The 576565-nt window shown below is 39.9% G+C and overlaps 2 protein-coding genes and 1 long non-coding RNA gene across 17 annotated transcripts; all 3 read left to right on the top strand.

The window, feature by feature from the left end:
- The first annotated feature begins 62490 nt into the window (after nt 1-62490).
- Nucleotides 62491-260546, top strand: SIPA1L1 (signal induced proliferation associated 1 like 1). Of its 8 annotated transcripts, none has more exons than XM_079309827.1 (23): nt 62491-62611; nt 127399-127501; nt 142604-142680; nt 189594-191414; nt 198880-199010; nt 199620-199808; nt 205168-205342; nt 212472-212575; nt 213712-213869; nt 217445-218021; nt 219125-219399; nt 222931-223206; nt 231171-231320; nt 235876-236000; nt 239012-239130; nt 241427-241866; nt 247664-247903; nt 248946-249111; nt 251596-251818; nt 254763-254909; nt 256997-257111; nt 257606-257687; nt 258440-260546. In XM_079309827.1, exons 4-23 carry the CDS (start codon nt 189917-189919, stop codon nt 258581-258583), a joined length of 5334 nt encoding a protein of 1777 aa, XP_079165953.1. In that variant the 5' UTR covers nt 62491-62611; nt 127399-127501; nt 142604-142680; nt 189594-189916; the 3' UTR covers nt 258584-260546. The 8 variants fall into 8 exon arrangements, with proteins under 8 accessions (XP_079165953.1, XP_079165948.1, XP_079165952.1 ...); XM_079309822.1 differs by having other exon boundaries at nt 251575-251818; XM_079309826.1 differs by lacking the exon at nt 62491-62611 and adding an exon at nt 88008-88087.
- Nucleotides 260547-270717: 10171 nt separating this feature from the next.
- LOC306803909 lies at nt 270718-296676 on the top strand. 5 transcript variants are annotated; one of them, XR_013774745.1, is made up of 4 exons: nt 273822-274022; nt 276096-276229; nt 296229-296290; nt 296541-296676. It is a non-coding gene; the product is annotated as an uncharacterized lncRNA (long non-coding RNA). The 5 variants fall into 5 exon arrangements; XR_013774747.1 differs by lacking the exons at nt 273822-274022; nt 296229-296290; nt 296541-296676 and adding exons at nt 270718-270925; nt 284936-285073; XR_013774748.1 differs by lacking the exons at nt 273822-274022; nt 296229-296290; nt 296541-296676 and adding exons at nt 271673-272867; nt 284936-285073.
- An 18209-nt stretch (nt 296677-314885) lies between these two features.
- Nucleotides 314886-576231, top strand: RGS6 (regulator of G protein signaling 6). Of its 4 annotated transcripts, none has more exons than XM_079309854.1 (18): nt 314886-315166; nt 331818-331922; nt 471469-471568; nt 502066-502116; nt 503508-503614; nt 505860-505911; nt 508342-508406; nt 511372-511448; nt 514321-514402; nt 514914-514988; nt 516332-516430; nt 517460-517521; nt 521868-521978; nt 525174-525299; nt 533167-533353; nt 549182-549271; nt 556975-557028; nt 571831-576231. In XM_079309854.1, the coding sequence occupies exons 2-18, from the start codon at nt 331839-331841 to the stop codon at nt 571879-571881; spliced, it is 1473 nt and encodes a 490-aa protein (XP_079165980.1). In that variant the 5' UTR covers nt 314886-315166; nt 331818-331838; the 3' UTR covers nt 571882-576231. The 4 variants fall into 4 exon arrangements, with proteins under 4 accessions (XP_079165980.1, XP_079165981.1, XP_079165978.1 ...); XM_079309852.1 differs by lacking the exon at nt 314886-315166 and adding an exon at nt 330132-330304; XM_079309855.1 differs by lacking the exon at nt 556975-557028 and having other exon boundaries at nt 314889-315166.
- Nucleotides 576232-576565: the final 334 nt, after the last annotated feature.

The following is a 576565-nucleotide window of genomic DNA, read 5'->3' as shown; positions in this document are numbered from 1 at the left end:
GCTGGATCAAATGCTGGTGACAGTTTCTGATAAATTGATGTTTACAGCATGTTAATACCAAGAAAAAAGGAAAGCATTTGGCAATAAATCTTTTGGGAAAGCACATGGCAGAACTAGATAGGAAGGGGTGGTATCATGCTGCCATAATTTATCCCACAAGGTGCAGGGAGAGGTGCAAGACTGAAGCCCATATATTCATTACTCCACACAGATAACCCACTGGAGCTGCAGAGGTGAGCTGGAGCTGCACTGGCACAGCCTAGGATGAGGCTGAGGGGCAGCAGGTGAAAGCAGCAGTACAGGGCTGCTGTGCTGCAGAGCCAGCTTCACCCCATGCATTCTTTTGTATAGGATTAGCAGGAAATGCTCTGCTCTCCTTGCAAAGAGCAATGAAGATTGCATCTAGTGTGTTTTCATCATAAGCTTATCATCAAACCTCTCACACAATTTAAGGTTCTCTCATAAAATGACAATTTTGTGAATGGATGGAAATCCTATCCTGAGATTTTACAAAGCAATTACTGAAATTTGGAAACAGTTTGTTCTCTGGATGACATTATTAAAATGCATTCGACCTTCATTACAATCTTGCTGATGAACTAAAATGGGCAGGAAGCAGGCAGAAGTACAACATTCCAGTGTTGCTGGCCAGTTTTTGTGTCAGATGTACTTCCTGTATTGCTCTAAAGTAGTGCAAGGAAATAGATTTTTTTTTTAAACTGCTTTAGATATCCATCCATCACCTGAATTTTGCTTTATATCATTGCCCTGATCTGGGGGGCATCTGGCATCTGTTTATTTGTGTGCTGAGAGTTTGCTTCAGTGAACTGCTGATGAAAGAGCTCAGCATTTCTCTCCTCGTCAGAGCTGGTTTATTTGTTTAATCAGCAACTCTGTGCTCTTGGTTGTCTGTATCCTGTGAAGCTAGGACTGTGCTTCCACATCAGTATTAGAGAAGGATTACATTGCAATTCAGCTTGATCTTTCCATTCAACATGCAGCTCTGCTTACTTTTTCATTTGTGTTACGCCAAACCATCACATTGCAACAGAGCTACATCAGTTTATGCAGGGTGAGGGGCCCTTCAAATGCTGTGTGCTTCAAAGTGCTGTCAAAATAAGCCTCTGATAGATTAATTGCCCACAACTCTCAGTGATCAACACAATCACTCTCAGGTGAGGCTGTGAAGAGAAAGAGGGGGAAGCCATCCTGACTACACCATTACTTGAATAAATAGTGTGTGCTTCTTCCTTTGCCTTGCTGCCCTCTTTGGGGTAAGCACTCATTCCTGGAAACTTGTTTTTGTAATGGCAGAGAATTGGATAGGGAGTGTAAAAATATTTACTGCTTACCCTGCAGAATAAGCAGTAGTAAGACAAAGAAGGCTGAGGTCCATCTGCAATTAATTGTGGCCATGGATATCAAGGAAAGATACATCACTAACAAAAGGAAAATTAAGGATAACACGGACCTGTTGGCAAATGAAGGGTTGGACCTGCTAAGAGAGGCACTGAATGCCTTTTTTACATTGGTCTTCACTGATAAGACTAGTCATCAGGAAACCCCAACCTGGAAGCCCAAAGTAAAGGAATGTTGGAGGACTTTCCCTTGACTGATGATGATTGGGCTAGAGGGCATCCACAAGTCTGTGGGCCCAGACAGGATACATCCATGAGTACTGAGAGACCTGGCAGATACCAGAGAAGGCCACTCACCTTCCTCTGACAATCAGTAGAAGTGCCTGAAGGACCGCAAGAAAGCGAATGTCGCCTCAGCCTTCAAAAATGGCAAGAAGGAGAACTCAAGGATCTACTGGACATTCAGCCTCACCTTAGTCCCCAGAAAGGGAAAGACTACCTCATTCAAGAGGCCTGCTGGAAAGCAGCTCTGTAGAGAAGCATCTGGGAGCCCTGGTGGACAGCAAGGTGTCCCTGAGCCAGCAGTGCCCTTGGGGGCAAGAAGGACAATTGATCCTGAGCTGCATTAGCAAGAGCACTGCCAGCAGGTCAAGGGAGATGATCCTGCCCCTCTGCTCAGCCCTTGTGAGGCCACATCTGGAGTGCTGTGTCCAGTTCTGTGCTCCTCAGTACAAGAGAGACAGGGAGATTCTGAAGTGGGTCCAGTGAAGGGCTATGGAGATGGGATCGAAACATCTCTCTTACAAGAAAAGACTGAGGGAGCTGAGCCTGTTCAGCCTCAAGAAGAGATAGCTGAGAGAGGATCTCATCAATGTATTTAAGTATCTGAAGGGGGGTTACTAAGAGGATGGAGACTGGCTCTTCTCTGTGGTGCCAAAGGACTAGGACAAGAGGTAGTGGGCAGAAACTGATGCACAGCAGAACAAAAGGAAAAAAATTCTTTACTCTATGGGTGAGTGTGCACAGTATCAGTTGTCAGAGAGGTTGTTGAATCTCCCTCACTGGAGATGTTTAAGAACCACCTGGATACAATCCTATGCCATGTGCTCTAGCTTGAGCATTAAGGTTGGACCAAAGGATCCACTGTGGTCCCTTGCAACCTGACCCATTCTGTGACTCTGAAATTATTTGTACGCTGTTAATAATTCTTGCATAGATGTTTTATGTCTGTTCATTTTACTGTCTGATATTTACTGACTAATTTTGTTCCTAATTGAGGCTTTCTATTGTCCTAGAGGAAGGCTAGGGGACATGGCATAAGTAACAGACTGATCCACTGGGTTTTCTGTATTCATGAGCCTCCACTTCCATGAAGAGGAGCCAGAAATCCTTTCCACCAGGGGTTAATGTACAAGGCTCAGAGTGGATGAAGTTTGTGTGCTCTTTTTAATAAGCGCTGCCTTTCTTTGCATAGACACTCAAAATGCCTGAATTAGAGCACTGCCTAAAGGGACAGGTATTATGAAAAGAGCTGGCAAAGCCTCTGTGTGTCAGTGGGAAGCCCCTGATTATCACAAGTGCATCTAAATGGAAAGGTGACATTCAAAAGACCATTAAGATAAAAGCCAGGATAGATTTCCTTCCAATCTGACTTAATATAAACTTTAGTCTAAAATCCCTTTTCCTGAGAGAATGTGTGATTTCATATACACAGCTTATTCCTTAATTGGGTACAGTCAGCTGTACTGCTTCAGAAAGCAATTGCTTAGCCAGGAGAGGTAGTGAGATTAATTGCAGAGGTAATAAGAATGCCAATATATATGACAAATATGTATTTCTAATCTTTCAGTCATGAAAGCCAAGTGGAAACCACAGTACCAGCTACTTCCAGATGGTCTTCCAGAACAAGCACAGATATGGTATGGACAAAATTGCCTCTACTGCACAAACCAGGTTTTCTCATGCTTGGTTTTGTGGAACTTCAGGAAATTGAAATGAAGGGTATATATGGTGAATTTTTGTTGTTCTGTTTGCCTGTCCTCTGAGCTCCTTTTAAGACTGTTTCCTGCAGTGTGCTCTTCAAGGCTCTATGTAACCTAGTTTTGAACAAAGCATGAGGCTGTGATCTGTCCTTTCTGCCTGAAAACTGTCCCATAACTTCATAGTCCTCCCTGCTTGGCCAGGGCTTATAGCTGAGAAATGGTTCAGTTCTGTCTCATTTTTCCTGTTACAATTGTGTGACTTTTCCCAAACAGATACATAGGAGTGTGTGTACATGTGTGTAATATTCTCCCTTCTGAACATTAACCAGATTGCAATGAGAGCCTGTGACTTGGAAGTGTGGATTGAGGAAAAAGTGATGACAATCACTGTTAGTAATTACTATTTGTCAAGCATAAAATGCACTTCAATTTTTGCCCATTCTTTCCCTCTAAAGCCAGCAATACTGTCAGCCTGGCTAGTCCCTGGGAGTTGATGCTGATCAATGTTATCCTGCAGATTTGGGATGACTCTGACCAAGATCTCAAGGCCCAGACTAGCATCTAAACAATGCTCCTCCTGTGATAATAGCCATTGGCAGCAGCACAAATTCAACTTGCTGTGTCTTTTCCCTCCCATCATGTACTACCCGTGTGTAAATCCCAGTGTTAGCAGAAATAGGCAGTAAATGGATTGCCTAATTTGCTGAAGTCAAATCTCTAAGTATCACTTGGCTGTATGATGGTTTACTGGTGCTGCACAGTTGGGCCTGGAACTTCTCAGCTGTTGTTGAAAGAAATGCATGAAATGAGAGATCAGTTTAGTTTTGTGCCAGTTCAAAGCTGCCTGCTTTCTTCAGGAGTTATGGCACGTGTTTTCAACAACTATTTCTGTTTTTTCCTGAGGGCTTTCTCTGTCTGTAATACAGGATCAGGGATCCATTAAGCCTGCAACAGGTACAGAGCCAGACCCACAGTGTAGCACATCATGGCTGCAATTAGATCCTGCTGTTAGTGGTTGCAGCAAGCTGCCCTTGACCCTGCCTCCCACCCTTGGCTCACCATCATGTTAAGGCTGCCTAAAACTCAGCAGCTGGCTGAGGAACTTTGCAAAGGAGCTGTTCCAGCCTTCAGGAGTTTAATACTTACATTAAATTCTCACTATAGTAGGCTTTGATTTTGCTGACCACACTTCAGCCAAGTCCCTGTTTTTGTGCATGACTAATATTTAGCCCAGATGGAAGAAGTTTGTCTTCAGAGGGATTTGAGCAAGAAGCAGAAGAGGAAACAAACTTGGCAAGCAGTCCCATCCACTGTCATGTTATCAGGGTTGCTCTGGAGAAGGTAGAGGAGGTGATTTTGGGTTTTGCAGGGAATCAGTGGTAGAAGCCATCACAGCCCGGCCCTGACTCTTTATTGCCACAAGTGTGCAGCTTTTTTTTCTATATTCTCCTGTAATAAATTGCTTCATTTAATCTGCCTCCAAAAAATATTGATGACATATCTGTTTTACAAGGCAAAGTAAAAAAAAGTACTCTTAAATTTCTCTCACACACTCTTTATTTTAGAATTTTGTTTTATGTTTGCTATTTCTGGATTTAGCATAGAGTTCAAAAGCAGTCTCAGTCCTCATGTTTTTTCCTGTTCTTTATAGATCTGTCTGGCAAACTGTCCTAAAATTGCCAGAACTGGTAGTAGGTATAGGCATAGCTCTATGCTACCTGCTATTCTGTGAAGATTTTTAGTTTCCTGCTTAGAAACAATCATGCTAACAGCCAGCTCCAAGGAGTTGAGGATGAAAATAGCTTGGATCTGCCTTCCTGCTGCACCAGTACTGTTATTTCTCATTCACCCATTATTGCTTTGTCCAACTTAATTTTAAATGTACCAAGCATTTGTACATTTACAAGCTTCTGTAACATTACTTTTGAGAGATAATTTTGTATACCTCATCACCAAAAAGTCCTTCCTCAAACTCCAAATTTTCCCTTCCTATTTTTACCCTTGAATGCTAATTCTGTCCTGGTGTATTTTTTTAATTGTGTCCTTGCTCTTCATAATATATAAACCCTCTCAGGTCTTTCCTGTCATCACTTGACTTTGCTACAAGCATTAACCCCTCGAGCCTTAGTCTTCTGTTTGTAAGCAATTCAAGTTTTGCCAACAGCTCAGAAGACAGCACCACAAATCTTCAAACTTGCCTCATAGACAGAGTGGTGGAAATTATTCTTTGAACCACCCCAGGAAAAAAAAAAAAAAAAAAAAAAAGGAGAGAAAAATGTCAAGACAAACAGAGATTTTCATCCTTTAGAGAAATAAGATATGTGATCACTGTTAGTTTTGGTGAGAAATTGCAAAATAAAGCTGCTTTTTTTAGCAGTCCACCTTGACCTTTTTCTAGTCATTCATTGCATTCTGCTTCGTTTGTTCATGTACCTTCCCTCACTTTCAGCTACATTAGTTAATGAAAGGTTGCTTAGCCAGGCAGATCTTTAAATGCTTGCAGCATCTAAAAGTAACAAGGTTAATAGTCCTAATGCTCTAGCATTTGAAAATGCTTACAGCATGAAAGCTTTCTTTTGCATTTTTATTGCTTTAGAAGCCACAGTAGATGATTCTAAATACTTTAAGGACATGCTTTTGGCATGTGTTGAAAGACACATCCCTGCAGTGGTGCATGTGCTGTGTTTCTTGGGGCAGGGGTGAAGGGCACCAGGCATCTCTGGACCCAGGAGCTCCTGTTAAACACTCACTGCAGTAGCTGGTTGAGAGAGTTGGTCTTTACCTACAAATCTGCTTATTCAAACAGAATCCCCTGAATTGCTATAGGGGAAGAACAGAGGGCTTGGGAGTATTTAAAAGGTCATCTTCCATGATTGACTGTAGTACATCACCAGTCACTGTCTGCATGGAGACAGATTCCTTTGTTCACTGATTGTTCACCCTTACCATGTTCTGAATCTGAGTATTTTGTGATATGCTCTTCTCTATCAATAAAACCCTTTCAGTCTTTCTATTGCTTGCCAACTAGGATACCCATATTCTTGACAAACCCTGACCTTGCTTCTTGCTGACCTGCATCCCTGACAGAGATACCTGCTTCACAAAAATCTGCAAATATAGATACTGTCACATGGAATAGATTACAAAGGTCAGGGATCAAACAGAATTGTGTTGATCAGGAATCTTCAAGGTGAGGGAAGCACAAAGCAAGCAAATACTTCTCACCTTGTGGGGTGTGCAGCTGCCACTTCAACATGCATGTACCCATGGCCAGCTGCTCCTAGGCTAGGACCTATCATGTGTTTTGATAATGCACTGTTTATATAGCCTAAGTCATCCATTATTCCTGTCTGTTCTGGTATTTCTTTACATCTGGAGAGGTTTTTAATTTGGTGTACTCCCTGAATAACTGATAAAAGAAAAAAAAAAACAAAACACAGAGGCAAAACCCCCTAAATCTTCAGCAAGGCTGAATAATTAATATTTTGCACATATTTACGGACAGTCCAAAGCTTTTTCTTAATACCTCAAGTTCTTAAATAGAACAATGAATTACTTCTTTGGCATCAGATGTATATGCTAGAAAGTCATCCATGGAAATCTGTAGCCTAATCTCTATCCCACAAGGCAGGTCCTCTGGATGCTGCCCAAGTGCCCAAATTGAGCTCCACTTTAGTTGCCAAGGCTGGGAAGAAATCAGATATTCCTGCAGGACTCTAGCAAGGGGAGTACTGGGACTGGGTCTTCCAATCACAATTGACTGATAACAGAAAATGAGCAGAAGACAAGAGTCTCTAACATGCCTGTGACCCATCAGAAGGCAGCATGAAGTTGGAGACTAAGATGAAATTGCTTCTAATGAGTGAACCACTGCAGGGGCTAGGTGTGAACTAAACCCTTTTGGACTTTGGTCTTCAGACTTAACAGCAACAGAAATTTGCCTAAAAGGCAGTTTCCTCAGAATATAGGATAAGAAGTCTAGCAAATATACATATGCCTCAGCAAAATGAATTTTAAATTAATATGCCATGTAGAACTGCAAACTTAGTAGATTCAAGGAGCATGTGATAAGGTGGAATATATTTGGGTCTCAGTAAAGCATATAAAAAGAGTTCATCAAAGATGATTCAAATTGCCTTGGTTCTGACACAGACTTAGCCATTTTTAAAACTGCCCAAGGTTCTCCTAATATAGGATAGCTGGCAGCAATGTATCAGTCGAGAGCACAAGGGAATCAGGGAGCAATGATGAGATATGCAATGTTAAATATTCTGCAATCTGTATTCAGAAAAATCCCCATGCAGGAACCAAATGAGGGGATAGGCATTATTCCCTGTTCCTGGAGGGTACTGGACAGCAAGGAGCTGTAGGTTCAGGGAAAGAAAAGATGGTTAAAAACAATATGATGGTGAAGTTTGTGGAAAGCTCAAAATTATCCCAAAATATGTCAACTTACTGGGGCAAGCCTGGGGGAAGAGACCCCAAGAGTTTTAATCTTGGCAACAGTAAATGATACATAAAGCTGCAGTGCAGAAGACTCACTATGATATTGTTCGTTACTAATTTCCATGGTATCTGAGCTTTGCAAAGATTATCTAAATAGACACTTTTTGAAGAAACTCTTCTCCCTATTAAGATACATTAGCAATTTTATTTACCAGCTTTTGTATTTGGCATTGATGGGATGGTGTATGTTGAGAAGAGGGGCTTGAATTCAGGTTTGGCTACAGCAAGATCATCCCATTCCTGCGAGAGAAAAGAAGCTGTACTTGTAATATTAGTGGTGAGACTCCTTTGTCCTGATCTCCTGCAGGGTTTGCCCTGATGCAGAAAGGACCACTACCCCTGATAAATCTTGTGGTGTGAGTGCTTGTCTCTGCAGCACACTTGTGTTCAGGAGTTAAGCTTGAATCTAATCTGCTCCCAAGGGAACAGACCCAGGACTGCCCAAAGCACTGATATGGTACCTTCATAGCAGTGTGTGTGGGAGAACATGTGGGCTGCTGAATCTTCAGGCAGATGACATGATATTTTATTTCACTCTATTTCTAGAAACCCCAAACCTTCATTCCTAAGCGGTGTATGGTGCATTAGTGATGGTGGGAGGTGGCAAATGCATGATTCAGCAGTCCCTGGGTCTTTATCCTTCAGTACAGGCCCATCATAAGCAGTGGGAAGAGCTTCTAGCTGAGGGCTATAGGCTATTTGGCTGTGAGGGCAGTCCAGAAGGATGCCCCTGGGAGAGAGGCATGTGCTGCTGCACATGCTGTGTCTCGTAAACCTGCCCTGATTCCTAACACATCACACTCCACCTAATTTTAGGTATGTTTTAGACCTGTTTCTTATGGAACTTTCATGGGATCTTGTGGACTACCCTCTTTGTCACCCTTAAGATTAAACTTGTTAGCCAATTTCAGCCAGAAAGGGGCTTTAAAAACAACACTGGTCCTCTAAGTTTCATCAAAAAAGTTGCGTGCAGGAGATAAGAGAAATGTTTCCCAGGATTTCCTCTGAGAATCACCAGTGCTGCAGCACATGCCAGCTTGCATGTTGTCACCAAAGGATGTTTCTGGGGAGTGCTGTAAGGCAGAAAAAGCAGAAGGGTTAGGAGGGAAGAGTGAATTGTACTGTGATTGACTTAGAAAGCCAGTTAACCCCAGGGCACAAACCCAGAGAGAGCATGGCTGGACACTTCTGTTATTCACTGGCTGCTCCATCCTTGCTCTGGGCTTGGCCCAGCCCCAAGCAGCTGGACAGTGCTGGCCATCTAGGGTCAGGGACTGAGGTTAGGACAGCTGAACAAACTCCATGTTTCTGCACAAAGAGATCTTAATGCAAGGAGGAGAAGGCATCAGCCCTGTCCAGGATGTCCCCAGACAGTACACTAATGTCCATGAGTCATAAGTTGCTCTGCAATCACAAGGCTGAGTCCTGTCCTTTCCCCCCAGTATAATCCTATTAAAGATCACAGGGTTACAGCTCATTGTGCAAAAAGAATTTGACCTGTGCTTCCCCCCAAGCTGCCAAATGAGGGCTAGTCCACGGTGGGGGTTGTTGCTATGCTGAGGGGAAGGCAAATGAGGCAGGTGTTTGGGCAAGACATTGTGTTTTCTTAGTTTTTAACTGCTAATAAGCCAGCAGAGGAGAACAGCACATTGATTGATTCAGTGTGTCTTGGGACTGGAAACACCCTCATTTGCAGCTGCAGGAGCTGCTCAGCCCTGTTAGCCAGTAAAAAAAACCCAAAAAACCAGGACATCAGCTGGAGAAGTGCAGCTTCTGCATGTTTCCTTTCACATAAAATTACAGTGGTAAGCTTTCTCTGTGCTCCCTTACTCTAGCTACAGCTTAAGTGCCTTAGACCCCCACCCTGGAAGAGATTGAACTGGAGCTGAAACATGAACATTTAGTGGCACAGCAATAAAATTACACTCTAAGGTGTGATGGTCCCTTACAGGCACAGGCTCCTCTCAGAAGCAGCACAGTCTGCAAGCTGAGATCCCAGCAGAGGGAGTTTATGTCAGAGAGAACTGCAAATTACAGCACATCAGTCCACGAACATTAGAGGTCATATAATACTGAGGGGCATTTTAACCACAAAGGTCCTCAAGCTTCCAGCCACACAGTCAGATGCCTGCAAGGGTGTCATGCTTCATGGCCACTGCCATCTGTGAAGCAGGAAAAAAAGAGAGAAATCTGCCAAATGATTTGCAACCACAATAATCTAGAGATGATAAATGATGAGCAACAGCAGTGTCATCAGCTCTATCCAAACCAAGCATTAACTGTTCCTGCGAGTGTCAATAAAAGGAAAAAAAAAAATTATATTTCCCAGGGACATTCTGCTTGCTCTTTATAAGCATTGCATTTCACCTGACTTCCCTATGTGAGGCAGCTTGTGCTATTGCTAATTCACTGCCCAAGAGCCTGGCAGGCAATGTCTTAGTGCTTTGGCTAGGGTTGTGCAACAAGCCTCCAAAAGGAAGATCTTCTGAACAGGGGCTGTGCCCTGGCCCTGCAGCAGCCACTGGTCCCCTCCAGGATTCTTGGGAAGGCCACCAGTTCATGGCGTTCTCAGGGATTTTGAACAAGTTTGAAACTCTTTAAAGCACACCTCAGCCTCTTAGAGCAGCACAACTCACAGCCACTGGGAAAACAATGCTGTACTCATAGGAAGATGCAGCTGAGTTAGTCCTACTACATTTGTCTTAGGTGCATTAAAAAGTCATTAAAATGTTTTGCTTTTACCCCTTATTGTATAGCTCCTCCCCTCTGGAGAAGTGCTAGTAATTAAGCTGGACTGAGAAGATTCCCCTCCAGCCTGGCTAGGCAGGTGACATCAAACATGTCAGGGAACCTGTATATGCATGTGCATGAAACTTGGGGATTACTGTTTGTATTAAGCCCTTGTTCTTGGGTTTTTTCCAATGTGTAAATGAAGATACTCTTTCCAGAATTCCCCAGGAACCAGAAATAACTGGAAACATGACGATAGACATAGCTACTTTTTTGCATTCCCTTTGGTGAGACAATTCACAGACCTGGGGTAGCTGCTGCTTTGAAGTGATGTCTTTGCTGTTATAGTAGAGATGTCTGAGTGTGCATATTCAGCTGCAGAGGGTGGTAGAGATGACAAGGGCCATGGCAGTTTTGCAGTTGTCAAGGGCTTCCTGAGTCTGTATCTCCCAGGAAGCACTTTATCAGGGAGCATAAAAGCCCTGCATTCCCAGCTATTGCATCTCATTCAGTGAAGGGCTGGCAAAGTATGGTAAATTCTGGTGGGTTCCTGAGGACCCAGGAAACTTAGGGGGAAAATCCCTGTGTGGTACTGATGCAGTGCTGCTTGCCAAGCACCTTTGGAAATCTTCCTTCATGTCTGAAATTCCTTGGAAAATAAGGTTTGAGAGTAATTAGCAACTTAGTATTTTTCCACTGGAAAACATTTTCTTGTGAAATTTACTACTGTTTCCTCTTATGTCTGTAGGGCATGGTGGAAAATGCATCTTCCCCAGCATTATTTTCAAGTGGTGACAAACAGTACATAGGTACCTTCTTAACATGACTTAAGGTTGAAACCCTAGGTCACTCTGAGTGCAGAAAATTCCTGTTCAGGACAGACCCTCGCAGATGGAGGCATTTGCAGACAAAGAATTGCAGCTCTTAAACCAGTCACCAGCACAGAGGTGAGACTTTTCCTTCTGCTTTTGTACTCAACTTGCTGTCTTACTGAATAACTTGGCTGCAGCTAAACTTGGCTCTGCTATCCAGACTTCTTTTAATAAACTTAAGTCTGTCAGAGTGCTCAGGAAAGTTTGATACGACATCACTGCTGAATCAACAGAAACCAATGTTGAGTGGATTTGCTTGCAAATGCATTCAAGACCTCAGCTATAATGCCAAAGTTTGGAGTCATACAAAACACCATAGATCACTAGTGATTTATAACCATCTAATTAGTGCTTTAAAGCAGTTATGGGCAGAGAAAGCAAGGGTGACATCCCACAAGTATTACTTGCTCATGAGAATAGAAAGAAACTAGAATGAGATCACACCAATTCTGGAAGCAATTTAAAGCCCTGATGTGCCTCGATACCATTCTGAAAAGAGATGCCCCATAGTCCCAGACTTATGAGAATATCTGTATGCATTTTGATGGAATGGGCTCCAAAGCAGATGTTCTCCTGGGTAGCCCTTCCTGCAGCACTAAACCTTGGCCAGAACCAAGACAAGTAATTTGTAATTAACTGTGTCACTCTTTGTCCCCTTCACTGCCACCATGTGCCAGTCTCTACTTCTCCTCCAGCTCCACATGATGTGAGCAACACAAGGCCAGTTGTTGTTTAAATGTTTCTAGGCTGTCCACAAGGGGAAAAGTTAATTGTCATCTGAAAGAGGAAGCTGTATTTTGTGGTTGAAACAGTATTTCCCAATATTGTGGTTACCAGAGTAGTCCCAGAGGGCCTGCAGACAAGAGGAAAAGTGCATGGCAAGTGCAAATGGGTGGGGAAAGCTGTGTCTGATGAATATATGCTTTTGCTGCTTGAATAATAAAAGGATCTTTCCTCTTTTTCTGGCTCTAACACATGTAGATGCAGAGTTATCACAGCAGGCTGCTGCCAAGCAGCTCCCAAGGACAGCACAATAGGTGACTGTCTTCCAAGCTGCCTTCAGATGGGGAGTGTAGGAGAAGATACCACTGCAGGAAATATCTACAATGGGGGAAGAGAAAGGAACAATGTGGAGTGGGGAGAGCCCAAAAATAAAAAAGAAAAAAAGATGCCAATGAACAAAAGACATAGGCCAAGCAGCCAATGATGAGGTGCTCCAGCTGAGAGTAGAAATGGAATGGCACTGTAGGATTGAGGTGGATGCCTGGGAGGTATTCCCAGATTACATTGGTCTCTTGAGTCAGGGTGTGTGCACAGAGAGGAGCTCGAACATGATCAGCATCACCTGGCCATATGGTTGCTGTCTGGGAAACTCCCCAGGCAAGCTGTAAAAGCAGCAGAGGCAGGTCAGCAGCTGGATGTCCAGTCCTGCTGTGTCCTGCACTGACACAGTTACCATGTGTGCCAGGTCTGCTGGTAGCTCTGACAGCAGCAGGGATCTTCTTTAGCTCAGGCTATGACCAGGTGCTCTGGTTGTGTTGCCTCTCCCAGCACCAGTAAATGGCTTCAGCCCCAGAGCACCCGAACACTGCACAACTTCTTGCTCCAGTGAAGCAGCAAAGAGTTAACTCCCCCATAGTTCTTATCCAGAAGAGAGAAGATGGAAATGTTTCATACTGTGCTATTTTTAAATCGTTCAAGAAACATATTACTAACAGAAGAACAGCATAACTGACATTTCCCAGAATCAGCTGATGAAAGTGCACAGCACAGCTCCTCTTGGGCAGTCCAGGGAAGGTAGAACAACTTAAAATAGCTTCCAAATAGAAGAAAAATGCATGAAAACATTATAGAGCTCTCTATAGAGCTCTGTAGAGGGTGGGCAACACCCTGAAGTCCACTTTAGCTATTAGCCATTGTACTTAAGGCTATAGAGAGAAATTAAGCAATGAGACCACTGGAAGGTTTGTTTCCCTGTTGAATCCTAAAATAGCTTCAACTGATTCCTAGCAAAAGGTATCACAGTAACAGGGCCAAAGACCAGAGGCATCTACCCAGATGTTACATAAACCTCTGTAACAAGGGTCTTGTTTAAAGGAGAGGTCCCCAGCCCTGTAGACTGTGGGATGAACACCTGGGAGCAACCTGTGACATTGACATCTCTCCACTATGGCCTGATCTGAGACCCACAACTTCATTTGGCTTCAGATGATTTGCCAAATTATTCAAACTTTCCTTATAGAAGCTGTCTCAGAAACAGGGACAGGTAGTAGAATTCGTAACAGCTACATATGCAAGGATCTGAAATGCCCCATGTGATCAAATAATTACTCCTCCACTGAAACAGCAAAATAGTGTCTTTCTGAAGGCCTTTTACTTCTGAGGGCAGTTAAAGATAAAATTTGCAGTGGTTAGTCTAGACTAATTTTCATGTATAATAAATTCAGATACGAAAGAATTCGAGCTCTTGTGTGGTTGGCAGGAGGTCAGGCAAAGAGATTACTCTGGCCTCTTCTGAGTTTATAATGTCAGAAGGAGCACAGTTCCTTGTCAAAACACAGCAGTGAGCGATAGTGGCAGCACTGCTGGGAGGTGTGCTGCAGTGAAAAGCAGGTGTCCTAAACAGCCTGTGAGGAAATGCTCTTCCTGCTGGAATGGATAGTAAATGTCAACCCAGGTAATAAATGTGACTTCCCCACTTCCCCTTCATTTTCATTATAGGTTACAAAAAATGCCAAGCCTTTCTTCCTTTGTTTTAAGGAAGCAAAAATGAAATGCAATTTTTGTGCTGCAGCTAGCTGTGCTCTCATCCTGAGGAGTGAACAGATTCTAAGGTGAGCTTCTCCTTCCAGCTGAGGAGCACAATCCTTAGTGCAGGATCCCTTAAAATGCTTTTGGTGCTACCTTCAAACCTGGCAGCCCCCAGAGCAGTGCTGTGCTTGTAATGTCCCGAGCCCAAGCTGGGCTTTCATCATCTCCATGCTGTGCTGCTGCTCTGATGATGCTGGAGATAGCATCTCCTAGCCTTTAAGAGTTTGCAGAGGAGAGCAAACTAACAAGCCTGGGAGCAGTACAAGCATATCTAATGTGTGACTAGTTGTGCCTTCCTCACAAACCATCATTTGTAAGTATTTAAGGAGGTAACTAGCAGGAGGCAGAAGAAATGCAGAGAGATAGGAATTTGTTTTTCTGTCATAAAGAAGATGTATTAGCAGCTACCAGTGGTAGCATAGACACGCCCTTGAACAAAATACAGGCACTAGGAATGGCCTGGGGACCTGGTATGGGTTGTTCTCTGAACAGCTACTGTGCACAAAGTCACAGTTACATTTTGATTCAATCTTTTCACTGCAGGGAACCTTTTAGATACAAGGAGCCTATCTTACTGCAGGGCAAGCACTGCAAGTTAGTTAGAGACAGCTGTTAAAAGATCACTAACATGCTTTGTTCTCCAGTAGAAAGATTGCATTCATCTCATGAAAGAGATCCAGAAGCTCAGTGGTGACATTTTCAGTCTGGCTGTGATGGTACTGCATGTGGAGAAAAAAAAGTACTCTTGCAAGAGGGTTTAAGATTTGATGTTCTCCTTTCAGAAGGCTTCTCTGTGCAAGCCACAAGTTTTCTTTCATGGTGAGATTCTCCAAAATGTCAGGCAAATTTGTACAAAAGCATTGGGTCTGTTTTCCTGTGGTCTCCTGTCCTACACAAACTCTGCCAATGCAGTGGCTCCCTAGTATGGTCCTACGCCTTTGATCAGGTGATGGGGTCATGCTGTTTGCAGTTCCCCTAAGGCAGGGGTTTCAGAGCTATCCTACCCAGGGAACAGACCAGCAGGGCTCTGGCCTGAACAAACTCTTAGTCCTTTTCTGTTTAACATCTCCTACTAAAGGAGGTCTAAGCTGCCCTGTGAACATTTAAGCAGTGAGAAGAGTGATGGGGAAGGACACTGGACAGAAGGACACTGCTTATCTCCTGGTCATATAGATGCAGAAGCTGTCTCAAAGAGGGGTTAAGATATTCATCTGGGACTGCAAAACAAGTAGGGGGTAGAGCTAGAAGCTGACTCTCACACTTCTCTGACCCAGTCACTAATCTTCCTTCCTAGCAAAAATCCTCTAGGAAGGACAGCTCAGAAGGAGTGAAAGAGGGAGTGACTGTGTGTGAAACTCTGTGTGGAGAGTAAAAATGAGCATATCCACTGTTATGCTATGTTTTGCGTGTGCAAAGGGGGAAGAGGTGATGCAATTTGCTTCGAGGGTTGTCTCCACAACTGGAAATATTTAATTAAGTGAATTACCCTCCTAGTAGTACTTTAAAAGGCATTAGACCTAGCCTGAGCCCCATTTTGATATGCTCAGTGGACTGTGAGGAATTTACTGTCAGATTAAGAGAGACAAAAAAGGTAGAAGTCAAATTGGTGGCAAAATGCAGTTTCTGGCTCCTTGTCAAAGCACCCACATGCCTCATTACCTTGGTTTAAAGCCAACAGACTAGCTTAACAGGACTGTTTATTATTCCCTCCCCTTCCATCTATACCAAAAATGGGGTTTCAGCTACAAATCTTCCCTTTGCTAAGTTGCACTTCACTAGCATTTTTTGGATAGATACCCTTTCTTAGAGCGCCTCGTGGAAGTGCGGCGTTTGCATACAGCTGATAAATGCCACCTGCTGAGGACGCCTCTTGGGCCATTTCAAACAATATCCTGTCTCCATACCAGCTGTTTTTGCTGGGAACATTATTGTACCCTGCTGCCAGTCTTGGAGCCAAATGATGCTGGGGAGGAGGGGAGAGAGTGTTAATGAGATAATAAAAGTATACTCTCACTGTTTTCTACTGCAACATCAATGTGGCTTTTTTTAAATTTAAAGCCTGTTTAGCCATTGGAACGTGGCTCTGTCAAAGAGAAATGTTGATTCCTCTTTTTATTGCAGCCCTCTCAGCACTCACCACATGAATTGTCAGCCTTTTTCTTTCCCTTTTTACCAGTAAGCATCTGTCCTGTTTCCCTTCACATCCCATGTAGCACAGACACCCAAGTGTGGTGCTCAATTCCTTTGCACCAACCAACCTGCCATAAAGACACGCCCAGGAGATGGATATAAATGTGGGACATAAATGCCTCTGCTACAGCAGTGTCCCTTATTGCTGAGGGGATGGGACCAGATGAGTGTCTCTAGAGAAAAATATAGCTTCAGGAGGAATTAGCTGTAACCTGCCCTAAAATTGTCTACGCATATTACGTACAGTAAATGTTCATCAGGGAAAACAAAATCCTGAAGCACAAGTGCCACAGCTGGTGCTGAAGCTGTTCAACCACAGCCCTGCTCCCATCCCTTTCTACACTGCAAGTGCAGTTCCACACATGGGAAGGGGTCAGAAAATGGGTACAGATAAGTGGCCTTTTTTTCCTGCTCACCACTCACTGACTAAGAGCTAGACTTGCACCTCCAAACTGCCCACAGAGCCATTAGCCATGACCTGTGGATTTATATCCAGCTAAGTGTTTTTCCTATAATGCTGTGCCAAGTGCCCATGGCCAAAGCTTCTCCCTTCTCTTTCTGCTGGCTCTGCTGAAGAACATGTTGTTTAGCCTGTATCTACACCCTACTACACAGTGTTTCACAGTGATTCAGCTCCTGGTGTGCTGAGACCACTGTCTGCTGTACAATCAGTACAGTCTCAGCAGCTCGTTGCAGCCTCATTCATATCTGTATCTTTCCCTTCTTCCTATCTTATCCCCAGTGTGTCAGCTGTTTGCAGCAGCAACCTTCCATGTAGGTATCAGCCACCTCCATCATCAATGGCTCCTTAAACACAAAATACTAAAAGTTAGCAAAAGCAGGGACCGTCATCTTAGGGCAGTAGTATTTAAAAAGTCATGGGGTGAAAAAGCACATGATTTTGTATTCAGTTATCCTAAATTTTAACATAGCTTTAGTCTGACCAGTCATGCTGTTCCTACAGTCTTTGCTATCCTGAATGATCCTCCTTCATGCAAATGCAAGCAGAGCTCCCAGAGAACCAGCCTGTGAATTTAGCTAATTAGTCAGCTTGCTTGGGGGGAACATAGATTAACACCTGGCTTCATCTCTGCTGATGAGCTGTCTTCAAAAAACTGTTTAGGAGGCAGGGGAGCCCTTCAGCTGAAAGGACGTTTTAATAAGGTCTCTGCATGCTCACCCAGAGCAGAGGGGTGAGGATTTTGCTCAGCACCTGTACTGCCAGCAATGTTCAAGCAGGGATATGCGGGACGGGATGGGGTGACGGATTCCAGCATCCTGGTCCATTGTTTCTCGGCAGAGCAAGGAGCACACAGAGGTTGCTTTTCCATCCTCACCTACTTCCCTTTGGCTTTAATAGGGATTTGTTGCAGCTGTAAGCACTACTCCAGTTCTTCTGAAGCATTGTGAAAGAATGTGATGATGTAGCTTTATTATTTTTAGCCTATGTTCCAAAGTGAATTGTGCTTACACAACTACGTCTCTGCAGCCCTACCCTCCCTGCCCCTCACACGCAAGCACTCGTAGCTTTGACATTCATATGCTAATTTAAAAAAAAAAATTGAGAGGGAGCAGAGGTCTCAGAGCTGTGAAGGATAGCTCCCAGTGCTGGCATGTGGGCAGGAGAGGGACACACACACAGACACACACACAGGAGCTGGCTGCCGCCAGGTAGGCTGGAATAATTTGGCCCCAGATTGTGTCATAGGCGGCTCCCAGCCAGCCTGACCTCACAGGCGGTAAGGGGAGGGTGTGGAAAAAACCGGGAGGGGTCAGGCATAGGACACAGGGGAGATTGCGGGGAAGGCTAAAGAATATAGGCTGTAAATCTATGGCAGATCGGACCGCAGCAATGCTGGCACTGAGGAGCTCCCTGCTTTGTCCGGGAGAGATTAGGTGCCCTCGGCACAGGTATAAAAAAGTTTGTCCACAGCATTCCTCAGTAGGACTAAACTCTGCTTGAATGGATTAAGGAAACGGTGGTAGAACCTGCCTCGACATGTTTACTGATTCAGGTTCTATCTTAGGACAAAAAACAACCTGAGGTGAGGGAGAAATGACTGGAGGGTGGGAGTGTGTGCCATTCACTCTATGAAGAGTAGCCTGAAAATGTAAAAGGAAACCTCAAGTTTAGAGTCTCAGGCTTTATCCCTCTAGGTGAAGATCATTCTCCCTTAATGTGCAAGGACTACCAAAGCTCTGAGATGTTTGTTTAGACCCGTACAAAGCCACATCCAGGTGAGAAATAATTTGCATAGTAATTGTAAAAGGGTTTGCGTGAGTGTGCGTGGGAGCTGCTGCCCTGCTGGGTAGGGACTCCTAAACCCTCCATGATATTAAGCCAGCCTGGCAAAACTGAGATGCTGCTGTATGTGAAATACCTCCCAGGGTTGTCAACAACCTGTCCTCTGGTTTCTGAGGCTTCACAAGCTGGGGTGAATTGGTGACAGGACGTTTTGGGTAGAAATGCAAGGTATGTGGGTACCTGTGACATCATTCAACATATCCTAGGTATTCAACACTCAACATCCACCTAAAAAGCAATAGTCATCAGAAATAAGATTTATTGTGTACAAAGGATGAGGAGAAAATTCAAAGGGCTTATGATGAGTACATGAGGCAGTTTGGCCTTTTATTTCTATCTAAGCATTGTTTTCCAACATTTCCCCAGCAGAGTAATTCTGCTGGAGAGCTGGGCTCTCTCAAAGCGGTATTTCTTTGATGGTGCTGGGTACAACCTGATATTTAAAGGCAGAACCACAGGTAACACTGTCTGTTTGGTGGCACTAAAGTCAGCCTGAGTATAAACTTATTTTTTCTATTTTATGATTCAGACCTTTTATTTTTTTTATAGTTGCTATTGCCAGTAGCCAATCTCTCAATAATTAGGACATTCTTTCGTTCTATCAAGCATAAAACTCAGAGGAAACTCAGTTCCATTTGAAATACCATAGTGTAAGAGAAAGAACCTCTTACCTTGAAACTGGAGTGCTGCTGACTGTCAGGAGACCTGAGCTGCCTATGGGGTCAACCTGCCTATGCCCTGGAGAAAAGTACTGGGATCAAGCTCTTTTCTGAGTAATGTTTCATTTTGAAAGTCTCACTATTTACATGCCTCTTCCGAAGACTCTGATTTCTGTTGTAAAGGTTGCTGACAGTTTTCAGCTTCCATTATTTTTGGTTGCTTCCAGAAATAGAGCATGTGTATAATCCTTTTATTTTTAAAATTTTATTTCTCTATAATTTTTGACTACACCAGCTTTGTATAATTATGCTCCCATGACTATATTACTGTTGACTTTTGTAATCACAAGAAGCTTGTAATCAAAGAGAAATGTAAAATTACTAAAATATCAGCTTAGCTCTTAGTTTTAAACTAAGGTAAGCACGTAAATAAGACACATATGGAAACAGTCAACTTTGACATTGTGATTTTACAGTAGGTCAAATCCAAACCTTATTACAAATCTATAGAAGATGATACCTTGGCCACAAAAATCAAAAGTGCCATTTCACATATGCTAAGTGGAGTTCAAAGGAAGCTCTTTCTGCATTTGAAATGCCAAAATCTGATACAATAGTATTTAGACCACTCATCAAAATAAAGCAAATCTGCTTTCTCCACCATGACTGCAAGTTATAGCAACTCTTTTATATTTAGCCTATTTAAATGGTAAACCACCTACCACTGGGCAATGTCATTCCAAGGAAGACAAAATAAAAGCTACTAAAATCAAACCAGCCAGGTCATCAATGACTCAGACAGCTAAAATCAAGGAATTAACTGAAAGCACAATAGCTTTTAAAGTTGTAAAGCACTACAAGGATCAGTTTCTACCTGTTGTAAAGTATGGTATCTTCTGCTATCAGTCCTTTGCAAAAGGAGACATTCACAAAGCAGCCTAGGGAAGGTTGGCCCAGCTCAGTGGGACATTGGGGGATCTCTTCAGTTGCTAAGGGGAACAGTGAAAGTTGAGGGGAGCTGCAGACGAGCAGATGCTTGGCCAAAGCTTGATTCTGCATCCTGTCCATGGTGGCTGGACTATAAGAAGACAGCTGTGCCAGCTGAGTAGTTTCCAGCCATGAAGAAAAGGAAAGCTATTACTGCTGGAGTTGGAGCATACCTGAAATCTTTGCCTTTTAGTGTGCAGAGAAATATAATAGAAGAAGTGCATTCCTCTTGCCCTGATCAATCCACTTGTTTCCACACTTTGTTGAGCCTGCATGGCCAGATCCAGAGACACCACTTCATGTCAGTGAAACATCACCTCTGATAGTCCCTATGGCAAGTCCTTTGAACCAGAGTTTAGCTTCCTTGTGGCGAGGAAAAGGGACATATTTCTTACTAATAGGGATAACTTCACTGGAATGATATGTACTCCTACTGTGTTTAAATGAAAAATGAGAAAAGCCCTCTATGGACCTTTCCCCCTGTGGCCCACATAACAAGTTTGTCTCACTGTCCCCTTGCAATTATAATCCCACCAGTAAAGGAGCTCTAGGCTCATTACCTAGCTGCATAATGAAGCACATTAGCAGGACAGATGGATAGTTGGCAGTAGAGGCTGAAACAGGCTAAAATCCAAAGTGCTCTGAAATATGCCCTTGGGCTTTCTCTGAAGCCTATTTGCTTTTATAAGAGGATTTAACATTCAAGACTATATAAGAAACTTGCTTGCTTTCCAGAAGTTGTCGTTGTCCATGGCATAGAAGCACCAATTGCTCGAATTCTTCATTTGTCTAGCACTGGTAGTTGCTACCCTGTCCTTAGGATTTTAAAGTTGAGTCACTCAGGGAGCAGCACCGCTAGTGCCATGTGTTGCACCCTCTCTGCCAGGAGTGATCCTGGGGAAATCCATCACAGAAATCCCACAGAAACCAACTACCCTTTGGACAGAATCTTCTGAAAACTGCCCTGTGGTCCTCAGACCTCAATGCAGTAGTTTTTTTTGTAAATTCTCTTTTACTACAACTGTTTTGGTAGGCATACCTGAGGAGAGGAGGAGAGGAATGTCTGCACTGACAAATACTGAGATACACTGACAGGCAGCACAGGGCTATGACTAGCCAAGGGAACTGAATCTTATCCTATACATTCAAGAGTTTCTTTGTTTAATATTTTCCTATAGCATATGCTGATATCCTTGTACATTTTTAAGGCACAGAAATTGTCCTTAGCAATTTTTCTGCTTGCTATATAGTGATATTTTATATCACTGGCAAAAAACCATGCTGCTGTTGGACTCTGCAGCAGGTGCCTTCTATGGAGATGCATGAGGCATCCCTTCCACTGCCTACAGGGGCACAATGTGCTCCCTTGGCAGAGCCAGCTTTCTGTACTGTGCATGGCAGGCTGGTGCCTTCTGTCAGGAAGGGATCTGGCTTGCTGCACCAGTGACCATTTCTGCTATGTATTAACTGCTCTGCTGAATCACTTGAAGCTCAGAGGTACAGTTCAGCTCCCCAGGAAGCAGTTAGAGTCATGAAAATAAAAGGGCAAGTAGCAAGTACAGACTGGTAGCAAACAAGCCTTATATAAGTGTGTAAGAGAGTTAGGTAGGGATAAGCACTGCCCCAGCCTCTGAGGTTGTCTGTAAAACTAGGAAAGACCTCAGATTCTCCTTCAGATCTCATGTACTATTGGAAGAGTGGTGTCCTTGGGTATGGTTTCATCATTCAGATTCTTACTGGTTAGGCTATCAACTCCATGGCTGTGCTAGTGTCAGAGACCAGAGGGAAATGATTGTTCAGTCTCCCATATTGGAGCCTGCCTGCCATGCTCGAGTGAGTGGGCTAGGAAGAGGGCTTGTGTTAGAGGTGAAGCCAGCATCCTGTACTGATGGAGTGGAACTGACATTTGTCTTTGAAGAGAAAGCACCATCACTTGAGGCTATTCATGCATATAATCTGACAATATAGAGAACAGAAAAGGAATGTTACATGTGTCAGAGTGCACCTGCCACTCAAAGGTCTTAAAAATCCTGCATGTTGTATTAGCCTTCCCTAATTACTTTGCAGACAGGCAAATATCACAGCACCATTCTGCAGAGCACTAAAGTAAGCCACATGGATGCTCTCCTGTAACTCACCAAGCCATGTCCCACTTGGGGCTGATGATGGATAATCCAAACACTACTACCCAGTTCCTTTGTCATCATTTCACCATATGGCTTCTCAAACTTCCTTTATCTATTACTTCAAAAATGTTTCTCTTTGCAATGTTAACTTGAGCTAGAGCACAGGTGTTGCCCTAATTTAGCTGCCATCTGTACACAAAACCCTGCTGTAGCTTGGATCTCTTGGCTGAGATGGTCAAGTGGATATCCTACACACATTGCTTCACAGGGTAGCTGCAGGCTAATGCCTTAGACCACCTGTGGTCCTCCACAGCTTTCCCAGAATTCTCTGCCAAGGATCCAGAAAGGAGAAGCATACTTTCCCACAGTACTGTCAAAAGCTTACTACATGTATGTGATTTGTGCTAGGCCTTGTGTTGCACAGCAGTGAGCTCAGGCCAGGTGTGGGTCACACAGAGTCTCTGCTCTCATGGGTGCCAGGCTCACTCAAGGTCAGCAATGTGGCCATCAGTAACTCAAACTGTAGCTGCTAGGAGGGTATTGCAAAAATGCAGAAGGCAAGGACAGAAATATCTCCATGAAAGGTTTGTGTTATGTAACTTGCTTGAAAAAACAAAAAAGGAGGAAATTAAGCAAAATTGTTAAAAACAAAAACACAGAGTGAATTCCTTGAAATCATAGGTCTGTAAAGTACTGTATTTATTTAACCCAAGCCTACAAAAATACTAAATAAACTGAGGAGCTTGGTCTTGGGTTTTTGAAGAGTGTCTAGGGTATTTGTCTGTCTGCCAAGGGTTTGGGTGAAGTACTGAAAAAACATATCCAGAAAAACATGGAAAATGGTGTTTTACTTAAGGAGAAGAGTCAGAGCAATTAATCTGCCTGAGGCCAGCCATCCTCTTCCTTACAATGAGTAAATGTTTATTACTTCCGAGTGGGGTACAGGTGATGTGTACTTTACAGCAAACAAAGATGAACTATCTGGAATAGATAGCAGACATCTGAGCTTATGAAGAAGGTGAGGAGTATATTCATTTTTTCTGCAACTGATTCTCTGTTGAGCTGGGAATACAGTGGCCAGCAATTCAATATCATGCTACCTAAAGCAAAGACAGATTAAAAACTTTTAGTCCTATTAAGGCAGTAGTGTGTAACATTGGATTCAATGCTGTCAAGAAGACAAGGGTATGTATGACTCATGGTTTGGGTTCCCTCCCCCCCACACCTCCCCCCACTTTGTTTTGATTTGTTTCTGAAGGAGGTGGCCATGTTTTAATCTCCTTGTAATGAACATGAGGATAGCAAGCTTAAAATAGTTTTAGGGGGGTATTTTGCAGTCTCTATAACAACAAAACATACAGATATGTCACAATAAAGCTTTACTAAAGATGTGGTTGTTTAGGATCTAGGAAGGGACAGGTAGCAATGAAGAACTGAATTCAGTTTGCATTTTTGAAAGCAGTGAGCCTTTTTAAGACAGAGGATGCACTGATCAATCCATCTTTCTGATTTGGATCCAAAAGTTTACATTTCTCTCTTCTTCCATTAAACCTCCCACAGAATATGACTTGGAAACAATATATTTAATGTCTGGCCTTTTGTTTTTTTCTACTGCTTGCTTTTGCTTGTTTCCAAGTTTGTTTGAATGTGGACATGAGTGAAGGCAAAACACAATGGCTCAGGCAGCAAAGAACACAATGCATCTTGTCCTAAGACTGTTAATTAAGCCATTAAAGACTGCTGGGGTTGGCAATACTACGTCTACAGGGAGCTAATTACTTGAGCAACTGGTAAAATACCATGACAACAACAAAGAATGATATTTTGTAGACAAGTAAAAATGACAAGCTCCTGCCTTGCAGCATGAAGTTGGTAAGGTCAGATGGGTGTCTCAAGTGAATAAGAGCAGTTTAGAACCCAGATTTTTGCTGAGAATGTGATTAGAAAGACTGCAGTAAACTCTAATAAATATACAAACTAGAGATATGTCAATCAGTGCAGATACACTTCAGCTATACAGTGCACATAGTCAGAGACTACCTTAACAGCAGAGTGATGGGCCCAGGGGCTTCCTGATTCACTTTTTCCTGGTTTTCATTTTACACCTTCATAGAGATCATGGATTTAGTTTGAAAGTCTCTCCAAGGGCATCTGCTTTGGTGTTCTTTTTTTTATCTTTTCTCACCAATACCCCCAAAGGAGTTACACTTACTTCCCTTTCTGTGCAGCAACAGCAGTGCATGGGCTTTAATTTGTTTGCTGGAAGCATGTTTTTGTGTTGAGAATTATATATGTTCCTCTGAGACCTTTCAAAAGAGCCTACCTTGTGTAATTGCAAGATTTCAGCTGAGGTCTGACTGTTGAAGGATCTCTTTTCACTCAGTAACCTATATCATTTACTTCTTTTTCTTGACTTTAAGAGTCTTGATTTTTAATTAATTTAATATTCATTAAGAACAAAGACCAGTTGAGGCATCTTCTAAAATCTGTTCTTGTATTTTTTTAATGGAAAAGAATTCAAAGCAAATTTTTATGAGGTGGAAGCTTAAAAGCCTTGAGGATACTGGCATTAAAACATACAATGTTTTAATGGACAAATACAGACTGGGAAGAAAATGGATTGAGAGAACACTGAGGAGAAGGATTTGAGCATGTTGGTTAACAAGAAGCTCAACATGAGCTGGTAATGTCAGCCAAATTAAAGACAACCATATCCTGGGCTGTATCAAAAGAAGTGTCAGCAGGTCAAGGGAGGCAATTCTCCTCATCTCCTTTGCTCTCACATCACCACAGTTGGAGTAATTGATCCAGCTCTGGGGCCCCCAGCATGAGAGTACATGTTGGAACAGATCCAGAGTAGGGCCATGGAACTAGAGCACATCCTCTGTGAAGACAGGCTCAGAGCTGGGGTTGTTCATCCTCAAGAAGGCTCTGGGAAGACCTTAAAGCACCTTCCAGTACCTAAATTGGGCTACAAGAGACTTGGAGACAGACTTTTTCCAATGGCCTGCTACAGGACAAGGGGAAATGGCTTTAAACTGAAAGAGTATAGATTTAGATTAGATATTAGAAAGAAATTCTTTATGATAAACGGTGAGACACTGGAACAGGTCACTAAGAAAAGCTGTCTACACAATTTTATAGGCCGTTATCACATTCAACCTTGATTTTTTTCTCCAAAGAGAGAAATACAAACCATTTTAGTCTCTTTAAGTCAGCTTCTTTATCCTCCTAGCTGCCCTTCTCTAACACTTCTACATCTTTCCTGAGATGTAGGGATCTAAGCTGCACTCAGCTGCTGTGGATGCATGAGGACTCTACATAGCAGCAAACAATACCTTTTGGCCTCAATCTCAGTCCTTTTTGTGATGAGACAAAAGCATTTTGTGGTACATGATGGGTGTCTGTATTGCTATATAGATGTCAGGACTGCTGCTGTTTTGCCTAACCAAACAGCACAAAATTCCCCGAAAAAGCTATCACAGAATATATGGATATTTCTAAAGACTGAATAAGCCATTTATTCTGGTGACTGCTGTTTTTCAAAAGAGGTAGAGGGGAAAAAACCCACAAAATTGTAAACCAGCCTGATACTTCTGTAGCCACCCTTTTTTTTTCAGCATTGTGAGAAAATAACACTCAACAGGAAGGGTCTAAACTCTGAATTGATGCAAAATTGCTAGGCATAATTATAAATGAGGAATTTTTAAGTCTCTGAGACCTGGACTTCAGCCACCTTCCTGCAGCTCTCCTTCCTTTTCCTACTCCCCCTGGGTAGCATAAGGCATCCAGTGAAAGAAGGAGCTGTGGTGGCTGGAGACCTAACTATATGCTCCTGTTTGTAGACACCAGCTGGGAATCTGCTTCAAATTAATACCACCTTATTTTTCCTCCTGAAATGGTTCTCCAAAAAGGCAGTGGCCAGAAGCAGAACTCATGGTAATCCCACTCCACTGAAAACCTGGCTTGTGAGCCTCAGGAGAGAGGGAGAATGGTTCAAAATTGTGAGACAGAAAGCTATTGCAGAAACCACACAGTTTTCTTGGCCTTCTCCAATGGATTTTTCCACCGAAAGAAAAAAGAATGCTTTGGCCTAGTAGTGGTAACTTGAGGTTCAGTATGCCCAGCAAAGAGTTTTCCACACCCAGCTTCCTGTGAAACCCACAGGAGAAGCTGATCTATTCCACAGGCACATGGAGGGAAGGCTTGCAAGGACAGAAACATAGCAAACTGCTACAAGAAGCACCCAGGTGGGGGTGCTTACAGTGCCAATTCAGCATTGAATTTCAACCACATTGCTTACTAAACTTCCTGTACCTTCAGCATGAGAGACTGCTGCTGCAGCTGAGGAGGATGTTTGGCTGTGAAGGTGCTGTAGTTTCTCTGCTTGCCTGTCTCTTTCTCTCAGTGGTGATCAGCAGGGCTGGCTCGAGGTGAGAGAATGTTCTTCACTCCTGAACATGACTTATAAGCCTTGCTATGGAACTAATCTTAGCACTCCTTGCTTTGCTACCTTCTTACATGTTATGCTACTTTTGGCTGGGGTAGAGTTAATTTTCTTCTCAGTGGTTAGTACGGGCCGACGTGTTGGATTTGTCCTGGAAACGGTGTTGGTAATACAGGGGTGTTTTTGTCACTGCTGAGCAGTCCTCATAAAAGCCAAGGCCTTTTCTGGTTCTTGTACCACCCTGCCGGCCAGTAGCTCCAGAAACACAAGAAGTTGGGAGGGCACACAGCTGTGAGAGCTGACCCCAGCTGATCACAGGCATATCCCACAGGATATGGCACCATGACTAGCATGTAAAGCTGTAGGAAGGAGGAGGCAGGAGGTACATTTGGAGTGATGTGTTTGTCTTGCCAAGAAACCATTACACATGGTGAGCCCTGCTTTCCTGGGGATGGCTGAACACCTGCCTGCCCACAGGAAGTGGTGAAACAATTCCTTCTTTTGCTTTGCTTACAACTGCAGCTTTATTTTAACCCTTCTGATTCTCTTCCCCATCCCATCAAGAGGGAATGATCAGTTGGCTGGGTGTGGTTTAGTTGCCAGCTGAGGTTACGCAACACATGTATATGAACTTGGTATTACAGTCCAGGCTTTACATTCCTGTGTGAGGTGTGTATAGTGCATGTTTCGCTACTGCAGGTATGGAATTTACAAGTTTTCAAATGGCCTTTTGCTACACAAAGGATGGATGGATGGATGGATGGATGGATGGATGGATGGATGGATGGATGGATGGATGGATGGAAGGAGTGAGTTCCTATTGGATTGGGCTTTGCATGGCAATCTGCTAGAGACTGGTGGACAGGATATTGCATCCATTAATCATGTGGGAATGTGCAATAACATCATAAAATCTCTCTGGCCTTGGAAGGTGACTTTCGTGCTATGCAGTGAAAATGGGGCATGGGGGTGTTGTTGTTTTAACTCTGCAGGGTTACATGTGTCTCAAAGCTGCTTCTAGTTCCCTTTCCTGATAGATCCATGTTTCTAATAAAGGAAGGGATACAGCTTCTAGAGCAAAGATATTTTTTGTTGAGCTCTTTGTTTTTCTATTGGTCAGGAAGGATCAACACTGTCTGTTTAACCTTTGTGCTCAAAGCCTATACCATATTTCCATACACAGAGCTGTCTCTTGGTGCTTTTCTGCCCCTTGATGTTGGATGGTCAATGGGAGTCCCTTAGACATTTATAAACATGTGTAAATACAGTTTAGACCTGTCTGGTCCATCTCATCCTGTCCTCTTTCTGTAACTACTAGTGAATGCTGCAAGTTCCCAGTATCACTTTATGAGCCTATATGAGCCTGCCCTGTGCACGGGGATGGGAGAACCAGGTTCAGCAGCTTTGCAGCTTGCAGACTGTTGAAGGAAGACAGCCATATGAAAAAGAAATCATATGAAAGACCATATAATGCAAGAAAAAGCAAAGTGTAATGTTGGGGCAAAAGACTAGAAATTAGCTTTCCAGAGAAAACAGTGAGGAGAATCAAACAGAAGTTGAATTCAAATCTCAGTTTTCATGTTTAAAAACACTTTTTCATTAGTTATCAAAAGAAAAGCTTTTTTGCATCCTCTTTTACTATTCAAATTGAGTACTGCATCCTGACCACAAACTACTAGTGTCACAGTGAATTACCTTTCTGCCAGTAGTTATGGCCTTTGCATCAATTTCCAGCTTACTTGGTGGACAGTTTAACCTTCTGACATTTAGAGGAATAGTCCAATGAACAGAAGTCTCAGCAGAGGCAAATACAAACATTAAAAAAAGAAAATGAAAAAGAAAAGAAAGGAGAGATTTTAGAAAGGGAGGGGAATCATCTGTATTTAATTTCTGTGTATGAATTTTCTGAATTCACATTATGTAGTCTGTGCTCATGACTCTGAGGGCAAAGAATGCAAGTTTTAAGTTGAATCCAACTAAATCCACGTGATTTCAGAACTCACCTTAAAATGACAGTGCAAACACCATTCGCTGTTCCTCAGCTTCATTTTCAAAGACTGTAACAGCATTAGTGGTTATTTGTAGGTGCCCATAACTGTTTCATCACTTAAGCAACTACAGAGAGCAGAGCACAGTGTCTCCTGGGAGCACTAGTGAGGCACTGCAAACAGCACATAATCCTTTTTTTGTGACAACCTCTAGCACTGAAGTCCTAAGAGGAGATGAACAACTGGTGAGTAGCCAGCAATTGTGATGAGAAAGTGGTCCAGGCATCTTAATGCCTGATTTTGCAGGGGACTGAGCAGATAGGAGAAGCTAAGTCCTTACTGAAATCCCTGGATTGTTGGAGATTTGCGAGAGTTGCTTCCCCAGCTGCTTGCTGCCAGCTCCCTGTAGTGAGGGCAGTGGTAACAGCTGTGCTGAGGCTGGGAGCTGGGATCAGCTCGCCCTGAAGCCCCTGGGAGCCTGGGTTGCACAGGCACGCAGCTGGTTGGCCCTGGGGTCATCAAAGCTGTGAAAATGTTGGACTTTGGAGCCTGTCCTTAGGGAGCAAGCATATCGACTGCTGGAGCATGCAAATGTGTAATTGCACTCCAGTGGCCTGTGGACAGCAATATGTGCAGATGTGGTTACAAATATTATCTACATGGGCAGTTACATTTACTCACAAACTCTGCCATGCTTTTATATTGAATCCCTGTTTTAAGGTCACGAGAGCATATTAAACTTGAACTCTGTCCTGCTGGCATGTGGAGACAGTGCTTTGGCTTCCTCCTGTTCTCTGTGGGTCCTGTGTGCCATAATGACAGAAAAACAGAGCCAAGTACTGAGCTGGTGTATTCCTATTGATACTGATCCAAGAATTATAAACCCCCCAATCTCTTCTAATGTTTCTTTGCTCAGTCTTATCAATTATCAGAAGCTCATAGTTTGCTTCCAGAGCTTTTCAGGGCTCTCTTGGACTTTCGTCTAGATTTTATTTTTCATTACAGCCTTGTTTTATCCATGCCTAGCTTTAATTTTGTCATCAAGTATGTTTACTCTATATAGATACTGGATAAGTGAATCTTACCTGCTTCTAAAATCTTCTTCACATGGGTAATCATAAAGAGGCCTCTTCCTCATAATCATGAAACGCTGCAGAGGTGACTAAGTAAATCAGGGAGTTTGCTTGCTCAGAGTGTTGTGTGCCACAGAATTTGTGCCCTAACAATTATTTGGAAAGATACAATATATACAATAAGCAAAGAACAAGCAATAGAATGAAATGGTGGTGTTTTTGTAGACACAGTCAGAAATAGTCTGCAGAATTAATTACTTTAAATGGTTAGGCAAGCTGAAACAATTTAACATCTGTGGATTTCTTTTTTTTGCCTGTGTCTTAGGAGAGATAGCAGCGATTGGCCAAGCATAGCATGGCCATGTGCATGTCAACTAAATGCAGAACAGTTGTTAGCTTCAGATATTTGCTGAGGATAGGCTTTCAGAGCCATAGAAAATGCTGCTGACACAAATGTAGTGTGCATGAGAGAGAGATGTGCTTTCAAAGGATAAGACATCATGCCCACGTGGGACTTGCCATAGACTTGTTTTTTAACTTGGCAACTTGAGGCACTGGTCTTCTGTTCCTTTTGGTAAAGAGCTTTGGGATCTCTGCTATCTATCCATGAAGTGTATTATTACGAAAGAGTTCCCTTGATTGCCCTTTCCACAGGCAGACTTTGGCCTTTTTCCAAAGGCATATTGTATTTGCATTGATCACACTGCTGACTATATGACCTTGTCATTAGGAAAGCATGAAACATAAAATATGAGTTACTTGGACTCTTTCTTTTAGTATTATTCATTGTTTTAATTTTTGATCTCTGAAAGAGATTGCAGAGCCAGCAGGAGGTCTGTTTGAGACCCGCTGACACCATGGAATTTGTGGTACTTTAATTATCCAAATGATCTAAACAAAAGAAGCTAAACACTGGGTGATGTATGATGGATTGTTAGCTGTAAACTGCAAAAATTAATTTGGCAGCTGGAATGGTTACACAAAACTCTGGAGGCTGTTCTTCTAACACCCCAACTAGGGTATCAGATTAAATGTGCTGGATGCAAATAAAGCTGGAAGCATTCAGAAAATTGTTTCTGTACTCAAAAGCACTCTTCATTCTCTGTTATATTTCTGTAATGAACTACTCAGTCATTATGGTGGGCAGCCTCATTGTTCCTCAGATCACTTTACAGTCCCTGCATCCCTCTTCCCCTTATGCTCTTGAATGTTTACAGTTTTGTATTCATTTAACATGCACATTGATGCATCAAGCCCAGCACGTCCTCATGCTCAAAAAGTACAGAGAGCAGTGCCTTCTACTATAGCACATCAGGTAGTGGCTATGAGTTCTCTATGCCCTGGATGCTAAAAAATGTATAGATTGAAAAAAAAAAAAAAAAAAAAAAAAAGTAATAAATGAAAAATACCCTCAAACAAACAAAACCCAATTTCTTGGCTATATTTGTGGCAGAAAGGTCTGTCAAGGGTGGTTTAGTGCATGTGAGTACAGCAAGGTTGAAGGAGTCCTTAAGCTGCAGCTTGCTAGAGAGTATTCTGGGAAAAATCACCCTGTGCTTGATCTTTGCTAAGCATCCTTTACTGGCAGTAAGACAGTGGCCTTTTCTGGCACCCTCACCCCTTCTTACAGTTTTGTCCTGAAGGTGGAAGGAAGGACTGGGTCACAAGGACATTTTCCCCCCTTTCACATCACTGCCAACCTGCTCTTAGGAAACAAGTCAGGGAGTGTTAGGAATCACCATAAACCCAAGTGTAGCAATGTAGTTTGCAGTTTCTACTAAAGTACTAATATTTTTTTATTTGAAACTGTCTTTAAGAAAAGCCACGTAAAGCTAATTGCCTGAGCACCTGCAGCAATTTTCATCATACTTGGAACATGCAAAGCATCCTACCAGAAAATCACTTACACTTACAACAATACTCTGTAACAGGAGTTGATCTCAGTATTTATTTGTGTATTTTTAGCATGTAAAAATATGTTTGTCAAAGTCTGCAGTGCTACCACTATCTGTGACTTCTAATTCATCTCACAATACCAAGTCTTTTTGTTAGCCAGGATTGCTACAATTGACTTCTAAGAAGAATCTTCATCACTTGAAAATAGAAACAAATAGTTGGTTATGAAAACTGAATCAGAGGAGATGGGGAAGAGGAATCTGAACTGACTTGGCAAAGAGTACATATTAGGAGCAAGGAAGACAGAGCTTACAAGAAGTCAAGAGTCAGTGCTCCCTTGGTTTGGGAGAGGCAACAAAGAAACTGGCTGGGATGACTAAGAAAATTGTACAAGCTTTCCTAGATGGGAAGCTGGGCTTTAGCCAAAATATGGGTGAAGCTGACAACGGGAACACACTTAAATTCAGAGAGAAATTTGGGCAAGGAGAGGGAAAGGAGGAAATGTACAATTTGGAAAGAAGGGACAGAGGGTACAAAATGGGTAAAAAATCTTCTGTAATCAGTCACCTTTCCATTGTTCCACATCACAAGGGTGAGGGATTGTCATCACAGTCAGTTATTACCTTGGTCTAAGTAACAGAGGTCTCTGTAGGGGGACCTAGTTGTCTCTGATGATGTTTAACAGCCTGATGCTACAACAGGAAATTTCTACTTTTATAATCTGAATAACTATGTACTGCACTCTCTCTGGCCTCACCAGGCCAGATTTCAAAGTCAGGCCTTCAATGGTTGGAAATAGCAGGGTTAAGAATGCCTCTGTGTGTGTGCTAAAGGGCCACTGTTAATTCTGTGGTCACAGAGGACTCCACAGGGCCTTGCTGCACCCAGTGCACAAGATGGATGATGCTCATTTAAGGAGCAGCTGCTCAGTACTTTTTTCCTTCATTTCAGAGTGTGTCTCCATGCTTACTGACTGCATACTATCTGCATGGAAGGCAATTACTTTTCTCATGAGTTTTTCTGTGCTGCTTATTGCTATAGTAACTGTGTGCCTCACAAATACTAACTCATCCGTTTTCCTTCTTCCCCTTGGAGACAGCAGGGCACTACCTGTGTTTCATGAATGTAGAGCTGAAGAATGGAGAGCAGAAGCTGAAGGCACTCAAGTGTCCAATATTAGAGTGGAACTGCATATTCCACAGCACTTGGTGACACACAGCACTTTGCATGCTCTAGCTCCAGCTTGCTTTGCCTTCAGTTCTTCAGTACCTCCTGTAATCTCAAAGCCTCAATTCAGGCACCTGGGAAAGAATGAATTATGTTTGAAAAGTCTGAGGGACTTAAGATAATGTCACATACAAAATTTGTGACTCAGATTGGGACATTATCTATTTATGCAGCTGGATGCTCATCCACCTGTAACCATGGCACCAGCCAGTCCCTCATCTCACTCATCATGTACCATATGTTTTAGGTACATTGCCATGGATTACAGAGGCATCAGCTAATAAAGTAGTACAGTGAACTGAAAAAAAGTATTGCCAAGTAAATGTGGCAAACAATTACAGAAGAAATCATTAAGTTATACATTAGCAATATGATTACTCTGTGTATTTCCACATTGTCCTTTTTCTCTTCTCTTCTCTGTTATGTGTTTTAATTCTTTCTATATTACACTCCCCAGGGTTGAGACTGTCATTTTCTGTACTTGTGAAGAACACTGCATATGCTCAAAATTATTTGAACAGCCTGTGAGATAGGTAAATACCACCAGTTTAGATGGGAGAAACCTAAAGTAAGAGGCCTAAAGTAAAATAAAAAAAAGTTTTATAATGATTGTATATTTGTATTTGTACTAGAAAATAAGCCGTTTATGAGCTCACAACTCTAATCCTGTGGTAGGCTGAAGAAACAGATGAACACAAGAATGAGGTTTTTAGGCAATGATGTGCAGAAGGGGCAAATAATTTAATGAATACCTATTTAGGAGTGTATAGATATATGTGAGTCACCCAAAGTAACATAGGAAGTCAATCAATCTTGTCATCTAATCAGTATAACAAAAGAAAAATATGTTTTCCTAAAATAGCAAGCAAATAAGTCATGTGAGATAATACTTTTTTAATTTTGCTGTGAGTCTGTAAGTTCCAATAAGCACCAATTTTTCTCACTTAATTACCTTCCTTGGGGAGCTGTATCACAGGTGTTTCTCATTATTTTCAGCAGAAGTTTAGCAATTTCTCTTCACTTTGTCTTTTCTCAGGACTAACCTTTGTTTCCAGCTGGAGATAGATTCCTTTATAAATTGTTTCTCTCTTTATCCCTCACACACCATTGGAGAGAAAAGCACTTTCTCCTCTCTTATCATCTTCATGTACTTTCCTGAAGAAGAAGCAGCAAATGTGGGCTGGGGAAACAGTGCTGCTGCCTGAAATCTCATCTGTTTGAATGCTAAGCACAAATACAAATCAATGAAGGAATAGGATCCTTTTTTCATTATTAGTAATAGCACACTCCTAGCCAGACACAAGGGAAAATACGAGTTTCTCATTAGAAGGCTTGACCAACCCCCTGCAAGATTATATTAAGCATTTTTCAAGTGCCTATATCTAATTTTTTCAAGTAACATACTCATGTGTCCAACTGCCCCCCACTCACACAGCTCTGGGTCAGACAGTTTACTTTACATGCCAAAATGGGAGTGATCTCTTGGCTACAGAAAATACTTGGAAATGTAGTTATGTGGAACAGACAGTCACAGGCTTTCTGTGGGGTGGTTCTCCAGTTCAGGGAGCATTCAACCTCCAAGGCTGGCTCTGGTTTTTGTGATTACGTCCTCCAGGGTGATTACATGGCCTTGAGGGTGGATCTCAGACCTAAGCTGTGTGCATCCATTCCTCTCAAAATGCTTGGGAATTGAAAACTTACAGCAACATTTGCTGTAAGAAATAGTTAAAGAAATTAATGCTTTCCATTGACATAGGCTGGAAATTGCATGCCTCTGAAATGCTACTCTATGCCCTCTTTTTCTAAGCATGCTGAATAAGTGACTTCTAGACACTATGGGACTTGAAACTATAAAAATATTAATGGTAAATTCAAAATGCAAACATAATCTCGACTCTATACTCTGAGATCCTTTTCAAGGCAAGTGAATCTCTAACAGGGGGCATGAAGGACTATGAAGGTGGGTTAGTGTGAAACAGAAAATATAACTCTAGTCTCACAGTTAACAGAATTAATTTTCCTTTCTGGCAAGGACAGTGGCAGAAGGTCTGTTCAGTGAGCTCCCCTGGGATCTGTAGCAAGAAGTAGCTTGGAGTGGGGTTTAGCAGCTTTATCTGCAGGCACTCCTCAGTATTTTAACCCACTGACACTCTGTAAAAGGGGATTTGTTATGTTACCAGATGCCTAATTCAGGCCTTGGAGCAGGGCTTTGCATTTACAGTCCTTTCCTATCGGGAAAACTCTCACACCCTGTTGACTAATTAGGTTGTTTTAATTTACAGAAACATTAAGCCCTGATTTTTAAATCTGCCATTGAAATGCTGCCACTGAAACGTCCTTGCCTCCACCTCCAAGTTAGCTTCTGCCAGCGTTAGGCGTGACACAAATGAGTGCCTCTCTGCCTAGCTGTCTCTTAGCAGTTGCTTTAGTATCTGCCTGCAGTTTGGCGTGTGGGAGCAGCAAGAGAAGGCGTGTGCCTGGGATGTGAGCAGAAATCTGGCGTGCCCTGCTCTGTTTGCTCCCCAAGGTGGGCAGGTGCACAGCTCACTCCTCTTCTCCTGGGCTGGCTACACCAACCCTGCTGAGCACCTGTGTCCCCATCCCAGGAGGGCCAGGTGGGCAGGTCTCACCCTGCTACCATGCTCGGGTGTCTCCAGGACACTCCAGGTCTGGAAATCTGGATGGAGCCCAGCTGAGCTAGCCTGTGAAAGAGCCTCCTTGTTTACAAAGTAATGCTGTTCATTGCAGCTCTCATGTGGTGCTGTGCTGGTTGAGAGATGCCAAAGCCAGAAGAAAACATTACATTGCAAGTTGATCTCATCCAGTTTCTTGAAACGGTGACACAGTTTCCTATCATAATAGAAACAAATGGTGGTTACAGCTTATTTTGTATCCTTCTTTGCCTGTTCATGGAGACGCTTTGCAGCCTCTACCCTAATGGTAAAGATACACCCCTGCTCTAAGGAGGAAGATGCACATCCAGAGGTACAAATTCAGCCCATAAGTACTTGATAACTACCTTGTACAATGTGTGCACAAGCACCATGCAGAAGTAAGGAAGTGGAAATTACCTGAGGAGTGGCATGCGGTTTATGTTTGGTACAGCAGTTCACAGGAGCTCATCCCAGCTGTGACCTGACCAAATAGTCTCTCCTCTCTTCCTTGAGAAGTCAGAGAATCTCTGATGAAATTGGAATAAGACTCTAGTCTTAATTCCTGAGCATTTCTGGTCTTAGTCTGAGCCTTAGTTTTGTCACTTACTTTTTTTTATATTATTACAATACATTTGATGCTAAAACTCATTCTGGATATAACAAGACACTTAAAAACCAGGTAGGAAATGTTTAGGAAATTTCTGTATGGTGTTTTCTAGATCATCTTGTTAGTAAATACAGTGAGGAAATAAACTCTGGATCCATCCTTGGCATGGTTCATTTTACAAGTAATTTAAAGAATGTATATAATATAGGGAGCATATGTATGTTCACATGTGTATAAATTAAGGCATACACATGTTAAAGATTAAGTTAATTAGTAATGAAGCAGCAACATTTACTTCACTTTCAAGATCTGTTTTATGGAATTTATTTAGGACTGTAGCAGCAGCCAGTCTACAGCAGTTAGCTTCCAGTCATTTCCAAATGAGTCATTTCCACCTACACTAACACATGTCAAAATGGTTCCTACTGTGTGTCTACCTACTGGAAATAAACAGAAAATAACTCTGTTAGTCTGAACTTCTACAGTTTCTTTTACCTTAGGGTCTTAAAGGGGTGTAGAAATAGAGACCTCCCAGCCCTGCTATTGTGTTAAGGTGTTAACAATTATACAGATTATGGCCTTTTTAAAATAGGGAAACTGAGGCAAAAAATAGTTCATTTGGCTAATTCCATATAGCAACTCTTCAAATAGAGTGAAGCTAGACACAGCTTGCTCCCATAGCTTTGCTGCCTACCCACTGGACAGTACTGTGATTAAATCCCAGAGTTCTATTTTCTTTGCTTTATTTTCAGCTGGAAGTGATGAAGGATTTTTCCTTTCTGTTGCTTAGCTACCCCCTGACCTTTGGATAGTCTTTCTCATTGGCTGAGTGAATGTATTTCCCTCCAGCTGCCTGGACACGCACGTGTCTCAGACCTCCCCCTCCGGCAGGATTTCATCAGCTGCCCCATCTCAACCGTGTGTTTCTCTTCCCATCTTGCTGTAAGAAATTTTGTTATTTTGCCTCTAGCACTTATCAAACTGTGCTAGAAAGAATGCTGAAACAGCCTTTTTGACTGATGTCTATTTTATTGATTCATTGTATTGCTTAACAACATGCTCTTAATTAATGCTACCCTACTAAATTCTGTGGTTCTGCTTCTCTGGACTTTTCCACAACTTACAGACCAGTGGGTGTAGTGGGTTGACCCCTACTGGACACAAGGTGCCCACCAAATGGGCTTGATCACTCTTTGTTCTCAACTGGACAGAGGAGAGAGAATATAATAAAAGGCTTGTGGGTTGAGATCAGACAGGGAGAGATCACTCACCAGTTACTGTCATAGGCAAAACAGACTTGACTTGGGGAAATTAATGAAATGTATTACCAATCAAATCAGAGTAAGATAATGAGAAATAAACCCAAACATTAAAAACACCTTCCCCCCAACTTTCCCTTCTTCCTGGGCTTAACATTTCCCCCAAATTTGCTCCTTCCTTCTCCCAGCCACACATGGGGAATGGGCTGCAGCCAGTCCATCACATCTTGTCTCTGCTGCTCCATCCTTTTAGTCTAATGGTATTTGCAGCATTTCATACTACTTGTAGGATTAAAGTTCTAAACCCATTCTCAGTTTTGGACCCAGAAACAAAGGCAGATAGAAGAATCAGAAATAGCTTGGTTAAAATTATTTATTTATTTATTTTTAACCTAACAGCTTGTGTACATTCTTATCTGGAAATATTTCACCAATTATTACATTTGCTGGAAATAAAGAAGTCATGGTTGGAACAGAAGACACAAAAGAAAGATAAGAAACATGCTTTGTCAGGCCATTCTGTAACTTTTCCTGAATTATCTAATCATGGAGGATGTCATCAAATGGACTGCATAAAATGTAGAGCCATATGTTAGGCATGAGCATCCTACACACAGCACAAGGCCAGAATTAAATTTTCTTTCTAATGTGACTTGAACAAATCATAGGATGGAGCTTCCTCTGTTGAGCCTTTGATGAACAGGCCAAGAACCAACCGGGAAATGCTGATGATACATAAGCCTTAAATCCACTTCTTTGGGAGCCTTCCAGGAGGCATATTCATCTCTTTGGGATTCATTATGTATGGCTTTCTCTTTAAGAGTTGAGAGGAGGTCACCCTTTTCTTTTTTCTTTTTTCTTTTCCAAACTGCCAAAAGGCAAGTTGGGAGCTCATGCTGCTGCAGAGCCAACCTTTGCAGAGCACTGAGTTCCTGGGGTCAGTTTTAAGCAGAAATGCTCAAAACTGTCTGAGACCTCTTGGGAAAGTGTCCTTGCTACCAGGTACTTGATATTTATCAGAAATAGCTCACATGCGAGAGACTGAGCTTAATTCACAGGAATCTGTACAAATAGTCAAGATCTTTAGATGAAAGGTACTGCAGAACTGCAAATTATTGTATTTTATTACAGAGCTATTGAGACTTAGCCCTTTGGAGCCTGGAGGCTGTCATTAGCAACATCATCATGCAATGCCAACCTCTTAGTTGGAGGATAATGAAGATATCCTCAGGAAGAGGGGAGAAAAGAAGCACCACATTTCCTCCCATGGGAGGGAGCATAAGAAGTAGGCATGGAATCCTTACAGATATGTGCTTTCAGGAGAGATTAATTTGTATATTTCTTCCAGCACTACGATGAATTTACCCAAAATGTTAAGGCAACCTTGCCCTCCCTGCTGATTACACTCAAGTTGTTTTCCTCTTTGTAAGAAAGTGCATCTTGTCTCCCTAATAGACTATGCCAAAATCCCATCTGCAAGCATCCCTAAATACCAGGAAAGTTTCAGTCAGATTTAAATTTAGGCTAGGATGCATGCTAGCATCCATCCCGTGGAGGGACTATGATGCTGTAATGCTTTCTTCTTCTCAGTTTTGAACTGGGCTGCTCTATGACCCTACTTGCTTGCTTTTTCTTTCTCCTTGATATTTGTAACCCAGCCATTCATCCAAACAAAAGAAAAAGGCTGGGAAAATTGTCAATTGCAGCATATTTGCAAGTTCTTCTCTTGTCAAGCAACTTTACTTCTGTAAACATTTCTGTGCATTACTAACTTTCAAAATGCAGCACATATAGAAAAATCATACCTAAAATGCACTAGTTGGAGAACTAGTTCCAAGCACACATAAATACCAATAACTCCTTTGAAGTTCAGCTGGATAAAAAATTATTGGAGTGGCTATGAGCTTTCTTCTGGAAGGAAATCAACTATCAGTAGGACAACGAGGGAGGCTTTGTGAAATTTTTGACCTTATAGGGGTTCTGGAAAGCAATGTATTTACTTAGGATTATTTGAGGGGCTTGGCAAATTGAACAGTTAGGGTCTTAGTCATCTTTGCGTGGGAATAGTGTATGCTCTCTGTGTAGCAGCCTTGAAATGAAAAGCTTGACTGCCTGTCTGCCAAGCAATGGGACTGTGAGCTGATTCAAGATAGAGGCATTGTTTATTCTGGGTCCAGATTTGTGTCCTACTCCTTTCTCCAGTCTTTCATTTTCGTTAACCTGCAATAAATAATCCATTCTGGAAGCACATATTTTTCCCTTTGCATTTGGAAACTATTACTCTAGAAACCTCCACTTTCAGCACTAAACTGATGTGTGTGTGTCACAGATTATTTAAAGTTCAGGAGATTATTATAGGGTTTGGGGATACCTGTAGGCACGTGGTCTGAAAAAATAGGTGAAGTGGCAGCATTTTTATTTGATCTTTATAGGTGGCAACTTAAGTGAGTAGAGTGATGGCTGGCACCCCTGGGGCAGCAGGCAGCATGCTGCTGGCAGGTCTGCCAGCCACCCATGCCTTGCTCTCCACAATTTTTCCTCCACTGTAGTGCTTCTAACAACCTGCTGTAAATCTCAGGGATCTTTGGTTTGCCAGATGTTAAAAAATTATTTCCATGGCATTACAGTGCATGTGCAAATGTATGTCCAATTTATACTAATTTGCCTGGCATTTTCTTTCATACCTCTCTGCAAGTTGTTTCTTTCTGATTTAACACAAAAATCATCTCTTTGTTATTTTACATTCCTTAAATTGGAATGTGTTTGCTGTACAATTAATAATATGGACTGAGCATGAGTACACTAACCTGACACTTCTTGCTTTATATATCCTGGCACCTGCTGGATTAAACCTTCCCAGAAGGCAAAGAAGAAAAGGAATCTCTTCCTCTTTTGCCTCTCTTCTGGCTATTTTTCCTTCTTTCCTTTTATTTTTTTTCTTTCTTTTTTTTAAATTAAGTGGTAAAAGTTAAGTAATTGCTCCTGTGATGTTTCTGAGATGGGATGCTTTATCAGCATTGTGTAAGGATTAGCTGAATGGGTGGGTTTGGGTGTTATAAATGGGATGTGAAAGTCTGGATTCCTGGCAGTAAGCTTGGCAGGGTTAACCCGCTTGGCCCTTTGTTCTTGTTAGACAAATAAAACGAGTTTCCTCTGAGTGGGTGGTAGAAGGGTGTATTTTGGATGAAATCTCAAACATGAGGTTCTGTGTGGATGTTTAAATACTCTCTGGCATGTTGTGTGAGAGAAGGGATGGGCTAGAGGAGGAGCAGAGCTCTGTGGCTGCAGGAAGCAGTCTAGCCCAGCTGCTGGAAACAGCTTTGGAGGCACCCCACCAGGCAAATATTTGACTGCTGAGAAAGCCAGGCCAGTGTTATGTCCTTGTACAGTGAAAACAGTGTTCAGTCCTTCTGTGGGCTCCATCCTGCCTTTCTTTATGTGAGCATGGAAGTCAGGAAGAAGAGGCCTGAAATTTTCCGCTCTACAGCCCACTCACAGCAAAGGCCAACTTGGGCTGTGACTTAACACCCTCCTGTTGGAGACGTGGTACCTATGCCTTTTCCTGGCTCTAGAGGGGTTATTCAGCTTCCTGCTCATCATGCTTTCCTCTTGGCATGCAGCAGCAGGTACTGGGGATCATGTTTACTGCTTCTTTCTGACCCAGGCCCAAGGAAGGAGGCTGTATGTATTACGCTCAGGGCCTCTAAACCATTCTGCACAGCTGAGAGATTAAGAAAGTGTATAGGAACCTCTGCTTCACCACCACAGCTCTACCCTCCTCATTGCTCTAGGTGATGGTAATGGAATTAGGATAATTGGACAAATGGTTTGGGAACAAGGACTGGAGCTTGTAAGAGAGTTTTTGCATGGCAAAACTTATTTTTTAAATGGGAGCAAGGAGAAATGTGATCAAAATAATACTAACAATGTGCAAATCTTCCTGCAATGTAAGAAGAAAGGGTGGGGGAAGGGGAACACACCCACAGAAGGGAGAAAATACGACTTGAACTAAAGAGGATGGACTGTAAAAGCAATGCGATCAATAGCTAATAATCAAGATCAAAGAGAAGCAGAGTAATGATTAACTTATTTGCAGCACCTAATTAAAGCCAAATCCTTCAAGTGAAAGGAAGACTGAGCGGAGTTCAACTTCCTGACCTTTATATATGGTAACTGGAGCCAGAGATAAACCAATTTCTGATTTTTTTCTTGAAGGTTCACAGTTTTGGGTTTTTTCTTTAAATGAGCTAAACCCTCTGAAATATTTTTTTTTTTTTTTTTTTTTTTTGTAAATACTGTGAGGTTCTTAGATACATTGTAAAGCTTTCTCTTGCTTTAGTTCCCAAGTAGTGCTGTATTTAAAGGAATGAACAACCTCTGAACTCCTGCCACTCAAATAGAAACCTCTACACCCTGCTCATGAGGAGCTGTACAGAAGAGGAATCATGGCAGGGTTTAGGCAGTTTCTGTGCACTCAGAGGATACTTGTTTTGTTTCTGTCTCACTTCTCTGATGAGAGGGGCTCAAGCCCATTTGTCTTACTCAGAATTGGTGCTAGAGTCAAACTCAACAATATTATCTGTGTGAGTCACTGCATTGCTGAGTGAGTTACAGTTGAAAATGGTTTATCCGAATTACAAATCAAAGAGCACGAATTGCATCCCTTGCTCTTCATCCTTAACAGCCTGCTACATTTTATCACTGAGCATGTATGGGAGGAAAAGATGTACAAAAAGAGCAGCTTAATGATTAGAGTGACTAAGGGAGGGTCAGACCCTCCAAACCTGTTATCAGATGCAGTGCTTCTCCACTTTGTACTGCTGAGGCTTCCTCCTGCAACAGCAACAAGCACATGAAGTGAGGCATTTCCTATGGCTCTTTTAAAAAGTGCATCTGTATCTACTGAATCTTTGGAGTGTTAAAAAATTGATGCTAAGCCAACTGCCACACACTTTCCCAGCCAACATCAAATTAAAGGAAGGCATGGTGCCATAATTTCCCATGGCTGTTTTAATCTGTTGCGAAAAGAAAGCCCACTCATTATTCATAACCAACAAAATTATAAAATATCTGAATCTCTCACACAATTTTTAATATGTAGATTACCTTTCTAAACCAAGGCTGTAGTGTAAGATGAATGATGATCACTTCTCTCTATACTAGCAATTACTTCACCAATTCCTCTCCAAATGTGCAATATACTAATATTTGAAGAGCATATTTAACAGCAAGGTATACTGAATGCTGCAAGGGAAGTAATTACTTTTGAATATAATTTTTCAGACATAATAAAATCTCTTTTAAATGACTTTAGGAATGTTATCAGAGCTCATGTAAGCACATCTGTTATCAGCTCTGTGTACTACATGCAAACTGCGTAGTGATACTGCTTATACCAACAGATATTTAAAATGTATGCAATTTTACAAGAAAAGGTTTTGAAGAAGTATCATCACAGTAATAAACTTTTTCAATAAAAAGCAAAACTTTAAACTACCTATTTTTTTTATTGTCCTAATAATTAATGCTCTGTGTGGAAGACAGGAGAATAAAGGCAGTCATGACTTAATAGAAAATGTCTGGCTAGAAGAGACATATTTATAATTCCCTTGACTGGAAATCTAATTTTAATAAGGGACTTGGGTTTGGCTAAATTTCTTAGGAAAGATGGTATTCTAAGCTAATTTTTTCTTCAAAATTAAAAACAAAGTGAGAGACTCTTGGTCTGTGAAACAAAAGCTCTCTTACACAAGAGAGTCATGGAAACATATTGAAGTTAAGGTAAGCAAACTTTTCATAGAATCACAGAACATGCTGAGTTGGAAGGGTCCCACAAGGATCATTGAATCCAGCTCCTGGCCCTGCACAGAACGCCCCAGGAGTCACACCCTGTGCCTGAGAGCATTGCCCAAATGCTTCTTGGACTCTGTAACATTTAGTGCTGTGACCACTGCCCTGGGGAGCCTGTTCCAGTGCCCAGCCACCCTCTGGGTGAAAAGCCTTTTCCTGATATCCAGCCTAAACTTCCCCCAACTCAGCTCCATGGTATAGTTATTCATAGCCATGTAAAAATGCTGGTGTCTGCAGGCCAATTACTGTTCTACAGAAATAATGAAAAAAATTTGGTAACAGCACAATGAAAATTTCATTCCTAGGTCTGTGGGCTGTCATCATCCCCAGCTTTAACAAACTAGGTAGGCTCTGGCATGGTGAGCACCCTGCCCAAGCTCAGGTGAGGCTCTGAGGGAGCTCCAGTGTGAGCAGTGAGTGAAACCACTTCTCAGCTGATTTGTCCAGGAAGAGGATTAAATTATGTGTGTGTTGGGTTCTTCAAGTAGCCCCTTTCAGCCTGATATTCCTGATTCATTTTTCTTTGCAATGCCCTGCTTAACAAGGAAAGAGTTGTGGGGAGCCTGGCCTTCTTTTGTTTTTATAAATGAAGGAGGCAGTTTCCAGCTTCCTTACATTCTCTTGAGCACTTCTGTCTGGGTCTCTTGAGAGTGATAATGTCTCATGTTGGTGGAGGAGGCTGCAAACCAAAGGTGAGGTTGCTACTGATAAGCTTTTCCTATGCTTATCTGCAAAGTTTAATATTTATTGCAACTAATAGCTGCAGCACTTTGACCAAAACTGTGGCAACTCATGCTTTTATTTCTGGAGATGTGTAGATCAGCTGTTCTCTGTGTTCTCAAATATCCTTATATATCTGCACTGTTTCATAAGAAAGCAAAACAAGACTGTCCCATAAAGATGTTACCTGAGCACTCTAGATTTCTGCAAGACATATTTGCAGCATTAAATTTTGTGTTAGATATTTTGATAACCACTCTGCACTTGCTGTGTTTCCTTTGTGCAAACAAAATGTATTGAAAATGTTAGGACTGTATTTTCTGAGGCTCCTGATATTCTTAGGGGCACTACTTTTTTTAAGAAACATAGTAAAAAGGAAATCTTCAGCCAAGCAGCTGCTTAGGTGATAGCTTTTTGTGCTGAAGTCCAAAAGACTCAAACTCAGACTTCATGAGTCATCTCTAATTTGTTGTATGTTGAGGTATATCTTGCTTTTGGGCTTTGGGTTGAAATGTGAGCTTTCTAGTATAAATAAGCATGCAGGGATTGGCTTTATAACTCACAGGTCTTAGACTGTCACTGGCTTTGGATTATGTCCAAGTGTGACATACTGTCGGGAGCTGAATGCTTTTGATAGTTGATGTGTATACCAGCACTGCAATACTAACGGGCTTCTAAATGCCCACAGTAGTAAATTTTAACCAAAACTAAGAGGATTTTCTGTCAAAATGTATATAGCAGCTGCCTTAGCTCCTCACTGCTTGGCTTTCTTTTGCTCTTGCTCTTACTTCACCTCTTCCCTCCATTCCACCCATATAGAACTGGTGTGCTGGTACACCCATAATGTCCTCCTCCAGTAATGGAGAGAGAAGCCAACAGACAAGCTCCTGCATTAGCAGGTCACCAAGGGTCTGCAGGCCCTTGAGGAGGGCTGTGCTGGGGGGAATAGATCCTAAAAGGTGGGATACTCGAGGAGAAGGACCACCTCCTGCTTCTTCAAGGAACTGCATTCTCCCAAGCTTCAGATCAGCTGGAAAGTTACCATTAGGGAGAGGAAAGGGAGAAATTCCATGCCAACATGATGCACCCGTGAAAATTCCCTTATTCCATCTGAAAGAGTTAACAGCATGGAGACAGCTAGTGGTATTGTAATACTGTGTTTTGTGAATTGTTACTGGGAAAGATGTTACTGCCTGTCATTACTTCTTGGTCCCTGGCAGGCAATGCTTAGCACATGACAGGAAAAAGACCAGTGATTCCAGCATGGAAACTCTCCAGGACCAAATTTTCCCATACAAGAAATATAAATCCTAGCTTGAGTGCCTGAGATTACAGCTTCAGACAAATATCTCTAGACATTACAAAAGTCAGGAGACTGACAGAAAACATTCTTCTGTGTGAGACATTCTGTTTTCCATGTGGTGATGAACAGCATCTCTTTCCTCATCAAACACCAGGACATTTTGAGGCATACCCATTGATGCTGTTCATGGCAAATAAAGTGATACTAAAGCAACAGACTTGTGCATACATTCAGCACTGGAAATTTTTTTTTGGCTCTTGCAGCTGCTATGGTTACCAGTCACGCGGTTGGCCACCTTCTGTAGTGGAAGTACAGAGTGATTATACCGTACATTGTGTGAAGATGTTGGATAGACCTTGGGGGAGTGAGGTGGGCGTGAGTTTCATACCCACTGCAGAAGGATCTGGAATCAAAGTTCTCTGAAAGAAATACATTTCAATGCTAATACTGCCTAAGTGCTTGTAAAGCAACTGTCTTCGACTTTTATATTACTTCTAAGGGAAAGAAAATCAACTGCAGATTGCTCTTCAGGAAGGAGCAAAGCATTTTTTGCTCAGACATCATAGTTTAAATCATCGTGCTGATGAAAGAGCTGCTCATTTTGCCTGTCCATTGATATTCTTCCTGACTTTAAGCTGGCAGCATGCCATAGCTGACAGAAACTTGAGTTTCTTCTTCTTGATGACATCGCAGCTGTTTACAAGATAGGCTATTTCCACATAGTTCCACATCCTGCCTTTTGTTGCCATGAACAAATGGTGCTGACACTTGTGCAGCTTTGATTAAGTTTCCACAGAAGCTATTGCTGTGGATGAGACCACCTTTGACTTTTTCTTTGTTTGTCAGTGATGTCTGCTTGTGGTTTTGTCTCCAGCTTATAGTATTTTCTTGGCCTTCAGTGACCTCCTCCCAAAATTTACACCTGCCATGACCTAGGTTCAGGTGCTAGTGCTGGCTCCTGTGAGCTCATTCCTGGCAGCAAATTCTCCAAGCCTGCTCATGGTCTTCCCAATTCACTCTTCTATTTCCCATTACATTACTGGTATGTTAACTGGGTCAAAATGATAGTATCTATTAGAATGTGTTACACATAAGAGAGATAGCAGCAATGGCTTGAAATCTTAATGTTTCCTTCTTTCTTACCATACACAGAATTCTCTCTATGCATGCACACCCACACAGGAATGATTTTACTTGCACTTCTATCACTGCCTGATACTTAGATCAGCCCATAGAAACTTAAGGTGTCCTTCTTGCTAATACATTAAAGAGGCAACAGGAGTCCTATATATAGAGGTCCTGTATATCTCTAAAGGACATAAAACAAGTAGACTTATGCCAATAAACATTTCCTGGGCAATAAAACAGCATATAAAGTGCTGAGAGAGAAATGGGAATAAATCCTGAAGAAGTTTTTTCATTTGTGAAATGTTCTCATCTATTTATTTTGTCAGTTTTCCCTTTTCCAAGAGGGTAAGAAAAATCCTTCTTTTAAAATATTTTATTCTGCAAGTTTATTTTCAAAAAGGCTACTGGCAGATTGTCACAGACAGGGAAGATTATGATTAACTGAAATGTCATCAGCCTGTTATTCTCCACAGAAGCCATATGAATGGGAATTAAGTAACAAACTTCTGCAAACAGATGATAGGTAAGCAGAGGCTGATGTCTTAGCTAATGCAGGGCTTTGCTAAATGAATGGAAACAGTGAGATCTTCCCTTTACCTTCTTACATCTCATCAACTCCTATTATCCAAAAAAGACAAAACTCTCTCTTGTAAAAAAGAAGTCTCCAAGACCATACAGAAAGGAAAAAATAATTTCCTCTTTATTTAACCAAAAATCTTGTATTTCTAAGCTTTGGGTATCATATTAATGTTACTGTAGTATACATGCTGCTGATCCTTTTTCCAACTTTGCAAGATTAAATCATTACAATGGTAACTGATTCATTTTCCTTCAGAGTGCTAGCAGAATGCTGATGATTTTATCCCATGGGAAGTTCATGCCTGATTCAATCAGGCATTCTTTAACTTTTTAAAAATTGTTTTATCAAAGGAAAGACAGAAAGTACATGTTAGTCCATTAAGTTTTACATTAGAACTTAGGCTGAGTTCAAATAGTAGAATCTAGATATGAATTTCAAATGCATCTAAAAAGCCCATGTCACTGTGCTGATATGGGTATATGGATGGTGTTTGAAGTGTTCAGGGGTTTGGAGGTGAAGTCTCCAGAACAGTCTGCCTTTCTTTATTGGACAAGATACCAAACTTTGCCAATGCTGCAACAGAGGCAGTAATCCAGCCATGTAACACACAATGGGGGAAAAGTCTCCTGTCAAATGGCAATAAAACTGCCTTCAGTCCAGAGGTTAACATATCTCTACAAGTCTTTGTTGGCAAGACAGTTCCTCTGTATGTGAGGGAGCATGCTGTGCTTTAACACCTTTTGAAATCTGTCCTGCCATGAGCTCTTCGTTGTATGACAGCAGCAGGCCAGGGTCCCAGCAGCCATCTGTTGGGCATAGAGACTTGGCTGCACTGAAAGAGCCTTTAAACTGTCCATGAGTTATGGTTGAAAACCATCTGAATGTGGCAATGAAGTGCTGGGCTTAAGAGAAAAAGCTGCAAGGCCACAGGTCAGATTCTTCCTCCCATTCCCTCCCTTTAGTGACACATGCAGGAGAAACCATGAAGACCACTGATAACATTCTCAGAATGTAGTGGAGAACTGTTACAGCTAATTCTTGTGACTGTCCCCATTTTCCTGTCCCTTCCAGCAAATGCTGAAGAAGCTGACTACCAGCCACACAGAGCCAGGTCTAGAGTTGGGAATCAACTTCTCTTTACCTTGAGATATTTAAAAGATGTGTACACGTGGCATTTAGGGACGTAGTTTAGTAGTGACTTGGCAGTGTTAGGTTAATGGTTGAGCTTCAACGTCTTTTCAAACCTAAATGACTGTATTATTCCTTTTCTCCTTTTCTTGATTGTTCTGTGGGAAAAGCATTTGCCCTGCTGTTAGTCTAATCAGTTGGGTTTCCATGCTGCTTCTTGTGAGACCTCTATACATTACATGGGAAGCAACTAGCTGAGTGATCTATCATTGCCATTTCCACTTCCCTGAGACACACAGAACAGCTCGCAGAGGCACAGGAACCAGTGACAGCACAGAACACCAGCCCCAGCCTGCAGCATTGCTGGGTTATCTCCAAACTGCTCCAGGTAAGCTGCCAGTGGTGGAGCTTTGTGAGGGGCTCCACATCTCCAGCATGTCAATGAAGTGACAAGATTAGTTGAATCATATATTTCAAAACCTTCAGCACAAAGTCCAAGGACATGTTGCCATCTTGTAATAATAATGTAATATTTCTTTTCTCCAACTGAAAGCACATAATTTTCCAAGATCACAAGTGGCCCTGCAGGTCAGAGGTGGTGACATCCATTGACACAGTTATGGGAACTTTGTTCTAATTATTTAACATAAAATGCTAATAATATTATTTTATATAATAAACTCCTAAAATAACTCTCTCAAACCTTACTGGATTTAAGTGCCAAGATTCCATAAAAGGTCACTTTTCCCCTGTCAATTGCTTTCTTTTCTTCTAAGCTGCAGTAATTAGAATCTAAAGGAACTCTAAGCTGAATAGGAAAATTGAAATCTTGCAATTTCTCACAATCACATATCTTAGTGCTTTGAATAAGGCAAATCAATTTTTGACAATGTTGTCTTTGTGATCTCTCCAAAATGCCTTCCCCCAACCCTAGTCTAACTCTCTTCAAATATTTGCCCTTTTTTTCCTGATAAGTAATTTTACATTCATTGGCATTGCTTGCTTGTAATCAGAGAACCATTCCAGCAGCCAGCAGATGTTTAAAGACAGCGTCTGCTGTTTTTATTTAAACTGGGGAGGCTTTGATCCCAGGAGATGTCCTACCAAAATCAATGAGGCTGCCTGTCTGCTATAAAAGAAATACTCAGTGGCAAGATGGGTAGAACTGAGCTGCAGAGCTTTCAAGGGAATTGAGCAGGTATTCAGAAAGGACTGGTGGAAGCTGATTTTGCAATAGTGCTTCCCTTGATAGTACTGATGCATTTGAGATGGGTTGTGGAATAAACTGAATGACCAGCAATATTCATTGCTGCCTCCTTCCTGTATGCTGCAATGAGATCAAGATTGGATTTGGACAAAGAGCTCCAGTTTCTTATTTCTACTGTGGTTCTTGTAATGTGCTGAAATAGAGTACACTGTAAAGTAGTCTACAGCAAGACCAGTTGTGGAGATGGTGGAAAACAGAGGTAAGCAGAATTTTGTGGAAGAGCATGGAGCTCAGATGCTACTTTTTTATCTTCATATGATGGTGGGCTAACAGCTAGCTGACAGCTGCATCACTTCATATTTGTAGTTGAAGTTTGTAGTATGTAGCACATTGCAAAGAGGTACTTACGTACTTTATTTGTTGGTGAAATACATGATACAGCAGAAAATTTTAAAGATGTTCCACAAAAATATCTAATGAGGGATTTTCAGTCACAGTAATTGTGACAAATAAACACCAGAGGGAATGAAATGCTATCTGCTCTAGAGAATCTGCTGTGATATATTTAAAGCCTCTGCTAATATATTACACAGAGGCCTGTTCCAGTAGTTTATAATAATCCCCTGTGGCCAATAGCACCACTCTTCAGTAATGTGGTGTCCACAGGAGGCTTTCTCTAGGTTGAACAGGATTTCTCTTAATCCAACTTGATATCACAAAAACATCTTTTCCTTGTGGCGTAGTAGATGCCGAAGATGCCAAATGAATAATCAATGAGTAAATTTTACTGTCACGAGGTTGCAATGTACAGTTTCAATTCCCTGTTTATTCAGGTTTACTACTTTGATATTCACTTGTTGACACATTTTATTGTGATAATCTGCTAGTCTTGCTCTTCCTTCAAAAGAGTTTTATGTCCTGTTAGATCTTACACAATTTTCAAATCTCACTGCTCCCTTTCCTGCTTTCCCATATTGATTTAAGCTATGATATCAGCCACACATTATGCACATGACTCCTTGTAAACACTGAACTGCCCCTTTTATGGCACCCTCAGTATGTCACTTCCACTTTTCAGGCTATCAGAGACACAAAGGCATTTTTCTTTAAGTGACAATCAGGCCCCATGAATCCAAGTGTGAGATCCTCTTGGCTGTTGCTGTGTTTTTTAGGAGTATGATAACAGAAATAACATTACACAAAATGAGCAAATATTGTCTCATCTAGTGACACACCAGCAGTACTTCGGGTTGTCATGCAAAAAAAAAAAAAAAAAAAAAAAAAAAAGGCAGGATGTTGGTGAGACAGAGTTTCAGAATGGTGGGAAGCCAGGCTCATCAGGAAAGACAAGTGATTTAGCATGGCCCTTCACGGTAAGTGGCTGCAGCTAGCTGATTGCTAAAGCAGTGTTGAGAGGGTCTGTAGAGGAGATTAAACACTCAACCAAGCCAGCTAGCAAAAAGGATGCTGTGATGGCAGTAGTTGCAGCAGTTTCCATTGGAAAGGAGGCTGATTCCTACCAGTAGTGCTCTTAGACCTCTGAAGACCCATTAGAGTAAGCATTGCCTGGTTTAGTATGCATTTCTCAGTTTACCTTGTTTGTAAGCTTTTCTAGCTTGCTTTCTGTTTGTCTGCCCTTAGAGGATTATATGAATTGTTGCTCCTTTACTTTTCTCTATCAGCAATGCTTAAGCCTCTCCATTTCAGGTGCACGTTATGACTTGAACACTAAGCATTTGAATTGTAGGAGAAATACTAAGTGTAGTAAGGCTACTCATGCATAAAGTTAAGCCTGTGTCTGTTCTCTGGGGAAAGAGATGTGAGGGGATATCCTGTCACGAGATCCTGTATTTGATCAGCCAACAGAGATAGCTACAGAGTAGTTGCTCTTATGGTAGCATTCCTAAAATCAAATAACTGAAACTGAATTTTGAGGTAGCTGTGCAGATTGTTATTAGCAGACTATGAGGCCAATCCATGAAAGTACAATTAATGACAACATGTGATTTTTTTAAAATATGCTTTTTCAAACCACTGGCTATAATGATAGTCATAAAGAATAGTAGATGGAGAGTGTCTTGTTCTTGCTTGGTCCCAGGCTTTGATTTTGGAATGACTGGCAAACACTTAACCAGGAAGGGTTGCATGGAGCTTAAACTAAATACATTGAAGGTGTCAAGATTGATTACTGGGTAGGTTCATCAGCAAGGTTACTTGTGTCATATAGTTTTACCATGTCACCTAGAAATCCTTCTACTGCCACTAAGAAATTCCCTATAAATAGTAAAGGTGTGCCAAAACCCATAAAGCACTGTACAAACCTGATGCTGTTCCTGCCAGGACTCAAATGAGTAGTGACTCTTGCTGATCTGAGCTGTGATGGGCATTAAGCTGTGACAGCATGTGCATATTGACACAAAAAGGGCCTAGATCAATACAGCCACTTGCAAAATGAAGATGATACATCGATATGGAACTAATATTAGGCAATGTAGGAGAGGAAATTTGAGCCAAAGACATTAGTGAAAATACTGAAGACAGTCAGAAGTGTTATGGGAAGTTTAATATCCACACACAGCACAGCTGTACAGGGCTTTAGCTCTCATATTGAAGATAACATCAGGAATATTTTACTTTATTTGCTTGCATTAATTGCATGTTTACAATTTTAGAAGGGCATCAGGGACCTATCAAAAAGTAGACAGAAAAGAATTTTCCATCATATCTTATTTCTAACCAAATGTGTTTCTCTGATGTTAGAGCAGGAATCTGATTTCTATTAAACCGGCATAAATCTCAACCCCCCTGCCATCACTCTAATTTTGTGTTGGTGATGGATTTCACTGAACAGCTTTTGTCTGCCCATTTCTTAGAAGCATTAAAGATTAAAAAAAAAAAAATGCTGAAGTATATACACCTGGAAAAATCTTCAAAACCATTGCCTGTACATTTTTAGTTATAATGATCCTGTGCAGTCATAAAGTATTTGGTTGCTTCCAAAAATGTGTAGTTATTTGTTTCCTATATGATTTTTGTACTTGTTTCATCAAGGCTCAAAATTGTTAATGAAGGTACAATTTCAAGCAGTGACATAGTAGAAAAATAATGAATATTTATGCTATTTGTCAATAAATTGTAATTAAGAGGTCATATAAACATGAGATGAAGAGTGGAAAGCAAATTACAAAAAGTGACAAAAAGTATTTGTACAGAAAACTCATCTCTTTCAATTCTGAAAGTCCAATATCAGTAAAAGCCATTTAAGTATTTAGGCAAGAAATACCAGCTAGGAAAAATGCACTGCTGCATTTACACCTATTGCCTTCAATTTGGAGACTTTTGCCAACAACACCACTTACAAAGAACTTGAGTCTGCTTGGATATAGATTTTCTAATAGCTACCCCAGGGCAACTACTAGAGAGGATGGCCACACCTAGGATGTCTAGACAACTATAGCTTGCCTATTTTTACAGTACACTTCCATTTCTATTGAGCCTAGAGATCACAGGAGAGTAGAACATGAAACTTATTAACCGATTAATGTTCCCCATTTGTTTTGTGAGAGGGTTATGAATTGTTCCAGTGTTGAAATAGAGTGACTTCAGGGGTTATCAACAGATGTCTCAGATTAATGACTCATAGTCACTGCAATTCAACTAGGTTGCATTTTGGGGATTTTTCCAGAAAAAATAAATTAACTCCACCAGACAATATCACAGAAAACAATCCCTGCAAATTTAACACACTATCTGCTTAGCAGGGCAAGAATGGAAGCTCTGTGTGTATTTTTAGTACACAAATAAAACATAAAACTGAAATTAGGGAGGGGGGAAAGGCAGAAATCATAAAACTTGCAAAGACTCAGTCAAGACAGGAAGTCCTGCAATCCATGTGCCTCATTAATAGATCAGCAGATCCATCTGTGTCATTAGGTGACTTAGGGGACCCTGAACTGAAAGAACATGTATTATTTTGCTAAGTGACATGTGAAGTCCTAGGGGGTTATTTTTTAATACAAAAGCTTGACATGTGGAAAAGAAGAAATTTGTTGAAACTCAAAATACCTTTCAACTCTAAAAATACTAGGTCTTCAGGCCATCCAGAGGGAGGAGAAACGTTAAGTAAGTCTGGAGACTGTGTGTGTGTGTGTGTGTGTGTGTGTGTGTGTGTGTGTGTGCAATGATGTCTTGTTGAGACAGACAGACTGACTTAGATTTTACTCTCAGGAAGGCTTTTAGAAAACTAAGGAAAAAAACATAAGGATTTATTTGCCAGAAAGTGGGACAGGGAATTCTACAGTTTTGACAGCAGTCTGAAGTACAAGCATATCAACTTCTCTAGATCAGAACTGATAAGAATGTCGTGGACTCTTCTTCCAAGTTTTAGTTAAGGGAAACATACATATACATGTAAAATAGTGCTAATCATCTCTTAATTGATTTTGTACAGAATTGCACAGGGCTTTTATCTTTTCTTGAATGAAAATTGACAATAACATTTTATTCAGTTTAAAAGACTTTTGACTCTTATAATCTGTTGTTTTTCAGTTTTGATAGTGGATAAGACTGAAATACATTTCTCCCCTGCTTTCACCAGAATGAAATGCACATTTTGGCGTTGGCCAGCATTCTGAGATGTAGTTCATTAGTCCCTTGGAAACTGCTGAAGATTTTTTTCTTAAAACAAGGTCTCCAGGTCACTTTTTTTCTTCGCTCCCTCCCCTGAATAATTGCCCAAGGTTCCATTCTACAGGCTCCTGTGTAATTTTTTTTTACTGGTGATTCTAATACCACTGGGATTTGGAAGTCTTCAAACATTGACAGTATCTCATGCTCTCAAAAATCCAGCCTGGAATTCATGCTCAACAATGTCTGTAGCCACATCTATCTAAAGTTTATGCAAATACACTTGGGCTCATTCCTGTAAATAATTTTTGTGCAATTATATAAGGTAATTTAAAAACCATTAAGCACTGAATCAACATTTGTATCCACAAACCAGATTTCTGTGCTCTGAAACCACAATTTACAATAAAAAAAGTATCTTATTGATTCTGCTTGTGAAACTGCTGTGAAAGTTGATGAAGAATGTATATGCAAGAGTGCATATTTGACCCTTGAGAAGAAAATGTTTATCAAGTAGCAAGAGAATCTTTCCACAGAATATTGTTTTCAGGCCACAGGATACAATCAAAGCTTTCATGATTTAGCAGAGTAACTGGGCTAGGCCAGACTCTTCTATTTTCTACCTTAGCAGCAAAAATAAATCTATATTGGTGCACTCATACTACTGAAAAGTAATACATCATACTCACATCTTCATTGATTTACTTTAAATAACTCTTTTGTTTCTGCAGTTATACTGGCTATAGGTATAGGTTGATATAGGTACTGTTACAACATTAGTTAATAAAAAGCTTGCAGTTTTTGTAACTTTATGACAGGTCGAAAACTCATGGTAAAGAAATTCTAAGGGACAAGACAAGACTGCAATTCTCCCTCTTTCATGTATTTAATATGAAACACAAGCTGCAAAAATAAAAGGAAAAAATAACTGTGTATATACTCGGCACTTTTCCTTTACAGATCCCTGCAGTCACCCTTCAAAAACCACTTCAGTTTCCTACTTGTTCTTCTGAATTCTGAATTCCAGTTGCAGTTGTAATTTGAATGGAATTGCAGTTCTAACATCCTCCTGTTTCAGTGCAGTCTCCTTTGACAAAATATCTGGAAGATAACTTCAAAGCAGCTGAAACCTGATGTAGACACAACAACAAAAGAGGAAGGTGAACACTGAGGTTTGGATGGCACAAGGTGGTCTTAGGAGATCTTAATTTATCAGTCACTTCTAAGTAGCCTTCTAAATTCCACATCAAGGTTTTCAGACCCAGTGGAAGCAGAAAGGCCAATCAGAACCTACACATAAAAGGGTGGTGGCTGGAGCAATCACACTCTCTGTGGAAGCCCTGTGGAATGGATGCCAGAGGAGAGGAAATTTTGATTTCCATACCTCTCCCTCCCATCCACATCTTTCTTTTGAACAGAGTGGACACAACATGAGAAGGACTATTCCCAGCAGAAATGGTAGAATTCAAGCCTGAGATCTAAAAAAAAAAAATAAATCTATTGACCCATGGAGATCTAGGATAAGCCTAGATCTAGGATGATCTAGGATGAGGAACTGAATAACCAAAACAGAAGTATAGTTATTCAGCATAATTATTAATTATTAATTAATTCATTGAATTAATCTACTCTGTGAGTATAAATTTACTTTTATAATAGGTATAGTAATTATAGGTGGCTCAGCTCTTTCAAAATAGCATGGAAAACAATTTCACAGTTTAGCCATGCTCTACAATCTTTTTGTTAGTTTTTGGACTTCAAAAATCACGAAGTGTTTTCTCCCCTCTTCTTCCTGCTATATGAAATCCTCAGACAAACAACAGAGTGACTAACACCCTTTGCTATGGAAAGAATGAAACTGAGTATTTAGAGAGTTGCCAAATGCAGAATAAACAAACTGATACAACAATTTTCCCTCTCAATCTAATATGGTGATCTCAGCTGGAGTTTCAACATCAGAACTGAAATCCTCAGACAGAACAGCCTTCCAAACAAATAATATCTCTGAATGTCATATTGAAAGAAGCAACTTACTCTGCTGAAAAGTGGAAGCTGCTGACACCACAATATTATCCTCTTGTGGTAACAGTATCATCTCTTCGCATGCAATGTAACTGTTTCTTCCATAATAATTTAAACCATGGAATCCTGTGACTGCAATTTGTGATTCTAAGAGAGTTCTCGGAACATATCCCAGCACTCTCAGTGATTGGCAGCTCTGTAAAAAGCAATAGCTAGCCCAACTATCCATCAAACAAATGAGTGGTAAGTCATTTGGAATTTCTCCCAATGCTATTCAGTTTTCTGTAGAATTTAATTCTGTTGTGTGTAGGAGAGGTTTCCGAAAGGTTAATAACTGTGTCATTCTATATTTTGCTCAGAAAACGGAGAGCTAGAAAACCATATTTCAGACTAATTGTGTATAAAATACTTTAAAAAATAGTCACCTTGGATTATGGAAAAACAAAATGGAAATGTATCTGAGGGCTTTTTATTTTATATTTTCTTCAGAATTAATCACTCAAATTTATTTAAGAATGTTACTCAAGCTTTCTAGAAATTTATAAGGATACTGGGTTTTGTTTTCTTCCCCTTTGAAATGAATCTACTGTTAAAATCCAAGATAAGACTAGCAGATACCTACATTCCTTAGCATGGACAGCCCAGAACCCTTTGCTGAAGAGAAATGCTTGTTACAAGTAGAAATGAGAGGGCACTCTTTCATTTTGAGGTGTTGCCAACAGAAGGGGTGCTGCTCTTTGCTGCCTGGACTAAACTTTCCCTGAATACAGAGCACTTGGGTTGTGTTTCTTTCTGGTCTGCATCAATCTCCAACTACATGTTCTACTTCCTAGACAAATGCTACAAGCATGCTATTGCAAGCTGTTCATGGTGGGAATGTTCTCCATGACTACTGCTGAAATTTTGCCATTACCCAGGAAAGAAAGGAAGGATTCTGGTGTCAGAGCATAAAAGCCAGTACTGAGACACTTTGGACTTTACACAAACATCATCCAGAACGTGTTCTTCAAAAAACATAGAAACAATCCCTGGGGCAAGAATCAAACCACATCTCCTGCTTCCAGCTCACTTGTCTTAAACATTACACTCATTTGCAGAATAAAATGGACTTCCTTTTCTACATTGTGCTCAGAAGAGCTATGAAGAGTTGCCAATTAAATATTACATTTGAACTCAGTGTTTAGTCCTATCAATGAACAACAGTCGCACAGAGAAGGAAGGGAAGGGAAACAGGCAGTCAAAAAAGAAAGAGTTCAGTAGTCTCAAGGTAAAAGGGCAGCTGAACTGAAATTGTGTCTTTTCCACTGGTACCACACTCTCTTGCAGTCATGTCTTTTCCTTTCAAGTCTAGTTCTTGATATGTTTGTGCCCCTAATTCTGAGGTTCAACAAATACTTCTACCCAGAGCAAGCTGACCCTGCCATTGAGTGAAGAAATCCTACCTACCTGCCCTCTTGGCTGTTTGTTTCTGTTCCTGTATTTTGTCCTATCCTGCATCAAACATTTATGAGGCCACAGTCTAAACTGGATCAGGAAACTGATCTGTCTGAATGCTAGTGGTTATTTTTCCTGCTGGGTTAGTTTCTAGCTGGAGCAGGTCTCTGAGTTAGTTGGCTGTACAGTCACATGAACATCTGTGCAGCACAAAGGTTGGGGCAGCACAGGGGCAGGAACAGGCAACCAAGAGGAAGAAGGAGCAGAGTGTAGAGTAAACAGATCTACTTCTTCCATTAGCAGTGCCTGTGTATGCCATCTTGTGTTGCCTAATTCTTACTCCAGGGAAACTGGGGCTTGATTTGCAAAAGTATTCATAATTACAAATTAATTCCTGAGGACATGTGCTTCTGGAAAAGAAGAGCTATCCCTTCCTAACCACGTTGGAAAGCCAAGTGCTAGCAATTCAATCTATAAAATGGGGATAAAAATATCACCTAACAGGAAAGGGGTAAAAATGAATTTGTTGCTGTTTGTGAAACATTCTGTTCTGATGAACACTCCAGATCAACCTAGTTGGCAACACATCCACCTGTCTTCAGGGCTAGAGAACAACAGTCAGCAGAAAGGAAGGCGTGGAGCTGCACTCTGATTTTCCAGGCTTCAGAAAAACTGGGGAGAAAATTATAAAATCATGTAATTGCAATTCATATTATGGAGTGTCTATGCCCAAGAAATTTGAAATAAAGGTATAAGCAGATGGTATTTGGGATTTATTACTTTTGAGTATTTGAATTTTCATCCCTAATATTTTAATACACAGGAAGGGAGTTTTTTATTAAATAAATTAAATAAATTATTAAACAAAGCAGTGAAATTCTGCTTATGTTGTTTTAAAATATTTGAATGTTATGATTTAATGGCTGACATTGTATCACATCACTTGCAAATTTGAAACCAAGAACCCTCTGTCCAGAAAAGTCCCTTTTGATTTACTTTCTTGTCAGGCAAGGAAAATTTCTAATTTTCCTTCCCTTTTTTTGCACTTTCTCCTAAGCCTATAGTACTATGACTACTTGACACATTATGCTGAATTACTGTATATTGGTCTAACCAGCTGTGTTCTTGCTCCAGGTACTAAATTAAAACCAAAAGGTAACATCAAAATAATATTTTTAAGTATTCTGATGTTCATCCAAATAAAATGTGGGTTTTTTTTACAAAAGAAACTTTCAGCTGAAGTTATTAACTGTGCCTTTATTATTGAAAAGCCTTCCTGATTCATAAAGTTAATGGCTATGTACATGCCTCTGTAAAGGCAGACTTGAGACATGTTCTGAATGTGTCTTTTGCAATTCTTTTCTGAGGAATCTACAGCTGTCTAGGTCCTAAGTGGCTCCCATTAGTACAGTTTCTGGGCTTTTTTCTCTATTCCAGTGGTTTGGCAGACCATAGAAATGCATAAGAATAACAGATCCTTGCAAATTGTGAGAAAGAGGCTGCTGACTGCGAAGCAGGACAGACAGGCTTGGCAAGAGGAAGCTGCAATGTGGTTGGGTGCCTCTGTGAGCCCACAGCTGAGAGGTCACAATTCTGGCCTGTCAGAGTTGACACTGATCATTTCATTTTGTACTTTCTACTTGACAATCCCTTTGCACCAGCCTTCAGGCTCACCTGTGCACTTTGCTCCATGTGCTGCTTTGTTGCAAATGCTCCTGCATGCTTTCTTTCCAAATCCCTTTTGAGATAAATCCTTCAATATTTCTGCTATGTTATATATACCAAAGTCTGAAACATTTCCTTGCATTTATAAAAAAATACATTTTTCCATGCTTCTAGCTAATGTGTATTTCTCACATTGAGTTTTAATGACTTCAAATACTTTTATGCCCTATTAGTAATTACCCGTGCCAATTAAATGGAACAGATTTACTTCAGGATGAATTCTTGTAAGCTGCAGAGAGAATTGTTTTAAAATGCCTCTGAAGTCCCTTAGAGAGTTCAAATGACTGTATGAGTTGCCTAGAATTATAACTGGTGAAGGGAAGGAGTGTTTATATCTACTCGATGTCAGAAAAGGCCTGTTGATGAGTGAAAAAAACAGAAAAAAACCACAGAAGTTATAGTGCAGAAGATGTTGCCTTTCCTGCCAACACTGACTAAAGAAGTTGCCTCTTGTCCCCAGTGCCTCAAAGCAAAACTGGCCTTTCCTTATGGCAGTATAACTGTTTATGTGCTGTAAACTGGATCACTGAAATGATCCATATCAAAGACAGTCCTCCAATCCCCAGGGTCATAATGCTAAAAAACACCTAAAGCCTTCCCCACATATAGAGACTTCCTGAGAACATGAATATCCTGGAATGCACTGATCTTGGGCTCTATCAAATCATCACTATGTGAATTGCTTCATCTAATCTTCTGGGGAGTTGTATATCCAAATTGTAATGCTTCTTGGAAGGAGGTGCTGGATACAAACTTTCACATGTTCATTGTTCATCAATGAATAAATTACTCACTCAGTTTCAGGGTGGTTCAGGTTCTTAGTCAGATTTTCCCTGTGCTCCCAGTAGCTCCAGCCAGCTCTAGAAACAGTCCTACTACTTACCCTTTCAAAAAGTCAAATCTTCATAGAGCAACATAAATATTAATTAATTTACACTCATATTGTTCTTCTAAGGTAAATAACTGTATCATTTTCCCTTTTTGTTTAAAGGACAAAACAAAACATAAATTAAGTGACTTGCCTATGGTAACACAGAACATCAGTGGCTGAAGAAGGGTTGACATTCAAAAATCATTGGAGCTTTTGAGGCTTGTCTCTACACAGGGAAACCAGCTGTGCATCCTTCATTCTGTAACAGGTAGTCAAGCAGAGACTGGTGTGTGAGTGTTCTATAAAGGAGAAGAGAGTCCTTTTGTTCTGGAATTAGATGTGCATTATTGAGGCAAGATAACTATTTTGGAGTAAACCTCCTGATAACCCTCTTATTTTAGATCAGCTCTGCTGATGACTTTTTCACATAGGCCAGAGGTAAACTCTAAATTCTCCTCTCCTCTCCCCAAGCCTAATTAATAACGGCTTACTATAAAGACACAGAGAAGTTTGTACTTCCACAGAAAGAAAACACATGAGTTCTGGATATCCTGATACCTGTGAGAACACATATTTTTCTTGAGTGCTGCTGATCCCCCTAATCACAGCTCTAGATGGGGAGAATCATGCAACAGGGAGAATGTGTTGAGAACAGCATCTCACACCAGCAGCCTTCACACGGGACCCCTGCAGTACCAGATGTCAACCTCTCAGGCCTGGGATTCAGGGAGAAACTGCAGGGGCCCAGGAGCTCCTGGCTGGACTGCAGGCAAGGGTGTGTGCAGACAGCACAGAGGCTTGGGCTGGTGCTTGGTGTCAGAGCCTCTCCCTCCCTGTGTGCCCCTTCTGAATGTCTTCCTCGTTTGAAGATCTGACACAGCAGCAGTGTGTGAAGGAAGATCATACAAACCATTTGAGAATGTGCTAGCCTCATTAACCTCATTAAAGAACTTGCAAGCCAGAACCTCACGATCTAAATTCCTCTGATGAAGGCAAATTCAGTAATTGCGCACCACAGTTCCTAATGCTGCAGTCACATCCAGTGCTGCTGTGTGTATGAACCTGAGGCCTGTAAGTCTCTTTGGACTTCCCTTTATAGGACTGGGGCTCTAGCAGCCAATAAAAAAGTTTTCATTTCCATAAAAAAACTCCCCAAAATACCATACATATTTTAAAAGTAAAAAATCACTTCAGGTGGGTGATGTAAGATAAGCATATTTAAAATGTTCCTGATTTTTATATCATGTCAATTCTACTTTTCATTCCGTGCCAGAGCAGCACTAGGATCAGTTCTTTGTTCATCCATAATATTTCTTCTTCTTTCCAGGAAAACGACATCAGGATTGTTTTTTCTGATCCCATAACACCTACAAGAGCCATGACTTCAAGAACCTGTAAAAGAGTGATTGCTCTCTGAAAATCCAGATATTTTTACAGTACCAAACACTATGATATTTAAACATCAGTACTGAAGACCAGTAAGGAACATTTTCAGGAAGTGTCAAGCCGCATGGATCCATGAGTAAGTTTTGCTGGTGTCTGCTGTGCGGACACTCCTGGCCATGAATGGGGCGTGCAGCGAGCATCTCTGCGGCAGAGCAGCTGCTCACCACAGCTCGCTCGCTCCAGCTATCACCAGGCTGCACGCTGCTGGAACGCCGCCAGTCCAAATCACTGTGTCCTAATTTCAGGGAAAGCTTCACTTAAAGTGGTTTAACTGAGATTGTTAGCGTTCTGCCAAGCCAAGGACGGTAACAACCACTAGCATAGTATCTGGAATGTGCTTCCCACAGCTTGTTTTCAAAATTCTGGCCATTTGAAAACAGAACAGTGTTCCTGCAGAACAAGGGGTGATGTTGACGTATGCTGGTTTTTTACATGTGCTTCTCACATCTTTAATTTGTTATCTGTGATGGGTATCTAAGGGAGAATCCATTTTAATTTGACTGGCAGCAAAAGAGCTCGGGATATACTGTTCGTATGGTAGGATGTAACTTTGTGTTAGCACTACAGTGACCTTCTCCCTACAGGTCTCCGGGAGGCCGGAAAGTGACGTAAATACCAAAACGGTAAGAAGTGAACGGCAAGGCAGGGCGCTCGGCGCGGGCCCGGGCCGCCCGCTGGGCCCGGCGCTTGGCTGTTGCCATGGGAACGCCGCCGTGGCGCGGGCGGGCTGCGGGGCGGCCCCTCTCGCGAGAGCGGCGGCGGGCGGAGCGCGGCGGGGCGGGCGCGGGGTGAGCTCATCCCGGGCTGCGCGGGCGGGGAGCGCCGCGCTCAGCCCAGCCCAGCCCAGCGAGCGGAGCGGAGCCCAGCCGGCAGCCGCCGCAGCAACTTTGTTGGGTGAGTTGCGAGCGGGAGCGTCGAGCCGGGGCGGGCTGCGCGCCGCGCCCCCTCCTTCCTGCCGCGGAGCCTGCCATAGGGAGCCGCCGTGCCGCCGGCCGAAGGGGTGTGCGTGCGGGTGGGCGTGCGTGCGGGGGAAGGGTAGCGGCTCCCAGCCCGACAGGGCTTAACGGGGCGAGGGCAGCGGGGTCCGGGTGAAAGTGGCCTTGTGAGCTGCCTCCCGCCTCAGCGCCCAGAGCCGGGCGGGGGGCGCCTGCCCGCAGCGCCCCGGGGGCGGCGGGTCGGTCGCGGGTCCTCCTGCAGCGAGCCGTGCCGGCTGCTAGGTTCCGGGTTTGTGTCTTTTTTCTCCGCAGGAAAGGCAGCCCCGAGCGGGAGCAGCGCGGCCGGAGGCGGCGGTGAGCGGCGGCGGCCCGGCCCGCTGCACTCCGCGGCGGCGGCTCCCGCGCTGCCCGCCCGTGCGGAGGCGGCCGCGCCGAGGGCGCCCTGCGGCGGGGGACGCGCTGCCCGCGGCCCGGAGCGGCACACGCCGCTCGCCTCCTCGCCTCGCTAGATAACTTGTCTCTTTCTTGCTCGCCTCTGTAAGTTGCACTTACGTTTTTTGTTTTTTCTTTTTGGTTTTTTTTTTTTTTTTACTTCCCCCCCCCCCCCCCACTTCTTTACTTTTTATAGCCAGCGAGGGTGTAGTGGGACTGGTTTTGTTCCGAGCCGGTGCTGAGACCGCAGCAGTGATAACAATTAAGTGATTTGGGGGCAGTGCGGTGGGGATGTTCTGAATGCCCTGCTCACGAGGAGGCGGGGTGGAGGAACAAAATGTTTGCGGATGGTTGATTTCTTCTCTGGGAGCCTGGAAAAGTGCGAAAACGGGGAATGCCTTAAATTGAATCATAAGGGGAAGGAGGAGGCGGAGAAGCAAGGAAAGGTAGATGAGAAGGCGACTACCTTCCAAAGCCGAGTTTGTTTGCTCTTCCCGTGTTTTATATTGCATGAAGTCCTTATGTTAGCGTTCTCATGCTATATTTCAAAATAACTGTATTACTTGTACTGGATAGCTGTGATGCAGCTTCGGTTCATGTAATGAGGAATGCACTCATTCATATCTGGTAGAGCAGCGACACAAAATGGGAATTGCTCAACTTAATGAAGATCTCCTTGTATAACCTTGGCCACAACATCTGTATGCTTTAGATTGAGAAGGCACACTTTAACCCGTAAAATAAAACAGAGGCTTTTTTATATTTTTTTTTTTTTAATAATACTGCTTACCAAGTCGTGTTTAAAGATTTTGCCTGCAAAATCGCTTTAAAAAATGTGAGTGATGCTGCTTTAATGAACCCGTTACTGCATGCTGAATGAAGTGCATCTGTGAGCACGGAGCCCTAGTTGATAATACAATGCAAATTTGTCTTCAGAGTAAAGGTGTCAGATTTCATTATGTTCCAGATCTGTGTGGATGAACCAAGATTGGTGTTTTCTTTAGAAAGCAGCCCTTTCATGATGGGATTTTGATTGATCATTTTGATTTCTTTTTCTAACTGTGGGAATTAAGCACTTGTTTCCTTTAAATTAAGGCATAATTTTTGTAAAAGGGAAAAGAGTTTTTGCTGCAGGTACTAACTGGGTAGCAAGTATCTGTGCTCTCAGTTGGAGAGTTTGGTTGCTATTTACTTGGAATGTATTGCTAGTCTCCATTCTCCTTCAGCTGAAGTGGTGGTAGAGATGTGAAATTATTAAGGTAGAAGTTTGTGGCAATTGTAATCGTAGAGATCTCTGAGTTGTGTTTCAATGTCAAGGTTCTTATGCCTTAGGCCATCAGATGCACTACCAGTTATTAATATAGAAACAGTGTGGGAACTTCACAGTAGTTTTTTCTTTTGTTTCCAAATAACCCCATAGGTTCTATTTAGGTAAAACTAGAAAAGAGAATTTTCTTGATTGAATGTTTTTATATGTGTGCTATGTCTCATTTTGGTGATAAGAAGCTAGGGACAGAAGATTTTTGCACCATTTTAAGTGTTTATTTATGGCCAGTTGATTAAAGGATGTGCACTTAGTTGCTCAACATTGCATTAAGAAGGTATTACTGATGCTAATAAAATGCTTAGTTTCATCATTGCTGTTTGGGATAGGCATACTTAGCTTTCAGTTGTGGTTCATAAAACCTCTTAGATCATGAAGTCAGAAACAAAATGGAATGTCAGCTCTGACTATTGTAGGGCTGCAAAAATTTGCTTGATGAAAAAGGCTAGCAGGTGTAGAGGCAGGCACTGACACAGACCTGTGAAAGGGTGGAGCTGCAGCCCGGAGTGAGGACTTAATATGGGGATGTGCAATTCATGATCTATTTTTTCTATAATGAAAGGTATTACTGTAGTCCAGTTGTGCATCATTGCTTCTAGGCTTGAAGAGCTTTTTTGTTCTCACTCTCATATTTTTCTGAAATGTTATTTTAAAGTTTGGGATTAATTTTTGGGTAGCTTTTGTTTTAAAAACTATGTCCAAATGTGGCCTATTCCCCCTTTTGGAGCTTTTCAATGGAATTATATTTTTTTTCATTATACTTATAAGCATTCTGCTGGCACTTTGGGAGCATTTTGTTCTTATGTAGCTCTTACTGTCTTCTCAGTTTTGTAAATCTGTCTCAAATATATCCTTTAAAATGTTTGTTTCAGAACTATTAGATTTGCTACTATGGGGGCATTTTTTAGTTTTAAGCTAGGAGAACAAAACTTAAGATCACAGAATATTCCAGCTGGTTATTTTGCATTTCAGGAAGGTCATAATTTTAGAAATACATTGGGAAGATGTGAGGTAGTCTAGTAAGAGAGTGGGTTGAGGCCCAGTTAAAGTTCTTTTCTATTCCTCTGTTTTGTCCTATAGTATGTCTATTGTAGAGAAGAAAAAGGAACAGTTTTCTCCATATCAGTAGTTTAATCCCTTCAGCAAGGGGGTTGCTGCAAGCTATTGAGTTCTTACTGGTTAGAAATCCTGGATGCCCTACTGGGGTAAAGAAGCAGAGCTTCTGCCTTCATCACAATTTCAGTCACACAAGTTGGTTTCCCTAATGCTGACATTTTCAGATTTTGAAATTTATTCTCATTGACCCTAAGTGTTGGCTGGTTGGCAAACAGTTTTGATCTGTTGTTTCCTTGGCTTTCCTGGCTTCAGGCAGATTGCTTTTATTTCTCCCCAGCTCTTTAATTTAAATATTTAAAAATTCAGTAAGACCTGATTGAATTATCTTAATTTTTTCATATCTTTGCTCTGTTTGCTTCTTTATCTATACTTTAGATTTTTATTTTATTCATTTATTCTGAAAGCCATTTGTTAAACTTTGACAGGAATACTGCAATGGTAAGTGCAGTTATTTCTTTTATCAGTACAAACACATAATTTTAAGAACTGCTAGGTAAGGATTTTGTTGATTTGGCATGTAAAATTAATCATATGTTCAGTATCTTTCTGTGAGTGAAAAAAGTTACATTGTTCTGTATTTTATGTTTCCGGGGAGATTTGACTTCAGTGACTTGATTTCAAGGATATCTCTCTAAATTGCAGCTTTTAAATAGTCTTAAGCTTTATATTTCACAGGAGTTCAGTGTAATATGTGAATGAGGATTCTCAACTGCAGAGGGATTTGATGACTTGGTGAGACTTGGCATATTCTCTAATGAAAGGCAATCAATGTTTTTTGGGGGTGCAGCTTTACCAGCAGTGATGAACCTAAGGCTTGATTGTAAACCTACAGATTATGGTCATTGGTGAGGCTGAATGACTATAATTTTTGATTTTTCATTCTTATGCAGCTGGCAGCACAAGACTAACACAGTCTGTAGCAGTTTTGCTGTTAGCTTTGATAGTAGTTTTGCACTCTGAACTTTGGGAAACCCGTTAGGAGTTGCAGAGACTAGAACTGTTTGGTTTTTTTAACTGTGTTTTTGAATATGAGTTAGCAGATAAAATGGTTTTAGATGTCTTCTTTTTGCATATGTAAAGTTAAATTATGTCATTGTCTCAGTCTCTTTAATACTGAATTCTGTGGCACAGTTTACTGGGTGAGGTATTTGATTTAGAGTCTGCCACGTCTTTTATGTTAAGTGTTAAGTGAGGCTAAGCATTTACATGCCTTTGTGTTCTTTCTGGAAGCCTGTTTTAAAGAGCACTTCTTTTGAATGCAGAGACAGAACACTTTTCATGATCTTGATAGCTGTTGAATTGTATGATTGCTAACCAAGTATTTGTCCTGGTTCTTTCAAGGGTCTGAGTCTGTGAGTGGAGTCCTGCAAAGCTCTTCATACTGTTTCAGCTGGTGCTGGCTGCTGCAGTGCAGTAGTCATAGCTCTTGTTCCCTGCATAGTGGATGGATGTCTCTTCTCAAGAGAAATCCAGTTCCTTAAAAATGCATGGCTGTGTAGAGCAACTTTTAGAAAAGTGTATCCTAGAGAAGGAAGAGTTGTTACTTGGACTAGTGGCTCATGCCTAGGCCTGAGAGGCACTTTGAATTTTTTGTTAATGCTTTAATACTCGTTTACTTTTGGTCTTAGGCTCTGTAGAATGGCAAGAATGCTTTCTTCAGGTAGATTGTAGAGATTAGTGGAATGATTTTTGAAGACCAAGTTTTATAGGTTTTTAAAACTTAGAGAAGCTATTGGCATGTATCATATTGCTGGTTTAAAGTTGGATTGTTCTTCTTTAATCCATATGGTTTTACCTTCAGTGCTCAAATAGCTTTTGGAGGTGTTTAAGTTTTGTGTTGTTTATTTACCTTTTGAGGTAACAGGATTTGTACCTCAAAATACTCACATAAACCTCAGAGAGACTGGTTCTGACTTTATTACTGCAGCTGTGATATGTGTTGACTCTGAACTTGTGCTTTAACATGGACTTTCAATTTAGTGACTGCTTCTTCAGTTAACCCTAAAATATATTCTATTTTTCCTGACTTGTGATGTTATAGTGGATTAAAAAACCTAAACTAGCCAAAATCATCAGGAAACAAATTCTTCTTCCATGCTGCTAGGAGGTATGGGTCATAAGTTGAGCATAACTTGGATAAAAGTTGCCTGTTGGATCAGCCTCTGGGATCTAGTTATGTTTAATGTACTTGGCTGGATTATTTTATGGATTTTAAGGTTTACTTTTCTGGGTGGGGGAAATTAACAAGCATCTTCCTTTACTCTGTAGCCTGCCTTGCTGCCTTCTCTGTGCAGTGGGTGATGGGGTTCCAGGAGGTGCCAAGGGCTGCTTTTGTAGCATGGTTCTGTTCTCTGACTTTGAGTCATGATGCGTTTTACAGCATCATCAGCTAAATCAATTGTCTTTTGACTTTTGAATAAATAATGACAGGCTTATTGTATGCTGATGTGAAATAGGATTAATACAGAACTTTTTTAAAGAGTGGCAGATAATATCTGTAAAACTATTGCTGTGGTGGCAGAACTTTCTGTATGCCAGTTGTTCACATCAGCAGCTTTGATACATCTCTTGGGTTTTCTTGTTGGTGCTCATACTTTTAATACAAGCATTCGTATATTTGACCAAAGATTACTGTGGTTTAACCCCAGCAAGCTACTAAGCACCACAGCTTAGCCCCAAGAACATTTTTACATTGTTCTTGGAACTTTTTCAAATGATTTCAATTTTTTTTTGTTTTGTTTTTATTATAAGGTACTGGTCTTACTTGCTCACTCAAAATTCACATGGTCATTGGAAGTATTTGGTACAGATATATGATGATTGATGTTTATGAGAGAGGTTATTTCCTGGTTTTTACTTTTTTTTTCTTTTTGTTTCAAGAAGTGCTTTAATTTGATTTCAAAATTGCTGTTTATATATATGCATGGTTTTGTCAATTGGTCTTACTATAGCAAATAATTTGGCAGAGTAGACATGGGCTCTACCAGTTCATAACATGTTCTATTTGAGTATAATTTTACTTCAGAGATAATTTAGTCTGGTCTCCTGAATTGAATGTTCCCAACACAGATGTGGTTTGTTGGCTTGGACCTCTGTGCCCATTAAGGGTTGGGTCACATTTGGTGGACTTCTGTGCAGGGATTTTTAGCTTAGTTTCCTCTGAGATAATTCCAGTTTATGCACACCAGAAACCCTATAGAAATTAAAATAAATCATTCAGAGAGTGACAAAGCATTTAACAGACCACTCCAGAGTGTCTGGTGATGATCCATCACTGGAGACTTTTAAAGCTTGACGGGACAAAGCCATGAGCCACTGGGAGCAATGTGGCAGCCAGCCCTGCTCTGGTGGAGTTTGGACTCTGGGGTTAAACCTCTGTGGGCTCTGCAGGCTGCTAGCTGGGGAAAGCTGGAGGGCTCCTCAAAGGGCACTGGTGTTGGAAATGCTATTGTAGGTACAGCTTAAACAACTTCAAAAAGGGAAACCATCCTTATAGTAGCCTTTTTTAATTTTTTTTTTTTTTTTTTTTAACTAATGGGAAACACTTTGCCTTTGGTGACCAGCCTGTTTTGTCTCGTGCAGGGGTAGCAGCACCCCTGCTGGTGGCTCTCAGGTTGCAAACCTGTGACAGGAAAGCCTCTGTCCTTTATCTGGGCAGGCAAGTGGGCAGTGGGTTCTGTGTGTACTTATTTATTTTCTCTCAAGAGACTCATGGAAGCAGAAACATACACATCTTGAACACTTGCCTCTTGGCAGAACCAAATTTGCTCTTGCTGAAGAAACTGTGGCAAAGATCAGACTTTATTTTTTTCTTTTTTGAATTTCTGAAGTGTAACATAACTTTATGTGCATATTGAAAAATTAAAGAATGAGTGATGACTTCAGGCATAAATGTGTTAGTGCTGTATAAAAGTCATTACAGTTCTTACCTCTGAACTGTTTAAAGATCTCTTTTTGTTTTTGTAGAGAAGGTTTCTCTCCTCACATTCTGAATTACCAATCTATTTTTTTTTTTTTTTAATTTTCAAGAGCTAAAATGTCTGATACTGTTTTTGGAGCATTTTTGCATGTGTCAAATAAACGACAATACTAGACCTCAACAGATAAATCCTAGAGGTCCCTCTCTCCTTCTGCTGGATGCATTTGAGATTTCTGGGAGCATTTTTCTTTTCAAATTGTAAGGGCTTAAATAGGATTTTATGTTTTCAGTCCGTGCTGAAGAACTGCATAATTGTGCAGAGGAAAGTTATGGTTTAGCATTTTCATGCCTTGAAAATAAATATATCTTCATGAATGATGTGATACTGGCACTGATTATCTACTTTTTAAATGTATTTAACATCTTGTATGAATCAGAATAAAATAGTTCAATAGACTGCACTGTATTGATCATACAGCAGCTGGAAGAAAGAGTGAACCACGATGCTTTCCCATAGCTTTTGCTGGAGTAAACATTTAGAAGTGAGGAGAAAAGGAGATACTTCTGTAAAAGCTGTTAGCATAGTTTATACTTTCCTTGGATGTTTGTTTTTCCTTGACACTTTCCCTTTTTTTGCCCTTCTTTTGCAGTCTCTGAAGAGGGAAGTATTGACAAATGTCTGTTCTGGTTTTGTTTAACCTCCCTCCCGCTCCTTGACTTTTGCATTGTCCAGCAGGGTAGTCATTGACTCGTACTTGACATAGCTCTGGGAATTCCCAGATCTAGTACTGTTTATTGCACTGTCTTACAGAGGTGGTGGGAGAATATTTGCTAGCATGCCTCTATTAATATAAACAAAAGGAAAAGGTTTATATCATCTTAAAACATTATCTGTTTCAAATTGAAAGGCTTTTTTAAAAATTAAGATGTGTTTGTTTTTAGGGTTTGCCTGTACAGGAGTGTTTGTGGTAATCTGGAGAACTACCTGCCACAGACACTTCCACTTTGCTGTTTAAACTGTGAGATATGCACTGTGGAATAATATGAGAGCCTTAAGTTAATTGTTGCATTATTGTACAATTGTCTTCCTGTCTAGGTAAAGCCAGAAGATCTGCAGAGTGTCACAGGGGTTTTTATCATGTGCTGAAATCATCAGGACTTTTTTTAATCCTTTACTATTGTACTTTTATTTTCAGCTGGAAATAAGGTTAATTAATACACTAGATAACATTTGAGAACAGGGACAGATTATTCTGTCTCCAGACAACAGTTATGGGATTGGGTGTGAACATGCAGTAATGTACTGTGTATTCTAGATTTAATCACTTGTATATGTGGTGTTGATGCAGTAAAGACTTTCAAATTTGTTGGTAATTTAAAGCACATCTCCTGTAAAACCAAGATGTGATAATGAGCAGTTATTAAATCTTGCAAGGGTGCTCATCATTGTTATTTTAACAGAAGTTAGTAATTATCTACTGATGTTGACATCATTATATGTATTTTTTTAGTATATAAGTTGGTACTTTACATAACTGAACAACTGAATCGAGGTTTTCCATTCTTACATTGTTGAAGTATCTTTTTGTTTGTGCATGTTAAATATAATGACTTGCCTCAAACTGTCAACAACTTTATGCCTGTCAAGGGCAAAAGGGCACCAACTGTGAATGTGCTTTTTATCTGAGACATAGAATGCATCAGTCCTGAAAATGGAGGCAGGGGGAAGCAGTCATTTTAATTCATTTAATTGCAGTTGTGTGGAACTGGCTACATGAAAAATAGTTATAGGCAGGGTAAACATTGCATCTTATAGAAGCACAGAGTTCCCAGAGATAAAAAATGTCTGAAGTACTGGGTGAGGGAAGAGAGCTTTAACTGTTCCTTGTTTCTTGTAAACCTGTACTTTGCTTTAAAAAACCTACAAAGCAATTAATAGTAGTCATCAAATATTCCCAAATGTGTTGCAGTCTAACTTAAGGTGACAGGTGTCTTTATGTTCTTGAAGCAGGGCCTTAAGTGACTTAGGGCTAAATAGACAGATCTCAGAAACTGATACAATTATTAAAATTAAGGAGCAGTTGAAGGAATTCTTAGATAAAATCCCATTTAATCTTTCAGTTATGAGTAATAGGAAGAAGTATTTAGAATTAACAAGGGTCAAACCTGAAATAATTGGTAAAACGTAGAGCTGGTGGACAGATTTAAAATCAAGTAATGCTTTGATTACTGCCTTGTTTGGAACATATTGCAAGGTAGTGTTGTGAACATCAGGGATGCTGGAGAGGGTAAAAGCAATCCAGAAACATCCAGAGTTAGCATGGCTAATGCTTTTTGGTAGAGAACAGTACTGATGAAAGCCAATTTTTGACTTGTGTTTAAATATTGTAGCTAAAACTATATGAGCAAGTGAATGATATAATCTGTTTCTGCCTCTCCCTTCTTCCTTTTTTCCTGAGTGTTACAATTTATAAAAGAAGGGTCTAGAGATGTCTCATTTTCTAACTTTAAAAGTGAGAGGAGAGTTGAAGATCTGTTTCAAGTAAGATAGAGAAATCAGCACAACTCAATATAAATGAAGCTTAATGCTTAAAGTTCTGCCTAGTTTCTTAAGTTTGGATCCTGCTTTCCTCCAAAATGTTTAGCTTTTTTTCCCCAGGAGCTGTCAGAAAACAGACCTAAATTAATACTTTTTTGAAACTTAGCTACAGATTAGAACTTTATTCCTTGTAACAGAGAAGTAACATGAGGATTTTGTAAACGTTGTACCTGTTTGTGTGGTTTTTCACCTTCATGTTTTTACATGGGGAAAGAAGAGGATGTGTGAAACAGTGCTATTTCAGTGGCATTTTACAAGTTGCAATAAAAACTGCTCTGCAGCAGTATGTGGGTTTTATGTGCTTGCAAGTAAGTAATTAATTATTAGTGTTTAATAGTACTTTTGAAAGTGAAGTAATGGTATACGTAGTATAATGTAAAATACCCCTTAATAGTGGCTGGTTTCTGCATTACTGTGTTTTCCTGTTGCTGATGGAGGAAGTACAAAAACCTCTTTGTGTCAGATGTTCAAAGCTCTTTTGCCAGGCAGAAAAATTCTTTCTGAAGTGGTGGTGTTTTTTTTGTTTTGAATCTAGTGTTAGTGCTGAGTGACTGTTCTGTTGGTTTAAAAATGTTAATAGCAGTAGCTATCGTGTTTGCTGTAACCTCTCTTTGTTATCAACTTAGTACTTAGCTGAGATGCCAAAAGCTCTTGAAATACATTGCAGCTTCAAGCAGGTTAGGAGCTGCACCCAATGTTGCAAGTCAGAGTGTTTTATTATCCCTGTGTTCAAAATCTTGAACCAAAGACTTGGGATACTATTGAAGTGCCACTGCTCTTCACTTTATAATTATGTTAATTAGTGTTGAATGTCATTAAGATGAACGTATAGAGTGTTAATGAAGCTACTTCTGAAATTCAGCTGTTGTCATTATCTCACTGAATGGTTGTACCAAAAAGTTGCTTGACTCTGCCCCACCAGAAAGATAACAGAGAAGAGCTTACAGCATGTAGCTGTCCCTTGGGAATGGATCATCTGGTCTCAGTCACCTCTTCTGAGACACTGGACAGTCAGAGACTTGGCTGCAAGGAGAAGGACTGGTTTAATAGCCATATGCAGCTTTCAGCAGACTCTCTTCTCAGGGCCTTTGCTTGTCTTGTGAATGCAAGTGATTTGTGCAGTCTTGTGATTACATGTGAGTAGCAAGCTGTTGCTTCTGGTAAGGTTAATATCATCTGATCTCCTTTTTTGCATCTAGGAAAGAAGGGATTTTTGTGGGGAAGGTTTTGTAGATGGTTTCTACTAGTGGCAGAAGCAATTACTTTTGGGATGAAGTTTGATTTCCTTGTATCTCACTCTTCCTCCTTACTTAGTTTTAGATGATTCTACCTGTCTTGATTTAAAATAAAAGTGAAATTAATCAAGCAGGATAATTACAATATGGACAACAGATAAGTATTTTGTATTTGTGTCTGTGTTTTCATGGGCTGGAAAGGACCAAAGCCCAGCTAAATCGGACATCTTGGGCAAAATACAGAATCATCTAGATGTCTAATGTGGTGCAGCATAGTTGCATGATAGTGATGCTGCTCTGCATTGCATGCACTTATTTATTCATGTGCACTAATTGGTTTGTATTTTGATGTGACATTACTGTAATATCAGTGCTGTGTATTCATTTGTTTCTTACCTCATTGACTTTGTGAAGTAAGGAAATGCAGTTGCCCTTGAGCAAGGTGTCTTAAAACACACGAGAAATCTCTAGTAGCGTTCAGAGCAGAAGCTGCCTTGGGCTTTAGATTTCAACCTGCTATGGACAGATATATTTATAACTAGCTGTAAAGCTGTGCTGGAGATGCTTGAGCCAGCTCAGAGGAAAGCAGGGGCTACATCTGCACTTGTCTGCAGCCTGCTTTTTGCTCCTGAGAGTGGCTCTGGTCAGCTCAAACTCCTGCTGTTTGCTGGGAACAGTCCCTGGCCTCATGGGATCTCATGTGCATCAATGGCCCCTTAGTAAGCTTGAACAAAACCATGACAGTTATGGATCAATGCTCAGACCTTTGCCTTGGACTTATTTTATTTGTTATTATAGCTTTAGCTCTCAGTGCCTACATGGCACAGTGTAATGCTCTGCTGAGTTTGTAGTTGCACGTGTAGAGCATTTAATAGCAGTAGTAGCACTGCATGTGAGCTGAAAGTCTTCTTCTTCATGCCTAGGGACAGTGCTGGGCTACCCTGGCTGTTGCCTTTCTGCTTCTGGCATTAGCCCAGCAGTTTTAGTTCCAAGGTCAGAAGATCAGTGGTACCAGCATAGTACCTGGCATGCTGCAAGTTAGAGTAATACTGGAATAGATTACCTTGGATTTTAATTGCCTGCTAGATAACTGTTTTAAGTGAGCTCTTGTGTATCTTGACCTGTAGCAATAGCAAATAAGAAGGTCTACAAAACTGCAAAAGGAATCAAACAATGCATGCAAATGCATAGAAATTGTCAAATCTAAGGCCATTAAAATGCATTTTAAAGTATTCCTTTAAATCTGGATTAATATCTGGTGTAGGCTTTCAAGCCATCTTCAGAAAGATTTGTGTTCAAAAGTTGTGTGAAGCACTGCCTGTCTGTACTTCAGAGAGTGTCTTAGCTGACACTGCACCCTGTGAGAGTCAGCCAACATGCCTCACATTGCCACTTGCAGTTTTTCCATTTTAGTTTTTGTCTAGTTCTAGCAAATGCATGGATAGTGTTCTTCAGCTCAGCACTAGCTTGGGTATCTGTGCTGCATGGCAGTCACTGCTGAGATTGCAGTTGCTGTGTTCTGCATTTCCCATAACAGCTTTGAGGCAAGGTTGCCCCCAAAGTTTTGGGTTTACCATGGAAACCAGCTGGGGTGGTTATGATCTGTGTGTTCCTTCCAGTTTGATTTCTTCCTTAAAGCTTCTTTCTTCTCCCCAACTTTCTAAATATTTTGAATTTTCTAGGTTTTGGTTTAGCTCCTTGTATGCCTAAGAGTGTCCAACAGGGCTTGTAAAAGCAGACTGAGTGGGTGAGATTGAGTCCCAGCAGTAGTGAGAGCTGTAGCACACACAAGAGTGTTCTAAGCTGCCAGAGAAGCTGTGTGATGAATTCAGTTTCATGGGAGGAACTTCAGCTGCAGTATGTGTGTTTTTATATATCAAATCTGAGAGAGATTTGAAGGTACCAAGACCTTGTTAGTTCGTGTAATTGCTTGTTCTGTATAGATTTCTGTCAAGTCCTCCTTCTGGGAAACGTGCAGAAGATAAAATGTAGCAGGAGCCTGTAGTGGTATTTGTGGTATTTGGTTGCTCAATAGTTTCTGTAGCTAAATGTCTTATGAGAAGTCTTTCTTTCCCTCTAGTATGGTTAGCACTGCTGCTGTGTGAGCAGCTTTTGTGGTTTTTTTGGTAGAGGAAATCACTTTGTATCAGGGAAATGCCTTTTTCCCTCTGGAGTATTTTGAAATACCACCCCCCTCCAGTGTTATTGTTGAAAATTGAAATACTGGTTACCAAGAGCTTTTTCATATTACCTTTCTTCAAGAAGAATCTCTTCATTATGCTGCAGAGATGCACGAGTGTTTTAAGGCTCACCCTGCAAAGTTCTGTGAATGTCAGAGGAGGACAAACACAAACGAGATGCTGCCCATCCACTGTTCTCCCAATTCACTCTTACCAGACACTTTTGACTTCCTTCTGACTGTCTGTGCTTTACTGGCAAGTGCCTTGTAAGGCTTAGTTGAAGAGGTGGTATGATGAGTTTGAAAGATGGTTTTATTCTTGCCTTTGCTTGTCTGACCAAAACTTAAGCATTTTTCTTGCTTCAATTTTTCCCCCTGTTCTATTGAGAAGTTAAGCAGGTTCATTTTGTACCTAGACAGGGGATGCAGAAGCTAATTGTTTTGAGTGTCAGTGGACAAGTGGTATGAGACAGGATCCAAAAAGGACATCCTGACTTAGAAAGATTGAATCTTATGCACTTGTAATGCTTTTGATTGTTGGACAGTTAGGCTGCAGGTAAAGCAGAATTTGTAATGACTTATTTTTCAACTTGGGATTGATTAGAAGATCGGTTGCAATGTGAGATTTCTCCTGTTGTAGAGATACAAAACTGAGTGCTTATCCATCTCAGAAGGTGGGATCTTTGAATAAGTTGCATATTGACTTTGGTTGTCTGGGACAGTGGCACTGTGGGGAGCAGTAATGGAGCCAGGCTCTCTGCCTCTCATATCTCAGCAGCTGCTGTGCAATGTGCAGTCTGGGCTCAGTGGGCTCTTGCTTCCATTCTGTTGCTCCTGAGATTAGAAATCTTGGATCCCTCTTTCCTTCTAGAGTTGAGAATACTTGTTTCTTCATTTGTACTGACTGTTAGCATGGCCTAACACTAAATGATGGTGATTCACAGATCTTCTAGGGTAACTTCTGTTTGTGGTTGCCATAATGGTTTTGCAGTTTGGGAGACAGTATCTGTCAGCCTGATCCTTTTTCAGGCATTCAGCATTAATCAACACTGGGTTGAAGAAGTCCTGCAATGCAGAATGCATTTAAGTTCATTCTAAGTAAAAGGAGGAAAGATCAATAGCACACAAAGCCATGTAAGTTGGTGTAAAGAGTATGTAATAATATATATCCAAATTTAAGGTTACAAAGTTAGAACACTTGTTCAGTGATGCCAGAAGCAGGACTTTAGGACTCACAGTACTGTGTCAAAAGTACAGTGGTTATATATAAAGTATCAATCTCTTAAATTCTGTTGGCTTAAATAAAATCAAAATTCTTACCAGGTAACAGCATGACTTATTTGCATTGCACATTCATTATTTAGACCACTATGATTTTATACTGAATTAGATCTAATGAGCTTCCCTATGACTGATACTAGTTTGGCATCATGTTCTGCCACACTTGATAAAGTTTGAGCATGTGCCTGAATCTCATTTGGACCAAATTTGTCATGTTTGGTGATGTAATAGTGCAAAGATTTGCTGTAAATGCTTATGAAACCAGTATTTTGTCTCCTGTAACTTCCTGACAACTTTATCTTTACAAATATTTGAGAAAGATACAACAAAAGCTGTAAAGTACACTAACAAATAACTGGTTGTATTCAGTGTTTGAATGGTTATAGAAGGGTTGGTCTTTGCATGCATTGTGCAGCCACTGTTGTGTGAAGTTCTCAATGGATGCTTTCAGACATGGTAAAGTGATTGGCATTGTGTTTATCTTTTTGTTCATCATCCATTCTTAGTGTTATGCTGAACCCAAAGCCCATTTCTAATTTTGTAAAAGAGAAAAAATAATTCAGTCTTAGTGAAGCAGATTCTGTCTTGAATTCTCTTTAATCTTTTTGATAGATATGAAGCCACAAATCTTTTTATCTGAAGAATGCTAAAGAAAAGAAGGGGCCATTAGAAGAAAAGATTTTAATGGGATCATAAATGTTCTGTTTGGATGTGTCCTATTAGATGTTGCTTGGACATTGAATCTCCTTCTGAAGACATTTACATGTTCCAATTCTTGATATTTGACCTGATTCTATTATGAGCCGTTCTTTGTTTCAAGACATGAATGGTGCTCTTTTAAAGTCTTTTGACATTTCTTTTTGTGGCTAAGTGTATTTCTTTAAAAATTAACAAAGCATCTGAGGTCAGTTTTCTACAGAATAGGAGATGCTGGGTTTCATAAGTAGTGTTTTGGGTGCTGCAGAATATGTCTGAATCTATGGTGTCCAGAAGTGCAGGGTGAAGAGATTCAACTGTGATAATGTTGGGAGGTTTTTGGCAAAATATGTGTTTAGGACATAGCTTAAGGTGATTTATTTTTGTTTTGAACTATGGCAGGTTTTAAAATTTTCTTATTAATTTAGTAGAGATTCCATTTAAGTGTTTCTGTTTTTTGATATTTTTCCCCCAATAGTAGCGTTTATCAACAATATTATGGAAGAGGAAGGGATATTTCTTTTAGTGTTTCATGTGCCACCAAAGTCTTAGACCTTTTGCTACAAAGGAATTCTTTCCTTGCCCTGATTATTGAATTTCAGTAACTTACAGTGATAGTGACTTTAACTTAGTCTTCACTGTAATCTCCCTTTATATAGGTGCAGAAAACAAGATGATCCCCCCAAGTCTTCTCCAGAGTAACAAGTGCAGGTATCTCAGCCTGTCCCTGTTCTAGTGTACTTCAGACACCAAATAGCTTGATGGTCTCTGAACTTTCTTTAGCCCCTCTTTGTTACACTGGGCAGGCTAAAACTGAACATACTCATTTAGCTGGGATCTCACTAGTGCTGAGTAACAGTCAATGTCACTTCTGGGTTTAGACAGGGCACCAACAAACACTTCAAGGCAGATATTTTTAACTTGCTCTTATCTAGGACTTGAGATCGTACATTTTCAGAAATGTCTGTTTTTATTCTTAGATGCATGAGGAGCCTTGGTTTGAATAATGTTTTACTATATTACTGTTTTCAGAGTTTTTTACATTGTTTAGCTTGAAGTAGACTTTCTAATTCATAGCCAGCTTGTTTCATGCAGCTGCAGATATAATAAATTAATCTGCTCTTTGAAGCTTTTTTCTGTCTAAATTGAACTGGTAGTAGTTGCACATCAGTTATCCTACTGATGCATTTTGCCTTGTGTGACATGTTATATTGCATTTCTTCAAGCTAGGCATCAAGCAAACTGTAGTGGTTGTCTGACTTGGAGTGAAAAAGTAGTTTTATGACTTCTTTATTTTTGGTGTCAGCTTCTAGTTTATGAATTACAGTTTGTTTGATCCACATGCAGGGATGTACTTTGCACCATATTTAATGTGTCTAAGTCAGTGAAAGTCATGCAAGAATAAATGCTTATGGAGAGAAAGTGAGCATTCTCAGTAACAGTAGGGAAATGAAATAGTGGCAGGGAACAGAGAAAAGACAGTAAAGATATTTTTGTCCAATGCAAATCAGTCTTTCACATGGACAAGTGAAAAAGGATGCTTTGCCCTTGCTACTTGTATGTTTTATCATATTGCTTGTGGTGTCTAACAGGCTGCATGATGGTGCCAGAGCAGAAGCAATCAGCCTTAGAGCTCTCTTGGTGCAGAGTCCAAGTCATCCAGAAACTGGATTCTTGGTGTTGGTTCAGACCTCCTATGCTAATATTCTTAGTCATATAACTTTGATTTTTACTAAAGACTAACTAAAACTTGCTGGCACCTGCACAATGTTATTTTCTGGCAACTGCAGCTCTTGTGCCCATGGATCTCAGCAGGTTGGATCACTTGCTTCATTTAAAAGATAGCACATAGTGTTTCAAGGCATAAGGACAAATCAGTTTGCAGCCTGTGCTTGTCACAGCTGTCTTGCCTTACACCTCATGGGAAAAGATTTATCAGGCATAATTATATCTAATTGAGACACTCTTGTTAGCTTGCCAGTGTTACTTTTTTCTGTTAATTTGATCAGTGGACACAGATGCGATAAAAATGTAAACAGTGCCTATTTGAAAGACTTTGTGCTTCTTGAATTATTTAAATGATTTATTTAATCTGCCATGAAATTATGTGGATTGTCACATGGAGATTCAACTCACTCGAGTTTTCTACCTCTAAGAGTTTTATTTCCATGAAGAAGGTTTAATATTTTTAATCACTTATAAAGGATGAAATAATTTCATAATGCACCTGCAGCTCGCTTTCTGTAGTCACAGGCATGGACTTTCCAAACTGCAGCTTGTTCTTTGTAGAACAACTTCTAAAAACTTCTAAGTTCTAAACAACTTTTTCAACCTTACTGTTGAAATATTATTTGTAGTAGATATAGGTCAGCTAAACCTTGCCAGACATGTAGGAGCTTAACTTTTGCTGTGTATGTATAATTTGTGAACATTTCAGGAGAAAGTAAGGTTGTATTTTAGGGTGGGGAGTCTCTGCCTTGAGAGAAATAGAGGTGGCTTTGCAGGGGGATTATTGTAGGGAAACTATAGAGATGTTATTGTTTCTGGGTGGAAGTCTGTTTGGTGTCTTGGAAATAAGAGTCTTGAAATAGAAATGCTGAGGAATTGGGTACAAAAATAAGAGGAAGGGAAATTGTTACTTCAGACTTGAGTTGCCTTTATGTGTGAACTGTTCTGTATATGGAATTACATGTTGAATGGATAAGCTGAAGAAAATTGGGATATAGTGAACTTGAATTAATTTTTTTCTTTTCCATAAAGTGCATTATTAAGCTTTTTTCCTCCATTAAAAAGTGTATTTTTTCCGTGGCAGAAATGTGGCTGCAAATTTTGATTTGTAGCCTAAGGCAGTCTTTAGCTGGAGAGGGAGGTTTGCCTGTGTGGGGGAATTATTCTAAAACTGCTTTCTGTCATTGTTTTCTTCTAAGACAGTGATCTACACCAGATAAGCATTTAGAGTATGTCTTGACTGGAATGTGAGAGTTAATGGCTCATTTTGGCTTTTGCTGAGAAGGTTGACTCTGAAGACCTTGCTGGTTGTACTTGGCTTATAGTATATACCAAATGTGAGTTTAATTATCAAAGGTGAACCTGCTTTAAAGCAGCTGTGGCCAAGGTGAATGCCAGATTTTTTTGTTAGTCCCTGTCTTACCAACTGGTGAAATCTAAGAAATAACCTATTCTATACAAATATGTTTTAGTTTTTGATTTCCACACCTTTAAAAAAAGCCTCATAGAACACCACTCTGTTTCCCAAAAAGCTGACAGGAAAGAAAGAGAAATGCCTTGTAAAAGACCTTTCCTATCTTATCAGTCATACAGAGTGGTGGTGCTGCTCTTCCCGTGCTGATGTGTTTGTGGAAGGTGCAGGGTGTCTTGCTCTGACATGTGCAGTGCTGTCAGGGAGTGCTGGGAGAAGAGGGGCTCCTAGGTGGTCATGGCCTTCACAGAAAGTGCTGCACTAGCTGGGGTTGTACTGAATGCCTTCCCTCTACATCACACATAAAACTGTAAGGGGTGCTTGTGTTTCAAGCTTCTTGCACTTGTTCATAAATTTGTATTTGTGGTTGCTTGTGGCTTCATCAGACTGATCTAAATTTATTTGAGCAAACAGAAAAAATTGTGTACTGGTGGGGCATTAATACTTCTCTGCAAAGGCAGTTGAATGCTCAGTGGGCAGGTAGTCAGCATTGCTGACTTCTATTTATTTATTAATTTCCCTCCCCCAGCTGATGCTTTTGAAAAGTTGCCTAAGAATTGCTTCAATTAACAGGCTTCATATTTTTGAGGAGCCTTTCCTTTTCACTGGTGGGAGAATAAATGATAAAGTACTCGCTTGATTAGTCTTGGTTTTCATGTGTTTTAGTAGATAAAATGGAGACTGTTCTTGAAAGCTAAACTCTGCTTTGCATAATTGCAGCAACACTAAGTAGTAGATCAAACAGTAATTAGCTGAACAACTGGCTAATGACCACTGGAAGAGGAGAGAAAATGGTCAGGAGAGGTGTACTGCTGTTGAACTTGTACCAGGTTATATTCTGTTTGAGTGTCTTTACAAGGAAAAAATGGTGCTGACTTGGCATAATGCTTTTTGGTGTGACTCTACTGATCACCATGTCTACCATGAAGGATAACCCTTAACTCCAGCTTACAAAAAGAAGTAAAAACTGATATTGGAATATGTGCTCAAGGTAAAATTAGATTTCTGTGTTTTTATATTGAGGCTAATAATGATTGTTACCAATGTTTTAATTTTTTGTATTTTGTGATAGTGTCTTTCAGTGAAGGTGTATGTAAGAATCTTCTTGATGTATACATTTGGTGGGACTTAAATATTTCATTTTTAGAATTTACTAATTTGCAGCTCTGACCTGTGTGTAAAGCCAGAGGTAAATTGAGAACAGAGTTACAAAACTTGGTAGTAACTCTGTACATCCTCTCAGCTATACCCTGCTGAGAGGCTTTGGTAAAGGTCACCTTAAGTATCTGAGGAAGGTTAATTAGAAAAAAAAAATCCCCACCAAACAAAACTCACTGGTTATTTCTTCTGATAAACATATGCATCTGGCAAATTGTCCAATGTACTTCATGGATCTGTTCCTGTAGCCGAGCCATGCAACTCGTGTCTTGTTTAAAGTGCTCTGCAATAGTGTGGAGTGAACAAGTGATGCTCACAGCAGGCAAGTCTTCAAACTGTTGGTTTAGCTGAAGGGTGATCTTGCCAAAAGGGCTTTTTGTGTTTTGAACAAATTGCACAAATTGATTTTATTGTGTACCTAGTGGATGATGGAGGCATATGGTGCATCTATAATTGAACTTGCCATGTAGTCTTACTCAGTTTATCAGTTTGCTCTGTGAATTGCTTATATGGCTGCAAGTGTAACTCAAATTCTGCTTGGTAAGGCTTTTACAAAACAAGAGAATGAGTTTAGAATGCTTATTTTGGGGGGAAAGGGGGATTTTTTTGTTGTGTGTCTCTGTCATGATGCTGTTGCCATCAGATCTACTTTCAATGCATTTTAGATGACAATTATTCTTTGGACTTAAACAGATGTTGATTCTGACAGAAATAAAAATCTGAAGATTTTTGTGAACTTTTTAGAACCGTTATCTAAAGGAATTGATGAGCAGGGTAAGAATTGCCTTATCTTGCATAAAACTCTTGTGGCTATCTGCCTACTGTGAAGCAGAACATGCCACTTCTTGCTACATAAATGGAAAAAACAGAAGAAGTTATGAAGGATAGAGACAATCAATCTGTCCCTATTTCATTATAAGGCAAAATACCATTATTTTGAGCAGTTAAACCTGAAAAATGGTATATACAGAGTGCTTTGCACAATATCGAGATATAGTGGCAGAACAATGTTGAGGGGAAAAAAGCTGAAGTTTTGGCAACTGTTTGTTTTGAAATGTAACAAAAGTGTCATGTTGACCTTGGAGCTTGGGGGAAGCAGTTTTTAAATGAGGTTTAATATATTAAGTTCATGATTGTTGCTCAGGAATAAAATTGGGGAGTTGCTTTAAGATTGAAATACTCTGAAATATATTTAATTTGAATTTTAAAAACTTTTTTTCCTGTCAGATATTAAGTTTTGCCTGATAATTTTTGGCATGCAGTAGAAAGCTCACATTGTGAAGAAGATGGAACAGAAGTGGGCTGAGAAAGAAACCTTCTGTTTCTTTTGAAGGTCTGTTTCACAGTGTGTAGTTAAACTATATCTGGATTTTTCTGTGTTAGTTTCTCTTCACTTCTTCAGCTGCATAGCTGTAGACTGTTCAGTGTAACAATTTCTGACCTTTTGTTCTAATTGTTAATGAACGTAGAATAACTTTTTAAACAATATTTTAGGAATTTAGATTTTGATGGACAGAATCATTCTGTGGCAAAACTGTCTTAGTACAGTGGCTTTTACTTTGAACCTCTTGTATTTCTACTAAAGAAAATTTAATTTCTGCAGTGCAATGCTAACATGGATTTGGCTCAATTTTTCTTTTTAAATGTGAAGAGTGTCTGTGTTTGAGATGAGTGACATAAGGGGAATTTACCTGTGTGAAGGTAGATTTCTTTTCTTCGTGTTTCTTAAAGGCAGCTGAGAAAAGAGCCAAGGTGGTTTAGACATAGGGTAGTGTTATAGATAAGCTAACAATAGTTGAGGTCCTGTTTGTTCCTTGCAGGTTAGAAAATTATTGAAGATGTTAATAACTTTTTTTGCTAATGTTATCTTTTGAGAAGTATTTAGGAAGGCTCCTCAGTGTAATGAGTTCAGTTATTTTTCCTGAGAATGGTTTAGACTTTGTCTTTGACTGTTTGTGATAGAAGGGTGTTTTGTGAATTTTAGAAATTTCTTATATAGTTGCTACCTCAGCTAAATTATACAGAGATAGCCTGTTAACCTATGGTGTGTCATAGACCCTCTTTTCTGAATGTTAAGTGAGCTTAAATTCTTACATGTCCACAGGAGACCTGCATGGTTAAGACAGAATGGAGCAGGGAGCTTTTGTTTTACTGGTTTTGATGTTTTTTAATTTCTAATTTGAAAGCTCTAAGCTTATAAAAGCACCGAAAACTGAAATGTGCTTAAGTGCAGGTTTTTGAGGGGGACAGGAATTTCCTTCACTCTCCTTTGAAATTCTGATATTGAGAGATGTCTCTAAAAATTTTGTTTGGCAGCCTAGGAAAGGACTTGCAATATAACCTAGTATAATTCATGGTGGACTGGATGCCTTATGTGTCAGACTTACACCAGGAACTGCATTATGACTGGCCTCTCTTAGTGCTGGATTTTGCTTCTGGGCCCCTCTCCCATGTAATGTCACTGCTGCACAGGTCATGGGCTCATGCTGCTGTCTCTGTCCTTTTCCACCCCATACCTAAAATTGAGAAGCAATTAGCTGCACCAAAAATTTGCCCATGAAGTCACATCCTAAAAGTAGCATTGTAACTTTAGGTTTTTCTATATGTTGCCTTCTCTGAAGGCTGGTGAAGCTTCATTCAGGAAAGCTTCAGAAATGTGTTTTTAAAGAGCTGATATAGCTTTTATCTGTGAACCAGGAAGAACACAGCTTGTAACAAATGCAACTTTGGGAGTATAGTGCAGCTGCTGTCTCATTCTAAGAGAATTCACAGCCACAACAATTCTCCTGTATTTCTTTTGATTTTATATCCTCAATACAAAATACACAGCTGTTAGATGAGAATAAGCTAGTTATGTTTTAAACCATACTTGAAATCTATAGGTGACAGATCCCTTGGTTTCCTTTTTGTTCTCCCTGTTGGGAATGGGTCGCTCCTTTCAGTTCTCAGTGCAGTTCCCACATATACCGTGTCAGTGATCTGAGGTATTTATGAATTTTCTGTATGTTCCTGTTATGCAACCTATATTTTGTAAACTATTTTTTCCCCATCTCTTTCAAACCTGTAGTATTGGGTGTCACTGGCAGCTCTCTGCATGGCAAATTGCTTCTGTGAATGTATTCCAACAGGTGTGTTATTTTTGTTTTCCTGGAATTTGTTTTGCAATTTAGCATGAACATACTATACATCTATATTTCAATCTGGTTCAAACAAGTTTAGCTCAAGTAGTGGTTGAGTCGTGGTTTTGGTGGAATGACTGTTTGGCAAGCATTGCCTGTAAATGCTTCAGTGTTTTCAGCACAGAATATTTTGGGGCTGCCATAATGCAATTGCATAATCTTATATTATGTGCTTACAAAGAAGAGATGTTTTCAAAGTTTGAATAGGAGCTCTGAAGTGCATGAAAAAAATCTTAACTTTTTACTATCAGAGGCCTTATTTTAAAGACTTTTTTTTTCTGTTATGTGCATATTTCAACCTGACATGAATCTTCTGATGATATGGGATTGTGTGGGATTTATTATTGTTTTTTTAGGGTCTCCTTAATGAAGCAGTTTGTTCAGTTGTGCTAGTCTGTAGTTTCAGATGATTAATTTGTCACCCTGTGACATTCTCCTTTCCTTTCTGTTCCAAATGGTATCTAGAAAGCTTTGGGTTGATATAACATTCAGGAAATGCTGCATTTTCCTACTGCAAAATGAGAGAACAATGATTCTTTTAATATTTTGAGAGTGACTTAGATACCTACTAATCAATACTGTTTTACATGTATCAGTTTTGAGGGTTTAAATATAAGCCTTAAACACTGCAGGGTGTATGTAACATCCCACCACCCCCCAATTTTTTTCAAATAATATAAAAGGAAAATTGTAAGAGGTTATTACAAGCCATATATAAGATGCTACAAGCAGTTTTTAGAGTGTTCTACTAGTTTAAGGCCTGCCAGCATTGGAGGTGACAGATTTAGGGTGTTATGTTAAAATGTGCTTGATATTTGTGGATTCACTTCTTGAATCAAACTATAATTATGATTTTGATGTTGTCCTGTGATAACAATTATATATTATAGGGAAAAAAATTGCTCTTAAATTCCTAAAGTCTAGTTATCTTACTGAGATTTCACCAATCCTTGTATACAGTGGATAACTCTTTCCTGCTTATATTGCTGATTTTAGCTTTTTAATGCCTCAAGGCCATAATTATCCATAATTTTTGTATGGAAGACATGCTATATCTGTTTGTCACTTTTTCTCTTGTCCCTCTGTCTTTTTGAACAATGTGAATGGCAAACAGTAGTCAGAAAAATAACTGTGGTAGGTTGTACAGAGCAATGGTTTTTATTTTCCCTTCTAAACTATATCAGTTGTTACCACTTGAGGTTGTTTTTCCATTCTATTGCATTTATGGGTAATGGATTTCATCTAAGGTTTTATTTCACAATCAACCAGTTGCTGTCCAAACCTTCTGTGACTATCCACAGTGACTTTCAGACAAGATTGTTCAGACTGGATATAAATCTTTTTGGCTTTACAAACTTTGTGAATGCTTGTATAGCTGTCAGTTTAATTAATATTTATAAGTATAGGTGAAAGTGTATATCTTTGTGGAAGGTTATCAGTGCATCATCCTCTTCCCTTCTTTTCTAATTACTGGGTTCACCATTTAAGAAATCTCACTGCTTCTGCTTTTCTCCCACTTCGTATTTGTTGATCAGTTGTAATTTGCAAGTAATTTGTTGCTCTCATCCTGTGAGGGTTTGTTTTCTTGAAAACCCTTCGATGAGAGATCTTAGTATTCTCCTAAAATTCCCTGTATGTTGCTGAACTTACCAGCTGTGTTGCACCACATAATACTGAGATCTTTCTTAGATTTTTTGTGCTAATTGTCTCTTCAGCAAATCCTAAATGCTTGAACTTCTCTTTGTGGAAGTCAGGGTGCTTTACTACATATCATGTGGTAAAGAAATGATGGATGTTTTACTTTGAACAGGCAAGCAAAGTGAGGTGAATAGTAAAGAGTATCTCTAGAAGAGCCAAAAGGCACACCTTATAGTTGTGGCAATGGCATGAGAACTCTGAATGCGTTTTAACCTGTTGCTTTATGCTGTCCTAAACCAAAACTGCCTCACGGTAGAACTGGAAATATTTGACATACACATGTTCCCTGCCAATTTCGAGGCAACCACACCCTGACTTGTTTGCTATGCTTACAAAGGTACATTTTTGATTTGTAAACAGTTCCTTATTGTTGCTGTGTAATAAGAAGCTGTTTAATGACGTTTTTGAAAGGAATAAGAACTGTAAATCTCAGCTTTCCTTAATAGGTTCTTTTATTGGAACACTTTAAACTGATGAATAGCAAGTGTGATTCCAGTGAAGTTTTACTGTGTACGTAGTACTGAGATAGAGCTGGGGCAGCTCTTTGTGCCTGTTCCCTGTGCTCAGGTGCTGGGGAAGTGTCCCAGGGTTCTGCCTTCCCTGAACTTTCTTCCTTGCCCCCTCGCTGGCTGGGTAAATCGATGTACTGCAAATACACAGGTGTCTTTTAGACCTGTCAGTATTCCAGTGGCTGTCTGACAGTCAGAGATGTACTATGTAGAGAGGTATCTAGCAGGCAGGATTTGAGAGCCAGTATAGTAATGTGAAATAATCATTTACACTAGATTTTGGGATTATTTGAAAGGTACCATGTTGCATTTTGGATGGTAAGGGGAAGATGGTCAGAATATTCCTAGTCTGTCTTTAGAATTATTTCTCTGAGACATCTAGATAACACATAAAAGTAAATTTCTGGTTGGGCTCTGGTGTTGCAAAATGCCAAACACAAGACTTGTGAAGTATTACATGAACTGAGTTCTATTACTTCTCTTTCTGTGAAAAAAATGGCTTTTCACTACTTTAAAAAAAAAAAGATAACCCATAACCATAAAGATGATCTCATTAAGTGTTATGACCTTTTAAGTCTACTCGATGCCATAGAATAATTGTGTGCAAATATTGTATGGAAATACAGATACTCGTGCTATGAAATTTTAACTTGATGAGAGTTCTACATGGATAATGAGCAGAAGGCTGGTTTTGTGTGTGGTATGATTGTGGTGACCATGAACATATGCTTTGAGCTTTTATTTATTGCTCTAGTTTATAACTCTCTGCCTTCTCTTTGTGGGTAGCACAGGCCTGTGTTTTGTATGGTAATTTTTTTTTTTACTTTGTAGGATAGAGCAGGAGTAGATGATCTTTAGAAGCCAAATAGTTTGATCCCTATTCGGTCAGCTTACAGGTGCATAAAAATCTGGTATGAATTTAAAACATCAGAGTTCATTTAACAAAGCGAATGTGTTGGGGTGTTTTTGTGGAGTGTTTTTTTGCCAATTTCTGGAAAAAAAATGATAGGAGCAAGAAGTGATGCAAAATGACATTAGAATGGTTCATGTATTAAACATTCTGCTAAGACCTGCTTCTACATTATTACCAAGTATATATTATTATAGGTGTACATGACTATGTATTTTATCTATGGATATATGCATGTTTCAGAGTGCTTGTGGTCTTTGTAGTCCGGAAGAGTTGCTGCATATGGTTGCTATAAAGGTTATTTACTTTCCTGGCTAGTTAATTAATCTATTTGATTGAACAAGTCCATTAGTTCCTGAAAATATCTGCTCATAGAAATCTGAGTGGCAAAGTCCATCTAATAGCTTGAGCTACGAGTAAAGATTGCAGCTGTGTCAAAGTACTGGATTTCAGGGAATCAGCTTTTGAGGAACTGGGAAATAGAAGACAGTACATTTCTTACTGTGTTTCATTTAATGTTTCCATACCCTGCTGCTGAGAGTGTAACTCTGCAGAAGATGAGCTGAACTGAAAAACTTCTGTTGCCTACTCTGTATTTATAAATGAAAGCATTTAATGTGCAGACCTTCAGTGCTGTTCTTTTTATCCTTCATATGAATCAATTTTTCTGCTTGAGATACAATTCCTCATCTGTTTCCAATGTCAAAGGACAGACAAAGAGCATAGAAAGCAGTAATTACTTAAAGGCATGTGAGAGTAATATCGTGCATTGCAGTCTTTAGGCTATCTTTGCTTGTGCTGTCCCATGTGTGCTTTTTTATTTTCTCTGCTATTTAGGGATTTCTTTTTCCCCAGTATTGTAGATACAAACTCTCTACTTCATTTGCTTATTTTTAGTTATAAGGCCTTTAAAGACTTTGTTACTCATCAAGAGAAATGAATTTTTGGAGTATGGATGCCGATGCTTTCATATATTTTATATTATAGACTTCAGTTTGGGCTAATATTTTACTGGCATCAGCCTCTATACAGCACAGAGCTGCTCTGTGAGAAGCACTGACTTCTCTGTAGCCTGCCAAAAGCTGTATGTGTGTTGGCAGCATGAATGCCATCCTTTGGATGAAATTTTTTGATGCCAGGATTAAACCACAGAAAGTAGAAGGAAAAAAAAACCCCAATATCAGTCTGTTATTTTAAAAAAATAAATTAATAAGTTAGTCTTTCACTATAGAAATGGTACAAAATAAAAAACAACAGTTGTAAGATGTTTTTTCACGTTGGAAATATTTTGAAATTTATGGGTGGTTTCTTTCTAAAAGAGAACAAGATTAACCATTTTGGTAGTGTTCTGAGTAAGCAGAAAATTTGGAAAGCTTTAGCAACTATATTTAAGAGGAATTATAGAGGTATTAGATGCTTTGCAATTCAGAGTTTGGCTTGCTATCTCAAGAGGGAAAAGTGGAAAAGTCACTGTGTTCTTAGTCCTGAAGTTTTGTGATAATTGTATAAGTTACATTTTGTGAGCAGAGAAGACAGAGTGAAGGGCAAATATTTTTTTTTCACGAATGCAGTGGGATTTGAGAATTTTAAGAATGTGATGTTTTCAGTAAATGCCCTGTTTTCTTCCATAGTTGTCTAATAGATGTATAGTTGTCTAATATGGATTTAGTTTGTGAGGGGAAGAGGAGGGGCAGACACTGATCTCTTCTCTCTGGTGACCACCAGTGGGAGGACGTGAAGGAAGGACCTGCAGCTATATCAGGAAAGGTTTAGGTTGGATATCAGGAAAAGGTTTTTCACCCAGAGGGTGGCTGGGCACTGGAACAGGCTCCCCAGGGCAGTGGTCACAGCTCTAAATGTTACAGAGTCCAAGAAGCATTTGGGCAATGCTCTCAGGCACAGGGTGTGACTCTTGGGGTGTTCTGTGCAGGGCCAGGAGCTGGACTCAATGATCCTTGTGGGACCCTTCCAACTCAGCATGTTCTGTGATTTCCCTAATGGAAATGCATTTCTCTGGAATTATGAGCAAGAAAATAATTCAGCTGAAATTTGGTGAGGAGTCCTAAAATTAAGTGTAAAACCTGAATTGAAAATGAGAATTAATCTTTGTGATAAGTTGACTTATAAGTTGACTTATTCCAGATGTTCTTTAAAGGTGCATCTTGTTCAGAATTCAACTCCCACAGTCCCCACAGTTGGGGAATGTCCTGTGTGGCTTCGGTTTCAGCAAAAGCTAAGCCCAGGTTTATTGCCCTGCTGCTACATAATTTCTTTGTGCTGAAGCATTCAAATTAACTTTCTTGCAATAGTAGTAATTGATGGGCATAGACTGTAGAATCACTGAAGCTTATGGATCTGCACAGATTTTTTGGTTTTGACTTTTTGGTTTATTTTTTGCTTCTCAGCCAGAGCAGCAAAGTTATTCAGCTTGATGTGGACACAAGGGAGGATTGAGGTTGTGTGGCTGAGACACTGCCTCTTCTGTCAGTCAGTGCAGTGTTGGATGGTTCCAACCAAGTAGTGCAATTTTAGTATTTCAGTATTTCACTGTTGATGGTGCTGTTGAAACTTGCTTTTGTGTATCATCTTAATATAAAGTAATCTAGATATATAAAAGTTTAGCCTAATTAGTTTCTGTGTTATAAAATCTTTTTAGAAAAGCTTCCCAATTCTGAATAACTTTTTGTCCGCCTCCCTTCCTTACTTACTTTTTCTCCTTTATAAAAACAGTCTGAACATTTTTTACAGTTTTGTTTCATCAACTTCTTTTCTGTATCTGTCACTATTTCCAAAATGCAGAGAACTCGGATGAGTTGCTATATTTTTTTGATACAGAAAAATTTGTAAGACAGCACTCTATTGTCTGACCAGGCCTATGAAATTAAAGTAAAAAAAAAAGTTTTAAATTTTAAAATAGTGATAGACAGTATATTTGCATGAAAGCTCTCCTATTTTATGCTGATTATAGTGTATTTTTGGAAGGATGTATTCAAGTAAAAGTAACATAAAAGAAATAGGATCAAAATTGTAATTGCTTTCAAAACATCGTTTTCTGCATCTTGAATTAATTATTTTCTTTATATTCCTGTTTGTTATTTTGTTTTGCTTCCTATACTCCATGAAAGATTTATTGTATTCCTTCTCTAAACGTTGTGTTCTGTAAAATGTGTTGTGTAACTTGTTTGTGTCTTGGCTTCCTTATGGAAAGGATGTCCTGTGGTTGTTTACACTTGTGGATTGCCATCCTTTCTCGTCAGTTTTGTGAATGGTATTGCATTTAATATTCTCATGCTTTATCTTATGATGAACAGATTCTGGTGATAGTGAGTTATTGTTCTTAACTGTGAGTAAGTGTTCCTTATTAGGAATGGTTTTAAATGAGAGCTGCACTGAAACTGGAAGTAAATGTGGTTGGCAATAGTTGGGAAATGCTCGTGGGAGGGCTGTTCAGAACAGGCCTGCATCAGCCCTAGGAAGTAAGGTGTGATGAGGATAAAACAGCTTCTATGTATCCTTAAGGGAAGGAGCCCTTTTGTAGGGGCCCTGTGTGACTGGGAACAGGTGTAACAATGTTGTGGTACAACATTGAATATATGCCTTCCTCCTTTCCTGTTTGTGCTTTAAAACAAGTTATTTGCCTGTTCAGTAGAGCTGTTTTAGGAACTATGCTCATTTGGAAAGTAAGAGCAGCAGAATATCTCTGAATTTGTGTTGGTTTTGCTATCCCTTCCAAGTGGGTGGTTATCAGGAAATCTTGCAATCCTATGTCTGGTAGAGATAAGACTAAAAAGCATGAGTGCTGGGAAACAGTTTAAGTCACTTACTTGAAATTTAGCTTCAGATTCTCATTTAGAATAAAATGGCCATATGCTAAAAAATGTCAACACATGTTCATAGAAATGAGTAATTATGAAGTGGAACTTGACTTAGTCTCCCTTAGTACTCATTCATTTTAAAAACACAAAATTACTTTTTCGAAAGTAAATGGCTAAAGTTTGTTTGTCCATCTCCTTAGATAATCAAATCTTGTGGTTGATATTGAATAGTGAAATAGAAATAGTGTGATTTCTACATGGATATCTTAGAAAAAACCCCAACCATTTTCCTGAGTATGGACATGAGTGTTACTATGCAGATGCTCAGAACTGGATTGTTGAGTATGATGTATTCTTCTCCAGTTTAAAAAATGGCAATGAAATGTGCTCAGTCATTGATGTTGCATGCATTGTTGCCTTAGGAATTCAGTTTTGTCTCTCAGTTTAGGAAAATCCAGAGCTTTCTTTTGTCATGGGGCTAAAGAGACTAAAGTGACTTTTGGATGGTGTGGGACAGAGGGGTTATATCAGAGTTATCTGGCCTCTGGGTTGGTGTGGTAGGATGCCAGTAGCTTCCCCATCCAATTTTTCATAGCTTGTTTTCAAAGCTGCTGCCTGTTCTGGAACCAGAGGAAGGAGGTTTGCCTTTGTGTAGTACCTAACTCATAACTGAGTGTTTGAATATTCTACAGGTACTGTAGAATATTCTACAGAATGCTGTAGAGACTGCTGTGAATAGATAAGGAGCAGTGAGGAGTGATGTAAGGATTGGATACTTAGGCTTGCTCTGAGATATCCACGTTCATAAATATTTCTTATTCCCTTGGGTTTCTAATGGCTTCTGTTCACACTGCATTTTGATTCATTATGAAAAGTATTCTTTGGACCCTTGGCTGCTATTTAGTGATATCCTGGAATACAGTGTAATAAATGTTGTAGATTTTATTATTATTTTTTTAAAGATTTTTATTTGTTTGTTCACCTTTTTTGTCAGGTCAGCATAAAGAAAAAGGTGTTGCCTTTTTAATTTTAGGTTTAATGTCTAGTAAGTTATTTTCAGGCTTGTGGGTTTTTTAAAGTTATAAAACATGACAGAACAGTGAAAAGGGGAGTTTGTCTATATAAAAAGCCTTATTAGAGACTACTTTCTGCCTGTCTTCAGGAAGCTTTATGAAGCTTTATGAAGCTTTATGAAGCTTTATGAAGCTTTATGAAGCTTTATGAAGCTTTATGAAGCTTTATGGTTCCAAGTGTTGGTTAGATACTCTCATTAGCGTTACCCTACAATTCTTCATTTTATACCTTTGTGCAGGTAAGAGAGATGTCTACACCTGTTGGTTCATTCCAAGGCAGTCTGACTTCCCAAATTCTCATAAAAACTCAGTTTTGAGACAGACCAAAAGCACGTTTAGAAAAGGACCTGTGCTGATCCCACGACCCAACATCTTCCCTTCCCACCTTCCCTGTTTCAGCTGCAGGGATTGTGTTAGTGCTGTCTGAGGCTGGCTTGGCTCTTGTCCCAGCCTGCCCTTAGAAGTGAGACCGAGCTTACTAAGGGCAAATCCTTGCCTGAAAGCAAGTGATTTGGAATATTAATATCTCCAATTACACTGTGTACAGAGTAGTTTTTCTGGGACTTGGATTTGCACAGTGAGGTCTGGTTAATTTTTTTCCCTTTACCTTTTCATCCCTAAGTAGGTTCTTTTTCTAATGCATGCTCTTCAGTACCCAACGTAGAAACCAAGGTCACTTTGTTATATCAGATCTGACAGTGCCTTGTTTTCAAAATACAGCTTTGTCTCTTACTGTCTTCCCATGCCTGGAGATGGATTTGATGTTCCTAGTTACTAATTTTATGTAGTATTAATTCATTAGAATGGTTTGCATAATGGTCAGAAGTGACATTTAAAGGTTTCAAGTATTAGTCAGAATATTGCTGAAATGGAGCTTGGGTTTATATTTGTCATACAGGTTTATTTTCCTTGTGTGTGCTTTTAAAGAAAGGTAGGGGCTGAAATCTTAAATTTCTCTCCAAATGAAACTCCTGTGCTTGTGGCATGTTTAGTTTCTGCATAGATTAATGTGTGTTCCTGGGGTGAAGAGCTTGTTTTAGCAGCACTGTTGTTAAATGTAATTAGAATGTTTTGTGATGTTTTGTGCAATATGCTTTGGTTGTAATACCAAGGAAACTCTCCAGCTCATTTGAACAACAGTTTTTCTGCAGTAAGATTGGTCTGGTAAATAGTTTTAAAATGTGTGTTTAAATGTCTATAGTAAATGTTTTTGAGAGATCTCAAAGGGTGACCCAAAAGGACACCCAGGTGGGTGCTGGGCAGCATAGCAGTGACCACAGTGTAGATTCACAGGTTCTGCTTGAGACGTGGAATTTTCTTGGATCAGGTCCCTGTCTGTAAGGTTTGTTTGGAAAGTGGAAATTACTATTTCTTTTATAAGGCCTTCCATATCAATAACTAAACATGAGAGAATCAGGTCTGTCTTTAAAACAGGAGGAAGAAAAAGTCTTAAAGTAGGTAGTTTGGGCTAGTTGTATTCGTTTATTTTGTTGGCTTTTAAAAAAAGAATTTGCACTGGTTTTTTCCTTGATTGTGTTTTTACCAAATTTGCAGTTGGTGTCTATCATCTCCATCATCTCCATCCGTGAAAAATTACTGAGTTTTTGTTCCTCTCCCCATCTTTTTTTTTTTTTTTTTTTTTTTTTTTTTTTTTTTTTTTTTTTTTTGAACATGCACCCAGCTCTTTTTGCAACAGAAAAGTAATTTCTGAGTGGTTAATCTGAGGAGGTGTTTCTGGCAGCTGTGGATGACAGACTTGGAATTTGGTTGGAAACTTGTTGGAGGTGTGGTGGAAAGACTTGCTTAGTCTTTCCAAGGACACTGCACTCCAGCAGCAGACCTGTAAATGGCTGCTCTGCTATCCATTGCATCCTTGGGTGGTGCAGTTGATTTAAATGAGCCATCCTGAAAAAGAGCAGTGAGTGAAATTCTTCCAGAACTCTGGTTTCTAACTTTTTGTATTTAAAAAAAAAAAAAAAAAAATTCAGTAGGTTCAAAAAATATGCTGGGGGCATAAATCAATGGGGGAAGTTTGAAATTTCTCTACCCATGTTCTGACCCTGGAGTCCTTATCTTGGCAAGAGTTGTGTCAGAGAAACATGTAGTTTGTCAGCTGACTGTAGGTGGCTAGCAAGCATTTAGTCTGATCCTAGCCATTTTTGTCAATAACAATGCTGGAATATAATGAAAAATAGTAATGATAAAGAACCATCACTTTTGTGGGGACACAGTTGTGTTGGAAACTTGTGAGAAAGCAAGACTTTGCTCTTCAGAGGAGTTATTAGTGTAGACTAATATATATTGAAGCAATGAAGCAACAAGTATATGAATCTCTTGGAAAAAAGAAAATGCCCCAAAACCAAACCCTTCAGCTTCTTCCTTAGCACATTGGAATTGTCTGAGTGAAAGGCATTTTGGTTTGGTTGTAAAATGTTCAGCTCTCTTACAGTGGCACAGGTTCATAGACTTTCTCAAAGGGTGTTTGGGTAAAGGTTGGAATCCTGTAATCTAAGCATGAATTGCAGGTGAAACAGAGGCCAATAGGCAGTTATAGATTGTATTTTGGTGGTGTGATTTAGTAAAGAAAAATCTAAATTACAGGCACTTAAAATTGTTAAAAAAGTAATTTAGCTTTAAAGAGACACCATTTAGCTGGAAGCAATGCTATTATGCTTTTTTTCCCCAAAGACTCCATATTTTGTGTATATGGAAATATTTTTGCAGGCCTTTCTAGTATGAAAGACACATTTCTGCTTGTTTAGAATATTTAAGTTGCAGTACATAGAATGTGCAATGAACTTTTCCCCTTGCCGAAGGGGCAAAATTGGTGAAATGAGAATTTTCAAGTAATGGCAAAAAATTAAATGGGATAGGCAACAAAAAGGAGAGTAGGAGGAAAGAAAAGGAAAATGAGACTGTAAAGGTATGGCTTGGACTGTTGTAAAACAAGATTTTTTTTTTTTTGTATGTCTGTCATTCAGGTTGTGACAAAAGGGCAACAGCAACAACAGGGTTATTTTTCCTCTTTAATGAACTTCAAACCTCCCTTAAAACTTGTCCATTATATTAGTAATGGAGTGCCGTGACCTGCTTTTTCTTCTGTGTTTTTGCCTTCCTGGTTAAAGGGTGAGGAGGGTGTATTTCTTTCATTTGAAGGTGAAATTCAAGGGTAGATTCACATTTCAATCCATTTAAAATTTGTTCTGTGCTGCAGTGGGACATAGGACTAGTTTATCTTGAAATAATCAGTACATTTGCCTGTGATGGACACAGTCTATTCCTGCTGGAATTGAAATGCATGGATTGCTTTGCTGTGAAAATATGTAGGCCTTCTATAGTAAGAAAATCTTGTTTAGTGGCAGGACAATGTGTACAATAATTACAGAAAACAAAGGGTGTATTAATTCTTGATGAAAGATCTGGCTGATTATGTTGGAATTGTTTAACACAGAGAGCAACAGCAATTACCAACTTACATTTCCAGTCACTGTACAGCTGTCAGTGCCAAAGTTCAGAGACTGGTGGCCAAGAGACAATTGGAATTTTGTCACTTAGTTTCAGTAGGTTATCTTTTTGCTTTCTTCTAATGCTTGCTAGTTTTCAAACTGTAACAGGAATAAGTTAGGTGAAATTAAAATATTACAGCAGCCTGTGCATTTACAATGTAGTTCTTGGCTTTCTTGTCTCATATTTTTTTCCTTTTCTCATAAACAAACAAAGGAAAAATTCTTATAAGCTTAGTTTAGTTAGCCAATAGAGATATAGTGCTGTAATTTCAGTGCTGAGTGTAGTCATCTAATGTATTCAAGATTGCTTAAGTCTAACTGATGTTCACATACCAAAGTGATTCTGTGCCACACAAACTAACGAATTGCAGTTATTTTTGGATGGGCAAGTCCAGGTTGGGCAGAAGTAAGACAAAGGTCAGAAAATGCTATATCATATGAAAATTATTCAGTCTTAATAACTCAACACTGAAATCCATTTTGTAATATTTTCACTTTTTCCCATTCATGGAGTTCAGTGTAACCAACATACTCGATAAAAGGGTAGCAGAAAGGAACTGTGTTTTAGCTGCTTGATAAAAGACTATAAACTTCAGTTTGGGCAGTTATGGTCAATGCTACATGGCCAAGGAATAAAAGCAATAAGATGCAACAGATGGTTTAACACTTCTTGTGTAATGATAAGTCATCACGTTTTAAATGGAATTGTTTATACTGAGAGATGTGCTTCCTTGTAAACTTGAGTTGTTTCGTAGGCCAAAATTCATGTCTACTGAAATCTGCCAGATGGGCTTTAAAAAAACCCGAAATATTTGTTACATATTAACAGGGAAAGATTAGATCATCATCATGAGCAACATCGATAGTAATGATACAATTTTCATGTGTTAGTTTTCTTTTTTACTGTTATAAAATTTTCTTGGGGTCCATTTGGGAAATTTGTTACTTCTTTTTTTTCTTTGCTGTGTTTTGTAATGAAAAGTTATTAATAATTTTATCATCATTAAAATGGATGTCTCTCTTTATTAAACTCCAAACTAGTCACCCAAAGCTCCTATCAGAGCAAAAACCCGAGACTCAGTGTGGAAAACGTTGTGTTTGTGACCACTGAAAATAACTCAAACTTTCTCCTTTTAAAGATGTCTTTAAAAAAAAAACCAAACAAACAAAAAGCAAGTCTGAAAGTTGGGCTTGTGGAGTTTTAGCTTTTTGCTTTGCAAATCATTGCTGCTTGTTTGTTGGTAACTCTTTTTTGAGCCCTGTATGTGTAATGTGTAAGCATTGTGTATGTTAGTTCCCTTTTCCTGTATGCTTTATGTGCCTTTTGGAGTCAGGTTTACTTGTTAGGTGATATCTGAGAAGCCAGTATTAATCTATTTCTTGCATGTATCAAACTCCATGATGAGAGAATTAGAAAACCTGCCATGACTACTACTCCTGTATCTCATCTTGCTCATGTTGTTAGTCTGTGTCTGACTTGACTCTGTGCAGGTCAGCTGGGGACGGTACAAAGACAACCCAGAAAGATGGGGTGGGGAGGAAATCAGTTGTCTGTCAGATTCTGGCTTGTGGCAATAGCAAACTGTTGGGTAATGTGGCTATGATTAATCTGACTTCATCTGTTTGGGGGCAGGTGTGTGTATTTAACTGATAATACTTCATTCAGTTTGGTTTTTTTTAGATGTCTTCTCTGAGAAAGTGTGGTGGAAAGGAGTGCTGAAACATTGAGAGGAGGGAATTACAGCTCTGTCACAACAGGTGCCTGAAAACTCAGGAATCTGGCATTACCTTTATTTTTTTCAGTTGTTATGGTTAACAACTGTCTAAATATTGCTAGATCTTGCTAGTATATACATATACATTTATAAATATATCTAAAAATTATGCAGTAGCTTTAAGGAAATGCCACCTACCTTCATGGTACTGGAGCCAGTGGAGTATCTTGCTTAACTGAGATGCAGCAGTACAACCATTAAACTCTTTCACCAGGATTTTCAGTGCTTATTACTTGGCCAAATGGCTGCCAGATGGGTGTGATTTTTGTGTGTCTTGTTTGCAGGTAGTAGTGCCCCAGAGAGGGACCTGTGTGTGAGATGGCAACAGGTAGAGGGAAGCCTTTGCAGAGATGAAATACAAATATTTAAAGCTTAAAGGATGACTTTTTCTAAATGTAGGCTAATCTGTTAATGGTCCCAAACAGTAACCTCTCTTTCTGTAGTTAAATGGAATTAGCCATCAGTGTTTATGAGGATAAGCTCAAAACATGGAAGTTTTATCTAGTTATTTTTAATGTTAATGTTTTAACATTTTGTTAATAAACACGTTTGTTAAAAATTTAGATGCTTGAATGTTTACTGCTGCTTATTTAAAACTGTTAAAGTGCATAGTCTTTTCAGTTTCTTTCATTTAAGTCTCTTAAAAATGAATTCTCCCATTCTGTCAGAGTTTGTGTGTAAACAGACCCAGTGTGTAGTAAAAAAGCCTGAATGATAAATGGGACAGCTGCTGCTTATAGTAGAAGGAAAAAAATGTGCTTTGTAACTCTTGCATGCATATAAAAATTGGTTCTCTGGGATTTTTTACTAATTAATCTTATAAAATAATTTGGCTCTTGGGATAATTTTAGGAGGTTGTAAATACTCAGAGTATTGGAATTAGAAAAGAACATGTGTCTTGTGTTTGCAGAACTAATTCATTAAATGTTCTTCTGACAGCTAATCTTTCACATTGTGAATGGTGGCCATAATCAATATTTTGCCTTTCACAGGCACTCTGCTGGACCCTTTTTGGGGAAACTCCCCCACACCTCAGTTAGAATAACAGAGTTAAATTGAGAGAGTTTTCCTGAGAAATTGTATGCCAGTTGTTGGGAGGTGAATTTTTTTTTTTTTTATTTCTAAGAAAAAAAACACAGCTCTGTTAATTGGCTGGATGATGAAAGAATCTCTCGTTTCTTGAAAAACAAAAGCTCAATTTTTGAATATTGGGACAGAGTTTGATTAGGAGATGTGTTGTAACTGATTAAAGGTGAGATATTTGCATATTAAGACTCCTTAACAACATCTGTTTTGCTAGGGAGTTTGTTTACAAGGAGCCTGTGCCACTCCAGTACAAGGCTTCCCAACAACAAAGCAGAAATCATCTGAATTTTTCTGTATTTTTTGTTCCTGTTTTTTTTCAAGCTTCATATCTGGAAGTAGGCACTGTCACTTCTGAGGGCTGCTGGATGTGTTGAATGTGTTGCAGTCCTGGTGCATCTTCCCTGGGCAGGCATTGGCTTTGGAGGAATTAATCTTCAGGTGGCACAGTGAGGTGGATGGCATTTGGGCTCCTGGTGTCCCTGGGCTGAGTTGCCTGTCTCCCTCCCTGTCCTTAATTAGTGTTAGATGAAGTCTGGAGGCATTAGGGACTCAAATGTTCTGTCTGAATGTTAGCAGCAGTATTCATTGGCATTCATCCAGGGGTCATCCTCAGATGGGGAGTGAGGTAGGTGGCTGCATCTGGTGTGGAAGTAGGGCTGTAAGTTGGAGCTGCAATGATGCTTAACAGCCAGGGCAGAGGATGGCACTGTCCTGCAGCATGGTCTGTTTGGGCAGTGGTGCTTGAGCACCACCAGGTCACAGTGTGCTGAGGTAGCTCTCAGGGATACCTTGAGTTAGCCCCAGGTAACTTCCTTGCTGACACCTCTCCTGGTGTCATTAGAGTTGGTTTAGTTTGGTTTTTACCATTGCAGTCAAGGATACCTGCTGTGTTTGGCTTAGGATTGGTTAAAAACACTTTTGAACGTGATTGGATTGGAGGGGGCTTGAAAGCCTGAGGCTGTGAGTTTAATCATTTGGAGCAGATTTCCTCTGCTAGTAGGTGAGGTATTTTTAAAGTTGCTTCCAGAAATTGCTTTTGCCTGCTTGTGTTGCTGTGCCTGAGTCTTTTTTCTGGATCAGGTGTGTGTTACTAGGGAGACAATGAATTCCTGGGCTCTGACTGCAAAATATTAAACCAACTGGAACATGGAGATTTGCATACTGCATAATTAAATAACTTTATAGAATTTGTGCAGATCAGATAGAAACAAGCAATCCAAACAGGGATTGCACAATATAAGATGAACTTGTACATCCTTAACTCTATGGCATCTTTCCCTCTGGCACAGACAGCACAGTTTCAATATTAATTGCCTAATGCTTGCAGTATGACAAGTAGTTTAGGTAATTATCTCAGGAACTGACTTTGTTTTTGCTGCACCTAGTGCAATGTAGGTCCTATTTTTATTTAATTTGCTGTGCACTGTGGTAATAGGAGTATTTAATAGTGTTTAATTGTTACTGTGTATGTTTTAAAATCATGATCACAGGAAATTTTCATGTGCTTGGAGGGATGTTTTGATACTCTTGTTCCAGGAGCCTAAGTACTGTGTTTCATAAAAAAAACCCTGAGTACTTTTATGCTACAATCTGTATTTCATGTAACTGTTGTTCCTGAGCATGGTGTTCATGTTATTTAATTGTTCTGTGGCTCTTCAGACATAACCCTTATACACCTTGTGGAAATCTGTATGGTATCAGAGCACTAATTTGCCACCTGACTGGCTGAAGACAGGCTGCATTTTGACAGTCAGGTGGCATAACTTGTTACATGAGCTTGTAGCTGACCAGAAGAGAGAATTGTGATCTGCTGTATTTATTCATACACACATCCTTCTCCTGGTGTTTGTCAGTGTGAGTGCATAATGCATTTCTTGTATTTCATTGACCCTTGAGGGGTAGTTGGGCACGTCATTGCCGATGGGTGGATTTGAGTAATAGCCGAGCCTCTCTTGGGGCTGGACCTACAAGCTAAGCTGCTCAAAGCTGAAAGCAAATCTTGCCCCTCATTTCAGCTGACACCTGAAAGAAATAAGATTAACTGGCTCTTCAGCCCCCTTTCATGGCTTTTTAGAAACAGGATATGTGAAGGAAATCCTTCATTGAACCAAAAGCCCCATAAAAAGATTTTTCTCAAGTAACATGTCATCCTATTTTTATTCTTTGCTTTAATGGTCAAGGTGAAGATAGAATTGCCAAGTGGAATGGCCGTTTCATGTATTTCACTCTTGTACCCATGGGGGAAAGGGTTTATATACTAAAATTAGCTTTGTCAAATAAGAGTTTTGCTAATTCATTTGAGATTTGAAAATAATGGTGTATATTTTTAAAAGATGAACCACTGCTGTTAATTCAGTGCTCAAAAAAGTGATTTGAAACTTCAAGACATAATATAAAGCATTTTTCTCATGAGCCTTTAGCAGAGAAGCCTTTTAAATACAAACATGCCCTGTGTTCAGGTCATAAATGGCTATGCTATGGAAAGGGAGAGAGATAATAATTGTTGCATGAAATAGAAGGGGAAATTCTGTGCTGCTTCTGATGGCTAAATCATCTACTTTACTATGAGTTTTGTTTAGGATGGCTGTACCATCTTCTGGATCTATAGGAGGACCCCTAGTAGAGTATTTCTTATTTCTAGTGTCTCTTCCCAAGAGGCAGCCTTATGAAAGTAAGCTAAATGTGCTGGGAATCACAGATGGGGGAACATTCAGTTTTCAGACTGTTTGCAAAATCTCTCATGTACCTTTCTACTTCTGAAATTGTAATTATTTCTAAATCTTTATATCTGTCCTGTCTCTCTTCTGGTCTTCTATTCCAGCTTGGAGAGAGAGCACTATAGTTGTGCTCTTAGGATCCTCAGAATGGATGCTCTTCAAAATTTCACCTGGCTTTGCTTTCTGGTGTTTTCTTTTTAGAAGGCAAAATGCTTCTGGCTGTGTTTCCTGTTCTAATGAGTAAAACTTTGAGGGAAGGATATTAGTTTTTTCTTTATTCTGGGATTTATATATATGTATGTATGTATATACACACACACTTTATGATGGCACATGTATATCTATACTTCAGAAGTAAAATAAAAAAAAGCAACATAAATTAGATGTCTTTCTGTAAAATATGCTTCTATTTACCTGGAGATCACTTAATGCTAGTGCAGGTTTTAATAATGCACTGATTTTTTAAAAAGCTAAGTATTTCTTGATTTATAAGCAGAATCATAGAATGGTTTGAGTTTTTAGTTCCAACCCCCCTTTACTTGATTTTAAGTGAAATAGGAAAGTCTTTGTGTAACAGTGTGTGATCCTTTTTTGTACTACTAAAAAGTTTTGCTGATATTTTAATTGTTTGGAGAAAACATAGACAAGCTGGAGTGGACACTTTCTTCCTGGTACTAAGAATAGGGGGGAAAAACTGGTCAGCTCTTTCATTCACCTGCAAAGACTTATTTCAGGTTTGAGAACAACACATTGATCTGATCTAAGAGGAAGTACAAATATCTTTATCTTCTGTGATGGGCTGTTCCTATGAATTTGCAATTTTGTATTGCTTAGAGCTGAAGTGTATGGTCATAGTAAATGTAACACATCAAGGCAAAGAGGAAGTTTTATTCATAGTTGCATCCTGAAATAGTTCTGTCATTTGGCACTGGAGTAAGGTACCCACTTGACATAAAGCTTTACTGCAGAAGTCATCTTTTCAGAATTGTTTTGGTTTTGTTCTGTTTTGCATATTACAGAATGCATACTTCATTGGCAATGAAGAATTAAAACACAGTAAATGTGGAGAAAATTGATTAGTTATGGTTGCTTTTCTAATTTGTTACGATAGAAGTTAGATTACTTGAGTCTGACAGTTAGAAGTCTAGATCTTCTGTTTGTCTATTTGTTGTCCTAATACCATGTTACTCCTTGGATGATTACTCCTAGCATTAATTTAGTAGTTGCAGGAAGGCAGGAATGCCTACTATTTAAAGAAATGAAAAAAGAAAATCTATTTGTCTTGATTTAGTAGTAATAGTCTTCTCTTTACAAAACAAAAGGGGCCCTTGAGCAATATTAAGTTGCTAAGTTTGTGTTCTGCGTTGGTGGTCAGAGCATATTGAGCACTGCAGGAGAGTGTGAATGTGGAAAACCACGGCATTCCAGCTGTGAACTCCCACTAATTGGCTTCCTTCTTGTGTCCCAGAGAAGTGCTCTGTTGAGACCAATTTTAGTTCAGACCAGTCTTTCTTTGGGTTGTACTTTGCTGAGGAATGACTAGACTGGTGGATGTTCCCACCCAGCAGAGGTTGTCTGTTGGTGAGAAGAAAAGGATTCACAGCAAAAGTAAAGGATTCAAAGTAAAAGAACCATTCTGCTGTTTGACATGCATCCAGTTCTTTCATTTTTATAGTGCTCATGTTGAAGACTGCCCCAGCACAATGCCATTTTTAACCTTAGCCTAATGCAATAAGTCACATCTGATTCTTCATGTTTGGTGCTATTCTTGTGTGTTATCTGGGCCCTTTCAACAGAATGGTAAAGAATTTGTATCCTTTGCAGCAGAGAATGGTAAAGACTGTCTAGATGGCAGAGCTGTGTGTGAACAGTATCAATGGTAACAGCCAAGAGATATTCAAAGGGAAAGGAAGTTGTTGAGCTGAGGAACAATATTTAATTTGGCAGTAAATTTAATGTTAGTAGTTCTTGGGAGTTATTAGCTAATATTGTGGGAAAAAATTGTAGTCCAGGAAATGAGTGCTGCTCTGAAACTCAAGTAGTAAGAGAGAGCAGATCTCCTGTGTGACCAGGTGTGGGAGTCCAAGCCTGGATTCAGGCCTTGATTTCAAGGTGAAAGAACTTGACTGTAACCAAGAAGCTTTAATCATATATTTACTTCATTTCTAGAGCTTGTCTTTTACAAGTGACTGTGGCAAAGCTCTTTAATTTGGTGTTGCAAAAGTTTTTATAGTCCACATCCTACAGGTTTGTTAAGTTTGTAATACTGTGCACTGCATTCCCATCTATTTGTTTTGGAAGCCAGAGTTGTAGACAGTAAATTAATGAAGTTTTTCTGGTAATTAAATTTTTGACTATTAATTGATCATGTAGTAGGTAAAAGATCTGTTTGATACTATATGTTTTTTCATAAAATCAAGATGTCTGAAATTTAAAATAGTCCTCAATTTGACTTTTATCCATGTGCCCTCCACTTAGAGGTTTTGTCATTTTTCCAAATGTGGCAGTTCTCAAAACTGTCAATTTTTCCCTCTTTTCAATGAGTTTCTTTTTGTGAAGATTTACTGAAGTCCTTTATGTTGGTGTTGGATATACTGTGGAAAAAATATATGTGCGATTTAGTTTTGTTTCTTCTTAAGAAAAGGTGTCTTAGTTCTAGAGGGTTCTAGTCAGTTTTCCAGTTAAGATGGACTTCAAATAAAGGTGATGTGTTGGATTTCCCATTTTGGAAAAATTTCTTTCTAGGAAATATTCAGGAATCTTGTTCTGAAGTGCAAATAAGAACAATTGCATATCAAAATGTCAGGTCCCTTGTGAAGGGCTGCTCTGCAATACCTTTGTTGCAGCATTCCCAACTTTTGTGGAGACTTAACTTCATACACTTGCATTTCAGAGTGTTTTGGCTTGTGTTTGTTGTCGATGGGCTGTATGCTTTGTCTGCAGAATATAATTGTTTGCAGGCTAAATGCTCAGATATTTGTCTGTGCTGAGGTTGGGGGCTAGACTGACCTGGTGGTTTACTGACTGTTTTGGGAAGTATCCAGTTCAAACAGCTAAAGCTATATGGTGTTTAAGGTCTTCAAACCACAGAAACTCTGTTCCTTATCTTTATCTCTAAACCCAGCTTGTCTTTAGAGTAGCTGATTGTAGATCCTTTTCTAAAAGAATTCTGTAATTTCTAAGCATTTTGTCATTCTTTTCAGTGAATGTTGTCTGTTATTGTTTCCTCTGCAGTCTACATGTGCATTTTTTCTCCAAACGTGTTCTCTCTTACTAATTGTTGCAAGGGATAAAACAATGCAATAGCACAGGCAAGAGTAATTGTACTTATTGCTCTCTAAGGCCTCTTCAGGGGGATGCAGAAATGCCCACAGGAGAAGGAAATCTAAGGTAGTGCAGCAGAATGGTCCAAGTGTTGTGACTGTAAGCAAAATAAGGTCACACATTGGTTACACCTAAGTGAAGAAAAACATTATTTCTGAGAAATGGGGGTAAAAACATGAGTGATATAGGAGCTAGTATGGAAAGAATATGAAACTGAAGGCTCCAAACTATTTAGCATTAACTTGTCTGCTTTTTGGGTTACAATGATTCTAATCTGTTGAGTTATCTCTGTTAGCCGTGTTTTTGTAGTTTGCTCACTAGAATTCTCATATATATATATATATATATATGTAGTGATTTAAGTATTTTGATGTAAAGGATGTTAGAAGGACCACAGTAGCTATCTTTTAATATGCATTTAAATCGCCATTCTGAGAGACATCCTTTTCAAAAGGAGAGTGGAATACAGGCACTTAATATTTAGACCTGGGTTTCTTTGTCCAAATTAAATTTATTAATGTTTTTAACTTGTTTGCTTTTTTCTCATGGACAGGAAGGGAGTTTGGAATGCACAATATCTCAAGGAATGTGATTATTTCAGTGACTCAACTGTTTACTCTAAAACATACTAAATAGGTTCTATGCTAAGTGGATGGGATATGAGTTCATGAAAATACTGGTTATTTAAAAACTAAGGTCTGAAAATACAAACCCAATATTAGATCTGGGTCTTACATGTTCTACTTCAGGAGTGTACTGGAAGGGATTTCTTCTGGTGCAGTTATTAGGAGCACACACTATATCCTACAGTTCCATCTTGTAAGAGTCATGTGAGAAAAATGAATATTGCAGTCTCTATTTCTTCATTTCTGTCCAACCACAACAATTTTGCTCATGGATTTGAACTGCAACCATAAGGGAGTGCCAGGTCTGATTGATGTGATGGACACACCCAGGGTGTATGCTGAGGGAGTATCTGGGGTTTGTAGCTCCTACTCGTGATGTTTCATTAGTTTATCTTAGAATAGAGGAATTATCTCCCAGCTCATCTATTTGTACTCTTAGCTGCCTTGATCACAGGACTGAAAAGGAAACTGTCGTTATCTTCTACAAATGGAAAGTCTGGAATCAATTACCAGGATAAAATATCCCAAAACAAAAAAGCAAGCCCAAACTTCAGAATATTCACTACAGTGACATTTAGTTGAATCTTGTTTATACAGGGCTGGGTGTAGCTGTCAGCTAGGAGGGAAGAGGGAGAGGTGCAGCTGTGCATACGTGAGCCAGAGCAAATAGCTGCCCTGCTGATCCTGGTGAGACTGTGTTAGCCACACCAATGGACCAGTGCTTGTCTCTGAACACAACACTTGGGATCAGCAGCAGTTTGGCATCACTGAAAATGGGCTGTCTGTTGATTCATTCCATCTTATTTGAGTGGCATGCAAAAGTTGTTCTCACACAAAAGAGATCAGTGCTCATTTGGACTGGTATAACTAGTAGATTTCTAAGGTCAGCCAGGAGGGATTTGGATGGCAAAGGGATTGTTCCTTTGTTTGTTGGTTAACATTTATAAAGGAACTCTATTTTATTGGCAAAACAAGTTAGAAGGTTTTAGCCTCTCATGAAAAACCCACCATAAGCTGTTTTTCAGACATGGTGAGGTGATGTTTTCCAGTACTCTACAGTGCTGGACTACACTGTACATTTTTCATTTCCAGTTTGTTTACTTACTAGTTTTTTTTTTTTTTTTGCCAAGTCCTTATGTATATAAGGGTAAAGCAAAACAATATGCATGAGATGTGTGTTTTTTGAATTGGGATTGAGAGTGGGGTTTTCCACCAATGCTTTAAATGAAGTAGCTGAAATCAGTGTATTGCATTCCTCATCTGAAAAATTGAAAGCAGAATGTATTGAAAATACACCTTCAAGATATAAGACACTTTGCATTCTTGCTCTGGGTTTAACAAAATAGCATAAAAAATTGGAAAGGTGGGTTTTATGCTCTTCCTACAGATAATGTTTTCCATTAGAGCCACAATTTTGAATCATGCTACCGAACATAGATTTCTATAGACAACTTGTGCAATCTCTATCTGCTTACAGAATTGGGACATCCTGGAAATGTATTTTTATGTATTATACAGAACTCATTAGTACTGAGGGAATGGCTGATTATGCATTCCATCCTGTTGGTAATGCAGAAAAAACATTGCAGTGCAGTTGCAGATAAATGCCTTGCACACCTGTTGATGCATCACTGTTTACCTGAAATAGTTCATATTGTGAATGTGACTTGCTTTGTCTTGCCACTATGCTTTTGGCTACACCTCTGATACAACTTCTTGTTGTGTGTGACTAAATACCATTGAACAATGTTAGTACAATGTAAGTAAAGGTGGAGAAAAGAGGAAGAACTCATGTAGCTAAATTATCTGATTTCTAGCTATGAAATGGTGGCCATTTTTCCTTATCATATTTCCCCAGTAGAGTATCTGCAAGTCATTCCCAATTCCTTTTATTTGCTAATATTATAATTATTTAAGGCTGACCAAAATCAAAGTTGCTTTAATTTAGCCAAACAGGAAAAAGAATAATCTGCTTTAAAAATATGTTCGGGTTTGTAGTTTAGCAGAAATTTTAATGTTACCTTAAGGGTCAGCAGCAAAGCTTAGCTAGAATTACAAGCCAGGAATAACTAGTACAGTGTATTTAGGAATGAATGTGTTAAAGGTCTGTTCCAGACAATATCCATCACCAGGTTTGCAAAATAAAAGTTGATGAGGGTTTTTCTCAAGTTGGATATATATATTGTTGCCTATTGTCTATTGATTTTTGCAGGTATTTTTTTTGTGAGGGGTTTGGGATGTGTTTTACACAGTACATAATTACATGCCCAATCTCCAGTATGATAATTTAGTGGTCCTCTTTTAAAATTTGCTAGTAACGGATGAGTTAATTTGTGGAAGACTAATGGATGAGCAGATGGGATATTGTAAGGATGTGTTCCATTTTGGATATTTTTTTTCTCCTTTTTCCCAATTGACTTGTTTTAAGATTATGAAGAAGTTACTAAAAGTATTTTTTCCCTAAGAGTTACCTGCTGGGAGGATGGAGTTAGCTCCCAGTTGTTGCAACATGAGGGCTCTTAATCTGTAAGCAGTCCAGTTAACTTCAGTAAGAGTATTCCTAGCTACTCAAGCATTTGGGGAGACTGCTCTTTTCAAATGTTTTCATTGTATTATGTTTTAAAGTAGTAGTAGCATTTTCACCTAAAGTTTCAGCAGTGAAAAATTACCTGAATATGTCCTGTTTTAGGAAGCCAGCTTGAGAACTGTTAGCAGCTTGTTCTGTTCAGGTTTTGAGACATTATTGGGACTGTGAAGAACAATGGCAAGCCTCTTGTGTCACTGGCTTCCCATGTTGCAAAGCAAGGAGGTTATGAGGTTATCTGTACCTGAGGCTCTTATTTCATTTTAATCTTGCATAAGCTGAGTGACCAGTTCTTCCAGCCACAAAAGCCAAAACTCTACAAGAACCTTTAATTTATGTTCAGATGTGAATGCTGTGTAAGTCTTGTTGTTTTGCCTCTCTCAGATTCAGTACAAAGCTTTTCATAGTGCAGATCCTTTTCTCACAGGACATGGAAACATTACCTTTTATAAAGGTCTTTATAAAGTAGTTATTGTTTCTTGGGGTGTACCTTTTGTGAGCACTTTTTTAAAAGCAGGAGAACTTATCTATGATTTTCTTGCCTTCAGCATTACAAAACAAGTAGCTGTCTCAGTGTACTGTTCCTCAGCTTGCTCCAGCTGAACCTGTTTTTTCCAGAGTTGTCTTCTTTTCTCTGAGCTCTTGAGGTGACAGCATGTAGCAGCTTATGAGTTAGAGGCAAAGAAAGGTCAGACACTTGTTTCAAACAAAGGTGTTTATGGAAACATTCCAGTGGACCAAAATATTTGATCTTTAAACTCCAGCAACCCTCTTGAGACCGGATAAGATTTTCTTCCTTGAGCTTAGTTTACAGAATTGTTTCTTTGCCCTTCTTTTCTGTTTCTTATGTTATGTTTAGGATCCTCCTGCTTGGGTTGCATTGCAGTATACACTTCAGTGGCTTGTGGCAAAATCAGCATGCTAAGTGGAAAGCTCCAGAGGTGTGGATATCAGTCTTATACAACTAGAAGTAATTTTGGTAAATGCACCCCTTGCCTTCCTGCAAATGTCTAAAGCCGAGGATGCTGTGCCTAGTTTACTTGTATTAGTCAACATAGCTAGAATTCCATGTTAAGTTGGCTGTAAGTTTATTTCTTAACTACCACTGTTTACCAGAGTCCTCAATTATCTCTGCCTAATTAGAAACAATAATTTTGTTTCTTTTTCTTTCTTTACTCAACTCTTGTGAACATTAATATATTTGTGTTTTATTCTCATTTCCTGTAGGCTCTTAAGATCTGACATCAAGCTATGGTTGGTTACTTGCAAAGTCCACTAAATCCAGTGTTTACTTTTATGATTTAGTATTTGGTTGTAGTTTTAGGATTTTTCTGCTTAATTTGTGGGAGGAAAGACCAAGATCACCAGCTCTTGCAAGGTTTTTGTTTTTTTGTTTTTTTGGGTTTTTTTTTTTGTTTTTTTGGGAGTTTGGGGTTAGGAATATTACTGTTTTTATCTGCATGGCAGAAGGATGCATTTTGAATTAATATAATTTCTGCATTTCTGATTAAAGATGAAAATGGCACAATCAGCCTGATAACAAAATGATTTTGTGATTTAACATAGGCTAAATATCAGCAATTCTCCCTGCTTTGACAGTAATGCCTGTATTAGTGCACATATTTGAGTAAAACTGATTGGATTTGCATGAGAATTCGAATAATTACTTCCCTTCTTTCACCTTCCCAAAAGGAAGCTATAAATGAGCTGCAGCAGTGTTCTACAATGCCCTTCAGAAATCAGTCAGTTTCGGAATGTTTCTATAAAGAGGAAGATGCATTGTGTGTTTTATTTACACTTGAGGAAATCTGATAAAACTGGATATGAGCATGGGTTTAAGTTAGTGTAATGGAAATTTGGTTGTATGAAAAAAGAGGGGTGAGGAGGATTGGAGAAATCCTTTTATTTATAAATAATTTCTTTGTATCTCAGAAATAAAAAAAATGTAGGAAGAAACCTGGCTTTTTCATGGTGAACTAGTAGTTGACCAACCTGTAGTTTGAAATGTGGTGAGAATAGCTCAATTGGTGTAAATGGATTTGTGCAGCAAGGGCCATGTGGAATGGCCATGGGCACAAATGAGAGCTGTGAATGAAATGTGTACAAAATCTGAACTGGAAATAATCCACTCTTTCTGGTCTGACTTGTTAGCATTTTGTGTATAAATATGTTTATGTGTGGGTTTGCAAATGTGAACAAAAGGTGTCTGAATGAAACATCATTGTTCCAGAACAGTGACGTTAGATAATGTTCTTCCTGCAAGTTGTACTGAGCACATCACCTCCAGCAAGAACTGAGCCCACAGCTGAGCTGCAGCCTTTGGCTTGGCAGGAAGGGCAAGCATTCTTCTTGCCAGCAGCAAGCAACCAGAGCAGCATACATGGATCCCCTTGGCAATGTTTATACTTGAGTTTACAGAGCTTGTCTGGTGTCTTCTTGTGCTTGGTACAGGCCCTCAGCACTAACTTCCTGCATTTCTTGCTCTGACATCAGCATAAAACAAATGCTGTTTTAGCAAGCATGGGATATGAAACATTTGGGAAAAAGATTAGAAAGGTTAGAAGCATAAGGAATGAAATAGGAAAAACGCAAAAATTTTGGGATCAGTTTGTGTTGTATGTGCTGTAGCCTTTGTATCTAAAAGAAAACACTTTTTTTCCCTTAATTACTCTGGATTTGTAATGTCTATCATTGTAGTGACATTTTGTACATCTTTTAATGCTCTGTTTCTTAGATAACTTCTTTAAAATAGTTCTCATATTGGTGTGCTCCCCAAGTGTCCCTTCTGTCTGAATCATGTAGAATCCCTGCCTGTTTCCTGGAATCCAGTTCTCTGTCCTGGCCAGCTGTGCTGGAATAAGATGCCATTAACACCTGACATTGGAGTAACATAATGCAGGAGTATGTATTTTGATCCATGGAACGTATTTCAGATTTCTGTATCTCTGATGTACTTGGTCTGCTGCCAAGGTGGCCTCTTGTATCTGTATTGCTGTTATAGCTGTGCTCTCAATTCTTTATTTCACAAGGGTTGAAATGTACAGATGGTTGGTTCTCTTTGTAAATCCAAACCACTCTTTAAAATGTAACTTGCTGCCACTAACTTCAGAACTAATGATGTCTTCTATATAATAGGGGGTTGTCATGATGTGACTTCCATGGAAACTTTGTTTTGAAGAGCCATGTGTGTTCCTGGAGGAACCTGCAAGTTGTTGGCTTGTTTCACCTGTCCTTTACTGGTGTAACTGGTGATAGCACACTGTTGAGGAGCAAGTTGCATTTCATTGATATAATATGTGTTCTTTTTCCACCTTCCTTCTCCCCTTATACAGTATCAAGTCACTGCATACCATTACTAATTTATGACCTCTTCAGGGCATAGTAGTCATTTGATAAGATCTGCTTTGGTCTGCAGGGAAATTACTGGTATTTCAATCAGTAAGAATGATACCCAGTTAGCAGTATACTAGTTATTTTGTCTAGGTCACAGACAATTAAAAATCCTTAATAAGCTTTTGATTTCCCATGTTTTAAAAACATGAATTTGTTCCCTAGAGCCAAATGTATTAGGTATTTGCAATTAGTGTGTTGTATATGTGTGACAACTATACTTATAGTCCAATTTGAAAATTGCTAAACATGTCACTTGTATCATTATTTGGTATATATATATTTCTTATAGATGTTATTTTTATTTTAGAAATACTATTAAGCTTAGAAGTTATTTACAAGTTTCCTTTTATATATGTATTAGTATAGTTATTACAAAAATGCACCAGAATACTTTGTTAATATTTTGTTGCTGTCGAGCTAGGATGCAGCAAAAAAAACGCAGCAACGTGGCTTTCTTCTGATGCAGAAAAGAAGCAAAAGCAAAACCCTTTATTAAATAAGCAACTACATTTTTATAGACTAGATTGTGGACCTGAGGATAAACTTGATTTTATTGGTGCAAGGAAGGTAGTGCCCCTTGTAAACATGCTTTCACCAAAACATCACGTTTCCCACATGCTCTTCTGTGCACAACAGCAGGTGCTAGCTCTGTTATTAATTCTTTCTCTCATGTTTTCCTTTGAGTGATCTGAGAAAATCCAAGCTGCCTTTTCCCTGGCTTTCACCAGTATCCCACAATATTTAGGTAGTTTTAGGAGCTAAAATGCAGTTTCATGTCTTTTCAAGGCAAAAGACTTCAGTAGACGGTTTTGTGAGCAGTCATGTTGTGAATGGTAAGGTTTGTGCATACTAAGTCTTAGTTCATGTATTATAGTTCCTGGATCTACTGATTAGGAGAAAGTACGGGGGTGGAGAGAATCAATTGCTCTGTCTCAAATTTGGGAAATGCTTGTTTAGCCTATGTAACCAGTTCTACCACTCCCTTCCTGAGTTGTGAACTAGCGATGTCTGTATTGGCTGTGGGATGTGGATCACTGTCCTCTTGTTCTGCACGAGGTGCGTTTCTGTTTGGCTCTGATCTAATGGTTGGATGTACTCTAATAGGCCCTGGTGGTGTGATGGAAGAGGGTCTTGTTGGAAAACCAGATTCACTGGGGTTTAGGCAGCACTGGACATAAGACAGTCAGGATGCTCCAGAGGAAGAAAAGCTTTGGAAAAATACATACAGAAATGTTGATATTTAATATTGTACATCCCTGGCCAATTTTAATCCCATCTGAATTTACTCAGAAATCTGAGGTCTTGTAATCCTCTGCAGTCTCCCATGTTTCCCATGTTAGTCTGGGAATTCTGAGAGGCATTCAACAGACAAGTGGAAATTACTTTTTTGTCAGAGCTGACCTAGCAGAGAAGATGTGTCGCATTCCAGTTGAGCTGGCTCTCATGGTCTGGTTCACCAGGTCATCAGCTGGCAATTGATGACAGAGCATGAAAGGGCTGAGGGAGTGGAAAAAGCCAAGACTCCTGCCCTCTGCAGCTCCTGCTTGTTCCAGGAGTGTGGTACTGGGTGTGGGTTGGTTGCTTTAGGGAAGCCCTGAGGGTGCCTTGGATGCCCAGTGACTGCCTCTGACCTTCAGCTTGCCTACCTCATTTATGTCTCTGAAGTGGCTCAGTTTTGTTTCACAAAAGGGTGATGAGGAGGAATGTTTGAAGAATCTAGTAAGGAAGTTACACATTGAGTATGGATTAGTCCTGGCTTGTAAGGTTGAACAATGTCTTCTGTAATCCATGCAAATCCAGTATGCTAACATAGCTTTTGTGTTTCTGCGGTTAGCCGGTTAGCCGGGTAAATTTTATGCAGGTCTGATTTGTGACCTGGTTAATAAGTTAAAGACATGGTGAGAGTTCAGTAAAAAGAAGAGGATGTTTAATCAAAATTGTAGTCTGAGAACAACCAAGAATTCTTAAGTGTTTCATTTTCAAACCTGTCAGTTGCTGGAAACTGTTTACTCCATAAGGGTTGTTAGAACTTGCTGCGAATTAAAGGAATGTTTAAATATGACAGAGATTGAAAGAAGGTTGCATTTGGAGGATTTAGAACCACAGAGGTACAGTATAAGAAGGCAGCTTTGCACATGTGAGTTCAGGATCAGTAATTCGAAAGTATTTCAAAAATAGAATTATTTGAATGCATTTCATTTTGAGTACTTTGGTAGCTAAAAGTCATTGTCAAATGTTTTTATTAAGGCACCAGCTTCTCTAACCTATGCAAGTTGGTTAATAAACATCCTCTATTACTATAAACATCCTCTTGACCATCTGCCAATTAGGGCCTGAAAGGAAAGAGGAGGAAGGTAAACCTTTTACTTGAGTTTAAGGGCAGATATCCCATTATATATGCATTTTAGTGAGAAACAAATGGTTTTTGAAATAAGCCTAACAAAAATAGATCTGTAAAAAAAATCCCATTCTGAGTCTTGCAGTGTGGTATGTGTGTTTTGAATATAAGTATGTTTAAAAAATATTGTTATGATTGTAGTTAAAGGTAAATTGTTGGAAATCCTTAGGCTTTATTTCTCAGATAAAAGGATGTATTTATAAACTTCTTGAAGTTCCCAAAAAATTCTGTAAAAAGTGAGTAGGCTTTAGCCAGTAATTTCATTAAGTAATGGGTCTGGCATCTTGCTGTTCTGTCATTTCCCCCCCTTCCAGATCTGTGCACAATTTTTGGCAAATTAGCGAATGTGAAGCACAATTTGGCTTGATGGAAAATTAAATGTAAACACAATGCACATAAGTGGGTAGACAATTTCTAAGATGAGAGTTCCTGTATTTTCTTGATAGCCAGTGTTATTTTATGTTACTTAATATACAGCCAAATTAGTCTTCCATTTAACCAAGTGTTTTTTTCTTGAACTAACTTTTGTTAGTTTGGCTTGGTTTTGCTTAGAGGGTAAGGTCCTCCTATATCCCACACAGTTGTTTCTGGGGTTTCTTCTCCCTGCTTACAGTAGGGAGGAAGGATTTCAGTGCTTGTGTTGAGTGGTGAAATCATGCATCTGAAGGGCTTGTTTGTTGTTGTTGCATGTTTACAGCTTTCCCCCCCGCCCCAAATTATCCTTTTGTATGTGTTCTAATAGCTTTCCTCTTTCAATGCACAGTTGGTTAAGATTTGATTTGCAGTGTATTGGAATTTATTTTTGTAACTTCTTTAATGCAAAATGTGCTTGAATGAGTTTGTGATCATTTGCAATCCTGGTGGCATGCTTTGGTGAAGGTAGTTTTCCTTTGGAGCCTTGTGCAGTGTTGATATTCCTGTCCTCTCCTCTGCAAAACTGTCTGCAGTCTGCTGCCTGGTACAGGGATTACAAGGAGCATTCTTTTACCCAAAAGCAAACACTCCTATCTGGAGGAGTGCCCTCAGGTAACAGGTGGGTTTTGTTTTGAGGTTGGTGATAAGAGAATTTTTCATGTGTTGAATCTAGGTATGAGGAAAGGCCCTTGCTTGGGCTTTGTTAAAACCCAAATATTTCAAAAAGCCAGGGAAGTGTGAAGAATACTTGTGATCAAGGTATGTTGGTGGTGAAAGCAACTTAAGACTGTAAATTGAGACTCTACTGCACTGTAAGGAAAGAAGTGAGTGAGCTGCTCTAGAGTAAGCTTTGTGTTATTACTGACAGCTGTTCTTGAGTATCTTACCAGCTATTTTGGGTATTCAGTGTGCAACCAATCTGTCTGCAGAGAATGTTTGTGAAATTCTTAAAAATGTGTTGAAAATGTATGCATCTTGGAGTACTGTATGAACATGGTGATTGCAATCCTGTGCTGCATATGGGTTTGTTGTGTGGTGTCCCCCCTGTACAGTGGAGTTGTGTTTCCTTAGCACTTTGTGGCTGTGGTGCTTGAGACCCTGGTGATGGTGAAGTCCTTTTAGTCTGTCATCTTAACCAAGTATGTAGTGCCCTCTAAAACAGCATGAAAATACATGTCTTAAGTTTTGCAAACATTGCCTTCTCAAGTATGACCTTTTTGTTTACTAAGCCTAAACTGGAACTGCTAATTATTCTGTACTCAGACACTGAAGTGAGATATGGGATGGTGGATCTCATTATTTTGGAGCCCAAACATATTTTGGTTTAACGTGGCAGTAATGCTGTGATCTCCAAAGATTTGAAACTGAGCTGGAAATTGTTCTTCTATGTAATTGCTAGATTATAATTTCTGTTTTTTCTTAAAAAATTGGTTCTGTTTTTCTAAATGTTGACAAGCAAGCAGACAATGCAGAAGGCTGGCTTGGCTGAGTAGGGATCTTCTATTAGAACTCAGGTGAAAAAGAGGAAGTGTATGTCCAGTGGAAGCAGAGTCTGCTGTCATACAGAGGGCTTGCTGCTACTGTGGGGAGAAAATTCATGTGGCCAAAGCTCAAATGGAGTTGAAGCTGGGCATTTCTGAGTGTCTGTAATAAGAGAAGGATTATAGCAAATGGGGTGACATCAAGTTCGTCACCAGTCACTAGTGGGGTTCTGCAGGACTCCATTTAGGCCTAGTTGTCTCTGACATCTTAAAAAATGACTTGGATGTAGACTCAAAGGCATACTGAGTAAGTTGGCTGGTGATGCTGTCAGTTCCTTGAAGACAGAAAGGTCCTGCAGAGAGACCAGGACAAATCACAGGACTGTGCAATCACCAAATGGGAGAAATTTTAACAAAGACATGTCCTGGATTCTGCATCCAGGATGGGGCAACAGACTGGGGAATCAGAGGCTGGAGAGCAGCACTGTGTAAAGGGACCTGGGGGTGCTGGTTGCTGGCAAGTTAGGATGTGAGTCAGCAGTGCCCTGGCAGCCAACCCTGCCTTGCACAGCTGAGCAAGAGAGTGGATTGCCCTACTCTGCTATTCCCTGGGACAGCCTCACTTCCAGTGGTATGTGCCATTTTCGGCACCACAAAAGATCCAGAGTTTTAAGGGAGTGTCCAAAGGAGGGCAGTAAAGATGAAGGGTCTGGAAGGAAAGCCATGTAAGAAGCAGCTGGAGTCAGCTGGCTTGCTAGGCCTGGAGAAGAGTGAGGGGGCCACCTCATTACAGTTTATGACTTATCAGGAGACAGATTGAGCTCTTCTCTCTGATGCCCAGTAGCAGGATCCAAGGGAATGGCATGAAGCTGTGTTAGGAGAGATTTAGGTTAGATGTTAGGAAAAGGTTCTTCACCCAGAGTGTGGTTGAGCACTGGAACAGGGCAGTGGTCACAGCACCAAGCCTGACAGAGTTTAAGAAGCATTTAGACAATGCTCTCAGGCACATGGTGTGACTCTTAGGGTGTCCTATGCAGGGCCAGAAGCTGGACTTCAATGATCCTTGTATGTCCCTTCCAACTCGGGATACTATATGAATCTGCAACACATATGAACAGAAAAAGATCCATTAACAGAGTGCTCCAGTCTGGGTTTGATTTGTCTCCAATCTGTGCAATAGCAGGGCTGCAGAAGTGCATCTTCAATTCCCTTAACATCAGTCACCTACTATGTTTTTTTCAAATGTTTCTGCTGGGTCCCTTGGAATAAGAGTCAAAAGTGCATCAAAGCCTAATTTTGGAGTGTATGAAAAGATTTTAAGTATGCTTGTACCTAATAAAATAGGTATTTTAGCTGAAGTTCAGGTGTTTTTTTCCCCTGAAGGTGATAACAATAGTTTGAGGTAACTGGTAAAAGCCAATAGGATGAGATTTTTCATTAGTGTGTCTTGGAGCTCAGCCCTCTCTTGGCAATTGGCGTTTTTTGCAGTATGGGATGGGATCTGTATTTTCCTAGCAAAATAGAGAGCTTTTTGCCTGGGAAGTTCCAGGTGCTGGGGGCAGCTACACTAGCCTGGCACAAGCCCATGTAGCCCCTGGGAGGATGCATGATGCTTTTCTTCTTCCCCAGCCTTTTATCCTTCCTACCTTCTGGACTTACAGATTGGTGCAGCTGCAGGGTGGGCTGAGTCAAGGGACCAATCCTGCTGAAAGCCAGCACTCCCAGAGACAGGGGAAGAGAGCTCTGCCCCTCCCCTGCCAGAAGCACATAATATATAATGTGTTTGACTGGCCCTGTATGGCCTTAATAGGATGTTCCTGAAACAGGCTGACACTTATGGTATGTCTGGGTGTTTTTATAAGTACCTTTGTTAAAACTGTGCTTGTGCCCCATGTTCTTGCTCTAAATTGTTTCAATTCCATGTAATGCATAGTCATGTTTTCTTTCCTATGCTTTTTTAAGCCCATCAGAAGCCAATTATCGTGCATTTGTAGTAGTGATGCTGTCATTATGTTAAGACTGGATAAAAATAATTTAAGACCTGTCCTAGGCTCCATGTAGACACTGTCAATGGCATCATACAACCTTATGGATTTTCATAGTGGGTCTCCAAATGTTTAGGGAAAACAAAATGTTTTTAGGTAATTTAAATAGCCACAATGCATCAGAGATGGTCTTCTCTACATTTTCCTGTTTGTAAAACAGTTTGAAACTTTGTGTGTATTCTTGCAAGGGAAAAAAAAAAGTAAAGATTGTTGGATCTTATTCAGACATGGAGGCAAGTTTTTTTTGTTTATTTGTTTGGGGTTTTTTTAGCTGAGAGTGATGTGGACAGTTTTTTAGAATAATTACTTGGCTTCAGAGTTCTTATTACTTAGTGTAAGAGAATAACTTTTTTTTTTTTGGCCGGAGATACTTACTTCTTTATCTATGTATTTGAAGGAATGTCATGTGTACTCCTTTAACTTATACCTAATAGCATTGATATCTAACTCTCCTGTTACTGTAGCTCACTGAGTTGTGCAACTTTTCAGTTGTTGGATATGAATGGACAAATACTTCTGTGAAAAACTAAAGGAAAATGTGCCGATTTTTTCCCTCAAGATTTATAGCTACTATTTATGTTCACATTCAAAGGGTGGAATATTAACCTTTGTTGGCATGCTTGTTTGGATGAAACATTCAGATAGGCTCTTCTCAAAGCCTTTATTTAGAAGAGTGTTTATTATTTGTGCTAAAGCATATAGGGAAGAGGATTATGTGGTGGATTATGACTCAAATGAACTAAAGCAGAAGATGCTATTTGGATTGTGAAATTATTGAAAAAGAAAGGTTCCTTTGCAGTATATATGGGTTTTATGCTTCTCTTAGTAATTCTCCTTTTACATTTGAAATTTTTAGCCTGGCATAAGATTAGAATTTCCTCTAATGGAAATCTCCGACACAGAGTATACTGGGTAAAGAACTGGATGTGGATAGTGGGTGCTTCTGGCTGGATGAGCTGGATTCTTCTGTGGCTGAGCTGAGCTGCTGCAAACAACATGACTCTCTTCTGGAGGAGTGCAGCTGCTGGTGGAGGTGTTTGCACCTCCTCCTCAGTGGTTCTGTGGCTTGGAAAAAAACACAGACTCCCTTATTACCAGTGTTGTATTCTCCACAGACCTTTTTTAATTTTAGGTTGACATCTAACAGCAGCTTCTGTAACTTCTGTAATTTTTGGTCAACTACATTGGCCTGGTGCTGGAGGTCTGCAGTTTATAACACTGGAGAACCTTTCCTTAAAAAGTATCTTTTTGTAAAGTAAAAATAAACTGTGTTTTCTACATCTACATGAAAAACGCCACTTATATTGTCATGTTATTATGTCAAACATGTGTTGTCATTATATTAAGTCACTCTTCTGCTCTTGTACTTCTAGGTTGTTTTTCCCCCAGCATGAATGAACAATTACTCAAGTGTAGAATCTCAGGTTGGGGTTACATGGAAGTATCTCATGTATTTCATTAAGAATGTATAGCCTTACTGTTCTGTTTCTTGATAATCTTAATTTCTCACATGAATTATTTTCTTAGTTTGTTTGTTAGAATTACAGTTTCGTTAGAAACAAGGGTATCTAGTATTCCTCTTATGATATAATCACAAGTTGTTCAGCCATGTAAGTTTCTCTCCTGGGACTTTAGTTACAAAGTTTTTTGACTGCAGCATTTTAGCAAATGTGCTATTTTAGTCCACTTCCAGTCCAAAAATACAGCAAAAGACCCCTGACTTCCTTGTATCTCCATCTCCTAACTTGGGTTCAGCATTGCATCTTGTTCAACATTCATAGGGCTTCAGACCATGGTACTTTTAAAGGTTATGGATCTAGTGTTGGGGTCAGTGTAGTTCACTGACACTGACTGGGTAATTTTTCTGGCCTTGAGTTGAATATTTGAAGCTGGGAATGAACTTTCATAGATCCATCATAGTTAGCTGTAATAATAGTCTCTGGATTCACAGGGTATTTCTTATATTTTTCTTTTGGTTTGGGTTTATTAAAAGTATTATGTTCAGAGTATTCTGCAGTTCTCTTTTTTTCCCATGAATGAGTTCTCAGAATGTAGCATCTCCCTTTATGAATGAAATGGCAGCAACTTTGAAATGGACAAGAATCAAGGCAGATTCCAAAACTTGTCTGTTCAGATAAAAATCTGGCATTGAAGAGGTTGCTGCTGTTCATGGCTGGGCATGTAGTTCGAGAAAAATTATATTAGCACTGAGGTTTTTTATATGCAATTTTACTAATATTCTGTAGCTGGTTCTGCTGCAATTCAAATACTTTCTCATTTGAAACTGAGTATAAAATCTAATTTGTTTTTCCTTTACCCTTTCTCCTTGGAGATCTATCAAATTATCCTCTGCTTTAGATTCAAGCTCTTCATGGAAATTAATCGTTCTGACCCCCTGTGAGGTAAATATTATTTTCATTAATAGGAAAATTGCAAAGCAGACAAGTAAAATTGCTTGTTTGAATTATGCAGAGCTCTAGACATGTGGTCAAATTGCTAGACTGCCTGCTTTCAATAAATTCTTTACAGCTTACATTAAAAAAGTTTTGTAATAATATTGATACTGTCTAAGCAGACAGAAAAATACTTTTTCTTGTATCCTGAAGCACTGTGTGACCAAGAGGACAACTATGAAATATTTTATATCTTGAAATGTGGATAAATGAGCTGTCTCCTGAGAAGAGTACAAAACAGTTAGCAGTTTTCTGGGAAACAAAGAATCCTTGTAAATTTTATCTTAGTCTGGCAAAAAGCACGAAGGTCCTTGAATAGGCAGCGAAACCTCAACTCTAATGGAAATTACCAAGTCTGTCAAGTGAATTGAATGGGAATGGAGATGTAAGGTGCTTGTCTTATAAAATAATGGATTGTCAGTTTCTATGAAATGCAGGAGAGGATATCTCAAATATCTTTCTTTTGGCTTTTTTGGCAGGATGGAAGTAATGAGGTCTGCTTTATCTCAAAGGCCCTGTAGATGAAATTTTTTTTTCCCCCCTTGAATGGAGGCTTGTAACATAGCAGAGCAGAAGTTTGGTTACATATGCAAAAAACTTTCTAGCTAAAGAATTGTCTTGTTATTATAGCTGAATTTTCAACTAGAGATAGAAGATATGATTTATGGAGTGTGAAACTTAGAGATTACTAGGATTTTCAGTTTGACACAGTTTCAAAGTTTTGAAGACAATAAATTCTCCTTAACAGTGGAATTGGTATTTTGAATCTATACAACTTTTTACAGGGAAGCTTCCTTCTGTAGCAGGTGTATGTTTCTGCTGTGCTGTGAAGGGGACTGGAGGCTTATAGAAGTGATGCTTACAGTACAAATGCACTTAACCAGGATCTACATTTGGATATTCCTGGCTTAAATGCCTTTTGTGGTAAAGGGTCAAGTAGTGGAGCTTCTGCAATATTTCACTATGTTGTGAAAGATGAGGCAAATGTGTTTTCACTTGTTCTTTGGTGCTACATGTTCAGTGATGGCAATTCATGGCTCTTTGTTCACCATTAGACAGTTCTTTTCTTTCTTGTTTTGGAAACCTAATTTATGTAGCTAATGTTTTTGCTTAAATTTTGTATATTATTAGTTCATGAAAGTGTTACTGAAAAGCCTCCTTATAAAGAGAAGTCATTATTGGCCTTTTGCTGTGGGTGCTAGAAGTTGGAAGACCAATATTTTTGATGAACACCTGGCTGCTGGATGTCCCTGGCAACTCACTGTCCTTCTCTTTCCTTCTTTACATTTCCCCTGATTTCCCCTTCTTTACATTTTATTTAATGATATGTACCTTATCTGCTAGGCTCTTTGAACACTTAGGAGAAAGCATCCTAACAACAGCATATTCTCTCTGGTGCTTTCTCTGTTTTTATTGACAAACAGCTTTAAAATTCTAAACTCAGTTGAGACACCAGCTCAATCTTTCTTTTAACAGCAGGCAGATGGATTAAAATTACATGGGGGAAGGGTTGGGAAATCAGAATGGAAAAGCAGTGAGTTTTCAAATTGTGAAGTGCAAATTCTGATGCTGAATTTGCCCTTTCTAAATGTTTCTCCAGTATTTTGTGCTGTAGACAGATGAGTTCTTTCTTTGGCAGCAGTAGCTCATTCTACAGTATAAAATTCTGTCCTTCTTTTGGAGTTTAGCTGTGACATCTAGACTGAAAAGTAATAGAATTACCTCTATTAAGAGAACCTAACTTTTAAACAGGTAGTATTAGTATGAAGGATGGGTAAATTACCTAATGTAAGGGGTGAAAAATGGACTCTGTATTTGTTGATGGTTTTCTTCATTGCAAACTGATATATTTGCACTCCTTGCATTAAAGTGTTTACTGTTACCAGGAATAACTCCAAAGTTCTCATTTTCATGATTGTGCTCTGTAAACTCGACGTTTCACTTCAGTTAGTTCAAGTCTGGACAAAAGCATTAGTTGATAGACAAGGACCTCTTTCATTTTGGCAGCATCCTCTGTGTAGATATTTTACCTGTAGAATGTGCAGTTAGGAAAGGTAAACATTAAACCATTGGCATGCTGTTACAGTCACACTGTAGAAAAACTAGAGAAAAACTGGCCTCAGCAGGGAAGTCTCTAAGCCATGGCGGTTGTGAATAATCAGGAAATGTTACGACTTAATTCAGAAGAATGATGATGTGAACATAAGAAAAAGCCTTTGCTCATTAAATTCATTTAAATGAAATTTTGTTTCACTACCACTTTTGAGAAAAATGTTAAGAATTCCAGTAATTGACTCTTATTGACACGGTAGCAGAGTAGTTAATGAACTAAATGCAACGGTGCTAATTTTGATTGATACTGTGTAATTATGATGTCAAAGGTATTTAACTTTGTATCAGGCTGTAAGTCTGCATCAGACTTCTAGTCTACCCTTGAGAGGAAAAATACATAAAATGGGAAAACCCAGACGCTCCTGCAACCTGAGCTATTTTACAAGAGTATGAGAGAGTTACAAGGTTTCACTAGTTCAGCCTACTTCCTTGTCAGCAGTGTATCTCTGAGAAACTCTTGAACATCTTCACGTCTGAAAAGCAAAAAGGAAATGTTCTCTCTGAATTTTGATGTCAGCAGCAGACTATACTCTGACAACCCTTTGTGCTCTTCCATCTTTTTTTCTTTCTTAATTGCTTTAGTCTTGACTGGAGGTCTTAAAGCCTGAAGGTAAAAGACAGCCTTCCAAACTACCTTGAGCTGCTATCTTCTGACTAAGAGGAAATAAAACTTCACTTTTTACCTAAAAGCGAAATTTACGGAGAGTACAAGAGATCCGATTATTTTGGCTGTGGCTCTTGAAGCAAATGTTCTTTAGCTTGACAAGCCAAGCATGAAGAGATACACTTTCTTGGGATGTACATTCTACATGTGATTCACTAGTTGTGTAATATTTTAATGTATTTTTGGTTTATTGGAATTCCATATGGATTAGTACTGAGAGAGGTTTTATTAATGTTAGAAATAATATTCACTGTTCACCAAGGTGAAAGTCAAGATGGTTGATTTCAAAGGTTAGTAGTAATCTCTACACCTTATTTTATAAACAACTCCACCTTTTCTAGAATAAGGTATTTCAATTCTTAGATTTTTTTATAGACCATTTCTTTTTTGTACTTGTTTCTACATCACCCTATTTTTTTCTTGTTTCTATATTTTTTTACCATTTCATATCCATTGTTTCAGATCCTCATTTTTCAGGAGGTTCTTCTGCTGATGAGTTTTGTAGCTCCTATTTATTCTTCATCCCTATCTTTCTGACCCAGAAGGGTTTGTGCTTCAGTGCCCCCCTTCAGGGGCATTTTATAGGTAATTTTAAGAACTTAGTTGTGATTCTGCCAAGTCTGCTTTTGCTTGCCATATAGTTTGGGGTAGGTCAAGCTTGGTGCTTTTTGAAATCTTGTCTTGCCTGTGTTTCTGATGTGTATGAGTAATAGGCATTAGTCCTTAACAATCATGTAGTTGGGAAGTTGTAGAAGAGTGGAATTTGCATTGTAGTAATGTTACTTATCAGTTTCTGTCCTTCAGCATCTCCAGTGACAGCATGTTTGGTTGCAGATGAAACTTAGGACCCTGTGAAAGCTGTGGTTGCAGATGGCTTCTCAGGAGTACTGCTCTGTGGGCTGTTCTCTGTTGTGGCAGTGTTCTGTGGGTGCAGGAATTCAGTCATCTGCTAGGCACAGGGCTTTGAAGTTACCAGCCCAAACACTCAAGGGAATTAGGTGCTGAAGTCCTGTCTCCTTGTGACTGGTTGCAAAATAGGTTGTAGGCAGGTGTCCAATGCCATGGGAGAAGCAGCATCTTTTCCCTGCAGTGAGTCATCTCATGTTTATTGAAGTTCACTGGTGAAACTTGTCCTGGCTGTCTTCATTCCCCTGGTAGTAATTGCAGTAATAATCAGCCAAAATACATGTGTCAAAAGCCTTTTGTTTTTATTCTGAAGGGAAAGACAGCTGTAAAAAATATTTTCATAGGTTTATGATGGCATGAGAAGACTTCATAGAAGCTTCTTTATTTAGGAATTATAATGCTCATAGGTGATGCCTTCCTAACATAAACTGAGAAGGATATTTTCCACTGATGCTTGTTCCTTCTTTCTTTTGAAAAATCTGAGTTTATTAATAGGACGTCTTGAAAGGCCTGTGGTACTTCTCATAGGAGGTGAAGGGATTGAAGGCTATGTAGGGTAAGGAGGAAAATATTTTTTTAAAGTCTTTATGAGGAAGATATATCTGAACTTCTTGTGGTTATTTTTTTAGCAGTTTCAAATACTGTTGGATTCTGCTGAGATTAAATGCTAGATATTCTTAGTGTTTTCAGACAGGATTCTTTCTCCTTATGTTTTTGAACAAGCTTTGTCTACAATTTCAATACTTCTAATATTATTAATTATGTAAGACTTTAAAAGCTTTGAACTGCTGTTCTACAGGTGCCTTGCTGTTTTGTGAGAACAGCTTTTGCAGGTTGTGGCAGAGAAGTGGGGGAAGTGAAGCATTCCTTGGGTAGGTGGCAGATTCTGAGATCAGAGGGATGAATCTGCAAGGATTCCTCTTCTTGCTTGTAGCACTGCATGTTGATAGCTGGAACATAGCAAACAACCCTTGAATTGTCTTCAATTAACACGTTTTGGTTCGTTCAAGGGTGATGTCAGAAAATAGCCTTTTTCAGTAGAACCAAGTTCTTTCTTCCCTCCCTCCTTACATACGCCTACACTGATGTTTTTTCAGCTCTACAAGTGTGTGTTTTCTCACTCTCTCTGCTGTGTAGGCGGCCCTCCCAATCACAATTGAGCTTCACAGGCAATCTTTTACAAAAAAAAAAAATCATCTTTACACAGCAGGTCTATAATTTAACACCAAAGGAAGTGGAGACTTCTGGGTCAGAATTGTGATGCATTTTAGTAATGCTTGAATTGGCAAAGAATTTCACCCTAAAAAAAGGAAAATTCTTTTCTTGACCAGAAGGACACCTGTGGAAATTATTTTTTTACATTCTATATGAATGATTTGCCAAAATGTCACTTGCAATGACGAACAAATAGACTTTAAATCTTATACTTGCTTTGTTTGACTACGTGAGCTTTTCTATCCTAGAATTAGAATGCAATTCTAATGAGAAAGACAAACTCAGTTTGTTGACAATATGGAAGTTAAAATGCAGTTCTTCTGGAAGTGTTGTCTTGTTTCAAGTATTATTTTAGTTGTCTCTGCCTTTTAGAAACTGCTTTTGCTGCACTACATTATTATTTTTCGTGTACTGCAGCTCTTTTGCTGATGCTTCTCATTTTTCCAAGGTCTTAATTTCATACAATATTTTGTAAATAAGCCTAAACTTAACTTGCAATTAGAAAAAACCCTCAGCTGCATTTTTAATTGCTAAAAAATATAGTAGTAATTATTTTCTTGAGTTCTGTTGATAACACTATTTGGCATTTCTTAAAGAATTTTTGTTGATGCTAGTGTTCTTGCTAGCAGGTAGGTATTCCAACTTTATTCAATTCTGTAAAGAAATTTTGGGAGAGTAGCAATGGGTAACTTGAAATTTGCTTATCAACTTATCAAATTTCAGCAATAATTATTGCACACAGCCCTTGTACTGTGGTTTTATGTGCAGTTTGTGCTGCCATTGCAGCTGAAGGGAACCATCCTTCTCTGCATATCCTGTCTGGTACCTTTTCTGCCTCATGTCAGCACAGGTGCTCGTGTAGCTGTGCAGTGAACTGGACTGGGGAAAACCAGGCTGGAGAATAATCTAGGTCTTTTTCTTTAGACTCCTTACTTAGAGCTGGCTTTTAAACTCTCTTTGATATGATTCACTGTACATCTTCTCTAACACGTGAGCTTGGTGGGAGTAGAGTAGGACAAAAATTCATTGGCAGTATGCTCTGCCTCCAGCTTGTGCCTCTGCGGAGTTCTCGGGACTGCAGCATAAATCTCCATGGTTACATCTGTTTGCCCAGTCTAATTTTAGAGGACTCCTATCATCTAGAGATGCAAGCCTTTTGTAGCAACAGACAGAGGTCAGATGTTAAGAGTAATTCTGAAACAACACAGATTATAATACAGGATGTGATAAATAGAAAGGACTGGCTTTGAAACCTTTACATTTCCTTCTACATTTGGAGACTTCTTAAGGTGCTGCAGCTGGCGAGTTAGATGAAAACTCCTGCTCTTCCTTGTGTTTGACATGTGTTACTTTATGTTGAGCAGTGAGGGGAAAAAAGTGGGCCACAGCACTGCTAAATGTCCCCTTTCTTTCAGGCATTGCCAAATGTGTGTTCAATCTCTAAATGCCTGGCAGAATGTGTTCTGAAAGAACATAACGATTCAGAGAAGGGGTGATAAAAGAAGGGTTGGGATTGTTGTAGTGAGAAAATTATCATACAGGCTTTCTCAAATGTGTAAGTTATGTGCAAAAACTCAATAGATTCACAGTTTTATAAGCTTCGTTGTTGCTTCTGACTTCTTATAAGCACAATTTTCAGAACACCCTTTACCTTTTGAAAAGTATTTAATTTGATTGCTTCCCATTCAAATTTTCTTCATGCCCATGATCTTTTTTTGCTTCTAGGTTTCACTGTGGTATGATTCATCAGACGTAGGTTGTGACGTCCACTGGCACTGGGAGTTTTTGCTGAAGCTGCACATGTCTGCTTTCTCAGGATATTGGATAGGTAAGAGTGCATGTTCTGCTTTTTGTACCTTCTGACCTGTTGGAGTATTGCTAGTTGTCACAAACTGAGTGTTGGGTTTGACTGCTGATAGCTTGTAATGTTTCATGCAATGTGTAAGGAGTGGTCTCCAGCAGGATGGTTTACCCTGGTAGGCTGGCTGCCACAGAGTGCCAGACTGTATCCCAGGCTGTTGCTGAATGCTTCCTCTATACATCAGTGTTTTCCAGGAGGGAGATGCAAGGGAACTAGATGGCTACTCCCTCCCCCACCTTTTTACTAGGTATGTGTAGAAGTGTTTGCAAGAGCAGGCTGTGACAGAATGCCTGCTTTTGTCACGTTTTCTGAAACACAGCACTTCTTGTAGGTGGCTTCTTTTAACTCAGTTGTGAAACTAAACTTGTGTTGTAAGGAAAAAAAGGGATGATTCTTCTGGATGTGCCTGATCCGTGAAAAAGACTGGCTTTTTAGTATGTGGTCTGTCCTTTCACAGAGTAATGTCATATATTAAAAGGTAAAATGGATGCAACAAGTGTCAGATGCTCTAGTTTTGCCCTTGCAGTCTTGCCCTCTGCCTTGTACCAGATGCAAGTCCTTGACAGGTGTGTAATGAACTGGTTCAAGATGGTATATGAAGGTTGGAAAATTGCAGTGTGTGGTTTTTGGGTGTGGAAGGAGGAGGGATGGGGAGCAGTGGTGTTGGTGTTGTGAAGATGGGCAGGGTTGGATTTGTTTTTAGATGGATCAACTTCCTGAATTAACTCAACAGGTTGTGCAAGCAGTAGTGCTGCCTGGAGGGAAGTGACCAGAATTTGCTGTGGACTGCAGGGAGAACAAAATTTGAGATCTCAATTAAGATCAGTTGGAACAGATATCCAACCAGGCAGTAACAAAACATAACCCTCACCACTGAACACTTTTTAATCGTGTGTTTATTAACACATATTGAAACTTATACCTATAAGATATGCAAAGAAGTCCATTCTGGAAGTAACAGTTTAAAAACATTCCTGCCAAAGGAAAAACCCAGTTGTTATGTTGGTTCCTCAGTATGTTGGATGTCAGAAGAAACAAATAGGTTTCTTAGGTGAGAGAATCTGCCTTGTAATTGTTGCAGTTGCCTTGGAGGATGTTGTATCAAAAGTGTCAGTTGAAAACTCTTTGCTGACAGTGTTTCAGATGTCAGCAAAGCTGCATTGTGTTGGCAGAGATTTTGCTTCTGAGGTTGGACTTAGGGTAGTGACAAAACCTTTCCTTCAGAGCACGTATATTCTGGAAACAAATATATTTGTGCACAGGTCTAGTGGAGCCCTTGGAAAAGGCTATTTTAATTATTTTGTCTTATCCCTTGAGTCATTTTACCTTTTCATTTGGCATCATCTTTAATGTTGATTTTTACACACAATCATTACTGGTGTTTTCTGATATATAGCTCTCAAAGTTACCACAGAGGAGAAAAGAGTGTCCATGTTTTTTACACCATGCAAAAGTTTGTAGTTTTTTTCTTTTTTTTAATGAAGTTTGTGATCCTAAGAGGCTGTTTTAGAATCATGATATTAATAAACACTGTATTGGGGCATGGACAGTGAAAAATAGCTGTCTTGAGTGATGAAGTAAGAGCAGTTTTAGTTACTGGATTAACTTACTGGTGGAAAGTAAATGAGTAGTTTCCCCCCCTTGCTATGATTCCACTGATTCCACAGTCTAGGGTTTTTGTCACATACTTTCCATAAAGAATGATCAGGTAATTAAACTTAATTTTGCCAGTGGTGTTATCATCTTACATCACTGAAACACCAAAGGTGGTAAATTCCTTTTTATTATATGCAATTTTCTCTGTGGAATTAAAAAAAAATTCTCAGTGGAATTTTAATTTTTTTAAATTCCAGCCTGTAGCAAATCTAGTATTGCAAATTTATACTTAAAACCTAATCTATTTCATCAGTAACAGTTCTGGTTGCTGGTTGTTCATGAATGTGTAGGCTCATGGTCCTATAGATCCAGTCTTGTTTATTGAAATTCTTGAGCAGGTTTTACAGTTGAGAGTTGAACATAACCATATTAACAAGCAGTTTTTTTAATAAATAGTATCACACTCCAGTAAAGCTGATATTTGTTTCAAATACAGAATCTTAATTGGACTTGTAAGTATATTTAGGTGCAAATCATTTGGCAGCATAAGTTTAGTTTTGTAAATTCCCCACATTCTTCTGTAGATACTGGCAGAATAAAACTTGTAAAATTCTGCATGAAACTTAACCTCAGACTGCTTTTTTGATCTGAACTTAAAATGAAGAAGAGGACTGTGGGAAGAGGAAGAGATGGCCACTGTGTGCAAGTGGCTGATGTTGACCTTAAGTTATATATTGTTGGTTTTATCTTTACTATTCTTTTCCTGTTTACAGGTTGAAGTCCTGTGGCTTCATTTGTTCACCAGTTCTAAAGCCTTGTTGGGTGGGGTTGACATGGAAAAGGTTTTGCCTCAGTGATCCTTGCTTTTTCACAGGGATGTGTTTAAGAGTACATAGTGCTGTGTTCCCTGCAAAGGAAGGCAGGAGCTATTTGGGTGCTGTTTCTCTGAATGGCCAGGAGAACAGTTGTACAGAGTTGTTCCTTCCTTATATTTTGCAGGTTTTAATTGTTTTTTCCCAGAGATTTCCCCAGGGTTTAATTGGTGATTATACAAAAGATTTCTGTTATTTGGTCTGTGTAGGTTTGTAGTTCAAGTTGTTTCCCTGAGGAGTCTGAAGAAAGTTAGGAAGAACCCATGCAATTAGTGCTTACAGTCTTGGCCTCTTTATAAAGAAAGGAGAGTGCTCCTTGAGGAGTGCACATATATATTTCAAATATATTTCAATGTACCTGTGCACACATGCACCTCTGAGTCAAAGGAAATGGATATATTGGATGCATGTATGTTCCCAGGTTAGTGATTGCTTTGTGTAAGGGTTTTGTACTGTGGCATTGCAATGATAACTGCAGTAATTATCTTTAAATGGAAAAGAAGTAGAAAGTGCTTAGTCCATTTTTATATTCTTTTATGTTTAAAAACAGTGAAGTGGATTAGTAGAAGCTGGTATATGATAGGTGGCAGATTAGTTAATGTATTTGAGAACTGGAGAATTGCACTAAGATCCTTCAGCAAAACTGGACAATATTCTTAACAGCTAAATATGTCCATTATAATAGAGAATGAGTGTTCATTATGAAAGTCTCACCTTTGTTTCATTGTGTGTGAGACTGAAAGAATTGGATATTCAGAAGGTAAGTGTATATGAGTAAATGAAGAGAGGAAAGCCTAGGTCCCATTAATTTTTCTCTAGCTCTAAGCTGGTGAAGGTTTTATGCTTTGACAACCTTTTTCTTAGTCCAAAATGAGTGATTATTTAATAGTATGGATTGTAATGATCCACACTCCTTTCTGTTACAGGCACCTGCTGAATAGGCAGGCCAGGAATGAGGCATGCTATGTCTGCACAATTCCTGATTTCAGAATGGTTAGGCACACCCAAGTTAGCATTAATCTACCTAGCCTGGATTAAAAATGATTGCAAGGATTTAACAGCATGGATTTTAGTACAGTCTGTTTGAGGTTGACTAGAAGTCTGGGTGCTTAATCACTGCAATCCTGTGCCCTGGAAATTGAGGGTTTTGTAAAACTGAGTTCTGTAGATCATATATATGTGGAGAGCTGTTGGTAGATTAAATACATACATTATTCTGTGAATTTAGCTCTCCCCTTAAGGTGGTAGTAGTGTAACTTAGAATTAGTAAGTAGATACTTAGTACTTTGTATGATTACAAATGTATACTGATTAAAAACCAAGATGCTTTCTATTTATTAAAAAAAAAGGCAGCTGATCCTGATATATTAGCAGTTGATTCTGCAGTATTAACATTTTATGGGACTGGCTGGTGTAGAATGAGCAAATGTTGTGCTTTGATTTTTATGTATTGTTCAGCTTGCACATTACTAAAGTACATTGTGCTGTACTTGTATTTTGTATTGAATAGCAGTACAACTTTGCAGCTCAATATTTTCATTGTTTCAGGTGAGTAATAAGAATCAGCAATTAAATAAATCTGAGACATTGAACAGACCTGGAATCTGTGGAGCATAAGAAACCCCCCAGTATGTTCATGTACTGAATAAAACACCAAACCCTGACAAACAAAAACCAAACTAAAGCCAACAAAAATAAGCATTCTCTCTCCCCCCCATCCCCCAAAATAACCCAAACCAAAACCTCCACAACCAAAGAAGCAACAACAAAAATCAGCAAACCCTGGCATAAGAGACAACAGAGCAACAAAATTTGGACTAGTATTATTTCCCTGCTTTTTTTACCTTTAGAGAGCAAAATGCTTTATTCTTTTGTAAAATGTTTTGAAAACACATGGAACTGCTACTACCACAACTGCACTGACCATGAGATTTCTGAAATACATGATTCAGAGCAGATGCATCAGCTTGAAACACAGCTTTTCTGTAGAAAGCTTTGAATACATTTCTGGCAATTCAGAGATGAACAATTCTTAAATTATTCCATCTACCTAAGAGCAAAATGTGTCCATTCACTTGTAGTCCTTTTATAACAATCCTTGATCATATTCCTTCCTTCTCTTGGTCTCTCCCTTCTTTCATGCATTGAAATTTTTTCTTTCAGTTTTTCTTTTTTTTTTTTTTTTTAAACCTTTTTTTAAACCCAAGTTTCTCTGTGTCAGACAAAGTAAAATAACTGCTTTGCTCTCTTAATTGGTATTCTCACTTGTTTAAATACTAATGGCTTAAGATTAACCACAGCTACCTGTTTTGAGTTTTCTATTGGGTACACAGAATCAAGGAAGCTGACTAGTAAATTGGAGTGATGCTTAGAGCTGTCACCTGTGAAGATCAGAATTCACACTTTCCACTTGAGATCAGAGAAGATAGGTTTGCTTTTCAGCCTAATTGTATTCACTACTTATGCATAATGCAAACCCACAACTTAACTCTGCTCCATTTGATGAAAGATAAAGATCAGTGCCTACTAGACAGCATGATGCTGGCTTTACAGATCTCATCAGCATCAGGCATTAGTCATGGATTTTATGTATAAAACATACCATGCATGTCTATACACATCATAGTGGGAATGTATAGTTTTAGCATAGAATACCAGGTTGGAAGGGACCTCAAGGATTATTTGGGCCAATCTTTCTTTGCAAAAGCATAATGCTGTAGACACAATGACCCAGCACTCTCCTTCCAAATCTTAAAACTTGGGAAATCCACTACTTCTCTAGGGAGGTGATTGCATCGGCTGATGGTTCTCAGTGAGAAAAATTTCCCTTGTGTCCAATTGGAATCTCCCCAGGAACAACTTGTGCCAATTGCCCTTTGTCTTTTCCATGTGACTCCTAGGAAGAAGAGAGTCTCAGTTGTCTTTGTAGCAAGAGTAGTAATGCGATTCATAAGTAGTGCTTCCTAATAATCTTACTGTGTGTAGATTTTATAGCATGTTGATCTCTTTAGTCTTATACATAGATAATTTGTTTATCAGTCACTAGTTCATTCTGTCAATTCCATGTGTAAAAGCTGGTACTGATACACAGCTCTTCAGTACCTCAAAGCTGTGCTATTTATTACATTGACCTTTAATACCACTAATACATCATTTCACTGAGTCTTTTATAGCTTATAGTTTTTATTTTTTTTTAACAAAAGAACTTTTCAATTTTCCAATTCAGAGTAATTGAATCTAATATCAGAGTAGTTGAAAAAACAGCTTTGGCTTTATGCATGGCATATTTACAGAAGCTTGGTGTTTGAGCTGCAGTCTCTGATGTCTGCTCATCTCCAATAGAAAATTAAAGGAGAATAAGCAAGGTTTGTCATTGAATCTCATCAAATTACATTTTTGCATGTATATATGTATATTAGAAAACATTCAAGAGGAGAATTTTCTCTAAACTGGCAAGTCTAGAGTGACAAAGCCTTTAAAGTTGAGGAATTGCTTGGGTAGAATTAAATTGGGATGTGGCCTGGTGGATTTTTTGGGTTTATTGCTGTTGGTATTTTGTGTGTGTGTCTGTGTGTGCATGCAAACCATCTGAGATCATGTGGGAATGGTCCTGTCCTTTACCTACATCAGTGTCCCACAGTTTGTGAGGCTCAGTGTTGGGATGTGTCAGGTGGTCAGGGCTGCACCTAGAGCATGCTGGTCTGGCCAGCCTTTAGTTCCTTCATTCCATCTGCACACAAAAGAAAGGCAGGAAAGCCACTTCTTCATCTGGTTGTTGGACCAAGCTGTTTGCTTTGTCCTGCACACTTGCAAATTTTTGGATGCCTCTGGTTGTGTAGCTGTGACACAAGAAATGCTGGAGACTATTACTATTTACTATATTTTTAAAAAACTAGCCTTGTCATTATTGGTGTAGCATTGCTCTTAAAGACCTTGATTTCTTTGTGTGGTAGTGATACCTTAGGGAAGCAGCCACAGTTCTTGCTTCCTCTTGTTGTTGTGTTCTTGGTAATTTGTTTGTAAAGCCTGTATACCAGAAGTGCAGTAAGCTTGTATGTATGTGTGGTAGTATAGGTATCATTTTCAGATTGTGAGGAAGCACTGAACAATCATTGTTTTATAGGGTCTTTTTCTTTGTGCTATTTCTTGTATTTTCTTACTCTGCTCTTTTTTCCTTTATTTTCTCCACTGCTTTTCAGCATTTAGTTTTTTAAGCATATCTTTATCATTTTACTCCTCTTTTTCTCCCTTCTGATACTTGGTTAGAGCATTTTGCAGAAGTTTGCTGAGGAGAAAGGTTGAAGTTGAGAACCAGAGCACAGTTTCCTCCTCTGAGAATGGAGAACTGCTTTAGTCTCTGAAATAAGTTGCTCTTGGGAGGAGGTTGTGTGGAACAAAGAGCAACTGCTAAAGCCTGAGGACTATCCTGACTGGGATTAATTTAGAATCAGAAGCTTATAGCATTTTTTAAAACATTTGCATGCTTTGCTGTGAGGGGGTATAAGGGCACAGATGTGTACCTTAGAGATCTTTGCTCCTTGTATCTGTTCTTGACTATAAAAGGGAAGCAGAGGTACATTTGATTAGACTGAAAACTTGAGAGAGAAGCATAGTAAATGCAGTGGCTATTTAATATTTTTGCTGTGGAATTAAAGTTGTGAGCCAAGTGCTCTTTCTTGGATTATTCTGCAAAGCAGCTGTTGTTTTTTTATTCATAAAGGTTAATCTGGGGCTTTAGCTTGACTTTTATTAAAATGGCTTGGATGTAGAAGGTAATGTTGAGGCTCCCAACCATCTTCAGAGACACTACAAAGGTATTCAGAAGAGCTGGTTAAATATTTGGACAAGTTGGATACACTTTCTCATACATTGAAAATTAACTGTTGTCCTTTATCCAGAATTACAGTTAGCTTACTCTGTTTGGTCAAATTGAAGTGTGTGCTCTGGCAGAGCACAGCAGGAGGTGTAGATGGAGGGAGATGGGATGGATTTGTACCTGTAGACTTAATGTCTTCTATCTCAGGACTTTCTGAATCAGGAAATGCAGTACCGTTTGTTCTTTGTCTTTCTTAAACTTTCTAATTCTGCAAGAGCCTTTTTAAATTGGGAAGAACAGAATTGCATGTGGTACTGATGGGAGAAATCTTATATGGTGATATGATAGAGAACAGTGTTCTTTTCAAAATAATTCCTAAATTATTTTGTAAATATTCTGTAAAGATGTGGGTGTTGGTTTTGTGTTGTTGGGGCTTTTTATTGTGAATGTTGGAGTATAATTTGATGGATACAAATATCTTCATAGTCTTCAATATAAAGAATTCTACAAGGAATTGAGAAATGCCAGGTAGTATTTTAATGGGTTTGCTTTTCATATTTGACTATCTGTTTGGTACAGCCACCTAACAGTGGGTGCTTCAGAGCTGTAAGGCCTTGCAGCCTGTAAAATATTCCAGAGTTTGGGCTCCTGTTTTTGTGGTTAGGGCTTAAATTTTCCTGAGCTTTCTCTGCATCACTGATACCTCTACTGGCATGTCCAGAGGTGTGCCTACTGCATTTATTTTACCTTTTTCAACTCTTACTCCATGTCCACCAATTAATATGGCTCTTTATTTTTTTCTAGGATAGTTGTGCAGTTACATACCTTGAGTCCAGAGGGACCCCCCAGAGAATAAACAAAATGGTCTTCTGAGGACACTTCTGGAATTGTTCATTTACAGAGCAAAGAGGATTGTGGCTGACCTTCTTCTAATGTTTTTATATAATCAGGATTTAAGCTGTTTTCTAATTTTGCCTATTAAATGAAAACAGAGATTTTGCCTTCCCCTTGAATGAGCAGATTCCAAAGGAAATCAATATAGAAAACATTTAGAGACCCTTTAGAGAACTGTACTGTGCATGTGGGAAATTGCAAGAGTGTATTAATACATACTTAGAAATATTGGAAGGGGTCAACAAACATGACCATTAGACAAAATCTGAGTGTGTTACAGAAGCTGCTTGCTCTTTTGTGATCAAAGGACTACTGTTACTGCTTTTGTTTCCTCCTGACATATATATATATATATATGTGTGTGTGTGTGTGTGTGTATATATATATATATATATATATTTTTTTTTTTTTTTTTTAATATGGTCCAGAATTCCATTTTGGGAGAAATAGAAGTTTTCTTATCCTTTGGTAAGCTGTCAAAAACTGACATTTTTCTCTTCCCGTTTAAAAAACAAAAATCCCTGTCCTTCAGACTGAAATTTGGGTTTGGTGCTCCAGCTGTGAACCTTGTAGAGACTGCTGCATGTTCAGAAACAACTATGTCAAAATGCATTTGTACTTTGTGGTAGAGGAGCAGTGCATACGTTACTTTTGAATTTCATAGGACCAAAATTTAAAATATATTAAAGTGTAGAGGGCACAGAGACACTACTTTTTCTCTTGCATAAAATAGAATAGTTCATATTATAATGGATGGTGGTCATTTGGAGGAATCTTTTGCCTTGTTTGCCTGACTGAAAAGCTTCTTTATATCTCTAATGTGTAATGCAGTTTTTTATCATCTACTAGATTTAGTAATTGTTTACTCAAGTCCCTTTTATTCATCTCAGGGGTTTTGCAATATGTGTTCTAATGCATGATTTATATTGATGTAGGATTTATTTTCTGGATTTCAGTAGATGTTTGGAGAACTGTTTATTCTCCAATACAATGTTGGGGTTTTTTTTCTGTCTTTTGTGGTTAAGAGAGAGGATTCTTAAAGATATACCTGATATACAGAAAACCTGCTGTCTGGAAAAAGCAGTGTTAGACTAAGAGCCAAGAGCTTTAGATTTGCTGTTTTGCCACAGATAAATAATACTACAGTCTCTTTTAATCACTGGGCTGTCTGCATAAAGTACTTCTTTGCCTTTTGGAGGCATAGAGACTTCACAAATTTCTTCATCCTACTTGGAAGTTGGTGGTTGTCAAGACTTGTTGGTCAGACTTGTTGGTATCATTAAGAGCTCACCACAGTTTGTTCTGTCTCACAAGTTCCCAAACAATAACAAGATGTAGGGCACAAATAGTTCTGGGAATTGTTTCCTGATGGGAAATACAATGTTAGGAGAGAGGTCAGCCTTCTCTAAGGTAATGATAAAATCATTGCTATTTCGATTTTCAATAGCATTTATCTGCCTCCTGTTGTAATGGTACAGCCCTGTTCAGGTGGGTATGATAATCTGTGAGACTAATTTGTTTTACTTTTATTGTGTTGTTCTATATTTTTCTCTTACTTGCCAGATTCTTTGTTTTTTCTCTAAATGCAAATGTAAGGTTTGCCTTTAAAGCTTTACAAAATCTGCCATGCATCTAGATAGGTAATTGGAATGTTTCAAGTTCTGTTTCTAAAAATGAGAGCTAGTGCATCTGAAAACACTGCATTCTGCCCATAGGATCAGAGAAATAGCACTTTTTTTTTTTTTTTTTTTTTTTTTTTTTTGACATGGGCCAGTGGTTGCCTTCTTTGCTCTTGCAGTACTGCAGGTACTCTTTCTGTAAGTGGAGGAGTTTCGCATTCCTTATGGTGCGTGACTGTTGGACCCAGGCGTCACGGTCTGGTTTCACAGATGATTTGGAATGGCCCTGGAGATGTAATCAAAGTCTTGTTCTGTCCTTCAGCAAATATTTTCACATGATATATAAGGAATCTTGGGTTTTCAGACAGCTTTTCTATGTTATTCTGGCTTTTAGATCTCTGAACTAGTAAATATGCATACATATTTTTAAAGGAAAGGGGGAATTCTGCCTGTTTGTGGCTGTCTGGCTGCTGTAAGCATGTGTGTGTGTATGTGTGTTTTTGCCACTCAGTTTCAATACATGGATTCATAGAAACTAATGTATATATGTGAATAATGTAGTATTCTTAAATTTCTGGCAGAAAGGAATGTTACTGAAGGCATTGGCATGGTGGGCATCTAAAATCTAAACAAGAGTTTCTGAAAGTCTGAATTTTTGACAAGGCTGAAAGATGGTAACATTTTGGTAAATACGTGTGTGGCAGAGCCAAAATAAGTGTGCATACACAACTGTTGGTGAAGACTACATTGTTTTACATTAATGGTCTAAACACAGAGTATGATACCAGCTGGAGTTGGAATGCAACTGCTGTCTAGAAGGAAAAAATCTTCATGTTGAATCTTGTTTTAGAATTTTAATTGCTTTAAAAATGAATTGCGAAGTGTGATTTGCCAAGTAGCATTAGTACAAATATCAGTTGTACTGTTAAGTATGAAATTAATTCTATTTAAAAATTTTCGTATTAATTTTCCAAGAAGACCAAGAAAAGAGGAAACTGAAATTGGAAACATTTTTTCTGTTTGTTAACGGAAGGTGAAAGGGAGAACTCTTTTCATGTGCACTGTCACCTAAAATGAGTCATAAAAATTAGTTCATGCATAAAGGCTGATTTCTGATAAGACACCTTTTGGAAAGTCATATAACTATATTAAGAGGATGAAGGATTTTTTTCTTCCTGTTTTCTTTAGTAATCTTAAAACTAGATTTTTAAGATTTGTTCCTTAGAATACAAGAATTATGCATGTGGTATTTCAATGCTAGGACAATCATGTTGACTAGACTTAAAACAGCTCATGTGCTCAGTAGTCTTATCACCTTCTCAAATTGTGTTTGGCTGTCAGGATGAATATCATGTTTGACTCTTTAGTTTGTGATCTTGTGTTCAGAAAAGCTTCTTTTTTTTTGCTTTTACTCTTAATATGGCTAATTCTGCCTGTGTGTAGGTTTTTAATTTAAAGATGTTTTTTGAATTATAGTATTTTGTTTTGTTCTCCCTTGCAGGGATGTTAGCAAGTGTGTTTTAGGATCCCTGATTTCTTAAGCTCACTTGGTATTAAGAGCATCTTCATATTCCTTGCAACTTCTGCCTTCTTTCCCCCTCTCTACTACCTCCCTAGACTGATGTAATTTGCAGATTCTTCAAGAGGGTGTGTGATCACCAAAATTAATAAACTAAACAAAATCTGCTGCAGGTCAAGTTCTAGCTGGACCAACCCAAAATCATTTCTATTTCCTTTTTTTTTTTTTAATGCTGAACCATTGGTTTTCTGAAAGTGAGTTTTCCAGTAGTTACCCTTATCTAAACTAATTATTTCATATTTATACTCTCCAGGTTATGTCGGACAGTACATAAGCTGCACCTGCTTCTTCAATAGGACACTTGCCCAAGAGAGAACATTATGTTGTTATCAGGCTTCTTGACTATCAGTTATCTTTCTCCCCTCACTTAAATCCCTCCTCTTTTCCTCCAGCAGTATATCCAAATCTTTCTAAGCATCAGAATTACATTGTTTGTCTTGCTACTTTAGTAATTTTCCACTTCCCTACTATTATTATGAGATATATACCCTGTTTCACATTGCTCTGAGATCCCTGCCTTTTACTGGTGCTCAAAACAGATCAGTAATACCTTAGAAATCATTTAGACTAGTTCTTTTATATATCCTTGTGTACATTATTGTAAGTAGCTGGCTTAAGCTATGCATTAATTAATAGTTTTATGTCCTAATTCAAACATCAGTTTAGGGTTTTTTAAGGAAAGTTTATTTTGATTGTTGCTTTGCTAACTTTCTGGCCTCTTCCTTGTGAAGCCCTAAAATATTGGGGTCCCTCATTTTCTAGACCAGATTCTAAAATTGGCTGGCAATGGTATGTGCCACCACAATTTTAGTCATCTCTGCAGGCTTCGACAGCCTGGGTAAGATCCAGAATCAATGTGTGGGCTGTCCAAGCCAGCATGCTATTGAAAAGCTGCCATTAAGTAACTCACTCTTAATGAACTGGAGAGCAGTGCTGGTATTTCTCAGAATTTAAGAGATAATGCTTGTCCTTTGTTGTTGTATTGTGAGTGTGATTTGTAGCCCACCGCCCTCAGAGACACCTTGCAGAGCTCTACTGGACTAGCATTTCACTCAGGAAGGCTTGAAGGGAATAGCTAATTCTCTGTTGGTATTGCTCACCACCTACTTGTGTGTATGGTGTTTTTCTGCAGTTCCTATCTGGGCAAGACTAGGACTGACTTAAAGGTCTTCTTGCCTTAGTCAGAGCAGTATAATGGAGCACAGAGGAGGTTCTTGGCTTGCAAAGATATAAAGCACTGTACAAACGAATAGCTTTTATGACTATTTTTGTTGCACTATATCTGTCATTTGAGCAGACTTGCTGTAGCTTCAGGAACAAAGAGTGTTGCTAGGTATCTTATAAATGTACCAAGTAACACAGACCTTGGGACTGCCTTGCTGATAGCTCTCCCCCTGTTCCTGGCTGGAACCACTTAGTGAAGGACCGTGCTGGAAAATGTATCTTCAAATAACCATAATGCAGCTACACGTGCTGAGAGCTGAAGCCGTGGAGACCAGAGGTGATGCAGAAATCTGACTCTTTTTTCTAAATGATTGCTGTTTGACAAATTTCTTAGTGAATTACTGAACCAGCACTGAACATCCTTTGCTGGTGCTGCCATTACAGAGCTCTAACAGAACGCTCCAAAAAACAGTACTGTATCTGTTCCTTTATTTAGTTCTATGAAATACACTGTACTGGTAAATTCAAGCCATTAAAGAAGAATGGAAGACAAAGAGATGCAAATTCAGTCTGGTTTAGTGTTTTTTTCCATGTTGGTTTTGTGATAACTTCTCCTTGACACATGGGCTTCTGTTTGATCTGTCATGTCTGGGAAGGCATTTTAAGTGCAAAACAAGTAGAAAATAATTCCAAATGGCTGGAGGACTGACAATGTCGTTCTGCATGAGTTTTACATTAGTTTGCCTGTATAATTGGAAAACAAGTTTAAGTATATTTGCTAAAATTAATAATTGCTAAACCTAAATCATCAGAATTCTGTTTCTGATCTTAGGAAAAAGTTGCACTTTTCAGTGAAGGTTAGTTTTTATTTTCTATATGTTTTATTTCCCCATTATTAATGGAATTAATCTCACTTATGAACAGCTGTTGAAATAATGAAGTGTGCTACTGAAATTGTAGTTGTAGTTATTTTGTTTCCTTGAAAGTCCCAAGCTGATTTAAAATTAAAACCCAAAACTGAAAGCCGCTGGAGGATGAAGTAGGCAGCTTACACAATAGAAATTGCAAATGGGAAAAAAAAATCTTGAGCTTGGCATACATGTTAATTTACTGAATTCTGTCAAACTGATGTCCTTTTGGAAGGGGTGGTCCATACTTTCCCCATCTGCTGTTTTGATGGTTGTTTCAGTGGTTTCACCTGGGAATAGTGGGTGGATGGGTGCATGAAGCGTGAACTGCAGTGCACAGCACTTGAACTGTATTGCCTTGTTAAAGATAGAAGGCATCTTTTAGATGTTTTTCTTAGTTCAGGTAATCAAATATTTCATGATGGCTTGTGTTGCAGTACAAGTTCTGATGCATTTGGAATAACTGTCCTGTAGTTAACTTTTGAAGAGATTGTGTTGAGATTTGATTTTGGAGATGTTTTACTACCTGAATTTTATTATTTTCTAAATGACTCTGCCTCATGAATGGAGGTAATGTATTTTGCATTGGCTGCCTACAGCCGTGTTCCTTGCTGAGCCAAAGGCAGAGTTGCTTATCAGTGAGTCTTTAATTTTCTGATGTTTGTAGCTTAGTGTTACAAGTCAAGTCTGCACAGGCTGGTGGTTTGTCTTAACTGCCGTTCTGGAAATGTTAGCTTCAATATCTTGACTCATCAGTCAGCTTTGGGATTTACAGTGTGGTAAGCTTAGTCTGCAGTTTAGATGAATAGCTCTAGCAGTCCCCATCACCTGGAAGCTAGAGAGGGGCTGTTGTACTTTGAAGGAGCTGTCCCAGTTCAAGCTTTTGTTGTCAAAGATTTTTAGCTTGGACAGATTTTACTCATGTTAGGTTTACTGTTCTGGTAGCTAAGTGTGGTGAAGGACCTTTGCTGTGCCCCACTCCCAGTTTATAATACTGGTGAGACTTGGCAGGGTCTGATGAGGCACCGGAGCTTTCCCAGTGCCGAGCGCGTTCCCGCACTGCTTCCCTGTGCAGCAGCAGCAGCAGGCTCCTCGTGCTGTGGCTCTGCAGAACAGGAGTGCAGGGACAATCTGTTCAGTGCTGACAGTACTGCCTGTACTGGCATCCAGAGCAGAGGGAGGAGGCAGCTGGGATTCACATCCCAGTGGGCTGAAGAACGGAAGGGAAGGAGAAGATGCTGGGCTGGGACACAGAGGGCAGGCTCTCGGAGGAGAGGAACAAAGACTGTAAAAGTCAGAGACTGTTTAAGAGAAAAAGGGGCTGTACAGGGAGCAGGACAAGTAGAGATGAGAGGAGTTGATTTATAAGCAGCAATAAATAACAGAAGGAGGTTCTGAGGATAGGAAAAATGCAAATAATTGCTTGTTTGGGTTAAAAAAAGCCCTGGATGGCCTGGATCATTCTTCTAGAAGAGTATTTGTGGTAGGTGCTCTCAGTGGAAGGTTCTCATTTTCAGGATTATCATTCTCTAACTTGTTAACTATTTAGGACTTGAATTTGTTAACTCTGAACAAGAGTATTTTATCTGTATATTTTGTTTAATTTTGTTTGTTTTACTAGCTGCTGCTTCTTTGAAGAGAGATTACCTGTGTCCTTCTTCAAATGCCTGTGGTATTTTCAAGTGGAACCATTTTTCTGTAAGTGGATGTCTTTTCTATGAACATAAAATTCAAACCATAAATTAGTGGAATGCATTAATAGGAATGTGTGTGTGAAGAGAAGTCTGGAATGTTTAAAAACTGGATGCTTTTTGTACATAGTATGGTTTTCATGATTCATAATTGAGAATAATGATCGATGCTCAAGGGAAGCTACGTTTTTTGTTTTTTTTTTCCCCCCCTCTGGTCATTTGAAATGAATAGTATACTTCTATTATAAGCTTAGACAGTGATGATAAAAGCAGTACTTGTCTCTGTCAGCATTTGTGAAAAACAAGTCTCTGGAGATTTCTGAATGTTTTATTTAATGATGAGAGTAGTAAATCTGTCCTGTGTAGTGTCTGGATGAGCTGTCTTGTATCAAAACATTATTAATTGATTTTTATACTTTACAGCTGTGTTATGGGAATAAGTACTGGAATGAAAGCCAAAAACTCCACTCTGGATTTTAAGAAGCATACTGGAAAAGAGTTAAGGGATTGATTTAGTGTTCTGGTTTAGAAATGTTGAGGAGGAGGAAAAAGGAGGGACTTTAGCTGCCTATTAACTTTGCCAGCAGTCTCAAACTAGTTAGATTATCACAGGGGTATGGTTGTATTACTGTGCAAGTATCTTGGTTTATAAAGATAGGCATCCAGTGACGCCTTTATTTTCACTTAAATCTGTTATTAACATTGAATTGTGGAGGTAGGGATTTACAGGGATTGCTCAACTGTGAATTTGTTTTTTCAGATATGAATATGGTGAAGGCCAGTTGCCAGCTTTTCTAGAAATAGGGATTTTTACATTCTAGACACATTCTATACATTTACCAATTCCTTAAACATTGTGTTTTGTCTTTATTTTGAAACTCATAGTATTATGTCAGATGGTACAGTGTGGATAAAGGACTATGTATGTCATGAGGCTTGCTTTAGTTCAAGTATGAGATATTGTGAGTGTTAATTTAGAAACACATTTTCAGGGAAATAAGCTACTTCACAAATAGCTATGCAACAAGAATTTGGGGGTAAGTTGACCCTTATGTGTATTTTCCCTTCACAAGGGGGCATTCCTTTGAAGGTTCTAAAGCAGGTTAATTTCAGTTTAGTTGAGCCGTGTGTTTTCCATATGCCTGTGTTATATTTGCCTTCTCTCCTCCTACTTGGAAAGCGTACGTGCATTCTTGAAGTCTTTAGGATATAGTAAAGTTTGTTCTACTGGTTTGGGAGCTGAGTGTGTCTGTAATGTGAGGAGATGACTGTAGGCCAGAAATAGAGAAGGTGGGGATGGAGATGGGAGGGTTCAGCCTCCCTGAGCTGGCAATGGTCATCTGCCAGCTGGGCTGAAGCTGTAATGTTAAACTGCAGCTTATGGGCTCAGAGTGAGCCCCCAGCACAAGTTCTGTGGCCTCAGAGATGTCAGTGTCTGTTTTGTCCCTCACCAGACTGGATAGATTAGATGGCTTGAGAGTAGAGACACGTACAGAGTGCTCTTTGCAGTACAGAAACATATGGAGATCCAGGTGAAGTCAGCTGTTCATTCCCCTGCTGCAAAATAATGCTAAAATCCTGTGGTGCAGCACATATTAGGGGACTATTCAGATGAAGTATTGAATTCCCTGGACTTGTGGCTATTAAAAGTGAGAGCTGTGTCTAGTACCATAATCATTTCCTTTTGCATGCACATGTTGTGATGTATGTATCTCCTGTTTCCCCAGTTTCTATATGCTCAGGAGGACCCTTCCTGCTAGAACCCCTCTGTGGTCTCTTGAAAATGGTAGTGTTTATCTGAAAAAACAGCAGTTCCTTTCTGAGGGGGATGGGCCTGCTGGGGACATGCAGCATGCACTGGAGAAGGGTTTTTTCCCTTTTCATCTTTTCAGATTCTAGCTTGCTTCTTTCTGAAAGCCAGAAAAGCCACACTGAGACAAGGGGAGCAGCAGACAAGGAGGGCTGAAGTCTGGAAGGAGTCTGGAGTTGGGTTAGACACAAGGATTGCTTCAGCCGGCATTACAGGGATTGGGGTGGGGGAGAAAAATGGGGTGCAGAGGGCTCTTGGCCTGTTAAATTGGGAGGGATTATGGGGCTGGGGATCACAAACCAGCAACAACCCTACATCCACTGTGCTGTGCTGGGGAAGACAGGCCTGGATGGGAAGGTGTTGGGAACTGCAGTGGCAATGGACTGAAACATCTGTGGTTGTGTACTGCTCATGTTCTTACCTTTCAGCATTGACTTCTGCCCAGTTGTGTTCTGGTACATGGCACTAATCTTTGAAAGAATTGTGTGAATGAGTCTTTCTTATAAGGCCTAGTGGATGTTGTTTCTACTAAGTTTCATGCAGAAAGAGTGAAGCAATGTTTGTCTTGTGCCAAAAGTGGGGCCTAGTCTGCTAATAGAAAGGATTTCCATCTACTATAATGTAACTGTATAGAAAAAGAAACTGAAGAGTTTGTGGAGCACCTATAGTTACAAACTGCATCTACATGGCATCTCTAAAAATTAGAATCATTTGCATACTACTTGAAACAGTAGAAATGGATTATCTATACTAATAATGCTTGGAGAGGGAATTGTCCTGTGGTTATGGAAGAACATGTAAGAAATTCATACTCATATCTGTGGTAATATAAAAAGGCCAGCTCTAACTTGTATTGCTTTCTAGAGAATTCAAGTTTTAAAATTCTCATCAGGCTTTTATTGGTATATAGAATGAATGACAGATACATAAATGCAAATACAGATTGCATAAACCTTCAGTGGTGAAACCTACAAAAAATAGAAGCACTCAACACAAATCCTTTGACCTTTTGTCCCATGTAAAGAAGAACCCACATGAGCCATAAAAGACAAAAAAAGTTGAAGCCTTAATCATTTGCTTAGTTGCTTATATTTTTATAAAGAGTCTTCACAGTATTTCTGTTGTCTGGTTTTCAGGTGTACAACTCTAGGGAATAATTTATGTGAAGGATTTTGGACAGGAGATGATTTTACAGAAGATTTTTTTTGAAACTGCATTCAACAAAAACTGCGAGCTTTTTATTATTCCACCTTCTTTATATAAACTTGTACCAAAGCTATTTTGTTTTCCCAGTTACAATTCTTACCATCAGTTTAATCCAATCATCCACTTACAGTTATTTTTTTAAAAAATGCAGGAATTTGAAGGTATTTTTGTAACAAATAATATATAAATATTAATCTGAAACAACAGCCAGTAAAAATTGCTGCTATAAGGTTTAATTTGATAAGATTATTTTCCCAATCAGCCTCCTATTAAGTTTTGAAACTTTTCAGTTGTGATCCTTAATTTTAAGTACTTAGAGCTGTGTTTTAACACTTGGAGAGGTTGAATATGGTAGGTTTATTATGAACACTCAAAGCAGAAGTCTGTAAGAACATTTGCACCTCATGTGCCTCCTTGATGCTTAGCAGCAGCATTTTAAAATGTTAAAGAAAGCAACTCCATCATTGTATTATGACAGTCAGGTTTGTAGTCAGATTTGAAGTAGGTATAACCAAATATTCCTGTTCTAAGGATATTTTCATATATTATCACTGTAAAATAATTTCTTATTTATGAAGGACTACTGACTGTCAGTATCTTTCAGATGCCTGTCAACGTATCACCATAGCTCTTTTCATGTGTACACGTTAAAAATTACCATATCCATAGGGAAAATATTTTAATTGGAGAGCTTCTTTTAAATTTTTTATGAGTGAAAATGTAGCCATAAAAGGCTTTATCCTTTAAAATTGCAAATGCAGTAAGATGTAGGCTAAATTCACCTGAGCAATATTTATATTTTAACTGTGATATAACACATATGTAAAATTTACCCTTTGAGTCTAGTGCAAATTTCAGACACAATAGGAGTTTTCAAAAGCAAGTTGACACAACTTGTGTTGGTGTGTGTTTTAACTGAGAATGCATTTGGTCTGTTCAAGAGAAGAACCTCTGAAAGCCTTAAAAAAAACCCCAAAACAAACCAACAGAAGAAACAAGTCAATCCCATTAACATACAATGATCTGTGTACTAAATGGAAGGGTAATATAAATGAGGGTGATGTTGCTTTTTATTTGTTTGTTATTGTCATATGGATTTTTGCTTTGATTTTATTTTTAAGTCTTAACCATTGCCTGAAAGAGCATGCTGCTTACTTCTTGTTTTTCTCCCTTTTGCAGATGTTTATTTTCCTTGATTACATCTAGAGGGCTTCCTTGTGCCCTAGGTAACTTAAGAACTATGGTAGACAGTGTCAGTTTGAAAACATTTTTATGGGGGAGAATGTAGTCTGCTATCAGAAAGGTGCTTGGCTTCAAAGGGAAGTCTGTGATGGCTGCAGGGCTTTTTGTTTTCTTATAACTGCATTGAACTCTTGAAATCTGCAATCACAGCTTTTACATTTTCACAATAGTTCCCTCTTTATGAATTTCAGTAAAATTTTCTAGTTTGGATGCATAAAGAGTGTTTACTTTGTTTTAAAGCTCACTTGGAATTCTTTCCCTAATTTCAGAAATATGGCATTGTTAGGCACATTTTTCTAATATCATTAAATAATTCAGTTTAATGCAGGTATATTTAGATCAATACAGAAATCTGTAAGCAACCAGTTGGTTTGAAATAAGTATTGTCTTCAGCTTGCATAGATGCAGTGCTGTGTCCTTGTTGTGAAATGTCAAATCATAAATCCAATGTAGAAAATGCTTAAGAATATCTAGTGTCTTTTTTTCCTACAATTTAGAAAATGAGATCAGTCCTGAAGTAAAAATATTCCTGGTAAATAACAAGATAAATTGAAAAGTGTCTTAATCTTACGTAAGGGTATTCATGTGTGGGGATGACAGTGGTTTTAAACTAAGTCAGTACAGCATGATTTCATATATGCAATTGCTGTCATTTGTGTGTATTGAACTCACTTCCCCAAGGTACTTTGAGATATTTCAATTTGTTTTTTCTATGTCAATTTTTCCCTGTTTAAGAGTATCTTTGAATATTTTTCTGTTAATGAAACCAATTAATGGGTTGCAGCCAAATGTTATTATCTTTGTTCTATTCCTCCTCCTCCATGTGCACATCACACGTGCACAAAGGCATTGCTTAGCTTCATACAGTAGAATGGATTTTTGTTACAGCTGGGCTGTTTTAACTTGCATGTGCAGTAGGAAAGTTATTCTTGAATGGTAAATGATTCTGTGCATGATACTTTTTAACTGGCACCCTGATGAGTTGCCACTTTCAACACAGACTGTAGCTTTCCTTAGTGTGTCAGGTAACCAGATGATGGGGAGGCTGACTTAAATCAGTCACATCTAGTTTTTCATGAGTTCAGAGTACACTCTAGAGTGACAGTCATACTAAAGTTAAGCATTTGACAGCTTACTAGTTGTATTAGAAATATGTTTTAAAAGAGAATGAATTGCTTTATTGGGAGAATAATGGTTGGTAGAATAAAGGAATGTTGTACTGGACTGAAAAGGAAAATGGCAGAGGGAGAGGAAAGTAACTTTCAGTATTGCATTTCAGGCTCTATTAATATATAGTCTAAAAACCATAGATCTATAAATAATTTCCAAAATTGTGGTAAAATTTACTTTTTCTTAAGAAGGGCAGATAAGTGGGGTTAAACTCTATGAAAGGCTTGAGCCCACCTTCCCCTCTGAAGTGCAGAAATTTTTATGAACTAACAAATGCAAAAAGTTCTGAGCACTTTTGTGATGCAGTTTAATGATGTTCATGTTCTGTTTCCAGAGGGTAGATGTTATGAGTATGAAAGGGGCTTTCCTTTCTCCATCTTGGAAATCTGCAACTTAAGAATGTGTTTGAGACTTAAGCTATCCTTTTTAGAAATTTTCTGGTTTTTTTCATTCTTCATGTACAAGAAATCAGCACTCTGTCTTGTTAATTTAAAGACAGTTAAGATTAATGTAAAATGCTTGAAGTACAGATTTGCTGTGGAGGCATGGATTGGGAGGAGGCCTCTCATTTTGACTAGTTGCTGTTAGCAGATTAATCCTGCTTTCGAGCTAGGCTGAGGAACATTCCTCTTGTGTTCAGAGAGAATTCCCCAGTAACCAGCTTCCTTGTTCCTTTGGCCTCCAACAGGTGACTCAATTTAATAATGTGTATTAGCTCATTCCCTGTCACAGTTTATACAAGGAAAGGGAAATTTTCATGTATATTGCTTAAATAGTATTATTTCCTGGCAACATAATAAGCTTGATCATGCACATTTTCAGAATGTAGGTTCATCAGAAGTTCCCATGACTCATGAACATAGAACTTTCATCCGGTTAATTTTTTTCCAACAGACTATTAAAAAACCCCAAAAAACCATACAGGTGTATACCACTGGAAGTTCACTTTTTTACCACTTAAGCTTGAAAGATATCTGTAGAAGGAGGGACATTACTCACTTAAGGAAGTGTACTTACTTTCATGTTACTCCTGCCTTATTGGTCTGTATCATCTCACTCACATCCTCTTCTTGTGCAGATTAATTATTTCAAGCTGTCTTCTCCATCTGTTACCAGATTGGGGAATGCAGCTTTCCACAGTTCACGTGTGTGTTTTTAACCCCCCACTTAAACATATAGGCAAGAAAAATATAGGCAAAAAACCCCCTAACCCTTCTAAGGTTTTTTATTTCCTTTGTCTCCGTTGTTTCGTTTCTTTTCCTGGTGTGTGCAGTGATCTTATCAGAAAGTTATACTGAAAATGAACTCTTAACTTTCATGTGAACATGCTGACTTCTTTCAATTCCACAAATTTCATTGTACAGCTGGAATATCTGTGCTTCACTAGTTTAACATGAAGAAGGACTCATTGTCTTGATCTCTGTGTTAAGTCATATTTGCATCTGATGGCGTTTGTGGAAGCCAGTTTTTCTTAGTACAGAGACCATGGAAAATACATTGTATGAAATCTTCAAGGATATTTTTTTCAGTGAGTGTCATATACCAGATGGCTTTGAGACCTATTTAGCTATGTGTTTTTGTTAATCTTGCTTTGCTGCTTCAGACCTCAAAACTTAATTTCCCCACCTGCTGATAAATATAGGGTCATAGGAATTGCCATATTGGGTCAGGCCATCTGTTCTTTAATTAGAAGTAGTAACAGATGCTTGGGATGATGATGCAAAAAAAAAATAATCTAGGATAGGCAGTTATGACAGTAATATACTCTGGGGTGTATCTCAGACCCTGTTAGTTTGACTTATGTCAAAAGATTCGAAGACTTTGTTACCGATTCTAGCTCTTTGTTATTCAAATATTTTTTTGTTACGATGTAATTTTATCTTCTGTTCTTCCTTTTAGTTCTGCTAAACTTTTGGCTTGCAGTCCCATATCCCTTAGCAGTACGCTCCCTAGGTAGCGGTAAGAACAGGCAGCCCTTTTTGTTGGTGGTAAACTTGTCAGCTTTCATTTGGCTGAACATAATCTCTTCTTCTTATGGTATTCTGGGGAAGAAATTCTCTGCCTTTGTGTGCTGTTTTCTATCTTGGCAGGGCAGGGAAAATCTTATTCTTTTTGATTTTTCCCCTTCATATTGATATTTCCATGCTGCTTGTTATTCTTGGGATGCCTCTCTGTAAGGCTTTTAACTAAACAACAGTAACTGGATGATTCCAATTTCTCATCGTGTTTCTACTGAGAAAACAATGTTCTATGCCTTTGAAAATGTATAAGTCTTAGGAAATACCTTCAGAATTTTAGCTTTAAATTGAGTTGTAATGGTGAAGATGACTTTGCAAGGGAAATGTTGGCTAAACCCAAAACATTACTGCAGGCAATTATGTGGCTGGAGCAGAGCACCTTTTGGGGGGCTCAGAGGATGTCTGTACTTCCCTGGGTAGTCCTACATTCAAAATGAGAAGCAGCACTTTCCCTTTTTCTTACAGCAACTAGAGTAGTACTTAAAAGATTCTCAAACTGGGTGGTCAAATGTTGGGTTTTGGTAGTAGCAGCAGCTGCCTTATCTAAACAGCAATTCCCAAGCTAGGGGTTGTGGCAGGTATAGCTGGGCATGGAAAACAATTAGAAACCTGTTGGGTTTTTTTTGGTATCTTGTGCTGATGAAGAGCACTTGGTATAGAAACCAGCTGATGTAGATCAAGATTAAAAGTACCTCTGCAAAAGGGGCTATAATTCACTTCATTCTTACCAGTTTTGTAGGAGGAGGCTTACTTCTAAGTGGAATATTGCTTGGGTATTGCCAGCCTCCTTAAATTGCTTACAGTATTCTGCACAGGTGGTTAGAAAACTCATGAAACCTCAAGGTGAGTGCACCTTAGTAGTGAAGAAGTGGATAGGATTTGGGTGAGTGGCTGAGAAGACAAGCAGGAAATTTAATGGTGGGGAGAGTCAGCTTCTTGTGAGATACATTAGTGAGGAGAAATGAAATGTTGAACCCTATCCTAGCAAGGGAATGCAGTTGTTTTTCTAACCTGCTTCTAAGCATTAGAGCCAGCCGTCTTTGTTGTGCTGTGTTCACGTTTCCAAGGAGATGTGAGATATTTTTATGAAACTGAGAAATTGAGAAATCATGGGAAGAGGAATTTTAAATGCATGTCAAACCTGAAAATACAGTGTCAGGAAGAACCTGTGTAATAGGCAATATTTTAAGGATAAAATTGAAATGCCATATGACTGAAATTGTCTTTTTCACCAATGGTGATGACTTTAGTGTTTAACTGAGAGCTATTTTAGGATGATAAACAACATTCCTTTCATTTTTAACTGCTTGGAGGGGAGACCAAGTGCCTTGCAGTGCTGTTTATTCCAAAGTCTGCAAGAATTCTTTACTCAGGATCAGAAACCCTTAAATGTTACTGAGAATTTGTTTGTTTAAAATATCTGCATATCTATTTCTTGAGCTAGTTATTTGAATTGAGAGAGTTCAATTAATAGATTTTGCATGTTGAGCAACTCAGGAATGTTCTATGCTTAGAATGCTGACAGCAATACAAAATTATATGAAATGCACAGGTTAAGTTTGTGAAGAAATTGGGGATCTTCAGTTGATAACAGCATGTGTGTTGTATATGATTGTTTTGCCTGTAAAAGGTACTCACATTCAGACTTAGGCTTAGAAGTTCTTGATAGTTGCAGGGAGTACCTTGAAGCTTCTGGATGAGTGGGCTAATTTTGATAATTGTGAAGGCATGCCTGTGTTTTGTGCAAGACCTCATGATTTAGTAATCAAGAGATGGACATCTGTATTGGTGGTGGCATCACAGCATTTGTTAGAAGATGTTTTAGTGCAGCATTGTCAAAATTGGATAAATGGGATTGCAGCAGATTTAAAATCAAAGGTGAGACTGATTATCATTTGTGCTTATTGCAAATTACCTACTTGCTGCTGTATGGCTTGTTTGAACTTAAGATTTATTCTAGTCATACATTACTGTAGATTTGCTGTGATTCTGGCTGATTTTCTATTTCTTCTGTTTATTTTAACCCTCTTGTTATTTCACTTTTATGCCCATGCTGTCACTAAATGTGCTGATCTGTTGTAGTTACAGTGCTGTTTGTGCACCTCTGGTGTGGTGGGCAGATTGAGTGGGGCAGGTAGGGCATGTAACAGGACTTCAGGGGGAATTTCACTATGAATCTCTGAAAATTCAGAAGAAGGATAAGCAGAAACTAAAAATACTACATGTGGATGAGAATCTGAGGTGGAAGCCTTGAGGGGGACTGTAGTTCAGACTAGGTAATATTGAGGAAGGAATCAATATAAAGAACATAAGTAAAAAACATTGGCTCCAACTTCAGATAACTGATGTTGTGAATCAATCAACAATGAACTCTGTGTCTATTGAAAATCAATCATTCTCACAACTACTCATTTAGGGGAGCCAGCAACCCATAGCACTGGATCCCCAGCTGTGGTAGTATTTTTTCCATAGGTCAAGGAGGATTTTCTCTACAAGCAGACAATAATGGGACTTGTAAAGATGTATGGAACACCTGATTTATTAAAAAAAAAAGCTCAACAAAGTATGAATTTTTTAGAATTTCACTAGGAAAAAACCCAAAACAACAGACCCCAAAATGTAAAGCACTGTCTTGAACTTTTTGGTAGAAGAGTCCTTCCTTTTTATATGTTTAATATATTTTCTAAAATGCTTTTAGTTGTCATATCTCTTTATGATGGTTTCCTGCTGATTTTTACTTTTAAGACAGGTTTTGTTTTACTGAATATTCTAGGAAGGAGTCACCTGCATTTACTTAATAACATGTCAAACCTTAATTTCATCCTGTCACCAATGAAGAGATTTGAACATTGATGTAAACAAGCAAGTGTGCTGCAAACATTGTGTTAATGAAAATATTTGTAATAAGTTTGAAAATACTGTTGTTATTGAGCAATTACAGAACACAATGAATTGCAGAAGTTTTGAACAGTACAAAACTGTTAAGGTATTTTTATTGCAGCAGAAAAACAGATGTCTTTATAAGCCATCACCAATTGTGATAAAAGATTTCTTTATAAGATATCACTGGTTTTTAGTTAAACATGCTGATTTCTTAAAGTAGCAGGCCTCTGAGCTGCTCTGGTGATTTGAGTTCTGTCTTTGCTTGAATAACATTTTCTTGAGATCAAGATAAGAGAAAAAAAGCGTAATTTCAAAAAGGGGCTGAAAATGCAAAAGCTTTGGGTTACTATAACAGACATTACTGAAGGTTGCATTACCTGGTGTATAGGAGCAGTTAAGTTGTTTCTCATTAATGGCTTCAGACTTAGAGGCTGGGTTTAGATGATGTATTGGGGGAGATCCTGTTCTTGAGGGTAGTGAGGCATTGGGGCAGGTTGCTCAGACATGTTGTGGGTGTTCCATTCTGGGAGGTGTTCAAGGCTGGGTTGGATGGGGCTCTGAGCAAACTGGTCATGTGGAAGGTGTCTTTACCCAGTGGTGTTGGACTAGGCCATCTTTAAGGTCCCTTCCAACCCAGACTATTCAATGACTTGGCTCTATAAGTGTGGAAAAGGTGAAAGTGTGAAGGGTAAATTAAATAAGGGTCAACTAGTAAGAGGAATATTTTTTCTGTTGGCATGAGTGCAGAGAGAGCTTCAGTGAGCCCTTCAAGTTAGGGAGATATATATATATATATATATATATATATATATATATATATATATATATATATATATATATTTTTTTTTTTTTTTTTTTTTTTTTTGCCATGAAATCTTAAGCTAAAGAGGAATTTCAAAATGAAAATAAAATTGTTATCTACCAAGAGAGATTCATTAGCTACTATTCAGTGCTGAAAACTGAGCAAAATTCTTGTGGCCAGCTAAATCAATGTGAATGTGTTAGATCTTTATATTTTTTTCCTTGCATGCATAACAAAACACATTTAAATAATTTTGATTTAGGCATGATTGTAGTTGGTTAATGTCCACTTCTATTTGAAACTTTTCTGAAAGAAAATTAATGCTTTTCTGAGAATCAGTTTTATTTTAAGGAACAGTCAACAATTTTTCACATGGATGAGTTCTGTCTCTTTAGTTATCTCTTATACAAAACTGACACCAAGTTTCATTAAAGGCATGGTTTGCTGCTGTGAACATTTAACTTGTTAAATCTTGTGCAGACAGCTCTTCCTATATGTAGTTCTTTAATAATTTTATCCTTGAGGATGCTGCATAGGGAATCTTAAAATTGCACACATCTTGGCTAAGGGAAGGTCTTGATTGTGGTGTGTATTTTGTTGTCATGTCAGAAGAATTAGTGGCTATGGTAGCTATCATAGTCAAAATTGTAGAGGTCTGGCCTCTACATTTTGCCACAGCAAAAATGCTGTGCTCCCCTCAAAGGGTATGTATCAAGCAAATCTTCTGCCTTTTTTTCTCCTGTGTGAGGGAGATTTCTATTCTTGCCTGCATGTAAGTGTCGTATGGCTAAATGAAATTTGGTACTCTGAATAATCATTGCTACTTGTGTAGTAACACATCAGCACCCTTGAAATGGGCCTGCACCTTCTGAGCTGCTGTCTCCTGTCTTGGTGAGTTTGCAGGCACAGGCTCACCTGCCCTCTGGTGTCAGAGCTGCAAGCAGGGAATGCAGTAGCATTCCCAGGTGTTTAATCTGAGATTGGGAAGGTGTTTATGCACTCCCCAGCAAAATAGGGGAGAAAGGAGATGTCTCTGTAAATGGTATGTTTAACATGCACAGCAGCTTGACAGTATAGGCCTAATGCTTTTCCTTTCTCTTTTGTAAAAAACTGTTTGCCTTTGCATAAGATCTGTTCTCATCTGAGAGAAGAGGGAAGGCAGCGTTCTTTCCAACTAATTGTTTTATCCTTTACATGGGGACTTTGTTTCACATCCAGGAGCATTTCAGAGCCACACTGATGCACTTCTCACCTCCAGCACTGTCATCTTCTCTGAAATGCTGCCTGTGGATACATACATTCATACAATTCTCTGTAAAAAAAAAAAAAAAAAAACCTGCTAAGATAATTGGTTCCAACTCAACCTAATATTGCCAAGCTCATAAGTAAGCCACATTCCTAAATGGTTCATCTGCACACCTTTTAAATACCTCCATGGATGGTGACTCCACCACTTCCCTGGGCAGCCTATTCCAATGCTTCTATCCTTTCAGGGATAGTGTTTTTCCTTATATCCAGTCTAAGCAACTGGTACAACTTGATGCCACTTCCTCTTGTCCTGTTGCTTATTACTGTGGAAAAGAGACCAGCCCTGCACAAGCCCCCACTTTGCTACGACCTCCTTTGGGAGGTAGTTTTAGGTATTAAAGGAAATGCAGTGATGTGAGTCAATTCTATTAAAAATACCAGTGAAAAAACAAGAAAAAGTAATAGGACAGAGTCTTCTAGTGGTCTTGAATTTAGCCCTGTGGGGACACAGCACCTACTGTGCTGCTTTTGTCCTTGAGACTTTCTGTTACTGTGCAATGAAGAAACTGCCTTTATGGCACTCCATGTATAAGGTTACCTGTGCTGTTTGCATTATTCAGTTTGTAAAATGAGTGGATGTCTTTGGTGCTAATTAAACATCATCCTCCCAGGAACCAATTAACTGTAAGTAGAAACAGCAGAAGCATGATATGGTGTTGCATCCCAGGGAGGATGAAACATTTCCCTACCCAATGCTTCTTCCTTAGCTAGTAAGTCATATTCATTTTATCAGTGGCATTTACATGTGAGAGCTCCAAGCAGAAACCTCAGGGCATTGTAGTGCTTAATGTATAATAAATACTATTTGCTTTTTTTAATGGCAAAATGAAAATGCTTTTTAAGTTTTTATCAAGAATCCTTGTAAACATTTTATGGAAATTTTAAACTAATCTTTCAGGCTGCAGCTGAAAGCTGTTGACCAATTTCTTAATGGAATGGTTCTAAGAAGGAAACAAAGAGTTTTCTAGTAGTGCAAACTCTTGGCAGTTTGAGGAATTAAGTTAGTGATGCCAAATCCAAAAGGTGATTATATACACATCAAGGCTGAGGCATATTGATGGGTCTCAAAACCTTGTATTTGTGCACTGGTTCCAGGAGTCTGTTTCCTATTAAGTTAATCAGATGCTTACAGCCTTTTTACAGCTGTTTGACCTGCAAAGAGCTATTTGAACTGCACTGTGATATTTAAGAGGCATATCACATGTTGCTCTCATTAGTTCTCATCGTCACAACAAAATTGGGGAACTATTTGTTTCTTCCTTGAATTTTCAAAATAAATATTTCAATAAAATGTTGAATAAAAAGCTCTAAAAGCTATCCCTTGGCTATTTAACATTCACGAATATTCTTTTTGCCATCAGGCCTTCATTTAATATGGTATTTCTAATATGAATAGATAGTGGAGAAAACATGTTTCTTGATCTGCATCTATTTGTTTACCTGTACAGAAGTGTTAAAATCTATGTCTGTGTTTCATGGTTTTTTTCTTTTTTAAATGAAGGTGACAGTTGTTTGCCTGTGGGGAAATGGCATTCTCATTTTCTGCTTTTAGCTCAGAGCTGTGCTGCTATTATTACTTAGTGTTAGCCCTGCAGGTTGCACTGGTGACAGTGTGTTTGCAGAACTCTTCAGTGCAGCTTTAAAGAAACTGCTGGAGAGCATCACTCACGTTTGAGGTTTTTTTAGTTCCCCCTGCTGAAGATAGCACGTGCCTCAGGAGGGAGAGTTTGCAGCATTTGAAACAGTAGATTCTAGTGAACAAATTGCATTACTTCTGTGAAGTGAATAATCTGTCTAATGGATGGCACGTGTTATGTCACAGTGTTAAGGAAATCAATTCCAGCAGATGCGCAGCTGTCTCCAGCCTCCAGCTGCTGCCTCCCGTAAGCTTCACACCCAAGTGGCTTGGAAAGTATTTTTGTAACAGGAAAGGTGGATTTTGGGGTATTTTAGTCATTATGGACTAAAAAAAAGCATTTGATGATTTGTGCATTGTGTTGCTTTAGAAATTGTTTGGTCTGAGTCCATTTCTAAATTGGACAGTAATATTAGACTCCAACCAGAAGTAACAATAAAAAAGTTTTTTTTTTCTTTGCATTTAGTAGTGCATTTCTCTGACACATAGGATAATCTTTTATTAACATGGTCCTCTGTGTTCAGTAAAAACCCTAAAAAAGTTATCATTGTTTTCAGAGTTTTGTATGTACAGTTTCCCCATGGAGCTTAGATAATTCAAAAAAGTTTTCCGCAAAATATTTTTTTGCTTTCATTTGAAACAATTAAAGCTTCTTATTGACACTGAAGTTCTCTTGTGAAATAACATTTGGCTATTTTAATATCCATTTTAATATCTAATGAGCTCTTAGTTTGATACAGAGATGTTTCAAAACCGGTGTCCTGATTCTCTGTTACTGTCGTTCTCATTGATGGTTGAGGAGCAGTGCAGTAAATACTTTAATTCCTGAAGACATGTTCTTTAGTAATAAATTAAATGATGGCTTTGATGATAATACTGCATAGGCAATTCTTTGCAAGGAAATTCAGTGCAGTAGTACTGATGTTAGAATTTGGTCTTTTCATGCAGTTATTATGCAGTAAAATTCACAGCACAGTGGAAGAATGAAAAGTGACAGTTGCTTGTTACAATTTAAATAGCATAATAAAAAATTATGATCCATTCGATAACTTTTAATTGATCTTTTTATGCACAAATATAATCCTGACATACTGCCAAAATGAAGGTCTATATGAATGAAATTACTAAACTTTCTTGTTAATTGCATGGATTTATTTCTCAGACCCTTCTCCTTGAAGCAACACTTCTGTAGAAGGCTGAATTTTCAAGATGCTTACCATATCAGGGGGATTCTCTTTTTACTTAAGTGCTTACAGTAATTTTACAGTACTTCTAAGTATGTATTTATTAGGTTCTTAAATTGGCTTTGTGCAGTAGATTTTATATATGGTGAAATCTGCCACCTTTTCCTCTTTTCTTAATATATTATTCATTACTTTCTTTGAAGTCTTTGCCAGTACTGTACTGAATTTATTGTACAGTGGCTGCTATATGGTGATGTTGCTACTTCCTGGTGGAAATTTTCATTTAGTTGTCCAGTGGATTATGTAGGATATCTTTCTGCATGTAGATAATCTATCTAACAGCTGCAAGAATATATCTACATAGATATATCTGTGCAGAAGTAATTGTAGATATTATGTCTCTGATAGTTGCAAATAGGTTTTTTCTGAAGGTTCTCAAATTGACATCTTCAATTATTATATTTGCCACATTCCTAGTTTTTTCCCAGGAGTTGCAATAAGTGTCAGTATCTGGTGTGCAGGAAAATGGATGTGACAAGAATAATGTGTAGAGAATACTTTTTTAACTGCTATTACTGTGGCATGTTCCTTCAACAAACAAGAATTTGAAAGCATGTCTGCTCAGACTGCAAGTTATAGTCAACTAAAATGAGGTAGGAGAAGTTTTTGATGGTCTTGGTGAGAGATGGTGTTGGTATCCCAGCTTTTAATGCTGATGATGCATTCTCCAGAAGACTCTTTGTAATGAGCTGTCCATAAAATCTTTGCTTAAAGTATTGATGTGTTTGTCAGCCCACAAAGCTAGATGGGCATGCCAACATTTCTCACTTTGGGCTTTCAACTGGAGGAGTCTTAGTTTTAAACAGAGCAGTGTATTTCAAGTTTTGATTGCTTCACAGTTAACTCTCTTGATTTTATGATTTTGAGATGCAGATGCTGAAAATAACTGTAAGGCTTTCACCTCTATTTCTCTTCTGCTGTTCAAGTCACTTGTGGAACATTACAGCCACCCTGAATGTGTCTCAGTTTCCTATGGCCACTCTTCTTTGATACATATGGATTGTTTTGGTGTAGCTCATGTTGCATGGAAAAGTCTTGGATGGCAGCTACAGCCAGAGTGCAGAATGTCACGTTGGCACGGAACTAATGCTGTATCTGCTGAATAAATAGCCACCCAGCTCATTTATCATTCTCTGCTGTGTAATAACTATGTCAGTTATAATACAGGAAGTACTCCTGCTTAAATCTGCTGCTTTGGATACACTTCTGCCTGTTCTCTGTGTGTTATGGTGTCAATCCTATGTGCCCTTTACCATGGCTTTCTGCATTTCTCTCTAAAACTCTGCTTGTTTATGTTTTTTTGTGCTTTATCTCCTGCTACTGCTCAGGAATTTTGCACGATGCAGAGTTATGTACCCTGATACTTGCTCACTCTTTGAATGGATTCAGCTGCCCACTTGGGACATCAGCTGTCTGAGATGATCTGTGGTGACTTTTCTTAAAAGGATTGTGTTGTGCTATGCTTGTATCTATGCATGTTTTGAAAAATCAGTAAACTACTGTATGGTATACTGTGCTATATTTCAAGTGTTGGTCAAATAATTTTTGTTTTGTGCTCAAATTCTTTTTTAATAATAATTCTTGATGTAAACTGTTGGTAATTTGGCATCAGTTAAAGGAAACATTTGTGCTGATGGATTTAAAAGCGATTTCTATTCCTGCCTTGCTGTGCTAAACATTATTACTGCTCTGAAAATATGGATTGTCTTTTTTTTTGTTTGGTTTTTTTTTTACATTACCAATACTGTAGTTTTGTCTGTGTAACTGCTTATTGATAAGAGAGGATGTTAGTTTCAGAATCCTCGCACTGTATCAGATGAAAATATCTCCAAATCTACTGATGTGATGCAGGAATTCAGTGTGAGCTGGTTGACAGGTCTTTGCAATGAGCAGAAAGGTATAGAGAGAGCCACAACCTGAGTTTTCTAAACAGGGTTGTTACTACTCTTGATGTCCTAGGAAGACACCAATTATGAATATTTTTATATACCTCAAATCAGCCTTCTTTGTCCCACTCATACTTCAACGTCCTTTGAGTTGGTGGTTTGTTGAAGTTTCTGATTTTCATCTGGTATTCCCAGCACATAGGGGTCTCAGAAATTTCATGAGCACCCCTGCAGCTCCACTTTCCCTCCAGGCTGATGGGAGGTGTTTGCCCTGTCACCTCCTCTCCTCAGGACTCTATTGTTTGTATAGGAGGAACTGTCAACTTCTCTGATTCCTCACAGGATCAGAGTGTCATTGCACAGCCATGAAGCATCTAGCTCAGTTTCCTTTCCAGTCAGTCAGGTCTTCTATTAGAGCTGGATTAATGAAACTGGTTTTAATTAAGAAGAAGGATGACTTTTGAGTTTATGGGGGCTCATTGAATCTTCTTTTGTGGTTTGAAGAAGTGTCCTTTGCTTCAAATGAATCACAGGAATTTTAACCTTCTTTCAATCTCCCTGGAATTTCTCTCATCTCTTTGATATGCTTTAAGCATACTTGAATCCTACATTTCTGCCCTGGTGTAGAGAAGCCAGTTATGCAACTATTGCTTTATTAATACAGCTTTAGAAAAATCTGTTGTTTAATCTCCTTAAAGCTTGTGAGACATTAAGGTTCTTGGAAGCATATCTTTCTACGATCATCATAGGTAATACCCTTCCCGTATATCATGAATAGAAATTAAATGACATGCCTGAATAAGATGTGTCTGCCCCAGGAAATATGTTTTGTCATTTAGCAGACACTTCAGTCTCCATTTCAAAGATTTGGCTTGTCTTGGAGAAGACCTTCCTTATCTATTCTGCCAGCAAAGTAAATCAGCCTGGCTGTTTAATATGTGAGAATTAAAATAACATACTGGGATTTTTTCTGATCACTAGGGAAACCTCTAGAGTCAATAAAAATCGATGTGTTGTTCAATATTTTGCATTTTTAACAGTAGAACAAAACATATTTTGCCGATTTTTATTTGGTAAATTCAGTACTAGTATTTGACTAACAAGTGTGGCTGAACTTAAAGGCTTTTCCCAGCTTCTGCTACATTAGGCTATGGACAGTTCTCTTCATATTTGTATGAAGATATACTAGCAAATTAAAGAAATTCAGAGGTCGCCTGGGAATTGTTGATGAAATTTTTCTCAATCTAGTACAGGAATCCTTAGAACCTCTACTAAATATTTTTTTCCTTGACAAAAATTTGTTTATACCCTTGAGTGGTATACTCTGTTAATCATTTAATGATCTTTTTAGAGTTGTCTTGGTTTCTTGATCACTTAATAGGATAAAGTAAGATTCACTGAGGATAGCACTCAAGTAGGATTATCCCACTCCAGTGGTTTCAGGGAAGCTATATGGCCCAGTTCAGAGTTTAAATGGCTTAACTTTTTTTGCCAATGGTTTTTTGTATTAAGAAGTAGGTGATGATGATGGGTCTGTCCCATCATTTCTAGTGTTTACTGTAAATGTCTCCCTAAAGAAATAAACAGTTAAATAAAGAGCTGATGTTTGAAATGTGATTAAATGAAAAATTCAATCTCTTTCCCAGTGGTCAGAGAGGTATTAAAATGTTTGTGTGGAATCTAGAACATGTTGTCTGTAAGTGGACAGACAGGATTCTATATTCCATGATCCAGTGATGAGCAGAAACCATTTTGTTTCTTGGCATCATTTCTTGGTACACCGATTTCTGAGAGCTTTGAGAACCACCTTAGTTCTTTGGAAATAACTGCTTTGTAAGGTTGTGCCTTTGGGGATATTGGGTCTCTAGTAGAAATTTGAAAGTGTGTTAAAGTTATCAAGTAGCAGTTTGATAGAATGAGTGACATCCTTAGTAATTTGGGGGCTTTGCTTAATTTGCCTTATTTAGTTTCATGTGTGTAATTGCCTGAACCACCAAAATGGTATCAACAGTACCTTCCCTCCATCCTCACTTATTTGTAGTCTAGCTATGCTACCAAAAATACTCAAAATGCTACCTTTTAAAAGGTTCATAAGGTACTATCTGGCAGATCTAGAGGGGTATCCAGAACTCTGCCTAATTAATAGTTTTTGACAAAATTTGAGATAAATGTTATAAGTAGATATATGTCAATTGGGAAAATTGTCTGGCTTAAAAGCTGAGACAGTGTTTATAATCTTCTAAGCCCCAGAGGTAGAGAATGATTGATTGATGCTTTCTGTTCTTCAATTCTGGGTCCAATAGCACAACATCTTGGCCAAAAGGTTGAAAAACTGAAAAATATTTAGAAATGTATTAGTAAACCTTGCTCTCAGCACCTCACCTTAGTCACCCCTGAGTCATTTTTCCTAAATATCTCCTTGATAGATAATTAGCATCATAGAATGTAAATTGTGAGTGTGTTTGTGACCTCAGAGTTTTGCAAAATGGCTCCCAGAATTTATGCATTTTCCTCAGAATTGAGGTTGGGTGTTGTTTTGCCACGATGACACTGGGTTTGTTTTCACTGTGGTCTCCAAGAAGACAGGAAGAAAAGGAAACTATAGTAGTTTCTTCAGAAGCAGAAACAAATTCTCTTTGGTCATGTCACATTGTCATTAAGGGCTGCTTTCAAAGGCCTGAAGAATAAATGTTTCTAGAGAAAAAGCACTTTTAAAATTCTGAGAATTTTTCATGCTTATCATCAGCTGAGATGGAGCTCTCAAGTACATTGCTGATGTGAGTGAACTTTGATTTTTACTGCAATTTTCTGTATTATGTAAAGCAAGACTGTAGATGAGGCTTCTATTAATAGTTGTGTCTTACTGTCATGCTTCAAGGTTGTATTTGTTACTAGCATTTTTCTGAGCTACACTTGCTAAAGTATCTTTAAGGGTCACAATTATGGATGCTGTCTTTTTCAGTATTTAAATGTTGTACTTTATTTAGAGTGTGCAACATTAATATAATGTGTTTGGGAAGATGTTGACTGAAGCTGTATCTAAAGTGATGGGGCAGCATGAATTGCCTCATCTGCAGATATATTGTAAGCTTTCTAAAATCCTGTATAGATTTGAAGATTGTACATGCTGGGAATGCTTTTTCTTCCCCCTTCACTGATTTGTTATAAGTCTGTCAAGCACGTGCCAGGCACTGGGGTAAACGGTTAAAATTTAGACATCACAAGTGTTTTACTAAGCAAATATTTTCCTTTTCATTTTTAATGTGTAAATTTGGGAAAAAAAAAAAAGTCTTTGAACCTAGACTATATGTGCTTAAAAATTTGTCATCTGGAGGAAGCTGTTAGGGATGGGATCTAGGCAGATTTTTCCAGTAAAGCAATCCAAAGCTTCAAGAAATAGTTTGCATTTACACAAAAGGTCTCTCAAAAGTTGAAAAGTGCATCAGCAGATACAGTCTCTGTATTCTTGTTTCTTATTGTTCATACCATTAACCTGATTTCCCTTATGAAAGAAAATTGAGCAACTTTCTTCATATAGCCATGCAGATGTATTTACTAATAATTATCTAGTGAAAATTTTTCTGGTAGTTGCTTTAGAGATACTGAAATTTAACCAGAAGACATGTACTTCCAGAGAAGGTCCCACCAAACCCTCTGCAAAATATTGGCTAAAAGTCTGTAGTTGTCACGTAAAACCATAAATTCTTGTCCCCATCAGTGAATTAATAAATACATATAGTCAAATAAATCTCATTGACACTTTATTTTCAATAAAATTTTCTCAAATTTTGCAAAACATATTCTTTTTTTATATATTTCTAATTAGGTTTTTTTTGTTTTCATGGATATCAGTTAAATTGGGATATATTTACCAAAACTTTTGAGAGCTGGGACACAGAAGGTGGTAAGAGGTCTTGCTTGTCCCTTTTCATTTTCTGTAGAATCCTTCAAGACAATAGTTTTGTCCCCTTTTAGCTATTCTAGAGTTTTGACGTTTTTCCAGCTGTGGGGTCCAGAGAAACTGCACAAGGAGATTACTAGGGATAGCAAGCAAATCTCTTTTCTTTAAGGACAGACTTGAGAATTGAATGGTCTCAGGGAACAGTTGATTTGAGTTGATTTGGGCAACCATCCCCCTTATAGAAGATCCAGTTTTGCTTCAGCTTCCTGCTTCAGTATCTCCAATAGCATTTTTAAGTGGTTACCCACATTTTGGGGAGGAGTGGTAAGGGAAGGATGGAAGAGGGAAGGATGTGATGCTTGGAGCAATATTACATCACATTCGTTTGAATCTGCAATGGAGAGAAAAAAAGTGTCTTCAGAATATACAGAATTTGCAGTGAGATTCCCCCATTCTTGCTTCTTCATGGATATTTAGTTTCCATAACAACACAAGGTAATTGTTAAATGCATGCTGGGGGCTGGGTTTGATTTTTTTATTATTTTTTCTTTTCTTTTCCTAGTTATATTTGCAAGTGTATTACATGCAGAGTAAAACCATAGGAGCAATAGAGTAATTCTGTTAAGGGCTTTTGTTCTGAAACTAAAATATTAAACAGAAAAACATGGTGTGATATTTGGGAATGTCATATTGGTTTTATTACTTTGAAGGTAACTTGTGATGTAGTGTTTGTTAATGTGCAAATCTGGATCGAGGCTGAAGGAGGACATACAAAATATCAAGTCTATTGTCATCTTTTAAATAAGTCTTAAACCATTGAAGATGTTACTAGGGCTTACACAAATACAGCATTGTGATAAACTGCAGCCTGAATACTTACCTCAGTTGCAATTTGAATGCTTACCTGACTGCCTTCCAGCCAGTACTGAAAATTACTGGTCTGAAATATCTACCCAAAAAACTGTGATGGAATGGACTCTAAATTATTCTGGTTTCTGGTGCATACTGTCTGCTTTTTTTTTTTTAGTGTGTTAGGGTATAAACTGCAAATAATTGCCTTTAAGGACGGTGAGCATATTGTTGCTGCAGAGGAGCAGCGGTGTTGGTTGATATGCTGAACTCTGTGGCAGTGGCTGGTGCAGGTGAGGGGAGCACAGCTGCTTGCAGCACTAGAGCAGAGGAGCAGTGCACCGGGCTGTGCCGCTGCGAGATACATCTGCTCCTCCTTGTGGGACTTGCTGGTGGGCAGAGTGTTGCCTTGGCTTGACTTCAAACTTGCAGAAGGGACAGAGTGATTGAGAATCCAAGCCAAAAAGCTAAGTTATAAAAGAAAGCAAACGTTGAGCTTCAATTTCTGCTGTGTGCTGAAGCTGAGGAGCTGACATTTCAGCAGCAGAACGATGTCTTCATAGAGATGATGAGTACAGGCTGAGTCATGTAATTTTCAGCTTCAAATATTAAAATTAATCTGCTGTACATAAAGTTTTTCATTGCTGCCAGCTCACTCTGAAAACTTAGTTATCCAATATTTGCCAGTGTAATTGCAACCATTTTTTCTATCTTGTCTGTTTTTGTTTGGGTTTTTTCAAAGATAAATGTATGTAGGTTTTCCAGCAACTTGCAAGCAGTTTGCATCTAAACAGCACAATGTCACCCCTCTGCATTACTATGCTGGTCTTTTATGTACTTGAAGCTTTTTCTCATAGCAAGTTTGATTATCAAAGTCCAAATGTAGGTTTTGTCTTTGTAGGTCACTTACAGTCACTTAGAGGTTAAACAGCAATGTGTTGATGTTTTGTTTTCTCTTTTTTTTTTTTTTTTTTTTTTTTTTTTTTTTTTTTTTTTTTTCCTGGGATTTTAATTTTTAGTATTTCAAACAAATGGGCAGTAATATAAAGTAAAATTTTAGGGTATTTGGTCTTTGCCTGAAATAAGATATACCCGTGTCTTTACTGACTGGATAATCACTTTTGGAAGGGGGAAATCTGTTTCTTTGAGTTGTATTCCATGAGCTGTGATACCTGTTGATCTGCTGTTTCTGAAGTGGATTAGGTAGCATCATTGTACCAGTATCATCAGAGTCTGTTAGAGGAACAGCTAGGGCAGATGGGGAGCTGTGCAGAATACCTGTGAAAACCTGGGTGGCAGAGGGAAATAAGAGAAGTTAGTTCAATGATTTGAGATTCAGAATCTCCAGTGTAGGAATTTGCTTGTTGTGTTTCCATCATAGATTTTATGAACCAAAGAAATGGAAAAAAGATCTGGAGGAGCTTCTAGCAATAAGAATCAGTAACATGCAAGGTTGCTCTTAAATTCTTTTGTATCTCAGCATTTTGGTTTATTTCTTATTGCACTTACTAAAGTAGGTTCTTTTTTTCGTCTCTACTTATATGTCTTAAACTCCTGATGGTTACATGTAGTGGTGTTAAATGAATTTCTTGATACTGCCTTTGTGACTGAATGATGATTCTAAATTCTTCCTGGTAAGTCGCTGTCTGCATCTGCCTCCGGTACAGAGAGTTTTGTTTTGTCCTGGACCCAATCAGGACTTTTCTATTTAGCCAAAAGTGTCTCTGTTTTCCATAGCACCTCTTCCAAAGTCCACCTTTGTATCTATACCTCTCTTCTTTGTCATTTCCTCGGGTCGTTAACCACCTCTGTTTCTCGGCACTGTAGCCAAGGCTGTTGTGGCCATCCCTGCCCAAAACATCCTGGTTTGTGAAGAGCAGACCCAGCTGTGCATCAGCCTTGATTGCCCAGGCAGTACCTGCGTCAAAAGCTTGTGTGTCACATCACAATCAAGTTTGAAATAAAAACTTGTCTTCCACTGTCTTAAATACTAAAATGAGTCCCAGTTGATTAAAAGAAAATGTGATACTGTGTACAGAATTGAATATAAACTTGGATATTCAGTAGCTGTTTGCTTTTCTGTGTAAAATAGAAATTTGGAAGACTCTTCATGTGATAGTAAAATACAATAAAGGGAATTTCCTTGCACATATCAGTATTTTATAAGAAAAGGAGATTATCTACATCAATACAAGCTTTAGAATCAACAAATTATTTTCACATGTGCACATAATCATGTGGGAGGCCTTCATTGTGAACAAGCTGGTGATAGTTTTCTTCACACAAGTCTGAAATTTCTGTGGTAACAGTGACGTTTGCCAATTTGGTCTTAGTTACTTCATTCTCTCTGGTAAAATGTAATTTGCCCTGATAGGAATTATTGTGTACAGGTTCTTTTTTTAGAGAGATGCATGTTAACCTTGCAGACCATTTAACTAATGATTTTCTGATGGTCTTGTGGTTTCCCTATTTTTCTCTGTCCTTTCAGTGGAAAGTATTTAAAGAGAAAAATCATGAAATCTAAAAGCTAGCCTTAAAACTTGATTATTTTACTGCTTCAGTTTACTGCCTGATTTACGCAGGAATTGAGTGTAATTTGTGCTTTACAGTTTCAACTGCAGCTTCCTCTGTGATGTCTTAATGGAGTCTGAAGAGATCATTGAAAGGTTCACTGCCAAGGGACATTAGCATTGTACTTCTGCAGTTTATTTGGTAGGTCTTGCCTAAGTGGAGATGCTAAGGCATGAAGAAATAACCCAGTAGTTTCTGTGAGATTGAAACCTTTACATCCTTCTTTGAAAACCTCACATCCATATCATATAATACCTTCATGTTTCAACTGAAGCACACAATGAAAGATCTCCTCTTTATATGCATTAATGTTAAATTCTAATTATCACGCTTCTAGTCATTTTTGAACTGTTTTCTATTTAATAAATATTTATATTGGAGATAGTTAAAAGTATTTGGTATCTATGAAACCAAATAAAAGGCTGTAGAGAAAATGTGACTTGAACGTGGTGGATATTGTTCCCAAGTAATAATTGTTAAATCAAGATGTTGGTCATTACATTTCAAGGCTGAAGGGAAGGAATTCTGGACTGGAGTACTCTTGCTTCTTAGCCACGAACTTTTCTCTTCTGATGGAGTGGCCTGTATATTCTTCAGGTGTTCTGTCTCATCTCAGCTTCTGACACTGCCACCTGCAATCTGGTGGTATCTTACTTGTATTTGAAGACATTTGTTGCAGTGATGCCTCCTTATCTTTTTAAAGTGTAATTTTTTTATGCAACTGAAAAACAAGTGGATTTTTAGCTATTCTTATCCTCCAAGGGAGACAGAAATTTCCTTGTTATTTCTAAGGGGGAAACCCAGACCTGTTGTTCTTAATGTCTTTTCTTAATCTAACCCATTTAACCAGGTAAGACAGTAATAATTTCATAAGATGGCTACTTTCTTTTGAGAGCAACTATAATTAATGTAAAGCATTTCTTTTGTGTGACACCACTGTCTTGTATATTTGAAGGATGGAATTAATTTGGCTTGCTTCCATAAAACAAGGTCAAGGTTGTTTGTTAGGCTTTTTTTTTGTTCACAGTATCTTATCCATCGTATAGAGCCCCTTTTTTTTTCCCTTCTGTGTTTGACAAAAGATTAAAATTTTCCCACTATAAATTTTGATCTCTTACTATTTCATGTAAGGCAAAACTTAATCTGTTTAATTTTTGGTCATGAAGTCAGACATTTTTTTTATGGAACAAAATAAGTATGTGGCTTTAAAAACTGGTTTCTTTTTTATATTAGCTCTTTTTGTGGTCTGTTAGTTTCTGTATTTTGAAACAGATAACAGCAATTCTTTTGGAAGACCAATATGTTCTTTGTTACTTGCATCCTACACACAAGTCATTGACTGATGATTTTGACAACCATATTATATATCATATTCTGAAAAATTTTGAAAGCTATTTTCTGCTCTTTTTCCCATCCTTCCCTGCCATTGTGACCTGGTAAGTCTTGGTCTTCTTGCTAAAGTTTTACATACTAGTGAAAATGTCACTAAATGCTGGTACAGCTAGGGGGGTGTGTGTGTGTGTGTATGTATTTTGCTTTGTCATCTTAGGTTTTTTGGCAACTTCAGCTTTTAGCAGCTGTGTACACAAATTGAGGTTGATTCCTTACTGCATAAGTATGAACATTATTACTGGGTGCTAAGATGCAGGCTGTAGAAAATCATAAAATGAACAAGAAGTAATACATCATCCTGCCATTCAGCCAGGCACCCAAATCTGTAGATGCAGGGTGAAATCCTCTGAAGCCCGGACATCATCTCACTGCAAGGTTGTTGAATGTCGCCTTCCGTGGAACAGCAGCTCTCTCAGCCTCGCTGCAGACGCTAATCTCTGCTTTATTTTTAGCAAGCCATTAGTCTCTCACAGGGGAGTGTGGGAGTAATTGTCAAAGCTACCGAAGGACTGCTATTAAACCGAATTGCTGTAGCAGGTGTTGGGTGGGATCTCCTCCATTCTTACCAATTAGCAGCTACTGGCTTCACGTTTAAAGACATGTGAAAAGCAGCCCTGTCATGGCAAGATTTCCTGGCCCACCTTGTGCACTGTTAGATCGGGTCTTTTGACAAGTACTCCTTTTGAAGTTTCTGTTCTTTGTCAACATACAAGAATATTCACTGTGTGTATCCTTTCCCTAGTCTGTTGGTTTATTTTTCAAGGGGATGTCTTGTAAGGGTATTGCATATTTAGTCTGTTTGCTGAGGAAGTGAGGCTTTTGTGACTATATTTGCCTGTCCATCAATCCCTTTTTTTTAAATCCTCCCTCACTCCAAAAGGGGGGAAAAAAAAATCCACCAACATTTTGGGTATTAGCTGGCTGCAGATTTCCATCCATGAGAGGTGCAAATTCTTTGTATGGAATAAATTGTGAAACTGGTGCTTTAGTGAGGAGTAGTCTAGACATCCACTGAGAAACAGCTGGGTCAAATCTAGACCATAGCAATCTTGGGTGGCCACATGTGCTGCTACCACTTGCTTTGGCAGGCAGTGGCATCTGCAGGCTTGGTTCCAGCTCCAGTCTTTCATGTACAGAAAGGATATACAGATACAGCTACTGGAGAGCAGAGCACCAGGGCTGTGCTAACAAATGGGCCCTGTTGGTCTCAGCAACCATTGGTAATGAGATGAAGGGATGCAGGATGGGAGGTGATGGTTTAGCTTCTTTCCATTCTTTATGTTCTCTTCTTACCAATGTTTTTGTCCATCTTTTTAAGCTCAGTTTATTCCACTGGGGCCAGTGGTGTTTCAGGAGTTTCTTTCATTTACCTTAAAAATTTGAGCTTACAGTTTGGTTTCACAGAAATTCCTCAGTTACCTTTGATTTATCTGTGTTGGAGTGCAATTAAAAAAAAAACTGAAAAAAACCCCAAACCCAAAATATAAAACGCACCAAATTTAAGAAAGACAAGAAAAGAGAGAGGAAAAGACTGTACAAAGCAGAACACAGGCTCCTTATATGGCTTGTTCCTGATCCTGCAGTTTACCCAAACTGTTCCTCCTTTTGTGAGTACTATGATTAGGACAAATTATTTGACAGGAGACTTCTGTTATTTTATTGATTCCCTTTTTCCCAAGCTTCTCTAAGAAGCATGTTACACAGATGTGGATATTCAGGATGCTCATGGCAGCACAAGACAAGAACACCAAAGAATTCCCAACAGGGGATCTCCTAAGCACTAAGTTGAGAAATCTTCAGCAGAGTGATGATCCAGCTCTTTTTGGTGATGGGGTCAAAGCTAGTTAGAATTAATGCTGTTCTCCAGTTCATAATTGCCTTAACTTCTGTAAATGAAAAGCAGTTGTTAAAGCACATCAGCATTGGTTAAATAATTGATCTGAGGAGCCAGCTCCAGGACCATGCAAATTACAAAACTCTCCAAGTTCTCAGTTTGTAAGGAATCACAGGAACATCATTTTGTTTGAAAAAGTTTGGAAGTCATGCATTTCATTTATTCATTTTACTCTGGATATTAGAGCTATGGGATATTAGATAAAAATCTGTTGTTTTGTTGTTACCTTCAACATTAATGGGATGGCCAGCACAAGTTCTGTGCATTACTGGGATTTCACACATCAATGTGCTCAGTAGAATTTTAATGATGCACTGGATTTGTGCTTCAGTCTCCTGGATCTCTGTAGCAAATTCTCTCTCCCTTACTATACCAGGCCAAAGAAAAAACTTTTTCAAAAGGCAGAGAAAAGTTGGTTTTATGCTGTTCTCCAGTTTCAGTTGGGTTTTTCCTTCATGTTCCAAGTTCTTAATTGACACAGCCATAACTAGTTGAAATACCACTGTCTTCTGATGACTCTCATCTCCTGCCACTGACATAGTAGATAGACCTAGTGATGAAAATACTAAAATACTAACGGAATACTAAAAATTTAACCTAAAAATGAAGGTGGCATGATGTGTAGGATGATTAACGCCCTAATTCTCATGCATTTTAACATCTTGCATAGTAGAATAAAAAAAATTATCTCCTAATTTGGAAGTAGTAGATAAGGAGGCTACATTTGCAGCTCATTACTCCATCTTTTAAATGCTTGGTTTTCATGTTTTTATTTTCTTTTTATTTTGTTGGTACCTAAATCAGAGTAATTCTGTTGTCTGTTGTGAAAATCTATGATGCATTCCTGCACACATCCTTAGGAAGGAGCAGGGAAGGGAAACCCAGTTACTGTGCAGGTAAATAGATCCAGTGTCTGAAGTTTTGGTCTCTGCTTCACAGGAACTCCCCTAGTATTCTTGATGTGTTAGTGGTTGCACAGTTGTGTATATCAAGGATATAGAAATCAACTTTGGCCCTTGATTTTGAAGAAAAAGGAAGTAACACTGAGATTTTGAGGTAATGGGAAGGCAGTTGGAAACAAATGTATGTAATTATATTGGATATACCTGCATGTTTTCTTCATAAACAGAAGATTAACTTGGGAATTGTTTCACAGTAGATTTTTATCATTCTTTCATTACTGTCTGACAGTGCCTTACTTTCTTTTTACATATATAAAGGAAAAAGATCCAGAAGGGACCCCTGTCTTGAAGATAGATCCAGACTGCTAAGACGTTTATTTTTATTCTGCCTAGTGACTTCATCAGAGAAGCAGTGCATACCACGCTGCATACCACAGTAGTGTGTTATCTGGCCAAAACTGTAGCTTGTTGATAATGGGAGCTCCTTAGTGATGAATTTATTTTTTTTTTTTTCCATTTGCCTAAAGAATTTTATACCTTGCTATTGCACTTCTTTTGTGAGACAGCCTGGTGTACTGCTTGGTTTGGATGTGTACAAAGTGGTTATTTCAAATAATTATTTGTCTTAAAAATCATCTTTGTTATATTAGCCAAAAAAAACCACCTAAAATCTGATCTTCATCCTATCCCTGCATTCATTTTCTATGTGTAACAAGAGGGTTGATTATATTAATTTGTTCTACTGATAAGTGTTTTTAATGCAGAATACTAGAGTACTGGTTGAAAACAAATAGTTTTAAGCCAGGTGCTTATGAGCCTGAAGTTTGATTTGTTATTCTTAGCCTGTTAGTTCTCAGATACTTGACATGGTGATCTACTCTCGAAAGAAGACATTGAGCTGTTGGCAGGGTGTGGAAAAATGAATTTGATTAAAAGGATTGCTAAGTCATACTTAAGGTCTGAGTATTACCCAGAAGGAACAACGACAATCTTTGTATCTTTATTTTCTTACCCAAATCAAGACTTTTAAAGCCACTTACAGGAACTCTGCATTATTTTGTGTCCTTCAGCTTGGCAGTTATAAACCTTTTACCTGCCAGCATGGAAGTGTTTGAAAAATACTTAAAAAATTCTCAAAGAGTCTAAGAGTGCAGAAGAGTAATTTTAAAATATTTGCTATATGTGAAATGACTTTAACTGAAAAATATAGTAGTACAGTACTATCTGCTTACTTATGTTCTGCTTTAATTAGTGATTTGGATAATGAATTACTTATGTTTTCCAGTTCATACATAAAAGTGCTGTTTCTTAGAAAAGGGTTGTTGTTTTCCCATTACCAACGTGCTTAATTTTGCACAGATATTTCAAGGTATCTGGTAATTCTCTGTATGCACCAATGGCTTCTCTCTGCTCATTTTCTCCTCTGCTGATCAACTATTGATCATTAGCCACAGGAATTATGTGCTAATACAGCTGCTCTGCTGGCAGTTAGGTTGTTGATTTAAAGTCATATTTGTAAGGATCAGTACCCGGAGAAACACAGCACTTTTCTGCCACTTCTTCTCATTATCTGTCAGCATCTGTTCAGACTGCTCACCAGATTGTTACAACACTACACATTACCAGCAAGTCAATAACAGTACAGCAATTTGCTACCTGCTGAATCATTTCCCAGAAATGAAGGTCTAGTTTTTTTTGGCCGATCTGTATAGAAATTCCTGTATTATCAGTGATGATAAAGGTGTGTTTTTACAGTATTTCAAGTACATACAGTAGCTGTTGTGCTGATACATAATTCAGTTAAGAAACAAATTTCTTAGTAGTATTTAAAATAGTTTTCTATTTATGAAATTTTCATTGTTTTTTAAAAACTGGAAGTTAATCTTTCTGGGTGTACTTGCACTACCTTCACAAGTTGTTCTCATCATTATTTCTGTATCTCAAATTTTTGCCTAATTATTACTTAATTAATCTCTGCCTTCTGTCTTTATGAAGTTCAATTTTAGGTCTGTGTTCTGAATGCATTTGTTTTCTTCTGTGGGCACAGAAGGGAGCTAAAGCAAACTCTGACCTCTCTTTTGAGGACATGTGAAGTAGGGAAGAATGTGTTACTCTTGATGTGAGTTGGGTTCTGCTGGTATATCACTAGGGCTGTGGGTTAATGTACTGCAGCAGAAAGGGTATTGAAATCAAAATAGTGTTCATACTATGGAAATAAATGAAACTTTTGAATTACTCTCATTATTTAACTCCAGCCAGCAGCCAAACCCCATGCAGCCACTCAGTCACTCCTCCATCACTGGATCAGGGAGAGAATTGAAAGGGTAAAAGGTAGAAAAGTCGTAGGTTGAGATAAAGACAGTTAAATAGGGAAAGCAGAAGCTGTTCACTCAACCAGAGCAAAATGGGGAATTAACTGAGTGCTTCCCATGGGCAGCAGGTTCAGCCATCTCCAGGAGAGCTGGACCCCATCCGACATAACAGTGACTTGGGAAAACAAACACCATCACTTCAAATGTCTCTCTCTTCATCCTTCTTCCCCCTTCTTTGCCCAACCTTATATACTGAGCATGCTGTCATATGGTCTGGAATATCCCTTTGGTTCAGCTGGGTTCACCTGCTCTTGGCTGTGTCCTCTCACAGCCTCCCATGCACTCCCAACTTCCTCACCAGTGTGGCTGCATCAACTCTGTGTTCAGCACAAATCCAAAACTCATCCCCATACCAGCCACCATGAAGAAAATTAACCCAGCCAGAACCAGGACACTGTATTTAAAAATAAACATGCTTTTTATAATTTATTCTTTTTTTCAAATGCTGTAGTATATAGGACTGCATTACTTTACTTTGAGTATGTAATTTAGATGAAAACAAAGTGCTAAGTAAGAACTGAAGTATTAAAACTCTCTTCTGTTCCTCAATTTTTTTTTTCTTCATCTGTACTGGAAGGTGAATAGTTTTCATAAAGATTTCAGATGTACAAGGATTGCTAAAACTTAATTCTCACAGCAGCAATAATCATCATGTTCAGTCCACAAAGTATAATGGCCTCGAGAATTTTAGCATAATGTAACTGAGATTATTACATGTATTCAAAGGGATGTTGATCCATGGTTCCCAGATGCTTTCATCTCTAAGTGATGATTTGCAGGAGCTGTGGAAGGAGATCCATTGATTTAATTTTCATATTTATTAGCATTAATGCATCATTGTCATCCCAGTTTCTTTGTGTGTGACTTTGATGCAGCCTTACATTCTGCTTTTTTTTCCTCTCACTGCACTTTCTTATTTTGCCCTCATTCCACATATACTCACAACTAAAATATTTTCTCTTGGCTTACTTTGACTTTTCTTCTTGAAGTAAAGTAAGATAGCGTTAGTGGGAGTTGATGCAATGACTTTGTATGAGTGGGAAGTTATGATTCTCAAGAAACATGGTTTGAAAAATGGTGATACCAGTCTGTTCCCGGTGCCCTCTCTGCATGATTAATTTAGAATAGGTCAGAATCACAATCATTTTTTGGTGGGTTTTTCTTTCCTTTTTTTTAAATTTTTTTTTTAAATTATTAGTTATACAGTAATATTGCATAGTAGCAGTGCACAGCTCTGTAACATCTCTGTGTATGCAGGTTTGCAGATGTTTCAATTTAAGGTAGTACTGTTGATGGTATATAATGTGCTTTTTGCCTTGAAATCAAAGCTTTCTCTTCTCTTTTAGAAAGAAGGGTTTGTAGTAGTTTTGTTTTTGGCTGTGATAAATGAATGGATAAATAAAATTATGGTAAAAAAGGTATTAGGTTTTTTGTCTTCCCAGGCACAATATTTTCCTTCACTGTTTATTTTCTTATTGTTTAGATCCTCTGACTGCTTGTGCCTTTCTACTCTTGTTTTTGATTTACATCATCCTACTATGTCCCATGGCTTTGTCAAAAGGTTTTCTGTCTGGGAGCTGTGGATGGAGAGTGCTGATCTGGACAATTAATGGTAGTTTAGAGCGTGGTTTTGTAGACTTGATCTATAATCAGTAAGGGCAGACCCAAAGTCTCCTTTAAGGGGCAGTTCTGAGAAGACTTGACTTAAATGCTAATTGTTTTAGGTTCAACAGAGTAAACACAGGGCTTTCAAGGAAAGAGTTTTCTGTTAGAGCAATTGCTGTGACAGGAAAAGTCCTCAAGCTAGTTTTTAAAACAACCTGTTAGATGGTAGTCCTCATGCTCTGATTTCATATATTTGCAAATTGCCAAAACATGAAAATACTTTTTTTTTTTTTTTTTTTTTTTTTTTTTTTTGTAATTTGACAGACAGCCTTGTATAAGTAGCTGTTGTCTGAGCCTGAGTCTTAAATGAGTATTTTGAAATCAACCTGCTTTTGAAAGTAACTTAGTTTCCAGAAGCTGCATTAGGCTATACTAGCGCTCTGCAAACATTTTCTATTATGTTCCTTGCCTGTTTCTTTGTTTGTTTTCATTTAAGGGCTGTTCTGACCTAATGAGCCTTTTTAAAAGTCATTGCAGTAGCAAGAGTAGCAGAGTAGCAAGTGGATTTTGGGAGACAGATTTGCAATACAGAAGTAATAGCTGCCAAGTTTTTAACTGAAACTTTGGACTAGTGCAAGTTTCAAGTCTTCAAGGGCTTTCCTCCTGCTTTTCATCTGATATGGCAAAACAAAGACATCTATTCCCTTAAGCTAATTTTCTCTTACTAATAAAACTTGGTAATTTCATCTTATGTAAAAAAAATAGCCAAGAGCAGTTCTGAATCAGGCAAGTGCTGTATCTTGTTTATGTGGAATAGAAAGGTAGAAGCAAACAACCAGTTGCATATCTCACACTGTTTTCTTAGTTGTAAGAAGTCTGACTATGGAACTTCCCCAGCTTCATGTTGAACTATTTGCACTTGAAAGCCCTGATGACATTTTTTTGTATATGAACTTACCTGACCACCTTTTTAGCTAAATTTTGGCATCCATAAGTCATGGTTATGAATTTTAACTAATTATGCAGTTTTGTTGGTTGCTGTATAGAAAATTTCTGTTTCTAAGAGAACTGTTTGTAATATTTCAGTGGACACATTATGACTTCCTAGCACACAAATTCCCCCCCACCTTTCAGAACTTGAAAAACAGACTAAAGATTTCAAAATCCGTTTTCATTGTAGAAATTATTTTGGTTTTTTTTTTTTTTGTTTTTGTTTTTTTTTGTTTTTGTTTTTGTTTTTTGTTTTTTTTTTTTCAAATAAGAAAGAAAAGATTCACCAAAAATGCACTCCGTCTTCTGAAGTGAACCACTCAAGACTGTGAGAAATTTTAATGTGTTTCATTTCAGAGTGATTTTCAACTAGAATGAATGCTTATCCTCAGTGGAAATTCTGGCAAGCCTGTATTAATGTACAGGGGAGCAGAAACTGTACTTGGAAGGAAACCAAATATTTTCATTATAAAAGTTAGTATTTTGAAGCACTTCTAAGATCTCAGAATCCATGCATATCAGGCAGTTTTAAAACTTTCCTTACTTTAAACCATGTCTCACCACTTCACAGAGTAGCACACTGAATTTGGTAAATGATGACTGTATGGTCAGCATGAAGTACAAAGCAGTGAAAAACAAGTATCTATAGATTTAGCCATCCAGTGAGTTTGAGTGTAACATTTTTTTGTGTGTGTGCAACCAGCTCCAAATAGATTTCTCTGCTCTAATCTCATTGCTGTGCTCATGGTAGGCTTGAAGAATAGAGTTGATTTCCAAAGGGTTACAATGCAAATTGAGTTGGTCTTTTTTTTTCCTTTTTTTTTTTTTTTTCCTTTCCCCACAGCCCTCCTCCAGACACATATGTGCACATAAAACAGCTTAATTGTATTGGCATCTTTCTATAAAATCCTGGAGCCTTAAACTCATGTAATTACTGAAGAGGGTTTCTTTAGTGGGAGGATAAAGTTTTGCATTATGATGAAGACTGAGTAGTGCTAGCATCAGACTGTTCACTGAATAAGCTACTGAAATTGTCATTAAAAACAACCATTTTTCTGAAAGCTTTTCTCTAGAAAAAGACTCCACGTTGCAGTATAGAAAGATGAGTTGCTTTTAACAGTGATGATATCACTGGGCAAAGTTTCTCAATGGAAGGAGGTACAAAGTCACCTAGTTTCACAAGGTGAAATCAAGACCAAATTTATCTTGAAATTTAACTATCAGATTGTGGAGCACAGGTACAATCCCTTTCTGGTCAGAAATCATACCAAGAAATTGGAAGCTATTGCTTTACAATTGCTGATATTTTCAAGTGGTTTTCAGATATTGATCTGGCTAACAGAAAATGCATTATATTGATAAAATCCCCATTTCAGAATAATAGTAGAGTAGGCACAAAACCAAAAAAGAAACTGTGCATGCTTAAGAAAATGCAGCCCTGCAAATCAAAAAAGACATGGATGGCTTCAAAGTAGTGTTTGTATTCCTAACTACTCTCAGAAATCCAAGCAGGACCTTGAGCTTGTGAGCTGGAGTATGTGTCTCCAGCTGATGCAATTGGAATGATTTTGACTTCATGTGAGCAGGGAGGTGCATTAGCCTTCAAAGTCTGCTTTTTGGGAAGGATCTGCAAGGACCTGGGGGTTGCAGGGCAAGTGGAGCTGAGGAGTCGCCTGCAGGAGTCACCACGCTCAGCATAGGAAGGAGCCACAGCCTTTTTACTGGTGGAGAGTTCAAGGAGATTCCTGTGGTTTGCAGTGGCTGTCATGGCTTCCACAAAATCAGGGCTGGCCAGAGAAAGTCACCCCCACACACAGACAGCAAAGGTGAAAACTGGTGCCAAAATGATATTTCCTTTTTTCAGGAAGGGTTAAGAAATGTTCTTGCTGAACTGTTATCAACGTGATTTTATATAATGAACCATAATCAGAAATAGTATGCAAGCCTGATTAAGGCTGTTGATGCAGTGAAACAGGAATACACCCACACATGTACTTTCTGTAGGTAATTTACTTTTGAAGGTTTAGTATTGGAATTTAAATTATTTCAAATCTGTTTTCATTTCATAAAATGTTTTTTCATGCATGTGAACCAGGAACAGATGTAGATATTTCCTTTTACTGACCATGACTGGAGAAAAAAAATCACATAAGGCAAAAAGATTTTTCCATCATACTTCCTTAGATTATAATGAAAAAAACCTCAAATGGACATGCTGGACTATGTTTGGGATGTTTGGCTGGAGGCTTATTTTTGTGGTATCTGTGAGTTGTTGTAGGCCATCTTACAGAGAAGTGAATAAATCTTGTATGGAGTAATTTGGGTCTTGGGCTAGAAAGTTGATAAAAACTTGCATGGACAGATGGGCAGGTCAAACACACACAAGTTTAGTTGCACTTTGAGGCAATGGTAGTCTCCAATCATCCACCTAAATTTTCTTCTTAGGTTTAAAGATATATGGATGAGGTGCCAGTGCTGCTGGCATATGTATGCTTGTAATAGACTGATTCTTATTTAAATTGCAAAGTATGTTTTTAGATGTCACTGCCACCTTGCTTGCTCTTCTCAGTTTGTATCCTGATTTGCCAGCTTGACTGTCTGGTTTCATGACTTGAATTGCTTATTTGCTTTTTGCTTCTCGCTGGTATTGCAGTTTGGTGTAGGTTGCTTTGCACAATGAGTTGTGCACAGACTTTCACAATCACTCCTGAAGAGTTGATGTAGGTGGCCAGGTAGGTATTTTCCTGCTGTAGTTATTGGAGATAACTCTGTCCTCAGTGAGTTACTAGGATGGCTGTCTTTAAAATTTAGGTGCTGTCTACTTGGATGTTCTCAGTTGTTTTGACCATACAGTCTGTGGTAGGACTGTAGAACATAACATACCTACATCATCAAACCTAAGAGTCTCATCTACCTGTTGGGCAGAATTTCTAAGTAAACTTTCTTGGTTTTCTGCATATAAAGAGGAGTTCTTCTGTTTATGTCTTGAGAAATCCAGCCTGAACATCCACTTGTAGCACAGCACTCACAATTTATATCTACCTTTATTGTTTTCTAAACCATAAATGTTGCAATAATGCAGAATACAGATTTCTGCTGAGTAACAACGTTTTCACAGGCAGGTTTTTATCTCTATGTTGTTTTATTTATCATTATTAGTACTTGAAGTATTTTAGATGTGGAATAATAGTTTATGTACTACCAGTCCATGCCTCATGTTTTTGTGTACATTCCCATATGGAAAAAGAGAATGCCGTTGTAATATTTGTTCATTTATCAGGGTACAAGGTTTCTGTAGTTGCACTTTGTTCCCTACTAGGTTTTTGGAGCTATTTGCAGGTTTATATGTTATTCTTTTGCATTCCACATTGAAAGCTTCAGACATCCTTTGCAGTTTTTGAAGTGATATTGATAATGAATGTAACACACTCATCTTTGTCACCTGCTGATAGAACACCTAGTGCTCTTAAATTCCTGGCAGTGGTTTCCTGTCAGTTTTATGGTCCCATCCATATTTTTCTGATGTATTTTCATACCCCCAAAATGGGTACTTTGTATCAAGTCTTTTAGTCTTAATTTTAAATAACATTTTAAAGGAAAATGAACAAAAAAAGCTATATACAAACCTATGTGGAGGTTGAACTCTTTATTCCTTTATATTCATGAATATGGCATTTTGGAAAATACATGTGTAATGCATATGTTTGGAAAATAAATGTGATTGTTAAGGACAAAAAGGTTTTTATATATGTTTTGTCAAAAACAGGAAAGTGAATTATCCCCAGGGATCTCTGATGTCATGCCTGCTAATGTTATATAAGAGCTAGAGAAGCCTGAAAGTTGGTTTGTTTTTTGGTTTTGGTTTTGGTTTTTTTTTTTTAATTCTGGTGGATTTATAGTTCCTCATGAGGCTAGATTTACACAGCATGTGTGTCAGATGGTAATTTAAGATGGTTTTCCTTTTTGGTCTGTGGGATGACCCCGTCTTTGACTCTGAATGAAACCAAATTAGTAAATAAAAGTCTTCCTTGGACAAAGACCACAGCCTTTGTAGTTTAGGAGGATCTGTTAGAGTGGAGCACTGGGAAGGGTTGTCATAAGCACTGCTCTAAAAATATGTAATTTACTGAATCTGTTGCCATGCCTTCTATGTGAACAGTTTAATTGTCTGAAAAAAAATGTTATTTCATCTGGTTGTCATTTTTGTTTGCTTGTATGGATAAATAGGCTTCAGAAAACACAAAATGTGGTTCCAAAAAGAAGACTGCACCCAGTACTCAGTCCCCCACTTTGGGTTGGAGCATATAGGAGAAATGCAGCATTCAGTAATGCATCAGTATCACTCTTACAGTGGTCTAGATGGTTGCTAGTGGCAGTCATTTGGGCATCCTTTCCAAATTAATACATTACTGATTTTGAAGCCAGTTTCAGTGTTCCACTGAAAGGACACCAAAGTTTGGTTTGTAAATGGGTTTGCATGTTTGCAAGTTAAATGATTGATGGCAAAGTGTGAAGCTGATGGTCTAAGAAAAAAATGAAAGAATGGAAAACATGCAAAAGGGAAGAGTTGCTGAGAATTGTTCTTGCTTTCTTATAAAACCTGTTGCTTAGTGATTTTTTGTTTGGTCTGCTAAGATCAGTATCTAAATAAACAGTTAACTTTTTTTCTATTTTAACCTACTTTTATTAGGGGGAGTTTATTTATTTTTACTTTTTGTTTATCTGCACTTTTAGATCAAGTTCTTTGCACTGATACACTGCTATGCTTTCTAGAGCTAATGCAAAACTTGCAATTTAGAAAAGATAAATTGGCTTATCGATGAAAATAATATTATTGAGTTTTTACTGAGTTGTTAATTTTTGTTCCCAAAAGGATTTTTAGTGGAAGGCTGTGGAGAGTTCAACCAAGTGCATTTCAAAGTGAATGTTGCAGTTGTTCACAATCATAGAATTTAAAAAAAAATACTTCAAGTTTTTGCTACAAATTACTATCTTCCTCTAAGGTTTTTAATTGACTTCTTTTCTTGGTGTTGCACATTTGACAGCATGTGGCAGTCACTTGAAATGGAAACTGCTGTAGTTCTTGCAGGATTGTTTGAGAATTGCATGCTTTCTTTATCAAACATGTGAACTGTTAAAAGAATCTTTGTTGTTCTCTGTAGCCCTTGCATGACTTTATAGTCTGGACTGTAATTTTCAGTTTAATTATTTTGTATTGTCTTTACTTGGCTAAAGTTTGAATAATCTGAATACCTAAAAGGTTCATGCTGCAGGGCATATTCCAGGTTACTTGAGTCAAAATTTCCTGTAGAAACATATAATGAACACTTGATAGGTTTAGCTTTAATTTGATAGTGAATGCAGTTCATTAAGCACATTTACTAGTTCTAAACACTAGTAAATGTGGGAAGTCTTTAAATTATATGAGGGTTAATTACCATGTACACTTATGTTATATTTAAGTACTTCTGTCTAGAGAAGCCTTGGAAAGGTAACACATCTTGTATGTAAATATATGTAGATGTATATATACAAAAACATACCTGGTATATACACACAAAAGCAAAACGTGTTTTAGGAGAAAATATTTTAACTTGGTGTTAAAGTCTTTGTCATAAAAGAATACTATTTAGGTAGTTCAAACGACATTTTTAATAGGTGATTTGTAGGGAGAAAACCCTTTCTTTGGTATGTACTTTTAAATGTTATATTTCAGTAGTAGCTTAAACTTCATTTTCATTTTGTAAACATGGACTCGATGATCTTGAAGGTCTCTTCCAACCTAGTCATTCTGTGAATTCTTGGTACTTACTGGAATTTGTAGCTCTTACACTGACCTGTACCTAGGCCAGGGTATACCAGCCCATTTTGTCTCTTAGTCTTTTTTTTCTTGGGTTTTTTTTTTTTTTTTTTTTTTTTTTTTTTTGTTTTGTTTTGTTTTGTTTTTTAAATTATTTAAAAATTTTTTATTTTGTTTTTTTGAGTTGTGACTCTTCATAGGTCAGACTGTCACAGTATCAGATATTAGCCATTGATTAACTTGTACACTTGTCAGTAAAGCAGCTTTTTATAAGAGTCCACCAGGAAGAGCAGTCTGTTTCTGGAACCATTACTCAGGGATGCAATATAGCAACAGCTACATACTGATAAATAAAGAGAGAAGAACCATCTCTTGAAAATAAGAAAAGAGAGGGGTATAAATGAAACTGTTTTATAGTTGGTAAAAATTTGCATTTTTGAGAGACCGTGTCTGTGAGCTGGAATAACTTGCTCTTGTGTTGCCACTGATGTAGACTCATTTCCTAGAGCACATGCACTCCTTTTAAAAATAAGTTGTTATTAACAGTTTTGTTCCAGGAATAGAATACAGTATAGCATATAGTAAAACTTGTCATCATCTCTCTTTTAGATCCTGTAAATTAGCTTCCAGGAAAGGGATTCTACACTTAATTAAGTAGATGAGTGACATTGGTACCAAAATGGAACATGAGTGTTGAAGTAAGAATGCCATGTGCAGTCCTTTCTTCACTCTTCCTGTCTCAGTTAAAAGGAGTTTTATAAAGGAGTTTTCAGCAACAGTTACTTGCACACTTGAGAACTGTGATATGCATGTCTTGATTAGTGTGTATGAAATGGATGTGAAGACAGAGGATGCAGTTCTGGCTTTGAGATGTTGTTGTGTTTGCTCGGCGAATAATGAATAGGAAATCATCATGGAGCAAAATGTGCTGAAGTGCACAGGTGGGAGATTACTGTCCCCTGTGTTGCTATATCTGTCTCAGTTTGATAGCTTTTATTATGCTCCATTTACAATCCTGTTATGTCACGAGCATTTGCCACTGACTGCAGGAGATTATGATTATTGAGTGTGACTTCATGGTCTTCTGCACAGGGAGGCCAGCTGGTTCGCTGTGCTCTGAGCCAGCTGATGGTTTACAGCCATGGTTACCAGGGCTGCAATCCTGGGGCAGTGAATTGTGCCCAGTGCCACAGTGGATGTGCTCAGCTCAGCCCCCTTTTCTAGTGACTGTTCTCCTCCGGGTGTTCCACTGTGAAAGCAGAGCCAGAGTGGCTTTGTCTCTAGAGAGGCACACTCTAAGAGTGCAGGAGCTGGTAGCAGTGACTCACAGTAATTATTGTTACACCCTCAAATCAACCTTGCTGAGGTTCATGTGTGTTTGCATCAGCTGCTTCAGCAGAGAATGAAGCTAAGAATAAAGCAGTGCTAAATCCTAGCAGATCAGTGCAGGTGATCATTGTGTGTATGGCAACAGATAGCACCCGGTGCCCTCAGAGCAAAGGTTTTCTGCTCATGATTAGGGTGCAAGGAAACATTCAGAGAAAAAAGTAGAAGCACAGACTTGCTGACATGTGAATCACTGACAAATTTGATAGACACGTAAATTGGTGTAGTGGGGGGAAAAGAAAGAGAGGTTGAGGGAATCTGTCTGTCTATGCAGAGCTCACAGTTATCACAAACTCAGGTAATACAAAGCCAGCAATTCTGCTAAGCTTGGAATACAATAAAACTGGTGAGTTAGTAAAATACCAAACCGTATTCTTCAAATGGATTTGCAGTTGGTAAAAACTTCCTCAGAAAGATGAACCTTTTAGCTTTCCTGCAATTACAGTGATGAAAGTAATTCTGAGAAGAAAAGGATAAAGTTAATAATAGGTAACTAGATAAAGTATTTCAAAAGGCTAAATTGAATTTTTCTCCTCTGAGGAATTAATGTTATGCAAGTAGACATTATTTTGTACATATAATAACTTAATTGGCTGATAAATTAATATTCCCTCAGGGGGCTTGATCTGTTATAATTCAGGTAAGAATTTGTGACAGAAATAGATAAGCTTCCATATATAAAATATTTTTCGTTGTTCTCAATTATTTTTCTAGTTTTGGAGGAACTTCTAGTTTTCAGGGGCTAATGCTGATGCCATTTCTTTTCCTACTAAAAGTTAGCAAGGGCTGCTGCCAGTATTGTGTGTGTTGTTGCACTGCATTTCCTAAATTGACTGTATTTTAGTAAGCCCTGTGGAACACAGAACATCTAATTTAAGTTTTTAACAGCTGCTTGCTATAAAATGTTATTCTGGTCTCCTTATCCTACAGTTTTGGTGATTTTTAAAGTATCCCTGGCAATATATTCTGTTTACCATTCTCTACTATGTTTTACTGTTTGGTGTGAAACAGGTATGGGGTATGGAGGCTTGGCAAAAGTAAGACTTTCCTAAAAATTGAAGCTGATTCACTCATTTCCAAATTTTCATTTTAAAATGCCACTTTTTAATGAGGGCTGATGGTGAAGTATGAAGTCTTTCCTTTGGAACGTTATGAACCATGAATAATTTGGTTCCCCTATCTCTGTCAACATCAGACTATTAGGATCATTAGCACCCATGATTCCAGAATCTGGAGTCTCATCATCATCTCAGCAGATAAGAGCAATTGCTGAATCTTGTCTAGTAAGACTCAGTTGTGGGTAAAGTGTCTGCTTTGCAGGGGGAAAGAGCATGATTCCACATAAAGCTAGGAAAAACTGTAATAGAAGGTCTCAAATTGATGTGTCAGGCATGAGCTCCTTTTCTCCATTCACCTTAACAAGCAGTTGCTGAATTATCTTCTTTGTCAAGCTAGATGCAAGACACTGATTACTGTGCAGTAGTTGAGGGTTTTTTATTATCCTGAACTGATTTGAGTGAGATATTTCTTCTTGATCAGCTACTTGTATTTGCTGCTTGCATTCCAAAGGTTCTAGATGCAGTCTTGACTGGTAGAATCTTCATTTTTGTGTGTCTGACTTCAGGCATGACAAATAAGAAATCAAGATCCTTGACTTTCCTGCCTTTTAAGAATGATGGAGTCTGCAAAACCATCTTGCAGTTCATCTACAGGGTCCTTTAAGTTTTATAAGAGCAGTTCTTTGTCCTACCCTAAAACTTTGGCTTAGGGGGAGACAGCAAAGGTTTAAAAAGGTACAAATAGAAAGCAAAAGAATGAAGATAGGTTTGTGCTCATATTGAATTGAGATTACATAGCTAGTTATCTGATACTGGTAAAAACCTAACAATAAAATTTGTCCTAAGGATCTGAGACCCAGTTTAAACATATACTTGAACTGCTTTACTAATTATTGTATGCAATCTGATAAGCAGATAATTGGTTTTCTGATTATTCTTTTAACTCTCTATTCAAGTTTTTAATTGATATAATCAGTACTAAATTTTCATGTACCCTTTAAGTAGTTTTTGCATGTGGTTTTCATTTACAGCTTTTTATATGTAGCTGTTCATCTGATTACTTTGTTGGCCTCCTCAGTAAGTTGTGATGAATTGGAAAAGTGTACATTTTTGTGGTTATGTGAGTTTGTCCTCGCCATATTCTGTTCACACAGATATTCATAGCTCTACCTTAAGTTGTATTTTTTTTTCATAGTAAAAAAGAAGAGTAGGAAAAAAAGAGTAGGAATTGTTACTCTTCACAAGTGCTGCTCTTGGCTTTAGAAGTAGGTACCATACTGCCTATCTTGTAATTTTAACTAATTTTAATAGATTTTGTGTTCTGTGTTGGTGATTTTGTTGCTTAATATTTAAGTTCTGTCAGGTTTTCCATTTCAAAATAGCACCTGTTACTGGTAACTGATGGTCATTTAAATCAAGTGGGATCTGCTGTGTTTCTGATGCTGTCATGTTTTGCAAATAATGCACGAGAAAAGGTTTAAGTACAGATTGCTGTTATTGTTCACTTTTATTAAAGCTGGCGCTTTAGGAATTTTTAATCTTATCAAACGCAATGTTTTCACTTTATTTTGATTGAAGCTAATCAAACCTTTTACACCAGACTGTTAGGTTTCAAATTAGACACCAGGCTAGGAAGGTCTAGAGAATTAAACATGGACAGGTGGTTGCAGTCTCCAAAAAATTTGACTTAATAGTGATTTAATTCACATAGACACAGTTAAGGGTGGAGTTCATTTCTTCAGAGTATGATATTAACTATTACCATGATAATTTATGGCCTGTATTCCAGCTGCTACAGCAGATGAAGGAGGACAGCTGCAAAAACCTGCAGAACATGAAACAGCTGGTCCCCAGAGTGAGACAAATGTAAAGCTGAGACAGGAACAGAGGATTTCCTTTGGAAAATACACTGTGTCGTCATGTAACTCATGACAAAACCATGTAGACAACAGGTCAAGAATAAGTTATGTAGACCACTTAGTTATATTTTTTCACATGATTATAGTGATGTTTTTGTATCTATATCCTTACTCTTCAGGTTATTGTCCTGAAAATTTTTTAAGGAAAAAAATACGATTTGGGCAGGTAGGGAGAACTGGTGGTGTTTGGATGTTTCTGTGGTCAACATCAAGCTTGGGAATTTTTAGAGTTGCTGTGTGAACTTATGCCCTTAAGTTAATGAGAAACCTGTAGTACTAGGTTATCTGTTTTGGTAGAACAGCATTTGAGGGGAGGAGGTGTATACTTTGCTTTCAGAGATACTGATAGTAGAAGGGGAACAGAGCCTTGGCAACTAATCTTGGCTTTCACTGCATACTGTGAAGAGGAGCTTGTGGTAGTGGATACTTGTACTTCTACATGTTTTATGTTCATTTCTTAGGTTGACTTTTCCTTTGTGATCCCTTTTAGCCTGGCATTCTCCTGCCCTAAATCCTTACCAGTTTTCATTCTTTTTTCCTTCTGTCCTGCCTGTAAAAGCAAGCCTGTATAGATATTTAGGACGTGCTATGAAGTGTTGCCATTTCACAGAGATTAATAGTTCTCAAACACTCTATGATAGACACTGTTGAAAAGTATGGGCAGAAGATTAGGTTATATCATGGTACAGGGTGTTTGCATTTTCCCTTTCTTGATCTCATGGTGCACAGAGTTGTTTCATCAGCCTGATTAGTTCTTAGGCTGGAAAGTGTTTGAAAATTGTAAAACATTATAGCTGAATATTTAGTAGTTTTGCAACAGCAGCATGGGTAGACTGCCTTTCTAAAGTTATTTTAATTATTTAACTAGAAAAAAACACTGTTATTTCAACGGTATTATTGGCAGCACAAAGCTGAGTGCTGCAGCTGACACAACAAAAGGAAGGGATTGCCATCTAGGAGGACAGTGACAAGCTGAAGGAACAGGTCTGTGAGAACCTAATGAGATTCAACAGGTCCGCTTGGGTCAGGACAACCCTAGACATGGGTACAGACTGGGACATGAACTTTTTGAGAGCAGCCCTGTGGAGAAGGACTTAGGAGTGCTGGTGGACAAAAAGCTAGACAGAAGTCAAGAATGTTGCAAGTGCAACCCAGAAATCCAACTGTATCCTGGTCTGCATCAAACACAGCAGGGCCAGGGAGGTTGGCCTCCCCTGTATTCTGTCCTTGTTAGACCCTAATTGGAGTAGTGCATCTGGGTCTGGATTCTTCAGGACAAGAAACACATGGAACTGTTAGAGAAGGTCCAGAGAAAGGCCATGAAGATAAGAGGGCTTGAGCAACTCTTCTAAGATTGAGAGAGCTGGGATTGCTCAGCCTGGAGAAGGCTGTGAGGAAACCTTATTGCAGCATTCCAGTACTTAAAGAGTGCTTTGAAAAAGATGGAGACATTTTACCTGAGCAAATGGTGATAGCACAAGGGAGAACAGTTTTAAACTAAAAAAATTAAAGATTTAGATTAAATGATAAAAAGCTCTTTCCTGTGAGGGTGGTGAGATGCTGGAACAGGCTACCCAGGCAAGATGTGGATGGCCCATCCCTGGAGGTGTTCAAGACCTGATCTAGTGGGTGGCTGCCCTGCCTGTGGCAGAGATGTTGGAACTGAGTGATCTTTAAGGTCTCTTCTAAGTCAAACCATGCCATGATTCTCAGATTGTAGCAGCAGTATGAGAAGAGCTGCATTGATGTAAATGGCTGTGCAAATACAGTAGTACCCGGGTGACTCGCACTGTGTGTGTGATGTTGTCAGCTTGTATTTTAAGTATTCCTTATATGTTGAGCTTTATATTAAGAGCAGCTATTTTAAAGTGGTGCTTTATATGGCAAGTGAAATTTAAACATGCTACCTTTGGAGGCAGAAAGTGCCCTGGCTTGGTATTTAATTACTGTGGTGCAAAGTACTGCTGTAAGTGCTGTTTTCCCTGGAAGCATCAGAAAGCCTTGATTTTTAGACAATGCTGTATTGTCAATCCAGTGCTGGTTCAGCAGCATCTCTGCACACATTTGGCAAATATTTAAAGGACACATTTTGTGTGATTGGTTCAGCCTTTGAAAATTATTAACTTCTTTGTTAAAGGATGTACACAGCAATGCAAGATTTTATCTTGACAATCCCATGCTTTTGTCTTCTACCAGCAAGGATGTATTTGTGGATTATGGTTTTTTTAGCTCCTCAAAGGGCAGTGTACTAAAGGCTTTGTAATCACTTCTGTACTGATGAGGTATGGGAAAGCGTTTCATTTCTGTGACTTTGTGAAGCTGGAATAATACAGGAGCTGTGGTAGGCAAAATTTTATTAGCCAGGGAAATAAATGAAACTTTTCATATCAAGTTACTTAAAAGTATGTCTTGCTATTTATCTTTAACCTTTTTATGTATTGTAAACTCTGGTCAGAGGTTATGCTTTCTGGACTATGCAGATAATCTGCAAATAAGGCTGTTCAAATCACAAAATGTGTGCTCTTGACAGCCATCCTCTCTTACAATTGTGTACACTTTTGGCTAATTACCTTTTTTGTTTTTTTTGTTGGTGTTAACATATCAGATATTTACATTAATGGGAAAGTTGAATAGGTAGTGTTAATACCTAATGGCAGCCAAGGATGCATGACTTGTAGATTGTTTAAAGTGGTTATAAAAATTGGAGTCCTGATCTGGCTCTTACAGAATTTCTCTGGGAAATGAATGCTGTATGTGTCTTTAGCAGAGAAGCTCCCTACTCGTGCTTTGTAACACTGCTCATTAACCCAACTAAAAAGTACAACTAATCAGTTCAGAAGGAAAATGTATTTGCTGGAATCAGAACCCAGAATTATTTTTTCAGAAGGCAACCCAACAATATCTAGAAAATTCCTCACCACCATGTAACAGAGTGCTGTATTTTTGCAATGATGATCAATGTGATTTAAAACATGTTTCTTAAAAATATTAATTATCTGTAATAATTAGTGTCAGTTATCAAGAGTTCTGTATGAAAGAATTAATGATTTTCTCTCTCCCTTTTTTTTTGTTCTAGGCTTAAAAGAAGCATAAGCAATTAAATTACACCTCTGACGTTTTGGAGCACGAGTGATGTTAAAACTATTTGAATGTATTGGAGCATGTCCGCTTCTTAAAATGCAGAAGTTAAAGGAAATTATTGCTTATCAAAGTCTACTGAGTATCTGAATTTTCTAGACATCGTGCATTTAACCGTATCCTTAAATGTCCATGATTAAGATCTCATGCAACCATTGTATATTTTGGAGACTATTCTCCAGAAGAGAACTGTGCATTTAAAAAGCAGAAATGACTGTGTTTTTTCTTGGAACTTACTAAGGTTGAACATACTGAAAGACCATGACCAGCTTGAAGCGGTCCCAGACCGAAAGGGCTGTTGCCACGGGGGTATCAGTCGGAACCGATGGCACCTCCAAAGTCCACTCGGATGATTTCTACATGAGGCGCTTTAGGTCACAGAACGGCAGCTTAGGGTCTGCAGTCATGGCGCCAGTTGGGCCTCCTCGCAATGAGAGTTCCCATCACGTTACCTCTACCCCTGGAGTCCCTAAAATGGGGGTCAGGGCAAGGATTGCTGATTGGCCCCCAAGGAAGGAGAACATCAAGGAGACAAGCAGATCTAGTCAAGATATTGAAACATCAAGTTGCCTTGACAGCATGTCTTCTAAAAGCAGTCCTGGGAGTCAGGGAAGCTCTGTTAACCTAAATGCTAGTGATACCGTCATGTTAAAGAGCATCCAGAGCACACTTAAAAACAAGACCAGACAATCTGAGAATCTAGATTCCAGGTTTCTTACACCTGATGGCTATCCCAGTTCCCCAAGGAAAGCTCTTCGCAGAATACGACAGCGCAGCAACAGCGACATCACCATAAGTGAGCTTGATGTGGATAGTTTTGATGAATGTATTTCACCCACATTTAAATCTGGACCATCTCTGCACAGAGAGTATGGCAGCACATCTTCCATAGATAAGCAGGGAACTTCAGGGGAAAGCTTTTTTGACTTATTGAAGGGCTATAAAGATGAAAAGTCTGATCAGAGAAGCCCAGGCTCAACTAAACTTGGTGAGCTTCTGATTGCCAGTGGAAGCAAGGGTTCAGGATTCTCTCTAGATGTGATAGATGGGCCTATTACTCAAAGGGAAAACCTGAGACTCTTTAAGGAAAGGGAGAAGCCACTCAAGAGACGCTCAAAATCAGAGACGGGAGATTCATCTATTTTTCGTAAATTGCGCAATGCCAAAGGTGAAGGGGAACTTGGGAAGTCTTCAGATCTTGAAGACAACAGGTCAGAAGATAGCATTAAGCCTTGGACTTGTCCGAAGTGTTTTGCTCATTATGATGTACAGAGTATTTTATTTGATTTAAATGAAGCAGCAATCAACAGGCATAATGTTATTAAAAGGAGGAACACAACGACAGGTGCATCTGCTGCTGCTGTAGCATCACTTGTCTCTGGACCCTTGTCCCATTCTGCAAGTTTCAATTCTCCAATGGGCAGCACTGAAGACCTGAATTCTAAAGGAAATCTCAATATGGATCAGGGGGACGATAAAAGCAATGAACTAGTAATGAGTTGTCCTTATTTTCGTAATGAGATTGGTGGGGAAGGGGAAAGGAAGATCAGCCTTTCCAAATCTAATTCAGGTTCCTTCAGTGGGTGTGAAAGTGCCTCATTTGAGTCGACTCTGAGTTCTCATTGCACAAATGCTGGAGTTGCAGTTCTGGAAGTTCCCAAGGAGAATCTGATTTTACATCTAGACAGAGTGAAAAGATACATCGTTGAACATGTAGACCTTGGTGCATATTATTATCGAAAATTCTTCTACCAGAAAGGTAGGTGAACTTCATTTCTCCTTGAGTTTTAAGAAAGACTTTTTTTTGTTTTTTTTTTCCAGACATGCAAAATTCTATTGATACTTAATACTATTTGCAAGAATTAAGGATTTCTTTTATGGTGTATTTTACTGATGTTATGTGCTATATCTAATAGTTTTTCAGAGTGCTGGAGTATAAGAATGTTGAGAATTTTATTTGCTGATTGGTGTGATAACAATGGCTACAAAATATGAATGTCTTGAAATGCAGCTTTGGGTATCCATATGAGTGGACAGGGTTTGACACTTGAAATACTCAAATAAGAAAATCCTAAAATACAAGAACTTTCTTTCTACTGTGATAGGAGTTGATGTACTGAGGATTTAATGGAATGTGCATCTTAGACAGCATTTATAATAATCTTGGGATGCACTAATTAGCTAAATAATCAATTTCAAAACTTTTCTAAGTAAATAATAAATAAATGAAGATATGTATAGATAAAGCTTTATATACGCACACAAATACCTGTGTTTCAATGCCAACAGTGCATCTGAAAAACCAGAGGGCAGTTCTGTTATCACATGGTTCTGCCCTGAAACCAAGGATTATAATTTCTATTGGATGTATTGGGAGAGGTAATAAAGCCCAAAGCAACAGATGGAATCCTTTTGACCTATAGAAAAGAGAAAACCCCAAACATTACCTAGGTACTCCCTCTCTCTGTTCCTCCTGTCAAATTGATACTGGCACTGGGAGATGCAGACCTCCCTCTATTCTTTATGATTCTGAAAATTATCAAAAAGGATTTCAGGCCAAAGTCCTTTAAAAGAGTTCTGTCTGCAGGATTCTGTTGTATTTCCTGATGGATAGAGCTGGTCTGATGCCTGACTTGGAGCGTGCTTGTTCCTTACCTTGCAGTGATCAGTATTGGGTTTCTTCTCTTTAGTGAATGCAGGTCAAAAGAGCTTGTTTCTCACACATAAAAGCAACAGGAATGCCTGATTAGAATTAAATTGGTGGTCTTAAAAGAACAAACTCAAGCTTCTTAACTGCATGTTATTGCTTATAATCTCATTTTTCTCTTGCCTTCAAATTATATTCATCTCTTACCTCTTCCTCCCTGCACTGTGCATTGTTTAGGTGACTCTTGTTACTTTTTCCATGGTCTCTTTCTGCATTCTTTCTGGGGCTGAGAGGTAGCCTTTGCTCCACGTTTGTTGAGAGTCCTGATCCATATCCTTTGGAGACATAGGAGTTAGGAAAAAGAATGATTTCCTGGGCAAAGTAAGCTAGATGTGTGATATAGGATAAGAGGGTAGAGCCTGAGGTTCATGACCTCTGTCTGCGATTATCTTCCTCTTTGTCTCCCTCTGCAACAATTTGATTCCTTACCAGTCTAGTGAGTTTTGCAATCAGCAACTGAAGTTTCATGTTACAGCTGACCTGATTTACAGCATTTCAGCACTACGGGGGGAAAACAGGATTCCTCCCTCTTCCTTGTACTGGTTCTCTTGTTTTCAGAGAACTTGATAAGCCAGTTGAGTTTACTAAACAAACAGACAGAATTCTTGCTGTCACGATAAATTTGGGGTTTACTGTTTGGTTGTTTCTCCCCATTTCTGGTGAGGGATATTATCTTTCCTTGCAGTCAGAGAAGTGCCAAAGCCATACAGCCAGGTAGGGGATGAAACTGAACAGCAGAAGAGGAAGGAGGTGTGAGTGAGATTTTAACCCTAAGGCAAAAACAATTTATTAGTTTGCCTTCTCCTTACTGGAAACCACACCCTCATGCTACTATAGTTCCAGTCATTATGTTTCCATTTTTTTGTAGATGTAATTATGAACAATTGATAAAATTGACATAATCCAGTCCCAAGGGCACTGGTGAGGGGCAGCCAGATTAAAAAATGTATGTTATGAAGTAGGGTTGGATGGGGAGCAGAAGATGTGATTTTTTTTTTTTTAATTTTTTAATTTTTTTTTTTAACCAATAAAACTGTGTTTTAAATTTACTTTTCTTGGGTTCAGTCCAGCAGAGTCCAAACCAGGGGTGTTGTTTCCATCAGAGATTTTTATCTGAAAAGCTGTACTTCAGAAGCCTCATTAGATATCCCAAACCCCAATTTTCTACAAATGCAAAACACATTTTGTTGACCACCCAGAGTATCATCATTCTCTGAGTAAACTTTATACTTAGCTGATGGGGTGGGATAGTGGTAAAACTTGAAGCAGCATAATGGGGAAAAAAATGTAGGAAGTCAGTTGTTAACTGATTTTTTTAATGTAACATGAAGCAAGTAATGATGCAGAAATTTCTTTGCTAGAAGAGGAGGTTGGATTTTGATGATGTTACGAATGGAACAGACAGTGCCAAAGGACAGTTTTAGTAGGATCAGCTCATCCAGTCAGTAGGCTTTGGATAATTTTATAGTCTTGGAAGTATTCTTACATGAATTCTGGTTTGACAACAATACCTTTTAAAGATCTCAAACCAGGAAAATTTCATGGAATTGGAGAACACATAGTAATCCTAGAGCTTGCAAAGAATAAAAAGCCTTATTACAGAGAATTGTAAGCTTGAGTTGGTTTTCATTCCAACTGAAAATAACCAAGACAGTAATTTGGGATTATACCAATAAAGAACTGCCAGTTAAAAATCATCAATGATGCCAGTCAGCATGATTTTATGATAAATAGGTATTGTCACACAAAAGAAGAAACACCATAGTTAATCTTGTGTCCTGAAAAAAAAAGGATGAAAGCTGTTGAATTCATATAGGCACTTCTAATTTCTTCAAGATAATTTGGTGAAATGCTGATGCTGACTTGTCTGAATCTTTAATTATATGAAATCAATAGCTCATTTTTTACAGGTACTGTTACTTAGAGGAGAGATCTGTCTCAAGTTTTAGCAGTGTATGGAAGAAGGATAAGTAAGCTTCGAGTATTAGAAATGTGGTCCAAATTAATTCAGATATTTTAATGTAGTTAGTGTAAAATATTTGCATGTGACATTTATGGATGAGTCTTGTATAAGTTTAATGAATGCACATGGATGAGTTTTTGCATGTAAAGGAAATTGGTCCCTCTACAGAGTAATGGAATTAATAAATAGTATTCTGGCCTGGTGTCCAGACTTCCAAATGTCAAAATACTGGCGGAGTTTAGTGGAGGTAAGAAAAATGATACTTGGAAAAAGATATTGGGAAGAGAACTGTATAATTGTACTTCCCAAAGCTGAATTCAGTTTCTTCACTTTGTCTGAACTAATTGTGCAGATTCCCTTTGTACTCAGTGGAGAGAAATGAACCTTGCAGTCTCTTCCTTCAATACACTAACGAAGCTCTTACACAACTAACTCACATAGAAATGTTTATTTTTATAGGAAATTAATGCTACTCTTATAATGCACAAGATGTACTTAAAAGGTGATTAAATAATAGTGTATTTTAAAAGGTATATTTGATAGGACTTAAGTAAATGTTTCAAGTCTAGACATTTGTAAGTTCGACTTGTGTATAAAAAAAGAGGGAGGGAGGATGAAGCCAGCACAAGAACCAATTTGTGAAAGTTGCAGATGTGTTTATTAAAGACTTATTTATAATCAGTGTTAAATCACAGAGAGAAATTTTTTTTCCGTCAGCTTGTCCAGGTCCAACTCAGAAAAGAGAGTGTGTCACTCCAGAGGAACAGTCTGTTTTCTCTGTCCCTGTTGCTGTGTCTGGGAATGACAGTTCTCATGGAAAGAACCAAGAGCATCTGTTTTGCTTCCATCCTCCTCATGCAGTAGTTGCTAATGTTGCCATTTAGGACACATTTTAGTTACTGGCTTAGAATGAAAGACTCCACTGAGAAGTAAATAGTTTCCTGAGCTGATTTTATAACAAATGAGCTGTTGGTCAGCTTTCATTTAATTGTTGGCAGCCAGTAAAAATACCCTTTGCCCTAATGCTTTAAATTGCTGCATATTCTGTCCAAGAGTTGGTGCCTTTCAAGTATGTGGCTAGACTTACAGAGCTCCCAAAATGCTGCCTACCCTTTTGTCTCTAGAGAACTACTGAGCAGGGTTTTCCAGTACTGTAAATGCTGAGCTAGGATTAGAGGAAAATGCTTGATGCAAGTTTCATTCAGAAGAGAAATGTTTGGGGTTTTTATTTCTTGTCTGATTACACAGGATGTCAGTTGGACATGATATCTAAAGAGAAATATGATGAAAGCATGAAAGACCTCTTTCAGTTAAAATCAAGTGCATTTACTTGGATTTCCTTTGCAAAGGAAACTCGCATATCTGCCAGGAAAATAAGTATTTTAGGTTTGGTTCTTTCACAGGAAGTATATTTTGGGTTATATGTTAAATATTTAACTATTTTGGAAGTATATATAGTTTATTTTAATGACCAGCTACAATCAAGTCATTTTTTTTTTTGTATGGATTTATAAGTTAATTTATGGCTGCTGCTAATTGTCCTGATTGTCTGCTAATTAAAAGCTTTTTCAACTGTTGTTTAGATTAAATGTCAAGCTTGAGAAATATTGTTTCCAATTAGCTTGTGTGGTGTAGAGAAATAAGCTGTCTTCTATGATATTCAGGTTTGACTTTAAGTTCTTGAATTATAATTGTGACATAGCCCTTGTTTTCCCAATAAAACAACTAATTAGCTCCCTTTACATTGGATATTAAGCTTTTTGCACTTTAATCCTGCCACTTCTTTTTGCACACTGGAAAGAGAAAATAGTTGGATGCAAGAAGATTCAGAATTTAAAGGAAAAATCAGGTGGAGGTACAAGAAAGTGTACCAGAAGGAAAAGTAATCAGGTACAGAGATACATACTGTAGCCTGGAGAATGAATACAGAGATGGGGTTAGATGAGGTTTAGGGGAGGAGAAAGTATTAAAGTAAAGAATAAACGACCCAGTAGCAAATGTGAGTAGAGGAGAGGGCAAAGGATGTTGAAAGGGCAGCAAGAAAGATGCTGCCCAGTGCAGACTGAAGGAAAAGAGAATAAAAGACATTTCCACTTAGCAGAGAAGTGTAAAGTTGCACACTACTTCATGCATTTTTCCAAAGCAAGAAGAGCAAATGAAAAAGCTTGATCAAATGTCACAGAACTGTATGTTTTCTGTGTATGTTTATGCAGTTTCAAACATTCCTCTTGCCACCCTTCTTAAATGTGTTTTCAAGATGTAGAATAAATTCTCCTGAGAAAATTCTCTATCTGAATTGGAGGCTAGAGTGGTTGCAGAGTACACAAGTTTTACCATCTGTGTGGCTATCAATACAGAAAATTAATGAATTGTTTGGATCCTTCTAATATGTTTGACCACCATATCTCTAAGTTTTTCTATTTTATAAAAGGAAAGACTTATCACTGTTTTTAAGTCACCAAACAGTTTAGTGTGGAGATGGCCAAGTTATCTCAGTTTTGGAAGCTGTGTAATACGCTGATTCAAAAATTAATCTAACTTTCTCCAACACTGTGCTGCTTCTGAATTCACTTTGTCTGCCACAAACTGGTGAGCTATAAACATCCTGGAAAAAAAGGCCAAGCTACTTATTGCAGGAGGAAGGCAGGCTAGAGTGCTAGTAAGATAATTAGTTAGAAATTTTGAACGACAGAACATCTCTGGCATTTACAGGGTTCATATCTGTGGACTGTGAAAACATAATTAGGGTTATAAAGATAACCTAATTTATTAGTAACTTCCCCACTCATAGTTCAGCCATCCAAAATTTAATGACAACAGTTTCACAACATTCCACATGATATTAGAAGAGTTTTGAATTTTAATTACCTTTGTTTAGAGTATTGGCTTTTCATGACTTGCAGAGGAATTTGGTAGAAAGCAAGTCTTTTAATGCTGTGAGCATGTTTCTTTTATGTCTTGCATGCTCTGAAATCTTAAACAGAAAACATTGAGTGAAGGATAATAAAATACCAGACACTGAGGACTTGAATAGAGCCCCCAAGGGCTTCAAGTGCTGGACAGCTGTGTGAAAGCACTTAGTATGTTGGAGGGAGATTTTTGTAAGGACCAATAAGTTTTAAAACAATTGCAGTAAAAAATGGGACTCTTTGACAATACTATTAATTGTAAAAATTATTGCATTCACTTTAGATGGAGTGTATTTCAATGTCTATTATCTTTAAAGATGCAATTCTTGATGATGATGTTAAAATATTTTACTTTTTATCTCTATAGTAGAATAGATCATATTAGACTGCTTCTAAAGTTCTTATTTAAAAACTCTGGTTGGTTTAAGAATAACAAGTAATCTACATAGGCAATATGATTACATTTCTTGTCAGGACAGCTGTCTCTCTTTTTTATTCCACTGAATTTCACTTTTCTTTGAGTTGGTGAATATTCACGTGGTTTTAACTTTCTATTCTTGTGCACATACAAAATTCATTCATATTTGCAGCTTATGGAAAATGATGATGTGGGACTTATTTTCTTGTACAATGCTTGACTCCTATTTTTTTACTTTTCTCTTAAATTTTCTTTTAGGGAATGTATTTTTAAATTATTACTTAAGATATGGGCAGCTTTGTTTATATGTTGCTGCATTAATGGTGATATACCTCTGTCATCAGTCAAGATCGTTTGTAATACTCAAAAGGTTCCACAGAATAGCCTTCAACACCAATCTCAAATTGTTGAGCTTTGATTTTTGTAAATGTGCTTTTCTAACTTTTTTTTTCCATGTAAAGCTTGACTTTACATGTCTGTAGTTAGATGGATATAAAAACGTGTTTCAAAGAATCTGCTGTTCATATAGGGAGTGATTTCACCAATCTTGGATTCTCCTCTCTGCTGCCTTCCCCAGTAGACTGGTTTTCAACTGCACTCTTAGCACTTTAAGGGTGGTTGAACACTTCACTGTTAAATATTTATGCTAGTCATTTTACTCTCATGCTTTATTTTTCTGTGGTACTGTGATTTGATATTTTTACTGTGAACAAGCCTTTAACTTCTTTTTCAGCTTCATCAATTTTTTCCATTTTAGAATTGAGTAATGTGTATGGAAAAAGCAAAAAACAGTCAAAAATAATTTACATCATTTGCTAAGTACAGTTGTTTGACATTTCTATTTTAACATAGGTTGTTGAGTTTCCCACTTGGTGCATTTGACTTCCTCCTTTTTATTATTAAGGGGGGAAATTGGTTGTACTTATTTAGTTCAATGTGAATGAAACAGATGGCAATATAAAAGCTGATATAAGAGGTGTATCTTGTTTTGGGCATATTTAAGCAGAGATGCCATGTTGAATTCCAGCCTTTTTGTGTAAAAGAAGCTCATGAGGGAAGTGAAGCACAAGAATGACATCCTGGGACCACTTGAAGACATGCTCTTATTGACTTCATGGAGCTGGCACTTTACTTTCAGTGTAATAATCAAGCATGAAAATACAGTTGAGTGTAAGAAGTAAGACTTTTTTTTTTTTTTTTTTTTTTTTTTGTCCCCTCATATACAAGAACACTGGAACTATTTTGGGGCAGATGAGAACCTGGGTCCAGTAGCTGTGAGTATAAGAAGAGAGAAGCCAGAGGAAATCAAAGAAAATGGACCTCAGTACAACTACCGGATCATATTCAGAACCAGTGAGGTAAGCAGTTCAGGGGGGTAGTACAAGAAACTAGAAGTGAGCAGGCCAAAACCAGGTGGAATATGTGGGGTTTATGTGCTTTTTAGCATGGATAATAGATTTCTGTATAATCCATTAACCTCCTGGCAGAATTATTCTGCATGTCTATCTGTCACAAAATATGTATGAGTTCTATTCCATAACATCCAGTAAAGAGGTAATGCTGAAGGTTGTTTTGGTTAAATCTTGAGAAACTTACAGGAGCTATATTAGCTAGAGGCAAGCAAAGAGGAAAGAAATTGCTTTTTTCACTCTTATATGTGGCATTAGGTAGACCTGAGAAATGTACTTCTTTTTTTTTAATGCTCTATAGTATAGAAATACTATACTAATACTAATTTTTCCAGGTAGTAGTTTCCTGTAAAATTCAAATTAATAAATTGCTGGAAATAGTCTGATTACTGTTATCAGTGAGTGACATTTTGTGTATCAGAGTTGGTCTCATGCTAACAGAAATGTCCTTGATCTCTACCGAGAATTGGAAAAATAATCTGTTTAGTTCCGCTGCTATTGCTAGTCAATGTCAGTGCATAATTCAATGTATGTGCTGTTTTTCTTTTGTATGCATAGCTCATGACATTAAGAGGCTCTGTGCTGGAAGATGCTATCCCTTCTACTGCAAAGCATTGCACAGCCAGGGGACTTCCCCTAAAAGAAGTGCTGGAGTATGTGGTTCCAGAGCTGAATATCCATTGCCTGAGGCTGGCCTTCAACACTCCAAAAGTCACAGAACAACTTATGAAGCTTGATGAGCAAGGGGTAAGTGCAGAGTTACAGAATTAAAGAAATTATCTTAATCTGTCAGATTATTGCCATGAGTTGCAAAATGAGCTTTTAGCTTTAGATGATTAGAGTCAGTGTCGAAATGCCTCATTTCAATTAAAACTTGTATTCTGTAGATAGAGTTATGTTGCATTTATTTCCCCCAAATTCTGCAAAATATTTGGGATATATGAAATCAAATTCATTTCTCTAGTTAGCCTAAAGTTCTAGATTAATGTTATGGCAGTTGTTAATTTAAATTTCCTTTAAAAGAGACTATATTGTTGTTTTTCAAAGACTGTGGGGAGGAAGGAGTTCTGTTTTTCTTATTGCTATTATACTAAGAAGAGATGTCCCCCATGGTGCTAAAAGTTTTGTTTAACACTGCATTGGCTAAACCATGACCAGGGTGCTGCTTGTTTTGTAAAGTCTTCTGTAAAGCCTTGGGCATGGTTCCCCACAACATCCTTCTCTCTGAATTGGAGAGAGATGGATTTGATGAGTGGACTGTTAGATGGATAAGGAATTGGTTGGATGGTTGCATCCAGAGGGTAATGGTCAATAGCCCAGAGTCACAGTGGACATCAGGGACAAGTGGTGTATCTCAGATCCATAGTGGGACTTCATCTGTGTCATTAATGAAGATATTAAGGGATTGAGTGTACCCTCAGGAAATTAGGATGTTGAGTGGTGCAATTTCCATGCCTGAATGATGGGATTCCATCCAGAGGGACGTAGACAAGCTCAAGATGTGGCTCCATGGGAATCTCTTGAGGGTTAAAATGACCAAAGGCAAGGTCCTGCACCTGGATGCTGCACCTCTGGTATTCACATTGAACAGCTGGAGATCAGCCCTGCCAAGGATGGAGCAGTGCTGGTGCATGAGAGGCAGCGTGCACTGCCAGCCTGGAGAGCCAAGTGTGTCCTGGGCTGCATCCAGAGCAGCGTGGGCAGCAGGGCAGGGAGGGGACTCTGCCCCTCTGCTCTGCTCTGTGAGACCCACCTGCAGGGCTGCATCAGCTCTGGGGTCTGCAGCAGAAAGGACAAGGACCTGCTGGAGTGAGTCTAGGGGATGGCCCCAAGATGATGAGAGGGACAGAGCATCTCTGCTGTGAGGAGAGGCTGAGAGAACTGGGATTGTTCATTCTGAAAAAGAGTGGCTTGGGGTGACCTTGCAGTACCTGAAGGGAGCCTGCAAGAAAGGAGAGGGACTTTTTACAAGAGCATGGAGTGACAGAAAAGGGAGAATAACTTCAAACTGAAAGAGTAGATTTAGAGTAGATAATAGGAGGAAGTTCTTTGCTATGAGGATGATGAGGCACTAGAACAGGTTTCCAGAGAAGCTGTGGATGCCCCATCCCTGGAGGTGTTCAAGCCCAGCTTGAATGGTGTTCTGAGTAGCTTGGCCTAGTGAGAGGTGTCCCTGCCTGTGGCAGGAGAATTGAAGCTGGATTAACTTCAAAGTCACCTTCCAAACCAAGTCACTCTGTGATTCCATGACATCTTCAAAACTGTGAGGTTAAATTATCCTTAGTTCATATCTTATATGTGAAGCTCCCATAGTATGGCTTTCTAATACTTAAACTTTTGAAAACCATTAAGGGCGAGTGATAGTTAAATTCTTATTATCTGCATCAAAGTATTTTCTGTTTTTGTGGTAATGAAACAGTTTGACACTTCTAGCTGAAAACGATAAGTACACTCTGTACTAATTAGAAGCTGCATTTTTTTCAATTCTAAGCTAACAAAAATTGGGTAGCAGCTGCTCTACTAATTAAGTACACAGAATGTTGATCACTTCTTCTTGCTGAGTGTCACACTGTTTCATTACAGCATGAACAGGTGCCTGTTTGATATAGCAGATAAAATGTTTTGTAAATTTAAGAGTTAAGATTATAAAGTCACCTTACACTGACTTCACCCAGGAGTCCTTTCACTGAGCCAAGTTTCATTAGAATAAAATGTCTTTTTTATATTTGAATGAGGTCTTAAAGCAGTTGCTTGTTTTCATAAATAAGAATTTACACGTCTTTATTTAAATTTATCTGCCTTTAGCTTTAAGACTTCTAATATTTTTCTCTGCTACATCTTAAAAGTCATTTTGGTGTGAGATTTTTTTTCCAGCAAAGGTTTTTGTATGCAGTGATTATATCATCTGTTGGTCTTGTTTATGATAAACTAAACAGATTGCACTTTTCAAGTCTTTCACTGCAACATATTTTCTCTGCATTTCATATCACTCTTGTGGCTGAGCTCTGTCTCTTCTACTCTTCCAATATCTGCATATGTCATTCAGTGTTAGAATGGGAATATTTTTCTTGCCCTAGTTTTGTTCTGGTGGTGTATGTGAAAGTTGCTCATTCCTTACTTCCTCTTAGATTGCTAGAGCAGTAACATCTGCTGTTCGTACATATGGTCCACATTGCTTGTCACCTAGCTGTTCTTTTATTGGATTTATTAAAATGCCTTCATTTGAGTGGCTCTGTGTTAAACAGCAATCCAGCCACTTCCTAGGGCTGCACTAGCTTCTTTGCTAATCACTGTCTACTAATCTTTGTCTTGAATGCAGAGCTCGTGGTAGGTTACTCTAAGTTTGCTTCCAAATATGATTTTAAAATTTGCATATTAGGGCAATTACTGATTTATTTCAGTTGAAGCTAATCTTTATGGCAATTCCTCATTCACAGAAATATTGTGAAATGTCACTTGGTTCTTAATATAATTCCCTGTTCATAATATTAACTTGCTGACTGGTTAAATCCAAGATATACTTTCTGCTGCCTTGACTGGGTGCTAGATAAATACTTTTAAGTGCACTTTTCTCACATATGAATATGTAAATAATTTCAGATTATTAAAATGAAGATGCTACTTTAGTAGTTTTACCACAACAGAATTTATGGTTCAACTTTTTTTAGCTTTTTCTTGTAATTAATGAACTTCTAAGGTCTATAGGTTTAATAATGGGGGCTGCATGCCTTTCTCCAGATCTGCTCTTTTTGATTCAGAAATGCCAACTTGTGTTGTCCTTAAGGAAACTTTTTTTTCTAAAATTAGCAAATCTAAGAACACAGCTAGAAGGCATATCATGTTTTTTGCATAGTCCTTGTTTAGTTTCTTAGGCTGACATTTTCAAAGCAATAAAGCATGGTTGTTTGCTTACTCATTGGTGCTGCAGATCCCATTTATAATTTGCCCTTGAAAATACTTGCTTCGCTTCAAGTTGAAGCTTAAATAGTGCAAGTGTGCTTCATGAGAATAGTCTTCTTTGTCCTAATTTCTTTGAGTGAAATTACTAGAAGCTCTTTGCAGTTAGCAGTACAGCTGAGGTGTTGTGGTTCCATGGGGCACTTGCATCCATCCTATTCATGTAGGGCTAGAAAAGGCACATCTGGGCAGCAGATGTCTGAATGGTCCAAGACAGGACCTGCTGCTGGTGATCCAGAAAGTGATGGCAGTTGCTGTGGCAGGAACAGTGGCAGTGCCACCTCTCACCACCCATCCTTGCTCCCCTCCTCTCTCCTCCCCCACCACATGTCAGCAGGAGCACTGGAATAGATTGCCAAACCGGGCATGTCCTATCCCTGAAAGTCTTAAAAGTCAGGTTGGATGTGGATTTGAGCAACCTGTTCTAGTAAAGTGTCCCTGCTGCCCATGTCAGGACTTTGGGAACTAGATAATCCTTAAGGTCCTTTCCAACCCAAACCATTTCATGATTTTGTGCTGTACTTGAGTCATAAGAATTTTGAACATGTTTAGAAGACTCAAATCAGTGTGCCAGATGATAAAATAAGGGCTATTTTGTAGTGGGGAAAAAAGCAGCAGCCTAGAACTGTGACTTATTCTATATAATGACTTCTTCAGCAGGTGTAAACAAGCCAGGTTATCTTTACTCTTCTTTTTCCCTCCTGGTTTTCCTGCTGCTAATACTTTATCCTCATCATCATTCATCCTTGGTAGTAAAGGAAGAATACAGTAAAGTAGCAATTTTCAGAGTTTTTAAATTTTCAATTTATTTTCTTTTGAGACAGAGTAGGACCACTTCTGAGGGCATTTAAATTATCCCAGCATAAATATAATAGGTTAAAATTAGTGAATTTCAGTTTCAATATGTGTCCACATCATCCTAGCAAGTTTAAAATCCTTTGTTTCATGTATTGGGATAGAATCTTCTGAGACCAAATTACAGTATATTCAGATAACTTTGCTTCCAGTGCCCTTGCAAATAAGTGTTTTCTCTTCTCACTAACCTGTAGCCCAGACTTGTAAATCTCATGCCAGTTGTGATAGATTTTCTTACTATTTCATTCTGGCATACGTGGCTGGTGTTTATTTGAAAAAGAGCCTCTGCAAAAATTTGTGTGGGAGGAAAGATTATTTGCCAGGCAATAAGGATGTATTTCTATCAGATGAATTACATGCATAAACTCCAAGGCTCTCCCTTACCCTCCTTCAGAGTTCTTGCCTGTGAAACTGGTTTTGGAGAGAGCAGTAAATGGCTATGGGTGCTGCTGTCTTCCCTTCTGTAACTTGTCTATCTGTAGTCCAGATGTAAATGATGCCAGTGTACTCCTATTTTGTGTGTGTATCAATTTGGAATTGGTAGAAACACGTTGATTTGAAGAACCACAATTGTGGTTGGGTAAAAAATTGCTTTATTTGCGTCTTCAGCTTCTGCTGTGTTAGAAACATCAACTGCCAAATTAGAGGGGAAAGGGAAATAAAATGCAAAAGTGTATTTGAAGATCTATGGTGGTAAATAGTACCTTCAAGGTATGACCAGCATTTTTCAATTTAATTGGTTTTTAGTTAGTATCATCATGTTTCAGTCAGAGAGGACCAACTGAATGTCAGGGAGTCTTTCCTCACTGCTAACAGATGAATGTGCTAACAGGTGAATAATTTCTATCTTCTCTTTGAAATGAGAGTTCATTTTGTCACTTGTTTAAGAAACAAGCACGTGATGTGCTCTATCCTTCTGTGTGGAAGGCTCAGCATAGGATGGCAGCCATGGTACCAGCCTGAGTGAGAGTCAGGTTCCTGCCATTGCTCAGCCAGCACTTCCCATGTGGCTCAGTGTTAGACATTCACTTGCAAGCTGCAGTGCTTTCCTCCTGGAAATAAACAACATTCATGTTGGTTTCACTTCAGAAAGCATTTTGACATATTGAGATTAAATAAAGGCAGTTATAATAGAAAAGAATGAGAGTATTTGGAACTAGACTAACTTTGAAATTAGACTGCATATTAGGTATTTTTTTGTTTGTGAATTATGGGTGTATGAAAATGTGGCAAGTGCATTCAGTGCTTCATCACTTGGTATACATGTGAAATTGTAATCTTTTTCCTTTTACAGTTAAGTTACCAGCTTAAAGTGGGTATCATGTACTGCAAGGCTGGGCAGAGCACAGAAGAGGAAATGTATAATAATGAATCAGCAGGCCCAGCCTTTGAGGAGTTTCTTCAGCTCTTGGGAGAGCGAGTTCGACTCAAGGGATTTGACAAATATCGTGCTCAGCTAGATACAAAAAGTAAGACATTTTCATTCTTTTTTTCCCACCCTTAAGTGAACAAAATGCTTGATATGGTTGCTAATTGCCTTTTTGAAGAGAGTTCTTAAAAATAACATCTTTGCTGTAGGAAGGCAGTTGCTTAATATAAGTTGATTAAAAAAGCAGAGCACGTGTGTAATTTAACTGTACTCATACAGTCTCTCAACTGTGATGATAATTGGATTTTTGTACTGATTTGGTATAAAATTATCAATGAAGCTACAACAAGAAACCAGTAATTATGGAACAATTACTGGTATTGCAAATCTATCATCAGTGGATTGTATTAAGGCCAATCATAATACAGCTGGCATGTCCTTTTTTTTACGTAATGCACTTATAGACTATCTCCAAAATGTTTTGTGAACCCGTCTATGTCACTCCACCTTGAAAAGTTGATGTACTGCTTTTCTGATGTCTGTTGCATGCAGTTTTTCTTCTAGGCAGTTTTGTCTTAGTCATCCTGGCAAATATATTCCTCCCTCTGTGCTTTTTCTTTTTTGAGTTATGGAAATTAAACTGGATTTGGCAGCTATATTATCAGCTCTAAATGTAAAACATATTGCAACAAAATGCAGTGGTAAGATGATCTTGGGTGACTGTAACTATAAAAGAAACTCCCTGCATTTGGAATCAGTCACGTGAAGTACCTGTTTATCAGCTAGCACATGCTGCATTCAGTTTGTAGATCTTTTTAAATTGCTTGAGGAAATTTTGTCTTGTATTCTTTTGCTTAGAGTACTGGAGCTAGCCAGTTCCTATGGAGATCTTTTGCTCACTTTTAGCAAAGGAAATGAGATAAGGAGTTTGATTCATGAAAGCTGAAAAACGTTCATCAGCTTTAGCGCAGCAGAAGCTGTGGTCTTGTCATGGTCTCCTGGAACAAATAGAGTACCTTACTGTGCTTTAATGCTCCATCATTCTATATTCTGTCCTTAATTCCTGCAGCAGTTGTGTTGCCATCTCCTCAGGCTATTCTTGACCAGTCTGATCCTCAGTCCTCAGAGGGTTCTAAAGCCTCCTTTGGTTTTAAACCTAAGATGATATCTGTTCTGTGCATATTTAACATCAAGCCTGCCTTTTTTTTTTAAACTTGGAATGCTTATATTCCCTCTGTAGTTCCTCCCTTGAGAGCATTTCATAAACACATAGAATGTGTTTATGTTCATAAGCATGTTGAATTGGAAGGGGCTGAAATATCATCTCATGTCAAACCTCCAGCCATGGGCAGGGACACATTCCACTAGAGCAGGTTGCTGAGAGATCCATTCAACCTCGCCTTGAACACTTCCAGGGATGGAGCATCCACAGATTCTCTGGGTGACATGTTCCAGTGCCTCACCACTCTCACAGTAAAGAGTTTCTTCTCAATATCTAATATAAACTTTCCCTTCTTCAGTTTAAAATCATCCCCCCTTGTCCTATTGCTCAATGTCCTTGGGAAAGGTCCTTCACCAGCTCTCTTGTAGGAAATATGTATAACTCTCAAGGTGAGTTTTCCTTCTGCACAGCTCTGAACTGTCATTTTATTGGTTATAAAGAGAAGCTAGGTCAAAAATCAAATGGATATGGAAAACAGAGAAAACATTTATTTAGCTTCTGGTTTTATATTGTGACTTTGTTACTTTCGATTGTTAAAACAAGTTCCTTTCTTTCCTTTCTTCTGGGTTAGTTACAGTGTGAAAAAAAGGAAAATAAACCTATTTTGATGTCGTTGCACACACACTGGTTTCTAGCATGTGTACTGCTGTATGATTGAGTTGATTCATCTGCTCAGAGATACCCAAGTAGGCTGTAAATGTCTTCTAAGTACTTGTTTTGTGTTTTCTTCTGAACAGCAGAATATTTCAGAGATGTTCTGAAATCCTTGTTGTTGTTTCTGACTCAAGGAGAGAGTTTTGTCAGGCTTTATGTACCACAGTCTAGCACCTGTTGAATGGAATCTTTAGGTTGACTGAATCTCTCTTGGTTTTGAGAGTTATTTTCTTATAAAGAAGGTTTCTCCTCCATGTTGAGAGCTGGCATCTTTTTTCGCATTGCCCAGTAGACCCACAAAGCTCCATTCTGTATCTAAATATACAAAAAGTTTTAATGTGAACACTTCAGTATGATCCTAGAGGACAGGAAATCCTCTCAATGAAGGATTTCCTGCATTTTCTTTCAGTCAAGATCTGCAGCATCACATATGTGGAACCTCATCAGCCAGAACTGCTTAGGAATTCTTTAAGTTGTCTCAAATCTTAAAGGTTAGATTGCCTGCAGGATTACTGAGAAAACCACATGACTATGTGTGAGCATGCACAAGTTCTTAATGAGTGGGTTTAAACAGCAGCAAATGTGAGCAATGGCAGCAAACATTTCTAATTGATCTTGATGGTGGTGTGTTCTCCTTTCTGTCAGTGTGCAAAGCACAGATGGAAATACTGAAAGAGAAGGTGCTTTGGATAGCTGCACTTGGAAACACTTCAACTACATTCTACACAGGAAATGGGGAAGAAAAGCCACTTTGTGATAGGGGAAATTGTAAAGACCAGAGATTGTCACAAGAGCTGCATCTCAGGTGTGGAGAATGCCTGGCTAATACTCTGCTCTTCACACAATATATTTTTGATAGCTGCCCTAAATAATCAGTTGGTCCTTTTGCCTTGGCCTTAACACAGAGACCTGCAAAGGATAGGGTTGTGGTTTTCTACTGTGACTTAGGTTTATAGTTAATTTTTGAAACAACTAGGAAGTGAGCTTCTCCATCTTCCAGCCCTGTGCTCTTCTGTTGCTAGAGAGCTCTGTCTTGAAATAGTTCTTGCAGTTTCACTACTCAGGAAATTTTCCTGCACAAGAATTCTGTTCAGTGGCAGCACAGTTGATTGCAAAGATGTGCTTAAAAACAAATGTCTGTTCATTGACTTGTCAGAAAGGTCAGCCCTATGTAGGCTACTTTGCTAGTATCTGTACCTTTGACATTGCTATGCAAGCTGTGGAAAGCAGTTGCATGATGTGAGACATGGAAGGATTTTTCTCTGCATGGAGATGAGCTGATTTGTATATGTACTCTGGAAATATTCACAATATTTTTAATTTATGCAAATTTAGAACAGTAAAGTTGCTCTAGCAAAAGGCAATTTCAGAACAGTTTATCTTAGCAATGTTTAGAGTTAGGGTCCTAATTAGTAAGTGTTCATAACAGAGCCAATTCCTTAGAAGGAGGAATCTCATGCATCCTATTAACTGAAAGCTTATTTAAGTGTATTGGATCCTTCAAGGGCTTTAGCTTTGGATCTCTGCCAGTACCACTGTAAAAAAGAGATGCTACTTTTCAAGTTTTGTTTGTTTATTTCTAGAATTACCAGAGGGGAAACAGTCTATCTCCTGGCAGTCTGCAGACTTTGGATAGGAAATAGAGCTTGAAAATGTCACCTATCCCACAGTGACTAGGAAGCTTATGGACATCACTTTAAAGTAATAAACATCACAGTGATTTTTCAAATTATAACTTCCATCATTTTACTTTTTATTTTACAGTTGTAATGCATGCTTTATTTCCCTCCCCCTCACTTAGTCTTGTTTCTCAATATTTTAAATTGGTAAGTGGGATCAGCTTGATGATGCTGGGCCTAGTAACAAGGATTGTGTGCCCAGCAGAGTGGTAGTGTGATTAATGTGGGAAATAAGGGAAGTTAGTTAATTTGAGTTGGGAATTTTATGATTTATCAATTTGATAGGATTATAAGCTAAGCTAATAATGGTAGGTTTCTGTACTAGATGTTTATATACTGCATGATTTTCTGATTAAGACATAAAAAGAATATGAAACTTTAAGCTATTAAGTAGATAAAATCTAGAGAATGAATGACTTTGAATTGACATTTCATTTAGAGGTTGTCAAGAAGCCCCAGTGTTTGTAATGAAATAATACAGATAGATTACCTTCTTGAATTGCACTATATGACATCTTTCCAACCTTGTGGAAATAATGATAGACTTATTCTTGGGTCTGAGACTTTTCTTGAGAGACCAACAAATCTTAAGATGTTGAGTTGCCTAAGAAGCAGAAATGGAGATGGAGGAAAGCCCATCTGCATTTCTCTCTGTTTGTGTTACACGTATACTTTTGAATGGTGCAAAATAAAGATTCTGTTCTTGTTTCTGTGTGAAAACAACTTCGGTATTATAGAAGTTGATCATGAGTGCTTGATCTAATCCTTGTGTATGACAGAAGAGCTATCCTTGTGTAGACAGCTGCTGACAAAGCAAAGATAGAGGGGAATAACATTCATTTCTGAAAATATTTGTTCTCATCCTTTTATTGTGAGCTCTTCTGCAGTTTGTAGTAATGGCTGTCCTGCCTTATCAGGGTAATTTACTTTTCATTCTCCTACAATTCCTTGGGATGTTTTTCTTGGAAACAGGGTGTCAGATTTTCTACTCCTAATGGTTTTGGAGAGTTTTCTAGCACAGAGGTTAAACTCCTGTAGAAGCAGGCTGACAAAGTCCTGTGGATTCAGTCAGCAGTATGCTGGTGGTGTCAGCCACGGTTTTGAGCACTATTGGTGTTAGGAAAAAAAAACAATTTCAAATGGGAGTCTGTTAATCCTTGTGAATATAGCTGAGAATCATTGGAGGGACAGACAACTTAAGGTGGATATTTAGAGATGACTAACAATGGAAGGGAAAAAGGATCAGCTACTCATCTAAGTAGCCAGATCCAGTAATGGGGCAAGGCTGGGAAAGCATCATGAATAGCTATGCCATAAACTGCTGGCCAGAGGGGATGTCTTCAGTGTAAAAAGGTGCTAATGAATTTGAAGATCCCTCAGTCCTCTGTTAAATAGAAGGAAATTAAAATAGATTGCAGTACTGGCTTGCAGTTTTGACCTTGAAATGATGGATGTTGTTCCAGTACACAGTCTTGGATTTTATTGCAATAGCTGTGATTTGATTTAAAGCAAATGCCTGCAATTATGGTGGTGTACTTCAGGAAAAATATTATGAACTTCAAAAAAGCTGAATGGTGAAAGAGATGTACAGTCTGCAGTGTGTATGGACTTCTGTTGGTAGTTCAATTTGAATAAACTGTAAAGTGCTTTGAAATAACTGGAACTATTAAATGTGTCACTTGGATTGTAGCCTGATTATTTAGTTTGCAGAATCAGTGCTGTTCTCAGAAAACATTTTTCTGCCTAAAATTAAATCTGCCAGGAAAGTTGAAAGTTTGGCTTAAATATGTAGGTGTTCTAGAATGTTTTTTTTGTCAGAATTGCTTTACTCTATTCCCCCAATACCTTTTGAGACCCTTCCCCTCCTTTGGGGCCTGCCTTTCCGTGCCTCACTTCCCTATCTTTTTGCACCTGCTCCTCCCCCTTTCTAATGATTTGTAGTATTTTTGTATGCTCTGTTTCTAAAAGATGATGTACAAATCAGACTATTTACAGTTCAACAGATAAAGATGTTATGAAGTTGCATTAATGTTTAGGTGACTTTTAGGTATATCTGCCTCCTTGGGTGTGCACTGCAGTGATCAGGCAGAGGACAGAGGCTGCTGTGAACACAGTGCAAGATGAAATGATCCCCTTTCAGCTGTCCTGCTGCTCTAATTAGCATAATAATAAAAATAAAGTAATTAGCATATTTAAGATTATTATTAGATTATTAAATATTAATGTTTAGATTGTAGGAATCTTTTCTTTCTAATTCCCTTTTTATTATAGATATGTGATTTGGAAGTGTAAAATTCAATGTGGCTGTAATATAGAAAACTTCCAATTTCATTTTACAGATCATTTTGTGTTTGATTTTTTATTATTCTGAATCTGTCAGGGAACAAGCTTCTCAAAGTTTATACTCAAAATCTGGGTAAATAAACTGTATATTTGTTACTGTAAATGCATCACAGTTGTCGAATCTGTTCTCTTCCTAGTAACATGATCTCTCTGCTAATGAAAATGCCAAGATACTGTTTTCAACAGCTTTTTAAAATACATTGTTATAAATAGCTGGGATTATATAATTTAGTAGCATGTTTATATAACTTCAAATAGCCAGAATGCTTTTTGCCATATATAAAGCTAGTTATTTTTCAAATTGTGTTTGAAAGCAGGCTTTTTGCACTGCAGACAGAAGTTGTGTTTAATAGAATATACTCACTATTTTATCTTTAAATGTGTTACTGCTTAAATTAATGGCACATTTTTCATGGTCACTTTTTAGAGTGAAATAAAGTGAAAACAAGTTCACAGTTTGTCTGCAGTCAAGTGTTGTTTTCAACCAACACTTGGTAAATTGAGTAATATCCCCCTCTTCTTTTTTCTTTCTAAACTTCATAATCCTATTTTTGATAATTTTCTCTCCACGTGGAAGTCTCTCTGTCCACACTTAATTATTTCTGTGGCCTGTTTCTGGGTCTCTTCTCTTTCTTCTGTAACTTTTTAAAATAGGGTAGCCAGAACTCAAAACAGGTGAGATTACCTTAAATTAATATACCAGCATCATAATGTCATTTTTGTGGGGTTTTTCCATCATCAGTTATAAGCATGCTGGCATCCTGTTTGGGGTTTTGACTGCTCCTGTCCATAAAGCAGCTGCTCGAGTGAAGGTGCTAACTGATTTCATTACAGCTAATTTCAGATCCTGATGTTTATGCATAAGAGAACTCATCCTGTTCTTACTGTGGGTTATAGGCCCTTTGCTGTTTAATTATGTATGAGATCATGGTATTAATTTTCAATATCCATCTGCTTTTCTGATGTCTTTTTCACATTCCTTACAGTTCAATTTCATCCTGAGATATTGGGTGATGCCTGAAAATTACCACAGGCTTTGTTATCCCTTTTCATGCTTACATAGGCTTTCTTCAGGGTCTTCTGGTATAAATTCCCTATTCCTAAGAAGATTTTGTCTGGGAAAAGTATGCAAAAGTGCACAGGCTGTCTTTATTGTGACACTTGCTTTGGCAGGTGAACAAACTGAGTAAGTTCTTACTTGCTGATATTTCAGCTAGCATTGAGGATGAATAAAAATTGTCTTGACTGATGGTTTTTTTTTCCATAATAATGAAACTTGGGGTTTTTGAACTGTTTTTAATAATACTTTATTTTGTCTTCTTTAACTGCAGCTGATTCAACAGGTACTCACTCTCTTTATACAACATACAAGGACTATGAAATCATGTTCCATGTTTCTACTATGTTGCCATATACTCCAAACAACAAGCAACAGGTAAGATGGGCTCTGAAGTATTTGAACTATTGAGTATTTATAAAAACTTTAATTTATTACTAGCAAAAAACCACTTAAGGAATGAAAAGTAAAGGTGGCTGTCTCTGTGTCAGGGAGATGAGCAAAGCAGATGATTGTAGGTACATTGTAGATTTTTCTCCATTGGACTGTTTTCTATTAATTGTGCATTACTCTGATGTAAATAGTATGCAGTAATGTCAGTAGCACATGTCAGAAGGACCACAGTGTACCTGATGACTTTAAATGATTTTAACCTTTTTGCAACTAAGTCAATTTCCCATTAAGGATTCCATTCAGCAAATTGTAATATGCACTGAGATGGTCCAGAACACTTCATAACAGTACATGATCAAAATCCTTTTGTCAAGATCCTTTATTTTCCCCTTTTTAAAAAAACTGTATTATACTATTTAGGCTGAGCTGCTTTGTTACACTGAATCTTGTTAATTTTTTTTTTCACATTTGTGTCTGGTTTTGTTAAACACTAAGCCATATTGTTGTGTTTGATGTATATGCATTTTATTCTAGAAATGGTGCTTTGTACTTCTACAGATAAAACAGATTTTTGTTTTACAATGAGATAACATAGAATTCTTTTTAGTTTGCTTTTGTACACTAAATGTTCTACTACTCTATAACTCACCTTCTCTTGTACTTTAGTTTTGTATTTACTGCAAGAAGCCTACCAGAAAATTATTTAGAGCATATCTTAAGGACAATGACAACTTATTTACAACTTTAAATAGAACCTGCCACTGGCTTGAAAAAATGTGTGAAATGGGTATTGTTTTCCTGCTTTCATGTATCACTGATTACTCTTGGTACTCACAGGATTTGTTTTTCCCCTTTGTTTAGCTTAAAATTTTCCCTTGTAAGTTCACCCTTTATGCTACATGTAGAAATGAAATTATTATGAGAACAACCATGCCTGAAATTTATTAGATGAACTTGTTGAACTGGTACTTGTTATATAACCCTCAATTGTTTGTTTCCAGCTTGAAGTATCACCTGAGGAAAGAAAATGAGCAATAGTAGTTTATAATAATGAGAAATAAATAATTGGAAATTTGCAAAAAGCCTGGTTTAACCTTTTGTTTTTCCCCCCCTCGTTCAAGCTTCTGAGAAAACGACATATTGGAAATGATATTGTGACAATAGTTTTCCAGGAGCCTGGAGCACAACCATTCAGCCCAAAGAACATTCGGTCCCACTTCCAGCACGTCTTTGTCATTGTGAGAGTGCACGGCCCCTGCACTGACAGCGTGTGCTACAGGTAGCTATTGCTGCAGTCACTGGGAACAGGGAATTTGAGTGCCAAGCCAGCTGTCACTCTTCTCCTAAGTTCTCAGTAGAGGAATTTAATGAAATATGAGGGTCTAGGAGGTTTTGAGTCATGTGAATTTAGAACTCTTTTAAAAAGTAAATAGACACGCACATATATAGATGAAACACACCCAGTGAGGAAACTGCTGCTGTCAGGAGTGAGTACACACACACACAAATGTGCACATACACTTGCATATCAAGCACTTGGAAATTATTTTAGAATTGCCTTCTCACTTTCTTTTTATTCTCTTCATAAGGGGAATGCTGGGAGAATATTTTTGCATTGATAGAAATAGAACAAAGGAAAAAGAACCTCTCAAATTATTTGCTTAGATAATTTGGTCATCTGAGTTTATGCTCCATTTTTGAAATTAAGACAGTTAAAAAGTTTGACTTAGCCTTTCAGGAAGAAGCTAAGCTCTCTGAAATAGCTTCATTTCTTCTCTCATTTCAGTCCAACAAAGAAATTACAGAGAATTTATGCAGCAAAAAATAAAGTTGTAATTTGGCCTTAAAGTCAGTGTGATTAAAATAGAAAATGGTAATTGATATTAACATGTAATAAAGAATTGCAAGATGATATTCCTGTTAGTATAATTTTTAAACTAAATTGCAAGCATATAGAAATAATGTATTTTAGTTACCCTTCTTTTTACTATCAGTGAATGCTCTTACCTTTGTTATAGACTGAATTCCTTAAGTACTTTCATTTTGAAATGTTGACTGACCTCAAAAAACTTCTATAAAGCATTCTCATTTAAAATACAAAATGTCAGAGAAGTGGATTTAGAGCATGTATCTTGAAATGAGGTAGCCTTACAATTAACGTGTTTTTGCTGAAATATAAATATTCACTTAAGTATTTTATTAAGGCAAGTGCTTATTTAGAGGAAAATCTAAGATTGCTGTGTATGAGTTGGTGTATTCATTTTTTTTTTGAGTACATATAAAAGTTTTTGGTAGAGTTCACAGTGCATCTCTGAAATTGATGCTCAACTTTGTACACGTGTTAACTTTCCTGGACTAAGAATGCTTGTGTTAATACACTTTCTCATGCACCTTATTGAAAAATTCAACTGTTGCATAATTTATGCGAACACAGCTTGTTCTTACACTCTTAGGCATGTGTTTCAGGTCTTACCCTGTACAGAAAATTATTTTGAAGCAAAGAGAATGTTGGAAATGCATCCACAAGGGCTGCAGATGCATCTTCCACTTTAATTGCTTGTTACAATGTAGATCTGCTTTTGGCTGTTACTTTAAGTAATGTAACTGCATATAGTGCCTCCTTTTAGAAGGCATAGGAAAGATTGATACTTGCTAAATTGTAATAAATTCAAGTATCTGAGGGTTCTTTTTTTGACATTCAGACTCCTGAATCACCTCATTTTTCAAGTGTTTTCAACTACAAGAGCTAGAACTTCATTGGTTGCTTAATAGGAATTTTGGCTTTAGTGATGGTAGAGGCTTAAATTTTAAAGGGAGGGGAAATGGGTATGCAAAATAGGCTGGGAGAGTGTCACTGTTCATTTTGATACATAAGGCCACCAGAACACTGTATGTTCTCTTTACTGCCTTTAAGATTTAAATACTTTTTTTCCTGTCTTTTCAGTGCAAACACTTGATTTAAATTTGTAGAAATCTATTATGAAAAGTTTTTCTAGGAAACTTTTCAAAGAAAGTTTGACCTCTTTTTCACTGAATTTTTGGAACAGTTGTATGGATTCATAATTCTAGACAAAACAGGAAACCATATAGCATAAAAATGTACTGGAATTTATATTTTAAAACTACATAAAAGGATAAAATCAAGCACTGTCTTGGCCAGTCATTCTCCCTCCCAACTAAGATAAACAATATTTCAAAAGTCTGGCATCTCTGAGCATTGCTTGCTTTTTAAAACTTTTCTAGCATGTGTTAAAGATTGAATTCTTATCCCTGGGATTCATGACACTGAAAACTGAACCAAACAAAATCTTACTGGTAGTTTCTGGTAGGTTTTCATTGCATCCAATAATTGTGTTTAATCCTTAGGCTTCCATTTCTTAATAACAGACCCTTCAGGACCACTAAATATGAGTCAGATAGTTGCTTCATGAGCACCCCCTATTGCATACTTTGAGATATACTGGCATACATTTGGAGGAAATATGACAGTAATGACATCTTTCAATATCAGTTGCCAGAAAATATTAGAAAACAAACAAATAAAAACAACACAAGGAAGAAACCACCCCAAACAATTCAGAACAGCAAAAGCAAAACAAACAAACAAACCTCACTACCATTCAAAACCAGAAGATGCAATTGTAGATTGGGGATTTTTTTTATTTTGATTTTTGCTGTTTCTGTATGCCTCCTCAAAAGATTTACTCTGAAATCTTAGTTGCTCAGATTTTTGGGGGAAATTTTCTCTCATTATGTTTAAGAACTCAGATAAAATCAAAATGTGAAAATGGCCAATGTTCTAAGTGAAACACCACATACTTTTCTAATGTGATCAAGTTTTATCCTCTCCTTCTTTATTTCCATTACCATGGTATCTTGGCCAAAGTTAGTTAATGCTTTTTCAGATCTATTTAGAGATATGTGGTAAATCCTGTTTGAACTGTTGGAACATTTCTTGTCACAAAACTATCGAAGTAGAGTTTCAGTCTCTTAGAATAGTTTGCCAAGTGAACGATACTGGATTAGAATGTCAAGTCTCCAGTGGTTACAAACAACTCTCATCTGATTTATATCAAAACAGAATTGAGAACAGCTAAGCTGGTCCCTGTTGCCTCAAGCAATCTTATTGTCAGTCTATCACTTGGTACAGGAACTAAAAGGAAGAGTTGAAAAAGAACTTATGTGTTCCTACTGTGTATCTCTGAACTTCTCAGAAGTTTTTTACTTCTGGTATTTTTGGAGTTGTCCTTCTATCACTGGCATGCAATATCAGCTAGTGAGATGTTGTACAGAAATGTAAAACAGTAGTGTGATGTATATATGCATTCAGTCAGCAGATGATCTTCTTGGAACTGTCCTTGTGAGATGACTTCATTGCCTTTATCTTTTTAATGTACTCATTTAATCTGTATTTCTGGTGTTGATCATACACTTGGCACTGCTTTCAGATGAACCTTTCAGCATTAAGTAGCTACATTCTAAGCTAGCCTTTCTAATAGTGTGAGTTAGAGATTTTCTTTTTATACCAAAACCAAAAAAAATCTGAACTGCCATACATAAGTGATTACTTTTTTAAAAAAAAACAAACAACAAACCCTACAGATTTATACTTGAAGCTCTTTTTAAGCTGTGGTACTGGGAATGACTCAAAAATGACTATATGCAAAAAAGTGGCTTTCTGTTTATACAGTAGGGGGGCATAACCTCCACACTGGCAACATTAATATGTAAATTTAGACATATTGCTGAGGAAAGAAAAGAAAAATTGAGATAATGTATTGTCTGTAAGCAAAAATGCCTGAATTTACCCTAGAGTGAAAGATTGTTTCTTCCTTATTCTTTTATTTCATCTAGTGTTGCTGTGACAAGATCCAGAGATGTACCATCCTTTGGCCCACCTATTCCAAAAGGTGTGACATTTCCTAAATCAAATGTGTTCAGGGACTTCTTACTAGCCAAAGTCATTAATGCAGAGAATGCTGCTCATAAATCAGAAAAGTTCCGCGCGATGGCCACCAGGACCCGGCAAGAGTACTTGAAAGACTTGGCAGAGAAGAATGTCACCAATACACCCATTGACCCTTCTGGCAAGTTTCCCTTCATCTCACTTGCTTCAAAAAAGAAGGAAAAGTCCAAACCTTATCAAGGAGCAGAGATCTATAGTTCTGGTGCTATTGTATGGAGTGTCCATGCAAAAGACTACAGCAAGGGTATGGAAATAGACTGTCTCCTAGGCATCTCTAATGAGTTTGTAGTCCTCATTGAACAGGACACAAAAAGCGTCGTGTTCAATTGCTCCTGTCGAGATGTGATAGGGTGGACTTCAACTGACACAAATATCAAAATATTCTATGAGAGAGGTGAATGTGTTTCTTTGGAGAGCTTCATCAGCAACATCGATGACATCAAGGAGATCGTCAAAAGGCTGGAGGTTAGAATGTGTTCTCTTGTTTGGTTCCCCTTCTTTGCTTTCTCTTCTCACCCCTCAGCCATGTAAAGTTTCAATTCAAATAATACATGGGATTCCTAAACCTACTCGAATTGTTTATCATGAAATTTCTAAGGACTTCCCTGCTTCCGTTTCTCAAAACTGAATATTGCTGTCACTTTTATGAGATATCAACTAGTGTGTGACAACTAGTGTGTGTGTGTGTATGTGAAAAATGTATTCATATATTAAAACGATCAGGTCCTTCACATGCATAAGTTGCTCTCACATAACAAGTACAAAAGTGTCACATTATTTATTCTGCTTCTTTTCCTTCCCTTTCTTTGTTTTATAGGCTTGCTGTATCTTGTTTCAAATGAATCTGCAATATCTTTGAGACTGACTTATTATGTTGCCAGCAGGGTGCAGTCCCAATCCCTGCTGCAATCTTGAGATATTCTCTGAATGCATGCTATAAACTAAAATGCAGTGAATCATGGTATCTCCCTATAAAACATCTGTCTATGCTCATTTTATATCCAATTAAGTTATGTAAGAACATGCTACATTTCACTCTCTTTCCTGTAATTTCACAATGTAGTTGTGTAACAAATACAGAAAAAAAGGAAATCTAGGCCCTATTAAATTGCTCTTGATGATATTCATGCTCATGGTACATGGAAAAGTTGGCATAGTCCCCAGTTTACTGTGCTTAGTAGCTGCATGCTACCACATTCTGATTGAAAAGTAATTTTGCTGTTTCCCAAAACAGCCAGAAATGGAGAATGTTTTTTTGGTTACTAAAGTGTAAAAGGCAGAGATGCTTGTGTAACTTCATGTGTTTTTCTGTTGTGCGCTGCCATGTATCTTCAAAAATTCCTGTGGTCGCAGTAAAAATTCCAAGGCAGAACTTGAGTAACCAGATTCTACTGAAAATATTTGTTTGAGCAAAAAGACTTTTCAGTTGAATACATACCTAGGACTGCAATCTATGTCCCTTGATCATGATCCTTGGGAGTTGGTTGTTCAAAACTTGAGCCCCGTGATCTCTGCTATCCCCGGAGGTGTCTCAGTGCATTAAATGCAGTGTACATTTCACTTCCCAGCTGGTGACCAAGGGCTGTGAAACGGTGGAGATGACCCTGCGCAGGAATGGCCTGGGCCAGCTGGGTTTCCACGTGAACTACGAGGGCATAGTGGCAGACGTGGAGCCCTACGGCTACGCCTGGCAGGCGGGGCTGCGCCAGGGCAGCCGCCTGGTGGAGATCTGCAAGGTGGCCGTGGCCACCCTGAGCCACGAGCAAATGATCGACCTGCTCAGGACATCGGTGACAGTCAAGGTCGTCATTGTCCCTCCCTATGAGGACTGCACACCACGCAGGTATTTTGCAGTAGATGTGTTTGCTCTGAAATTGTATCTTTTGTGGGAAGAGTCGCCACAGTGTGTCAGCCTCTGAAAAAATGTGGTAGAATTATAACACGGCATCCAATATTTTAAGGTTGGAAGAAGAGAGCAGGAAAAACTGCCCATATTCTGTCTCCATATCCCCCAAGCATTCATTGAATACCAAGATGTAATAGCATGTGTGAAGAAGTTCATGTAACCGTGGAATTTAACATGGAAATCAGTCAACTTTTTAGTCATAATTGTGTGTTTAGCATGCATCAAAATTGATTGTACACGTTCCTGCCTGCTTTCCCATTTGCTGATGGTTCGTAATGCCTGTGGATATAATTCTTAAAAGCTAGGAATAGACTCACATGCTTCTATTTTCACAATAAGGCTGTAAATGATAAGGGGTTATCCAAGGTATGGATCTGGCCAGAGAAATTGCTGCAAATGGTAGTTCTTCTTTACTCCATAGGTCTTGTTGCATCTCTCTCACTTCCCATCTGTACTAAGCCTGAAGCTCATGGCAATTACATTGCTGCTTTTGTAGTTTAAAACTGTTGCTTCATCAGAAATAAGCAGTAATAGGTGCTTTTTTCATAAACTGGGCATTAAGTCCTTCAATTTTTCTTGAATTCACACCAAAGCTTTTATAATTTTTATGAATTCTCAGCGTTGTCTGTAGCCTTCAGCCACATCAGTAAGTCTAATCGCATAGTCCTGACATCCGGTATTTGTATCCTAGAAATGCTGCTATGTGATTAAAATGGAATGATGTTTAATGGAATAAATTTGCCTGCAGGCTAGCTGAAGGCTTAGGATAGGTTTGCCAAGAAGCAAGTACAGTTACCAAAGTTCAAAGGGCTCCTTGGATGAGAGACTGAGAGAGCATTTTTGCACTGCTCTTTTTTAATCAATCTGTACCTCTGTAGTTGTAATTGCTAAATCTTTGTATGCTTAAGACTGGAGCTGAATTTCAACATGTATTTATTATATTGATAGGAAATTGTGTGTCTGAGTAAAGACCTGGTACTTGTATAAAAGAAAAAATCCATGTTTGTTCTTACTGTAAGCAACATTAACTCCTTTTGTAAATGCTAGCAGAAGAGGAGCAGAGAGAAAAGGAATTTTATTTGTCCTTAAGTTGTCAGTGGAAAATTGAATACATGTCAGGGATTAAAATGAGCAGTGGCATAAGGTCACTCATGAGATATTTGGAAAGCTTTTGTGCAGTATTTAGCAGCCTGGGCAAATGGGAAGTTCAGCTGCAATCATCATGAAAGGATTAGAGCAGAAAAATCAGTGTGGAAAGTGCAGATCCTATTATTTCTGAACTAAATTAAATACAGCCAAAAACAGGCTTACTTTTAGTGTATCCAAACCCTTAGCAGTAAGATAAATTAGTGCACTTTTTGAAATACTGTGCTCAGAGTTTTGTTGTTACCATCTAGCGAGAAAATGTTCATGGTGGGTTATTGCTAGTTATAAAATTCCATAAAGCAACTCTTGATTTTCCCCCCCTCATTTGCTCTATCCAAAATCATAAAAGTTCAAGAATTGTGTCTTGAATTTGTAGCTATCCTACATGTATTACTAGAGACTTCAATTAAGTATTTGCACAAAGCAGTGTCTCTTTTGGCAATCAGTTTTCTGCAATTGGAGTCCTTTCTTTGTCCTCTGGAGGTCACTGAGTATTTCTACTACAGTAGCTTCTGCAGACCATAACTAAAATGAAGATCCGTTCTGCTTGGAATACTAAATTCATACGAGAAGCAGTCCCTATCCTAATAAATTGGTTGGCATGAAGTTGGAGGAAGATCAGGGGTGCAGTTAGATAAGCTGACTTGGCAACAGGCACATGTACAAGGTCAGTAGGAGATGCAATAATATATAAATTCACATTCTCACGCCCTGTGCAGAGGCAGGCCTTGTTATGGTTAAGTCTTTACTAAACCATGGTTATTAAAACATTGCCACTGAACTCATTTAGTAGGCTGATTGCTGACCTTGGAGCTAAGGACACAGCATTAAGAGGAAATTCCTGCTTGCTAAACTGTAAGTACAGTGCAGGGGGAAAAAGAGAAACTCAAACAAAGTACATATGCACCAGGGAAAGAATAGCAGAGACATAAGATATGAAGAGAAAAGAAAAAACAAAGGATATCAATTATCAATATTGTAGATAATTTTTGAGTGGCCTTATCTCCTGCTCATCCCTCTCTATGTGCACTGGATCACATCAGAGTGGCATGGGAGACTTTCAGGTGAAGCTGACCTACATGTGCTTCAGAAGCACACCTCATGCCTTCCAACTGATCATTTAATTTAGACATAAGGACTAGAGGGTAGACCAATAAAACCACAAAATGAGTATGCTGAGGTCTTGCTGCCCATAATACTGTTTCAGTTTGACTTTTCCCATTAGACTGCACAACTTGCTTATGTCAGCATGGTCAGATAACAAGTTCTGTCTTGTTTTTTGCTTTTGCAGGGAAGATATACTAATATTTCTCACGCCTAATAGTGTAGTTGCTTAGAGGAAGAGCTGTGGATTCAGAATTTTGCACTGATTTTTTTATTTTTCTTTGCATTAGAGAGTGTTGTATGTAGATAAAATAATACTGAATCAAAAATACTCAGTATTCACTCAGAGATATATGCATTTGTCAAGAGAAATACCAAAATTATCCTTACTCAAGTGGAAGATTATATCTTTTTTCCAAGTGCCTTGTTTGAAATGTATGCAGAAGTTTGCCGTGCTTCTTATGCAGGCTGCATTAGCTTATGTCTTGTTCTAGTCAGATTTTTATGCTGTGCTATTCCTCAGAAAGCAATGGGCATCTTTGGGGTTTGGCATCTACATTTTCTAGAAAGTCTTTTCATAATATGCAGATTTATCAACTGAGATACTCCAAAGCCAAATGTGTTTGAAAGTTATGTAGAGTGCATTATTTCATGTGACTCATGTCTTTTAATGCCTGTGTCTCAAAAAGAACAAATATTTCAGACCTTATTTGTCTAGGTGCAGGTAAGTTCTAGAGCCCATGGCTTTTTTAAGAAGGGGAGATACCCTTCTAAAATGTATTTTTAGCTCTTGTATCCCACTAATCAGATGGAGAGTTACCACCTTGACTAACTGGAATGCTGGAATGGATAGCTATAAGCTCTTATGGAGGGATAGACAAGGACAGGCACTGGTTTAGGCAGTGTTTGATTGTCTAGGGCTCAGTGTGATAACAACATGATTGCTAATGGCTGAGAATCAGGGGTAAGGCCAACAGGGCAGATTCCACGGTAGTCTGTTGTGGATCACTCACCAGGACCAAGAGGCAAACTCTCACCATCACTAGTCCTTTTTCTTGTGCAAGCCTTCTAAAATTTGTTAAATAAATATTTCTTGAAAGGAAAATCTCATACTTACATAGAATTGATTCAACTTCTGTCTTCAGATTTCTCTTCTTGTGAACAGGACATATATTTTTAAATTTTTTATAGCTGCATGTTAAATTTCTTCATTTCCAGGAGTTCTTCAGAAAACTACCGCATGCCAGTGATGGAGTACAAAGTGAATGAAGGAATGTCATATGAATTCAAATTTCCCTTCAGAAATAATAATAAATGGCAACGAAACACGAGCAAAGGACAGGGACCTCATGTGGCTCAGGTACCATCTCAAATCCAAAGTCCAGTACCATCTAGGATGGCCTCTGGAAAAGGAGAAGGAAAAATGCCACCCCCAGAACGAGCCAACATTCCCCGAAGCATCTCTAGTGATGGGCGCCCGTTGGAGAGCCGGAGGTACGTGACTTCTTCACAAATGGCTTTTCATTGCTGCTCTGAATCTTGCCTGGAAAAATTCACAGGAGTTTTATCTAAGTATCTGAAGATTGCTTTTAATCTTGGTTTTAATTAGTCAAAAGGCAGCATGGCTATAAGTGAAACAATTGTCAAAAGGAAATACCTTTCCTGGCACGATTAACCACAAAATGAAGTGTGCCGGAATGTTTCTCTGTGTTGGATGGTATTCTGAAACTGCTGTATTGTTATTGAAGTTTTAAATGAGTTACAGTCAGAGTTTTAGAGCTAAGTGTTCATGAACTTCTGCGTTTGGAAAAAGTAAATTAAAAATTTATCTTTTTCATAGGCTTGGTGGAACTGCCTGAAGCACCCAAGGCAGAAATAGTATCTGACAGGGTTTTTAGTAAGAGAATTTTGACTAGTACAGAAAGCAAATTTATCTGATTGGGGAGTGTTCAGACATTTTAGGCTAGAGGAGAAATTGTTCTAAGTTTGGATTTCTTCAGGGTGGTTTGGGGTTTTTTGTTCTTTTGAGTTCTTGAAACAAGAAAGCGATGATTAAGATAAAGGTATCAGGTCCATCATGTCATAGTATTTTCATTCTTCCATGAAAAGAGATGTATTTGATAACATACAAATGAATTATCATTGTTTTGATTATCTATACAAATAGGGAAGGGAAAAAAATTAATAGCGTGTATTTCTTATTTTGGACATTCCTTAGGGGAAAAAAAAGCTTTAGATAGATTCTGATCATCTTTGTGGATGAAAAATATAAAGCAGTAACAAGATGCATATTGTAGAAAGTCTAAAAGAGTTCTAATGAAACAACTTAAAATCTTTTTCACGTCCTGAAGAACTGGGGATGGAAAAACATGTTCAAATACAGTACTGCCAAGGCCAAGAGATTACCAAGGTGAAATTGAAACTTCTGTGTTGGATGCCTTGTTAGGAAATTGCAGTGGTTGCTAAGGACTTCATATTCTTACTTTCCTTTTTTTTTTAATATATACTTTAAAAGCTCCCATCTGTGGGATTAAGGGAAAAAAAAAAAACCTGCAACACTGAAGGCACTAATAGTTTCACAGACAACCTGACTAGATTGTCTGTTCAAAAAGGTTGCAGAAGCCACTGAAATACTGGATTTAATTCTCAAATGATGTATTTGGACCAAAATAAAAATTGCATGGCTATAGGCTGTATCTGCCTGTTAGAGCTGAAGGCAGATGCTGAACTGGAAGGAACAGCAGCTGAGCTGGTTGCATTTTTTTGCTCTCTCCAGTGCTGAACAAACTCCTTATGTAGTTCCAGAAGGCACAGTAATACCTGGGAAAATCTTAAGGCAGTGCCAGACTATCAGACTGTGTGCTGCTTTTTCCAGACGCTTCCATCTCCCCATGGTATTAACCAGAGATCTTGGTTGGGGTCTGGAGCTGGCTCCTGTGGAAGAGAGCTCCCCAGAGAGAAGGGGTTACCAACTCTGTGTTCCTGGTGCATAAAATTGTATGCAGGCAGCATCACACACCTAAGGCATTCAGGATTTATCCAATCTCTGGAGGCTTCTACAGGGAGGTTATGGCCTGATAAATGTTTGCAAAGTGAAAATTTCATTTTCTTAGTCAGTATTTGTTTTCAAAAAGTGAAACTTTGACTTTTCATTTCCGTCATCTTCAGGGCACGTAGCTGGGTTTTTGTTTATTTTTCCTCTAGGCATTCTTTTAAGTATTCTTTTTATTATTATTAAAAAACCTTCTATTGGATCTTTCATCCTTAAAAGTATATTAGCAAAGTAGCTTTTAAATTTCACTGGGAATTTTTCTGGGTGCTTGAAAAATATCTTCTCTCGTCTTTCTGGTCTGCTAAACATGTTAGTCTTGGATGAATCAGGTTTAAATATATCATCCCTTGCATAAGCTTAATGTCTTGCCAGTTAAAGGGAAGAAATACATTTTTGTCATTTTAAAGAAATTCAGGAGTGGGGAAAACCTCAACAATAGGCTCACTGTAAGACTCATTTGTCTTTACATACTAAAAGAAAGCTTTGCTTTTCAGGAAGCTCAGATACTTCTAATTATGTAAAGTCTTAAAATCAACAAGGGAGTGTTTTTCATTAACTACTGTCTCATTTAGATTTTCGCCACTGTTTTCATATTTATCCTAAAGAACACTGAGGAGGAGGTGCTGAAATCCATGCATACTTCTGGTGCAGGCAGCAGTGATGGTGCTCTGCTGTGCTTTGCTTACTTTAGTCCTTTAAAATATGTTTAAAAATAAATAAAATCTGTATTACCAGTCTTGAGAACAGGAGGATTTCATATTAATCCAGTCATCATCTTCCCATAGAGACTGCTATTGTAGGTGGGAGAGAATGTTGCCTGACAATCCCTCATTCTGAGAAGGCAGACAAGTGCCCAGTCCTGTGTAACCAGCAGAATATTTAAATTTGCCTTATTTGGATTGTCTTCATATATCCAACTTACTAGCTTATTTTCTGTGATCTTCACAGTACCCAGATCCTTGAATGTAGTCATTATTGATATGGATGGGTTTTGGTAGGCAGGAAAAATAACCCAGAACTTTATAAATCTTAAAATAAATCTCTAATGTTACTGCAACATTAAGACTGAAAAATCTAATAATATAAATTCAATAAATTCCAAGTTATGGCTTATTTCATAATATTAATGAATCCATGTGGGGTCTTACATAGCCTATAACCCAGAATGAATATCAGAAGGATATGTTAAGGAAAAAACAATAAACCACATATGTGTGAAGTAAACCAGAGCTAATGTTATTGGAAAACATGTCATTATAGAGCTTGATTTTCTTGTTTTGTTTTGTTTTTGTTTATTTCCCCCCTCCTCCTCACAATTTTCAGGTTTTTTGTACACTTGATTTCCACACTATATAAAAAAAAAAACATGTGAGGAAGGGAGAGTAGATAATGACCTCTTCTTAACTAATTTGTCATAAACTGGGACTGGTTTTAACTAAAACTTGATTTGACAGACATTTGAGAAAGTGTGGAAATCAGTGATCAAAGCATGTTGAAGACCCAAGTCTGGATTTGAGCACTTCAATCTGCAGATGAATAATGTTGGATAAAAGCTCAGTGCTTCTAACAAGAAAATATCTGAGCATGGTCAATATTTTAAACCAAATGGAAAACTTAACGATGGCATGACAGCAGTCACACACTGGTAGTAAAATTCCACAGTATGGAAGTTTTAGAACAATATTATTGATTAGTTTTGTGTCATATTGAGGACTTTGAAGCACAGTCTTGCTAAGACTCCATACTTATTGGAATGATGCCCATTACACTGGTAGTAATTATGCCAGTTGTAGTTTATAGATAGAATCCACCTGCAGGAATTAATTTTAAACCATTCCCATATTACAAAAAAATCCTAATCTGCTGCAGTTTATCTTGGATCAGTGACATTTTTTCCAAATATAAACAAATTGGATTCTGTGCTCATCTTGCCACCTGTCAAGTCAGCATTGTAGCACATGCACTGCCTACCTCACAGGGTTTCCAGATTTGTTATTTAAATGTTTTCATAACATTCTTCAAATTAAAACATGTACTAGCATGAGATTATATACCACACATTTCCTACCAACTCTGGGACCTAGAGCTGGATGTAGCAGTGGAAAAATCAAAGGTTTGTTGGTGTGCATGCCTGTGTGGTCAAACTCTTGCAATGTAAAAACATCTGAGAAGAGCCATGCTGTATCATGTCAATATTTGGTCATTCTTGTTTGACAAGGGCCATCAATGGGGATCAGGGAAAAGCACAGGAAATATTTACAAGTGTAAAGGAAGACTTTCTGCCAGGTCTGACAGTCCCCTGGCTGTCTGCTGTGTAAGATTGCCTGGAGCAGGGTGAACCTGTACTGCTGTGGCTGCTATCCCTTATTCAGGTTCTTGACAATCTTGGTAGTTCTAGACCTCCTACTTGTTCTTTTGTTATGAGGGATAGTGAGTAACCACTGATTGCTTGGTCTAGAGTGGTTCATGTTTGGATGAAGTGAAGCAGAGAGGGTAAGTTTCTCTATAATCCCTGGGGCCAGAGCTTGTTCAGTATGTCTTCATACACAAACTCTTCTATACTTCTGGTGTCCCACTGCCTGCCTCTATATCTTTTCTTGTTACAATATATGTTTTCTGAAAGGTGCTGATCAGATTGAAAAAAAACCAAAAAAGTGAGAAGGTACAACATGATAGCATAATTGCATTTTCTGTTTCATTTATTATCCCTTTCCTCAAAATTGCTGGGATTTTTTCCCCTTTGAATGGAATGGATTGATTTCCTTTAAACATGAGAGCATTTGAGACAGTGTTTGCAGGGAATTGTTGTGGCTTGCAGTATTATTAGGATTGTAAACTCAAACACATGGAAGGTAAGCATGCCAGAATTAAATTTGCTGTGCTGTTTTTTTCAGAACTCTTGTGTAACTGTATATTCAGATGCTTCTTTTGATTAAATTACAAGAATTTCTTTTAACAGAGGACATCTGCCTCATTCAATTCACACAGTGGATGCAGCTCATTAAAGAAGAGCTATTTAAATTTTTTTTCCCCTCTTCATTACTCTGTCCCTTATTTACTGGATGACATTCAAATCCTGTTGTAAAGATGCCATTCTTAATTCCCCTTTAAGCTTTACAGTGGTGCCCATTACTATAGTTTCTGAATGCTTCATGGGTATTAATTAAACTTACTTTTCAAAATGCTTGAGTTAGAAGAGATATCTTTGGCCCTCTTCAGATTAAGAACAAAGGTAGAGAGATAAATTAAGTTTTAATAATTTGTTCTGCTTATTTTGGCCATCTCATATTTGGAAGTGTGCCCAGCTTTGTTAATATTTTATATATTCAAATTATAGCCTCAGTTGACTTCAGCTGCTTTCAGAAGATTTTTGCTCAGAGATAGAGTGGGCCTTGGAATCAAATAAGGCCTTTGAAAAATTAAAATTAGCAACAACAAATGAAAAATTGTCATTAACAAATACAGTAGTGATCACACTGGAGTGCTCCAGCAAGCACAATGTAAGAATTCAGTTTGCCAACTCAGCACTGACTATAAGGGCCTTTTTCCTTTTCTGCCAGCCTGACCCTCCTTTGTTTCTGAGCTCTGCAGCTCTTGCAGGAGAAGTTGTAGTGCAGTATAGGACCTGTGCCTGTACAATTTTACAGGAAAAGGCACTTGTGTATGGTCTTGTAATTAGACTGCCTTGGGCCATAGGCATAAAGTGACCTAGGCTGACACTTTTCTTATGATGTGTGTTCTACATACCTATGCATACTGAGTGCGTGGGGAAAATTACAGCTAATGACAAGGAAATTAATTTATTAAGAGCAAGATGGAATCTTTTAATGTCTGTGTTGTCATATGAAACAAAATAAATGTATGCCCATTCCACTCACTGCCTTCACAAAAGATGATGTTCTTCCCATACTTGGCAAGTCTCAACCAGTTCTTTCAAGATGAACTAGATCTGTTAGAACTAAATCATGCATGGGATAATCCCAGTTCAATTGACTGCAATGTAATTGTATCTTGTTTAATGTAATGGACGCTTGGCCTATTTTTAAATACAATTGTGGGACTCATGCACTTAACCATTTTGGCATTTCTTCTTAAAACTCTTTTGAAATAGATAAGAGCTTGCTTTAGTATGGTTTTTAATTATAAGTAAAAGACAGGCTCAGATTATCTTGGCTATAGGGACATACTGCTAGCACAACACAATACACCTTTTGTCTTGGGAAATGTCTTTCTTCAAAAGATTTCAAAGCAGCTCAGAAAGTCAATTTGAACTAATTTGCTCTAAAGTTCTCTTCTATGTTTCACACAAAATTAAATGTCTTATAGTATGAGTCTGTTTTAGTGCAATTGTGAATTGTACTAAAAAAATATACTTCTGCTTTAAATAAAAGAATGTCCTACCTGACTGGTTGTTCATTTCTATTGTTCAGACCACACTTGTAATATAATTTTGTTTGCCCTCAAGGTCTTTCATCTTTGTAAATGAGTTAGAACTCTATGACACAGTTCTGAAATCTTGATGTTACTTCTGAACAGTGCTGTCACTTTTTGGGAAGGCATGGGAAGTAAAGAAAAGGCATAACTGAATCTGAAATGAAAATGTAAGGGTTTTTCAACAGGAAATAATTTTAAAGAAATTATTTGAGAAGTAATTGGTTTCCTTGGCATCAGTTCTAATTTAGTGTTGGGAGAAAAGGTCAAACTTTTAAACTGTGTATTGCTCTGCAAGCATAACTGAGTTTGAATGTGTGTGCCTTTAGAGGTGAGTGAATACTAATGAAAGTGCATTTTTGTGTGGCAAAATATTTTTTTTCTTTTTATAGGAGTGCTTCTGGAAATACAAAGTGCTTAGCTTATGGGTCCCAAAGTTTTTAAGTTTTCAACCATCTTCTTTGCAATCAGATATTTCAGCATCATTGCATGATAAATGTGGGATAAGTTAAAATATAGTTGGTAGACTAGAAAGGCATTAATGGATTTGGTGTAGTACTTACCATGGTTAGGCCTTAAATAATTTCTTTTTTTTTTTTCTCAGAAAAAAAGGTTACTGTTAGTTACATGCACTTCATGAAATTCCAGATGATCAAGATGTTTGATCCAGTCCTACTGCTCTTTCCATTTTAAGATTTTGTTAGTTTACTGCTTTCTTGCAAAGTACTTAGGAGGACCATGTACGTTTGATATAAATGTAAATATAGATAAATATATATACACATACTGATTAGATAGATATGCATACATAAGGACCATGAATCAGTTCAATAGCTTTCTTTTTAGTTTTCAAAATATTTTTTTAATTTCTCAAATTTTACAGTATTGTGGTGAGAGCTAATTTAAAGTCTGCCACTCCTTTAGAAATTAAATGGCTAGGCTAACATCTTCTAAAGCCTAAGACTTGAGCTGGGTGCTGAGGCAGTTTATCTATGTGTTTCACTGAAGTCATTATCTATTTTTCAAATATTAAATTATTTAGCTTGCCCGAATTAGTGTTTTTCCTAGATAAAATGAATAAAGGCTTTTGCTCACAGTAGAGTTTTGATGTTTGTGAATGGCATAACTCAAACTTCACTTAAATCACTATGAAAATTTTGAATAGCTTCCATCACGACTGAGTAGAACAAAGAACCAGCTAACAGCAGTGAATTCTGCTGAGGTTTGGGAAACAAAATGCACAAAGGCAGCAGTTATCTAAAAAAGCCTTTGACTACAGAGCAGGATATGAGTTGGACACTATAAGCGTGCTGCTTCCAGCCATTCTGCACAGCTGCATGTGTTGCACTTCTAGACTATTGATTTGCTGTATGGTTATTCTGACAGGTGAGGGCTTCGTGTGACTCAGGTCTGTGTTTTCAAACAGATTTCTCGACCTGTTGAGATTAGTTTTATATTAGAATGTAAAGTTTTTAGGGAGAATTTTAAGGTGGCATGTATAGATTACATTGCAATTTTTTTAGCCCTGTGTTTTAATGTGGGCAAGTTTGGTGGCATAGGTAAGCTTGATACTCTTGGAAGAGTTTGCACAGGCAGCTCATTGCAGTTAGTTTAAATTCTAGGAAAGAGTTTGCTATGAGAATTAGGAGTATTTTTTCTGTTTGTTACTTTGATGAGGAATGTCATGTTTCATTATTCTTTACAATCAATCTGTAACAAAAGACTTCAGAAACTAGAATGTTTTCCTAATATTTTCTTCCCACATTGGCCTTTCTTTATTTCTTCCCTGCATCCAGGTTTTTACAGTTGATTTTTCATGGTTTCTAGTAGATGATTAAGGGGGAAGTGTCTGATCCTTCAGCTGGTTTCTGCCATCTCCACGATGCCCTTGCTTGCAGCCGTGGCAGTTGCAGGGTGCTGTTGTGTGCCTTGCAGTGTGGCCCTGCTGATGTGAGGCTTCCCTTGCTCTGAACAGGCTGTCCCCTGGCTCCGACGTCTACGTCACCGTTTCCTCCATCGCCTTGGCGAGGTCGCAGCAGTGCCGGAACTCTCCAAGCAACTTGTCCTCCTCGAGTGACACTGGCTCTACTGGAGGCACGTACAGACAAAAATCTATGCCAGAAGGGTAGGCACCAGACTTTTTACATACTCTGTTTCAGCAGATTTTTTGTTCTCTGTTCCATTTGTTGCAATGTGTACTCAAGGAGCGCTTACACAGGCTCCTGTCAGCTGTTGTTTGCATGCATTAAACCATGGCTGTTTTCAAATATCACTGTCATGGTTCTTGAAAAAGCCAGTTTTAAAAATCCCTTGCTTCCACTTTTACCTTGCAGCCTAACCACTCTTTCTGATCCTAGTCTACAGCTGCTCAGGTTACTACACAGAGGGACTTTTATATATTTAAAAACCTTCATTAAAGTTTGGGTTTCATGTGGTAAATTGTTTCCTTTCACAGGTTTAGATTCTAAAATAAACGAAGTAATAGGTTTGGGACTTTGCAGTCCGTTAATAGTTGAAGCAAAGTCGTATTGAGTGCAGCTAAGACTTAGATGTGTAGGCACAGAAGTGCTAATTAATCCACAGCTACCTTCTTTTTCACATATTCACCGTCCTTCTGTCTTAAGGCTTCCAGCTTTCCAGAAATCTTCAAACTCTCTGAAGTGTCAATGTAAGGGGCAACTCGTAGAGGAAGAAATTAAATCTGTATCATTTTCAGAGTGCACCACAGGGAGCAATAAATCAAAGATCTCAAAGTAGACAAAAAAAATAATTGGCAGCAGAAAAGCTGTCTGCTGCATTCCAAATTACTTCTTATAGAGAAGATAAGGGGCAAAATTGCTGATAGTTCACACTGCAAATCCTTCCTCTGAAGTATTCTTGAGTACTTTGCAGGTCATTGTGTGTAATTCATTTTGGTTTGGGTGTTTTATATAGTAGGAATATCTTTCCCTCTGTTTTAAGAATTACATTATTAGTAGTATTAAATGCCATTGTCAGGAGCTGCTTAGTACGAAACATTGTCTTTTTACCTCTAGGTGCTCTGTGTCAATCTAGAGAACGCTGTTCTGAGCATGTGTTTGCAAAAGTACTGCTTATTGCTCCACAGCATTGAAGATGTGTCCTCCTTGTCCTTTCTGCAGCTCAGTTTGAGGTTTTATGAGGAGTCAGTCTCTTCTCTGCTGCTTGCTTTCATGAAGGCTTTTGATTCATGACACTATCAGGCCTGTTCTGGTCCTTGTTTTAGTTTGTGCTTAAGTCCTACTGACATCAGGAGATTAGCTCTTAAACCTGTTAAACTTTGCTCTAAGGAAACACTAGCTATAGGTGTGTCCAGGGCTGTGCAGCTGGAAAAAGGCACTTAACCTCTTTATCCTCTCTTGTCTTTCTGGCTCATTCACATCACACCAGCAGCATTTCTGTGTTACCTTGAATTCTGATGAGCAGCTTGTGCTCCCAGTATTGTTTGCTCTTTTTCAACTACGTCATTTGCACTACAAAAAAGGTATTGCTGCCATATGTCCTTAGATCATCACAACCATGACTGCTTGAGTAAGAAAGGATTTTCAGACACACTTGAAGGTTTATTTTGAATTGTCCTCAGAGCAACCAGCACCCATCCCAGCCCTTTTCTGTCTTCTGAGTTAATCATACACATATGTTCACTGCAGCATTCTTCAAGCACTTAGCAGTTTCAGCAAAGAGATGTGTCCTAGAAACCTTGACTATACTGTCATTTTGGAGTTTAAGGTTTAATTCAGTGGAAAGAAACACAGTTTAAATGGAATAATGAAATTTTGAATTTTACGTGTTCTTTATTGGATACTCTTTTAAACTAAACCAAATTGCTTAATTCCAATTATTTTATTATTCTATTCCATTCCTGTAAGAAAAGCAGTTTGCCTTTCATACTCTCCTTGTACACATGAATCATACTTACTCAGGACTTCCCAAACATCCACCAGGCTAAATAGAAAGCATGAAAAATGTGATTGGGAAGGAATGTTTTCCTTGCCTCAAGAAGGAATTTAATGTCTGTCCCTTTACTAAAACCCACTGCAGTTCCATGTGCATCTTCTGTTGAGATAAGTCTGAAAAAGTAGTTTCAGGGCAGCTCTCCAGCAATGTTTGGTGTCCCAGTGAGAGCTGGTCAGCATTACCTTGCAATGTGTTGTTAACATCAGGGAGAGAGATTTTAACATTCACTTGCTAAGATGTTGGAGGGAGTGAGGGGCCCTGGAGTAAGGGCCAAGAGGGAGCCCTGCCCTGAAGGTAATCTTCCAGAGGTGAAGTGCCAGTGTGCTCCAGGTATGCCACTCTCTGAGATTCCCCAGTGCAGGAAATCTCAACCTCACCATTTGTCTATACATTTATTTATTGTTACACAGTGACAAGAATTGGAAGGTTTGTGAAATTTAACTAACTAGAAGAATGGGTGAGCCCAGCCTCTGTCAGACATTAGTACAAGCACTAATTGCTACCTCTAGATTATTGATCCACATCTAAGCTGGGTTTAGGCAAAAACATCACTGCCCTTTAGAATATCCAGGTTGATCTTGATGTGTGTATGTGTGTTCTCTTTACCTGTGCTGTGTTTGTGGGTTCACTATTGTGTCTACAATAAATGATAAGAATATAAAATTTAATCATACATAGATTGACAGCTTATATACATATGAACATTATGGAGGTTAGGTAAGAGGACATCACAAGAGAAAGCAAAATGTTGATGCAATGCAAATTCATTGCACCAAGATTTGTCTGGAGTTTGGCTTTTTCTTCTGGATGCCAGCTTCTAGCTATTTTATCATGAAAATATATTCTTCCTGTGAGAGTAAGTTTACCAATCTTCAAAGTTAGACCACAGATCAGTGTTTAAGAAATAAATCACCTTTGAAATGTTGTGTTTAGACTTCTTATACATATCTTGAATTGGTATTGAGTTCACCATGTTTAATTTATGTGTTTGATAAGTGAAATCCTATTTAGTCTGTGTGACTAGAAAAGGAAAAACATTACTTTTTGCATAATTTCCATGTAAATTGTTTATATTCAGAAGGCAGATACATAGAGGTTTTCCTTACTATTTTTAATTCATCAAAATGTATGCTGACTGTAGCAGGGAGCAGTGAACAAAAGGAAAGTATGATCATGTTTAGGTGAATTTTTAGAATGCCCAAATTTCAATATATGCTGCATGTTACAGGCATGTTCCAGCTGCTTGTCTTTGAGGATGGGAGTAGCATTCTGTTCTTCTGAATCCTGGAATGTTGCTGTGGTGGGTTTGAGTTAACAAGTGTGTGAACTTCAAATGGGAAAACCACACTGAGCTTGTTCTGACAGCTGGGAAAGTGTCTCACATTGGAGGTTGTGTGGGGCAGTCTGTAGCTCATAGAGTGAGTAGAGAGCACAGTTGGGGTATTTTATTTTCTCTCATTTTATTAGACATTACGCCTGTAGAAACTCATTGATATGGAGATGATATATCAGCTTGTAATTATTTTGTGTGTTATTCTGTGCATGTAGAGTTGGAGGATTTTCTTTTTCCTTCAGGGTATGTTTGATTTAAAAAAAAAATCTCAGAAATACATTATTCTTGATGAATTCTTAACGATTCATCTGCTATTTCTGAACCCAGCTATAATTCTTACAGACTTATAAGTGATTTATGTGTAATACAGAACTGTAGATTTAAAGTCTTACAGGCTTTTAGGCATATTAGGCAGTGTGGCACAGGGACACTGTGTGTCTCTTGTCATTAGCTTGTTCTCCTTGAGTTTCCTCTGTCTTATTGATCTTCCTGAAATCCATCTGCCTAATCTGGCAGGATTCACAAAGTCCATTGAGCAGAGTTTTCATTTTGCTCTGTGTTTTCTTTTACAGCAATAGGTGTATGCCTCACTACTTTCTTACAGCTATATTTCGTTTGCACTCATCCACTCAAATTATTTTATAATCAAATAACTTAAGAGTTTACAGAATTTATAACCCTCAGGATCTGGGAATCCGTACTCAACAATCAACTTTATAAGACTTATTTAAAGTATTTGGCAGTGTTAATATTGTCCCAAACAAATCCATGGTGTTGGCATATATGTCTGCATCACCCAGATGTATGACCTTATACTCTCTTGGTTGGAACTCGGGGAAGTGGCTGAGATCCATGGGATTGTCCCAAAAAACTTTATGATATTTTCTCTGACTAGTTTGAGGTAGTTGAAAGGATCCCATCTTTTCCTGATAAACACACCTCATTTGCCTATGTGGTTTTTATCCAAACTTTTACATTTTACTTGCTGTGGATGGTGAGTTTCGTACAACTGTGTAACAGTCTGGTCACCTTTTCATGTAAACATCTATGCAAATTAAAAATTCATAATTTTCTTTCTTGATGTTTTGATCTGTTTTTTTTCAATTGTAGTATTGTAACCAGTTGTTCTTGACCAAGGATGCTCAATAACTTAATGTGTATTGTAATCTTATGCATTCAAGGTGATAAATGGTTCTGGAGGGCTACCACAAAACTGAAATGGTTAAGCATTACAAAGCCCTCAAGCATTTGTGCTGTGCATTGGTTTGCCCTGTTGTTTGACACCGGCTTCTTTAAAATGCCTTTTTTTTTTCACTTGTGTGAGATTTGTGTATTTAAAATGGTTATCTGCTTTGTGTTTTGGGGAGAACAGGTTTGGAATTAGCCGCAGATCCCCCGCTTCCATTGACAGGCAGAACACGCAGTCGGACACAGGCGGCAGCGGCAAATCCACGCCCAGCTGGCAGAGGAGCGAGGACAGCATCGCTGACCAGATGGGTGGGTACGGGCTGGGGCTCTGCAGGGTCACTTTGGCACGGGGTCACTTTGGCACTGCCTCTCCTGGCACACCCAGAGCCCCCCCAGGGTGCTGCTTTCAGCGCCTTTGAAAGTGAGCCTTGTTCATCGGGATGAATAATTAGGTCTGGAGCATGCACTGCAGCTTCTGCAGTCTGCATCCTTGAGACCTATGAGTATCACCTGAGGAAGAGCTGATTTCATTTCCTTATTTGATTGTGGGATTAAATCTGCCTTAATGCTCTTACGCTGAAACACTCTGTCCTTTTAGAAGCAGCTGGGCAGACACACATATTAATTTGTCTTGCTGTGGAGAACTTGTTTGACCTTACCTGCTCTCCTGAGTGGCTTGGCTGAGTTTAATTTTTGCTTAGTTTGTCTAAAGTGTTTGTGATGCTTCCTTTTCAAATGGTGCAATATAAATGCAAATTGATTGTTTGATCATTGAAGCTATAAAAATACCATGTATAAAATGGAAAAAATGCAATTAAAGTTTAAATAGTGAAGTAAATCTATAGGTAGGTAATCACCTTCCACAGATATATACATTTTCATTGCACGTGGCAATTAAGCTGTCAGCTGAGGGAACATATTAACTGCATAAAACAGCTAGGAACTGATAATTTATGTTGTTAGGCCTTCATTTGAAGTTCTTGCACATAGGCCTTTTGCTATAGCTATAGCTTGACTCGAAATACTTACCACTAAGACTGACACCAGTGAAAATGTCTTATCTACACACAGCATTTTTCCAACATCATGACCATGGCCAAAGGTGCTAGATTATGTTTCTCTAACTTTTTTTTACTCTAAATTAAACAATTCCATATTTCTTTATTGCATTACTTTACTGCATCACTATACAAATGGACTAGTGTTCAAAAGAAAATGCACTTCAGTGAGATGAGGGAGTTAAGGCATATGCTGCCAGCCTCTGGTTCTGGAGATGTTCTTGGTTCACACACCTTCACAACCTCAGTAAGCTGTGCCCTGTTATCAAAGCCATCTGTCAGTTCCTCCCTCACAAATCCCCCCATACTTCTCAATAAGAAACTGTGATTATACTGCTCTGCAGTTCTCATTTTGACAGAACAATTTTAATCACATATGTTTTGAAGCTGTGTGGCACATGTAATGGCACATGTGAGAATGATCTTTTGCTCAGTATTACTTTTGCAGACCAACAGTTTGGGTGTTGGTGCTGGTAATGAGTGGAGCTGCCAGCAAATTCTGCTCTACAGCGTGAGGTGTCAACATATTAGCAAAATAAATAAGGCCAGAAAGAACAGGAAAAATTGCATGGCAGGAGAGATGGCTCCAGTGTTTGGCAAAGGATAAGATATGTACATAAGGATGAGCAAGTGACATAAAATCCCTGTATTTTATCTTTTGTGTATTGTCCTGCATTCATAGAGTTGAAAACTGCATCTCCAATTGGAGACTTTACTGTCAATCTGGTGAGTCTGGGTGAAAGTTTGGTTTCATAACAAATAAGTACATTTCCACTTGGGATAATCTGTCTCAGGGTAAATAAAGCTTTAGGTGTAGTGAATCCACACCCTGACACCTTCCTGGCCTATCCTTTGCTACAGAACACCTTTGTTCTGTGTTCACCAACACTGCTTGCTGCAACTTGCGTGGAGAAATCAAGTTTGATGATAATACTGGAATTACCATTATTATTCTTTAAAAAACTCAAAACTTTTATTTGTTTTTTAAAAAGCTCGTAATGCTGCAGATCAAGATGAACAAATGGTAATTGTGTTGGAGAAAACACTTTTTTTGTGAAGTACTTGATGTTTGTAAACACATAATCAAAAAGAGCATTTTTTTCTAAGTGCAGAATATATGTAGAAGTATATGTAAAAACTCGTAACTGAGAGAGATTCTTTTAAAATACTGACCTTGAGCTATGAGAAAGCAATTACCTACCTAACAGACTGTCTGAACACCCTCTAGAGCTCCTGGGAAAGTAAGTTTTATTGGCAAGGTGTGCTCCTCTGAGTGTCCATGTAAGATGAGTGATTTGACTTCCATTCACTTTTGTCAGGTTTAGTTTAATAAGTATTTCTCTTGTAGATCTGTGCAGTTTCCACATTCACAGTCAGCAATATTTAAGATAGTATTTTGTCAAGAGATTTTTTATTTTTCTGCACTCTCTTCAATTATAAAATGTTTGTTAACTCAGTTTTGGTAGGAAATGTGTAGTAGTCTGTGGATACTGGTGAGAATTGGGGAAAAATGCAGCTTGAGTTTTCCCAAGCTGCTCAAAGGAAAACTGAAGGGAAAGAATTAATAACAAAGATTAGCACCTGGTGTTGTGAACAGGAGAGTGCATGAAGAACGTGATGTTTTGGCAAAGGCATGTTTACAAGAAGTGTTGCCTTCTTGTCAAGGCAAGATAAGCTTGGTTCTGTCCTTGGTTCTCAAACCAATCTATAAAAACATGTCTGATTCTGCACTAAAGCACCTCTGCTTTGCAGAGGAAGCCTGTGTTGCTGTGTTCTTCTGCTGCTTCCTAGCTCTGCAGCAACAGGAGGTGTACTGGGGACAATGGATTCATTTAAGTGATCACCATAGACTTTTGGTATTGTCCTGCCTTGCATAGAATACCATTTAAAGAAGTGTGGATGTTCATTCTTTAATTCTCTTGTTGGCATGTATCACACATTTAGAGATCCAGTGTCAATACCCTGTGAAAGTGAATAGTCTGCTGTTTTAATGATCTGATACAGTGCTGTTGGACAGTGAGGACATGGAACCATCCAGGTTGTTCTAACAAAAGTCAGAATGTAGCAGCTGGTTTTTCATGAAGTTTTAATGATTTATACTAGGCAGGAATGGGCTCCTACTTCCTCCCCTGTGTTCCATCCCAAAATGTAACCATTTTTGGCTAAGGTAGTGTTGGAAAGATTGCAGTGTAAAGTGAGGTTACACATTTTCTTAGCTTGTAGCACTGCTCTCTCAGTCCATGGTTGTGTTCTGTGTTGCAGAGCCAACATGCCATCTCCCAGCAGTCTCAAAAGTATTGCCATCCTTCCGAGAGAGCCCCAGTGGAAGACTGATGAGACAGGATCCCGTGGTACATTTGTCTCCAAATAAACAGGGTCATGTAAGTGATGAAAAAAATGAATTATTTAATGTTTTGCTTTTGCTCCACAAGCTCTTGGTACCAAAAGTGTTGTTCAAAGTTATATTTAGAGTGTAGTTTTAGAAAAAGGAAAGAAATAAAACCCTGTTCTCTACTAGGACATGGAGAATGCAGTAGAGCAGGCCTGTTGGTGCCTAAATCCTACAGCACAGTGTATTGAAATATTTACTGGTTAATAAAATTTGCTGCCAGCTGAACAGTAACCTCATCTGTTATCTTGAGAGAGGTAAAGAATTTGTAGAAATTGGCAGAGCTATTCCTAGACTTCACACATAAGACTTGCAGTTTAACTAGTGTATCTTCTAAAAGCTGCAGCTTTGAGACAGAAGAGTGATTTTGGTTTTGTATTTTCTCCTTTTTCATAACATACCTTGAATGCTGTTGGAAGTCTGTCTGAAAGGACTCCTGGAATCCTGCTGGAAACTTTTTTAAAAATTTGTTTTGAAGTTCTAAATGGTAAATTCTGTCTTTCTGTCTCAGTAGAGTTAACTATTCATGCCTTTGTGGAGCCTGTCACTTCCCAATTTATATGCAGAGAGATAGATAAATACAGTAAAGTTCATGAATTTAAAATGTCTTGAAAATTATTGAAGTCACTGTAATAAAAGAAGCACACTTTGAGCTTTAAATTGCTCAAACTGTATCACTTTTAGTTGTACAACAAGCTAAAATAGGGTTGTGTTGCATGATGTTACTGAAAGTATTACTTGCATTTATTTAGATGTAAGAAAGCCTTTAATTGGTTCCAAGTCTTTAATTTGCTCCTGCTTGCCAGCATTATTCTTTTAATGCAATTGGCACTGTTGCTTTTAGATTATTAATTCATAGGAACACATATTTATTATTTAAAAAAGAAAACACCAAAGAAACCCGAACAGTGGCACACCTGTCTTCTTATTCTTAGAAGCACAGACTAGTTTTTAAATTTAGGTTGACCTGTTTTTCATGAGATGTATTTGACTGCATAGTGATTTAATACATAACTCATTAACTTGAGTGCCAAGTGCAACACTGGAATTACTAATGCTCGCTTTATTCTGGCTTAGTCATTGTTAAAGTAAATCTTTACTATGTGGACAGATCGATGGGCAAGTGATGAAGTTTTTAATGAAGAAAAGTAACTTTAATTGGAGATAACTAGGAGTCCAGATCAACTTCGTATTCCCCCATTTTCGTGTCAATTCTTTACTATATTGAAAGACATGGATGCTGATGATTCCTTGTTCTCAGTATGCATCTGTTCCCTATTTCCTTCTGAAAACAGTAGCAATATCTATTTTTTATATTTGTCTGAGATTTTTGTCTGTGTCTGTTCAGTAGAACAGGGGTAGACAAAACTTTTAAGTCTGCTTTCCAACAATTCCCTTTTTCCCAGGTCATTGGTCATCCAACAGGTCTATTCCCTACTGCTTCAGTTCTGATTCTGTAGATGATCAGAACTTATCTAAGTTGAGTAGAATTCAAATGGATATAAATACCCCAAAGGTAGATTATCTACTAAGCACTAAGTGTATGACAATAAAATCTTCTTGAAATGGGATATTCCACCATTATGAAATTAAGGACATTCAGTTTCTTTGTAATAGTGGCTGTAACCAAGGACAGGACATACACACTATCCAGGCACTGGCATGCCCTGATGGGATAATTTAAAAGCATTAAATTAAAGCTTCTTTTCATGCAGTTCTGCTTTTTGGAAGACAATTTCACATTAGTTAAATGATGTTTCACTGGTCATTTGCAAGGACATTCCTGCTGAGAAAGAAAGACACCCTACTGCCAAGAAGAGGGAGAGAAGAGGCTATGCTCCTTTGACTTTTTGATAGGCAATTGGATTACTAAAATAGCACGCACTTTTTGTGAATTGCTTATGTTTTGTGTTCTAAAACATTGCAGTCTTAAAATTAGAATCTTTTAAATTATTGTAGTTATAACCCAAATCAAAGTCTACATAGCTCAGCCAATTTCATTGGACTGGGCTGAACAGAGCTGTTACTTGAAAGGAGCCACCACAAGGTATTTTGGGACAAAATGCAAACAACTCAGGCTCTTTCCTGCCTTTCCAAGAAAGGGTTTTTTATGTGCAGTCAGCACAGAGGATGTGCATTGTGCTGGAATCAAATTTTCAGAGTTTATTAGTCTCCTCAGTCTATCTATTCAATACCTCCAGGTAGGAGAGCTCCTCTGTACAGTGGTGGCTTTCGTAACCCTTTATTTTCTCGTCTCCATTGTCATAATTTTGCTGTTTTTTCTGCAGTCTGACAGCCACTACTCCAGCCATTCCAGCAGCAACACACTGTCCAGCAACGCCTCCAGTGCTCACAGCGATGAGAAATGGTATGACAGCGGGGAGCGCACGGAATCGGAGCTGAACAGCTACAACTACCTGCAGGGGACATCGGCTGACAGCGGCATCGACACCACTTCCTACGGGCCCAGCCACGGCAGCACCGCCTCCCTGGGCGCCGCCACCTCGCCCCGCGCCGGGCTGGCCAAGGACAAGGTGGCGCCGCTGTGGCACAGCTCCAGCGAAGTGGTCTCCATTGCAGACAGGACATTAGAGAAGGACAGCCACATGGACAGGAAGGCTGAATCCTCACTCAGCTTGGATATTCACAGCAAGAGTCAGCCAGCCTCCAACCCTCTCACAAGGGAGAACAGTGCTTACAGTTTAAGTGATGCTGTCTCGCATACAAGGTAATTTTCACCTCTTGTATGATTGCCCCCCAACGTGCATTTTCCCATTCTCGCTCTCTAACTTATCAAAAGTGAGAAGTGGATGTTGAAGAGAGGGGGTTCTACATATGTTAATCAGTGTTTTGAAAGATTTCACTGTGCCGACTTCTTGAAAATTAAGACCAGCTTTCGAATCTGCTACTGCTTATAGTACTAAAAGTCTTTAAGAGCATATTCTGCTACTGAACTATCCGTAAGACAGACATGTCTGATGTGGTCATGGGTAGTATCTTGCAACAGCTGCAGCTCATGTGTGGATCAGAAAGGAGATCAGTCCAAGTTCTTAATGAACAGTTTAATACTGAGTTTATTCTTGGTCTTGCAAGTACTCCTTTCAGATGTTTTGCATTTTTTTCCCCCCAGTCTTTGGAAATCTTACAGTTGGTATGATCAATAGTGAGAGCAAGTTGCTTGGGAGTGCTAGTCTGTAGATCTTAATCTCATTCTGCTGCAAGCTTGTGGGTAGCGGCTTGACAGGCTACAGTCACCTTCCCTCTCTCCCTCAGTATTGCCACTTGTAAAGTCTGCAATATCACATGTGTGTGTAATGTGCTTAAACACCTCAAATGGAAGATACCCACTTTACAAGTTAATTAGTGCTGCTAGAAGCAGAAAATATTTTAGACCATTTCCCAAGAAGTATTCAATGTGCTTTTAAAAAACATTCCTGCTGTGCCATACTATCAACAAGAAGAAAACATAGGTCTTTCAGGGAGGATGTGGGATCATCATAATTTGTTGGCCTTGTGGAACCTGACTGTTGCATTTTTATTCTTAAGGCACCTCTGTTTTGAGTGTGTAGCTAAAATCCCTGCAGACTGAAAGTCCAAAGCAATTTCTGGTAATTGTCTTGAGCAAAGCTACCGTGCAAGACTAGATGTTTATGAGAACAGTTCACTAATCCCTCATACAGTAGCTGCAAATAAAGGGGTTGTCATAGAGACTGTAATGGTCTCCATGTGCTTTGTCATGGTAATTCTGACTAAATAATTCATTAATGGTAGTCCCACTCTGGTTTCCTGCCTCTCTTCATTGGCCATTTTTGGCACCAAAACTGACACTCAGTTGATAGGAATCCCACCCAGGTGTTTGAGACTGGTGTGTTTCAAGAAGCTGTGTATGCATGAAGAACTGGAGAAAACACTCTGTAGAGGTACTTAGATTTCTGGCATGTTAGTATATTCCCCTTTCTTGAGGGTAAAAGATTTATATGATGGTTGTCTACAGTATTACACCTTTTATCTTAAGATAAGCATGTTTATGGGCATTTTTTAGCTTTCAGTAGAATTTGCCACATGTACGGCAGTACTTGTCTGAATGCACCTGGCAGAAACATCAAATGTTGCAATTCTTACACAAAATGCTGATTGCAATAAAGTTAGTAACATTGTCATTTAGAAGGATTTTTTTCTGAAGCCACTTAAAGAATCCTGGAAAATTTATGTAAGTCTTGGAAGTTTTATTGTAAAGCCTAATGGAATATCTGAGGTTCTGGTTTCTTCTTCAAGCACCAAATAGATTTAGTTCCCTAGAAAAGCTGAGAAAATTTTATAGAAAGAAACACTGCAGAGCAGGCACACCATGACAACTCTCCTCTTCCATGAATATACTTTGCAACTTTATTGCAAACTGGTGTCTAGATTGTTGTCTAGTTATTTATTATATTGTAGCATTGTGTCTCCAAAACATGATGTTTTCTGTAGTTGGTGTGGATTAACTGACGTAATGTTTCTCTGATGGAAATGAAATTATTCTCTCCTTGTATTTGGGGCTGTCACTGAAATTTCCATATAAAGGTTTCTTGGGCTTTATTCTGGAGAAAGCAGTTGAGGTTTCTTTTGGCCAAATTTCATTTAAAACTGGGATGTTAACAATGCAACTCTTTGCAAAAAGGAGTAGTAGCAGTTTGTAGAAGACGTCAGGCGTGATACTTGAGAAATAGAGCAATAAGTGCACATACATCATTTGTTGTGGTGGATTAAAAACAGATTGACTCATGTTCCTTTTTTTTTTTTTATTTTTGAAGATTAGAGCATGTGTTTGATGCCTCACAATAAAACGAAGGCACAGTCTAGGATAAAAAGCTTTGATTTTGTTTCTTGTGGCATCCTCAGTTGGTGGTTGCACACTGAACAGCAGTGGAACCCTAGGTCATCCAGCCCTTTGCTCACAGCTCTCTTGCTTCCTCTGTGGAGGCACAACAGCTTGGAGCTGGAGGCTGGTTAAAGTGGCACTTCCATAAGACAAGTACAGATTATGGAGATTGTGGAGATTATTAGGAAGATGCCTGCTTCAAGCTGGTGAAGGAGGGGAGACAACAGAAAGATTCTGAACAGACTATTTTTCATGAGAAGTGAACAGCTTAATTGGTGTGTTTCTCTATCAGTTTCTAAATTGCTATCCTTTGTTGTTTTTCACTTTTTTATCTTTTGCCTGTGGATGCCATAATGTCTGTAATATCTTTAAAATCAGGTTTCTGAGCAAGAAGAAAAGGAATATGGCCCTAAAAAGATCTGTGACAAAAGAAAAGAAAATAACTACAAATTAGAGTGTTTGTGTCTGCAGAAGACAAGAGCGATAATTACTGCTCAGATCATTTAATGGTGCATAAAAGAACTTGTACCTGAGAACTGGTGGCAAAATGTAAATTATAGTGATTAACTTTTACAGCAGAGCTTCTGGCTGGGTTTTATTTCTCTTTTCCACCCCCATTCCCAAAGTCCTTCCTGATGATTGTGCAGATTTCTCATAGCATCCCAGGAGAACTGCATTATGTAGGCCAGTAATTATACAGAACCATTATAGCTGAATGTCATTAAATGAAGCAGTATGTGCTGATGGCATGAATTCCTTACAGAAAAAATTAAATCAAACTTTAATTTCTACCTAAGCTATACAGTTTTTATGGTCTTCTTACCACAATTAAAAGGATAATCTTGACTATTTATAATCAAACACATTTTTCATTACTTCTGATAATTTTAAGATACTTAAAATATTATTTATTGTAGATTGCTTTTATGAATGGCTCATCTGCAGTTCTTTCAGACAGCCATGTAGTGTTTGAATGTTTTCATAATCCAATCCTTGGTGTCTTAGTAATTGAGGTGGGAGATAGGGGACCAGTAGTGACCATCTCTGTGTCCTGAGAAAGAGGACTGAATCTCTTCCAGATAAAACTAATCTGGTGTAGGTATCTGTTGCAGTATCATGAATTCTCTGCATGCTTCCTGGTGTCAAGTATTCTAATAACTGCCCATCACTACCATAGTGCTCCAGTTCCGATTTAGTTTTTGTAGAGTTTATCCAAAGACTTTTGCTCTTTAAATATGCTCTCAGTTAAGTGTCTCTTTACCTGTCAGTATCCTGTTGGCCTGCCTGTGTTTGCTGGTAGGGTGAAAAGCTTCAGTCATATTCACAGTTTTGTGTGTAATCCTGAAGCAGAATGTCCTCCCAAAAATGCTATATTGTAAAAGCCACAGCTCAAAATATGCAATGCACTTTAAAGAAATCCATATTTAAAATTGTATGCTAATTTTACTAGCATTTACCAGGCTGCTTTTGGTGTCTAGTATATGATGTATATTATAATAAATATTCAAATAATACTTAAAATGCATACTATAAATGTGTATTTATAGTATGTTATATAATAAATATTATACATAGATATGCATCTTATATAAATTTTATGTCAAACACAATTAACATCAGTTGTTACTTTCTTTCCCCAGTAACATTAATGATCAACACCATTAGCCTATCCAGGAGCTGGGTATTTATTTTTACTGGTTTTTATTAACAAACAGTTTGTCACAACTAGCACTTCCTTGAGAAATACTTGATGGGTTGAAGAATTCTGGAATGTGGACAGAGATTCCTTTCTCCTTGTTCCCTACATTGAAGCAGAATACACTTCTTGAGTGTATTTAGGAGGGGCTAAAAAAGGCAGTTTATGCTGTGGTAGTGATATCTTACAGATGGGCTGGTTTACTCAGTATGTGTAGATTTTTTCAGTACTGGAAGAGACAAAGCGGTAATGAAGAAAAATTTGCTGCCTATCTCCTACCTCTTAATTTTCTCTGCTTTCTTGCTATAAATTATGCTTACTTATATCTGTTACAAATATGAAGGTTGTGCTGTGCAGCACCAAATACATGGCATTGATGGACAGAAAAATATTTTTCTGTATTTTCTCAGTCTGCTGTCTTTTGTATCAGCCTTTCAAATGTAGAGATGGAGGGAAGGAAGAAATGCAGTTCTTTAGTCCAAAATCAGCATTACTGTAATTTGATTTGTATGCAAGTGGAGAGGTGCATCTTGCCCTGATGTGATGCCCCTGGCAGTACTGCAACAGACAGTAGAAGGCTACAGTTCACTCAGGCTCTTCATCAAAGCCCACAGCACTTCACTGCAGGGAATCATGGTCCTTAACATGAGCTACATGAAAATGAAACATATTTCAGGGTGATTCGACTCCATCTGTTGTCAATGAAGAGAGAGAAGAAACTCCAAAGCATTAATTCTCCCTGCATATCTGAGATACCTAATTTAAGACAAGCAGAACCACCTCAGGATATTTCTTCATTGACTACTAGGAGTCAGACAAGTGGCATAAATTAGATAAATGACTGCTTGAGACTAAACATAGGTGGTAATATTTTCCCAGGTGGCAACATAAATTTAACCTTAAATTCTTTTTTCTGTTTCAGTAACAGGGATAGATGTGAAAATGCATTGTTTTATTAAGTTGTGAACAGATTGGTGAAGAATTTTCTGCTATGCTAAGAAAGAAGAGATTATTCAGTGACTTTATTTAGCCTTCCTGCTTATTTTTATTTCTCAGTCAGAAACTGTTCTTTACCATGAGGCCATCTGTTTCAAGTTCCTTCACTGCAGTGTTGGATGCAGGGTTGAAAATGTGGATAAGTTGTGTAGAGAGCTGCTAAAAAACTGGTCTCTAGATATATAATGCTATTTCAGTATTAAAACTGTACACAACAATTTCCTATTATTGTGCTTATAAATGACCTTTTAAGATTGTTATAGTAAATATTGTCTAGGCCTAGCACTCCTGTTAGGAAGCATGTTCCATCAGGTTTGAGTATCAGCATTACTAAAGAGTATCTTCCATCTAAAGTCCCTCTCCTTCTCCCAGCAAGCTTCAGTTGGTCTTCCCAGCTCCATTTTCTGTCTTGACAAATGGTGATGTATGTTGGAGACCTGCTCTAACTTCTCAATTTAAGTATTTTTTTTACTTGCAAATACTAAATAAATGCTTTTCAGGTGAAATTCCACAAGCCGTGTTTTGAGAGCTGTATTGGTTTCTTCTTTAGTTTGTTGTGGGTTCTTAAAGAGATGTTTCTTGTTGCGTAAGTTTCTTCAAAATATGTTTCTTTTTAAAGCCAGGAATTCCAGCAAGAATTTGGACTTCAGTTCTTTTTTGCTAATTCAACTAAAATTTTATGTATTATTTTTAAACTGCCTAGTGACAATGAACCCCTAGGTTTCCCATTTTCTGAAGAGTGGTTGTGTTGTATCTCTAGAGGTTGCTTGCAAAATTTTTCCATTACTTTGTGAGGTGTTTTAATGAAATATTGATGAAAGGTCCTTAAGAAGAGCAAACTGATTTTGCAACTCTGTCCTCTATTGATAAGAATAACATTTTGTGCCCAGAATTCTGCTCCAAAATCACTTAAACAAGACCCCTATATACACATTTAAGGCAATTTTTGTCTTTGTTATGTTCTTCTCCTAGTACCATGAGCTCACGACACTCTGCCAGCCCTGTTGTTTTCACCAGTGCCAGAAGCTCCCCTAAAGAAGAGCTTCATTCTGCTACTTCTCCTCAGCTCGCACCTTCTTTCTCCTCCTCCTCTTCCTCCTCGTCTGGTCCTAGGACTTTCTACCCTCGCCAGGGTGCTACTAGCAAGTACCTGATCGGATGGAAAAAGCCAGAAGGGACAATAAACTCAGTGGGGTTTATGGATTCAAGAAAGTAAGACTTTATTTTTTGTTCTCTTGTTTGATCATTTGCTTTAATTGTAAAAAAAGCATTTTGACCTGTGACAGTTCTCTGTAGAGAATCTTCTGTAGAACTTAATCTCTAATCTAGTCTTCTTGGAGTGTGGTTTAAATATTTGATAGTTGGCTAATCTAATTCCCTGTTAACTTGTAAAAGTTGGGGGTTTTATTATTTCTAGAAAGCTCTATGGATTTCAGTCCTATTGAAGCTTATCCTTTCTTGGGACTACTTAAAGGTGACTCAAAATACTATTTGAGCAAATATTAAAATCCTCTTATTGTAGAGCCTGAGTTTTACTTAAACCTCTCATCCATGTAGTAGTACCATCCATGTTGTGCATTAATGCTGGCATTCCACATTGCCTTGTTAAAATTGCTGCCAGTATCCAGTCTAACTGGCTTAAAGCAAGCCAAGATATCTCAGCATTACAATATGCAAGCATCTCTTTTGGAAGAGAAATTGAGAAACTACTTACTAGTGAAAATATTGTTAAGTATGACTCAAAAAGTAAATACTTCAGAAAACCCATTTCAAAGTAATTTATTCAAACCCTCTTGACTGTTTCTGAGTCAGGCACAGTATCACTAGATGATACCAATAACTGGCTGTCAAAAGGAAATGGTGTAACTTTGTGATAACTGCATTATAAAAAGCCTGTTGAAATATTAAAGAAAGTTGGTGATTTGCTGGTTTTGGTCTTACTGTGGACACCTTTTTTTAGCTTTGTACAGAATGCTTGTTATTTCAATGGATTCAGTCCCTTACTGGGAAAATGTATTGCATTAACCTTTGAATTATTGTATTGCTAGTTGATGTTTTTAAGCAAGCTTAGTGCTTCCACAGGTATCCACTAAGGTGAGTCTCTGCTGTAGTAGTGAAACTTCTTCCATCCTCTGTGCCCTCTACATAGTTTTTTTCCCTTTTAAAAACTTGAGGGTGCTATAATTCTTGTTTCATTCATGCCTCTTGCCCCAGGGCTTTGAGACCTGAATGTGTCTGTTCCGTTTCGTTTAAGACGTCACCAGAGTGATGGCAATGAAATGGCGCACCCCCGGCTGCGGGCGTCCGCAAGGGACCTGCGCGCCTCCCCTAAACGAGCCTCCAAGTCCACCGTCGAGGAAGAGCTGAAGAAGTTGATAGATCTTGATAGCCCAACACCTGAATCCCAGAAGAATTTTAAGGTATGGTAAAGAGAGAGAGAGGATCCTTTCTGTTCTCACACATAACAGGAAAATAAAATGCAAGGCGTTCCCTGAATTCTCATCATGGATGGAAAATAACCTCTTTGTAACTGATAACTGGAGAATTAATTTGGTGAAAAGTTTCATTATTACAGTCTCTGCAATATTACAACTTTGTGTGTAGATTTAAAGAGACTAATGTGCCAAATTGCAAAGAACATTTAGTTCTGCTGGGTTATGGAAAATCCTGTAGTGTTGTCTTACATATTTGAACTGTTCTTTTCTGATTGCATCACTAGACAGTGATTTACTGGCAGCATTGAAACTCCTTGCAAAAAGCACACTTTTATACCTCAGTAATCTTGTTATCAAAAATGATCCCTAAACTTCAGCCTATATTTTTGCAGAATAGTTAAAACATTTCCTGATGTGTTTCAAAATACATTGAATAACATTTATATATAAGTGCATATATTTTTAGAATCCATAATTTGGAAGAGAATGTCTTGATTTCTAGTCTTCATGTAAGCCAGTGCTTGCCATCCAGAGTCCAAATTGTTTCCACAGCAACCATGCAGAAGAGAGAGCTGTAACTTCATTTTTTGCTAGTAAAAACATGAAATGGCTTATTAAAGCTTGTTAGTGTGGGTTCCATGCACAGATTATTTAAGATGTTACTTTTGAGGCCAGAGATAAAAAAAACCTTATCATGGCAAGTTAGTTCTGAGGGGAACTGGGACATGGGTGATGCGAACACCTCCTGTTGGTTGTTTCGAGCAAGAGAATTGTTCCCATTCCAAGATATCTTCCCAAGTTTTCTGTTTTTCTGCTGTGGGGTTAGTGAATCAGTTCTTACCCTGATCTTTATTTCCTGGTTGCACTTTTTATATATTTTAGCAAGTAAAAAATATTTTAATAAAAGAAATTAGAAAAAAAGAATGATAACAGCATGCATTAATTCACTGCACCAAAAATCATTCTCCTTTCTGTCTATTGGCTGACAAAGGCTTTGTTTGCCAGTAGAATATGTTCTAGGCTATGATTTTGTGTGTCTTGTGCATCCTTGTATTATGTCCCTAGCCTTCCTTATCTTCCTTATCCTCTTTACTATTTGGGCATTGTATATTCTCAGACAAGTAACTTTTTCTTTTCCCTGCTCTGGTACCAGAACTTTTCATTAGCAGGAAAAAAAAAAGGCAATTCAGTCTTCTGTATGCTGCAGTAACAACTGTGTAGCAGGAGCTGTCATTTCTGTAGTGGTAATGGTTCATGCAGGTTCATACTGTGATGGCCAAGTCCTGAAGGAGGCATCACAGAGGGGAGGGATTGCTAATAAGAAATTGGCATGAAAAATATAAAGTTGGCATCTTATCTTCTGATGATAGCAGGGTTTTGGAAGTAATCTTAATAATTCTGATTCTTAATCATAAAACAAACATGTCCAGCAATGTTCTCGTATTGACATTTTTAAGAGGTGAGAGGATTCACAGATTGTCATCCTGTGTGCACTACCAACAGTTCCATGTTCTTCTCCTACCCTGTAGTGTGGGATTTTGATCACAGGAATAGAATATTGTCTGTGGAACACTTTTTTCCTCTCTCTGAGAAGAGATGACTATTTTTATATGCAAATGAGAAACTCTGTTTTTAATTACTCTTTTTGTTAAATCCATTTGCTCCTTTTCTTTTGTTTAAACTCTCTTACAGAGCAAATGAAGCTCTGTAAAAATTTCTCCATGAAAACCTTTGGAGCAAATTTCAACTGAACTGTAAAGAAATGCTGTGCCTTAGAGATAGCTATGTTGCTACAGGTTTAATGAAAATCAGAGTCTCTGGTGGAGGGAATGATCCTGGTAGCAGCTCTCTGGCACTGGCCTGAGAGTGCAGAACTCCTGGCTACCCCAGCATTGCTTTCTCCTGTGTGGAGCATGGAGGAAGCTGAGATGATGGTGGGGGTAAGACACAAGCTCTCTTATTTATGGGACTGCTTTTGATTCCAATACTTCTGAAGACCCACAGCAGTGGGGGAGTATTCCTAGTTGTTCAGTAACAGGAGACTTCTAGTTAGCTGGCATTTGCTGATGCTGTGTCTGCAGGAAGGCAGCCAACCCCAGGCAATGGGAGAACTCTTCTTTCTCTAGCACTCAGGCTCTTTCTGGATCTGTTTCTCTGCTACATATCAGCTCTGGAGTCGGCAAGACCTGCCTGAGATTTCCACTTCAGGAGAAGTTTGAAGGGTGTTTAAAAGTTAAAATGTGAAATAGGCTGAAAAAAATCTATGTATGTTACCTGGTTATAACCTCCTTAAAAGCTAATTCTTACAATTCTTTTTCCTGTCCACTGCAAAAATGCTATGTTAACGCTTGGTTTCTTACTTGAAAAAAGTTTTTCGAAACGATTTCAAAAGTTTCCTTATTGATTATTTTTTCTCATTTCTTTTTATTTGTGTTTATGAATGTATAGTCACACACTCTGTCCTGTCAGTCTCCCTTTCCCAGCACTCCTACCACAAGGCGTGCCTTGCAAAGGACTTTGTCAGATGAGAGTATTTACAGTGGTCAGAGGGATCACTTCTTCACCTCGCGCGCCTCGCTCCTGGACCAAGCCATGCCAAACGACGTTCTGTTCACCAGCACCTACCCTTCTCTCCCAAAGTCGCTGCCATTACGGAGACCATCCTACACTTTGGGAATGAAATCACTACATGGTAAGTGGATTTCCCATCTTTCGACTTTCAGAGGAATCCTTTGGGAATCATCTCGGGGGAAAATGTTTGTTATGGCAATTGGTAGTTCCGCCTTGATTTTGCTCAGGTGAGGAGAGTCCAGTGACATGACTGAAAATATGAAAAAGGACAGGAATTGAATTTTTTTTCCTCACTTCAGTGGGTGTAAGATGGAATGACTGGTCATGCATGTGCCTTGTGGAAGGAGCATGGAAATTTGCCTCGCTGGTTGCAAGTTTCCATAATTTCTTCCAAGAATCCCCTAGATCAGTTGTATTCCTGTTTGTCCACCAGAGAGAACTTCAGTTCTGCTCTCAGTTCCTTAATGTGGGATTTTGGGAATAAAAGACAATTAGGAAAATGATACAAAAGTGGATAAATACCAGTGGACATTTGGATATACAGCTACACTAGATACAGCTTTTATTGTGCCAACTATTCAACTGTTTTTAAATTAATTTCCTTACCCTATTTATTTTACAGCACTTGAATTACTTATTTTAGTCACACAGTTAACCAGAAAAGGTTATTTGTAAAGTGCTGTCAAGAAGACACTCAGCTTTCCCCCATTAGTTTACTGAAAAGTCTCAGTTTTATTATTTGATGGCTTGTGTGTTGCTGCACGTGAATGTCCCTGTGAGAAGCAGAATTTTGACAGGTTCCCACTGTACTTTATAACTGAGTGTGTTTTCCAGAAATAGAGGTAGATCTGAGGGTAGGATTCTGCAATGTTTTCTGAAAAAGTACATATCTGCTTTGATTTATTCGTTTTAGTAAGTTTCAAGAGGAAAATGCAAGGCTATCAATAGATTCAACTCACTGTAGTGGGCCCTAAGCACAGTCTGCATTTAGCTACACAGGATACATTTGACAGTGAAGGCTGATGAAGAAATCTATTTTAAATTCTTTTCATCTGACTGTGATCATCAGGCATCAGTTTTCAGTGTTGAACCTGACATTTTCATGAGCTGTTGTGTCTGTATAATGTGTTTCTTGCATAAGAGTTAGGAAACTGAGCTCTTTTCATTTCTGTTTTTCTATATGCACTAAAATAACTTTGCAGACTTAGTTATACTTGTAACTGGATGGAGGATTTGGCTTCTAAGAGCTTGGGGTCAGAAGATTAATGATGCCACCTGAGCACAACTGGAAAGCAGCACTTTGTCTCTTTTCATTTAAATACTGTATTTTCCAAAAAGAAAACTACAAAACCTTCTTTTGTTGTCATGTTCTCTTCCACACTGAAGTGATAACTGATAACTCCTCCTAGCACAAAACCTTTCTACCTCTGTCAACAAAACGAGGTTTTCCATTTTCTATAAAATGTAGGAGCTGCATGATAAAAGGACCAGCTATTTGATTGGCACACAGATTGTCTTCCCACACATACTTTGCTGAGAACAGGATTAAGTAAGGTAGATATTTAGTACCACAAGTATTTGTTGGCTTCCAGTTATTCAAAATTCTTTAAATTCAAAGATTCCAGAGCGCATTCATTTTTTAAAAGATGAAAAACAGTGAGCTAAAAATATTTGTATTTACTCATCTGCCTTAACAATCCAAGTCACTTTTTTAAAACAGGTAGCTATTCAAGTAGTTAGGTTTTTATCCAATTGCATGTATCTTTTCACTAATTGGAAATATTTTCATGCTAACAACCTCCAAAATAACTCTCTTGAGAGCTAAGACAAGAATCCTTAGTGTTAATATTGAGCCGAAATTACATTTACAAAAAGTAAATAGAGAGACAAAAGGAATCAAATTCCTGAGCAAAGAAGTGACTGCAGTGTAGCTTTTTTGGTCACTGTTCCTCAGGCAGCAATATGATTTAGATGAAGTTCTTACAAAATTATTTAAATTATCAAGGAGGCAGGGAAACAAACAACTCATGGCATTTTGGGATTATATCCTGCCTGTCACACTGTCTTTCTGTTCTGTATGATCCAAGCAGACTCTTCACTATAATCGTCTCAGCAGCTTCTTCCCAAGTGCCCAGTTCATCTTCTTACCCCTACATCTTTCTCTTCTAATACTGCCTGCAAGGTTTTCAAAACTTGTTTACATCCTGGTAGAGGGGATGAGAAGGAAGTTGTTGCTGTTTTTGAGCTCACATATGGCACCAGGCATTGCACGTTTTTTGATTGTCCAGCCAGTAAACTGAAATAAAGTAGATAATTCTTGGTTGACAGTTTGGTCTTGCCCTAATTAGCAGTGAAAACCTAGTGGTTTCACTTTTGTTGTTTTAATTTGCACAAAAATTACAGGGATTTTGAATCCTTGTTTGAAGCTTGCCAATGTTGGGGTGTTTTGCCATAGTGAGCCATGTAACAGCTTACAGGTGGGTGTGGCTTTTTTAGTAAAGGTCTGAATGTTTCACTGAACTGCTGAGAGATGTGCAATGCTCTGGAAGTAATTTTAAGGGTTTTCCTGTTCTGATTTGTCTTGGTAGGCTTAAGTCGGCTCCCATTGGTTTACAAGATTGTAAAGAGGAAGGAAAAAAACCCACAGTTTTGGGTTGAGGTGTTTTTTTGTTTAGTTTTTTACAGAAGCAAATAGATACTAGGGATTGCAGAATCCCCAGCAAGCAGCAGAGGCCTCTAAAGTATCTTCAGCTTGTGCAGAGGCAGGAATTTTTGGGTAGAAGAGTCTTGGACTCAGGCTCAGTGCTGGGGAATCAGAGACTGACTTTTGAAGCACTCAGCTTGCAAGGACTGAGGCAAGTTAGAAAGGAGATGAATGTGCTGGCTTTAGAAAACTGCTGTGTAAAGGGCTGTATCTGGTCAACTGCAGTTGATCAAACATTCTTCTGAATTTTGTTTCCAAAAGTGCTATGCCAGAAAAGTTAAGAATAGGGTATGCAGTAGTATTAAGAAAGAAATTTTGGGGTGTTTGTATGGAGTTTATAATCTATTCTGCATCGCTCCAGGAGAGTTTTCTGCCTCAGACAGCTCCCTCACAGATATCCAGGAGCAAAGACGGCAGCCCATGCCAGACCCTGGTCTTATGCCATTGCCTGATTCTGCCTCTGATCTGGACTGGTCAAACTTGGTAGATGCTGCCAAAGCTTTTGAAGGTAAGTTTTCAGAATATAATACTTAGGAAGCTGGTCTTTGTGCACACTTCATTAAGGACTGTGGGTTTTGTGGTTGTTTGGGTTTGTTTAAATCCTGACTTTCGGTTTTGTTGTTCTTAATTTCCTACTTAGTCAGAAGCTTAAGCTCATTTAAAATACCAACTCAAGTGTTAAGATTCTGAAACTTTGTATTTAATACTCAGAAACCATTTCTTCGTACTGGAATTCCTTGGTGCTATGGTTTGGCCAAATCTTTGTGAAGCTGGCCACTTTCCATTTCATGTAAAGCAGTTGCATACAGTTGGTGTGAGAAAGGCACGGAAGTGTGAAAATAAAGTCATATAGTAGGGGCAAAGCACACTAAGGATTGCTTGCTGACAGTGAGAAGTAAGTACATGTAGTGCAGTTGAAGTTTGCTACCAAGATAGTTTGGGAAATAAACCTTGTTGGTAAATACTTTTTTATTGTCTCTGCATACCCCAAAGATGTAGATTTGCCTGTAAGTGTTGTTTCATCACGTGGCATTTTCCATCTCCATGACACTTGGTAAACTGAAGAGAACTTTAAACTGTTAGATACATTTGAATTTAAAATTAAATGCAGTTTAGACAAAAGAGAATTTGTTACTATAATCCAATGGAAAAGTCTTCTAGGTGTGTGAAACAGAAATGCCCATTCCTAATATCTGCATAAATGTTGTCCCACCTTCATGGAAGTGGTTTTTTTACTCACTTGATTCAGCATGGTTGGAAAAGGCTGTGAAGTACTTTGATTTCTTGGCTGTTCTCTGCTAGTAGCCTTATATATCATTAGGATAGTGCATGTCTCTATGGATGTTCAAGATGTACTCGTGTCCTCTGCTCTGTTGCCACAGGAGTTGTAGGAACAGCTTGGCTCATATTTCTGCTGTGCAGTTTTGGGAAGAGTATTCAAAGTAAGACATGGTCCTCAAGAGGAGATGAATTTGTAGTGATTTTTTTTCATCACCACATATGGGTGAAACTCAGGTTTTAACACATTTCCCTGTGGTTGGCAGTTTCTCTTTAAAGGATCCCCTGGTTTTTGGTGAGATTTATTTGACAGTCCTCATTAACCTGAATCCCTCACTTGGTAGACCCCAGACTCACTTCTGTTTCTCTTCAGAAGTGTGAACACAGTCACTGTGGTCAAGATAACAGACTGACAGCTCAGATGAAGAAAAGATGGAGTAATGTGTTAGCTTCATCTCACTGCTATAAAAATACATTCAAATTTGACTTGGAGAAGGATCTCAATATAATTCCATTGGTCTTTGGTTCTCTAGTCTCTGACAGGTGCCAGCAGGGATTGACACATACCAAGGAACCTAAATTCTGATCTGTGATCCTGAACACCTCCTCTACACCATTGACTGGTGTCCTCAGCACAAGCCCCTGAAGTTGCAGATCATGCCATTTGTACCAGCTACCTGGATCCCTAAGTTACACCAACCTGTAGTATAAAAATTTGCCAAACAGAAAAAGGCAATTCTCTTCTGTTTCCAGTGAGAGCCCAACAGTTGCTGAGGTTCATTTATTAAGCTAAAAGTCTTTATATTGCTCTTTGTCATACCACACGTGACAGTGATCTAGAGATGTGAGTTACAGGACAAGAAATACACACACAGCAGCAAAGAGGTTTACTGTTTCAATCTGAAAACATTTTCTAAGGCATAAGGAAAAAATTTCAGGTTCTGAAAAATATCATTGGTCAAATTGCACATAGTGAGCTCTTTCCTCAAGATAAAGACATTCTTTACAGAGTGAAGGAAGCTAAATGTAGGTGTCAAGTTATTGGGTGGTATCATGCCATTGTAGCCAGGAAGATCTGCACAGTGCTGCTTGTGCAGTGCCAGTACTTCCTGAATCCAGTGCAGTGGCAAACCTGGTGCAAACACTTGCACTGCCAGTTTGCTTCTGTCAAGTGGACATTGGTATGTCATACCATCACTTCACCTTGCTTGAAACAGACTGAAATTGCTGAGATGCAGCAGCGTAGTTGTTGTGCTGTGCATGAACAAATAATCATTATTGCTGCCATTGTTTTTCTCTGTATGTTTGCCTTCTCAGTCCAGCGAGCTTCATTCTTTGCTGCTGCTGATGAAAATCACAGACCTGTGAGTGCTGCTTCCAGCAGTGATCAGGCTGAGGACCAGCTTACTGCACAGATAAAGCCTTATACAGGGTAAGCAGATACACCAGATGGCCAGGCTTTCCCAGCTACAAACCAAGGAAAAGAGCAGGGATGCCTTTATTTGGAAGCCATCTCCAGGCTTCATGCAATAGTTCTTCACAAGTTATCATGAAGATGGTATTGGGAGGTGAAAATAAATGAATTGTAAGTCTAATTGAACCTTTTTGCAGGCTTTTTCTTGTCAGAGATGTTCATGAATCTGTCCAAAGCAGTGGTAATTCAAGGCATTTACAGTGAGTTCAAGTAGAAAGAAGTCAAGTGATGGGGATGAACCCAAGTAATCATGAGTTAAATTTGCTCTGTTTAATGTGCTGCATGTATTCCATGTACTCTTTATTATGCTCATTTTGTGACCTCTTGGTGCATGCAAATGCATACCTTCATAAAGCCATTTGGTATAGACAAAGCTTCTAGCTACCCCACGTAGTAAGACAGTAAGACAGTAAATCATACCAATACCTATTCTTGTTCCCTGCTTTCAACAGTAAGGAATCTCCTCCAACTCTCGCCTCTAAAGTGGACCAACTGGAAGGTTTGCTGAAGATGCTGCAGGAAGATTTAAGGAAGGTAAGCATTTCATCTGCAGAAGGATTTGTAAGATGTATTTAGTGCTTGGTGATGCTAATAACTGTGTAATCCTGCTTTGCCGTGCCTGAGCCTGTGACAGTCTCATCCTTCTATGAGAAAAAGACATTTCTTTGCTACTTTTCTCAGACTTCTAATTATGCATGGCTGGGATGGGGTGTCTGAATTCGTAGGCGTTTGATTCCTCTGCTTAAATTAGGAGGGTGATTCACAGTACCTCCACTCCTAATTCAGGTGACATTGCAAAAGATTTGAAGTTAGTCCATAAAAATGTATCCTGCTGATGAAAAGCTGACAGTGTTATCTAAACCTGGAATTTCTCTAAACCAGTGGAAACTTCCTGTGTTGTTTTAATGCCTACTTGGTCCGAGAAGGGTCTGCTGTAATGAGATGAAGTCTCACTGGGAAAGCGTTTGCAGGAAGGTTCCCTGCCCTTTACTTACTTAACCATCAGCACTTGTACATACAGAACAGGTCATGGCCAATTTTATTGGACCACCTGGGGAGACAGCTTCTGCACTAGGATCTAATACAAAGAAATCCTGTTCATGCAATCAAAATGTGGGGAAGGATATATCACTAATGTCCCTTGGATATAAACCTGTGTGTTACTGCACATAAAATCCTTAAAAAGAATGAGACTTATGCTGTCTTCAGAGATTCTTGTTGCTCTAGGTAGATAGAAGCATCACCTAAAATTTCCACTAAGATCTGTATTTTTCCTTATGCCTAAGGAAAAAGAGGACAAGGCCAGCCTTCAGGCTGAAGTGCAACATTTGCGGGAAGACAACTTGAGGTTACAGGAGGAATCCCAGAATGCAACCGAAAAGCTGAAGAAATTCACCGAATGGGTTTTCAACACAATTGATATGAACTGAGAACGGTGTATGGGGAAGGAAAATATCTGTTATGAATATTATTACTGGGACTTAAGCTTTAATGCCACCTTAATTATGACATGTGAAAGTATAGTCAGAGCAATTCCCTGTTCTTCATTCTCCAATAACCCTTTTTTGCATCTCTGCGCGCACTCAGAACAATTGCAGATCAACAATCAATGTCTGCCTTTTGTAGAAAAAAACAAAGTAAATAATTTTAAAAAGGTAAAATAAAAAAATAAAAGTTTAACTGCTAAAATGTGAATGTCTATTTTTTGCACATTGTCTCTTTATCTGTTATGTACAAAATAATTTGGAGGCCAGGATCAGGCTTGCTGTTCCATCTGCCTCTGTTTCCATTAACTCCTTTCTCTCTGTTTCAGGTAATCTGCTTTTCCTTGCAGCTTTGGCAAATATTATGACATCTAGAAAATTAGAAAGAAATGTTTACTTTACTGCTCTTCTAACATTGTTTTCTGAAGTATGCCACAGACAAGGGGATGTAATGCAATGTTTTAGGTGTCTCCTTAGCAATCTGCGCTTGGTTACTAGTGCTACCTTCCCATACATTGCAGAGAGCGTATCCATAGTGTATGGTACAGTACAGCCAGCATCACAGCTTAGAGAGAGAATAGAGAGGTGAGCCATGGGTGAGGCATATTATCACACATCTATTGCATTAGCATTTCTGCTGGCCTTTGTTTCCTGTGGAAGCAATGGCTGCAAGTACCTTTACAAACAGCAAAACTAGGCATGCTGCAGTTCATACCACATCAGGCAGGCTGAAACAATGATCTGGCAACAGTGCTCAGTTGAATGCAGCCCCCTTCCCTTGCAGGGGAGTCTGTTGCTTGCATATGTGCAGGAGACTTAAGCTGAAGTTGTAAAGAGATTAAGGTTTGGTTTTTTCTTTTTCCCCCCAAAATGTCACTATAAAAAAACCACACAAACCATCACTGTGCACCTGCCCTCCCGTTCTGTTTCCCTGGTTTTCTTAAATTACAGATTTGAGAAAAGTTTATTCAAGTTGTGTTTTATTGCATGAGACATCTTATAAATCCTTTACTATGGAAGATAGAGGAATATGTAAAGGGGAATTAGAGAAGTGTATTTTTCAAAGCACTGGGACAGGATTGGAGCTCTGAAATCCCCAGTCCCCAGTGAAGTTATCTTGCACGAGATTTCCCAAACTGCTTCATGCCAGCAAAGTTGATTTCTTGTTCTTTGAAGGAACAGCTAACTTGCCACAACGTGTTACCTCTATAGAAAATACCTTTTAGGTGTCAAAATGCAGCTTTTAAGCACTGCAGTCTGCACAGGCATTGAACTGTGCAGTGTGCTGAGAAACCTTTTCTACTCCCTTCTGAGGGTATAGTTACTACCTTAGTAAATATTGCCTTCCATAAAGTGCAGTGTATTTGGGGGTTAATTTTGAGAGCATCCTCTCACTCCCCTTTATCACATTCTCAAATACACAGATTCAAATCACACCAGTCTTGTCACAGACTTCCATGCTCTCTTCAAATCCCTTTTTCACGCTCTTTAATCTTGCTGCACACAAGTACACACTACACTTCAACCTCAAACTTCATTTGTGATGCTAATCCCCATGGAGTTCTTCTCTAATGTTTTGTCATGGAAATGGATCTCTTTGGAACTATTTCTGGAGTGCTTTTGTAAAGGTTTAGAATGTCTTGGGTTTTTTAATGACTTGTATGAAGGAGATTTATATAATGCCTGATATTATTTGTAAATGGGAAATATTGCTAACATCTCTGAGCATCCTGAAGTCTTGCTTTTATTCTCTTTTATTTTTAAGTTTGGTTTTGTTTTATTTTATTTCAAAAAATATTTTGGGACTTGGGGCAGACTATTTATTAGAGTTTTGCAACAGAGTTCTTCTTGTATGATGCCACTGAAGGCTACTTGTAAAATTCTGACAATAAAACTCATTTTAAAGGTTCTTCTAAACAATTTTCTGATTTTGTTGGATTTGTTAAGACTTTCCAGAGTGTTCATTTCTTCCCTCTTTCTTTGTGTCCTTTTGATATAGGAGTTTAATTCTCCATTAGATTCCTAATTTTTTATCCCTTTGAAGGTCATTACTTGGCATGCAAAAACCACTCCATCCTTTGACTTTTTACTTGTATTATTGCACAAATGGATCTTCTTCCCCTATTTACAAGGGCTTTCTACCTTTAAGTTACTCCAGGCTTCACCAGAGTTATGTAAAGGTAAGGCAGTGTTTTGTTGTAATTTATCAGGATTTTAGAACTTACTTGGGCTTAAGCTAATTTAGGTGAAAACCAAACTGTCCTGGCTCTTCTGCCCAAGGAGACACAGCTCTGTGTCCCACAGCCAAACCTGTGAGCATGCAACATCAGGTTTTAGGTTTGGGAGGGTGGGGCAGATAATGTGTTTATTTTGTTTTCCAGATCTCCATCTTTCACTTGGGAGATGACCTTGGAAGTATTTTGAACAGATGTTTTTTTGGCCCACCAGATCAGCATTCCTCACAGCTCAGAAATGTGGAACTAGGTCAGTCTGCAGGACAGTGTCTTCCAGTTCACTGAATAAATCCCTATGAGGCATGTGGGGAAAGAAAATTCATCTATTTCTAGCAGTGAAGTTACCAGAGCAAGAGAGCTCTGAAGCAGCAAGAGCAAATAGAAGCATCTAATGAAAAATAGAAGTTGGATCTTGGAAAGAAAGCTAGATGTCTTACCATTTGCAATTGGATCCTGGTAGCTGAGTTGAAGGAGAGAGCTTCCTTCGGGTCAAGGAGTTGCCTGCCCACATTCATAATGAATTCATGCTAGAAGTTCCCATGCTCCACCACACACAGCACTAAGTCAGCCTAGACTAGGGCAGGATCCAACTTGCTGGCAACTCCTTGCAGCTGGAGCAGTGACTGGCCTCAGCAGAAGGTGGGTGGCTGTTGGATCAGTGTGGGTAATAAGGGCCACCTTCCTGTTTCACCCATTTCTCCCACGGAGTAATGTTTTATGTTCCTGGAAACAATTTAGTATTCCTCATCTACGTTCCAACAGCAAAGGTGATGATTCCCTGTGACAGTTTTTTTGATAGTTGGATGTGGCTGGTACAGCAGCAACAATCTGCCTTCTCTCAAAATCCCCCAGTCAGGATGTGGGGATGTCACCACAGAGGGGCTGCAGCTTGCATGATGGATAATACACTTCTCAGAAGTGGTGCTGGGCACGGGTGACAGGTCAGAGGGTGGTGACTGGGTGTGGTAAGGGCTGAGCTGTGAGGAATGTGTGAGCAGGGATTGTGAGGGGAGAGGCTGGTGGGAAGGGACCTGGGAGAGCTTGTTATAGGGTTGTGGGAGAGGAGATGGGATGAAATTCAACACCTTCAGGTTTTACTCATGTGAAAGCGTGGTTACTGTACGATAGCCTGTTGTTTCTGTGGGAGGCTGTGTTCCAAATCAGTGAACAAGTAGCACGAGAGCCTTTTCCCCAGCTCTTCTATTGAAGTAAAGGTCCCCATAAACCAGCCTCAGCCTGGGAGGATTGACTGGTCTGCTTTTGAAACCTTTGTGTAATTCTCTCATTTCTTAGTGCCTTCCTTTGGGCTGACAGCTAACAAATCCTCTTTTTAAGCAGTTGGCTCTCTCCTGGCAGACGATTCAGCATGGTGTTAGTCCTGAATGTGAGCAACTTGCTGTGCTGCAAGACAGCAGGGGAAGAGGAGTTTGCAGTTTATCTGCTGGTATGGCATCCAAAGCTAGATTCCCTGGAGAAGAGATGATACTGTACCTTCTCCACTGCTGCAGCTGGAGCAGACGTGGGCTGTGCTGAGGTGGTTGCTGATGGATGGGAGTTGAGCAATGAGATGATGAGGCTTGTATAGATGCCTTCACCTCTTCCTGATAATGGTGGTGGGGAGGAAATCTTTGCTGGGCTTTTTAAGGCAATGCTAGGGGCAAAAGAAGCTCCTAGAAATATTCAGAGCTCTGCATTAAGATCCCGTTTGCCCAGCAGCTTTGACTGGACATGAGGGAAGAGGGGCTGCGAGTTTCTGTGAGTTGAACTTGTTGGAGCCCCAAGGCAGGTTATGGCTGATGGCAGCCACTTACACCTCTTTTCTCTAAGGAAGACCAGCTGCAGCCACTGTCTGGGAAAGGCAGATACTCTCCCACTTTGTACACCAGCAGCCTGAGGAGTCAGAGTCAGCTTGGGGGAGACAGAGCTGCTGGGGTTTTGCCCCACTCAGTAAGCAAGGTCTCAGGAAGTAAGTCCCTTTGTTCAGCTTTTCTTGTGCTTGCATGGATGGACTTGTCTCCTTTCCAAAGGTAATTTCTGTGTATCACAACCAGCTTGTGTTTTTCCCCAATATTTTGTGTCAGTGATTTAAAGTGGACTGGGCTGTTTGTGGCACAGCAAAGTGTGACCAAGTGGAGAACTCCTTTGGGAAGTAAAACCAGGATGCTGCACATCCTTACCAAACTGCAGGGCTTGGGGCTGCAGAATTTATGGTTTATCACAAGGTAACTCAGGTTGGAAGGATCTTCAGGAAGTCTCTTGTCCAGCCAGTTGGACAAGACTTTCCCCTTGGGTCTTGAAGAAAAACCTTTAAGTATGGAGATGCATGGTCTTTTGGGGCAATGCATTATGTCCTCCATCATGAAAAGGTCTATTAGGGTTATTAGAAGAAAGGTGTAACCTCAGCAGCAGCTGTGGGCTTTGTTTTGTCTATATTCCAAAAGCTCAAGGCACAGGAGTCTGTACCCTCCTTGAAAGTCCACATGTCCTCTCCCTGGGGCTGGCAGCAGAGCACCCACGTTTGCCAATTTCCCTTTGGTGAGCCTGGCAGAAAGGAGAGCCCTGCAGCTTGGTGGATGCTGAGTGCTGTTTTCTCCACTCCACTGATCAAATTCCTACAGTCCAGTTCTGATTAGCTGCTAGGGATTTCTCTTTTCTGTATTTGGTACTGCTTGTTCATGCTTTAATCAGGGCCTGGATTGAGCCCCCTGGTTGTCCTTCACTCTGTGCTGCCTCCAAGAAGGACACGCATGCTGGGGAGCTACAGCTGTGGGCAGAGGATGCTCCTGGCAGCTGAAGAAGCCTATCAGCTATTGGCAGACAAGGAAATCTGAGACTCAAACGAGGATGTATTCCAGGACTAGGACTAAATGTATTTTCCTAACCTCATGTTTTGATAATGGAAAATTATCAGAACTAGTAGCTAAAAAGAAGTTTCACATCATGGGCAAAAAAACAGGGACTTGTTCTAGTGCTGTTTGAAAGTTAATTTCTGTTCTTTTCCTCTTGCTTCCTCCCACCTGTCCTGCACTTTTCCAGCAGTTTGTTCACTTGGTCTGATGGCTGCTGACCGCTGTTCTGCCTCCTGGGATCTGATGCAGAAGGAGGGGCTGCTCCAATGGTCCTGGCAGTGAAGCTGTGTCTGCCTGGGTCTGAGCTGAAAAGGCGGCGGAGTGGAGCAATTGAAGGACTTGGCTGAATTGAAGAGCTTGACTGCTCACTTATTTTGTGAAAGGAGCCGAGTCACATTTGCATCTCTTTGTATCTCACACCCAGAAGGAGTGAGATACAAAGAGATGTAAATGTGCCTCAAGTAGAGATAACTTCTGTACATTGGAAGTTATCACTGAGTCTCCCAGCTTAGCTGGAGCTTCGAGGCTCAGTGATATCTTTTGCTGTGTGGAAGGAACAAGCTATGTCATGCCCAAATTGCAGTGTGCCAGGGATAACGCCTGGGATGTGTCTGCCCACACACAGCAGAAACAATCACTGTGTGCTTGCCTGGCCCTTCCTCCTTCACAGCTTCTGGCTCAGTCCAGTTCTGCCCAGAGAAAAGCCTGGAGCTCTGCAGTGCCAGCTTCTGCTGGCATTGCATGGATGGGGGATTGGGAATACTTGACTCTCTTGTTTCCTCCATGACCCGTGGCATTTGATCCTAATAGTGGGATAATATAAGTGTGCATCTATTTGCTTTTAACATTCTTTGTAGCACCTTTATTTCTTTTAGAAAAGGTTAGGTGTTTTCAAGCTGTCCACCAGCATCTGACAAAGGCCATTCTTCCGTGTTATGCTTCACATCAGTAGACTGGTCAGTCACCACAATCTGCAAATCCTAGTAGCATTATGGACTACAAGATTGTTTTGTGACCTCCTCTGCTTTATATTCTTCCTCAGGTCAGGCTCAACACAACCTGGGAAAAAAGAATGGGCAGAGAGGAATACAACTAGCTTCTTGTCTACTATTTCTCCTCTTCCTGCTTGCTTGTGTTCTGCCACACTTTGAGCTGTTGAAATTGGAGAATTTTACAAGTGTGAAATTTTCTAGCTGATCTAGTCTGCTAGAAAGTCCTTCATGGAGGCCAAATATGTGAGAGCTGCACCTTGTTCCCCTAACTGTTCAAACACCAAACTTGATGAGGTTACACCTATAGCATAGAAATGCGAGTTTCTCTCTTTGTGATTTTTTAGTTTTTCCCTGGCCTAAAAGCAACACTCAAACCAGCATTAGTTCCACAGCTCTGATTTGTTTGGTCTGATTTTGCAGTTAGATCTTAATTCCCCACTAAAACCCTGTAGTTTTTAGCCGTATTTGATTTTTAAGTGAGCCATCTTTATTAGACAGTCAAAATATGGGTTATAGCTTACATAGGGGAGAGTCATCAGAATCAAGTGTAGTGTGGATCTCTGGTCTGCTGTAAGATGTCCTCCCCAAGTTCTGCAGTCTCAGGCATGCAACCTGCATCCTGTTGTCTTTGTGGCTGGAGTGGGCAGAAATGATGGGAAGTTCCTCAGAGAAGGGTGCTGGCAGGCAAAGACATCCCTGTCTGAGGTCAAGAAACACAGACAAGTTCTTCACACAACAGTCACTGGAGGAGTTGCAGCAGTCCTGGACAAGAGCCCTTGAGGTGTTTTCCCAGCAATCTAGGTGCCAGCAGAACAGGAAAAACCAGGGCTGCTTGGTGTGAGATGCCAATCATTTCATGACAGGAAAAGGGAGAGAGACAGAACGAAACTCTGCGTGTAAGTGCACACCAATCTCTCTCTTACTGAAGTTTCTCAAGTAGGAAGTGGCAGAGTTGTCTCAGAGCTTACCTGTGGGAAAACAGAACATTTTGCTCAAGTTCCTGACGTGTTGAGAGCTGGGGAGAGACTTTAAGGGATACTTTCAGTGCAGTCTGTTTTAAAATAGAATACTTTTAGATCAAGTTGCAGTGTCTAAATGCACAGATAAAGGCTGGATCAGTTTCACAAGGTGCTGAAGTGGGTTAAATGCTGAATTTCTTCTGGCTTCTGAACTTCACCTCTGTCCTCACATGAGGGGGAGAGCAGTAAGTGTTCCCCATACATAACTTTGTACTTACAGGCTTTTAGCCACAGCCAGTTCTAAACAGGAGGTTTGAAGGGAAAGGGCCATGCTTTCTGAAGTGCATCTCTTTGGGCTGGGAAAGAAACCAGAAGAATTTGAGTCCTTTGGGACCTGAGAAAAGCTTGCAAAATGAGAAAATGGGCCTAGATTTTTTCAAAGGCACCACAGGACTGGCTATGGAGTCAAAAAAAGATTTCCTCAAGGACTTGGAGCAGGTGGGGTACCCAAATGGCAGCAAACCTGGCAGGCCTGCCAGGAGCACAGGGCAGCTCTGTGCTCCAGTGCTCCTGTGCCAGAGCTCCAGACTGAGCTCAGGAAAGGCTGGCTGACCTGCTTTTTATCCCATTGAATCAGGAGCTGTGGCTGTTCAGTGGTTTTGCACACCCAGTCTTGAGGGCACCTGCTACTGTGTACTCAGATATCCAAGCCTTGTATATAAGGCACGACCAAAAATCCTTTCCTTCAATAACTTCATAGCTCAGGACATTCAAAATGAGTAGTAACTTTTGAGGATACTGTTAGTGCCTTCCACTTTCCTTCAAGTTCTCTATGGTCCTGGTCTGATAACACATACCTGAAGCTAACTGACAGGCAGATTGTGGGATGTACAGCAATCCACTATTCGTCCATAATGGTAATCAAACTATTCAGTGCCTTTTAAAGGTATTTATCAGACAGTCATGCAGATACTTCTTAAATCCTAATACTGTGTTTGCACTCCTGCCAAGAAAAAATGTTCTAATGGATTTGTTTTCACATTTTCAGGCAATGATGTAGGATCACATACAGAATCAGGCTGCTTTTGAAATATTTTTCTTTTTAAGAAATCAAAATATGATATAAAAATAGAGACATGGGATGTTACACTTCTGGCCTGTCTGTAGCCATCTGTATATTTAACACTTTGTCTGATGGCAGCTTAAAGTTTCTGCTGACACCATATCTATGTTGTGAGATAGTTCTGGTTTCATTTCTGAGACCAGATATATCAATAAATTAGTTCTTATTTAACTGAAAAATCTTTGTTATCCTTATCTGGACATGAATAAACCCCACTAAAATAATTTTATTTGATCTAGTAATCTAGTTGATGTGAAGCAGTATTCCACATATGGGGTGCAGCTGAGCTCAAGGCTTGGTAGTACTGGATGAGATGGATGACAGCCTGGCTCAGTGTTCAGCACTGGTACAGATCCAAGAGCAGGGCAGGCAAACAGGGTTATTCTCCTAGAATGCACCTGCAGCACTTTGGTTTAGTCAGGTTTATATACAAACACCTTCAGTTGTCTCTTCCAATCGTAGTCTAGCCTTAGTTTTACCTTCTGTTTGAAAGCACTTTTAAATCTTTCCCACTGCTCTTCTCTGAGTGCTGTACTTTCTGCTAAGCCCTTCTGCAGATGGCAGGAGCAGAAGTGCACAGTCTTTGGAATGCAGATGCACTGCTGTGCTATCCTCACATTGTCCATTGTGTTAACTAACCCTTCCAAAAGCATCACAAGCACTTAATTTTCTAACTGCTGTGGAGCATAAACTAAGTTGACATTATTTTTAAGAATAGACCCAAGAGCCCATCTTGATATAATGAGGTCAGAAGTGTTTTTCCCATGTCCTTTCTTTTGAATTTCTAGGTTACAGTTTTCCTGCTGTCTTCTCACCTTGTCATTTGGTAGCATATGCATGTTATGCAGCTCTTCACAGATAACCTTTCTGTTGTACTCAGCATATCCTCATGCTAGCAGGAGGTTTGTCACATTTATTACTCGCCCATTTGCCAAGTAATTGACTAAGTTCACCAAACATCATGGCCTTCAACACTCATCCCTTTGATACTGCCCTGGTGAACTCCCTCTGTCATGAAGATTTGCTCCTTATATACACCTTTTATTTCCTGTCCTTTAATCATTCATCCACTCATTATCCTGTGAGTTTATATTCCTAGGGAACCTTTGTTGAAGCAGCTTGCTTCATGGCCCTCTAGTAGAATAAGCAGGTTCTTGTATGCACTGAGCCTTTTTGCACTTCATGGCCACTTCAAAGGCTTCTAATAGTTTCCAGCAAGAAGACAACATGGAAGATGGAAAGTGAGAGACAGGGAATGTGCCTCTCTTTTATAGATACCCCAGTGGGTCCAGAGTTCATCCAGGATGCTGGAAGACTCTGTTTCATTGCCTCCTTTCTTCAAGGGCATTTGATATTGCATCTTCCAGGGAAGCATGCCAACTACCAGACTACTGCTTAGTTTCTATTTTCTCACATCTTTTCTTGATAGATACCCTTCATTTGTCTTAAAATATGCATTGACTCAGGGATGGGAATTTATAGCCTGGTGACTGTCCTTTAGGTTCTATTTTATCCATTGCTGTTTCAGTGAGCATTGGGTTTCTCCAGTTGAAAGTGGAACCAATGGCAATGAAAATGACTGTCAGAATTGCATGCAGCCCACACATGAGGATGACTGAGTGAGAGATGTAGAACTGAAAAGGCTTCTTTCAACTACCTCCTTCAAAGTGAAGCCCAGCCTCCATCATCCACCTGCTCATTTTCCTCCCAGACAACGCTCAAACCACTGAACAATCTTGCAGTGTCCTCAGACATTTTGATGCATATGGGAAAAAGGAGGAACTTCCATTGGAAGTGGAACAATGCAGGGATGTGCCTACCCAGAACCCCTACAATGGGGAAAGGGGTGGGGACCTAACATCTAGCAGGTAAGTTGTAAAGAGAGTCCTGAGAAACTGGATGATCAAATCCTGTGCTGCACTTGGAGAAACTGGTAAAGCCAATTTTGAAAAAACAGCATGGGAAAAAGGCAGGTTTGAGGCACACACAGCTGTCTTGGGTGCAGGACCTGCAAGTAATCCCTGGAATAAAGAGCAAGACAGCAGGTGTGAAAATAGCTGGGGAGGTTCTGAGGGGCAAGAAGAGCTCCCTGGTGTTAAAATGTCCTGGGAGCCCCCTGTTAACCCCTCACCATGTCTGAGATTCCCCCAGTGCTCTGACAAGCTGCAAGCCAGTTTCAGCTCCACTTTTTGGCCAGTGTCTGGGTTAGACCTTCAGACCATTTCCCTTTCTTGTGGATGCCACTGCTCTGAGCAAGTGTCTTGTGGATATTCGCGTCCCTTTGCAGAGGAAAGGAAATCAGGGATGAACACTACCAGGTGATGGGGGGACAGGGATGTAGTTGGAAACAGGTAGGTATAGGAGGGTTACAATGAAGTCAAATGACAGCTGATCAGTACAGAAGTGTTTTACCTTTAGGTTTACAGTAATGCTATAAACCTAAAGGTAAAGCTCTGGACAGGGGCCACTTATCCAGCTGAGCCCTTTGGCACTTCTGTCCTTAGAATCTTGCAGATGCAAATCATAGCTCTCTTTTGCCTGGGTAAAACAAAGCACTTGCACTTACCCCGGAGAGACTAATCCTGCTGTGTTCCCTCAGGATGAGCTAGGCATAATGTGACTTTTTCTGTAACTATTGTCTGTGACAAAACAAGAACCCTTTGTAGGTTATTAGCCAATACCATGATACTCTGATGTACTTTGTAATTCACTTTTTATTCATGAGGCCTGACAGCCATTTCCACAATGTGCTTCAGGACTGTGTGGTCTCCATGGAGAGATTTCTTCTTGCTGTGTCAGGTACTTTGGATATTGAGAGATGATGAAAAAATTGTTTATGTGTGGCAGCTTTCCTCCATGTTTTTTAAAAAGGCAGAGGAAAGCAGTAAGCTATTGCCACGACAGAGCCAGGAACTTGGCTTCAGGACTCTTTTAATCTCCTTGGCCTCATAATTTGGACAGAGCTGCTTCTCCCACCACTACTATGATTTCTTCAGATGTACTCAAAGCTCTTGGAAATTGCCAGGTCCAAGTGGCTTTTGTAGTGCCACAAGGTTGATTCTGTTTCACATTCCAGTCACTGCCCTTGCCAAGCATCCCATTCTAGAACAGCCTTGTGATGGCTGGGAGCTGCTCAGAAGGTGGCAAAACCCCCTTGACTTGGAAAGGATTTTCAGCTGTGGAAAGGATTTCTGATCCATGCCGGATGAAGCTATTAAGATCTGCACTGAATTCAGGATGTGCTGGCTCACACTGGGTAGGATTTTGGCAGCTTGCATGGCTGTCAGATTGCAATGTTATATGCCTTCAATGGCAGACAGGAACTGGGAGAAGAGCAGATTGTGGCCTGCCAGGCAGCTGGGAAGTAGCCTGATGCAGTAGGAGGGAGCACACATGACTGAGAACAACAACTTGCATAATGATGAATGGGAGGTGTGCAGGAGCCACGAAATAATAGCCCTGTCTTTAGCATGTTTTCTGACTGCAGGGGTCAGAAAGGGGTCTGACAAGGAAGGAAAAAAACAAACAAACAACCAGACCACTGGAAAGATGAAGAATGCAACATCTGAGAAATGCCCAATCTTTGCCAAGCAATATTTGCATACACTGGCGAGGAGGTGTTAGAAACATTTTTGTTGTAGCAGCTTGGTTAGGACTTCTAGCTGAAATCCACTGGTCTTGTGAAGAGAGCAAGATCTCTGACCTCGACCAAAAGAAATCGGGCCATATTCTGTGTAAGTGCATGTCAGAGTGTGACCAGAACGTGCCTAATGTATCTTACAGATGTATTTTAGTGGAACTGGTGCTCTGTATGAGGCTGCTTTCAGCTGCTCCTGATTCAGCCGCCCTCAAGGCTTCAGACACACTGAAGGCTTTTCTAGCTGTCCCTGCAGGGCACTGTGTCCTCCTCCCTGCCGCAGGTAGCTGAAAGCGCATGTGGATGCAGACGTGGAAACTCCTCAGTGACACAGGCAGCGCTTCCCTGGGCAGCCGGTGCCGGTGGGATCAGGCGGGATCCTGCCCTCGCTGTGCCTCACTGCCCGGGGGTGCAGCTGCGGGGCTCCTCCCGCCGTGGGCCGCACAGCGTGCCAGGGAGCGGCGGGAGTAGCCCGGCAGGGAACAGAGACCCCGGTAAGCCACGTGGAGCACTTTTCCCCTTCAATACCAAGTAAAAGGAGAGAAAAAGGAAAGGAGTCTCCTTCAACCTGTGCGGGGCCGGAGCGCCCTCTGCTGGCGCCTGGCGCAGCGGCAGCGGGGCCGCCCGGACCGGCCCGGCCCGGCCTGTGCCGTCGCCATGGGGGCCGCAATCCGGGGTAGTTCATTTCACGCCATTTGGGTTGCCCGTGAGAGCGACAGGCACGAGAGTTCGGCTTGGTGAAGTGTTTTGAAGTCTGTTTGTAAAAGATGCCGGGTAGGAGCAGCGCTCTCTGCTGATAAAAGCCATTGTGCCGGAGCGTGTTACTGCCGGAATTGAGCAAAGAGGTACTGCAGCCACATTTGGGGACTGCGCTGAGGCCCAGGCTGCTGCATGAACTGCTCTGCTTTGCAGACCTAGATCCTGTCTGCTGGGAAAAAGATCCCAAAGCCTGCATTTATCATTTTTAATCTGTGTGTCCGCATGGTACTTCCAGAATAAATGTTGTGTTTTCTTTAAGAAAACGGAGCTGATTTAACTTTGGTTTTCAGCTGTGTTTCTGAGGGGTAACTGTGCTTCTCAGCAAGTAAATGCTCTTGGTATTACATAGCTGTCATGAGAAACAAAATGACATGCTGGTAGTTTGGCAGCAGTTCCCTAGTAAAAGAAAGAATGTCATGATCTTACTGCATGATTTCCCTATGTTCCTCTTGTTCCATGTCTTCCACATATGCAGGCTGGAGAGTAAAAGAATTGCACATCCTGCTTTTCAGGCAAAACTCACTTTTCTCAAGAATGCTCCTTTTTATGAGTGGCAGCTCTGCTCAATCCTTATTTCTCCTCCTACCTTTTTAAGGTTGTAAGGAGTTTTAGATGTGTAGTGTGATTGTCATAGGCCATTTTCCTCCCACTGTGCTGAATCAAGGCTGTAGACAGCAGACTTTCTTCTCAGCAGGTAGAATCAGCTGTCAAGTGATAAAAAATGTGCAGTTTCTGCTTTTTACATTCACTGTTGTGAACTAATGGATGTGGTTGCCAATCTTAAAGCAGCAGTACAACATTCCCCAGCTATACTTTAGTGTTTCTTGGAATGAAGTTTTCAGTTGTTCAGCTGGGTGTGAAGTGGTGATGGGGTCATTTTAACCAATAACCATCATGTGTAAAATTGCTGCTGCAAATGTTTGCCAGCCAAAAGAAAATTGCTGTCTGTTTTTTGATGCATTTCAGTTATGTAAGATAAGCATAAAAATGATGCTAGAATGCTTCATCGGTATATGAAGAGCTGGTTTCTTCACAAGGTTTATGAAACAGCTTTTGCCTCAGTAGGAGGTTCTTTCCTAGGGGCACCTGGCAGCTCACTGGACTCAAGGAGCACCTGGGTGCTGTGTGCAGCTGCAGCTGCTGCTGCTGCCTGGGACCACAAACTGGCAGCCACACCAAGTACCCTGATTAAAAAGGAAGGGCAACAGTAGGTATATGCTCTGTATACCTGTGACCCAACAATGTCTGGAAGGCCAGCCTGCTCTTCCCCCTCTCTACATCTATTGCTATCACCATCAAATTCTTTCAACCCTTTTTCTACATAGGCTCAGAGCTGAAGCACTCAGCTGTATTCAGTTGAGCAAGCTGAAAAAGAACAAGTACCTTGATTAGTGGTGAAAAATTTGTCCTTACAGATTTGGCTTCAGAGCATTCCAACTCTGTGGTCCCCCCCAGGGCAAGACAAACATTTTGGTAGTGAAGTTGTATGTAGTGAGCCCTAGCCATTCTGGCAACAACCAGCAAGAACAGAAGACAAAACTTAATTCACCTGCTGCTGGAAGCTCATCCTTCTGCTCATTTTTGCTAAAAGAAAATGTGTCTAAGCAAAACTCTTAAGTACTTCCAAACATGGACTCCATTCCTACCTTCAAAAATGAGGTGAAAGAATGCCAACAGGTAATCTGCCAAGCTACTGTTTTTCTCTGATGGATTTGCTTCTTCCTTCTGCTTGTAAATGTTTTGGAATCTAATTCTTGGACTCTATGCAAGCAAATGCAATTGCCTAATGTCCTGCTAATGCTGTTGTGGGAAAGAGACTGTGTAATACCAGTGGCAACTCGTGCAGATACCTGCCTGTCCTCCTGGAAGCTGCAGCACATCTCATCATCCCTACTGCCATGATGATGTGAGGTTGGTGCTTTTCCTACGTAATGTTTGCAAGTGCTGCAGCCAGCAAGCAGGACACAGGGTATTTAAACACAGAGGACTTTCTGCTCAGCAAATGCAAGGCATTTTCAGGTCCTCTAGCTGTTCTTGTGGGGCCCATCAGCTGCACCACAAGGAACCAAAGGGCCAGTCAGAAGGCCAGATGTTATGCTCTCAGTAAGTCTGGTCCAGAGATCACTTTGTCATTCATCTCATTCTGGCACATCATCTCATTTTCCTGCTGGGCTCATCCTTCAGATCAAAATTATCTCTTTAGCCACCTCTGACAGATCATGTTCCTCTGCTCCACAGAATTCTCAGCATTTTAAAGCAGGTTGAAAAGGCTCATCAGTCCCACAAGTACTTGGCAGTCAGTGCATAGCCAGAACTGTGCAGTGTTACAGAGCAGAGAACAAATATATGGATAGTTGCAATTGGGAATAATAACACCTTCCTACAATTTGTTCATCTGGCCAGAAGCTGTGGAGCAGTTTCGTAAAACGTAAAACCATAGGTCTGAAATTAACTTGTTTTTTGTACATCCACATTGCCAAGATGAATAGACTATTAATTATGCAAAACAGTCAGTTGAATGAGTGCTCTATACCAGGCCAACTAAGCCCAAGTCAAAAGCACTGTTAAAGCCTGATGTCAATTTGGAGAGGAGGATTGGAGAAAGACTGCCCCTGCTTAAAACCTTCACTGCATGCTTGGAATGGGTTCCTCTGAATTCTTACCCTTCTCCTCCAACCCAGGTCCTCTCAGGAGTAAGAAGCCTTTTGTCTGTGAAACTCTAATCCTGAAGTGATCCCAGGCTCCAGCACTCCCCCAGATCATGGTGTGTTCAGCATGTTTTCAGAAGCTTGGGAGAGCAGAGAAGTTGTCTGATATTGACAGACCATCTAGGTACTATGAGAGAGCAAGGTGTCAAAAGGCACCAATCTCTGTTTCTGGTCAGAGAACAATGCCTGCATGCTTTGTTATGAAACTGAACCACCTGGTGTAAGGCACTGGAGATGCTTCAAGGGGGCACCATCAATTATAAATCTCTGCAGCACCTTGAGCAATTCAGATAAACTTCCCTGATGTTCTCACAGCCATTGCAGTATAAAGCTATAAAATAATAATAGTAACACTACTCTGCTTTAACACAGGAAACAGAATAATGTTGTGAACTCTTGTCTAAAAATACAAGGATTAGATCATGAACTAAGAGCTGTTTTGGCAGAGGGTGGCCTGGAGTCTTTCTAGTCTCCTGCAAAGTATACTTGAGGGTCAAGCCTTGATTGGCTGCTTTACATGAGGAACACAGAAGTCTTCTCTTTACAATCAGGGCTGCTTGTGACACAATACACTTTTTAAAATCTCCCTTACGTTTATGCATTTCCAGAAAGGGGTAGGCAGAAATCCAGCTAATTTCTCAGTAGCCTCTGTTGTTCAGTGGTTTGTTACCCAGGCTAACTTCCCCCCAAAATAGTGCTGTACTTAGTTACAAACTTGAAGTATTTCTATAAACTGCATATCCTCTGACCTTGTCCCTCTTGTGAGTTATTATTCTCCCCTCAAGGGACTCAGCAGTTAACATTTCATTTAACATGCTCATGAGACTGGCCTGGACTGCCTGCTGAGGCGAGTCAGCAGAACAGGAGTGCTTTGCCCCAGCTTCACATCTTTCTTTGCAGACCCCCTGGTACCGACTGATACAAAAGCCTTGCCTGGCTGTGCCTGATGCAAGCACATGAGAGGGAAGGGCCAGGGCATGGGCAGAAGGTTTTCCTGGCCCTCATCTGTTAGTATATTGTAGTGATGCTTTATGGAAATGTACATTCAACACACAAGATTTGATATGCTGTATTACGCAAAGTAAGGATTTCTTTGATTCACAGCCTGGTTTCATGCAGTTAGACTAGCTCAATTATGTTTGCACTGTGCTACTTTTGGTGTAGGAGCCCTGCCTGCCCCCAGCTGTGGTAGCCCCATCATTCCCTTGCCAGGGCTATTTGCACCATGTCTGCTCAACTGGGTTGGCTGGCTGGGGCTCCAGACCCACTGATATCAGCCTGGGGACCCTCGGATGTCCAGGACAGGGACTGTGCAACTGTCCAGCCCTTGTGGATAGGCCCAAGGCAAGCTAGCTTTCCTATGCACTTTTCTGCTAAAGGATGCGTGTGGTGCCTGCTGCTTGCACCCACTGGGTGGAGCAGCTCCCTGCTTAATGTCTGCTGCCTGCACATCCCTGTCCTGAAAGGATGGGCTCCAAAATATCACAGAGAAAACAGAGGCAGAGAAGGAGCAAAGCAACACTAAATGAAGAACTGCTTCTGGCCAGCTAGAGCAAAGCTGGATTTTACCAGAAAGAAAGGCTGGAATATAGTATAAAAACAAGGTAGGGAAAAAGGTCTTTGTGAACAGCTATTGATTAATCAAAAGCCAGTACCAGGCACTAAACCCCCTTAAAATCTCTCTTTAAGAACAAGCATGCAAACGCAAAAACAAAAGCCCTCACAAATATTACTATTGAAAGCTCCATAGCCACATTAACCCAGTGTTGTAGCACTTAAGTCAGGGCATCAGCCACAAAGGGCTCCATGGCTATGAAAACCACTAGTCAAGATGATTTAATAAAAAAAATTTTCTGTAAAATTTGGATATTAAGGTGAATATTTGGGAAGCTTCAAGTTTTTATTTTAGCCACTGAAGTAAACAAAGCAAAGAAAATCAAAGCAATTTGACAGGAAATTTTTAGCAAAAGATTGCAGGGAATTTTAAAAAATGGTGGCTACTTAAAAATGTCAACTTGGATAAATTTTCTTCATCTTTGTTATGATTACCACAAAAGGAATGAGCAAATTCAAAATATATTTTTCCTTTCCACAGTAAGGTAAGGAAGACACCCTCACATGCATCCTGTCATAGACACCAACATTTAAAGAATACTCAGGAGCTTTTACAATCTCCTCTCTTTCTTTTTCCCTGAAGTTGCATGAAACATCTAGAGAAAAACCCCCCAGGAATGAATGATGCTGCAGCCACCAACAGCTCCATCCCATGGAGGTGTCCTGAGAAGCATGACCCAGGATCCTCAGGGTTTGATGAGCTCTCTGGGATCAGTGGTAAGGAAGTTTACCTTCAGTGTTGATAAAGAAATTACTCTCTTCTTACTTCTTTCTTTTTCTGGGTAGCAGCTCTGCGTCTCATATCTATAGATCTCTTTAACTAATTGTCTCTTATTCTAGACCTTTCTATTGAAGCTGGATTAACTCTACCCCAGCCAAACCCAACACAATATGATAAAGCTCTTCTGATGGGAGCCCATGAACTCAGCCCAGCTAAAAAAAATCTCTCAATGTCTCATTAAAAAGGCATAGGTATCAAAGTCTCTGAGGTGCTGAGTCTTCCTTAACACCAGCGCACATTCTGGGCAGAGAGCAGCTACTGTTTCCCCATTATTCCCATGACAGGAGGACCATAGAAAGTGAGAAAACAGCTGTAACTAGAACAGTAGGAGTGCTGTTGCTGCATTCTTCTGGCCTAGCAGTAGAAACAACAGGGGATCATATTCTCTTCCTTCACCACTGCATTTTTTTTTTCAAGCACAAGCCAGTGTCAGTTCTTTTCTCAGTTAAACTTACGGCTTTAAAACTGGACTGACCTGTTTGCTTTCTTATGCTCTAGGAATTTCTAGTATCTCAGGGGGAGGAAACCTAACCCTCCTACAGTTCTAATTTAAACCCTTTCAGAGCAGGAAACAAGTTAAAAGCATTCCTTTAGCTGAGGTGTGGAGACCATGGAAAAGGTCCATTCTATATTGTGAAAAAAAATATTTCTTGTAACTTAATTCCTCACTTTTGTATTGTAAGACATAACTTCTGGGAATAGATTTTCCTGAGGTAGGAGGTAGTCAGAACTCTTGAATGGTCTTTACAGGAGTGAATGGAGTTAGCCCAGAGTAGGATGTCATACCCATGAGTAGAGAGCAGCTTCTATTGACACATAGTTGGAGGCAGAATATGCAAAAATCAAAGGAAATGGCATATCAGGGTGCTGTGTGCGAGCTTGACTACCTGGGAGAGGGAGGGACATGGGATTCTGGGTATTGAGCAGTAGAGAGGCAATTAGGAGATGTACTTCAGGGACAAGCTTCCTTTATGGACCCAGGGCTGCCACTATGTCCTGTACAGTGAGTAACATGCATGACACTGAATGATCTTCTGGCAGTTTAGAAATGCATTTCTGTTGTCACAGAATGCCTGTGAATCAATACCTTCATCACTTATTCAAGTAGTTTGGTTGCTCATCAAATCCTCCATGAAGTCTGTGGTGCAGGCAAGGGAGGACATCATGTTAAAATTCTTTTGCTGCTTAATTTCCTTCAGTGGATCCTTCCCTGAAGAGCTTCTAATGAGACTGACCTTTATTACTAATTAGGCTCATTGAAATGTTACAATCGCATTTAGGTGTTTTTTTTTTCTTTCTGTGGATACTCCAGATGAAGTTCTCATCATTAGGCAGATTGGAAAGGGACTTGCAACTGTGTGTGGAGGTCAGCAGTGCACAGTCCACTCCACTTCCCTGCCACAGCTACTGAAATTGCAGGGAAGCTGTGCCACATGGTGCCAAATAATGGTTTTGACTACACTGTGGTAGTGTTAACTTAATTCTGTACCTGTTTTTAGTGAATACTTATGTATGTGCAAAAGAGTTGCTATATGGCAGAGACCAACCCAGATTTTACAAACAAAATCAGCATTTACAGTCTGTTACAGAAAAATCACCCTGTTACAAGATCAGTCCAGCCCATCAGGCTGTGCTCTACTGTCTTGCTTGAGCAAGAAAGCTCTGAAAGTTTAACAGATCCTGGAGTCCCTTCAAGTTGTTCTCAGTCCATCTGCCCAGTGGGCAGGCCCCAGGTTGGTCATGGCAGGCAATGCTTCTAATCTTTGATAGCTCTTCCAGAAGATTCCTTCCTGATTTCATCCATCTTTCCCCATGTCTAGAGATGGAAGTGGCACACACAGCAGGTGGCATGTAGTACTTGCCACCTGGAGAAGCAGTATAACTGAGATGATACTTGATTCCTGCATCACCCTCTTCTTATCTGGAGCATCAGTGGGGTAACTACTGTGCTATACTTCACCACTTTACAGGGAGCGAGAGAATCACAGCATCTGTCAGATGAAACCAGTTCTGCATATATTTTCCAGTTTTAGAAAAGACTTCTTACAGGATTGCCCCATGTTGAGGAAAAAAGAAAATAATGGTAAAGTTTCCTTTTCATCATCACTGTGAACTGAAGTCTTCTGATCTGCTATTTTTGGTTTCCTGAGGGAGGACAAAGACTTGTTGATTTTCTGAGGGTCTAAGCAGGAATCAGTTTTATACTCCAACCTTGGCACCTCTTGCTGTGGAGAAGTTTGAGCTGTGTTGTAGACACTGTCACAGGTCCCCGAGGCTGAGCTCCCCCTAAGGATGAATGGGAAATTTTCTTGTACTCAAGACTCAGACCAAGTAAATTGGGGAGCACTTCAGCCATCCACCCAAGTGCATTAAACATGCATTTAACTTAGGGATGTTGTACTCCTCTTGCCTTGGACAGTTGGCTATCTTTTTTTCTTCACGAAGACAACTTGTAACAATCAACTGCAATAGGTAAGTTTTCCAAAGCCATTAAAAAGAGGAAATTACATCAGTGTAACAAAAACGTAGTAAATAGCTTGTGCTTAATAGTGACATACATATTAAGTTAATCTTAAGGGAATTAGTTCTCCAAGGTCTCAGTTTTTTCTCTTTGTTAAGAGCAAACTGTGTTTCATTAACATTTTACAGGTGTAGGTTTTCCATACTGCTCAATCCCTTATTATCTTGTGTGCTGTGGGCTAGACATGGTGTTGCTTCATCAGGCTACCTTCCTCTGTGCTCATCTTGAGCTACAGGACTAGCAGCATCCTCTTGGAAGGTCCAACACCAGTTTGCAGCTAGTCCATTCTGCCCACATCTGACTTCAGAACATCTTCCTTGCTGTCTCTTTTATAGGGGGTTTGATATATTCCAGCAGCATTTGCCTGTTGATGGTAAGTTGCATTTATATTTACATGCATTTGTGTAGAGAGAGAAATGAATAAATGTAGTTCCCAATCTGCTTTCTTTAGGACATCTGCATTGTTAATGTCATTCCCCCTCTGATGTGTCCGCTCCTCATCTCTGGAGCAGCGTGGAAAGTGGGGTAAGGATAGAATTGGAACCTTGTGTCAGTTAATGTCTGAGGAGCAAGGCAGGTGGTAGGAAATCCAGGGTGTTGTGGTGACATGACTTACAGCATGGTTGAATTACTGTGAGTAACCCTGGTAATGTGCAGTTAGTGCAGCAAAGTTACTTAGATTCTGTTAAATTTCTCTATTAGACTGATTGCTATGATTTGCTGGGGACTAGATGTACTTATGGAAGCTTTCCCAGCAATTTCCTTCCTTAGCCACTCTACTGTTTGGAAAGGCAACAGAGAATTGTGTGTTCAAGAAGAGGGCTGAAAGCATCCCAAGGCTGACAATAAATGCAGGCCTTTTCCTTGCACAATCCAATAACTGTAGAAAGCACAAAGATTTTGAAAAAACCCTGTCAGAGTTCTCTCTCCATGAGGTGGGGGAACTACAGCATCTGCCAGAGCCATTGGCTAATGCAGGTTCCTGGCAGGGCTGAGCAGCTGAAGAGCATTTTACTTGCTGCTGGCTAAACCAGGGAATTGTTTCATGTTTGCATGTGTCCTCCAGGAAAAGAGAAACAGACATAGTACCATTTCAAGCACATTCCCATTCTGGGAGTGAAGTTATCTGAATTAAACCAACTTGGAGGCATCCTGCTGACTCTGCCTAAAACAGCCAGGAGAGCTGGGCACTGTCACACACAGACTTCCTGATGTGCACACCTTCAGAACCAGCAACTGCCTCAGCTCCATCACAGGGATTCCTAGGGGCATGGCACCAGTTCATTCCAGATCCCAGGCATCACCTGGGAACCTTTGGAAATGTTTATAACATAGGTTGTTTATATCCTCTTTTCAGAGTTGGTATGAAATACCTTTATACTAACATTTGAACTCTGATATGCACTCTTAATTTACTGGCCTTCTTTATACTTATCAAAGAAGTGGAAGACATTCTCTTATTTAATGTGTGTTCCTGTTTTGCCAAGAAAGTTTATGAAAACAGTGCTTCCTAAAAATACAGGGACTATGGCAAAGACTGTCTTTATAATTCATACTCTGTGCTCGTAACTCATGCTACTCACTGCAGCAAGAGAACTTATTTGCCATAAAAAAAGATCAGCTATCAGTTTGTTTTCATGTTCTCTTGGTAACACTCTACTGTGCTATAATAGAAGTTTGTTAGGATCTACAGTTTAAATTATTACCCTTTCTACATCTTATCTTTCTGCTGCTTATTTGTGACATCAAAATCTTAGTGCTCTTTCCTGAATATCATCCATCAGTGAACCTTCTTAGTAAGAATACCAGGAGGCAGAGATGCCATTCACCAGAGTTCAGGGGTACAATATGTATTTTTATTACCAAGGAGTGCCCTGTTTACACTGAATTTTCCTGAACATTGTTGGCAACGATGGTCATGGCTGATTTCTTAAATGTGAGTTAGGTCATCCACAGTGTCATCTATTGGCTTTGTTGCTTCAGTGGAGCTCTCTGTAGGTGCAAGGGATGACCCCCCTATGAAACTATGCTCTATCAGTGAATGTTTCTCCTGTGTGGAAAATTTTCTGCATGGATCTTCTAAGATCCACAACTGCCAGATAATTGCTAAATATTGCCTGGGTAAGGAGGAGGTGAAGCAAAGAATCAGGCTAAGGGACACTTGTAAAAAGAACTGACAGGACGTGAGTTGGGGTTTGTATTGCTCATGTTGTTACTGCAGTTACTCCCACTTGAATGTATGTAGATTTTGGAGGTGATAGCCTTTATCTTGCTCCCTTTCTCAGTGCTCCTTCACAAAATCTGTTTTCACCGAGCCCCAAAATAAGTATAGCTGATGACTGCAGGTTGACAGCAGAGATTTTGCTTCTCTTTGCAGGCAGACCAAGAGGCTCACATGGCTCTATCTGAGCATAGAACCTGGGACAATGCAAACTGAATTCTGCAGAGATCTCAAACTTCACACTAGCATCCCTCTTTCATCCTTTCTGTTTTACTCTCACCCCTTTTGTATAATTATTTCTTCACTTTTTCAACTGGTTTATTTTGTGTGAGTGCTGCAGTTTTTGTTGTGGTCTGAAATACCTGGAAGTTAGTACTTCAGTTTAGTATATTTGTTATCTTCTGTACTTGCAATTTTTCTGGATCCATTCTGAAAACTGTGTTTCAAGGGTATGTGTTGAAGGGGTGATGGAGGGCAAATACCAGAGATTCTGCATCAAACAATTGCAGTCTTTGCCCACTGTTTAGATAAAAGCAGAAAGCCTAGGGATTTGTTTTGAGAATTGTGAGCAGCCATTTCCAAGACACATAGTCTTACGGGTTTGACCTGCCTGAATTTTTTTTTGAAACACGTTTGAAATCTGAACTGGTTTTGAGGTCAAACTATAAATAAGTCACTCAATAGTTCAGTAAAGTGTTGAAAAACCACTTCAGCAATCTGAGGTAAAATACAGAGCTTTGAGCTAATAAAACCTATGATGCCTTTGGGTTTTGTCACTGGAGGAACAATGTAAGCTCTTTGTACAAGCAGGTCTGGGCTACTTTGGGGGTTAACATCTAGGTCTTGGATTTTATTTTCACCTAGAGGAAAACCTGAAATTCCCCATCCTGAGATGTCACGTAAGCATCAGGCATGTAGTTTCTGAGGTCTGATGTTGTTTAAATGGGATGATTTAGTATAAGCTCCCTACCTGCAATATTTGGCTACAGCACCAGTCACACTTTTCTTTGTGTAAGAAAATGGCTTGGCTCCCAGGGCAGAGGGTGCAGGTGGTGACTGGCTGCTGCACAGCATCACCATGGGCCCATCCTTTTGCTGCAGGATGGCTGGGCCACCACAGTCCTTCTCCACAACACCACAGGGGGCAATGCCAGCCATAGACTGACCATACAGCAACTCAGTGCCTGTGGGATGGAGCTGCCTGCCAGCATGTGGCTGAAAGGGTAAAAATTCTATTTGTCCTTTGCCATCTTTTCCACCCTGTACAGGAAATCTGGCCCTAAAAGTCAAGGATGTTTGATATGCCAGTAGTGGCAGCAGAACTGAAGGCTGGGTAGGACTCATGGGATAGAGCAGATAAACTGCCTCTTGTCAGACACAAAGAGGCACTGTAATCCCTCCTTCATCATGTTTTCCACCACAAGCTGGGACAACACAGAACCAACCAAAAAAAGAAACCCAGTTGTGAATCATTTTAATTAGGGCACTAATGCTTAACAAAAGTGTAATGCAGAATAAATTGTCTTTAGGTCATCTCTTCTAAGAACTCACAGGTGTACCCACAGGAAAAGGATGTCTAGAACTTTTTTTTCCTCCATCACTGCTCAGACCTGCATTTATAAAGGGCAGATATCTTCTCCCAGCTATCTGGGAGCAGGCTCTGCCCTCTTTCAAGCCCTGGCAGTAGCAGTGGCAGCTCTTAAATGTCATGAACAAATTCAGCAGGGGAACACAGAGAAGCAGTTTTAGGGCAGCATGTGCCTGCTCTGCCTGTCTCTGTCCTATTATTTCATCCTATGTGTTACCTTGCTCTCAGATCATATGCTTTGTATATCTGCAGCAAACTTACTTCAGAGTGGACCCCTCCAGCTTTATCCGTCTGGCCAGTACTTCAGCTTTATGGAGCTCTATGATGGTTTTGCTATTCAGATAATTCTCTGAAGGGAGAGACACCACTTTCCAAATTCATCTGTCTCCCCTCTCTTCTTTTTACACTGTGTGTGTGTGTGTGTATATATCCATATATATATATATATTTTATTTTTTAATATACACACACACATATGCATATGCATATATGTATAATTGCCTTCTTCAAATATGCATGTATATCCCCACCGAGGGTTGCAGCAGCAGTTTGCCAGTGTTTCAGCTGGAGCTTCCTGCAGGCCAGTAAGTCCTGCTCCTTGTGTTGAGGAAGAATCACAGGATTCACTGGCTGAGAATGATGTTTACAATACACTGATTTGAGCAAGGGCAAAAAAAAAAAAAAAAAGAAACCACAAACGCCCACAACATTTTTCTAACCTTCACCAATCAGTACTAATGTGCTGTGGTGAAATGATGGGGGAAGCTGGAATGCCAAGGAATACTAAAGAACACTAAATTCACCAATAAATATTTAAAAGTGGATGGTGAAATGTACTTCTTTTCAGAAGAAAAACAAATCTTTGCAGCAATGGGTAGAAGCAGGGAGAGGGAGGGAGGAGGAAAAAATGCATTTGTGTTCTGTAAAATTTTGAGCCTTTAAAGAAGGACAATATTTCCTTTCGTGGTGGGTGGGACACAGGCAGATAACAACCTCAGTGCTTTAGTTAATTGTGCTGAAAGTCCCTTCCATTATTTAGATCTTGGGTTGTATATGCATTTTTTGTCTCTGCTTTAATGCCCAAAGGGAAATGCCAGACTCTGCATGATCAGTTTACCAAATGGCATTATCTCATTCCACAGTTATGACTGTAGGGATGTGTTTTAGGTAAATGAAGAACAGATTTTCTACTCATCATAAATCCCCTCTGTTCCAGTGTCTTGGCCAAAGGCATTTAAGTAAAGGGGATGCAGATAATTCATCTACCCTGGCTTTATGGGATAGATGCAAGTAAAAAGTGAAAGGAGCATGTTTTATCCAGTAGTGTGCAACTTTATTTGAAACATATTTCCCTAGAAGGTTTGTTGATTATACATATGACAAGTTTTTTCCCGGTTAACATGTGTGTGTGCAGAGTGGCACTTTGATCTTTTTTTTTTTGTTCTTGGGTTGGTGTCACTCACTTGAACTCCAAACATAAATGTGTTTACTCTTTTTTGGCATGTAATGTTTTTATTTTGCTTATAGTTATGGAAAATAGATTTTGAGCACATACATACCTATTCAGTTTTCCACTCACTGCCGATGGACGTGTGTTATGTGCTCATTTTCAACTCTCTTTGGCAAGACAAATGTCAGTCAAACACTAAAGATGATGGAGAATCAGATGGTAAAGTGTTTTTGCATTAAACAGCTTCTGTCAAGTCACTTTATTACTCTGTCACCCATACACAACACGCCCTACAGCTGAAGCGTGTTATCTGCTTGCTGTCCTTAGAAATAATACCATTTCCACTACATGTTTTAGATCCATAAATCAGTCAATCCTTACCCATCAGCACCTCACTTTGTGAGACCTACCTATGCTTTGTGAGACACACCACTTTTACCAAAAGGGTTGGTTTTTCTTCCAGATCACCATGCATACTTTTATATGTACACACTCCAAAGCTGCAAATGGCTGACATCAAATTTGCACAGAGGGTTGTGACCTGCCCTAGAATTTCCCTTCTGTGATGTCAATCCTGCAAAAAATTCAATTCCCAAAATTTTGTTATTTCACTTTTTATTTTAAATAAAACCTCAGGGTGACAGTGACATTGTTTTTTCATGAGTGTATGGTCTGTTTTTTTCATTCCCAAGTGCAATTACACATCCCTCTTTGAATATATTTTTGTGTCATCTGAACACGTTTCCTCAGTAATTTGTTTTGGATCTTTTAATTTGACTGTATCTGATGAAGGCAAATGACAAGATAACTGCCAAATTTCCTTTACTTGCTGTTTTCTGAATTGCTATGTATAAAATTACAGGCAGGAGGAAGGTGAGCTTGGAGGACACTGGGTGCATTTGAAGACCTCCAAGGCTATTGCAGGGATCAAAGAATTAAAACCTGGCATGGTGTCAAAGACGATGAAAACACCTCAGGCCTCCAGAAAGGAGAAGGATGTGGGAGGTGAGTGACTATTTTGAAACGGAGTGGCAGTGCTGACTGTTCTGGGAGAGACCACAGAGGACCAGCAGGGTTTGACAGCAGACTGGGTAAAACTGCAATGGGGAGTGTTCTGTCTCAGCAACTGCTTGTACTAAGAAGAAAATAGAGACGTTTCCCCACAGACTAATACAAGCTTCCCTTTCTGAACCTATGTATATGCTGTATATGCTATTCACATATACAGATCATGTCCAGTATTTCCTTCTACCACACAATGCCCATGGGAAACACTTCTGGGTTGCTTCCCTTGCTCGGTTCAACTTAAATAATTTGTTGAGTGAATAGATGGCTGGAGCCCTGTACTGCTGAGTTTTATGTTGTTAGGCTAGGTGGAGGAAGAGAATCGTGTCCTGCTACAGCTTGGTGGATGAGGAGTAATATTTCCCTGCATATTTGAGTTTCCTTTTGCACAGCAGCAGAGGATTAGCAGAGCAGACATGAGCCCTGGGATATTTCAGCTTAGACCACAAGTACCTAGTGCATGCCCCAGTTCTTCAGACAGCTGCAGGTAGCAGTCAGGTAATTTGAGGCTCTTAGTGAGTATATGGTAAGGACATACACTTCCTCTTGCAGCCCTTTAGCTTTCATACAAGAGGATGTCTTGCAGAGGGATGACTATGTGATAGTGTTCCTTCAGGAGAAGGGAGTGGTAAAGAGAAGTGTGATCTGTAGGGTGAGAGTTGTGTCTGTTAATTACCACAGCAGGTGAGATGATAATCTTGTAGCCTCATTGCACCTAGTGTCCTCTTATGCAGTCTGTCTTCCTATAGCTGCCAGTGGTATTTCTTCTACTTGGTTTCAAGTAAGTACACTGTGCAATGTGACTGAGACAGTGCAATTACTCCCATTACTAGTGTATATGCATAATTAAATCCAGAGAGCTAATTTGCTGCTTTGCAAGCTTTTTATTACCCAAGGGGAGAAATGGGATTCCCAGGCAAAGTTCATTTGCAAAGTAGAGGCCGAGTGATGCAGAAAACTCAATTTTAGTGCTGCAGTGCTTAGCTCTTAGGTGCTCTGATGCCCAGTGAAATGAAAAGCCTGGATAAGTGGATATTTAGGTGCCTAATTAGAGCTACAAAAGCTACCATGCAGTCAGAGACTCTCTGAGATGGCCAACAGCAAATGCCTAGAAAGGAGCAGGAGCCACATGTATAATTTTGAATTATGTGGGCCCTTCTCTTCATTCATGCTGCTCATGGCAAGCATTGATTACCTAGGCAGCTGGCCCAGCTATTACCCATCACATTCACTGGTTAAATGAAATCCTTCTGCAAAAATTCTTTACCAGGATTTGCTGGTACATTCAGAAGTGACAGAAACACACCACAAACTGCTCTTTGGAAATCCTTTGCCCCTCTTTCTTCTTCCATCTTCTTTATTGTAGCAGTGGTAGTTTATACCACTCCACCACCCCCTTCTTGCAGCTCTCTGCTAGCTCTGGATTGAAATTCCCATGGGATCCCAGTTAGCAGATAAAGCTGCTAAAAGGGGAATGCCTTATCTGTGAATCCCTTTAGAACTGAAATAATGAGTTTTTCAATGCTGTCAGGACTTGAGTATGTTTGGGCAGGCCCAGAAGCAGAAATTTAAGCAGCTAGAGAGCTTTACTGATGGGATCTTAGGTGTCATGGGGATACAGCCAGTGCCAAAGTCAGGCAAAAGCTGAAGAAGGGACTCTGAGGACCTGCATTTTGAATGAAGGAAAAAAATCTCTCTGTAGATTTAGACTGCATAACTGTATGGAGGATGGGAGGCAATGGGGAAATAGCATTATATTGTATTAATTGTCTAAGCAAAGTGAAGATTATAATTCCCCTCAGTGCTCTTCTGTCTGTCAGTCTTCTTGCTTGAAAGTCAGAGACTGTTTAATCTAGAAATGCATGTGACAAAGTTTTCCAAGATGCCTTGTGGATAGCATTCCTTCCCTGGACCTCAGAGGACTGACTGATGAAAATGAACAGGACTTCCCATCATGACCCTCCATGACTCTGGGTCAAGATACAAGATAAGCACTACAAGTAGTTGAAATAACTAAATCTGCTGCAAATTGATTCCATTTCACAGAAACTGAGTTGCTCTCCTTTATTCCTGTGTCTTTCAATGTAATTACATTATTGAACAGGGAGCATTTCTGGCACCAAAAGAATTTAACGGCTAATGTAAAGATGGAGTATTAAAGTCTAGATTCCTGCAGGAGATAACTGTGGAATATAGTGCTATATTGGGAGCAGTGCAGTGGTGGGAAAAGCAATCAGTGACCCTTGGAGGATGGCAAAAAAAAGTGTCTGTGAAAGACTCATTTTTATGCATCATTTTTATGATGCATTTGGAGATCCACCAGTTGGCTGAGGTTGAAAAAAAAAAAAAAAAGAGAATTTAGTAAAATTTTATGATATGAGGACTAAAGAAGATGAAATACCTGTTAGCTCCCATTAGAGATATCCATAAGCAGGGCTGGCTCAAGGTCAGTGATTTGTACAAGGCTTGGCTTTGCCATCATAGAGGAATAACTTATTCTGGTGGTTTTTCTGACAAAGATGCAAAGATGGGCAGAGCAGGATGAGCAGTCAGGGAGGTCGGGGTAGCTTGTTTGGTCATGATCTCCCTCTGCCTGGGAAGCCACTGGAGCAGCACCCTCCAGCTGCTGTGAGCCTTGAGCATCTCCCCCTCGTGGATCTGTGTTGCCTTGGGAAAATACCTGACTTGACCCTTTCCTAAGGTCAGTTTTTGGGACTTCCTATCACTTGCTGTCTAGCTAAGCTGTTTCACACCCCAGATTTTTGGAGAGGCACTGCTTCTCTTAATCAGGTCCTGCCTAGGTACTGATGTTTGGAACCTCAGAACAGAAGGGCCCACCTTCACATTTAAGACAAAATATTTCTCTATCACATTTCCTAGCAGGGATAAGGAAGCCAGCAATGGTGGGAGCTGATCCAGCAGGTTTCACTGCCCACACTGACAGCAGTGCAGTAATAGACTGATACTAGCAGGGATCAGCAGCCCTCTTTGACACAAATGAGTGCATGGTTTCCATTTTCAGTCTTCAAAGATGAGCTCTCTGTGAGTGAGGATTTTCACCTTGTCATTCCTGGGCTCGGTACACATTACATTAGTATCCAGGACCTGCTGTTCTTCCATGTTGCTTTTCTTGTAGTCACAAAGTGTCAGAAGTCACTGTGCCCCAAGTGGCTCCTTCAAGTTGGAAACTAAGAAAACTAGGGCAATAGCCCTCTGGCATACTAAGAGTAATTATAATTATGTGGTTTTTTTTTTTTTTTTCTAATGGATTGCTCATAATTATCAGAACTACATTTTTATTCTGGCATATATTATCCTCATCTGAAAGTGGCTGGGTTGGTGAAGCACAGAGATCATAATCTATGTATTCCAGATGAGGTTGGTGCAGGAAGCACAGCACATGTGATGCTCAGTGCTGTGCTCTTCTGCTATCAAGCTCCAGAAGAGTGGCCCTCTTTACCAGAAGTGGGAAGTAATGGCTGAAGAGTATCAGAGCAGGTGGAAGCAATGTAAGCAGATCAGGAGAAGCCTGGCAGCTGAAGAAAGATGAAAAGTGAATGTCCCGAAAGCTTTTGATTAAAATCTTTTATTTGAAAGATTTCTGGGGTTTAACACTTTTCCATGGATTAAGCCAAAACTATGCCCAGAAGCAGCACAGAAACAAACTCAAAATTTGGCGTTTGCTTTCTGAAGTTAATGTAATATTTACTATATCTTTCCATCTATATTGATCAGCAGTTAGATGTTTTTCATAAACAGCGTTATTACTCTGCATATTAAAAAAAATTATTGAAAAATCTGAAGCATAAATAAATGAAAAATACTGTGTGCTATCTACTTGGCTTCAGGTACAGTATCTGCTTTAATTAATAATGATGTCTCTCTAAAGATCAAGAATAAAAATACCATCCCCACTCTTAATCCTTACATTAAATTTTCAAATCATCAATATTAACTAAATATAGCTACAGCAAAATAGAGAAGAAAGATTTATTTGTTGTTACAGGACATTATTCTGTGTTTTACATCAAAGATTTCCTTTCAAATTCACCTGATTTGAAAGGCAGAGTTTCTCCTGACTGTGCAGGTTAGCAGAGAAAGTGTCTGTATTTTATCAAATTCAGCTGCACCTTTCTGGCTGGAGCGTGTTTAAAAGCCAACGGATCTATTTTTGTGAGTCATTGCAGTCCATTCTGCTGCTGTTCAGTTGAAGGGAGCTATTTTTGTAATTTTGCTATTTTGTAGCAAATGTACCAATTTAGTTAGTAGTGAAAAAGTTCCAGACATCTGTGATGAAGGTTGATAAATCCAGAAGAAATCTGTTCCTCTGCTAAAGGGAGTGAGCTGGCCTGGGAGATACTTGCACAGAGTTCTGAACAAGTGTTGCAAAAACAAAAAGCTGCTTTGAAATTACAGAAAGACAAAAAGTGCCTTTTATATATGCTGAGGCATTTGCATGTAAGTTATTTAGTATTGTATTAATCTATTATATCTATTATAGGTATTAAGCTATTGTATTTATTATTAGACAGGTCCTGAAATGGGTCCCAAAATATGATTCTGAGGGTTTTAACTAGTTCAAAGAAAAAAGCTCACGACCACACTGAAAAATGTCTGAGAGTATTCCTACTGGTTGCTTCAGGGACATGGAACTTTTTATTTATTAAAAAAAAAAAATAGGAAATCTGCCTCTCCTCAAATTTAGCTATGTTGACCATTAGAGCAAAACCTAACCTCATGCATTCTCATGGCTGTTATTCTGTATCCCTTGTAGGTGAACAGTCATGTCTCCTTCCTAGAAGAAGGATACCAGTTGCATCACAGTTCTCAAGCCAGAGAGCAAGCGACTTGTTATTGTATTTATCAAATAAGAAACTCTCCTTCTAGAGTTGTTAAAAGACTGGAGAACGGAGGTGAAAATCAGTGGATGGGTTTACCTTTTGAGATGATGTGATCTACAGTATTTCAGAGGTCCAAGTGACTGAGGACAGCTGTGCTGTCCATTTCTGTCTTCATCCAGTAGGTTAGAGTCATGCCAGGATTTCCACAGGTAAGGGAATACAGCTTGGAAGACTGCACCAAGAATGGTGATAACTGGGCCCTGCTGGGATGGTGGCCTTGCTCTTGGATGGGCTGGCTCGGGGTGCAGAGGTGGGGCTGCAGCCTGGGGCACACCAGCAGCACTGGATGGCAGTGTTACACAAGTTCAAACAGCTCCTTTTAGGTTTAGGGATAAAGGCAAAAAGCATGCCTTGCTTGTGGCTGGAAATGTGTGGGGTTTGGAGAGGGCATATTTAAGTCCTATTGGGATGTACTTGACCAGATTCCCTTCATTTCCTTCTCCTGTCCTGTCTCTATTCTTTGGGGACTGCTTTCCCTGCTTTCTTTTCTCCCAGTTGTCTTTTTCTTAGTGTGTGTTGAGGTGTACCCATGCCTTTTCTGAGCTGATTAGGTACTGAAAAGGTCTGAGATTTGCAATATATATTTGCAAAATATATATAAAATATATTAAACCCAAGAATCATAAACCCAACAAAAATCAATGTTTTTTCCTTCTTCTAGTTCTTATTCTTTAGGCAGAAATGACCAGGAGGAGCAGAGTACCTTGTCATTAGCCCAGTAAATGTGCATTTAACATTAATCTTGATAGAACCAAATATACTGCAGGGAAAAAATGGAATTTGTGTGGCTGACAGTTTATGCCTGTTATGGAGTTTGTCTGTCACTGCTAATAGCTCAGGGTAGGGATGATACTAAGGCAGAGCAGTGTGCATGTAATCCCAATACTGATACATGCACCAGCACTGTTCCTCCAGAGATATTTGGAATATTGCTCTGGCAGGGAGATGGTAAGGCAGTAAAAGCTGCTGAATAGGTGTCATTGTGGCTTTGTTCCACCCGCTTGGATCCTGAGCTGGGATTTTTCTGTTTTTCATCTCATTTATCAGTGTAATACCTGGGTCACCCTTTCAAACAGCAAATATAATTACAGTGCAGTTACACTTTGTGACTCTGTTTCTTGATACCTGTAATTAATGTTCATTCATGTAGCTAGGAGGTTAGTTAATTCAGTGAACATATTGCTTATCAGTCTGCTTTCTGAGTTTCTATCTCACATTTTAATTTCAATTGTATGTTTTGAATCTGAGGATTCACTGTGTGACAGTCATTTGTGTGAGGTTAAACTTCTGATTGAATTCAGCCTGCTTCAGCTGCATGGGGGGGGGGGGGGTTGTGTGGCACTAGTATGTCAGGTCAAAAAGAAAAAATTAAATCAACATCCAGACTGGTAAGGTATACTTATCAGTCCTATGTGAAATTCATGCCCTGCTGAAACATGACTGGTATGAAGAGCTTAAGGACTTTGGGGTTGACTCTTTGTTTTATGAATCTCCCTGTTTTATGAGCACTGCTCCAGAGGTCATTCAGAGCTGCCTACATTTCAAATGATTGGCAAGGATGATGACACATGGAAAATCCTTGAAAGTGGAAGAAAAGTCATGAAAAACATTGCTGTTCCTCTTCCTGCCTGTTTCATAGAGCTCAGGTATTCTTCTGAGTATTCATTGGCTGGATTCAGCTGGTCTTGACTTCCACTCATGGATTATGGCTTTCCATTTCCAGTGGTGAGATTACTTGATGATAATTTTTTGTTTGTTTTAAATGAAAAAGATTTGCCCACTTTAGTAGTTTATGAGATCAATCACACTTCAAAGGCTTCCCAGGCTGGAGTCTTGCAGTCATTTGATGTTAGAAGGTGGCAGGAGGCAGCTCCCTGCATCCTTGCTTCCCTTCTTCTCCTGACTTTGTACTTTATCCTCAGATAAAGTTGCTGGCAGAACCAGCAGCAGCATCTCAGACTGCAGAGATTATCTGCCATGCATTGATGCAGAGCTTCCTCAGCCAGTCTGGAGCCACTGCAGCATGGCTATACCAGTGACCCTCTTCCTTTATGCTTTTCATCTACTTCACTGCTTGCCCCCAGGCCAGAACTTCCTCCCAAAGGACTGTGTACCTCACTCCCCTTCCCTTGCTGTGTCTTCTCTCTCCTTAGACCCTGCCTCTCTTTTCTTCCCTCAGCTCTCTGAGCTGGGTGTCCAGCACAGATGAGATTGAAGGGGTAGCTGTGCACTTCCCCTGCACAACTGACATGGGAGCCATCAGAAGTTGGTTGCATCTGTTCTGTCTCAGACTCTTTTCTCTTGGATGCCTATAAATTTTTCAGGCAAAGAAAAAGTATTTTTTTCCTGGGGAATTAGATTTCAAACCCAGACAGAAACTGACTCTGCACAATGTAGGAAATTGTTGATCGGGTTTTATTTTTTTTTTGCCTCTGTGACTGCAGCATTTTCAGTCTTGGAGTGCAGAGGCACTCACATCTTTTTAAAAGCATTGGGAACTCATGCTCTAAATCTCTCAGGACCCTATCTGAAACTTTGGGATGGCAGGTGCTGTGAAAGACAGGGGGATCATGAACCACTCCAGTTTGTCATTTCAAAAGGCTTGGTCTTAAGTCTTGCCTTCCTGCTTCATGAATACCAGCTGCTTTCTGAGAGGTTGCCCTGGGGTGGAGGGAGGAGGAAGGGGTCAGTGATGGGAGCTGTGACTTAGCTAGTTTGTAAATTGTACATGTATGAAAATTAAGATAATTATATCTCTCATAAAAAGAGGCTGTTTGTGTGCTCTTGCTGTTTATATATCTAGAAGGAAATTGCAGGCTACTGCCTGCCAAATATATCCCCAGAATTATTTTTGAAACTGTCATCCGTAGGCATTGGATACCAGAGGCTGTTTAATCTCTCTCCCACTTTCTTTCTCTCTCCAAGCCCCTATCTCTCACTCTCTGGCCCAGTTTTTCAGCAAAAAGAGTTTGGCTGTTTATTGCAGTGTGAAGACTTAGTATATCCCTATACTGGTCCCATTTTGTGTCATCACTAGTTCAGCTGACCTGTGAATCTCCAGCATTGTAAGACAGATGGATTTTTGTAATGGCTATGCTTATTCTACAGCCATCATTTGATCTTACTCATGATTTGCATTCAAAATATATGGGGAAACATGGAAAGAAACCTGGATAGGAATATTTAAGGAAACTTAGTACCAATCCCTTACATCCATGTCCTTCAGCTTGTATAGACTGTTCATTAAAGTAAAGGTGATACCTTGGAAAGAAAACACACCCTCTTCAATAAGCTCTGATCAGTCAGTTATACCCCTTAAAAGCACAACTTAGAGCATATTAATTGTATTTGAATGTAATGAAAACATGAAGTGTGATTCTAAACTGGAAGCAAGCATAGAACAATTAATTGCAAAGGCAGAATATGGAAACAGAACCTGGCCTGCAGTGTTGGTATTGTGATATGCTACCAGGAAATCTTGACAGAAAAAGAAATATTAGAAGTAGGGCTTTTAATGACATCACACATTGTGCATTGTGACTTCAGTTTAAGAAAAAAAATTATGGGCAGCACTATGCACACTCTTCCTTGCACATTTCCATCTCTTATTTGAGACAGATACTCCAACATCTATTGAATTTTTTCCTATTTTTCTGTGATTCAGTGTTTCAGCTGTTACTATTAGTAACTTAGATTCCAGGAGACCACAGAGTCCCCAAACATGGAGCAAGAACTGCTAGGCTTTATACTGTCTATGGCATATAAATTGTTCAGTGTACCATTAAAAGCACAATCCATCTGTACTTTGGAATCATGGGGATTTTTCTATGGAATAAAATGGATATACCAAATCAGTCCAAATGAGGTGAAAACTGCTTACAGAAGAGAGAGACTTAGAGATTCCTACTTCTAATTGTGCTATTTTTAATACTCCATCAAATTTCATTTCTTATTCCATCTGAATTAATTTGTCCATCTTTTGTTCTTTCTTTATTAAATTGCAATTCATATATTGGCAATTTCTGAATTTCTAGGTGAAGCTAATAGCTGTGAATCTTGGATTCCTAATTGGTTACAATGCACAGAGGCAAAAATTTAATGGTCTTTCTGAGGAACTGATTAATTTGCTCTCAAGAGTGGATATATAAACATTAATTATGTTCTGATGGGCTTTAGCTATTAAAACCAAGTTAGAAGAAAGTACAGGACTGTTTAAATTATCATTTCTGCTTTTAACAGAGATGCCCAAAACCACTGGTGTCCCCAGTATTCCATACAGTTATTTGGCACCAAGCTCACCTTGCTTAAGTTGGACATTTAAACAGCTGCTCAGCACATCCCCCATACAAAACTCTTATCCCCATGTTAAGGGGATTTTGGTCTGTGACACCTATCCACCTTTTTCCCTACAGTTCTAGTTCTGAAGATGTGTTATCTTCAGTATTGTTGTTGCTCAATATTGTGCCTGTTAGAGCAGTTTTTATTACTACTATTATGTATTTATGAGTGCTTCCAGGCCTCAAATAGGACAAGAGAGTAGCCAGAATGTGTACCTACATTTATCTGCATTGCAGGGACTGGGTTTGGAGAGGTGTGGCACTAGGTGTGCCTGCTGTGCATGAGAAGGGCTCAGTTCCACAGGGCCAAGACACTGTGAGCATGATGACACTCTGCAGTTCTGACCAGTAGCAACAGCTGAGAGCAAAGAATTTTCCCTTGAGCATGGAGGTTTGCATCTTCCCACAAATCAAAATTAGTAGTTATCAGCCATAGCAATTGTCTGTATTTGTGTCGTCCTTTCCTGAATGAAACCAAAGAAACAAACCTGAGTCCTTGAGCCACTCCTCTGGTGTATGCATTTTGAGTAAATTAAGAGTATTCAGTTATTTATTTTTTGGGTTAATGAGCCTTTCATGTGGGCAGGGTGGTATGTATCAGCACAGTCATCAGCCTGTATTTCCTCGCTCATGTTACATTTCCCAACCCATGCTGCTTCTGAATGTTACAGTGGAATCTTACTTACTGATGTTGCTGCTGCATTTAATTTGGGCCAATAAATGTTCTCTTATTGGACCAAAGCTGGGTTAAGATGCTCCTTTTTTAATTAGGTAATTTTATTATATCCCTGGTTGCCTATGTTTTTTCTTCTTGCTCTGCTTTAAATTGCATTCTTGCACTTGAGAAGATGGGGATATATTCTGGGTGAATGTCTGTGACATGAGAATACAGACATTTCTCATCCTTAGTTTACTATGACCACACTGATGATACATCTTTAGTAAACAGAAAAGCAATTTTAGTTTCTTTCAGCTCAAAGTTTTGCAAATGTCAAAGCATCATTGAATAAGAGCAAGAGTAAGGCTGATGACAGGTTTTCAACCTTCTGGATGGGTGTACAGTGAGACAGGTTTTGCAAACTTGTAAAAACTGGAATGTTAGGAAATGATTCTCTGATCCTTTAGGATCTATTGCTCTCCCTGAGAACCTACATTTGATATGTTGTCCAAGAATGAACAGAATGAAATACAAGTGTATTCCAGTTTTTTGCTTCTGTAGGAGAGTGGTAAGAAAGGCAGAGACATATCTAATAACATGCTATGTTTAGTTAATTCCCAAATAAATTCACGTAAAGGATAAGTAGTCTGTCTCTATAAGTAATAAGACATGTTAGAAAGTGGGTCTTTATTTCTGATGGTTTTACATTTACCCTTTTTGGACGGGATTCAGGGGCCCCGAGGAGAAAAGAGGGATAGGGTTTTCTTCTTCCCAGGTACTTGAAGTACTAAAGAAGTATTCCCATCCATTATGAAAGAAAAACATGGGAAGTTCTTTTGAAAATTTATTTCTTTACAAATCTAGCACAGTGTGGGACACTGAAGTTTTATTCTATGATATGTCTTTCTGTGACATTACAAATTAGAATGATCAACTTCTATCAAGGAGAGAAAACTTACTTTCTTGTTGAAACTTAGTTGTAGGTTTTTCTGGGAGTAGTTGCATTTATTCATTGTCAGAATGGTTAATGGGGAGGATGACAGTGTGTTTTTGCCATTAGCAATAATTTAACCCCCTTCTCTTTAGACACAAGGAGTCTCATGCTGGTTTGCAGTATTCAGGCCACAGAGATTCAGTATCAGTCGTGGAGGTCTCATACAAACAGCCAAAAACTTACCCTCTGCTTTTTGGCAGGTGGAGCTGCTGGTGTTCTCCATGAGGTCAGGCAATTTGTGGGTTTTGCCAGTCTTTACAAGGTAAGTGCAATTTTGGCCAATGTCCCAGGGCTGTGGCATCTCTGGACAAGCTGCAGCACAGCAAGGATGGGATGTGGCGCTGCTTCTCCTGGCTCTGAAGTCCCTTTTTCTTGTGGCCCCATCTTAGCTCCTCCCAGGCTTCTCCCTATATCTGATAGAATAATCTCCCTCTGGGGCTGAGAAGCCAGGGATTGGAAACCAGAAAGAAAATCACATTCTGAAAGATTTTTTTTTATTTTATATTAACTAGCAGAAAATACAGCCACTTCCCCTGGGAGGGTGAAGAATGCATCTGCCACTGGAAAAATACCTCATCTTCTCCCAGGATAAAGCCCTCAGTTCTGGCCACTCATCAAAATATACCCATGAAACATAGAATGCCCTCAAAACAGGTAGTAAAAACAATTTGGAGAATGGCAAGATTTCCCTATGATAATAGCTAGAGGAGGTGAAGTCTGTGTATTTAACTGAGAAGATGAGTTACAATATATATGGTCTGCAGGATGACAAATAATAGAGAGGAATTTTCTGTCAGTTCTGTGAAGCTTCCTGAGTGCAGTAACAAGGAACTGCTGAAAGAACAGGGAGGTCAACCACTGAAAAAATAAGGGAGAAGAGGATACTTTTATCTTTATCACAAGTAACCTATCTTCAGGAGATATGTGGACTTCAAGCCTAGCAATCACTAACAAAGCTCCAGTTGCTTTCCTGAAGGCATTTAAGTAACTGCATGACCACAACTGATGTTGTGACCAGCAGGTTTTTATCAGGATTCATCCTATTTGAAAACCCTGGAAATTATTGAACAGTGTGTTGGGTGATTTGAGAGGTATCCAACTCCCCTGCATCAGGCAGACAAAGCAGATTTAACAAGAACACTTTGTGTGACTGGGAAACTTGGGGAGCAGTAACAGCACTGTAACCAGAAAGGGAGTGAAAATTGTGTGTCTTTGTTTAAAAAGCCTTGCTAATAACAGTGCCTACTCCAAGGCACTCCCAAATTCACACCTAGTGGAATTTACAAATACTCTAGATCTGGTCAAGTTCAAGAAGAGCTTGCACAATCCAGATACTAGAATAGTTCCGTTTATTGAAACAATAACCAAAGAAGATTTGGGACTGCTGAATGCACTACCTAGAGGATATGAAGATATGTAGTAAATTCAGTAACTAGAGGGTCCTAATATATACAGTACAGTATATACTATTGCATGGCCTTAATGCATCCTACTCTGCCAAGTTGCTGCTGGACCTCTCCTTATGGCCACTGTTGTCTGGATCACGTCTGATTTTTTGGAGTCCAAACCACAGCACCAAGAGAAGGACGAGGGTTCCAGTGATAGCCCAGAACTGCCAGATGAGCAGGGCTCCTGAGGCCACAGCACTGTGCTCCAGGTTCTTCTGCTCCAGCTGCTGCACCAGCTGAGTCATCTGCTGGTTCAGATACTCGGCGCGCTGCTGCATGCGTTCCTGGGCAGCCTCATCCAGCCCGTCCCCGGCCTGCTGCAGGTACTGGATGAGGCCTTGCACTAGCAAGAGAAAGAGGGTAGTGGCAAGCATGGCCTAAGGAGTTGAGGAGGGGTTGAGTGGGGACGGGAAGGAGGTGCTGATCAGGGAAGTGGTGACAGGAGTGCCCGGGGTCTATCTGCAGGCAGGAAGGAGGGGCCCAGGCAGCTGGCGGCAGCAGCAGCAGCGGCACCGTGCCCTGCCTAAGGCAGTCCCGCAAGGATTGGCCTCTGGATGCACAGAGAGAAGCAGCTCCCCGGGTACTCGCATTCCTGCCGTGGCCCTCATCCAGCAGTCAGCACAGCCTCCTGTGTGCTGCACACTCACCGAGGCTGTACTGGAGCAGGGTTACCTGCTGCTTGGCTCATAGCTGCCCCCATTGTGACACAGGCCCTGTGATGTCACAGGCGCCATGTGCATCCCAGCCAGGCCATCCCGGCTCTCCATCTCTACCTCAGCTCAGGAACTCATCATGGGAGATCTTGTGCTGTGAGATAGAACCCGTTCCCTTGGTGCTGAGCTGTGTGCTTGTAGGAGTGCTCTTGGGACATAAGTGGTGGCCCTGGGTGTGTAGTGGTGAATATCCTGGTGGTGGCTTGGGGCTTCTCCATGGCAGGATCTCTGTTCCTGCTGTGCTAACTGCAACAGGCCCTTGATTCCATGGAGACATTCCCCAGGGCTGAAGGGTGGGTGTGGCAGATGATTTCCAGTGGGCAGGTCCCACTGCCAACAGAGCACAGTGTTCTGCATGTCCAACAAGTTAATTTCTGTGGTGCCAAAGCCCTGGAGAATGTCTGGTGTGAGCAGAATCTTCCCTGTCTCCCCGGTGAGGAGGCCCAGCAACAGTGTCTCTTGTTTAGTCTCTGCCCAGCCAGAGCTGCCAGGGACTTTCAGAGCCCATGTGAAATGCCCAGCATGGCCTGAGCATGCAAGGGATACACAGGGCGAAAATCATCTCTGTAGCCAGTATGTTCTTCAGTGCTGCTGCACAAGGAAGACCACTGACAGGAGCAATGTGGACTGTGAATTGTGTGTCTTTGTTTAAAAAGCCTTGCTAATAACAGTGCCTACTCCCAGCCAGTCCCAAATTCATACCTAGTGGAATTTACAAATACACTAGGTCTGGTTGAGTTCAAGAAGAGCTTGCACAATCCAGATACTGGAATAGTTCAGTTTATTGAAACAATAACCAAAGAAGATTTGGGACTGCTGAATGTACTACCTAGAGCATATTAAGATATATAATAAATTCAGTAACTAGAGGGTCCTAATATACATAGTAAATTCAGTAACTAGAGGGTCCTAATATATACTGTAAATTCTCTAACTAGACGGTGTTGATATATATGGTAAATGAGGCTGCAGATGCACAGCTCTGTGCACGAAGATGTCTTTCAGCGGTTCAGAACAGCATTTGTTTGAGCTGATCTAGCAGATGAATGTACTCCTGCATGGCCTTCATGTGGGCATTGTGATTGCTGGCTAGGTGCTGGAAGAGGTTGGGTGCTTCAGCCACCTGGAAAATGGAGGACAAGCTGATCTCCATAGGAAACCTCTCGCTTGCTATGTCAAAGTGGTTAAACTGTTACATGTCCAGGGAGCAGTGGAGGTACTTGATGGTGTCCATCATTCGCCTCCAGAAATCCTTCCTCTATCACTGTGTCAGGGCTACAGTGCTCAGGAGGTGCATCACCACCGTCTTCAGGGCATACCTGGAGAAGCCTGCACCCCTCAGGATGTGGCTGAGGAGCTGCAGGCACTTGCAGTGCCAGCGGTGATGAGGGGCCTGCGTGGAAATGTGTCTGAAGAATTTTGCCTCTGCCACTGCATAAGTCTCCAGCCGTGTTGTGTTTGGGATGCCTGCTTCTGTAGGCTGCCTGCACCCAAAGATATCCGAGTCTCCTTGCTGCAGTCCAAAGATGACCTCAGCCGTGAAGCTTTCCTGCTCTTTACTTAGCTGAAATTTACAGGAGCGGCCGGAGGGCTGCGACATTAAATGTCAATGGCACAATTGAGGCAAAAGCAGCCAGGCTACTCTCATGGATCGACAGAACCAGTGAACAGTTTTCTCCACATCTAGATAGGTGCCAGTACAGAGGGTGTGCAGGAGGCTGGGGTCCTGTTTCCTTCTCAGCTCCTCCTCAGAGTGGTGGAGGAAACATAGCATGTCCTCCCCCAGCTACTCCCTCGTGCAGGTGCACAGCAGCTCCACACAAACACAGCAATTCCTCTGGAGCACCCCTGCAGCGTCCAGCTCCAGGTGGAAGGCATGTCCTGGAGGGGGCCTCAGTGGTACAAGCACACGGTACACAAGGTCCTGTGCACAGGGACTCAGCCTTCAAAGGCGCTGCCCACTCCAATGGCTTGTTGTGGAATCGGCTAGAAGCTGTTAGACAAGCCTTGTCCAAAGACGTGTGTGAGTTTGTCCATCAGGTCTGTTATGACAGAGCAACCTTTGTCCAGGTCCAGAACAAGCAACTGTATGTGCTCTTCTAGAAGGCTTCCACGGTTCCTTTGGACATTGTGGCCATCATCTTCATCTTCATTGTTTGCATCGTGTTTGTCTTCTTCCAGCAGCATTGCCTTCCTCCACCTTCTTATCATTGTTTACTTCTTCCATTGCATCATTGGAGCCTTCTTTTGCTTCATTTCCAGCATTGCTTTCTGCCTTCGCATCCACATTGCTACCTTCTTCATTTCCATCCTTATTGTCCTTTTCCACAATTGCATCGTCACTTTGCATTTGTTTCTTTGCAAGCATGTTGTGTCCTTCATCTTCATCCTACTTCACCAAGTTGCTGCTGGACCTCTCCTTATGGCCACTGTTGTCTGGATCATGTCTGATTTTGTGGAGTCCAAACCACAGTGCCAAGAGAAGGACAAGGATTCCAGTGACGGCCCAAAATTGCCAGACGAGCAGGGCTCCTGAGGCCACAGCACTGTACTCCAGGTTCTTCTGCTTCAGCTCCTGAGCCAGGTGGAAATGGACATGTGGAAGAGCCTTATTTACAGCATCAGAGAAGCTAGAGCCCACCAGAGCATCATTTCTGCTGCAAAATGCTATTCTGCTGCAGCATTCTCTGTCCACAATTCCCAACAGTGATTTACAAACACTCACCGACACAGCTTTTGTTCTAGTACAACATTTATTGGCAACTTTGTTCTGAGGGGATCTCCCAGAGGGGGCAACAGCAACTCCCTGGGGGAACAGACTCCCTAGTTTATGGAGGGTATTCATTGTCCAAGTAGTAATGAATATTGTGTTGCATGCCCCTTGCCATGGCCCCTTCAGCATTGCATTGCAATGAGCATTGCAGATAGAACACAGTAGTTTGGTCTGGGGGAATAGGAACTATGAATTTTGTGAATATGGACTGTATTTCTGTATTTTGTATTTACTGCATTTTTTGCTCTGTGTGAGTGATAGTTCATATAGAACATATATGCATATTCTGAATTCAGAATATGAATTCTGCAAACCTAGACCCAAATCTGTGTTTAGGAATGGTGTTACAGTTTCTGGACTGTAAAGAAAATAAATGTGTTAGCTTTTCTAGTGCCACAATTGAGACGTGTGATTTTTCTTACCCCATCAGCAGCAGAGTTAGCAGTTTTCCTGCAAACATGATGCACATTTTCCTATTTCTTTTAAAAGAAATGCGTCATTCCATGCTAACTTTATGAAAGAAATAACTTACAGGACATGGGTGCCACAGTTGTGGCAAGTATGAGAATATGACAGCTGACTGAGAAACTGAGCACTTCACTCATCAAGCAACCAAAGTGTTCAGGGGAACTCCTTTTATCTGAACTTTCCTACATTTATTAAGGTGTCTGATGAACAGAAAGCAAAGAGTGGAACTGTGCCACCCACCTGTGGTCTTTCCCAAGTCCTGGCATGTTGTATAGGAGTGTCAGGAATGGGAGACCACATTTTTATCCAGGTACAGAGCATCATAGCCAGTCCTTGGTGATGGGGAATGGGAGTGGGAGGGTACATGAACAGGGTTGCATCTGAGAGAGCTGGTGTATCATGGCAATTGATGAATGAATGAATGAATGAATGAATGAATGAATGAATGAATGAATGAATGAATGAATGGTGTCATTCAGACTGAGCTTCACTTAGGAGACTTAATTAAGAACAGAACCACCTGCTTTTTAAAAATAAAAGACAGGAAAAAATTATGGTGAACATCATTGAATTTGGTTCCCAAAGAAAGGTAGAATGAGAAATAGGAATCCCTGATGGAACACAAAATTAGTTGTGGTCTTTATTTCTGGAGAATTTAATTTGCAATAAACAGCAGCCTACATGCAAAGTTCCAGATCTGTGAAAGCACAGGTTTAAGTGGGGTTGCTAATTTCTTAAAAAGACATTGTAATTTTCTTCTTAAAAATGAAATTGTGTGAAACAGAAGATGCTGGTAGCCTACATATATATATATTTCCAGATCCTGTAGTACCTGTTAAAACTAAGGCAGAAGCATTGAAGGAAGAAGAGGCTGAGTAAAGCCTGTGACACTCCAGGAAATTTTCCTAAAGGAGTGGTATTTACATGTATTGAAACAGACAGCATAACATTTCTCAAAAGAGTATTTTACTTTCCATTCTTTTTCACTGGTGTCTTAGGTTGCAATACAGGATGTGGCCAAAAGTACATATTGTATCACCTTCTGTTGAAACCAGGTGGGGCACTGATCTTTATCTTTTCTACTACCCATCCTTCCTTCAGGAAGATATTGGCTGTTAATGGGCCATTGAGTCCCACTGTATGACTGGTGAAATTACATGTACCATTGGGAGATGCTTCAGCCAAGGGAAGGAGCCAAACATTTCCTACCTAGATAAAAACAGATTTGGGACATCAGGGCGGCCTTTTTCCACTGGATCTTTTCACATCATCACTGGACCTTCAGAGGAAAACTGCACCCTTCTACAGGAGCACTGCTTCAGCGGAACCACATCTGCCACTGCAGGGGGACTGTAGCCACCATTTAATGGGACTGCTACCAACACCCTGACTGATGGGTGTCAGGTTGGATTCTGACTTTGTCAGTGTTTTAGGTTTGTTCTTTGTAATACTGTATTTCTATTTTAATTTTCCTAGTAAGGAACTGTTATTCCTATCTGCCATATCTTTGCCTGAGAGCCCCTTAATTTCAAATTTATAATAATTTGGAGGAAGGCCGTTTACATTCTCCATTTCAAAGAGAGGCTCCTGCCTTTTGTTAGCAGACACTAGTTTTTCAAATCAGGACAACTGGCTCTGAATATTTTTCAGCAGTTGCTCTAGAAGTGTTCTCTGCATAAATTTGTGGGATAGAGAACGGGTGGTTTAAGCCTACAGAATGTTCCCATGGCCTCTATATTCCCCCCTTGGTATTTTTTCCTGCCTAAGGCTGTTTAAAACATTAATCTGGCTTGGACCAAAAATGTTTTCAGTGTGGAGATGCATCTAGATACTATATTAAAACCAGGTAATTTCCAGTTACTTGAGACTCACTGATAAAGCAGGCGCTAAAAATATTTCTAAAATTTTCTTCTTAAACTGCAATAGCAAAAACATCAAGACCTGCATAGGAATGTTTTTAAATGTTGGTCTTATACAGGGTTTAGACACTACAGTGGTGAAAAAAACAATTTTAAGACAATCAGGTGAACACTAGGTAGGTATCACCCCACAGTGAATTAAATTTTAGCCATGAGAGAATGGCCTAAGGCAGCAAGTGAATTGGCCAGGAAGATGGAAACTGAAATTTTATTAGTCTCTCTCAGCTGTGTTTTCATCTCTCATGTTTTCTTCGTGGTTATGAGTTTTGGAAGCTCTGTCTGCAGCCCAGTGATTGTAACTAGCAATGCAGCATATAGACACAGAAAACTGTCACCTACAGGGTCAGTTACAGAGAAAAATAGTTTGATATTACTGGTGGACTAAGCCTGCAGCCAATGCTGTGTACAAAAAGTACCACCGAAGCTGGTCCTAATTTTTCTTAATATATTACTTCATGTTGCTGCATATGTCATGCATTAAACTACTGGCCTCATGACCTTATTTTAATGGTAACTGCAAAGTTAGAAACCTTGCATTTCCTGAGCTCTCTTATATGACATCTATAAGCATGTTGCAATATTGGGATATTTTTGCATTTTCCTTCATAACTTTTAACTTTTAAAATTTTCTTTTAAAAAAATATAACAGGATAGGCCATTAAATGTCAAAAGAGAAGGTTTAATCCCCCAGGAATTAGGTGTGCATGGTTCAGCCCAGTTTTTCATGCTTGGTATTTTCTCAGGTTTAGGAAACTATCCTGAAGGGTAATGGTTTGTGCAAAACTCCAGTGAGGGTTCAGAGTGCTTTGGAGGCACAAGTCTCTGAGTTTCTTTTTCCACCATGTTAGTTTCTTCTCTCCCAGCTCCCACCCTTTAACAGCTGATCTAAGCTGGTTGTCCAGACTTTCACCAAAAGAAGGAAGAAGTGGTGTCAGCTCCAGAGGCCAACACATCCTGTCATCAAATCTGGATCTAAAATAGGTGAATTACTTGTCCCCAGGTGACTATAGAGAAAGTCTGGCAAATTATGTCAGAGGAGGACCTGACTTTATGCCCGTCTGGGGTCATGAGGTGAATCAGTCTCTTCATGTAGGAGAGAAGTCTACTAGCTGGGTCTGTGCACCATCCCCATCATATAACACAGTTCTTCAAGGCTGAGCTGGAGAATGAGCAGAGGATTTTTACCTTTGTCTGAAATTAATTTCTGACAATGTAAATTCCTGTGAAATTTACTGGAAGATTAATGTACACACTGGTCTAGCAAAGACCAAAAAAGTGCCTCTGTTTTCAAAAGATGCATTGCCAGGGAAGACAGCATAGAACCAAGGCTGGGTTTTGCCTGGGAGCATAGGTTTTTAAACTGTAGATTAAAAATGAGAACTGCTGAAAATAATTTGAAAAATATGACTTAAAACGTGTGCATGGGTTTACGCATGGAGGCTAGAGGGGGTAGGAGGGAGATAAGTATGTAGATTGAAGGCAGAGATAGATGTTTGAGTTGCATCTGAGCTAAAACCTAGTAGCCTGTTTCAAATGCAGTCTTGGCTCCCTGTTCCAGCTACAGTCATCTTTTGTTGCTTTTGTTTTCCATTGGATCTGCCAGCCAAATGGACCTGTCCCATAGCTAGGTCATCTGATGGAAGTGTAGGGAATGTGTGTGGCCAGGCCATAGGTGTAGAGAGCATTTTTGTCATAGATGCCTGTAAGATAAGGTGTACACTGAACTTGTGCTACTCACCCTTGTGAACTGGTGAGTTGGACTGATGGCTGGAGGCTACATCCATGGCAGTAGTACTGGGTGAGCACACAGCTTCTTGTAGATGTGGACTGGATGGTAAAATTTCATCTTCATTGAGAGCTTTCCGGGTTACAAAGCAAAAGATAAAGTATGAGATCTAATAAAGAAGAGAAGTTTGGCTGTCCTTTCAAGGCATCAAGTAACATCCCAGCTAGGCTATGTCTGCAAATACAGTTGCTAGACTTTTGATTTGTGGTATTGTATTTGAACTATGCAGTTTAGAAATGTATCAGACTTGCAGAAACTATAAAGACTTAGCCTGCTCAAAAGGTAGGGACAATAGAAATACTTCTGGGTTTTCCTGATCATTCCAAAAACTGATTAGCTGAGCATCTAGGAGGAGATATATTTTCTTCTATATTCTGAAAGAATGAGGACCAGGTGATTATAACAGGGTGAATAGAGCTGGTTTTTTTTAGCTTGTGAAGGTAAATTGTAGCTCACAACCATATGAACTGATCTGTGAGTCTTTTCTAAATATGTTCTATGTCATGAAGAGTATTATTCTTTTGGACATGTGATTTAAAGGAGCAAAACTTAGCATAAGATCTCTAAGTCACTGCAAATACAAATATTTTACTCAAAGTGAGATGGCTTAATGGAGTACTAAGGACTTTCTTTTTCCATCTTTCAATACTTACACTTTCCCATATGATATTGCTATCAGCTGCTGAGCTAAATCTGGAAAAGGCTTTTGCGAGGGAGAGCAATGACAGACAGAGACAGGCAGTATCTAACAGTGTTAGATACTGAGTTAATATTGTTAGATACAGAGTTATTAGTATTCTGTGATTGCTAATAGAAGTGCACCTCAGAGTACTTTCCACAATTATGTATTTAAATGAAATATGAAATCTTGTTACCTCTGCTCAATGTGCTTCAAAGCTGAAGTTGTGTTAATATTTTAATAAAAGAATTTCCTGTGAAAAAATACTTTAAAAAGTAAGAAGACTGAGTTTTAAACAACTGTTTTGCAGAAGGCAAATTGTGAACTTGTAAATATTTGTACTGAAAATATGTGCTGAGTTGAATTAGCAGACCATGCTCAAACAGCAATTACAGATACTTCATTGTCAAAATGTAAGGATGAGATCCAGAAAGCTCCACAGAGGATTGCTATAGGTCTCATAGTACTCATTAATGAGTTGGATGATGACACAAAAAGAATCATTATTCAATTTGTAGTTAATTTCAAGCAGCAAGAGACTGCAAGTATTGTAGAGAAGATGATTAAAATACAGTGATCTTGATAAATTGCAGGTATGATCTGAAAAGTGTGCGTAGGATTCAGGATGAAGAAGAGGTACATTTAAACAGGAACAAGAAACTGCAGAAACACAGGATATCAAGGAGCTCTTCTCTAAGCAATTCTGTGGGAAAACATTTAGCAGGCTTCCTAGAACATAAATTGATCAAAATTAAATAATGCTGGGCTAGTGCAAATCACGAGGGTGCTGCCCTGGGCTGTCTCTGCAGGTGCAGACTGCTCTGCTCAGCACTGGTGAGGCATCAGCAAAAGTGGTGTGTACACTTGTACACACTTGTGGACACAACAGAAATGTGAAGCAGCTGGATGTGGTCCAGAAGAGGGCAGTCAGAATGGTGAGGCATTGAAAAAACAATCTGTAAGGAAAGAAAAGTTATAGTGTCTGATCCGATCCAGAAAAATGGGTAAAACACTTAAAAATGTGAAATTCTGCTCTGAAGAGATCAGTGGTAATCTGCTTTCTACATTTATAATGGAGGACAAGAAATAAAGGACTCCTGTTTTAACATGGGGTCCATCTTCAATATTAGGATAAAATCTTATGCAAATAATATTTCAATAGATAGTAGAATAAATATGGCATCTCCAGCACTGAATGTCTGTAAGAACTTTTAAATTTAGGTATTGTTGAGCCTGCCCTGATCAGTAAGACAGACTCAGTGATTTTTAGTCCCCTCCTAGGCTACAAACTTGTAAGAAGCAGACCCCCACCTTCTACTGAATAATTTACACATTGAGTTAAAATTAACTGTATTATTCTGCATGTGCATCACTGCAATCAGCTTTTGAGGAATTTAGCCTTCAGTCTCTAAGAATGCAAGCAGGAACAAGTTGAAAATTTCAGAATTTGTAACTTGTCAAAATTTAGGCAGATTTTCACAGAATGGCATATCCTTGTCACCAAGGCCCATCTCCCTGATACATTTTTAACAATAATCTCAAAACATGGACATATTCAGTTATAAAAATATATTTAACATGGGCAAAAGCCTTTTTAAATAAAATATCCTTGAAACTGGTTAGACTGATTTTGCTGAAATATTAAAAATAAAAGAAAAAAGAAAATAAGAATCCAGACTTTTTCTCATCCATATAGTGAAACATTGTGGGCTAAGCAGTTGAAGATGGAAGATTCTCAACCATGCCTGCCACAGGTACTTACTTGAAAGAAGATTTGAAGATTCACTGTTTCATTATCATTTGTAAAGCACTTTTAGATCCTGACATGATGTACACATTTTTTACAGCTTTGAGGAGTTGTTAATGGCAATGCAGATTTAAAGCTGTTTCTTGGATAATTAAGGAAAAATAGCTAATCTCATAGGGTTTTTTTAATAAACCCTATGCCTGATTTTGAATTATGCATTGTGCAGGTGTTTTGTTCTCACATTCTAGTTTAACAGAGCAGACCAGTTTGAAATGTGTTTTAATTTAATTGGGCTGTATCAGTCTCTTTACTGTCATGGCTTAACAGGCTGAGCATTGAAATAAGGACTGCATTTTAAGCAGAGAGCTGCTGGTGGAGTTGTTCTGGCTGGAGAGGGGGAAGATGAGGCTAGAACTGAGCCCTGGGATCCATCTCATATTTCACACTGCTGAGATCTGCAAAACTGGTATCTGGATTCCTGGCTTTGTAGGGAAGGGAGATTCATAGACCTAGGAAAGCATGACAGCACTCCAGTGAGACCCTCTTATGGTCCTCTTGTGCCCAGCAGAGTAGAAGAAAGATTCTTCTTGTCATAGCTGTGAGCATCTGAGGTTATGCTCCAGCTTTGAATCTCCAAGTGTCCTTTCCCACAGTCCCTACTGCAAGCCTAGGAAAAAACAGCTTTCCTAGGCTAATATCTGGTTTTTGAGCCCTTCTGCTGCCCACTCATTTTAGTGAGTGCTGTGCATCTGACCCCAACTCAGTCAGATCTCTTCCTTTCTCAGTAGTAGACAAGGTGGGACAATAATTGAAAATTTTTTAAAAAATAATAAAGAAATGTCACTTGAATTTGAAGGTGAATTTAAGGACTTTACTTAAGCAAAATGTAGAAATATTTGACTGCTCAGGTTTAACTGATCTTAATAAGAAAATATTAAAATAAACAAAATGAAGTAACTGAATATTCACCAAAAGCATGTCAAATGTTAAATTTCCCTGCCAAAAACAGAACATGCAGTGTGATGTTTAGCTACATAAATTAGCCAAAGAGGGAGAAGTGATACCATCTGATTTAGATAAATCATCAACACCCTGTACATTTTTTGTAACTATTAGAGAAAAGATTTTATATATATAAATGTCTGTGTACATAAAGTGAACATAGATAGATAGATAGATACAGAAACACAGAGATGCATTTCAATACTTCGACTGTGTTGGTGGCTACAGAAAAGAAACATGGCTCATGATGATGTTTGCAGGTTTTTTCATATGGTAAATGCTTTTTCAAAACCACAAGATGATATAGTTTCTGCTGTGAAAAATGAATAGTTTAATAAGACACAGATAAATACTGGTGAGAGAGGGATATAGCATACAAACAATATGATCAGGGATATGAAAGGCACATACTTCATCTTTCTGGATTTAAGGTTTTTTAAAAAACATATTTCATGCCTTCCTCCACACTTGAGGTTCCTCATTCCCACTGTGCAGCAGTTCCCATCACAGCTTATGTAATTAATCATCATGAAACATATTTCAAACAGGAAAAAAAAAAAGGTCCAAAGGAAACTTCTGCAATACCACAGAAGAAAAAAATCAAGAATGTTATGGTGTACTCAAAGTACTCCTTCTGCAGCTTTTCCAGACCAGCAGGTAAAGACAAACTTTATTTCTATGGGAATTCACACATTTCTTCCATTTAGTGCCATGAGTTTTCATAATATTTGACAACCCTAACATGGCAGAAGTTGAGGCTCTACCATCTTCAGGAAAACTTTACAAGTTCAGATGGAGTGCACGCAGAAGGCTGCTCTTGACTAAAGGACAGAAAAGAACAAACATTGATAGATATAAAAAACTGATCTCGTGAAAAACTAAGAGAAGATATGGAGAGACATTAGAAATTTGTATATGTTATTAAAGAATTTAAAATCCCTTCTACAGTCCTCTCTTTAACACAGGAAAGGATGAGACCATGCTAATTTCCTCACTCAGCCAGTGCTCTGACTTGTTCAGATAGGAGATTGCCAAGGCAGAAGAGAAAAGGATGCCTCTGCTATGTTTGAGAAAGAACCTAGATATTGAGGGAATGGAGTCCCTCCTCTTTGGATTAGTTGTATTGCTCTTTGTCCATTTTGGGCTTCCAGGTAAGACAAAGAGAAGCAAAGCTACTTACATAAATCTCTTTTCAATACTTTCAGCAAACAGGGTCTTCCAGACTTTCCTAGGTGGATTTACAAAGACTGTGAATTTTACTTCCCCACAGTGTTATTTATTGATAAAAATGAACAGAAGAACTGCTACTAATGCAGCTTAAAAAAAAAAAAAAAAATCTCAGTACTTTTGGTTATGTGATTTTCCTAGATGTGGGATGAACGTTCTTCCATGCCTGAAATTCACCACCATGGCTTTTCCTCCCAGTGATAACAAGTCATCAAGAAGTTTGTTCTAAGTCACACAAAATTTAAAAAGCATTAGAGCTGGCACAAATTTCATGTTTGCAAAGGCAGCTGGAATCCCTTTGCACAAAGGGAGGAATTAAGTGAAGCTCCACAAGGTCAGTACAAGCTGCCTCTGAATGGTTCCTATTAAGTTGTCTTTGTTCTTTTCGCTTGCATGATCCTTGTGGGTGTAGAAGGATACATTGGGCTTGACACTGTTTAAGTCAGGGCTCTGCAACTGCCAGTGCACATTACTTGCATTTTTCAGTCTGACATGTTCAATTTCTGTGAAGCATGTTAACGTGGATCAATGGAAACCTCTGTGGGCTGAGATCCCCAAAGGAAAATTCTCCCTGTAGAGAAAGCACTCACACTTGTATAAACCTGGCAGATATGGCATCATCTCCTGTGCTGTGTTTCCTTCTTTAAAGGGTATGCAGGAGGAACTCAGCCACTGCCAGGCTCCTCACCCTTGACTCTCAAAGGATAAAATTTCCTCTGAGATGGAGGTGAAAGGAAGAGACATTGGTGCTGCATGGCTGAAATATAATTTTTCTAGTTGCTCCCTTTTTCTGCTGAATCCATATGGAACACAGCATGCACAATAGAGATTTAGGGGTTTTTAAAGCACACCTGCATAAAGACAATCTAGGAATCACAGAGGGATGCATTGAAACAGTATCTGAGAGCACTGAATGTAGAGCACAGTGAAAAAGGGAGCAAGCATCACTTGACCTCCTGTTTATTGGTCGCAATGACAGGAAGCACAATATCTTTTATATTCTGGTAGGTTAAGTTAGGTAAGAAAAATTAATGGCACCCCCCAACTTATTTCTGCTGAAAGCTGACATGAGTCTGTACTGCCTGTAAATGTCCAAATTTGCTAGTCAAGCTAGCCACCAATTTCATGCAGTTAATTGTACAAAACAAAGGATCATTCTGTAAAAAGGCTGAGGAATTCAAGAGTGCCTCTGCAGTCTGATACTCAAAAAATGTACCATGAAATAAACTCAGGGCTTTGAGCTGACATTTTAAAAAAATCTATAATAGGTGCCATAAAAGATGTGCTAAAACCTCTTTAAAACTACAAAGAAAGTAACATAACAACTGTAATGTTGAATACTGAAAGTAACATAACAACTGTAACATAACAACTGCCTAAAACAAAATAGGAGAGAAGAATTAATCCACCCGGCAAGGCCTTATTTAGTTTGCTTTAACAAAATCTGTAAAGCCTATTGCTCTGCTCTTCTAATGATGTAGGCTAAGACACAGGAGATAAGAAAAGCCAAGACACTGAAAGCTGTTGTAAAACTAGGTCACTGTTAAATTAAACATTTTATGAAAAATAGAACCTGCCTTGAACAACTCTGAAAACCTTCTTGCTTTTTACATGCCCTCTGCCAGAGACACTTACTCCTCTTTATTGCCTTCATGAGAAAAAACATTGCTTTTGTGACATCTCAGCACTCACCTCCAGCCAGCAGCTCCATTTTTTCTTGTAATTAACAGCTATTGAATATTTATGAAGTAAATGCTACGGGGTAACACTTACTCATTCGATCAACAGTGCTGTTGGTTTGCAAACTGAAAGGAAAACACTGGCCCTACCTCAGAGGGCTGTAACCACTGCAGCTGCAGCAGCTTCTGCTTTTCTGAGCTTTTCAAGTACCAGGAGAGGAGGATGCTACTGGCAGAAAGTTAGTGATAGCTACGCCTTTTTTTCACATGATCACAGGGGAACATGCTGGGCTGTGACTCTTTGCCATGTAAAGAAGCCGTTGGAATACCCTGGAGACTCCCACTGTTGAGCTGTGAGTAAGAGTCAGCAGAAGCCCTGTGAGCATGTGTAACTCTAGTGTCAGCCACGATGTGCAGGGGTTCAAAGCTGTACATTGTGAAGCTGATAAAAGGAGTTCTTTACAGAAATGAGGAGAGCATTACAGCTTTGGGAGAGCATTATTAGGCATGGGGGAAGTTTTCTACTGCTGCAGTCTTCGATAGAAGATATGATAATTTTATAAAATGTCTGTTTTTGTCATTGAAATCAGTCTCTAGAATACAGAAAAGCTGGCCAAATATTTCCAATAGGAAATGTTAGTGAAAATGAAAATCTAGCTCAGGTTCTTCAGTTTTAATAATGTATCATAAAGGACAGGTGATGTTCCATACCTGGTATGGACCATGGTGGTCTCTTCTAGCTTTTAGATCTCATAATACAGAGGAAAGAGGAAAGGGAACAACAAAATTCTGCCCTCCCTCCCCATGCATTCTTCTCCAGTGCTTACTGAGCATAGCGATGTTTTAGATGCAGGGTCTTTTTCTGCAAACATTGCTGTAAGTGTGTAGTTCTACATCAACTTGAGATGCCCCACTGATCTAAACGGAACTGCTTCTGCATCTCTAATCACACTCATCAAACTGCTGGACTCCCCCGCTGGGAAAGAGGCTAAACTAAGGAACGATTGCTGTGATGAACCAACTCTGACTACATTGTTTTCACCATGAAGATCAATGCAAATGCAAAGCTGGCTTGGTTTTATTGGGTTTTAATTATGTATAATTTATTTTAGTAGTTAATGCATGAAAGTAAAAAATGTTGCTATGCCATTTTTCTTCATATCATTTATTACTTCAAGGGACTAAAGAATCATTGTTATTTGAGAGAAGCCACTAAGCAAAGATTCATTTAATTATAATATGTAATGGAGAAAGAGGGCATGGAATATTATCCAAACCTGAAATACCATTTAAATGGTATTTATTTATCATTTGCCTTTCCTTTTATTTGTACTTTTTGGTTACAATTTCTTCTGCTGAGCATGTTTAAAATAAACATGGAGGTCACTTTTGCTTTAATGTTTCCATTCAGCTTCCTTTCTCAACATCATGTGCTGGAAATACATTATGGAAATACTCAGGCTGTATATACTTCCAGAAAATATATTGGTAATTTCTTTGAATTGTGAAATATTTTCTACCTATCTTGTACTTTGAAAACAGCATTTCTGTAGAATTTGCATTTCAGTCTGAGTTAATCTGATATATTCAAACACTTAGATTTGTTGTCTACTGCATGGACACTCCTTTGAGGGAGCTGTGGGAGCAAGGACTGTGTAGTCTTGAAACAGTTTTTCCTGAGCAGACCTGATATAAGACACTGAAATATTTTACTGTTGATATTACATGTAGTCGTACCCCAGCATAACCCAATGCAACTAGCGATTTAAAATGCTTTGCTGAGAAAATCTCTAAAGAAAGGAAATCTTTATTTAATAGGTTGCAATTGCCTCTTTCCTCCCTTTCCCAGACAACTTTGTGTGGCAAATAATATATGACATCTTGGGTTAATCCAAAGAGAATGAAAATCGGTTTAAATTCAAACTTACTATAAAGGGAAATATTTTTTAGATTAATTTTATTTCAAAAAAGTATCCCAAAAATGTGCTGTGATATTTGAGAGGTGCATTCTCTTTGAACAAAGCAATCGAGGAAGGTCCACCAAGATCAAAACGTTTTAACCTGCCACAGAAGTTTTTAAATGCTCACAGCTGAAATCTGAACCAAATCAATTGAACAACACCCTGTAAATTCTAGTGAGGGCCAATGAGCTCATGTGAGGGATAACCGTAGAATTTTGCCAGGGAAATAAATGTGTAGTCTGTGTTGATGAAGGACTTTTTTGAAGAAGCATGTACAAACTCTGTAAACTAGAAACTGACATTTGCAAGATTAAGGAAGGAGTAACCAGTAACAGTAAAGATAGACCTATGGATACAGTAAAAATGGAAGTGATGCACAGTTGAACCAGAACTAATTTTTTTTATTATTAATTTAATATATGAATTACTGTGGAAGTTTAGGGTAGCAGACACCACCAGAAATTGTGCTGGGCAGACTACAGCCATAATATAACAGGACATCCCTGCACATGACAGCTTCTGGTGTCAGTCAGCAGGTTTATGAAATATAAACCTGGTTTTGGTAAGATCCAGGATGTTAGGAAATGGAGGGAACAGAGACACTACACAGGGATTTTAAGGCAGGCTACGCAGTGGGTGAAGGAGCCTTTCCTGTGTGCAGTTGACAGCCTGACTGTGAAGAGTTTCAATAACAATGAGTCTGATGTGTGGCAACCAAACCTTGGAAATTCACAAACTTGGGCACGAAGATAGGCGTGGCTGCCTCCTGTCAATGATCTGCCCTAGTGCATCCCAGCACTGCGCTCTCAGACCGAGGGCCAGTTTGGAGCAAGGTGGGCTTAACTTTCCTTCTGGAGAAAAAGAAATAGAAATCTCATCCAACAGAGAAATCGGTGGGCAATATCCCAAAGAAGTATGTAAGCTACTTTGCCCATGCACTTAATATATGGAAACTCATCCTAGTCAACAGCAATGTCTTTGCCCCCGGGACAGGTCTGTGTGAGAGAGATGGGTCTCCAAGCCGTTTTGTTGGAGCTGTGGTGCTTGTTAAGATGGATGATGCTGTGCAGAGCCCAGGTGTTAGTTAGGGAATCCTGGGTGTTGGGGCAAGGTGGCCAAGAGATGAGACTTTCCCAGCTTCAGATGGAGGACTTTCGCCAAACACTTTAATTATGCGACTCCACACATAAGCAAGATTGCACGAGAGATACAAGGCTTGCCTTCGGCTCCATGCCTTTCTCGGCTGTGCCGAGTGCCCGAGCAGCGGCCGGGGTGGCGGGACCCGGGGGCTGAAGTTCCCCCGCGTTACCGCCAAAGGGCGGCCGGCTCGGCACCGGGTGGCAGCGGCGCCGGGGCCGGGGCCGGGCGGGGCGGTGCGCTCGGGCCGCCCGCAGCGGGCGCTGCGGCGGCGGGGCCGGGGCGGGAGCCGGGGCCGGGGCTGGGGCCGTGCCCGCCCCCGCACGCCCGGAGCGGGCTCGGCGGAGGGTCGGGGGGCGGCAGCGAGGGGCCGGGCCGGGCGGGGCGCGGTGTGCTCGCGGCAGATCCGCCCCGGCCGCCGTCCCCGCCGCAGCCTGCGGGGCGCTGGGGAGAGCGGGAGGTTTTTGGAAGAGGCGCACAGAGGAGCCCCGGGCTGACCGCCGGCTCCGCCCGCAGGCTCACGCCATGCTGCGGGCGCTTCCCCGGCTCTGAGGAGAGGCGAAGGGGCGGCAGGGGACGGCGGCGGCGCGATTGCTAAGGTAATGGGAGAGGGCTGCTCTCCTCGCTGTCTTTTTCATGCTTATCCACATCTGCGTGGCGACCGGTCGTCATTCGGCTGTGCCCTGGCAGCGGCATCCCGGCGCTGGTCCCGCCGCGGAGAGCGCAGCGCCGAGCCGCGGGGTGGGATTTCGCTGCCCGTCGGTAGCAGGTGTGAGGCGTGTGTTCTGTGCGTGTGTTACGTGTGTGTGTGTGTGTGGTGCCCAGCCGGGGAGAGGCCGTGCCCTGCCCGGGCCGTGCGGACCCCGAGAGCCCCGCGGCTGCGGTTCGCCCTCCCGCGGGGTGCCAGGGAAAAGGGTCCGGCCCCGGGTCCCGGCGCAGGGCTCGGGAGGTGCCGGGCGCTGTCCGGGCGGTGCGGGGATCCCACGCCCCGCGGGGCGCGGCTCAGGGGACGCGATGTCCCGGCAGGTGTGAGGGCAGCGCTTGGTGGGGACACAGGACAAGTTGTGGTGCCCAGAAACTGCAGGTCTTTTCGGGGAAGGACGAGAGGGAGCGAGCGCTGGGGTACAGCTTGAAGGGGGAGCTGGTGCCCTGTGGGAAAACTTGGAAACTGTTTCGCTTCGGTAGCGTATTGCAATGATACACTCCCATCCGCCGACAAAGTGCGTTTGCATGAAGACAGATTGGTGTGTGAGAGTAAAGCTGCCAGGCACTCTCCTTCCAGAATGTTAATCTGCTCTGACACTGAAAGCATCTTCTTAGTCACTAGAAGTGATGGCATCAGTATAGGAGTGCGTTGCGGGGCCAGTAAGAAGCTTCAAGTGTTTTTTTTCCTGAGGAAGGTGCTGATTTCTGTATAAGTCACGGCACGCTGGCGCTTGCACGCTGCAGACACATCCCAGCATCCAGGGCTGCCCGAGCAGGAGCTGATGCGCCTGTGGCTCTGAGCTCGGCACCGGCGCTGCCCTCGCTGGGACGGCCTGGGTGAGTCGGGGCTTCCTTGGCTGACCTGTGAGGGACTTGGCAGAGCTGCATCCCAGCTGTAGCCTGCGTGCTGCATGATGCTTCTCTGAAATTAAAGATATGCGTAATTTGCTCTTGATTGAATTTTATTTGCTGACTGCTGGTGTGTAGGGATTGGAAAGCAGGAAAATCTGTTTTTGACCAATAAAGTCATGCTGTAAAACTCACCTTTGTGTTGGCATGTTGCAGCAGATACTGGTGGTTTCCCACCCCAAAGAAAGCTACTTTTCCTATGTGTTTCTTCCTTCTGGAGGAAATGCTTTGTGAGCTGTTAGTGTGGGATTTATTTTTTATTTTTGAGTAGAAGTATCTTTGATATTATCAGGTTTTTTTTTTGGTTTTTTTTTTTTTTTTTGGATGCCAGATTTATTCTAATCTTGCAGATCAGAAGAACTAGGAATTGCTTACTGCGAGGTTATGATCTATAATACTTTCTCACCAGCTGATTTGGAACATTTTCACTATACTTCCTTGTAAATCTGCTTTAAAAAAAGGTCAGATGTTGAAGTGCTGTTATTGACTTGGGGGCATATTGTTACAAGCACAGAATAATAGTGTTCATTGCTTGAATGTGTGTGTGAAATGCTGAAGAAACTGTTTAGACTGAGCCAATATTGAATTTATTTTTAGACGAGCTGTTCCTTTTTCTAATGACCTGGCTAATAGGACAATTGATGACAAACATTCCAATTTTATTCCTAACTGGCTACAAGTGTGATGGATTAATAGCCTATCTTTTTTTCCATTCTGAACTGTATTAGAGAGAAAAACAGTGATTTGCTATACATCTTATACTGAGGTTTATAGTAATAGAAGATTGCTGTTCACCTGATTTTTCTGTTTTTTTTTTTTCTTTGCTTCCCTTCCCTTCTAAGAAAAGTTGCAGTAGGTTGCTGCATAGAGTAATTGTCAATGTTGCTTACCTTAGTTTCTCTCTGACTACCTGTGATGCAGGTAGTACAGACACCTGCTGTAATCAATGATTCCTGGGGATAAGAGGAAAACGTGTGTCCTCTTAAAGCAGCAGTTACCTCTTTGCTCACCACTTACAAGGTGTTTCAATGTCTAGCATGTAATTCTGATGAGCACACTGATATGGCAGAGGTGAGCAGAGCACTTCTCGTTTGTGCCTGTAACTCTGTTTTGTTAATCCTTCTGAGGCAGCTGAGGAAAGCTGAATGCATGGACAGGAAATGCTAGGCTTGTTGTCCGTTTGAACAGGCAAAAAGGGGAGAAAAGGAGAGAGCAGTCCTGTCCCAGCAGACTGCAGCAAACAGATGGCAGGGAAAGAGAAGAAGCTAATATATGTGGAGTAGCAGGAAGAGAAAATAGCTGCAGCGTGTCATTTTAACATGGTACGTTGGGATGCTGTGTTAATCTGTGGTGGAACTTCAGGATCTTGCAGTGCTGTGGCTCAGGCTTCCTAACAGAACTACAAGGGTGTTGTGGGGTGATGATTTTTTTCTTTCTTCAGTAAGAATATGAGTCTTCAACTTTTCGAGAACGAGGGATAATTAACACAAGGGCTTTGGCTGAGTGTACCTTTGATATCTAAATCAAACACTCTATTTGTACAGTGGCAGCAGAAGGATGAACTGCTCCTCCCATGCCCAATATTACAAGAGTACAGTTTTGCCCTTATGATGGGTTATTGTGTTGTTTGTGCTTGTTACCCAGAGCTCCAGTTTCTGGAAGCACATCTTGGCTCTCTAGAGGGGAGATTGTAGGAACAAACAGGTCCACTTCACCGAGCAGCCCTGGGCTGTTTCAGGTAACAAATACTGCGCTTAATTGTCAGAACTGAAGTGTTCCTGTTTCCTCCTGGGACTCTTCTCAGCATCTTCATGGCTGCATTATTATCTATGTCAACTCACACCATGGCATTGTAATTACAAAGAAAACCTGGGTAGAATAAGAAAATGATGTTGATGATTTGGAAGGGTGTTTCTTCTCATCAGATTTTTAGCTGCTGTCCCAAATGTGGTGTAAGATAGCTCTCTGCCTTGTGAAGTATCAAGCAGCATGATGGCCCTGTGGTGTTACTGGAGGTATAATAGAACATTTAACCCTGTTCACTTGCAGCTTGGTCTGCATGAGACAAGCTGATCAGAGCTGTGCTGGCCAAGAGTATTTCAGAAACTTCTGTGTGTCTCTAGGGGTGATGGTGGTTTTTTTCAGAAGCATCTGGTCAGTCACTTTGCTCCTATGGAGTTACACATCTGATTTCCCCAGGCTACAAAATTTCCTCTTTGCATCTTTGAGCATTTACTTATAGTTGCACATTTTCGTGTTCTGAACTTTATTATTATGTTTCTACATCTCTAAATCTATTTTTTCCCTGCAATTTCTGCCTCCATCTTTTAACTTTGGTGACTGTGAGAGCAATGCTTGCATTTTGGTGGTGGTAGATTTATGGGGTTTTAGAGGTAGCTAGAAGACTTCGAAAATTTTTGTGTATCTTTACATCTTTGAAAAAGTAATAATAGATGTATCATAGAGGGTTCTAGATGGTTTGGTTGCAACTTTCCCACAATAATATAGTGGCTTTTAAAGTTTATAAAGGATGATATAAGTGTATCCACAGTTGCATATAGTGGCAACTTAGGAATGAGCTAGTTTCAGTTGTTGTGCTCTGTCTATGAAGAGGAGCAAGAAAGAGGAGCTAATTTGTGTTTTTCTTGTTGGTTGTCAAGCTCTAGAAAGATTGTGGAGTCAAGAGAGACTGCTGCTACCCACTTATGTTGCATCAGATCTCATACTATTTTTTAACATCTCTGCAGCGGGTGGCAAAGAATGCAGAGAGAAGGAAAAAGAAGATTGAAATTTCAGTGAGCAATAAGGTTCTAACATTCTGACATCCCAGGGGCTCTTCACTGTTGTGCTGGAAACAGCTGTGTGTTCCTGGACTCAGCAGCACTGGTACTGCCCTTTGCCTGGTGTGGTGGGCACCATGAGGCAGTGAGGAGGAATTAATGCTGCACTTCTACAGGAATCTTCAATTACACATTACAAACATTATGCCAATGGTAAAGAACAATATTTCATGTTTTTCATTGTGCTTGTAGGACCTGGCATCAGCAGTGGAAGGTTCATGGGATAGTTCAAGATCCTCACATTACAGACCTACTATGCTATGGGGATGCAACCCAGTCAGGGTTTAGATGTCCAGTTTATGGCTCTGTCATCTGTTGTGTGAATGTGGGAAGTCACTTAATTTCACTGTGATTTAATTTATCATTTTGTAAAAGAAAATACTTTTTGCCTGCGTCACAGCCGAGCAACTAGGTTTAGATTTGTGTTCATCAGTGTAAGAGCAATCTGGCAGAGACATGTATTAGCTCAATTAAACCAACTGTCTTATAGTATATTATTATATTATATTATGATTATATAGGAATATTATAGTATAACAGTAGCAATAGTCAAATATATTAGTATTTATAATGTATGTAGCCTATATTGGTATTTGTAGCAGTCCAGTTATAGCATTGTGAAGTTCAGGTTAAATGAACCACAGCACTGGGATTTGTAGGCTTTGCTGAACTGTGTGGATGTCTGGTGTGTGGACTTGAGCTAGCTAATTCAGGAGTGGCTTAAGTGCTTTTACATTGCAATTACTGAAGTGATTTGTGTGTAATTTGCATCTGAAAAGGCTGTGTGCTGTTGTGATAAACAGCAGGGCAGTGAAATCATAGTTTATTGCATCATGTCCTTGAAGGAGGTGGGATGCAACCAGTTGTGTTTATTTGCATCAAGGGTATTTCATGGTGCCACATCTTCAAGGACACCTGTGCTTTTGGGTAGCAAATTTCCCATTTTATTTGATTGCAGGGTACTTGCAATTTTCCATTCCCTTGACAATGAACAACCGGCAGGAACTCTCAGCACTTTGGGGCATTTTAAATGAGATTGCACAGTCGCTGATCAATGCGGGGCTGATTTGTTCTATCAACTTGCATAAGATTGCTTGAAGGGAACTTCATTTCAGCAAACTCTGTCGGGAACAGGGAGTTTAGGTGGAGTAAATCTGAATTTGGAATTTAACAAGCACTGAGCCCTATGTTTTGTTTGTTTACATTTTTTTAAAATTTTAATATTTTCTTGTCAGTCTGTATTAGAGCATCCATTACTTTGTGCATCTTCTCATTCAGTTTTATATTTGAATCAATTTTCTTTTGTTATTTTCACCTTACTGGATGCAATGTAAAATACAAAGTGCAGCCCATGCCCCAGAAGTAGCTTACTGTAGCTGCAATCAGTATTTTCTATGGCACATAACGACAAGGCACTTTCAGAGATGGTGTATTTGATGGACCAGCTTCAAAGAACAGGATGCTCTTAGCACACCTTAACTGATCCAGTGGAAGATTTATATTGGAGAATGGATTAGAAGTCTGCCCTCAAGCTCTGTATTATCAGTACAGTTACCCATTTTCCACAGGGAATGATTCTGGCCAATAAGTTGGCATTGTTGCAGAACAACAAAATACAGCTTCAGCTTTGTAACTGCTGCTTGTTTCAGGCTGATAGTGCTGAATAATTACTGCTGTAGTTTGGGATCACCAATTCACATGAGGCTCAAAGTTGAGCTATAGCTATCTCTTTGCATTTCTAGATTTATATAGCACTGACACTTGTTTTAGTTAAATATTCACATACACTTGCTATCACATTCTTTGCAGCTATCCTTGGTAACAGCATGTTGGCTCAGAGCCTTTCCAAGAGGCCTTGTGCTCACAGCAGTAATATTTTATTGGAAGGGAGATTGATTACCAGTGAACACTGCATTTTTTTTTTTTTTCTGAATTCTTTGGAAGAGGGATGGATGTATTGGAGGCAGTTTCTTCCTGTTGTAACTTTCTGGTCCACTGAAAGAAAATTTAATATGCAAGTGCCTATTTTAACAATTGATTTCATAGAGGGAAAAATATTGCCTAGTTAACCAGCAATTTATATATCAATATTCACTACCATCCACCTCCATTCCATTTTTCCATCTCATTATTTTGGCAAGTCAGGACCTAGTCAAAGTTAGATGCCAAAAATTACTTTATTTTGACTTCCACCCCTATGTTTCCTGGGTGTAACATCCAGACAGTATTTTCAGAATTCTAGAATAGCTAAGAATATCTGCAGATTTAGAAATATATAAAATCAAAATGGAGTGTGTGGCAAGCTGGGGAATGGGGGGCTTCTCTATAAGCCATGGAAGTGGCTTATCAAGAAGCAGTCTGATCACCTGCTGGGTGTCTGAGGCAAATCACCAGTGGCTCACACAAATGGAACAACTGAACTGTCCATCCTGAATGTTTCTGTTAGACAATGAACAGTGTGAGCACTACCACAAATGCTGCAGATGGAGAGAAAATTGCTCAAGACCATGGAGAGCACTGTTTTGGAGGTGGTTTGAGTCCTTGGTGATTCCTGGTTAGCTATATTCTTCTTAGATCACTAAACCATTAATATTTACTTTTTATATTAACCAACATACATGACTGGGAAGAGCAAGTGATTGGTGAGAGGTACCTACAGACACCTACACATTAGATTAGTCAGAGGCTGAGTTTAAACTTGTGTCTATCTGCAGGAAGCCAAGCAACTTGGATTGGCTCATGTCTGGGAGCTAGTTTGGTCTAAAAGATGGCTGTGTTCATACTGCATATTCTTAGCCAGAGGGGTCTCAGACCTCTGGCCCTCAGCTGAGGACACAGTGATTGTTGTGGATGTTTTTTTTTTTTTCCAAGCACAGTGTTTAAAAAACAAAAGTGTGAGATTGTCCTGCAGCCCAACAAAAGGATGAGGTTATGCATGGTAGGACTTGGGACATGTTGGGAAGCTGTATGGTGTTGCAGAACCTATTGGGAGACTGATGCAGACATGGATAAGAAGTAGGAAGCCCAACCCTGTGTAAGATGATCCATGCTTACTCTTGAGAGCAAGTGTTGATGGTGGAGAGCTGTGTTCCCAAATGTGTGTCTGCTTAGGTTTGGAGCTCTACAAAAGAGAACCTGCGAGCAGAATAGCACATCAGGAGCCCAGAGCTTGCTCCCTACCCCAGTACTGGTTGGAAATGTAGACACAGCTGTAGGATGTTTTGAGCAAGTTTTCCACAGGAGAAGCACTTAGTTATGAAAGGGCTATACTACACCTTCAGGAAATGTCTGTGAGAGTAGTAGAAATGGGAAATCCCAGCCTTTATCAGGATCGCAGTTTCCCTAAAAAGAGGAAAAAAGGAACATCCTGGAACTGGGTCCTTTCTTCCTGCTCTGTCAGAGTAAGGCAAAAGAGTCTTGGCTTGTTCTGTGGCCTAGATGTGTGCCCATCCCTCATTCTGCCAGCTGTAGAGTGAAAAAAAAACAACAGTTGAGTTCCTGGGCTTCAACACTGTGAGCTTGTACCTCAGAAAGAGGAGGAATGGGATCTTTTAGAGCACTTGAATTCTCCCAGTGTGAACAAAACTGCTTTCCCACAAGCAAAGAGGAATTTGTTTGACAAAAATTTGAGCATTAAGTGCAGCTGCTGGAAGTGTTTATATTTTGTTCCTTAAAAAAGGCAACAGACTGAGTATTGTTGATAGTACTGCAGTGCTCAGCACTTGCAAGGGGGGGCAGAAGGTCTGGGATGATCTACTAGGAAACTATTTCCAGAGTGACTCCAGTTACAATTTGATGTCCAAACCAAATGATTGAGGGAATTTTAGGTGCTTTGGGAGCTATGCTGCCCTGATTTGAAGCCCACTTCCTTCTCTGCCCCTCCACGCAGGGGAACAGCGCTGCGGTACCCAGGGTGGGGCCAGACCTTCACTCTGTCACTGCTCACTGGGGTATGGCCCCTGTGTGGAGCCCTCATGTCCTCCTCATCAGGCTCAGGGAGGACATCCTTGCAGAGTCTTGACCCACTGGGCATGGTGGTGATGTGCCATGTGTAGATCCAGTCTTTCCCAGAAAGGAGCTGGTGAAGATGGTGGAGTTTTGATCTCAGCTCCAGTCTTCCTGGCTGTGGTCCATTCAGATGGGTGTTGTATCCATTCCTCTTTGGAAAGTTATTTCACTAATTATGTGGGTTTACTTCTGAAGGAGGAGTAGAGGTGAGTTGTGCAGTGCTTGGACAAGTTGCACCCCCCAGGTAGGGCCTGGGGATCCTCTGGGTGGTCTATTCACCTTGTTCAACAGGATCAGCTTAACCATAGGCTGTATGTTGCCTTTCTGTATATACAACTTGCATAGCATGACCAAGTCCTGGTTTAATGAAGTGATGATTAACCAGAAAAAGAACATGAAGAAAAGTTTCTTCCTAGTGCAATTTTAGAGAGATTTAGGTAATGGATGTGAAATATCACCTTAATATTAATGGAGATTAATTGAGTTCAGTGTGATTTTTTTTTTTTTCCCTTCTGTCTCTTCCCTTCTGTCACCTCAATAATGACCTATTTGATCTAAATATTCTAGCAGATCAGGTAGAGATTTTTCTTATTAGGTAATAATGAGTTCAGCAAGGCATGTGGTTATATGATTTCTCATGCAGGTGGAAAGTCATATAGTCTAGTTGCATTTCACTGATTAGAAGAAAATTAACTAGGTATTAATGACATGAAATTGTAATTTACTCTATGATTCTGTGCTAAAGCACTAAATCTCTCATGATTTGATATTAACACTACGTGTCAGTTATAAGCTGCCCTTGAAATATATTAATTACATAGCATAAAGGTAATTTTCACTTATTGTCACCCAAAATTATATTTCAGCTGAGCAATCCTGATGCATATCTCCATGGGAATTCATTTAGCTGATTCTGTTTTCTGTGATTCAGTTTTCTCCTATGTTAAAAAAATCTTTCCAATTTTATCTTGTATGTGCAAGAAATTTTTGCAACTGCAAATTTTGTATATTAAGTTTGCAATTTATTTATTAAGATGCAGAATAGGAGTGGAAATACGATCTTGAATTAATTTGCAAGATCCAGGTGATAATTTCAGGAAATAGTGTTTTGAAGTTCCTTCCTTCCTTCCTTCCTTCCTTCCTTCCTTCCTTCCTTCCTTCCTTCCTTCCTTCCTTCCTTCCTTCCTTCCTTCCTTCCTCCTTCCTTCCTTCCTTCCTTCCTTCCTTCCTTCCTTCCTTCCTTCCTTCCTTCCTTCCTTCCTTCCTTCCTTCCTTCCTTCCTTCCTTCCTTCCTTCCTTCCTTCTTCCTTCCTTCCTTCCTTCCTCCTTCCTTCCTTCCTTCCTTCCTGCCTTCCTTCCTTCCTTCCTTCCTTCCTACCTTCCTCCTTCCTGCCTTCCTTCCTTCCTTCCTTCCTTCCTTCCTTCCTTCCTTCCTTCCTTCCTTCCTTCCTTCCTTCCTTCCTTCCTTCCTTCCTTCCTTCCTTCCTTCCTTCCTTCCTTACCTTCCTTCCTTCCTTCCTTCCTTCCTTCCTTCCTGCCTTCTCCTTCCTTCCTTCCTTCCTTCCTTCCTTCCTTCCTTCCTTCCTTCCTTCCTCCTTCCTTCCTTCCTTCCTTCCTTCCTTCCTTCCTTCCTTCCTTCCTTCCTTCCTTCCTTCCTTCCTTCCTTCCTTCCTTCCTTCCTTCCTTCCTTCCTTCCTTCCTTCCTTCCTTCCTTCCTTCCTTCCTTCCTTCCTTCCTTCCTTCCTCCTTCCGTCCTCCTTCCTTCCTTCCTTCCTCTTCCTTCCTTCCTTCCTTTCCTTCCTTCCTTCCTTCCTTCCTTCCTTCCTTCCTTCCTTCCTTCCTTCCTTCCTTCCTTCCTTCCTTCCTTCCTTCCTTCCTTCCTTCCTTCCTTCCCTCCTTCCTTCCCTCCTTCCTTCCCTCCTTCCTTCCTTCCCTCCTGAAGAAGGAATATTTAATCATGAATCTTTACACTTGCCACTTTTTATGATGAACTAGAAATGCACTGCAACAGTAAAACAGGATATATCTCAACAGTGTTTCTCTTTTTTTTTTCTGATTTTCCTGTCTCTCTGATAGGTACATCAGATACATGTAGCTCAGGGTAAATGCATTATCTGTCATTTGGGTATTTTAGTGGTACTTGATTTGGGAGAGTGTGAAGCACCTCTATTCCCTACATATATGAACTACAAATTTTCTCAGAATTCTCTCTAACAAAATATTTACATTCCTGTGAACTGATTTGCTGTCTCTTAATGAACTCATGCAGATTGTAAACTCCTTGGGATACTCTTTCAAACTCTTCTATGTATTGCACTGCTGTATTGTTTTATGCAGGTATTCAGAGGGAATGAAGTTGCAACTGTGTAACTCCACCACACATAATCTGATGAGAGAGTGCTTGCTGCATTCTTTTCTGAGATGAATTACAATGGTTCCAGTTAGCTGTCTCTTCACTACACTAAACTACAAAAAAAATACTCTTTTTGAATATGTCTACATTTATTAGACTCTAACATGAAATGATTGAAAATTGAAAATGATGCTCAAAATGTTGCATTCTGAATCAGAGAGAAAATGTACAGGTGATATGAAGGAGCACTCACTAGATGATCACCCTCTGGGGCAGCGTTTCCTGAAATGCTGCAATGCAGTTTTATGATAGGAGGAAGGTAATGTATGCAAGGACTGAAGGTGTTGGTATCAAAATCTAGCTCAACTGTAAATTAAATTCACTCTAAGGAAAGGAAATGTTGTGATTGTAAAATGTAACAATGTCTGTGCATTTTTAATTTATATCAATAAAGATTAGACTTCAGGCCTAATTCACAGACAGATTTTGAACAGATTAACATAGTTCCTATGTAAGGTATGCCAGAGAAGAAATAAGTGAAGCACAATCTTTCCAATCCCAAAATGGGTCTGGAAATTAGTGACAGTCACTTAGACAAGAGCAGATTTTATAGTCAGTATGAAAGAAATATAAAATTGTCCATGGGCTCCCTCTTTCTTTCTCTCTTTCTTTGTTTCTTTCTCTTTCTTTCCTTTTTCTCTCTCGCTCTTTCTTTCTTGTTCTTTCTTTTTCCTTCTCTTTCATTCTTTCTTCCTTTCTTTCTCATCATTTCTCATTCTTTCGTTCTTTCTCTCTTTTCTTTCTCATTCCTTCATTACTTCGTTCTCTTTCTTTTAATTTCTTTCATTCTTTCTTACTCATTTTTCTTTCCATTTTCTTTCTTTCTTTCTTTCTTTCTTTCTTTCTTTCTTTCTTTCTTTCTTTCTTTCTTTCTTTCTTTCTCTTTCTTTCTCGTTTTTTCATTTCTTCTTCCTCCTTCTACCTCCTTCTCCTTTTTCCTTGCCTGAGTCTATAAGGACTCCTAGGTGCATTAATTTCTACATAACATGGGGGATTTTTTGTCTGTAAGATGTTTCTTACAGCAATCTTTTTTCCAATGGTATTTTCTGACAGCAATCAAGATGTTTGAGAGCACTAAGGGGAATCTCTTAATTTACTGCTCAGATACTTTCATTGAATTTACACATACACTGAGATTAAATGCTGTCAGTATTTATGACTTAAAATGTAAGGGTGGTTTTCTTTGAAATTTTCTAATTGCAGTTCTGTATGAGGAACTCTGAACAGGTAAACTGGAAAAAATATTTTCTTCATTTTCAGAGCATGTTTTTAATTGGTTATTCCACTTTAAAGTTCACTCATCCTCTTGTGACATATGGGATCCTTATCTCTTTGCAGCTTCTGGTTTGGGAGAGAGGGTCCTGATCAGATAAGAGTGAGAACTCTTACTGTGATTCAGTGCATTTTGTCAGCAGCTGCCTGTCTAATCCAGTGTGCTCATGTTTCTTAGGGGAAGAGCAGAATTGTTCTATAATAAAGAATAAAACATAAAAAGGAAAAAATCAGTGATGGGAGAATGTACCCTCTCTTTTTAGCATATTTTTGGTAATATTTTTCAAAGGCTTAATAGGCCATCTTATCCATAAACAAGGAGTTGAAGACTGCTGATTTTCTCCTTGTGTGTGGCAGAGTGAGAGAATGGCTAGCACAAATGGTTTTCAATTTTTATCACTTTCGCTGCTGAGGAGTCCAGATTGCTGCAAGCATGGCTATTGTCAGAAAAACATCTGTGAGAGAACAGCATCTTTGAACATGGAAGTTGAAATTTATAGTCCATTTATTTTTTTGAAGACATGCACTTGGATTTAGATTGCTGGTGGGTGGCTGCAGGCTGGGAAGAGTTAGCCCTGATAATACAGCAAACTGCCCAGAGGAGGGAGGGGCTGACAGCACTCTTCAAATAGTAATTGGTGAGTTCTTAGCTGGGGGCTGTCTTAATTAAGTTGGAGACCTAATTTAAAAAAAACCAAAACAACTACATAAAATTTTTGTTTTCAGCCTTCCCAGCTAAGTGTAGCTGAAATTTCTTTTTAAAACTAAGCTAGATTCACTTCTGGCTGATACATAACAAACATGTACTTAGGGAAAGGTTTAGAGGGCAAACTCTGTTTTCAGTTTTTGCAGTGTTGTAGGGATGACTTCCTCCTTGTATCTGGAGTAGGCTGGGCTGACAGTGAGGAAAAAAATGGTGTAGATTTTTTTGGTTTGTTTCTTAGGAGAGGACTGTGCAAATCAGATGTGGACTTTTGCATACAATTATATTAATTAATGGGTTGCAAATGCAGCACGTTAACATAGGGTAAAAAAAGCTCTGCTTTGACCATGGGCAGGCTCATTTGTGTTTGCAGCAGGCAGCCCTCTGGAGAAGGATCAGGGGATCCTGGTGGACAAGGTGTCCCTGAGCCAGCAGTGCCCTTGTGGCCAAGAAGGACAATGGGATCCTGAGCTGCGTTAGCAAAGCAGCAGGTCAAGGGAGGTGATCCTGCCCCTCTGCTCAGCCCTTGTGAGGCCACATCTGGAGTGCTGTGTCCAGTTCTGTGCTCCTCAGTACAAGAGTGACAGATTCTGGAGCAAGTCCAGCAAAGGGCTATGAAGATGAAGACGGGACTAGAGCATCTCTTTTGTGAGGAAAGGCATAGGGAGCTGGGCTTGCTCAGCCTCAAGAATAGACAGCTGAGAGGGGACTTCATCAATGTCTATCAGTATCTAAAGGGGGGTTATCATAAGATGGAGCCAGATGGGGTCCCAGAGCAATAGGACAAGAGACAGTGGACAGAAACTGATGCATTGGAAGCTTCACCTGAACACGAGGAAGAACTTTACTGTGCGGGTGAGCGCGCACTGAACAGTTGCCTGTAGAGGTTGTGGAGTCTCTCTCACAGGAGATACTAAAAGCTGTCTGTACTCAGTCCTGAGCTATGTGCTGTAGGGGACCCTATGTGAGTATGAGACCTCCAGTGGTCTCTTCTAACACCAACCATTCTGTGAAGCAGTCCTGCCTCACTGGGTGCTGAGCTCCATTCAACTCCCATATGTTGAAAAGCACAGGCGTAGTAGAATCCGTGGGACCCAGCATTGCTGTGCTCTCACCTTGAAGAGCCAAGAACATGCCTGTGTCATATCACTGTCTCATTTTATCTGTAGGGTTTTTTTCTTGTAGAATACCAGTGAGTAAGAATTCTGTGCTTTTAAAAAAGGCTATAAAGGAAACAGAAAAACCTTGGACAATGGTCAGTGTCCTCACAATTTGTTAGAGGGCTTGGCTTGGCCTGTTAAGGCTCACCCCAGAGCAGCAGTGCCAGGGCTCTGTGGAGGGGATGCTCACACTTGTCTCTGCTTCACACTGCACCTCAGTCCTGCCTTGTCCAGCCTTGTTCTCTGAGATGTCCATCCTGCTGTCATTCCTGCAAAGGTGGCCCTGCTCCTGCTGCTCCTGACTGAAATCCAGCAGCACTCGTGGGAATCACTTTTGCAAATTTCTGACTTCCAACAACAGATAGGTTCATTTGTACTGATTACCTTATGTAGATGTTATGTAGATTTACATGTTAGGCTTATGTAGATCTTCAAAGTTAATGACTCCCTCAATGTTGCCATGAGCAGCATCCTAGCTACTGCAGCATATTACACAGGTTGTTATTGTATTGTTGCACTGGTGTAAATGAAAAGCTTCAAGAAGTGCTATGGGGGAAAATATGGAAGCACCATAAAAGTTCAAGTGACCTGACAGTATAACAAGAACAACAGAATTTGTAAAAGTGGATATTCAAAGTGAATAATGCAAGGAATGTAGCACTGTTAAGTAATGCTGCAGAGGGCTTTTCAGTTAGAAATTGTAATTTTGTTCCTTTAAGAGCATTTCTGCATTGAAAGTTAGTTGCAATTGTTTTCTTTTAAAGCATGCATATAAAATCTCACATATTCTAAGTGGTGAATGTGGTCTTTATATACTGCAGGTGAAGCTGAAACTTTTGTGACTTGACATCTGCTTTCAACTCTGTAATTGCCTTCAGGAAGTTACATAAAATCTCAACTCACTTCCTGCTCTATTCAATTGACTGATGATAATCTTGAGCCTAATTCTCCAATGCCTTGAAATCACAACCAAGAATGTGAAAATGCACATTCGTGTAAATAATTTGAGGTGCTATAATTTGCTAAAAAGTGCTAAAATGGTTTTGCTTTTCATCATTTGTTCTGTTTATTTGTTTCTGCATCTAATAATGTTGCTTAGAGTATTTATTCAATTTTCTTTTTAGCTTACAACATGGCACAACAGTGTAGTGTTTGGCCTTCTAGGAAGACTTGAGGTTTAATAGTGGTTAAAATAAATTGATGTCCTTTAAATATAAAATATTGCCTAAATTGGTCTTTAAAGGGTGACCTATATATGTATATATATATATATATATATTGTTTAACTTGACCTTGAAATGTATTACTGAATTTCCAAATTGGTATATGCATGTACATATGCCTTTTTGTGCCCACTTGTGTGTGTGCATGCTTACCTTATTGTGGGATGACAGATTATGGGAGAATAGAGACAGTGCTGAAGGCAATCTCATCCCTGATAGATTGCAGCTGTACTAATTACCAAAGAGCGGGAGCAGCCTTGCCCCTTAACAGGTCACAGCTATGAGGATAGGTGTCATAAAAGAGTGGGTTAGCTGGTCAGGAGTGAGTTGGAGTCTGCTGGCTGTGCTGTGAGGAGGAAGGCTCAGGTGGTTCTGCAAGGGACTGAAAGGGTAAGATGTATGAGGGACAGACAGGGACAGGTAGGATTAGCCAGTCCTGCAGAAGGAAGAGAGAAAGAGTTAGTGCTGCATGGAGCTGCCCATGGGAAGTTTACAGAGAGAAAGGTGTGGAAGGTTTTAAGATAATGAGGGACTGATGCTTGTGTCAGTCCTGAGTCCACCATTGACTGCTTCCTTGTGTGAGGAGTGGGTGACAATGTCTTATAAAAGAAAAAAATTAATTACTCTGGATTAATGTAGCTTATTTAACCTTGGTTTCTTTTATGTTTTCTTGAAGGGGGTATATCATCTGCTTTTGGCTCTAGTGATGGGTGCCTTGTTACCACAGCAGCCCTTTCACTGATGAGAAAGGACAGAGCTAGGATATGGTCTGAGCTTGTCTGATTCTAGCCTCTTGGCTTGTCCTTGGGAGCTGATAACTGACAGCTAGAATGACTCAGGGCTGTATTATACATATAATTGTATGCTATGTATGTATATTATGTGCTGGGGCACTTTGTTGCTTGTGGCAATGTGAAAGTGGGTAAAGGAAGGAATAGGAAAATATATTTTTCCTAAAATAGGGGAACCAGTTTAGTGGTGAACAGTGCTTTATAAATTAATGCACAGGTTATGCTTGTGTGAACATAATTTTTCTTTTGAGTGTTCTTGGTTTTTTAAGGAAATACATTAAGATGGGATATTTCAGTACTTTCAATGTTAAAGAAATTGAACTTGTCTGACAGTTTTAATGCCAATGTCTGTATGAGGTAATGTTACTTCTTAGATTAGGACAGGTCACCACACAGCTCTGTAGCAGCCTCTAATTTAAATGTAACTTGTCAAATGTGCTGGTGGAAGAAAAATGTAAAATACAGCATTTGACTTAGAACTTAAAGTACCTTTCCTGCACCAGGCCTTTTTTTTTTTTTTTTTTTTTTCTTTTCAATTATGCTGTTGCCTTAAGGTTGGTATGACCTGGAGGAGATGAGGCAGCAGTTCCAGTGCTGTGCTTGCAGAAGATAAGGAGTATTACGTGTGGTTGTGTGCCTGTGTCCTGTTGCCTCTTTCATGAGAAGAGGTGAGGGAAGCTGTTTACTCTGAGCAAGCTGCTATGCCTCTCTGGTTTTCTGCTGCTGCTCCGGGGTTGTGGAGAGCTGGAAGGGGCTGGGAGTGTCTGCAGGCTGGAGCTGTCAGTGTGCCTGACAGTCTGCTCCACCCGCTGTTACAGTGGGGTTTATCTGCCTCACAGCAGGCTGCTGGGCTTTCTCTTTGTAGGTACCTCAAAGCTTCTAGAAAAGTCAAGCTGTTTGTGATATACAGTGGGGAAAGGAAGTGTGTGAAGTATTAGCTGGATATTCTTCTATTGAATGAGGGCTGATGATAAAACATCAGAACTGTGGGAGATGTGTGTATGTGATGACCCAAATTACAGCTGTGTGCAGCTTTGTGGTCCTCGCTCTTGGGGCGTTATCCCACAAACCAGTCAATTCTGTGTGATGAAATCCTGCATGGGGGGAAGTCTGGAGTGTGATTGCCTCTGCACCATCCTGTCTGTCTGCCTGGGAGACAGTTGCCTGTCCTTACCGTGCTCCATTGCAGCCTGGAGTGATGCTGACTCTTGCTCCTGTCCTTGCAGTCTGAGCGACGAGAGGCAAACATGGCCCAAGCACCCACTGATCCGAGTAGCGCCGAAACCGCTGACCCAGAGGAGAGTTCTCCAAATATGATAGTCTACAGAAAGGTAAGGATTTGGAGCTCTGCAAAAATCCCTTTTCTATGTGGTTGGCTCATGAAAGAATCCCATACCCCTGTTGTCAGAGGTATCATTTCAGACTGCTTGGATGCATAGCTGAAAGACTTTTCAGGAAAGTAGGTGTTTCAGACTGTAGTATTTGAGAGCTTGGAAGGTGAGTTCTGTTCAGTGGAAGCACTTGAGCTTGTTAGCATGAAATATTTGATGACAAGCTAATAATTGGAAATTTGTAACTTTTTGTCATATGACTTTAGGTAATTGTTAAAATTTACCACAGCTAGCTAAAATAAGTGTACATGTCTTTCAAGTTTTATCATACTAAGCACAAAAAACCTCCATACAGCAATCTTTTGGTACTTTTTTTCCCTATTGTGTTTCTTGTATAATTAGCAGTTTGATTCTTTGTAGGTCATTGTTCTTACTCCCATGCCTTGCTTAAATTAAAAATAAGAGTATTTTCTCAAATGCTAGGGAAAAATTAATTAGGCAAAGGTGAAACAACAGTAATGTATGATGATAAAGAGTATTATTTCATCATTATAAGATTTCTTATTCTGAAGTACTTTGGTAGTATAAAAGATGAAGGAAAACTATATACTGACCCATTTGAAAAAGCATTGTTTTATTCCAGGGTAGGTGTATCCTTCATCTTTGAAATTTAGTATTTTTGTGGTTTCTTATTTTATGTATTTTAATATTTTATTCAGCCTGCAAAATATTTCTTCTGTAGTGCAAGAAGTGCTATATGGTTCTGATAGAAATTTCTTGCATAGCTTGAATAAGCTACCATTCTGTTAACTTAAGAGCTATAGTGCTAGCTCAGATCAAGTTTCCTTGTCAAGTACAATCCTGGGTAAAATTACTGAAATGTGTTGGAGGTACATGGTTGTTTTCTGCTTGCGTGACTGCAGTCTTGTGACTTTCATATGCTGAGAAATTATTTAGGTTTCATATGGAGCATGAGTTGTTTAAAGTGTTACTTTTTGATATCCATAATTTTGGTTTAGTTGTTGTGTATTTGGTTTGGAATCTGGAATTGTTAACATGGGAAAAATTTCTGGGTAATGTGTAGGCTTGTTTGTTTTGAATGTGTTATGAACACACTTTGGCTGCTAATTTGGAGGTAGCACTAGTTGGTTAGTCAGATTATTTTTTTCCAACCTGTTTGCTGAGAGGTCCAACACCCCAGTAGGCTGAAGTAGATGCAGGGTATGAAGGAAAGGTCTGGTTGTGTGATCTAGATTTAGGGCATGAAATCTGTGACTCTGCAGAGTATCCACTCACCTGTTCTTGGAAACATTTCTTTGTGTGCCTCACTTTCTATTCGTCTTGCAGCATTTCTACTTTAGGATTTCTCAATTTCTTTGCCTTTCAGTATTTCATTATTGTCACGTAGAATAGAGCTTGTGAGTTCTGTGGTATCAATGGGGAATATGCTCATACTACTTAATTCATCTCTCCTTACTGCTTTTCCTCTGATGTCAGTATTATCAGCCCTTCATAATACAGTCACCTGTCAAAATACATAGCTGTCTTTTAGAATAACATGCCCCATGCATTGTGCAGTAATAGTGTATTCTGTTTAGACAATTTTAAGCTAATACGTCTGTCAGGTTTTTTTACTGAGCATTTCTGTTGCTTTGTGAATAAAACAGTTGATATTACCCATTTTTCAGAGTAAATGATCATTGGTGATTGACTTTCTAAATGTAATTCACATTATTTTAGATATTAATTTTAGTATTAGCATTTGGTAGTATTTGATATTTTGATATTAGATGTATTGCACTTCAATTTGATCCTTAGTGTTGAAAAATCATGTGCAAAAATCTGAAACAAGACTATTATTCTTTTGAATATCTCTCCTCTCTCCAAATGAATGTTTTGCTCTTCATCTCTCATTTCCTTTCAAATGGCTTGATTGCCAGTAATGAATGAGAAGAACACTGCACTGGACTTCCTGAAATGTTGAACACAATCTTCCAGAATACCCTACAGTTCAAAGTTGCCATTGTGCAGGGGTCCCAAGGTGCAATTATTGATCCCCCTTAGGAAGAATAAATAGGGGTGGGCTTCAATAGTGGAACCACAGTAAATCCTGCTGTAAGTGTGAACTCTTTTGTTGCTTATCATAACTGTCATGTTTGTGGATTTTGGGGGGAGGAAGGCCTTGCAAGTAGAACCTCAGATTGTTAATACTTTCTTGACTGAGAGTCCCTGGGGTCTGTTTAGAGTTCATGTGCCAACAGCTTGGTTGTAGCCTGGTTTTCTTTTTAGTCACTAATGACAGATAGACACATTTAGAGGGCAAAACAGATCTTTGGTGGTATTGAGTGTCCCTTTGGAGCAACCTCTCTGTTTTGTTTATGAAGAAAAGCCTGGAACAGGCTGTGCTCTTTATTTAGATAGGTAAAACTAAGTGGGATGGGTTTTGGCCATGCAGAACGAAATAAACTAATTTATTTTGACTCAAATTACTTCATGATATTCTCTATGGACTCCTGCAAGCAAATGGATTCTAACTGCTTTGATTGCTACAGCAGATGGTCTCAATGAAATAAGTCTTATTTTCTTCTACCTTCAGTGTTAACCTTTCAGAGGTTGATATTTATCAATTTATGAGGCACATTGTTTTTTAATCCAAGATACTCAATGTTACTCCACTGTTTTGGATGACACCTGTGTGTGAATTAAGTAGTGCAGATGCATTTGTTGCAGTAAGCAGCAAGTAAGATTTGGCTCACCCATCACTTGTTAAGATGAACTGGATCCCCAACTACATGAGCTGCATGGACCAGGTCTCCAGTGACCATCATGGGTGCCTAACTGTTGGGTACTTATGTCATAGGATAGACATTTTCAATTAGCCAGCTCAAGCTTGTGTGTCTTCTCATCTCTGTGCATTTCAGTGCTGAGCCCTGGGCTCTCCCAGGACTACAGGTGGTGCTGCAGGGAGGGTGTGCTGCCATTTATCTGTGTGGCACAGTGGTACCCAAAAGAGGTGTAAGAGTGCTGCAGATTCTGCATCTCCACTTAAGTACTCTGTGAGTACACTATATCTGGCCACACCTGGAGAAGTTGCTCATGTATTTTTTGATGGGGTTACTACTGGAAGAGTGGTGCACAGTGCTTAAAAAGACCGTTTGAAACACGCCTACTTTTCATGGGAGCAGGGAATGACATCCCCACCCTCACTTCAGGCTGTGAACATTGTGTGGGTGCTGCAGCATGGAAGCAAAAAAAATGCAATAAAAACCAGTGAGAGGAGAAGAATCTATACTAGCATATAGTAGCAAAAAATATAAGTTGATTTTAAATGCTAGTCACATTCCCTTGAAATCCAGTCACCCTTGATTAGTCGTTCTTGCAAGTGCTGATGACCATGTCTCAGGAGCCCTCTGGCTCATTGCTACAATAATCCACATCTGAAAATTCCTCTTCTGCAGACAGTAGTGAAAGACAAATGTATTGAAAGACAAATTGTTCACGGACACCTTCTGACACCAGGCCTACTAAGTTACCTATTATCAAAATAATTTGGCAAATCAAATTTTCTTATATAAAGGTTGGTGGAAAATTGTCACGTCACTGTAAGAAAAATCAAAATATTTAGAGCTTGACTAAATAAGAACTGAAAATACCAATAAGGAAGAGTACCTGGGGACTATAACAATAAGGATGAAAACACAGAAATTAAAATCTAAATGGAATAGCAAAGTATACTTCTTCCTGAGGGAGATCTCCTATGACAGGAAAGAATTTGCAAATTGTGTGTTTAGAGTTGCGGAACCATTGGAGCATATATATTCTGAGGGATATCAGAGTATGCTGTCAAAGAAATGATCTGCATTATCTGATGATATATTTTCATTTCTGCTTAACTTTTACCACGCACATCCTCTATATCCGCTTGCTAATGTTGGCACTTAGTGAGTTAAATTTTGAATTTTTATGGTTACTCATGGTAAATCTTTTGAACAAGCAGGAAATCTAATTTCCAAAGGCAATTACTGCTCTAAGTAATGTAACACAAACTTGCAGCTGCCACAAAATGCTTTCAGAAAAATCTGAGTTATTTGCTACCTTCAGTACTTGGCAGCCTTAGTGTCTTTTTAAATGCTGATTTAAGATCTGAATTGAAATAATTAAAAAAACAACAAAAAAACAAACCAAAAAAAGCAGCCTTATACTTGCAGATTTTCTCCAGGCAAATTCCAGTATTCTAGCCATGTCAAGTAGCAAGTATTGCTGTCAGACCTGGCTAAGTATGCTGATTGGGCAGGAAATGAGAGAACAAGCAGTGGTGAAGACAAGTGTATGTATCCAAAAATGTATGGACCATGAAGCAGAAATATGGAGGAAGAGACCCTTGTTGTTAAATTAACTGTTCACATTAAAAATATATATATATATATTAGTGGCATTTTGGGCTAGTCAGAAAACTGAGACTGCAATTTGATTTCTCTTATGTTGTGCTGTGAAAAACCATCTCAATAGAACATTGTCCAAGCAACCAAAAGCAGGTGAGCCTCATAAGGGTGTAGTCCAAATGATGACTTTTTGTAAAGAAAGAACAAACTGAGGTTTTTTTGGAGTGAGATGGTTTTCATGCATACAACTTGTTTTTTTTTTATTAGAAGAAAGCAGTCTGCATAATTTATTGAGGCTTCCTAGCCCATTTCAGGTTTCATGCTGTTTTTATGAGAAGCAGCAGAACTTAAAATGTATTTTAACTATTGAATGCTTTTGGCATTCTTTTTATTTGAGTCTCTTGAGTTATATTTTAGAATTCTGTTACATATATAAAGGCCTTCTGAACCTTATTTTTGTACATGGATTCTGAGATTTTCACACAGTTGCTTCTGTTTTGTAACTGGTTCTTTAACATAAGACTGTAAGTTGATGATGCTAAAGCATGAGTTGATAACACTGCAGACCACCAGACTCCAAATTTTACCTGAGGATTTTTCTGTACTCTCATTAGAGATTACTTTATGGCATTTTAAGTCATCTTAACATTTCCTGATTTTTACGTTTTTTAAAAACTCTCTTTCCAGACTAAAAGCAGTAAAGCCAAGATTAAACTAGGCCTGAATTTGAGAGTGTGTGTTGGGACTTCAGGAACTTAAATATGCACCATTTTGGATAAATAATCTCCAAACCAGCAATGTTACTGCTGGAAAATAAATTTCAACCCAGTCCAGTTACCAAATTGTGTTGGCACACAGGTCAGGCAGCAGGGGAACTTTAACTCGGCACTTCTCAATTACACATTGGTAAGGAGGTTATAGTTGATTTGTCACTGCAAATACTCATGTACCTTGCTTGTAAACAGAAGCTGGCCATTTCTTGAAACTTTGCTAATTTCTCTATTCAGCTGATTTGCTGTGTCAACAACTTTGCATAGGGTGTTGTATAGAGAGGGCTAACTGTATGCAAGGTGGGCTGTTGGTTAAATTGTGGCTGTAATTGTGACAGACCTGGCTGATTTTTATCTAGGGGATTCCCTCTGGCCATTTCCTATAGTAACAGGGGTAGCATTAACTAATTCTCCTTTCCATACCTCATACAGTAAAATCCTGGGGATAGTTATCACAGTAAGGGCATTAAGTCTAGTTTTACAGAGAGAAAGAGGCTGCACAGTGGGGGACAGAGGTGGGAATGAACATTTTCAACAAACCTGGCAGGTAGGAGCAGCAGAGAGTCCAGAGTATAGTGGGTAGTCACAGGCCCAATTATGAGCAATGGCAATGAAAACATAAATCCTAGAGTGTCTTGGAAAATATTTCCAGGGCATGGATAGGTGTCAGCAGCATTAAGTAAAAGGCCAGTGATAATGGAATAGTCTTGTGTTTTGTCATCTCCTGTCTTCAGAAAACATGTCCTGGTTGCACAGCACAGACTAGAAAAAAGTGGTGTGTTTAGCTGAGAAAAAGCTAGGAGTGGTGTGCAAGCAAATGTTGGTAAATTTGTGATGCATATGAGCAGTTTTGGTGTTAGAGCATGGTTCCTAATTCTTGGAAAAGTGGAGTTCTGGAGTAGTCACTGAAGAGAATTGTGAGGCTCAGGAAGCCATGTGGTTTTTACATAGCTGTGGGCATGTTTTTGAAGAGGCCTGCATGTTATGGTGTTTTACAACAGTAGAGGAAGAAGTCTCTCTGACTTTATGTATACCTTCTTCAGATTTACCTTGAGTAGGTAATACTACCTAAAGTACCCCCAAATGTGTGTGTGTATTTATATATTCAATACCTTCAAAAACCCTTTATTCATGCAATAGCAAACAGTTTGTACTGCTGAAGTTTGACGTGTGTCAGTGTCCTTGAACAAAGCTAATGCTACTGCTCTTGTCTGTAGCTGTCAGGGAAGCCTTGTGGTAAAGCTGGGGTCTGTGGGTTTGATTTCTTCAGCAGATGATATGAATGATTAATGATGGGAGGCATTAGAGTAAAATTGCAAGCAGTTAGTTCCTGAAGGACTTCAAAAGCTGACTTGAATTGTTGCGTAGATGCAAATAAGGATGTCATACCAGTGGCAGAAACGTATTTTTAGAGTCTGGTGGAGGTTATCCTACTTTGTGGTGTGTTTCTTTCCATTATTTCTCTTGCAGTAATAATTAAGATTTACTTGAAATTAGAGATTTGGATTAGTAGTCAGTGTGCAAAGCTACAGATAGGAAAATATGTGGTATGTAGGTAAAGCCTCAGATTTTTGTTTGTCTTTTCAGGTATATAAATGCATGCATATATATACAGACATGTATTTAGGTGCTTAAAAGTCACAAGAAAGAACAGAAAGCCCTTGTTTTATCCTGGCTGTGCAGCATAGTCTAATATGTGGAATACAGGAGATATGTTAAAATGTTATATATAGATGTATGGATGATGCACTTTCTGATGTATCTTATGTACTTTAAATCTCTCTATTCAAATAATGCACACATGTATTCATTGGTTTGCATTGCACACGTGGCCTTAGCTCAAGTGCAAAGCTGTCCTGAGCCCTCATGTATTGTACAACTCTTTGTAATTAGAGGTTTTGGTGATAAACATATAGCTTTTTTTTTTCTCTTTATATTTCCCTAGCAGTTGCCTTATTTAAACTTCTTTAATTTTCTTCCCTCTCTGGCTCATAATTTCTTTGTTCCTGTTTGTGACTGAAACAAATTGTCTCTTGCACCCATAAAAGTCTAATTACAGTGATCTATTACTTTAGCTGTTCTCAGAGGCAAAAAAAAGATGAGCCAGGACCAATAGCTATGACAACTTCAAAGTATATTTTTAGCAAAGCAACTAGTGCAAATTTAGAATACAGAGATAAAAAGGGAAGGTTCAGCTACAGGGTAAGATTATGCTATTCTAGCTGTAGCACTTAGTGCTTTGCATTTTTGGAAATGGTTCTCTTTTGTTCCCCTAGCATTTTTCTCATGCCATTTGCTTTGCATTTGTTGTCAGCATTTTAAATGATGATCTTGAAGTATTTGCACTGTTTGTTGATTTACTTTTGCATGTTGTTTTGGGCAAAATGCTGAATATGAGCATTTTCTTTCTGTTTTTCTTTTTGTTTTGTTTACTAGAAACAAACCAAAATGAAGAGTTGAAGCAGTACAGAGCTGCCAGCCTAACTTATTCCAGGAGGCAGCTTCTGACTATTTCAGATGCAATCTTGAACCTTAATATTAAGATAAAATAGTTTGGATGGAATTGGATGAAATGTGCATGAAACTGTCATTTTTTGTTTTTTAATAGAACTTCAACTAAACCTTTTTTCTATCCTGATTATTAAAATATCACTTCAGGGGATTATGAACTTATTTCAACAGGCTCTGCAATAAGTTTGGGTGGGATGATTCAGTTGAATAAATAGAATTACATGTGCAGGACCATGAAAATATGCAAATGAGGTTCCATTAAAAGACTCATGTTTTGCATCTTCAGACATTTTGAAGCATGTTTCTCTCTTTTCATGAGACGCTATTATGCCATGTTCAAGGAGCAGCAATTACTTTTATTCTTTTTGCTTTATCACTTCTGCTGTTGTATTCCATCTTATTTTTCCTTGTCTCTCTGAAATTAACTGAAATGAAGAAAGTGGAAAGCAACCAGTTAACCAGACACTGAAGTGCACAGATCTGCTCAACAAAGAAGTGCCTTCTAGTTCTTGAGTATATTCAATATTTTAGTTCAAAGGCTACGTGTCCTTTGAGGTGGTGAGGGAGGGCAAAAGTGTTAACTTAAATTACACATCAACTCTCTGTACTTTAGTTTCCTTAAGTATTAATGGACCTTGTTAATACTACCTTGCATTAAAGTGTTTGGAAATTATACTTTAGACCAATAATTAAGGGCCTCTGAAGGTAAAGTGAAACATACTTGTGGCATGTATAGGAAGAAATGACAAGATACTGTAAAGGTTGAATTGGGAGTAGAATAAGTGGAATAGGTAGGAAGATAATTTAATCAAGTGACACATTAACTCATCAGATCTGTTTCTTGTTTGAGAGAGAAAGTACATCAACTCTAATTTCATTCACACTTCAGCTTTGTGAAAATGTGATTCTGTGAGATAGAAGTCAAGTAAATGTTTCTGTTTTTAGGTTTTTAAGCTCTAGATGGAAATGGTTTTGTGTACCAGAGTCTTCTAAGAGTTTAGTGCTGGAGCTGTCATTTCTGTTCTCTACCATGTGAGCTTTTGATGAAAATATGTGTGGTGGCCGTTGCATATTAAGAATTTTCCATGTTGGTTCTCTTACCATTTCACATTTTTTCCTTATGACTTGCACTAGTTGGAAGCTTTATCAAGGAGACCAGAGCTGGAGGGCTGTGGAGACTGTTTAGCAACCTCTGTTTGCAGGCACAGCTCTCTTCTGTTTGCTGGCATGACTGGTGGCAGGAGCTGTTTTGGTGTGATGCCCCAAATAAAGGGAATATTTCCTTCACTGGTGTTATAATTAAATGCCTTTCCCCATCAGTAAATCCACTCAATTTTGCTAAATGTTGCTTGCAGCAGTGTGTGAATTAGTTCATTCAGTAACTTGGGCAAAATGTCACAAAACCTTGGCAGCACTGGGTTCTTGTCACTTCCACTGTCTCCCCTGGGCTCTTATTAGTAAAATTAACTGCAGCTCTGTTTATCATATCTTTTCTACGTGTAGAAAAACAGAGCTACAATAATGGCACTACAGTTGTCTGCTTGCATGCTGAAGATATATCTGGAAAACAGTGATTAAATCCACATTTTTTTAATAGCAGCAAAGCATCTGTTTGGAAACTGGGAGCCCAAGTGTTTATCTTGGCCCTCTTAGCAGAAAAGGTGATCTACTTTGGTAATGATTTTTTTTTAAGTGTTTTTTACTGGGAAGCACTTTAAACATGTTGCGTTCTAAAAAGTTTTCCTTTCTGCTTGCAAGAATGAAACTTCCATTTTCAACAATGAAAATGATGTTTAAGTAATTCATAGTGTATTGGTATCAGTAGTGCTCTCTTCCCACTCAAGAGATGACTTAGGGTTTCAGGGAGCATAGCATACCTTTGACCCAAACCTGTGTAAAGTTGTGACTAAATTTTTGTGGGATGGCCTGTGCTCTGGTTTTGTCTTTGCTAAACCATTGTTTTTCTGTGTTACACACATTTGTGACTGATAGTATTTGAATTAAAAATTAGAGAATTGAAGGATAATGCACCAAAAGTAGCAGAAAGGATAAATCAACTAGAGGGGTAAACCCTTTTGGAGAGAGAGTTAGGAGTCAGTATTGCTTTTATATAAGCAGTATTTTCTGACTTTGAATTGCAAGAGGTATTTACAAAATCAGCAAGGTTGGAAGAGATCTTCAGAATCACCTAGTCCAGTCCAGGTGGTGTCAACACCACTGTAATCACCCCAAAACAACATCCCTAAGTGTCTTATCCAGACCCCTCTTGGAGACTTTCAGAGACAGTGACTGTGCCACCTCCCTGGATGATTTATTCCAATGCCTAACCATTCTTTTAGTGGAAAATGGTTTTTCAAATATCTAATCTGGACCTTCTTTGGCACAACTTGAGGCCATTTTCTCTTGTCCTATCACTTGAGACTTGGAAGAAAAGACTGATGCAACACAGGACATTCCCACATGGCTGCAACCTCCCTTTGGGTAGTTGTAGAGAGCAATGAGGTTCCCCTCCAACCCCCCTTTTCTCCAGACTAAGAAGGCCAGTTCTTAGAGCAGTTTTCCAGCAGTCATACAAGTATTTGAGTTTGCTGTGAGCTGCATGCAAGCGTTAATGTAGTCTGTAGGTGAGGTTGTCTTTAATTGAATAAACTGGATTTATTTGAGAAACATTTGGCTGTAGAATGAGGCTCTGAGTCACCTCTGAGATTCAGGGGAAGGCACTCAGAAGCTGCTCCTACTCCATTTTACAGCTTTCTGCCTTTTTTCTCCCTTAACTGTTTCATTTGACAATCTGGCCATTCTCACAATGCAGCTATTTTAAGTTGCTGAAAATTAACTGAAGGCTGAGTGCCCTTTAGGCCACTGTAGTCTCAATAGTACTGAGTTCATCTGCCAGGCTAAGGGAGAGCAATAAAAAGGAGATGTGGTCATATACTGGGTATATACCCCATGGTAGACACTGCTTTACACCCCTGATTATGATGCATTCAGATGAAGTGCTAAGAAATAGTCAGTGATCAGAGAAACTGTTTAAATATGTCAAGTTGCAGAAAGCTTCCTGGGGCATTCAAGGACAAGCTGCTCAGATGCTTCTTTCTAAATGAATTACTAAACCATGTAAGAATGGAAACACTGGCTTCATTACTTTAATTATTTTCTCCATAGTGTCTTAATTTTTTTTCATATTTATCATGGTAGTTGGGCAATTTTCTCTGTGGCAGCTGTGCCACTTCAAGAATATTTTGAATAGGGCAAGTAAAATCCTAGGGATGGGAAACTGGTTAATGAGCAGATACTGTAATGAGAGAAGAGGTGATAGTTTTGGCTTCTGCCCTTACACATTACAGCCAGATGTGATCCAAAGAGTAAGAGAACAGTGATATTTTTCCATGTCTTGCTAGGTCTATTAGAATTTACCTACTTGTGGTTGATTTTTGTAGCAGACAGATAACCCTTGCAAAAGAAATTACCCTGGAGATTGTGAAGTAGTATGAATTGAGATGTCCAGACAATACCTATCTGTCTGTCTTGGCTCTGATTTTGGCCCTGTATTCACAGGACCTTAGTTTGGTTCTATGTGAAATCTGTCACTTAGAAGGGAAGACAGCACCCTCAGCACTAAGGAATCCCTCTGACTCCTGAGATACCTCACCAGGGTTCAATTCTGAAGAGGCTTCTTAAATGCTCTGTTTGTCCCCTCATGCTCAGCAGTTTGGATAGAATCATACCCATATCTAAAGATACCTTGAAATTTCACTTCAGGCAGTTTTAAGGAGAGGTCTTTGAAAGGTCAAACCCCAACCCTAGGTTGAAGCAGAAGACTGAAGTGCACAGCCCCTTGTTGTTTGGGTTATTGACATCCAGGAAGCCACTAAGATGCCTCTGTTTAAAAAACAAAACAAAAAAAACAAAAAACAAAAAAATCAAAACCACACAAAAACCCCCAAAACAAAACTCAGAGAAAAATACCTCCATCAACTGAACAGAATGGGTGACTATGGTTATAGGGCCTAACACAGTGATTTGGGATTGCTGGAAAAGGGTTGTTCCACTGCCAGTTTGTAATTGTTATGAGCAATAAGGTGACAAGAAATGTGTCTGCTTTTACCTGGAGCACTGAATGTTTTATCTGTTTTATGATCTCTGGTAATCCAGTGACCTCACTGTCTATGTCCATGTGCATTTACTAAGTTTTGGGGTTTTAGCTTTCATTTCTTCCTTGGAACATTGCTGCCTTAGATTTTAAGCATTCATTACAAGTGCTGAAATCTGATCCAAGAAACATCGTTTTACGTCTGTGGAATGCTTAGTGTACAGAACTTGAATTACTGCTGACTAAATGTTTGCCTAATGGAAATCAGTATTATCTTCCTGGATTCCTCAGAATGAGGCCTTTGAAGGAAACATGTGAAATGTTTAATAAGAACTGCTGTTCATTGTTAGCTCAGTAAGTTTGCAAGCAGCTGATCAAATAGTTGAATTATTATAAAATGGCTCTATAATTCACAGGGGAACTAAATATATTTGGGGATGTGAATTAAAAAAAAAATTAAACTGTTTATGAAAACTTGTGAACAGGGTACCAGTAAGGATTCTTCTTGGGTTTTTAGTGCTCTGTTTATCAAATCCAGAAATGGAGACCAAGAGTAGCTTTAGTATTGCAATGTTCCTACCCAACATTTAGGTTTAGATTTATTTAGATTGTTTTGCCTCCTCAGTGAGGGCAGGTATTTCAACCCAATTCTGTGGCATGAGGTACATAGCTCAACTCCTGACTTCTATTGACATTTTTCCTTCCTACCTTGACTTATTTTTTCTTTTTAATGTGTACGTTTTGTATTTTGTGAAATGAAAGGGGAGAGGTATAGGAACTGAATTTCTTTCTTATTTCCAGTAAGATCAAGAGTCTGGGGAGCCTCTATGTGGTTTGAATTCGTATTCCAGTTAAATGACTTCTTGATCTTGGAAACTTTTCCAAAATCATCACGAGAAACAGATTTTCTTCTCTGTGGCTTCCTGGCTTAAAGTACAAATGCGTAGCAAAGTGTTTAGGCTCGTGTCTGAAGCTGTCCTCTGGATCTTGCCAGGCACAGCAGGTCACAGTGCTAATTTAGGCCATTACTAATTGTTTACTCAAGACCACAGAAAACAGCTTGGAACAGGGCAAGTGCTCTTGCATGTTGAAAGAGCAATACAGCCAGAAGAAATGGGTTTACAATTGTGTAGGTAGACTCTCAGACAAAATCAATGCTCAGGAAGGAGAAGAGAGGTGGAGGAATGTGCTTTTCCCCATCAGATTATGCATCAAGTCTCTCTCACTGTAACTTTTAATGTATTGTTCCTGTCAGAGTTGGACATTTCCATTTGGTGTGACTAATGCTTTTGTACTTTGTTTAACCTACCTCAGACTTTGGAACAATAAAAGCATGTCTAAACTGAAGCAGGTATAAAGCTTGCAGGATCTTTTGTTTCCCTCTTCATGTCCTAATTAAAGCCAGAGTGCTCTTTTTCTCTTAGGTTCACACAGAAAGAAAGACATTTCCACAGAGTTCTGTAGTGGAAATGCAGCTCTCATGTATTGCTGTGGAAATTAGGTTAAGTAAAAGCCGGGGCTCTTGGCCTCTTTTATACATGTTTCTTAATTGTGACTCTTCTGTTTCTGCTATTAGTTTGGGTCAGAGCGTGAGTAGCCAGGCAGTGGGTATGGAATTAGAAATGTATTTTTTACACATTGCTGAAATAAAAGTGTCTCCTTGCTGAAAAATTAATTACTGAGTGTTCCAGCACCTTATAAGATATTTATATGTTCTCCTGAGTCCTGTCTCTTCCTGTTATCAAAGTGCTGTCTTGAGAGCAGTTCAGGCGAGAGCTGCTCAGCTGCGCTCCATAGTCTTCCTCTCTGCCAAGGAGTCTCAAGACAGCTCTCAAAAACAAAGAGATACTCTAGGGAAAGTATGAATATTAGATCACTCTGGTTTAATCATTTGGGATGCAGTGGCCTCAATTTATGCATCTGACTTTTGGGGGTTTTGTTGTTGTGGTTTCTAAGACGTCTCCAAAACTATAAATTGGTAAATCTAGGGTTCTTAGAGGCATTGGGAATCTCAGCTGGGCAATGCTTTTGTGGTACTCTTGTCCAAGGTCAATGTCAATATATAAAGGCTTTGACAACACAGTCAGTTATTGCTTTCTTTAATGGCTTTTTGTAATCTTTTCATTGTGGGATTTTTTCCCCCCCCTTCTCTTTAAAACAGAGAGAGAGAGAAATTTGTTGGATTTGTTTGATTTGGGAATGCAAATGCAGGGTAGATGATGGCCTGATTAAATTGCTTATTCTTAAAGAGGTAATACTTGCTAGCATCAAATCTATTAGTTAAACATGATGGTTACCCCGTTGCTGCAGCAAGGGCTGTCCCAGGATGCTCAGCTGAAGGAAATAATGTGAAGCCCAGTTAGAGCCTGTGCTGGTGTTCCCAGCTGCACCTTCAAAGTTACTACCTTGAAATCTTTTGTACAAGTGAAGGGTAACTGAGGTCAGTGGCTTTTCCTGCTTTGAGCTGTTGTAGGGAATGTCAGCTTAGGACATGCATGTTTTGTCTCTGCCTCCTCCAGCTTGTCTGTAATCTTTATAAATAATTGTGGCATAAGAATAGGAGGATCCAAGTGGCTACTTAGTCTGCATATTTGTTGCTGGCCTCAGTGTCCATCTGTGCCTGATTTGGTTCCTGGGTGGTGTGTGGAGAAGCTGGGGACCCATTTTAAAGCTCACAGGTCTTTCAGCTTTTACAGAAGTTTGCTCTGTGCCTGCACTGCAGTGAAAATGTTTCCAGTCCTTGGGAAGAAAAAACACTGATGTTATTTATCTGTATGCAAGACAGCTGAAGTATCAGTAATAGTAACAGCATCAGTGGTGCTGATAATCTGACTGTCAACAAAGCCTTTGAGAGCAAAGCTTTGAAGAAACAACTACAAAAAGCTTGTGTGGCAGTCTCTGAGCAGTGAATGTGCTGAAGGATGGTTGAGGAATTTAACATCATGTTGATGCTGGAGACAAATAATGGCTTTTTAATATTGGGAATGGTGTGGAAGATTTGATATTTTGATCAGAGTAAAACTGTCTCTGCCTTCTATACCACTTGTGCTTTTTCTTCCTCTTAGTCTAACTGCTGTCTCTGTTCTGTCACCTGCATTTTAAGTTACTATGTTATTTATGGTTTGGGTTGTGCAAAAACTACATTTGGGTACCTTGTGGCTGATTGAACTAATATTTTTGACATCAAATTTGCAATATGCTATTGAGGAAATTAGGCATGTGGTGTTCCAGCTTATTCTTTATTTCCTCTCTCTTATTGCAATGATTTTGGCAGTGCTGAAATAATTAAAGTGGCCGGTCTTCCAGTATGTAGTTTAGTCTCCGAAAAAATTTAATATCATAATTCCACCCACTCTAATTTCAGAGAAAAGTAATTTAGTGATAGTAATGTTTTTAAAAAATGAAAACTTAAGTTTGCCGAATTGGATATATCTCTATAGAGTGTAGCTTCTTTTTAACCCACAGGAATGGAAATGAAATTAATACCATAATGTTTCTCCTGATTTTACTGTAGGTAATGATTTAATACACTACTGAAATTCAGCTACTCTTGCTTGAGCAAGTACAGAAGCTGCTTAATATAAAAAGCTAAAAAGCTGTTCTGTGTGTGAAAATGCTGTAGAAACATTCAGCTGGTTCAGGATGTAGTAACTCAAACTGGAATTTGCCCCACATGCTGGGACTGATACCTTTGCTATCATTAAAAAAAAAAAAAGTATTCAGTCAACAGATGACATTAAAGTGTGAGGGATGCCATAATACTGTACTGAGAAAGTGATTTGGTTTTAACCAGTCTATTACAAGTCCAGCTTCTGAGGCACACCACATCTCCTTTGGACTTCTCCCATCTACTAATTGGACTTGTCCTTGCAAAAATATTAATTCAGATAGAGCAGTCTTTGGGATTGTTATTGGCTCTAGCTTAAAACAGAGTTATTTGATATATTCCCCTTAACTTCATCAAGCTTTTGATCAGAAATTGTGCTGCTACAAATGAAGTCACTGTATTTTGCCTGAAATATATTTTTTAAATTAAGAAATACATGTTTGTGTATGTGTGTTTTGGTCTTTGCTGAAATATATTTATTCTTGAGTGGCAGCTGGAAATGAAAAGAACAAATGAAAAAAATCAAAGTCTGTTTTTACTGAGAGGCCACCTTGGCTATGGTGGGAACTGGGGTATTTTTGGGTGTCTTTAAAGTTAGAGCAATATGATTATTAAAACTAGAGTTCTGGCAGCACAAGGAAGACAAAGATGGTTCAGTGGAGAGTTTCATGCCTGAAAGCACAGGCTACTAAGATGATCAGGAGCCTATAGCATGCACCCCATGAAGGCACACAGTGGGAGCTGGGCTGCTGGGCAAGAGGAAATCCAACAGCAGCCTGCAGAAGATCGAGGAGGAATCACAGAGCTGAAGGAGCCAAGCACTTCTTGGTAAAACCAGATGATCTAACAAAGAATATGGGCTGGGAATTACAGTTTAGGAAGCTAGGGTTGAATGCCAGGAAGAGAAGATTTGGCTAGAAGGGCAGTGCTGCACTTGACTGTGTTACCAGAGGAGCAGGGTGTGATGTGTGAGGAGGTTTTCTCATCACAGCAGCTTGTTCTGCAGGTGGAAGGCCCTCCTGTCTTCCCTCTTGGCCAGCCTGGTTTTTCTAGGTACACATTTAAAAATGGGCAGAAATTACTTGAGAAAATAAAGGCTGCAGCACCTTCTACTACCTCTTGTTGATTTTGTCTCACCTTGTGGGGAGGGGTTGGCAGCTTCTGGTGTCGTTCAACGGCATCATTCTAATTTGCTTTAGATAATAAAATTATTTTGATTATTGAATCCTTCTAGAAGTGTCCAACAGTAGTATAAATTCTTTCCATAATTTTGCAGCAGAAGAGTGGGAGAATTTTTTTTCTGTTATGTAAGCCTAAATCCTCTATATTCAATTTCTGAATATTAATATGGTAGAAAGTTGACCAGGAAAAGGAAATTAAAGAGTAGAAACCATTGAACTATTTGATATAAGCATTATAGAAAATGTCCTCTATTAGTAAATGCTGTATACATATGGGTGAGATTAATATTGTTTTACATAATTATGTAAAATATGTGTGTGCATAGATATGTGCATAACATGCATTTTATATGCATAGAGTCTTGCATAAGTACAGGATATGAATATATGTAAAGGATTTATCATATATGAAAAGAGAGGGAGAAATATCCTGTGATGTAGGTAGTAGAGAGAAATTTCACAGATCTGGGATTCTGTTTTTCTTTCTTGCTTCAGTTCAGTTGACTTCGTTCTGCCTTAGTCTGTTCAATGAAAACTATTAAAAGTGCTGCTTTTCCTGTATCGCTCCCATCCTCTCTCAGTCACGACTTCTTGCCTGTACAGTTTGCCAGAAGATAACTCATGTTTTGTTTTTGAGAAGGCTTTGGCATTTACTTCTGTTCTGATGCCAAGGAAAACCAAGACACTATAAAAATATCAAAAATGAAATGAAGATGCTCCTCTAGAGTCACCGTCTTCGAATTAAAGTCATAATCATATTGCATGAAAGCATTTCTCCACTTATGTGGTATGATCTTATAAACCTAGGGTAAAAATAACATTGCTGCAGGTTTTGAAGAATCAGATAACTGGCTAGGTGAATACCCCACCCTAACTGAAGCTTGCCCCAAGTGCCAGGTCTCATTTCCAGTGGCCCTGCAGGCAGGCATTTGGGAGGAGCCCAGGGTCAGTACTGCAGGAGAGGCTCTGTCTCCTGGAACAGCTCCCTCATTGCTTTAAATTACTAGAATAAATCTTTATCAATAAATTGTAGACATTGCTCACTATATTTCTATCATTGTGGCTCAGCAAACTGTGTCTAACCTTTCACCTGTTGGTTTGCTCTCAGTTCATTCTGCATGTATTTTTCTGCTTCTACAGCTTCTTGTCTGCGACCATGTCCCTTCTTTTTCATCTCATAATTCTTTTTGCCTTATCTTACTTAGGCTGAAAGCTTTAAATTCTAAAGAACTCGGAGAACCCACAAAACAAAAAAAGACAAAACTGAAAACAGCTCTGCCAAAGTCTGGTAGCATTACTACATCCCTTCTGGCATATTTTCTGCCTATTCTTTAGAAGAGGAATGTCCTTTCTGCCTGGCCTCTGCAGCACTTACCCTAATGGCCTCTGGCTTAAACTCAGTCCTGGTTCCAAACTGAGGAGAAGGAGCCCCATCCCAAGGGGAGACACTTATAATACTTTAATTACAATTGTCTTGTAAAATGAGAGTAGCATTTGCCTTCTAATGGATCATAATGTTATTACTTGAGATGCACATATGGTTTATCATGTAGATCTAATTTTTAAAGCAAAACAAAGTGTTGTTGTATTCCTAAAGAAATAGAAATCAAATGAAAGACTAACTGAAATCCTGATTGAAAAAATAGCTTATATTCTCTCTACTACACAAATTTAAAACATAGCTAATTTCACCATCTGTCTGCTATGTAGTGGTAACAGAAATCTGAAAATTTAATTATCTTTGTGTTTTGAGTAGCTACAGTTTGTGTAACTGCAGTTTAAAGCCAGTGGAGCAAACAGTTGTGACTTACTAGGATTAACTCTATTTCTGAACCAGCCTTTTGGTTTGTGGAGCTGCCCTCTACCAGCTATCTCCTGTTCATCATCCCTAGTGCTTAGCAGCCAGCAGGTGTATGTACTCTACTAGGTCTTAAATATTGTTAAATGTTCTGCCGAGTTCTTGCTCTTCAGTGGCAAATAGTATGAAATTATGTATATATATGTGAAATAATGTATTTTATAATTCCAAATGAAAACTTGCTCTCAAATAGATGTTTCTCCTACAGTTTGGACTTGGTCTGACCTGTCTTGAGGTGTGCAAACAGAAAAAGGAGGCTGCCAAATTCCAACACCTGCTTTCTGTTTCTTTTCTTTCCTTCTTCTTTGAAGTATTAAAATATTGGTGGAAGTTTCTACTGTAGCAGTGTTTGAGTTCAAAGTCCTCTGATCAAATATCTGTGAGTTTTTCTTCTGTTGAGGTTTGCCTTCATGCTTGTTTGTATTTTACAATAGATGGTTAATTCCAATTTCCTACCAGTCCATCACTCTCCTCTGTAGCTGACAGATCCAATGATTCACATGGTAACTCAGGTGTTACACTGCCTCTGATTTACACAATGGAAACCCACCAAATCAGGACATTCTCATTAGCCCTTGCTTAATGAAATGGAAATATGTCTTTTTCTTACTTACCCTCTCAGTGCCAGACTCAGAGCAATTATAGGGACATTGAAGGCTTTATAAGTAAACATGTTGAATTGTTTATTTTTTACCAGTGTGATCTCTTCATGTCCAGAGTGTTTTCATTTTTGCTTCACTTGAGGAGAAAGTGTCAAATAACTAAATCAGTGGAGAAACCCCACAACCTGATAGTATTATTTTCAGGTTTCTAGAGTGGTGCTTATAATTCTGTGTAGAGTAATTTGAAAGATAAGACCTTTAAGTCAGTTTTCATGGTTTAGAGGACTATCAGTTCTGCTGTTTTCTTGGAATAGGTTTAAGTATCTAAGACTTTCCCCTGCCCACCATGCTTGATTTGGTGATGGAACTGCATTAACATTACTTTGTTACAGACTTGCAAGTCAGTGAACTCAAGCACTTCCCTGTTTGGTCGTTAATCTTAAAGAAAATGTTTCCATTATCAAGGAGATCAAAATGCATCAAGCAATCACTTGAGAACAGAAAATGGACTTCGAAGAGAATTATGGATAGATTCTTTTTCTAACTTTAACAGATTTTAGTAAAGAGTCCTGCTTTATGCCCCATATTACAAATTATCATTATTTTTTAAATAATGGCATCTTTGTCTCTATTGCCCTAATTTATCTGAGATCTTATAGTGTATCTGTAGAAGATTTCTTAACAATATCTTAGAGAAAACAATGAGCTGCAGGCAGTATTTTTTACATTTGCTCCTATCTAATGAGCCTGAATTTACCTCAGAAGAATTGGTGCAAGCAAATTACCTTTCCAGCAGTTGTTTGTCTCTCATCTTGCTTCAGTCATCCCTGAGGGGGAGAGCTTGGCAATGGAACTGCAGAGCTTATTCTAAACTTTTTGGGTATCACCTTAAACCAGCAGTAGAGCAAAAGAGATCAAGATTTATTCTGTAGCCAGTTTTAAAACAAGACTCTGAAAAACACAGCCCCATAGTTTTTATTGAGATATCCAGGTTTTGTAAAGAAGTGATGCCTTGGGGATCTAATTGAGTTTAGAAAGGAGACTCTTGAGTGTGGTTTTTGAAAAGCAGAGCTATTTAGGTCCTGAACACTTAAGATCTCCTCAATCTACCTAAATGCTTTAAAATTGGTAAATGCAAATAAGGGCAGTATTTAGAATAATTGAATTGCATAATACAAATAAAACACACAGAATAAAAAATGGTGCAAGGGAAATAATTTTTTAGAGTTAGAGATGTCAGGATGCAAAATAGTGGATACTTGGCTGAGGTGTGTGACATCTAATGACATTTTACAGTTATATTGATTATTTTATTGCTTCTGCCAAGGAGCAGCAGTCTTCTTGCCTGATTTCATGCTGAGCAAGCAGACTCGGTTCAAAATGTACTTTCCCCCCTTTTATTTCATCCCTTTTATTTTATTACTTATTCTTTGATCTTCTCTTCTGTGTGTACTCAACAGAGGAGATGCATAAGGACCTCAAACCTGTTAAATGGCAAGAGGAAAGACTGAAATATTAATGAGCTTTGAGATCTTAAAACTTTCAGAATTTTTTTTTTTAGCATATTCTGAAATTTCTGTCATCAGATCAAATGCAGCCTAGTTTGTTCTCCTCTCCTTGTGTCCCGTCACTGCCTAATCTCAGCCCCACCAAGGCCATGACAGCACTGCCAGTTATGACTCTAGTCAATTATTGCTTGTGTCAGCATGGGAACTGTCATTGTGCTTAAGAGACCTAGAAATGGCACTGCCCTGCTTTAAAAGTCTTGATCTTGGCCTTGTTTTTCCCATTCAGAGGCCTGGGTATAATTTGGGTATTACTGGGGTATTCAGCCAGGGTCTGGGTGAGGAAAGGAGGACTTATTTATCTTGAATTTTCTGAAGTTCCTTGTGCTCCCAACCTGATCTTTTGTGGTGAGGAAAATGGCATTTTCATTTGCTGTTGGCAGTCTCTAAAAACAGGAAGGTCTATTGTGCCATCAGTTTCTTAGATTTCTCTTGCTTATGTTTCTTTTGGTGATTCTTCTTTTAGGATTTTGAGACTGAAAATGGACAAAGCAGAGAGAGTTTAATAATAAAAAAGTTCAGTGGATCCGCATCCTGTTTTCTCTTGGATGGAAATAACTCGAGAGGAACAAATCATGGTGTCAAAAATCCCTTCCACCAGTGGGGTGATAAGCTGTAGCTGAAAACACATCTGCATATATTTGACCCTGGTTTCTTGCCACAACGAGTCTTTTATAGAATTCTCATTGTGCAGCTGAGGATCATAATCCCTCCTACATCAGACAATGAACAAATCTTGGTTCAAAGTCTGTCACTTTTAAAAATACTGCCTCGAAATAGTTTATACTGTGCTGGATGTGCCGTTAAGGGTGGGGAGAAAGAGAATGGGGGAAGATTAGCCTTTGTCTGCTGTCTGAAGAAAAGAACAAAGTCCTACACTGTATGTTAAGGGAAAGAATTGGGCTTGTGTAAAATAGGTCAGAGATGTATTTAATTTTAAAAGGCTTGGGTTGAGAAAGGAGAGGGTATGAAGTTTTCCATAATGGCCATCAGGTAACCCTGAAATGTAGTGGTTATGAAATAATTACACCCCAGAGGGATTAGAGGCATCCGCCATTGCCTGTTGCATTGTAATGCCTCGGGGATGTGATTAACTTAGGGTAATTAAAGCTCTTATAGTGGAAATACAGTGTGAATGCAGAGAGTCTGAAAAAGTTTCAGGGCTGTGGCTCAGTACATCTGATGTTCATGTTATCCTGTTCTGTAAACACATCCCCTTTCTTGGCATGTATTTTCTTGTTGTTTGACCCTTAGTGGATGGCATGTTTCTGGGGACCTCAATGATAGTTCAGTGCCTTGGGTTGCACTAGCATGGTGCTACTGCCAGAGTGATTATCTTAAATGCAGATACCCTTGATAAGGACTCTTAATAGCTTTGCTGCTTGCTGGTTTTAAACAGCATGGGGGTGGGGATCATACTCACTGCAGTCTTCAGAATGGCTGAAGGAAGCTGTGGAAGGCACATATACTGCTTAGGAAGGACATCTGGATTGCTCTGACTGCTGTGGAACTTAGCTGGCACAAGTCAGAAATGTCCCCATTCTCATTTACTTTGATCCAATGTGGGTGCCTGTGTATGTGGAGGTCTGTCACTCTCCATGTACAGACCTGTGGAACATGCTGCAGTCTGCTCTGTCTACCAGAAGTGCTCCCATCATTTGTTTTTTTTTTAGTTTTGGTTTTTTTTTTTCCAGATCGGAGAAAATTATTCCAAAGAATATTGTTTAGTTTTTCAATTTATTAAGAATTCTAAAGCCAGGGGAACTTGTCTTCACACTACAAATGTGGATAGTAAGAAATCCAAGCACTGAGAATTTATTTTAGGATTAGTCCCAGTCTAAATATTTGTATAATCCATTTGAGAATTGGATAAATTCATCTTAGACAAAGAAGTTAGCATGGAACAAGAGTGTCAATATTACAAAATCGTCATTTTAAAATCAGTTTTCTGGATTTTTTTTTCCCCCTAGATAATTCATAGACCCTTCTCAGTTCCTTTCTACTTCCTGAAAACCATGTCTGGAATATGAAAAGAGAAATGCAGTTGTCTCAAAGTATGAATTTTTCATGCAAGAAATTCTGTGAAACTGAGTTTTCAGTGTTTACATTTTGCTGCTTTTCTATTTTTACATTTGCATGGCACTAAATCTAAACCCTACCATCAGCACAACAGAAGTGCAATGGGCATTGGCATGGCTTTATTCATATGGTGTTGTCAGTAAGCTCTTCTAGAGAGGCATCTTATTACTTTTAGAAAGAGAAAAGCTATGTATTACACACTAGGTAGTGGTATAAGACATGTCTTACTTGTGTGTTTGTCTGAGTTCCTCAGCTGTGTGCTAGTGGTTTAGGATTTTTGTGATGTAACCACTATGGCTATTGTTTATAGTATGTGGGCAATAGCAGGTTTGCCAGAAGCAGGTACTGCTCAAGAGGACAGTGTGGGGATGGCTGCTCCCTTAAAGGCTGTCAGTAGGATGGCCATGAAGATCTGATGTTCTCTGTCAGGTGTAGCAGTTGGCTTCATTGGCACTGTGTCAAGTTCTGGGCTCTGCCTGCTGGTCAGGGCTTATGGGTGACTTCTTTGCTGAAGGATGTCTGTTGTGAAGCTGTCATCTACTCGGAGAGTAATAACTGATGATTTTCTTGTAAGGCTGAAGATGCACTGCTGGTGTCTGCTGACCTCTGCATAACCTGCTGAGGATGGGGTAGTCATGCTTAGTAAGTGACAAGATTTACTTATTACTTATGCTTCAAATGTGGGCTAATTTTCTTGTGAAATCTGCGTAAGCAAGATTCAAATTTAGATGATTTGACTACTGCAAAGTTAACACTGCTTAGTTTATTGAGAAATGTTTTTGTGTTTCTGTTGTTAGTGGCTTTATCAAGAATGTGTTTTTACCAAAGGTGAAACCTGACTATCTTATGTTGCATTGCCTTTTCTCTTGATCTAATTCAGTTTTCTGACACATGTATATCATTTGGTACAACTAGACTTATGCTTTTCTGTGTGAAACAACGTTTCTATGCTTCTTTGTGTTTATTGACTACAACATGAGATATCCAGTTTTTAACAGACATTTGAATCTATTGTTTGTCTTTGGCATGGCAAAAAATCCTTTTTTGTGAGTTGGTTTCATACATAATAAACCTTCCTCTCCTTGAACAGTGAGGAAGAAGAGCATAAGAAGCATAAATTCCTACACAAAGTACACTAGTTGTTACCAAGACATAAAGGAGCTTGACTTGTAAAATCATTATTATCTCATTTTCCTTCAGTTTGTAACTTAGTGCTTCCTGCTAGTATTCGAGGTGTGTTGAGATCATTATGAGGGACATTTGGAGGATTTTTTTCCTGCTTTAAAATGTATGAAGGTATTGTTCCTCTATAGTGGAGACTACCAGAATGTCTGAAACCTTATACTTATGGAATATCATGTTTATACCTTCTCATACATGGAACTGATGGGATGGAAGCACAAGGGGGTATTTCTGGTCTGTAGCAGTATCCAGCTCATCAGTACAGTTTCTTATGATATCCACAGGCCCTCACAAGAATGACTGTACCATGCAAAGAAGCTTTCAGAATAAAATATTCAGGATCTTAGTATAAGAATTTCTTTCCTGTGGTGCTGGTTGATGTTGGTGCTTTGTGCTCTTCTGCCCAGGTAGGGTCATGCCCAGTGTGGTGGAATAATGTGTGAGCTCACAGAGCTTTAGCTGCCTTTCCAGCAGTGCAGGAAGACCCTTTGCAAACATGCCTATTTACTTCACTTTGAAAGTACCTATGAGGATGCTTGGGAATTGGTAGTGAGCTGGGAGTTGCTCATCAGCTTGCCATTCACTAGCTTACTGTGTCTTCAGGCCCCACCACGTGTGCATGGACTGCTAGGATGAGTGTGGCATCTGAGGCCCTGGGATGTCTTACAAATCAAACCAGCAGATCTTACTGAATTTCTTAACTTGTTTTTTAAGTAGGGCAATTGGGTATTTGAAGGCACTTCTTTCTCCCTTTCTCTCCCTTGCCTCTCTCTCCCCTACTCCACTTCTCTTTCCCTTTCTTCTACTTAATGATTTTTAACATATTTTGTTTCTGTTGTTCAGAGGGTAGCTCTCTTAAGCAGTACTGAATGTAGTGCTTTCCCACAGGGCAGAGGCTCATCTGTAGTTCTTCCTACTCTCCTTGGTGTGAAGATCTGAAAGCTCTGACTTGTGTAATACACTGGACAAAGTTGTTCTATAGCAATGTTTTGACAAGTATACTAGATCAATGTTTACCTAAGCTGCTCGTGTATTTGAATTAGTTGAAGGTTTTGATGGTTTCATGGTTTGTCCTATTTTTTTTAGTGAGACCGAGGCCAAAAAATCTTTCAGAACTGTCTACAAAAGTGAGTGTGTCTTTTGGGAATGGATCAGTTATACTATTCAAATTTTGTTAATGAAATTGTTGGTGTTCACTAGGTACCGAAATACTTTTTTGAATTCTAATTGCCACCCAGTGCTGTTTATGTCTGAAGATCCTTAAAAGAAAAATTCAGTACTTCAAATTAACTTAATCACCTTTAAGCCTTTTGATCACGATAACTTTGTTCTTGTAGCCTTCATGCTATGTTTAACTGACTGTGGATTAATAAAAATGCACATTGACCTCCAGGCAGACAGGAAGGTTTTTTCAGAAATAGCATCGCTGAAGGCTCATCTTACCAGACACTTGCATGAGGCTTGCAAAGATTTCAGTTATTTTTGACAATAAAAATCTTACAACTTATAGTCTTGGAGTACTTTATCTGATGTTTATGGTTATCTTTATTTCCTGAACATTATACCAAAAACATGAAGAACAGCTCTGCTTTCTGTTTTCCTGGATGGTATCTCTGTCTTTCCCTGGGGAGAGATGTGAAGGTGGCCAGACAATTCTGCTTCACATGAAAAAAATGAGAGGTTTGGAAATTCATTATTTCACTTGGATTCTCCAGAAAATTTAGTTTGAATGTGGCATGACGCATCCTTTAAACAAGACTAGCTTGCTTGATTTCAAATTTTATGCCTACTGGAAATCTGTAATGGAAGGAGTAACAAGATGATTAGTCAGGAGAAACTCACCTGTGCAGCTAAGTGCAAAATTCTCTTAAATATAGTTTTTGCATACTCTTGGTTCTTGTTCATCTGCAATTGTATTTACAATATATGTGGTTCTCAAAAGAAAAATGGAATTTTTTTGGAGGATGTTCAAGGGAGTGTTGCTTCTGTCCTGGGAAATAGATCTAGAAGTTGCTTGGCCTGAAAAGTTGTCCAGGTGTCACAATGTGCCTTGCTCCATGGTCCCCAAAGCAGTGGTGAAGAGCTCTAGGCTTCAGTGCTTTGTGAGGATGGATTGGATCATTCACAGTTACTGAAGGCCTGCTTTGGGGCTGCTGCTATGCCAGACACTGCTGCAAAATTTCAGGCATAGCTTGTTTCTAAAGTCAGCAATGAATACAGAAAAACTTGTTTCATAATTTAGTTTTATGTATGATAACCTAATCTCGTTACTGATTTTATGCCCTTGTCTCTTCCCATCATTGTCTACCTAGGATTTGATAATTTATATAAATGTGTGTTTATATATATAAATCATAGTAGACTGTCATTTTAGTGTTATGACAATGCTATGCATTTTCCTCTTTTTCTGAGACAGTGACAGGGTTCATAAATGCAGCTGAAAACATGATATGATCTTCATTCAAGTCATGGTAGATCTACCTGGAAGTGCTCTGAGAAATAGAAACCAGAACTGCAGGAGTGGTTGAAAGGGCTAAGATTCTGTCACAGTGCCAAAAGAAAGTTCAAATTTTATCTGTTGTTATTACTTTGAAAAGTTAGATGCAAACCCAAGAGGTATGTTAAAGCAAATAGAATGGTACCAATGGCAAAGTGCTTCCCCTCAAGACTGGTGAAAATTCCTCTGAGGGGTTCCTGATGAAGATCTGAACAGATGATATTTGGTTTAGCCCTATACATATTGATGGAAGAATTGAAAGGCTAGGCATGACTGAATTTGGCAATTTGCCTGCCTACTGTAACTGAGTAAACAAAACAGCTTTTGCACGCCACAGTCGGCTGAAAAAAATGCATGTAAATACTTTGCTATATTAACTATCTTTAATATTTGAGTTCCAAACTTTTGGATTAAGTGTCCTGATTTTCTTTTTAGTGTCCAGGAAATGGAATGCTTTTGCGATTATAATGTTACCGTGAACTGCAAAGTATTTATGCAGGCACAGTCTTCATCCCTCCTCACAATATCTTAGGAGTAGTGTTCAAAAAATGACATAGTAATCCCAGATTTTACGTCAAGGCTTTAAACTTGGCCTGGTAGTCACACTTCGGTGATGAAATGTTGAGGAAAGTGTCTATGATGTTGCAAGACCTGCTGACCTACATTGAAATTTGTCTTTACTTGTGTAGAAATGCTGAACTTTTATGGGGAGCTGATCAGCCTCTACTTGTTATTCTCTTACATGTTTTTAACTGGACTATGGCTCATCATCCGGAGAGCTAAGTCAGGAAACTGCAGCAGGGCTTGCTTATATCTTGGAGGTGCCCTTGGTGTGATGAGCTGACATTTGGACCTCATATTGTCAATGAGAGAAGTGACAACTGCTATACACATGCACTTTACTCTTGACTTATTGTAGTCTTTTAACTTGAGGCTTTCAAGTTGCTTTGGTTTATACTGGCTGTAGAAAGCAACATTAAGAAGAGAGAGCTCACATTAGTGATAATTATAATCACTTGAATGCTGAAAGAGGAGGCAGCAGGTTTAAATTTCTGTTGTTGACACTTCTACCACTGACCAGTTTAAATATCTTCAGAAAGTGATTTCATTTGTTTTCTTTGTTTTTGTTTTCCTTACAGTAAGTGTAAACTGCTGTGAGTTAGTAACTATTGAGAACAGTTTTTATGTAATGCTAGTCTTACCATTTGCTTGTACTGAATCGCCACAAGATTCAGCATTGTGAACACTAAGTCCTTAGAAGGGAATGTTTAGGTTTAAATAGGAATAAGTATGAACAATAACTTAATTACTTTACAGAGCTGACCTATTGAATTCAGAAATGGATCTGAGCACAAAAATATGAAGCAAGTGTAGAAGTGGATTTACGTTGCAAGTAACATAGTTATGTTCTTAGGAAACAATACAAAACTGCATTTTTGGCATCCCAGCTGGATACTTCTGTATCAGACGTAAATTAAAGTTTCTGGAATTTAATGCTGTGCTCAGAAATGTGCTGCAATCAGAATAAATGGCACTGTTGCTCTTTGGACTGCAGCAGTTAGCATTTCTAAATCTTGAGTGAGGCATGCCCCTGATGACAGAGCTGTCTAACTCAGTGCTGGCTGAGCTTGGCAGGTTTTCTGCTTGATGGAAAACTGGGTTGCTCAGAACTCTCAAATTATTTGCCAGCTAGGGATCAGCAAGCAGCACAGTGATAAATGTTCACTGATTGGAGTTACTCTACCATACAGGGGGATGTGAGATTGAGCACCCAGCTTGTGAGGGACTGGTACGGTCCAGTAACATTGTTTCCAATCTATCATGACTTACAGATGAAGCCCAGTTTTAATTTTGATAACTTTTACTCCGGGTTTTGCTTCACATGAATGTTGGTGCTGGGAACCTACCCTTCTGGGAAATTCATAAAATCATAGTGTGTCCTGAGTTGGAAGGGACCCACAAGGATTAATAAAGTCCAGCTGCTAGCTCTGCATGGAACAACCCTGAGAATGCTACTGTGCCCTTGAGAGCATTTTTCAAAGGTTTCTTGAATTCTGTCCTGATCTCTCTTCAGGATGTTTCTGTCTTTGAAGCAGTCAACAGCTCCTCCTGGTTTAGTATCATCATCCAACTTACTCAGTATGCCTTTGAGTCCTGGATCCAGGCTGTTTATGAAGATGCTGAAGAGAACTGACCCTAAAATGGAGCCCTGCAGAGCCCCACTAGAGACCAGTCACCAGTCTGATATCACCCCATGCACTACAACCCTTCACACCTGTGTGCCAGCTACTCACCCATCAGTTGATGTGTTTGTCCTGCTGTGAGCTGGACATTTTGTCCAGAAGGATGTTGGGAGAGACAGTATCAAAAGCTTCACTGAAATCCATAAAATTACATCAACAGACTTCCCTTGACCTTATTTCAGCATTTTAAGTTGAAATTAATGTGTTTAGGGAACTGAAGAGCTTGGGCAGCTTCATGTTGCTGTTGAATACTTAAAAATGGGATTCATAAGAGGACAGGCTAGAATGCATAGAATAAAAAGTTGTATGGAGAGAGTTGTGCAAACATTTCACTGCTTTGCTACTAGTCTGCTTTTCGGAATTTGTTTAACTTTTATTAAAAGAGTTGCATAAATGAGCACACATGCTCCATTACTATATTTTTTACACTGGCTCTGTGCAGAGTTTTATGTTTTTATTTTAATATTTAATACAAACCCTGCAGTGAACAGGGCTTGAAAAGTGCAGCTCTTAGCACAAAGCTAACAGAGTCTAAACAAGGTTGTTCCAAGTGCCCAGTGCACATTGCCCTCCTCTTATGCCTTGTGTTCTAGTTGTTAGTTTCACCTTTGATTACAGAAAGTAAAAATAAAGCTGCTTTGGAAAGTTCTGAGACCTTGTCAGAGAGCTCTATATTCATATACCCTGGGCTTCTGGGAATTTGCTCTTTGCCCCAGAGATCCTGATTTTTATATCAGTGCTTGGGCTTAAAAAGGGGCAGGAGGAGCTCCCTGAAGCATGTATTTGTGAGAGAAGAGATATGAAAGACTTCAAGAGTTCCTGTTGCTTGAGAAATCTATCTCATTTTTCCAAAGGGCTTGTAAAGTAAAATTGTAGATGCTTTCTATCTAAAATTTAATATGAGCAGTAGAAAGGGTGAAAAAAAGGAGATCTTTATTGAGAGTTCCTTAACTTTTCTCTGGGAGATGGTTAAAAGGGACATTTTGCTTTTGTTATTTTCTTTATCATGATCTGATGACCATATAAATTATTTTGGTTTTGCACTAATTTATAGAAAATTTTATTTTCTTTAACCAGATTTTGTCTGGAATAGAAAAGCAGTCCAGAAATAATTTAAATCTTCTGCAGAGAACTGCAAATTCATATGCATGATTTTCATCTTGATCCAAATGCGTTGCTACAGCACTTGTGAAAGAAAATTCTACAGTTGTCAGTACAAGGGAGAAAACCTGTGCCATTGCTGGTTTCCAAGCATCGTCCAGGGCTTGCAGTGTCAGCCAGAAATTGTTTGCTCCATGCACTGAGTCCAGGGCAACTCAGAGGCTCTACAAGCCTTGGCTCTCTCTGGGGATGGTGAAGGAGCAGTTTCCTTCTGCAGACTGGTCCTACACCTGCCACTGCTGGGCACCCCCACCCCATGGCATATTATTGTCTGTTAGGAGAAGTAAGCTGCTTTGGGCATTCTTCTAGAGATGGGGTTGTCTATCTTTAATTTTTTTTTTGTTTGTTTTAACTGAAGGTGATGTGTTTGGATTTTCTGGTTGCATGGAGGGCTTTTTCCCCAGCTCCCATAAATATATTAACCATCAAACTGCTATAAAACTTTGGATGTTAAAACAGTCCTGATTAGGCTGGACAAGGCAGACAGGGTTCAGGTGGTTTGATCAAAGGAATGTGCTTAATGAAGATTATATTGCACAAACTTAAATATGTAACATGAGGATGTCCTCTTATCACTTGTGGGTTGTTTTGAGTATTTCAGAAAGTAGTCTTAATAATTATGGATTGAGGGCAAACTGATGGAAAAAAATGAGAGGTGTCATGAAGCATCCTAAATGGCTGGTTCTGAGAGCTTTGGTTCCCTGTGAAAATCGGTTTTAAAGTTAAAGGACCTTATTATTTCCATGCAAGTGAAAAATACCACTTGATGGACATGCTGCATAACCTCTTTGGTACTTCAAAAGCATTCAAGCACTTTTTAAGCACTTCATGAGATGGTCAGGATCACAAAATCCAGTTTGATACGAAAGCTGCTGCTGCTGCTGTTTTCTAAACCTTACTTCTATGTCTAACTAAGACCCTTCAGATTTGTTTGTTTATTTATTCATTCATTTATTTTATTGGGGAATTAATTTTTTTGCCCTGATTCTTGTGATACCCACACAAACCTGGGAGACACTGGTCTGTAGCCTTGCAGTGTTCTGGTTAAATGTCCTCGCATTAGGCTGAGAGATTGTGTTTTAATCTTTCCTGCTGGAGCTGCTGCACTTGGTATACATAATTAAACAGTCCTTAAGCAAGAGAGGCTTAGGTCCTGGTGTGTGAACAGGTTAACCCTTGGTGAGTTAAGCTGTCCTGATTTTAGAAATCTGTCTACTGCCATTATTTGTTTAGTAGCATCACAGCATTGTCAGATATAAATAAGGATTTTAGCTCATCTTTCAGATAGCCATTTAATTTTATGCCAGTGCATTGATAGAGAAGCCATGTTATATGATGCTGTAATAGTCTGCTGTTCTTGATTGCTCTGTTACAATAATGAGTGAAAATAAACCAACTGCTGTAAGGTTTGTAAGCTGCTAAATGGGCATTTAATTTTATAGGAGGCTGTCTAGAGAGATGTTGCACTAATACGGCTTATGAATTGAGCAGGGTGCTGTTTAAAGATGTCTGCAGAGATAAAGGAAATGAAGATGTTTATAGCAAATGTCTGACTGACAGCTTGCATGTTGGTGGTGGGAATTGCTGTTAACTCTGACAAAGAGGCGAGTCATAGCCTTGTAAATGGGGGCTTTCCTCAGATGTGAATGAGTTACATCAGAAAAAATGGAGGATATGCAAGAACTTCAGATACCATTTGAATGAATAAACGATATTCTATTAAGGCTGCAACTATTCTTTAAAAGAGTAAATAAGCAATGAAGTAAATTAATGGTGCATTTCAGATTTTCTTTGTCTTTATTGATTAATGTCAGTGCCTGAGTTTCACCATGGTCTCACCTGAGGGATCAGCAACAGTGATCTTTGAGCTCTGTGGGTCAGATTGACATGTAATGAGAGGTTACATCTCTTGCTGTACTCTGAACAGTTTTTTTGCTTACATCAGATATGAATTTGGCCTTCTGCCTCTCTTCCCATTGCAGTACTTCTGTCCTGAGCTATCAGTGAGTAATTACAGCAAGAGTGCTGTTCTATTGATTTTAAGCCCTTCATGAGAGAAGCGTTTTTTGAAAGGTTTTGGTGCAGACTCATTTAAAAGCTTTGTTTTGTTTATGTTGAGCCTGCTGTTACTGGGCTGGTGGGCACATGGTGGTCCCCAACAGCCAAATCTGCCTGCTGAGCTGCACCAAGAGCAGGGGCTTCGGAGCTTTCTCTCACCTGGTGGAGCCACAGGTACACTGAGAAGACAAACACGAAGCAGGGGGGAAGAAAGATCCCAAAACTTCCGTTTTCCATGAACTGGGCCAGACTCAGTGTGGCACAGATTTTGCCTCTGGCTACCTCAAAAGTTTCAGACATGGTCTCTAAGTGTTCGTGGCTGCTGTTGCACTGCTGTAGGTGCCTTTCTGGAGGAAGATCAGGATTTATACCTTTCTCTTACCCACCATGCTTCACATGGAGGAGTGGATGTCACCATTTAGCACTTGAGGAGTGGGAGCAGCAGGGCAGCCTTGCCAGATGCAGGTGTTTGATATCTGCTGAAAGTGCAGGGGGCCATGGCTCTGTGTGTGTTGGTGGCTCACAGTCATTGTGCTGTAACCCACTGTAAAGCTCAGCTATTGCAAGGATATGCTTTCCCCATCCTTCTGTGCAACATGTTCTTGTGCCTGGGGATGCAACAGGCAGGATTTAACACTGAACTCCAACTTTGTGTGTGAGCACCTTCTGTCAGTTCTCAGTTCTTCTGAACCTGTCTTCATTGCTCATTCCATGAAAGTGAGGTACATGTAATACTATGTAAGCAGTGAAATTACTAGGAGAAAATTTCTTATCAGTTGATGGAGGTCTTTCTATTACGCTTGCAAACTATTGTTTTACTCTGAAAAGATCACATATCTCACTGTTCAACTTAAATCCATCCCTTGTGGGTCCTTTGCTTCACTGGAACTCTCTTTACCTGCAGGAACAGTGATGAAGGAATCAACAGGAACTAATCAGTGCAATATTTCCACATGCCTGAAACTGACTTCATTTTAAACAAATTTGAAATGTAAATCCTAAATAATATCCAGTGCACAATAACAAAGTGCCTTCCATTTAGCCATAATGTAGGAGAGATTCTAAGTGTGGGGCAGTAAATGGTAAGTTTTTATTCTTTTTACCACAATCCACCAAGTGTAACACAAGCTGCAATGTGTTTCATTACCCTGAGGTTTCTCACCTTTCAAGAGGTATTTTCTTCAGCTGTCCTGATGTGGATTGACTTTATACCCACTTGCTAGAAATTCATTAACTATATAATTTTACATCTGTTTTTCTGGTTTGAAAGAAGTATTATTTGTAAGAATATGCATGTTAATAATAATTCTCTGCAGCTGTTTAATTTTTTGTATCTAGAAGGCTATATTTAGGATTTATAATGGCTTTATCTGTTGCCCTGAAGGATAGTTTCACAAAGGCTTCAGTGTACTGTTGATTGCTGTGCTAAATGCAGCAAGGGTGGAAGGAAACCTGAGGTAAGAATGAGTTTCTTTTATTTTTTTTTTCAGTTTAAACCAATGATTGCTGCTTTTTTTTTTTAAGGTGGAGAAAAATATACAGTAAAAAAGTGTTGATGTTTTGAATGAAGCTATTCTGCTGAGTATTTGGGTAGCATCTGAAAATGGTCTCATCCACTGTGTCATCATTAGCAATAAATTAGTGTGCTGAGAATGGGCTGTCAGCAATTCAGATTTGGAGTAAGTGAAAGAAGTAATTCCATCCCCATTAAAATATAAAACATAATGAAATACAATTTTGAGCTTATGTTTAAATGTCTTTTTTGGCTGTGTCCCTCAAATACAGAAATAAAACAGTTTAATAAAACATAATGTTTGAAGGAAAAAGAAAAAAATAAATGTTTAACTTCAGCAGTCTTGTAAGTTTTTTCCTAATGTTTATATTTGCTTTTGGACATGATACAGGGTAGTTTACTTCTGGAAGTACTGCAGTTTAAAATCAGTTTATACTGAAAGATATTTTACCAGGATATAACAGTTCTGTGATGATTTATAGAAAAAAAAACCATCATTCTCTCCTTTCCCTTCCCTTTTGGGGGATGGGAGGTTTGAATGACAATATGGAGCAGTGTAAGCTATTAATTTTTTAAAATTCTGAAATGGAAAATGTGACTGATGTATGTTTTCACTCCTTATCATGCAGTGAAGCATTTGGGGCCAGATCCTTTGGTGCTTTGAGGTGACAGCAATTGTGGAGTTCATCAGTGCTTGTACTTGTACAGTGAGATGTTCAGATAATTTGGAATAATTCCTGTTTGTTGGTTCATAATATGGCAGAGAGATGAGTAGGCATTTATCCTAAGAGTAGATGACTGTAAATTGGTGATGTAATTTCTGTGGAATGTAGAGTGGGTTGAACCCCTCCACCTTTTCTCTGAAGTTAAAAAGCTACTATTTTACAGGTGACATTTCAGTGGATTTTCACAAGATTGGCAGTTCTTGCCTTAAAGCAATTAAACAATGAAATTAGAGTTTTAGAAAATAATTATGAATGACATCAAAATATATCCAAAATTATATTTATAAGATGATTAAATATAAATATAGATAAATATATTCATAATTTATATAATATATTATATTAAAATATATATTTTAAATCACATCAAAATCACTTCAGTGTGGATTCTCTTGCTGTTTGAAAACATACCCTTCTTGTTTGCTAAAAAACTTGGAAAATTAGGTCATTCTCTATTTGTCTAAGGAATTAAATAGCTACATTAAAGGAGACTGGAGGATAGGTTTTCTGAGAGGCACGAATTCCTAAATCTGTGCTATTCTGATAACAGTCTCATGTTCCTGTCATATTTGAAACTTTTCCAGCTTATTTCAAATTATTTGAAGCAGCAGGACTCTGTACTATTCCTCTAGCAGTCTGCTGAAATATTAGTGTTAGCAAACATTTCAACTTTCTCAGCTCTCTTCCAGGTCATCTCCTTAACTTCAGCAAACAGTTTCTTTCCCTTTATTGGTATGACTCTGACAAATCTGTGGTTTCCATTAGGAAGAAGGATAAATGGATTGTGAGTCATGCTGTGTGTGGAAGTCTGTAGCTGATATGAGAAGCTGTAGAACAAGGATGGGGAGCCTGGGACAGGAACTTGTCTGCCCTTGGCAACCTGAACACCCTTTCTTCCCTTTCTGTACTCTCTGGCTACTGCATGGCATTAACCATGGATACTGCACAGGTGGCCACTGGATACATGGGTACATGAATATTTCTGAGCTGCACCAGACTCTCTGTTAAAGGGGATATTGAGGGAACCATGCTGTTCTGTCCTTGTCCCTCAGGGTACAACAAGGGAGGGATGTCATCCTCTTTTCCCTATCCCACAGGAGAAGCCTTTTCAAGCCCAACCAAGGAACTGGGAAACAGGAAGGAAGGTGTAGGTCTTGATTTTACCACCAAACACTTGAGATTCATTCCTCTTCAACTAGAAGTGAAAATGAGGCCTTCTGATTTATTCACTGAACTGGAATTACAGAAGGGGAATATGCTGAGTTGCATAAAGCTTTGGGGAGACAGAGTGAGTTGTGTATTAGTCTTTGCTGACCTGAATTGTGTGCTGCTTGTGAGCTGCCACTGGGCCAACTTGCATGTGGAAGCTGTAGATCAGCACCCCTGTAGACACATGCTAATTGTGTACCCACCAAACATGTTTGAAAATCTAATCTGGGCTTTGTGAAAGCCATGCCTCTCCTAGGGATATTGAGGTTACCCTAGACATCTGAGATTAGAAAGGAAGATGCAGTGATCAATGGGCTGCATCCGGCATGTGCCTTCTGGTTGAAGATGGCAGGTTTTTTACCATCACCTGTAGGTTGACAGCATTACTATTTTATTGTGTTGTGACAAATGGGTTTTGGAATGGATGGTAGATGGAAAGGAAAAAAAATTACTGATATTATTTATAAAACCTATTTGCAAGATTTACATTCTCTGTCCTATTTCTGCCAGTGATATTAGTGTTGATGAATTCTTATTTAGAGAAACACAGATCTTATTACATCAAGGGGTAAATATGCAGTGTGATATATGGGGATTAACTGTGCAAGTCATTAACTTTGACATGCTGTCTTTGCTGCTGTTAGTCCTTCTCAGCAAAGGATCTTTTCTATATTTAAGTAATTCTAGCAGAAGAGAAAATGAGATGATTACCATACCCTCAAACCTCTTCTAATGATTTTTGCTAGTCAGAATAGACCTGACTGGTGGTATGAAGTAGCTCTTTGCTAATTTTGAGCATATATTGTACTTCTGTGAAACAGCAACTGTGATGATATTAGTTCATCTTATTTCTCGAGTGGTGACAAAGCCAATAAAAGACTAAATCAGATAATGATTTTTATACAGTAAATGTCTGCTGTTAAATAGTCCACTGACAAAATGACAGTCTTTTAAAGCCTTTGGCACATGTAAAGCCTTCAGGATTTAACTGATTTGCATGAAACTGAATCTTTCCCAGAAGTTTTCCCCTTACAATCACGTTTCATTTCCAGAAGGTAATTAAACCCTTGGAGGCAAGCTGAGTGGTTGGAGCTTTGTGCCACAGAAAATCCTGGAGGTGGGACTACCTGTCTCATGATGAGAGCTACTCCCCTTAATGAGCTTTCTACAGCCAGCGTTGGTGTATCCTTGGTAAATTGAATTTGTAATGTTCCTCACACCCAGTGATGCTCTGGAGGGGACTTGCTAACAAGAAAGTATTCAGTTCTGCCACTGCAATGACACAAAGACCAGGGTGGTTTCCCTCTTCTTGCTGGAGTTCAGCTTTGCTGACTGAAGTTAAATCACTCTGCCAAGGATGAATCATTGGTAGTTCATAAAATAATTTCTCCAGAGAAAATTTTTGGCTTCTGAAATAGGCAAAGCTGTGGCAGGATTTCCCTGAGGGAAGGCAGTCCTTCCCAAGCACAGGGCTTTACCTTACTTCCAATTATCCAAGCTTGAGTGCTTTTACTTTGCCTGTGTATGTAGCAAGTTTCACAGTAAAAATGTTCCTAGCAAAATGCCAAAAGATTACAATTATTCTTCACTACTCTGTAGCTGTCTGTTAGGGTCTAGCCTTACCCACAAAGAAGTGGTCTTCCTGGGCTTTTTGTCCTCTGTTAGGAGACTGCATTAGGGCTGGGGTGTAATGGTCATGGAGAGTCCTGGTTTAGTGTTTGGGCTGCAATTTTTTTCTGACTTAAAGAGCAAGGGTTTTTGTAAATGTCTAAAATCTTCCACAATATTTGACCCCTGTATTTTGCTAATTTGTTTGTCCTTTTAAAATTACTTTTAACAACAGTCAGTGAAATTTGGCTCTTCTGATTCCAAAGAAGCCAGGACAGTGTGATACAAAAGTAGAATGAATGCTTAGTCTAATGTTTGTTTATCTTTTTATAAAAATTTGTGAAGCATAATGCTTGTTATTTTCAAGGTGTTTGGATTTGGTTATGTGAAATCTTGTGCCTAGCTGAAAAAGGTACCAAGGTGAAATTGTGATGAAAAGTAAGGCTGAGTATCAGACAGATGAAAGACATTGATGCACCTAAGGATACACTGGGAATCATTTTTAGACTACAATTAGACTTCAGAACCCTGTGGCTTCCAGTCCTACGCTAAAAATTTTGCTGTTCTGAATTTGATTTGCAGAGATGCTACTGTTGTCAGTGGCAGCAGCTCCTGGCTCCATGCCTAGCTGGGCTTGAGCTCAGGAAGAGATGTTAGGCTCTTGAAGCAGTGTTTGGGTACCACTTTGAGGTAGATTGTGGTACAACTGTGTGGAAATGTCCTATAGCTATACTGGAGCTGTCACATCTTTGGCACTTCATCAAAGAGGGAAGGGAAATATGAAGGTTGTATTTCTGAAACCCATGAAATGTACTGGTGTGGAGAAAGGGGGGGGGGGGGAATAAATTACTCTTGTTTAAATTTTGATGGCTTTCTGTTGCAAGGTGAATAAAACAATGTTACTGTCACAATGGTTGCACAAATGCACACAACTCTGAAAATCTTCAATTGAAAGTTGATTTCTTCATTAGAAACACCATTACTTTCTGCTGACAGAATGTATCTTCAGGGGAAGAGAGATGATCTGCTGACTTGCCAAGAACTGGCAGTTTGAGTTGGCCACAAACTGAAATTTGCACTGTACTGGAAATTGCAGTGTTTCAGGTTTTTTTATTCAGAATTGGAAACAAAAGCTGTTATCTGCATTTGTCTGAGCACACAAACTTGTTTTAATCATCATGACACGAAATAATAATTGAATAAGAAGGGTGACAGTAATAATGAATCCAACTGATTGTCAAAATATTGAGTTTTGTTATTTTATGATTATTTGGATGCCACTTCATTAAATATTTGCTGAAATCAGTGTGCATTCATTATACTTTTGCATGCCATCCCATTTTTACACTCAAATCAATCACGTAGCAGCTTGTAACCCCAGAAATGTAGAAGGGTCACCCTCTCTATGGCACTAATCCTGGCCTGGGCCATGTTCATTGCTGTGGGGCCTGGAGCTGCCCGAGGATGATGTGGTAGAAATGTGGCTAAGGGAACTTTTAAGGATGTTATCATTTCTAGCCTGCTCAGGGTTGAATAAAGGAGCATAATGAAGGAACTCCACTTGACTTTGAAATGCACATGGGATGCATGTATTTTGGCTGCTGGGAACTGCAAGATTTACTACAGTTCCTTGAAAGAAGGATTGAGTGGTGTCCAGCTACTTGGTCTCATGATCTAGTGCTAGAAAAGTGATACATGTTTTCTGAGTAACTACTGAAATACTTAATCTCTTAATAACTGGAAATGCACATCTCCCACTGTGTCCCAAGTAGGGATTCAGAATGAGCAGGGAACAAGCCTTTAGTGTCAATGTGAATGGGGCATTTTGTCAAACAACAGACCAACACTTGTCCCTCTGTTTTTGCAGGGATCACTGAGTCTAAAAACGAGATGCAGCCAAAACTGTGTCACTGTCTCATGCAGCAGAAACTGAAGAACTCTCCACTGCTTAATCTTTAATTTTTACCATGTTATTAGAAGACATGGTAGCAGCAATGCCTAATATGGATCACAAGTGGTAGCACCGTTTATCACAGATGGAAACAAACTTATTTCATGTTCAGTAGACTGTGAAATGAGTCACAGCTGTTCTTCCTCTGTTGCAGTGGCACACTGCTCTTATTAGAGAGCATCCATGCAATGGCTCTTCAGCCACTTCAGCATCCCTTGCTTGGCATACATTCCTGGGAAGCTCTCTGGGAGTCAGAGGCAGTGGGTCAGCTCCTGCAGAAAGGACCAGTGGGGTTCATTAGTTTGGGGCTTAGGTAAAGGACTGAGGATGGTTTTGTCTATTAAATAGTATTTAATATACTTTTCTGTAGTATGCTACTGTAATACGCAATTGCACTCCAGTGAGATTTTTTTTTAGTGATAAATGTTTGCTTCTGTAGTGTCTCACAACCAAGTATTATTCAAGTGTGCTGAATGTGGAAACTACAGGTCCTGGAGACTGGCTGTATCCTAGACTTGTGTGGCCTCAAAAGTCTTAGGACTCTGTGTCAGAGCCTTGCTGCTTTCCACCTTGTGCTGCTGTCACTGCCTTTGCCACATGGGATAGTCCACAGTTTAATACTTTACCTATGGTAGTTTTAAATGCAGACAGGCTATTCCTGTAATTTTCCTTGCATTGCTGCTGGCCCAGCTAGCCCTTCCACACCACCTGTGAAGATTTTTATAATGCCTGGAAAGTGTTTATCCTTTAGGGGCATATTAGATTGCTAACTAATAAGCCTCAGGAATGATTTAGTTCTGTTACAGAGCAATCCCAGCTCCTCTGGGTTTGAGCACACCAGTGAAGACAGTTGGGTGATGTATATTAACCCTGACTTGTTTAAGCAGTGCTCAACACACAAGCAGAGGCTGTGTGTTGAAGAGTGGTGGTGCTTTGCCAGAAGCACTCATGGATCTCTATTTTCTCTAATTTTGTTTCTTCTTTTACCTCAAGTAGTCATCTAGTCTTATTTATTTTTTAATGAGATGAGCTTTTCTTTTCTATTGGAAGAGTAAAAATAATCACAGTAAAATAACATTTTGCTTGCAGCACCTGCTGCTACACACTTGGTGTTGTATACAGGGGAATGACAAGTATTGCCCAACTGCTTATAGCCAGACAGTTAATGAAGTTTTATTATCCAAGCTTTGCCATTTCACATGAAAAAGACAGTAGTATGCAAATCATTCTACAGTTTGGGGCTGGCCTTGCAGTACAGAGTTCATCCTGTATCATAGAACTGTGCTCTGAATTTTCAGGGTTTTCTATTTCTTAATTATTCTTTATGTTCTTGGAGAAAAAAAAAATCCAAAACAAACTTGAAAATTTATAAAATCTCTAAAATGTCTTGGACCAGCCAGTCTGCAAGAAGTCTGAAGCAAAGTGTCAAGGAATAAACTCTCCTGGTAATACTACAGACTGCAGTGTGCTGCTGTACTGATGCTGAAGAGTTCTCCAGCTATTGAAAAGTCCATAATTTTTGCCAGTGCCTGGACAGATCCTTGGGTGATTCTGATGGCAGTGCAGGCTGCCTCCCTGGTTTCTCAGGAGCTGGATGTGAAAGCACAATCAGGAACTGGGCTTTGGTTGGTGGCTGAGATGTTTGAGCAGCCTGGGCTGCCCAGTGAGCTGAGTGTGCCTAGAGGAGGCAGGAGCCCTGAGGATGCCCATTTGCCTGTTTCTTCACTCAGAGAAGAGAGAGAAGGAAGCCCTAATCTGAGCTACTTAAAATCAGCAAAGTATAAGAATATAAGGACTTTTGACTCCAGTCCCTGGTTTTGCATTTCATGTCTTTCATAAAGTAATCAATCTCAAGTCTAAGCCTGTTTAGAAATGCTCTTCATATCTTCAGACTAAGCTTCTTAATGGGTAAGATTACAGCCATTTACTTCACTGCTTTTTTTTTTTTTTTTTTTTTTTTTTTTTTTTTTTTTCCCTTTGACTTAATCATGTTTTCCCCCTCCCCAGTGATTATGCTGTAAGAGCAATCCTGGCTTCTTTTGGCTTTTGGTCCACAGGACTAAACAAGTCAAGATTGTAACCTCTCATAAAAATGTGGTCTTTGCTTTTCTGACTATTCTCAAATCCTTTCTCTGCATCTTTTGTACCTGCTGATTAAAAAATATTTCAGATAGGGCTTTGCCAAAGTGTTCTGTGGTATCATCTTTGGTGCACCAGAAGGTCCTGTCAGGCTGGCAGACTGTGTGGGTTCTCTTTTCATGTTTTCATTGAGTAGTGCTATCCTCACTGAACAATGGCTTGGGTGAAAGATGCAGAAATGACATCTTAGTCTTCAGAAAGAGAGTTGTGGCATTGGCTGCTAATTCCTCTGCACTAAAAATCCAGCTGCATCAATGTGGCTGGCTAGCCTAGGGTTAACTGTAGGTTGTCTTTTTGGCCAGCCAGCCTACTGGTTTCCTGTATAATTTTGGTGTGCTGTTCTTGGCAGATATCTCAAAATCTGCCAGTCAAATATTGGAATCATTAAATGCACCGAGCTCTAGATTGATGCAGTCACTCTATTTCAGGTAATGAAACCTCAAATCAGAAATGTACAGTCATATGCTGAGAGCTTTTGGCTATCTTTATAGCTTTATACAATTGTCTTCCTTTAAAAAGGTCACTCATTTCAGTAACATGGATATGTAATTCTATAATGTTTTGAGCTATTTTTCTAAGCATGCTTTTATGCCTTCAATTTCCTTATGCATGATCATTCCTGATATAGCACAGGATCATTAACAGAAGCACTTCATAAAAGAAATATAGAGGGATTAATAAATAATGGCATATTCAAAATGAACAAAGATTGAGGACTTGCATTTCTGTATCATTAGCCCAAGAAATTACAAAGAGAAGGAAACATTTGGAAAGGCTGAAAACTATGTCAGCAGACATATATTATAGACTATTATTTATTTATTTTTAATTTGTAATCTATCTTGCAGTATGAATGCTGTAAGTTTGCCAGTTGGCATTTTATACTTTGAATACTTTTTCTCTAGATACCTCACTTGGTCAGTTGCCATCTTTGAATGTGTGGGATGATGTTTTGAATTTTCTTTGCCTTTTTTTTTTTTTTTTTTAAGGCTGCACTGTATGAAATTATGTTATTATGATGTTGTTTACTTTTATCTTGCTTAATTATGGGATAATGTTCACAGTGGAGGAGTATATGAGGCAGTGAATGGTGTTTGTAGGTGATTAATTGTATACTAAAGCTGAGACACTTGATAATTACAAAACCTGTTGGTTGTGACTGTATTCTAGCTCTGTGAAGATTATCCATTTTATATGGAAAGGGGCAAGAATAAGGTAAACTGCAATGATATTTATGCCTCTTTTGAGTGCTTGTTTTGCTGCTTCTTTGCATTTCTCTTGGGTACTACTCTAAGAGCAGGTGGGTTCATTAATAAAATGGGTATTACAAAAGTTCAGGAATTTCCCTTACTGGTTAGATCTTTACAAGTTTGTTCCTTGCCTCAATGTGAAACGAATTCTTCTCGAGCTGGGGAAAAATGTATAATATTAATTTTTAAGAAGTTATACTATGTAAAATTAAATTTGCACTTTTACTGGAAAAATGCTCAATTTCTCAGTTTTAAAAATTTTGCTATCTGTTTTTCACAGTTCCATATTCACCATACTAAAATTTGCAATGCTTGAAAAATACAGCTGGCAAAATGGAGTGAATGTATGGTGGTATTTCAGATACAAGACCACATGGTTGATAGAGTATCCTTCTCAGGGAGGGAATGTGATGACTGGTACACACCTTCCATTTAAAATGTTTGCTAACAGGGTTAGTGGAGTAGGAAAGATTTTTCACTTCTAGGAGCACCAATGCATTATGGTCTTAGAAATTATCCTTCTATTTTTACAATATAAGTATCTTTCAACTGACCTGTGGGGATGTAACCTGTTTTGGTGATATCTATCCCTTTCTTCTGTCTAGTTATATGTACCCCCATTTATTATCCTTCTGGTTTGAAGGATGCTCTGAACACCAGAGAGCCCTTCAAGGTCTGGTGCATGAGCTAGAATGAGAAGTCCTCACTACCCAGAATATAATCCTGCAATCATCACTTTCTGTGGGGTGGAGTGAGATGTGTAGCATCCTCTTAGGTGGTGCCATAGTTCATACCATCCAGTCTAATATTTTGTTAAGTTTCAGTCTCTTGTGCTCTCCTCTGGCTGATAGAGCAGAGTGGTGGGGAGGAGTAGTTATTTCTCATTGCTGCTTCCAACTCCACACCCTTTGACACTTGGACTTGGGGAACTGGGAAAGGTTTGTTAGGGAGGAATCTCTGGCTTTCAGTGTACTTGATAGGGCTTTTCTCATCACTACATAGTGTTCCAGTACAAATTGAGAGAAGGAGAACTTTTTTTTTTTTATATTTGCCATTATTTTGCATTTCCTACAGATTTTTTGGTTGTGAATGTCCTTGGAATTCTTTCATACTGCATCAACTAGTTATGAACAGCTCATCACAGCTAATGCAATTCAGCTGTGATTCATTAGCATCAATGGACAGTGTTTTTAATACTCTGTTTCTGAAGTGAAATAAAGTGGAAATTGAAGTGATCCTCACTGTCTAGCTAACCAAGATTTTTGTTATTTGAGGTTTGTTGGTTTTATTTTGGAGGTGGTTTTTTTGTTTTTGTTTTTTTTTTTTTTTTTTTTTTAGTTTTGCCATGGCAACAGTGATGACACAGAACATTAAAGTAATCCTCATTTTGGAGATTATTTTTTTACAGGAGCAGTGGTGCCAATAGCACAATGGGTCTTTGATCTTCAGGATTTGCTAATTTTTTATTTCCTCAAGTACTGTGCAAAGCTCTGCTGTAGGTATGTGTTCTATCATATGCAGAGATCCATCACAGAGTAGGGAGCATTAGCTGATCACTAATTGAATCTAACTTGCCTAAGATCTATGGAAGCAAATTATTTCCTTTGGTAAAGTAAGAAGACAATGTGTCTAAAATTGATTAGTTATAATTTTATTTTATTTTATTTTATTTTATTTTATTTTATTTTATTTTATTTTATTTTTCCATCTGGAATGGAGAAAAATTCAGTGGTGTTTTGTTTTGAGCAAATTCCCACATTTTCAGTTTTTATTTTAATCTGTTTTGCACATTGCTTTCAGCCATTTCCTTCTCTGTGCATTTAATTCTCCTTCCCAGATCTTTTACCAGAATATCTGCAGTTTCAAGCTCTGGTGCCTATTTTGGGAGCTTTTAGTCAGCATGCTTCCAGCTCCTTCTTTGGCACCACACAGCCACTCTGTAGCTTGTAGCTTTGGTCAATAATGTCAGATACTTCTTTGCATTTGCACCAGAGAGGAAACATTTGGTCAGTTGCAGTGAGTTTTCTTTCTCTTTTAGCATTTTATCCCTCTCCCAACCCCATGCACCCTGTAGAGTTTCTTAGCTATGTGTTGTGTTTTGTTTTTTAAATGTGACTTACCCAAGGGAGACTCTACTAGGCTTCTTGTCCTTCTACTAAGACTCTAGAAGGCTTTTTTCCCCCTCATTAAAGTAACAGTTTATCATCTGTTTCTACACCCACAACCCAATTAAAATGATAGTGTATCAAGACATAAGCAAATAATTTGTAGCATAGAGCTGCCTGAGAAGTGAGAACATAATTTCCTTTGTACATCTGCCCTAACCAGGTTGAGAATGGCTGTCTATTTCAAATTAAGCTTATTCCTGAAAATACAGTGGTGTTATGGGAACTAGTTAAAATGAAATATTGAAATTGTACATCCTACATTACATTATATTTCTGATATAAGCTGAGCAAAGAATTCCTTGAAAGAATTAATTTTATGAAGCAGAGAATAACTTTGCCTTGAGACTTTATCTGTTTTTACCATCTACTACAATTTTAAATATAGTGGTGATCTAAGTTATTTACTGACTTATTCTGAAATTGGGCATATTTTTGTAGTAATTTTAGTAGATGAGTAATTTCTTACATTTTAAGACTAGAAAGGGCTGTGAGGTGAGCTGATTTGACCACTTGGTATGACAGGCAAATATATTTTACAAAATTAATTTCTTATATTAATCCCTAAATTAGAATAAATCATTCCATCCTCAAGAGATTAAACCCAGGAAGAGAACAGGAGAAGTGATGTTGCATAGAGTTTGTTGATAAATGAGCCTTTTCAAATCCTGTTTTGGAGGATAGCATCTCTCAGGTAATCATTTCTTCATTAGGCTATTTATGAAATCTCAAAAGACTTCTTAATAAAGTTAAAATTGTCACTGTGAATTTTTTTGTCTCTGTGTTGCTTATCTAATTCTTCCATGGAACAAAAGCCAAGCCACCCTGAAAGAAGAGTTTTAGGATAGCTTGGCATGTGGATGCTGCTGTGTTGATGGACTCAGTCAGAGAGGTTTCAGCAGCACCTTCTGTGTTTCAAACATGTTTAGGGATGCAGCTTAGCTGCCAGATCTGCTGCACTTCCCATCCATGCCACTCAGTTGAATCTGGACATGACAGCTCGTTGTCAGTGTTCAAAATAAAGTTCCTGCAGGGCTTGTCACAGGTGAGTTCTTCTGCCTCACCTTGGTCAGTTGAACCACTGATGGTACTGGAATATGTTTCCATCAGTGGCAATCCATGTCACAGCAATCAAGCTATGTCACCTTCATCTTCTCTGGGATTTCTTCAAAACGATGGTGGTTTTTTGCAATAGTTGTGTGACTCACTAGATCAACAGGCAAGAAGCATTTCTGATGTATGGTGGAGGAATTCCAATGCCTTCTGCTCAGGTTCTTCAATATTCAGAAAAAAAAAAAAAAAATCCTTGGACATAGAAGTGACATCAGCACACACATAAATACAAGATTTGTGTCTGAAATCATGCAGGCTTGAGACCTGTGCAATTCTTTGTGGATGCTTTATAAGGCAGTATGAGCATTTATAAGTCTTTAGTTCTGACCTTGCAAAACCAGTCATAGCAGAGCCTAAAAGATATGAAAGATTGCATATGGAGCTTAAGTTTTAGAATTACTAAGAAACTCTTGAGGGATGTACTTCTAAATCTTATGTGACAGTTGAGCATCTCTTTTTTTATTTTTATTTAGTGTTTTTTTTCTCTAGCCCTTTAAAAAACTCCATGTGAGGTATCTCCCTATCTTTTTTTAGGCACTTAAAATGTTAGAAATATGGCCATTCAAGTTTAGCAACGTTATCACAGGAGAAGGATAGGGGGTTTTTTGGTTGGTTTTGCCATGGTGTGATGAGGATGATATGGTCTGTACAGAGGACTCCTGAAGGTCTCTGCCTACTTGATGCCTGCAGTCAGCCCGGGCACCTTTTCCTGGCTGTACCATGAAATTAATGTAAGTTTGTGCCTTTGGGCAGAATACCATCTCCTGTGGAATGACACATCTGTTTGGGAACACTTCGTTTTTTCAGTCAGAATTAATTTCCTTCCACTGTGGGCATGAGCTAACAGTTATGGGGAGATAACGAGCTCCTGCAGCTCCTGTTGTTGTCATGCAGTGGAAGGTGTCACCTGTGGGTCCACAGCTCCTGTGTGAGCTGTTCATCATGATCACATCAGTCCCTGTGAGCTCTGCTACCTGCAGATCTGTCAGTTCATAACCTCTCCTTTTCTGCTTTCACCAATAACTGCAGAGGTGTGTTGTGTTCTAGGGGTGACCTTTTTATCTGATATTTTACTGCTTTCTGATTCTGAAGTGTTTTCTTATTTTTGGGCTGATGTGGCAGATTAAGCTCTACTGTGTGCTCTGAATCATAGATTTTGTTGTGACTTCTAATCTTTTTATTACTTTCCAGCTGGAGACATATATTCTTGTATTGTCTAGTAACAGTTGCTTTTTTTGCTGCTGCTATAATCAAAACTTGTTTTTTGGAGGTGTGGAACAGTTTATAGGAGTATACAAGCACTGTAGTCACAGGCTGTGCTTCCCTAGCACCTTCTCAGAGGTGATAGCAGTGCATGTTTGTGCAAAGGCCACAAGGTAGAGGTGCAGGGAAAGCATCACTTTCTCTGGTACAGTTCCAGTGACAAACTGGACTAGGAAAGAAAGAAGCCCCACATCTCTCCTTTGCTGCTCCAGTGTATGTTCACATCATGTCCTGCTTGTAGTGCCTGAAGGATGCGTAGGAGAAGGATATATTGCTAAGAATAAGAGTGAATAAAGAAAAAAGCAAATGTTTTGTTTAGTTTGGAGAGACCAACAGTTTGACTGCACAGAGTTTGTCAGCTGCTTAATGAGTTCATTGCTGCTGAGCACAGAAGCAAGGAATTGCCTTCAAGGTCTGCAAGATTTGGGGAAACATTTAGTAAAAACTTTTAAATTTATTTTCCATCTTGTCTAGTTGTCTTGAATTGATTTTAAAATTACATTTTGAGTTTTTAATAACTGTAAATCCAGGATTTTCTGATTTAAAATTCATAAATTCTGCCTAGCCATGGGAAATTTATACTAGAGAAGTCTTGAGCATTTCTACCTTGAAAGTCTGGCTATGCTGGGGTTTGTGGGAGGCAATAGGGTCATATGGCAACAGGATTATGAAACTGAGCTTCCAAGGAAGCTTTCATCTACAGACCTTGCAGACTGAATCCTTGGGGTATAAGTGCAAACTTCTCATGACTTGAATACTGAAGAGTTCATTTAGCTCCATTTGTGATTGCTCTGTAGAAATAAGTTGCTCAAGAAAAAAGGAGCAATGCATTTTATTGCACTTTTCTGTTGTTTACTTTTAAATCAGTGAAAGAAACAACTGCTGGTTATGTCTAATTCTTTAGTGCTTAGTGCTTTTGCCTCTGAAAATTTTGTTTTGTCTTTTTATTAGTTAATATTCTTTGTGTGCAGCAATAGACTTGATAAATGAAATATGCCCCACTCAAACACTATGTATTCAGTCAGTAAAAATAGTACTAACTATTTAAAATAATATTTTAGGCATGAGGCATTGTCTATGATACAGCTAAACAGGCAGGTAATAAGGAAGCTCCGCCATGGATCACAGCTCATTGATGCACCACGATTCCTGCCTCTCTCTATGTGTACTTTTTGCATGGTAGGTAGTAAGTAGCTTACTCTGCTTTGATCTTGCATTTATTACAGGGTAAGAGTAGTCTGAATGTAGCCAGCTCTCCAGAAGCCTACCCAGGGAATCCTTTAAAAGCTGTAAACTTTTCCCTCTTCTCCCAGACTGCATCACTGCCCAGCTGCAGCAGAAATCCTAATAACCTCACTCAAAAGAACCCAAAGACAAACCAACAACCCCCCCACCAAAAAAAACCAAAAAGCAAAAAACTAAAACAAGAAAAGTGCAAAAGAACCTACTTACAACATCTTTATGAATGTAAATAACTCGGTCTGGGCTGGAAAAGGATGTTTCCAGCAGTGGCAAATAACACATGGATAGTTTATTGCATGTACAGCTTGACCAGACTCTGTCTTGAAATGTCTGTTGTAGGCAGATTTATTTTAGGTCTGACAAATCTGTAATCTTTTTTTTTTGCCAAAGCCTGTACTATTGTAGAAGAAGCTCACTTGATATCTGCAACATATTAACTGTTATTGCATATTTGCAATGCCTCTTTTCCATTCCAGGCTTTGGTTATTTTCTGTTGTGTGATTAAAGAGACCTTAAATTAATTTAAAAACCAATTTAAAATAATAATTAATAATAATACATTTAATAAATGTAAGATATTGTAATTATTTGGGTCTGGTTTGCTACCTCAGTTTGGTTATCGTGTTGTGAACATCTTGCATTTGAGTGAAGCAAATGTGAAAAAAATACATTTTGGATTTAATTGGAAGACCTCCCAGAGCAGACTAAATTCTGATACACAGATGGAGATGTGGAGATTACAATAAGAAGTGTAAAATTACATTCCCCAGACACTTTACCAAGTGTGCTTCCAGAAATTGGAGAAGGTGGTTGACCTGACTAGATATTGATCTAAATAATTGAGGTTCCTGTTTTGAAAGCAGATGCAGCAATAATATTGATTACTGGAAATTAATCTACATTTCCAGATAATTCTTTTTCTTAATCTGAAAGAGTAAATCAGTTTGTTCTTCTGCTCTTCAGAGCAGTATTTCTGCTCTGCTGTGGCTGCAGAACTGCACTCTTTTTCCTTTGGGTACATTACTGCCCAAACACAATAAAAATTTCAAGTAGATAAACACGGGGCGGGGGGTGGGGGAATTACTAATTAAAGTATTATGGATAGTTTCTAAAGAACTATTTTGTGTATGTGTGTGCTTTCCTGGATGATGTGAGTACAAAATGCTCAGACAATGCAATTCTAACAGCTGTAGTCAGCATGGGAAAGCACTGAAGGATGCTCTGACAAGAATTGGATGACCTTGATTATTAAAACAGTAGAAAACCCCAATAAATCTATAGAACTGACTGATCCAAGGTGCAAGCTGGTGCATGTTGAATCCAAACCATTAATTTCTTTTTTCATCTGCAGCAAATGCATTTCTTGACCATGAGAGGGGTAGTAATCATAAAAGAGTCAAGAAGAACCAATGTGACATAAAAAAACAGATGTAGGTAGGACAACACAACATTCTACTTAGGGACTCAAAGTGTAAGACAAAGTTGCTGTGCCCACAATCTCATGTTTAATAGCTCATGCTTTCAAGAAAAGTAACTAAAGTTGGAGTCAATGCAGAAAGGAGCTTGCAGGAAAGGCAAGGGTCAGAGGACGGGAATGTCCATGTGCTGAGGGCTGGGAAAGGCACAGAGAGAAGAACCTTTCAGTTTAGTGCCAAGAGTGGCTACCTGGAAATTGATGCTGTAAGAAACTTTGTGCTAGATGTTAGAGGACATTTCTAAGGAGTGAGCTCCTCAAGTGTTTTTTAGTAGGAGGAACATGGAGTTAGTAACTTCCCTGGAAAAAAGATAGTTTGTAAAAGCACGTGACTTTATTATTTGACTCACTAGGTTTCTTCTGGTTTTTTGTCCCTAAAAATACATAGCAGTTGTTGAGCAACCTTTGCATTTGTTGAAAAATCTGTATTTAGTTTTAGTTAAGGGATGTTGGAAGTGTTAGGAGAATGTGTGCTACTCATTTTGTATTCAGTTAATTGCACCCTCTCTGTTTTCTACATTTCCCACTGCAGTTTGTGTTTTGCTAGATTGGCTTCCTTTAATGAAAAAGTTGAAATAATGTAATTCCTGACCTGTTGTTGTATGAGAAACTCAAAGAAAACCTGATGAATTAGCCTATAAAGCTACAACATCTGGCTGGAGAATTTATAAATTCAGAATTTTTGCACCCAAAATAGAGAAATCAGCTGAAATCAGCTATATACACGTGAACAAGAGGACAAAAATTAGCCATGAAAGCTTTTGCCAGATGTAGTGTGTTATCAGGGGAGCAGCCAATCTTGACTTCAACAGTTATATGTAATGTGCAATCAGTAATTAAAGAAAAATTACATTTAAGAAATTAGTAGACAAGAAAAACATAGTCATACTTGCAAGCTTGTAGCTAATTGTGCTAGTGATCACTTAACTGCCTGTGTGTGCTCACATTTTTCATCCATTTATATGGTAGAAAGGAAGCAGCCCTGTAGCATGCCATTAAGATGAAAATCTCAAAATTCTAAATGTTAATTCCATGGACAATCTTTGTTTATTTTTATAATTTGGTGTTGGCTAGAAATGCAAATATTATAGGTTGCTGGTTCTCCCTCTCTAAAAAGTGACTTGCATTGTTTTCAAAGATCCCATTCCAGTGTAGTTGAATCAGACTAAGATTTGGTGACAATTTTGAACCTGCCTCAGATGGTAAAAGGTATTGAGATATCTAAGAGAACAGGAATGTTTCTACAAAGATTTAGACTAGACATAAGGGAAAGAAGTTGGGTCAAAATTCTGGTTCATTGAAAATGGGACTTTTCATGTGGAAGTGTTGTTTTTGACTGTGTTTTGCATAAAACAGCAAAATGCCTTCCTGGTCATTGAATTGAGACGAACTTGTGATCTTTTGTAAAAATACTGTAACTGCAGGATAACCTGCTTGTTAGGAGTCTGCTGGGATGTAGCAGGTTCCCGTCCAAACGCATCTTCTGCTGGTGCAGACCACAGCCTTTGAGTTTCTTTACACCAAGTTCTCCATTGTTTTGTTATAAACCAGGATTGCATCTGTATTTCCTACTATGGTGAAAGGGGTGAGAATGAATGTAATGAACATTTGCATTAGCATAGGTGATTATGTGAGACTCCTCCCTTATTGAAAGTCCTTGTAACCCTGTGGTGTTAGTGTATGTTCAAGTCTTCAAAAGGTGTGTGCTCCTTCATTCTGGAAGGAAGACCTCTAGAACTGCCCAGATATTGGACCCCAGGTGTCAGACTATTACTCTTGACATTTGGGAACCTTTCAGGTATTGACTATTAAAAGGTATGCTTTGGAGCTGGCTCAGAGCTGTTTGGAGGATGACAGTACATATTTTTGTCCCCTGGAAAATATCTGTAGTTAGTGCTCTGTCCACTACTGCTCTTGTACCATTTGTGAGAGCCCTTACCTAGGTGTACCATAAAGAGTAGCATGGCAATACATTGGCCGTATGTGCAAACTTAGTCCCCATTTCTAAGGCTTTTGTGGCTCAGAGACTAAAACCTGGGCTCCCCTCTCACTCCAGAATCAGTTGTTTTCACAGTCTGAGGGGTGTAACAGCAGTAGCAGCTCCTTAGGCATATGTCAACAGTAAGGCACTGAAGCCTGGGTCTGCAGAAATCAGTCCCATGCTAGGGGCAATTCAATTATCAGATCTGCCAAGAATAAATACAGTGTCTATTGAAAATGGTAGTTTTATGAAGATGCTAATTTTGTATTTTTGGGGATGAAAGCTAAATTCTTTAATGCATGGGGGGGGATGCTGGTTCCAGTGTTCTCTCTCTGTGGGTTATTTTTAGGCATTGTGCAGGAGTCTGCCCAATATGGTTTATTTTCTCATGCTTCTACCCAGTGGGGATTCTTAGCAACTCTGACTCTGCAGTCATTTTAGATGTAAAGGTTATAGAGTTCTGCTTGTACTTTTCTGTAATATCTGAAGCTGTGTTTCTTGTTTGAGTGACATTTCTAATTAGAGACATCCTCAGGTTTTATTAAGCAGGACTCGCTTTTCATAAACCTATGCTGGCTGGACCTGATCCCCTGTATGTTTTCCTACACACTGAATCACAGAAAATGGGGAGTTGGAAGGAACCCACAAGGATCAGTTTGGGGGCATGCAAAACAATCTGCTCCATGACCTTCTGTGACACTGAGATCAGGCTGACAGGCCTGTAGTTTCTCAGATCCCCTTTCTGGCTCTTTTTGTATGTGGGTATTACATTGGGTAACTTCCAGTCAACTGGGACCTCCCTGGGTAGCCAGGACTGCTGGTAAATGATGGAAAGCGGCTGTGTGAGTGCTTCTGGCTGAAGTTCTTGCTTAATTCAAATAAGATATATTATTGTAGCTTTCTTTTGAAGTAGAAAACCAAATAAAATGTGATTAGCACTCGTCTCCTCCCCCAGACAAACCTAAATGTTAGAAGTTAAAATACGAAGAGCAAAGCTGTGGTTTGGGACGTTTTCTTTTTTTAAATTTTTTTTAAATTAGCAAAATGCATAGATTCTTTTCCCCTCATGTTTCATTTTCTCTGGGTGCCAGCTGTGTTTAAAGACAGAAGTTTTAATTTAAAATACACTGAAATTAATCCCATAGAGACGAAGCATATCTCAGCATGTAATAGTATTTCTTCACTGTAGAGAGAAAATTACTTCATTCTCTTTCTAAGACACTCCTAACTACTTTATGGAAGAAGTCACCATCTTGTCCTTCATGCACAAGAAGTTATTTTTTCTGGGATTACTGTCTTTCTGTAATCCAGTTCATTATCAGCTACTGTGGGAGGAAAAGAGCAGCAGGGGTTTTTGGTCTTTGTGCAGCTGAAGAAATGCCAGAGTTTAAAGGAATCTTTCAGGCAAAGTAGAACATGCAATTATGGTAACGATCTGGTCCTGGTTCAGTGATGGATGGGACCCCTTTCCATCTGCTGCAAAGAAGAGCCATTTCCCATGGCTGCTAATTAAGCTTGCACCAACATCATTACTGGCCCTATTTGCATATGTGGGCACAAGTCTGGGTCAGAGGAAATTGTTCTGATCACCTCTGCAGTGGTTGGTTTTCTTGTAGAAATGCTGATGACTGATTTAACTGGATATGTGCACATGTTGACTGAACATTTGCATGGCAGTGGTAAACCCTGAAGAAATGTCAGCACATCCTTGAACTCTCACATCAATGAATTTTTCTGCATCCTGGGAGAGCAGAAGGGGCCACAGATGTAAATCCAGTTTGTAGGTCCTAAATCCCTCCTTAACACTATCAGAATAGCAAGGGTAGATGAACTGGTTTCAGAAATAGAAGGCTTTTGTTGCTGAGAATTGCTGTGCACTTGCCTCCTTTTACAGTTTGGTTTGAGAAGTGGGCTGCTCCAGCACAGAGTTTTTTGGACGTGCCATCAGCTCTGTGCTTGGGGACCTCATCTCATGCTGTTGGGGTCTGACTATTGACTATTTGATCTGTTTGGTATTAGCTTAGAATGAATTCTAATGCGTGGATATGGGAAAATTCTTTTAACCTTTTTAAGGGTCGTTAGCTTAGAGATGGATGCATAGTCCTTAAGATAATAATCATTACTCCTGGAGGAATTAGCAGGAGAGCTGTCTCTTCCCTGACAGCACATAGATTAAAAAAAAAGAAAATGTCAGAGTATCCTAGCTGGCATCCAAAGTGAATGAGTCATTCCTAATGCTACTAAAAAGCTAATTCTGTCTTGACTTCAAAGGGAAACATCAAAGATGAGCTTGCTATTTATCCAGGTGCTAAAGGAAGAGCTTTTCCATACTGCTGCTACTCTGTCTGAGAGTATGGAGGAGTGTTGTGCTTGCTCACTATTGATATTGAAATCATTACATTCAAATGAAGCTTATTGAATGCATTGCTGACACAAGCACGGGAACTACTCCAGCAGTTTGACAACTGTTCTATGATTTTAACAGAAGAAAAAACCACAGAATGGTAATTAGATAAGTCAGCAGAAAACTGGAAGGTGTTCCCTGATTTTCTTAAAGAGCAAAGATAATATTCTTCATGGAATCTGTTCAGTAACTTGCTGTTATTGCATCATTCTTGTTTCTCCATTTTTAAACCCCAGAAACTCCACAGTCTTCTGCATCACTTGGTCTTTATGCATACACATACACATCAGGCACAGAAATAGCCTCCTTGCTATTTCTCCAGACCCAGGGTGGATGAATTCACCACATGGCTGCATGTATTCACTCACTGTGTGTGGAGCTCTTGATTCACTTTTGAATGGAAGATTAATTAAAGACACAAAGCCAAGTGAAAAGTGGTATTTGGACTATTCTTCCAAACTACTTACAGATTTCTTTGAGAATAACTAAGCTTCTATGGAGAAAAGTGCAGTAGTGACTTTGTTAAAGCATTTGAAATGGAAAGGATGGAGGCTAATATGAGAATTAGAAGGTGAGAAAAAATTGATCACTTGAAAGGATAACATTGATTGGAAGTAAGTACTTGCTAGAAGGTTTTCTAACGAGACTTGTCAAGGACAAGTTTTGAGAGCAAACATAGTTACTATTTTTACTTATAACCTCTGAACAAAATCAAGGAATTCATTCAGTGAGAGTTGAATTAGCAAAAGTTTTATGATTATTTTATTTAAAGCTATATGCTTAGGAAGTGTTCTAGTTTCCTTGATTAGTTTCCTGGAAGGTAATACTTGAAAGGCACTGGTCAATTAGAAGGAGGAGATGATGATGATAATGGTGAGAAATAAATAAAGGAGAACAGCAGATTTCTGATTTCAGCTGGGGCTTCACTCAAATGTTAGGGCTAGTGAAGTATATATTTTTACAACATGTAAATTATGAAGATAAAGAAAAGGTGCCTTATGTCACTCTTTGTTATCTCCATAGTTTCTAAGAGCTTTTGGGATAAAACATTTTGCTTTTTCTGCCTTGCCCTTTTAAATGTATTTTAAAGTTTTTTTTCCTGTTTTTCTGGCTTGTTTATTTTGAGGACTTGTGTGCAAACATAGCCTTGAAGTTGTTGCCTGACAGAGAGACACGAAACAACTCGGTTGTTTAGTGCGGTGCTTTATTGAGGGCCCTGGGGTCTGAGGACTAGTGTCCAAAGTCAGAGCCCACCGTTCCCCTTTTTCGTCAGATTTTTATATCCTTTGACAAAGTGGTCTACATACAGAAGTACACATTCTTCAAGACAATACAGTTACATAAATCTTGTAGATATTATTTCTAAAAGTCATAAATTCTACATGCTTGTCTACTCAAAACTGTAGGCTACCCCCCTTTAATCCCCCTTGCTTGTCTTCCCACCACCAGAACCCTTTATCATTGATTATACATTAACCTTTATCATTTATTATTTCATTGTGTTCTGCATGCTCTACTAGATCCTTTAGTTATTAGTTTGTGGTTCTTAGTACATTCCCAGGCCTGTTTCCCAGGGCCTGTTTGTGAACTGCTGCTTTCTAAGCCTTAGCATAACTACTGCTATTGCTATATCTACATTAGTTCTTTTCTTGTTATTTCGGTATCAAAGTGAGAAATTATTTTGTTGCCTGGTGTATGCAACCTGTCTGCAAACACAATCTATGGTCCTCTAGATTTGTCTTCTTGCTGAACTGTAACATTAGCTGTTGTTTTAGTCCACTAAGAGATGACCCATAGTGCCACATTGATTGTGTCATCTTGGTGACATTTAGACTGAGCTCACCATACCATTGTTCATGTTTCCCTTCATTTGTGACCTAGAGCTGATTTTGAATCTGATCCATGTGCTGAATTACATCAATCCTCTGTATTCTCCCTTCTCTCCAGCCATCTGTATTCCAAATCCTTTATACTCTTTCAGCTTTTTGAAAGAGTGTCTGCTTTACGTCATTAGCAACAGAGACTTAAAATATGCTCAATCATATGAGTGGAAAATGAGTGGAAAAAGCAAATGTCATGTCAGAAAAAAGCATTTTCAACTAGGATTTAAATCAAGGTTGGGGGAGTTCTGAAAAAAAAATTGATAAAATTGAATTTGCTTTCATCTCTTGAAGGTAATATTACTACATGCTGCAAGTGGGTCAGATTTTGGCAATGAAGCTGGGGAAACCTGAGGTCTTACCAATGCATGTAGTAACTTGGGAAAAGTTACATTTCTGGTCTGTACTTCATTTTGCTTATCTTCAGATTAAGGGGTAATATTTCTCAAATACCTGCTGTAAAATAACAGCTTTTGGCAGAATCTTTGTAGAAGCTGTACTAGAGGTGATCTGAAAACTTCAAATTCTCGAGTGTCCTGTCTCACTGTTATAAAGTGAGTTTCTACTGCTCTAAATTCAGAGCATGGTAAGAAAGATTGTGTGTTCAAGTCAGAAAGGATGAAGCATACCTGGACTCAGACATTTATGGATATGCTTCATTGGAGAGGCTCTAAAAAAGATTGGTAGAGGGAAGAGCAGAGCCAGCCACTCTTGCTATTTAGTTTCATTGTTTGTCACACATCACGGTATGTATATCTGCAAACAGTATATTTTCTGAATAGGTCTAAGCTTCAGTCATGGTTTCCTGGAGCTTGCTAGACTCAGGAAGCATTTGAAGGGCAAATATGCTAGCTCTGCTTTTTCCCAGTTAACTCTATTTGTGTGGTAATGGTTTTTAGTACTTGAATCAGTCTAAAATTTGGAGGAAAAAAAAAAATCCCCAAAGCTGACATTCTGTGTTTGTCCGCATGTCCATGCTTGCATATATACTATATATACACTCTATTCCAATAGAATTTGCCTGTCTACATCAATATCACCTGTAACTACATCACTCCTGATGTACTTTGGTTTGCCCTCCCTATCTCCACAATTGTGTATACCTGATCAACACACACCAACAATGTAGCAGTCTTTATATTAGAGCTTTCTAATGTCTCCCTTGTGTCTGGTGACCTGCTCAGATCTTGTTCATTCTACCCAGTCTCAAGGCAGCTGGCCAGGCTGTGGCAGGAGGAGAGCACAAAGTGCTGAGGGCTGTAGTGAGCAGCAAAGTAGAATGTCCATGGCATGTGGAGTGTTCAGGAATGAGAAAGAAGAGCAGTGGAAGTGCACGTGGAAAGGAAGGACAGACAGTGATGGAGCATCCCCAGTGGTACACAGCATAAGTGCAGTGAGGGAAGGCTTTGGCATCTTGCATGCTTCCCATACACACTTCTGAATTTGAATTATGCTTTTGAATTATTTGCTAGGTCGCTCAAGTGGAACTGCTTAACTCAGTTTGGTTGCCTAAAGGAGAGTCTTCCTGCATGTAGAATATTGTCTGTGTTGGGAGTTAATTATATGAACTGAATAATTAATGTTCATTTTTGGCAAATCGAATAAAAGATTTCTTCTCTCTCTGGTACAGTTTATGTAACAGAAAAAGATTTTCCTTGTGCAAACAGGCAAGCACAGCAGAAGAGTCAGGATATCATGAGGTTTAAAATCATAAGAAGCATGTAGTTTTTTTAAATCCAGGGTCATCTCAACATTGTTCTCACCTCAATAAATGTGCATGGTTATGCTCTTTATTACTGTAGAGGAGACTTAAATGATGAACAGAAGAGGATGTTTATAATTACAAATGCATTTTCATGCATACAAGGTACTAATAAAACCACCAAGTGTAAGAAAGAGGGCAATGATGAAAGAAATTGCCTTTTCCCCTCTCTTGAATTGTCTTTTATTGCAGTGTCTCAGTAATACTTGATGTGGTATTTGGCAAGATCATCACCTAGAGATGAAGTGTCTCACTGTGCATGTTTGTCACTTCATATTTCCTAATTTTAAGAAATGCAGCCAAGATTACTGTTCATGTCTAATCAAAAATAATCCTGGGCATTACTTTCATTCTTTGGAGAGGTTTCTGCAGAAGAATACTAATGCCAGAGAAGTGGGCAACAGCTTTTATTAGTTCTTTCTATTCATTTTTTTATTTTGTAACTTATCAGTGTTTTGGAATTCACAGAATGTTTGCAGGAAAAGCTTAAAAATCTATAAAATACTGATCACATTTTCAAGGTTACAAGTATTGTTGCTGCCAAATTTATGTTTCTTAAGGGATACTTAATATTATGGCTTGCAAATATTCCTCTCCCAGCAATTCAGCATTGCCTGGCTTTGTTTGGGTCTGTTTTGAAAGTATTATTTTTGCAACAGTTTCTACTTCTGAACTGTATTGTCTCTGAGTTCTCTCATGTTTTTCCTGTCTACTTAATGACATTGCTCAGACATCTGTAATTTATATTAAATCAGGTTGTGTCAGTCCCCCTAGTGTTTCTGTCTGGACCCAGATGCAGGTGCATAAATGCTCTGAAGCAGGTACCTGCTGGGAGTGGCTCATGTGTTGAAAGGTGAGCATCTCTCTGCCTGATTAGTTCCAGTTTAAGTCACTGTGTCTGCTGTGGGGACAGCTCTCAGAAGGATCCTGAGCAGACCAGAACAATCCACTGTTTTAATGCATGTTGAAATAAACGCCTTTTGTGATCAGTTTTGGGGGTCAATGAAAACAGCACCATAATATTGCTGAGCCAGTTGAACTCCTGCTTGTTCTACAATCTTATCAGTACATTTTAAATACAAAATCTGTCTCTGTTAGGTGCTGTAAGTGTTTAGGAACAGGCAGAAAAGATGTGTCCAGTCCGAAAGCATTATTGAATCAAGGTCAATTTAACAATGTTGATAAAGAGTATTTTGTTCCATCACTCTTATCTTCCTGTTTTTTTTTTTTCTTTTTTTTTTTTTCCCTCTTCTTTGCTGCGTTCCCAAGCAGACACCACAAATAGAAGCACTCTAGTGGACACAGTGGTGTCTGTTGCACGAGTGAGACCACAAAGTCACAACTGAGACAGGCACACAGTGCATTCCCTCTTGCACCTGCAGCATCCATCAGCATGCAAACTCCTGCCCCTCTCAGGCTGAGCAGCTCCAGAGCAGCTGGGTGGGTGGTTCTGCTGCACGTGCTCCAGCCCCACCAGGATGTGTCCTGTACCTCTCAAATATTGCTGCTGTTGGTAGTACTACAATGTACAAGTCTTTTTTGATTAGTTGTGCCCTTCTGGAATCAGCAGCTGTCAACTGAGTGCTGGTTTCTTCATATTTGATTTTTTTAAAATACATGTTTGCAAAGAATAGCATTTAGTATGTGTTCTGGTAGCTGTCTATTCTTGTATCTCCTGTTTGATGAAGAAGTAGTGTCATTATGAATGGAAGTGTTTAAGTAATTAAACTTGAGTAGTACTGTTTTTGTGCATGTGTTAGATAAAACATTTCACCTCCAGCTTTAGAAAATCTCTTAGGAAATCTAAGGAACTTCTTTTCTACACAAGCAAAGACCACTGTGCTGTGGTCTAACAGGTAAACATGACACAGTAATCTGCTACAGAGATGCAGTTCTAGACCTGTGAAATGAGGCCATAGAATAGTTTGGGTTGAAAGGGACCTTTAGGGTCATTGAGTTCAATCTCTATTTTCCTGTCTTTTTTTCTCTGGCACAATGGTTTCCTCCCATTCCCCCCTCAGCAGCTTGACACTGTGCAATGCTTTGTTTTTGCCCACAGTAGATGGAGGTTTTAGCTGTAGACTAAAACATGGTCCCTTTGAGGCACTTTATATGAATCACATTGTTTCAGGAGTGCTTTGTAGCTTGTCCCAGGGTAGTGCTTTCAGTGAACACTCTCACCCAACACCTATCAGCATTTACAGCTGCTTGCTTATTTTTGGTAGGGGGAAGGTAGAGACATTATACTTACCAAGTAGATTTTCATGCTGTACATTATATAAGCTAGTGAGTCTTTTCTCAACAATCCAGTATCAGCTGTATAGTTTTTATTGCTTGACCCAGACTCTTTAATCCAAGTAGCTCAAAATTTTCATTCCCTCTCCTTGTTCTACCACCTAGTAACATATTATAATAACATTATGTTAATGAAAACTCAGTTAATGTTCAGACACAATTTTAACTGATACTGAGTCAACTGTGTTATTTGGGGTGAAAGGAGGATTCTTTTTGTGTGTGTGTAGTATCACTTAAGTGTTATTATGTCTTAGTACTCCCACTCCCTTCTATATATAGATATTGCATTAAACCAAGAAACACGTGCTTTTTTCTTTTTGGAGGATTTTATGTTAGGTATTTGTGAACTGTGCTGCCTCTTAGTTGTTATGATACAGGAAATACTTCTTTAAAAGAATATTTTTCTTTTGTAAAAATTTTTCTGTTACAGAAAGGATAATTTTCTATGAGTGCTGATCCTATTACATTTCTACCCTCATCAGACATAAAGCAAGTTTATTAACAAAAGTCATGAAGTGCTAATCCTGGTTTTTTCACTCTTCCTCACGTTTGCTCCTGTCTATTGTCGGAGGGACCAGTATTGGGCTGGACAGATTTCTGCTTTCATGGGTGACCACTCCTGTGCTTCAGTGCTTTGATCCAGCTTTTCCTCTCACCCTCTGGAAAAATGCTGATTTGAGAGATTGCCTGAGATCTAGTTTTTGTTTTTTATATTTGACATTTCTGAATTTTTTACAAATTGTTATGACTGACTGGAAAATGGATAAGGAAGGAGAGGGGGATTTAACTTCTCAAATGACAGAAATGTCATTGTGCTGAGCAGATTTCAGATATGTGTATGGTGTTTGTGTATGTGATATGTGTATTTCAGATCAGTGTATGGTTTCTTTCTTGATGAGCCTTGCAAGTTTTTCTTCCTGCAGTAAAACATTTGGCAGGTTAAACAGACAATTGTTTGTTTTTAACTTCACTTTTTTGAAAAAAGGAAGGAATTCCAACCAACTAGCAAGAAAACATGTGTTTTTCTTTTAATAAAAACCCCCAAATCTCATTGATTTTGATGAACAACTAAATTGCAAAATATTAAAAAGCAGATTTGAGCAGTCTTTGTGCCTGGGGAACTCCTGGGATTTTTTTGTACAAAAGAAAGGGGATATAGGAGCAAAAAGAAAACAGTGGGAGCAATTAAAATGAAATGTATTTTTAATTTATGAATTTAAACTTTTTCCCTTTAATTATTAAAACTAACTAGGAAAACTGTAAAGGGTTAAGTAAAAAATACTTAGGTTGTTTCTCAGTTGCTTACATCAGTATCTCACTTCAGGTTTGTTTCTCCTATTGCTTGTATCAGGCTTGCATAAAGAAATGGGAGAGGTGTGTTTTGATTTCTTTCTGGCTTAATAGTGTTGGAAGTGGAAAGGTCTGGCACTGAAGAATAGGGGCTCAGAAGGAGAACTGAGATCTGGAAGGCATTCCTGGACATGCAGGGCTTCTGCATGCAGGTAGGGAGCTGCCAAAATTCACTTTCCAATTCACTGTGCCAGTCTGTCCTGCTCTGCCACTTTCACTGTGTGAGGTTCTCTGTCATTTGAGGCTAGAAGAGGTAATAGTTCAAGTAAATGTTTCACTTTATATTGTTTTTAGAGTTTTTTTGTGTGTGTGTTTTGTTTTGATTTTTTTTTTTATTGTAAGGAAAATACAATTGAAGGAGGAGTTTTCTCCACAGTCATGCTTCTTACAACGTTTCTTCTGTGACTTTTCTATATACTAAAAAAAAACTGTGACAGATCTTCAAATAAAAATGGGAGGTCAACCATTCAGAAAGAACCTCTCTCCCTAGCCTTCCTCGATACTTAGGTACAAAGCTTTTCTGTGGTCAGATTTGCTGGGAGTAGGTTGGTAAACTACAGCATAATGTGAATAGCAAACTTAGTTTTGTGGATGTGGTGTTAATTCCCTCACTTTCATAATAAACTCAGCAGTTTCACTCAGCACTGTGAAGAATTCAGAAGGGCACTGATGATTTAATTGCTTGCTCTGTTTTACTGCAATACTGGGGCACAATAATACTGCAATACTGAGGCAGGGTGGTAAAAGCAGGTGATGGTGCCAGGCTGCATCCCATGTCTTATGGAGTGGGTCCTTTCCTCATTTGGCTGCATACTTTGCATTTCAGTAAAACCACTGTGGGTTCAGTTTAAGGTTTCATTCATTTGAAAGTTGATTTTTAAAAAAATAGAATCCACTACAGTTTGAATATAGATACTAGTTGTGTTCTTGCAGATGTTCAAACCACACAAGTCCCTCTAAATTTTTGCCTGAATGGTTTCCTCTGGTAGCAAATCCCCCTAGTTAACCCTCTGCTCTCCTAACGATTATTATGGTTTTACCTGTTTCCAAAGTTGCTGCCTTTCAGTGCCCCCATTTCAGGTTTCTCTGTAGAGTTGGTGTTTGATTTACCACTTGATGAGAAATATCTTTGCCTATGGAAAATAGACTTGAGTTTGGCAGCAATTGCAGTGGATGTGTATGTGACAGAGCTGCCACTTGTGCTTCTCCTGTTCTGTGCAAGGTGGAATTTAATTTAATTTCTAATGAATTAAATACCTTGAATCAGGAGACAACAGGAGCATTTTAGTTCTCTGCTGAACAGCAATGATAAAAATATGTATGCACACTTAGTGCTTTCAATTGCCTATTCCTGTTCACCTCGTGCACTGAAAATAATTATTTTTGAGGTTGGCAAATAAAAGGGTTTGAATGAAAGTGCAGCAGTTTTTAACACATACATGAAATAAAGCAAAATGAATGCATCTGATCTGGTCCTAAAATGATTCAGGCTTCTGTTAATGGTCCAGAAGCCTGTCCAAAACAGTGCAGGTGTTATTTGAGATGCCACATGGTTTTCCATTGGCTTTAGTGCACCGCCCACTACACAGCATGTGACAGAAAAAGTTCATACCCTAAACAAGCTGTTCTGTGGTGCAACAGCTTGTCTGAGGGCTTTAAAAGACTTGTCATATTTCCTCAATGAATATACAAGTGCCCCCTTTAAGAGGGAGAAAACCCCAACACACAAAGTTGCTTTAGTTTACTAAATTACTGGCTTTAAACATCAGCATCACCAGTGTTTGCATATTTCCACTTTTATTTAATATAGTTTTATGGTGTGTATCTTGTGTTCCTGTATACTGAAGGGAGAGAAAGAGGCACACTGAAGAGCTTCTCCATCTGACCCTGTTTTGCTTTGTGCAGGAGGAGCAGAGATGGGCAGCTGAGGTGTGAGCTTGCAGGAATGGTCACCTTGCAGCCACACCTGCAGAGGGCTGTTTTGGGCAGCAAGGAATGTCTGAAGATGTCAGGAGAAACAGAACAATAGTGATGAATCTGACATGGATTGGTAGCTTTGTGGTGTAGTGCAGTCTCCCTCTCCCTCCCAGCTAGTGCTGTTGTGTTTATTCCCTTATTTTTGGAGATAGAGGATACAACTGGGGAATACTTGAGCAGTAGGGATCAGAGTAAAGGATCCTTTACTATGTACTGATGATGCAGCTCCAAAATGTTCTATGTCCATCAGTGCTTTTGTTCATTTTTTTTTTTCTTCTCTCTTTGGATCCATGTGGAGCTATAAAATAATCATCATGTTTCTTCTTTAAATGTTGTCTTGTCAGAGGCCTGCATAGAAGTATTTCCTGTCTTTGATTTACATTACAGTTTTTGGTTGTATTTATCTTTGCTCTTTCTCCACACAAATGCATGTGAATATGTGTGCTGACACACACACTCACAGTGCCATGGTGCCTGACCATCAGCTTTGAATTACTGGAAAGGAAGTTTTATATAAAGGCCATCCAGGGACTGTTAGAGAGAGAAGAAAAGAGTACCCTCTAATCAGCAGTTCATTAAATAGCAACAACTTGTGTCAGAATTGTGCTTATGAGACTGCTGAACACTTGGGTGTCCTTAATTACTTAAAGTGGGAATGCAAACATTTATTAGGATCTTGGATAACTGCTGCTGAATTATCCAAGAAAGGCAAGGTGAAAAACTTTATCAATGTATAAAGAAGTGACATATAGCAAACAGGGTAAAGCCATGTCAAAGAGAAACATAAATATTTAGGAAATAGTTTGAATTAGAGCAGAAATCCCATAGCAGAAACTAAACTAAATATAGCCTTGATGTGTCTGTCTATGGATAGATTTATGAGTTTGAGAAATAAACCTCCTTGAGGAGGCACAAAGGTGCTGTGGGGTAGGAACATCTATAAAGTAAAAATAATAAGCAGTGAGCCAGGCTTTCCTGAAAGTAACTCTAGTCAAAGATGCAAAGTCAGCTGTATTTCTAAATATCAACCAACATACTCAAGGTTATAATATTTGCTGTATATTTTAGGGAGAGGAAGATAAGGGTACTATAAAAATACTGCTTTCAAGTTTAGAAGGAAAAAGTAGGTCACAAGACTTTTATCCTTCATTTATTTTTGCCCTAAAGGGATTAATCTAATTTCAGATCTAGAATTGCATACACACCCATAATCAACAGAGTGTTTTATGAAGCAAACTATAGTAGTTGTACCAGAAGCATTTAATCATGTCTTTGTTTGGAGAAAATACATGCAGCAGATGAATGCTGAGTCATTAACCCCACCCTAATAATATATTAATAGCCACCTTATGGATCTCAGATTTGCAGATTCTCATCTGATGCCAGAAAGTCTGAAAGTTTAGACAAAACAAACAAGGAATACTGTACTCCCAACTGCTTTAAAGACATTCTGAAAATTGGATTTGAGGAAAAGAATGAGGTTTTTTTTCAGTATGTAAAATATAAACAGGATGAAACTTCAGGGTGAGAACTTTAATTCTTGCTACTCCATCATGGTTTTGTGATGTTGGCCATAAAGGACCATATTTTGTAAAAGCTAAGACCAAGCTGTCAGGGGGCAGTGTCTGCACTCAGGGCATTGAATTAATAGCCTGAATGTTTTAGAGGTACTGGCTGAAGGCTTTCTACTTGAATTGGCTTTGAACTGAGCCTTAACTTGATTTTTTTATTTTTTTTTTTTTTTTTTTTTAATATATGTAGAACAGGGCTACTTGCAGAGTTTCCAGAAGCAAGTTTAATTGCAGGGAGCTCCAAACACCAGTACTGGAACACATGGAGTGTCTCTTTGGGTGGCAGTAGGGTTACCTTGCCTCCTTTTGCACTGCTGAGGTGTAACACTGCACCAGCTGTCATGATTTTGGCCAATTTGCTGAGTGTTAAGATGCATTTGTGGAGACAGTGCCTGGATTTGTCAGCAGAAGCAGTATCAATTTAGAGGAGAAGCAACAGCTAGTGAAGTGGAGGGGTTTGGGGTTTTTTTTCTGTCCAGAAGCTTTCTTCCAACAAAATATGGTTGTAGGTTTTCTGTTCTTGTCTCAGATGTTTTGTGTAGGTCTAGGATGTAGGGATTCTTCAAGAATGGGCAGAAAGGTTCTGAGGAAAAAGTAATTTGCTCCTATCCTTCTTATAGCTTGTATTTCCTCTTATGTTTGAGGAGCACAAAACCACCTTGCAATCTCTTTTTTGAAATACTCAAGGACTAGGAAATCTTGTATTTATGTGAGAGCATTACTCTGGCTCCCAGGCTGCTTGGCTTGAGGAGCTGGGTAGGAACATTGCTGGAGATCTTCCAGTGATGCTTCCATAAGCAGGATCTACTGCTGTTCTCCAGGTTACATCACATGATGAATGCATGCTTGAGCAGCCCCCTCAGTGCCACCAGTCTGATCCTTTGGGATGCTTGTGGATTAAGAAAGATAAGCAGGTTGAGACTGACAGGTGAGCACTTCCATTTTCAGTTAGTGGAAGATTGTTTCAGAGTAGCTATTGATAACTAGAGTGACAGTATGCCCTGGATTTATTGTGACAGCTCCTATGTTGGTGCTTAACTTTGTGGTATTTGATACATTATTTTCCATATAAAGGGGGTAAGAGATGGCCAAAGGGCTGTAGATTTCCTCCATGGCAACCTCCCTGGGGAGAAGGGGACATGGGTTTTAGTTCACAAATGGGCTGAAGTGGTGTCGCTTCTTACTGTAAAACTCTGCAAAATCTGCATGCTGAGCAGTGGGGATGTCTGAGTACCCTGCTTATCATTTCCCTGATGGCCAAGTGGTTTTATTGCAAGCAGTGAAGTCAAACCAGCTGAGTTGCAAATAGATTGCCTTGATGATTTAAATTGCTTTCATTTCCACAGTGGTGAACAACACAGGTTATGCAGTAAACCAGTACAGTGTTTTCTGACAAAAATGATAAACTGAGATGCCTGTCAAGTACAGTAGCAAATATTCAAAGTTAAATGGTCATCATAAAGTGGGAGAGTTATCAGTTGTTTCTGTTTCCCTTGAAGGGTCAAGGAGATGAGTCGCTGTAGTGCAGGTAATCATGTTGCCTTTGGGGTTTTCCATTTAGTCACAAAATTTCACTATTTCAGTTTGCACTAACTGACTGGTGCTGTACCTTTGGTAGATGAGAAGCAAAGATTGCTCCAAGCCCAGTAGTCCCTCCTTTTTTTGATGAAAGGCTAAAGTTTCACTGTCTAGCAGGTGGCTGCAATTTTGAAAACTGCTTCTTAATAAAATTTTCTTCCCCCTGGTTTTTGTCTGACATGCTAATTAAGTTCACCAGGGAAGTGAGCGGCTTGGATTCCTCCTTCACTCTCAGGCTCCTGCAAACAGACAACAAATGTAGATGTGCTTATTCAGTTGTGGCAAGGGGGAAGGCATCCAAATTTTTGACCTGTGAATGTGCAGAGAAGGAAAACCAGAGAAGGAAAACAGGAGCATGCTGTTCCTGAGGCACTGTGGGCAGGGCAGGGATGCTAATGAATTGGAAGAAGAATGCTAGATGCCCCAGAAGAGAGTGGCAGAAGTGTGACAAACAGATTGTGTGAGTAATTACTTTTGCATACCTTCCTGACCATTATCAGCAGGACTGAATTTTTGATGGAAAAACTTAATTAAAAAGTTTCTTTTTTTTTCCTCCTAGGAAACCTTTGTACAGGAGCTCATTGGTGGGTGGAATTTAGGACACTGATTAATTGCTTTCAAGAGATCAGCTGTATGAATCCTGCTAAGAGGAAAAAAACCCAAAAGTTGGCAACCTGCTAAGTTAATGTTATAAACACTTGAGTAGCACTTGTAAAATGAGGCTTTTTTGAGGACTTTACTATCACTGCTGCTTCAGGCAGGCATTTGCTGGAAAAAGAGGCAGAGAGGACTCTGGTGAGTAGCAGCAACACCTGTTTTACAGTCTTACATCCCCTAATTGTTTCTTTATCATTAGGGGCCTTCCCTGGTGCTAGTCCCTGTATAAGGTGCTGTGCCAATGCAGACCTGGTGTCTTTCTTCTGTAATGCATGGCCCCTTGGCCTGGTTGTGTGATTTGACTGTGACACAGGGACTTGGAGCAGGAGCCAGGTTTTAATTGCATGAGGTTCAGGCTGCACTGCAGGCAGATGTTGGGATGTTGATGTCTTGTATGAGATCTATGGGGCTTGACAGATTGGCACATACCAGGCAGAGACCCTCACTTTAAGACCTCGTTGCAGAACAGAGACCTGTATGGACACTGGGACACTGTTGGCAGTGGTTTTCATGTCTATATTAATACAAATGTAGTAATTAAAGCATAATAAGGCTGAGTGTTGTACATGGCACGTGCTATGAATGTGTGGCAGCACCAATTCTTGAGAACCATGTTTTTTCATTCCTTCCTGGGTTATATTTTAGGTTCATTTAAAATGTTGTGGCATCATTCACTCTTCACATGGGTGCTTGTGGGTACAAACCCCACTATGTTACAGCATAGCTAGTCCATGGCAACTTTAAATATTTGGTTCTTTTTCCTTAGGATGGAAAAAAGCTGAGAATTGAAACGTGATAGATTACAGATGCTTAGTTTTATCTATTCAGTCTGTTTCTTGAAGACAGCTGAAATACAGTTGTGACTCACCTCAAAGTGACATTTACCAGGCTTCACCCAAAGAAACTGGGAACTGTGGTTCCCTTTAACACTGGTTTTTGCATTACCTTTCAGCTTTCCAAATTGTAGCTGCCTGTAGAGGGGAGAAAACATGAGCTTTCTCCAATGCTTTCGCTACTTTTTCCTTCCCACCTCTGCTTCTTCATTTCTCACTAAGATACAGCAGCAAGCTTAGAGAACCCAGGTCACTGGGGTGTGAGACAGGAGGCAGCAAGAGTGCCTTTCCCCTGCTGCAGCATGCTGGCATGCAGCTCTGCTTCCTACATGGCATTCATTGCCTAGCTGCACCCATTGCCCAGCAGCTGTGTGCCTCCACCCTTCCACCCTCCCCCAGTCACCTTTTATTAGCTGGAAACCATAATGGGATCCTCCCAGCAGCTCTGTAGGAAGACCTTATCCTATCCCATCTTATCCTCTCTCCCATAGCTGCATTTCTAGAGTTTGCCACTGGCGCTGTTTAATTCTTGATGATCTACTAATCTGTGCTGCTGATTTGTGATTAATTGCTGCTATTCCAGAGCCAGGGACATTTGACTGAATTCCCCCTTTGTTCCATCTTCCTAAACAAGCTCTTCTGACAGCAAAGACTGCAATTTGGACCCGCAGCCAGGGCCTGCTACCCTCACATGTCACTGAGTAGCCAGTGGCTGACTGGGTTAGTCTGACTGTATCACCAGAGGCGCTGCACTTGGTGCCTCTTGCTTGCAGAGCTGAAGGGCTATAAAATTCAGGAGGAAAATATTTTACTGAGAAACATTATCTAGGGGTGTAGGGGAAGAGGGATAAAGAAGATAATCAGAAGTTTTGTGTGTTCTTGTCAATAGCAGGTGATAGCCAGAAATGTGTTTTGCTTGGAGTGACTGGAGGGGAAGGCTATGAGTGTGTGGTGGGTTACTTTTCCTAGCAGTGGGTCTGTGGTGCAAATTACACAACTCTTTGTATTGTTTACCCAGTACCCCTCCTTAAATGCATCAGACTTGCCACTCACTACCTTACATATACTTCAGGGATGCCCCTGAAGCTTTCAGGTAGCAGGAAGTGGTAATGCAGAAAGGGATCACTAGTAGTTGGGGATTATTGTTTCTGTAATGCTTTCAGTGTCACTGGGATGAAGTTCAGAGATGTAGAGTTTTAAGTAAGAGGAATGATGGAGTGCAATAATTTGCATTTTATTTGCATGAGTAGAGAAATGTTGGAGAGCAAATGCTTTGTGTAAATCCTGTGTGCTGCACATACTGCACTCTGGATGCTTATGGTGAAGTCAAGCACCTGAAACCAAACTCACAATGGGAACAGTACATGTTACATGATGAATATGGAGAAGAAGGGGAAAGGATGCATGTCCTATAGCTTGATTTAACAGTACTTGAATATATTAGTCATGTAACAGTCAAGAATCTTCCTTCTTGTTCTAGACAGAAATTCATTATGATAAAGCCAAGAGCATTATTCCTCTGGGCAGAACCTTTCTGCTTGCCAGTGAGAGATTAGAGATGGATTTTTCCATGTCTTATTCATGCATGCCTTCTCTGCCGTTTTGTTTTTAAATACAGGTGATTTTAAGATATTCATTTTTCCTTTCTTACCCTTGAAAACCCTTGTAGATTATTGAGACCTGCTGTTTAGCTTGCCATCATCCTATATTCTTACTGTATGTCTCTCCACCTTTTTTTCAAAGCATCTTTCACCTTTTACTTGCATATTCTCCTTTAAGTAGCTGAGATTGTGTTTTCCTTCTTCAGGATTTATATGTAATGCATAATAGCAGTCAAGGCTAAACATTTTTGCATTACTGCCAGATCTTGGTATTTGCACATCCCATCGTGCTTGTCAGCCACTCATTCTGGATCTACTTTCTTCATTTGAACAACTCCTCCCAGGAGGATCCTGTCTTTGGCATTGTGCAACCTCTTTTCTTGGGATGAGCTTCTTCACTGTGACATTTCCCTTGTCATTGAGTATCTCTTTTTTCTTCCTGATGGAGTATTCTCTCTCCCACTCTCTCACTTGCAGTGCTGCAATTAAATATTTTTCTGTTTGGAAAGAGTTAATAGCACTGGGGAAGAACACAGTCCATTGTATTCCAGGATTAAAGTTTAGTCTATTTCACTCTTGCCAGTGGATGGAAATGTTAGGAGAGGAGAATTGCAGTAATAATAATAATACAGTTTAAGATTCTGGTAATAAAGTGAGCGAGGGAAACAGCAGTCCAGATTCAAAATTCAGAGTACACCCTCACTGTTCTTCTACTCCTGTATGTAAGTTCCCCTCATCAATATATATATATAATATAAGGAAATGCATCTTTTATAACTGATGAGTGTTATTGTTTGTTGGAAAAGCATTTCTACCACTGTTCAGCTATCGTGCTGGTTTATAGAAAAGATACTTTTTCCTTAAAACTAAAAATCAAAAGTTTAAAATATTCTGAAAATAAGAGTCTGGCTCATACTGCAGATAATCTCTAGATCTGGCAACACACTTTGGAGTACAGAAAGGCCTTTCTATGTCAGGAAGTTATTTTATTAACTAATCCTCCATTTATTTTTCATCTCTCTTCTTTCCAACCATTTCCTTATGATGTGCTTTCTTATAAACAAAAGCAAGCCCAAGGAGAGAATGGTGATTTCCAATGTTTCAGGGGCTTGGTCTGAAATTCTGCCTGCATAGGTGCTTGCATTAATGAAAGCTGCTAAGCTGAAATTCTCTTCAGCCTGTCTGATAAGTACATTTCAGTCAAGCTTAAGGTTGCAGTTACATATAGAATAAGTGCACTTTGCCTCTAAGGGCGCACAGGGAACCAGATGACAAATTGGCAAGCCTCACTGCAGCTTCAGTGCATTTAGAGAATCGTCACTAAAATAGTAATCTGTTGCCTCCTGGATTGTTTTGTCTTTTGAATAAATTGACTGAAGACTCTGTTTTTCTCAGACAGTAAGTCAGAGCACAGAGTGTTCATAAAAATTTGGTGAGTGACTCTTACCTACATTTGCTGGCTAGCAAGGTGGTACTTAAGAAATTGATTAACTAGGTTGATTCCTGTGTAGAACTGTCTACAGTGAAAAGCCATGTTTTGGAAAATTGTCATCAGTGAGTTCAAGCATGTCAATGTTTTATTTGGTGACATCTCATGCTTAGATTTTGGAGTCATTACTTGCAATACTTGACTTGATGTTGATGTCACTTGGTCTTATAAAAAAATAAGCTGGATTCATCTCTGAAAAGAGCTGTGTATCAAAAACTCCCATTGTAAAGTTGGAAAGGAGCTCCAGAAGTTATCTAGTGCAGCTCCCTCTTCAGAGCAGAACTGATGTCTTAGATAAAATTTATCAGAAGAGACCAAACAAACAACAGTGTATAAACATGTTAAAAACTGGAAAACATTGATATACTACTTGTGTTTCCCAACTGTTTAGACCTGTTTTCAGGTGTTTAAAATTTTAATCAAAATTTACACAATTAAAGAATATCTTCTGTCTGCCAAGTAAATATTTTCATGAACTTTCATTTTAAGAGCTAGCAGTCCTGTGCTTTGGAGCAGGAATATGGCTTTCAGCTAAGGTCTTGGTCTTTCTGTGAACTAGATGGAAATCCATACTCTATTGTCTTAAACTTGTTTAATTTATTTAGCTAAGATTTAACAAGACTGACCATCACTGTCCCTTCTTCTGCCATCCTGGGCTTCAACACTGAGTCTAGAACGACACTGTGATGAAGTCTGTTTTATTCCTAAGCTCCCTGGGTTTTCATGCAGTGTCTAGGAAAAGATTGTCTAACTCAATTGTAAATATAACAAGATTTAAAACAGATTTGGGTATTGATTTTGTGCCTCATGACAGAATCTTTGGGCTTTAAAAAAAAATTTACTGAATTAAAAAACCCACAGAACTTCCTGGATTGCTATGCAGGTAACTAGGTATCTCCAAAGAATATTGTTAAGGCTGTAAAGGCCAGTGCTCAAAAGACTGAAGTGCTAGAAGAAAGGTTATCTCCATAACTCTGCATTTCCAACTGTTATTTCTAAATTGTGATAGACTTTTTCAAGCTCAATGATTGCACTCTGAATTTTCCACAATACTTGTGTCTTGTTTGTAGTACAGAAAAGAGGTTGAGAAATGCATGACAACTGAAGCAAGGGACTGCAGGAAGAGATGGTAGAGTTTAAGGCAGCTGAGAGCTGCTGCTGCCCTGGAGACCTGCATCATGTTTCTGCCTGTGGCATCATTTTTCTAAGGTGCTTTAAACCAAACTTCCTCACTTGTAAGATAAGATCCTCTTTCACTGAGTGAGATTTTCTCATTTTCAGAAAGGTTAAGCACCACAGCCACAAATTAAGTCATACATAAAGCAGAGAGATTGTGTCTATGCTTCTCACTGGGGTTCCTGAAAGTCAATGGATATAGTTTTTACCTTGATATCTCTGTAAATCAGTTACAAATACATAAAACATAGATGATACAGTGCAAAAAACCCCTTAATATTTGTGAAGTAGCTGGGCTAGTTGTGATCATAACACAGACACAGTCAGCAGGAAAGTAATTCTTCAGGCTTCTGAGCAAAATGTGAATAGTGCACAGTATGCAAGACCTGTGCATAAATGTAGAAGTATGATGAGAAAGCGGTCACCCTTAATAGTTGTCTAGAAGGTATAGAAGCCATAACTTCTATGCACTGATTGAGGGAAGGGCTCTGTGGAAAAAACTTGATGAGCTTTTTAAGTTTGTATTCCAAATTAGGCTTGAAAGCTAGATTTAGGCTACTGAAGCAACATCTATTTAAAGCTTTAAAATGCAGGCTTTAAGTTGCAAGTTTGAAACTTGCACAGTCTTGTAATGTAGAGCTCTTTTAAGTTGTTCCATGTGTAGGATGTTATTTGTGAACTTCATAAAATAGTCTTAGTTAAGACTGACTCTATCCACTCTAGCTGTTTTGTTCCTATTCTTTCTTTTTAATATATAGGCAGATATTTAATGTCAATACTTGTTTTGTGTTTTTTTTTTAAATATTTGTATGCTTGTGTGTTGTCCAACAGATCGAGCATACTGTTAACTTCTTTGAGACATTTACAGCAGATGTCTGTGTCATGGGTGGAATGCTGCTACTTTGAAGAGGTGGTTCTATAGGCCATCAGTATGTTACTTCATGCTGGTGTAAATGACTGCAGAAGATACAAGGCTACAGGGAATCAAGTTGCATATTCTAGAACAAACTATATAATTTTGCTGAATGTGATTTACAGGCAGCGTTTGTTTGTGCTTCCCCTGCCAACAATGCTCTTCTGGATGCTCCATCAAATGCTTGGAGGTTTCTAAAATATTGGGCTTGCTGTAACAGGAGACAGACTCCTTTTTTCATTTTAGATCAGTTAGCAAGCTAGCTTCTTTCACAGATCCATTTCATTGCCTGCCTCAATATATTTTTAAGTACTCTGAAGGGGGGGCAAATTTTAGCTTGTGCTTAGAATGTCCTCAGAAGTTTGCTGTCTAGAAGGAGAGGAGCCCTTTAGAGCCCTTGTTTCACATTATGCATAATTATCTTCTGCTTAGGGATAGAGACAGTCCCACACTGTTCAAGCCTTTTTCCCTGCCTTCACTCCTCTGAATAAATCACTGCTGTGCTTCTGTTTCCCACTTAAAAAGTTGGAGCTATATACTTGGCTCACTCTGACTTAAAAAGTTTTTTGTTTGCATAAAAGATGGCGATGGAAAGCAATTCATATTGTTAATCAGTTTTAGTTTCTTGAATGCATTAGACTGACAACATAAAGAAAACCTACAGCCCTAAAAGAAACTTTAAAAATAGGAGTTGGTCAAAACAGAGTGTAGCATTAACCAGGGACCACCCAGACTCTTGATTTTCTTTCTTTCTTTCTTTCCTTATTTAACCTTTTTTTCTTCTTCCTTTTTTTTTTTTTTTTTTTTTTTTTTTTCCCTGGGGGCATTTAGGTTGTTGAGGAGCTTAGACCTGAATGTCTTCTTAATCCATTTTCTTTTGTTCTCTGGCCTCTTACACCATTTGTAGGATGTTGTTCAGGACAGGTGGTCCCCTGTATGGCCCAGCCAGCATGGTGTGCCAAGAATCAGCTTGTGCTGGTACAGCGTGCCAAGTCCCTTCCCTTCTCTTGGAGCAAAGTCCAGTCTTGGAAAAGCATTTTTATTCTGTAATTACTTAGAGCATGCTGGCTGTGAAGAGTTTGGAGGAAGTCTCAGGGCTGGCCACAGTCTGCAGTCAGAATCAGCCATTAAGGTAAAGTCCCTCTGTGGGACCTGAGGGCTGATAGCAGGTAGGAATTTCTGAAAGGGAAATGTATCTAATTGTTCCATTAACTGTGCATGCAGAGCCTTGAAATATTTCAGTTTCCAACGTTTCTTTCCTTTACAAGAAAGATGAGCTCTGTGCCTCTAGTTAAACTAGCCTCTGTTCTTGCATCAGGCAGAGCAGGAGTGAGGTAAGATACAAAGCAGAGTACTAAACCCAAAAATTAACTTAAATAATTACTCTAAAAGTTGCAGGTTACTTGCTGTGCATTGAAAGTTACACTAAAATCTGAAACAGAAAAGTTCATTGATTCTCAGTAATTGTTCAGGTGACTAATAAAGCTGTTGGGTCAAAGAAAGTACAAAATATTGATGTGCTAGCAGGGAAACAATGAGGTTTCTGTAGAGGAGAAAAGCCTGTGCTTATTTGAAAATTAGGGCCTATCTAGAGACCTAACCAGACCCTAGGTGAAAAATCTGTCTTAAGTATATGCATGTATCTATGTCTTAAAATCTTATTAGTAAATAAGAACATTCTAGCTGAAAATGTGCCACTTGCAGTGTAGTGTCTGTTTTTTCATGTAGAAATACAAGTGAATATGGAACTGGCTCGTGGAACAGTCTCAGTGTGGTGGCACTGGTGAAAGCAAGGGGAATTGAGTGGCTGCTCCTTTATGCTCTCACCAGATGAGACAAGAAGTGTTCTGCTGTATGAGATGGGCACAATTTCTGCTGTGCAATGGGCACTTGTGTCTGCAGCACTGTCACTGATGCAGAAGAAGGCTGTGGAGATTTGGTTATGCTGTGTGGTTGGACCATTCCTAATCTCTGATTTACCAGCACTTGGAAGTGTATTTCTGCAGCTTTGGTTCCGAGGCTGCATCTGTGCTCTGCAGGCTTATTGGGAAGTGAATTGCACTAGAAGAAGTTGCTATAAACAGTGCTGTAAACAGTGCTTGTTTGTTGAGTTTTTTGTGCTGTTCCTCAGAATTCACACAGCTCTCTTGCAAAAGAGACGCTTACTCACTGCCAGGATTTCTTTTCCCTGATACTTCAAGGGTCAAGCCCACTTCTCCTGATGAGAACACTGCTAGGCTGCAAGTGCTGAGTTGCTCTGGGAAGATGAGCACGATCAGCAGAAAAAAAAAAAAAAAAAAAAAAAAAAAAAAAAAGATCTGAAACTCTTTTACACTCAAGTCTCAATCAGAACTGTTTGACCAACAGCTACCAGAACTGGTTACAGCTAGTAAGGAGTGCTGCCAAGGAATGCTACCAACAATAGTGGGAGGGGTCTGGCAGAAATAAATTTCCTTTCCTTTCTGAGCATTGTGGATCCAAACCAACCTTGCTGTTTTACCCCAAAAAAAAATTATGCATACATAGGAAAATAAGTAGCATTTCACTGTCAAGAGTTATCAAGCCAAATCTCAAACCATGGAGAAGTGTTGGATACTAGAAAATTAGGATGATTAAAACAGTGCAGCTCCTTTGAGAACTTTATTTCAAGCTGTTCTGATCGTGGCAGTTTTTCACAGAATGGTGGATGAGAAATAGTTGGTACTGTTGTTTTTTTTTAATTCTCTGCTGGCATGGATTCCTAACAGTGCTTGTCATGTACCAAGGCTATTTGTTGTAGGATAAGATCAATTTTCCCATTTCTCCTGGAGAAAGTAACTTGTTGACATTTTAGTCCAAACAAAGTGTAGAGACTGAAATTTCCAAAAGGGTGGGCACAGTAGCACTTCTTTCCTCAAAGTTTTTAGCTGTTGAAGAGATAAATCTGCTGCTTTCCTACCTCTGTTTCCATGTGTTGTATCAGATTACATTTCTCTGGTATATCTGGAGATGGATAGACCTATGATTCTAGCTAAAAATGTATTTCTGACACTATCTCTAGATGAGTGTCCTGGGGTATTGGTTTGTTTGTGCAGAATGGCTGTCGGTGCAAGGTGACAAGGACACTTGTGTGATCAAGTGGAAGTGCTTGAGGGGAAAAAAATAGTCTTTTTTTCTCTACCTCTTCTGGAGAAGAGGTGGCCACAGGGGTGCAGGGACTGCAGGAGACAGTAAGTTTGGAAATGCAATGCACTTGGGCTTCCCCTTTGGCACATATCTTCCAAAGTGTCCACTGACAGAGCTTCAGCAATAGAAAGGAGGAAACTGCCTCTGTGAAATGCTGAATCTTCCTTCGCTCTCAAAGAGAAAAAAGTATGCTTGCATTTATTGCCTTGTCTTCTGTAGATCCAGCCATTTACCTGCAGATACTATTGCCACTGAATCTCTGTATGTGCATATCTACAGAGGCTCCAGGTTTCTGGGCATATTGCTCATGGATGGGGGTTTCTAAACCAGGACACAATGTCACCTGTCAATAGAGAATTCTTCTCAGGTGGGGTTCTCTTCTGTTTTTCTGCTCTTTAAGTTGTGCCTTGGTTCATCATAGCAGCAGACTGGCTCTCAATATTTGGACTACTCCTAAAAGCATTCCAGGGAAGATCAAGGTGGGCTTGTCTGGCCACATTGACCAGCTGGAGGAGGCCAGGGGTGGAGAGACCTGAGTGAGGGCTGGAGGCATGAGGATGCCTGGGACAAGAGCTCTGTCTGGGTTACAAGGTATTTTGGAGAGTAAAGGACTTTGAGCAACAGGGGCACTGTGTTGAGAAGCTCTTTTTGCTCATAAGGTTCTTGTTGTGACTTTGCCTTTACAACTTGTATACAAATTCAAATGGAAGGCATAGAAGATTTATATGTTCTCAAGATTCCACAGATGTTAATTGTTTTTCTTTTTCAAGGAGCTCTTATCGTACAGAAGTGAGCAATAGCTCTGAAGAACTGAATATTTGAGTCTAGCCTACACAACAGCAGAATGCAAAACATTTTGGATGAAGAAAGGTAGTGTAAGCCTGAACTCTTACCAAGCTACACACAGGCTTGCTTGAAGTAGCACTGATGTTATTGATAGAACAATGCAGAGATAAATTAGGCATAATAGTCCTGCAGCTGACATGAGCAGTGAGGACAGCACCTCTGAGGGGTTTAGGGTGCCCAGGGCTACATACTCTGTGAGACAATGTAATAGGAAATATTTGCCTTGTGCAGTTCTCAAGCTCAAATAAATAGCTTTAAAAGCTGGGCCATTAACACTGTCTGTTCCAGCTTGTACATACATGCCACAGGTCATAAAGCTCCATAGAGGAACCAAATTGAGAAATGTGGTTTCATTTGGTTTCAGAGATTCTTAGGAAGTGGAGGTTGAGGCAGGAGGTCAGATGGATTCAGTAGTCCACCTCTGTACCTTTGTGCACTCTTTCAAGGCCACACACTGAAGCCTTTCTGGTGTTAGAGATAGGCTAAGATGTTCTTAAATACTCAGAACTGGTAATTTCAGAATTGCTATTTTTACTGAATGCATGGGTTTTTCAGTGGATTTTTACTAGGATCAGGAGGACATTTTTGTACTTTGGAGCCAAATGCAATTCGGTGGTTAAATACATTTAAACACAAACCCTAGTCTCTGGGTGGCTTAATTTCCTGCAACTCTCTGTGAAGTTGAGAATGTAATTCTGAGCCTGAAAACTTCATTGCTTGTAAGGAAGGCTGACGTTGCAACAGCTCAACAAAGACCTTTCATTAAAACCTGGTACCCCCTTTCCACATTCCCCACCCTTGGCTTCACTGTGGATATCATTGCAAAGCTGGCATCTGTATCAGTTTGTGTTCTGTATGAACTTACACAGATTTTTACTTATGGTCAAAGTTCTATCCTCTGTGGTTCCAGTAATTTTTCGACTTGAAGTTTTATTTTTGTTTGAATCCTGAATGCAAAATGACCCATGGTCAGGGAACTATTTAGACCCTGCGCTTTTGTGGATTGAAGTCTGTGTTGTGGGCAGCGTGAGAGAGAACCTGATGAATTTGATTTCACAGGGGAGTCAGTTTAAGTCCTGTTGAACCAATGTTAGCAATATTGAGTACTTTAATGGAGTCTGCCTGCCAGTTGCTGACAGGGTTTTCAACATCCTGCCATCTCTCTCAGCCAGAATCATTTAAAATTGACATGGTGCTGAAAATGAGGAGGCTAAGGAGTCTGGATTTGGTGACATATCCATATGTGGGTATGTTTAAAATGTATCAGGATAATCTTGCTTGAAGGTTCTATACACCAGTGGTGCATGTTTAGTGCAGTAAAATGGGATACTTTTTGTATTGGGGCAGCTGTTTCTGGAGATATCAGAACATCTACAAGTACTTTTCTAGGCTATTACAAAGCATATAAGTGGATCTGGTTCACCACATTGCATAGCTCTGTGATAATGGAATTACCAGTTATATTTTGCTAGGAAAAATCTTTGGGAGTCAGAGAAAATGTATTTATTTAACATATAATACCTACAAGATGATGTGCGCTTTTGACATGGGTGTTTGACTATGAGCTTCTTACTTTGTCTTGTGCCCTGTTCTCCAAGGTTAGATTATTTTATAACCCTCAGATTCTTTTTTTTTTTTTTTTTAGAATGGTGATTTAATTTTTTTTTTATTCCTAGTCCAAAGAGTGTCCAGTGAGTCTGCAGGCTACTTGGGAAATTTCAACATGAGCAGTTTTCAAAGCATGGAAGGTTAAAATAAGGGTTTGGTATTTTGAGAGGACTGATATATGGGAAAACATGCTCCCCTGAGTTTTACATAGAAAATCACAAATGCTGCAGTCTTTCTCAGAGGAATATGTGCAAGGCGTGGCTTAAGACTGGGGTAATGGATATGACTTTGCCTGTCAGCCAAGATACATGAGGTTCCTAGAAAAGGCAACTCAGAACAACTTTTGTTGTTCTGAATGTTCTCCTTGGAGCAGCCTCTCTCTCCAGTGACAAAAGGAAGAAGCTGGCAAATTAGCTAAAGTCATTGCAAATGCATTCCTTTATATCCTGAGCTTAAGAAATGGCACAGGCATTCCTCCAGCATGATAGTAAGGATGCTCATTTTGATATCTTAGCCATTTGTAATAATGATGTCACTGATTTCCCTCCTGTTTTAGTTGGGTGAATTAACCTCCTTTTCACGAGGGGTACTGAATTAATTGCCTCTCACAGAAAGAGTTATGGGATCAGTAATGGGAAATGGAAATGTAGCTTATTTTACCCTTTGCACATCTATCAGGGAAAGGCTGCTCTGGTATTTGCCTGGTGATAGCAGGCCTGTTTGGAGCAGAGGCTTGGAGAAGTAGAAGAAAAGGGGGGAGGTGGCTTGTAGCTGGGTGATTAAGAAAATATGTACGTGACTCACCCTCCTCTAAGAGAGCTGGAGAGGCAGAAGGAAGCCAGTCCTTTAATCCTTCTCATTGCTTCTGTGGCCGCCCTCGTTCTTGGAGGTTTAAGAGCTCAAATGTGGAATCTGGGAATTTTTCCAGATACAATTTTGAAGCACTGTTTGACTGTCGCAGAACTGATTGTGCTAAGTGCAAACTCTGCCCTTGCACTAGAGAATTAACACTTCTGGCTGGACTTCTTATTCTCGATCGTGTATTTTAGCTATTTTCCACCAGAGACCCCATATAATTCTGGATTGCATCCCAGCTGTCCTCCCCAAGATCCTGCTATTCACCATGGTGCTTGTCTGCTGTCCTGTGACGGTAGATGGGAGTAGACAAATACTTAAACACCCCCTGAGTAATAGAAATGCTACACAGTTTCAGTTTCTCATTATTGCTGACTTTCTAAAGCAGCCTGTGTTGAACTGTATCAACGTGCCTGGCTTCTCTTTTCTCATCTCTCCAGACAGGACAGCCTGGCTGGGATAGAGACATTTTATTGCAAAAGGAAAAATCACCTGCCTGAAATATAAAGTTGAGGTCTTGAGTATCAGGTCTCCTTAAAGAAACTTTATAAACAAGAAAGTTTAAAAACTTATAGGTGGGTCTGACTTCAGTTTCATATTAATATAATAACACTTTTTGACACTTCAAATAAGTTATTGTGTTAAGCAGCTGCTTAACAGCACTCTATGTAGCACCATCCTGGAAGAGATTTATTTTGAATGATAAGTGATGTGATATCCTCCCCCCCAGTCTATCTCAAATATGCAGTGTTAATACTTTAAGAACATCTGAGATGGTGGATATAGCTTACCTAGATGTGCACAACATAATTTTTGTTCTCTAGGGATTTCTGGCGATTTGCTGACAGAGATGGAGCACTCAGTGCAGCACATTGCTTTTTGTTCCCTGGCCTCTGCAGCTATGTCACTGTGCTTGCAGAGCACACTAGTAATATGCAGCTCTTGTAGCATCACTCTAGACAGAGCTAGACATAGAATGGCACTCAAATGAATACAAACATGAATTGTTTCTTTGATCTCTGTAGACTTCCCACAGGCTGCCATTGCAGGTTTTTTCAAGGTCATCCAGTGTTGTTCATAAAGAAAATGCTTACTTTTGTGCCTGTGGTTGGCTGGCTAGAAAACATATCAGTCATTGAGATAATGGAAAAAAATTACTTTGTTTAGATCAGACACTCTTTGAGCATAGAGAAAAATAATTGAGAACAAATTGTATCTTCTGGGTATTAGAATGGGCAATAGCAACCAACCTACTGTACAAATAGTTCTGAAGTCTTAATCACTCTGCTGAAATCAGCTATGGTTTCACTAAATCATTATGCAAATGTCCCTTTAGCTTTAAAGCTTAGGTGTCCTTAAGAGAATAAACATGTTTGGCAACAGAGTCCCATAATCCTAGTCGGATTTATAGCCAGACAGCTTCAGCTGAATTTCACCACTGAAAGAACAGGATGGAATCCAGGGTATTCATGTGTTCCCATATGTTGTTGTAAGATAACTCTTATTCCCAGCTGTTACCAATTCTAGTGAAATAGCCTTTTCATTCAACCTAGCCAACAGCCTTTAAGCCAGAGATGAGACTTCAGTTGTTTAATTCATTCAAAAAAGCACAGGGACTGTGACTAAATCCTAGTTTTAAGGAAGACAGAGTAGTTCTGTTAAACCAGCAAGTGATGATGCCACTGAAGTACTTTCCATTCCAGTGAAATGTCATTTGCCAATTGCACTGGCAATCCTGATTGCTAAACAGAGAATGGGTCTGATACTTGTAAAGCACTTTGATTCCTGGAGGAAGGATGCACTATAAATACATGGATAATTATTAGCAAAGTTTATTTATGTGCTTTGAAGACACTGTTTGTCAGAACTGGATTGCTGCAAGGCTGAGCTCACTGTTGTGCCCAGGGTCATTATGGGTCTGGGCACTGTCATGTTGCACTTAGCTCAAGTGGGCTGGCATTGCTTGGGGTCCTGCTGGCCAGTTCCATTTAATCACCCAGTGTACAATCACGGCTGAGCTTGCCAAGAACACACTTGTGCAGTGGAAGTGCCCTGCACAAAGTATGTTGGTCTTCTAAAGATATTTGAATGCTAAATATTTCCATATATTTGTAAAGACAAGACTAGAATAGCAAAGCTTAAAGGAGAAATTTGTGGGTTTTTTCAGGCTTTTGTAGGAGTGGATGCAAGCTTAGATTAGAATTTCTAGGGGATGCAGTATTCTTCCCATTTTTTTCTGGTCTCCTTCCCTTCATAGAAGGCTTTCAGAATTGAACATGGAGCCACTGTCAGGCAGCTTCTAGTACTGCATTATGGCTAGCAGACTTCAGTACAATTCGTGGTGTTTCTTTAAAATAAATTTTGAAGAAATTGTTTATTAAATTTTCTTTGGCTGAAAAAAAAATCTTTCCTCGAATGTGTTCCTAACAAAAAGGCTGCAGTGTTTTTTCAGTGAGGTTATTGAAATAAACTTTTACATGCAGCACATGAGCAAAACCCTAACTTAAACTCTATTATTCTGATACTTGGGAAGAAGCATAAGCAAGATATTAGAAACACCAAAAAAAAAAATTTAAAACATGCATTTTAAAGTAATTCCCAAGTAGTCAAATAGCATATTTTTCATGAGTTACTACATACAATCTACTAATTTAATCTGTCTTTAATGGGTTTCAATGTGATTTTGTCTTTGTTTTTAATACCAGAACATTTAGGTAATTTTAAGTTTGGGGTGGCCAGGATGGGGGTGGAGAGATTCCATTCTTTTCCTCTTGTCATCATCAGAAATAATTTTTCTGGATGCAGACATTCTTTTTTGGTGCATCCTGAGCAGCTTTTTGACAGTCAAGAGTAAACAATCAGCCATTTTTTGTGATGTGATGTCTTTGTGTTCAGCCAGCCTGCAATTTACTGCCTTGAGAGCAGCAAATGCTTATCATAATAGTTTGTTTCTCTTGTCAGTGCAGTTCAAGTGACACCAATTCATGCCTTTTCCCATTTCACATCTGATTAAGAAATACTCCTTCCAATGTAGAGATGAAATTGAGGAGCTGGGATTTTGTTCCTTGGGAAGAATAGCTGTGATGAAGCAAGGGGGAAGAATAGTTTCTGACTCTCAGTGACAATACCTTTTCTATTAACAGCAATTAAAAGTTGCTTTATTTGTAAAAATGTATTTTCAAGTTAAATTCTTAAGCATAAGCATGCCAAACAGAACTATAATTCCTAGAAGAGATTTTCTTGTGATGTCAAACAAACTTGGAATCAGGGAGAAATATATACAATACTGCTTGCACATATGGGGATTTCTGGAGAGGCTTATTGTTTGCACTTGGTAGTGTATTCCAGGCCAAAATTTCCAAAGGCCACTGCTTTATGTGCCTGTGCAAAAAGTATCTATTGCAGTATAGATGCTCATGTATCCTATGGGCAGTGGTCTAGGTCAGGTGTTAACAAAACTTACTTTACTGTCCTGTATGTGTACAAGAGTCCTGGACCAGGACTCCTCAATTATTTTGCTGCCCTCCTATGTGCTGTTCTCTTTCTATCAGATCTCAGGCTGTGATTAGCTTTGAATTGATGCCGTGCCTTTTTCCCTGAGAAGAATTTTCCATCTTAAAATCTATATTGCTTTCAGATCCTTTATCTAATTGTAATTTTAATGATAAATTTTGTATGTCCAAAGGGTAAAAATAGCTTTATTCCATTGGCTGGCATTCTTCTAAATTAAGTTTTGCAACCATAGCAGAAAAGAAAGTTCTGAGTTTTATTTTCCTACTTCTAGTTCTTGTATTTAAGACTGGAGATAGTCATATTCATATATGTTGATAGTCAAATGATTCGTATATTCTGTGATTTACAGAGATAAGATAAAATGTAAGAAAATAAGAAACTAAATTAAAAAATATATCTCCTAGTAGAGAATCTTAGCCATTATTATGGTACCATAGCTTCAAGAGAAATCAAGTTAGCATTTTAATTTCTAAAAATGAATGTATCTCTTAAAAGTACAGAAGAGAAAAACAAGTTTAGCCTGCCCTAAAGATTCCATGGAAAGAGCTGGAAACTCCTGCAGTCCTTCATCAGATCTCAGCCAGGGCCACACACTCTGGCACAAGGTGCTTGCCCTTGACAAGGTCACCAAGCAGAAGCAAGATGGAGCAGTTCTCCAGAAAAGATCTGACTGCTGACTGTGCTGTGCACCTCAGCACCTAGGGCAGGAGATGCTGCCTTAAGGAAAAGGATCTCTTTTCTCTTACTATGGTTCTTGCTCTTTGCCTTACTGGACTTGGGCAGTGTGATAACTCACATGTGAACCCACCCATCTCCAAGGTGGAAATTTGAAGTCACAGCCTAGTTAAAGGCCAAGTTAACTGGAGAGCAATGGCTTTTTTTTTTTTTTTTTTTTTTTTTTTGGAAGTTAGGAAAAGGGCTTAGAATCCCATACCTTTCCATCACTTGCTTAAAGCTGCTAGTTTTTTCCCTGTGACAGCTGGTCATACCTCTATCAAACCTGTTTCATGGCCCTTGGTTCCTTATTCTTCAGGACAGTGGATATTCTCTTTGAAATTACCTCTTCATCTTATGACTGAGTAAAAATCCTTGGCCTAATGCAGACAGGCTTCATCTTTTGAGGATCTTGACCATAAACCTGTGTCTGCATCCTTCATTGCCATTCTAAGGCTAAGTTGTTATCTATCCAAAGCCAGGGCTAACACTGCACTCTTATTATAATGTCATGTTTGCAAAGTAATGATGTTAGAGTAAGAGCTGTTCAATTAAAATTCTGATCTCATATTGAGTCCTGAAAGAGACATCTACTAAGGCACAAAGAATAGAAATATATGTTATAGATGTACTGGGTTTTATTCTAAAATAAGAGAGTAATTCCAGGCAGTATATCAGCAGCTGTTATCAGCTTTCACAATTTTTTGACAGATTACTAATTGTTCTATTTCAAGTAAATTCTTTGGAAGTAGATGACACAAATAAGTGACTTTTACTATTTATTTGGAGTCTGTTTCTTTAATCTCAAGTAATTTTGGGAACACCCAACACTGAATGGTTAAGACAGTAAGCTTTATTTTATGTAAAAGATTTCATTCAGACTGTATCCCCAGATGCCTCATGGTTTTGTTATATGGTCTGTTAAAAAAAACAAAACAAACAAAACAACAAAACATCAAAAAGAGGTAAGCCCAATCTGAAAGACCTGGCTCTTTGTTTATGTGCCTGTAATTCTGAAGAAGCTGGATCATGAAAGTAGTTAAGAAGTACATTTGGCTATGAGGGACAAACTAGAACTACATGCAATGGTATTGCTTTCTCAGTGATAAAGAAAGGAATTTAGTTTCAAACAAGGGGAGACAAGATATGCTTGAGATTTTTAAAGCAAGTGATTTGCTGAAACGTAAGTGTAGAACTGCTCCAGATGGCAGGATTTGCAGAGAGAGATGCTACTGTATTTAACAGCAACAAGATGAACTGTATGGGCCAACAAGAACCAAATGTTAAATCAAAATGGAGAACAGAGAGACTGTAGATGCTGAATGTGCAGTCATGAGCTGCAGTTTGAAATCAGTGTGACGTGATGCTCAGTTGTGATCAGTTTGAGACAAGTGCACCATGGCCATGCCTTTGTGCAAAAGGAAGAATGAAAGGTAGGACTGTTTATGAATGCAGCAAGCTGAAATCTGAAAGGGGAGGTGGAATAAAGAGAGAAAAGGAAGGTGGTGGTAAAGTCTAAGATCTTAAGCTATAGAGCTGCAGGCATAAAAGTGTTGTCAAGACTGCTACAAGCTTTTCAGCTTACCTTATAATTAATCTATATATCTTTGTCTTGAAAAGTCATAAGAGAGGTTAAAGGTCATCACATACATAATTTGAAAGTTTATGATGTTTTCCAAACCCTGGTAACCAGTGAAGCCACTGAATGGAGATGTGTTCTCAGCCCTTTCCCCCCTTGTTGACATGGCTGTTCACTCATTGTAGTCAGAAGATTTGGGGATTTGAAAGACACAGGTATGTCTAAAGTAATCAAATGCTATACTAATCTAATGAAAGTTGTCTTCTAACATCTGTGGGTCTCTCAAAGTGTTTGTGTAGGAATGTAGGGGGCAAGGCAAAGGCTGCATTTTCTGCCTTTGTCTTAAGCCGGAAGATGAGAGAATTTCCCTGACCATCTTCCTACATGTGTGTATGCACATCAGAAACATAGAAACAAATTTATAAATGAGAAAAGGCTTAAAGGTAGAGTTACCATTTTTATACCATCAAATAGAAAATGTGCAGATGAAAATGTTGTGCTGTGGCAGTATTTGCACTAGCTCCGATTTTTCCTGCTGTTCATTTATTTTGGTGTCTGGATGTCTGAGTTGATATTGCTCTCAGAACTGTTTCATCTTATATGTCTGAATTGTGCATTCATGCCTAGCCTAGATCAAAATGTGGAGTCATTATTATCTGTGAATTTCTTGTATATTTGGCTTGTTAGTGGGCCAGTGATCTGGTCTATAACTGTCAGCACTGGCCTGTAAATTACCATTAAACTACTAGTGGAAGGAATTGTAGGTAGTAAGGCTGGTAATAAACTGCATTTTTATGTTACTCAGTAACAGCAATGTTTTATCACTCATTTCTTTGAGGAAAAATTATGAAATAAGGTTCCTGCCAAAGGCACAATATGCAGTTCACCATCGATGTGTAAGTAGTATACCAATTTATAATTCTGTAGGGAAAAAAGTTAGTTTAAAAGATTTGAGTAACCTAATGAAAGATTTTAAAAATAAAACCATATCATTGCATCAATAAACAGTCTGAAATGTATGGCCTTTGCACTGATGTGGAGAGCATGCTTCTCCCTTCTTCACCCCTGCTCTGCCTAAGTGTAAGCTCTGTATGTTTCAGTTCTGTGCCCTGCAGAGTTTGTAGGGATTTCTGAAAGACACTACAAAGAAAACGAAAAGCCTGAGGATTTCATAGAGATGGCAGGAATTTTCATTACTGGCACTGTGAAGAATCCTGATTGATTTCACATCCCCTGCCCTCCCTGGAGCACTCACCACATTACAGAGTAACAGCTGATGAGAACCAATTATAAGTGTAAAAAAGGGCTTTTTTATGGCCTTCTATGATAAGCAGAACAAAAGCAGAACATGATATTCATGCACAGTCAAATCCAAAAATGAAATGTTTTAACTTGTTACCAAGTTAATGGCCTGTCTACAAAAACTGGGGCTGGGAAGATGTTGTTTGTGGCCAAGTTACCTCTGAAACTGTAAGCTTTATTGAGAGTTTGCTGAACACATCACTGCAGTTCAGTAGTGAGATACAAGATAATGAATGCATTTTAAGTGAGATGTTATTAATGAAGCATTACTCTGTCCCTTTATATTTTTTAAGCTGTGCTGTAAGAAGTCAGTTCTTGCCCTCCTGTCCCTTCTTTAGCTATAAGTGGGACAAATGCCTGGTGCTGCTGGTGTGACAAGCAACTCCAACAACACATTAATGCCATGTGCTTCCTCATTGAAAGGCCTTGTGTTATCTCCACCATGACCTGCTGAAGTTGTAAATGCAGTAGATGCCAACATTTGGTCTCTTGGGGGAAAAATGTTGGTGGCTTGAAGCAGAACTTTGTCCCTAGTAAATTCCCTGGTATCCGTGGCAGAAGTGCTGTCAGAAAGGGCCATCTTTCGGCTCATTTCTTTCCCTGTACCCATCCAGTGAAACAAACCCTTGCTCCTGATGTCACCAAGGAAGAGAGTGAACAGATGCCATCCAGGACACATTTTTCTCCTGAACAATATGTGCAGGAAGACCAGAAAACAGATTAACCAGTGCCCTGTGTCTTCTCTTTGAATGATAGTGATGCTTAACATGGAGGCACTGTTTCAGCACTCCTCATGATTGGTGGCAGTCTAATGTTTGAGAGCATATGCTGGTGCTCAGTAATAAGCAATGATAATATTCACTGCTGTAAAAGGCATTTCTCTGAACTGTTGGATCATTTAAATGCTGAGATATTCAATTTGATGCACCAAGCTTAAGTCTGAGTGGATTTTAGACAGTTTTTTACGAAATTACTTAAGAGGAACTATACTTGGTAAAGTCCTTCTGCATTCCTTGTGCCTTAACTGTGGAGTATGAAATCAGCAATTGTAACTGATCACATGTTTGGAGTAAAGTTTTGCTTTGTGGTCAATCTGAAATGTGGAACAACATGGGAGTGTTAAGCCCACTGTCATGGAGGTGGTTGAAGTCCTTGTCCCCAGTACAGATGTTAATCCCCGGTACATGATGGATTCAATTTTCTTAGCACAGCATCTGTGCTCTGGTGTGTGGAAGTGGAAAAAAACAATCCATCAGTGAATTTATAGTCATTACAACATGGCAACTTAAAACTATCATGTGGAGTTAAGCATGTGTTTGGAACTGAACATATAGGTACTCCTGATCCACCAGGTTCCCATCTCTTTCTAGAAAGAAGGTGGATTTCACTGCCCCCACAGGCCAGCCTCTCACTGGGAAAAACTTGGCTCAAATTTCATGATAACCACCTCTTTACTGCCCTGTTTGTCAGCTTGCATTATATAATGTTATAATATGTTCAGTAAAATTCAATTTGACATTGACATGTTGACAAACTCTTGTTTCATTTTAGCTGAGATAAAAATGGGAAGGTATTCCAAGATGACCTACTTCTAACTGCAGTGCAGGACCATTTCAGCCATGTGCTCATCATCATAATCTGACCTCATTTTAACCTGGCAGAGCTCGTTAATAGTGCAACTACACTAATGAATAAAAAAATGAAGAGAAACACAGACATAATGAAAAAAAAAATCTATGCAAATGCCTTCTGATACAGGTTTCTTACAAGAAGCAATATTTCCCATAATTTTGCTAAAAACTTCTTCCACATGAGGAGAGTCAGGCAAGGAACAGATTGCCCAAAGAGATCATGCCATTTCTCTTTCCTCAGAGTTTTTTGATCCTCAAGGGGACAAAGTCCTAAGTAACCTGGTCTCACCTCACAGCCAAGTCTGGCTTGAGAAGACTGTGCTCAAAACTTTCTAAGGTCCCCTCCAACCTGAGTTTTTCTGGAATTCTATGAAGTTCTTCAAAGTGAATTAAAATAGTGTCTGGTATTTTATATATATTCTATATCTGGAGATATGTGAAACATTCATGAACTGAAAAAATTGTCTCTAGCTCAGGTAACAGCTCAAACCTACAACTTCAGTAAAACTGTGTATTGATTGCATTTTATATCAGCTTTATAAATCAAGACCTGAGGACCTACTTGTAACACTGAAGGTAGCTTGCACATTACAACTTTCCTGATATGTACTGGTCAGTTGGCAGGGCATAGTGATTTGTGCTGCAATGACTTCAGAAAGTCAGGTAAGAGAAATTTCTATGAAACAGGTTTTAAGATGAATTTACCTTTTTAGGAGAGCATTTGGAGTGGGCTCTTCTGTTTAAAACAGGGAAAAGGGGGGAAAAAAACTTAAGATATTCTATTATTCTAAGTTGAAAGGGACCCACAAGGAACAACAAATTCAGCTCCTAGCCCTGCCCAAGATGGCACCAGCAATCTCATAATGCACCTGAAAGTATTGTCCAAACATTTCTTTAACTCTTGTTAGGCTTGGTGTTGTGACCACTTCCACTTGAGCCTGTTCCAATGCCCACCCACCATCTGGGTGAAGAATCTTTGCTAATATAGAACCTAAACATCCCCTGACATAGCTTGGTGTTTTCTCAGCCCTCCAATTTGTCAAGATCTCTCTGCAGGCTTCTCTGAGGGAGCCAACTTGATGTAACCCAAATTTACTGTAATTTTTTATGCCTGACCTGTGAGCCATGTCCTTGTCACCTGCAAACTCCATTTATCAAGCAGCCAGTTGAAATACATTTTAAAACTAACAGACTCTGCCAGTAATATTCTCTATTTTTTCTAATGCTTCCCTTGCTTTAATTCTATTTTGATATTTTCAATTCCACATCTATGAACCATTTATTTTCATCCTAAGGGACACGTGACATGTGACCCTTTTTTACAGGAACATGTTGGATCAAACTCACCATGTTAATTTTTAATCTGTCCTTGCTAGACTGTCCCTCTTGTGCCTTTAAATTATTTTTATTCTTCCAGAAATTGCCCCAAAGCTGAAAGCTTGTACTTAAAGCAGCTCTTTAATGTAAACAAATAATAAAAGGGAACAAGGGAACTTCGAAATCTGCAGGTTGTTGATGATGGAAACAGACTGATGCTTTGCACAAAATCAAAGTTGCATAGATGCATAAACAGCTTGTGTTTCATATTTGGTGAATAAAATTAGCAAAATGGTAGCTTTAGTGAGATGATCATGATGAAAGTAGTGTGTGATTGTGTTCTTTACCATTAGTGGTTTTGTTCAGGAGCAAACTGGCCTTTTGAGAAACAATTAGTGAACGTAAATGTCCTTTTGGAGATAAGAAGAGAGCCACTGTGGCATGCTTTCAGATAGCAGCAAAAGTTCACTGCAAGTCTGCTGACAGTGTGTACCATAGTGAAGAAACATAAGAAGACAATTTTTCCTAACACAGATCTTAAAATGAGGCCAGCATTACATACCATGCCCTGCATTTACTGCTGGGTGCTTTGCAGGAATTAGATGTTAATGAAGTTATTGCCATCCACTTTGGCCTGACATGGAAGTGAACTTTATTGTTTTCTGTAATGCTTCACAAAGCATTTATCCTCCTTTCTGCAGGCAGATCAGCACATATTTTCATTTCCCAATAAGGGCCCTTTTGGGAAGCTGTGTGAATCCTTGAGGGGCTCTCCTTTCAGACACATTTTATTTAAGTGTGTATCAGCAAAATGTTTTTCAGAAGTGCTAACAGGTTTGTAGTCTGAGGAACAGAGTCCTGGGACCACTGCAGGTCTGTGCTTCCAGCTTTCTCTTCTAACAGGGTAAGGTGTAGAACATGATAGAAGTGAAACTGCACTTGCCTGTCAACAGAATTGGGTGATTAACATCCAGAGATTTTTCAGTGAATATTTTAGAGTAATATTCCAATCTCACTGAGATAGAAAACATTCGTATTTGTCTCTATATCTTCATACCTATATATGAATACACATACAAGTGCATAGATATATATGGTCATTTGAAGATCCATAAAGTAAGAGAGGAAGTTGAGACTACCAGAATTTTTTTTAATGGTAGTCTCAGTGGCTGTACAGTAGCAGAGGAAGGTTTGCATTTCTTTTCCTTTTAATCAAGCATGTAGTGAAATCTTCATTCCTTTCTGAGTTGCTTCTGTGTAAAACTCCAACTTGGGGGACTTCAGCTCCTTCATCCTGACTGTGGTGATGACTGCTGTCAAAAAATGTCAATGAGCCATAAAAAGTGCCAGTGTGACTCAGTATACAATTGTTATGTGCCTTGCCTTGGGATCAGAGCTGTGTTTGAGCAGAAAATGATGCCTGGCTGGAATTCTGCCACAGGGTGTATTTGTACCTTGCCTGAGGTTAGTATGAGGTGGGAAGGCTTCATATTTCTCCCTTCCACTTGGGAGAAACCAGGGTTCCCTTTACATCCCATAGGGAACTTCCCTGACCCATAAGCAATGCTTCAGCTTGTTTATACCATTTGAGGAGCAGTGGTAATTTGAAGAGCTTTGCTGGAAACATGGGCATTTCTAACTCTAGGAGAGTGGAAGTTAACAGAATAAGGGAGTGGGAGACACCTTCCCCGTCTCTCCCAGCTAAGACTCTCAGCTTGGGTGTGATACAACAGGTATGGCTGAAGCTGTTAAATAGCCCTAGAACAGTGAGCATTGCCAGGGAGCCCAGGAGTAATGTGGTGGGAGCAGGAAGGACCAGTTCTGTAGATGTATTAATAAATTTGAAAATATGTTCTAGTGTTTCCTTCACTCAAGTCTACTAGCTGTTGTGATGGAAGGCAATTTCCATTTGTATGTCCATGGACAATGAAATAAGTCAAGTATTTGATTGGAGGCGAAATTAAAAAAGCATAGCAATATTGTATAATGTAGAGTCAAAATTAGCAACTGTTGGCAACTTACTGAAATATACAAAAGGTTTTGCTTTAAGTAAAACCATAAAATGACAATTCATTAATAACAATAAACTTAAATTAAATGGGAATTTTATGTCTACTTTCTGTTTTCTCTAGATTCATTGGCTAGTACACCAAGGATTTGGCCAGTTTGTCTGTGTCGCTTCTAACAAAGATGTCCTGAGCATGACATGTCTTTTTACTACCAAGTAGCCACAAAGAGCATCCCATCTTTCAGTCCTGTGTTTTTTCAGCCCTCTTTCTCCTCCATGTGGGAGGATTGTATATACAACCCAGTAAAAATTCCAGATTTGCAGTTAGGATCTTCACTGTGTAAACTTGCAAAGTCTGCCCTTGCATTAAGAATTTCTCTTTTTTTTTGCAAACTCATTGAGCAGTTACTTAAGTGTTCTTAGTTTGTTTTCTTCTGTGACTCTGTTTCTGCACCCTTAATTGTGGAGATGGGGACGACCAGATTCAACAAACCATGGTGCTTCCTAGTGTTGATCTGTGTATGGTCTTGGGTGAAGCAAGTGGGCATCTCAGTCATCATCAGCTGCTTTCTGCAGCAGCCTGGCGTGTTTGAGTGAGCTGGAGACCACAAGTTAAACCTAAACTTTGTTTCATGACACTGTTTTTCATGGAAGAAAAAAGTAATGCAGTCCTGAAAGCATAGGGGAGCAGAGGTTGAGACCCTGCTTATTTTGTTGAGAAGTACTGCAGTATCTTTATTTCAGAAAACCATGTGGAAACAAGTGACTAAGAGTGAATATTTTGTACTTCTGTGGCATCTCTGATATTCAGTGATACAAATTTTATGGCTGATTATCTCTTTAACTCAAAATGTCCTGCAGGTATTGACAAATATTTTCACAGATTGATAGAATAGTTTCAGTTGGGACTTTGAAGTTCATTTAGTCCAATCACCTTGCATCACCTCCCATAATAAGCTGGAACTTGTCCAACTAGAAGGTTGCTCAGAGCCCCATCCAACATGGCCTGCAATGTTTTCAGGGATGGGGCATCCACCACCTCTCTGGGCAATCTGGACCAATGTCTCACTATCCTTATTGTAAAGAATTTCTTCCTTATGTCTAGTTTAAGTCCACTCTCTTCTAGTTTAAAACCATTGGCCTTTGCCTTATTGCTACAGACTTTGCTTAGATGTTTTTCTCTTCTTTCTTGTGAGCCCATTTTAACTACTGAAAGATCACAGTAAGGTCTCCCTCTAGGACAGGGAGACAAACCCAGATCTGTCAGCCTTCCTTCCCAGGAGAGCTGCTCCAGTCCTCTGCTCATCTCCATGGCCCTCCTCTGGGCTCATTCCAATGGGTCCTGTGCTGAGGATCTGTCCCTTTCGTAGCCTTGCTCTCCAAACTTCTGGTACCCTGGAGTAAGTCTGGCAGGAGTAAGTCTGCTGTCAGCAGGTGCTACATGAAGGTGCCAGGCAGGCAGAGTAGTCCCTGCTTCCTTCAATCTCTGCCTGCAGACAGCTCCCACTGTGGGTCTTTGCCTGGGTAATGTGTTTTGCCCAGTGGAGAGCCTCCTGATACTGACTGCTATTGCAAATTACTCCCTCTTCACTGGCAAGCTGTCAACCAAAAGGTTGTCTTGGGGGGTTAGGACTAGCTTTGGCAGATGGCACTGTTTGTTTTTTTTTTTTTTTTTTTAAACTTCCTAGTTTAGGACAAAAGAAAAATAAGCAGCAAAGATTGCTTGTATTATCATTGATGTTGTGTTTCTTTTTCCTGTTTTTAAGGTGTTGACTTTCAGAGGTTGCATAGGTCCAATTCAATTTTATTCTTAAGTAGATTTGTATAATTACTGTGTCTTTGAGGTGGAGCTGCTAAGGCTCAGAATAAGGTAAATACTCTGTGAGTAGTAGGAAATCACCACCTTACTATGGTAGGGAAAAAGGAGAAGGATCATTGCTTACCATTGGGTTGAATACCTGCAATAAATGGTTGTAGCTCAATTTTGCTATAGTACTTGAGATTTTGATCCTTCTCAAAGAGGACAACTAAGTTATGTGAGGCAAAACCCCCAAAACCTGTGTTGATGCTAATCATTTGATGATAATTAGTTTTCCATTCCCTCCCTGCCTTTCCCTCAATGTGCAAATAATGGAGTTTCCCTTGCACCTGGTCACTTGTATTTTCCAAACACATCTATAAGCTTGACATTTCTGGGCTCTTACCAGTCTGTTTAACTGGATTGAAAGAGGCCAACTGATTGAAGAGGTCTGGAATACACACACAGGTCCATCAATAGACCATGTTGCCATATGAGCATCACTTCCTCAGGAACAATTGTGCTTGAAAATAACTCCCTTGAGGAGAGATTTATTTGCATAACTGTTCAGATGACATGCCTCTATGATAATTGTGACACATTTGAAAAAATCTGAAGGAAGACAATATTCTGTCCTGATTCACTAGTGGTGCAACCAGTCAGGGAATCTCCTTGTGGAATGTGAGACTTATAAAGGTGAGATTGACAAAAAAAAAAAAAATTAAGCTGGAATAAAATTTGGTGTTGAGGGAAAAAAACCAATTTGGGGCATACAAAACTGAGGACTTTAATGGGGAAATAAATTCCTAGTTTTGCTGATAATACTACGAGACAGATACCAGCTTTCCCCAAGCTATCCTTCCTTTTTTACTTGACTGTGACCATTTCAAGGGGTGGCAGAGATGTCAGCATGTTTAGACCACTCCATATTTCACCACCCTGCAGAAGCTGACAGTCAGAGTACCAAACATGGAGATAGATTCAGAATCATATCACTGTTCTTGAACTTCAAAGTGCTACTAAAAATAGCTTGCCTCCACAAAAGTTTTATGTCTTGCATCTGGCATTTGTGGCCAACCCCTTTGGGAACACAGACTAGCAGCTGAAACCAGATGCCTGGCACTGTCTCAATCATGCAGGTCATAAATGCACTTTTTTTTTTGTCTTTTTTTTTTTTTTTTAGAGGCTTCTTGTCTTTGAATTTTATACATCTGTGTGTTCTTTCCTGTTCTTAAGAATATCAGAAAGGCCCCATTAGCAAGGCCTGTCAGCATTTTGGTGTAGAGATAGGAGATGGAAAAGAAAGTGGGTTGTTAATACTAGAAAGGTTTCTAGTGCCATGAAGGATACCAAATTGCCAGTTTTGTGGTGTGCAATCCCATTCCAAGGCTGAAACCAAACCTCTTTTATTTAAAGTCACATCCATATAGGTATGACTATAAAGATGTGTTTCACACAGGGTACTGAATTGTCTTTTATTGCTTTAAAGTGGCCCTATACTCAATGTTCACCACAGCAAACCATCACAATATTAAAGCACTCTGTGCACATCTATGTGCACCCTTGAGACACGTTGGTATGTAGCAGTAATGATTTTACATCTCTAGAGTGTGGACCTCTAAACAATTTTTGTAATAGCATTTTAGCAATTCACTAAGAGCCTCCAATCTTTTTAGCAATAAAATCCATCACTTGCTCAGCATGTGGCCTTTAATCAGCAGTCTTGCTTAAAATCACTACTTATCCAGTTATTATTTTTTTAACATGGTTCACAGCCATTGTCAATAAGTATAATGTCCACTTTCCAAGTAAAAAAACCCTTCTGCCCATTTCCTTTTGCTAAGTCAAGGGTATTATCATTGTCTGGGCTTTTTATTTTCCTAGTAATAGCAATGTTTCAGTTCACCTTCAGGTTTACATACAGATGGAAATTCACATATTTGCTAGTGATACTCAGTGGAATCTGTCATAGTGATTGTTTATCATATTCAGCTGTTAGGAAGCAGAAAAGTTCTCCTCTTAATGGTACCAACAGTTGCTGGAAGAGCTGATTATTGCTTTACAAAGAATCAAGTATTTAACCTTATATTTGATGCTCTGCAATCTAAACCAGTAACATGTCTGATGTTGCTCCCTAAAGTAGTTTGTAATTCTGAATTGAAAAGAAAAATGGAGGTGGTGCATTTTCCACATTTATCTGAGGGGTTCTTTGCCTGAATGAAGAGGGAGAAGTGAGCTCCCTCCCAGTGCCATTGGAGCTGAACAGTTGTTAGTGGTCCATGCAGATACTTGCTTTGCAAGCAGTTGGAAGATGGGGTGGCTGAGATCACATTTTTGTTTATAAGACATAAATTCCATCCATATTTCAGTGTTTAGACACAAAGAAAAAAGTTAAATGATGGGGAGCAGACAAGGTTTAGTGAGGCTTCAAAAGTAAGATCGTGGATTCCTCACCTGTCAGATTCTCGTATTCAGCCTGGGATCTGTAAATGGAATTGAGGTGTTTGGGTTTTCTTGTGTGGGTTTTTTGGCTTTTATTTTTCTTGTATGCATGTTCATTATTGTCAGTAATAAAATCACCTCCATAATATTTTGTGCCATAGTTGCAAAAGATACAGTAATCCCAGCTTTGTGGCCACTGGCTATCAGTATTGCTTGTATGCAGGTTTAGGAGCTTTCACTTATTTCAGGTCCCATATGTTTAGCTGTGAAGCTGTCCCCTGACCAAGCATTCAGACACCTTATTTGCATACAAGTTTTGGTTTTTCAGTGAAACAACTTACAGCCCAAGCCACAGGAAATGGTGCTGGGATTGGAGAGCCACTTGGATGGCACTTGTTCCGTTTGCTAATTGAAAGGGAAATTACAGACTCTAGTGCTTCACTGCTCATTACCATCATCTGCCAACAGAGTGGATGTTTATCTGTGTATTCTGAGCTCCCTCTCATCCTCTTTTTAAAAATTATATTGCTTTTGTTCTCGCATTCTCTGTTTGGCTAGAATTCAAACTGCTCAGCAGTATGTCAGAGCATGCCAGGTCTTTCCCAGATGGTGAAAGATTGATGTAAAAAGATGTACTGGTCTGCTGTGGGAGCATTTATTAATGTATGCCCTGAGCCACTCTAATCAGACATGCTATGACTTTTTGTACTGCAGGAGTGCTGCAGGACATGAAAAGCAAAGCTTCTGCATAGTCACGCAATGGTTCAGAACTGTAGAGGCTAAAAATTAGACAAATCCACTAAGCCATTTTACCAAGTCCCCTCAAGGCCATCAATTTTGCTCCTTGCAGTCTTTTTTTATGTAGTCTCATCTGGGATTTTGCCCCTCCCCTTGGGAGCCACCAGGGCATCTCACTGTTGGAGCAATTTTGGATGATATCTTCTGAGAACTGTGCTCCTCCTCTGGGGCAAGCACTGCCTGATCATTTACAGGTGTAACTGCAGAATCTGCCAATCCACCAGATCAGACTTCCTTTTTCAAAATATACTTGGGAGGCATTGGTTCAAAATATGCATGTTATACCTTGTGTGCTTTATTTTTTAAGGTGTTTCTTCAATATACTGTAATTGTCATATTTAGAATTTCATTGTAAAATTAGTGTTCAGTTGCACTTGCCATTATCACTCAAACCAACCATAATTCCATCAGTATGTGTAAAGAGTAAGGGACTCTGAAGAACCTCTGCCAAAGTAGCTCTTGGTACAGATATGACTGCAGGCATGTGCTTAAAACCAGATATTGGAAAGTTTCTTGTAATGACAAAGGTGTGTAAACCAAAGGAGAACAGTTTTCTTTTTTCTTCATCCTCCTTTATTATTTTGTGGAAATAATTACCACTAAGCTGTAAACCAACTGTTTTCCCCTTCTGAGGTTTTGGTAGAAGAAAAATGTTTTGTAATGATAAGGCAGAACAATTTTTCATATTTTATAATTGTTAGAAGTAGTGTGCATGTAAGTGACTTGTGAGTGGGACAACTGAGAAAAGAATCTATTAAATTTAGTTTACTATTACATTTAGTTTACTATTAGTAGTAATAAAAGAGATAAAAGTTATGTTAGCCTTTAAAGATCCTAATTAACACTTGTGGCTTGGCTGTACTGAGAGCATCACACAAATCCATGAGTTACAGGCTTGATTGATTCCAAGGGTCAAGGGTTTGAAGGGTAGGGAGATGTGTGTAAAAGACATAAGCAAAGAATGTGGTAAGGAAGCAATACAACTCCATTATGGGGTAGGAGATAGAGGTGAGGGCTGTGGGTGTAGAAAAAGGGAAAATCAGGATTGTGTGTCATTGGTTTGAAATTTGAGCTTGAGTATCAAATGAGAGCAGTAGTGGACTAGGAGCCTGTTGTGCTAAGCACAGCACAAACACAGAGCAAAAGCTAGTCCTTGGCTCAAGGAGCAGTGCAAGGAAATATGGCCTCTAGTTAGTCTCTGCAGGAGATTTCTCAGTTTATACTTTCTTGTTACCACTCCATTGCTTCCTTTTCTTGGAATGTAGAAAACTGAGGAAAGGTCTCCAAGATATACCAAACTTCAAAATGAAATCAGCTCAGGAAATTTCAGCAGGAGCTTGTCTAAATTGTTCTTTAAAACCTCCAGAACAGAATGGATGCTATTTCCAGATCCCTTCCAACTTGGGTTGTTCAGTGGTTCAGATTCTAATCCACATAATTAGGGTTGTTCTTGCCACTCCTATCCTCCTCCTCATGAGCCAGTGGGTCGTCTTTAACCTGCTAGTTTGCAACTAACTGTAAATGTCACTGATATGCAGCATACTTAGAGTATCAGAGATGCCTGAGTTTATTACTGCACTTCACCAGCAGACTGCTAGGTAATTCACATTTCACTAATACATTACTTTCCCTTTACTCAACTATATGAAGAAAAATGACCCCTTTCAGTCAGAGGTCAAAAAAAGCAAAATTAATGTCACCTCACAGAAGTTGTAGCTGTGAGCTACAGTTTTTTGAATTTTAGGCTGAAAGTCAGCCAAAACCCACAAGAGCATTTAATCAGAAATATGTTAATTTATTCCCAGCCTCATGTGGAGGCAGAAATTTTGTAACCTACATCTTCATGAAGCTTTTTGGGTTTCTGCAGCAGTAAAGTGCTCTGCTACTGTGTTGTTAATGCTGCTTTATTTAGGCAATTCAATAGCCTTGATTCACTGAAACGTGGAACAGCTCATGCAGATTTCTCCACCTGTAGCAGAGATTCAGCACCTTCATCTTAATGAGGACACCTGTGGTGTGAGGATAGTGGAAAACTGGAAATTGATGAATTAGGGATTTCCTCTTCTGTGTGGCAAATGACAGAACAAGCTCATCTGCCTTACATCAAACAAATGCTTCCTACTGGAAGAAATAATTTTTAGCATGTGGGCATGAATTTTCTGTAATTCTGTGAATTATTTCAGTCCTACTGCTCATGCACCAGAGGTCAAAGTACAGTGATACTCATTCTCTCAGTCCATGTGCTCTACCACTGCCAGGCCCTGGGGACATGTTATCTGCAACCACACAAGCACTTAATATAACATCTCTCCTGGCTCTCAGAATTACCGTCAGGATGAAACCTAAATGTCTGTGTCTCATACAGCTAGTCTAGTTTGCTGGACAAACTATTATTATCAGGGGTTATAAAAGAGTCCTGCTCAGAATAGCTGATGGTTTGAATTCAGTCCATTGAACCCTGATGAATTGGTCTCAGGATTTCATTGTTCTCTCTGAAGAGTTTAAGATGTAGTTTCCAGCTGCCACACACAGTCTTGTGTATTTCAAGTGCCATAGAAAGGTGAATACCCTCTCATCATTATTAACAACTATATTGGTATTTAAATCCCACCTCCAAGAAAACAGCATGATGAATTGTAATTTTGTGTTAAAATCTGTACTGCTTAATGAATTTGTTGCTCTCTGAGGGATGCCTCTTTGCTGTCATGAGAGTGCTTACCGAGGTGGAGTTAAAATTTCCTTCTGCATAAATGCAGTTTCCACTGTGTGGTAGGTCATGTAGATTAAGAAACATTTTCAGAAAGCTGAAAAACCACTCAGAACATCTATTCCCTGCAGTTGCTATAAGGGCTGCCAGAGTTGCCAGCCAGGCTTACCTGTGAGCATCTTAATGAGGGCAGTGAGAGCAGTGTCTCGATGTGCGTCACACTGCACAGCGCGGTGACGGAGGCAGGCAGACCTCATCAGGAGACGTGGCAACTGCTTTTGTGTTCATTACAAGAGTCTGGAAGAAAATATATCTGTTCACAGTGTTTGCCATTATTTGGTTGCAGTCAATAAGTGTGTGTTTATTAGCTTGGGCCTAGTGCTCTGAATAAGACTGATTGTCTCATTAAGGAAAATGAGTCAGTGAGAATATTTTTTAATCATTTGCTATTTAAGTGGTGTCACTGTTAGCAGGTAGCTGTTAGTGGTGAAATAAAAGGACTTTTGAGTATAAAGGCACAGTGGAGATGCAGGAAAGAAATAAATTCTTAGTTATTACAGGTATAGGCCAGTATTCCTTGTTCTTTATTCTTACCTGTGACATTGATTCCCTCGTGAAGATGGGTAAAGCACTTCACTTCTGTGCCCCACTGTGATAGCAAGTGGCAGCTACTGCAGGGATGCTAAGAGCTGCATCACTACATACAGCATTTGCCATGGTTGTGCCTGAATTGCCCCACAAGTTTTTAAAAAGCAACTATTAGTCATTGTGTTCCTTTTTCTGAAGACCAAAAAAAGGGTGGAGCAGTGATGACTTAGATTAACGCTGCAACATGGCAACTGCCAGCTTCCCTCCTTGTTTTCTTCAGCCTTCAGGGGAAAAAATATCCTCAGTATTGTGCCAGTATGAATTTATGCGTGTTTGTGTGTAACTGTGACTTCAGACACAGAAAAATTACTTCTCTATGTTGTCCTGAAAGTTGGAAAGCCTTCATGATGATTAATATTTAAATAGATTTTGTACTGTATGAGGACTACCAGAGTTGATTTTCTTATCATTTGCAAGGAACCTCATACAAGGTCTCCTGCCTTCACAGAAATCTGAGATCTGTATGAGAAAGATGCATGGGACAGAGATGGGAGGGAGAAGTCCACCTTCATGGATTCCATGTCATGGTGTAGTAATTCTAATAAGAGCAAGGAAGTACTTTTTAAGGAAACTTGGTTCAGTAAGTTGTCAAGGCCTTCCTGAAGACTTTTAGAGCATGTATTCTTCTAGTTATTAAGCTCTAAATATTAAATTTATTTTTATATAGAAAATGCATTTTAACCATATGAATTAAAAAACACACTTGATACTGTTAGAACTACATCTCTTGGCCTATAGTGGGAGCATAAATTCCCTTCCTCTGTTGATTTAAAATTAACAAGGACAGGAAGCTAATAAAGCACATTAATTTCCTCAACTGTAGTGCCCTTTGCTGGCTTCAGCATTCATCTTTTCCTCTCCCAGTTCAGGAGTTAGGGCTGATGGTAGATCAAGGTCATCTTTGAAGTGGTTCTTCAGCAGGACAGGTTCCTCTGGCCCCCTAGTAGAAATCAACAGCATTTCCATTGCTACTGCTTATAACCCTTGGTGTAAAATACCTGTACTGGAGATCAAGTTCAGTGTTGTTGGCAAATCTGCAGACAAGAGTTTTCACATCTTGCTTCCCTTAAAGAAACACTCACTAATTAAATCTTTCCAATTGTATAAATATTTATATTATTTTTGCTATTCTATTGTATTTTGTGAAAGAGGGCAATTGGAAACAAAAATAATAATGAGAAAAGAGAGGCCTCTTTTCCATTTTGCATAGCTCCTTGCCCACCCCTTCCCCAAAATAAAAGGTTGCTTAATATACAGCAAGACACTCAGCATCAGAGAACCTCCTGCTCTTTCATGTACCTGTACTCATACAAATGCACTTGCACAGAATATGGAGGTTTCTAGAAACACATAATTAAAGCTATAGAAAAGCTTTTATTAGTAGAACATTAATTTGAAGCATCTGGGATAGATAACACTAGAACCATGGCTCAAGGACACGTGGAAGATGTCATCTATAAAACAATCTAAGGCTGCAAGATGCCAAAGCCATGCTGTTCCTTCTAAGCAAATCCTGTCTAACCTGAAAGTTGGTTTTGGCTGAGGCAATGTGTGGCCCTGCTCAGCCAGAAGATGAACACAGTATAATTCTGTTATATTAAGTAGGAATACATGACTTGCTATTGAAGAGTGTGAACTGTAAATGACAGTTCTGTTATGGAAAGGGATTGAAGGGATGTAAAACTGTGAAGGCTACAACTTAAATTTGTGAATTCAGTGTGGGGAAGAGGCTGGGGTGATTACATCTGCATAATCTAAAGGATTTTCAGTGCTTTTCAAATATCAATAGTAGTCAAAGAGCTGAGGAATCCTGCAGTGATGCTTTAACCTCCTGTCTCAGTTCTTTTGTTTCAGGCTTAACAAAACATTTTAAATTAGTCACTAACAGGCAAAGAAAAAGATGTTACCATGAGCCTTACAGAGGCACAAAACAGATTGCTTATAACCCTGATGATAAGGAAACAATAATTAGCATCTGTTATAAATAAGAGTTGTTTAGTTGCAGAAGAGTGCGAGAAATTACAAGTTTGAAGACGGCTTTGAGCTGTGGCAAATTTGGTGGGCTTGGTGGGTGAGTGATTTTTGTCCCTTGTTCTAATAATGTGAGAAAGAATGAGGGAAAGGTCCACTGGGGGTGGGAAAGTCTGACAGCTACAATGCTCAGAGTCCCACACTGATGATGGCTTTTAGATGAGCATGAATAAAAATACCGTTGTCATATGCCCCCAATTCACAGAAGTCTCCTGCACCTGTTTTAGCAGTTAGCTTATAAATTCAGCCTGTTTATGCCAGGAGCACAAAACGGGCTTGTGCAGCCAGAGCAGGAATTGCTGCAGTGTCCACATATGTGTGGCTGGCTGCATGGGGACAGGGTTAGGTATGCATACAGATAAATTAGAGGGTGTAAAGCACAAAAAATGCTTCTAGCAGTCTCAGTCTCTTCAGGTGCTGCAGAGATCCACCGACTTCCCTGGAGAAACAGCAAGCTTCAGTTTTGTGAGTGCCTCCCAGCCAGAGAGGGTCAGAAGAGAGGATGAGGAAATGTGCACTGCTTTGGGCTGCAGAAGCTTTTAACTTCAGTGTGGGATTGCTCTACCTCTGGAGATGAAGGCTGAGGGCTTTCATTACAGCTTTCTGCACAATTACAATTTGTCTAATAGCTGTGTGTGCTGCTGTAACAGCAAATCTATTCTGCTTCTGTGTCTTTGCCATTTGCTAAATATAAATCTCCTTTCCTTTAAGCAAAAGATTGGCCTCTGTAAACCTAATACAGTGATTTGTGTAGTAAGTTTATTTAAATTCCTACCATGTTTTATCAAGTTGCTTCTTTATCTTTGCACTGCAGTTCAGGTTTTATAGTTTAATATAGCTGCTGGGAAACTGAACATGAGAGAAAAAGTCATCTGGCTTGTTATCTGCAAAGGTTTTTGGAAAGCAGATGCCACATGTAAAAAAACCAATGTTTTAATACATTTTTGCAAAACTGATACAAGAATGATCTCAGAAAAATCTCATCTGAATTGTAATTCCTACATAGTAACCAATTCTAGAGCTACAATGAATACAATAAATACAATAAAGCAAGGGTCTTAAATAAAAAGCAAGAAGTGAACGAAAATCTGTTGTGCCTCACTTTTTGTCAATTCACAGAAATAATGTGGCTTTGTTGTTTCCCTTGCCTCTAGTTAACTTCCAGGCAGAGTTATGGACTTTTGATTGAGATTGTAACTACAACCAAGAAATGACCTTTAGGGACTAATATTTTGGTTTCTCATTTGAACTATTATAATAAGTCACAGGTAATATTTATGAAAGGGAAATTCCACTAAGCACGTTCTGTGATTTAGGTTCCTGCCCATGGATATTGTGTAACATATTTCTACTTGAGGCTTCCAAACCCAAAAGCTACAGCTGACCACAAAACAGCTGTAACACAAGAAAATCACAACAGTTTAGTATGTTATTTTCTGAACATTTTCTTGCACATTCTTGTGATTAATGTGCATTTTCCCCAGCTTTGAAAGGGAAATGGGTATAGTGAGATGTGTTTTTTGTGAGCTGCCAGCCCTAGAAACTATTGATATATGACTGTTGTTGGCCAGAATATTTGCTTTTTTTTTGCTAGAAAACGTGTTAATTACTGTGTTGGAACTGTGTGATCTGTGTAGATAGGAATTATTATTTTCAAGATGGCATGGGAGTGTTTGTGCCTTTTTCTAGTTTCTGTGGTGGATGGACTGGAAGAGGGGAATTGATACAGCTTGGGGGAGAGCCTTGTGACAGCAGGAGATTTGAACACTAGAGATTGTTAAAAATTTCTATTTAGATGTCCTCAAACTGTGTATCAACACAAAATGTTCTTACTTACTTGAAGAGATTCTTACTTGAAGAAAGGGCAGAGAAATGAAGGAAAAGTGTCATGAGGGTGGCAAATACTTAAAGCAAGAAATATTTGCAAAACTTGGTTTAATTTAGAACTAAGATCAATTTGCTGAAAACAAATTATACCAGCTGCAGAGGGAGGGCATTCCTGCTGTTCTACAGTAAATTATAGAGTTCATTTGACTGGGGTGAATCACTTGAGAATACCCACCCAGCATGTGCACATTGAAACTAGGATCTAACTGCCTGCTTTGGTGGTGTCAAACCCCAGTTTGGGAAAGCAGATAATCCAAATTATTGCAGGTCAGCTTCTGTTCCTCTGGAGACATTTCTGGCTTTGTAAGCTGAGGCAGGGCTCTTTAATCTGAGTTCTCTTTAATGTGAGCTCTCTTTCTCAGTCTTGGTCCCACTGGAGTCTGGCTAATGCCAGAGCAGCTCAGGCTCTGGGGCTGCTGGAGGGCATTGCCAGCCCATGGCCCTTCCTGGCTGCTTGCAAATGCCTCAGGGGCTGTGGTCTGTGATCTCCTGGGCTCTTCTTAATTTGTGACCTTCAGCTGAGGTGCTTGTGTTTGGTGAACCAAATGCCCTGAAACATACTATTGTGTCAGAAGGTGCAATAATATTTTAGCGAGTGAACTGTATAAGAAGTGAAACTGTTGAACAGTTGAACAGTTATTTTTCAGTCAGGTATCTCATCTTTATATCAAAGCATCAGAGTTTTTCCTGATTATGGAGCTAAAATGGACTAGTCCTTGCTCACTATTGATAGCATCTACTGAGCTCTGTCTCCCAAAGTTTCTCTTTTAGGATGACTTTGGGGAGATTTCAGCATCTTTCAGATTACTGCTATACTTTCTATACTTTCATGAAGTGTTTTTATGTCTTCCCAGCACCTAATCAAACTTTAACTTGCCATAATAATATAGATGACATCCCTTATTTATATAATTTGCAAAAAAGAAGTCTATTACTATCTCACTTTGCATTTTAATATTATCACAGGGATTATTATAGTCATGTGGTTTCCTGACTGTCCTGTATTTCACTTGTTTATGACACCCAAGTCAATTAAATGACACATTTTTCATTGCTGCTAATTAAATTTATAGCATAATCATTAGCAGTTGTTTCTGATGGTTTTTTCATTATTAATTCTGTTGATAAAAAGCTTTAGCACTATTTCCACCAAGAATTACAAGGTCTAAGCCTCAACAGGGGGAATATACTTGAATATAAAATACTTGAATATAAAATTGTTTTAGTATCAATTTGGATGTTTAAATGCTTGGATGGTGGTTTGAGAGTCAGTCATTTCACTCAGTTTAAGACTTTGGTTTACATAGTAATTTTCATCACTTAAGGAAAGTAATCATGCCAAACGCCTCAAAATGAATCTATACTTATGTCCATTTGCAATACATTTATTTGTAGCTGTTAGGCAATTAAAATGTTTTTAGGCAGACTTCTAAACAGAAAAATTGCAAGCCCTTTCCTTCCCACCCTCCTTGCAAAGCCATCTTTAAGGAGGGCACACCTTCATGTAGGTGTATACATGTCTATGTGTGTCTCTGTGCTTTCTCATCACCTGTGCCAGGCTAGGAGGTTCCAGGGCATCTACTGCATGTCCAACCAATTCCTTCAAATCCTTTAAGTCTCTGTGTTTTCATGGCTTAGCACAACTCCAAAAAGTGCTCCAAACTGAAAGAAGTATGGGGGGACTTAATTTTCCTCTATCTTTTAGCACAGCAGTCAAAAAATTAGCAATATTACATAGCAATGTTGTATTGGACTGAAATTAGCTTTTCCACTTAGCAGAAGTTTAGGAGACAGGTTGCCAGCATGGCTGAGGAGCTGGTAAATCCATATCTAATCCATGGTAGATGTTATCTATGCTATTTGTTGAGTGCAAATGATAAACAGTGGTTCATCTGCCTTTTTAAAGTAAAGTGTAATTTTTGTGAACAGTAGCACTCCTGAAAAATATTTTTACGACTATGAAATGTGTTGTACCATTTTATGAGGTATCTGCCAGTGTGTCCATACAGCTATTCTGATAAAGATGTTTTCCAAAAAGCCCTTTTCTTGGCCTTGGCTTGGCAACTTGCCACTTAGACACCTCTTGGTTCAATAATTCTCAGCTTTGTGTGCACATCTTCCTCCAGGTGTTTAACCATCCTCAGAGTGGAAAAATACAGGAACTGGCCAGACCTTTACTGTGGTCCTAAAGACTCTATCCCAAAGCAGTACAGGTTATTAACTTAGCTGTCCCCATCTTGCCATGGGGGGTAATCAAATTTTGTAACACAGCAATGACAGATGAAAAGTACACAGTGAATCTGAATCCTGTCGCCTGCTGGAAAGATACATGAGTTCCCAAGTGCTGTGTGATGTTTGAGGCTACCAAGGGTGTTTTAACTCTTAGTTTAAATTTGAAACAAATTAGTAGTGAGCAGTATGTATTTCCTTATTCTGTACTAGTAACTGAGAGCAGGACATTGTTAGTGTTGGTGCCTATAATGCCACCTTCTGTGGTAGAGGAGGTATTAGGTTAAATTTAACCTGCTCTCCAGTCACAGAAAACCAAAACATCCTTAATCAGTGCTTTGAATTTCAAGAGGTAAAAAAAGAAGGTGTCCTCTGGTAATGTAACATTGTATAGGACCTTTCAGGATTGCGTTTTAGAGATGAACATGGCTGTCTGAACAGTTCAGAATTATCTCTACTTTATGCTTCCTGGTGGGCTACCTAGAGACATCATCTCTAGGAAGTTCCTGAATAGCAACTGCTCAGGTGAAATCAGTGCAGGTTGATTAACCCCACCCTCTTTCTGGGTGTGATTAAGATTAGGGATTTACTCTCTCCACTCCTTGCCCATTTTTTAAATTTAGCATGCTCTGTGTATGAGCTGGGTTTCCTGGGATCTCAGTGATCTGGATGGATGTGCAGGTGATAAGATAGTAGTCTTGTCAGCTCAAGAATTACCTTTCATACTTGTAGGTTGTAATTAATATTTTGGAAAATATTTTTAATCAACAAAAGATAAATATTAGCAAAAGCTGCTTGCAAACAAGTATGTGAGAAAGGATTGGAGAATGTTCCTGATAGGAGGTTGAATTTAACATTTTGCAATGAGAGGTATTGCATGTAGCAGAGTGCAGGACAAATTATGGAGAGGAGGTGAAAGGAGAGAGGTTATAGAACTTAGCTGATTGAAGTTAACACAATTCTCTTGCAATTCAGAGAGTAGCACAGTTGACAGTGATATTGTGTGCTTTTGAGAGCAAGGCCAAATTTTCCTTGGCCACAAAGCCAGCTGTTGGAAACTGGGGACTGCTGAAGTGTGGATTGCATGTCATAGAGTTTTTTGCCTTTCAGATGGAGATTGGTAGTGGCTGTTGAGTATGACTAGGTGGATAAATACTGTACTTTTGTATAGTAGTAGTCAGTATATATATATATGTATATATTTGTATAGGCAGTATAACACTTTGAGTTTTTTCTGTGTATAAATTTAATCACAGGTTTAGGTAGCTCTGAGTTAAAACCCAATTATTGTACAAGTGAATTTTGGGTCCTCTGAGCCCTTGGTTTTTCCAGACAGCCTGGATTAGATCTCCTTGCAGCTTTATTTATAACAAAGTTCCAGAGAGATAATTGAAATGCCTGACTAGCAAGAGAATGGGGGACATATCTCACAGTTAAGTTTCACTATAAGTGACACTGCTTCTCCTTTTGGATCTAAATTACATACATAGATATAAATCTGCTTTAGTCCTGCTATTACAGTATCCTATTATAAATCACATAAGCAGACCTGCCTTTGAATTCATCCAGTGTGCGTATAAATTAAGCCAGAACCTACTTTTTTTCCCCCTCCCCAAACCTACATCTGTGCTTGATGCAACAGATCATCATCTTAAGTTTGTGGTCTAAAGATACAAGAGGGTTGTACTTTTCTTTCTCTATGTAGACATTAGGAGAAAGCACTTCCCACTTCAGGGTTCCCAATCCTTTGAGCTCACCCTTTGTTTCCTGCAAATCAGAGAGTTGTGCAAATACCAACTGTGACAAATTTGCTGGTTCTGCATCTATGCTAAAAGCCTTGTTTTTCCCAATGTTCTTTTTGGTTTTTTTCACTTGGAGAGGGGGAGGGCATAACCCAGTTGCAGTTTCTGAAATCCAGCTGCATGCAGTGTGGTTTTGAGAGTATTTTCCCTAGTTAATACTGACTTCCTGCCAAACTACCCTCACTGCTGACAACAGGTGTCAGCAGCAGATTATCCTTGTGAAGGAAACAGAGCTGGAGGGAATTAGCGATTTTTGACAGAGATGACAATAGAGAAACCCGCAAATACTTTAGCTCCTAATGTGAAATCTGTGAAAGCTAATGTTCCTGGAATCCACATCTCAAGATTAGAAAATAGGGAGAAGAGCAACTCAAATAATAAAGCACATAAAGCTAGCTGTCTTACAAATTGATGCTGAATTGTCTGAGTCCTCAGTTTGGAGAGAAGGTTGAAAGAGGGTTGGTCATGTTTGATGAAGCTGTGAAGGCAGTAGATAAAATGAGTGCAGAGTTACTATTGGGTTCAAACTCTGTTTTTATAATTTGGCTCTACTTTCACCTGTCTTTATTACTCTGGATTATCCACTAGTGCTTGCATCCTCAGGAGGAGCAGATACAGATGCACTTGTGTTTAAGAAGTGTATGTGAAATTTTCCTCTGGACACTTGAACAGGAAAGAAATGGTGTGTTGAGTGAATTTAACTTGAGAAGCCAATAGCTCTCTCCCACAGAATTTCATACTAAAAGAAAAAAAAGTTTTCAAGTTTCCTTGAAAGTCTTTCAAGTGTGTTCACTTCTCAACAAAGTCCTCGTTGTCCTTTTTAAATAAATTATACAATCCTAGCAGTGCAGGAGTTTCTTAATCAGTTGACATTGTAATTGTCTTAGGGTAATCTGTTTTCACATGCAAATTCAGTTCAAGATGCTGAAAAGGGATTCATGTAGGCTGCCAGAAAATGCATGGGAAACACACTGTAGCTTTTCCAAAACACTTAAGCAGAAGAAATTCTCAGGCAGTGGGGGAAAAAACTCCCACTTGCAAGATTTTTGTGCCAGAAAAATCTATATCAAGGGCAACTACTCCACCCCCAAACCAATATATAGAGTGAGAAAATGATACAAATGTGCTACCAAACAGTTATATATGTAAAAAAACAAAGAGAGCAAAGTTGTAGATTGAGTCCTTACATGTCTTCCTTCCTTTCAGGTGTTCTTTATTACTGTGCATACTATGAACATGAGATTATGTGGCACAATAGAAGACAGGTGTAATGTGAATGAAGCAGTAAAGTTGGAAAATATAAATTGGCTAACTTAGGCTGTGCAAACACATGACATTGAATATATTTATCCTTAAAAAATTATTTTAAGAAATGCAATGTATGTAGTCTGAAAGGTCCATATATCTGTGATAGACCATGAGGTAATGAAGCATGGTGTGTTTTCTAGGTGGTTGTAGCAAAAGCAGGTGTGGTGCAGCCTAAAACCTGGGAGCTCTCAACCCCATGTGTTCCTGTGAGTAACGTTGCTTCTGCAGGGAGGCAGCCCAAGTGTGTGGCATTTGGGTTCCCTCTGCTGGTTCAACTTAAGGCTCCGTCCATTTGCTTGTGTGGTGGGATGGTATTCATGGAAAAACCCTGAATTACTTTCTTTTGTGGTTACATTTTAGAATCTTATGTAGTTAGCACATCTACAAACCACTCCTTTTGAAAGGTCTGTTAATGTACACCTACTCCCCAAATAAGCCATTCAGAACATAAGCAGGTGCTTGAGGTAAATTGCATATTTCAATGCTCTGCTTAATAGGAGTGGTGAAGGTATGTGCTTCCATGCTTTTTTGAATGAAGTTCTTACTGTTGACTTTGTCACTGGGAAGTTTAACAGGCAGTACTTGACATTTCACAAACCATTACCTTCAATTTGTCACTATCTGTAATGTCATTGTCTATACAGCCATGAAAGTGGCACTGTCAGGGATAATGTGAAAGCAATAACAGGCTTTAGTTTCTCTAGCATTTTTGAAGGCTTCATGAGTGAACTGTAGAAGTAAGGAAAGACACTGGTTTAAAAGCAGAATTAAAACTGCAAAACTAACTTTCTTGCTAGCTTTTGTCATACCTGTGGGCAGGTGATTCCCGCTCCCTCCAGCTTTATGAACTGGTTTGAGTGCTGGAAGGCATACCTTAAATATGAAGCAGCATGAACCTATCAGCTGTAACATTAATGTGTTACAAGGGGCAGTTGCAGCAAGGACAATAGTTGCTCTGTCATGTCCCTACACTTAAACATGCTTTTTTGCAGTTTGTAAAATAAATCCTTTAAAATAAAATAATAAAATCCTTCAAGCCTGAGCACCAAATAGAATTACTACATTCACAGTCACCTAGCTCCTGCACTTTTGTCCAGACATGTGTATTGATCACTGTTTTAGAGAGTGCAGGAGTGGGTAGATTTCTAGTCAGCCCCTGCACCACTGCTTTGAGTTTCTTGCATTTTGAGTTTTGCAGCATGAAAGGGGGAACTCATCCATGATCTCCCCTTTGTCATCTAGATCTCAAGGGGAGAGGACCCCATGGGCTATGGCAGTGTGGCAGTCTCTCATAACCCCTGGGTACAGGAGCACAGAAGCATTTAATCTGATTCCTTTATAGCCTATGGCCTCTGTGCTTCTCTTTATTCCCCTGCAGGAAATGGTTTGGTGGAAATGGTACTCTGGTCCCTATTGTCACTTACGTATTGCTCTGATTCTAGAAGAATTAAATTGAATAACACATGGGCATATTTATAGCTGAATCTCCAGTTCTGAAAACTCCCAGCTCCTTTTTAGCTGATCTGGAGAAGAGTGACATTGCTTCCAAGCTATGCTTTGCTGTGCTCACCTGAAACAAGCACCACTTCTGTCAAAAGGTTCCTACTCCTGCGTTAAGTGTTGGCAACTCAAAAGCAACTGCTAATTCCTTATGGCTCCTGTTATAGCTGTAAACGTTTTTCCATTGTTCAGCCTACTGTGAGCAATGTGCAGTGCATCATTCCATTGGAAAGTCTCTAAAATCATATATTCTCTGCATAGAATCTTTCCAGACTTTTGCTTCCTAGTGTGCATTCAGTCCTTAGTCCTAAGAGTCTTAACTCCATGTCCCACAAAGTCAGAGCAGGATTTTGTGGAGACTAAGAAGTGTGAAACATGAACAGCATGCAATTTGGAGATGGAGAAGCTAATTTTTCTGTTGGTCCTTAAGTAGACCAGACCCTGTTCTCCCTGAAGAACTGCACAGGGCAGAAGTTGTGCATTTCTCCCTCAGGCTCTCCTTTCATGATGCTTGCCCTCACCCTGGTGGTAGTGCCCTGAGGAGTCATCCATCAGCTGGGAACTGGAAGATCTCATCTGTGCAACAGTGGTGTTCTGCTTGGTGCTGATACCTCTAAACCTAAAGCAGGACTAATGGGAAGAAAATGATACAAGTGGAAATGCCAGATGGAAAATTATTTACTGCAATGCTGCAGTTGCACAGAAGAGAGAAATGGCCAGTTAGTTTTGGATTGCCTGGTTTTTTAGATGAGGAATATATTTGTAATCTTCCTCCTCAAAACAGTGATGCAATGAGAATAAAAAGCAGTTTCTGAATTCTCTTCTTATACCAAATACTACATGAGATTTTGAAATTGCTCATTTGTTTTAAAGAACTAGAAAATGTTCTATAGTTATTTGAGGGGATTATGCAGGATGCAAACAAGCATCTACCCAGCAAAATAATTAAGTTATTCAGTTGTAAAGAATTTAAAAGCTTCTAAACCCTGCTCCCCTCCCATTTTAGGAAAAAAAGGAATGGTAGAGCTTGGCCTTCTGTGCAATTGAAGTTTGGAAATGCTTGGATTTATTACTGCTTCAGGCTTGTCTGAATCTGAACTAATCCTAATAAAAGCAGCAGGATCTGATCAACAAGAAATAGGAATTTCAAGCTTCTAAATCAGAACCTATAACATTTAATCAGTGCAGGGACCATGGACATGGAGTGTTTATGGTATGTAATGGAGTAAGGTTTGGACATCCTCCCACAAGTGGGAAACTGCACAATTTGGTCAGTGCTGCAGAGTTCAGTACAGTTCAGCAGGACACAGTACCACGGGTTCAGGCACAGCTGACTTCAGGTAAAAATCCTAGAAGTCTGTGCAGGATGAACCCAGATATCCCTGTATCCACTTGGTGCATGTGTCCTGGGTTTTAGTTTACCTATGCTGATGTACATTTGGAGTATTTGGTGTAAGGCAGTGAAATACCAGTGATGTGCCATGAATGGGGCAGAATAATTTCTACTGTTTCAGCACTTTTTGAAAACGTGGTACCAGCTACTTCTAATGAGAATGGTGCATATTGTAAGAGGAGCTTGGTCTGGTAGTTACTTCTTAAAAAATTTGAGCTCCAGATGAAAAATACATGGATTTGAAGCACAGTAAGTCAGATAATTTTTTTTTTTTAAATATGGCAGCTGTGTTTCTAAAATTTTTCAGTAGTTGTGCTAGTTTCCCTACAAAGTTGAAATGGAGAAAACATTGATGGAAAGTTTTCTCTGAAGTGCATTTATGAGAATATATGGCTTTGATAAAAGAAACTTCCCTCTGCTAAGGGGTAACAGTAGTAAAAAGAATGACCTAATTTCAGCAGCTCAGAAGAAAAAGCCTTAATGTCAGCTGTCCCCAAGAGATGTGATCTTGGTGCTTTGACAGGAATTCTTACAAGTGCACTCTCTCCAGAAAGTAAAAAAATCTGAATGTTTCTGTTACAGGTTTCAATGCTGTCAGACTTTAAAAAATGTTCTCTGCTCTCTTGGACTCTGCTTAGCTGACAGTTCTGCACCTTTTTCTTTTCAGAACAAGTGTCTGGATTATCTACACAGACAAAAAGATATAAAAATCTTACACTATTGTATTAGCTCTTTGTACCCAGCATGGGAAGCCACCTGGTTTTAATCAGGATGTGAGGGAAAGTCAGGTATTCATGAGATCTATTTTCCACATACTCTCTCATATGAGTGAATGGAAAGGGACTGGAGAATAGCATAAACTTACCATCCACCGTGGAAATCCTCTAAGCTAATTTGACAAATTGATCTTGTTTTTTTTGAAATTTCATCCCTGGTCTTAACTTTGATTTATTCATGCAAACCTTATGACAGTTTGTACGACATGGTGTTAATAAACAGTCCTGGAGCAACACTGTCTAGTGTGTATTTTACACTGTGCCTGGTTTTGGAGGGATTTTTTTCTTTCTTTAAAACTAAAATTATCATGTGACAAGTTGGCTAGCTATTTATGAAATAACTGGATAGTTAAACAAAGTTGGCGTTAAAGTCTTGCTCTTAAAGTTTTAGATTACTGTGAAAATGATGGAGTATTTTTTTTTTTTTTGTGGTTAAAGTAAGAGCTCCTGGCCATCTGTGCAGTGATATTATCATAAAGAAATAGGTATATTTTTCTGCTCCACTTTTGTAATATATTATTCATATTATGTTTGAGAAGTAAAATTCATTCTTCAGGGAATGTTTCCCATATGAATTTTATCTGCTAACTATTATGAAAATATGATGAATTTTCATTGTTTTTCATGCTTGTAGATTTAGCAGAGGAGGATATTTTTTTAATTGTGCCATAGCTACAATCAGTCTTTTAATAGGTGGTGAAACAAAACCTGAATGTAAATAGTTTTAGTCAATGGACTGTGATCAAGCTCAGGTTACGCGACTGTTAAAAATAGAAAAGGCACAAACTAAAACATTTTTTATGGAGTTTCTCTTGATAAAAAAATAAAATCGATAAATATTAAATGCTTATCAAGTATTTCATAGAACTTCAGCCTTTTCCATCAATTGCTTTTTACTAAAAATGAAGCAAAAAGAAGTGATTAAAAGGTTCTGATAGTTGTTTTGTGCAAATTAGTGTCATATATATGATTTGACATTATTTGATTTGGCCATATTTGTAACATCTATTTCTCATCCTGTTTTGGAGAAAGACAGGAATAACTGTTTGTAAAATGCTGTGGGCAAGAAGCACCTTCCATGTCCTCTAGGCAATCATATTGTGCCCTGAAGCATGATTAACCTGTCACGTGTAAGACTGCATAGCTGCAAATTTTATTGAATAGTGGTGATGGCTTTCTTTTGTGCCTGAATGCAACTTAATATCTCTTACCTAGTGACTTGAATTGCTGAGTCCTGGTGTAGTGATGCTGGAGAGACACAGCTGTGAGGTTTTGAACGTGCATAACAGTTCTTGGTTCTTCTACTGGAGTTTGGGGTAAATGTAAAACCTTGTGCAAGACCGACACAAGCTTTGTCCTTTGGTGAGCTTTTGTTTCTCATGCTTGCTCCTTACTGGTCAGTGCTTCCTATAGTGCTTCCTAGTTGTTAGTTAATTAATAGTTAATAGAGACTAGCACTTCAGTCTAGACTGTGGGGATTGATATGGCTGACTTGTTCTCATCACCCCCTGCTGGTGTCCAGCCCCGTTTCCTTTCCTCATCACTCAAGTTTTGAGTGCTGTGTGTCCAAACCTGATGAACGATTACAGATGGCTAAGAAGGTCTGTGTCCTTCTGTTCAGGGTGTCCTGATTTCAGATCATAGCTCTACCTATTGTTGGGATTGACACCTGTGTCAGTTGATTGCTTATGGATGGATGAGTCTGTACGTGAGACGTGTGAGCCTGGCTGGAACGTTCACCCTGTGTTCAAAGCTGGTATCACCTGCACAGGACAGCACACCCCAGCAGCTCTGTGCCCCAGCTTTGGAGATCCTACTGCTCACTGGGAAATTGTGCAAGTTGTTTCCTGAGCTCCAGTAGGTTTATATGGGCATGGAAATGCTTTTCATGAGCAGAGAAAGTGTAGATGATGCCCTTCCTACATGAAAGCAGAGCACAGGAAGAGAAAAACTACAAGGACAACTTCAAAGCATTTTTCTTTCCTTGTTTGTTCTATAGGGAGTGGTGGGTGATAAGTAGTAGTGGCCTGTTTGTATATTTTGTTGTTGTTGTTTTTAACATTTGGGAGATTCCTGGTCTGATACTATGAATAATAAATTACTAGGATCATCTCTCAAATTGTCAGCATGCTAACTACATCCAGTGCAGATCTGATTTGCAGAAAGGGAAGAATACTGGAAAACTACAGAAAAATGCAAACAAACATTAAGCATATATTGCTTTATAGAGTTAGTCTATACCTGAAGGTCATTCAGTTCAGGTAATCTTAGAGGTGGCTAGTGAGTATAGTGAATGGTCTGTCTTAGTGTAATGTGTATTACAATTATCATGTTGTAGATCGGGCTCATTGCAGTCTCAGTGTCAAACTGTCAGAGAAAGAGCACTAAATTAGGTTAAATTGAGTGATGGCTCTGCTGTGATCACCACTGAGGTAAAGGTGATGGACACTGACTAGGTTGCAGCGTCATGAGTAACATACCACAAATTGCTACAATGCCGAAATTCTTCTCTGAGCCTGTGTAGCACTGCAAAATACTAACTGAAACATTAGCTTGGTTTTCATTACTAGTATCTAAATATTTATTCTTAGGTGAATTTTACTGGCAACACACGGAGTTTGTGCTTCCAAATGCTTATCTGTCTGGAATATGCCTGGTAGGCAGGCACATAAGCTAAGATTTAACAGATGCTGTGGATGCTGGAGAAATGCATTTATTGTGAAGTCCTTCTCTACTGTAATTACAGCTAGGATGGCAATCTCCAGGAAGGTATTAAATTGGGTCAACAGCTAAAAAGGCTTGAGAAGAGACATTGATGACAGCAAGTGGTACATATACAGGAAATAAATGGCAGCATGGTGCTGGGTGTGATAGGCTTTTAAATATTGTAAGGGTGCCATTAACATGTAAGTAATAATACATTAGAGAAAATATGGTTATCGTGAAATGATGAATAATTCTCAGATGCCTTAATAGGCATTAGACTCAGAGGACTACTTCTAATCCTATGGGATTGAATACTCTGTAGTAGCTGTATTCCCTGGAATCATCTTGTACAGTAGCTATTTAAAAATATCTTAGTTGTTATTACTTGAAGAAGCTATGCAGCTGAGTGCTGTCATCACTAAAAGTCTGCTGGTATAAGCTTTTCAGACATTTGCTTGTCCTCCCATCACCCCCTCCTAGGATCTTGCAGAGCCAAGCTGAATCCTGGTCTGTGGTTAAAAAGTAAACAAAAATCCTGTGTCAGGCATTCACATTCATGTGTGGGGCAGAGCAAGGCTGTTGCTTCAGATGCATACTGCACAGTAACTGTAGGACTGGAGTTACTAAAATGGGTTGAGTTTTTCAACTGGAGTTAAAATAGATTGACAAGTAATCTATTTTAAAGGTGAGGAAGAGTCACCTGCCTTAAGGCTGCCTTTAAGAGAAAGAAGATAAGATTTTTGTTAAAGCAGGAATTTGGAGAAGCCAAGGCAGATAGGGTCCCACCAGATAAGTCACTGGGACTGAGCACTGTTAGCTTGCCAGAGAGCAAAAAATATAAGTGCTCTGAATTTTCGGGCAGTTTGCCTCCTGTGCGACATATGGGAACAAAGGAAGTGTCAGCAGCTCTGTTAATGTGTTTGAGTGTTTTTCTGGACTGATGGTTTGGTATCTGGGCCCACATCACACCTCCAGCACCTACTGACCTTTAGTCTGGCCTCTCACCTTTGTTCCCAGGCTGTCTGCCTGAAGCCTGGGGTGGTGGGATCCCAGGGCAGCCTTTACCTTCTTTGCCAGTGCCTGCCTCACTCTTGTCATACCCTTTTCATTTGGTTCCTTCCCAGTGAAATCTTTTCTTCTATTTACTGCTGATGTGTGTTTGGGACTCATTAATAAATGTGAATTTTCCGTATCAGTAGAAAAGGTCTGTAAGTGATCTTGAAGAATAATACAGATCAGGGAGGAGTATGCTGTGCTGAACAGCTCTGGTGGGCCTCTGCTGCACTTTTCTTGCACTTCCCCCCATGTTTTTTCTTTTTAATTTACGTGCAGCTGTTAAAGGGTGATAATAATGTATATCCTAATACCTTTTTGATGCCTCCTGCAGCATCTGAAACTGCAGGTTTTGCAAATGCTACAGTCATCTTGAATGACTTGGAGAGGGCTGGTTACACTGTTTGAATAAATCCAGTGACACGGATAGTGTTCCCTGTAAGTTGCATTTGAGGTTATTCATGGAAATGTGACTAAGAGCTCCATTGCAGACACAGTGTAGGCAGCCTGTGTGCAAGGTTTCCATCATAGCAATGCATCTTAATCTTGATTTTTAGCAAGTTCTTGTGCAATTTCAACCTTGGACCTCCTCCCTATCCTGGCCATTACCAGGCATGTAAACATGCATACATGTACACAGCTCTGGCAATGTGCCTCCTTGTGCCATGTTTTTATTCCAGCCCAGGCTTCCAAATTGATCTGCCAGCATAACTTGGATCTGATCTGCAGCACAGCTTATTGCTGCTCATAAACCACTGCTGATGTTCAAGACTCCAGTACTGTGGCAGAGGACACAATGTAGATTAACATGGAGAGGAAAGGGGTTTTATTAGCCTAAATTAGCTTAAATGTACACTTATTTATTAAACTAGTAACACTGTTTTGATCAGGAATGACAGGGCACTGTTCTGGGGTAAGAGGCATCCAGGAAAAATGCAATGCTGGAATTTTTGCTGGTAACAGAATGAAGCAGGGTAGCCCTCCTTAAACTGTGTGCTCACATGTTTGTTCTGTCATTTCTTATTGGTGGCTGTAGCACAGAAAATGGAGAAGGGTAGCAATCATTTGCAGTGATCAAAACAGTGCCAAGGAGAGAGGAAGTGCTGCTGAGCAATGAGTAAATGTGGTGTGATTTTTGTTTTGTGCTCTGAAACCTTGAGAAATCATTGTTATGGTTCAGTTCTTGTAACTGAAGAACAGAAGAAATCCTGGTAGAACCAGCTGGCTTTCACCTGCATAGTGAAAGGAAGTATGGGCTGGCTTTGGGCTTTCCAGGTCCTGTTGAGAAATGCTGGGTAAAATTCTAGCAGAGAACAAGAACTTGATTTTGATTTGATTTGATCTGCTCTGCTCTGGTATACTGAATATTGCTGGTAGTAATAGATTCAGCAAATATGCTTTCTTAGATCAATGTGGCCACAGGAGGTTGAGTGCTTTTTAAATTGTCTGTACTTTCATGCAAATGTACAGAGCTACATGCAAATGTGTAGAGCTTCAAAAGTACTTTTTAACTTGCAATTTTCCATTATGTTTTTAAGTAGTTAAAATATATGCTATTGTTAAATGGACCAGAGTTTGACAGCAACCTCTGATTTAGTGTACTCCTCAATAGTTTGAGGTATCTTTTGAAATAAGCATGCAATTTTCAGATGCTGCTTTGAATGAGGAAGTGCTTGTTATCTAGGTGTTGAATAAAACAAATGGTCAGGATAATAAAATGTATATGTAACTACTTCCTTTGCTCTCAGTGTTAAAATGAACACTCGAAGTAAAACCATAATCTGTTTAGAGTGGGAAGAAGCTGACAGGTATGGAGTAGTGGCAATGAAAATAACAACAAAAACAAATTCAGAACAAAATACAGTGCTTTTTTCATCATCTGAGCTGTCAGGGAAGAGATGTGACCAGCAGTCTTGCTGTAATCAGATAAGAAGTCTTTTCTCAGAGTACTGTCATAGACTCTGCTGCCAGATCTTTGCCAGAGGCAGTTCATACATTCCCCACAAAATGCACAGCTAAAGAAAATGAGCAATCCTCTGAAATGGGGGTTCCAAGGCAAATACTTGATTTTTGCTACTGCAGGCTGTTTTTGATGAACTGAACATACTGCTCAATTAAAGACTTGTACTTGAGACAATTGCTAAAATTATGTAGCTCGAAGTTCAGATGGCTGGAGGGTCTAAAGGAGGCTGAGACACTGAGAACAGCAAGGCATTTGTTTTTTTTTTCCAATCACTGTGCAGAAGAGTTGTGCCCTCTGTGGCACAAGAAGATCCTAGGGATGTGCCATGGTTTGGGTTTTTTGTCAGTCTGCTCTCAGCAGGTAGGCTTTCTCCTGAGGGAGAAGGTAAGTGAAGGGTTCCACAGTGCAGCCACACTTGCTCTACTTCAATCTACCTAGCCTTCTGAGGCTTCCAAGTTACTAAATTTGGGGGTTGTGCCACTTGGAAACCAAAGTTACCTGACTGCCACTTGGTGCTTAGAGGCTGGTGCTTCCAGAGTCACCTGCACAGCAAGAGGGATGCTGACAGCCACACCTGCCACACTCTGCAGCTGGAGAAGAGGAGAGGTAGAGGTTTTAGCTGGTAAACCATTATCTTTCTCTAAAACTGATCACTGCAGTGTTAGAGGCCAGACCTAGAGGAGGAGCAGAAGACGAACAAACAAAAATGCTGTCTGCAAGTGACCACTGCACATCTCACACCTTCACTTTGCCATAGCCTGAGCTTGAGGGGAACCTTGCTAGAGTGGCTTCAGGTGTTTTTTTTCTGTGTGTTACACAAGAGACTGGAAAGAGTATGTGGTCTCAGCCTTAGCTGCACCTCTTCAGAGCCCAGCATAATAGATTCAAGCTGTTGTGAAGTGGTGTTTGCACTTAGACATAAGGATACACTCTGCAGTCTGGTCTGCTTCTGCAGACTTTTCTGGGGGGAATTTGCAAATCCTATCATACACACAACTGAGGGCACTGATATCCGAAACTGCTGCAGCAACCCCACACTATCTACAAATATTCCTCTTTGTTCAGGGAAGATCATGAGCTTGGAAACACTGAGCAGATGCTCAGCATGGTGGGATGGAGCGGGGGCAAGGCAATGCAACAGCTTTTCCTTTGCCACACAGTGCTATGGCTAGGGCAACCTACTCCTTTCAGCTGGGACATTCCTTGCAAGAGAAAGGCCATTTCTTCATTTCTTGGAAGAGCCTGTCAAGGGAGCTGTGGAGAGCAGAGCTGCCCAGAGGGCTTGGCCAGGCACCCTGCAAGAAGCTGCTGCAGTGGTAGCACAGGCCCTTGGAGAGTTCCAGGTTTCCTCATTGTTGCTGTTTCTAGAGTGCTCTTGTGAAAGGCTGATTGCCTGAGCAGCTGCACCTCATGCCCTCTTAGGTAACAGCATGTGCAGAAGTCATTTAGTTTTATTAGCTAAGATAGTTGCTACTAATTAAAGATTGTAAAAAGCTTTCAAATTAGGGGCAAATTGAATTTTCCTTTTTAAGCCTGTAATGGAGGTGTGTTGCTAATTAAAGATATTTAGCTTGGCTGTGCTAGAGTCATTTTATGTGCCTTGTCTGTGCAAGAAGCTGCATCCATTTCCATTAGCTGTCCCAGATGCATGGACGGATGAGTCAAACTTGATTCATCTGCACTAATACATGAAGCAGGTTCAAGCAGGGCTGAGGAGGCACAGCCTGTCCCCAGGGGCCCAGTGTGCCTGTGGTAAGAGCTGGGGTCCACCTTGTCCAGAAATAAATGCTTTTGTTTTTAAGATGCTGGAAATGCTCGCTGGCAAAAAGTCACCAGTCTTGGTGAGCTGCTGGAATGGTGGTGGCTTGTACCTTTCCCTGATGCTGGCTGAGGCAAGGAAAGAGCAGGGATGGTGAAAGCCCAGTGCTTGCTCCAGCTTTTACCTGTTAGAGTGGTATTTGGAATTGTGTTGGGGAAGCATCTTTAAAATCCAAGAGAAGATTAGCAAGTAGTTCTCCTCTTCATCTCTGATTGCTGTCTGTGACTCAAAGCAAGCACCAGGTTTTATTCCCTGGCCTGTATCTGAGTCAGGGAGGCTCTCCATCTGCTTAGGTTTTGCTTTTCTGTAACTCCTCACCCAGCTGTGAAGGTCACTGAACTGTTGCCAGCCAGGTAAGGAATAGATTTGTAAGGCAATTTTTCTCTTCCAAAATACAGTTTTATGCTCACTGCTTGTTCAGTGAATTAGAGCAGAAATGAAAGGTTCATGTCAGTTGCAATTAGACATGTCCCTGGACTAAGTTTAGGACTCCCAGAGCTTATAGTAATAGCAGTTGGTGTTATATTTATACCTTGTTTATGCCTTTGTGATGATGAGATCTAATTCATAAATGCAATTTTGTGTAATGTAGGCACTAAAAGTATGTTAGAAACAACATCCTCTAACATGCACAGTCACAAGCTATTTTTAAAATTGTGCAGACAGATAAAGGTGAACAGACAGAACATACTTTTCCTAAATTTCTATTTTAAAAGAGAAAACCATCCAAATCACATTTCTACAATTCCTTGAGATCATTATTGAGAAAAATAAAAACTTGTAAAAGGCTGCTTAAACCTTAAAAGGTTTAAGAGGCCAGATTGACCCAAGACAGTGCAAGAAAATGGAGCACAATACTCAACCCTCAAAAGCATGCTTTGAGACAGCATCTCAAGTCCAGCTGCTGCTTGCACAGCCCCATTTGACCAGCTGTGGAGGGCAAAGCAGGCCATGGGGGGGAGCTGCCAGAGGAGCTGTGGCTCTATCCCCAGTTGACCTCAGCTGCTGGTTGGTTGAATAAACTGCAGGCAAGAGAAAGATTTCTCATTTTGCTTTCCAGAGGAGGAAATTCTGATAAAGAATTAGCAGTTACAGCAACAGCAATGAGGATAGGAATACATATACAGGAGGCCAAGTGCAGGCTTTGAAATATATTGTCCCAAATTTGTGATGCAAGGTCTCTTCCAGCATCCCACTGCTCATCTCTGTCTACATCAGCAGCCACTGACCAGGTGTCTCACCTCAAAGAAGGGGGAAGAAGAATCTTTTATACTAGTTTAGTTTCCAGTTCCCAGAGGTCTCAGTCTAAAAAAACCCAAGTTTGGTTTTTTTGGGTTTTTTTTTTTTTTGTTTGTTTTGTTTTTTAATATATTTCTATTTAGAAAAGAGCAGCAAACCTCTGTTCATGCATACACGACTAAAAAAAAATTGTTTTGAGCTCAGCAACTGGGGCATGCCAGAAGTTGCCTTTAGCATCATTCAGATGAAGCAAAAGCACCAGGTTACATGTAACATTTTGGAATTACTGAAACATCATTAGTTTTTAATAATACAAGAGACCTGGGGAAGGCTGTAGTAAAGAAAAATCCAACACCAATTCAGAATACTACTTTGTGCAGAGCATATACCAGTTGTTGTTGCTCAGAGACTTTGACCAGCCAAAGCATAGCTGTTGACAGTGGCAACTAGTCTAGTTCAGTGGTTGGCATGAATATATTCCTGTCTCCTACTCATCGCAGATACTTTAAACTGTTCTGTTCAGCTAGGTGATACTCAGCATACTGTAAATACTTAATAATTTGTCAGTATTTTCTCAATAAATTGGTGCAGAAGTGACCTGAAATTTTCTATATACCTAAGATTGGTATATGTAGGAACAGTGCTGTGAGGAGTGAACAAACTGTGCACACTTCAGTGGTATGAGTTATTATGCTTTCATAGAAATGCTAATAAAAAGAAATGAAATGCAAACTTATCAAGGAAAAGAATCAGAAAATACTTGGAGCTCTGAATGTAAAATATATGGAAAACCTGAGATTGTTATCACCAAGAGGAGTTTTTTAATAATAAAGGAATAACAAATTAAAATATGGTATTTTATGGAGAAAATCTTCACAGCCCAATGCCTGTTGAAACTCCCATGAACATGAAAACCCTCTCAGTATTAGAACCACTGAAATATACTATATGGTAACTAAACAGTTTAATTTCTCATAACAGGAAAGAGCTGTTGGAGATGTCACAAATTTAGTGTCATCTGTTCTCAAATCTGCCACGTGAAAAGGTGGTTGTGAAACGTGAGGGCAAATGTGGGGTGCACACCTGTGTTTGTGCTGTGTGAATGGGTATTTCAGCAGATATTGAGTAAAAGTGCAAATATGGATTCCTGCAGTGTTTGAAGTATTGAGTATGGTTCCTTTCATGATAAGCCAACATTAACTCGGCACTCACCTCTTAAGGTGACAGTTCCTTTTTCATTTGTGATTAAGGTATGAAGCAAGTGTTGTTCATATTGAAAACAATGAAACTTTTGCTGTTGTCTGAAGTTGAGAAAAAGCATCCTGCAAGTTTCTCAACAGGTAACCAAATGTGTTTTAAATAATGAACTCTGGGCTGTTTGTCTTTCTGTTCAAGAATTTGCCCTCCCCTGCATCCCAAATGTTTATAAGCAGTTGTCTTTCAATTCTGTGCACTACAACCAAGTAGAGCTTTTCCTGTGACCTGATTCACAACCAGTTGTGAGCCTTGCCAAGGGCAGCAAGCTCTGAAGGAGAGTCAAGAACAAACAGCCCTGAACTGGGATGGAGGCATGTACATGGTGTTGGTCTTAAACTGGGTGCACTGTAGACTGAGAGAGGAAAGGCAAGTTGGGTAATCTGGTGAGTAACAGAAACACAGCTTCTCTCAGGTTTGCATCTCCCAACTGGCTGCAAGTTTTAGCAGGAGCTGTTTCCATACATCTGTGTTGTACATGAGGTCTCTCTTGTGTGTGAGTTGTCTGAAGGCAAATAGATAGTGAGTGCGCACTGCAGGAATTCCCAGAGCCACAGCACTGACATGAAGGATGAACACTCTCTAATATGTTTTTGTACAAGTTTTGTCTAGCTTGTTTTTGTACAACCTTAGGATTGTAATTGTATCTGATATCTCCATTCCCCACTAAATATGGGTGTGACAGTGAGTTCCAAAGCTGTACAAACAGCGAGTTCCAGAGGAAGCATCAAATATATAGAGCAAGACTGAATAAGCAGCAGTTTTTAGAGCCCTCTTCCTCCTGAGCATATTTGGTAGTGCCCAGAGAGTTCTCCAAGCTTGGGAGAGCTCATCCTTTCAGAGGAACAGGTGTGTGGTGGGGAGCAGGATGACAAAGGAGATGAGGAGACTGAGGCTCTTTGAGATAAAGATGCAGTGAGGTAGGAAGTAACCTCCCCTGAAGTCCAGAGAACCATAAGGAGGAGATGCAGGTTCTGAAGGAAGAGAATCCAAATAATCTTTTCATCTTTTACTGTATCTGGAAAGCAAAAGCAAAATTCTTGTGACAGTTGCTTGTTGCTAGAGTAGTGGAAAGGATTTCTAAACAAGATGGGAAACAGCTAATACCAGGAAGATGAGCATTAAACCCTCTGGGTGACCTGAAATTCAGATGCTGACGATGCAGTGATTAAGTGACACAAATCTTTGCATCCAGGTATATTGAAGTTGATATTCCATTGAAAAGGCTGTTACTGACTCTAAGGATTCAGGATAGCAACAGAAGTGACCACACAAATGATACATGGAAGTTGGTGGCTAATCTTTTGTCTGAATAAAGACTATGAGCAGAGAAGAAAGATCTATGATAGTTTCGGTTTTTGTTTGTTTTGCAGCATTAATTGCCTGACCTGAAAACCTGTTGGTAGCCTATATATCAGCAGCCTAATTCTTATAACAGTGTTAAATGTGAAAAAGCAGTCAGACCTCTCTGATTATGAACTTGATTCCTGCATGTGAAAGGAGGCAGATTTGTGTTGAATTTCTGGTAGAGACTGACCTATCTCAGCAAGCATGTTGGAGAGCTCCTCAGGTCTGGGATGCAGTCTGGAATAAGCCCCTTCCAGCAGCTCATTTACGTGCAGGAAGACACCAGTAAATACCTGCAGGCCATGCTCACATTAACAGCCTTGAACACTCTCAGGAACGCCAGCTTTGAAATCCCCATGCAGTGTGCAGTCCCTTTGCCTTCTGTCTGGCTGTTGAGCTGTGAATTATTGATGGCTTCCCCCCTCCTGCAGAGCCCTTGTGCACTGCTGGGCTGGAGCAGGTGCAGAGGCCAGCGTGCAGCCGGGGCTGCTGATCTCCAGGCTGTCGGGTCTTGTTTCTTTTCATGCATACTTCCTAGCACTAATAGGGGCCACTTGATATTGGTACAAAACTGAAAAGGGCTTGCAGAGAATCTTTTTTTTTTTTTTTTCAACTTCTTTATCCGGTTATTTAACTATGACTAATTTTCTTGCAAATGTCTTACTGGTGGGTGAGAAAAGCAGAGCTGTGTCTTGCTGAGCTGACTCCAGGTATAAGGAGTCAGTTCTGTTGCCCCACAGTCTTGGTTAAATAACAGGTTTATGCAGTCTTGTGTTTCCTGCCTTTGTGCTTCAGGCAGCTAGTTTTGTGAGACACGTTAGATGGAGAATAAGTGTCTAATTCCTGTTGTTTTTTCACTAGTGTTGTTTTTATTTTTTTATTTTTTTAATGAAGTTGTTAGCATTAAGTACCAAATCCTGCTCATTCACTTTGATTTATGGTAAAGTAAATAGCAAAAAGATCTGTCAACACCACTTATTTCAGAGGATTTCTTTGCTTTCTTAGTTAGTCCCATTTACATAAAACATAAAACATCACTTTAAAAGGAATGCTCTGTATTAAGAATTGTGAAGTGGTTCACGTTGTGCCCTTTGCATTTAGTTTTAGACCAAACATTCAGCTGAGTAAAGAAATTTCAGTTGACTCATGCTTGTCCATATTTGAAGTTTGATTTTTTTTTTTTACATTGTATGTGTGCATACATGCATGTATTCCCCATTAGCCAAGCATGCTCACGCAGGTGAGAATTATGTACATCTGTACTTAGAGAAGCACTTTACTTCAATTAAGTGTTCTTGCCTCTTTGCAAGTTGCAGGGTTCATGCATTAATGGGAGGATCCACATTTGGTCTTCCCATCTTAACAAAAAAGGGACATCATGTCAGAGCAAGAAAATTGCTCAGTTTGTAGAAAACAAGTGGTGAGAGAGGAGAATAACTGAATTGCTCAGAAGAGTTGCTGAAAACCTTATTACTAAATCTACCTGAAGAATATAGTAAGTTTTTTGTTTGGGGAGCTGGTCAAAATTTAAAAAGGTTATCAAAGCTAGGTTGTAGCTTAAAGATCTTTATCTGCTCTCTGTTAGCAGGTTAAGAACAAAGTCTTCAGAAGTCTATAATCAAGACATTTAAATGTGAAACATCTATTTATGGTGTTCAGCTAATTAAAGGGACAGACACACAAAAAAAAAAAGAGGTTTTGCTCATTTATTTGTACCAATCTCCTCTGCTAATAGACAAAGACTAATAACATCATAGACTTCACAAATCCAGTAAGCAGAGTGTATAGTAGCAGTGAGCTCAGAGCCCAGCCATGTTTTTTTTCTGGATTCAGGCAGCCCAAGTCACTTCTCTTTCCCAGTGACTGATGGTGGCATGGCTGCACCTCTGGTGCTACAGGAGTGTTTTTTCAACATGCCATTTCCTGTCACAGCACCATCTTCTGCCCAGAGCTGTGATCCAGGAAGGGAGCATTATCCACTGCTCACTGGTGTGAGGTGCCACATTTGGCTTTCAGTTTGAAAGGACTCATAGTTTCTGTGCTCCTCTCCCCCCCCCCGGAATGATTTCAGATAGAAGGCTCCTGAGAGTGAAATGTGGCACCACATTTCAATGCAAACAGCACTTACACCTCAAGAGCTGCATGTCCTCAAATCCTTGGACAGCTGCACAAATGAAGGAGGGAGATAGTGGAGCCTTAGGGGCAGAGTCTGGCAGTTGGATGGAAGATCAAGTCAGGATGGATAAGGGATACATCAGGTTGCTGAGGAGGAAGGAACATAAAGGAAAATATACTCTGGAGTAAATTTATTGAATTCTTTTGATGTTGGTTTTTTCCTTGCTCTGTGAGTTGGAAAAAAAAGTTACAGAAACCCTACTCATTGCTGCAGAACTACATAATTTTAGTTTAAGGTAGAATTTATGGTTAAAAATATGTTATTCTTTGTGAGACAAAGAAGCACTAAATAAATTTATTTGTGCAATGTTTGTTCTTATCAACAAGAATCATTATCATACTTTTGTTTCTGTTCTTTTTTTGATCGACCTAAAGCTGTATTGCTACAAAAAAGTTACTGCACTGAAACACAAGTTGCTGGAAATTATGGTAGACATCTTTTAATTCTATTTCAGAGCTATTTTTGTTGCTTTTTAGTTGAACAGAGAAAACTTGGGAGATAATACTTTAGAAAAAGGAAATTATAATATAGGGAGACTTTGAGTCTGCCTAATAAATCAACACTTCAGTGACCTTAACTGGTAGGAAGATGATTTTATATCAAAGTGAAACCCCCTGATATTCTTTTGCTAATGATTTACCATGAAGCACTAGTGTCAGAGTTGGCATTAATAAGATTTAACAGCATAGGGGTGCAAGTCAGGCATGCTAACCTGTAACTCCTTTGTATCTAAAAGTCAAAGTCACATTTCTAATGATCCTAGGTCTTTTTATAAAAACTGGAATGGGAAAACAATTTAGGCATCATAAAACAATGATCCCAATGTATTTAGAAAAACCATTAAATGTGTTTCCCATCTGTGTGTAAAATTGCTTTCATTCCATCATGGAATGAGGAAAGCAAATAATTTTAATGTCATCTCTGATTTATACTGAAATTCTAGGTGCTTAAAACCCATGTTATTCATGTTGTTCTTAGTATATTACTCTGTTTCAGTACTTTAATCTATGTGAAATACAACCAAATACCACATTTGTCTTTCAGCTGCCCTTCTACAATTTTAAAAAATGAACTCTAGTAACATAATTATGTATTTAACAACTCCATCTTTTGGCATCAAGCATTTACGTTAAAAATGTAGTGAAAAAGATATTCTGGCTAACTACTCTTGTACAGCTGAGATGTATAGGTGTTTAACATTTTTTTTCTTTAATCAAACAATATTCTACAAGCAAACTATACTAGTAGAGAAGCCATTGGTTGGGAGAGTAAGGTAGAACCAGTTCTTCCTGCATAATAAAATTTAGTATGTTTATGGTGTTATTACCTGTGCTAGATGTTTTCCTTCCATACTGTGAAAATAAAGTGAATTGAACTCAAAACCCATGAAAAAAATTATGCGTGAGATTCAAAAGGATTATTTATTATTTGTGTTTTGGAGTGAATGCTTTCTGTGTTTGAAAGGAGGAAAATCCACCCTTGTGTAGATACAGATATCATATGACAGTGATATAAAAAAAGAGTAAGAGTAGCTGTTTCATGTTCTGGAAGCAGCTCACTCTCATTTGACATGTTCACATGTTGGAACAGCCACCAAGCTGTAGCCACAGGATGCAGTGTCTGCTCTTTTTATTCTGTGCTGTCCTTTCTCAGTGAATAAAACAGCAAGTTGGCTTTACAGGGCTAGAGATGGCCTTTTGTGCTGTCTGCTGGCAGGAGAGAGAACCTTGTGTTCTTGCTGGGCAATTCTGTGTTGTGAGCTGTGTCTTCAGTTGTCTCTTACACAGTCCCCTGGAGAGAAGATTGTATCATAAAGTACCAAAAGTAAGCAATACTTTTCTTTGCAGAGTTTCTGACTTCCAGTCCACATTGATTCTCCCCTATTCTCCCCTTGAATTAGGAAAAATTCTGGTTAGGTGTCAAGAGGTAAAGTCTTTAAAATCAGTCTCTGTCAGGATTCATTTTTAGCCATTTCTGCTCAAGAAAAGTGCATGAGTGTTCCACAGAGCTGGGACACCTATGAGTCTCTTTGGGAAATTTTCAACAGTTATTGTAAAATAGGGGGTTAAAACAGCAGAGTCCCATTTGTGCATTAGATATATTACATGCCAGAGCTGAATCAAACAGCAGTTTGAGGCTGAGATTTGAAAACAAATCTGATGAGGCACCTTTTTTATTAACTGCCACATGTTTATTGCAATGTGTTCTTTGATTTATTTTTAGCAGGAATTTGGAAGGAAAACTTTAGGAATGGGGAGGTGGAATTTTATATCTCTTTTCATATGAAGGAGGAAAATTATTCTTTTTCTAAGGTGTAATACTTTTTTTGTCTTTAGCAATATCATTACTAAAAAGTTCATAGCTAACAGCAGTAGAACCACTGAATAAATCATAAAATTGTGTTGAAGTAAATAACTTCAATAACTAGTCCATGGTGAGAATTGTAATTGAGTTGTGGCAGAACTCATAACTACTGTTTGATTTGCAATGTTTTCTTTGCCAAAGGGAAAGCACCAGTCAATCTTGGCATAATAAATGGTAGTTTCAGTGCATGAAAATGTTAACAAGTCCTGTACTGATCATCATGTTATGAGAATCATGTGCATTTTTAATGCATGCATTCTACTGAGCGATTTGTGAGGTTTGGGTTTTTATTCTAGCAAGAGCTGCTATCAAAGTCAAGGACCAAAGCACTTGAGTGGCTCAGTTCAAGAACCTCTGTGAGTCCTGTGTTATGCAAACTTTCCTATCAGCATAATTTAGCATATTTGAATAAATGAATTGCCAAATGAAGATAACCTTTGTCAGACAATATCCAATGTGTTTTGACTAGTGCTCATATTTTAAAATTCATGTATTTTTTTTTTCATTTTAGTACTGCTCTCTAGCATATCAGAGGGTGAAAATAGAGTACTTGAAAAATGTTTCTTTGATAATTGCTCACTGCCCAAATGTTATCATGTCACTAAGAAAAATTCATCCATACTTTGCAGAGTGTTTAGCCATGGTGTGGGTGGACAGCAGTGGGACTGCTTTTTGTCTGGAACTCCTTCCCAGAGCTACTACAGAAAGTCTCACAGTGCCAAACTCTTCAATAATATTTCTTTGTGGGCTAAACCAAGGTGTTTACAACACTGGTAATCCTCTATGTATTTGTGGTCATAAACCAATTTTTTTTTTAATAGATGCATTTAAAAAGTATTAAGAAGCAATGTGAAGAAAATACACGAGTTTAGAGGTATCAAAAATAATTGCATCTAAATTCTTTCATTCTGACAAATCATCTCAAAGCCTCTAATTTCCCTCTGTTCTGATTTTTTTTTTAATTGCATTTTCTTTTGTAGTGGTATCTTTTCATCTGAGTGGAAACTTTGGTGGGTTTTTCTGTGTCTTTTCCTTTTTCCTTAAGTTTTTTAAAAATTTATTTTCATGTGTAAAAACCATATTAGAAATTTCAAGGGGACACTATCACAAGGAAGGGAAGAGAAACCAAATATAACTTTTTGATGTTGGTTTCCTGAAATTTATAAACTTCTCTGCTTTGCATCTTCAACAGCATTTGGGGGCAAGAGGGATGTAGCTTATCTTTATTGTGGTAGGGCACTTTGCAGTGCAAAGAATTAAATGATGCATGAAATGACCTGTCACACTGTGTTATGTGTATTACATACACAGAGGAATGCTTGGAAAAAACGTAAAAAAGGAATTCCTGAAGTCTCACTTTTTTGTTGTTTTGAAGAAAAACATTTGGGTTTGTGGGCAAGGATATCTATTTCTGCATAATTTATTTTAGCTAAGCCACAGAAGCCCATCAAAAGAGGAAGAAAAGATATGCTGGATAGTTTCCCTCATCAATTCATTAGGAAAAGCAATGGTGGAGGTTTGGTGCCAGTGCTACAGATTCCCTGCAGGGAACAACAAACCCCAACTTTTGTGTCTCATGCTAGAAATAACTTATGAACTATTTCCTGCATGGCTCCAAGTATCTTCACTACTGTGGGAGAAGTTATGAAGCTTTGCAAAAAGAATAGAAAATACTAGTACACTGCATTTCTTATTAAATAATAATAATATTCTTAAGTTTGTCCTACTTAGTTTCATCTTATTTTGCCTGCAGTTGATAGTGGTTTGATGAAGCTCAGATTGAATCAAGAAATCCACAATGTGAGTCTTATCTTATGATTCATATGTCCTCCTTTTCACCACAAATGCTTTTTTGCCCTTTCACAAAGATGTGGACACAAATCTTGCCCCAGCTGTGGGGTATAAATCAAAGTGTGAATTCAGAACCTACCATTCAAAGCAGAAAACAGTCACTTAAAATTTCACTGGGTTTTTTGTTTTCTTCCCATGTATGCAGAATAAGGTCAGGGATGCAGCAGATAACTTTTCCCCCCTTCAACTGCAGAGTTTGCTCCCTGTGAAAGATTTGCTAGCAGGATAGAAAATCTGTTTTGCTTTTAAAAAGTGAGACCCAGAGAACAACACAGTCTTCCCTGAGTGTTTGAGGTGATACAATGCTCATCATTATTCAGATATTTAAGGACAGCACTAGAAATGCCAAAACCCTGATTGAGCATCCACCAGCTGCATCCCAGCTTCTTATCTGCTTAATATTTATGCATGTGTATTTCATTTCAATGAATAATATGTTTAATGAAATGCTTCAGAGCAGTTAGGTAGCAGTTGCTGGATCTTTTAGCTAAGGGGGAAAACACTCATAAGGAATGACTTGTCTTTATACCTCCTCTCAGCATTGTTTAAAGTTTTTTTTTGCCAGACCCAGGATGGCCTTTTCCACCCTGTTGCATTGAAAGGCTCACTGTGACATGCCAGTGGTGCTGGAAGAAGGTGGCTGGATAGTCCTTTCCTCCCCTGCCTTCCATTGTAGCAGTTGGGGTGGGAGGTGGGCAACTCTGATTCCAGCTCCTCAGTAGGATCATGGGCCTTGAGAATATTGTCCCATTCCCAGCTTTGGAAAGAGTGAATGTGAGTTCATTTGGGGTTGTGGATTCAAAGTGATTTTGGTGCAGTCCTAACCAGCTCTTCACTTGATCAAGATTTGGTGGGCTGAAAGTTCCTGTGTGGTAACAGATTAGCGACCCACCATAGTCTGGTATTTTTCTGTCTGGAAGTGTCTTATATTTCATGCTCCAGAGGAAAGTGAGCTTCCTGTTCTAGGCCTGTGTTTATAAATCTTCTGTTCAGCATCATGGGGAGAGAGTTGCTGTTTTCTCATGCCAGGTCAGGCACAGACCACAGTGTAATATCAAGATTATTATGTGCTGCTTCTAAGCTGGCTTGAATAACTGTCCTTGAATAATGCTACAAATTGGAGACTCAGTCTGATATTGCTGGAAGATTTAAGATTTCAGACATTTTCTCAATTGTTTTAGAATAAAAACTCCACCAAGTTCAATGTAGTTTTGTCCTGCTTGAGAACAATTAATTGTGGCCACAATTCAAAGTGAAATTCAGAGTGTGGGCGCTAACCCCCGAAAGAAGACTTGGCAAAATCAAAGCTTTTGAAACTAAACTTACCTCTGGAATTTTTCGGTTCAAGGGGTTTGTGCAGGCTTATTTTGGATGGCAGCAAAGACACAGATTTGCTCCTGAGCATTCCTGAGGCTCAGTTATGTGCCCTGCCTGCAGAGGGATGGCCAAGGGGCCTGAATGTGTTTGTGAGGGGCTCTGCCACAGCATCCTGCCCTGCTGCTGTGGTCCCTGTGTGGGCTGTGCTAGCCTCTCTGCTCCACTCCTCATTCCTCACCCTGTGAGCAGTCTGGAGCCCTGCATAGCTTTACATTCAGTGCAGTGATGCAACAGAAGAGAAAATCTCTGCTGTTTCCATGGCAGCTTGTGCGTCGGACCCTGGCTGGAGCAAGGCAGTCAGTGACTTCAGTAAACCACATCAAAGGAAAACATCTCCTCCTGTGCTCCCCCAAACACCTCTTGTTATTAGTATATGGGGACTATGGTGCATATGTTACCAGAAATGCAACTCTAGATTTCTTTTCTTTACTTCTCCCTATTTCAATCAGTGCTGCTGCTTTGTTTTCATTCAGTCTTCTTTCTGCACATAGTCATTGCAGAGCACTTCAGGATTATCCATTCAAATCTTGCTGAGGATGGCATGATCAGATGCAGTTAGTACTAGGTGACTGGTGACCTGTAAAAATGGTCTGGGAGGCTCCATTCTGTCACAAGCTGGCAGATACAAACAGCCCAAATGGTGCCAGCACCAGTCTGTTCCCTTAGCAGCATTGTTAAAAGGAAACAGGGGCTAACTTCTTCCTTTTTCCCCAGAGTGGTGATTCCTTCCATTCACATCACACACTGAGAAGCAGTGTGTAGATCATTCCACCTTACAGGTTTCCTGGCTGAAATAATCTTTGCATTTATGTGTTTTTTCTGTGCATAGATTTGCATAGTTCATAAGTTATGCAAAAGGCCACATCTAGTCAATAAATACTGTGTGACAGAGGTTTGTTGGTTTTTTTTTTAAAGATTTGACTTTCTTCACCCTCTGTCACAATTCTGCGGCCACCTGATTCCCATTGGGGATTTATTTAAAATTCATATTATCTTTTCAATGGATATTTACAATACTTTCCTACTATTCTAAAAAGCTTAACACTACTGTTTACAGAACAAAGTATTTGGTCTATTTTGGAGCTAGCCTTAGAAGGTTTCTAATTAGAGCAGTTGTTCTTTCATTGATGTAAGATCTCCCAAACTGATTATGTGCATATATGTGGCATCTCTGCCATAAATATAGAAAACATAGGGAAAAAATGCACCTCTGTTCACAAGACACTTCTGCTATGATGCACAGTGGAACAGAGTCCCAAGCACTGGTTTCTGTAATTACAGTAGCACAATCAATAAGCAAGATTGCATTTTTTTATTTTCCAGAGCTTTCTAACATGCCAAAATAGCTTCCTCTTTTAAGCAATTATAGCCCATGTAGAAATTGAGTTCATAGGGAGTTGTCTGTCAAAATGTTTTTAATGAAAAATTGAGTTTGCATAACTCTGACACATTGATGTCTTTTGCTTCTCATTGTTGACACTGATGGGCTAAAAAGCTTGATTTTTGGGGAGGGAAAAAATTGCATTAGTTCAGCTCATTTGGAGAATCTCTGTTTGCTGAATTAATTTGCTATGCTTTGTTTTTCTGCTGAATATTAAACTCTATTTTCCAACTGTGCATACAGTGCCTGAGGGGAATAGCTCCAGCTCTCATTTTCCATGACTATGTTTTCTTGTAACACAGCCCAGGCCTGAGCTGGGGGTGCTGTGCAGAGCTGACACCGTAGGCTGTGTTAGGAAAGGCACAGTCTGATCACAAAACTGCTGCCTGGTGCTTTTCAGACTCTGGTGTTGCACCTCAGCAGCTGAGTAAGTGTTACAGTTTTCCCCTAGGGATTGTTTTGTATAATCCAACTGATTACCTGTGAAACCTGTCCTTCCGTGTGATGACTTGTGAGTAGATGCTGACTTTTGTGAAGCTCTAGCTGGATTAGCAGCAGCACACAATTAATCATGGCAAATGCCTTGGTGGCTGTTCTCACTGGTAGCCTCCTATTCATTATAGAGATATATAAATGCTGAAACACGTTACTGGTTTCAAGGTGGCATTATTAGCTGTTTCCCCATCCCAATAAACATCTGAAGATCATGGTTAACACTCTCTGGAACACACTCAAAATTGAGGGATATATGTGGTATACTCTGTCTTTATCTGAAATAAGCTCTGAAATTTAAAAAGCATAGAGAACTCTATCAGGAAGATCACAAGTTCCACCCATGGCCTGGCTTCAGCTCTCACTGGATGTTGGTCAGGTGGGAAACAGCCAAATGTCCCTGCCAGCTGGCACATCCATGCTCTGTTGCCATTTGGTTTTCCTGGGACTGTGAAAGGTTGTCAGAGATGGGGACCATATCTTTGATAGCTGTGTGGCATCTGCTATCCAAGGCATCCCAAGTCCTGGGGCATCTTTAAATTGTCTCAGCATCCCTGTGTAGTTCAGTGTTCTCTCTGTTACATAGGAGAGGAGACTGGGACAGAAGCAGATGATGCTGATTGCTGAAGCCACACCACAGCTCTCTGGCAATGCTGCTCTGCTGTTTCCTGCATTGTCTCAGAGGCAAGGTTGTTCTCTCTCCCTTGAGGGTGCCAAAGGGAGCTGCATAGCCCTTATTTTTCAGCTTTTTCTTCCTGTGTTTTGAGAAGAGTGAAATTGTGTGGACCAGTGAAGCAAGTTGGCTTCAGGCATCTTGTCAAATTAACTTTCCTTGTCTGTGCATGTGGGGGCTGTGTGGCAGGAGTCAGCAGGTGCAGAATGCACAGGCACACCGATTGTGTCAGAGGCACTCATGGGAGTAAGAGTTGGCACTGTGAGAAACAGGCTCTATTAAACTTGCATTTCAGTGAAAAGATCAAATGTGCTTACAATTATTGCCATCATGCTAGCTGATAGCAGAATGATCTTTGCTCTGTGTATCATCCAATGTGCAGGAGAGCTGACATTGGCCAGGTCAGAGAGGACCTTTGCAACTGCACACTGCTCTCTGACTCTATACATTTAATGTTGGCACTGATGAGTGATGCTTGGAGACTCCAGCCACAGGTTAGCTGGTGACAGGAGGCCCCAAGGGAAGGGTAGCTGCTGTGAGTAATCAGACAGGCACCTGGTACATACTGAAATATTCAGAAATAGGCAGCAGGAGCTTTCCTGCAGGGTCCAAGGGAATATGTACATGTAACCCAAATGCTAGAATATGAAAAGGGCACTGTTTTCCCCACTAACTCACAAAATAAAATGGCAAAATGGGACTGTTAGGGCCTCTGACATCATATGTCACTCAGCCACAATTGAGTGTCTTGAGCCAAGGAGTTCTATTAGCTGCTGGTGGTGTCTGGGTGTGGGGCTGTGGGAAGTGAGAATAGTAGCTTGTCTTCTCCGTGGGTAACTTGTCCTTCCCTCAGCCTGTCACCTTCAAGCCAGGGCTCAGCAAGGCTGTGTGTGCTAATTTGCAGCAGAAGGGGTGCCTGCTTTACCCTGGTGCTGGGAGAAAGAATATTGCAATTTGAGAGTTGTTTTCCCTCTTATAATGGTAAAGGGATACTGGGTGACACTGACCCAAAGTTGCCAGGCTGTGGTGGTTACATTTGTTGTTGTATTATGAATTAGTTATTCTAATGCATCAACAAATGTAATCTTTTGTTCTGTCCTGCCTCAGAAAAAGGACTTCTCACCTTCCAGTGGTATCCATCTTGGCTCTACTACTTCATAATGTCTTCTACTTCATAGCTTCTGCCTCCTTAGGCCAGCAAAAGTCCTAATAGTGGAAAAGAAGGTCTAATGAAAAGTCTAATGAATACTAGCATTATATACATTAAATTCCCATCACATTCTGTGTAACAGAATATGCTGGTAGCCTCTCATAAACTACCTGCAATAGTTTATGTCTCCACTAATGTGTTCCTGAAGCCAGAAGCCCTTTAAAATTCATTGAGAGCGGGATAATGAGGAGTAAAAACATTCAGGATAAATGTAGGGAGCAGACTTGTCAGTAACCAGTCAGGAGGAAAGCAGACCTAGTTTGTTAGGCATGTTACAGTGTGTAGCTAACAGGGACAGCAGATACATTAATTCCTCTGAATTTCTTGTGGAAATACTGACCCAGAATCCACTTGGAGGGAAGAATAACAATTCCCTTTACAGAATCAGACTACATTGAAATAGCAATGACCCCCATCATAGGGAAAAAACCCAAAAAGTATTACTCATTCTTACCATGACTTGTTGGGCAGAAGTTGATTCACTGGAGCTTGCTCAGTTAGGGAAAATAAATGAGGAATGCTTTGTTGCACTTTTTTCTGCCTCCTGGCCTGATGAAATGAGCTGTCCAAGGACTCTGATTCCCTGTCTGCAGAGAAGGAAGCCTAAAGGGTATTAATGACATGCAGAAGATGAAGGGAGAGTCGTTAGCACTGGGGTGTCTAGGTAACTCTTAAAAGTTAAGATTAAAAGCTTTGATGAAAGTGACCTTCACCCTTCATGTTCCCTCTCTGCTTTTCTCCATGCTTGAAGCTCTAATGATCACTTTTTTCTGCTTTGTCACTGTAGCACTTATTTTGTGAAATATTTCCATAGCTCAGCAGTAATTTGGATCCAGGGTGGTAATATCTGCATGCATTGGGTGGGTGCAAAACAAAGGCTGGTGTAAAGGGTCAGATCTTCCCTTTGTAGGGAACTAGGCACAAGTTTTTAATATTTTAATTAAAACTTGATTATAACTTTAAGAAAGGATAAAATATCATCAAATATTTGAGTATGCCATGCTGTTCTCTTCAAGCAGGGCAGAAATTTGCTGGAGAGCACAAGAAAAGTGTGTTTGGAATGGAAAGAGTATGTACAACCAGGGGCTTGCAATCCTGGGGGCTCTCAGGCAGCAGACTGAAAATTCTGGGCAAGCTCTAGGAGGATGATGTGCATTCATGTCTGGATCAGATGAGAGGACAGGAGGGAATGGAGGTGTGGCATGTGAATAGAAAGAGAAGGAGAAAAGAAACATCCAGCTCTTAAATAAAGAGAGCAGTAAGTGCCAGTAGTGTAGTCAGGCTGAAAGACAAGAGTAAGAAAGAGCCTTTTGCAAAGCAGTTATCTCTAGGTTAGCATTGTTTATTTTTAATTTAAAAATGCAGTAGGCATTTGTAATTGTAACTGGAATTTATGGCCCCATTTGAGACACCAGAGCCTGCTTGATTGATTGACACAGAGAGTAGTTTAGGTGAAAACAATATATCTCTCTTTTAAGATAATTAAAATTTTATTTTGCTTGAAATTGAACTTTTTCTTGTAGTGTTAATGGCATAAATCATGCTGGTGTTCCTTTAGCTTATAGCAAGCAAAAGAGTAAAAGTTTATTTGCCTGCACTGAAGTTATTATTTTAGCTCATTATATTTGCCTGCATTGAAGTAATTATTTTAGCTCATTTTTCATTATAACTTCTCATTCAAATAGAAAAGGAGAAAACAACAGTTTTACCAAATGTAATTCTTGAAGCCCTGAAGTGTTCCTGAAAACATGGGGTACTTATAGCACGTTTCAGAATAGTTTCCTCCTAATTTGCATGGAAAAATCTTTCTCTGATGTCAGCTACAAGTACATACAGATAAAGACACATAAATAGTTGGGTTTTTCATTGTCTTGTGGAAACAGTTCTTAGTCTGGCTGACCCTCTTGGATGAAGTCTAAGACTCAGAATGGAGTCTGGCTCTGTTCAGGGGTGCCAAGCAATAGAGGCAATCGGCAGAAACTTGCACAGGAAGTTCCCCATGAACTTGAGGAAAAGCATTTTTACTGTGCAGATGACTGAGCTCTGGTTACCCAGAGAGGTTGTGGAGTCTCCCCCACTGGAGATATTCAAGAACCCAGATACAATCCTATGCCATTTCTCTAGGAGGACCCTGCTCGAGCAGGGAGGTTGGACCAGATGGCCACTGTGGTCCCTTTTGGTCTGACTCATTCTGAGATTTAGTGACTCTGGGTCCATGCTTTGCAGGTGTCTGAGCTGCCCATAGGTCTGATGTTGAAGTGCTGTACCCTTGTAGGTCTGGGTTGAAAACAAGTGATGGCATCAGGCTCCTATCAACAAAATTAAATGCTTTTTGTCCACTCTTTAGCAGAGCAGTTACCTCACCAGATAGCAGTTACTTCTCCAGATATCCTCGGACCAGAAAAAAGCTGAATGCTTTGATCAGAAAACAACTTTGCATAAGGCTCTGGGAAAAGAGAAAAGTGTTATTAATTTTCATAGTGATTCATTTGTGGGGAAAGTATCATTATTCTATCACAAATTAACTGCCTAAGTACCCAAAGCTCATGTAATATATTGAAAATGTCAGGATATTTTCATCTTTGTGATTTCATTCCCACTGAAAATTTGTTTGGGATGTGTTAAATTAAAAGTAATATATAAACAAGGTGTGAACAGTTCAGTTAAGTGGTAACCTGAGGTTAAAAACACAGTGATCAAATTCAGTGCCTGAAGTTGGCAGGGAGATTGTCTTACCACCTCGGGAAGACTTGAAATTAAACTTGTTTTGAAATGTAGGTGTTAAATCTGTGAAAAAAACTCACTTGAGTATGTAAATGAAGTGGCTTCCCAGAGATGAAGAGAGCATGTGGAGCTCTTAGGCTGCCTTTAGGAGAGAGAGGGGCCGTGCTCCCATCATGTAACCTCTCTGCTGTGCTTCTGTTTTGTAGCATCTGTGTAAAGGAAATCTTCAGGTAAAATCAGGGGTGTGCTCCTGTCTGGCTGCCCTTGGCCACCTGTCAACAACAGGGGTGGGGCTGTGCTGTTGGCTGCTTGAACTAACAGAGACAACAACTTTGGGTTTATTTTTGTTGGGCTTCTGAGACCTTATTAACTTGAAGGGAATTTGTGGAGATACTGAATTTCTGCCCTGTGCTTATGTTCAAATTTTTGTTCTCCCTGGCGTTGCCTTCAAGTAAATACATGGCAAGTAGCCTTAAAAGGAACAAAAATCCCTTCCCTTTTCAGAGTAAGCCAAGAGGAGGATTAGGCTGCGTCCCCTGGTAATTGGATCCTCTGATTGCCTTGGCTTTTGAAGAGGATCGTGTATCTTTGTGTATGTGAGAGATTAAGTGTATGCCTGTGAACTAAAAGCAAGCTCCACTTGGAAAATCCAACAAGTTTTCCTCTATAATAATTTTACTTTTTGTTGTTTACTTTGTGTGCTGACCATGGGACATGTAGCATTCTAGCCAACAAAATGAGGCAGGGGAAGTCCTCCTGCGGCTCTTCCATCTTAGACTCTTCTCAAATGAATGTGGGAGCAGAAAGGAAAGAGGACTGGATGTCAACCTCCTTAAACTGGTTGAAGTGCAATCCAGTTCATCTATGGAGCAAACACCACCTTTCTATCACCACTGGTCAGCAAAAAAAGCACAGCTGCAGTTGGATTGTCAGTATCCAACCACTGTCTTCAAAGCTAGTCTATGTTGTCTCATGGTTTCTAATCTCAGGGTTTGAATTTTGGAAGGTAGCATTGTCTCTACTTCTGTGTTTGTTCATTAATACACATGGTATGTTTGTAACCCATTCTACCAGGGGATAGAGGGCTCCAAAGCACTCATGGTATGTAAGTGTTAAAGCATAAACCACAAAATCTTTCCTTTCTTTTGACAGATTGAAGACATCATTACAAGAATGCAAGATGACAAAACAGGTGGAGTTCCCATCCGCACCGTCAAGAGCTTTCTGTCCAAAATCCCCAGCGTGGTCACCGGTAAGAACCACAGCTGGCAGAGAAGCAAATGTCAGCTGCTAACTGGTAGCTCCAAACAAACATACTAAACCACAAAGAAGAAGGGGCGTAAGGAAAAAATGCCACCCTCTGCTTAATTTTTCTATATGTTTTTCTGTTATAGGCTGAAGTATTGAACAAAGATTCCTTAGTTCTGTTTTAGTAAACAAGCATGCATATTTCTTTGGGGTGAGTTATTAAAAACTGTTCCATAGTTTTTGTGGCTATCAGAATATCACCAGTCAGAGTCATTTCCTATGACAGAGGTAGGATGATCTTAGGTAAGAGGCCTGGCAAGAAAGTTGAAATAGTTTCTTCCTTCATACCCAAGTACTCTTACTGAGCTTTGATCACAGGTAGAGGAATATGAAATAACTTCTATGCATGTGTGCTGCTTTGTTAAAGCTCTGTGTACAGAAGTGTGGATGGTGCAGAAATGGGGAGTACAAAATCATTGCTCTGTGTACTTCCAGAAAGAGTGTCTTCCAATGCAACAAAGACCTCTGCCACCAATAGATGATGAGTTTATTCAGGGTGATGTAAATTGTATGGAGGATGTATAGTTGGGTTTCTGGTACCTGTTTTCACTGACTCATTAGTAGTGTTCCTGAAGGTTGCTGGGGAATATAACCACTTTTCTGATTTGAAAACTCATTCCATAAGCTCAAGTCTGCAGTGCACTGACTGGAAGGTAACTCGGCTAAGAGAGGTTTCTGATATTCTGGCATTCATAGCATTAAAAAGGAAATTGATCTAGTCACTGAGCCACTGTGTATTACTCAAAAGGAAATAGGAGGCATCACAGCATTTTTAAACCATGGTTAGCAGCTCTCTGGCATGATGGAAACTGCTCCCTTGTACTCAGTTCTGGAACAGCAGCTGCAATTGCATTGTCTTGAAGTGACTGGTTTTCACAACACAGTGAAAATAAGTAAGAACAAAACCTCTCTCCAAAGGCCATAAAAAGTCTCATATATGATGAGGGACAAGCTCAGTACAATTCCCTTCAGGTGATTTGAAGGCAGCTCCCTTGTGTCACATGGACAGTTCATGAAGCCTGAGTTTGACAAGTATGGGAAAATAACAGCCCAGTGGAGAGCCTAAAGTTTTCTCCATTTGTTATTTTTTCATTTCAGATGCATAGACCTGCCTATTTGTAGACCAAAACCGAAAGAAATGTATGTATGTTATCAGTGATGGATTGTAATAGATTTATGAAGAGGCAGGAGCACCTACATGTGAAGAGAAGCTGAGGAATACTGGGTTTGTTCAGTCTGGGGAAGGAAAAGCTGAAGGGAATGAGAGGCTACAAAGGCAGGGTCAGAGCCTTTCTTTGGAGTGCATGTTGAAAATACCAAAGGCAATCTACACAAGTTGCAGGGAAAGAAATCCCAACTAGATTTACATATATGAAGAAATTTGTTTATGGTCAGAGCAGGTGAGCATGAGCCCAGTGTCCTGGAGGAGCTGTGGAACCAGTGGTTTGCAGCTGGGCCCAGCTGAACTGAGCAGTCTGACCTAACTGTGCGTTTGACCTTGCTTTGTGTGAAGGTTGGACTAGACAACCTTCAGAGAATCCTTCCAACCTGCATTACTCTCACAGCCAGTGGATACTCAGTTCTAGTGCTTGTCTAATTCCACACAATGTCATGAACACAGGAGAAGAACTTGTATTTTCAAAAACTTTGTACATTCTCTTGGGATGAGCTCAATTCTAGACCATGGCATTCTCACACACTTTTTATTTCTACCTGAAAAATGGAACAGCAATGTTGAGATGTGATTTATTCACATCTCACAGGCTCACAGTGACTGTGATTAACAGGGATTTATTTTTGCTTGACACTTCTATTGTAATTGCTTCTCACAGGAGAAATATCAAATCTTAAAGGAAAAGAAATATTACAGGAGTGCCTTGGTGCTCCAAACAGGCAGCTCTGTTTATAGTACAGCAAAGTGGGTGTTTGATTTAAAGTTTGAATACCAGGGAAAGAACTGCATGTCTCTGTTTTGCTTTCATCTGTCCTGATGCCTTAGGTGTGAATGAGATATTGGGTAACACAAGGAGAAGAACCCGCTGGGAGTTATCAATAATGGTCCTCTCTTGGCAACAGAAATCTGGGAAAAAGGATGAAAAAACATTTTTTGAATGTATGATGAGTGTGTGCAGGGATGTTGTGCCAAAGACACATTTCAATCTGCTCTGGAAGTAGATTTGTGTATCCCCTTCTCAGTCTTTTGGCTCAAAGTAGGTCAGTCAAAGGAGGACACATCACACCATTATCTTCTTGGTTAGGTTTTCACTTTTACAGGCAGCCATAGAGGATGAAAGTGGGATGGGACCAGTCTGTGTGGCACCTGTGTGCATGTGTCAGACATTGTCCAATGTTCAGTTTAGAGTATGGAATATGGAAAAAAAATGCCTGAGGGCAGATTTTGAGCAGTGCTGTGATCCGTGCCCAGAATGAGTTTTCAAGCCAATGCACGTAATGGCAGCTGTTGCAATAAATGGAATTGCACGTTTCTCTTCTAGTGAGAAAAAATTTTCTCACTAAATTCTATTTTCCCAGTCATCAGACTCTTGTAGGAGCATCTCATTATACTAACCAGCAAAAACCTGGCTTTCTCATCTTCTTTCCAATTTTCATCTAATTGTATCTTAAAACTAACTTCATTTTTGGTAGGAGAACCAAACACATGTGCTTTTTTCTCCCACTGCTTCAGACTTGGTCTTATACAACATTGCCAAAACAAGTCAGAAAGAAGGCAGTGCTGCAACAGCACAGCTTTCCAGTAGAAAAAACATCCTTCACACTTCCCAGTTTGCCCCACATCCCCAACCTCATTGCAGATTCTCTGGTTTTGTGTACTGTCTGATCCTGTGTATCAGCCTCTTTGCTATCATGATCCAAGGGAGACATGCAGTCTAAAATCTTTGCACTGGTCTGCCATCCTCCCAGGAGGTTTTGATGGAGCTTCATTCTGATCAATATCCCTGACTTCAAGTGTGGCTGTCCCCACAGCTGCATTTTGAATCGTCCCTCCTCTTCCTAGCAGCATCCCATGGCAAATCCCTTGCTCCTGCCCCTGACCCTCACCCCAGCACTCACTGGTCTTCCTGCTCTGCTCCCAGTGCTGCCTCCTTGCATTTCACTCCTGTCCTGCCATGTCTGTCTTATATAAGCCCTGGACCTCTCTCTGTAGGAAGTGCTAGTTTCACTGAAATGTGCCAGATGGCCTGTTGCTGCTTGAGACTCATGAGCTAAACCAAGTTTGAACTGCTGCGTGTTTCTGTCTGAAGAAGCCAGCATGTGTCTTGGCAAGTGCCCATGGAGTTGTCCCAGAACACATCAGAATGTCACTTACTCAAAGAAAATGCATTTGGCTGGAGTATGGAAATCCCACGGTGTTGTGAAAGAGAGACTTTATTATTGAAAATGTTCCCTGATGATGTAGTTCAAAACAGACAAGTTCTGTTGGAGAACTTTATACATCCATTGAGAAATTAACTCACTTGGGGCCAGTCTGAGGGTGTTTGCTGCCTTTTCCCTTTAGAGGAGCTCAAGCTCATCTCTTATCCAGATACAGCAGCCACACTCACAGGGGAGAAATAAGTTCCTCATGTCCAGAAGTTGAAAAGCCCCTGTTCAGGTGACCTGCACAAAAAGGTAGCTGTGGAGTGGGGAGCAGGCCCAGGACTGGCAATGGTGGCAAGAGCCAGCACCCATCACCTGGCAGAGCCCTAGGAGCAGGCTGCAAGGCTGAGTGCTTTGACCAGAATGTTTGCTTTCTTAATGCTTCTTCTCAGGGGTAGAACTTGCCTTGGTGCCTTACAGAAACTACTGTAATTGAGACCAAAACCTCCACGAGCTGACTACCAATAGATTTGGCTTCCCTGGGCTGTCTGTTCAGGTGCTTGCATCACCTTAACACAGGGCTTTCACTGCAGGACTGACACAGAATCTGATACAGGATTCCCTCAGCTTTTGGGTAGTTCTGGTTTAGATATTTTGTCTTTCTTCTGTAGTTCTGCTTGAAAAAAATAGGACACTTGAAGCATGGTACTGGCTGTTTCAGGCAATTAATAGATGTAGTCCCAAATCTAAGCCAAGTTCTATCTTCTGCTAAGCATGAATTACTTTATTTAGTTAAAACAAGCAAACAAAAAGCCACTAAGAGACAAACAAAAAAACCAACAACAACCACCACCAGAATTTAAATCAATATCCAAACTAATACTGGGTGTTTGCAGGTTTATGAAGGGTATAAAGAACATGCTTATGGGTTAGAATTGACATATGTTTATATGTGCATACTGAATAATTTTGATGGTTTTCCACATTTCTAAAGAGAAGATGCTGTACAGTAAATTCAACAGTTTAACAATTGCTTGGTGGAAACTGGCTTGCCAAATAATGGCTGGGCATACAAATCCATTTGTTTCTCATAAAAAAAAAAAAATCAATTGTTCTGAGCAAATTGCATTTAAACTAATTCAAGTCAAGACTGGACTTCTTCATAACAACTTACATTTCCTTCTTTTATGCATCTCTTCAAATTGCACCCAGTGGAAATGTAATCCCTCCATCCCTCAATCAGAAGTCTGGTATTTCAAAGCTGCCCTGAATCACACAGCATTAGACATGTCAGCAATTACATGAGTAGCGCATGTCTTGCAATTATTTTTTTCCTGTAGCTTTCTCTTAAGCTCTTTACTTGCATGCCAGGAGACAAATTAACCCAGTTAAGGAGTCAAACTCTTATGCTGTCTTCATCCTCATCTCCCTCCCTTTTTCTCCTTAACTGCATCCAGCTTCCTACCTTTCAAATGGTGAGAAGAACGAGGGAGGAGATGAAAATCAGCTCCCTGAAGTGTAGCAGTTTTGTGCCTGTTGTAAAGATGCAAAGCAACACCTTGTGAAGCAAAAGCTTAAGGGATTTGATTTCAGAGGACAAGGGGGATAGCAGATTAATCACATAGGACGCGATCATCAAAGAAATGAGAAAGTAATCAGAAGTAACATTTTAAACAGTGGATATTCAGCATTTCTCTGTGCCTCTGCATATGTGTACATCTAAATGCTTGTAAATAGTGCCCAAGTTTTGTTAAAAATAAGCCTAAGAGTGGTAAGAGTTGCTAGAAATAACCAAGGACAGGTTTGTGCATTTGTAGGTGCTGTGCAGAGTGAGGACTGCTGGTGTTTGTGCATCACTGCCCTCTGCTGCAGCCAAGCTACAGTTCAGCTCACACCATGCAGCTTCCTCACACTGCTGTGTCTGGACTGTGCTTTCCCAGCTCAAGGGGAGGGTGTATGGTGTTTTGTGTCCTGCTCATTCCATAGCAGTAGTTCTGTGGCATAAACCCAGCCCAAATACTGGGGTACGTGTGACTTGACAGCTACTCTGGGATTAGAGAGGAAGGATGGTTTTCACAGCTGGCTGTTGATGCAACTTTCATGTGTGTTATTCATAATTCTCCATCCTCCCCAGGACTGCTCATCTCCAAAAAAGTGTGCTTGTACATCACATGAAGCTTATATATCCCATAAAAATGCGTGCATGCGCCTGGGATAAATCCTAAATGATTAAATAAAATTAACCATCACTTAAAATAAACAAAATTGGACACTCTTTCATAACTATGTTGTTTCATATGACAGCACTTGAAAGTAGTTGCACCTGAGATGAAAAAACCCTGGAGGAAGTGCACATCACAGCAGGAGGTGTATCAAAATTTGGCTTAAGCTGCTGAAGCACTTACAAAACCCATGCTGAGGCTTCAGTATTGTTTCAGTTAATAAAAATGTTTCTTAAATGCCAAATCCCAGAATATTATGAGTAGTTTAACTTCTGTGCATTAGAAATGTGAAAGTCCTTCCTGGTCCTGCTTGTCTTTGCTGTACTTGAACCTCTGCATCTGTCAAGTGAAGCTATGATAAATCAGAAACTTAAATAATTATTCTGCATGGATAGTCCTGTGGCCAAGGAAACTACAATGAAAAATCACCCAAATCATCAAATTATCCAGCTTTATCTTTCTGCTGTGACTTGTCTGCTTTTTCTGGACATCAGCAACAATGTCAGAAGGGAAAGTAAACCCAAGACAACCTTCCAGCCATGAGGGCAGAAATTGGGACACAAAATTGCAGTTTTGCTTATTGTCATACATGATTATAAGAATTGCTGGACTGGAAAGCAACAAATGAGAGCTATGAGCCTGAAACAAGGCAGATTTAGTAAAAATTGTTTAGTATTTTTTCTACTAAAATTTGCTTTTAGGCCTTTTCAGTCTTTCAGTTGAGAGTAAAAGCTGGAATCGAGACTGATTGCATGACAAATTACCAGTTGAATTCCAGTGTTTAGATGAATTGGTAATTCAGCTACAATAACAAAAAATATTAGATATTAAGAAAGGCCCTGTTGCTGACTGCAGTTTTATTCTGAAATGCAGCATTTAGCTGATGGAATATTGTGGCTAATGAATAAAGCATTAAAAAGAAAAGTCAACAATATTTCAATGCCTGTAGAAATACTTAGGGATGAATCATTAATGCTTTTCTGCATTCATCTCATCTTCAAAAGCACAGCTTTAATACAGAAGGTTGTTTCCAGATCTGAATGACACAGCAGAAGAGCAGAGATTAATTATGAGAACTGTGTGGCTTTGTTTTTTGGATGGGATCGTTGAGCAGGCTGCACTCAAGCTGCAATGCTTCAGCTCTCCTGTCTTCACTTCATAGCAGCCTGGGAGTTGTGTGGTGAAGGATCTACCAACACAGTCTTGTTTTTTCACACCTCTTGCTTTGTTCCTGCCCTTCCTCCAGCATTGCTGTGGGCTGCAAACCATCAGATTCACACCAGAGCAGCTTTGCTCCTGCTGTGCCTGAGAATCCACTTCCCCCTGAGGAACATGTGGGGATCTGACCCTTCAACAAGCCACTTTTACTTTTGAGGTAGTGTAAAAGCACAATGATAGTCAATAGCAACATGAAGGCACAGATTTTTGACTCTAGATTGACAGCCTTACTTTGAATCTATTGCTTTAATCCAATGCCATTCCAACCATTAGAAAAATAACCAACTCATATTATTGGGTAAATACATCTACTTCTTTATTCCATGCATAGATTCTCTGCATTGTTATCTAGCATTCTTTAGCTTTTTAAAATCAACATCATTTTTAGGGTATTAGTTATTGGCCAGATTCTAACTTGCATTTTAATTAAAGCGTATTTTGCAAAAAAACCAAGAGTTTCTTCAAGAATTTAAATTTCCTGACTTTAATCAGTGTGTTGTGTTAAAGAAATGCAGAAGTTAGCTTCAATAATTGCAAATCCAAGCTCATAAATATTTTTTACATGTTAGGCTTGATAGGTCAGTGTTGTATGTTTGATGCACCTCAGTTACAACATATCAGTTACTATTAATGTAACTCTTGGGGGTGAGGTGAAGAGGAAGGGCTGTCTTTGCTTTTTTGCTTTAAATAGTAAAAATTGCATATACCATGAGTTTATTTTCTACCATAAATAGCCAGCAATCACTGTTGCTGGAAGCTGTGCTGGGCAGTGGGAGTACATCTTCACAAGAGGCTGTAGGTGTAGGGGGTTGGCATAGTTCTAGATTGGACAAACTGTAGAGCCTGGTTCCTCAATGGATATCCTCAATGGTCGATGAATACCTTGTTTTATTCTGCCTCTTCCAACAGAAATACACAGCTCTTTGGTATCTTATATGTTTTCACCTGAAAGTGCCATAGATTTGGTTTTAGAACCTTCTATAAGAAAAGCAAAGAGGACAACAAAGTATTCAGATTTTCCATGCATATCCATTGCTATAAATATATACATTTGCATGTTTTCTTCAGATTTTTTTTTCCTGTGTGGATAAATCTCTCAAAACTGCATGCTGGCTTCCCATGGATTTGTTTTGAGTATGGTGTGAACTGATGAGCTTGGATATTTTTGATGTATGATTCACTACCACATGCAGAGAAGAAAATTATATTTTTGTCCTGCAGAGCAATAAAACTAAGCAATTAGGTCTTTGTTCCATTAATTCCTGTTTTTGGTGGCCAGGTGCTTTCCCAGAAGAGAGTCTCAGGATTCAGCTCTATTGCCAGGTCACTTGCACTGTAAGAATTTTCTTTATGTAGGCAACTCCACAATATGGCCAGGGCTGAAGACTAACTTTTACTTGGGAATGAATAATAAAACTGACAGGAAACTGTGATGAGTTGGTTAATGTCCTGTGCTAACTATACTTGTAGGCAAAAAAGTATAGACTGATGAGAACTTGTGGTTCTAGCAGTGGAAGGTTTTACATCCAATTATTGTAGGGTGTTGTGAAGGTTTGTTTTGGTTTGGGGTTTTTAATTATTTATTTTTTTTTTAGAAACTCAATTGTTTGCAGGTTGATGCCAAAATATTTGTCAAAATAACTGAGTGAACAATTTCTGATGAGTTTTCCTTTCATTGTATTTTACTTTTGTCCTAACTACTCAGTAAGTTTCATTCCTATTTTCTGAATAGGTTACACTGATGGGAAACCACACTTTTTAACAAATGAGATCTGCCAAATATCCAGTGTTGAATGCTATTTATGTTTTTTCCCCTAGGAGAGAGACAGTGATAGGTGTGCTTTCAAAGGAAACAGTAGGAGTCATAGAAAATAAAAGTTACTGTGTTCTGATAAAATTTTGATCATAAGGCTGTAAGCTAAAGAAATGGACAGTGGCATATTCATCAAAGCTTATTTCTTTTGTCAAGCAAAAAACAAAAACAAAAACAAACAAAACAAAAACAAACAAACCCAAAAACCCACAAAAAAACCCCAAAAAACCCACCCAAAATCTGAAGACTAAATCTTTTAAATATGATTTATAATTTTGCACTGTAGCATCTCATATTCATCATTTACATTATTGCTATATGGGCAGTGCATTATAATTTGGTTTTGTGTTTATTTGGTTTTTTTTAAGGAGGAGGAGTTGGTTTTAGAGCTCCAAAGAATATTAGGTCTTTGACATTTCTACCTTTTGTTGCCCAGTCTGTCTGTACCTCCAGGGTTGCCCCATCCTGGATGCAGAATCCAGCACTTGTCTTTGTTGAAACTTCACCCATTTGGTGATTGCTCAGCCCTGTGATTTGTCCTGGTCTCTCTGCAGGATTTCTCTCTCTTCAAGGGTGTCAACAACTCCTCCCAGTTTAATATCATCAGCAAACTTACTCAGTATGCCTTCGAGTCCTGCATCCAAGTCATTTTTGAGGATGTTGACAAGAATTGGCCCTAAAATGGAGCCCTGCAGAGCCCCACTAGTCACCAGTCTGATGTCATCCCATTTACTGTCACCCTTCACCCCTGGCCTGTGAGCCAGCTGCTCACCCATCTCATGATGTGTTTATTCTGCTGTGAGCTGGACATTTTATCCAGAAGGATGTTGGGAGAGGCAGTATCAAAAACTTTACTGAAATCCATACAGATTACGTTAACTGGCTTCCTTTGATGAACTGGGTGGATTACCTTGTTATAAAAGGAAATTACTGCTGTTGACAAGCAACAGATCAGGGAAGGCATCTTTCCTAGTTGGCTCCCTTAGTCCAGGTGTTCTGGGATCTTTTGGATGTGTCTGTGCCAGCTGTGGAGTATTCCCATAGTATGTTAGCATGTCTCAGCCCCATCTCTGTCACTGAGTTCCTGCTCATTTGCTCCCTGCTCAGCCCATTAGGCTGAGCTGCCTGAGGCAGAGGAGTTACTGCATCACAGAGAGCATCCCCCTCACAGCTCAGCAATCCCCATGGCTGGGTGCTGGCTCAAAGCAGTGGGCTGGGAGAACATGAAACCTTGAGCTCCCACCTCTCTGCACTGGGGGAAGCCCTCTGGCAACCTTAATGCCTTCCTGAGGCTCTTAGCATCCTTATTCTGTAATACTGCTCTATCCTCCCCATTCCTGGCAAATTTGTAACTGCTGTGACATTAGAGTTGGGAAGAGGAGGGAGAGATCAGAACAGTATCCAATGCAATCAGGGGAATAAAGATCAAGAGAGTACCTCTTGCAGCCTCTCTACTGTAGTCAGCCTGCTTCTGGAGCCCTGTGCATGTTAGATTTGAGCATAACTTCTAATTAGGTATCTGGGTCATGTTTGACATGCTCTTGGTTCGGCATTGACGTTTCTGTGCTCCTACTTAGCTCTAAATTTGCCAGCTGTTTTCCTTAAATAATTCCACTTTCCACTAAAGGATTGTGTATCTTATGTAATGACACCCACGGTAGTGTGAGGCCAGTCATAGGGACACAGAGGTAGAAATAGCTCAGCATTTTACACCAGCCTTGGCATTCCTTAATTGAATCATTATAATTTGGATTCCCATCTCTGCTGTGACAAGCTTCTTTGGCTCTGCTGAGCTCTAATTCATCATGTCTAGACTTTGTCCATTTAGGTGCAACAGCTGTCCTCTGTTCCACTGAGTCCTCTAGGCCTTGCCTGTCAATCCAGAAATGTCAAAATTAAATTCCTTTTCATTACTTCTTGTCAAAGGATTTGTTACCAGTCTGGATAGATTGAGGGTTGAGTTGCATGACTTTTCTTGAAATAGTCTCAGGCCATGAAGCATTTTTTGAAACAGGGATTTATATTATGTGAGCTAAACTAGTCACAGCACTTTAGGTGCAGATTGTGAGAGCACTGGAAAAGTCATGCTGAGGTGTGGAGTATCAGACCAGGAAAAAACTTTGAGTGTGCAGTGACATGCTGGAGATTTGTCATTCTGAGACTACTGTTGAAGCAGGATTCATTCCATTAAGGCCCATGCTGTTGAAAGTAAGTTTTTTAAAAATATATCTGATTTTGTCGACACTCACTCCTCTTTCCTGGGATTCCTGTTCTTTTCTGTTAATAGAAAAGACAATGCCCATTATAGGAACAGTTTATTTGAGAATTGCATCTGCATATTGCAGTAGGTGCCTTACTATCCCATTTTTAAAATAATTCTCTTTTAAAATTAAGAAATCCTGATGCTCCTTTTCCTAATTCACCCTTTAGTTCCTGTCCTTTTTGCATGTATGTGGTACTTTCTCCATTGGCCTCACCCACTGTGTTTTTTCTTCAAATCTGCCTCTAAAACAAGCCTACAAGAAGGATGGAGAGGAACTTTTTCCAAGAGCATGTTGTGGCAGGACAAGAGGGAATGGCTCAAACTAAAACAGAGTAGGTTTAGATTGGATGTTAGGAAAAACATTCTTTATTGTGGGGGTGGCGAGGCACTGGAACAGTTTTCCCTGAGAAGCTCTGGATGCCCCATCCCTGGAGGTGTTCAAGGATGGGTTAGATGAGGCTCTGAGCAAGCTGGTCTGGTGAAGAGTATCCCTGCCAATGGTAGGGGGGATTTGAACTAGATTTTTGAGGTCCCTTCCCAACTCAAGCCATTCTATGAAAACAGTTTCACATTTCTCAGGGATTAAAGCCAACATGCTCTATTGTGTGTCAAGACAGCACAGAGGAATGGGAGCTTGTGGGGTGTATGAAGAGAGGTTGAAAAGCCATCACACCTTGATTGTGATGGTCATCTGTGATTGCATATTTTCATTTTTGAGTAAAAGTGATTGTTTATGGGGACCTGTGGGTTTGCCCTGCAGAACAGGAGAGTGTCCTTTGCAGATGGTGCTCAGAGAGTTGGATTAATATACTGCCACAGTGAGAGGTAAAACCCACAGATGCTTTGTGTCATGTCAGCATGGGTCCATGGAGCCACCTTGCTGGCTTTGCTAAATTAAAGGAAAGTAGCATCTGCTCTTCAGCTGTGTCACTTGGCAGAACATGATCAGCTTGATTGAATCTGTGAGCAAACTTTATTTCTGGAGAAGTATTGTGGAATTCCACTGTCCTAATGAAAACCTATATAGACTCAAACAGTAGTATGAATAGCAGCTGCATTTTGTTTTGTTACATAAGCTTATCCCTTTGTTTTATTTTTGAACTTTGTATGTTAAGGTTTTGGTGATGAAAATTGTCATTTCATGGTATGTTTTGAGGGCATGGGGTAAAATGCAACCTACTGTCTGTAAATAATCAGAGGTGCCAGGTAGGGCTGTAGCAGTGATGATAATGTGCAGTACCATATTTTGAGTGAGAACTTGCTGAAGTTCTGAACTTTGAACTTCTGAACTTCGGCATCCAGAGGGGTCACACTATGTCTGGGAATTTGCTGCACGTGCTCTAATATGAGGTGGCCTTCTACAGAACAATTGCAAGTGAGACTCTGCAGGATCCCTGATGGTGTTGGGATACAAGTCTTCTGAAAGGGCTCCCTGTAGATGCTGGGAGGGACAGAAGATAGGCATGTAATTTTCAAGTGACTCCCTTTTCTCCTGCTTCTGCTTTTTTTCCTCATACCCTGCAGCTGCTGAAGGGACCAGTCTCACCCACTGAGATGTGAGTGTACAGAAGATTTCTCTGAAGTGATGCTCTTGACTAACCTGGGGCAAGTTGGCAGATGGGAACTGCAAAAGGCAGGCTCTAAGGGGTGTAGTAAGCTTGCCCACTTTGTGTCAAATCAATGGCCACCAGCAGCCCTCTGGGCATGGATCCTGTAGTGGATATCTAGGGTAGTATATAAGAAAAAAGATAATGTTTAGCAATATTGTGGAGGTATGTTGATCAGTCTCCAGCTGTCTGGACTGAGAGGGACATGGTGAGGATCAGAGTCAGATGTTTTGCTATTCTGCACTGATTTGGTTGTGTTTATGTTTTCTGGATATATGGAACAAATGGTTTTACCTCACTGTAAAGAAAAAAGCTTTTTAGGAAGTAGTTTGGAATAAGTATTCAATATTTTCAGCGTTTTACATTGACATACCTAAAATCCTACAAATGTATACATACTGTATTTTTTAGTTTATGTGTGAGACACACAAAGGTCCATTGTCATAGGCATGGATTTTGATGTTTGACTGGAAAAATTTTCAGGTTGACATGTAGACATGTAAAGGAGTTCTTAATTCCTTTCCTGACTAGTACAGACTAAGAGTTGGACTAGATTAACGTTGTAGGTTTCTTTGAAATGAGGTATTCTGTTGTATTGTAAATGAATATTCTGTTGTATTCTAGTCAAGTAACCATCCCAGTTAGTTAGCTGAAGAGACTGGCCGAGAACTTGCTTTTGTAGTGCTAGTGCTATGGAGATCCAGCTGCTCTGTGCAGAAAGATCCTGATTGCCTTCAGCACCCAGGACATCTCATCCTTACTGTCTCAGCATGCTTGATGGTTTTGTCTTTCTCTGCAGTTCAAGGAAATTAGTCCACCTTCTTTATCCCACATCCCACCTGAACCTGCTCAACCTGTTACTACCTTTGTTTGCCATTTGGCATCACTCCTGTTTTCTTATCTCTGTGCTTGAGTCGACAGGTGGCTTTAGCTTTTTATGCTTGTTTAGGATCATGATGAATGAATGAATGGTTGCATTTTGATACAAAACTTGTTTTGTTTGGCTTTTGGTTTGTTGGGGGTTTTTTGGGTTTGTTTTTTTTAATTTTTGATTTATAGATATAGCTGGAATGTAAAAAAAATTTAAAATCTGCCAAGTGTGTGGTTTACAGTTAATCAAATGCATGCCCTGCAGAATGTTATGTCCCTTTAATGTTGCATTACTGAGTACTTTCATGAAATAAATTACCCACTTATGCTTAAGGGGTAGTTTTGATATGTGTCATTGGACATTTTAAAAGAAATCTGCAGTAGTGGAAGACTGATGTGAATTATATAGCTCTTTATTTTACTGTGTATGAACTAAAATGTTCCCACATTGTGGATGTGGGGTTTTTTTTTAATGTGTAATTTTACACATGAAATCATAAATAAAGAAAAAAAAGTGCCCAGGTTTTCCTATATATCTTAAATTGTTTTACAAAGTTTTGACTGTTGAATTGTAAATCAAAAAGTAACAATCTGATGAATTACGGAATTTATTCTGGGCCTATGTGCCAGCTCAGGAAAGAGATTAATACTTGAATCCAAGCTCAAACTCCTCCAATATCTGTGTGGCTAGGTGAAACACTTGAAGTGCCCTTGAAATATGCTTGGCATTTAAAAATGACTAACATTATGCTGATACATCTTGTCAAAAGCTGGTTAGATGTAGGCTTCTGAGGGCTTTGCAGTTTTGAAAATGGAACAAATGGCTCTAAAGTAATTTCTGAAATGTATGTCCAGTATCTTTTAAAAAAATTCAGAAAGATTCCTACAGACAACCTTTTGTTGTGCTGGTCGTTTGTCTGGGGTTGACGTCCTTTGTAGTCAAGAGATGCAACAAATCTGTCTGGGGTAGTTCTCAAAAACACAAATGCTTATTAGCCTGCCATGGCCCAGTTTTAATCTGAGGGGAATGTCCATGTTTTTATGTATTCAGGGAGGCAAAGGGATGCAAACAACTAGAGAGAAGAAAAGGAGAAACAAGCAAGAAAGTGCATTTGTTTTATTTTCAGAATTACTACTTTAGAATACCAAATTACAGACAGCATACAAATACCCAACAATTTAGTTTCATAAAAGGGAGCAATCTACACCAGCATAAACATATAATTGCTTCAAAATAGGTTCAAGACAATAATGTGCATTTAATAAGCAGATGATAAAATTGAGGAGATCTTAATGGAAAAAAAAATTCAGTTGCATCTAAGCTAGCTGGAGACCTACTTATCTCCATTCCTGATAGCCACTGATTATACATCCTGCTAAAAGGATAAAAGCCCGTATTATTATTTTTTTTTTTCTACAGATCAACTTTTCCTGCCTGATTTTAATACTGAGGAAGCAATCAAGCCCCATAAACATGTGGCTGTTTTCATTGGCATGTGCTTTGGCAGGGGCTGTTGTGGGTTTGTATGGAGCTTAGTCTGCACAGGGAAGGACTCACTAGTGGTCAAACTGGTCTGTATTTAGAAGTAATTATATTCTTCCCTGATACCAGAATTCAACCAAGATGCTGTTGCCAAGCCATGACAGCTTGTGTCATGGTGCTGCAGAGAGGGTGGACAGGAACATGCCAAAGGCACCAATTCCTGACCCTGTGTTAAAACCTCAGAAGTGAAAGAGTTGAAAAAGTGATTAGCAGCTAGAGGTGCCTCCCATGTACTCACTTCCCTGTGCTGGATTGCTGGCTCTCACGGCAGTGTGGCAGTGCAGACACCCTTTCTCCTGCAGCCAGAGATTCAGGTGATCTAGAAGCTCCTGTACAGGAGACTCTGCAGGGAGGGAGCCCCTCTTGAATCACTCGTGTGCCACATGGCCCAAAAGGTGCTGACTGGCCATCCCTGCCCATAGTGCTTCAGATGGGCATTGCCAACAACTGCCTAGTTCTTGACCATCTGCAAGTGCTTGAAAATTTTTCTTCTTGTTGTTGCCTGTGGAAAATCTGCTGTATTATCTTCTGCTCTGCTTCCAGGATTTGATTGCATATCCTTTACACACTTAACCTGAAGTGGTAGTGAAATAAACACATTCTTTCTTTTTGTGTTTTCATTTCAAATAATGGGAAAATCTGTTCTGCCTTATAGAGTCATGGAATTTTTTAGGTTGTAAAAGACCTTTAAGACTGAGTCTGGTCATTAACCTAACACTGCCAAGTCCTCTGTTAAAGCATGTCTCTTGATGTCCCATCCACATGTCTTTTAAATACCTCCAGAGATAGTAACTCAACAACTTCCCCAGGCTGCCTGTCCCAATGCTTGATAACCCTGTCAGTAAGAAATTTTTCCTAATATCCAGTCTTCTACCTTTATCACTTGTTACATGAGAGAAGAAGCCAACCCCACCTTGCTACAACCTGATTTCAGATAATTGTAGAATGGTAAAATCACCCCAGGCCTCCTTTCATCCAGGCTAAACAACCCCTCAGCTTCTTGTCTCAATTGGAAGCCAGAATTCTGTTTCCCATGGGCTACAGGAGGAGCAGGAGAATAATTTAACCATGTTGAAGTAAGTATCTGAAATTGTGTTCTTTAGATCTGTTTATGGTCTACTCATAAAATGCACAGTCACTAGGGAGAGGCTAGAAGTTTGCTGGCCGCCTTTGTATTTTTCTGGATGTTTCTGTGATGTATTGTAGCAGGTTGACCCTGGCTGGACACCAGGTGTCCACCAATGCACCATCATTCCTCCTCCTTAGCTGGACAGGAGAGAGAAAATACAACAAAAGTCTCACAGGCCAAGATCAGGACAGGGAGAGAACATCCACCAGTGACTGTCATGGGCAAAACAGACTCAGCTTGGGGAAATTAACTGAATTTATAAGCCCAAATCTCTTAATAGCCTTATCCCAGAGACACTACCACCTCCACTGGTTGGCTCAGCCTTGGTCAGCCATGGCAGACCCATCTTTTTTTTTTCTTTCTTTTCTTTTCTTTTCTTTTCTTTTCTTTTCTTTTCTTTTCTTTTCTTTTCTTTTCTTTTCTTTTCTTTTTTTTTCTTTTCTTTTCTTTTCTTTTCTTTTCTTTTCTTTTCTTTTCTTTTCTTTTCTTTTCTTTTCTTTTCTTTTCTTTTCTTTTCTTTTCTTTTCTTTTCCTTTTTTTTTTTTTTTTTCTGTGAACTGATAGTCTTAGTGAAGCCTCACAAGAGCAGACTTCAGACTCGGACTCACAAGACCTGCTAAGACAAGTAGTTTTAATATCTAGGCCTAAATAAAAGGAGAGTTAAAGTCACAATAACAAAAGTATCTCTGGCGGAAACACAGTCAGTTCTGTGTTCTGGGCTTTCATAAGTGTAATTTGAAGAAAGATTTTTTTATTTATAGTGACATTGAGGGAAAGCTGGAGATATTGATTGTATCTTATAATGCTGGATATGGGGGGGTGTGTTGAAGGATGAGGATGAGTCATTGGCATTAGAGAAGTTTCTTTAAGAAGTAGGTCAATAATTTGTCATGCTGTACTGCACTTTATAAGGCTGTCATCTCCACATCTGTGACATGACTCTCTCTGTGTTTTCAAATTTAAATGCATAAAAGACACCCTCATGACTTTAGGAAGCAAATATCATCTTTTACTTTAACCTCTTCTCTCGTCAGACCGGCTCCAGGCAGCAAATTGTTGGTTTAACCATAATCTGCAGCCTTTGCTTGGGTTTTGCAGCAAGTGTGGTCAATGCAGGGAAGCTGTTAACTTGATTGGGTCCTTGGTTTGAAATTTGCATGACCTGGTTGTAGTCTGATCATGTTTGCACAAGACAGTCTGGGAGTTAGCTGGCAACAGAATGTAAATACTGCTCTCTCCATTAGTTCTGTTGAGTTGGAAACAATACTCTGAGTTACCTGCCTTGGAACCTGCTGCAGTTTGCTCTGATAATAGTGTTAGCAAAATTTGCATAGCGCTGACAGGTTTCAGCCTGTGAAAGTAAAACCAGAAATGAGCCTTCACAGAGCAGAGATTCTGCACAGGAGAGTAGGACTGAGGGACTTTATTGGCAGGAATTTGCAATAATGTTCAACACCATGAAGTTGCAAGGCATTTTTTGTTTTCACAGGGTTAAGCAAACAACAATTCATTAATCTTTACAGCCCTCCTAAAGGACATTACACTTTCTTAAGCCATGTATTTGTCCATCAGGAATATTCTATTTGTTCTTTCCCAAGCCGTACAAAAATGTACCAGAACGGAAGTTTGAATATCCCTTATGAAGTTCAGGTACATCTAGTAGCAGAAAAGAACTTTCCATGTTTTTATGTTTCACGTTCAGGTATATGTATGGACTGTTACAGAATTCAGTGGAAAGTGTGTTCACATATCCTAGATTAGCATTTGCCCATTTAGGTTTTGGAAGTGCAACTTATTTTTCATACCTGTCATTGTTTTCAACATCTATATTCTTATTCCTTGGGCCTTTTTTTACAGGCTTGTTGTCTTGCTTCTTGTATATTTTCTCCATTGACTTCTACTACTCCTTCTCCCTTCTAACTTGCCTCTGTATGTGCAGCATAAACTAACAGAGTGTGAACAGGCTGAGAAATTTATTTCAGAATAAATCACTGTGTTGGACAGGATCTGCTGAGCTTGTGAGGTACTGTGGTTGTAAAGAGTGACCTGGCAAGCTTGCAGCTGGCTTCATCAGAGTTATGACAGTGCCATTAGCAGTGCAGTTGGTACAATACTCAAATTTCTGGATACAACACGGAGGAGAAGGCATAGCCAGCCTTGCAATTGTCTGAAGAAACTTGGCAATTTTAAACCAAGGAATATGAGGTGTGGTCAGAGTTATCCTACACACATTACTGTGTGGAGGAGGAGGAAAGACAGTTCTCTTCCAGTATGACTCTGGGTTTCAGACTTGGTAATTTTATTTTTCACAGAAAAATATACTGCCACTTAAGATGCCTTTTCTGTGTTAGAGCTAATTTAACCTGTAAAAATTTTATATGGCCTTCTAAAGAGTAATTTGTTGTGAGATACATGTAGTATTCACAACAATATACATGTATTCACTATTCTTCCACTTAATCTGGTGTCATTTAGTTACCTTGCTTTTTGTACAGTGAGATTTCTGATCCCAAATGCTCCAAACATCATTTTCCTGCTTGTTCTTGCAGAGGGGACCATACAATGAACATCCCAGCAACTAATCTCTAAGTTGTGTCCTGAGGAGGCACTATATGAGTATACAAAGCCATGGATACCTGTATTTTTATATAATTTTTACTGCCTGCTTCTATGTGACAAAACATTTTGTTAGACAGAAGAGACTTCTTTATAATTTTTTCCCCTCAGTTTAACATGATCTCTTTTTGGATCTGACTTTGTTTCTATTGCATTGCTTTGCAGACAAATTTGCTGTAATACTTCCAAAATTTATTTTTTCTTCAAAACTTCTGTTCCTCAATACATTCTGTACCTTTCGCTGTTTACATTTCCACTCTCTTGATTCAGTTTAATTCATAAGGTCATGGCTTTAACCCTTTTGGGTGGTTAACCTATTTAGATGGGAGAACGAAAGATTATTCAGATTACAGATTTTCAGCCATATGAGTTTTCTTTTTATATCCAGGCTTTGCCTTTTCCTCCCCAGTACAACACAAGTAAAGATGTTTATAAAAGGCAAGATCAGTAAAATGCTCAGCATTCTTGCTCTGTCCTGCACATGTTTCCACGTGCACCTGCCTTTGTTCTGGGAGCTGGCTGTGCTGGGACAAGTGACTGCTTGGCAGTTCTCCCAGGCCATGGTACAGTGACCCAAATGCTGTGTCTGCTTTGTTGTCATCTTTCTCGGGGCCTTGGTGCAAGATGCTGATGACTTGTTGAGGAAAAAGAGTACATCGCATATCTGAATGTGTTCCTCCTGAGCACGTAGTCCTGGGGTGAAAGTGAAAAATAAGCGGAAGATAAGGAAGGTATTCCTCTGCTCTGCCTTTGCATGCCTGTTTTCAGATACAACCTGGTGGTGTGACCGGTTGTGTTTTGCTGTTTTATTGCAATTCTATGTCTTCATTGCCTTTTCCTCTCCCTTCTCTTCCCTGCGAGTGGCTTCAGTGGACACAGCGTTCCTCTCTCTGTCTCCCGTATGTCTCCCGGGATGTGGAGAGGACAGGACTGTCCCCTCTCCTTTCCTCCTGGACTGTGTTTGCTCTCCTTACTCCGAAATCAGAAACATCCTTTGAGCTGCACTTGAAGAGGGGTGCGCGCTCCGTCTGGTTTTCCAGCGGCACATCCCGGGGAGCCGGCAGCGGGCGGCTTTGCTCGGCAGGCAGATAGATAGATACCTGTGCCCGGACACACGCTGGGGAGGGCGCGTCCCCGGCGCTGCTTCCCATTCCCCGGGAGCACCAGCACCTCCCATTCCCTGGCCAACACCACCCTCTCCCGGCCGCGGTCCGCCCGGCCCTGCCGCAGCCCAGCCCCGCGGCTGCCACCGGGAGGGATGCGGGATGAGCTCAGCCTGCCAGCGGGATTTGGGGCAAGGAGGAGGGAGGATGAACAAAAGGTGAAACGAGGGAGGGAGCGATATGCATTTTAAATGTGAAGGTGATCTGAAGTGAGAATGACCTGAAATCATTGGAAGAATGTTAGTAACACTAGGAAAGGTTTGTTTTCCTGGCAATAAGCGTTGGTTTGCGGTAACACCCAGGTGGGGCAGTGCGGTGGCGGTGCCCGGAGCTTTGGGAAGCGGGTTTCCAGCGCTGTGCTCACCCCGGGGTCCAGCCTGGGCAGTCCGTGGCCGCGCCGCGCGCTCCCGCCGCGGCCGTGGGTGCTGGCGCAGCGCCCCCTGGCGCGGCCCCGCGGCGCTGCACCCAAACCCGAGCCGGCCGTGCCGGCACATGTCTTTGCTCCTCATTTTCTTCTTCATGTTTACGGGAAGATTTTTTTTTTTTCCTAGAGTATTTAAATTGTTCTAGTTTCTACAGTCACTCGTGAAACTACTCTTTGTTAGTATTTTAGGAGTTCTTTCCCAGAACTTCTGATGAATGAAAATACTTGGCAAGACCTTACAGAACACAGTGTTGCTGGCCTAAGAAAAAGCTCTTGCTTTACATCGAAAGAATTTTGAGCATTCATGCGTTTTGCTGCACTAGGAGGCTGTTCTGTGGCCATCTGCCCAGGCAAATTGGTGAGGAGCACTTTAAGGTCTGAGGTTGTTCCTGCCAACACTCAGCAGGACATGGCCGAATCCAGAGTGCACAGAGCAGCTGATGTGCTCACAGATATATTTCTAGAGAGCCAAACCAGACTGGGTTTGTCAGGAGCCTGTGGGGGTGGTAAAACCCTTACCCTGATGCTCATGAGATTTCCAGAAAGGAGTGAAGATGCTGGGTGTCAGACCAGGGCACTGTTGGATGGCAGTAGGGAAGCAGCAGCACTGTCAGCCTTGTCCCACTGCTGGCAGGTGTTGCACCACAAAGCTCTCTAGAACAAAAGAGCTGCTCTGATCAAGGCTCCCTACACAGTGTTTGGCTTTAAAAAGTCTGAGCTTTGTGCTTGGGTAGCAACCAAATACACAACGGTGCCCATCCCACTTCCAGAACCTGTTGCTAGCAGAAATCATTGCTGCTTTGGACCAGCTCATTAGCTTTTTCAACTCCAAACCCATACTTGCATCAAAAGGAGTTAAATAAAATATTGGTTTCAAAGGGAAAAAAAAAAAAAAAAAAAAAGAAAAAAAAAAAGAAGGAAAATATTTTGCTAGATTCTCTCTATCTTAGAATGAAAACAAAAATGCTTTCTAAAATTCATAGACAGATAAATGGTGTTTTGAAATTGGAATCAATTATCTAAACTGAATGGTAGCAGTTCAATGCAGCTTTCAGCTTTTCAAAATGCTTCTTGCTTTCAGAGGTTATTTGGTAAAATAAACTTCAAAGGTTTACCAGGCAGGAAATGTAATTTTTAAATATAGGTATTTAAGAAATTATGATTGCCATATTTACTGTTTGCACTATGCACCTCCTTGTGAAATCAATCAAATATAAGAAAGCACAAATAATTTACCTATTTTGAACTTGTTATTTGTGGCTAACAGATTTTTGCTTTTGATTGCTTCAGTGTCATCATTAAATTCTTCTGCACATTTAGAATTCCCCCTGCTATATATCTCCTCCCAAATCTGAACTGCAGGAACAAGCTAAAATCAGCTGCATCAGCTGCTCCTTGTCACTAGAAGTCCCTTTAACACATGGCTTAAGGAGTCCTGTTTAAAATACACCCTCTACTGTTAGTGTCAATATTGTCTCTTTGTTTTTCATGTCACTGAGTAAATTGTCTGCATATACAGAGAGTTGTCATTTATTTGGCATTACCCTTGATTAAAAGAAATTGCCTTTGCTACCTTAATCCTGCTGGAGAATTGTCTCTGATTGACTGCTGCACCAGTACAGAGCTCCAGTGAGGCCAGCTGCACTCCAGGGCAGCCAGCATTAAATGAAAGACCTAGCAGGAAAAGGGGTGGGAAAGCAGAACAATATTGATTGTTTTATTTTAAGAACAACGAACTCCTGGAGGGAAGGGAGTTACAGGCATTGGGTCATTTAATTTTCCAGGTAATGCGACTGTTACTGCATCACTGCAAACACTGTGTGTGGTTCTCAACCTTTCCTGAAGAGCATAAGGGGGAAAAACAGGTGGCAATGTGTCATGAGGAAGTGGCTTTCTTAGAGAATTTGATGAAGGTAACTACCCTTCTCTGTAATTGAGATGACAGATGATCATGTTGCTGCAGTTAACACAGAAGTGTGTGATCCTGGGAGAGATCTGTTGTGGCCAGGGCTCTCTAGATCTAAAAATTGACTTTTGCAAACAGGATTACTGCTGAAATTCATAGAAATCTGGCATAGGGAATACTACAATTCCAGATGTCTTAGTAAATAAATATTGTGCCAAAGTCATTAAAATGCTACAGCTTTCAGAGCACTTTGCTGTCTTGCACCACTCGGTGACATTTACACCTTTGTAGGGAAACTGTTATAACACTGGTGAGGGAAAGGAGGACCTTGATACAACAGCCTTTGAAATTCAGTTTGTGAATGAGGATGTGGTGTGAAGTGACCTGATAGTCACATGCTGAAACACACCAGTCATCTTCTACGTTTTATCAATTTTCTTGTTTCCTGGAGAAGGAAATGAGCTATTAAAAATATTAATATATGATTGGAATGACAGAAGCATTGCCTTTGATTTAAAGGGTGTGCACATGAATTGAATAGAAGTAAAAATGTTTCATCCCTAACAAGATCTGACACAGGAATCTTCAAAAGCCTCAATTCCAGCAGTGCTCAGAGTTGCTTCCTTTGCTGTTTTGTTGCCAAATCATTCTGACAATGTGAGGAACAGAGCCTAAACACTACTATATGGCAGAGAGCCAAATTGCTAAGCTGTATGCGCCACTTCAGTTGTCTGAGTAATGCAAAGGCAGAGCAGCTGGAAATTTATGAGCAATTGTAGGTGTACAGGTGCATCTCAACGCATCCACAGTTCTTAGTGATTTATAAAAGGTGGTAATTTCAGATGCTACTGCAAAATTCTGCTACTGGTGCTGCTGGGAGTGCAAGGCACCACTTTCCTGCCTCTTGTACACCTCTGTAAGGGCTCTCAAGGCTCATCTTATGTGGGTGTTATAGGAGGTATGGGTTTGAGTGACATGAAGTGTGGAACTGCTAGTTCTTTTTGTTTTGCAATTTCCTCCCATAATCATAGTAACAGCAATTTGATATGAGTTGTATTTGAGGAGAGAATATGATTTGGGCACAGGTAACATGGTATATCTCTAATTTAAGCCGAATTCTAGCCCAGTGAAGCAACAGCAGTGGGGATTTAATATCCTGGATTCCAGAGGGCACATGCATTTGGGTTTACCAGCATGTTTGTTGATGTCAGGGCTGTCTTTAGGCAGCCCAGACATGATGACAGCTCAAGGGCTCCAAGTCAGGTGAGGGGTGTTTAGGACAAGTCAATGTGTGGCTGCCCCTGTGGTTAGGTAACACCTTGGCATCTCTCAGTGTGGGCAAAGGCCAGCGAGGGTCAGAAGTGCCAAGTGTCAGGGTGTGAGGGCTGGGCTGATGTGACACAGCTCTGTCAAAGTGCAGTAAGAACAACACCAAGGCTGGTGTAACACCAACCCCTTTGTGAGCTGGGCAGGTCAACTGGAAAAAGACCTTTTGCTGGTATCGCTTTTTTTCCAGTTGAGGACCTGGTTTAAGCTGTCCTGGCAGACCTCTTTCCCTGGGATTAACTGTGCATCCATTAAGAGGTTTGCTAACTCAGCCTTACTGACACCACTGCCGAGCAATCATTTTAAATCCAGGGCTCTCAGTGAGTGGCATCCTTCAGCATGGCTGCCTGCTTCTGGGTGTTGGTGATGGGAGGCTATTGCAGTGTCCTCAGGCTTGCCTGCTACTTCCTTTGTGCCTTGTAAAGCTGCCTGAGCTACTTTTAAATGGGCAGCCTTGGAAGGAAAGAAGTCTGGTTGTGGTATCTCTGAGATCTTAAGATCTAATTTATCTTTGTTACCTGGGTGAATTAGCCCACACAGAGCTCTGCACCATCGTGTCATTTATTGATTCGAGTGAAAATCTCCCTCTATAGGTCTGCATTGTGGGGGAGTGTGTACTTTGGTAGCCTGGCCAATGTGATGAGAAGGCAAAAGTCCCTCTGAATAGCAGGTCAGAGGAAGGAGGTATTAGCAGGGTTGAAAGTACACAGGAATTTGGATTTTGAAATTCTACATCTCCATCTTTCAAATTCTGTATTCTACCTTCCCCCCAAACCTCATTCTTACTTCACATAGAGTACTGTGTTTTCAATTTTTATTTATTAGAAGAAAAATAAATTGTAAATTCAAGCTCTCAAGTTTACAATAAACAAAAAGACCCCTTAGAAATTTTGGCTGCTTTGATCAAAAAGGGGTAACACTCCTGCTGGTTATGGTTGTTAATAATTCACAAACAAGATTTAAAGTGAGTGTAACATAAAGGAAAACTGCTATTGCTAGAAGCTCTGAGCTGTTGTAGCTTTGATGATGCTCCTTAAGCTGTTGTAGCTTTGATGATGCTCCTTGCTGACACTGAGTGGTGCAATTACCACATGCTGATGAAGGAGAGCTGCAATTACCACATTTTCTGAGTCAACTGCTGAGATATTTTTTTAGTTGGCATTGGTATTTATTTATGTACTCATTGTAGGTAAATTTTATAAAGCAATTCCTCAATATTTGTAAGAGAATACTAGAGAGAGACCTAGATGTTCCTCTTTTTTCCTTTACCATAAAAATTGTTGCTTTGTGTTAAATCCCTACTGTGAGCAGTAGTCTGTACTTCCAACTTAGCTGAAATAACTGTGGGTGTCAGTGGGGGGGCTCGCTGTAAGAAAAATTGTAGCACAGAGTGCTAAAGGCCTTGAGAAATTTTGTATTAAATCATTTTGCCCTTTATCATGGGGGATGTTAATTTGTTTATTTTTGCAAGACCAGCGGCAAAAATGGGGATAATTAACCTTTTAGTCCTAGATTTACCAAGGACTCAGAACTGCTGGGGAAGGGACCCAAGACATTATTTTCATTTAATAGTGTGATTGCCATGACTGGCAGCACAAACAGCAGCTTGAGTGTCTGCTTGTACACCTGTGCATGTATTTTTATGTCATTTCAACTGCTTGTATTTTTTTTTTTTTTATCTTGCTTTTCTTACAGAACTATTTAAAGGTTGTTCTGTGTTCAGGAGCAAATTGTTTGGAAAATTTGGTGCTAAAATGAGTTCATCTGTTTTCAAGAATGAAGTGACAGGAAGGGGAGCATATTTTTACCCTTTCAGCAAAAGACTGTCTAGACTGAGTTTGGAGGTGATTGACATCAGAGACCAGACACACGGCTTGTTTGCCCACGGAGTGTGTAGATAAGGTATAGGAAGCAGCTGAACAGTTTACATTTTTCATGGGAAAAACACAACAAAACAAAAAACCTATCCCCACCACACCAAAAAACTCCTCCTGCCACACAAAAGTATTTAATATTTTTTTAAACTATCAAAAATACGTTCAGAGAATATTAGAGTTACAGTAATACCAAAAAGACAGGAAATAACCAAGCAATCATCTGTAGACGGGTATGTACAACATATTCCCTCATGTTATGATCAAGTGGTATTTTTAAATGTTTTTAAGACCTCACTTGCTTCAGTGATGCTATCTGTCAGTGCAGTGTGAGGCTGTGAATGGTCTGAGATCCAGGATATCCCACCCCATCAGCTGGTGGCACCCAGTGGTCAGGGCTCAGCTTTACAAGTCCCATGAGACATGACAAACTTTAGTCCTCGGTCACTGGTGCCACATGTGGCCACACGAGATGTCAAATCCATGTAGAGCTCCAGTTATCAGTGCTTGTTAGCTCTGTGATCTCAGGACACAGTGGAAAAAAAGTTCTTTCCAGGCCCAGAAAGAAAAATAAAGATGCACGCATTTGCTGAGGTTTCAGAAATACTCCTGTATGTTTTATTTGTGTCCATATACATGTGTGTGTGCATTGTCAGGAACATGTTAATCCATGGGTGACGAGCAGACCGCAGTGGTCCTGCCTCCTTTACTCAGAACCAGAGGTACAGACTCCACTCCAGGCAGCAGATCTTTAGAAACAGTGGGAGAATTGTGCATTGTCCTGTCTGCCTTTGTCATTTCAGCATGTGAAAAATGGGCAAATCTTTCTACATTTTCTGGAAGAGGTAGAACAATGTAGGTTGAGTAGATAAGGTATCAAATACAGGAGTGGTGACTCACCTCACCAACTGTATCTTGCTGATGGCCTCACACCTTGTGAATTTTTAAAATTTATCTTTCAAGTGTCTTACCATTCATTTGTCATGTTGGCAGGCAATGGCCAGCAGAGAACACTAAGTACTGTTATGGGGTCACTGAGGCTGGAAAGAAAATGTAGAAAATAGCAATAAAGATAAAACTGCTGGTCTGTCTCTGAACACGTAGCTGGATAAGTGGCCATTGTGAATATGTGTGCATGTAGAAATGCAGGTGTTCTGTTGGTGTTAAGCAACTTCAGCTTCAAAGAAGAGCCTAAGGCAAAACTAAATGTTTCATTATAGATGAGGAGGAAATTGGTGTTCAAAGGATGTTGGCTGTTCTTGAACTGAGCATTGTGACTCAGAGGAAATCTAGATGTATAGAGATGAGCACAGAGAAGATGGAAGCTGTTCCTCTACCTGAATTCAGTAGCACTTCCTGTTATGAAAATATGCCCAACTATTTGTTTTCAGAAGATTCCAAATGCCCTGTTAGTGCACAGTGGGAACAGGTCAGAGTCAAGGGTTTTCCTTGGGTGTCCTCTGAAAGAGCTTGTGAAATGTGAGAAAATACCTTTTCTGGAAGTTGAATTACTTGAGGACCATCCACCAGGCTTAATCTAAAGGACAGGTGAAGATCATGTTTTCTGGAAAATTTACAGATGGAAGTATCTTTGTCTTGGTCTGGCAGATGACAGTGTTGTAAAGGAGTCACTCAAATCTTCACTGTGTGTTAGAAGGATAAACCTAAATTTTCTCATTTGAAGAAGGGCATGAGTACTATTTCTAGATGGACAAAAGTAGGTTGCAGATAAAAATGGCTACAAGCAAATGCAAAGCCAATGTATAAGGGTAACCCTAAAAACTGAAGGTGTTATGGGAGATGATAGTAAAGAGTTTTCATTATGATTGAATATTAATTAGTGACATGGCTATTAACGATGACAGTAATTAACAGAGGAAGGAAAGACTTGTCATTGTCCCAAGGGTGAGTAATCAGTCTTGGCAGGTGATAAATAATGGTTCAGCAAGCTCAGCAGAAAGATAATCTGTCTGCCTCAGGACAACTGGAGAACAGCTATAACATCTTCCAGGCTCTTGGCAGCATTCAGGAATGACTTCATGTTTTTAACAGAGACAAATTAAAATTCCTGATCTCAAGTGCTGCTTATATTCTGGAGTGGCTGATCACAGGAGTTCTGTTTGAGTCAGTGCCTTCAGTTTCCTTGCCCCTTTAAACCTTTCTTATGAGGGGTGAGAGACTGGAGAACCAGCTTTTAGCCTTACTTGAATTTTTCTGTGTTGTTTGATGGAAATTGGATAGATTCCTCAGAAGTGTCCTAGAGCTGGGACATGATCATTCTGTGTAAAAATGGGGTGGGACTTAGTCCTAAGTAAGGAGCTAAGTGTTCCTGTACATCTGGAAAGGGGTCATTCAGAAAGCTCTTCACCTCCTGTGAGCAAAGTGATGCAATACTGTAGATGATTGTCAGGTGTCAGCTCTCACATCACTTGGGAATACAATGTCTAAGAGATCACTGCAAGCCTGTAACCAAACACCAAAGTCAGGAGAAACAGTGGATTTTTTTTGTTCGGGGGATGAACTGAAAAACCAAGAAAAATTCTGATTTCACTGGAACCAAGACAGCATTTTGCGAGATTTTTGTTTCTAACAATACAGAAGCACTGCAGTCTGAATCTCCTTGAATTAGTGTTCCAACCATAAATGTTGTGCTCTGTCTTCAAAATATTTTGGTTTTGTAAAAGGTAAAAGGGAACACCCATGTTTATAAAATAGAGTATTTTATTAACAAACTTGTCAAAACAACATGGCTCCGAACATATTCTCCATATGTTATTCAGCTAACAGTGTTCACTAGATGCCTTCTCATTTAGTGGATAATTTTGTGCATATTTTTCTGAATAAATTTATTGTTCAAAAAATGACATGACCCCAGGATGCGTCTGGCAAGGTAGTTCTAGTAGAGAAGAGAGTGCTGGCACCATTACCAGAGGCATTGGTTTGCTGTTCTGCAAGGTACCAACTGCAGTTTTGGTGAGCTCAGTGCAAAGAAGTTGATTTAAATTTGAGAAGTTGCTGAATGGTGAAGTATAGGGAGAGACCACCTTAAGAGGATATAGGAAGAGTTGAGTTGGTTTAATGAGATGGAGGTGAGAGACAAAGTGCCAGCCCTCTATAGAAACACTCAGGAGAAACTGCCAAGGAAGAACAATCACTATTTTCCTTCAATAATAATGCAGTTATAAAATGCATATAAATTGCACATTAACAAACTTAGGTTGTGAAGTCACAGAAAGAGTTCAATCTATTTAAAAAAAAAAAAAAGAATTCTGGAATAACTTTCCAAATAGGATAATGGAACTGAAAATGCTCCTAGGTGAAGCTGGGAGGTGTGGAGAATGATTGTACTGCTGAGAATACAGGATGGTGAAATTGGTCCTTTAGTATGTGATACCTTCAAGTCAGGTTGAGACAATACTCAGCTGCTGCTTGTTGATCACATCTGTTTACCCAGTATTTCAGTGAAATCCGATTCTTCCGTGATCTTCAGGAGCCCTGCTGATTCCCTGCTGGGGACAGGTCTGTTGTTTCACCTTGGGTCAAATGAGTTTCATGAAAAATGAGTTTGGGTGAAAAATGTTTCGCCTTGGATGGGGAATGAGGTGGGTCAGGTCCATATTGCTGCCTGCTGCTGAAGCCTGACTGAAGAGGGTTTACTGGTGCTCTTTGTAGTGTTCTGGATCAGCTTCTATTGTCAGGGGAGTGGGAGCTGCTGTGTGGAGTGTGTGTTCTGTGTGGAGTAGAGCTCATGTTTTTAATGGGAATTTCACCTGTGTGGGAGAGCAGACCTGCAGATAATTGCAGGGACCTGGGGCTCTAGCAGTGCCTCTTGTCTCTCCCTGTGGCACATCATGATACTTTGGGCCTGTGGAAAGCAAAATGCTCTCCTGGATCACCATGGTGGTTATGTTGCTCCCTGAAGTCCCGTTCATGTCTGAGCTCAGAAGTGCTCCACAGAAATAAGATTTTTTTAGCCTGAACCATGTTGGATGGTGCTTTGAGCAGCCTGTTGTTGTGGGTGGCATCCCTGCCCATGGCAGGGGAGTTGAAACTGGGTAAATTTAGGTGCCTTCTAGCCCAAGCCAATCTATGATTCTATGAAATGTTACTGGGGCTATTAGCTTACTGTATGTGAATGCACACATTTCTCTGAAATTTGACTGTATGCTGAGAAGGACTTGGTGTTATGTCTGCAACCAGGCATTATTAGGTTGTGATGAATATATAACTTAGTATGGGTTTGCCATATTGTATCCAAGTGTCTTTGCTGATTGCCTTAGGCTTTGGATTGCTCCAGTTAGCTGACTTGTACACACCATTATGTTTAATTATGAGCTAACTTTCTGAGTGTGTGATTTGACTAAACTTTGCTGCCTTGTCACAATGTATTTTGGTAACAGACCTTTCTACTGAACAGCGACAAGTTTTTCTCTCCTGTGATCTCCATGCAAGAAACAGAGGTTGTATACATGCAGAGGATCAGTCCTAGAGAGTTTGATGTTCTTTATAAAGTGGCAGCAACTTTCATTGTACCTGATGGGCCCTGAAAACCTAATGAAGTTTGTGATGGATCTTAAAGGCTCACTCTTCCCAGCCCCCATTCAGTTTGTGCAATCACACTAGGTGACTGCTCATGGGGTCTGTGGTTACAGCATCTCTGAATACCACCCCTTTCTCAAAGACATTGCTTGCCTTTGACATAAGCAAGACCTTCCTGTCTGTTTTTGACTGATGTTTCAGTTCTGTACATCTACAGATTACAGGTGTAAGATGCCAGTAAATGCTGCTTCATCTTCCTGGTAAACAGTGCTTGCAGCAACTTAACTCTGTATGCTGAGTAGAGAGAGAGGAAAATGGGAGAGAACAGTTACATTGAGCCATTAGACTAATATCTGACTTCAGGTATATCAAGTCTCCTATTGCACAAAAAGCTCCAGGGGACTTAGTACCTGTCAGTACCCAAGTAGCTGCAGTGTGGCACAAGAAGGAAAAACATTCTGAAACCTCAGTGGAAATAAAAGGCAAAGTGAAATAAAGTTTATGCCAGTTCTACTGTATCTATCTCAATGTTATCTCTCTCTAGGGCACTCAATCCCTGTAGTCTCGGTGTCTAATGTTTCTTAATTTTTTTGTTCATTTGTTTCTTAAGGTTCTGATATTGTGCAGTGGCTTATGAAGAACCTCAACATTGAGGATGCAGGTAAGGTGACCACATCTGGGGAGAAATAGGTGCTCCATATGTATTGTGTGTGCCATTGGACAGTAAATACATATTGCTGCAGTCTAAAATGTCAGTAAAAGAACATGATTGATTTAAGCATTGGAGAGAAGGAGAAACAAAAGAGTGTTAAGAGTCAGCATCCTAATTATGCAACACACTGAAATACCATTGCAGGAATTTTAGCCTGTCTGTGAAACTGTTGCTACCTAGAGAAGACTGGTTGATTTTAGGTTTTGTTCCTAGATTTCAAAAAGAAGTTGGTGGATGTGTGTGGTTAAGCAGGCAAATGCAGTGTCAGGTTTTCATGGTGTTAAGAAAGGTAGCCACAGCTGACAGGACATAGTGTCTGTGTCATTCCTGGCAAGGGCCATAGAATCTGGTAATGGCTTTTAATTTATCAGAAAGAGCAAATAGATAAATCAGCAGATAGATAAATGGATAATCAGCCATAAAGATTGATCAGTGCATGGGCACAATCCAAATAGTTCACTGTTCAGGGAAACCAAAATCATTTAGGTAGATGAAGTCCCATTAAGAAAAGGAGAAGAAAAGATCTGCAGGTCCAGAAGTTTCTTTTCCTTTTCAGGAAAGGGAAAAATTCCAAAATCTCGCCTACCAGTTTTTAAGCTGCCTTACTCTCACCATGTAAAAACAAGATAGAGGCAGTGCTGAATCACCCAGCAGGGAATCCCATACACACATATCTTCTCATGAGTCCTGTCAGGTCCCAAATCTGAATTTCAGCTGCAGCTAACAGCTTTGTTATCTATCTAGACGTGCACAAACAGAGGATTTTTCAGCTCTGTGAAAGATGATGCAGCTTTTGAGAGCTGGCATTGCTTGAAAATCTCCACAGATGTGCCTCTGCACTGGGGAAGGTTGCCTGGGCAGCGCTTGGATATGTAAATCCCCTTTGCAACATTTTCTGTAACAAAGGGCAATGCTGCAGTGTGAGGATGTGTCTTTATGAATAAATACCCTGCTAATGAATTGGTGTTGCAGGTGCTTATTGGATTTGGTAGAAGCAAGTGAGGTTCACTGGTGGAACAGGCTTCTTGTCAGCTGTCACCTGGTAGATAATGTACTTTGGAATGATGTTCATACTATAGAACTGAACTGGTGTGTGTATTTTGTAAACAAAAATCTAACAGGTTAAACATTTGAGTAGTGCTTCTTCTGTGTTGTAAGGTTGATTTCTGTACTCCTGCTTTGCAGGGCTTGGTTGGAAGAAGTAGGGATGTGGTGGGGGTACAGAGAGGCATGTGGGCACCAGATTTCACATGAGTCATCACCAGAGCTGCAATTGAAAGCAGAGAAATGTGCGGTGCATGCCTTGTTGACACATCCCTGCTGGTTTTTCTCTTTCACAGGGGAAGCAATACACTTGGGAAGTCTTATTGCTGCACAGGGTTATGTCTTTCCAATCTCAGACCATGTCCTGACCCTGAAAGATGACGGGACGTTCTATCGTTTTCAGGTTGGTGAGCACCTTCTCCTGCCCCTGCAGTAATATTGCTGAAATCACCCACTCTTTACACCTAAGCTGCCATTAGGTCCATGAAGCCAGGGATTGAAGCTATCTTCATTGAAGCCCTAGGAAATTATGAAATCCCTTAAAAAAAATGCTTTAGAATCCCAAAGCACTCTCATCTACCTTCTGACTTACAGGTTTTTTTTACATAAATGAATGGTTATGGCTTGTGACTATTTTTGATACCTGTGATCACAGCTGTTTTACTCAGATTTGAACTTAGCCAGGAGAAAGAAGATGGCTTTCAGGTCCTAACTCTGATGCAGAATTAAGTTGCCATTCTCCTGTGGAAAATGGACCAGGGCAAACTTAGGAGCTGGACATTCAAGCTTTGGCACATCAGAAAACGCAAATTTTTGTCTTCTCTTGCTTACAGATTGATGTGGGAGAGGGCAAGCTTAAGGCTTTGGCTCTTCTGCAAGGATGTGTAACCCTGGCAATCACCTAAACTGGGACATCTATGGGAACACCTCAGTGTTCCTGTGCCTCCAGATGTGCTGAATTTTTAAAGCACCCTGTGCTTGAGTTCCATGCCCTGATCAAAATCTGCCACTGTCAACTTGCTAGATAACTGAGTGTTTGTGCTGCAGCAGCTCCTTCTGAACTGATTGTATAACTTTAGAGGAAGCACTAAGTCCAAACTTGGAGTCCTACTGCCTCATCCTGCTGGCTGAATTTGTGTTTTTTTCTGTTATGTGATCTCAGCCAGCTCCCTTATCTTTTCTATCACCTCTCTTCTGTTCTCCCTTTAAATTTTTTTACTCTTTTCTAGCTTTTATTTGAAAAGCCAGTTCTGCTCTTTGCACCTGATGTTGCAGATGCTCATGTTCACTGCTAATGTGGTATTGTGTTATCATATGTGACCAATGTCCTGGTGAAAAAAGAAGCCCAGGAGAGCTCAGATGTCCTCTTATCTCACCCCACCTTCTGGTTGCAAGGCATCACTCAGACTCAGATTTTTCATTACAATTCCCTTTCTTTTCTGAAAGTCCTGATTCTCCTGTTGGGTAAGACACAACAGAAGCATAAGTAATACTTGTTGCCCATTTAGCTGTATTTTTTTCTGTTTTGGAAGAATGGAACTCTAAGAACTTGTCCTGTGCAGCTTTCAGGAGCTACATTTTCATATAACTTAATTTATCTTTGTTTTAAGCCTGTGTGAACCACATCATGGAACTGACTGCTTATTGACTTTTGTTTCCCTTGTCTTCTCTTACAATTTTTGCATATTCTTTTTCTGTTTCCATTTCCTCCAACACACCTCCTTAGCTCTTTTCTGCAAAAATCATGCTTCCTTTTTTATTACTCTCTTCTTGCTACTTTTTACCTCAACATCAGTCTCTCCTTTAACAGTAGCTCTGTATCTCCTGAAGTTCATAAGATACTTAGTGAGGAGCACTGAACCCTGTATTGTTGGAATCCTCCATGTTTTCCCACTGTACTTTGGTGGAAGGAATAGTCTGTGTGTAAATGTCCTATGCCCATCTGTAGCATTGCATCAGTAAAGCAATGTGTAATCAGTAAAGCATCAGTGTGATCACCAGTACATTATTTTTCATTCATGTTAAAACTGAAATGCAGTCACACACAGTTACAGCTTGTAATTAATTGTAGCAACTGCAATATGCAGACTAGGATAGAAAACAAAAACACTACCTTTAGCAGGACTTCTGCTTTCAGAATGACTCTAAACAGCTGAATTTTGACCCCTGCCATCTGTTACAACTGAAAAGGAAATTGTTTTGTAGTCTGCCAACCACATTGGTAGCTGTTCCAGAAAAGCAAGGGGTGTGTAGCACATAGATAAGACCACAAGGTTTCTCATGCGCTTAAAAAAATAAATCTGTTCAGGTTGCCTCTGAATTCCAGGGGAAAGAGGAGGTTCTGGGGATAGTGGATAAGAGGTCCACATTCAGATGAGCTGGCAACAGTGTCTGAAATTTTATCAGAACACTGGACATTCTCCTCAAGACGTGCTTCCATTACAGCATCTCCATTCACCTGCAGTGAGAAATATTAAAGGTTTTTGCAGCATCCTCACTTCTACCGAAATCTGTAGCAGTGTTTCCCCTGAGGGCAGAATCTGGGTGGCAGATTTTGTGATTCTTCCTTTTGTATTTGTAATGTTTTTCTGAATCTGAATCAGTTTTCATCTCTTAAATTATGAAAATGTGTATTTTTTTTTTCTTAGGCACCATACTTTTGGCCTTCAAACTGCTGGGAACCAGAAAACACAGATTATGGTGAGAGTATGATTGTTTCATTGCAGAAAGTTCATTTATGATGGAAACAGTTGCCCTTAAAATAATTACTGTTGGCCATCCACACTCTTCATGTGCAGAGTTTCTTGTCAGATGGCAGCATCAGAGCAGATATGTGCCCATCTCAAATGCACAAATTGAAGCCCAGGGACATCTCAAGCCCCCTGGAGCTGCAGCCATTGTGCTCAGTGGGGCCCGGATTTTGCCATCTATTCCTTCATTCTTCCATAGCCCTATTAATTTCAGCAGGATTTGTGGCAAGCAGAATACTGGTTCTTGGGAATCTTAAATAATACCAATATTGCTTTTGAGGGAGACTATCCTCTGATCTGTTGCTGAATCTGTTATGTGGATCAATAAAGTTTACTTCATCTGGGCACTTATCTGACTGATCAATAAACCAGTACATAACTAACAGCAACCCGTAGTTAAAAGTTCTCTGATACATGACATCAGACTTATTTTCCCATTTTTTTAAGATTACCAGATGATACAGTAAAAGAGAAGACTGAACATGGTTTATGAGTTAATAAAGGGCAACATGGTGTTTTAAACATGTGAGTGCCTGCAGATAGGGATAATACATAAAGAAAATATGTCAGTGTTGTTATCTTTAGCTGTCTGCATGCAATATTGCTGTCGCTTCCAGAACTGCATTGCTTTCACAGTTAAATGATAAAATTAATTGTTGCATCCTGGTGTGGCTGTGGAAGAGGAAGTGTATCCATGTGTGCAGTCATAAAATGGGAGCTTCTGGAAGTCCTTTATCTCATAACCTAAGATTGGTTTAGCACTCCCTGAATAATCAGTTTGGGGTTTTTTCTTTCCTGGGTAATAATTACTCATCATTATGGATTCTGGAAATCATTTGCTGGGGTGATGAAGTAGCCTGGAATGGTGTGTGTCATGTGATTGCTCATTTGCAGTCCTCATCTGTAGATGAGCTAGACTTACATGTTTATGCCAGTGTGGGAATGGTTAAGGGGAAAACACAATGCTGTTTTGTATTTGCAAAAAAGATTTTCAGATTTTATAGTCACCCTATACTAATATGTATTCTGTAAATACCAGAGAAACAGTGTGAAGAGGGCGTTTCTGTTTTTTCCTGCAGTATCAGAAAAATAATTGGTTTTGGCGGTCAGATTATTGTGCTGCAATGGCATTGACTGGAGCAGTACACCCCAAAATGAAGCCTCTATGAGCTGACCCACAGCTGGACAAGCTTCAGCTGCATTAGCTCTGAGCCCTGTAGTGACAGATTTTCATCTGTCCCAGAAACCTCTAACATATGCTTATAATCAGACTTTGCATATCAGAGGCCTGTACAGATGGAGTCTTCCCAGGAATTAATCCCAAACTAGCAGTAGACCCAAATGAAACTGAAATCCCAGCAGCACTTCATACCTTTTTTTTATTTGCATGTGTCCACTTACAGGAGAGGAACTAACTTGCTAATGGCAGTTCACTGCCTTGCATGGAAAAACATTGTGAGACAACTGACTCTCACTTCATTTGGTGTCAAAAGTGCCTTACAGAGAGAACTGCCCTTGAGATGCATAAATACAAATGAACTGGTCAGCTCTGGTTACAATGCATAATACTGGCTCATATTATGAATGCTAAAATTACAGAAACAGTGTAAAATAGAATTTTGTGAGTAGCACTGGGTCTCTATCAATAGTTCAGACCTGACTCTATACCCTGAATATGCTGTGGATCTTGTTTCAGCCTCTAATGGGAATGGGATGAGTTTAGCACATGCAGGTGGGGCTTTCCCAGAAGGCAACCTGGGACTGCTTTGGTGGTGTGTGCTGTGCTCATCTTGATCCTCAGAATTCCAAACCACATCAATTTCAGCAGCCTCTGCCTATAACAAAATGTGACAAGGCTTCTCTTAAACATTTGAAATATGTAATAATGAGAGAATAGAGCATATTTACAAATGCTCAGATCATACTTTTAAAATTTGTCACATAAATCTGTTTTAATTTCAATATCCTGATTTATTTTTATTTTTTCTTAGCAGAAAAGAAATGGAGGGATGATCACTTTAGCATGCATGTTCTCAAACTGCTTAGGGGAACAAATGTTAATTCTATCTCTTTTACCAGCCCCAGAAGCAATTGTACCTTTCTTGGTCATCTTGTTAGGTCCTGGCATCTGCTGTCATCACTTTTAAATGAGATGTCCCAGATGTTTAGGGTCTATGAGATTAGTTGTAAGCAATGTCAGCTGGGTGTCCAGTCCTCTCATTCCTTGACTCATGTTGCTTTCCAACGAAAACAAACCATCTATGGACTACTTTTTTTCCTCCTTTTTTCTTTTTTTTTTTTTTCTTTTTTTCTTTTTTTTTTTTAAGATCTAGTACTAATAATCTGTCTGTAATTGTTTCCCATTCTGTTTCTCCCTTAGCCATCTATCTTTGCAAACGGACCATGCAGAACAAAGCTAGGCTGGAGCTGGCGGATTATGAAGCCGTAGGTACACTGCTGCTAGAGTGTGAACTGGGGGGTGCAGGGATAGCTGTGCTTGCCAACTGAATGCTGACATTTTGGGCTTTGGGGTCAGCCTTTGCTGTATCTTCTTCTTAGCTGTCAAAGCTGTGTGAAGGTTGATATGAAGACAACATCAAGAACATGATTGATGAGTGTCCCTGGCTTTGCAGTGTCCCAAATTAAAGCATCTGCTGTATGATGAGCCCTTCAAGACTGGGGCAAATTACACAGAAGTTTAGCTTGGTGCCCTGTTTTCAGTTAGGAATTCCTGGTTTGCATAGCAGATTTCAGCACAGGAAAATGATGGATTTTCAGGTCTGCCATTGGGCAATTAAATTGTTGATGATACATCTAAGTTATAAAAGCTCTCAAATATTAGACTTGGAACATTTTCAATATGCCATATGAAAAATACCACTGAACTTTATTTAGAGCATGTTTTCTGATATGGAGTTACTATCCGTAAAAATATCCCTAACTTTGGTGTCAGGCTACAGGGTGGAGAGGAGTGGGAAGATGGAGGCAGGAGGGGGAGGGCTGTGTATTTCTTTGAATATCAGCAGTATAAACTTTCTATCATATTGATTTTCTTCTATTTACTTGCTCAACAGTGTAATAGCAGACAGAATTTTATACATGTAGTTTTTCATTGGAGGGTTTATTTACAAAGTTGGTTCTAGTGTATTTATGTGGTCATGTTTGTTACAATGAAAACATTTGTGTTGCATATATTTGCATATATTTTAGAGTGGGTTGTTTTTGTTGTTTGTTTTTTCCAAGATTGAAGTTTTGCCTTCTTCCTTACCTTCTGCATTTTGGAACATTTGTGCACATGGAGAGATGTGTTTGTGCCATTTGGTCCTTTCAGTGCAGAGCATACAAAAATTGTCACTTATCTAGTCTACCCTGGAAATGCATTCCAACTTCCCAAGATTTCTAATCTCAAACAGGCACAAAGGAAGGAATATAACAACCTGCATGCACTTACATGTCCTTTTGCTGAGTTTTCTCTTCTGCGTATTGTTGATTTCATTAGTAAAACCATTAAAATTGTTCACATCCAACCAATTAACTGTAAGTACTCCAAAGTTCTATCATAAAGCAACAAAAGACTGTTCAGCTGTGCACATACTCCCACACACATGCAGTGAGGCTGTGGCTAAGTACTTTTGCACACTGTTGCCTACTGAGAGTAGCAATGCTCCAGTGATGGTAAATAATTAGATCTTGGCAGTCTCTCTTTTTCCTTGTGAATATTGCATTGCACAATTAGAGGTTACTTCTGCATTCAAACTTTGTTCTCTTAATTAGAGACATTCAGATAAGAATGGCACCAACTCTTCCTAAGCATTATGGGAGCTGAAGCAGGTCCAGCAAGGGATGTAAGCTCAGCACAAGTGAGAGAAATAGGCTTGCAGGAATGAGAAGCAACCCTTCTCACATTTTTGGAGATGGAGCATGAGAATGCTTCTCCATGGGAATCTGCAGTGACCTGGAGCTTCAAGCTCTCTACAAAGCATCTCGAAGGACATTTCATTTTTAGGTTCAGCTTGCAGCATTTGCAGACAGTCCCTCAGCCCATGTTCATACTGATTAGAGCAAGGGTCTTGATGATATGATTAAGCTTATATAGTTGAATTCAGGTTTTTTGTAATTGGTCAAATATAAGCACAATTCAAATACAGCTTCAGCTGGTGATGTTTCATTGGCTTCAGCATATTTACTCCAGAGGGCACATGTGAACATAATTTAAAACAAAATAAAATTAATGAAAAAAATACCCACAAAAATTTGTGTTACAGATAATTACAAGTTGTTCTTCTTTGTAGCCACAGTTAAGGAAATCATCACAGTTCAGTACAGCTGTAAATCATTTGTTTAACTGTTTTCCTCCATATGTACAGACTGAAACTGTTACATGAACTTGGTGGTAACAGGGCCAAGCTTTATGCCTTGTGTTATACAAGAGTTTGAACTCAATAATAGGAAGATTTTTTCTTGTATTGAAATGCATGTGCCAGAAAAAAGTTAATTGAAATACAGGTAATGAGTATAAAGAGAACAAGTGTAGAACTACAAGTGTTTGTTTTCAGTGTAAATTTGGAACAGTTAAACCAGCTGTAATGGAGAAGAGCATCCTGTAACTGTGTTGCAGGCCTCCTTTCTTGGGGAGGGTATGGGTATGTATCTTCAGGGTACTATTTAAGCCTGAAATTCCAGCCATGTTCTGAGTTTAACCTCGAGCTGAGATGCTGCCACATCCAAGTGTTCAGATCACTACACTCTCTGTACTGGGTCTGGACCAGAGCTCTTGCTTCAGATATAGAGCAAAGCTGCATCTGGAGCCATTCTTTGCAGTAACTGTGTTCATTGTTCAGACAAACAAGCTATTTCCTTTTGTGAATCATCCTGGCAGTCCCCAGCCTTCAGTACTGTGCAGCTGCATAATGCTCTCAGCAGTGACCAGGACTGAGCAAAGCAGGGGATGCTCAGGCTTTGCACCTTCACAAAAGCCTGAAGAGAAGAGAACAGTGCAGAGAGGACGGGAAAGTGAGGATGAGAGGGAAACGTGCAGCTGGCAGCCATCTGCTCTCAGAAATGAAAGTCATCAGCTTCACAAAGCTTCTCAGTGTTATCTTTTGGGAATAAGTCCATATTTTTTTTATACTAGAGCTCAAGCTGTCTTCATCACACTCCATTACTTATCTCTGGCAGGGCCCTTGGGGTTGCAGACCAAAAAGATGTGTTACAGCCTTGCTTTGCCTGCAATATAGTTCACCTGAAACCAACACTGACTTCCATGTCTTTAGTTTCTCAATTAAAAAAAAAAAAGGAATAAAATAGGAATAAAAAAGGAATTAAATATTCCCACCATGATAAATGTGATCTCAAGCAATTGTTGTAATTGCAGAAATTAGCTGTTCTTACTATTTTCGTCTTTTGACAGGAAAACTTAGCAAGGCTTCAGAGGGCATTTGCAAGAAAGTGGGAATTCATCTTCATGCAAGCAGAGGCCCAAGTGAAGTGAGTAATCCTGGAGCACTGAATTGCACCAGTATTTAGAGCTCTGAAGGAAAGGGGATTCTGAACAGATAAAACCTCTTTGTCAAAATCTTTCCTGTGACTAAGCTCAGAAGGTGTTGGTGAATTTTAATGCTGGCAGACTAGAAACAGTAGAGAGCCAATTCTGAGGGTGTGTGCCAGAAACTCAAAGATGGGTTTAATTATCTGTATGTGGAAATGCTGATCCAGAGCTCCTAAGCCTCTATTTGCCTTGGGACCTTGGGTAATTCACAAGGCCATTGTGCTTCTACATTTGTGTAGTACTTTTGTTTTGTATGAATGGAAAGAACAGAATTTTGTCATCTCTCTCTGTTACTCTATGCTTGCAGAGTATTTCTGAGCTAAAAATACTGTCATTCCATGCAACTGTAAGGGTAGTGTTTGCAACAGATATTTCTTCTCATCTTCCCTTGTGAAAGCAGTGTGAAGCCTCTTAATGTTTTGAGTGTGTTTTCATTACTGCTGGTAAATGGATATGGTCCAGGGTTTGTGTACAACTGTCTACAAACTAATACCTAAAACTCAGTGTCCATTTTGTGCATGTCATTGTCACTTAAAAAAATGGAAAGGATGGTAAAGATGACACATGACAACACCAGTATCAGAATGGTTCCACTGAAAGGAATTTGCACTTTCAGCATTAGATGCTAAAAGATTAAGGATTATCATTTCTTGAACATGTGGAACTTGAGGTATATGTCTCTATCTTTTATTAACCCTTTGGAATTTTGATGAATTCTTTGCTTAATAACATTGCAATTATGTACCATTTAAATATACGATAATTATCTTTTAAATTGCAAGGTAATTAAGGGATTTTTTTCCAACCAGAAGTGTTCTGTTTGGAAGAGAAAATTAGAAGTTAGGATAGTAATTGTACTTTCAGTTACTTCAAGGCTATTGCCAAGACGAAAAAAAAAAAGTGTAAGTCAAAACAAGTGTCTGCATTCTGTCTAAAACATATAATTATCACCTAAGAAAGAAATATAAATATCAGACTTATTGTGATCACTGTTGGTTGTTCATCTTTTCTCCACTCTGTTTTCTTTGAAGCATAATCATGAACTGGCCACTATAAACTTTTTTGCTGGTTTGTTTCAGCTTCTTGGTTCACAGTACATGTGCTGGTTCAGTCTTCAAGTTTCCAGGGATGGAATTCATGTTGTAATTCACAGTTAATTAAAAGTTGAAGTTAACTAGAAAAGGGGGGAATCAAAAATACCTGAAAATATTCCTCCTGCTCACAAAGTTTTGCTTTGTTTTTCACATTTTTTTTTGTTCAGACAGGATTCCCTTTGCTATGCCCACATTGCTTCAAAGACTGCAGCCATGGAGCATCTAGCTGCTTTGGGTCTTTATATTTTAAAATGTGAAATACGGGTTTTCAGTTAGTTTAGAGATAGGAGAGGAGAGTCTGGGTTGAGCACAAAGTGTCAGTGAAGAGAATTCATGAAGTCTCCAAAGAGTTCCTCCGATCTGTGTGTGCTGTGTGGTGTAAGACTGGAATAAGCTTCACCTTCCCCCTTGGCCAGGTGTGAAGGGCTCACTCAGAAAAGTAGTTTTGGGCAGGGTGTCCTCAGTGCAGTACAGCAGCTACTCTGGCTTTGTGTGGGGACAGAGCGTGTGACAGAGCTTGTTTCTCATCTCAGCCTTGCAAGGGGGAAGTTCAGCTAGTAATGCCAAGCAGTAGAGTATTTGGTCTTTTTCTGGGGAGGAGTGTTCAGAAACTTCCATTTTAGTCCCCTGATTCCTATCTTCTTGGTACATTTCAAGCACAGACTTAACCAAGCCCCTCAAAACACAAAAACAGATGGGAGAGAACCTGGTAGTCAGAAATCACAGCTGGATTGGTTTTATTTTCCTCATTGCTTTGATTTTTACGGTGGCAGCAATGTGGGAACCCAGCACAGGGAGACTGAGCTTTATTCAGTCCTGCTCTGGAGGTGGAGGCTGCTCCTCCTGCATGTGCCTCCTCCAGTCCCTGTGCAGGTAGATCTTGCAAACTGGTGCTGACTTTGTGCTCAAGTAAAAAGCTGGGTGAGGTGCCAGATGTCACCTGCTGCCAGGAATTGCTGTGAACAACCTCTTGTGGCCTTTGGGCTGTGTGCTTTGAATGAGCTGGTTCACTGGCTGCATCAGGGCTGGAATTACTGAGTTCCTGTTGTGTCAGCCCAGTCCTGTCTCTCTGGGGTGGGTGCTGGTTTGTAGGGGCCATGCAGCAAGCTCAGCTTTGGTCACCTGTGCTGTCACCCCTTGCTCTGCCAGCTTGGGGGCACACAGGCAGAGCAGTCTTTGGGCTGAAAGCTCCATGGAGGAGTGGCCACAAATTCTGCCCATGCTGTTGCTGCTGGGAATGTCTGGGATAGATGCTCCTTTGCAATCTGCATTCATGCCACTGGTGCTGCTGGGAATTGGGGTGCAATGGGGTCTTCTGATGGGGATCTCAGTTCAGCACCAGCCAGGAGCCTCACCTGAAGCAAACAGGTCCTGGTGGGTCTCCTGACACAGACAAAACTACAGATTTTCCCAGCCTGTCAAATCAAAGTATAGGAATAGGCTGCCAGGAAAAGTTTTCCTCACCAGATGAAAACCAACTGTGAAATTTTTCTGCATTAATAGGAAAATCTCTTTTGACCCATCTTGGAGTAAACATCAGTGTTATTTTGTTCATGGCATGTGCCCTTGTAAATGCAAGTGTGACATTGCTGTACAAAAAAGAGTTGATTTCTGATTTTTTTTTGTCTTGGGGTTAAAAACCACAGCTAGGAACTGTATCAAAGAAGAAAGCACGACTTGTACGTTGACTCATACTCGCTTATGCTTTTGTTTTCAGAATCGACAGGAAAAAAGATAAAACAGAAAGAAAGATTTTGGACAGCCAGGAAAGAGCATTCTGGGATGTGCACAGGCCTGTGGTAAAACTATTTTTGAATGATGAGACTTTCCAGGTTTTGACAGGAAAAGTTTTATTACTGGTAAAAATTTTATGCACAAAAACATTGCCGTTACAGTCACCATGTGGATTTTCCTCCCAGTTCAAAATGCACCAAGTGTCTACAAGATTATTTGAGACATTCTGGGCTTGTGTACCTATGGGACTATTGATTTGGAAATATTTGAAAAATATGAACTTTGGAAAATTATTTACTGGGCTTATGAAAGAAAAGCAGCTTACTCAGTTTGTCTCAGACTTCTTAGCAAAAGCTCCCCCCTGTTAGCTATTTTCTTTTGGTGCCAAAGTTAGGAGTAAGTGGATTGAATGCTGACATGGCATCCTTGAGCATATGCAGTCTCTTGTTTAGTAAGAGTAATTTATGGGACACAAATCTCAATAAAGAGGTTTGGACAAGACCTAATCATGTATTTTACAAAGGTAAGGATGAAGATTCCTAACAGAGGAGTAACACGATCACCATTTCTTTTCAGCCAGGCTGTGTGAATACCACAGAAATGGACATTAGAAAATGTCGCCGTATGAAAAACCCACAAAAAGTGAAAAAGGTCAGTTTGAGTTCCTGGGTTTGGTTTTTATTCATGTGGAGTTGGTTTGGTTCTCTGTTTTTGTTTTCTTTTAGTGGAAGTCATACTTGATGCTTACTGTATGAGACTTACCCAAGAGGAACAAAAAAAAAGTGCTTTGATAGTACAAATTCTGTTTTTTTCTACTTGATAAATTTATTATTTCCATTTTACCAGCAAAGTTTTACTGACTGGGTGACAGATAGAGCTGAGAAGGGCATTAAGGAGCTTGGTGTCCCAGATTTCTGTTGACTCTGCATTCCTGTAAAATTAAAAGGAATTGCCAAAATACCTAGGTCCCTTTTTAAGAAATTATCTGGGCACAGATAATGAGATGTTTACCTGCCTTAGTCATTTCAAAGGCTGGATCATTAGCAACTTGGATGTCTTTGACTTTCAGCAAGTTTGTGCACTTCTATGTATATGAAATCATAGAATAAATGAGATTGAAGAAAGCCACTAAGATTAGTGACTCAAAACCTTAACCTAACCAAGTCCCCCACTAAACCATGTTCCTGTCTTTTAAATAATTTCAAGGACAGTGACTCAACAACTACCCTGGGTAGCTTTATTCTAGTTCTCGATAAGCATTTCAGAGAAGAAATTTTTCCTAGTATCAAAACCTCTCTTGGCACAGCTTCAGGCTGTTTCTTGTTCTCTTATCACTTGTTATGTTTCTGGATGGAACACCGGACTCCTGAACTTCCATAAGTAGTTAAACTGCAGAAGAGTTGTTCACATGTCTATTGGAAGTTTTACTGAAAAGCAAAATCACTAAATGAAAGGATAAATGGTATTACTTTTAATGCAAGTGTCTGTCCTGAAAAGGAATGGCTACAAGTCAGTCTGCAGGTTTTGTTTAGAGAAGTTCACATGTACTTGACCCATTGACTTGACCTGGTTAAGCACTTTCTTCAATATGTAGTTTGACACCAAGAAATTAAAATCAAGTGGAAGACAGTGGCATAGAATTAGGCTTTAGTATTTTCTTTTGCCACTTGGCTCACCCCAGTGACAGCTCTCGATGTTCATTCTGCAAGTGTTAATGCACACAGCCTTCAGAGCTCTTAAAAATTAACAGCTGCATTTTAACATTTAAACAAACTCTTCTCTTAAAATGCCTACAGACCTTCCAAGTGCAGGCATCAGCAAGCACGGTCTGATCTGTAAATTTTGCTCCAGGCTGAATGATTATTGACCTGTGTGGGTATAAACAGTAGGAAATTGCTGGCTCGTTACCTTAGGGCTTTGCATGCTGCCCTGTTCCTCATTGCGTAACAGAACAATGCTGTAATCCCTTCTGTTTGTTCCTTGGTTCCTCACAGTCAGTGTATGGGGTTACAGAGGAGTCTCAGCCCCAAAGCCCTGTACACCTGCCCTCCCAACCGCTGCGCAAAACGACAAAAGAGGATTTCCGGAAGCAAGTAGGTGGCTGTATGGCAACTCTTCTGAGAACTGCTACCAGAAAAAAAAGCATAGAAAGTTACTGAGATATCAGCAAAACCTATTGTATGTTTTACCTGTCCTTGATCCTCACATACTTATCCTTGATCCTCACTTATGTAAAGTATTAGCAAGTGTTCATTGAGCAGTACAGTTGTATGGTAATATGTATTATGAGTAACACTGACCTTTGAATCTACTGTTATTGTCTGTGGACCAGACACAGACAATAAGACAATAATTCCAGTTCATTGAGGATGTCTGAAAAGTCAGCAGTGACAAAGGCCAGTGTAGCTGGGCACAGGCTGGGGGTTGATGGAGAGGAAAAGCATCGTTCAGTGCTTGACTATTAGACTGTACAGTCAGAGCTTTTAGGGAACTAGGAAAAAGTTACATGCCAAGGAATGACCAGCCAACTCACACATCCTTGCCCTGGCACAAAGAGCTCTCCCTCAAAATTACTTTGTTGCAACAAGCAGTCCTCACTGAACAACAAATAGGAATCACTAGATCAGCATTTTACTAAAGGCAGCTTTAAACAAGTTTCTTAGGCAACCAGTTTTTGGGTGGTCTTCTGAACTAAACCTGGATGCTACATTTCTTGAGTTTTTTATCATAGGCTGAAGAAGTGGTTCATAGCAGAATAAAGGTGTGCTGTAAAATGTTACTGGTCTTGTGATGCCAGTCAGTAAGAGAAATGGGAGAGCAGAGTGTGTTTGTAAAAAGGAGATCATATTTTGCTCTGAGTAGTCTTAGGAACCTTGGCCCCAAATACTAGTCTTTTCTCCTTTCAATTATGTCTTCTGAAGCTTCCCCTAGGGCTTTGCCTTTGGCAATGGAGCCTCCTATTGGAGCAGTTAATAAGCTTCTGATACCTAGGGAAGGGTCCCATTTCCTTCTGAGTTACTTTCAAGCTGTTTGGAAAGAGAAATCAATATTGTGTTGGGATATTGTCAATGCATGCTGCAGAACTCGTAGATTGTTAATGTCCTTGTCATCTCTCTCCTCAGATAACTTTTCTGAACATGCAGATAGAGAGACATTGTTTAAAGATGTCCAAAGTAGCAGAAAGGTGAGTGTCCCCATTTTGATGATTTTCCATTCTTTCCTCATTTCCAATTTGGCATTTCTAGAAACAGAGCAGGCAGCAAAGTACAAAGGCTTGACCCCCTTTCTGTGCATCAATCCTTTCCCCTCCCTGACCAGCTGTGCTGCCTGTCTGCTGGCTGCTGACACTTCTGTACTCACTCTTCTACCACTGAGCAAAAATAGGTGGAAAATGAGGACCTGTGATACTGCAAAAGAACAGAAGCATTCCCAAAGAAAAAACCTTTGTGGTACTTGTTTCCCACCCCTTCACTACCCTAGGGTTTATTTTTAGAAAAGTCATTCCTGTCTCAATTTGAAAATACCCATTTCTTCCCTTTTTGGCTGAACTCTCAGTGCTCATCTCTTGTTAGACTGGCACAGCTCTAAAGAAGGGTCTGTGTTTGCATTTGTTACACATGGTTTTCACATCTCTGTTCATACTGGGGTTGTAGGACCTGTTCCTGCTCCCACTTACATATGAAACCCTTAGAGAAGTACTGGGGCTGTACCTGGACTACTCAAGGCAGAGTTTTAAGGAGTGGGGTTCTAAGAAGCAAATCAAGGCACAATTTGACTGGCAAAATATTTAGTTTTGGTAGAAATGTAAGAATAAGTAAAGAGCAAGCTCGAATTTAATTATGCACATTTGCAGAGTAGTCACTGAGATGAAGGCAGGGATAGTCATGCTCTTCTGTGACATCACTTGTAAAGCAGAACTGTGTTGAACATGAAGGATAGAATAAGAGCTGGCTCCTTCTAGAGAAATAATAGAGGAATTTTTATTTAAGCAAAGTAAAACAGGATTACCATATGAAATATACTTTGCAGCACCTGTACCTGTAGTTAGTTGCATGTACTAAACTAGGTAAATTAAGTGGTGAGAGGACCAATGTAAGTTCCTATTGGCTCATGAAGTTTAGCAATTAAAATGAAAATGTATCCAATTAAAGAGGAAATATTCAGAGGCTGAATATCCTGAAAACCTGCATGCAATGCATTGTATGATTGAAATGAGCACATTTATATTTATGTTTTGGGGTTTTGGATCTTTTTAATTAAGAACATATACTTGTACTTTAACAGAAAAATGTCATTTTACTGAATTTATTTACAATGACCTTAATATACTGAGACAGTAATAATTTTCCTTGTTTGAAAGGGCTCTTTTTTTTTTTTTAATTGCTCTCAAGTTGGAGAAGAAAATATTGCTATCAAAACCTGTGCAGAATAATAACTAGGAGAAAAGCAAATAAAATGAGACCAGTCAAATTACAGAATAGCAGAATAAACTGAGTTGGAGTGCACCCACCAGGACCATCAAGTCCAGCTCCTGGCCCTGCACAGGAGAGCCCCAAGAATCACACCCTGTGCCTGGTTCACTTCTTGAGCTCTGGCAGGATTAGTGCCATGACTGCTTCCCTGGGGAGGTTGTTCCAGTGCCTAAACACCTTCTGGGTGAAGAACCTTATATTTCTAAATAACTATTAAAAACTATAAAGAATGAAAGTCATGGTTGTGATCCTTGTATCTTGTGAGAAGGTGTTTGGTCATGTGATAACTTTGAATATTGAATATTGACAATGTTGATTGTGAGTCTGAGGACTTAGTGTGGAGAATGGTGGGAAGTTCAGCTTGGATCTGGGACATTGCAGAACAGGTAGGAGGGAAGTAGAGAAGCTGATGGATCCAGGGCTTTGCAGGCATGGAGACTGGTGAGAAGGAATGAACATGGATGACCTGACTCACAATTGCTTGGAAAAAAACCCTGTGCAGCCTTGAAAGCCCCATTGAAACACTGATTACAAGCACTAGGAACAAATTTGCTGTGTAAGGAGATGCTGTGATTATCAAGTCAATTTTTAGCTGGACCCTGCTCTCAGAACAGTTTAGGTGACAGTGTGGCAGATCAGGGTACAGGAGTTGATTTCTTGGCACGCTCCCATCAACAGTCAAGCCTGACAGTGGCACCACCTGCCAATTTTTCAGTATAGCACAAAGGCATTTTCAGGGAAGATGAAGGAAATAACAAGGAGCAAATAAGTCAGGGAGCACTTGGGCAAACAAGTTACAGGAATGAGATATTGTTTCAATAGTAATAGATCAGCTGTATTTATTTTACATTAATTCACACTATTCCTGGGATAGCCCTTGTCTGTCAGAAGAAGAAGGCACTCCAAAGGATATCTGCTGCTTCTGTGAGATAAATGCTCGCTGCTGAAGATTTTCTTCCCCTTCCTCCCTATTCTGCTTCCAGAAGTAGATCTGTACCAACTGTGGGAACAGACATCCCTCAACACCTTGGAAACTGTCTTTCTTCCACATCTTTTCTCCCCACTTGGGACATGTGCACTGTCAGTTTTAGCCACTGAGCTTTGAGAGCAAAACTATCAATATATTCTACCTATTGTTTTCCCTGACTGCATTGTGCAGTGTTAGTACAAGTTCATTTGACACCGCATCACCGAAATGGCTGGGGAAAAATGAGCATCTTCCTACCAGAAGCAATCTCAGTTCCCTAGATGAAAATCTGTGCTATCCTTTCAGCTTCTCATCAAAGTTCCTGTGAAGGCTCAGCAGGCCCCCTTGACTGAGCGACAGTTGGGTTCCCAAGGCAAGCTCTGCACCCTTCAGTCGACTCTTCCCACCACCTCTTCTACCAGGTGTTTGGTTTATCACCCTAAAGGCCAGGTGTGCATTTTGGCAAAAATGCTTTTCCTTAGGAGTCCCCCGCCTGTAGCCTCCTTTAGACAATGAAGCAATGATTCTGCTGCTGCCATTATACTGAATCAGCTAAATGTGCTTAGAAATTGCCCCTTGTTTCATTTTATTTTTTTCTCCCTTTCCTTTTTGCTAGTACTTGTACTAGCACCTCTGATGCCTTCTTATTATTTTATTAGGACCAATTCAGGTTTCACAGCAGATATCTCCTGATTGATCCTTTTTGGCTTTCTTTTCTTTTTTAACCAAGCCTGTCTTTCATTGATGTCTAAGGGACTGCTGCTGCTCTGTGAAATTGGACGCTGCTCCCTTCTCCAACCCTTGACCCACAGCAGTCATGAAATGTAATTAATGAAATGAGATGAGACAGCCCCGAGTGCCCTAAGGGGCAATGGGAACCTGCTGTGGTTACAAAAGTGTATGATTTTAATGCCTCATGATAAGAGCTAGGACAAACAAAAAGAGATAATTACTATAGAGCAGGTCAGGGAAACTTTCTGCCTTTTATGACCCTTTGTTTCACAGTGTCTTTTCATTTGCCTGCCTTTTTGAGATGGGGAGGACCAGAGGTAAAGTTTAGCTTGGACAATCACTATGCAAGTACATTGGTTGTTCAGTGTGAAGAGACATAATTAACTTAGTTAATTACTTGGCAGACATAGGCAAAAAAAAAAAAAAAAAAAAAAAAAAAAAAAAAAAAAAAAAAAAAAAAAAAAAAGCTTTACAGTATTTCCAGTATAGAGTAGAAGAAGTTTCTTTTGATCTATTTCATATTTTCTTTCTTTTGTAAAAATGCACCCCTAGCCCCAACCCCAGTGTAATTCCTGAATCACATATGCAAGCAGACACAGTCCATTTCCCAGAAAGCCCTTTGAATCTCATCCTAGCAAGGAGTAGAGGCTATATGCCTTAACTGACTCACCATGAAGCAAGCCAGTGTAAAGGCCAGGTGGTTTTCCAACTTGCATATCATTTACTATGGTCTAAGTTAATTATCACTGTTGAAGTATTTTACAATAGTGCTGTTAGACTAGGTACTATACCAACATAACTAAAATGATCTAACAAAGCTTTGATGCTTAGGAACTATGATCCTTCAAAGATTTAAGCATATTCTTAGCTGCAGCCCATGACCCTGTTTAGGTGAGTTTCTTTTAGTGCATAAGTTTATGTGGGTGCAACAGTTTTTGCAAAAGCAATAGTAACATGCAACAAATTAACAGGATGACACACACTTCATATTCTTCCCCTGGCTGTCTGGGGGAAGTCCTGCCATAGCAATCCAGTTGTTGCCTCAGAAGGTTTTTTGGGGGCATCTCAGTAGAGACAAGAGTGGGGAAAATGCTGCAGTGAGCTGGTGGGTGTTTGCAGAGAAATCCTTGCATGCATCATCCTTGGGAAAAGGGTCTCCTGTGGTTGCTGAGAAACTGACTCATCCCTATAAATAAAAAGGAGCACACACCAACCCAAAACAAAATAACAAACAAAAAATACCACCAACACCCACCCCACAACAGGATAAAAAGAAAAGCTGGACATCTCTGGCATGTGACTGAGCATTCAAATAATTTCTTTCTTCTTTTTTTTCCCTCCCATTTTTTTACCTGCCAGTTTAATAGCCTACACAGAGCAGTATGTGGAATATGACCCCTTTATAACTCCTGCTGAGCCTTCCAATCCCTGGATAAGTGATGATGCAGCATTGTGGGACATTGAAATGAGGTAAAAAATTATTGGTAGTTTTAACTAATGTGAGTATTGTCTTGCCATTTTGTTTGTATGCTCTTCACACTGCCCTGTTTGGGAAAGAAGTTTTATGTCTGTACTACAAGATTCAGGAACATAGCTAAAGTTTATCACTGGTGTCTGTGAATTATTCAGTGCTTCCACTTCCATATGGCTTGATGTATGGAGCTCTGTAAGTCTGGTAATGGATATTCTCATACCTGTTGAGCACATGCACAGACTCAGGTCTGTACCATACTGCTAAGACAAAACTTGTTCCAGCACATCTCATTTGACCCTTGTGAGCCTGCTCTTCCCCAGCTGCAGTGCTCCAGCTCTGCTCCTGCCATGGAATCCCATGAAAGATTCTGCTGGGCAAAATGGGATGAGTTATAGAGTAGTGGCCATTCAAGCTGTGCAGAGTGAGTTTGGCACAGGAGCCAGAAGAATGTAGCTCACATGTGATGTGTGAGAGTTAGCAGGTGAGACTCGTAATATGTTGACAGAGTGAGTTTGGGCCTCACCTGTTGGTGAAGAAGCTGATTTGTCTCTGTTATGGTGTCAAATAGATGAAAAGAGAGAGGCATGTCTGTAGGATATTCAAGAAATTGCAACTCAGAGAGCTTGTCAAAATAAACAAACCCCAAACAAGTAGAACACTGTGATAGAGATCATGTGATGCTGGTGCAAGGGAAGTCTGGCCTGTGTCTGTGTCTCTTGCCTTCACAAGCTATCCACAATCCTCATAAAGGGGCTAGAATTGTCCTGCCTGCCACTATGCCTAACAGTTCCCACAGCAAATTTAAATGGAATTACCATGCCCCATATTACCTTCAATACTCAGTCAGGTCCTGTGGCCAACAACTGCAAGGGCTCAGCAGCTTCTCCAGTGTTTAGTTGCTGCCATTTGGCACCAAATCTGAACTTGGAGTTCACTTTAGCAAGTCTTTGATAAGAGAATGCCAGATCTTATCCTGTGTGTTCTTGAATAAATTTGCCTTAGAAATCTGATTCATAGGGAATCAATGTTGCAGGAAAAGAACAAGATTTTCCTCCATTTAAAAATCAAGTAGTTAGGGATGTGAAAGTTGTTTTCACCTGTTTCTCTGGTAGTCGCATCAATCCATTATTTTCCTAACCTCTGCCCCTCTTCACATAATATTAGTATTTGTTATTTCCTTTTTAGCTAGTTTCTCTCATTTTCTCCATCCTCCCTAGTAGGGCTAGTACCAGATACAGCCCTTGCAAAATACTGCTCTGCAGAAATCCTCACCCACAAGGTAATCCAGGCATCCATTATTTCTGCATCTGTTGACGTAGCTGCAAATCCCAGAAAAGACATCTGTGTCCATGAAGAATACAATTAACCTGATGTCAGAGCCTTATAGGAATTTAAAATAAATGCTTGGCTTCTGCTATGATTTTGGAGTTAAGGAAGGTGATTTTTCTGCAAATGAAAGAGAAAACTGTAGTGTGGGGAGATGGAAGAACAAACAGGTCTGTATTTCCATTTTATTCTCTGTTGTAAAAAAACTAACTGCATCTGCATCTATTTGCAACTTGCATGAATAATTAAATGATGCCCAAGATCCCCTTGTGTTGCCTGCAAAGCTATTTCCTCAGTTAGGAGGGCAGAGCCCTTGTGCAGGAAAACAAAGAGGCTCTCACTGCTAGTGGCAAGGCTGGCTGCTGAGTATGGGCAGCCCCGTGCCATAACAGTTCATCCTGCATGGCAATCAGGACTCAGGAACTGCCACAGAAAGCATTCCATTTTAGACAACACTTTGGCCTTTTGTGTGTGTGTGCTAGAGCACTGTGTAGCTGCAAGAAGAGCAGGTACAGATCCCTGGATTCAGCAGGAAATTCCCTGAGTGATTGTGTGTGGCTCTGCACAAGCACAGCTCTCATGTCCCAGTGCCCAGGCTGGCTCACCTAACAGGTCAGCAGGATCTGCCCCCGTGTCTGCAGCACTGCTGGCTCCTGAGGGAGCACAGTAGGAGCCATCCCGAGTGTGCTGCTCCTCCAGTGAGGACATGCCTATCAATTTTGCTTAGCCTTTACACCAAGAGAAGATGAAAGCAGGCACTTTATTTACCCCTTTGGCTTATTTGTCTTCAGCACAGATCGCCACTGTCCCCTTAGGCTCCATGATTAGGAATCGCTGTGGACATGAGGAGACACACAGTTTAATAGATATGTACTGTTAACAATGGCTCTGCTGTCACAAATGTGAGCAGCTGGGCTGTGCTTTAATGGTTGTCTCATAGTATGACGCCATCACACCAGAAGCTTTCTAACACTTTTTGAGCCCAGATTACACTCTGATGCAGGCTGTCTCATAGGATCCTCGTTGTGATTCCTGGGCACCACCTCTCCCCACAGGCATCTCTGCAACATGTCTGGCAATTCAAACAACAGCTTATGTAAGTTGGACTGTGTTAAATAATTAGGAGAAAGGTTGCTAGTGATTTTGGGTGCTTCTGCATATCTGTATCCCAGCTGAGACACAAAATAAAAGTCTGATTATCACAGAGTAGAAGAAAGATGCTTTTTAGTCTTCTGAGACTTAGGCAGGCAAAAAATCAGAGGCACTAAAAAATAAAAGACCACAAACCAGTAATCATTTTAGATACTTTGTCTGCACTGCTTCTTAATGAAACTGCTTTTCTAATGCAAATGTGAAGCCAGTTCCAAGTGACCAGGCAGCACTGTGTGGGACACAAGGAAATGCTCTGGAGCTCACCAGTGACCCAGGGAACATTGCTGGGAAATTTCTGCTATGATGTGTAAGAAATCCTAAGATACATTCGAGGAGATATGCAAGAAGTGCATAATGAATAATCATTTAGGCACAGTATGATGTTCTACAAAGGAAACCTACCAGAAATTGCTCTGAAAATCATATCATTCACATTCTCTCTTGTTTCACCATGTATGTAACACCCAAATAGTGTCCTTTAATGATTCAAATGATGTAATGATTTAAAGTCCTTCAGTTGCTTTAATGATGACCCTGCTCTTTATAGGGTTTTTGTGCTATTTGCCAGATTGTATTTCTGAAAAATCTTGAGAAAAAAACAACATCTCATCTAATAATCTTCTTCCCTTTATTTAGCAGAAACAGCAGCAGCTGCTCGGACAGCAGGCAGAGATGCACATTCCATCTGTTTTTCCCCTTCTCTCTCCAAACAGCAAAGAACCTAGTCAGCAGCGTGTGAAAAGATGGGGTTTCTCCATGGATGAGGTGCTGAAGGACCCAGTAGGACGAGACCAGTTCCTTCGTTTCCTGGAATCAGAATTCAGCTCAGAAAACCTCAGGTGAAACCTTTTCTGACTTGACTAAATGAATGAGATTGATCTCACTCTCTTGCACAGGTGAAATGCAAAAGCACTCATTTGAATAAAGATGAGAATGGCAGGATTTGGCCCATGTATTGCTACAGATGCCTGTACGTGAACTATGTGGGTAATCTCAGAAACAGTGTTTAGCAGAGCCAGTGTTGCCAGGTATCTTCTGCATGCAAGGGCTTGCAGACCTGTATGATGTGATGAGATGCAGCACATTGCTCCTGAGCTGCCTAACAATGAATGCATGTGATTTACATGTGTCTTTGTAGCAGGGCTTGTGTGAGGGAAACAGTGTGGTCATCATGGGGCTAAGAACTGTTTCAGTATTGGCAGTCACCAAGTCAGGTTTGCAGCAACTACTTTTAATTTTGGCATATGCTACCTATCCAACAGCTTGTCTCACCTTAACAGGACTCTCTGTATGGGGATTCTGAGTACCTGAGTTCTCAAGTTGTGAAGAAGCCAAAACATTTATTATGAAAAATTATGTAGATACCCACGTGATCCTACATCAGGCTGAGAGCCAGTAATCCCCATTTTTTACAGTTTGAATAATGCTGTAGAGGCTTTGTTGCGGTGCTGTGGTTTTGTCTTGGCACATGGATGTGTAAAGGGACAGGTTCTTGTGGGATTTTTTTGGGGGTCAGTTGTGTTCCAGAAGGCTGAGTGAGCATTTGCAGAGAAGGCCAGAGAAGCTTGCAGGTTCACTGGCAAAATTGTGACTGCTCTTGGGCTGAGGATATCTGTTCTCAGTGATCACACGGTCAGTTTGGCTTTGGCCTTTGCTCATAGTGAGCAGGCTTGATGTTCTCTTTTTACACCAGATAAGAACCTGATTGCACAGCCTATTTTAGTCTATTTTTTCATTCTGTTTCACTTAGAAAATTAAATACATTACTAAAGCATGGGAACAATTGTCACTGTGGTGCAGTCTGCTAGACTGCAAGGTCTGAAATAGGAATTCTCCAGAAAGTGACTTTTAATGACATTGGAATTTACTGTCCTATTTATCAGGATTTCCTGTCCAAGGAGAAGTACAGAAAGAATGCCAGCAGCAAAACAGTGAAAACTCAATGCACTTTATTGGTTTGAAAAAACTGAAAGATAGCCTGTAAAAAACAAGGGAGTGTTACTAATTATATAAATGAGCTTGAAATTTTATTGCTAAACAGGTACTGAACTTGCATGTGCTTACTGTGGTTATGTACAGTGGCACTCATTTGCAATTAAATTGTAGTGATGAAGTGCAAAATTAATATACTGTTTTAAAATACTCTTCAAATGAGTGTTCTGAAATAAATCTGGGGTTGTGCAAAGGAAATCCAGCAGGTTTTATGACTAGTGTCTGTACCCCCACGTTCATCCTACTCAAACAAATGGAGAACATTTGATTATGAGAAGGCAAACTTCTACTTTCCTTGGGTAGTCAGAGCTGCTGCTCCTGCTGATGCACATTCTCTTTGATTTTGAGATGTAGTGAAAGGAGGTGGCAAATCAGTGGGCTGACATAGACAGCATCCTTTAAATTCTTAAATCTTGCATCCTTTGTGGAAGACATTGGCATCATTCTTAATGTGGAAACTTTGCTGTCATTCTTATGGTATCATTACAATGGTGTTGGCTTAAGTGGTAATATTATCTCATATTGGATACATTAGCAAGCCTGCTTAAAGCTATAAATAACAGGATGCAAATGCAGAAATATTAATGAAGAAAATTGGAATAAATTTTTAGCAGTGATGCTAGAGGCAAGAAGGGTTCAGGTGAGGCATAGAAGGATCCTTAATTCTCACTAGGAATATGTAGCATAAAGGAAAACAACTGTTGGATGCTTACACATGCAAGCAAAGTCTAAGTTAGACTCAACAGCAAGGTTGGGATTTGCCTCACCTAAGCTGACAGCTGGGAAGCACATGCTTTCTTCTTATCCAGTCTCCCTTTAGAGAGAGAGAAGAGAAGCTGAAGGGGAGTCAGTGAATCACCCCAGAAGGATTTGTTTCACCTTTAAGTAAAAAAAACTAAAAGCGCCTAAATTACACTGTAAAGCTCACATCTCTTATCATGAACCTGGAGAGACTGATTGAAATGATGTGGCTGCATGGCAGACAACTGCGGTTAAGTGAGACACATCCCACCCAAACCCTAGGGAGGTGTAAGAAACTTTCTGAGAGCACAGCATTTAACACCTTGCTAGAAAAGTAACATTCACAGTAATCTTTTCAGGACTCTCTTCCCAGTAACTACCCAGAGATCTTGGAACTGTTGCAGGGGGAGTGTGTTATCTCTTGGGAGTGTCAGGAGGATTTTGGGAGTATCCTTAGGATTAACACTGGCCAGAGCCCTATAGGCTCCTGTATTGAATTCAAGGCAGATCTGAGAAACTGGCTGCTGAAAAATATAAAAATTCATGGTAGCACTAGAAAATATTTTGTGAAGTGTGTGCTTGAGAATGCCTTGAAATGAATGCAATTCAGTAGTGCAGCAAGAGAACCAAATTCTGCTCTTATGCCTTGTGGTGCAAGTCTCAAATCACAGGTCTGATAGTGGTGGGGTATTTCCATCTCTTCCTAGCTGAGAAAAATTGGTCCCAGTGGGGGTCTTGGGTGAGGCACTGCCAGAGATAGCAGCAGACCAGACTCGATGACCTCCCAGATCACCTTCCAGCTGTGTTTCTGTGCTCTAATAAACTTGCAGGGTCATGTCCATCAGTCTCTGGGGCTCAGCTGAGCCCTGTAACTTACTTATTTACTGGTTGTCCATTATTTATGTGGGAGCAGGAAAGCAAATCAGTTGGGTATATTTCTCTGTGGTTTTATTTTATTTTAGCTCTTTTCCTTGTTCTGTTGTTTCTCCTCTCTATTGTTCTCTTTCATCTACAATTTGTTTTGACTCAGGTGATTTTTGAAGAACCCAAAATATAGCAGACAAGATGCCAAATGTAAAACAAAACAAATAAGAAAGGATAAGAAAAGAAAGGGCCTCAATTGTACATTTTTTATGACCTGGGAACCTTCTGAGACATCTTGAGATTGTTGAGATACTCATTTAGCTGGTGGATTGAATTTTTTTTCCTCCCCTTCAAAGAGTGTCAGCTGGAAAAACAAATAGCAAAGTGGGAATATGGGACATGGGAATTTCACCCGAAGGGAAAGGAGACTGCACACCTGTTTATAGACCTCAGAGGGAAGCACATGACACTTTGTGGGAATGCACTGTGTTCCTGGCAGTGCATGGATGCAGGCGCCCTGGGCATTACTGACTGTGAGCATATGTTGAACACGGAGATCATGGAAAAGGAGTTTTACCTGCAGAAAGTGTTAATGTCCTACGTGACTCCTAGCGTCGAAACTTGTTGCCAGTTTTTTTCTTTTTTTCCCCAGTCTTCATCAGGAAAGGAGAAGTTCAGGCAGTGAGGAGAGCTCGTATATGCAGCAAAGACTGCGAACCGCCCCAAAGCCCCGTGTTGCCTAAATAAAGAGCGTTTCCAGAGCAGTTCAGAGGCAGCGCCGGTGCCGGAGGGCTCCGGGCTGTGCGGGGAGTGTTGGAAGGAGCCGGGCGGTGTGAGGGGCAGTGCCGGCTGTGGGCAGTGCCGGGCAGTGCGGGGCAGTGCCGGTGCGGGGCAGTGCCGGGCAGTGCCGGCAGGCGGCGCCGCCTCCCCGCGCAGCGCGGCCCCGGCCCGGGCCGCACCGCGGGCTCTGCTCACGGCCGGCGGGCGCTGCCCCAAAGATATGAATATTGCCCCATCTGAACTGCGTTTAATTTTTACCTATTGGTTTCGTTGATTTCCTGGCTGAGATCTTTCAAAATTATTGGCATGGAGCTACTGGGGCAAGGAAAGAAATGTGCTTGGATTCCGACCTCAGGTAGTCACTTGATGAATTCACCATCAAGCTAGGGGTATTGTGTCCATCCCCAAGATGGGGATACAACACTGCTCTTATCTTGACAGCTTTTTATCAGTTTCTGGAGCCACCCATATTTTGCCTTCCGATCAGGATTTTAAATTAATTTTTGTTTTTCAATGTCCCTCAGAAGCAGCCACTCCCCCGCTACTCGCCCTGTCTTTCCCAAGCAGCCTTTTCACTGGGACATCTTTGAGAGCAGTGACCAGGCAGCTCTGCAGAGCCCTGCAGGGAGGCAGAGCACACATGCTGAGGTCCAGGAGCTCTGTGCCTTGGGGGAGCTGTGCAGGATAAATGTCATTGTGGGATATCTTCTGCAAGTGACAGCAGTTTAATTACAAGCTGGATGAGGCTGGAATGGTTTATGCCACTGACAACACTTTAGGACACCATATTATCAGCCTTTTCCAGAGCTTGCATGCTATTTTATAAAGGACAAAGAACCTGCGATCGGTGCTGCTGTTCCCTCTGTGCAGACAGTCCCTGTGCCAGTCCTGCTCTGCTTAAAGGGCACCTGTGGAGAGGACACACAAGGACATCTCCCTTCTCCCCTGCCCTGTGCAAGAGGCGTCCCCTGGACATCTGTCTCCTACATAAAGAGGGGGGGGCAATGCAGGATCTCCACCTGACTCCTTGTGAACATGAGGCTGGGCTTGCACTTCAGAAATTGCAGGAGTGATTCAGGGAGTGCATTTGCACCTTATAATTGAGCAGAAATTCCAGCACAGTCATTGTATGTGGCTCCTTTCCTAAGCAGAAATACCTGCTTCTCTCTTGTAAATGCTATAAATCCCATAGGAAGCCCTGCTTATGCATTAGCTTCAGGATGATTCCTTGTGGTAGAGAATTTGCCTTGGAGTTGAAGCTGTGGGGCTGGGCACCCCTCTTTGATGTTACTTGATTTTCAGATGCCAGCTATAGCAAATGGCTTTGAAATTTTTACCAAGACAAAACTCCCCTTTGGCTTGAAGAGGACATCCAGCCTTGGGCATGAATTCACAATTGCTTGCAGTAAAAAGAGCTCGTTCTTGTTACTGTCAGGTTGGTCTGGTTGGTTGGTTTTCAGATTGAGCCAAATGGTTATTAAAATGGATGGTGCTCCTGTTCTGGCAAGCTGTCACTTCACAGCATTCCCAGTTCTCTCACAAGCATGCTTTCCCAGCCCGCCTCCCCGGCTCCAGGGGCAGAAGATAAGCCAGGAGAAAAGGTTCTCTCTAGCCAAGTGTTTGTCTGAAGTGTCCCAGCTACTCTGGAATGATTAGCATCGTTTCTCCTGTGCTTTTCTGCATTCACATGTTCCCATCTGAAATTGAATGATAAAGTATTTCCAAATAACCGAAGGCACATATGGCATCAGATTATTGTGCTGTGACTGCCACCCTTAACTCTCTGCGTGCATGTGATAAGTGGAGGTGTCACTGTTCAAATGATATCAGGTGCACTTAAACTCTCAAAGATAGAAATGGACCAACCATGCACACTCCTCCACCAACCCCAGATACTCTGTTTCAGTTTATAAAATCAAACATCACTGTTTTAGAACCACAACTATGTGACTGTAAAGGTGCTGATGTAGTGTTTGACTGTATCCCAGTCTGTTTTACTGAGCTTACCAAGTAAAGCCATATGAAGGAATATTGTCAGGTGGCTTGGGTGAGTCAGGGCTGTGGCATGAGGCTCCCTGATGGTCAGGAAGTGTCCCGTCTCTGAGGGTCTCTTCAGGCTTGAGACCTCCCCAGAGAGGGCATGGAGGTGGTAAAAAGTCTGGTTCTCTCGGAGGCGCCGACAAGAAAGCAGCTCGAGACGACCTTGAGTTGTTTTGGGGCTGTTTATTTGTCTTATCTTAAAAAAGTTTCTGGCAGCCCGGCACAGGTCCGCTCTGCAGGTCGACCATAGCAGAAAGGTCTCCTGAGAGGGCTGAGCCAAGGTCTTTATACCCTAAACTACATATACAATATTTACAAATTTTCCCCAATGCCATGTAACCTCTTTGCAATGTCCAGTTCTCTCCCATCCAATCTGTGGTTCCCAGGGTGCAACTTCAGCATGGATGACATGAAGAAGAAGGATGAAGAAGTCCACCACACCCAGGGTCCTCCATCTTGGCCACATGGCCCTTAATATAAACAATCTAAAAAACTACTTATACTACATTTTAACAATCTAATTTACACTCTACTCATCATTCTTTTCTGTGTCTCTTCTCTCAGCGTGGGCAGATTTTCCCAAGGAGCCAAATCCAGCCCCTGCAGCTCCTGGGCAGCACTCGGGGGTCTCTGAGGGGTCTGCCAGGGGGGTTTTTGCACCCCCAAAGGAGCCAGGGAAAAACCCTGGACTCCCACAAGGAAGAAGCAGCAGACAGGCAAGGAGGATTTAACCCGGCCTTGCATGTAGTGTGGATGTCATTTTTTCCCCAAATTGACTGTTTGCCTATTGCAGATAGGATACCAGGCTAAATGGGGTAGCAGCCTCATTTGCTTGCAATAACACCACTGATTTCAGGGTGTTTATCTACTGCCCGCAGCCATTAAGGAAGTGAGGGTCAGGAACAGCACAGGGGTCACCAGGCTGCTGTCTCCTCCACCCACCCTCACTGCCATCGGGATTTTTATTTGGGACATACTCCATCTTCCTCCTTCCACTGCTGAGGAAGATTTGCCTTAGTGGAAGCACACTGACACCACTGTATCATTTAGGGTCAGGAATCAGGATTTCAGTTAAAGTTCAACTTGTTTATAAGGGAGACACTGGATTTTCCAAGTTGTGCAGCTCTTGCTGATGCCCTCAACAAGCAGTGTTCCAGACAATCCCTGTCCCCACTGCCCAGCAGAGGGAGTGCATAAGAGCAGTGGAGAGCAGGGACAGCCATGGCTAACCCTGCCCTCCTTGTCACCCTGGACAATGGACACCTCTGCAGGGGTAGGAAAGAGCTGGTTATTGCAGCAAAGGTTGCAAAGGTGCCTTCTGTGCCCGTTTGCCCTGTAGCCCTCAGCACTCCCTGCAGAGCACTGTTTTGCTTGATCACCTATGTTGTAGTGCCCAGGTACTCAGGGCCGATAACCCTCAGGGATACCTTCCTGCAGGAAGATAGAGTTGACCAAAACAAAAGACTACCGAGCACCATGCATCTTCTGAATTAATTGCTTGAAAGAGCATATCTCTTTCAGCTATAAATAAAACTAGCACCACCAGCAAAGTGTCTTTTCTTTTTCCTTGGGTAAAAGACAAAAGATATGCATGTCACTCTTGCAAAAATATTTTGTAGTATTTGTTTTCACAGATCAAGATATAGATTATGTCCTTTGTCATCAAAGAGATTATTTTCTCAGTGTTTGTGAACTTACTTTAGTCTGTAAGCATAGCCTAGTCAAAAAAATATCTCTGTAAAATTGGAGTGTGGCATGACAAGAGTCATCTTTTCTCATGGCATCCATCTGAATGCTGGTCAGTTTGCAATTAAAAAAAAAAATAAATCCCTAAGTGGCATTGCTGCAACTTCACATTGGAAATGATATGAATGCTAAGTTTGTTCTTCACTTTACATCCCCTGTGAATGACTGATCCTGCAGGCAGGAATGACCAGCACATTGCAACAGGGCTGTGGAAAGCAGAGACTGCTCCTCTCATCCAGTTGTATAGCTCTGGAGATTTCCTGTTTGCATACCTAATCTGACACTTGTGCAGGGGCAGTTTGAATAAGAATGTGTCACTTCTTAAAATCAGTGTTCTGATCTTAGCCAAAATATAATGGGTTGGTGTAAAGTACATCACCCCTTCCCTGGGAAATCATGCTTACAAGGAGAGTCTTCTGTGAATTCTAATAGATGCAGGATTAAATTCCCTATTTTAGCACTCTGCCTAGGCTTATTCACAAAATCTTACATAGATTTTTTTCTTTTTCTCTTTTCTGCCCTTTTAATTTTTGCCTAGTACAGGTTTTGGTTGGCTGTCCAGGATCTCAAGAAACAACCTTTACAGGATGTGACCGCCAGAGTGGAAGAAATCTGGCAGGAGTTTCTAGCTCCTGGGGCCCAAAGTGCTATCAACCTGGATTCCCACAGCTATGAGAAAACAAGCCAAAATGTCAAAGACCCAGGGAGATATACATATGAAGATGCACAGGTTAGTTTTTGGTTTCATGGAACTACTGGCAATGAACCTCTTGGTTTAATATGATATTCCACTATCACATTGTCACTGCTCACTTGTAAGAAAAAGGAGATACACAGTTTGAAGTGACTTTGAGGGTATCTATTCTATTCAAGCTGGGTAAATGATATTTTCATTGAATCTATCTGTTATAACAGACTAAGACTCCTGTGGGAACAAATGTTCCAAAATCTACAAGTCTGCAAGGTGCTGCAAGCTGGATCCATGTCTCAGACAAAGCATAAATGAAAGAGAGCTTATATAGTTCAGCTTATCTAACTGTGCTACCTGACACCAAAGTCTGGCATATTTACAGAATCGCCAAATATCAAAACCCTGGCTAATACACTTTTTCTGTATTTTACTTATTTATAGCTTATTATATCCCCCTTCCAAACCCTAAATGCAGCAGGTCCCTCTGACACAGCTAGAAATTTGTCCACCAGACAATACCTTAATGATAGGACAGTAGGCAATGCAGTGAGTTTAATCCTTCCCTCCTAAGGCTCCAGATTTATCAGGGAAATTTTACAGATAAACTATACATGGAAAATGCCTTGAGGAAAACAGATAATTTGAGAAAAACTGCTACAAGCAAGGTAAAGCTGCATAACCTTCTGGAAAGTGAAAATGTATTTTTTTACTAGTTTCTAAAAAAGAAAAAGGAAGAAGGGATCATTTGGCAAATATTACTAGGGACATAATTAAAATATATTCTCCTTATAATCATTTTTATCACAAAATGTAGTAAACCCAGCAGCAAATGAAAATAATTCCTGAGTTTGAGGATTTTTTTTAATTGTCATTCAAAGACAATTCTTCAAAATACCCTGCTAAGAAAATATTTTCATCTCAGGGGAGATGTTGTGGACCACTTATACAAGGTTAGGCAATGAATTTTTCAAACCAGCATCAAATACTCTATTTTCCTGATTGCAGTCTTGCTTCTTGGGGCCAGCATAGAAGGAATGTACATGAATTTTCAAGGCAGTCCCCTGTGAATATCAGGCAAGTTAAATGCCCATTTTAAAGCTGAGAAATACAGAAGTATGAAGACATTCTGGCTAAGATGTATTATTTGCTTGGCAGTTGCAGTGAAAAAGAACTTCTTGCATCACCTGAGAAAAACGATGATGGCAAAATTCATGCCAAAGTAGATAGGTGAATAATGGGGGAATTGAATAAATTGGTAGGTAGAAGTACTAGGAATGAGACTAAGGTTTAGATGATGAGTATTTAATTAGAAGAAGACGTGGAAGATTTAGCCTTGAACTGATCAGTTCACAACACAATTGCCATTCAAAGGGGAATTGATAAAATCAAGCTGGAGCCCTAGTAGTTAGACTGCAATTTTAGCTCTTTGAGTTAATTTTATTTCAGTGGATTTTTATACTGACAGATGTCCTCAATTCATCTGTTGTGGTTCATGGACACAGAAATATGAGGCAAAGGTAAACCTTAGGGCCAGCTATGGTTATCTTGGAGATTGAATCTATGCCAAGAGAGGATGGCACAATGTGGAAGGTGAATCCAGTTACCTTCTTGTACACTGGGTTTCTGGTAGCTATCCAAAGGCCAAGCAAGCTGTTTGTGACTGTTTGACTGAGTAGCTGAGAAGGGGTTCTAACAAAAGCAGGAGAAGAAGGACATTGCTGAAGGGTGTAGTGCCCTGGTAAACTTTTTGCTGGCTCATCCTGGAGAAGGGACATTTTTGTTTGCCCATCCATTCATGGGAGCCAGTGTAGATCGCCCCAGGGTGCTGTAAATTATCCAGGTACTGCTGTGGTGTTTAGCTCAGGTCAGCCCTGCCACCACAGAGGCTCTTGCCCATGAATCTGCAGCAGCTGCCTTATCTCAGCACTCTGCCTCCAGGACCCCATGGGAGCTCCCACACATCCCACATTCCTAGGGACTCAACCAGATACAACTAATCAAAACACCCTCTGTGGGAGGGGGAAATATGAGTGTTGTCCTGTCCTGTGTAGCTTTAGCACAAAGAAGAAAACAACTGAAATGTCCTTGCAAATAAAGAACAACAAAAAATTTAGTTTACTCAACAGCACATTCTTTGAATGCCTGCAGGTCTGCAACACTAAGAGAAAGGAAAAATGTTAGCTGATCTGAGAAAATTTGTTTACTCCTGCAGTGGAAGAATAGGAGAAGGTGATGTGGCACTCTAGTCATGACTTGAGAGATCCACAAAATGCCAGTTCTTTATTAAAAACATTGGAAATGAACACATTGCTGTACTCAGAAAGGGCAAGGTGTAGCAGAGCACATTCAGGACAGCAAATGCTTTATAACTGCAAGTTGAAAGCAAAGCATCATTTGTTATCAGGTACCTTACAGTCTACATTGATGTGCTGCTTTGCACACCTTTGGCTCCCCAAAGAGCTCTCCTAGATGCTGCTTAACCATCTGGTAAGGCAACTAGCCTAGATAAAAACAAGGAGAAAAGGGGCTCTTGGCAAACATGCATCTCACTTCAAACCTCTTTGTCTCCAGGCTAGTCATGGTCTGAAAGCAAATGGCTCCTCTGCTTGTGAAAATCTCAGCTCCAAATCTCTGTCCCCAAAGTGCTCCTAATCCAAACCTGAATTTGGTGTGCATTTATTATTTCAGACAGACCTCTATCTGAGATGGATTCCTGTTCCACAGAAGCATTTTGCCATTTCCCCAACTCAGCTTAAGATGCTTGCTGTGCTGTGTGTCCCTCAGTGCTGCTGCACTCCACTGTGCTGCTGGGCTTGCAGAGCACTGCCCCTCTTGCTGTGGTTCCTGCAGGTGCCATTGCTCACCCTGTGCCCAGCTCAAGCTGTGCCAGCACATCTCAACTCTAAACAGAGTGTGCTGTGCTGGCTCAGCCTGCACTCCCCTCCCCAGCTGTCCAGTTTGTTGGTATCTCTGTCCTTGAGCAGCCCAGAACTGCTCCCAGCTCTGTCCTCATCATCAGCTCTGCCAGCTTTCTTGGTCCAGCAGCACCTTCTGACATTTTAGTGCTGGGCTCCTCTAGAGGGAAGCCTACCAATTTAGCTGATTATTTTCTGCTCTTAAACAACTGTCCTCTGAGTAAAATATTATGATTATCAAACCATTTTCACTGGGGAGCAAGCAGCTTTTAATACAAGGGGCATCGTCAGGAAAGGTCAGTTCAATTAAACAGTGAAGTACTTAGCAGGATGTAAGCTCCCACAGGAGTTATCAGCATCATTGAACAACCAATGTGAGGCCCTGCAATATGAAGCAGGCACCACCAGCTCTGGAAAGTAAATAGGTTTGGGTCCATCTGAATGGTCTCTTTTGGCTAATGAAGCTGCTGACGGCCAAAGTAATTCATCTTTACATGGGAACACAAAGCTGTGAGTGTGACAATTATGGCTTATCTGTAGAGCATGTTATTAGTTTTTTAACCATTATTCCCCTACCCCTGTCAAGCATCTCCTTGCCTCCCCTGAAATGTGTTTCTGCCTTCAGAAAATCTTTAATCCTTTCCTCAATCCCTTGGTGCTGAAGTTAGTATCACCAGGGTTCATTGTGTTTTCTCACAGTAATGTTTGTAGGGACATTTAATCTACATTTACTGGTAGGCTTTAGAGCCAGGTGTATCAGAGTCAGGTAAGCCACATAGTTGTCTTTGGAATTACTTTCCTGGATTTTTGGTTTATTTTTATTTTTTAATAAATAAAATAGAGTTTTAGATTGGCATTCCTTTACCTGAGCTAACCAGCTGTTGTTTCTATGAAGATGATTCAGGGAAATTCAGTTCTAATCCAGGCTCAGTTAGGGATTTTGACTGTTCTTTGCAGATCTTTGGCTAATCCAGAGCAGCTTTAGACCACAATGCTAAATTCCTGGCAGCTCAAACCAGAAATGTACCTGTCCCAGATTTGAAGCATAGAATAATTTGGGACAGAAGGCACCTTTAAAGTTCATCTAGTCCAGCTCCCCTGAAATGAGCAGCGTACATCTTTAGCTAGGTCAGGTTTCTCAGAACTCTGTTCAGCCTGACATTGAATGCTGCCAGAGATGGGGCATCCACCACCTCTCTGGACATTCTTGGCCAGGATTATCTGGCCTCCATTATCTTCATTGTACAAACTTTCTTTCTTAAATCTAATCTTGATATTTGAGCCCAGTTCATGCTCTCAGCTGTCCCATGTGTAGTTCAGTTTGTTCTGGACTGTGATGGAGATATGAGTCCTTGCAGGATTTATCAGTGGTCAGTTTGCTTTCTGGTTGTATCAGGAAGCTTAAAGTGCTGACAGAACTTAACAGAATCATGTTGAATTCAAAACCAAACTCCAAATTTAAGCAAGGACCTCTTGAAAGTGTAATGTTATTTTTTACGAAGAAGGGAAAATGAGGGGTGACTTCTAATTTTGTATTTTCAAGCATGCACAGGTTGTGAAAGGCCTGATGTCTGTTCAGTGGGCATAGAGAACTCCTTTTGTAGGTCTGGAGAAAAATCACAGCATGAAAGAAAGTTGGGAAAATAATCATTCATTTTATGTCTGTATCATCTTTCACGTAATAACTTGGAGAAACTTTTTTACTATTTTCTTCAAGTTTTGCCCAGTTGCCCCAGTGACATGTGTGACAATGACTTAGGATTGGTTAGCAGTGCAGGCAGCCAGCAAGGAGACATGGGGCAGACCAAGGTGCTCTAAGAGGGGATCAAGTCCCTGAACCAGTGCTGCTCAGAGACCTTGAGCCTGCACTGTGGGGAATTGAAAGCACTGCTACCTTACATCAGTATTTACACATGAATGGTGGGCTCAGGGCTCCTGGGGGCTTTTGGCAGCCTGCACCTTCCTGTGAAGGTGAGGGACTGCACAAGGATTTGACCTTTATTCCCTTCTCCTTCTTTGGCTCTGATTCTCTGAGACTGGAGGACTTAAATTGTACTCTGGTTCTCTTCCTTGTATTTGGGTTGTGGTGACTGTAGAAAACACACAGTCTCACTGTTGTGTATTCGTTACACTTAGAAGCAAAGGTGCAAGTTCCTGCCCTTGTGGATTTCACAAAACAACCTACAATCTACAATGGAATCTGAAATCAAAAGCCCCACAAATACAGCCAGAAGAGCAGTTAGGTGTCTGGAGCAAAAATAGGAAAGTGATGATGGAGCTTATGCTGGTGTGCCTGATGCTATGCAAAGCAGGAGACAAATGACTTGAAACAGGGATTTACATAGGAGCAGATACTCTGTGATATTATTTTCCTGTTTTGGTTTGTTGGGAGTTTTTTCAAAATGTACTTACGCACTACACATCAGAAAGTACTTCTTTAATCTCCTGCCTTCCATTTTAATTTGTGGTTTAGCAGTCATGTTATATGAAAAACATCTACCATCCAGCCTTTGTCTTGTTGTTCCCTTTCTGTCTCTGAAGACGTCAGGGATCAAACTACTGTCTAAGCTAATGTTCTTCTGTCACACACAAGCAGAAAAAGGGCCAGAAGAAAGTCACGAGTGACCTCTCTCCTTGCAGACTCAGTGACAGCAGGCAACAGATCTCTCCAAATGAAAGATCATGGGAATAGGGTAACAAGAACAGTCAGCATATTCCCACAGGACAATAGTCTGCCTGTTATTCAGGGTGCTGATCCTGCCAAGCTGTCTAAAACTACATGCATGAGTATTAACAGTGCCTCAGTGCCAGACATTTCCTACCTCCAAAAATACCTTTAGATAGATTATATGGGAAAGTCTCTAGCTTGCTCAAAAATTGAATTCAGCACTCAGACTCTCGGACTCTTGTATCAGTAGTGTGCACTGTGCTTCTTGAAGGCAAGAAACAACTGCATGTCAGATCCAAAGCAACAGAATTTCCTCTTCATGTGAAGGTCAGAAAGCTGCTGATACTGTTTCTTTTCTCCCAAATAGAGAGTGAAAGTGCTTGCAAGTGCATCCTTTCATCTAATCAAGAAGCCTGAACTCCAGGAGTCCATTTCTTGTGGACTTTGGGGTTATGGTCTCTTCCTGCTAAACTCATGTACTGCAGGAACCCTGTGGTCTTTAATTTTTTTAAAGGGTTGTTACCTCTTTAAGTGTTCACACACCTAATTAAAAATTTAAGGAAAAAATCCCTGGGAAGATCTATCAGCAATGCATTTCGTATCTCTGCTCAGTCCACAGCAGGTATGAATATGGGCTGTAAGGATGGGGTTTGTTGGCAAACAGTTGAAAGGTTTCAACATACATTTGGACTCTGAGATCTTGAGCTCAGCCACTTTACAGCAGCCCAAGATGACATAGCAGCAGATATCTTACAGTGAAAATTACTGAGGCATGGAAAATTGTTTATCTGTCCAGTATATGTTCTCTAGGTCAGCATCCAAGCAGGGTTGATGTTCCCTATCTCAGCATAGCCACCTTTACTCAGAAGCTGAGTTCTGCTTGTTTCTGCAGGCTATATCCTGCATTGTCACCATCTCCTATAGAACACAGAATGCTCCACTGAAATAGAATTCCTTCTGCTGCTTGAGGGGTTCTGCAGGTTCTTCTCCTCAGTACAGTTCAGCTTTTTGGCAGATTTTTTTCATGGAGAAAACAAGGAGGAAGCTGCTGACAGCCTGCAGATGTTAGGGTGTTGACCAAAAGGTTAAGTAGTTACACCTCATAGATGTAACACAGCATGCACAGGAGGGAAAAACCTCATCTTCATTGCTGTGACTCCTACATATTGTATTGTTTGGAAAAGAAATGCCAGTCTCCTGAATGCTGCAGAAGGTTGTCCCCTCCTCCCAAGCAAAACCTTTTCACTTGGGCTTTTTGCCAGTAGCCAGGATTTGGCCCATATTGAGAGAATCAGCCTCTTAGCCATGATCATTGTTCTCAAACCTAAAGCTGCTCATATGGCGTTAGACTCCTGGCAGCCCACTCTTGTCTCCCAGGATAGCCCTTGCTATATTTAGGACTAAATCCTCCTGCAGTACCAGGCTGACCCCTTAACTGCACAGCACTCAACAACCCTTTGCCTCTAGTCCTCTGCACTGCGTCTGCCACAGGCCCTCGACAGCTCTGCCCTCACATTTGTGTTTGAAGATATGAAGTAAACCAGTTGTCTCATCAATTTACAGAGGAGCCATAGCTAAATTTATGTAGCACTTTTATCAATGTGCTTTTCCATGAAAGATTTACATTGTGTTTCCAACTATGTATCTACAGGGCTAAACAAAGGATTTCTGTGTATTACTCAAAATGAGCTCTCATTGCTTGCAGTTATCCCTCTTGCTAAGGCTCTTTCTTACATTCCTGTGCCTTTAGCCCAGTGTAATTTCATTTGTGGGCTGAAAAAAAAACCTATGTTTTTTAGTTTAGCATGGAGGTTAGTATATATTACAGGATAATTATTCATCTTTTTTTCCCTTAGTGGTAAAAGTAACTTGGTTGAGTGTGAAGAAAATGCACCAGCTAAAATTTGGTGTAAATTATCACGTCCCTTGAATACTTGAGAGTGGCAAAAAAGATACTGCTCAGATTTTCCAGACCTATTGACTTGTAGGCCAAGACCCTTATGTGCCATTTAGCAACCTGAAGCTTTTCTTTTTGAACCACAAATCCAGGAAAGCCTTGCAGTCCCGCAGCAGCTGGAGCACCCAGTCCCGCCTGGCCCTGCTAGATGGCAGCACTGCCGGGTACCAGAGAGGCTCCAGGAAGGGGCTCACCCTGGCTAATGCAGGCAGGCATTAACTGCAGGCAGGCAGCTCAAAGGGGCACTACAGCATTTTTGACAAGAGTGAAATCCTAAATGCAGAGACCAGAATAAGCAGATCCAGAAGAGCTCATAGTGGGGATTTGGAAACATTAAAGGGAATTGGAATAAAACATATGTATTTCCCTGCTTTTTTGCCCCCACTGGTGTTTTCCCATCAAGTTCAATCAGGGCGAATGTGAAGGTCTCTTCTTCAGCTTCTAGAGCTGATGCAACAATTTTTACTGTTTTTTCTAAAGTGCATTTTAGCACCATCAGTTAGGTTGAATACAGTTGATCATAATTGCTTCTAAAAAGTGTTGCATTCAGTTTTGGCCCAAGTAACTGCTTAAAGAGGAGTAGGTCTCCTTTCCTTTCTTTGGCTTTTTGGAAGATGCTGGTGGCAGTGTGGTAGGGTGTCCTACTAGTCAAACAGTATTCTTGAAGATGAACTGGGAAGAGTACAGCAGAGTTAACAGGACACATCTCTAAGAACCCATGAGTAGCAGGTTTTGCTGACTGCAGTGTGTGTGTGTGCTGGCACAGGGGTTAACCTCAGCTCCTCTGCCACAAAGTCTGTGCAGAGCAGAGGTGCCAACAGGCAGGCACTAGACTGCTGCCAAGTCTAATTGAAAGGTGCAGCAGTCACACACCATGTGCTTTCTCCTTCCCACGTCCTCTTTGTGCTACAGAGACAGCTCTTCCAAAAACAAACTCCAGGCAGGTTCTCAGCTGGCATCTCTTCCCATCCTTCCTGCAAAGGCCACAAGGCCTTCACTCAGGCAGCACTCTCTCATGTGTGAATCTGCAGTAAATTCCTCCCCAGTGCCAAGTATGCAGGTAGCATAAATATTAGCATTCATTGCAGTATGCTGTTATTTAGTTTGTTGTTTAATCTACTGCTTTACATTGCTTGTGGCCTTTTATTTTAATGGATTTGCCTGACCTGCTGCAAATCTCCTTTGCAGATGGCCAGAGGTTCAGCTTGCAGTACAAGAGGGGTTTCCAAATCAGCTCTCACTGGTTAATAGTGTTGGTGACAGGGTGAAGGAGTGCTCCAAAAGATAGCTACAGCAAGGAGGTTTCTGACCATTTATGAAAGGTGAAGTGGACCCTTGCAGCTCAAATGCATCCCAGCAGCTATCTAGCCTTAGTGTAAACCCCCAAAATGAGCTAAAAATCATGGAATAGAATAATTTAAGTGGGAAAATACCTTCAAGACCATGAAGTACAACCTTTGACCAAACACCACCATGCCAATTAAATCAGAATACTAAGTGCCACCTCCACTAATTTCTTGAACACTTCCAGGGCTGATGACTCCACTGTGTCCCTGGGCAGCCCATTGCATTGCTTAACCATCCTTTTAGTGAAAAAAATTATTCCTGATGTCCAATCTGAACTTCTGCTTGCATAGTTTGAGGCTATTTCTTCTCATTCTGTTTCTGGCTGCCTTGGAGAAGAGGCTGACCCCCACCTTGCTACTCCCTCCTTTTAGACAGCTGTAGATAGTGATAGGTCTCCTCTGAGCCTCATTTTCTCCAGGGTAAACAACCCCAGCTCCCTCAGCTGCTCCTCATATAAGTGACTTTCTAGACCCATCACCATTTTCATTGCCCTCCTCTGGACATGTTCCAGCACCTCAATTTCTTTCTTGCAGTGAGGGGCTCAAAACTGGGCACAGGGTTCAAGGTGGGGCCTCACCAGCCCTGAATACAGGGACTATATTCACTGCCCTGGTCCTGCTGGCCACACTGCTCCTGATAGAAGCCAGGATGCCCTTGGCCACCTGGGCATACACTGGCTCATGTTCAGCTGCTGTTTGCCAGCACCCCCAGGTCCTTTCCTGCCAGGCAGCTTCCAGTCACTCATTCCCCAGCCTAAACCCCTGCCTGGGGCTGTTTGACCCAAGTGCAGGATCTGGCACTTGACCTTACTGAGCCTCTTATCATTGGCCTTGGCCAATTGATCCAGCCTGTCCATATCCCTCTGCAGAGCCTTCCAGCAGATCAACACTTCCTCCCAGCTTAGTGTCATCTGTGAATTGGCTGATGGTGCACTTTGTCCCCTCATCCAAATAAAGACATTTAACAGGGCTGACCCCAATACTAAGCCCTAGGGTCACTACTGGTGACTGGCTGCCAGGATGTAACTCCATTCACCACCACTCTCTCTGCCCAGCCATTTTGATGGTTTTTAACCCAGCAAAGAGTGCACCTTTCCAAACTGGGGGTTGCCACCTTCTCCAGAAGAAGGCCATAGGAGACAGTATTGTAGGTTTTGCTGAAATCCAGGTAGGCTTAATCCACAGCCTTTTCCTCATCCACCAGGCAGGTCACCTGGTTGTAAAAGGAGATCAGGTTGTTCAGGCTTTTCCTATACCCAATCACTTGGCTGGACCCAATCACTTGGTTGTTACATACATGCTGTGTCATGGTAGTCAAGATGATCTGTTCCATAAATGTGCTATATTGAAAACCTGTGCTTGAAGTGAGCAAAGAATTTGCAATTTCTCCTTATTCCCCATCATCATCTAAAGTTTGCAGTTGTGTTTAGGCACGAACAGGGAAAAATTTCTGCCAGCAAATTCAAATTTAAGGGCTTTCTGGAATGGAGCTGGTGTTCAGAGTTCATGAGAGCATTGTGCTTAGCCTTTACAACTCCAAAAAATCTCAAGTCTGTCACAAAATATCAAGATTAAATTACTGGTGAAATTAGGAATGGATGTTTAACCACAGATTCTCTTCTTGTCTCATATACACAACCCAGAGGAAAGAACCAAGGATTCCTCCTACAAAGAAACATTCTCAACAGAGAACATAATTCCTGGGATCTATCTCGTGCCTTGTGTGAGTCAGATGTTATTATTTTTTTATCATTCAGGTTTTTTCCCACATTTTTTCTTGAGTGCTCCCAAGGTTCTGCTTATCTGGCAGCCGTGTCCTCCTCAGGGTCACTGTGCTTTGACTGTGAGGGGGAAGAGAGACCTGAGATCACATTGCAGCACATCGATTTGGAGCAGGTGCAGCTTTGAGATGGTTTCTGCTATCTCAGCCACCTCCCACATTCCCGTCTGGATTGCAAACTTTATTTTTTCTTCCCCTTTTCCACTCTTGTCAGGAATAATTTACAAAGCCTGTCCTTCATCTCTTTCCAAAGGTAAAGTTCGTGGAAGGAAAATAGCCAAAAGATGCTGAACCTTATCAGGGCTAATTTCCCTGCACTTAAGCTGTCAGCTGTCAGGGGTGGGATTTCCTGTTGATTTCACATAATTATAAAAGAGAATTTTTTTGTGATTTATCTCATTTATTCATTTTTTTCTAGAAGGGACAATATTTCCCTCTTTTGTACTGTTTGCTCTTCTTTATACCATGTAATGGTTGTGGTAAGTGGAATAGTTACGTTGTCTGAAGTGTAACTCTCATGACAGAAGACCAGGCACAGAGAGTATGCTCAGCCCCCAGGACCACTGCCTACTTTTCCCCACTGTGGAGGAGATCTGATTCAGGAGTATAAAACACAAAGGAGGGTCTTCCTTTTTCTCACATGGAAGCAGATCCCATTGCTTCTGTTGCCTTGGTTCAAGAACAGGGCAACAACAGTCATGGGGGATGTTTGATAGCAAACCCATTCTGCTTTCAGGAGTCTTGTAAGGCATTTGTTTGCTTCCTGGAGATGAAATCCACTGCACTTACAAAAGCAGGTTCTTGTGTCTCTCTCCATGTGAGACTGACATTTCCCAATGTGCATCCCTTGTCACAGGGGAGTATCAGTACAGCCAGCACTCATCAGCTGCATGCTGTGTGAGGGACTGAGTGACTGGTCAGTCAAAAAGCCAGCTTGCCATGTAAGTCAGTCCCTGTCTCTGCAGTGGCTGGAGATGGCAGCTTGGTGCCCAGAAAGCTGGCAAGGCTGCAGGGGAAACCAGTGGGACACGTGATGCCTGTCAACTGCTGGCTAAATATTGAAAGAGTTTTTCCCTGCCTTTTATCTGGTTTAATAAGCTACCTTGTTTAATGGTTTAATAGGTCACTTGGGCAGTTTTGTTAGATGAGTGTTTTAAATCCTTGGGTTAGTGATGTAACTCCCTAAAGGATTGTTGTCTTAGGGCTGGAACAGGGAGCTGTGAGACTGAACCATACTTGGGAAGGGGTACACAGCAATGGCTGGGAGAGGCTACAGCAGCTAGATGAAATGGTCCTCTTGCTCTTGTGCAGATAGGACACAGGAGCTTCCCATGGCACTTGTAAAGAAGTGTTGCAGTGATAATTCTGGACAGACTGCTCAGAGTGCAAGAGACTGCAATGTCCAGAGCTGCACACAGGTGATGGATTTACTTTTTCTATTTAGGGAACCAGCAGTAGTGAGCTCATTACCCTGTAATAAACAACAAAATGGAGAATTATCTCAGTATAAGGATGGAAAAGCTCAAATTTCTTAGCAGCACTGTCACGTAATGTCAGGGAGATTGTGCATGTTTACAAAGTGCATTGCACTGGGAGATTTCAGTCTTTAATGTGGGTGTCCTTTCTTTCCACCATGTGATAAAAAGGTGCAAAAAAACCAGCTTCTCAGTAAAATAAGAAGTGAGAGACCAGTGGGTTGCAATGATCCAAAGTGAGCTAAAAAATCCATGACAGAGAAGGACAAGACAATTTGCACAAGTTGCGCAGAGCAACTAAATCCAAGCCCACACCTCTGCCTGTTGCTCAGGCTTCCACAGATGAATATGACCAGTTGTTAGATCTCCAGTAGCCTACAATGTATTTATGAAATGAGGAGCTGCTAAACACTAGCTGTAGGTTCTCCCTAGGACGTAGCAGATTTCAGAATGCATAAGAAAATCACTTGGTGGCAAAGAACAGAGTAGGCTATAGATCAAAACAAATGTTCCAGCCACCGGCTTTTCCCATCCTGTAGCTAGGTTTGATGTGTAAGTGGGCCAGACACACACCACAGCCACAATTTTAGCAGAAATCTTCATGATGCAGTCTCAGTAGGGATTTTCACTGTAGCAAAGCAAGTTGTCCTGTACTGTTGCAAATTGGAAGGCAGTCTTTGCTGACCTAAGCAACTGGCTCAGATTTCCAGTAGGTACTTCAGAAATGCAGTGTCATAAAATAAATTCCTAGTGTATCATTCATTCCTTCAGTCTAGAGATTGTTGAAAGCAAGCCCTTGAATTTGGACAATTAAAAAGTAAATTTGCTTCTGAAGCTGTGCATGTCCCTCCTTTTTCTATGCCCAATCTTCTTTCTTCATTAGCATTCAAAGCCTAGGAATAATTATTCCCTGTTTGATTATATCTGTGGTGAACAGCTGAAAGGTAGCAGTGTTGCTGTTTAGGGATTCCAAGATGTGAAAAGCAGAGAAAATGCTTCATACCAATTAGCTAACTGCAGTGGCAGCAGGGCTGTTGCTGTCCAATAGTCCCATTTCAGGGAAGGACTTCAGTTAAGAAGATAGCTACGTGGTTTATTTAATCTCAGAATTGAAGCAATTTTCCTTCTGACCACCAGATACTGAATTTATACTGTTTTAAGGTCAAATACATGAAGTTGCCTTGTCATGAGCAAGAGTGATAGCTGTTGCTGGCATGCAGATTGCTGGTATGGCCAGCCTCATGTGTTCTCCTTTGCTTTTGTCTGTGTGGCAATGAAAACTGAAGGTTATTTTTCAAAAATGTTAGCATCATGTTTCAGACAAGACTCAGTTGTCTGACCACTGGTAAAGAAACTACTTGGAGCCCAAAGACAGTGAAAAAATTAATCACATCTATCAAAATGTTAATATAAATACCCCTGTCACTCACCATGTTGCCTCAGCCTCAGCATCTTCCTGCCCACCTCAGCACCTGTCCCACCAGCACCCTGCATGCACTGGCTGCTGCAAGGAGAACCACTAAGAGGATGAAGGCTCTGGAGGCCCTTCAGGCCTGTTGATGGGCTACAAGGCACCCACTTACTCATCAGACTCCCATGGTCCTGGAAAAGCACCAGTTAGGTGGGTTTGTTTTCCAGGTAGTTACAAAGAACTCATTAGGAGGACATGGCATCTTGGAAACCTTAAAGAGGTAGCAGTACAGGCAAACTGGTTGAGGTATGATTGGGTTTAAATCAACAAGGTTCTGAGTTTATGCTTCTTGAAGTATTTAAGGGAGAACTGATGGTGAAAATCCTTATTCACATGAGAGAATAGAAACCTTTTGATGATCATTTCCATGATGTGCATTATCTTCCCTCTCCTTGTCTTAGGGCATACTAAGCTCATTCTGTCCTGCTTAAATAGAACAAATGTCCCACAGCTGGATGTCAAATCTCGTGGCAATGCTGTACATGAAAAATATGAAACTGTGCCTACCATGTGTTTTTTCTGAAGCAAGAAGGATGACGGTTGCTAAATAGCTTTATATGAAGCATAAAAATATAAAGCATATAAATAGCTTTATATGAAGCATAAAAATATAAAGCATATAAATAGCTGTATATGTCAGCAGCAGCTGACAGAACGACAGGACACAGTCTTGAGCTGCGCCAAGGGAAACATAAGTTGGATATTAGGGAAAAGTTTTTTACGGAAAGAGTGATCAAGTACTGGAATTGTCTGCCCGGGGAGGTGGTGGAGTCACCATCCCTGGATGTGTTTAAATAAAGACTGGACGTGGCACTCAGTGCCATTGTTTAGTTGTGTTAGGGCATGGGTTGGACTCGATAATCTTGGAGGTCTCTTCCAACCTAGTGATTCTGTGGTGAACAGTTCTATTGCAAAATCTTGTGCTGTCCTTTGGATAGATAGTGCTGTACAAATGAGGATCTGTCAAGACTAAAAGCAAGTATGAAAATTATCCAGTAATAATTGTTCCACACCAGGATGTAGCTCAAAGAATACATTTATGCTGTGTCGAAGGAAAACCAGTGGTCCTCATAGGACTATACCAAATAGTGTAAGAAAGCTGAATTAAGCAGTTCTTCTGTGTATAGACAGGTCATTGCTAATTACCCATGATGATGAAGATAAGGGAATTCTGCTTGGCTTGTTAACACACTGAAATAAGCTATGTGACTTCTGTCTGGTTTGGTTCTTCTAAAGTTTCATGTAGAATGGCTTTAGGGCAGGAGAGAATATTTCACGTTGTATAATTCACTATAGATAAAACTGCTCATTAACTCTATAAAAGTGCTTTCTTGGGCAGAGTCTAAGAGAAAGGTCCAAGGTGCCTGTTTTTCTCTTGAGCTCCTTTAGTGTGTTTTCTGTCATTATTTGGTAAAAGTATTTTAATTTGATTTTCTTGGTGTCTGGAATGATATCTTCTGTAAATCCAGGGATAACTAGGAGAAAAGCTGGCTGTGTTAAGGGATTCTCAGCAGGAAAGTAAAGCTTAGCAAGGAAATTAGAAAAGGATATGTATTAAGTTCTGCTGCAATGAAACACCACTTTTTTAATTTGAAGATACACCTAGTAAGAGTAAATTGGTAACAGCATTTTAACTTAAGAGAAGACCCTATGAGAGAGACTCATCCAATGTAACTTTATACACGTGATGTAGCCATCCACACTGGAGCTAGTCATATAACCTCCCTGCATAGTCACCACAGATACGGGTTTTTTCAGGACATGAACACATTGGCTTACTTGAGTGCATGTCTAAAGTGGAGATGAAATGTGTGCAAGCATCTGTTCGCCTCCATGAACAGGAAGGGAATGCTGGGTGATTGTTCAAGTATCTGCAACTGGTAAAATGACACCTAATCTATGAGACAATTTCTGGTGTTTATTTCTTCTTCCCAGGACAGGCACTTTCTTATAATTTGAGGACTTCAGAGAGTTGCAATCTTTGCAGAATAATCCTGATGAGCGAATAATGTGTGCCAGCCTTTGGGGTGAGGGTCATCTCTTTGTTTTGTGTTCATACAGCCTCAGGCACAGCAGGATCCTGCCCCAGGATGGACCTCATGTACACTACCACAACACAGATAATCAATAATAGCAGGCTTATTTAGAACTCTGATCAGTCTCTCTTCCTTCCAATTCTCCATGTTTTAAGTCCCTGTGATGTCTAAATGAGGTTTGATAACAATTCTCTGTCTCTCCTTTCCCCCATCCCGCAGGAGCACATTTACAAGCTGATGAAGAGTGACAGCTACGCGCGCTTTCTGCGTTCGAACGCTTACCAGGACTTACTGCTGGCGAAGAAGAAGGTACCTGTTGGAAAGGACATGCCTGCATCTCCTAGCACCTCTTGATTCTCGCCTGCTGCTTGCTGCTAGTGTGAAAGTGAAAATATTGTTTCTTTTCTTTTGGGTTTTTTTTGTTTTTTTTTTTTTTTTTTTTGCTTTAAGAAGGGAATGAGCACTTTTGTCTTCTTCACTGGGGGCATGGCATCTGTGTGCACAGCCTCAGCATGAGTTTTTGGGGAAAACATGGTGGCCCACGATAAAAGTAGTATGGAGAGATGTATGTCTGGTACAGCTGTCTCCCAAACTCAATGCAGGCAAATACAAATTGTATTACCTCTTTCTCATGGAAAAGGCAGTATGTGATATGAGAAGCAGGACCCATCAATCTGTTCATTACTGGTGCAAAATTCACCTCTTAAGGTTTTCACCTCCCTAGGGTGCTCACTATGTGATATTCCCTTTGGATGCCTTGCCTATAGAACTCCCTGCAGCAATTTCCATATTCCTTCCTCTACATTTTGCCTCCCCAGAGATGCTTTATTTTCCCCAGAGACAGGAAATAATTGCAATGCATGTAGTAATCAAAAATTCCAGCTGCATTGTCTCACAGGAAATCTGAGTTTGAGCTCTTCTTAGCCTTTTTAGAATCTGCATGAGCTCTTCCAGCACCATGATTCTGTCAGGAGCCCCCCAGATCAAGGTAGCAAAGGAGTGGTTACATAGAGTTACAACTCCTGTCCCCGAGTCTCCTCTTCCTTAGGGATCTGGAAGATAAGCTACTAATTTCTGCATTTGTGGCTGTGCTCAAATTCTTCCTGCAACTCCTGCTTAATTCCCACAGCTCTATGTGTCTATCTGTGTGCATGTGCATGCCATGTACATGTGTGTATGTCCCACTTGCATTTGGCTCCCAGGACTGAACATAAGCTGACTCCTGCAGCCTCAGTGTGTGGTTTCCCATCACCATCTTCCCTGCTGTTTTTCTGCTGCATTCTCTGTGTGCTGCCAAATTACATTGCATCGGCACAATACAATGAAATCCCAGTGGTATTTTTGTCCTGATTGTCATTGTGTGCCCTAAAAGCATGCATATGGTGACAAAAGGAGACAAGCCCCTCTGTCTGCTGTGCCTGAGACTACTGGCAGGTGGATTAGCGAAAGGTAGTGGAGGGCAGCAGTCAGCCTTCTGTTTCAAAATGTCTGGTCTGAGACAGCATAAACCAGTGCTGCCTACTTTTAAAAGGGTTAGACCTGACTTATTTCAGAGACTGGGAAATGAGAGAGGTGTGAGGCAAAGTCTTCTGATGGTATAAGCCATAAAAGCCTCTGCCATCTTCCTACCCCGAGCAGGTTATGGCCCCCCGACCCCCCAGTCTCCATGGAACACGTGAGGATTCATGTGCTTGAAAGCCAGGAGAGCTTTCTCCTCCCAGCCAAACTCATTCAAACCAAAGGTTTTGTTATTTTTGCAATCCTTGTTTGCTGTCAGATCAAGCCCTGGATGTGTCAGCATGACATCCTCATCCCCCCCAAACTGCCGCAGGAGCAGGTTTTGGTGTCATGTTAACGCAGCCGTGAAAGTAAGAATCAAGTTTCTTTTAGAAAGAGCTGTGGGTGCGCGAGTAAACACAAAGGCACAAAAAAGGCGGGGGTAGATCTGTGCAGATGTGCTGTTCATCAGCTTCACATTATGCAGGAAGGGAGTTGGTGCTACTCCAGGGTCTGTAAGGCTCTTTGCAACCACATTACATTGTGTTGGGTAAGTGAATGCTCTGGAAACAGTGTAGGTACAGAGATGATGATAGAAAGAACAGAAATGTTACGAGCTACATGGTCCTATCTTTAGGATGTTTGGTACAGCTTTGAGAGGCAGCCTTTTAAAATTCCTCTAAATAGCTGGAAAACAGGGGAGGGAAAAGAGGAATCCAGTGACATATCAGAACCTGCAAGGATGAAGGATTTGGTTTAGAGCCTGCAAACAAAGTTCTGGATTTACTGATGTGAATAGAAATTCTTTATGCAGTTCTTTAAGTTGTGATGAGTACCTCTCTCTGAGGCCTGTCTTTCCTCAAAGTCATTATCCTCACATGCCTTGTATACCACACTGATATGACATAGCTTACTTTCATTACTGAAAATAAGTTCTGTCAGAAGCACAGCATGATGGACATAGGGTGAAAGAGTTGCTTGCACTAAGCAAATGAACTATGGCTTTAGATTCCCACATTAATGTTTTGTGGATAAGTTTGTGCCATTTGGGATATTTTGCCCTCCAGCACTGGGTTATGACAAACCAAGAGGGCAGGAAAAAGGGAAAGGTAGACTGTGTGGCTGGAGCACAGAAATGGGAGCTATGAAATCCATATCCTTTCCCTGATTACCCTACTCAATTTCTTGTGTGAAAAAAAAAGTTCAACCTAGCCTGCCCTATATCCTCCTCTTTTTCAAGGAGCAATAATAATAGTGACCTGCTCAGCAGAGAGATGCCAAAGCTTGATTAGTGCTTCAAAACATGCTTCACATTTCTGGTATTTGGAAAATACTGTAAGTTTGAAGAGTTACTTTCTTCTGCACCATACAATAACCACAGATGTGGAAGCTTTCCCTCCCTGCTCTGGGAGCATGGTAATGGAGAGGAAGGAGGAAGAAGAAATTATGGGTTGGGATTGAGATACAAAGGCAGAATTATGAGGGGAACATATTGTTCACACCACTAACTGATGCAAGACAGCAGACATAGGCTGTATACAGACCAGACATACATACTTTGTTAATCCATTTTAGATGTTTTTTCCTCCGTTCTTACCCAGTGTCATTATTGCAAGTAACCACAGTATTATTGGCCTCAATCCTGCAGATTCATGGTGCTCAGCAGGGAACATGAGGTTGGCCTCCAGCAAGGGTGTCATTGGAAGCAGTGAGCTGCAGAGGGGAAAAGCTGGGTGTAGCCTTCTGCCTTGAACAGAAGGCCTCCTCCCTGCCAGGCTGGGGGAGAGATGAGAGCACAGCCCTGTCCTCAGGAGGAATGGCCATATGCCCAGCCCAACTGGAGCTCTGGGCCTCCACTCCCAGCCCCCCATCTGCAGCAGGTAGAAATCATGGATCTGCTGAAATCGCCTGGCTCGGCAGTGGAGGGCTGGATGTGCTGAGATCCCCGAGCGACTCACTGTGTTTTATTTGTGTATCTGTGCAACACGCCCCGCTGGTGCTACGCAGAGTCAAGCCCTGACCTGCTCCTCTTTCTGCTGATATGCACCTTGCAGGTAATCACCTCTGCACTGCCCTCCAGCCCTTCTCCACAGTAGCCAAAATGGGTGGCTGGATGTCCTTAACAGTGATCCACCTGTCAGGACAAGTGATGTGACAAACCTCCTCAGTCAAGGCAAGGAGGCATTTTGGCAGCGTGACTTGGCTGCAGAGCAGGGGTTTATTCCCTGGGGAAAGAGCAGTGTAGGTTAGTTTGTGCACCATGGAAGGGGATGCAAGTGCACCAAAACTTTTGTTAATGGTGAAGAAGTATCCAGGCATGTGCTTTGCTACTTATTTTTGCAGAGAAGGGAGCAAAGGAACAGAAAAGACCTCGAGGTACTTTCCATTACTCACTGTAAAGGTGAAACAATGACATTGGTTGACATCTCTGCGTTAGCTGAAGTAGCAGCTGAACTGTCACAGTGCTGGTGTTCATGTCAGCCTGGCATGGGGTGGCTTCCTGCTATCCAGCCCTGCCCACAGGCAGGGAAGCATCCTGGAAAGGCAGCCACAGCTGTAGTGCAGACAGGCTGTGAAGCCATGGGAGTGAGCCCTGAAGCACTGAGGGAAGAGCAGGTTGGTATTTTCTTGGTTTAGAGCATTGTTTTGCTCTCCAGCTCAGGTTCAGGGAAGTGTGAATTCACCATGACCCTATTCAAAATAAGCACACAATACATGGAAAATATTCTGGCCACTTGGTAGCACTGCACATGCCCTTTGCTGTCTCACTTTGGACAGGTAGACGTGGCTGCCTGAGAAGCCCAGGATCTGCTTCTGACCTTTACTGAACCCGGGTCAGGGGTATTATTATCCTTTATTTTTATCTGATGCCATTCCTTCTGGAACACATTATTTTTCACCAAGTTAAAGTTCAAAATAAACCTCACTTCACACCCCAAAGTCTCATATCAAAAAAAAAAAAAAGGATTCAATAGCCAACAAAATAAATCCAGGGAGGGAGGGAGGTACAGAATTTTCTAGACCTTATGTTCAGAAGACCGAGTTTCTATATGTATTTTCCTACCCCTTTTCACATCCCTGGCAAAAAGTATCAGTAAGGGGATACTTAGGAGCTTCATGCTATGAGGAACAGGTTCCATTTCCAGCACACACCTTTTGAAGCATTGCTTTTAACCAGATCCCATGTGCCAGCTGCTTGATATTGTCCAGGAAGGTTCCTATTGCAGATTATGCCCCCTTCTCAGTTTGATTCAGTGGCAGAACTTGTCTTGAATGTTGTAAATATGCTGAGCAATTTTCTCATAATTACTTTTAATAGTCAGTAATTGCTGGTTTTCTTAAGTTTTCTTCTACTTAATTTCCATGCAAGCAGAACCTCCACAAAGGAACTTAAAGTTTGGATGGCTGGGTAAATGATTAATCATGAAAAAAAAAGGAAAATTCGGAGGAGCCAGTCAATAAGCGAATGGCTTCTATGTGGCAAGCTCTATTTTTCAGTATCTGCCTGGGCTAAGAGGTTTTCATCTGCAGCAGGGATAGTTGCTTCGTATTTTATCCAAATGCATATGTTCTTTGCCATTAGCTGGTGGAGTCTGTTGGTGTATTTACTGGCAAAGATTGCATTTTTTGCACCTGGGAGGACTGCATGACCTGGCATGCACATGTGTTTGTGTGCCTTTGTCCTTTTGCACACACAGTATATGTTTGTGTAAAGACTGCTGTAGCTGCTGCACCAGGCAATGGCTCCAGGTGCCACACGCCAGATCTGGTCCCAGGTGTGATTTGGTCTTCCTATTTTATTTTATTTTTCATTTTGTTATTTTTAAATTTCCTTCAACTGGTGTGCAAGGCAGCCTCCCCAGCTCAGCCCCGTGCTGCAGAGCTGTGGGCAGGCGTTCCCTGCACGGCAGGCTGCCAGCCACAGGGGCGAGCAGGCAGGAAGAGCCAGCGAGCTGTACAGCCAGCACCCACACCCACGGACATTCAAACTGCTCGAGCCAGCTCATCACTCTGCAGCCAGCCTGCCTCAGCTGCTTTTTATTTCACTAGAAAATGTCATGCCTTGACTCAGAGCTGGATGCTTTGAGGATGAGCTTTCCACGCATCCAGCTGGTCCCAGCCTGCCACTGCCATGCCAAATGTGCAGAGTGACTGCAAACTGTGCTTTGCAAGGCGCTTCTGTGAGACGCTGTCGGGGCTCTGTGTGGCTGCTTCCCCACACGTCTTCAGCTGTGGTAGGCAGCAAACAGCCTTGTGTGGGGCTCCCTGTGCCAGACAGCTCTCAGCACCTCAACAAGGTGCTCATCGTCTTTGAAGACCACCATTCTGCCTTTCTGCTGGGTGGGAAGATGCATCACCTTGCTGCTAGAAAAAGCAGTTACTAAATTTTTACAGTGAGTGCAGGAGCACAGTGTGGCCTGTATAGTAGCTCACTATCCTTTGACCCCAGTGCACACCAGAGCTCCACTAAAAAAAGCAGTTGGGTCAGACACTTATTTTCCAGCCTGCAGCAATGTCATGCTGCAGACTTCAAGTGCCTTGCTCCCCTAAGGGGCCTTGCAGAACACTCAGTCTTTTGTTCAGGTGTTTCTTCTCCTGAAATTGTGTCTTTAACTTGGCTGCTGGTGGGTCTTGCCACCCCTGCAGGAAACCAGCACAGAGGTCAGTGCCCAGCTGTGCTCTGCTGTCCTCAGTCCTGCTCAATGGGACATACCCACCCAAAGTGGCAGGAATGCAGCTTCTCTCTGTCACCTCTGCTGCCTCAGGGTGTAGGGACACTATTGAGGCTACTTCCAAGAGGGAATTTGTGATGCTCTGAGCACTTGCATGGCTCTAATACTTAGCCAAAGGGTGAGGCTGATGTTTCTTTCCCCTTTCCTCTCTTCTCATATGCAAGGAGAGGCAACTAACCCTTGGATTAGTGCATGTTAAATACTCCTTTGGGAACTACTGGACTGGGTACATCCCTGTCTTCCTGCCAGCCAGGAAGGTTGTGCTTAGAGGCTTTGGCCCCATCCTCTGTGTGGGCTAAAAGGATGTACCTCTAGCTTTCACTTTTGACAGCACTTTGGGACATCAGAACTGATTCTGTAGCTTTCTCAAATGTTTATAAGTGTGTTGGTTGCTTGTTTCTTTCTTCTGGACAAAGAATATTCCTTGTCTTAAAATGGCCTTATGTTTTGGTCTCATATTTGTGATGCAGCAGGGACGATCTGCCCCATCTTTCCATGAGATGCTTAAGACTAATCTTGTAGACATCAAAGAGCTGTGAAAGCTGTGATAAACAGGCAGAAGAATAAAAAGGCTTTGCCTAGACTCAACTACCACTCATCCAGTTTATCTGGTATGATTTTGGCTTCTTTGTCTTCTCTATCTGATTTTTGCATGGTCCTTTGTCCTGGGACTTGCTACTGCAGCTGAATCTATGGCAGATGATATGTCAGGTAGGTGCCTCTCCAGTGCAGTGCTTGTTTCCAGTGCACTGTGATGCACCATGGTTTTCTTTTACATGTAGCTCCTTATTCCCTTCATGGCAGTTTTGCTTCCATCTTACCACCTCCATCTTGCTGGCTCACCACATTAAAATAAGCGTCTTTCCTGGAAATCAGCAGTGCCCGCAGCTTTCTGACTGCAGTGAGCTTCCTTTTGTAGCATTGAGTTTCTTCTCTTAACAATTTTTTTCCTCTTAGATATTGCAGCAAACATGCCAATAAATTATTTAGTTCTTCCTTGTTAGTGGCGATTAGATCTCCCTTGTGCCAAATGAACGAAGTGCTGCAGTGAGCAACCTTCTCAGGGATATGTTAATAAAGCCATGATGCACACACTTGTTTTCTCGCAGTGCAATTGAATGTCTTCTTGCAAACGAATAGTTCTGTACTCCAGGTACAAAAATATCAGTGCCCCTAACTGATCTGTATCTTTCTGTTGTCTTGCAAAGACGTGCATATGCTGTCTTGTGTTTTGATGTAGCCAAACTTAGTGGAAATATGCTTCTACTCTCTGGATAAATAGAAGAGTGTAGGTTCACTGGTAGTGAGTCCAGTGGTTTTCTTCTAGTGCTGTATTCACTCAGACATTGGTTTTTAACATTGTGAAAGCTACTGTGTTTTTTTTTCATCTCTCTGCACAAGTGGATGGGAGCCTCTGATAGCTGTTTGGCAGATGTTAACCACAATCAGACGCCCCAGCCTGAGCAGTAACAGAAGGAAAATTCAGTGAACACCAGCAGCTGTAAGACACAGCAATGCACAGACATATATGAACCGTTCAAAAACCTCACAGGGGAGAAGTGACATTCTCTGAGAGTAAAAGTTGTGATGTCTCTCATTCTTTAAGGCATTTTGATTTCTTATGTTTGCTGTTGCAAACATTGATTTCTGCTTTTTACATTTTTTTACAACTTTTTCTTCTTGCTGCTTCCTTATATTTTGCTGCTGTTTTAAAAGACTGCATTTAAGCTGAAGGGTTTTTTTTTTCTATATTTTTATCTCTCTACTTCGTTCCCTGTTAAGCCAGAGAATGAGCAAGGTCGTAGAACTTCTCTAGAAAAGTTCACTCGCAGCGTGGTAAGTTTTTTTTCTTTTCCCTCCTCCTTTTTCTCAGAACTTCATTTTCAGCTGGGGCAAATGTAGATGCTTGACTTTTTATTTCATCCTTTATTTTTGCAGCTAGCATCTTTTCAGCTTCTCTCTTAATACCGTAGCTCATCTAAATAGTAGCTCTAAAGAGGGGGCTGGGGGTGGCGGGAGAAATGGGATAATGCTCATTCTAGCTTATCATCATTGCAAAAGCAAATTAATTTTTGTCTAGAATTAAACACAAAGTTGCCTTTTTGCTACATTCCCACTACAGTATTTGTTGTGGCTATTCCTCGCTCAATGAAGTAGAAGAGCATGGTTCTCATAGCTCCATTGCAACAGTATCCGTACGGTTCCGCAGTGCATGGATAATGACAGCGTCACACACACATCCACCCACAGCCCTGCCGCTCCCTCCGCTGCCCCCATCTGTCAGTGCTCATGCAAATAGTGATGTGCGATACCCTTTGCCCCGTTCAGGATAGCAATACCAGAAAAGGAGCACAGTCACAGCAAGAAACATGACACTGTTAAACCTTTTAGACAAGGGGACAGCGGGATCTCAAGGGCAGCGGGCAGATCTCCTCTCTCTCTGTCCTTCATCAGCCTCCAACCTCCAGCCCGTCTGTCCAGAGCTTGGGCAAAACCTGCTTGCCCCACTTGTGTTCAGGGATCTGTCTGTGCAGCACTTTTTCTGCAGAGCAGGAAAATAGGGAGAGGGGTCAGACTAGAGGTGGGTACTGCAAGTGGAGTGGAGTAGCAGGGATACTGGAGAGTACAGGCTGTGTTTTGAGCTGCATCAAGAACAGCATGACCAACAGGTTGTAAAAGGGGAATTTGCTCCTCTACTCGGCTCTCATGAGAGCCCACCTGGAGTGTTGCATCCAGCCATGGCATCACCAGGACAGGAAAGATATCAGCTAAATCCAGAGGAGGACCACAAAGTTGATCAGAGGAATAGAATTCCTCTTCTACAAGAAAGGTAGAGAAAGGTTGAGAAAATTTGTTTTGTTCAGTCTGGAGAAGTGAAGGCTTTGGGGTTACCTGATTGTGGCCATGCAGTACTTTAAAGGAGCCTACGAGAAAGACAAGAGGGGCTTTTTACAAGAGCATGTTGTGGCAGGACAAGAGGGAATGGCTCAAACTAAAACAGAGTAGGTTTAGATTGGATGTTAGGAAAAAATCTTTACTGTGAGAGTGGTGAGGCACTGGAACAGACTACGCAGAGAACCTGCAGATGCTTCATCCTAGGAAGTGCTCAAGGACAGGGTGGATGGAGCTTTAAGTAACCTGGTCTAATGAAAGGTGTCCCTGCCTGTGACAGGGGGATTGGAAATAGATGATCTTTAAGGTTCCCACTGAAAGCATTCTGTGAGTCTATGACATTCTTGCATGTGTGTATATAAGTATATTTATATGTACACTACAGACACACACATGACATGTAAATATAGCACCTTTGTACATCCTAAGAGAAACAGGAAGCTGTGCAGGTAAGGTTGAGCTGCTGTAGAATAAATAAACTGGGAGCAGTTCTTCCTGACGCTGCTGTGCTACTGCACAAGCAAACCCAAATGTAACATACAAGGCTTAGTAGAACATCCACTGGCAGACTTCCTGGGGAATGTATTTATATCACTAATGCATATGCACACATTTAAAATATGTTGATACAAAATATATCACTATGCCCATCTGCATATTTACTACTTTCTAAGAGTCTGCCAGGGAGAGGAGTAGGAAAGATTTTTTAATTTTTTTTTTTTAAACAAACTATGCAGAAATATTTACACCAAGTGGTAAATTCTGCTCCCAGATTTGCCAAGTACATGGAAGAGTAACTCTCACTTTACTAAACTGGCTGGGTTTATAGTTGCACAGCACACAGCCAAGGATGGATTTTTCTCTTGTATTTGATTTGAAGAGTAACTTGACAAGCTAAGTTTGGGATGCTATGATTAGAATGTAAGTAGCTGTAAAGAAAATTGTAGTAGATTGGTCGGCACTTTAGCTCATTTTTGTCTTACTGGCTAGTATGCTGTAAATATTTTATTTTTTTCATTTCTCTAAATATAGATATAAAATCTCATCTTCTGATGGCATAGTAGTTACCAGAACTAGGAAGAGTCTGAATTTTTTGTACTTTGCATTATGGCAGTTTGTCATTGCCATCAGATGAGAAAATAGTCTATGCTAACATGTGATAATGTCCTCAGAGGACAGTATTACCAACATGAGAACTTTATGGCATATTCAGGGGACTGAATGAAGACAAAGTTAATCCTGTATGCTCTAGTTCTCCAAAATGCACTGCAGCTCCCTGACTGTGTAAGAGTGAAGCAATTCAGCAGTCCATACTTCCAGAGCTCCAATGTTCTTTAGTGATTGCTCGTTACAGGATCACTTATTCAAGCTGGCACTACACAGGTGTGATGAAGTTAAGTGTAAGTTTAAGGTTTAGCTGGAACAGACCACCAGTTTGTCTCTCTTAAGGGAGGAGCACTGAGCCTATTTTGCAAGCAGATTAATACTAGGTCACATATCCAGTGATAGCTGTTAGAGAAATCTCAAAACCAGTAAGGGCTAAAAGTTTATTTGCCTTAAGGAGGCATAATTGAAGTGAAATAATCTCCCAGATTGACTGAACTATTAATTGTCTGTGGATCTGGGCCACCTCCAGACTATGCTTCTCTGTCTGGCACTGTGAGGACCAGTAGACCCCTGGGAAAATTTTCAGATTTGGCTATAACATGTGACCAGCATTTTGGGAAATCACAGAATCACAAAGTAGTTACAGCTGGAAGGGACCTCTGGAGATCACCTAGTCCAATTCTCCTGCTAAGGCAGGGTCACCTGGAGCAAGTGACACAGGAATGTGTCCAGGTGGATTTGGACTGTTTCCAGAGGGAGACTCCACAGTTTCCCTGGGCAGCCTATTCCAGTGCTCTGCTACCCTCATGTAAAGAAGTTTATGGGACATAAGTCTGCCCAGCCAATCTCTAACCCAGCCCTCTACATCCAATGGGAAGTCTGTCTTTCTCCAGCCTTCCTCTCTTACCTCCAAAGTCTGGGATTCCCAACCTCAGCACTAAAAACTGAGGCATTCAGTAACTGGGCCTTCTCTGTGCCTCCTGTCACCAAGACACGTATCTGATTCAGCAGCAGCCCCACATTTTCCCAAATTTTCCTTTTTCTGCTGATGTACTTGTAGAAACCCTTTTTGTTGTCCTTCATATCCCTTGCCAGACTTAATTCCAAATGGGCTTTGGCCTTCTTTGTCACATCTCCACATACTCTAACGTTCCTGTAGTCCTCCCACATAGCCAGTTCCTTTCCACATCCCAGAATTTGTTTGAGATTTTCTAGAAGCTCCCTGCTCATCAAAAGGGGTCTCCTGTCCCCTTTGCTAGATTTCTTCCTCATGGCAACACACAGGTCTTGAGCTTGGAAGAAGTGATACTTGTATATTGACCTGCTGCCTTGGACCCATTTTCTTCTAGAGCCCTTCCTTTTACATCATTGTACTCAATTTTGGGGAACTTTGGGGAACACTGCAGGTGGCATACAGCCAGAGCAGGAAAATGGAGGTAGCAGTTCATGATCCCTTCCTTGCTCAAAATACTGTACTTACAATGTTGCTTTACATATCAGAGAAAGCTGATTTGTACTCAGAGGACCAGATAAGTCAAGCATCTTAGGGAATCTTCATCTGAGTGAAAAAAATCAGACTCTCTAAGTTTGCCTGTTCTGGTTGCTTGGGTCTCACCACCTTTTGATCGAGAAAGATAGCAAAAAATGCAACACTTCAGAAGTAGAAACAGTAAAGCTTTTTGATGACAAACTGCAAAGAGTATTGCAGGCTTTTTGTCTCTTACTTGGGTTAAGCCCCACCCCTGAAAAATCTTTCAGTGCTCCCAGCTGATCTCCTGCACTTGGTGGAAAGCTGTACACTTGGTTTAGGGAGCACAGAATTGAAGCAAGTGGAAGTTGTTTTACCCATAGGGCTCCTGCTCATCTCGGAGCCTTAACTCAGGAGACAGGGATTAGCTCCAGACCATTTTACATACTTTAGCAAGCCACCATGAAATTCTGATAGCCAACCAGAGGCTTTCCACCTTCACACGGATCAATGGGGAATAAGAAACAACAGGGCTTTACATAATTTTTTTATACCAGTCTTCAGCTCCTTCAAGACCCACTGTCTTGTCTTCCTTGACATTTTTGACCAACAGAAGTCATGTCATGACTAATGAATGCACGAATTTTTGCACCAAATCTTTCTGAAAGCCAGGTGCTATCTGGTCCACATTAAGCATGACACTAAGAGCAAGATTTTAACAGGGCAGTCTTCACTGTGGTGATGGTTCGCCTTTTACTTCCCGATCCTTACAAAGTATCAGCTGACACCTTAGTGCAATATCCAGTGAGGATTGTTCCCACTGCAGTCAGGTCCTTCTGCAGCAAAGGGTTTGCAGTGCCTCTCTTGGTTCCCCTTGGAGCAAGGGAACATCTGTCTGATCCAGCCCCCAAAAATCCAGGCACCCTCAGCTCCTCGACTGACCTGACAGAAGTCTGAAGGTGTGATGTCCATGTGTTTTATGGCAGCTTTGTGGTCTCATGACCAAACATGATCATCAGTTGTCTGGTGAGCATCAAAGGGCCTCAAATGTTGGAACAGAGCACTACAGGGCATGTGCTGTGGAGCAGAGAGGTGGCAGATGTCTTTTCTCCTCTCTTCAGGTTTTGAAGAGTCCTCAAGAATACATAGGCAGCACATAGTGGTACGATCAGTATTACAGTACCTGAGCCCTTTGGCCCTGTGCCAGGCTCCCTTGCTCTGGAATCACAGGTATAAAGCTAGGCTGGCTCTTCCATGCTCTCCCAGGTGCCCTGGGAAGTGGTCGATATCATGGAGTTGCAGAACTGACAGTCTATTCCTTTGGAGCACTTACTAATCCACCTCATTTAAAAAAGGATGGCACTGTGCATGGTGGCACAATATTACAATTTTCCTTTTGAATACAACAAAGATTGACATTATGAAAGCAGAGATAGCTTGTCTTCTCTCCTAAGTGAAGATAAATGGCATCATAAAAATCAGACACCATGTATCATATATGTTATAAATAATATCTAGTATTGAGGTAATAACTTAATTTTAAAGACACACATACACACAAATCCATATATCTACATCTCTCTCTTCTGTCATATTTCATCATCTTACTAATTAAAAGGAGCCTGCTATACTATTTTTAGCCCTGCAGTCTCAGCCTAGCTGTTTAAACCAATGTAGTTTCCCATCTGCTTTAGAAATTATTTAATAATTAGATAGGCAGAAGCTTAGTTCTCATAAGCTGAGATGATCCTTCAGGGCCAAGTGTAGAAGGAAAATATATTTTAATGAGTACATTTAGGGAACCTACTGCTGCTTTTTGTCTCACAAAGAAAGCCACCAAGTGTCTGCCTACCTTGCACTGGTAGCCATTTGCATTTAATAAAGGAGGAAATAGGATGGGGGTCCTTTGTTGCATCTTGAGCATCTCATCTCTAAAAGCAGCAATAACAGGGATTAAACCTATGGATACCAGCCTCAGCAGGTAACTTAGATAAGCCTGGGCCACGATACCCAAACTTGAATTCAAACTTTCCTAAAATGGTTATATTCCAGGGAAAGAGTTTTTCCTGGAAGAAAACAGGTGTTAAAATTTCTGACTCAGTGTCCAGGTGGTGACTCAGTGCCGAGACCTCTAGATTTTATTCCCAGCTGACATTTCATAAAGAACAAAAGGCACACCCATATGTACAACTTGTGAGAGGATAAGAGTTCTCAGTCTTTGTACTTTAAAGGACAAGAGAGTGACCAGAGCAGCAATCTATTCTTTAGACAGAATTTTTACAAATTCTGGCTGAAATAACAGATGGTACGCATTAAATTCCTGGACTGGAAAAGGTCTTTACTTGAAGAAGGCAAAGAGTCTCTTGTATAAATTCAACACAGTGTTGAAAGAAAATAAGGTGAAGGATGAGATGATCTAGGTTCAACTTGCATGGGAAGTAGACTGTAGATTAAGGATGTAAGAATGCAAGTTTTCAAATTACCCTTCTTCAAAGAATCCTGGACATTTTGGATGGAACATTTTGTACAGTACATCAATGAAGACTGAAGATTGTCTCAGTTGCCAGGCCCGGGTTAATAACTGGATCAACAGATTGGCTCAGTTTCATTAACCATAGCATAGGCAGAAAAAGAAGCTGGGAAGCAGGAGCTGCTGTCATCCTCTTGTTATCAGCACCTGTCTAGTGGTATTTTATTCTCACCCAAAAGCATTGCAGGCAAAGTCCCACATGACATCCTTAATGGCTGTGGAGCCATTTTTCCATCTGGATTTCTCATTCAAACATAACTTTTCCAGAAACAAGAATGACTGGAGATCTTGTATTCAATGTATTTATCATGCTCAGTGTCCAAGATGCTTTCTGTCTGGAACCTAAAATGCCCTCCTCCTGCTTGCAGTGATGCAAACTGACATTATCATAGTAGCATTTCCTTTGCTTTAGTTTTCTGGTATCTTTGGTAGTTTTGTACTGAACAATTCTTGTCTCAGGAAGTAAATGCATCCCAGTTCAATGCCCAGAGAAATTCACAGTTGCATGTTTAATTTCAGCTCCATATGCATCTGCTCTCTTGCATTATACAGCTACGAAACCTTTAGTTTCTACCCTGATTGCCTCGCTGTCCCTTCCTTGATGTTCTCAGCTGTCTCCCAGCTCCATGTTGTCACTTTTGTTTTTCTCTGCTGCTGCTTCCCCACCTTCCAGACCCTAAGATTCATCCCTTGGCCATGGCTACTCATGCTGTTTTTAATGTCTTCTTGGTTTGTGTACTGTTGGATCAGAGTCCAAGTCAAGCTCAGTCCTATTCTTAATTCATGAGTGTGGTGTCACACATGTGAAATGTGTTGATGGAATCTTATCTTTCTCAGGTGAACTGTGTGATGCTTTGCACAGCTATGTCACTGTGATGTATTATAAATAGTAACCATCAAAGCAGTGAAGAAGGTGTAAGGCTGAAGAAGGAATTGCTGCCTGATGTCATCTTTTTAACTGGTTCCTTGATAATCTCATAAAGCTGTCATATATTTACCACCTTTCCCACTTTTTCACTTTCCCAGCTCTACCAGTTGCATAAATAGATCACAGTATTTGAGGATATGGAGAGTATTCACAACCTGCAATAATGGTATAGATTTAAGCCATTATTGGTAGAGAAAAGTGTTTGAAAAAGTGGAAAGTATAAAAAGATGATACACTGAGATGCTGGTGAAGTGTCTATCAAAACAGACAGCAAGAAGGGAAGGGATACAGGAATGGATTCCAGAGTTTATTTAGATTTGGCATCATGAAAAGACATCTGGAAAAAGGGTTATTTTTATCTTTGGAAGGTATTTTACTTTAAAAGAAAATATGCTCACTTGACTACTCCAATCATTACACTGGCTTGTACTGAGAAAAGGAACTTGCACTGCTCGGGTGATGGGAAGCATCAAAACACACCCCAAGCACAAAGGGGCTGCAGCCTGTGTTTGCAGCCTGCTGTGTGCTTGTTCCCTTGGTGTGGCAGCCAGCCAGTGTCCACAGCTGGGGATGCAGAGGGCTGGATGTAAGGCCAGCAGAGCACATGCACTGACTCCCTGCTGCAGGCTGGGATGTTCTACGTCTGCTCTTGGCATCGTTGTGGTACCTAACCCGGTTTGCTAAGGGGTAAGTTGCATGTGTCACCCATATGCTACAGTCTGCTCTATATGCAGGGACTTGTTTAAAGGGTAAGTATTCATTATTTCTAGTCAATAAGTTATCCTTCACTTCCTAAAAGCACTGCTGTGTAGTGCTGCTGGCACCGTGTAGCAGCTTCCTTTTGCCCCTGCAAGGACAAAGTGGGTGAGGGATCTTTGTGCATGCCATTTGTGAAAGTGCTTGGGGACCCTTCTGGATGAAAGACACGATACAGAGTTCAAACACACCCACTATTAATTTGCTGTATTTTATTTGAGCCACAGACAAACCCTGGAAGATAAAAGCTGGTACCTTCTCACTACAGAAAGGTCTAACTGCAGATGACACTAATCCATGACCTTAGAAGGTGTTTGGGAAGGAGGGTGTGATTTCAGACAAGTTTATTATGATATTCCAGAGAGATTTGATATTTCAGTGCTGCATCCATTTTCCTCTGTACAAGACATTTACATATCTGGTTCCCAGTTGTGCTGAAGGCTGTCAAATAAGCTGAGTCCTTTAGACACAGAATCACACCCTGCTCAAGACCCAGACCAGCAACATTCGGTTAGGCCTTTTCTGAGGTGGCTTGAAAAAAGAGTCTGCTATACCACTTTGTACTGACTGCAGTGATCCATCTGCTCCTCTGTCTTCCTGGGTTTTTGTCAAAGGGAGGAACACATTCTGAATTTGCAGCTCATAAACAGCCTCCACTAATGCCAAAACTGGTTCATTCTTGGCTACAAGGAGCCCAGACTGCACCATAAAAGAAGAGATCGTACTTGTGGTGCTGGTAGAAGGATGGGATGGTAGAAGAAGGCTGCAGCTATTATGGAGCTGTGCTAGGAGTGGGTGAATATAGAGGTCCTGGTTTGTGCCATGTATAGTGGTTTACTAGTATTTCTCCAAGCAAAGTGCAATCCCTCATTTAGGAACTATAAGAAATCCTCACAGCTTAAAATGTGAGTAGATGATACTGCTTTTAATTGGACTGAAGCTCTGAACTGTTCCCATAAGACATATGAGGCAGAGGAGTAAAAAAGCAATATCAAATGTGGGAACATAACCCATGGTGATCAAGCTTCATTGTGATGAGCAGGAATGGCAAGAAGCTCAGGTAATTTGTCAGTCAAGCCTTAGAGGAGAAGTGGTGCCCACTCTGCAGGAATTTGAGGGTAACTCATGAGACTGTGCTGGCAAGAAAGGTGAGAATTCTGCATGCTGGGAGCATCTGGCCCCACCTTACCCTCTACAGCCAATTTGCAGCTCCTGTTTTCAGTTTGTGTTGGTGTGCAATTGGTGGTATTGTCCACCACATTTTGTGTGTTAATTTATGTTACTTGTGTTCATAGTTCATGTGTCTGTGCTTATTTTGTGTTGAACTAAGTTATTTTCCAGTATTGCTCATGTTTTTAATTCAGTTTCTTATTTAACTTCATTAATTTATGTTATGTTTATCTTATGTTGACAATGTATATTTTAACCAAAAAATCTAATAAAAAGAATATTTTTTAAATGACACAAAAATAAAGCTTCCCCAAGATCTGCATTGTAGTATAACATTGAAAACCAAACAGTGCTGCCAGTGCTAGGGCCATGGCAATCTCTTCAGAAGTAAAATTTGGTTGCAGGACATTGTCTGCTTACTGCCACATTTCTTGTCGAATATCAGCTAAATATAGGAAAAGTGAGCAGTGCCTGTGAAAAAACTCAGGTTCAAGTTGGTGGAAGTAGAATTATCTCACATTCTCTAGAGATGCAGCCCCAGCTCTCTGCAAAGGGGGATGGGGCAACAGTGCTCCCCAGGAGATGACTTCTCTTCCAGCAAGGTGATGCTTCTGGCTGGAGCAGACTGGGAGGAGAGCCCTGAGCACAAATGAGGAGTAGAAAGCAAGAAGTGGAGCCAGCTGTAGCAAACAAAGTCCCAAGCTGGTGGGTGGGAATTGTGTGGGTGAGGACACAGCGTGAAAGCACTTTGGTCTGTATTGATATGGCAAATGAGAGCCTGTGCTGCCACCTCTCCTCTCTCCCACGGCTGCAGCCACAAAGCTGCTTATGGGATAAATCCTGCCTGGGTTTCAGGTAAGTTGTTGACAACATGCATGGGAGATCTGGTTTGTGCATGCTGGGGGTGGGGAATGCCTGCATGCTGAATTGCACTGTGCTGGGCAGAGCACATCAGCATTGTGTGAAGCCATGGGTATTGGATGGAACTAAACTTTCAATATAAAAATATTTTATAAAGTTCCCACTCTTTGCTTGTCTCCCAACTGTGCAAAGTCCTGGTTTTGGCAGATAAAAGCAAGGAGCAAGATGGAGACTTTGCTGGCTCATACAGTAGGTTTGAAAGAAGTGCTGTCCCTTTTTTGCATCAAATCCCAGACACCCTTTTTTCCTTCTTACTTGGCATCTTGCCTATATTAAATTCCTGAATTTTGCTTAATTAAAATAATGCTGATTTCATTTTGCACTTTAGCTTAGTAGCAGCTCAGCAAAGTCTCAGCCACTAAAGATGCTGATCATGTCCTGTGACCTACAGGTTGATCTTTATTTCACTAGGCCTCAGTGAGCCCTGATGATCCACAATTGCTGAGGTCCAATTCTCTGCTGGACATGCAGCCAAGCAGTTAGGATGGCCACATACTTGGAAGTCATATTCTAGAAGACAGTTTCGTTAGGTTCATTAAGAAATCTCTGATTTTTTCCTTAGGTTACTTCAAACTCAGATCTTACACTGCTTTTAAGAAGTCGCTTCTGTCATGGGGGTGTTTAAGGGCAAAAAAAAAAAAAAAACAAATAAAATTCATTCAGCAGCATAGAGAGAATTGGACATTACCAAATGCAGTGAGGCTCCATGTCATCCTTTCCTGTGGATATGTTGCTGTGGAACAGCTCAATTGTTTGCAGGACATAAGAGAAAAAGAAGCCTCCCTGCATCCAAGACGACACACGACATATGCCATACAACATATGCCCTACTGCTTGTGCTATGCTGTTTGAGAGACAACAGTCTGGGCTTTTAATTGTTCTAACCCTAATTAGTAGTGACAAATATTTGGGGACTGGTAGACTGAGGATTTCTTTAAAGACTTTAGACCCCATATAAAAAGTTTACTCCTTACATCCACTCTAATCTTGCCTAAAGTTATTCAGCATATACATGTGGCACAGTAAAAGAGGTACTGAAGTGTGCTGAGCTTGAGATGCTATGTTTTCCAAATCCCCTGCCAGCCTAGCTTAGATGAAATTTCTCCTGGAAATACAGCAGTTGTTGTTGACATTCTCTTCTAGTGGGGAAAGAAGAGATAGAGACAGCCACTGGTTTCATGCTAAACAAAGATGCATGGAAGGAAAACATAATTTATTTTGGTTGAACCTTTTTATAGAAACTAGGTGTTCTTTGTGCCAAACTTTCACATCATCATAATCTGACATATCCTGCTCTGTCAGATAAACCCCCAAGGGAAATCCATCCGTTTCCATGTGGTAGATGTGCCCTCCTGGACCTGAACTTTTTTGGCATGTATTATACCCAATTAAGAACTATTTCAGCCACTTCCAGCTTCTCAGAGCAGCCTTTCACCTGTCTGACTCAGGCACTCCCAGCATGCAGCTTCAGGGAAGGGTTGTGGGATCACAAAGAATACAGGGGTGCATCTCACCTCTGGTGCCTCAAGGTGGACACAGGCCACCCTGTCCTGGCTACCCGAACTCTTTTCTGGACATTAAGCAATGACACTAAAGCATGCTGACACCATCCTGGACTCTTTGGCCTCGGACACCCTCTTGGCAAGCAGAAACAGGTAGGTTTGGACGGATTGGCTGAGGATCCTGGGGAGAGTGCTGGCTGCCTGTGCATTGAGCCACTGCCCCTTTCCAAAGGACCCATCATGTGTGCTGCACTTTGGCTTTTCTTGGTCACCTGATGCACCCCTTTTGTGTCTCCTGATGAGATTTGTGCCTTAGAAGCCCTGCAGGGCGAAACCTGAAAGAGAGATACCATGAGCTAGCCTCTCAACTGGTGTAAATCAGCAGCACTTCTGTGAAAAAAACTGAGTCATGTTGATTTACATCAGCAGGTGGATTGCAAATCCCATCCAGCTTTTCCACCTGCTATACGTTACTCCCTTCTTGTTCATTTTAGTAATAGGAAAGAGATACCAGTCTTCCTGATGAAATGCAGTTTTTCCCTGATCCTCTTTTATTTTTATTTTTATTTTAATTAGGATGTCTAAGATGAGAAAATCTTAGACTGAACACCTGCATCCCAACCAACTCCAGCCTGCAGATACCATATCGCTCAGACCCTTGCTGTGAGGCTGACCTTTGGCCCTGTGTCGGGTTGAAACAAAATCCCCTACATCTGTATGCCTCTGTTTGGGGGCTGAGCATTACAGTACTCATGCTTGTAGTCAAAAATGTCACAGCATTAATCCCTCTATGCAATTTCAGGGATCCTTTTGCCATCTGTTCTAGCACAGAGGTGAACACAACAGCCGAGCAGACAACATTGCTGCCTGCTTCTTGCTGTCTTAAAACAGAGCTTCTTGCACCCATCTGTTTGCATGTCCCTGTTCGTGAGGCCATTCCCTGGCACAGTTATCCTCCCAGACAGACGGGCTTTGCACTGGGGACTCATCCCAGCCTGCAGGCGGGAAGTTTGCTGCAGTTCCCAGGGTAACGCCTTTCCCATGAGACAGGGGAGCTGCAGATGGAGGGCACTGCTTTTCCCTGCAAGGAGAAGCATTTTCCAATGGGAAGCCCACGAGCGTTTGCTCTGCACAAACCACAGCCATTGGCTCTGTTTCCAACCCACCACCTTCCCCAGGCAGCTGTCCCCTCTCTTCAACCTGGCCCACTACTGGCACTTCTCCTTCCTGCTTTGAATACAGGAATGTTGAAACAGGGGCAGGATGTGGAACAGTGTTTGCTCCTCAGCCCTGCTGGAACCTGACGCAGGGAGCTGGCGTAGCCCCAAGCCACCTGCCTGTGAGAAGATAACAAGAGGGGCTGCCTGTCACAGATTAGTTAGAGTCTGACTGAATAGGCATTATATAAACCAAGGCTTATTTGTTCATTTTTTTCCTAAGGAAGTACTCAAATATTGGTGGAAATGAACTTTTTTTTTTTTCTAAACTCAGCCATGTTATTCCTCCAGGAATTAACATCCATATCTTTACCTTTTTCTTCCTATAAATAGGATTCAGGGACTGATAATTCCTTAGCACTCTCTCTCTGGTATTCCTCAACAGCAGCAAAATTACACCCCTGGTCTTAGCCCCCTAAGCCATCCTGCCCTGCAGAAGACTTGGCCACTCCCTGGGGTAGCACTGGGCCAAATTTTAAAACAGCACGTTTAAAAATAATAATAATAAAAATTTTTATTTATACTTCTAAAAAAACCAACCAAACAAAAAACCCCCAAACATGCGTAATTTAAATGGTGTGTCTGCAGAGCTCTGGGATGGAGCTGGCCATTCCCATGCTAAGCCCCATGTGTGAGGACCAGAGGCTATGGGCCTCTCCTCCCAGGCAGGACAATCAGCATGATGAAGTGTTTCCTGCAGCCAACTGCTGGTATACAGAACACAGACAGATTGGGCCATGTGTGCTCATGCAGCCGAACAAATTATTAGGTGAAAGTCACACATCTCAGTAATGAAATTCCACTTCTGTAGGGAACAGCTACATCTTCCTGGAACAGCCCTACATGGAATTAGAAATCAAAGGGAGGTGGGAAGTGTGGTTGTTTGGTTTTTTTTTTTTTTTTATTAGAGTGTTAACTTGTTTAAAAATATTTGTTTCAAACAGCCTGCTAATTTTTGCATTTCAAATTTTTCTACATTTTGCGCTTACTTATTTTCACTGAATAATTTGTTTCTCTTGCTCTTTTTGTGGCTCTTTCTTTGGAACAGCAATCAGTAAGACTTCCAATTGCAAAGGAAATCTTGGCTAAATATAGTAATGAAGAGGAGGCTAAGAGCTGCTAGGTATTCTACAGCTCTCTGGTATTCCCTGAATGTTTATTTCAAGCAATAGTTTTTTTTTTTTTTTCCTTTAAGAAAAACATCATTTTTCAAGAGGAAAGCTCACCAAAGAAATACAGCAACTGGTGCAATACCTGAGATAGTTTTTCACTGTTCACAGTAATTGCAAAGCCATTAGTATTACCTTTGTGAATATATCGTGACTGCAAATGGACAACACTGCCTGTAGGTCCTGAAATAGGTCCTGTAGGTTCTTTGCTCCTGAAAGCAGGTGCTGCATAGTCTAAGTTAGGGAAGGGTTTCGGATGTGCAGGTGACCATCCTTCTTCCTAGTCCTTGGTCCTGCCAGTCAGTGGGAAAGGTCATGTGGATGACAGCAGGGCATGAGCAGGGCTGCTTGCATTGGTGACTTAGTGGAGAGCACAGGAAGGGCAGCAAGGCCAAGCAGGAGTGAACAGGCACCAACCCAGGTGACCAAGGAGTGTGCCAAGGTGAGTGACAGCAGGACAGGAACAGGCTAAACTGTTCCTGAAATTACTTTTTTCCCAGATCTGCTCCTGATGGATGCTGTGCAGCTGAAACTGATTCACAGACTGTGGGAGGGACAACCCACTTTTCACAGCAGTTTTAGCTGTGCATCCCTCCCCAAGATGGGTAGAGGTCTGCACCAACAGGACAGCACTGGGAAGAAGGAGTAGCAGTAAGTGTAGGACAGGGCTTTGCTTTTACCAGCTCCCATGAAACTGGAGAAAAGAAATATCTTCACGAGACAGAGTCCCAGGGCACAGCCTTGATGATAGCCACTGGACATTATTAAGCACAACTCCCCCTTGCAAAATGACTTTCCTGAGGCAAAACTGCAGGTACATGATATTCTAGAGACAGGCTCACTCCACCTGCCTCCCTTGTCAGGAGAGCTTCATGTCCCACTCTGGGGAAAATCCCCTGCCCCTCACTCCCAGAGAAACCATTCTACAGCATCACTGACACCTCTGGATCTCTTCTGTCTGTTTGTCCCTCCCTCCAGGGGAAGTCTCTGGCAAGCAAGCGCCTCACAGGCCTGATGCAGTCCTCCTGACAGCTCCAGCCGACCGCCCCGCGGGAGAGACAGCTGGGACCACTGCTGGGGACGGGGCATTTCAGGGACAGCAGATCCCCGCAGGGGAGCCGGCCTGAGCAAGTGGAGGCAGAGAGCCACACGCCAGTGGAGCACCTCTCTTCACAGTTTACACCAACACGTCCCTTTCTGCACAGCTCCTTAAGGACCCTGAGCTCTGTGCAGGTACTTTATTTCCAGCTGAGGTTTGGAGGAGCACACTTCACCATACATGGGAGGTTGACAAGGCGAGGGCTTGCTGTCTCATTGTTTAAAGAAACAGACCCAGCCACAGCTTGGAGAAAGAACAGCTGACAGATCGGTGGTTTTCCACATCTCTTTTCTCCCTGGCACAAACGTGACTGTAATAAGATGGCGATCTCACTTACTCCCTTTCATGTGGCCGTCTGGATCCAATAAAATATCTGCTGGAAGCTGCTTCTCCTTCTCCCAAAATCCGAAATGCATTTCTCCTGCAGATTCACTGACTTTTACTTTGTTTTTCTTTCCTATGTTTCTCCTCCTTTAAAGCAATGAAAAAAAAGTACTATTTTAGTTCATCACTCATTGTTCTTCCAATAGCATGTAGCATGTCCAGAGATGATGGCCAGATCCTCAGCTGAAGTCAGGAGAGCAGGAGTGGTTTTCATCACCTGAGGATTTGCCCCCTTGAGTCAGACTCTGGTCCTGGCGCAAATTCTCTGACGTCGGCGGAATCGTTCTGCATGTGCGTGTAGTGCAAATGTGATCAGACTCTGCCTGATGCTCAAAAAGTCAAGTTTGAAATGTGCAATCACACACAGGCACACACACATACATACACATGTTTTAAAGTGAGTTGATTTATATTTTATTTAGTTTCTATTTATTTAAGATTTTGCACACCAAATCAATGATGGATGTTCAAGCTTTTCTCCAAGAAAACCAACCCGGACTCCAGCTCTCCAATTGGAGAGGGCCAAAATCCACTCATATGTGTCCAGGGAAAGGTAACTACGATGTGGGCAGGTGTCAAAATTCAGCCTACAGTGACAAGGGAATTGATGGAAATGGGACCAGCAGAAGGAGAGCATGAATAGGCAGGGCCCAGGGTGCCAGGTGACCCTCCCTAAACAGCAGCACATCCAGCTGTGGTATCATGCTCAGATAACTGACCCTGCATCTTTCTGAGAGTGAAATGGTACCATTGGAGGAAATTAACTTCCACTAAAACTCATCTGACCTGCAGCCCATGAATGCAACAGCAAAAGATGACCCAGTAGCTTGTTTCAAGCTGTTGGAGGTATTGAGGTTAGGATGAGGACAGGACTGAAGTGACTTTATTATTTATACTAGCTGCAGATAGGAAAATGGCCTGCATTCACATATGGTATACTATCTATATATTAAAAGAATTTCAAGACTTAGCTGACTTAGTATCACAAAATCTGCTATATTTTGTAAGCAGTTCAGATCTGAAGCATACATGAAACTAGACATTTCTTGGTCTACTTCTCTCATGCCAAGGCAAATTGGCTTTTAGTACAGGTGGTAGAAACTGCTATATGGCTACAAGTCTGCACTCCTACCTAGGCAAAACATTTAGCTAAGTAGACAGCTGGCTATCAACAATATTCACTTCTGAGGCAAGTATTATTCTAATATCTAAGGCCTACGTATGCACAAAACATGCCAGCATAGTTTCTGACAGAAAAAGGACCTTCCTCTTTGCCCATGACAGCTCTCATTCTGATACCTATTTTCTTTCCTGCAGAAAAGTCCAAATATCAATTATACCTAAGGTCCATTCACTTGCATGAATGTACAGTAGACTACTGAGTATGATGCTTGTTCTTTACACATGCCTATACCCTAAACAGCCTGCTGTCTGAGGCCTTCAGACCAAACTCATCCTACATGTACATGACATACAAGCAAATTCCAGGACTGCAGAACCATGAATGTCCCTGACATTCTTGTGGTCCCCCGCCTCTGAAGAGAACATTTGGTCCCTTCCAAATTGTCACTTGCTAAGGTCCTCACAGGACTTGTTTGTCCTCTGCTGCCCACCCAACCAAAGGGTCCCCTTGTGAAATAGCAGGTCTTTGTGTAATAGGTTCACGTGTCCATTCATGCATATGTGTCCCCTTGGTCATCCCTAGGAAAATGCAGAGGTCATCTCTTCTCAGAGCCTTGTAGATGGTGTTTTTATTTCTGCCAAATCTGACAGTGCCATGAATCACTGGAGCTCTGTAAACCAACAGCTGCTCACACTCCAAGCTACTCTACTGCCAGTGCTGCCCAGCCACAAGGCATTTCCCATGGAAAGTCTGTCTCGTGAACCCTCAAACTGGTGTGCACAGCATTCCTGAGCAAGATGTACACATAAAACATGAAATTGGTGTGTAGCAAGGAGTGGGGATGGTAAAGTGGTGCATGTGGGTATCTGCTTTGCAGTGAGCTCCTGACACTGGAGAGGTCATCTCCTGGGGGAAGGATGGAGTATCTCCATGGAGGTACTCCTCAGGTCCTGCAGCAAGGGGGCACATGTGGGCAGGACTGGAGAATGCTGGTGGATGATGGGACAGGTGGATTTTGGTCTATGGTCTGTGCAGGCAGCAGAAATGCAGACTTTAACCTGGGGATGTGCTGCTGCCTGTGAGCAATGCACTCTGCTTTGTCTTTCAGCTTTATTCCTGCAGGACAGTCATGTTGGCTGCCACAGTATTTTGCCTGTGGGGAATATTCTGTGTTTGAACAGTTGAGCGCATGGAGAGAATCCTTACAGACATGGAGAGTGTGCATATGGGCGTGCATCAGGGGGCCTGGATGCTGAACAGCTTGCCATTTAAATGCACACTCGTGCAAACTAATCTGCTCAGCAATGGCTAGCTGAGCGGACAGAGCTGCATATCCTCTGGAGGGAAGAAAGCTCTGCTCCTCATTTCCTGACTAAATTCCTCCAAAACAAACATGAGAGTAGACAAGGCCTCCTCCTGGGAATACATATTAACTGTCCTACACGTGTCTTTTACTTCACATATGGTGATACTAACATGTAACTACTTCCCCATGAACCACATCCTTGGATTATTGCATTTTAATGACCTTGCCTATTCCAAGTGATGCTACTTCTGTACACCCAATGCTATCCCATTGAGCATTGCAAGCAGTACTCTACTGCTTTGTAAGTGTCCAGTGTCTTCCAACTACCTCATCGTGCTGAAGATGAGTTAGGAAATCAGCTTTCCACCTCTGTTTCTGTTCTAAATGGCATCAATTCAAGGAAAGACAGTCTGGAAAGCTTTTACAATGTCCAAGCTGGGCAAGCTAGCTGCAAAGCTTCCCATACTTACAGGGCTATGGCTGTGAAATATGGCTGTGCACTGTTATTTGGATAATAGAATATCCAGAGCATTCATGGCTATTGTGGCAAAACAGCAGCAGGACAAGCATTAGGAAAGGTTTGACAAGCCAGTGCAGACAGAGTTAGGCTGAAGCAAATGGATTAATGTACTCTCAGTATAACTCAGCACTAAGATCCCATAGAGTACTGTAATAAAATGGTAGCAGGGCAGCCATAAAAAGTGTCAGTAAGCTGACATAATAATACCAGAATAAATGTAGCAATAAGGTAACACAGGCCACTGCAGTAAAGTAGCATTTTGATAATGCAGCAATAAGACACAACAGGATGCTGCAGTAAATTAGTGTGGGGAATAAGGCAGTAATAACAGTGTGTGTGGACAAACAGTGGTACATTTGTACCAGGTACTGCAGCAATAAAGATAACACAAGATGTCCTAGTAATAAGTTACTACAGTAACAACAACATGATGCACTGTAAAGTTATATTAGGATGCTTCCATGCTGCAGTCAAATCCTACAAGAGGTGGTAGTGAGACAATGAAGGCAAAATATACCCCATTTCAGACTGCAGAATGTGAATCAGTTTTCTGCACCATAACCCAAATTCTGGAATAATCTCAGCAATACCAGTCCTCTCATTCCCGCTTTCAAGGAAGCTGAGGCAAGAGTGTTCCCCCACCCAGACAATTATTTTGATCTGAAAATACAAAATTGACTTATTGTCTCTTCAGCCAAATTGTCACAGACTGTGGTGATGTTCTTTCTTTAGACCTACTCAAGTGAAACCCCGGTGATTTTGGTAAGTCCTTTGTCTTTGAAAGGATTTGGCTCTTTCATTTTCTGGCGTGGGTGATGCCTATAGCCTAAAATTAATTCTGGTTTGGGTGGGAGAAGGGAAACCCAGGTACAGAACATCTGACTGTACCAGTCTGTTTCATGAAATGCAAAAATAAATGGAGCATCCTGGAAAAGTCAAAGCAACAAGGACCAAATCTGTTGTGTCTGTCATGCACTCCTGCATACAAGAATAATCCTCCTGGAACCAATGCAATCCCTGGATGCATCCATGGGCAGATCTTGGCCTAACCCTGTTCTCAGTATCCCCAGCAGAGTGACAGAAGCAGTGAGCCTCTCCTTTCCTGTTTTTTCTTTTTTTTTTTTTTTTTTTTTTTTTTTAATCTAACCTAACCCTCTGTATGAAATGAAAATTAGTTTTCCATAATGCAATATGCAGCATCATGGGCAAGGAGTAGGTCTGTCCAAGGATTTTGCTATCTTTGTACTCTTCAGTAGAGGGGTGAAGCATTCTGAAAAATAA

The sequence above is a fragment of the Erithacus rubecula genome (assembly GCF_903797595.1).
Source record: "Erithacus rubecula genome assembly, chromosome: 6".
Classification (NCBI taxonomy): domain Eukaryota; kingdom Metazoa; phylum Chordata; class Aves; order Passeriformes; family Muscicapidae; genus Erithacus; species Erithacus rubecula.
The sequence above is the reverse complement of the archived record's forward strand: the minus strand, read 5'-3'. Positions and strand labels throughout refer to the sequence as shown.

Bases quoted from the DNA above. Each gene is read 5' to 3' on its own strand.
- RGS6 (XM_079309852.1), top strand. From the start codon at position 330,200: ATGAGGGACAGACAGGGACAGGTAGGATTAGCCAGTCCTGCAGAAGGA. The intron at 508,407-511,371 runs GTAGGTACACTG...GTCTTTTGACAG, and splicing joins AGCTGGCGGATTATGAAGCC to GAAAACTTAGCAAGGCTTCA. The intron at 517,522-521,867 runs GTGAGTGTCCCC...TTTACCTGCCAG, and splicing joins ATGTCCAAAGTAGCAGAAAG to TTTAATAGCCTACACAGAGC.
- SIPA1L1 (XM_079309822.1), top strand. From the start codon at position 189,917: ATGACCAGCTTGAAGCGGTCCCAGACCGAAAGGGCTGTTGCCACGGGG. The intron at 218,022-219,124 runs GTTAGAATGTGT...TTCACTTCCCAG, and splicing joins AGATCGTCAAAAGGCTGGAG to CTGGTGACCAAGGGCTGTGA. The intron at 239,131-241,426 runs GTAAGTGATGAA...TTTTTTCTGCAG, and splicing joins CTCCAAATAAACAGGGTCAT to TCTGACAGCCACTACTCCAG.